Genomic DNA, 457,927 nt, shown 5'->3' with positions numbered 1-457,927 from the left:
AAGATTTCCAGAATTAGGCAATATTTGAGGCCAAACGGATCTCTCATCTACTTTCTGCAGGCACTGGGACACTTTTTACATGGTTAGGTCCAACAATGTCATTATCAGTCATGCTGCTTCAGCTAATCCAACTAGGCTGGTATTTTTTAGTATTCCAGGTAATTTTGGAAGCCAGTGAGCAGTTTTTAAACACTCTAACCAGCTTCTGCATGGTTATCGACTGAATCATAGCAAGGAAGAAGGAAAATGACAACATGGACATTCTCGCGCCTGATGTCAGCGTTCCTCCTACGTAACACCACCCTCTAACCTTCCCTACCCATTTTGAACAATCAGCATATCACCATGATAGTTTCAGGTGAAAGCCCAGACAGAAGGAAAGCCTCATCTGGAAGGTCTTTTTTCTGCTACTATTTCCCTCTCACCACAAGTGGCCAAGTGCAGGGTCTTGAAATATCCCAACATTCGTATTGTTACGTTAAATAACATTACGGCAAGAGTAAAGCTTATTCTATAAAGTTAACTGTACTTCCTGCCACCCAACACTGGTGACTGATTTAACTCCTTGTATCAGCTTAAGAATAGGAGACGAGCTCCGTGGTTTACAAAACCAGGTATTTTCCACATTCTTCATGAACAGATTAGTATTTGCTCCTACATCCTTACGTCCAAGTCTACTTGTCTTCATACAATGCACTGAATGAAGCAGAATTATCACAGAGCAAATATAAAAATGGCATAGAACAGCACAAAATAGAACAGAAAGTGATATGTAATAAGGCTAAGTCTTTATGGGGTACTTCAACGTTTGTTTTTTTTTTTTCTTTTGATTTCTTGGATTTTCCACTTCAAAAACTCATCAGATCATCTTTTAAGTGTTTGTTGCAGTCCTTCAGAAAGCTGGAGAAATATCAAACACGTTTGATCCAGAAGATCAAAGAAGATAAGACCAGCACAGAATCTGTCCTCTGTCCCACTCATCAATATTGTGTCAGTTCTTACAAGCACATAGTGAGTTGGGACTGGTCCCAAATACATAAACTCCAACTTTAATCATATTATTAATCTACTAAATTTTCTTGAGAGGCACGATAACTTTGTTCCTAAAGGCGTTTGTACCTGCACTTAATTTGAACTAAGGTAAGATGTGAATTTAAAGCACAAAACTTATTTCAGAATAACTCTCCATGAACAGACAAGCCATGGTCTGAGGCCAAAATGGAGTTCTACAGCTCAAAATAACAGCCCAATACCAATAAGCATCTGTGAGATGAATATCAAACACGGGCTATCACAAAGGAACACCACTGTGAGGCGGGGTCAAGTTATAACCACCTCCCCTTTAATAACGTCTACAAGGAACTAACTGTACCTCACATTTGTTGAAAAAGAATCTTACAGTCGCTACATATATTCTTTTTGTTTACAAAGAACCATTTTTTATTTGAATCCTCAAAAGTACTTCTGATTTGATTCCAAATTGCCAGACAGCTGTCTGCTAAATTTTCTTCCTGAGCTGCCTGGGCTAGGGTGTGCTAACACCTACAGCTAATGACTAAGAAAAACAGTCCTTCTGTGATTCACTGCGGGGGGCAGGGGGAGGCAGGGAAGAGGATGAAAAAGCAACAAGTCTAAATGCCACTGATGATGATGAATAACTATTACAGATTTTTTTAAAAAAAAAGCTTTGAGACAGTGCCTGAAGTGAGGCAGAAAGACTCAAGAAACAGGCAAACACAGTTATGCTCCACGTGGGGTATCTACAATGCCGACTGCACTGACTACGTGACAAGGCAATCAAGCAAGCCATTGCCTGCTCTGTGCTCTGCTTCTACTGGGATATGGTCCCCCGTGTCTCCTGCCCCATGTGTTAAAGGAGCTTGGAAGAGCTTTATTCACCCTCTCATAGCATGCTAGGATCAAGATGGCATGAAGCTGGCCACTTATCTCCTATTGTATTTTCCATGTAGACTGGCCTCAATGGGAAAACCACCTTTACCTCTTCTCTGTCACCTCCAGGTAACCACACTGAAAGCGAGGGCTGGTTTCTGCCCTGAGGAAATTAACTATAGGTTGCCTAGATCCGCATTCCTTTCCCAAATCCAGAAAAGGCCCATAGCTGTAGAAAAGCCAATTACAAAACTGAAAAATTAAGAGCAACCACTTGACACCAGTCAGGTCAGAGCAAACTTCCTTCCCTTCCCGTGTCCCTGCTCAGTACCGCTGTACCTTATCGCAGGTGTTCACAGTGCTGGGCGCCTGCTGTACTTGTCACCTGAAGGAAGTAACATCCAGCGATGTGCACAAGTTATCCAGCCACCCTGTGCAGGATTTCACTGGCTTGCCCAGTGGAACGTGGGCCTACAAGCTCTGTTCTAGCAGCTCCCCTCACATCTGAGGCCAGCAAACTTCCAAGAAACACTTGCTAACACGTTTTTCTTTGTTTTATGTACGTTGTCCAAAACTGCCTTAATTTTAAAGATTTTTGTCTTTGAGAAAAAGAGTTCTTAACAATCATCTCACCAACAGTATTTTACTTTCATGCCAGGCAACATGAGCTAGGCCCTGGAAACCTTGGCCTTGCCCACATACTTAAGCTCCCAATTTCTGTTTCACTTCAGATCTGCATGATCTTTTGCTTCTGTGCGACAGGCTGAAAGCTTGACACTGAACCTTCACACTAGACCCTCGATCCCCTGTTCAAGGGAATCAAAACTTTTTTGCTTGTCTCTCTCCCAAATGACAGCAGGCAGCATGAAACATCATTTCTTGAAACAGCCAAATTCTCTTTGCTTCACACACTCTGTAATCGCTAAAGCCTTGCTTCTCCACAGAACCCAAAACAGTTACAGCGTGTTCTTCAGAAGTACCTCCACTTAAAATAGAAAGAGGACTTTGCAGAGCTATCACGCTGTCCAGTGAAGAAGAGCTGAAGCTAGTTGAATCATTGCTATAGCAGATAAATGTATCTCCCAGGTCTCCTCTCCAAATAGTTTGGCATCAAGTTTGGTGCCAGTTCTTTTGTTCCCACCACTTCTATTCTCTGCATCCAGTGCAGAGCTCCACAACGCACTAGAGCTATCCTGACGGCTGCCAATAGCACACTTCTCCTTGCCTGTCAGCTACCCGCTAAAATAAGGCTGGTGTAGTTTGGCGTTGGGCCACGCCAGGAACAGAGAAGAGTGACAGGGTAGCTCTTACTATACTTCACTGTACAGAACCTTAATGTAGGTATGCACAAAACCTACAGCAAGGAAGTAATCGTTCCTCTGGTCTCTCTCCCCAATTGGAGTTCTAGGCTGCACGTAGAACATAAGTAGATTGAAGCTTTTAAGGCCTTATTATATTAAAGAGCAATCCAAGTCTCATTTAGAGACTGATACTCTCTTCAACCTACCTATTTGTACAAAGATACAACCCGTTAAAGTAAATTTCTTCATATGTGAACCCAGGTGGTACAGGCAACTGCTTACAGAAAGAAAAGTTTAATAGTTTAGAAGTAATTAGGCAAAAAAAAAAAACCTCCCTCCCCCCACCCTATTCTCCCAAAACCCCAGAAAAAACCCTGCACTAGCACAAGGCTATGATTTGTAGCTCCACCATCAGAGCCACAATTTTCAGAGTCAGAAATTGCTCCAGTAATCCAAATAGAGTGTGATATCCTCCACAGGGCACTTAAGAAAAAAAATCATATTTAACAGTTGAAAGTTACAGAACAGATTATACTTTCACAGTATGATCAAATGAATGCCATTATAGCAAATTCAAATCTCATAACCTTACTACATTGTCACATAAATCCCTCATAACTAGAGGAATATAGATCTGAATATCAAAGTGTACTGCACCTTACAACTCAAATAGACTCTTCTACCCAAAGGTACAGGACTTCAAAAAAAAAAAACCCACAAACAAATAAACCACAACACAGAACCAAACACAACACCACCACACATATACTTGGAAATTAATTTCATTTCAGTTACTGCAAAGAAACCCTCTCCAGCAGAAAAGGACGCAGAAACTTCTAAAGTTCTTTTCCAGTTAATCTAAAGTAGTGTGATCCTTCCAGAAAGGAAATCTGACTGTGCAGGAAGCTCCTCAAACATTGCTCTGTGGACTCTGCTTTTCTAGCACAAATAAAACAGCAAGGATAATAGAATTTTGTGTTTTAGCTTCTTCTTAAATCACATAGCACTAGTCAAATGACAGTGTATTGTAACACCAAGATCTGGGGCAGGGCATAAGCAAATTTCAGACCATTATTAGTAGCAGCAGAATGGCCCACTTCAATAATCACATGCAGGCTCTCAACAGTTTGAATTCGCTTGTCATTTTAAGACACCTCCATTGCATGCCAGAATAACATCCCAAGAAGAAATCAAAGTGTGAGCATACTGCCAGCAGCAAAGGGGAAAAAAAGGCTACACAGTCGGAACGGTAGGGACTTGTATGGCAATTTTTCTATCATCCCAGAAGGTTTTTACCACCTGTAACAACTAAGTTGTACTTCAAAACATAAATCCAACTTACTGTAATCCTCTCGAGGCTAAAACCTTGAAGAACTCCCAGACACTTTTGCTCAGAGAAGCTGGTGCAGCAGATTTCCAAGGACTTTTCCTGCACAAAGCCAGTCAGGACTGCCTGAGAGAGGAGTCGCAAACACAGATCAGGAGACTCCAGTGCTAACTGGAAAATTACAGCCAGGAAGAAAAGGAGAGATGTACAGGGTACACACATACAGCAAAACAGTCCCCAATGCTAACCAGAAAGGAAAAGGTGTAAAACTAGCACGAGTACCACCTACTGCTACTTGCACGCTCTCCTCCAAGCCTGTTCCTATAACTAGTGGTCCCCCTGGGGAAAACGGACAACCTGCGTGACGCAGCAGCCTGTCAATGAATCTGAAGAGGTGTGCACAGGAAAGGGGAGGAATGAACACTTTCCATGCATTTTTTTAAAACCACTTATCTCAAACCACCTATGAAAACAGCCAACTTTAACCAAAACCAGGGGGGAATACTTCCGATTCCGTCACAGACTGCTACATCATGTGCAGCTACTGCTTTTCTCCAATCCACCCAACTAGCCACACGGTAATGCTCCCATCCAGCTTGATCAAGCGGGATGTCTGCACTCCAGAAGAGGCACATCTGTTCTCATGGCGACAGCCCCAGTAGAGTTTATCACACCGATAACACTCGTTTCGGAGTCTTGCAGGCACTCAGAGGAGTTGAGAGTAGAGCAGTGTTTCTACCTTGGTGACTCACTACCATCCAAGTCACAGCTTTTCGGCCCAGATATACAACCGAGCTTAAAATACACTCTACGTACTTCAAAGCTCTATTCTTCCCCAGACAACACCCTATTTTCCTCCACTCTGCTGACAGCATTCGAGGACTAATTCAAATTTGACTCCCCGTGCCCGGGAAGGGCATCAGTTGCCAGGCAGGACCACAGGAACAAGCCACCTCACAAGCCCCTTCCCGTCCCCAGGAAAGGCAGCAGGGCACAGCAGACACCCCATCCGAGGCCGGGAGCCCCTCACCCTCCCGCCTCAGCCCCAGCCCGGGGGGTGTCCCGGTCACCCTCGGCCGCCCCCCGCGGCTCTAGCACGGCGGGGCCCCGGGCACCATCCCAGGGCGAGAGGAGCCCCGAGCAACCCTTCCCCCCTGGGCTGGGGGAGAGGCAGGGTGCAGAAACGGAGGCCTAGGAAGAAAATGGCTCGTTGCCACCTGAACAACCGAGACAACAGGAAACCCTTCGCTCGCCAGCGCGGCCCGGCACGGAGGGCGCCGGGGCCAGCGCAGCCCCGCAGGCCGCTGCCCGCCCTGCCTCACCCTCGGCCCGGGCCCGCCGAGGGGCGGGAGGCTGCCCCAGACGTTACCCCCTGCTGCCGGCTGCCGCGTTTGAAAGGGCCGCCAGGGCAGCCATGGCGGAGCTCCCGCCCGACGCGCCGCGGGGAGGAGCAGGAAGCTGCGGCCGCGCCGCGCCGCAGGAAGCGGGCATCGGCCGGGGGGGGGGGGGGCGGGGCGGGGCAGGCGGACGCTCCGCCCACCGCCCCGCCCCCGGCGCCCCGCGGCTCCCGCCAGCGGCGGCGGGGGCTCGCGGGTGGCGGCGGAGGCGGCGGGGCGGGGCGGGGCGGGGCGGGGCCGGGCAGCCGCCGGTGCGGCAGTGCTTACCGCGAGGCCCCGCCCCCTCCCGCGGAGGGCAGGGCCCCGCCGGAGGGGCCGCGCTGCCGCCGCCAGGCGGCGCTGGGCGGGGCGCAGGCCCGGGCCCGGAGGCGAGGGCCGGGGCAGGGGCAGGGGAGCGGAGCGGTGGGAAGCAGGTTCGTGTGCCTGCGCCGGCGGTGGGCAGGCTGGAAACGGGCCCGTGCGTGCAAATGGGAGCGTCTCTCCCCGCGCCTCGGCAGACCCGGCCAAGGGGGGGGCCGGTCAAGCCAGGTCACGCCGGTCCCGGCCTCCTCGGGCGTTGCCGGGCTCCTCGGGGAGGTCCGTAGGCAGCAGCACCGCACGGCAGGGCCTAACGTGGCCTCGAGGTGCCTGAGGAGCGATGGCGGTGCTTGGTGGTGGGAGTCGGCTCAGCTCTTCCCGCCGTGCTGGCCGTCCCCGGCTGTCCCCTTGGCGTGGTGCGGGGCGAAGGCGTGAGGGCTGCGGGGCCAGCGTCCCCGCGTCTGCTGCGGGGTGAAAGGATCAGCCATCGGTGAAAGGATCAGCCATCCTTCGCCACAACCATCGACAAAGAGCGGAGATGCAAATAGTCTAGGTGCGGTTCTTCGTGGATGGGAGTTTGAAACAAAATGTTTCCACTGCTGCTAGCCAAGAAAAAACGCTGTAAAGTGGGGTTAGTAACTTTTCACAGTGGGATTGAGAAGCAGGAATCACCGTTGTGTGAAGCTGAGATGCTGAATCACAGGTGCCCACGGAAGACGCAGAAACAAACAGATGCCCTTTCTCTCTGCCCGCTGAGTAAATAAGAGCATGTAAATCCAAACACTCATAGGATGTTCATGTTGCTTTACCCATGAAGACTAGAACTTGTGCTGGTTTTCCTTATAACCATAAACATTTGCACTCTGGTGCTGGAAACAGTGCCCAGCTGTCAGTCACCCGTCTTAAAGTTTCATATAAAGTTACGCTTCCCTGCAATCTCTGCGCCTATTCCTTTTTCATCTGTATCTGCTAAGTTCATCGAGGATCCTGTGAAGTCCATCTCATGCGTAAAGTTTAATGGGTGCTGGTTCCTGGAGCCATCACCAGAAGAGTGGAGCAAGTAGCTTGTTACATTAAAGCTGCCTTCAGAGCTTCCATTACCCTAAAAGGTCTTCTGCTTTGTATCATAAATATTTGTAACTTGTGGTCATAACTACCAGCCAGCTGTCCTCCAGCCTTGGAACAGCAAGATCTTAAATGTAACTAAGGTGTAATAAACTTAAATAATTCATGATTTCTCATTTTGACTTTAAAATAAATGTGTGTTTAACAGTTTGAAATTACTTTAAACACAATAATGTTCAATGCAGCCTCTCTCTTTCCATGAGGTTTACCTGACCTCCATAGCTTTCAGAGGCCGGGAGAGAGACTTAGGCACTTACTTGTCTTTGTGCATGGGGTTGTATCTCTGGTGCCAAATCCTCAGCTGATATAAACTGCCACAGCTCTGTTGATTTAAATAGGGCCTGTGATTTACACAAGTTGAGGCTCTGACTCACAGACCTCAATAGGACTGTTCACATATCTAAAGGTAATCGAGTGTGTAAGTGTTTGCAGGCTTGGAGCTGATTCAGTTGCAATTTTGTCCTAGAAAGAGCTGAGCAAAGGGTAGTTTAGTCTAATACTGGGAAAATATCCATTGCTAAGACTGAGCTGTTGTAATTTAACCAGCTGTCATACGTATAAAATCCTGTTAGAACCTCAGACAGTTTTTCAGCTGAAACATTGTCGTTTGTAATAGGTGAGGTTCTGATTTTTTATATTTCAGATCAGACACTGCTCTTACATCAATGTGAAAACAACCTTTAAATATAGGAACTTGGTGCACTATAGAACTAAGGACAAAATATTGTGACTAAATAGCTTTAAAAACATATATATATTTGATCTGATTATATTTTGTGATACTTACACTGAAACTTTGTGCAGAATATAAAAATACTGCCTGTGTCATCTGACTCCTTTGATGCACTGCATTAAAATTCCTATGTCTAAGTACATATCACAGAGTCAACTTTATTTCTCTTCTATTAATAGTTTGAAATTAGGTCACCGTTCTTGTAAGGATGGGCTAAGTCTGTACAACTGATGTTAAACAAATCACCTACATAAAAGTGTTCGGGCTTTTCTCTCATGCTTGCCTACAGTGACGGCGTTCCTTATCTACGATCAGTAATTTTACTGTTTGTTCTGCCGTATGTATTCTATGCTGGCAGGGGTTTTTTAGATTTGTTTATAGTGACCCCTGCTGCAAAAGCTTAAGACTGACGTTTCTCTAAACCTTTAAAAAGGCATTTACCCAATTATTTCAGAGTTCAGTTCAAAAGAACCAACCAGTTATAAATTCAAGTTAAGTATATAAAATTTGAAACTCCCTAATTTGGATCATTTTCAATAAAATTAGTCTAATCATAACAGGCTTTTTTACTCCTTACATGTGTAGGATTTACTTTTTAATGCAGTGCAATATAGTTACAAAGTGAAATAGCTGTTCACGTCGCAGATGTAATGCTTGTTCTTTGTGTTATTGCTCTTTGATAAGGGCTAGACTTGACACCAATAAATCATCGTATGAACTGCTGCGTGTTAATGTGCTTAGAGCTCCACTCAGGAAAGCACATGCTTATGTTTATTCAGGATAGCAAAATAGTAAAAAAGCAGATTAAAGCATAGGACTAAGTTTAAACACAGATTACCCCTCTGGTTTCAGAAGGACTTAAGTGTCAGCCTATTCCAGTATTGCCCTGAATAGAATACTTTCTCAAGCTCAGGCTTAAAAATTCTTCAGCACGAGGGATGTGTATGTGCTCTTTGACAAGCAAAAGATCCGCCTGTGCTCCACGCTGGCCAAGAGCTGTGTAGCCATAGCTAGTGCTGTGTTTAACCTGAACACACAGGCCCTGCTGACAGAGAGTGCATGAGCTGCAGCTTTAGGCTGTTCCAGCTTCCGAGCAGTCTGCAGGCTGGACAAAATAAGTGCACACTTGCTTGCAAAAGACACTTCAGATGTAACCACAGTAAAATCTCTCGCCTATATATTAGCATAAATGTTGTCATACAAATACATATGCCTGGTATGGTTTTTTTAGAACTGTGTTTAAAGAGTATTGTTTAGGCTGCAAAGCCAAGCAAAAAGCCATACTTAGAGCTACTTGTGCAATCTTTGTACTGTCCTTTGTGCAAATATTTACTGATGAATGGAGGCATCCCATGGAACACTGTGAGACTAGCATAGTGAAATAACCACAAGGAGGCAGAATTAAAATCTGATGAGCAACATGAATTGTCCCTTTCCCCCACACTGAGTCCTTCATGTTGTATTCTCAGCAACATTCTCATATGGCTGAGTGCATTTTCCTAAGTCTGATAGAAAGGTAAAAGCTAACCATATCCTATATTACCAGTGGGGACTGAATCCTGTATCCTTTCCCCGGTAGCCATAGTTCAATATAAAACCAGTCAAATTTGTCATTTTAGTGTAGGGTGGTGGATTATGCGTCCTAACAGTGGTCAGTGGGAAGAAACTCACCATAGCTGCCTTTCTTTCTCTTTTCCTGGAAAACTGATGCCACCTGAAGTGTCAGGAAGGGAGGTGAGCCAGTGAGTCGACCTGCTGGGACTTCCTCTCCTCCTTGAGAACTGGAGGAAATCCAGTCCTTCGCGGTGTTCCCAAAAATTTGCTGTTGGGCGCAGATGCTGGATTACTTATGGTATGAGAGTGCAGCCTGGTTCTTGGCCACGTTGCAGGAACATGCTGAGGGTCGTATGGTCTGTGCTCAGGCTTCATAAAGAAGGTAATCCATACTCCTGTTTCCTACCTCAGCGCTTTGGCAGCTCGTCAGTTAGCTGCTTCTACAGCCATTACTGCTGCTTTGGTGATGGTGTGAGCTGAGCCATGAGATGTTCGTGTGTTTTGTTACCATCTTGGCAGACCGACAAAAGTTTCCTTAGGAGTGCAACTGAGAGAAGAGAATCGCTGATTTTTAACAGTCTATTTCTCAACAAAAGGTGACAACATGTAATGACATAAAGGTATATGTACATAGAGGAGGCCAGAAAGGCAGGAGAACTCTGCCAGTGCTCTTAGCTTGTCAGACACTGGAAGGCCTCAGTCCAGAAGTAAGGTAACTGCATGAACCTAAGCCATTGAGCACTGCTGAGAGGCAGGGGATGTTAATTTGGGCATGGTGCCACATTAACATGACTCTACATCTTCCAGATGGAAGGTAGCTTACCTCTGGGCAGCTTGGAGCAAGAGCAGGGCTTGCTTCTGTCTGTCTGCACCTGTCTGCGTGGTCTTGCAGAAGAAAAAGCAGTAATTTCCCAGTTAATTAGCAAAGTCCTTTTGCAAACAATGCAGACATAAGAGCATCTGCTATTAAAAAAAAAAAAAAACAACAAAAACCCAAACAAAACCCTGCTTCAAAATCTGCTATATTTCTTTTTGTCTACAAGGCCTACAAGAACATGGCCGCTGTTGAGTCTACTGTCCATCTTGCCAATATACTCTCAAAGTGCTTTTGTAATCCCCATCTGTTTTTATTTTCTGCTGTTTCTTCCTGCCTTGTATTTGTGTTGAAAGGTCTCCTGAGAGACCATCTCACTGCCTGTGTTTGTACAAAAATACAGTGTGGTGGCATCCTCGGCTGTGCCTCTGACTCCTAAACACTGTTGTGTGCCCAGCAGTGATACGGATGATCTATATTAAGTAACCATTTGATTTGAGACTGATAAAAATGTCAACCAGCAGAAGCAGAGATCTGTCAGGAAATAGTTTGCACTGCATTCATATTTTCTACTTGCCAGCTGGAGAAAGCATCCATGTTTTTATTTTGTGTGGTAGTGAGCGCTTCTGAATGAAAGCTCCATGTCACTGTTACTTCTGCCATTACTGCAATTGCTTTTGTCAGACAGTTAGGCTCTACCTTTAGCCTATGTCCTGCCTATCCACAACACTAATGTGACCTCCACCGTTTGTCCTGGTTTGGCTGGGACAGAATCCCAGCCCAGCAGTGCTAGGCAGGCCATTAGCAGTGTCAAGCCAGCCAGGGCAGCTGACCTGAGTTGGCTACAGGTGTAGCCCATCCCATAATACCATGCTCATCATAAAGGGGGAAGGTTGGCTAAAGAGAGAGAGAACTTCTGGGGGGTTCCAATAGAGGTGTCTTCTGCTCATTTTTTGGCTTCTCCTGAGAACTGCTCTCTGGTTGATTGTGACAGATATTCAGTTGGCTAAGTATAACTCTCTATATCTCTGTTGGTATTGGTGGTGTTTCACTTCTTTCCATGGGCCTGCTCTCCTTTTTTCCTTGATCCGTGGCTAGTGAGGGGGTTGTCAGGTGATAGAATAACTGTTATAATGTAGCCCCAGCTAAACATAGACATAACTGCAGACTTTGAAAGCCCCACAGTCTTTGTAGTATTTTTCGTGATGCCCTTTCAAAATGAGGGTCCTCTATGCTCAGAACCTAAATTCCACTTTGAAGAAGATACTGCAACAAACTTCTTGTCCAGCATCTACTGAATCTACCAGCCAATAACTGCTCTGTATGTATTTATAGCAGCTCCTCTTTGTGTGTGGATGATGCAGGTGCATGGTCTATATGATGTAGAGTCCCTATGCATATATAGAATGAAACACCTATTGTCACAGTGTGTTTGAAGAGCTTCTGAATTGCTTCAGAAAACACTGGTATTTATCTTTGCAGCCTTGTTGTTTCCCTGTTGTGAAGGGTGAAAGCACAGACAAATCACATGCCTTGTGCAAAGGTAGAGAACTTCAAAATCCATTGGTATTCCATACATGATCTGTTAACTGTACAGCTGCAGAGAGGAGGATATTGTGGCTCTTCTCCCAATTGATCCAGCAACTGTTTTGCAGAATTACTCCTGAGGCTCTGTTATGTGTTAATATGTCCAGTCTACAGACACAAGGGAGTGGAAAAAGAATTAAGTCTTGGAACAAAGGTAAGGGATACTAAAGGATGCTTAGACTGAAGTGTAGTCTATTATTCCTGGGTTACTGCATGCATCTATTTCAAAAGAGAAGGTGTCTTGGGGATTGCTAGAGGGCAATTCTACTTTTGTAGAGGTTCGTTCTGATTTCTAGAAATAAACATGCTCCAGATACTAGTGAACTTTTTTTCTAGGCTGCAACAGTTTTCTGGAAAAAAAAGTCATGTTTGTGAGAATCAGAACTAAAGTACTTCACTCAAAGTTAGTCTATTGAACTAGCAAACCCCATTATTCCTGTACTATTATCCATATAAAAGCACTTATCCTCTTTGTTTTACCCCATATATATATTTGCCCACCAGTTCTCTGCAAGTGAGACTAGGATGCCTCAGAAGCAAATCGGAGACTCCAGTTTCCTCTGCTGACACTGCAGACGTGTGTAGGTCAGAACCTCCCACAGCCATGAGGCTGTATGTCTTCTTACAGAGGGACCGAATCCTTCACTTCTGAAAACAGGGGTCTGTTGGTAAGTGGAGGGGCCTCAAAGTGTGTCTGTTATTCCTGTCTGTTCAAATAGCAGCTTAATTGCTTACAAATTGATCAGATGCTTTTGGCAAGCTGTGAAAAGGGCTTTGGTATAGGGAACATCAATCTGCATCTCAATTTCTTTCTCTGCTACAGATATCCTGTGTGACCTTCGATGACAGACTCTTTCTATGCCTTAGGTTCCTCATTGTTAAAATGAGCTACTAATAATGTTTTCTAAAACATTAGTGTGTGAGGATAAATAATGACTATGATACATGCAGGTATTGGCACATAATGGGAATGCACAAGAATCTTGGATTTTACACAAAAATTCCCACCAGAAAAAATTTTGACCAGTTCCAGTCAGTGCATGGACAGTAGCAGTATCTAATGTCTGCCACGTTCCCTGCCTGTCTGCTACTGGCATGACAGTTTACACAGGCATACTTAAACAGTTCTAACCAAACAATCTTTTGAAACAGGAAAGTTTGTATATAGTCAAAGTGTAGTCATAGTACTAGATATCCTGATGCAAATTATCATTTGCAGAACTGCTTTACTTCTCAGTCATCATTCCCTCTCTTTTCCCATCTTCGAAAGCAAGCTGGTGCTTTAAAAGCCCAAAGAGGGGTTTTGTGTCTGTGGCCAAATCCACACAACTGTAAAGATGTAATTAAGAGTCACATAAGGCCTTTATCACCTACCTGAAATTCTACTTTCTTCAGCAGAGCTGCAGCTGAAGATGGATTAGCCTGATCCTAGATGAGAGCCAAGAAAGATGGAGCTCTTGGCTGCAGGGAGAGACATGTTTTCCCTTTAGATCCAGCCCCTCTGGAACGGATGACTGCCACCAACAGCTACTACTGGAAGATCCTACTAGACCATGGCGTGGTCTTTGCCGGGTGAAGTTAGAGCTGCTTTCTGGTTGTGGTTGTAATGTGTGTTGATATCTTTACTAGCACGGCAGCCTGCAGTTTTGTTAAAAATACTTTGAAAATGTCTCTGCTAGCAATCCTAGTGGTGATTCTTTTAAATAACTGTCAGTCTTGCAGACTCAGTTGCGATGTCTGTTCAGTTTGAAGTATGCACAGCTTACCTGTAACCAGCTAAACACCTTGGAAGTAATAAACATATGTAATGCCTCATTTTTGCTAAATTTAAAGCAATGTGTTTAGGTTCAAGAAACAGTGATCCAGCAACCTCAACTTTAATAGTACTAGCAGGCCTAGAAAATGGACAGTTTGGTTGCTTCTATTTGTCTCTGTTACCCTGCAGCATAGCAGGTCATTCATTCTGACAAGAAGTTCCAAAAATTCCAGTGAATGGAGAATGTTGACATATAAATCTTGGTTGCTATTTATGGAAAACAACTATTACAGTAACTAACTATATATAGCCAGAAGTAATTGCTTGTGTAAATAAAATACCAGTGAATACATTACAAGATTAAAGAGAAACTTTGAGCTCCCATCACAGCTATTTGCTGACTCTCCCATATACACATGATGACTCTGCAGTCATAGCTCTGCAATGCCATGAGACTTAATTTAGATATGCGTGGCATATTGCACTTCCTTGCATTCCTAAATGAAGTATTCTTCCATTAGCTGCTTAGTTCTCATTTTAGCTGGCCACTTCACCTTTCATTGTTGAAGAAAAGTACAGTCAATTCACCAAAAGTACTGCAATGCAGTTGTTAGTCTTACTTTATAGATAGGATTTATAAATGCTTTAGGTGACCATGGGGATTTGGATGTATTATTTAGACAATATTATTTTGAATTTCCCACTCTTTCAAAAAAAAAAAAGTATCTTTAAAATGGCAGTTACAGGTAGTAATAGTGAGATAAATTGCTGGAAGATCAGATCAAAAGTGATATATCTTAATAAATGTCTTTGAGAGGGAAGGTGATATTGAATAGCTTGAATTTCATGCTGATGTAGGAAGAGAGACTGGTTAAATACCTTTGAAGGTAGATTTACAGTGATCTCTAACGTTCAATGAAGGAGAAGAGTTATTGCCCATAAGCTGTGAGGTTTTTTTTAATACTGTTGGTAAAACTAGAAAGCCTGCCCATCCTTTATGCCTTTTATTGGTAGGGATTAAACAAGTTCACAAGCGAGAAGTATAGAGGGCACGTACGTAAGGGTTTGAAACTCTCTTATTTTTTCTTTCAGACTCTGTCATTATTTAGATGAAGCTGGTTTTGCATGTGGAGCTTTTGGAAAGAATAGAAGTCTATTCCTACAAAATACCTTTTGCTGACTTTGTGCTTATTGTTGTTTCTATTATTATTATCATAAGATCTGGGAGCTGCTGTGATGGAGCACGATCCTACCAAGCTATATGTAGAAGTAAAGCACACTGGTACTGTGGGTATTTGTAGGTATCACAGTAAAAGAGAGTTTTGAGTCTGAAGCCTGATGGGCAGGTATCTCCAGGGAACTCCTAAGCATAAGAGCAGCATAGGAAAAATACCTCTGTGCTTGAATTAAAATGTAAGAAGGGAGTTTTGTCTGTTTCTAGTGACTTTGCAACTGAGGTGACTTCTCATGTGATGACTTCTCTGGCTGACTTTTGACTGCTGACTCTGCTCCAAGTGTGAGGTTGGCAGCTGACATAGAATAATTACGTTGGAAAAGACCTCTGAGATGCAGTCCAACTGTTGACCTAATACCACCATGCCTGCTAAACCATGTCCCGGAGTGCCACATCTACATGTTTTTTGAACGCCTCCAGGGATTGCGACTCCACCGCTTCCCTGGGCAGCCTGTTCCAATGTTTGACAACCTTTTTGGTAAAGAAATTTTTTCTGATGAGCAATCTAAACTTCCCCTCCTGCAACTTGAGGCCATTTCCTCCTGTCTTATCACTTGATACTTGGGAGAAAAGACTGACTCCCCCCACCTCACTACACTCTCCTTCCAGGTAGTTATAGAGAGCAATAAGGTCTCCCCTCAGCCTCCTTTTCTCCAGACTAAACAACCCCAGTTCCCTCAGCTGCTCCTCATAAGACTTGTGTTCTAGACCCCTCACCAGTTTCATTGCCCTTCTCTGGACATGCTCCAGCACCTTAATGTCTTTCTTATAGTGAGGGGCCCAAAACCGCACATAGTGTTTGAGATGCAGCCTCACCAGTGCTGAGCACAGGGGCACGATCACCTCCCTGCTCCTGCTGGCCACACTATTGCTGATACAGGCTATGATGCTGTTGTCTGCCTTGGCCACCTGGGCACACTGTTGGCTCATGTTCAGCTGGCTGTTGACCAACACCCTCAGGTCCTTTTCCGCTGGGCAGCTCTCCAGCCACTCATCCCCAGCCTGTAGTGCTGCATGGGGGGGTTGGGATCAAAGTGCAGGACCTGGCACTTGGCCTTGTTAAACCTCATAGCATTAGCCTCGGCCATCAATCCAGCCTGTCCAGGTCCCTCTGCAGAGCCTTCCTACCATTGAGCAGATCAACATTCCCACCCAATTTAGTGTCATCTGCAGACTTCCTCAAGGAACAGTCAATCCCTTCATCCAGATCATCAATAAAGGTGTTAAACAAGACTGGTCCCAATACAGAGTCCTGGGGGACGCCACTTGTGACTGGCTGCCGGCTGGATTGAACTCCATTCACCGCAGCTCTCTGTGCTCAGCCTTGCATCCAGTTTTTAACCCAGCTTAGTGTACACCTGCCTAGGCCATGAGCCACCAGATTTCTTAGGAGAATGCTGCAGGACTCAGTATCAAAGGCTTTACTAAAGTCCAGGTAGATGACATCCACAGCCTTCCCCTCATCGACTAGGTGGGTCACCTGGTCATAGAAAGAGATCGGGTTGGTTGAGAAGGACCTACCCTTCGTGAACCCATGCTGGCTGGGCCTGAGTCCCTGCTTGTCCTGCAAAATGGGACATTGGCTGGCTTGTCCAAACGTGAAGTCGGGCCACTTCTCAAAATGAGAAGATCTTGTTAGGAAGGAGCCATTGTAGGCAGAGTGCGAATGGGCTATCCAGGAACCTGAGACGGAAAATCAACAGCATGAGTTTATGTGAACAGAACTCAATGACAGCAACCAGTAAGTTGTTTTAGCCAAAACCCTACAGAAATCCTTACCACGCTCTGAATGAACAGCCATAGGGCAGGAATACATCTGTCAACCAAAAAAGCAGGCTGATGCTCCATTGTATCTTGAAGATTTCACTGCTCAAAAAATCAGCAAGACAAACTCTGAAGACGATTCAGGGTAGAAGATGACACCTATGTTATTAGACCTGACAGCAGTGTGACAAGAAAGCACATAACAAGAAAGATTCAGTATGGGAAGCAAAGTCATAGTAACTTGTTTGTTTTCTCTCTTTGTATTTGAATACATTTGCAGCAATTCAACATCAGCTCCCCCCAAAATGCAGATATTTGTGTTCTCGACTTGTTGTCAAACAAGGTGACATCAAGCAACAAGTCTTACTTCAGCAGTGTTAGTTCTGTAACAGCAGTAGTAAATGCTGTAGATGGGCAATAACCTGGTGTCATAACAGTATCCCTGTCATAAATACACACGACACCAAAGAGTACTCCCATCACACATTGTGTACCTAGTTAGATCTCTTCTGCTCAGTTTGAGAAACACTTCTCCGTAAAGTGTCTTAGTGAAAAAAAAGTGAACTGGAATGTTGAAAGAGGAACACAGAGATGCACGTCCCAGTGCTTGGCCTATTAAAGGAGGTACTGGCTTTGGAAGAGCCCTCCATAGAATTAAATAAACGTTGGTTTGCCCTCTTAAGAGACCTTTGGGAAGCTGTCTTGTAAAGCAGAAGGACATGGGCAGGTATGTTGAACAGCTGTTTGAAGGACAAATGTAAGAAAACATTCCTATCCAGGATCATTCCAAGGAACGTGTTGAACTTTAATCACGTAGTGTAAATCAATCCTGTATTTCCCGTCTGTTGAGGATGGACCATTTGTGCCTTTCCACTGCAGTAACTCGCTGCTGCTTAGTCTCCCCTATCTTCAGCTGAAGCTCCCTGAACTCACTGATGTCACATGGAGAACCGGTTCAGAAAATTGTATGTGCACAACGTGTCCTTTTTTATTTTGAAGCACTTTGCTGAAGTTACAGTTGTCTCTTTAACCTGAGCATATGCTTCACTACATAGTTTCGTGGCTTTAGAACAGCTATGACACGACTACAGCTTGTCTCCTAAGGTAACTAAGCACTCACCTTCTAAGCTAGGAAAAAAATCCCTATAAAGGGTATTTCAGACAGCTTGTAATAAATACATTATCATCCACTTCATGCAATCCACTAATAATCAAGAAAGAGAAGAGAACCGTCCACATTATATATTCCATATGGTGATGCACTGTCCTTATGGAAAAAGGTGAGTGCTAACATGTCACAGCTTGCCAACTTCAAATACCTTTCTGAATGCTGTCTCTCATCAGTAGACTTGTATTCCCAAAGAGAAGAGTATTAAGTTTCAGTGAAAGACTTGAACTGTTCCATTAATGGCCTCATAGATGAAGTAGAATTCAGTGTTTTTTACTGAAACAGCCCCAGATTTGAAATATTTGAACTCTCTCTCGTTTCTGCTTGCCTGTTTTCCTAATAGATATTCACATGGATCCAATCGTCAGATAAATTTCTCAATCGGCAGAAGACATCTGAACTCTTCCCAAAAATACAAAATAGAGGCTGTTAAAATTAGGTATTTGAATCCTTTATATCTCAGTACAGTGCCGTAACTTTAAAAGGTGCTAAGTATATGGGAGCTTTGCCTTATGACCTTGTCATCATCCCCAGACACCAGAACTTTAATATTTAGATATCTCTGTGCATTTGAAATTGTTATTTTCTGTCCTTTTAGAGTGAGAAGAAAAAGAAACCTAAATGAGTTTTCTTGAGGAAAATGTCTTATCTAAAAGTCATAACTTTGAAACAATTATACTAATTTTTCCAGGCTTGGCATTTCTTAGATCACAACAAAACTAAAAAAAAAAAAAAAAAACAAGCCCCAAAACAAACTAGGTGAGATGTTTCTGTCCTCTGCCATTATTAAAATATTCAGGCATAAAATATGCTACTGAAACATCTGAAAAATGTTATATATCAGCAGAGACGTGGAAAAATATGTTAGAATTATAGATTAAATTCTGCTTTGATTATACTGGATAATAGCTGTTTCTGTGATAATAAATACTTGCTAATTACAAAACCATATTACAGTTTTTAACCTGATTGCTATCCTCCCCTTTCCTTCCTCTCTCCCTTATGACTCCTTAGTGCAGATTGCAGCTATCTGTATTTTGGAGCGAGTGTAAGCTACTCCTATATGTTGGAGGAAGGGGTATATAAAGGAACTTCTCCCTTAATTTACGAATATGTGTTTATCCTAATAAAAAAAGTGCCAACGTTTCTCCCCAGGCTAAACCTAGTGTAAAAAACTGAAATACAAACAAATCCCAGAAATTTCATTACTTTGAAAGGGATGCAAAGATATGTTAATGTCTGTATAAACAGATTAAAACTAATAAATGGGGGGAAACATGTACTACGTGATGTGAATAAATATATACTTTTAATTCTTTCTTTTATAAAGAATGATGTGGTGTGGGAACTGTGATACCTACATGAATAGTAGAGTAATTCAAAGGCAGAAACGTTAGTATTCTGTATGTTACTTTTTTAAGCATCACCTCTAGATCTCTAGATGCAGTGAATTTCTTCCATTTCCCCTAAGGATGGGTGAAGGATACTGGAATCCTCAGACTCAGACAGGATGTTAAAACTGGATATTGGTGATCTCCTTCAGTTATATTAATGTTAGAGATGGGAAACCTTGTTTTGTGAATAACACTTCAGAAAAATGCCATGCCCTTATAATGATGACATTGAATTATTTGTACAGCTTTGGTCAGAACCAAAAAATAAATACACAATGGCTTTATTAATTTTTTTTTTCAAAGAAACACTGTAAATAATGTAATTTAAACATTTTAATTAACATTCAGAGTGCCTGGAAAAAATCATCCATATAACTTGTCCTGTCTTGGATTGGTTAAGAGTCGTCAGCCCTATGTTTGATTCCTCTGGATCAGTTTCCTATTTGACTTTACAGGAGTGCGTTAGTTTGTTTAAGTTCAGATAACGAGAAGTAACTGACATAATTGTGTGAGATTCGGGTGAAGGCACTCAACTCTCACACGTTTCTTTCGGAGTGCTTTCCTTAAAATAAAAACAAAACCAACAACCAAACAAACCTCTTTTCGTATGAAAACTTGAAATTCCATGATGGATTATTTTCAATTGAGAGCTAGATTGGTTTCAGATACTGAACATTTGTAGTCTGTGGTATCCCTTTTTTCTTTTTTGCCCCATAATGCTTGATATGTCCAAAAGCAGAAATATTTATGGTAGAGAGCAGAAGGATGTCTTTCAGAAGTTATCTGCTAAACACAGGTAAATTTAGACTTATTTTTGAATGTATTTAGATAAAACTAAAAACAACTCACCAAAACCCGAACCCTGTTGTTTTCTTTGATTTTCATAAGGAAGAAAACCGGTTTTCTAGTTAGGTCAAATACATTTTTTCTTTGCCTTTATAGAATAGCTATCATATTCTAAAATGAAAGTATGAAAATCTAGAGGGTGCTTTGGGGAAAGACGTGTGAAAGTTTTGTAGCTAGCGATGAGGTTACAGACATATATTTATTAATTAAGTAGCACTAACTCAGACCTGTAGTGCTTTGCTCGGGCTCAGAAGTTCCCTGTTACCTGTATGCAATGGCAGCGGATCGTGTCCTGTCTTGCTGCAAATGTTCTGCTTCGCAGGATCACATCTTTTGCTTTCTGCCCCTTTTGTGCTCTGTTATAAGAAACTGGGATTACACTGAAGAAAGAAACTCTTTGCATTACTGACTGCTTCTACAACCTAGTACAGAAAAGACTAAGAAAAATAAATTAAGCGTTTAGCTGGACAGAGAGTGAGGTGGGTACATTTTGGGCATATAAATGCAGAAGAAAAGTGGCAGTATGACAAACTTAGAATCACGCTCACAAATGCAAAAAAAGGAGAAAGAAAAGTAAAATGAACTGTGGAAGAGTAATTGTGACCCTGCTAATCCTTTCTGTCTTTATTCTGTCTCTGAACTCTAAAGTCACGAGTCGTGGCCGTTTAGTGGTTAACTGTTTTCTATCCTGTGTTTGTCAGCAGAGGCCCATTAGGCATCAGCACTGGGAAAAGACATCTCTGTCAGCCCGTACCTCAATGTTTTCTCCCAGCATTGACTCCTTTCCTTCTCTTATGAAAAGTATATTAGAGCAAAAACCATTGCTGATCTGTCTGTCCTAAAAAAGCTGAAACTGCCACCTATACTAAGAAATTAAGCTTGGCTTTAGCAACGTTAAAGACATAAATATTATGTACCTCTGTGGCTAGGTACTACGTTTCAATTCTCCAAAGACATGTGCAGGAATAAGGCTACTGAACGTTTCAGACTGTATACTGTTATACATACACATAGAGGCCTTTTTAGGCTTTCGCTATCATTGCAATTGGTTAATGAAGCCAGGTAGAAAACACAGCTCAGCACGTCCTACATGTCCTGAGTGGCAATACTGCAAATACTGTAAATCGTGACATCACTTCTTTATTCTGCCTTAGTTTCTCAAGTTTAAAAAGTTTGGGTTCTTGAATACTACGATGGGAAAAGGCTGGAGAAAGGCTGTGGGAACCATGAGATACAGATTTTATTAATGACTCTGTTAATGACTTCATATGTGATTTTATGTAGGTGATTAGGAGTAAATTCTCACAATTGTCCACTTAACTTGAGATACCTAAAATATCTCTAGTCAGATATTTTACAATTAAAGCACTCAAAATTCAGAGGCACTTCCAAAATGTAGCCCTCTAATCACTCTCTTTCTCGCTCCTCTGCTCTGTGAAGTGGTGATAATACCTACTTTTGAAAAGCCTGTTCTTTTTACATTTAATTGGTACTGCTGAACTGATGCATAATTTAAAATAATCAAAAAAAAATTAGCAGAAGCTGGTAATGATAGTTACACCTTGGGCACACTCATTACTCCACTGCAACTTATCAACTGTGAAATGAGTTTGCCTTGGAGTGTCACCCATAGTAGTGACAGATGCTCCAAACACTGTACAGGGTTCTGGGTAAGACAGTAGGATGAATCCATAAAGTGCTTCCATAAAGAGCCTACACCCTGCCGCTATTGTCAGGAACCTTACTACATCCAGCGGTGGCTAGGCACGCCAATATCAAGTTGCCCCAGACTCAGAGCTTCCCTTATTTTTTAAATTTCTTCTGGTGTACTCACACTGAGTAGTTCGGCAGAACAGGAGGTCGTTCTGGCCTGTTCTTCTGGGGAGAATATGCTGTAGCCTGCCGTATGCTGTATGGCTTGCACTCCTGGAGTGTATGAGGCAACAGAGTCAATTCTGTCTCCTGGAGGCAGTCACGCTTAGATCCCCTCAGAGTTTCTTCTGGTGGAGTCCACCTCAAATGGGGAACTGTTTCCAGTAGCAACAATACTGTGGTACTCTACACAGAGAAATAAAAAGGGCAAAATCCAACAGGAGTGTGGATAAATGACAACCAAACCCAAAAAGCGTTGGATGTCCAGCCTCAGGGGACTGTGACAACCCAAGGACCAGCTTTCCTATGATGAAAGGAACGGCATTTAGCACGAAACCACGCTTGCTCCTTGCCTGAAATTGCTTAGCTGGTAGAGAAGAAAGGAATGAAAAGGACGTGTCCTTTTCCCTACTTACTCTGCATGGTTGGTTTAGGTTTGGGGTTTCTTTAGGAAATCATTCATTCAAGCAGCATATACACTGGATTTTTTTCCTGTGCACTGCTCAAGAAAGCAAGAGTCTAGAAAGGCAAGATTGAAGTTGACGTTCCTGTCCTCTTCTGGTCCTGATGCAGAGAGTGAGCTGTGCCTTTAGAAAAACACTTCTTCAAAGGCTTACCCATGTGTGCGGAAGGGCTTATCTAGGGCAGGGGGTTCTTTCTTGCAGCCTGATCTATTCCAGAATTCTCTCCTTGTCACTCTGTCCCAAAATTATTCCCAGCAAGGACAATCTGATAATTAAGTCTGAATATCAACAGACTCCTACTATAGTCCTGAGCAACGCCAGTTAACTGCAAGTTTTCCTGCCCAAGAAACCTGCTGTGAATTCTCAAGATGAGGGCTGATAAACCAAGAACAGATCAGATCTGGATTTTACCCTTCATGAGTTTCTCCAGCAACTCCATGTCTAGAATAGCAACAACCCTGCCAATGGCAAACCCACAGTGAGTGCTGCCAGCAAGGAAAGCTACATATGTGAAGGCTGAGAGGATATGTGTACTAGACCTATTTATGTATTTGGGGTACATTTCCAGTATAGAAATAACGCTGCATTTTACAGGAGATGTACAGTGCTGAAGTTTTTGATATCAGTATCACGAAATCACCATCCACAAGCAAGAAAACAATAAAAAAACCCCACAACGGTGAGAGACTCTGGCACATCTGTGTTTGTCTGGGATCATACTGCTCTGCAGCCCTGCCTGAGCCAGAAATCTCTAGCCTAGATGTGACCTCAGCATATGCTCTGCAACTGGTGGTATGTTTTTGTAGCACATGCAGATAGCCTTAAGCTGGCTGCAATCTATCTAGCTCAGATAAGAACTGCTAGGAAGGTATGATATCATGGCTTTCAGCCTTGGCTAGCAAACCAGGTGCATACCTGAACTCAGGCTGGCCGTTAGACACAGCGCTGAAGTCACTGTGTCGCTATGTCTGCCAGAACTGAGTACCTTAAAGCTGCAAATCCTGCACATCCGTTGGATTGCAGATGCATTCTGAGAGATGTATTCCCAACGAAAGCTAAAAAATTGAAGTAGTGCTTAGTATGTTCCTTTAAAAGAGGTTGGAAAGAGTACCAAAAGTATAATTAAACTAGAGAGAGTTGGACAGCTAATTAATCACACATTGACAAGATCTCTCTTGCTGAGACATTTCACAGAGAACATTAGGAGTGCCTTAAGTAACTTCTTCAGGTACAGCCTTTGAGAGTGAAGGATAAATTAGTAGGAAATTGGCTGGACACAAGGGCAACCTTGGAATGGAGTTGGAGGCTGGACCAAGTGCAATGAGACTGGGCTTTTTCTTCATCTTTAGAAAAGATGAATTAGCTATTGGTATACCCTGAAGATCATTTGCAGCATGACAGGAGTGAAAATGCTCTTGAGGATGCTTTTTTCGTAACTGTGTGTCTAAAATTAGACACCTAAATAACAATTTGACTTTCAAAGGTAGTCAGCATTTGCCAGCAATCTTTGATTTCTTGCCAGGAAGGGACTGATCCCACTAACACTCAACTATTGCACTTGTATAAGCACTTGTATAAGCATATCCATCAAGTTCAAAGGAATTCAGTGGATGTACTCATACTGGTGAACATTTTCACATACATGATGCTTGGAATATGTTCACGTCCAGTGTGGATTCAGAGCCAAAGTTCCTCAAATTTCATAAGGTTTATAACTTGGGTTTTGGCTTTTATTTCATTTTTGACATAAAGGCGTTTCTGAAATTCTCTCTTGCATACAAACCTGATTCTAGTCCTTACACATATGTTTGGTAAAACTTTAAGAAATGATGCTCCTTTTAAAAATAAAATGATACAAAATCTCCTCTCGTTCTTTCATATTGCTTTACCTGGAAAATCCTGAAAATTTGCTGACATTTCTCTAAGGTTTAAGCAGTTCTTCAGGAAAGCACTAGAAACAGATATAAGCATTAGTTTTGTAAAGACTCAGCCAGATATATTCCCCTGCCACTGGGACAGTAAAAAGAATAATCTTGAAAATCCAGTCAAACTATCTTGCAGTTGCAATTGTGGCTGCAAGAATTGAGTAAAAACCTCTTGCGAAGCCTGGAAGGACTTTACACAGTCCCTCCACCAGATCGTGCTGTTTCTCCACGGAGCTGTTGAGGATTCACAGGCCAGGGAAAGGTCAGGGGCTGACTCGAGGTAACAGCCTGCCTGCAGCTTGCTCATCCCTCGCTGCCGCTGCCGCCGCCACTCTACGTGAAAGAGGGGAGGCGCAGCCCGAGAGGGGGTTGCGGGAGGCAAGCCGTGTCTTGGGAGGCCGTTGTCCGCAGGTGACTGCGTGCTGGTGTGGCCATCGTCGCTGTCTGTCACCAGTCTGAAGTAGTCTCTTCCCTCAAGTAAGAACGCAATTAGAAGTTGGTGCAAATAGGCTGCGCTTTTTACGATCTCTTGGGGGTCTTTTCCTTAGAGCTTTACAGGACACGCAGTGGTCTGTCGAGTAATCGGTCCAACTGAGGCAACGCTAATTAAAAATTAAACCACCAACGTGCAGACGGTCCCGCAGGTGAGCGATGTACTCCGGGAGCAGTGCTGACACAAAGCTACATGCCGTTTGGTCTCAGAGTGCTGAGCAGAGGGACTTCTACCAGAAAAAGTTCCTTCTGGGGAGTAGGTAGATCTCCTTAACCAGTCCTGAGTCTGCATACCCCGTAGGCCCTCGGAGGCCTTTTGAAAAAACCTCAGCTGGAAATACCTAAAACGTAACTAAACGACAGGGCATGGTTTGCTGCTCTGCTGTAGGCTTTGTAACAGAGTACAGAAATGCATCTACAGTGCTTCTTATTGCCCTTCTCCAGGAGGAATATTCCACATGCTGTATCTTCCTCTCCTGAACCTCTCAAGAGAAGTAGAGGGAATAGGATTTGCTCTTCGATTCTTAAAGAGCCAAATCCTTCCAAATGCACAGGGAGAGAACAGGAAAAAAAAAAAAAAAAAAAAAAAAATCAAGCAAACATATATTTAAAAACCTTTCAAATCGAAAATGGCACTTAGGGTTGGAATGTTCTTTGCTGTCCATTAATTACAGTTTTTGAGACCGTTGAACCAATTTTTCAGATGAACTTTGCAGGAAGCATTGTAATATTGCTGAACGTACCCGAGTTACTGGATTTTAAGAGTATTGTTCCAGGGTCTTTTAGTAAGTTAGTAACTGCTTGGTGTTAAAAGTTCAGTCTTGACATAAACATGCTTTCCCAAAGTATAATTAAAAAACTAAAATATAAAAAGAAATGAAAACAGTGCGAGGTACATGTACTTTCCCAGGCAGTGTAAGGCTGGAGCTGTCTGATCCTAAGTGAGGTTGTGAATCCTTATTCATGCAGGCAGTCTTCTTAGAAAAAAATGATTAGCAAAACCAAATCTTAGTTTGCTTCAGCGCATGGAAAAGTGTAGACGGCTCAAATTAGGTAAAAGGACCTAGCTATGTACACAGCAGATTATTTATGTAATTAGCCAAATATAAGGTTTATTTATATTATTTTGTATGCTGTGCTAATATGGTCTGTATTTATTCAGACTTTCGTAATATACAAGTGTGATCTCACAGAGATGGTAGGTCATTAAACTCACCATGGAGACTCTGTTTACTTAAATCTTACCTTGGGCATTTGCAATACACAGTTGCAGGTCTCTTAAAAACAAACAGAAAAAATTAAACAATGTATCAGTTTAGCTTTTATGTTTTCCACTATCTAAGGAAATGGACCATATTGTTTACATTGCCGTTATTGGGAAGCAACACAAACACATCTAGAGGAAAGATTTAATTATAGCGTTCTTTCTGACACACTACATGTGAGACCATATAGCTTAATATATAGTACTGTACGTGCTAGGTTGCAAACAGGGGTGGGAGGAAAGGAGTAGGTGATTCTTGTATTTCTGGTGGGGCCTGTGAGTATGGTCCTTTACAGAAATAACACGATAGATGTATGACAGCTGCTGTGAGCCCGGGAAAGGCTGAATTGCGAAGGAAGACATTTCCCGTAATTGGCTCCATATCACAGCTTCGTATCAAACAATTCTGCTGCTTGGGGATTGTCAAGATGGTAATGAACATGGAGATTTTACTGTACTTCTACTTTGACTAGTAGATTAGGTGGGAACAGGCACCAAAAAGTCTTTCTTCCATTAATGCGAATGCTCTCGTGACCTTTAGGCTTCATTAGTATCGTATCTGCTATCTGGAAATGACTTTGGAAGCACAGATACTGGAGCTATTTCATCAGCTCCAAATATAACACCTTCCTCCTGAGCCTTTACCTGCAGAAATCCATAATTATCTGTTCTTTGCTCTCCAGTCAGGAATACCAGGTCCAGATCAAGGACTAGGTGCTCGTCTTTTATGTCCTTACTTGGCCAGATCCAGGCAACCAAGTTCCTTCTTTTTACCTTACCTGAAATCCTCAAAGCACCCCAGCCGCCCTCCTGGGTGCCAGCTCTGGCCCTTGGTTTCTCTTGTGATATTACAGCAAATTCAAATCCCATCGAAGGGCAAAGTCCATCCCTTTTCCAATCACTTCCTCACAAAAGACTGGCAAAATCAATAACGAGAAAGAAATAAGGCAGTAGTAATTCTGCCCAAAGGAAACCATCTGGATTCCGAGTACCTTTGTTCTGAGGAGGAGAAAGCCAGACTGCACCCAGTTTCCCGGTCATTTAATACAATATTTGGCACCACGGTGATGAAAATGACTGAAATCTTACATGACGTGTAGATAACGTTCAACAACGTGGTAAGTACACCCTTTTTACCCTTTCAGAGGTTTTTTTTTTTTTTTTTTTCCCCCCTTTTTCAGTACCCATTCAGGGCAGTGGCGACCGACTCCCCGCCGTGTCCCCCCTCAGCGCCAGCTCAAAGCCAGGGGCAGCGGCTGAGGTGGGGCAGGCAGGGGCCGGCTCCGCCGGGCCAGGTGATCCGCGGCAAACAAAGGGGCTGACAGCGACCCACCGCCGCGGGGGGACAGGCCTTCAAGAGGCGCTTTCTGCCCTCCCTCCCCCCGGGCCGGGCCCCGCCGCCAACCCAGGCAGCGTCTCCCGGCCGGGGGAAGGGCGGCCGCGGGCCGGGCCGGGCCGGGCCGGGCCGGGCGGGGCGGGCCCCGGGAGGCCGCTTCCCCTGGCGGCGGCCGGCACTTCCCGGCGCTCGCACACCGCGGGGAAACTCTTCCTCCGGCCCGGCCCCCGCTGACGTAGCGGTGTCTCTGCCGCCGCGGCGGCGGCTGGAGGCCGCGGAGGGGGGGGGGGGGGGGGGCGGGGGCGGCGGTTGGATGCGGCGGTTGGCGGCGCGGGCCGGGGCTCGGCGCTGTCAGGCAGCGGTGGTGGCGGGGGGGGGGGGGGGGGGGGGGCGGAGCGGCGGGCTCATCGCCCGTCAGGCGCAGGCCGGGGCGCGGCAGCGGGGTCCCGCGGGCGGTGCTGTCACGGAGGGGAGAGTGAGGGGCGGGAAGCCCGGCGGGAAGGGGCGCCCGCCGCCGCCGCCGCCCCCAGCCCCGGGGCTCCAGAAGCGCCCGGCGTGGTGGAAGTAGCCGTGGCGGTACCGGCAGCGCCGCGCGGCGGCTGGGGGCAAGACCTCTGTGCTCCAGCGCGTTAATAAAAGCGGGCCGGCTATTTGCGGCCGGGGAGGAAGGTGTTTGGGGTGTGTTTTTTTTCCACGCTTGGTTCACCACTTCATCCTGCGAGGAGGAGGAGGAGGAGGAGGGAGGAGGCCGAGGAGGGGGGAGACAGAAGCCCCCTTGGCGGGTGCGGAGGAGCGGCGAGGGCGGTCCGCGCAGCCCCGACCCCAGCCCCGCGGTTTCCCGGCCGCCGCCGCGCCGCTCCCCCAGCGGGCGAAACTTTCTACACACGCGCGCACTCACACACGCACGGACGGGGCCGCCGCACACTCGCCCCACACACGCTCGCACACGCTCACACACACACGCTCACACACACACACACACACACACTCTCTCTCTCACACACACACACACACACACACACTGACGTCTTTTGCGCATTTCCTGCGCTGGAGCGAGCGGCGGAGCGGCACCGGCAGGCGGGCGGGGGCTGCGCGCGGCGCGGCGCGGAGGCAGGCGGGCGGCGGCGGCGGCGGCCGCCGAGCGGGAGGCGGGAGGAGGAGGAGGAGGAGGAGGAGGGAGGAGGAGGAGGAGGAGGAGGGAGGCGGGCGGGGGGCGGCCGGCGGGAGGAGGCGGGAGGCGGCGGCGGCTCTGCCCATCGCCAGGGCGGCGGCCGCCCAGCCGGAGCCCGCCGAGACCCGCGCGGCCCGCTCCGCTGCCGTCGCCCCCCATGCGCGGGGGTCGCTCCGCTGGGTCCTTGGCCTTGGCGGCGGCGGACGAGGAGGAGGAGGAGGCGGCGGCGGCGGCGGCACAGGACGGGCGGCTCCGGGCTGCGGCGCGGATGGAAGGTCCCCGGGTGGATGTTTGCTGAGCGGAGGCTGTGCAGTAGGCAGGGCTGGTGGGTCGGCCGGTGTTTCTGATTTGCGTGCGAGTGTGTGTGTGCGGGTGCGTGTATTGTTGTGCGGCGCACGGGCAGGACCGGCGGGTGCGGGAGCCTGGGATCGCGGCTCTGCCTCCTCCTCTGCACAGACTGATCCAGGATTATGGTCTAGGTGAAGGGAGAAGGCTCTCGCTCGCCCCGGGGATTGATTATGCTCGGGTTTTGATTGCATTCGGGGGTTTCTGCAGCCGCGGACGCCTCCCCCTCCCCGGCGGCCCCCCTCCCTTGTTTTCCGTTAGAAACACGGGCAAGAAAATAAATGTATTCACTGGGTGTCGCAAGAGCAAAGGCTAAATAATCAAAGGTAACAGCAGCAGCAAGGCGAAGAGACCCGCACTGTATCCTGCTCCCCCACTGCCCGACCTGCCCTCCTATTTATTGGCGAGACCTCCCTCCCTCCCTCCCTCCTCTCGGTGTGCGATCGCGTTGTGCGAGTGTTTAATCCCGGGAAAAGTGCAGCCATCCAGCCATGGTGGTTTTCAATGGCTTGCTGAAAATCAAGATCTGCGAGGCGGTGAATCTGAAACCCACGGCGTGGTCGCTGAGACATGCGGTGGGTCCCAGGCCACAGACCTTTTTGCTGGACCCTTACATAGCCCTCAATGTGGACGACTCCAGGATCGGGCAGACCTCAACCAAGCAAAAGACCAACAGTCCTGCTTGGAACGATGAATTTGTCACCGACGTTTGTAATGGCAGGAAGATAGAGATGGCTGTTTTCCACGATGCCCCCATCGGGTACGACGATTTTGTAGCTAACTGCACTATACAGTTTGAGGACTTGCTGCAGAACGGGAGCCGCCACTTCGAGGACTGGGTAAGTGTTCGTGCTGTAGATACGTACATGAACATATGATTTTCCGTGGCATGGCTCTGGATGCAACATCTGTCTTGCAGAGCTAGGTTGCCAAGGGCATGTAATGGCTCTGAAGGCTTTTCATTATTTCCACGCTTTGTTATAGTGAGATAGTCATGGTTACTGTGTATCTAATGCATGTGGTCTACAGGCAAGGGAGGAAAGAAAAATATGCTGAAGCTAAGTAGGAGATGTATAATTACCGCTTCAATTTCTGAAATTATGTTACGTAAATACAAGTCTGGTTATCTTACTGTGTTTGAAAAAACCCAACCGAATGCATCCGTACAGAACATTACCGCAAAACCCGGATCCAGCACTTGGACCAAGTTTGTCGTTTCAGCGTGAACGCTCTTGGTCAGCCCGGCAATGGCGAGCCTTAAAAATCCAGACCTGACCTCTGATACGAGACACTTCGGGGTCTTCGTGTCACTTGAAAGCTCACTGCATCAACACTGGTGCTCCTCCTTCCTTCCTTCCCCCAGACGATTGACACCTTTATGCATAGAGCTAATGCAATGCTTCTTCAGATGCCTGAAACTGATCGAAGGGTGCTGGCGGGTTTTGGCCCCAACCAGGCAAATTCTGTTGCCTTTATACACAAGGTGTCTTAACAGCTTCTACAGCCTCTTAAAGACCCAGAGGCTAATGTGCTTCAGTGGGAGTACAAAAAAGCTGGAAAATCCTTGGTCTGACATCCTCAGGTACTGTGATTTAACATGGAAAAAATCAAACAAACAAAAAAAGAAACACAGGAAATGTGAATATGCACCTTTCACATTTCTGCAGTTAAACAGTTAAAGGTATATCCTTTAAATAAGATGTGTAATAAAACAATAATAGCTGTCTTCTCATTTTAAATGTGCCCTGCTTGACCAGCCGTCTGAAATGTGTATGCTCATCTTTCTGTGTATTTGTTATGGTCAAGGGTACTAGTCAGGACAGTATTTCTTTGGCAAACAGAGAAAGAACCCAGGACCAAAGTAAAAATAGCCAGAGTTAATAGCTTTGACTTTCATGTATTCTTTGGGGCTTCTTTACTTAATGCAGTGGTATAAAGAGATGTCAGAATGATGGAAAGGCGTGAAAGAATTAGGCTCCATTTATGCTGATTAGGAGCTGAATAACTTTACTGTTAAAACTTTCATGTTTACAACTTCAAAATATTTTTCACTTCTGCTACATATGTTGCATTGTGATAATGAGGATCTAGATTATTCTGATGCTTTATAAAAGCTACACGTTAGTAAGCTCTGATGGTAAAACTGGGCGATAGGCAGAGGAAAAATAGCCAAATCGGGAAAAGACAAATGCAGCAGTATTGCAGATGTCTTTTACCTGGATTGAATGATAATCAAGTTGTGGCTTTCCTGAAATCAAGGGGGGGTTTCATCTTTGAGATCAATGGGACGAGGACATCGTCACAGATTTTTAGTGAAAGAATAATAATTTCATATGTTCTTTTTGTGTATGGCACATACTGTGAGTTTGTCACCAAATCTGGAAGGACCTTGCAGGTCGCAGATGCCAAGTTTGAATTTTGGTAAGACTGGTGTGCTGGGGTACGTCCTGGCTCTGATTTTTAAGGTGAACTCGAACGTCTGGAAACGTTCCCTAGATGAATAGTGGAATTTAACAGATTGAGGCCCATTGTAAACATGATCTGGGAGGAATACAGAGCTGAATCAGATAAATGCCGTGTTTTATTGCACCAGGATTTATTGCTGTCCAGCATTCACTGGGTGGGAGGAGACAAGGGAGTGACTACGCTTGTTGTCTGTTGAAGTGACAGAATTGAGGACATGGCAGTGGATCATAACTGGTCAGCTCAATATAATGCAGCTTCTGAAGCATCACTTACCTCGTTTTGTGCTGTGAATCCTCACAGTTTGGGTTGTGTTTGTACGTACAATACACAGTGTCCACCACCCTCCCTGTATCACAGTTAGAACTGGTGGGGAGGCAAGTATTTATAGGATTGTGCTTTACCCTTTCCAAAATCTTCCCATTTACTGAATGTGTCACTGTAATTACAGCACCAAATGTGTTTGATTGTTAACAGATAGGGACCTTCTGAGAACTGGCTTTTACAAAATCATGCTGGTTTTTGTCTGATTTCACTGGCTTAAAATAAGGCCTGAGGCCGTGACATCTCTATATATAGAGTCCATAGTGAAGTAAATGGATTTATTGGTATCTTCATCAGTGTCTAGAGTCTATATTGAAATCTGAAAAAGAGAAGTCGTCGATGAAATGTATGGGTTTCACAGTACGAGGAAAATGCATGTGGCCTAAACCAACGTTAGACTAAGATCTGCTGGTACGATACAGTTGTTTTATTCTGTTTAATGAGAGGACTAATCCCGTCATTTCAGTCTTGGCATTTAAGGCAGATATTTTTGAGTACTCTTTCCCAACTTTATAACAAGTAAATTAAAAGCAGCAATCACAGGAACCCGTTCCTCCGTACTGCCTGAAATATCAAATAAATGCAACCTAAGAAACACCCTGGGAGACCATAAAGTCTTTTTATGCTGTGCTGAGGGTTTCCCTTTAAGCAGTCCTGAAAGTTTGAACTGGGTACCACACACTTGTTGAGTGTGTTTGCTGTAGTTGCACTGCTGCCCCTCTTTACCTTCAGAATGATGCGACAGTTCTTGCAGGATTGGACTGTAACTATTTAAACAGGTTTGAGAAAATGCTCCTGTGCTGAGAACAGCTCTTGTCAATGTATTAACAGCTTTAATGCTTTCGATCTCATATGATACTGCATGTATTTTTGTAAGGAAATGTCAATATTTGTTTTATAATGTCTGCACTAGGGTCAAGGTTACATTACTTACCCTGTAATATATTTCTAGGTTCTTGTCAGCAGTCCAAAATGCTAAAAAGACTTGCAAAGAAACACTGTTTTGGGCTTTTCCCCTAAGAAGAAACTGTTTCTCTCTTTAGCCAGCTCACTGGCTTTGGTTGGCAGTTGCCATTGTGCATATCCTTGTACTTTTTCTAAGGGATGAGTTTTTTAGGAAAATGCTGGGTATTTTTCTCACTGTTAAGCCTGTGCTATATACTGATGCCATGGTTACAGTGGAAACACTGATGACAAACAAGTACAAAGCTTGAAATCATGATAGCGTCTATTGTATTAGGACAAGTCAGATAAAATGCAAAATCCTGGTTCCTTTTGTCTACAGAGTGTTCAGCAGTTGCAAAAGTGATTTAGCCTTACGATATGTATACTCCCTGAATATATATATATGTATATAAAAATATAAATGTTGAAGTTGTGGCCTAAAACAGTGGTTCAGGTTTTACTGGATGGAGGCTTTTAAACAAAATACACACTTTTTTTTTTTAAGCTCAATATAAAATATTTGTTTGGGTTTCTAAAAAAGGTATAGTGGCAATTAAAAAGATGGCTGCTTTTCCTCTGGTGCATCAATACAGACACAGCACAGTAAAAGTGTCAATTTTGCAGATTTTTTTTGCCATGGCTACACTGCAGTTTTAAAGAGAGCTTTGGATTTATGACGTTACAGGCTTTTCTATAAGCACATGAAATGTTATACAGAATGACGCAGAGTATTCAAGAGGATGTTGGTGAACTTACACTTTGAAAAATTTGAAATACAGAACAATAAACGACCTACACATTCTGATTGAAAAGCAAGGTAATAACATGAAAGCTGTGGCTATATTTTTTTGAGTCAGGGAGTTCAGGTAATAATAAAGTATGCCTTTACCTTGCTTTCTTACTTGTGTCATATATGGATGTTGCACTTGAGTTGGGAATGCAGCTACATTTTAGTCAGCAGAATTGAGATCAGGAAGGAAAATTCCATTGATAATTTGCCTCGTGGTTACACTCCTGTGAATTAGCACAATCAATGATGATGTGTTTGGGTGATGGGTAGTATGGGTTCTGAGTTCAAGTCCACCTTCCGGAGTTAGTGGCAGATGAAATCAGTGTGATTGGACCTATGCCAAAGACTCCCTCTAAGGGTCTTAGCCGTTAGCCTGGCTGTACATGGGAAAACCTGTTGAGTTGTCCTAAGAAATCCTTTTGCAGGCCGAGCAGCAGGACTCACTGCATCAGTCAAGACATCACAACGTTTAGCGCGAAAAGCCTCTATTTCCACTGAAAATATTTTCCAGCTATATTTAGGTTAATGAAACAAGTTTAATTTTTCTGCTGTCTTAAAAAAATCCCTAACACTGTCAGTAAAAAATTAAAACACGGATTTCAGTGAGCTTATCTTCTATACTATTTTTCTTCTCTTCACTGCTGCCTCTTAAGATCTAAATTTAAAACATTACACTTTTTTTTAAAAGCATCCTTTCGTATTTCCATTTTGTCAGTTTGAAGTTAGTCATGCAACTGTGCCACCGTTGCATAAAGTTTATTATGAATTAATATAATAATAACAAATTGATGATGAGTTATGGGAAATGGCCGGGGGAAGAAGTACACTCTTTTACATACTTGTTGAACTGTTGCGTTACGTATTTTTGTGTCATGTTTATAGTGTACTACTGAAGCAATTTTCCTATTGGAAAGGCTAGCTCTTTAAGTTGCAGTCCGTACGGTTAGACACCTTAGGTTAACGAAGCTCTGAATGTCACCCAAAAGGCAATAGCAGGGGAGGAATTAAAACTCTTCCGAGTCCTTGGTCCTGTGAGCTGTCCATGGGTGTGAGAACTGTCTCCTTCCAGCACCTCTAACCTGAATTAACTGGAAAGACTACCTAGGTGCTTATCAGAGTTTTCCTGTTTGTTTGTTTGTTTTTTGTAATGCCATTTCTGTTGCTGAAATAGGAACTCCTTTCAGTCAGCAGGTGATATGTTGTAGCTGGCAGACAGAGAGTGGAATTGTCATCGTTTCAGTGCAGGTCACCCTGCGTGTTAACCTCTGCTTGTGCTGTACACTGCTGAAAGTTGCCATTGGGCTAGCGGAGTGTGATTGTGGCGTATTTTTATTTTCATCTAGCGGCTGAACTTATCTGTGCTGATGGTATTGAAAGGCCTAGGATTTTGCTTGTGAAAGCTTTACGTCTCATCTAAACTACGGTTCATGGGCTGCTGAAAAAAGCATTGTTATCAGAAGAGCGTTTGTTGAAATGAAAGGGAAATTGCTGTCCTGTTTGATAGGTTTCTGCATGACAAGGCTGTCACTGAGCAAGGTCTGTCAGGTTTGGGGGACGAGGGTGAGTGAGCTACAGGGGATCTGCAGGGTTTCACAGGGACTCAGCGTAATTTTGAGGGTGGGTGACTGTCAAGAGGAGATGGGAGATTTTGGAGAGCACTTTGTAAAGGTAGGGATCTTCCTCGCCTTCTCCCCCAGCCTGTCTCCCTCCCGTGCCTCCTCTTTTCCCTCTCTGCTGGGGACGTGGTACAGTCACCACGCAGCTCACCCACTATCTCGTATCAATCCCTTTCTACAGCTGCATAAATCTACTCCTACTCCCTGCTAGAAATGTTCTCTCCTAACAGCTCCTGCTTACCTGCAGTGCTTCCCAGCCTGCTGAGAAGCAATAGAGGGGGAAAAAGCTGCCTCTGCGGTTGTTACTGCAGGGAGGGAGAAAGGGCAAAGTGGGGAAAGGAAGAGATGAGGCATGGAGAGAAATCTGGAGGAGGGTAACGAATAGTTGCTGCTGCCCCACATACTCCAGCTGCCCTTTTGGCAACAGCAGAAAGCTACACATGTAGGAGACAGGGATGAGCTGGCATAGGCAAATTGACTAGTTGAAGGCCATATGTTGCTCACTGACCTGTTTTTGGGTGGTTGTTTTTTGCCTTCCTTGCTCAGTGCATAGCTTTTGAAGTCTCACTTCAGACGTGAAAAAAATTGCTCAGGGCTTGAAAAATGTGTAGTAGAGCATGCATTTCACTTAGCATTGAATTATTGTGCATGTAGGTCAGGATTTGATCCCATGACTGATCACAATCCCGTTTTATTGTTGCTAATACCAATACTGACACTGATACGAGGTTCCACATAATTCTACTGCACACTGTAGAAAGTATTTGTTAGAACAAAGATACCAGTAACAGGGTCCAGTTCACAGGTATTAATTCAAAGCTGGACTTCAAAAAATGCCCAAGTGGGGTGAAAACGATTCCTACATGACCTTCTTGCACCAGTTTTTAGACAGTGTGTATCATTATTCCAGCTCAGGCGGTTCCATAGACACTAAGCAGAACTTCGTGGTTGTGAGTAAACCACTGATCTTGCTGGGTTCACTGGGTTCACTGGATTTCATGCAAGCATGTGTTTAAATTCTTTCCTCAACTGGGGCCTGTATTCCAAGGGAAAACCAAGAATAAATAACGTTTAACAACATCCTTTACTTTTATTTTACTCTTACTGATTTATTATTCTTCTGCAAATCTTGCACATGCAAGCCTGGTTTCTGCTTTCCTTAGCCATCAAAACTAAATCTCTGCCCTCCCTATCCAGAATTCTTTAAATATTGCCAAAATGAGGATTTGATTTAAGTTGAAATTGTAGGACTTGGCATCTAAGTGTGATTAGTTTCCATTCCCTAACCGAACTTCCATTTAAATGATCTTTTGGTGGGTTTCAAATTTTGAGGGGAGGCTGTGAATAGAATGTGTAAATCAAAAAAATAAAAAAAAAATCAAAAAAAATCGGAGGTAAGAGCTTTTCTGCTTGGAATTGGGTGGTGGAACTGATTGGAATTGGGTGGTTGAACTCAGTTCTGCTTTAGCTGGTACTGTCTTAGCTCCTTTCCCTCACTCCAGTTATTAGACTGTAAGAGAAAGACACCTACTGTTGATGGTAAGAGAGGTTTTGGAAACAATAGGGTGTGCGAATAATGGGGAATCTGTGGTCAGAGAGGACTGAGAAGAGACTTTCCCTCCATCCACATGGAAGGGCAGGGCTGGAACTGTCTGGGTATGGAATAAGATCAGAAGTCCAAAGACAGCTTGGAAACCTGCCAGTTTGGGGGCGGGGAACCAAACAAACCCTTTCGTCCAGCTAGACAGAGCAAGGTCTGAAGAATGGAGATATTTCATGTGCCCTTTTGAGTCATGCAATTTGTAGCAGTTACAGGGTTTTCTACCATTTGGGGGCAAAATGGTCATTACAGAAGGCTGTAAAACAAAAGTTTTAACCTTGTGTTCGTAAGTGGCTGCTTTCCTGTTTGGCAGGCCGTCACTGGAAGATTTAAAAAGTGTATTCGGCAATATTAATATGAAACTGCAACTATAAAGGTAATAAATAATTCTAGAGATTGGGTAACTTTCATGGCAGTTATGTACTTTGCACTATATTTTAGTAAAGCAAAATGCAAATCAGTATGATGTAAGAACATCTGCAGAATTATTATCTACTGTGATCATTATTCACAGTCAGTAGCTTTAGTCGCTAGTAAATTTGACTTGAGTGTCCTCTCACTTACATTGCTCTGAGAGTTAAAAAGTCTTAAATTATCATTGCTGTGATTTAACAGAAGTTACAGAAGCCAAGATTTCACATATTTCTGAATAGCACAGCAAAAAAACCTAGTGATATTGGCATGTTCCCATTAAATATAACAGGAGTTTTAATGTTTATTTTATTGGAAGCAGTGTTAGAGAAGTGCTACACAGTTCTAAGAGTTTTTCCCCCACTGAACTCTGTAGGGCTTAAAATGTTGGAAAACAGACATACGGAAAATTTCTTTTAGAATTAAAAAAGTCAAAGTTTGATTCCATGGGAGGCTTGTGGGCAGACGTTTCTGCCTTATATCGGCTAACTTGAGCTGATCTAATTGTTCTAGACAATAGAATCATTTTTGTTGTTTCTGGTGTCCTGCTGGGCAATTTCATCGCAGGCAGGAACCAAAAAGTGTGAATAATGGCTAGATGTTACCAAATAAATTTCACATCTGCATTGTTAGAACAGCAAGCCCCCATTGTATGTCTGTATCTTAAATGAAGAGTAGGCAAACTTAAGACTTAGTGTTTCCAACGTAGTGTCTTTCAGTACTTTACAGTATAAAGACGTAACAAGCTTCTTACCATGGTGGACCAGGGTTTCTTATGCATTTTAGAAGTCTTCATTCTTTAGTACGTTGGCCTTTTTAATGTCATTAAAAATATATGGCTTGTCAATGTTAACATTTATAAGTACCTTTAGATAGTGACGTGGTAGCAATGAAGCAGATGTAATGGTGGTGGAGACATGAAGGGAAGACTGATGCATACTCTGCAACGGTTGGAATTGCTTTGCTTTGTTTCACAGATTAAAAGCCAGTAAGACAGTAGTGTTTTCTCCTTCCTTGTTTTCTTTCAGTTTCCTCTTTATCATCTGTTCTGTCTTCGTGCTGCCAATTCTCCATCTTTCTTTAACTGTTCTGGCTTCGAGATGGTCAAGAAATAATAGGGTGACCTTTACAGGATTGCATAAGATTTTGATGTTGGCAATGCTAGCAGGCTACGTGAATCAAATGTCCTGCTATAGATCTCTACAGAGACCTATTGCAAGTACAGTTTTCTTGCTGGGGTCATATTTACTCATTGCATAAGTCTGCGGCATCTGTCAACTTCCCTTTGTTTCAAGATGAGATTGGTCCGTGGTCTTTGAAAACGATACCTGGGAATGTGTTAGAAAAGGAAAGGCTAAAGTCACTCATGCCGTGTCCACTTTGTTCTCTTTCTTACACGGTTCTAGTTGGATAGTTTGATTTATTTTTGAGGAATCTTTTTTTTTTTTTCCTTTGAGTTTTCTTGCCTTTTCCTTCCTTGTAACCCCGTAATGCCTTGGCACCTCTTGAACATTTGACCTCATGTCTCACTTCTTTTCTCCTTAATCCACTACTATCACCTTGTCCTCAAGTCCTGGCTGTCTGTTTTAACTTTTCCGTCATTCTTCTTGTTATTGCTTCCCATGTATCCATATTGCTGTTTTCCCACCACTCCAACTCCTTCCCTATTGTTGTCTCTCTGGTGGACCTGTGAGCTTCTCGTGTCGGTAGGACTTGGAAACATCTTCAGTATCTGAAGCTCTGTGGAATTTGCCCAGCTGCTGTCATCCAGACCACGTCCCTCCTGTGCTTCTCAGCAAGCAGCGGGGAACTAACGGATCAGGCTGATGGCTGTCGGAGCAGTTCTCTTCAATCAGAAGTGATGTACTGAGTGTCCCGTTAGTTATCCTACAGAAATGGTTGAAGGAAAAAGTGTAATATGGCAGCTTTGAACTTCAAGCAAAATGCTCTGGTTTTAGCAGAGTCAGTGGGATGTTGAAGGAATGATCTGGCCCTAAGCACTGGACTCTCCCAAGCAAGGGAACCACTGTTGCAAAATTTTAGTTGGTACTGACTGTTGGGATTTTGAGGGACTCCTAATCACAGAAAATACCTAGTATTGTTTGGTATTTTTATTTTATATAAAGCAAAATTATGGTTTCTGTCTTCAAAAAATTGCAGTTCAAGCACAAATTGAAACAGGCAGATTGGGGAAGCCAAAAGAAATAACAGGAAAATGCTTACCAGTGTGAAAGGCTGTAGTGGTAGCTTAGCAGCAATTTACCAGTTCAGCTTTGACTGGCGTCTCTAACTCAAAATCTCAAGGGGAGAGGCAATCATGGACTTTTGCTGGAGATATTTGGAGAACCTGATGCTTTGCATCATGTGGTGTTTCTCCTCAAGGAGTTGACAAGTTCAGAGGGACTGGTCCATGGTTCCCCAATTTCTAGTTATTTCTGAGTATCTCACATAGCTTTAAGAATGTTTAGGATTACCCACTTTTAGGGAACTAAAAGATTTTTCTGTATAATTCTGTATGATTTCTTTATAAATCCATGAATGCTGGTATTAACTATATTACTACATTTGAGGTTTTTTTCTTTATCAGTAGCTGGGTTAGAGCTACTGACTCTGCAAATACAGATATGATCTATAGGGTTAATCTTATGTACTGCTGTCACTGGGGTGAGATAAGCTTTGTTAAGTTTTATTCCACACCTTTACACTTTGTGCCAGTAAGTTCTCAGAGCCATGCCAAGGCTGAGAGGAAGAAAGAGGAAAGAAGAGTTTTATTAACCTCTCATACTGCTTTTGTAGAAGTCTTACCTATTGCATCAGAAGCAAGTGACAGTGCTTTTCATTTAAAGAGCAAAACCATGTAGCTCTTTCTAATGACCTTTATGCAATACTTTTTTAATTTATGTGTATATATATATATATATATATATATAGTAAAGTCCATTACTTTAAAAAGGGTATTGGTTTAGTGGTCATATTTAGGAGGTAGCTTTGCATATGCATTTTTTTATAAGGCCAAGTAAGAGATTTTAAGACACAAATTCAGCTAAACTGATTTTTAACAATTCTGTGGTGCATTAGCAGCTCAGACACCCCAACCTAGGCAAGTTCCGATGATCTCTTTAGGTGCTCTTTTCTTGCCAGTTCACACGCATTCTTTGTGTCAGCTTTGCCTGTTTGTTGCAAGATGCCTTGGCAGAGGATATCATATTGCCATCTTGTGTATATATCATTTAGTAGGACTATGGGGTCCTGATCCTTTTTTGAAAGGTGTTCACTGTGCCACAGTAGTATGGTATAAAAAAAAAATAGGTCAGGTACAGTTGACCTCTGTTTGTCATAGCCCACTGCGGTGCAAAAAGCATAAACTTTTCTGTGTTGGTTCAGTTGGTAAGTAGATGTGTGAGTAAGCAAAAAACAATATACCTTAAACAAACACAAAAGAAGTTTAAGTCTGTAATGTGTGCAGCACACAAACGACTGGAGGGCAGACAGGACGTAAGTTGTCTTGCACACCAGTTCAAGGCTGGTGTTCCTATATAGATTTTAAAGGGAATTTCTTTGAGTGCTGTTCCCTGTTGCTGAAACTGTTGAGAGTTTGTGTATCATTTAGTTGCATACGTAGTGATTCCTCTGTGCTACTAGCTGGGTTAGGGAGATGGGTAGTTACCATCAATTGAATTCCTCGTATGTTTAATAGTGCACTTTATGTATTTCTGAGAATTGAGGCCTGTAAATTTTTCAGATATGTGGAAGTCACCTGAAAAATTTAGGCTCCTGATTCAGCAGTCTTTTGAAAAGTGTTACCCAGCTGTCTTTTCGTCAATGGTTATTTCAGTGTTGTATCTGTAGTAAGCTCAGCTTCTAAACTGTTTATGAATGAGCTTGTGAGTGCGTTGTGAAGTGCTTGTGAATGCGTTGGTCAGAACTGTCAGTTCTGATGAAGGAGCCTTCTCTTCAGTTTGGTACATGCACGTTTTCTTGCAAATGGTATTGTTCAGAGGATTTTTAAAGTAAAAAAAACCCAAACAACCAAAACCTTAACATTTTGGGTTTGTTGTTTGTTTTTTTTTTTTCTTTTTTCTGACTGATACGTCATTAATAAAACAAGAGTAAATCATTGAATATTTGAACAAATAAAATGAAACTGATCTCTAGCCTTGTTTGAATGGACTCTGGACACCAAACTGGCAGGCTCTAACATGTTCCAACTGTTATATTTGGTTTAAAATGTATGCACTCTCCAGCCAAGCACTGTTTTGCTGTATCTGTGTTATTAATACCATAAAGCTTTCAAAATCCTTAGTGTAATCCAGAGTTTACTATTTTTAAAATCAGATTTAAAATCAGATGTAAAGTGTGAGAATGTCGTTTTGTCTTTTGTGCTGTTCCTGGAAGACCAAGGCCAAAAAAAGCATCTGGCTGAAATGGAAGGCAGGCAGAGTGAGAAATGGGGGCAGCTCTGGTGAAGCCTGTTCTCCCTCCAGCAATCTCACACTGGACTGTGTGGGCTTCTTCTGTTTGGGACCTGGCCGTAATTGTGGCAGTGATCAGTAAGACAAATTACAGGCTGAATGTTTTTCAGAACTGCCAAAAAGTTTGCAGCTCTTCCAGCAACTGTGAATCAGCCCTGCACCCTGTTTGCAGACCAGCAAGTAAAATCTGCTTCCCAGCAGCAGTGTGCTGGTCTGCAAAACCCCTGTATATAAGCTTTATGCACGGTCAATCAACTTTACAATGCAAATAATATGAAGTCTCAGAGACATTGTATGCGCCTATGAAAGTGTACTTGATGCTAGTGATAACCCCGATAAGACAAGAGTGAAGAAGTGCTGAAACCTTCCCGGAGAGTGGATGCATACATTCTGGCAAGGGGACAGTTTTGAATGTAGGAGTTATTACTTTCTCTTTGATAACACTCACAATGTGTTAGGTTGGGCAGAAACAGAAAATTCATAGTTTCTTCCTGGAGGGGCTTATGCTGTAAAATAAGAAAGCTCGCTTTTGGATAATAAGGTCATAAACTACAACATAAGATCTATAGAGGTTTTGGGCCTGTGTATCAAGATAGAAGTGATATGCAAAAGCCATAAAAAATGCATAACAAAATACAAATCTATACTTTTCAGAACAGAAGCGTGCAAAAGAAATAAATGATGTGTTATTGCAACTTCTTAAAATCTATTTGATGACCCTCGGGGAAGCAGTAGTTGTCTGAGTAGTTAAGGGAGAATGTTTCTCTTCACATGAGTCAGCAGAGGCTGAAGCTTAAGTTGTGTGCCAAACCAAGCAACGCGTAAATAAGGCGGATGGTCAACAAAGTGAAACTACTTTGTAATAGACCAGATTACATGAATAAAGAAGATCGTATTTGTAGCAGGCTTTACTTCAATAAAAGTTTCAAAATGTTATAACAAGTCACAACATAAAAATGGCTGTCATCAGTATTGCTTGGTTTTCCTTAGTGTTTGTGGTAACAGGTGAGGTTGGTGAATTAATTTTCACAGTGCACCAAGTGTTCCTGATCCTGATTACTTTATGGTCTGAAGTTTTAGTGAGCCTTGAGATAATGTGTAATAACTTCATCATAATCTCGCATGCTGTGAACTAGTCAGACAAGTTTTTACATACTTAGTTGTCCTGCATCTACTTGTGATATAACATGTTATCTCCTCTCTCTTCTGTAATTTTTGCCTTTATTTCCATTCACATAATTCCTTCAAAGAAATGAGGATGTCAGTAATGGGAAATGATGGGATGGGCTTTCACTCATAATTCAGGTATAATATTTTCTTATAAAATGAATAATCCAGCCATTTATATCAGTGGTTCCAGAAGAGGCCTTTGTCTGCTTTAGATTTACACATAGTGATACATTGATCTTATCTGTCTCAGGTGGTAATGAAATTCATTAGCAAAATATCTGAGTCTGGAGAATCTTGAGCACAGTAATCTTCACAGCATTCCTAAGAGGAAGTGTAATGGATGGGGAAACTGTATCCCTGTATGTCACCCAGAAGTATGGCACAGGCATTATGGTTTTAATCTCAGAGTTTTGCAGTGGAGGTATTAGTATCCTAATTACAGAGGGGAGACTGGGGCTGAGACCTAGACTACTGTAATAAGGTTTCTGCCTGATACCTTTTAGATATTTTTCTTTCTGTCTTGCAGCTTCTTCCTCATCTGTCACTCTTCTTACTCTCCTTTTCTAAAAGAAGGATTCTTACCGTCACATTTCTATTTCTTTCTTTTAGCATAGCTTTTTCAGGCTATTGGGGTTGTGGTTTGATTGGGTTTTTTTCTGTTTTAATTCTGCATCCACTTTATTTTGGGGATGCTTTCCTTCACTTGTAGTGAACAAAAAGAAATGCAGGGCCTTCATCTTGCTGCATTGTTGAGTCTGGAGCTTTCTCTGTAGAGGTATGGGTCTATAAAACCAGGGTTCCAGACTGTCAAAGCAGAGTCAGCAGTTTGAAGCTGGGCTGCCTCTCTGGGTCACTAGTGGGGGGCAGCACCAGTTTTACCGTTACAGTGGAAAAATTACCATCTAGAGGTATCCTGCATGCATGTACTTGGAGTCCCTCCAGTATCGAGCCTACCTGTGTATGCATATATATAGGCTGTCAAAGGGGCTGAAGAGTTGGATGTGCAGATCCCTTTGAAATGTAGAACGAATTGTGTTGAGCACCTTTGAAAGTTGTCATCCTAACTCACAATTTTGTATATCATTTGTAATCCCATAACTGTAGTTAATATGGTAGAAGACAACAGCAGACAAAATATAAAGTTGAAGTATTTGTTGTTCGATCGTTCATGCACTAAGTTCAGAGGAAAGGCGTCTTCCATTTGGGTCACTAATTTGAAGAAACGGAACATTTGATTTTCACCTTTTAGACCTTGTCTTTGTTACCAGCAGCAGAGGCTTAGGATCCTACAGCTGGAGTTGAGTGAGGAGGGAGTAAGTGCAGCTGGTGTGTGCGGTGGAACAGCTGTGTAGCTCAGCAAAGCCTGATAGCCCAACACCTGAGCGTGTTTATACAACAGCTAGAGCGAGATTATGGTGGTGTTGCCTGCTTGGCAAACTACTAGCCTGTGATTTACATGAGGCTGTCCTTGGTTTTGAAAAAGCCACAGAGTCACTACACTGGATGTGCTAACATGGCCTGGGGTTAACATGTTATGCTTCGGGCTTGATCCTGGGTGGGATAAATTTGGTGCAGATTATAGTGACTGAAGCTTTATGCATTTGAGGAAGAGAGATTCTGGGAAAATTAAAAGGAGGCGTCAGTTTAGCTATTCAGAGTTGCTTTGCAAAATTTTCATTATTTATTGTTTTTGGAGCTCAAATGAAGTGGGGGAAGGACACAACACGCCCATTGCCATCCTTTCACAGTGAAGAAGTGGCATGCTGTTGGATCTTTTGATATTGTGTGTGTTACTGAGCTTCCTGATCAGTATGAATTTAACAGCTGGACTTAAAAGTGTAATAAAGCTTTTCACTTGCAGTTCTTTCATCTGAAAGGTATTGTGCAGACACTACAGAAGATATGTCAAAATGTGGATTTTTAAGGATTACTAAAAGTAATCAGTGATGGGAGTATCAGTTTTGTGGTATTATGTGAAGCTGAAGGCGTTGGACTGCAAAGGTCATGAACTTATGCCTCATTTACTTAGAATTTTCACCTATTCATGAGAATTGACTTTAGACTCACAACTTACACATTTCTGTATGCCCATCCAAAATTTAATATTGACTTTGCAGTACACTGGTCAGTGATCTACAGTGAGACACCGGCACCCTTAGAATGTAGTCTTATGGATTTGATTGATTTCAAATGTATGTGGCTCATGAAATTCAATTAGATAAGGACTTAAGGGAGTATGTTAACAGCTTGATTTCTTGCTGTAGGCTTATAATAGTGTGACATCTTTGACTGCAGAGAAGTCACGATTTTCTTGCATTAGGCCAATATGAGAAGAGATGGTGCTCAGGTAAAACCAATTCTATTCAGATTCTCCTGCTGTCACAGGTTTACTTTCCTGGAACAGTAACACTGATTAAGGATGAGCTTTGTTAAGACAGAATGCTTTTATCCCAGAATTGAATGAATACTAGATGCATACAGATTTGTGTGTTAGTACTGTTGGCAGGTCCACTATAGAATGTAGGACTCTATCAGTCATCATCGCTTCATCGTGAAGTTAACTTTTGTGTCCTCACTTCTTATAATACGAATGTAGTGTGTTAGGTGTTCATCTCAAGGCTGACATATTCCAAAAGCAAAAAAGAAAGTGTGTGTGTGCGGTACCTGGCAGTCCTGAAAGTATCTCTGCTCACAAACCAGGTTCCCATAGTTGAAGACACTGGGTAGGTAACTGATTTGTGCCTCAAAATGCCATTTGTCCCAAAGCTCAGATCCCATGTCCCAAGGCTTGCATCTCCAAACCCATGGGCTCAACGCTACTTTCTTTCAACCCTGCTATCCTAAGGGATACTACTTTTCCAGTACAGCTTCCCTCTTGTATCTTACTCTCCCAGTGGTACCCGTAATCACTGTTTCATTGGTCGCGGTTTGCATCTCCTCAGTTGAGAAGTACCTTGCTTCTGCTCCTGGCAGAATTTAAAAAGCCTGGTGACAGGCTGCATTTCTCAAAACTCCTATGAGGAGTTCAGAAACAGTATGTAGCCACAGAAGACCATGCATGTGCTAGCCTGATTTGAAAAAAAAAAAAAAAAGAAATTGTTTTGGCTCGGAATAACTGGAGTACATGAGGGTGAGAAGGGATGAAATAATTTATCTTCATTTATTTGGGTATATATGTCCAGCTCATTCTGGATTTTCTTTCCTGATAGGAATCTAGGAAAGGAGATGCCGTTCTCCACCACCTGTGTGTTCTTTTTTTCCCCTGGAGAGAGACTGGTAGCAGCTTTAGTTACAGTTAACATATTTAATCATTAGAAAGCTTAATTTGAAGACCTACTTTGTTACACTGTGTTTCCCAGTGTCTCCATCCAAATGTGAGATGGTATAATGGATAAAACGCATTAAAGCTGTGAATGTGTGTCATAGGAAGAGGTTATGTTGGCTGGGAGGGGAGATGTGGGGCAGCCTCCCTTTTAGGGTTGTCTGAATGATAACTGTGGTGAAAGCAGATACAGAAGGAAAATATGTTACTGCGAGAGAACAAAAGCAAGTTCAGTCAGGTATTTCAAGGCCAAGGCAACTCAACTGAGTTATTACTGGCTCTTATTACCATGCCTGAAAAAAGTAATGTTCTTTGCTTCAGCTTAGTGGCCCTCAGAAAGGGGGGAGATTCTTTCCTGCCTTTTGAAATCATCAAAGAATATGAGAGTAATCATTTCCAAAGTTATCTCTATGTCGGAAAGCCTCGCTGTTCAGGATAAGCCAGGGTAAACAAAGGACAATAGGAAGTGACTTTTAAAAAGTATGGATTTGAACCTGTGAGGTGCTGAGTGTCTCCAGTGAAATGCTGAGCCTGCTTGATTTCCAGTAAGTTTATGGCTCTCAGTTCCTGACAGGATCAGGTCCTAAGATTAGATCTACTCTCTGAAGTAAAATCAGGTTACTGCTGTCAGCTTTTTTTAACTGCCAATACTGCTTGCAGTGCACATCATCAGTGCTCTGTATGTACACAGACATGTACAGCACTTGGGTAAAGATAGAAGCTGATCTACAGAGACTGTATCACTTTCACATTTTCATTGTTTGTCTGTTAACTCTGATATGAAAATGAGACATCAAGAGGGTAAGGCAAAGTACAGATGCCTATTGGCAAAAGGAAAAATCCTTCTTTGGTTTTGCTCTCATGTTTAGGAGCATTTGTACATGTAAAATAATGCCAAATTTTTGTACTCCTTTTCATCAGTAGATTCCTAAGTGGATATCACTTTGATGAATGTGTTGAATATGCAATCAAGACCTTCGGGTAGTTGAGCATGTAGTGCTATAGTGCTTCACTTTCAGATGAATTGCAAAGCCCTTCACATTTAGCTGTTTTGATTTTGGTGGAGCCAATCATGATCTATGGGTATCTCAATACGCCATGGCCCACATGGAGATTCAGATCTTGCAAAGGAAGTTTGAATTGGACTCCTCCTCTCCCACTAGTACATACTGTGAGGTTAATTTGCTACCAGTATTCTGACTGCAGTCATTGTTGGCGTTATTTGAACTAAGGGTGGGTATAAAGAGACTTCACTACTAGTCATGCTAAAGGTGAAAACTACCTGTTTCTTCACAGTAGTTTCTAGAAGTTACACAGGGAAATCTGTGCTCTAAGCATGAACTGAGAAATGTACATACAATAGTCAGAATGATTCAGTCCTCTCCTTAATGTATTGCTGTTATGATGAGCAAGTGGCTAAAATTTTTGTACCTGGTTATTGCAGCATGTAGAAATAAAAGTGTTGTCTGAAATGGTACTGAAGTTTTTAATTGCATGGCAGGAATGAGGCATGGTTCTTTTTTTTTTTTCCTGAAACACTGAATTTGTGCTAATGCTGTATAGAAGGCTTGGACCATCTTGAGTCAAAGGGATTTTGGTTAAATTATACCTTCCCCAGGATTTGTGTGTTACTCTGTTTTCCATGGCTTGATTAGAACTTGTGTGTTCACTGACCCTTCCAATATATGGGCTATAAACAAATTGGAGGCGAAGGGGAAGAAAAATCAGACAGACTTGTAGAAGAAACAGTGCTTAATTCTACCAAAGCTCCTGCCTCAGGCTTCAGTGCTCAGAGTTTCATCAAACAGGTTCTTCTACCTCTTGTTTCCTCATTCCTCCCGAGGAGAGTCAAGCTGACCATGCTCAATTAATCACGAGGCTTCAGAGCCTTCCTTGTACTCCAGAGAGAGAGAAGAGTGCCTCCATGCCCGTGGACCAGCAGCACTCAGGAAATAACCTAGAGTACAGATCCTGAGCTATAATCATTTGGGACAGGGGGCTGTTTTCTAGGGCAGCTTTTTTTGACTTGATGCATGGTGACACCTTCTGGGAGGCCACAGGGAGGCTAAACCAAATTTAGCAAGCAAGAAACTAAGTTACTCCTTTGTGGGGGGAGCCAGTCTCCTGTTGAGCCTGGGAAGCTTTCTTTCCCGTCATGCAATGATGCGAATCAACCAGAAAATAATGCAAGGGACAAGCCTGGGAAATATGGCATATTCCTTAATTTACAATAATCTTTAGGTGACAATATTGCATAATAATATGACATCATCATAGAATCATAGAACAGTTTTGGTTGGAAGGGACCTTCAAGATCATAGAGTCATGTGGGACAAGTCAGTATTCCGAAGTCAGTGTTTCTCACCTTATGTAAAGGATGATCTTAACACTGAAAAGCAAGGTGGTAGAAAGGAGAGCTGTGCTGGTAGTTGCATTCCCAACCTCCTTTAGGGTATAGACTTCCTGTTACATCTTCTTGATCCCAAGTATTTGGTGTACAGGACTTCCCTGAAAGATACTGATAAGGATAACTTCCTCTGAAACAGTTGCAGACTGTCCTTTGAATCTCTGGGTTCTCTGTGTGAAAATAAATGTGATTACTCTGAGAAAAGACCAGACAAAATCTTACTCTTCACTGTACAGATAGTGTCAAAATTAGTTGAATATTAGCAAGTAACTTTGTAATGGAAGATATGACTACCTTTCCTGCAACCAGGCCTGCAGTGATCAAGAGTTGGGAAAGAACCATTCCCAGTTTGTTTACCAATATGACAAATAAGTAACTGTGTGATATTTTTGGCTTCCAGACTATCAGCTTCAAAAGAGGAGTCCAGAAGCCTATAGAGCTTTAAAAATACCTTGCGCTGGTTTCGAACGTTAGGGCTGAATGTTTCTGTTGTTTCCCCGAGTGTCAAGGAATAACGAGAGCCACGTTTATGCCCTCTTTTTCCATAATATCTGTGGAATAAAGGATGGGTGAAGAGGTTCATTCTCTGCAATTCTTACTCTTTTAGCTCATGAAGATGACCAGTAAATAGCAATACCTTGGTTAGTTTGGATTGGGTCACTTCTCTGTGAGACAGGGCCGTTGAAGGCCTTGTGGGAAGGTCTCACACAGGAGAAAACCTCCTGCGAGGTAACATGGAGCACAAAGATGGACTATTGTTTGGAGAGTTTTTGAATTCTGTGTGCTTGCTTGGAGGTCTGACTGGGAACTGAGCACCTCTCCTCTTAAATGAAGAGGGTAAAGCTCTGTCCTCCCTCTTCCCTTACCCTCTTGTTTTCTGCTGGCAAGCATGAATCAGAGCTGGCAGGGCTGTCGGTCCCGCTAGGCAGCGTTGCCTGAGTGGGGAGAGGAGGGAAGAGGAAAACTGGGATCATAATGGCAACATTCAGAAAATAAATAACATCTGAAAAATCTCAGTATTACTGCAGAGAAATGCGTGTCCCTGATAAACAAGCCTTGATATTGTTAAAATGCTTCTGAGAAGCTTATTATTGCAGGCTGTATACAATCCTCTGTGGTCTTAATGCATCAATTTGTGTGCAGTGTGATCCTGTAACCTGGCTAAAACATATGCTCACAAGATGTATTGCAAGGTTATTGGGTTGTACCTAAGTTATTCCATACTGGATGATTTATAAAATTTGTATATATATATGTGGAACTCTCTGCTCATAGATATCTTTGACACCAAGGCCTTAGTACCTTAACTACAGAATTGTGTAGACTCTTCTGATACCTATAGTCCCGGCTGATATCTCATCCTGAGGTGATCATGCATCCAAATATAGTCCAAATGTAGACTGAGGGGGATTAGGCAACTGATCTGTACTTGCTGATCTGGCTATTCAGTACTTGCCCACTAGGAGGTTTCTTGCACCTTTGCTCAATGTGTCTTGGGGTTACTGGAAGATTTCTTCACTCTGCAGACCTATGACAGAAGCATGGCGGTTCCTGTTTTCCATCTGAGCCTGCCAGAAGTAGCAGTTTATAAGTGCAGTATCAATAGAAAACTATCTTTTTCCTAGCTGGTGTGTTTGATCATTGACTGCTTTGATTAACCAGTTCTGGGGCTTAAAGTGAGGCATTGTGTTTTTTCCATTCTTTGTAGTGTTTCTGGCAAGTGGTAGAGAAAGTACAGTCATTGCTGCCTTTTCTGTCTGAGTTAGTTTTGTTTTCTGCTCTTAGTGCTCAAGCACAAAATGAAATGGTTTGCAAATAAACTAAATATTAAAACTAAAAAGTACTTTATATTCCCTCCTCACAGAGCTTGTGTGAAGATAAATAGGAACAGATCATAATAGGAAAATATTTCTTTCCCCTCGCTCCTGCAAATAAAGCAATCCCTCCATTATTGAAATTTGCTGCAAGTAAACCACAAGCAGACAGGCTGAGTGCAGCCAGCTACAGGGTGATAGTCTTGTTTTTGTTGTTGTTGAGCTTTGGGGGTTTTTAACTGCAGATTTAGACATTACAAATTGAACCGCTAAAAACACATCAGTGTTATTTTGAAAATTCACAGCAGATTCCGCTCAGACCAGGAAGTGAGGTGTTGTCCTTTTAAAGCCTGATATACAGAAAAGGGTATTTCTGACGCATGACCTTCAGTGAACAGGAATTCCTCTACTCAAAATCTCATCCTTACCATGAACTTCACTGCCGCAATTCATCCTCTCACAGCTGTGTGAAAAGTGACATACTGTGGAAAAAAAAAAAACCTTGGAGAGATTTTGATCATGTTTTCTTAAATAAATAAGAAGAGCTTGCAAAATACAGAGCATGAGAGTTTGCTGAAATATTTTGTGTGTAAATAAATGTAATTTTAAATGGCAAGACTTTATTTTTATTATTTATCTAATCGTAAGTATCACAATAGAAACTATGGGGGCTTAGGTTTTTTGAAAATCTGGTTTGAATTTTGAGTGGGGAGTATTTGAAACTCCATGCTGAAAAAATGTGGCTCTACATGCACTTTTTTTTGTATACGTTTGCTTTCACCTCTTTTTTTTCCCCCCTTCATTTTCTTTTGCTCTCTTTCTCCCTCTCTCTGCCTTAAGTTTAAAGGCAGTGAAAGAACACCCAGCAACTGGCAGGTTTGAGAACAAGGCAAAAGTGTTTTTATGACCATAGCAGGTAACATGCCATGCTTAGTCTCTGGTGGAATGAATTAGCAGTAATAATTTTGTGCAGATACTGAGTGTGACTGCAGTTAAATGCCCGCAAAAATACAGCCTTTTTGCCAGAGATATCGGCTCTGGAAGGCATTGAATTGAAGCCTCTCTGGAGTGGGAGAGGGAAGTATCTGGCAGGCGTCTTTTTTAGGACTCTGCACTTCTAGAATTTGCCAGTTCCTGCTGTTTAACAGCCCAGATTTGCTAACCTCCGGGACATACGGCAAGGCCTACTTTTTCCTTCTGATTCTGTGTGGAAGTGGGTGTTGGCTGGAGCTAGATAATGATGAAGAGGGGACATGTTGCTGAGATTGCTCCGGTTTTGCTTTTGCTTTTGTTTTGTTTGCTGGATTATTTAACCTGAGGCAATTTATTTCTAGTGTTTAATTTTAAAAGCTTGCCAGTGACAGAGAGATCACTGAGTGACATTCCATTGTTTGAGCAAGAAAATGAATAAATAATAGTTTTGTAACTCAAATGCCCCGTGAAAGTATTGCAGCTACTAATTATGTGGAGCCTGTATTGGTTTTATCTATAGGATGTGGTAAATATATAAGAAATATTTTCCTTAAGGAAAATGAATTCTCAAAAACAAGTGAATGCAGTGGATCCAAATAAGTAAAACTAAAGAACTTATGAGAATTTCAGGTACATTAGAAGGCAGTATGGCATAGGCATCATAGTAGATGCCGACACTTCCATGCAGTAGCAGTGCAGATCAGTCATTTGAGATCTTTGATCATAGGCCAGCTTTTACATTAATTCATAAACTGGGGTTGAAGCAGAAATCAAAGGGCTTGTATAGTCCTATACTTGGAGAGACGATACTATGCCCTATGTGAGAGATACGTAAGCATAGTGTCAGATAGGACTCATTTTTAGTTGCTAAAAAGAGTTGCTCATGTTGGAATTCAATATTATGTCATTGTAGTTAATGAATTTCTGACAGATAGTTTTACCAAAACTGTTTTTAAAAGCAATTAAAAACTAATCAGTTGAGGAACAGAGCTGAATAGTATTTTAAAATTGCAAAAATAAAGTTTATTGAGGTCTCAGTCCCAAAATTTATGAACAGATATAAGCTCTACTTTAAAAAGTCTACATAATATGACTTTGCAGAAAATGTTCTAGCTTAATTATAGTAATGTGCCTCGAATTTTCCAGTGGGGTCATTTATTTTGAGTATATGTCTCGTCTCTTATTACTGTAACTACGAATAAGCCTGTTGTTGGGTATGTGTTGCCTAAACGTTGCACATAACTTTCCTGGAATTTGTAAAGCTATTCTGTTTGACATTAGTTGGCATACCTTGTTTGCAGCCCTTGTAATCCAAAAATAAAATATTTATGTGTCTCTAGTAGCAAAGTACAAAGTACCATATTAAGAACTGCCATATACGGGCCTGGCCCTGTGAGATGCTGACTGCTGTCGATTCCCCCTAGTTCAGCAATTGGTTTTACATGTCTGTCTTAAAACCTGCTGGAACTACTCTGAAGTTACAGCTTTGAAACCAGAATCATCATCTGGTTTGGCTGTATGAGGCAGACAGAGACTAAACTCTCCCAGTTTAGGGTGCCATCACAGTTGAGGTGCCATCACAGTTGAGGTGCTGCTGTTGCAAGCAGACACGGACAGAGATGTTGGCTGCTGTGGTTTGGCTCCTGGGAAGAGTAGCTGCCACTTTATCTCCAAAGTGAGTGGAGCTATTGGAAGGAAGCAGGAGCTTTTAGGGATATGTTCCTTCTCTCAGAAAGGGGTCTACCTTCTGGACATCCCCAGGGGCTTCAGGGAATTGCCTGGTGGGCTGGAGGAGGAGGCGTTGGTCTGGCACACGGAGATTTACTCACAGCAGGGGCATGTGATCCTCCAGGTTTTTGGCTATAGGAGAGCTATGTCGGTTTTTAGGCACCCAAGATACAAATAGTGCACATTTTCTGTGTTTTATTTGCTTTATTCAGATGTCCAATTAAATATTTGTTTTGTTTTTATCCCTAGCTAAGGATGATTTTTTTCCTGTAGACTTTTTTTGTGTGAGAAGGAAGGGAAGGAGGCATGGGGAAGGCTGGTGGGCTTTCAACCTATCTAAGGCTTCAGAGGTATGTTGAGTATTTTCTTCAAGAATACTGTGGCAGCCATATGGTCTGCCAAATACTATTTTACTCTTCACTGCAGTGAGATTTGTTTACATCCTATCTCCCTTTTTCTCTAATTTAAATAATTTCATTGTGGGATAACAGTAATAACAAATCCACTAAAAATTATGCTGACTTTATGCCTCAGGGTTAGCAAATCAGGTGTGCAGAGATATCAGGGGAATCTAAAACATGTCTCAGTGCTGCTTATCCATAGCCAGAGGTTTAGGAGGAATAAAGCATAGCTGGATTTGCGTTAGTTGTGCCCTTTGACTTTCATCTTGCATTATAATTTTTAGCATGGAAAGGTTGAATACAGAGGCAAAAGGAATAAAATGAGTACTGCTTGTGTTATTTTTGTGTCATGGTGAATTCACCACCTGATATTCTATCATGGTATAAAAATACATGTATTTCTCATTGAGCTGTACTGTGACATGGTGCTTTACTTAGGGACAGGTAACCATATATCTTATGTTTCATTTGGTATCTTTACATGGGAATTAGTTGCCAGTTGGTGGAAAATAAGTTATTGTATTAACCTCATATGAAAATAGGGTTAATAGTTACAGTACCTCAAAACAAAGCTACCTTAGGCTTTGGAGATGCAACCAGAGTGCTGCCAAACAGACTCTTCCTCTGACTGCACCAGGATTTCTGCCTTTATAAGGGTTGGCAGGAACTGTGAGTGGAAGTGTCACCGTGGTAGGGGCTGCTGACTCCATCCCATAGGAAACCAGTGAGAGGAAACACAGGGGTGGCTGCAGTCAGGAATACGCTCGCTGCAAATCACAAGTGGTAACAAATGCAGTGAGGAAGCAGCCGGCACCTCTTGTGGTAACTGGGAAGACACAATGAAATTTCCCTGGTAGTGGGGCATGATAGTGAACCTGAATTATGAAAAGCCTTGGTCTCTTTGTGATTGTGCGGGGCAAAGCGGTGGGGGAAGGTAGGAAAGAGAGAGGCCGTTTCAGGACATATGGCCTCAGAGTTGCCTGGAACTTTTTATCGTAGCGAACATTTTTGTATTATGCTCCAGCTTCACACTGGTTGTTGAATAGGGCCTATACAGCCTCCCCCTCCCTTCTTCTTGACTGAACGTCCCTGTGAGAGCACCGATTTGTGGGCATGTGTGATTTCTTAAAGATTAACGTTCTCACATTTAGCTTTCCGAATTTGCTTTTGATGAAGATGTATGAGTTTTAAGTATCACTTGCATTTTTGTTCAAAGCACTCCTGGAGCAACTCTTCGCAGTGGCCACTTGGATTATTTTATACCTCGCTTTTTCAAAAACTGGAGACATCTGAAAAATAAGCATTATAAAGTTGTATCCATTGGTTCTTTGGCAAATAAGATCATGAGTTTCACAAAAAAAACTACAGATAGAGTTTGAGCAACGTATTAGCAAATACGTTTATTTATATTTTTCATTATAAAGGTTACTGCGTCAGTGTTAACTTCAGATTTTCAAAAAGTCTCAGGCGCTTAGGACAAGGGTGCTGAACAATACACTTTCTAAAAATTATAATGTTTAATCTGTAAATGAGTGAAAATATGTATCTTCTATATAGCAAATTTCAAAGCCAAATAGCACACTCTATAGAATTTTATGTATTCTGTGGCTTTGACTGATTCGTATGAATGCTAATGCTCTGCTTCTTTCCACTGCTTCATTTCTGCCAAGAACTGTTTTAGCATTTCAAACCTTCCAGCAATATAAAACTGGAAGGAGGAGACTCTTTGATTTGCAAGACCCAAATAGCAAAGTATTGATGTATTTTATGCTTTTTTAAATACATGTATGTATATATTATTAATTCATTGTTTGTGCTGAGAAATATTAGTAGTATATCATTAACACTTTTCTGGAAGGATAACAATTTCAGTTCATTCCTGTCTTTGTTCCTTTGAATGTAGCCATCCTAAAATTGTGCCTAAAACGCTTACACCACATTGAAGCATAGTATTATCAATGTAACCACTGTTCAGTAAGCCTGACCAATGATACAGGGGTGTTTCAAACTACATAACAAATCTATATGCTGTATGGGTCCAGTTGTCTATAAAATATGAAATTATGTACAGTGTATGTTATTTTATTTAAAATATACAGGCAGTATCTAATGAAATTGAATGTTTCTTTGCATGATTCTATAATGCTGTTACACTTTTTCTTTAGCTGGAGAGTAGAGAGACACAAAGCTTTTCTGGGTTAGGTTTTTCAGTGGTTGTGGTTAGACGCTAGTGTGTAGACTACCTCTGTTGTCAGTGGCCTAGAGAGACGCAGGAATCCTTGTCAGTTTTTACTGACACACTTTGGGTCACATATAAAGTGCCATATACGTGTCTCTGTGTATAGCTTGTATAGCTGGTTGAATGCTTATGGGTGTTGGTGTGTCTGCCAAAGATGAATTTTGCCTGGATGATAGCTTGATAAATCATTAGTGTAGTTTCCATTGTCCATGGAACGAAGCTATAAATTCCTTGGCAGTCAGAGTTACCTGGAGACTCATATAAAGGTTGCTAGTGTAAAGGTAGTTTTCTTTGTTATTTCAGATGTGCGAGTGTGCCAAAAAGCAAGGCTAATGGTCTGTATTCCCAAATTCAGGAGAAAGCCAGATCAGCAAACTGGAGACCTCTAGCCTATCCTATTTATTCCAGCTGGCCAGGACTTCTTTGCTAATCCAATTCTTATTTTGGAAATACTGCTCTGTTGCAGTTTTTTCAGTAGAGCATAGCCTTTTTCATGTCATTTACACAGGAGAAATATTTATGAGGTCCTGGGTGGAATTACCACTCCTAGCCAGCAGCTCGTGAGGGGAGTGGCTCAATGGCATGCAGGAGATCACTTTCAAGGCCATGTTTCTTCGCCGACTGTGGGTTTCTGTGTCACATCTGAGTAGCCTAACCATGTTACTGTTTGGGGGTAAATGTCTCTTCTCCTCCCCCCCCCATTTCATTTCAAGACCTCCAAAGATAATTGGTTTCATTTTAATACGCAGTAGAACAAGTTTGAAATTTTAAGGGGATGGAGGAGGGAAGCCATTTTCTGATCAGCTCTGTGCAGTAGTTAGTACCCTGGCAGGCCCTAATGCTGTGTGCAAATACTTTGCCTGTCTTTAAATCTCACCAACGGTGGTCTTTGTACTAGGAGAGTGTGAGAATTAGAAATTCCCTAGTCTGTGGTGTCCTTGACAACTTTATCTTTAGCAAAGCACAGAAGAAATCCTGTACTGTGGCATATTGTCAGCTGGTGTTCATTCACTGCTCGCTTTCTTTACATTGTGAATCTTGTTTTTAGACAATTTAAACCTGCCCGAAACTGAGAGTGCGACTGTTCCCTTTATTTACGATGGTAGTAAGGATTAAGCTTCTTTATACAACCAGGAAGCTAAAACAATAGCAGCCTCCGCCCTGCTACTGATTCTGAGGATTGCCGAGTGGATGGCTAAAAAGGTAATCTAGACTGTTAGGAAGCAGCCAGGTTGATTTCTAGCAGTAATGGGATTCATCAGGGCTTGTTTTAAGATGCTTGGAAAAATGTGTGTTAGTTCAATAACTGCTTAGTTTATTAAAACAAAGCTTGATGGCGAATTCCAAAAAATGCAAGACCAGTTGGCTAAGTTCGTAAAGGGAGGCTGGATTACTTTTGGGTATTTATGGGTAACAATAAGGTATTTTCTAAATAAAAAATGAGCAAACAAGCAACAATATGACCTTCAGTGTGACACAAGCTGAGTCTCCCTTCTTTGCAGCCTGCTGTCTAGTATTTATTTTAAAAAAAATTTTATTGGTAATACTAGCATTCTTAATAAATAAGAAAATATACACCTGATTAATACAGTTTTTCCCAGCAGCCTTTGGTTCACAAATCACATGTCAGAATGCTTATTAAACGGGGAAGCTAGCAAATGGTTGCTAGTTAGTTTAGTTAGCATTAGTCACACAGCTCTGCAAGAGCTTTTTGAGGGGGTAGCGTTGTTCTAAATAGAGATGTAAATCTCATTATTTCTATTTTTTTATTCTAGTTTCTGAGGCTCTAATTTTGGTTAGACTGTAAGCAAAAAAAAAAAAAAGTTGTTTTAATAATTGTTTCACAAAAAGAAAATTGCTGTCTCAAAGAGTGAATGATATGTTACACATTTTTTTCTGGTAGATGACTTAACTTTTGAAAGGGAGTAGAGAGAGGGATAAATTTATAATAGGTAAGTAGTACCCAGATCTCTTGTGTCCTTGATCACTCTTATCTGTTCCAAGCATATATTAGCAAGAAAAAGATCTGATCTGTTGCATTACATCAGATGATGTTCATGCATTCTTTGCTTTCTCTATGATGTGGGATAGTTCAACTTCTCTGACGCTGGGGTATGCAGAAGATAAGATGAGGAGAATGAAACCGTGAAGGGGGGTGAAGTGACTATAAAGAAGAAGGAAGATGGGTTGTTCCCATTCAGAACAAAGTATCATCAAAATATCAAAAATTCTCTTCAGGTTGTGGATGTTACTGGTGGTGGAGCTTTTAGTCTTATGAACTGGAATGTGTATTTGGTTCCTGTCTGTGGTTTACTTATCCCTAGAGATTTAAGGAAGGGAGACACTACTTGAATTCCAAGATGTCTAGTATTGCAATTTTTACTGTTATTTGTATGTGTTATGTTACTGTCCGGGGGCCAAAGATCCATTATCTTAGTGTTACACAAACAGTAACAAATTACGATTCTTGTCTAAATGATTCCACTGTCTGGGATGGACACAGCAGATGTCTAGGACAGCAGGTTCAGCTGAGTTTTGAGATGGTTTTAGTTTTTTGCACAGAAGTCAGATGTCTACATTAGAGGTAGAGGTCAGAGCCATACAGCAGACATCCAAATATTACTGTCACTGGCAAGTTTCTCATTGGGTGCTGGAAGCAAACCTGTATTCTCCTGGATTATGTATTGATACAAGCATTTGTACTATTTGATACTGCCTGTTCATTTACCGTAGCTGATAAGATGACAGAAAGAACATTGATGATATTCTATGGCTGGTGAGTCATCAAGATTTACATAGACCCACACAATACAAGTTTTGATTAATGTTGACACAGCTTCTTTAATTTAGTCTATTTGATTTTAGTTGTTGCAAGTGTGTGGCTGTGGCGAATAAGCATAATCTTACACACTATCACATGTGAAGTCTTTGATTTTAGGCACTTGAATCTCTAGGCGTGCACTTGGAAGGACCTATTTCCAAGTCCTGCACAGCTTTCGGTGATTGGTTGTAAAACATGCGTGAAAGGGAAGAGGATTCACTTCCTTGCCGCATATAGCTGGAGCTAGGTTGCTTGTGCAGCAATTCAATGCTTCTTTGGGTAGATACACAAAAACCAAACTGGAGTAAGTCATAAGGAATTTCCAACAGCACAGTCCTATATCTGAATCTTTCTTTTTCTTATGAATGTCATAACATATACATTTGTAACCTAATCAGGGCAGTTTCTTAGAGGTTCCAGTTGAGGCTTTGTGCTTTGTGTTTTGGATACTCTTAATAAAAGATGTTTCTGCAGAAAAATAACAGTGGTCATAGGTGTACTGCCTGCAGAAAAAGATTGCCTTATAAATAATCCTTTGTGTTTATGTTTATGTTCTAATAAGCTAATCAAATGGTTCCTTTAAAATAGTTCAGAGAGCAGAGCTGAGTCTCTGTAATGAATTGCAGGAAAAAGCTGTTTGTCCTCTGATTTAAGCTTCTATATGTAACTCTTTACCTAAACTTGAATTTAACCTAAAAGTAATTATATTTACATTAAAGACTCTTTTAATTTTCATAGAATCATAGAGTAGTTTGGGTTGGAAGAGATCTTTAAAGGTGACCTAGTCCAACTGCCCTGCAGTGAGCAGGGACATCTTTAGCTGGATCAGGTTGCCCAGAGCCCCGTCCAACCTGACCTTGAATGTTTCCAGGGATGGGGCATCTACCACCTCTCTGGGCAACTTGTTCCAGTGTTTCATTGTAAAAAATTCTTCCTTATATCTAGTCTAAATTTACCCTCCTTTAGTTTAAAACCATTACTCCTTGTCCTATCACAACAAGTCCTGCTAAAAAGTTTGTCCTCATCTTTCTTATAGGCCCCCTTCAAGTAGTGGAAGGCTAATATAAGGTCTCCCCGGAGCTTTCTCTTCTCCAGGCTGAACAACCCCAACTCTCTCAGCCTGTCCTCATAGGGGAGGTGCTCCAGCCCCCTGATCGTTTTTGTGGCCCTCTTCTGGACTCGGTCCAACAGGTCTATGTCCTTCTTATGTTGGGGGCCCCACATGTGAATGCAGTGCTTCAGGGGGGTCTCATGAGAGTGGACTAGAAGGGGACAATCACTTCTCTTGACCTGCTGGACACAGTTCTTTTGGTGCAGCCCAGGATGTGGTTGGCTTTCTGGGCTGCGAGTGCACATTGCTGGCTCATGTCCAGCTTTTCATCCACCACTATTCCTAAGTCCTTCTCCACACGGCTGCTCTCAATCCCTTCATCCCCCAGCCTGTATTGATACCAGAGATTTTCCTGACCCATGTGCAGGACCTTGCACTTGACCTTGTTGAACCTCATGAGGTTCATATGGGCCTACTTTTCAAGGTTGTCCAGGTCCCTCTGGATGACGTCCTGTCCTTCAGGTGTATCAACCGCAGCACTCAGCATAGTGATGTCTGCAAACTGGCTGAGGGTGCACTCGATCCCACTGACTATGTAATGAATGAAGATATTAAACAGCACTGGTCCCAGTACAGCCCGCTGAGGGACAGCACTTGTTACAGATCTCCATCTGGACATTGAGCTGTTGACCACTACCCTCTGGATGAGAGAATCCAACCAATTCCTCACCCACTGAACAGTCCACCCATCAAATCCATGTCTCACCAGTTTAGAGAAAAGACTGCTATGGGGGACTGTGTCAAAGGCCTTACAGAAGTCCAGATAGATGACATCCACAGCTCTTCCCTTGTCCACTGCTGTAATCACTCCATCATAGAAGGCCACTAAGTTGGTCAGGCAGGACTTGCCCTTGGTGAAGCCATGCTGGCTGTATTGAATCACCTCCCTGTCCTCCATGTGCCTTATAGCTTCTAGGAGGATCTGTTCCGTGATCTTCCCAGGCACAGAGGTGAGGCTGACAGATTGGTAGTTCCCAGGGTCTTCCTTTTGACATTTTTTAAAAATGGGTGCAATGTTTCCCTTTTTCCAGTCACAGGGACTTCACCTGACTGCCAGGATTTTCCAGATATCATGGAGAATGGCTTGGCAACTACATCAGCCAAATCCCTCAGGATTCTGCGATACATCTCATCACGTCCCATAGAGTTATGAATGTTCAGGTTCCTCAGGTGGTCATGAACCTGACCTTCTTTGCAGTGGGAGTCCTATACTTGCATGTTAAAAGCAGATACTTTTAGAAAATAGTGACCTCTTTTGTTGAACACTTAAATGATTTTAAATGCTGAATAATTTTGAGGCTGCCAGCGTAGTGCCTCTTATAATTGTGACTCAACTTGTTGATGTACTTTTTTCTTTTTTGGAAGCCAATTGCCATCTTTTAAGATAGTGATGTTCGCACTACAGCTTGGGCTAATTTCTTCTTCAATTTGCGTCTTTTAGCAATTAAGGGAATCGCCAACACTGTCACTGATATGTGAAAGGATAACACCATCTGTGGACCTTGAGAACCTGAATTGAATTGCTTGATGTCCAGGCTGTGATTTTGACTTTTTTCCTGGTTTCATGTAAAATCCTAGGTGATGACTCTCTCCACACGTGTTATGGATTTTGTTATTAAGCAACAGTGCATAATGCCAATAACAAGCATAAATTCAGCATAATAACTTCCAGACGATATACTGCCCAAGGACTGGAGGATAGCCAATGTAGCTCCAATCTTCAAGAAGGGCAAGAAGGAGGACCCAGGAAGCTACCGGCCAGTCAGCCCCACCTCCATTCCTGGAAAGGTGATGGAACAGCTCGTTCTGGCTGTTATCTCCAAGCACGTGGAGGAAAAGAAGATTATCAGGAGTAGTCAGCATGGATTAACTAAGGGGAAATCATGCTTGACCAGTCTGATAGCCTTCTATGATAAAATGACCATCTGAGTGGATGAGGGGAGGGCAGTGGATGTTGTCTACCTTGACCTTAGTAAGGCCTTTGACGCTATCTCCCATCACATCCTCATAGGTAAGCTTAGGAAGTGTGGGTTAGATGAGTGGTCAGTGAGGTGGGTTGAGAACTGGCTGAAGGACAGAGCTCGGAGGGTTGTGATCAGTGGTGCTGAATCCAGCTGGAGGCCTGTGACTAGCGGTGTTCCCCAGGGGTCAGTACTAGGGCCTATCTTACTCAATATACTCATCAGTGACCTAGATGAAGGGACAGAGTGTATCCTCAGCAAATTTGCTGACGATACGAAGCTGTGAGGAGGGACAGATACAGCGGAAGGCTGTGCTGCCGTTCAGCGAGATCTGGATGGGCTGGAGAGCTGGGCGGAGGGGAACCAGATGAGATTTAACAGGGACAAGTGTAGGGGCCTGCACCTGGGGAGGAATAACCCCGTACACGAGTACAGGTTGGGGGTCAACCTGCTTGAGAGTAGCTCTGCGGAGAGGGACCTGGGAGTTTTGGTGGATTGCGGGATGAGCATGAGCCAGCATTGTGCCCTTGTGGCCAAGAAGGCCAACAGCATCCTGGGTTGCATTAAGAAGAGTGTGTCCAGCAGGTCGAGGGAGGTTATCCTTCCACTCTACTCTGCCCTGGTAAGGCCACACCTGCCATATTGTCCAGTTCTGGGCCCCCCCAGTTCAAGAAGGACAAGGAACTACTGGAGAGAGTCCAGTGGAGGGGTACGAAGATGGTTAGGAGCCTGGAGCATCTCTCCTACGAGGAGAGGCTGAGTCACCTGGGGCTCTTTAGCCTGGAGAAGAGAAGACTAAGAAGAGATCTTATCAACACTTAGAAATATCTAAAGGGTGGGTGTCAAGAGGATGGGGCCAGGCTCTTCTCAGTGGTGCCCAGTGACAGGACAAGGGGCAACGGGCACAAGCTGGAGCACAGGAAGTTCCACTTGAACATGAGGAGGAACTTTACTCTGAGGGCGACACAGCGCTGGAACAGGCTGCCTGGGGCGGTTGTGGAGTCTCCTTCTCTGGAGACATTCAAAACCCGTCCGGACGTGTTCCTGTGTAACCTGCTCTAGGCTAAGCTGCTTTGGTGGGGGAGTTGGACCAGATGATCTCCAGAGGTCTCTTCCAACTCCTACCATTCTGTGATTCTGTGGTTCAATAATTTAACTGATATTAATGAGTAATATGCCTAAGCTTCCTCGCTGTAGGAGTATAGCAGATTATGGGTTCAATTGAATCATATGATAATCTTGTCCATGGAAAGCTAAGAACATAGCAACCAGATACCATAGTATTCCTTTAAAAGGAAATTATTTATTTGTTAGGAACGCTGCATAAATTGTATTATTTAATGTGCTTTTCCTCCAGTGTTCACATTTGTCTGCTGTCCTGCTTCATTCTATGCTCAGACCAAGAGTACTGCTTATAAGCTGTTTCTGTTTCTTTCAGTTTGTATTCACCTCTTCTTCGCTGTTTCACCTCATTCCAGCAAAATCCCCGTCACTGTGTTTATAAACTATCCTAAAATATTTTTTTTTCCTTCAAGGTCTTTTGTGAAGCTAGTCTGTGAGGAACAGAGCTCGTGAAAGTGTGTATGCTCCAAGAGATAGTGCATAGAACATGTGATTTGGGGTGCATGCACACAGAATTATGTTAAATCTTTAGCATGGTAAAGCTGTAAATATAAGTTCTAAATTCCCGGTGAGGTAGGAATTGAAAAATACTGTTGTTGTGTCCTGAACTATTTTGGCAGAAACTTCCTGTAACAATACATCTTCACAGACACCCCATTAACCTGAATTTTACTTTTTTTTTTTTTTAAGAACAATATTGAGTGAAATTCTGTTTTCAATGAAATGAGTGGCAAAGTTTCAAGGAGTTCATTTGATTAGTGGCAGCTTTGCCTGAACTTCAGTGGAACCAGAACTTCACTCTTCTATTTTAAAGCTTTTCATATTGAAGGATTCCACAGTGATTCATTGTTACTAAATACGCTGATATACTGGTGAGTTAAAACATTTGTATTTTTTGTGCTAGAAGGTAAAACCTAGTAGCTCACATCAGTACATAGAATAATTTTTAAAATACTCTTCATTTCCTGTCTTGAAATTTACGTGAGATTCTTTAAGCAGAGTTCTTCGTCTATTTCCCCTTTGTATCAAAAAACAGCATCAAAGTCCTGGCAGCACAAACAAATGAGAACTTTAATTATGATGAATAACAGAGTTCTTATTCTTCTGAAAAGTAACATCTGCAGTAGCATAGTAGTCAATGAATTCGGTGTGTAATTTCCACTGAGCTGTTAGGAAATGCAGGATTTCATAGGAGAAGGTACAAGAGGCGTAAGCATGAAATAATGGATCCTGAAGCTGGAAACAAAAATGCTCTGTGCTCTGTTACAACTTGCTTCTGTTGCCTGTGTGCTTTTACTCTGCAGAACAGAAACAAATAGATTTTGGGGGTCATGCTCTTGGTGAGGTGTCTCTGGATTCCCATTATCAGTCTGAACTGGTGGTTCTCAGAGAATCAAACACAGGAGCTACTCAGCAGCGGAAAGGTGCTATCATAACAATCCTTTGTTTTGCTTTTTCAGGGGTGGTTCTGTCGACTTTTTCTACCCTGTGCCCAAGTTCAGGTTTGGCTGATGTGGCGTAGCGCTCTCACTGTCATTTCACAGACCAGTTTTTCTTATTAAAAATGTTCTAGATGTTCTTAGACTTAGAGTTAGGAGCGCTTCATGGCCGTGGGGTTTGCCTGCACACCTATGGCTGAAAATGGTCTGGTTTGCAGAAACGTGGAGGGAACTGTGCACTCAGCATCACTGAGCTAATAAATCAGATTCGTAGGCTCTTTCTCTTGAGCAGGTAGCTTGTTGTTTATGTGCCAGATCTGCTGCTCAAAGCAGAAGGGACATGTCAATAATTCATTAAATCAATCCTTGTGAATAAATTGATTTAATATTTTCCATGTTGAATTATATTGAGCAGAATGAACCTGTGGAAATAATCCTACTGGCTTCAGTGGAGATAGAGGATTGACCCTTCCTGAAATTAACCATGACAGTTAAAATTAATAATGAATTTTGCTTAACTTCACTTATTTGAAAAAATGCTGTACTGCTTATCTTAAAAGAAAAGTGTCAACTGCAGTGAGGAGGAATGAGAGTAGGAGTCCACAACTTAGTGCCAAAGAATAGCGGAGTGTTTACACTGACTTGCTTGCAGTGGAGACCTTGGGTTTATACCAACACTGCAGATTACAATCAGTTCCAGTCGTAACATCACTAAAATAGTCCTGTAAATTGGAAGGTTTAATGAATTTGTTTCCCTGACATATTCCCTGCACATAGAGCCTTGCATTTGCTGGCTGTGGGAGGTTAAAACCACTGTCTCCTGGCGTGGTTAGCACAAAGTGAGACTGAAGGTATTCCTGCTGATAGTGGAAAGAGAGCAAGGCAGCTCGTTCACTTGTAATCCTGTAGCATCTGCAGAGTTGTTTCAGAAGGTACACAATATTTAACCTTCTTTGCTATTACGAGTTTGGATATTACAGCTCCCTTGTCTAAGATTATACTTACCCAAATAACAACTGCACATTTTTTAAACCGTTTTAAACTAACATATCAAGCAAGATAGTATGTAGAATTCCTGCTGGAAATTCCATTTTGAATCTGTGAGATAGATAGGTAGCAAAAGAGGTATCTCAGTATACTAATTTTTACATTATTTTTTGGCACTTTGGGACACTTTTGATGCTCTCTGGAAAACTTTGGGTAGATAAATAGATTCATAGAAATGTGCAGTATGTTAACATTTCTTCTGTTTGTTCTTTTTAATACCTTATTAGAATAAAATGATACAGTAAACAGGTATTTGCATAAACAAAAATGTTAATAGATATTGATCGGCTGTATGGAATTCTTAGATTCTTTGCGAGTTCAAATATGTCATTCATGTAATTTGGCTTAATAAATTGTAACAGTTATGCAACAGTCATGGTCCAAGAAGAAACTCTAGTGTGGAACTATTTATCCTACAATACAGATCCTGGAAGCACTTTTCTGGGTTTATCTCAGTGTAGTAGATACAATCTGTAACTTGATTAAATTATTCGTTTTCTTTGAAAGTTTTCAAGCACTTCTATCCAAAGTGTATACATGCAGCATGGTATGTCAAACACATATTTGTAACCACTGGCTTGTAGCACAAGAGAAAATACTGGTTAACATCTTTCTTTCCTGAGGAATGCCAGTGTAGGTCATAATACTAGGTCATTTGGAGTCCAGCTGTATTTGTGTTGCTTGTTCACTTATGATGACTTGTTGAATTAAGGTATGAGAATAATATATGTAATATTGTGAAAATGTGTGGGATTCAATTACTGTCTTACTGCAACAGCGTCTAACTGTAATAGTACATTAACACAATGGGGAAAAAGTACTTAGAGTAGAAATTACATGTTTGTTGGTGTGCTATATTGTCACATTTGTGCCTTACTATGCAATTATTATGTTGTACGTATTTGTCTGCAAAATCAGATGTTTGTAAGTCCAGTAACAAAATTCTCAGTGGCTTCAGTGGTGCAGATTCAGTGCCATGGTGCAGAATTCAAAAGCTAGTATGTACTGTAATGTAAGAAGAGGTAGTATGCAAGTAGTGGTAATAGAATAACTCTCTCTTGGCAAATTTTGCTAATGTGAAATTATTTCACTAAAAGCTTAGATTTTCATAGAAGACTCATAAAAATAAGATGACTTCTGGAAGGTTAGACAACAATATGTAGGAAGCTTCTTTGCCATATGAAAGTAGGTGCTGTTGCGTTTTCAGTAAGATCTCAATGAATAGTATACATGACATCTTTTAAAGGGTTTTTCATGACAATTACGAGAGACAACTGTACTACTCAAGAAGCACATTTCTGCGAGATCTTCAGTATGGGAAGCCAAGCTGAATAGTACATTTTAAACAAATTGATGATGGCCGTCTCCTCCTGGGAGGGTGATTCTGCATGCTTTGAAGAATTTGAGGTGGGCACAATGTATCTGAACGTGTTAAAGAGAGGGCTCTCAATCTCTTGTGGTATTTGGTGCCAGTTAGCTAGACAATGAGCTCTTTTCTGGATATTTTCCATCTCACACACATTTGTGTGCGAGAAACTCCAAACCGTGTCTTCTAGCAGAAAGAAAAATATTCAAGGCTCTTGGGCTGAGCAGCAGAAGTGCTTTGTTGATTAAAAAGAGCACAGATTAAAGACAATTTCAAGGTATAGTAATTGTTATTCTGTCTTGATCAGAACATAAGACCCAAACTTTTTCGTATATTTATATATTTTAATATACATTAATATACATAACCTTGAAAATGGAAAAAAAAAAGTATTTTTTCTTGAAATAAAAATTTTGCAAATTTATTTTAGATCAGAGCACTGTCTAACACAAGTTATTTAAATACTTAATGCGGAAACCTTTCATAAATTATTATACATTTTTGAAAATACAGCTTCAACCAAAACAATATGAATATTATCCATATTCATAAATAGAGTCTGATACTATGAGTCTGTACTTTTGGTGATTAAGCTGCCTGTTTGAAACTTTTTACAGGATTCTTCTACTGAAAAACTCAACAGTCCTGAAGGAATTGCATTTGGCTTCTACTTCTTAAGGCATTTGCTAATCAAGTTTCTTCAAATGAAGAAAGCTAAATGACTGTCCTGAACTGTAGTTTTTGAATGTCAAGCGTCTGTAAAATTAAGTTTTTCCTCAAGTCTTGATGAACAGAGTACTTCATTAATTAGCTGAAATATCTTTAAGTATTAGAATAAGTAAGAAGCTCTTTATCTATAATTAATCATATAAGATGGTATTAAACATCACTGGAAGAAATTAAAAACCTTGAATAGAACTTCATTTCAAGTCATGCTGGAAGAAACAGGAATGTTTGCAAATTTTAGATCCTTGTCATTGTCATCTGAAAAGTTTCACAGGAGAGGCAAATTTATGTGACTTGGACAAATATGGGCGTTTGAACACACAAGAAGTAGTTTAAGTGGCAAATTAGCAAGCAAAGTCCTGACCGAAGATGGAAGTTTTCTACTGTAAAAAGAGCAGGTCTTTAGCCTGTCTTTATGGCCCAAGAAGTATATTGCTGCAAATCTTAATGTGATAGTGGTGGCAAGATGGAAAAGTTGTGGGGGTGGAGTGTGATAATTTTGTCCATGACAAGACAGGAAAACTGAGTTTATGATACCCTTGGCTATATGATGGTATCTCTCAGTGTGATTGCACTGTTTTTTGTTTCTGCCATTGCCTCATTACATGAATCTCATGTTGTTGGGCTTCTGGTGGTCACCTCTGAAACTGGAAAAAAATCTTTTTTTATCTTTGAAACATATTTTTGCTTCTGTTTTATTTTTTTTTTCTCCTAAGATTTGCCAAATATGTTTGTTAGAAACACAATGTACCCAGACTATGGTTGCGCTGTTTAAGTCATTCAGACTGTTTGGGTGTACCGTATGTGTATGCTAGCTGTTAAATTGATTGATGTTTCTGGGGTTGGGGAGTGGTTTTAGCCCTGATTTTCTGGCAGGGATATCATTTAGGACAGGACCATCCAGGAAAGGAGAGGTTTTTGTTTGGTGTTGTGTTTTGTTTTGTTTTAACCTGTCTAGGCTGTCACAGGTATTTAGGCTAGCTCTGAATCCCTCCACCTCTCTGGTATCTGTCTTCGGTACTTTAGAGGTGTTGGTTTTTGCAATATTTCAATCTCTCCTTTTCTTTTTTTATCACCTTCCTGAAAATACTTTATCCTACAAATTTCTATTAAATGAAAGAGTGGTTGTTCAAACAAGTAGGTAAAGGACTACCACGTGATTTATCTGAAGAGGATCAGAGTGATCCCAGTTCAAAGGCATACCGTTTCATCTGTGCTGTACCTAGGTGTCAGCACACCTCTGGAAGCAGAGGCTCAGTTCTTGAATTCACCTAGACTGCAGAGTGAACGGCTGCGATCGTGCCCTTCGCTAGAACGCACCCCAGAGTCCTTTCTTTTGCATTTTCACTGTATTTTTTTGAGAATTGTGACACCGTTTTCAAAGTTGCTCCACACCTGCAGCTCCCACGGATGGGCACTAGTTAAGTTACGCATATTCTGGTATAGCCCATTAGCAGAAGGACCCACTATTTCTCTCAAGCATGGTTAACCAGCCAGCCAGCAACCTGTGTTGTGAGATGATGGTCCCAGAGGTGGTGGGATCTGGAAAGGCTCCTCTTGAGGAGAGGCTTGAGTAGGGAGGGTGGAGGTGAGAGATGCACCTGTGAGATATGGTCGTGGAGAGCTAATGGTGAGGTACAGCCTGGTCTAGTAGGAAGGTGGTATACAATAGGAAAAAATTTGTTGTCTGCTTGCCAGGATGTCTCTAGGCCAAGAGCCCGAAGGGGATGGACAGTGGAGAGGGAGAACCAGGCTTGCATTGGTAGGCAGAAGGGGTCTTCTGCCAGACCTGCCTGTGGTGGGTGAAGAGGTGTTTCCCTTCAACACATAAAAACTTGGGATAATCCAAACCTGACAGAAATATGGTGTATCGTTTGTCTTAACAGTAATTTAAATGTCAAATGCTCAAATAATTAATTGATGTAATGGTTGGTGATAAGTGGTATTTTGAATTACGGGTGCACAGATACTTACTCTTACAATATGACTTCTGTTTTGTTAAAAAATGAAAAATACCTTTACATTGTTATGAGTATTTTTTTTTGTGGTGGGTTTTTTTTTTTTGGTTTGGTTTGGTTTGGTTTTTTGTTTGGTTTTGTTTTGCATGAAATTCAGGTGGTGCTTTAGTCAGTCCTTTTTGTGTGTGCAGATACGAGTGGATATGAAGTTGGGTTCAAAACTACATGAAACTGTAACCAAAAAATAGTGTTTCATCTGCAGAGTGCCATTTAAAAGGAGTGATTTCACAGGATGCCACACAGATGCTGCTGTGTGTATCTGACTAGACCTATAATTTCTTGCAAAACGGACATGTTCCTTTCCTGTTTGTTGTTCCTGCATGAAGCACGTCCTTAATATTTAACAGATTTTACTACTTTTTTTTTTTTTCAGTATGGTACAGAATTCAGACATTACTGTGCAGTGATCCTTACTTCCGATCAGAGCTCCCCTTCGCTTCCTTACTCAGTCTGTACTGTGAACAACCACGTGCGTTTACATTTAGTTCTCATCACGTCCAGGATTTCAGATTGCTGCTACCTCTGTTTTTTCCCGTGTACCATGTTTGTTAACAGATTACAAGAAGCAATACCAGTCATAAAAGGTCCTGTTGAAATGCATTTCTTTTGAATACCCATTCCTTGGAGCTGGTGCTTTGGTGCACGTTCAGAGCTGTGTCCGCTTATCTTTTTTTGTAATAGCTAGTGAGCTGTTCATCTCTACACTTGCAGAGTAGAGGGGACAGTGACTGGTGTTCTGTATTGTATAATCTTTTCATTATAGCTGCAGCAACACAGTCTAATTGGCAGCCAGAAACCCCATGAAGTTAGTCTTTCTGTCACCTTTCACTCATTTTTGAAAATTTTCCTGTCTTTTAAAGAAATGCAGTTGAGCGTCTTTAACGACAGTGCTTCCGTGTACATGAGGAGGAGAAAGAGCCTTTCTGCAGTATGTATGGTCTCCACAGTGTTGCCATGAAAATCATGTATAACTTCTTGGCATCTGTGCCCTGGAGACCAGGTTCAGCTGACTTCAAAGTAGGCACCATGCCATCTGAACAGATGGGTATTAATATAAGCATTGGATATAGATATTATGGACATGATTCCCGGTTCCAAATATTACAAAATGTTGTCTGTCCTGAACTACTACCTCTGGGTGTAAAGGATTTGTTGTAAATCCAGCTCAGTGAAGAGTTAGCTTTAGAATATTAGAAATCTAAGTCTTGGATCAACTGTGTCATTTGCAACGTTGGATAAGGGTGTGAAGTTGCTCAGAGGAACTTGTTTGTATTTTTGGAGGAGTTCCCATGAGCAATGGATGAAAAAAAGCATCTGTGGTGTTTACCACTTTCAAATGAGTAAGTTATATTGTGTTATTTTCTTCCGTGGAAGACAAGAATGATTTTACTTTTTTCTGCACCCACAAGTAGGGATGGCAATTCACTGGGAATCTGATGAGCTTCATTCAGCTCACCAGACTTGGCTGTTCCCTTCTGTAACGTGATGGTTGTTTAGGGTGAAAGGTTCTTTTCTCTGCTTGCCCTTTTTGTCCTTTATTTTTCTTGTATGCCTGTATGATAGTGATGATAGATGCTTTCCTAGTCCTTGCTGACAAGAAGGTGGTTTTTTGCTTGTTTCTGTTTTGCAGTCTCTTGATTCTTCCAAGGCTTCTTCTAGGTCCTACCAAACTGAATTTCCTCTCTTCTGCCAGAGTTTTTGTAAGTCCCACTGTGTTCTGAAGGTTTTTCAGGAGCTACCTGCTTCTTCCACTCTGCATCCTAACACGAGGTGTAACGAGATGTATCCTGAGTGGTCTGGTTAGAGTTACCCAGCGATTAGCATTGTTCTGAGTTGTGAAATAAAAAAGCACCAGTGGGAGAACAAATGGTGGCATCACCAGTCTTACAGTGTGACTCGGGGAAAAGCGTGGAGATGTGAAGTGACTGTGGGACCGTTTACAGTCACGTGGAGAGAGGCTGTGGTGGAAGTCAGATGCAGGGCCTATCTGTCAATGTTCTCTGCAGTGTGGAGGATATGACCTAAATCCTATTCGTTTTCTCTTTTTGTAACACAAAGAGATTAGAATATGTATTTATCCTGGAAGTCAGCTCCTTTTCCACATGATCAGATTATTTATCTTTTACATCCTGCCAAAAGTGAACAGAATGCCATTTGTTTGTTTATTTGGCATTTCTAAGCTATCTTTTAAAATAATTTCTTTTGGGAAGAAACATCCCCCAAATTGTTAGTTTTCTTACAGCATGTCTAGTCCAGATAATTTCTACAAAAAATTGATGTTAGCGCGATCATCCACTGAGGTCTTGGCTCTCATTCAGTCTGTACAGATGTTCTTTAGACTCTTATCCTGTCTAGATAATAGGAAGCATGCCTAGTAAGCAACTGTGGAGCATGTTAGCATAATTCACGTAATTCACAGTACCTCAGCATTCAGCCTGGGGCCGTGGACTCTAAAAATAGAACAACAGATTCTCCACTGCTTAATCTTACCTGCTTGTTAGTCATTATCTTCTTAATAAGCAACTAGCAGCAACCTTTTGTTTGTTGAGAGTCTTTCATTCAAACGGTTTTACTTTTCATTTGGGAATGAGGCCAGGGCTTTGGCCATCTTCTTTAGTAAAGTGTTGTGGAAGTGTGTGCTGATACTAAAACAGTTGTAGTTAGATGCAGTTTTTAGTATTTCTCTTTTAGTTTATGTAAACTCTGAACAAAAAGGAACAGATGTTTCTTAGTAAGGGAGGAATAAATTAAGTAGGTGCAATGCTATGATTTAAAAAAAAATTTCAATTCAGTTTTTCCTTGGGCAAGTATATTCGGTAACGGTGTGATTGTCTTCTCTCTTTGAGGATATGCAGGTTGTAGAGGAAGATGCAGAGAGTTTTCCCTCCTGGCAGACATCCTTTCACCGTACGTGCTCTTCGGAGGCAGCATACCATGTCGTTATGCTGAGGGCTTCTGCTAAGACAAAAGAGATTTCCGCATGTTGAAGTGAAAATAGTACATGAAAACAGCAATCAAAAATATTTATGGCAATAGATTGGGAAACCAGCAACTTGAGTTTAATTTCTGCAACTTCCAGAGATATCTCTTATGATTTTAGGAAGCCCGTATTCTCAAATGCACCTTGCCTATTTTATAGGTTTTTGGTCCTTGTTTTCTGTGTGCCTGCCTCAGTGTTTAACACAGAGAGGATGTGGCTTCCTTTGTCTCCTTCTAAGCTCTGTACAAACACATACATAGTCTAGTGAAGCTCTCAAGCTTGATTTGAGCCTCTAGGTCAAGCAATAGTACAGATAGCCTACTAATGAAAGGAGAAGAAATGCAGAAAAAAATTACATAGTGTTTATGGAAATGGCAACAAGGCTGAGAGGACAGCAAAAACTTTTTAGAATAATTGTGTGCAAGATCTGCAAGAGCAGTTCATCATCTAGGGATACATATGTCCTGTTCACTTCAGTTGTTTCTTCTTGAAAATAGGACTTAGATGTCTAAGTCACTTAAGCATTCTTGAAAATGTGATTGGTTTATAAATAAGGATCAATATACTGGTAGCATAGCAGCTGGAGTTAAGAAATGCAATGGAAGAAAGTGAAATTGGTACTTTTAAATTTGAAAATAAGTTCATTACGTGTGCTAATGATATATATAAAACTAAAACCTTTATGTGTTTATAAATTGTATCTGCTAAAATGTAATTGGCTTTTGATGACTTTAGATAATTTGACTTTGTTTTCCCTTGTTTATATATCTTGCTGTCAATGATGTATTGCATGGAAGAAGAATGAAGATGACAGTGGATGAAAAGTTTAGGTGGTGCGTAAAGTTTATGTGACTTCAGTCTAGATTTGAGAAATATTATGGTTTAATCTGAGAGATCAAGAGCTGCACTGAAAAATCAGTTATTGTTGTTTCTGGACCATGATTCCCAATGTAGCTAATGTTCATCTGCTTTTAAAAATTCACCCAGGAATCTTGCTAGGGACTTTGAGTCCTCTGAAACAACTGAGGAGGGAAAAAAAAAAAGAAAAATATCTTGGCTGGAGTTGAACACACTTTTGGATATGCATATATAGGACACGTGATTTAGAAGGCTGAGAGTGGTAGTGATTACCTAAGTGCTCTGTTGCTGAGCTGCAGGAATTTGTGACTGGTAGACCAAATCTTGACTGGCAAATTGGGACATCTTTCAGGACACTGTAAGTATTTATATTCTGAAAATCGAGCCTATTTCAGTTCCTCCTGTAGGCTCCCAATATATGAGCCATCCAAAACCATTAGCTGCTTTTGAAAAGCTTTCTCTACTTGCCTGAGGGTAATACGGTTTTACATGGCACATAAAGCTCCAGACTTGCTGTTACTTGCTTCTAATACACTGAGTTACAAGTTAGAATTTGACCATTAGATCCTTGCTCTGTTTTTCTCAGTTTGTACATACGACTGTCAGTGCAAGAGCACCATAGCTTTGACCTAGCTCCAGTTGAAGGTTAGGAAATGTCTGGTTATTTATGACCAGCGAGCACAATTCTTGTTTTTTTTCATGTAGCAGTACCTGCATACAAACATACTTCAACATAATTTTGTTGGTTTTGAATGTAGCTATCTGGTCTTTGCATCAGCCAGCAAAATTGGAGATGTCAGGTCTGGTCTAAAGCAATTCAGCAGCAAAGGCTTGATATTTTAAGGCAAAACTTCTGTGACGTTGATAGGTTGCATTGGCTTTCACAGAACTGTTACACATAGGTGAAATTAGGTTAAAATTTGTACAAGGAGGTGTGGTGCAATGATAACCACTCAAATGTCAAAAGGATTTCATGCACAGACAAGTTATAGTTAATACATATTTTATGATGCAGTTAGTTCCTAAATGTGTGAAAATGATCACCTGACAAACTTTATACACTGGCATCTTCTTGTACTTGGCACAGTTTTGTTTTAAAGCCTGGCTCACGTTCCCATGGAAATTGGACTTTCTTTTATTTCAGTTTTGTTTCACGGGAGGTTACCAGCTCTTGGAATCCTTTCTTGCTGAAAGTTCATACACAAATTGCATTCTAAAGCTTTTTAAATCTTGAACACACCCATAGTTCATAATGAACTATCCTCATACGCAGAAATCCAAAGTCAGAAAAGGAATAACACCCTTGGAAGGCTGGTTTTTAATATCGCACTGGTTTTTGTTGCCTGGGTGCATGTGATGAAAACTGTTTAAAAATGAGAAGGTGTCACCAAGCAGCACAAGTCCAGAGAACTCCAATCTCCTGCATATTTCTTGAGTCTCCAGGTAAAGAAAAAAAATTGTGAAGTATCCAAATTGCACAGTATCAGTGGTGACCTGACCAGCACTACAGAGCAGCCTGTGGAGCTGAGCCTGCGTCCATGGCAGCTACTCACCAGGCACAGCAGAGTGGCTTGGCTGCCCTGAAAAAACACAAGCCTGATGATGGGCGGCAGGGTGTTTCTGTCAGAAACCAACTGCTGTGACAGAGCATGTGGGAAAGGAGCTGTGAGAGTTCTGGATTCTGGGACATTTAAGGCTTATCTTCTTCTGGACTTATCTCGAGGGGTGTCTGCACTGGTCCCTGCGCTAGTGAGCAGGATGGCAAAAGTGCGCCTGAACTAGGTTGACTGCTGCCACTGGTTTGCTGCTCAGTAGCTTCGACATGGATAAAGTTACTGAAAAGGCAGTAGGCTGTTGTATTTTGATAGTAATTTTTCTGCCTTCTTGGCTCTGTTGGGTTTGGTTGGTTGGTTCCTGGGCGTGTGCCTCAGAGTAACCAGTTTCTGTGCTTCACTGAGAGAACTTAGGACCTGGCAGGCATGGACATGCTGTGCTATGCAAAATTAGTATTTGTGTTTTCTGGATGCTCTGAATAGTTTCAAGACCTGAAGATACAGCATTAATAACAATTATGAAGTAACTTGAAGGGTAATTGTGGTGTTTTATTTTTCTTTGGAGCTTTAGAAAGCTTAACTTAGCACCATTGTCTTGTAAGTGCATTAACTTGGGATCTCTGAAAACACATGGCAGAATCAGTTTTGCTATGGCCAGTGTTACTGCAGAGCAGGCAGAGGGTAAGGCAGGTGGTCACCTTGTTCAAGGTCTATTTCTGTATTGGTGGAAGAGGACATCTTGGAAGTGCTCTGACCTCCGAGGACCTTCAGAAAACAGGTTGCAAATACTAGTTAGCAATGTGCTCCAGGAAATGAAAACTGTTGAAGGAATCCTGTTGCCTTCACTCAACCTGCATTCCCAGTGGAGTCATTAGTGAGTCTGAGCTGAAGAAAACCCCCTGAGATTTGATCCATCAAGTACTTAGTCATTGTAGTATTTTTGAAGTATTTATCGTGCCACATACTAATTTGAAAAAATCCAAAAAGTTGTTGTTGAAATGATTCTGGTCAAAACCTTCTTTGTCTGGCTTTCTGGAACAATCTGTTTGTTCATAAAAGTAATGGTATCGTTATGGGATACTGTGCTTTTTGGTTCCGTTGTCCAATACTGGAGCCTTGAACAGCCACCTCCACTGAATAGCAGATTTCCCAAGAGATGGTGGGAAGCCTGGTCAATTGGTAGCAGGACTCCAGTGACATGATAGCTCTCAAATCCTGATGTAGACTGTAGTGAGTGGTTCTGTCTGATGGCTGGCTGGTCTCGGTGTGAATTGGGCAAGTGGTCTGGCGTTTAAAAGAGGAAAATTCTTGCAATGAGTTATAACTGATAATCTTTTAATTTTCTTGACAGCAAGCGGTTGAATTGTGCTGAGAGCCACGGCACACTGCAACTGCGTAAACTACAGGCTCTGTAGAAGTAGTAAAATTGGAGATGTGAACTAGTTTTCTTTCTCTGTAAGGTAACCCTGGTTGGCCAGAACAGAGACCTGTTGGTGAGGGAACACACACATCTCAGCTGTTCTTTGTGCGAGTGGAAAACATGAACCTGATTTGCACAAGCACAAAACTCCCATCTGTAGAGTTTTAAAGCAGCAACTGAAGTGGAGCTGCCGTTTCTGCGAGCCAGCCCGGCTCTGCACCCTGTTCTAACTGGGCACACAACTTCTAGTGCTCAGCTCCTCTTTTATGCACTTGCAACAAAATCTTTGTTGCTAGTTGAGCTTTTCTCTCTGTGCTAATATTTTCGACGTGTCTTTAGTCCTATAAGTGTTCCGCTAAGAAAGCGGACATACAGGTAATTAAAATGTTGGGTTTTTTTTTGACAAATCTGTAAGCTATGCTGTGAAAAGCCAGCGAATCCCTTTTTTTATCTTAGTGCGCAAATTGTTTCTAATATGCAACACGTTTTTAATTTAGCCCTCACATCCGCATTATTACTATTTAAATGCCATAGCATATCTGTGGCACTGTTTGATGTATTCTGGATAGGAAGGCAGTTCTGCTCGAGCAGTATCAGATGTAACTCCATATGGCATTGTTGTGCGAGGCTAAGATGCTTGCCAGTTCCAATTTGGAACATGACATTCAATGCAAATATATCATGATAACAACTGCATTGCAAGGATTTGAGCTGATTGTTGTGCTCTACTGGCGATAGGAATATATGGCTGCAGTGTTGAGGTTACGGAGTTTGCTCTTGCATTCAGTGCCTAATGACATAAAGGTGCTTTATGTACTCAGCTGTAACTTTATTTCTCTGTCTCATGAGTGTGCAGTACGCTTGCCATTGTATGAGTAGGCTAAGGGGGGCTTTGTCTGCAGGGTACAACCAAAAGGGAACATTTTGATGTGTGTACTAATGATGTAATATGGTACGTACCTCCTCTGGGGCAAAGAAAAGGATGTTTCTGACTTACCTGAATCCCTGCTCCCAGAGTTAGGTCCTAAAGATCCGAACAAAGACAGAGGTAGTTCTGAAAGGGCTGGTGACAGTAAGGGCACAATCTGTCTCTCTGTTTGGGGGTTTGAAATCAAGGCGCTCTCTTACAAATACTGGCGCCAGATACTTCAGAGGGGACAGGTGGTTGGTGGGTTGTTATCTTCCTCTTCCTCCTCTTTGATACCAGCTAGTGGGCCACAGTGACGCAGGGGAGATCATGCTGTGCTTTTGAAAGGCTAGCCATGGCTACGGTGGTGTGCAGTGCAGTACCTTTTCCTGCACCTCCCCTGTTGCAGGCTCTGCTCTGCTGTCTTTTTCCGTACGTTTGCAGTGGTAGTGGCTTCCAATGGACCCTCGTAAATACCGTGTAAGGTTTGCCTTTCGTGCACCTGTTGGCATCCCGTCATCTACGTTATCTCACAGTGTCTTAATTTTGTTCCTCCTACGTCTTGCATGTCCGCATCCTCATGGCTTCTTGGAAACATTGTCTGTCTTCTGCTTTCTATCTTCAGCATGCACAGTTCATCCTGGAAATAAAATCCATATCAAAGATTATCTCAGGCTTTATGGAAAGAAAAGTAAATCCTATAAATTTCAAGTAATATGCCATTAATTTTGACCCAATATACAGCTGAGATAAATATTCGAATATGTCCAGAATTACTTGTGATAGAACGGGAAACCACATGTAGTAGCATGTTATATATACAGCAGAGCTTCTCCTAAAAAAGAAGGGATAAAAATAAAGGATCAGAAGTAAAACAAGCACTTACTCTGTTTGTGGTGACAAGTGAAATATATCAATAATTTAGAAGTCACTAGACAATTTGAGGATATTGGTTCTGAAAAAAAAAATATTTTTGCCTGTTATATTAGAATTTTTTAACATTATTTTACATGTGGAAAAAAACATGGTAAAAAGAAATAAATGTCACAGCAGCACATGGGCATATCAAGAACAGATGCTGATTAGGTCATCTCGTTAGTGACTTAAAAACGTCGCTGCAGATGGGTACAGAACTGACAGCCTATGCTGAGGAATGTATCACTGGTAAGCTACACAAGCTGCTAGGGAACAAGAAGTGTGGAGATTGAGAGAGAAATCTGGGATCCTGGAAACTCTTATAGCAGGCTGAAAAACTGTTCTGTTGTCAATAACCGTCCAGAATGCCTGAAATAAAATCCATTTTTCATAGCTTGTTGGCAAGAGATTTTGAAAGAAATGTCTGACATGTTTTCAAGCTGTGTGCAAATCAAAAGGACTATTACTCTGAAATCCACATGATAAAACGTTCAATTCATGTGATAAAATATTTTAAATCCATCTCAAGGGGACTAAACTTGTTACCAGATGCTGCTTGACACAGTTAGGATTGCAGAAACAGAGGTGCAAACTTGTTGGTTTGTGTGCTGACGGCTGCGTAGCTAAGTTAGGAGTAAACCAATATCGGACGTGACTTGCAATGTATTTAAGTTCCTAATCATTTGCCACCTACAGGGTATAAGATGGCTCAGTTATTTTGTGTATGGGGCTATTTGCAGAGATCCTGAGCTGGTATGCAAAACATCGTGTGAGAGACTTTGTGTTAGAGGGTGGCAATGACGCTGGATTTGAATGATTTGAAAAAGAAAGTTTTCCATACAAAGGAGAATAATGGTACCAGAGGCTCCTGCAGCTCTGAGCTTTCAGTAATTTGCAGCGACAATGCTTTTCCCTCGTGGCTTGTTTGTCTGATTTTGCTTACTCCAGCTGCCCGTTTGTTCAGGTGACATGTAATGAATGAGGTTTGGCTTTTTGTATCTATTGAAGGCCACATGTCTGGTTGCTGGTTGAATGTTGTGTCATGAAGGATGACACTAATTTTGCTTGCACCGTTTTGCATTGTGTTAATTACTGTTGATATTACTTCCAGTCTCTGCTCTCAGATTTTAAATCAAGACTGCAAAGAACATGCTATAAGCGTTAAAGATTCTAAGTTTTAAATAATTACGAGAGTTTTTATCAGTCTTCTAGTTTTAAGACTTCAATTTTTTGTGTTTTCAAGCTTTGGTCTTCTGGCAGGGGCTTGAAGGGTAGAAACTTAAAAAAAGAATATACAACCGAAAGCTGCAATTTCCATGTAACTCTCTGGAGCCCAAGCATTTTAAAAATCCCACAAATGAAGCGATGCTGAATTGATCTTAAAACTTTCTCCCAAGTAACTACACTGGATTTGTCTGCTTTTTGTGCTGGCATTATAGCTAGGTCACTTTAAAGGTAAACGTTTGAGGAATTGCATGTTGCTTGGTTTGCGAGTCCGACAACATGCTCATGAAAGTTACCAATAGGCCTGACCTCCAGCAGGTTTGGAGAAAGAAAAGATTCACTGAATGCAATCCATGATGGTTCTGCCTCCATAATTTTCTGGACACGTTGTATGTCTGTTTCATTATTCGTTTGTATAAATTAATACGACCTGATCCCAGTTTAGTTTATTTTTACATAGAATTTTCTTTTTTTTGTAGTGCCTCTTTCTTTGTTTCCGACTTTGCATCTGCAGGGCCAAAGATCATCTTTACATTAACTGCTCATTCACAAAACTCACCTTTGGGAAGATTTGCCTCTGTGCAGTCATTCTGACTAAAATTTCCTGTGTGAAACAAGGAATTTGCATTTCGGTTAGAGAGAACAGAATCTGTCTGTTTCGGTGTTTTCTGTTTTTTCCCATCACCATGGTATCTTAGCACTTGGTAATTTTGCAGGCTGAAAAAAAGAGCAAGCCAAGTTTAGTAAGGCAATAGAGACAGATCAAGCATTTACTTGATGATATAGTACAGTTTAAGAATCCCCACACGTTAGACTTCTTGGTAAAATGTGTGCAAATGCATTAACCCTGAGCACGGAGCTAGTGTAGCTGTGAGTAAGAGAGACTCACCTACAACATTCTTCTCTGAATATTCTTCTCCCAGCAAAGGTGGTGTGTAGTGTCCTGCACACCCAGTGAGCAGTAGGAAATCAGTGTAGCTTGGAGCTGGGCTGTTACACGCCGTCAGCTTGAAAATGACTACATGTAAAAGCCACCTGCGAGTATTCCTGTTGAAACTCCTCTCCCACATTTTCATCAAAGAGCAGCCCTGGGTTTGGCAGGAGGCGGGTGTGCCATTGCAGTCGCCATTGTATGAGCTGAACCAGTTGCATTGGTTTCCTGACACTGGTACCCGTCTCTCCCTCCTTCCCCTCCTTTCCGGGAAGAGACAGTGGCTGTGAAGAGCAGGTATTATAAAAAGGTGACAAAATCTTTCTGATCTGTCGAAGTATTTTGAGAAGTATGCATGCTGAATGCAAAAGGCAAGGGGTTGAGTCTCTTGGTTAAAAAGAAAATTGGCAGGTTGAAAAGGACATGCTTTACGCCCAAACCTTTACGTGACTGTTGGTCCTTCCTTTTGCCCTTGTCTCAATAAGTGTGATTAGTCCTCTTACTTCACTGCCTCCATGGGTCATTCAGAGAGACTTTTAGTATTTTTAAGTGTTACTTACAAATTAAATCATGTAAACACCCAAATGCACAAAACTTAGCAAAATTTTTTTATTCCGAATTTCCTAAGACCAATTTTCTTTTTCCAGTGCTTTGTCACTGTCTTAACTCCTGCTTTGAATTGGAGAAGTTGTTGCATTATGACAAGTGGATTAATCAGTTGTATAATAATTTGACTGTAACGGTTTATGAAAAGGTGAGGTAGGGTAGGAATGACAGAAAACAGAATGGATATTGAAGAAGATGGTTCAGAAAAGATGCATTTCCAACAGTTAACCTGATTTTGTAATTGGGTGGGAGAAACAGAAACTGGTGGTCATAAAATGAGGAAAAGCATCATCTAACTCGGAAGACTTAAAGTTATATGATACAATGCTTGGAAACATACAGGAGTACAGATACACTGAACAGAAAAAACAAATCCTCATTGTTGCATTTACTAGCATATCAACTTCAGGGCTGGTTGGCAGACTACTTTCCTTAATTTATGCCTTTGTATTTCAGACTGATAAAAATCCTTGCTTCAGGACTTCCTTCAGTATTTGTAGTCGTCATCCTTTCACATATTCCCCAATCTTTTAAGTAACCCAGATTGTTATGTAAACAGAGACTTTCTTCCATGGTGACCGTTAGATCTGTTTCACTGTTGATATGCTGGGACTATGTTTTTCTACCATAGAAAACATGTAGTTTTGCCTGTCTTCATTATGGTAGGTAAATTTAGATGATACTCCAAACAGTACAGGTGGAAAAATTTTCTTTAAAACAAATTCTGGAAAGTGGGTCTCAGTTTACTCTAGGGACATTTGCAAATTCGTGTGACATCTGTAATACTGTTTATGCAAGTCTCATCCCTAGAGCAAAGAGGATTTGTATTGTAGTTATGACTTGTTACGAGATTTGTGATATCAACAGTCTCAGTGAAACTGGATCAGATCAGATGGCTTACAGAGGAAGCTCGCTTTATGCGTGATGATTTCCTTCTGTGGTGAGTCTTTGACTATTCTGAGAAAAAGTGGCATTGGCAGGTGGAAAAATGTTGGCTTTTCCTTTGGTATTATGTAGGCTTTGACACTGCCGTAGGAGGCAGAGGAAGGGAAGCTGGGAAGCTGACACTCCAGAGGGTGAGAGTAGAGAGGTAGGTGAGACATTGCCTATCTAGTGCAGTGCTCCTAATCCTCCTTTGGTGTAGGAGTCCTACTTAATGAGAGATACCCAGGCTGGGATGTGGGGTGTTTGTAGCATCCTGCTACAAACTTCGTTGTGAAAATGAGAACGTCATGAAGTGGGGTGGAACCTACAAGTTGACGTATGGTGAGGTTGTATGACACTAAGCAAGTCTGCTTAGGGGTTGCTGTAATACAGGCAGTAAAATAATAAACAGCTGAGCGAAATAGCTCATAGAAATAAGCAGAACATAGCTTTAATTCAGTGGCGTTCCCCTCCAACTCAAGCATGGTTTATCTGTGCCACAGGGAGCTGCACTGTTTATGCCTCTGATTTAATACAATGTTCAGGTGCCATGATGGTGAACACTCATAAAAGCATATATAGATTAACAAGGGGCATTAAACTTTGTGGGAGGGAAATAGAAGAGGATTGTCTAAGCGTTGAGCATTCTTTTAAAAATGTACAAGCTCCGTTCTGCATGACCCTTTTTTATTGCTAGCCTCAAATAAAAGAATGGAGCTTATACTTTATCCTTTGGGCTGATGGAGCTGAAGTGCAGATAACTAAAAAATATTCTATTATCCTATCAAAGGAACTTGGGCCTTGACTAAATGAAAAGATAAGGCCTTTCATGTCAGCCTTATCTGTAGGTTTCCATATCTTCTTCATCAGTTGCCATAGCTTCTGAATAAAATGAATGGAAAACATTTTTACTGATGCTAGGCAAGTAATGCATCTCTTGGCTCTTAAAGAAATGGCAGTATACTAGTTAAACGTGAATGCTGAAAGAGGCTTTGTTGAGTGTGTTCACTGTCTACAGCCCGAGTCTCTCTCTGTTGCCAAGGAGAAAGATACAAACTAAAATTTTAGGACTGCAAGAGGAGGTATGTTCAGCAAGGTACTGTAATTCTGGGCATTATTTTCTTCCAGTTTCAGTTGTTAAAAAAAGGTTCAGTCCCTTGTAAACTGCATTGACTTCAAGAGGACCAGCTTCAGTATTAGAGGTGGGAACGCAGGTATTCCCTGGCCTTGTTAAGCTGCTGACAAAAGGGGGTAGCAGCAGTAATTGGGTTAAAGAAGCTTCTTTCTTTTTAACGGCTGCTCTCTGCTTCTCTTTGACTTGATGGTGGCCAGAGGCAAGCTGGGGAAGGGTGTGAGAAGGGGTGTCCCCTGCACGCTAGGCATCAGAGCACGCTGGGGATTGGTGGGAGATGGAGGTGTTCCAGATCTCAGAAAAGTCACTCTAGGGATCCTATTCCTTCTTAAAAGTCAGTTCATAGTTATGCATTTGAGGCTTGTTACGCTAGGCTTCTGACATAGAAGTTGGTCCAATAAAACAGGGTTATTGGCGAAGAGAAAAGGGATAACCACCGTTACGAGTGTCTACAGCAGTAGCAGCAGCATCTCTACAGCAATTCTGCTTGCCACAGAATTGATTTCGGTGGGTGTTTGGGACACTCAGTGTATTGTCGGGTGGGCTACCAGTGTGAGGAGAGACGAACTGATGTGCATGATATCATAAATATAGATAAAAACATGGAAATTACCAGAATGGATCTTCCCAAAACTTTAAAGGTTTATATTTATGATGTGTGTGCCTCAATAATCAGTTACAGGCTATCAAGTAAATAAATAGAATAGTTCTTTCAAACTGGAATGCCAGGCAAGGCAAAAGTGAACCAGGAAGGGGCATTTAGACTTCTTTTTTGTAATGGAGCTGAATTTAGGAGCTAAACTGGGATAGTAAGTTTCCTGTGGAGCCAGTAAGTTAAAGGGTGCTTTTGCAGAACCACTCAGATCACAGATCTGTGTCTCTAAACCAGTTTCATAGTGAAAGTAGGTGCATAGCATAGGCACCCAAATTTAGACTGTGTGAATACTATCCTGGAGTGTATGTTGCCATAGTCACAAGAAAGACAATCTGCATCCTGTGAAGTATTTCTGCATCATAATGGTTTCATTGAATAACTGTTGTAGCATTTGGTCTTCTGTAAAAACAAGATTATCAGTCCAGTCGGGGCATTGTTTTTGTATTTAAGAATGTGATTGGATTTTCTGTAACGGAGCCAATGAGCCAATATATGTACTAAAGCCTTGCTGCGCTTCCAACAAACCCCTGTCTAATTTCACCCACCTTGATACTCAAAGCTGGGATTCAGAGAGTACTCAAGAAGAGCATGTAGACTTCTAATGTGCCTTTTTCATTAAATGCCTTTTACACCACCCGCGTTATCCTTTGTTTTCACTGCAGCCACGTTGCATTTCTTTTCCTGCACTGTGCCAGATGTTTGATGTTCAGCCTCTCTCTGCATGATTTTTATTTAATGAGAAAGGGAAAACTTCCCCCCTACCCCACTCCTCCGTACAGAACAAATGTGAAATTGGAATGCTGATTGATATAAATCCATTGCAAAGAGCCTGGTGTTAAGAGCAAATTATCCTCTTCCAGTAAGGCTGTATTGTGATCGTTCCTCACAAAGATGTCTTACTTTTTTAGAAAAGCAGTTGTTACTAGCAACAGATTGGGTACATACAAAATAGACCACCAGTCTGCTTAATGCGTGATGTTAGGTGACTGCTATGTGAATTTTACAGCCACATCTCTTGAATTACATGGAAACAGTTTTTTATTGGAAATCTTAGGGCCTGTTCTTTATCAATACCACTATGTTGACTTCGATAGAATGAATTTTGGCACCTGGTTTACACAAAGAGAGGCCGGTGTATCGCTGAACCTGCTGTCTGGTCAGATGGGAATCACACCCTTTCTTTCAGAGCTCAGTGTTGCTGTAGCCCTTGGCATTTCCTGAACACAGAGCAACCTTTCTAATGACTTCTTCAAGGCTATAAATCTTTCTGTGTAAAACTATTGCAAGTGGTGTTTGCAGAATTAAATCAACGTAAAATTTATCTGTTGCTTAGCGAGGCCAGTGACCAGCTTGCAGGCTGTGATTACGTTGTACTTTCTAAAGGCTTATTAAAAGATGTGGTTTGTATTTTGTTTTCATTAAATGATTTTGAATCTCAGAATTAAAATCCTCGAGCCAAGCTGGGAGGTCTCATCACATCTGTATATATTGCATAACCCCCTAGAGTACAGGCTCCAGAGTTTATGCAGAACTCCTTGGGAAACAGGACATAAACATCACTGACTGACAGTTGTGTTACAGTAACAACACAACTCACATCTTCCTAGCAGGTCTAACTAAATTCCTTGTCAGCAGGTCTTTTAGTTTCCAGTTAAGTCAATTACCAGTAAGGTGGTTTAGATAGAGATGATACCACAGTGGTTTTTTTAAGTACTGAGTGGTTCCTTGTGGCCCTGTTCAAATACACATTGCACTTGTGGGCAGATAACGGCTCGGACACTCCAGAAAGGCTGCACACCTTACTTCTCAGAGCATACAAATTGTGAGCACGTATGGGAGAAGAGGTGGCAGAGAAGCAGGTAACTGAGAATGCAGGCACACACTATTTATCTGTCTGACTTTTCTGAATTAGGGATTAGAATACTGCTTATTAGATTCTTTCTCTGCTGCTGCTCCATACTGCTGAGTACGGACAAGAAAACTTAATATGAGTCTTTTTCCTCATACCAAATCAGACCAAGGGCGCGTTACAGCTGGGCTTGCTGGAGGCAGAAGGCACAACGCTCTGCTTTTGTAATTTGATTTTGTGTGACCCTCACAGTATCAGCATTGTGTACAGAGCAGCCAGTTGCACGAGGTAAACAAAGAAATGTGGCATTTCTGAAGTTTCACAAATTTTATAATAAAATAATTTTAAAAATACAACAAGATGTGAGTCTTACAGCTTAACTGTTACTTCACTTTGATGGCAGACTTTTTTTAAAGAACCTAAACTGTCACGTGGCTGCTACCAAGCACCAGTAAATTCATGTGCAGCCCCCTTGTGAAAACTCTGATCGTTGGTTGTATTTTGCTTTTGACCACTAGAAGCCTCAGCCACTGTTGTGTTTGCTGTGGCTACACGTGCAGCAACCACAGAAAGTTGTTTCAAACCACTGATCAAAGTTCTGTCTCTACTAGTCATGGCTTTAACATCTTTTTTTTGTTTGTTTGTTTGTACTGTTGCGTTTGCTTTGGCTTTCAGTATACAGTGGGATAAAAGTTATGTTTTTAAGAAAAGATTTTTTCAATTTCAAACACTAATAGGAATGGCTGACTGACCGTCTCCTTAGCTCTGAGTTTGGACAGTGGGGCTAGAGCAACAGGTATCAATAATTGCAGGGTTTGTTTGATACTCTGTAGGACTCCAGTTGCTGCGGTAGCCTGAAAATGTGAATAAATTGGCTCATGGTTCATAGTGAGAACTGGGAAGGTCTCTAAACTGAAATTTGCAGTGGAAGAGATTAACACAGTAGAAGTGACTACAGAAAATGTCATTTGGAGGCCAAGGATTACCCTCTGTTAAGCCAGGTATGTCTCACCCTGTCTGTCTGTCCCTTGAGGTCTTGCTTTATTTTACGTTGGACTTTATGTTGTGCTAACATTAGGAAGCATTAGGAGTTTACCTGACCTGTGTCTTCTCTGCTACCACCTTCTGTCTCTCTTCGTTTCACCTATCAAATTTTTAAAGAACCTCTCAGATAATGGATTCTCTAGAAAACCCACTGTTACCATATAACAGATTGTACTGCAAGGTGGGGCAGAGCAATAAACCTGAAGACACTTCATAATGTTCTGTCCAGTTACACTACAAGGCTGAGACTTGTATCTCACTCAACATACGGAGAAGCACCTTTGCAGCCTGAGTCGTGCCTACAATAATCTCTGCCTGTTGCTGCTGGGACCGTGACTACAGAGAAAGGCTGCACTTGTAAATTTGCCCTCTCTAAGAAAACTTCCTTGCATATGGGTTGTCTTTATGGGGGATCTGAGTCAGTGCTGGAAAAGGCAGCTTCCGCTGCCGAGAGGTAATGCTGAATTAGACTTCTTTTTTTTTTTTGACCATTTTCCTAACCTTTTGATGTCCAGAGGAAAGACCTCTTAAATTGCTGTGGTTGTCTCTTCACTGTACCTTTGCTTTCTTAATCTTGAACTGTGTTTTATAGTCTGTCTGATGGGACACATGCAGGGTTTCTTTGCCATAGCAGGAATTGCAGGTAAGAGACTTCAGGTATAATCACCCTAAGTTTAACAGAGTTTTTCATTCGCTGTTAGATGATAACGTTAAAAAATGATCACTGTTGTTTAATACCCATGAGCTCTGGTTGTCTGGATCTCGAATGTAGAATTTACCTTCAATGACTGAATATTTGGTAGCTGTTAACACCTGCCAGCTAATGAGGTGGTTAATAGTGTGTGGTGTCAGGCTGTCCTTATACCCTGACTCTGTACGATGGGAAGCTTGCTCCTCATCTGCTCCAGGGATAGCCTTGCTGGGCCACTGCTGGCTCCCTCTGGGACCTCTCAACTGTGCTGGCTGTGCCTTGTGTGGGGAGCAGGTGCGAAGTGGTTGCTTGTGGGTGTGGAATAATCCTGGGACAAATCCTTGGCTCACTCGGTCCCAGCTCTGGGATCCCATCCTGGCTCTGGGACCAAGGCGAATCAAGCAGTAAGCTTGGCCAAAAAGGCTGAGCAGCGCAGGTGCAATTTGACCACTGGGCAGCAAGTTAAGAACATTTGAGGTGTATGTCCTCATAAAGATTGTAGGATTTTTGAGAAAACAGTGGGCTTCTGGGTTGGAAGAGGGATGGAGAATTGGCAGGATTTTTTTTTCCTATAGGTGGGCACTTAGTTTGGAAAAGAAATTGCTTGGCTGTGGAGTTATTTGGAAGGGGGGGAGGGGGAAGCAGCAGAAGTGAGGACTCATTTTTGCTTTAAGAAGAGGCATGGAAGATGGAGGTGCTGACAGAGACATGCGCTCTGAATTTATTTATTCCTAAATGGACACAATTGTTCTCCTTTCCTTCTTTGTTTGTAGGAGTAGAGAAGTGGTGACCTGATGGGGACTATTTCACATAGACCCAAAATGAGGCAAACTAGGCCCAAATGCTGGGCCAGCAAGCAGAGGATAGCTGGTAGTCACAGCCCCATTTTGCTCCACAACTAAATGGCAAATGCCTTGGTCACTTTTTTCCTGGAGGTGCTTTCTGATTTTTTTCCTGTTTCTTTCTCACTTCTGTGTCTTTCCTTTCTAACTCCTTATCCAGGTTAAAGAAAAATAGTCTCTATTTATTTTAATGGTCCGTATTTCTTTCTGTGAAAGTTACATCTGTTTTTGTACAAACTGTTCCAGTTCAAAGGGGAACAGTTCTGAAAGTGGTTGGTCTCCAATTTTGGATGCTGATGTTTTGTCTGCTGAAAAATTGACTTTTCTGGTCACTGGTAAAATGCATTTGTAAAGATATGGAGCATCTGTTCATGACTTGTCAAACAGATGGAGCCAACTAAGTGAAAAAGCATTTTTTGTGCCCATAGCCCTTTTAAAGCATTGCCTTCCAGCTGCTTCTTTCTTTAGAAAGAGTATCTTGCAGAAGACATACTGAGTATCTAGACTTGCTAGTGGTAAGTCCAAATGCCTGCACTCGGTTGCTGAATTAATTACAATACTAAGTCTGGATGGAGTAATCTAAATAATTTTCTATAATGCCTAAGCAGACATAACTGTAAGCCAAATCACCATGTTTTGCACAGAGGAAATCTGAACTTTCCAGTTTAATGAAGTTTTTTGGATAAGACCATAAAGTAGTGAGGGAACAGGATGATACAATTTAGACATTTAGAAAAATGTTGACAGAGTTCCTCACAAAAGGCATTCAAATCATAGGATAAATACTTTGAGGGCAAGAGGCAGCGGTGCATCGTTATTTGGAAACTGGCTGAAAGATGCAAGTAGGAATTTCTGTAGTGAATTGTTTTAGTGGTTCAAGTGTTGCAGCGTATCTGTCCCTAAAGATTTGTTCGAACTCTTTGCCTGTGTTGCTGAGGTGAAGGTGAACTCTAACTATAAACATAAAAGCCATGGACCTTATTGTCAGTGATTGTTTTTGTTAAGGGGTGGTAAATTAGTTATTTAGAATATAGAAATATTTCTCCTCCTGAACTTAGATGTAGCCAACTAGACTGAAAGACAAAACATTTTGAAAAATAAATAACAAATGGCCCTTTATGTAACCTGTAACTACCTGCAATTAGCAGAGCTCGTAAAAGCAGATGAAGTTTCAACGGCAAGGCATGCTTCCCGTGACGTACTTTGGTAAAGGGGCTCCTTTAACTCTGTTAAGCTGTTGCCAGTGGTGGTCCTGCAGCCTTCCGAGCAGACTGGCCTGCTGACTCTGTGAGTGCACCGCAAGGGATGGAGTGGAAGTCAGTGTGGCCTGACGGCTACTTTACCTTGAGGGACAGGTTCTCCTCTCTGCAGGTATCTTTCCAGGTGTTCCTCTTCTGCAGCTGGGCAGCGTATCTTACAGCACTGCTAGCCTGGAGGAGGATCAAAGATACCGAGCTTTAAATAGAAGATCTGGGCTGTTTGTTTGGGCATGTCTTTGAAGGGGGAGCGTCTTCAGATGGTCTTTGTGGCTGGATCAATTCTATGCTAATACTCACTTGCCTGGTTTTGGGAGAGAACACACCTAAGAGTGGTCTGTTTAAAAGCAGAGGTGCTGCCCAAATGAAGCTGGGAGAAGGTTTTTTGTGATTTCATATTCTTGTAGTAAACTGAACCTGCGTACTGACAAAAGCAGAAGTCATCTCCTCTTTCTTACTTTTTCTACCATTGCTACACGCAGCAAACGCTCTCTCAGCCTTACTAAGTTTGTGGTTGCACACTTCCTCCCTCTGCCCCCCTGCCAGCAACCTCAGCCTTACACCCCATCTGCAGAGTTCGTGTGTACGAAGGAGACTTTTGTGTTTCGTCTTCTAAAAATCCAACTCTGTTTTCTGTTTACCTTTGAAAATAGAAGTAATGTATATAAAATGTTTGCAGAAGGGCAACCGGCTGTTCTTCTGAACCAGGAAAATAAGGGAATTAAAAGCCTATTATGTAATATATGGGCTATGTCTCAAAAATTTCTTTCTCTACCATTTTTCTTTTCCTTCTTAAGTCCTCGGCTTTGCCATCTGCACTCTCACTAGGGGCTGGGATCTGGCTATGTGTGAAGTAGGGTAAGACAGCTGAAAAATTGGAAAAATTGCTGCTAAAGGTGTTCCGCATTCAAATGGTAACTGCTGCAAAGGAAGCACTTCTCTGCTTCCATTAGTGACTTTATCATGATTCCTGCTGCTGTTTTCCTGTGCTTTAAGACTTCTTTCAGGTAGATTCTGTTAGCATTAGAGAAATATTTCCACTTCTAACATTTACAATTATAAATCAAATGTCTTTCCTTTTCACAAGTTCAGAAACTCCTTAAGAGACACTGCTGATTAAACTGGGCTCAGGCTTTTAAACATTCTCTGTCCTGCCTATTTAGCCTGGGTTTGAAGAAGAGTGTACATGGGCTTTCTCTTCCCCATGAGGACAGTGTGAGCCAAACCCTTCTGTAGCCCAATTCCTCTCTCTTCTTTTTGGCAACTGCGCAGAATGGCTTACAGTATGTGGAGTTTGCTGCAATTCCATTGGAATTTGCTAGAGTTGCACTGATTTATACCTGGTCTGAATCTTGTCTTTCCAAAATGTTACTAATGCAACAGAAATGTGGAGCTGAAAATTCCTTAACTAAGAAGCAAAGTGGTCTCTTTTTTTGTTTTGCAGTAAGTTAATGCATCATTATCACTGAATCATTGTTATCACTAACTTCATTATCAGTTGGAAAAAGCTGGATACTTTCAAGAGTATCAAAATAAAAACACCAATAAAAATACCTTATTCGGTACTTTCTGGTAGAGTGGAATCCCTGAAACCTTGCTATGACTACTTTACAAGCCGCCAGAGCATCTACCTCAAACTGATAGGCTGCAAACCTAAACTCTCCTGTTACTAGAACAGATGTGAGTGTTCCTGTGGGCAGCACTTCCCTGTCTTACTTCAAGTGCCAGTTTTTCAGCAGTAACTTAGGAGGGATGGTAGCTGGAAATACTCTCTTGAGATTGGAACATAAATGGGAAGAGCTTCAGTTATAGTAGTGACACCTGTGTTGTTTTTTGAAGTTATGGCACCCAGGCCTTGTTTTATGTGATAGAAACATGATTTTTATGTTGTTTTCAGAGTATGAATCTCTCTATTTTGAGATGGTGCATCTCTCTTTTTTTTTTTTTTTCTTTCTTTTTTTTTTCCCCTGCAAACATCCAGCCAGTCCATAGTGTTGGACTAGAAGGATAGTTGTGCCTAAGAAGGAAGTCAGTCACCGAGTAACAAACTTTTCGTTTCAGTTGTATGTGATGTGATTCACTTCCTGCTTCAGACCTTAGTTCTGTGTTCTTAGGCAGCTGAAGTTTCACACCCAAAGTCTGTTTTTCTACAGCAATTGAACTGATTCCTGTCCATGTAAGGCCCTGCAGTCAAAGGACTGCAACAGAGAATGTAGCACGGTGTGGGTAGGTATATGTTTGGAGTTGCCAACAGAATGAACATCGCTACGTCGTGATAATGGTGCTGTTTGCCTTTACGAGACCCCCTGCCTCATAAACAGCCTGTATTTTTGCTATGTGATGGGGAGAGAAAGCAGAGTGAGGGCCTGTGGAGGTGGTGGTGGAATCTGTTGGAGATACATCTGTAATAGAGCAAATACTGTTTATGGTAACAGCTTCAGGTCCTGAAGGTTAACGGAATACCTTCCTCGGCGTTTTGCAGCCAGTGTGTTGTACGAGTATGTGCTATATAGTTCGAAAAGCAAGGGTCTGCTTTATCATCGTTCAGCTCTTATTATCAGCAGCTAAATAAATTAGTTCTAATTGTGTGGCTTCTAGGATTCTGTGTGTTGTGAGTTAAATTTGCTGCTACAGCCAGTGTAGTTCATTGTAAGTTCAGTATGTTACTGAATATTTATGAATGAATATTTTTTGCCTTTTACAATGACATTTAGCAATACGTTACAGCTAGAGCCAAATAAAATAAAACCTTCTTAACAGAAAGAGCAGACTTGGGGGAAAATACCTCATCAGATTCTTGCTTTTCCTTGACGGATAGTTTGGGGACCTGTTCTGGAATTTTATAAATGTCTTGTTTGTGAATCTGGCATAAAATCCTGGCCTTGCTGAAGTTAATGAGTGTTTTACTGCTGAGTCCAGCAGTGGTAACACTGGAGCTCTTACTTCTACCCTTCTATCCACTTCTCCATTCCTGAAGTGTGGTGAGGTGCAGGGATGCAGACGGGGAGAGGACCGGTTTTCCTTCAGCTCAAGAGGTATCTGCATGAAAGGATTTTTGGAGCTGGGCTATCTGTAGAGAATAAACTTGTTTCCTTACCCTCTGCTCTCCCCTCTGCTTCCTTAACTCTCCCTCCCACCTCCCACGCACTCTGTCTCACTATCTCTGGGGTTTGCTGTAGGGAGCGAGGAAGGAAAACCTGGGAGGAAAGATTGCTGGCTATTAGCTGAAGCAGGTTCTGCCTTAAATGTTTACTTTTGCTGAAGGAAGGAAGGAAGACTGTTTGGATTTGCCTGATCTTTTAAGGTTCTGGACAATATTTGCATTTACTTTTTTTGTATCAATACAGTGAAGCCCAATAGAGAGGTGTTTTAAACTCGACCCTCATGTGCAGCCTTCCATCCCAGCACTGACCAATCTGTCGTAGCTCTGTATGATAAGATTGTTTTCTTTGCAACCAAGTTGATCCAAGTGACTTACTCACCTACATTCCTTCTGATGTGCTTGGAAGCTCTTTTCCTGTTTTGGGCTTGGAATACTTTTGATAATTTTTTTTTTCTGATGAATTCTCTGAAGTCAAGCTTACTGACTCTCTTTGACCTCACAGGTTCTGTCCTGTCCCTCTCTGTTGGTGCAATAAATTGTTTTAATTTGCTGCAAAATGTTTTTACTGAGATTTTTATATTTATAATGGCTGTTTCCAGGCTAAGGTACAAATGAATAGCATATGGCTATTGTGAGAATAAAATATTAATTTTGGCAAATTCAGTCAATTCACAGTGGGTGTTCTTAGCCTTTAAAACAAAATTATCACATATTTGGCACAACTATCAAGTGCCTGGGTTTCGACTGTAAGCCTTAATCACCAAACGAAGAGAGCAATGTCTTATTAACATATTATGAAGACACAGTAGCTATGACTGTGTGAGCCGAGGGTGGGTGTTCTACATGGCTGCCACATGGTAGGAAAGAGAACAGGTTGCAAGGTTAGGGCAGTATGCAACAATTAATATACTCAAAATGGAGTAATCTGAGTGATGTTTGGATATGGATAAAGCATGCCAGAACAATGAGTTTGGATTCAAAACCTAAAAATTCTGCAAGTGTCTGGCTGTGTCTGATGTTTGATATCATACAGAATATTCAAGTGCGTCGTGGTCTGTTGTTACCATCGAGTCTCAAGGAAGAGGAGAGTAGATTTATGCATCGAAAAGCGGCAGAAGAGTATAGATTGGTTAATTGCAGACCCACTGATGATAAATAACTGCATAGCACAGCATCTGATGGCCAGTGCTGTGTGACAGAAGCATAAGCAGTATCACTTACGACTTCATTGTGCGGAGTGCTGACAGCTCCTGCAGAATCCTCTCCTTGGGAAATGAGGAAAGTCAGCGTAACATAGGAGGGCGTTTGAGCTTTTTTTATCTGCATGGATGCATTCAAGTCACCTTTATTCATTTGTGAATACCTCACCCCTTGTCTGACTGCAGTCCAGAATGACATTCACGTTTCAGATTACATATTGTGGCCCAGTGGTATTATGGATGATGAGTTTCCTTTTCACAAGCATCGGCGGAGCATGGTTTCATAAAGTATATCATTGTGTCTGTGCTTCACTGGAGCATGATCTTCTGTAGCAGCACCAGCTGATGGAAAATACAGGGCTAGACACAAGGCCATTTTCCTTTCGGTGTTGCATATAACGTGGTCTATAAATTACATGTTTTGTAAGCTACGACATGTCCTTATGAAGGGACTGATGTTGAGTCTACTGAAGGAGACTGCGAAACGGGGACAGATCTATATGACACTGGCACTGTTAGGGAGCTGATCAGCACTGTCAGTTATGGAATCACGAATTGTCTTTGACAGTATTTGGAAAATGTGGAGCCAACGTTGTAGGGCATCTTTTGAGGATGGTGGGGAATTTGGGAGGGAGCACTAAATGAAAACTTCCTAAGATATGAACATTTTTCATTCACATAAAACCTAGTTTCAGGAAAATTTTAATACTTTCTAAGAATTCTTGGGAACATGCATGCTGATGTACAATATTGTTAAATTCTGTTTTTAACCAAGTAAAATACATGTGTGTATGTAGCATGGAAGTTTGCGTGGACAGACATTGGGTTAGATGCAGATTGCCTAAAGGGAGAGCAAGTTTTGGTTACCCTGCGTGTAATTTCTGCTACCTGTCTGGTTTGCTCTTTGGAAGTAATGTGACAGTATTACTTGTTCCTAGAGGTGAACATTTTTTCTGTGTATCTCACATGCTAAGCAATGAGATAATAAACCAGAGGAGAGGAGAGGGAAAAGGATGGGAAGGGAAGGGTAAAAGTCCATTTATTAAACAAGATTTTGATGATGGATTACTTTTTCTGGAAGCTAGTGTACCACCACCAGAACATGTGTTAAGCTGTACTTGAAGATATTTTGACAATACACAAAATGTTTTCCAAAACCTTTAAGTAAGCAGTTATGAGATTGAATCAGTTAACTGTTAACTAAACATACCTTATTGTTTTCTGGCAATGTTTAAAGGATCCATGAGGTTCTCACTTTTTTCAAGGCCTTGTTCGAGACTAGAAATACTGGGAAGTAGTTTACTAGTATACCTATAATATTTTATATTAGAGGAGTGGGTTTGTATCGTGCTTCATTCAATTGTGTCAGAGTTGTTTAATGAGATTACTGGGAAAGCGAAATAATAAGTTATGAGCAGAATTTAAATGACTGTCTCATGTTCTAAATAACTTGAGTTCAGGAGTCAGGACCGGTCTGAGATTGCAAGCTGGTGTTTTTACTTGTAACAGAAGTGTAAGCGTTCTGCAGGTGATTAAGCTGTAGACTGTGTCAGCATCCTGGCTTACCAGAAATGGGTCTCTTGAACAAAAACACCGTATAGCTGGGATTAGTATTTTGATATGTCGCCTCTTGTAATGTCTGATCACCTCACAGACCATTTATCTTCCACTCAGTCCCCGTTGTTCCTTGGCTTCCAGCTTCTAAGGACGGACCATTGATTAGCACAGAAATTCAAGTCAATGTAACCTTGAACTTGATTCTCCCGAGTCCTGGGTTTGTAATCCCTAGACGTCATCCTTCATCCGGAGTGGTACGTCTGCCTGGATCGCTGGGCCATTCTGTCATCCTTTGCACATTGCTGTCTCTGTTCTGGATGTGTCTATACCCTGCTCCTTCAGCGAATTTTAGAGGGCAAAGTTAAACAGCAATTAATATGATGACTGGCATCTGGCTATTTCTTTTTAACCATTCACAATGGAAAATTCATTTTCTTTTTTTTTAAGCTGTAGCAGTTTTTGAAAGAGCATGGGGTTTTCTGTTTGAGTGATGATTTCAGTGGCTTCTATGTTACCTCTATTCTTACTTGAATATTTTTAAGGCTACCATAAAACCTTCCTAAAATGTTGTTTGTAGAAAGATTTGAAGAATTTAGAAATGTCCATGCATTTCGTTTCGTATGTATGCACACAGACATTTGGTCCCTTTAAAAACTGGAAGGTTGTACTTTTTTTTTTTTTCCTTCAGCAATCAGGATGCTCTTTCTAGGCCTATTGTCATCGTGACCCTTCCTCTGACCATGAGAGCTAGAATTGGAGCCCTCTTTAATTTGGAGTGTCTCTAATACTGCTCTAAGCTCCTGCTTAATGTCACAGGAGGTTGTTTGAAAGTAAATTGAGATGCTCTCTCCCACAGGAGTTAAATGTGCTGTTTCCATTGCCACATCCTGCTGATACAGTGGTAAAGGATTAAATTGAAGATCAAGTTTGATGTGGGCATAACTCTAAGCCGAGCAGCCTTAAAAGGGTATATTGCATTTATTATTAATGAATTTTTGAGGTACTGTAGTCTCTATTTATGGTTTAATGCATATGTTGGCTAACTTATGTGTATTATAAACTCTTTTTTCCCCTGCTCCTGTGATCAATAAAGCCTGGTTTGGAAGCAACTTCGAAAAACATGAAAAGTACTGCAGTTTCCTTTCGCGGAGAGCATGTTCTGCACTTGCAAAAAAACCAATATTGCCATCTAGTGGGAGTGAAGATTTTGACCTGTCATGCTCCTCCCTCTGGATTACCGTTGTCTAGCTGTTCTCTTGGAGTCATAACATATGTTTCTATTGAACATACAGCAGTTCTTCTCTTTCCCCAAGCCGCGGGGAAAATCTCATCATTTTATTCCTGAAGTTGCTCTTGCATGTGTGTTGGTTAATCAGAAATATTTTGCAGGTGGAGTGAGCCAAACGTGGCTCTCTACAGGCTGCTTTCTAAGCGCACCTTCAAAGATCAGGGAAGCGTTTCTGTGCTACAGCCTGTTGGGTACTGTTACTGTGTCAGTGTCTCTGCAACATGCAGATGAGTTTAGAAGTCTTTGAACGTGCTGATTTTCTGATACCTGTAAAGAATATTAGAAAAATACACCTTTTCCACGCCTTTGTGCAAAAATATATCAAAAGTGTTCTAGGATATATGCTCAAAAATATATCAAAAATGCACAATGAAACAGAGCAGGAGGTGGGATTTGGCTGAAGCTTTGGGATAAAGTGATTTCCAGGACATTTTTTCTGCCCCCCTCCTCTTTTGTTTCAGATCAGGGTCCACTGGGAGGTTGTGCATATGGAGACAGGATGACACCTCAGTAAATTAATTTTTTGTTGCCTTGTTACACTTCATTCAATTTCTATTGCCTTGTTACACTTTTTCTTCTGAAACTGCAGCTGGCTGGAATCAGCTAAGTAGCAATTTTTTTCTTGGATTTAATCGTAGCATTTAATTAATCTCCCTGCTTTAGTCATCAGTGTGCAGCTTAGCCATGCAAGGTCCTAAGAACCTAAGTATTACTTCTAAATACATTAGCAATGGTTTTAGTTAATTCTCATGCCCAATCATTGCATCTCTGAATCAAAGTGCTGAAAGAGAAATCACTAATGCGCTCTCCACCTCGTTCTGCTTTTAAAGCACAGAACAGCAGCAGAGTGATAGTTACGGCAGCGTCGCTGTTTCTGCTCTTCCTTCGCTTTCCTTTTTCACCCCAGTCCTCCAGCAATGAACTGAATTCGATCTGGAGGGCTTTACATATCTCTGGGCAAGCAAATTGCTACCTGTCTTTCTGAAAACGTATATCATCTGTAAAAAAGACAAATCTATGTGTTTTTATCGTATTCAATACAGTTGACTCTTAATCATCTTTCTTTGCTTGAGGATGTTTATCTGTTTTTCATCAATTGCAGTTGGTACTGCTAAGCTTTTTTCTGTGCTCGGGGCTGCATCACTGCTGATGTCCTCTCTTACTGTTCGTGTTTCGGTGAGGCGTGTATGGCATGCGTGGGGAAGGTCGGAGTTGTGGCTGGAGAAAGTTTTTGAGTTCAAAGTGTTGAGTTGGCTTGGGGTGAATATCTGGGATCCAACCTTCTCATAAGAAGCGCTGCTTGATGTTTGCTTCCTTTATCTGGAACAGGACTTCAAAACAATCAGAAGATATTTATTATTTGTCTGTGTTAGTTATAGTGATAGTACTGGTCACGTTTTAGTCATAGCAAGCGAAAGATAAAGATAAGAGAAAAATTTGGACTAGGACTTGGTTTCCATAATAGTTGCAAGAAAGGAGGAATAAGGGGAAGGCTGGCATGCAAGTGCTGAAGCATACAGGGGATGTAAATGACTGCGTCAGTATTGGACATTGATGGAGACTAACTGTGCACTTATCAACTTTCAGCTTAATCCGTTTAGGTGGCATTCAGGGTTCAGGTGGCTGCCGTTTTCCATTTGTTTCTCTAGCCCTGCAGAATCGAAATTTAAATTTGCTGTCCTGCAGTTGGGAATGAAACTCCTGGTTGATCCAAGCTCTCCCCTACACCATATAAAGTCACTCTTGCACCTTCAAAATCTCTGGTAGAACTCTGTAACCTCAAGCCTTCTCATGAGCTGTGTCCCTTTTTGTAATAACCTTAGAACCTTCATATTATTTCTTTAGGTAACTTTCCCAGTGTTTCCTCTCGTTTTATTTATTGCAGACTGTAACTTCTGCTGGACAAAGACTGTGAAGGCTGTATCTTGTTTACTGTCAGTTGTCGTCCAGGCTTGATCGATGACGGTGTGCTCTAGTTGGGGTGATCACAGCAGTTTATGTTTCAGAAATAAACCACTGCTCCTGTTTTAACTAATAAGGACTTTTGAAGACGATTATGCAGTATGTTCAGTACTTCTGAATGGTAGTTATCATTACCTTCTTGAGTGTCAATTACCGAGGAGTATTTTAGTTTTTCGAGAGGAAAAGTGTGTCCCGTCTGTAGCCAAGTAGCATTTGAAAAAAGATAATAAAACACCTGTGAATGGGATCAAAACTGCACTGAAGCACTAGAGCTTGCGCTCTTTATCAGGCTTGAAAATCTGTTCATGCATGTGCTCTGTATTTGACGTACTGCTTTTTGTGGATCTTCAGGTATTTGTCATTCGGGTGTGAAAAGGAATCTTCTGAGCAAAAATTGACATTAGAATTCCTACTCTAGACAAGATTTGTGAAAACAATTTTTCTTCTCAGAGCCATGTTTCTGAAATAGTCATTGATTCTAAACCATCTTCTCTTCATCTTGCCCTGTCTGTCCTAGTACAAATTTTTTGCATGCTAAAATAGTGTGTTTAATAGTAATTCTATGACCGTATATGCAACCAAGAGAAAAAGGACAAAGCTGATATGGACTGGCAAAATGAATTAGCCAGCTGTCAATGGTCTTTGTTAAAGTAAATAACGTTTTTTTAAGGAGATAAAAGGTAATCAGAATTAGTCAGCAAGTGCCGTTACATTATCATGACAGAGAACTGACAGAAATACTTGTGATTTTCAGATTTACATGAGTTGGAAAATAAAGATCAAAGTGTTTTGAGTTTTTCAACGTTCCTTTTATTGATATTATGTGATTTCCCTCTGCTACTATATGTGAAAAATATTCTGTGTGAAGAATAGTATATGATTGCATTTCCATAAATGTGTTTTTATTTGCTTGGCTATATTTTTCTTTGTTAGCCTGTTTTGAAAAGATCTTTTTTTTAATATTAGGACTGTATGAAAGAAAAGAAGTGTCTTGATAAAAGGAGGAGTGATTCTTCAGTCCCTGTTTCAATGCCTCTGGATTTCTAAGGAGTTGTTCCCCAAAAATGTGGCAAACATTTATGGATGTGTTGGAGCAAGAATAATTTCTATCTGCCTTCTTTGCTCATCTTTCTCAAAGAGGACACGGGTATCCTGAAGTTACTGCCTTGGTTATTCTGTAGACTGGAAAAACCATTATTTAGAGAGGACAAAGTTTAGCTTAGGCCAGCTGCCCAACTTGTCCTTCTAATTTTCCTGCAGGTTTTCCAATCCATCCTACGCCCTGTGCTTTTAGAGCTACATTGCTAACCTTGAGCTTGATTTTTTTAGAGGGAGTTTGCATATGCAAAGAAAGACAGTTGAAGTTATTGTAAGGGGTACATAATTTCCGTTATTGTTGCTGTTCTCAATGAGCCTGAGAATAGCAGTGCAGTAGGGTATTCTTCCTGTTCATAACCTCCTTCCCAGGGTGACTGTTGTGTCATCAAGAATGTGGTAACATCTGCAACTCAAATACCTCATTTCCTCTTATCTGCTACTAAAAATTGAGATGAGGAACATTTTTTCTGTTTGTTGGTTTGGTTTTTTTTACCCCGAAGTGCCATTTTTTGGTTCTAGGGGAAAATAAGATTGCATATGTCACTTCAATTACCTTGTTTTATGGCTTGAGAAACCAAGACCTTGATTTTTTTTTATTTTCCAGTTATACCTACTGTTCAAAGATCCTTCCTCCGTCCTTCCTTCTTTTTGAAATTTTTCTTCCCTGATCATTGCTCCATAGCTCATTACGATTCATATAGAGTTATCCTCTTGATGCTTGTTGTATGTCTGCAAGGGCACACATTAGATAGTTAAGACAGCAAGTGAATGATCTGAATAATAATAATGTGTAATGTAAGATCTAGAAATAAACCATATAAACAGGAAAAATTACTGCAGCTTTGGAATGGCTAATTATATTGCACTTCATGTATTTTATGATACATCCTATTTGATATCTAATTATAAATACATTTCCTATGCAATCTTTTTAATTTCTCAAGACCTTATTCTGTCACCTGTACTCTCACTGAGCAGTTCCTTTGAATTGTACCTGTACGCTGTTGCCTGGTGCAGAAGAAAGCACTAATCAGCTGCGTTGGAAATTATCAACTGTGTTAGATATTAGAGAATTTGGCCTTGGTGATATGCACAGCCTTTAAAAAATCCTGTCACGTTTCTTGATTTTTGTGTGCTGACACTGGTATGTTCAATTTCAGAAGGAAATACAGAAAGCCCTGAATTAATTTTCAGTGAACTCCTCTAGCTTTCACTGTAGTACCTATACGAGTTCAGCAAGACATTAATACTCCTACTTCTGCACGTGTAACATTGCCCATGTATTTTCTTTTGACAAGGTCCATCAGTTGAACACTTAAAGCTATCGCTGGGGCTACTTTCCACTTGCCATGTAAGTGGATTTTCACTGATAGACCTGAAAGTGAGAGATAAAAATTAGAATTAAAACATGTCCTGGTCTGTTGTGATCATCTCTGTAAAGGAGCTAGAGAGCCGTGCCATGTGCCAAGGAACAACTTCAAAACACCTGGGATGCAGAAATAGTGCAACAGAGAACGTTATTCTTTGATTACAGGAGAGGAACTTTTAAGCAGGGCTGAATTTTATGTCTTGGAGATAATTAGTAAACCGCAGAGGAGGCCGTTCTTAGGCTCCTGCCTGGAGGTGGAATTGCAATACAACTTCAAGGAAAGCCTGCAGTATTGGCTTTTGATCTAGCCGGTTTTGTAGGCTGGAGGTTTGGATTTGAAACTGGGTGAATAGAATGAAAAATTATCTCAGGTCAATGCTGAATTGATTTGAAAAAACCAGGAAACGTGTCATTAAATCTGTTCCTTATTTACATGCATTTGTGTATTTCAGTTTTTGTGCTGTTTAGTAGAATATGATGTATTTGAAGCTTGATTCGTATTTCTCCAAATGTACATTGCTATGGTAGCCTACTGGCTAGAAAATTTTTGTTCCACTGAAATACAGTGAAAGGAAACTGGATAACAGGAGACATTCAGTATATTAAGGGTTTCACTGTGAGTAGATTCCACTATGACATTAAATTGTGGAAGTACAAAGATCTGTGTACTCTAGCTAAGCATACTATGTATAAATACGCTATTAAGAATTAATTTCAGAGAGGATGTATTTTATGTATCTTTTGTATTTATGTATTACTGTCTTCTGAAATAATAATGGTAATCTCTTTCCTCTTGCATTTTTTTTTTTTTTTTGAAAATTCATGAGCTTCCACTCCTTCTCTTCAATTTCTGAGCTGTACTGAGGCAAAAGGGCTTCTTTGCTCCCCCTCCCCGCATTTTCCCTGTTAAGGACTGTTCACATTTACTTTATAATTTCCAGAAATTTTCGGTCTTTGTCTTGTTGCTTAAGTTTAATTAACTCTGAGCAAAAAACTGTCTCCCCCACTTCATATGTGTTCTGTAATCAGTTAAAATTTCTACTCCAATCTCAGAACCTTCCCTCAGTGGGAAGTCAGGGAAACATATTTTCCAAGATACGAGAGTAATGATTATTGAGGTTACAAATCGAAGACTGGGTGTGCGCCCATCAGAGGAGAGAACCTCTAAAAGCCAGAGTTAGCAGGAACCTCGAGACCAGAGTGCTGGGATCAGGGAAATTGGGGGGGATTCAGAACAAAGCGTTTCGCACTTCTGTTAAGTCTAAAATCTCTACTGATCCCAGAGTTTTCAGCACGTATGTTGTTCACAATACGTAGTAATATGAATGGCATTTGTTTTCCTAGGTCTTTGAAGTGTCCTTTGCAAGCCAGGACTATCTTTCTTAATATTGTTTGGGTTTGTGTGTTCATTGTTTTCCTTGTTATTTTGGACTAGGCTCCTGAAGTTTGTGATATTGCAACATCTGCTGTTAAGTATTCTGAAACAATCTGCCTTTATGTAGTTAAATTGAATTAATTTTAATTCAACTGCAAAATAAGGAGAGTGGTCTCCTTTTCCCCCCTTGTTTTGGGTTTTATGTTGTGCTTTGAAAGTTGCAAAGTTGTTGTAGGGCTTTAAAGGTAATCCTGGATTATAACAGCATTATCAAAGGTAACTAAGTTTATCTGTTTTCAGGGCTTCACGCTAGGTGAGTTAACAGGCTGTCGTTTTCATCCTGATCTCTTCTGTTATTTACAGTTGAATTTAAGACACTTGAACTACAATACTGGTGGTAAACTGGTTGTTCTAAAAGCTGCTGATTTTGTTCCTTGGAAGTGAAATTTAAATGTTGCTTATGAATGTTTGATAAAAAGAACTGAAACTCCTGAAATGTGTTTGTTTGGTATTTCTCACTATGTGGAATTTCTGTCCATATAAAGCTAAAAAATTAGCACTAGCAAAACTATTTATAAAAGATTATTTTTCAAGTACTTTCAAGATTAACTTTCAAGTGCACACAATAGTTCTGCATCAATAATTACGTGCAGGTTTTAACGAAGCCTGTTCTTACTCTTGTGCTGCACATGCCCGTTGATAGAATGCTGCGTGCTGCGGCGCTTCATCTCAGGTGGGTTGTGGTGCAGAATCAGACCCACAGAATCCTCACAGATACCCACCAGGCTTTATATAGTGCCGACTACGGTTGTTTTGGAGAAAATCCTCCAAATGCTCCCTGTCTGACTTGGTTCTTCTGCTACTTGTTGAAAAAGCTGAAAACGCCTATCAGTTGGTTTCCTCTTCCATCCACCCTGACATCTTGTGAAGGCTGTTTCTGGAACTATTTCGGGGAGTTTGTACATACGGGTTTCTATCAGATAGGGTCAATAGTTCCTATAGCAGTGGCTGAATCCTTTTACCATCTCAGATGATTGTAACTGGTTACATTATTGAAAAGCCTGATTCTGCAGAATTTGAACATGTGATTTTCCGTGGGATTGTTGGTATGTTTCTCATGAATACAGCATATGCAGAGAGTCTTATTTCCAGAAAACATTTATAATGTTTTTGGTTACAGGGTGGGTAATATAGTTTGTAAATGTATCTAGATTACATGAAAAATAGGTAGAAACTTCTGGAAGTGTCAACTCCAGTGAATTAGTGATTTCAGTGGTGTTTTCAAATGTAAGTATTCAGAGCAAGAGCTGAATTTACCGAGAAGAATGTGTTAAGATCCCATAGGGTACAAGCTTGCAAAGTACCTTTTCAAGAGTTTTTGTCAGGAAATTTCAGCCGTGGGGTACTGGTAGACTTTGCCCACTGAGCAAACACAACTGAGACATTGGCTGTGTACCCTCTTCTTTGCCACTACCTGCCCCACTCCCCACCCCCCACCCCCCGCCGGTGCTTTCTGCGCGCAGCGCAGACCTTTGCGGTCTGCAAACCCTCGCGGGCGGTGCAGCAGCTACAGCTCCACCACAGCAAATGTGTCTGCCTCGGTGCAGAGCGCCTTTTAGGGAGCAGCGTTATTGATTCTGGAATAATGGCCCTTTTATCTTTCACTCTTTTTTTTTCCAGCTTTCAGCGATTGGCTTTTTCTTATTATTGCTCCCATGGACTTATTTCAAAACCAGCACGGTATTTGTAGTTCAGCAGAAATAAATGGCAAGCAGCATCCTCTGTCTCTTCTATGAATAATGAAGCAGCAAGGGAAGGATTTGGTCTTTAAAAATCTGTAAATGTATATTGATGGGAAGGACAGGAAGGAATGAAACATTGGTAACTCTGCGTAAACCTTCTTATTTCTCAGAAAAAAACAGCTGGGTTTTTTAAAGTATTTGAAGGCAGATAACCTTAAGGTTAACCTTCACAACCTGTAGTATCTTTCCTGTGAGATTTCCAGTGAAAGTGACAGGTACTACGTGGTAAGGATGACTTATGTGATGCAGGCATTTGCTAAGTAGGATCTGAACTAGAACTGTACCCTATGGGTACTCACCACCAGGGTAGTGAGAACCATGTTTTCTTAACCGTGCGTATGTTTGATGGGTTTGGGTGGAATTCTGTCCCACTGCCAAACACCTGTCAGCTGTAAACTTGAGTTGGACGTACTGTGAAAGAAGCTTATCAGAGTAAGGAACTTAATGTAAGGCGCCATTCCTCTGTATAAAAGTACTAGTCTGAATAATTTTTCCCTTCCAGCTAAAGAAAAGTGCGGCGTTGGCAATTAGAGGGATAGTGCTGTGGGTGGAGGATGGAAAAGGAATTATCTCCTTTCTATGCTAGTGCTAAAAGCAGAGATAAGAACCTCATGAAAGCTGGTTATCAAGGTGGGGTTAACCCTGCCTGATAGCCTGCCTGGCGGTTTGCAAAATTCATGTTCTGTTTCCGATAGACCTGTTCAGTCTGTGAACCAGGTGCTGCTGCAGAAATTCTCGTGAGCTTCTACTTATATTCAACAGCAGCTGAAATCACATGGGTGTCACTGAAGTTTTGTGGTGTTAAAGTTAGGTCAGAATTTAACCTTATAAACTAAAAGCTATTAATGCTTTCTCCACATTAGATCATTGCAATGTATGTATTTGATGGAGATGAAAGATGGACTTGAACGGAGTGGATGGGATTAGGAATGATTTCTGTTGTGATCCCATTAAGCAGCCCTGTCACCCTGAGAGTGCCCAACTGGGACATTTTTTCCTTTTGGTGGATTGCAAGAAATAGTATCTCATTATGTGACTTTGAAGAGTGGCAATTATTGCTTGGAAAAGGCAATACATTGGATTTTTTTAATATTTGACCTTCCTGTGCCACGTGGCTGGGTCACAGCGGAGCACTGGAGCTCTGGAGATGGTGTGAATACATGGCAAAAATCCTCTGTTAAAGATTTAGAAATGTATACGGCACAAAAATGGGAAATATTCAGGGATTTTATTATCACATGTTACTTTGAGCTTTTACAACAATTTTCCGAAGAATAACATACTTCTGTCAAATACTCTGTGCCACAGCAGTGCATCCTGTTTTTATCACAAGGTTCTGGGTGATAATTAACAATGTAATTTTCATCTTTTCTAAGAAGTATTTATTGACATGAATTAGAAAAGCTTTCTAAGCTTGGAGGTTGAAAGTTCTTCTGCAGAGTCAAAATTCTTAAGAAACCTGATTCTTACATAATGGGGACAGCAATTTAAAAAAGGCAATAAAGAGTTTTTTAATCAGAAATGAGATGACTGCAATTTCAAGTCCTGAACAAAATGCAAAGCAGTTTGAAAGTGCATGATAATTCTGAGCCGGTTACTTGCCACTGCAGCAGGCTTTATTTGTACTTTCGTATTGGTATGTCTGTGAATGTTATTGAATTTAATTCAACTAATCTGAGGATTGTCCATTTAGTGTTAGTCCAGTACTGAAAATTCAGTTTGATACCACAAGCACAAAAGCATCTTGTCATCTTTCTTGTCTTTTGAGAAGTTCCCTGAGTCAGTTGTTAATATAACAATTAAAGTGCATAGTAAGGAAGGGATTGAAGAATAATTTAATTCCATACATATATGTATAAAAAAAACCCAACCCGGGGTATCTTAATTCCTGGGATGAATTAGCACTGTAATAAATAAAGACGAGAACTCGCTGATGCACACACTGTGGCTAACAGATACAGGGGTGGGGTGTCCACTCCTTTTGTACTTTGGGTTGGGTTTGGTGTTACATTTTGGGGGGGACCTTATGTGGCCTCACATAAGTTTTAGCTGAGCAGGAATCAGCGGGCATTGTTGAAATAGCCAGTCCTGTAGGAGTTAAGGTGCAGTTTCAAAAGCCGTTTGTCCTTTTTTAGGCAGATCTTCAGTGAAATGAAAATTGGGTTGAAAAATGTTATTGCTACATAATAAGCCAAAGAATGTTTCATTGGAACAGCAAAACTTAGAAATATTGCAGTGGCTGTAAAACATCAAATATATATAAATGCGTCAGTTGCTGCGGATAAAAGAAAGTACAGATATTTGTGTTTGTCATGATTGATGTACCACAGGAAATTTTGAGAGAATGTAGAAAAGAGTACAGAGCATCAGATAATATTATAGAAGTGTTAGCCAGTTCTAATTAGCATTCTCTATCTGTTCCAGCCTTGCTTGGGTGGCTGCGCAGGCTTTCAGGAAGATTTTCCAGGCGTTTTTGTGGGGATTCTAATTTTGGTTTTGGTTGTTTTTTTGTTTTTGTTTTTTTGTTAAAGTTTCCTACATTACCATTTCTTACTGGTGGTAGGGTGGGTTGGCCCCATACAGCGCCTAGGAGGCAAGGAGTTAAGTTCTGTCCCCAACTGCCAGACACCCCACAGCTGCTGCCAGCAATCCAACAATATGCCTTAATAGAGCAGCAGGAGCTTCTTGTGGGGGGTGTTAACAAGCTAATTGGCAACATGGGCTTCATTCCCAGCGGCTGGAGGACATAAACCATGAGCAGGCAGAGGTTTGGTGTGGAGTTGGTGAGTGCAGGCGAAGAGAGGGATCTATGAGCGAGGTAGCAATAGAGTCCGATTTGCAGCACTTGCTCTATGCAGTGTGGCAATGACTTTTGTTGGCCAAAGAAAGGTTTTCGGAGGAAGAAGCGTTAACAGTGAGGTGCAGGTGGCTGCCTGCTAACTGCCTGGCCTGCCTGAAGGGCAGGCTGTCCCAAAGTGAGCGCTTGTGGGACCTGACATGGGCTCTTAGGCACTTGATGGGATCCATCAGTGAAATCCCGTGCTTTGGTCCTCCATGGTACAAGAGCAGCCCCTTGGTGTCCCGTACAGTCCTTGATCTAGTCCCTTGTAGCAGGCTGACACCGTGCAGCTCTGCGTTTGCCCTTGTAGCAGCCGCAGTTCCCCGGACAGCAGTGGGCTTCCAGCCTCCGGGAAGCACCAGCCATGGTTGCCCTGAGTCGCTGCTGGGACTACTCCTGCTTAGCAGGGGAGGGGATGGGGCGGTGGCGGTGGGGAAGGAGAGGTGCCGGCGATCCCTGCAGGGCTCACGCCTCGGTGGCGAGTGCCGAATGTCACGGCGCTCCCACGCCTCAGCTGGGTTTCTGTGGTTAGGCAGTGCAGCTGCCCAAAGCCACCCGCTGCTGCTGCTGCTGCGAAAGCCACAGGCCGAACCAGCAGCACTTGCCGTGCAAAGTTGCAACGTGGCACCCGCAGATGCGGTGGGAGGTCGAAGCCTCAAGACCCGGATCACAACGTTAAGTCCCAAAGAGCTTTCTCTCCTGAGGCAGAAGGTGAGAAAGTAAAGCTGTTGGGCAGTACCATGCAGAGGAGAAGCGTTCACAGATGACTTCAATATCTTCTCCTGTGTCTTTTGTGTCTGAGGGTTTCTGTCCTTCAGCAGCCTACTAAAAAATACAGCATTGTGCAGCCGTTAGGTGTGCTGGGCGTTTCAAGGTCTAACGGGTTAGTATAAAACCCAAATGTTTGTTGTTTTACAACAACAAAATGTGGAAGCAGTTGTGTATTCAGACCAGTGGTTTTGGAGCTTTCTAGTCCATGCGTTTTCTTCTTAAATCTGATTTCTGCTGTAGATGTTCATAATGGGAAGGATTAAACAAAATCATGGAAGAAAATTAAGGATTTTAAAATAAACCTCATTTTATTAAAGAAGCTAAGCACATAGTAATCCATTTATAAATTTTATACTATTCTGTGTTTGTAGATTAGAGCTGTTCATATAAGCTTGTAATTTTTGTTGTAACTTTATTTGCTTTGTGTGGGGTGAAGTGTACGAAATTAAAGCTAAGAATGCTTGCAATTATTTTGTTTCTGAGAAGGGTAAGTCGTCTTGGACCTGTTAGTCTCGTGCTGACCTTTGACAGGGCGAACAGGTTTTTGGATGGGAGCGTTAGTTTGAGTTGTTCTGCTTACTGTGCTAATAGCACAAATGTTTAATAAATTGTTTCCAAGCTGCTCTGGTAACACAGTTGATTTTCTTTTCAAATGTACATCTACTTTAAATTCTAACTTTTAAATCAGATACTGAGTAATGCTGAGTTATTGAAAAGTTATCAGTTTATAAGATTTTAGAAAATGGCAGACATGCAACTTTAAACTTAACCAGAAATGTTGTAAATAATTAATTTTTGTAGCAAGTGGCAACGGACAGCTATTTGAACTCTCATAGTTACCAAGGCGATTTAGAAGCACAAGATCAAGTCCCGATGAGCTGCTTGCATTCTACATCTGCTGCTTTTCTGTTCCATTTCGTCTTTCTGTAACTTCGTTTGTCGGGGAAGAAAGGAAATTAAATTCTAACTCTTTTTTTCATTGAAAACCAATATAACTGCAAAAAAATCTGACTTCTGCTTGGAGTAAACAACCTTGTGTGTACGGAGGGCCTATTTGTTGCAAATGAGATAATTTTTGCCAACAGAATTACAAATATTCTTTAAAGTGGATGAATTGTCGCCTTTTCTCTTATCTTCCTATTATTTATTTATTTGAAATTTGGGGGGAGAATTTCCTTCTTAATCCTCAGAACTGGTTATTAAGGATAATTAAGGAAACAAGATGCATATAAACATGTAAATCATAAAGACTTTTTCTTCTCTTTCAAGAGTAATGGATTTAATGGAATAGAAAGTGCTTGCATGAAAGGCAAGACGATTATCAACAGCCATCAATAACCCTCCCAGAAAATGCACTACCCTAGAAAAAGGGCAGTTAGACTAGAGGTAACACTCAGGGCACCAGTCCAAATGGCTATGATTTTTGTCTGATGCTTGTACTCCTTTATCCAAAGAAGTCATATTTTATTAATGGCTGCTTTTTAATGTGTAGGGTTTTGGTGGAGGCTTTTGTTTTGTTTTAAATCTTGCATGGTTTAAAAAAATTGAATAACTGTGATTCTGCCTGTATTCCTGACGTTAACAATGCAGAAAGCCTTTCCACTAAGTTTAAAGGCAGGGAAGGTCCACGCCTTTCCAGGTTGGACCTGAAAATCCTTTCCTTCTCTCTTAATAGCCTTACAAAATGGCCTGCTCCTGCAAAACCGCTTCCTCGCTGTGTGGGATGAATGGCTGCACAAATTCTGTCCAGGAGAGAAGTACAGACAGTTAGGTTTGGTAAAAACTTTGGGTAGAAACTTCAGAAACACCGAGTTGGCTTAAAACGTACAGTTTCTCTGAAAAGCAGAGGGTGCCCGCATCGCTTTGGGAGGGTGTTTGAGCGCCACAGCCTTCCAGTTTGTGCTTGCTTTTGGAGGGGGTTGTGCTTCCAGATCTACTGGGTGTTTCTGAATGTCTCTCAGTATAAATTAAGAAAATAGATGGGGAAAGCAGGTGGGGAAATCTCTCTAGGGGACTTTGTTTTTAACTTGCTATAATGGTTTTAATAGTTAGCAGTTAGAGCTAAGCAGGTGTTTTAAGAGCTCTTATTTAACAATTATCACTCATTTCCGGGCTTCCTGTTTGTTCAGGCTGCTGGAGAACATCACGAAATCAGCCAACTGCTCTCAAATCCTCTTTTAACCCTTCGTCATCCAGTAAAGCTGGGAAAACCCTCTGTCAAAGATCCACATGGCTGAAAGGATGAAGGACATAGCACAAAGCCATTGTGGTGCGAAGATTGTCTGGCAAATGAAAGCAAGTTATTGCATCATTGGGAAAAGGTTCTATCCTTGTTTCTTCTCTTTGTTGGATTAGTATTTTGGATCATTTGTAGGGAAGGAACTCGAGGAAGCTCATGGAGCTCATGCAAGTTGGGGTTTGGTTTGGTTTGGTTTTTTCTCCTCCCTTAACTCTTTCCATTAATTATTTGCCTGGGACATGACAGGCACATGAAGATTTATAAACGTTATGGAGTTCTAATTCAGTGTAATTTAACCATCCTTCAAAGACTCATATATGCTTCGAATATTCTTGGTCCTGAATCATCATGATAGATTAGGAATTAGAAGAAAATATATTAGAGAACCATGAAAGATTTCTTCTTGTCTTTAGCAATTACTGTTCTGTTGATAATATGCAAATGAGGTTTTCATCTACTCGTAACTGTTGTTCCATAGATTAGTACTAAACTATGGTGAAAGTGTAATTTTAATCAAGACTTTAAAATTAAACCACTTGACAGCACTCTTGAGTTTGATATTTGGACACAGAGCTAACTGTGAGACTGTGAGGGCTTTTTTGGTTAGTACTAGAACAAGGCTGATAGTCAAATGGCTCATGTTGATATTTAATCATAAAAATAAATAAATGTAGGCATTTATTTTCTGGGGAACATGTATAGTTTGTGTAGTGCATATGTCTGGTCTGTTTTTTCAAGCAGGGAGCCTTTGAGAAGCTGTCTCAGTAGGTTCAGAAATACTGCTGTACTTACTCGAGAGATAAAAAGGGAAAAAATGCTTTTTTAAATCTGCTACAAGTTGGAGTGCCTCTGGAGGCTGTAGAGATGGATAAGAAAGGACAGCTTGCTTACTGGTAATGGCCCTTGAGTGGTGAGTCCTGGTGAGAGTAAGAAATCTGGGATATATGTCTGTTCCTACATTCGTGTTCTGCTAATGGTATTCGTGCCAACTTCAGCTCAGTTCATACTGGTTTAAATATGTAGTTTTCTAGTTTGCCTGAAATTAGACCTCAAGTCTTCCCAGTGTAACGGAGACTAGAATCAGGCCAGACGCAGTTCTGCTTTGGCAGAGAGCCTCCTGGTGAAGAAACTGTTCCTACCCTCAGAAAAGCGATTGTTCTGAATGGGAGAGCGGGGAGGAGAGACCCTCGGCATGCTCTGTGCTTGCACGCACACCCCACAGATGTTATGCAGGGTCTGGGAACTTACAGGGAGATTATTTCTTTGCGTACCCTCTCATGCACCTATGTCTATTCCCAGTGTTTCTGCTGTCGTCTGTGCTGGTACCAGTTATCATTCAGTTCAGGAACTTCTGATAGGGAGTTTAAAGGTGCTGCTGAACATAAGGTTATAAGCTTTCTTCAGCTGAAATGACAGAGCATTTTAGTTTTATGGTTTTAATAGGCTTGGGCTAGTTTGCATGATGATGAAGCAGTACAAATGGATAAAACCAATTTACATTAAGCATGTCAGTAGTAAAATTGATTTGCAGTTTAATATGCTACAAATGAGATCTTCAAAAGAGAACAGGGAAAACCCCGTGTATTTTGTATGCTGGTCCAGGTACCTTTCAGTTTTCTGTTTAAGTGTATTGTAACTTCTCCTGTTTCCTTTTAAGATAAAGTACGTATTCTACGTTTTTTTCTCATTCCCAGATTCCCTGTTTGATTTGTCATATGGTGTCTGAAATCAAATTCCACTACTTCATTAGAGGGAATTAATAAATCCTTATACTGAAAACTTAAGGAGACAAAGCAACAGAAACCTGTGAATGGTGTCCAAGGAGGGGAACAAAAGTGTTTACTTGACATGCCAAACCAGACTGGTATTCCTTGAAGTTCCCCAGAATAGGAGGTGGGTGTTTTATCCTGGAGCTGCTACTTGGGCTAAAAGTTCTTACAGGCACCGTTCAACATTACTGCTGCAGAAATAATAATTCATTACTCTTGTGGAGAGCCTCCATTGTCTTGTAATGTTTTGCTGGAGCTACTCTACTGAGCTGAAATTACTGTTGGCAGCAGAGTTGGACTTGATACTGCAAGCGTCTGATTCGGCTTACGAGGAGGTTAATATTCCTGGCCCAGGTACTTGGTGCTGTTTTGGGTTGATTTTTTTTTTTTTCGAAGGTGTGTTGGGGATTTGGAGGCACAATGCAGGAGATTTTGAGCACTTGAATCCTCAAGGTACATTTTGCAAACATAGCCTCAGTTAATTTCAAGTGAAAGTTATCCAAACATAGATAAACCAGCTGGTAGGTAGGTGCTTCTGAATTACAGCATTTTTCTTTTTCTTTGTCCGAGCATGCCAGTAGTTGAAGGGTTGCATGAGTAGCATGTTAGATGTCATCTTCTGGTATTGCTGTCTTAAGGTTTGGGTCTTTTCTGGATCGCTTGGAACAATCTTCCTCAAATACTCCGCATCACCGACTCTTCAGTTAGTGTCAAATCTCACATGAGGATCTGCGCTTTAGGGGCAGCAGTGGTTGTAGAAGGGAGGTTTTTGTTGCTTGCTTGAACTGTGTAATAGATCTTTTTTTACTCTTACTTTGCTTTTCTTTTTGCTGTAAGCAACATAAATTTTGTCCAATTTGGGATTTTTTTAGGATGACTATATTGTGTAGGTAGTGTAAACATGTAGTTTACTGTTGTGTACTATGGGCAAAAAAAATAATCAGTTTAGTCACTTGCTTACTTTTAAAATAACACTGAGAGGGTTTAGTCAGTGAGGCTGTGATAAAGGAGCATGTCAAATGTTTAAAAAACTTGTTTGCCTAGATAACTTGAGTTGATTTCTTCATAAAGAAATATTTTCTTTATAAAGTCTACCTCTTGTGTGGGTTTTTTTTGTTTGTTGGTTTTTAAATTTATGCTCAACTTGGGACCATAACATTGAAACACAGAATTGCTCTGTTGGTGTGGAAGCAGCAGGAACTAATTCAGCAGTTGAATTTGTGCTCAAGTTCAGATTAATTAATATGGGATGTAAGACCCTATGAGGTCACTGTGTGCCCAAATTAGTGCTGTTTCTCTTTCATATATGTATTGGCTTTAGATTACTTTTATTCCCCATGATAGTTTCAGAAGTAATTTTGTTCTTTCTCTTTGTTGTAGGCAGCTTATAACACTATCAAAGACAAAGCATGATTAAAAAATTTGGAAGATTTCCTTTTCTTTTTTCTTCCCAACACACGCTGTGAACAGAGAAGAAGTTTCAAAACTTTTCATGTACGTGGCAACTAGAAATGGATTCTGAGAGATGGAACTGTAACAGATGTTCTCTAAAGCAATAGGTAATTCCTTGGCAATTCATCAAGAAAGAACATGGAACCTAGGGGAAACCAGGCTTCTTGTAAAGGGAGCATTCTCAGCTCCAGGTGTATAAATCAAAGACTTTGTGTATACTAGGCTCTGTTTTGGTGGGCCAGGAAATGTAACCAGTTTTGTGTAGAAAGGATCAAATCATGTAGTTCCTATAAAAGTTTTCAGAGTGTTCATGTAATAGGAGACTCCTTGACAGCTTTCTGCTGATGGAGGGCAAGCACTTCTTCATGTTACTTATTTTATTTCTTTTTCAAGTGCCTTAATCTTATGTCTCTTCAATAATAACATCAGAAAAAATCTTGAAGTCTTCCTTGAATCTTCTGGCTTGTAATACCGCTGTGCAAAATTCTTTGCTTACCTGAAACTTTAGAAATAAAAGAATGCAGTGGGCACAGAGGCTGCAGTGCCAACTCCTTAGTCTTACTTCTGTCAAATGAGGATCAAGCAGATTTGCATCTTAACTCTTTTCTAATGTGTTTTTGGTAGGTACATCAAGACTGAACTCAAAATTTTGAGAGGCTTAATGGATGTAATATTTTGGTTTGCTTAGAGTCCAAAATTTAGAATGACCTTTGTAATAGTACTTAGAGATCACAACAGCATATAAAGATCAGGTAGATTGCACAGAAATTATGTGACTGCAAAACAGCAAAAATGTAGCACAGCTGAAGTTGCAAAGAAGAAAAGAAAAGTCTCTGTAGGCCTCTCAGATTCAGGAGTTTTGTGTATTGGGTATAGAAGCTCAGCTTGTGCATGGTGTTCTATATTCCCCTGGCCTTTGCAGTTGGAGGGGGTTGGTATTGTTTCCCATCTGTGTTACTTATTTTCATTTGCTCGTCCTCTGTCCTCCATGAATTTGCACTTGCGTTATGAGAATAATACAGCTTCGTGAGAAGTCCCTTCTGTCCTGCGTGCAGGCTGCAAAGACATCAGATAACAACACTGGAAACACTGAATGCCCATTTATGCCGCAGGAGCTGCGGTGTTGGGTACTCCCAGTGGTCTCTGAACACCCCCGGGCGCACCCAGGGTCCCAGATAATACTGATTTAGTAACACTCTGCCACAGTTTGTGATTCAGTGTGCAAAGCTGTTTCTTGTGCCTGTGCAAGTTAAGGGTTATTATTTTACCCTGTGCACAAGCATTTCCAAGAAAGGAGCAAAGCTAAAAATAACAGGGCAGGGGAATAATACTGCTCCACACGCTTTTGAATGGTTGCTTACCCCTTTTTCAGTCCTTAGCCTCCCATAGAGTATTAGCGTTTTTCCACATTGGAAATGATTTCTGAAAATTATTCTAGGTGGGAGTTTTAGTTATATTTGTCTAACTTTGAGGAGTTAAAAAAAAAAAAAGTAAAAAAAAAAAAAAAAAAAAAAAAAAACCCCCAAAAAACCCAACCCAAACAAACAAAAAAACCCAAGCCAAAACTAACACTGTTTTTAAAGTATGAGATATAAACTAAATCTGGATTAATCTCCATAAGATAAAACTGGATTAATTTTTCAGATAGAGATTTGTGGACTAGTGGGGTTTTTTTTATACAGTGTGTGGAAACCACAGCTTATATCTCTGCTCAGTATCTTGCTGTCTTCAAGTAGCAAGTATGAATCACTTTTAATCTGCTGTACAAAATTTGTCTTTATATGTAATTTCATTTTTAGTTTCAAGGTATTTTATTATTAGCAGTTGTGTGATACATACTGCTATAGAATGGCTAAGAGAATTAATTAAACCTTAGGTTTGGAGTGCCACACTCAAGTACAGGTCTGCTGAGACCTTCCTTTTTTGAGTTTGATAAAATGAATAATTTTTTTTCTGACAGGTCTGATCCTAGTGAGCGTTCATTCAGGATTCTTGTTGAAGTTCCCCCTCTTTTGAAACTTACTCTGTGTTCTTCTGATGCTGCTTTCCAGAGGTGGCTACCTGTGGTTTGTAATACACTTGAGGGATAACGGTATCCCTGAGTATCATTGCATGGGCATCTTTCTTTTTGTGTCATTTGTTTAGTGACACTTAGTAAAATCAGTGCACCACAAATAATGAGATAAGGCAGAAGAAAAGCAATGGACGTGCTCATAACCATTACTGCAGTACCAGATATTTTCGAGGAGGTTAACTTTGAGATGGATAACTAGATGGTTTTGCTGCTACATGTGTCCAGTTTCTCAGAGACCAATGTCCTTTTCTGGAGTATGTAGTCTTTTATTCTGTTGTCACCAGAGTTTTTGTGGAGCTGTTCTCTAGCAGTAGAAGTCATCATCAGAGAGAAGTGATGTAGGGGAGGAAAAACAAATTTTTGTGCCAGTAAAGGCATAATTTCTTTCTGTGTCTCCTGAAATATGTTTCCAGTGAACATGGACCCTTGAGGTCTGGCAGATTCTTTTTTTTCTTTTTTTAAAAACCTCTGGATGACCAAGCCCAAACATTGTTGGGGCACTCTTTGATTGCTAGCTTGCTAGAGCCATCTGTGCAGAAGACCCAGAGTCACTGACAGCAGTCTAATGCAAACTACAGTCAGTAGGAGGTTTGACAGGTAGGTAGGTTTTGGGCAGCCCATTGTCTTTGGGATATCTTTGGAGATCAGCTGGTTTTATTTCTAAAGACTGATTCAGTTGTCACTTCTAGACTGCAGGTGAGAAAGCCAACTGCTGCCACTGCCATGCTTTCCAAAAGCTTCTTTTGGTTTCGCCCTCAAATGGTGTCTCAGTGCTCTCTGGAAGGACCTCCTGTCTGCAGAGCGAATGTTTCACTAGCTCTCAGTTTCTTCTCATTGATGGCAGTTCACAGTCATCTAAATTTGGTGTGGAGGGCAAAGCTGCCATGAGCTAGCAGTGTTTCAATGCGTGATCCTTCCCAACAGCTCTTACACTGCCATTAAATTTGGTTCGTAATAGAAATGTTTGCAGTGTGAACTCGGCAATTATCCTGATTTATGTACAAAGTAAGGGGGGGTAAAAGGAGGGTAAGTAGCTGGCAGTAAAGCATACAGTTAGGTTTGACGTGTGCTCTGCTTGCTTAGCCATATGAGAAGGAAGCCATGTTTTTATATATGTAGTATTACCATTTTTAATGACTTTATAAACAAAACACTACTAAATATTGACATGGTGCAGAACTAACAGTGATTTACAGCTCTCAGAAAGCTTGATATTCAGTAATCTTATAGAAAATGACAAACACATAGTAATAATTGAATGCAAGTAACAGATTTTTATCCTTAGCTACTGAAATCTTTTGGTATAAAAATACTGTTTCAAATAACTGCTTAAATTCCTAGAAAGAGCTACAATAAAATAGGAATTCAAGAGTCAGAGTAGGAAGTATTTGAAGTGGTTGTGGCTCTAATATAAGTTAGTTGGACTGTGGTTCCCAGAATGAGCTGCTATTTCTTGAACACTCAGAATTAACTACGATTTCCGGAATGTTACAGATATCTCTTCGTATTGTAAAAATGTGCCTTGGTTCATGGTTATAAAATCAAAGCCATGCGTTATGAAGATAATTCTGAATGAAATATTGACATCAATTGTTAGTTAATTTTGTACCTGCAAAAAATCTTTGATCAAAGTGTTGGTCGTGCAGATAAAATGAAGCTAATGTAGCTTTTGAGTGTATTGTCTTTTATTCCAGTATTGCTTTTTCCTGCCAAAATATCTGTTAGAGCTTGTGAGAGCTGTGCAACGTGCCCATGCAGTAGGAGAGCTAGTCTCTCTCCGTTGTGTTTAGTGGCAGCATGTTTGCTGCTGCTTGTGTTTTTACTGTGCATTTTTGGTAACAAAAGTTGAAGGGAGGATGGGAACCTCATCTCGTTTAAATGATAATGAAATAAACTCAAGTAAACTAGACAGGTCTAAAATTCACAGTTTGCTGAGTCAGAGAGGTCCAGTTCTTTCCCTTGATATTATTCAAGGGGTGAGAGCAAAATGAAGTAAAAAGTTCCCGTGCTTAGTTGTAAATGTATGGGAGCAGTCAGAAAATCTGTCTGCTTTAAATAAAAGGCTACAGTTTGTAGAGGAGGAAAGGGCGCAGGGGGTGAGGAGTATCGGGAGCGCCCAGAGTGGCTGCCAGGTTGTGCCTTCTACTCACTTGCAGGGTGTTTCAAGGCCTACCTATTCTATTGATGTTACTTGGATGCCTGTAGGATCCTGACTGTCCCAGGGGTGACAGCTTGCCTCTTTGCCGGATTAGGCAGAGAGTGTTCAGCCTTGTCATGAAGCAGAAGAAATTTCCTTAATATTTCTAGAATACCTGGTAACGTTTCAGGTTTATTGTTGGGACCGTTCATGGTGTTAAAACCAGTTGATTTTTCTTTTAAAATGATCGAAGATAAAAATTGCAGATCAGGGTTCAGACCTGTTTTTTATTAGGTTTGGGAAAAAAAAAAAAAGGTTAACCAATGATCTTAAAGAAATTTTAATAGTAAAACAGCAATTGCATGTTTTTTTCCAGCATCTCCTCAGGTATATGGAAAATGCTGCTAAATTGTGTTACTTCAATTCTGAACACACAATTCCAAAGTTGTGTGATTTTTTTTTTTTTTTTTTTTTTTTTTTTGGAGGACAGTATAAGAAAAATGACCAAGTGACCCATAATTATTCACATCTCCATGGCTTAATACCAACTACTACTTAAGCCAGATCCTTAGAACTGAGAATGCTAATGTTTTTATCCTTTTATCTTTGCTGGATCTCACTGCGTCTTTATCTTCAATAGGTAGCAACTTTATTAGCATGCACACATGTATGTATGTTGAATTTTTAGAAAGAGAACCTTTTTTCCTTGATGAGGGTAATGATTTTCTAATGGGATACATTGAAAGCACTTTTAAAGGCAGCTGCTTTGCAGAGAATGAAATTTGAAACAACTCAAACCAGAAATTGTGTAGACTCCTGGGAAAAGTTAAAATGCAACATATTTGACTGAGCCACAAGCAACAGATTGGGTAGGGTCAGAGAATCAGAAGTGGAAACAGTCCAGAACTCTCACTCTGCAATATTACACAGACATCACGGAGATGTATAGGATTCCCCAGAGAGCCTTGCTTAAAGGGGGTTGCCTGGACAGTTAACAAGGTCATACTTGTGTATGAATCATTTCCATCCTTATTACTAGTAAGGAAAAAACCACTGCATTAAAAAAAAGGGGGGGGGGGGGCAGGGGGCAAAACAAACAAAAAAAACCCCAAATCCACACACTCAAAAACCTTTCTTCCCCAATACAAAGGTAACTTTCCTTCCGTTTCTGTCCTTGAAGTCTGTGGAGTAAAGGGACTATTGCTGTTACTCTGGTCAGGCAGATCTTTGGGAACTGTTTCTACACTTCTAGTGAAAAATTTGAATACGTTTTTCCGGTAAGACTAGAGAGAGAGTTTTGAAACAAACTCTGATAGGACTAAGTTTTGATTATAGGGCTGTCCAAGGCAGAGATTTCTCCAAGCTGTGTGGGGTAGCAATGGAAACTGTAGGCCAACCAGAGATGGAGGAACGAGGAACAAAGTTATCCAAAACTTAGATGCGTTCCTGAAGAAGCCTCTCCTGCCTGCCTCCACACTCCTTACAGATGACAGATTTTTCATGACACTTCCCCCAGGTGTGAAATTATTCCTCCTTCTTCTGTAGGCTGCACATAGGAGGATTATGGGTGGTCAACATCTTAAAAACTGTTTGGAAATTGAGACAAAAAGTGTACTGAAGGCCAGATAGACTTGCTGCAAGACCTATCTTTGTCCTGTCTGAGTGGGATTAGAATTGCAAAACCTCATGCTGCAAACCCCAAATGGAGATTTTTTTTCCTGTAAATCAAATGGTAAGGTTCCTTGATTTTTGGGAGGCGTTAGGTGCACCATAGCAGAAGTATGTGCAGGTTTATCAGTAGGCTACAATAATGACTGATTACTCCTAGTCAATTTAGCAGTTCAAATGAAACTGTTAATATGGCAGCATGCCTAGAACCTGCAAAGTCCAATGTAGACAATGGTAAAGAGATCAAGGTCTAATTGCATAAATGTGTTAAGGAAAGCCTGAACTTTTTAGAATTTGAACTCTAAATAAAACTAATTATAGGAGGTGAAATAGGCACATGGAGAGTGAATTAAGTTTATCTCCCAGGGTAACCCAGCAGGTCAATAGCAGAGCTCACAGTAGGATTTCTGAAAGCGTTCAAATTTTGGAGGCAATTCTTTATGGGGAGAAACTCTGAGCTCACTGGTTTTCTTTAAATAAAAGGAACAATGGGAGGTCACTTAATTTGGGTATGTAAAGTACCATTTAAAAAAATAAAGGGCTTTTTAATCGAAGAAGAGTGAAACAAGAACTGAGGGCTAGCCAGATAGATTAAAATGAACAGCAAAGCGTGTATTTCTTTTCACGTTAAAAGTGATAAACTAGTGAGTCCGCTTAGCAAGGGATGCAGCAGAGCCTTCATCCCTAGATACTTTCAGAAAAGACTGAAAACGTTTTGTGGGAGACAGGCTAATGCTTTGCTCTACTTAGTTGGCTTGAAAGAACAGTAAGTAGGTGGCATGCTATGCCCTTCAGTACCAGAACTGGATGGTTCTTATACATTCAGAACTAAATTTTAAGATTTAAATGAACAAAAATTCTTCAGTTATCCTGAGTCCAGTTCCAGGAGCCCTGACTATTCGGCTCTATAAAATCTAACCTAAGCTCTTGTGAAGAAATTACCCAAACCTGAATGCTGTTGTATTTAAAAAAAAAAGGTTTGAATTATCAATTTTTTCAAAGAACAAAATCCAAACGCACACGTAAATGTCTCTGCGCTTCCTGTTTCATCACAGACTAAAAGAGGAGCAACTAAATTGCTACAATATAAGGCAGGCTAAGTGTCAGGGGGTAATTTTTTTGGATTTTTTTTTTTTTCCTTAAATCCAGGAAATACTGGAAAGCTTGCATGGATGTCTGAAAGAGATTTTTAACAAGTTTACCCAGCATCTTTCGTGTCAAACTCGTATCTAATATATGAGAACTCCACATGTGATTCAGTTTAAAACACTGCAGTAAATGAAAATAAATGCTAAAAAAAGTTAGTTCGTGCAGCAGACGCTAGAATGTGTTTGTTCTGAGGGGATTTTGAAGATGTCTCTATTCGTGGTGTGCCATTTCTGGCTGATGGACTCGACTCTGCCGTCTAACTTTTCAGGAACAGTAATAATAGTAGTGGCTATTTTTGCCATTTCCTTTTCTGTAATCTCTGTATTCAAGATGTTACGTTCTTGTCCATCCGTTTAATGGAATATAGGTTGTCTGGCAGTATGTGTCAAGCTACTAAATTTTATTTTACTTGGTTTTCCTTTTCACATTTAAACGTGGGTAGCATGGACTATAGCAGTTTTCTGTTTAGTTATTCTTTTAACAAAGTATTTTGTAGCTGACAATCGAGGAGTCTCAGAGTTGCTCTGGGTTTGTTATGGCTAAAGCTGCAGAGGAAGTCCAAGTGAATCACAGATAATTGTAGTCCTCAGGATAGCCATTCTGTTAGCAGAATTAGGTTCATTAATCTTTCTAATCTGATAATTAAACAGAGGATAAAACATCATGAGAGCAAGACAAAAACTATGTTAAAAAAAAATCCCAACACTATTAAATGGTATCTGAAGATCTTATTGTAGTACTTTCTAAAGGGAAGAAAAAAAAAAATAGAACCAAGGAGAGAATGTTCCAATGATGTTTTCTTCTGGAAATAAAAATGCTGGTTCCTCTGGCAATTTTTTTAGGAAGGCACCTATAGATGGCATTGAGGACTACATTTCCTGTCAAATTTTTGAGGTGTTTTTTGACAATTCTCGGTGTTTGTTCAAGAAACTAAAAAAAAAAAAAAAAGTTAAATGTTTTGGTGCTAATTCTTGAACTTACTTTTTTCAGGGATTGAATGATTGAACGTACCTAATACAAATAATTTTATGTGATTGAAACTGCTACGTTTACTGGCAAAATGTTTATCTAATACAAGATTTTAGAAATGAACTTTTCTTTTAGCAAACAAGAATGATCTTGCTATTCAGATATCAGACTGAGACTGGAGAGGTGTATCCAGTTTCCAGTCTGTTATAGACATCCTTACTTAAAACCCCAGTGTGGAAAGGGTGATGGACAGGGAATTCGGGGGGCTCGGCGGGGTCGATGCAGAGATGGCATCATCCTGCGTGTGCTCTGCCTGGGCTCAGTATGGAAAAGGACTAACGTATCTGCACGGCAGCGGGTTTCTGTAAATGCTGCTTGTAACTGTGTGCGTCACGTAGTGTGAAAGCAGAATGAAGGCTTTTATTCTAAACTGAACAAACATTTAAAAATATTACTTTTTCTAGAAAAGCAAAGATACTTTTGCAAGTAACTTTTATTTTATTTCCTTAATTCTGTTTTCTTCTTTCTTCTTTCAAATTTTTTTAAAACTTAACTTTTAGTATAATTGAACAAAGTCTCTGAATTGATGCAATTCTTGGCAGGCTTTAAGGAGGAGAGCTATTTCCAGGAAGGATACTCTTGTTTAAATACTTGATGCCAATTCTGTTTTACTATTGTGGTTTGTATATCATGCAATGTTTGTTTATTGTAATGTCAGTGTTTGTTGTAAAGCAGCTCAGGCTACAGATACATATGTGAAAGGACATAGAGAATATTTGTCTAGAACATACTTTTTCCTTCCATCTTCATAACGCAGCAGAAGGATGTTTATTTGTAATTCCTGAAGCTTGTGTATTCATGCTTTCATGTTGCCACTTGCTGAAGAATTTTTTTTTTTTTTTTGAACTGGGAAATAAATATTTTTGTGGTAACCTTGCAATCTCCTCCCCTTTCTATAACCAAATTTAGGTCGTTCTATAAGGTGACTATTCCTTTTTTTTGCTTCTATTTCCAGGTTCTTTCCTCAAAAACAGAGGAGTATCTGTAGTGAATCTGTGTGGGGTAGTACGAGACACATTTTTAAAAATCGTATTAAAGTTACTAAAAATGATTAATTACAAGGATATCTAAACAGACATATCTTATTTCTAAAAATGACGAGCTTACGATTCCTTGGATGAATAATAAAACCTCTTAAGTTATGTTACTGCTGTCTTGAATTAAAAACTGTTCTAAACTACTTTATTACTTTTAAAAAGCTTAGCCCTTATGTTAGGAAAAAAACCCTGGTCCTTTGACATAGCAGGACAGCTGAAATAGTAATGAGAAGCATTCTAAGATTTAAGAATGAGGTTAAAAAAAAAGTAGAGTATGCCTCTGTTTCCAAAACGAAATTTAGCATTTTAAGAATAATTTTATAGCTTTGGTTTTCAAATTTTATTTTACTTCCTTTTGTTTGCTTGTGACAACTTCATGCCACTTCTGAGCCGTGTGTACAAATTTTGTCTCTGTATGTTCCCATGATTGTCTTTCTTCCCTAGATCCCTCGTTCTTCTTATTCACTTGTGGTTTTTAATTGAAGATATTTTGGTCCCTGTATTATGTTATTTCATCAGCTTGCTTAATTTCTGCCTACCTGAAGTGGCGTTCTTATTTCTTTCCTGGTCGTAGTCCATGGAGCTGCTCCTCTTTAGCACTACCTCAGGGCAGCTCGGCCATCTGGGCAGTTGAGAGTTCAGCCCTGTGATGTTCTTCCTTGGCCTTGGTGCCAAGGTGAGACTTGAAATAAAATCCAAGTCAGCCACTCTATGTGGTGACTCAGTGGTGTTCAGCAGTGCCAACAGGTTGATTATCAGCCAAAATTTCCATGAAGGATACACTAAGGTAAAATGCAAAGTAAAACAGGGATTGTGTCATGTTGAAGACCAGTTTTTCACAGAAAGGGGAACAGCTTGGATGCTGGAGAATTTTCAGACAAGTCTTGATAGCTTCTAGAGATGTTTCCTAAAATAAGATACTGTTCATTTTCTGGGAATTTGGGGGAAAGAGCTTAGTAGTTCATAGCCAGTTACTGAGATCAAAGACGCCTCTGGGCACACCTCCAGAGCTATCTAATTGAATGTTCTGTAGTTCCAGCTACTTTAGTTGGGGGGTGTGGGGAGAGGGAATATCATCCATATCTAAATCAAATTGGCAAAATAAAAGAGTAAGAATCTACCAGTCAGAGCTTTTCTTTTCTCTGCTGGTGAGCTCTGGCTTGCAGCTGATGCTGGTGTTGAACATCAACAAGCTACTTAGAAGTTCCAGTGAGTGTTGTCGAAGTACAGTTTGTCCATTTGCAGCATATTGAATCAAGCTGTTTCCTTCCTAATGGACGATTAATTTTTATCGTGAATACAAATGGAGAGTACATTTAATGTGGTTGCCTTTCAGATAAGAAAGGCCTTTATCCTTTCTTCCCAGGGAGCTGAACTGAACTCAAACTCATAAACAGTAGTTGTCGTTTTAATTATTTTATTTTTTTTTTACTTGGAACAAAACCTAGATGTGAGTTCTGTTGCTAACTGGAACAAAGCCAGCACAGCTTTACTTACAACTGAACCTGAACTACAACTGAACCAAAGTAGATTCAGTTTCCTGCTGCTTTCTCCTAACTGGCTGGTTGATGATTTTAAGTCCATCAGGACCTCTCTTGAAAGTTACCGAAAGGTGTTGCACAGTAAGTGTCTGAAAGACTGAAAATGTGAACCTCTTGTGGGAAGGGTCTGAGATCAATGCTGAAGTGTCTGCCTCGTTTCTGCTCAGGTTTTGTGTAAGGCATGTTTATTTTCTAATAGTTCTTCTGGGAAGATCTTCCCTCTGAGGCAGTTGAGAGCTTTACCCAAACCAGGGTGTCATCAATGTACTCAACATTCGATTTAAAATACAGCTGGTTGATAGGCAAGTTCCAGAATCTTTCTTTTTTACAGACAACTAGAATAGGATTAACAGGTGAGAAACTGAAGGGAAACTTCACAGAAACTAAATATCGCCATTTCCTAGCACTTCTTTGTATCCTGCCTTTGGCGATTATTTTACCTCATTTAGGAAGGATTTGAATTTATGCCACCTCAGTCTTGGATTTTCCACCTGTTAATCTCTCTGATTTTTGAGGTCTAAAAGTCGGCACAGCTATTTTCTTTATTCTGTGTACAGTATTGCTATGTGGGTATTTCCTACTATAGACTGTCTTGAGTATCCCAGAGTTTACCTGGCGGAGGAGGGTACAAGAAAGGAGCGTTTTGACCGTAAAGAGAAGAAAAATACCACATGCTTTACAGGAAACAGATAGTGTTGCTTTGATATCTCGATATGTAAGACTTCACACAGTAAGTCTTACTTAAGGGAAGAAAGGAAATAGTGAAATTACTTAAGGAAATAAGGAAAAATGTATGCAGTGCACCAAAACTGTTGCATATCACCAGGAAAAGTACCAGTCAATCCTAAGGTCCTCTGCTTACCCATGTACTTACTGTTATGCAGGTACCTATTTCATTCTGATTGTTCAAAGTGTTGCAAAGGTGTCTACTCAGAGGAAATGCTACTGCCATTTAGGAGAAACTCCAAATATCTGTGTGGTTAAATCATCAGATCTGTGTGATTCCCGAGACTGAACAAATATGCCAACTAGGAGTTTGGCTTAGGCGTATGAACAAGTGGTTATCTGAAATTGTAGTGTAGTAAAAAAATTTGACAGCATTTATCAGTTTTTAACACGTACTAATGAGCTCATCATGATGTGCTTGCAGTCCTGATTCTTGATTCAGCATTTTATTCCTAGGTGTATAGGTAACCCCCTCCCTTCTGCTTGCAGTTCTGTAACATGACAGTAAGAAATGTCCGTAAGCCAAAACGATAAATGTGCTTTAAATATTTTGTGACAGCTAATTATTTCCCTATGGTTTGGGGAGTGCCACTGCACTAGTGCATGGAAAGAATAGATTTTTGAAAAGCCCTGTGATGAAATTACAGGTCACATCTTACCACATGATGCAATTCTTTTATTCTTAAATCAAATAACCATCTGCTTGGGAAAGTGATTATGCTCTGAAAAGTTTCTTTTCTTTCTTGAAATACATTTAGCAGATGTTTCAAGTGGATGGCTTTATGCAGACTTTTGTAGGTGGTTTTACTGTCCTTTCGCTCAGAAGGTCTAGTTGAGCGTTGTCCAGCCAAACCCAGTGCTTCACGTTATCTCTTTTGATTCTTTGTACTTTACCTTCGTTACTGAAAATATGTGAATTCCATTTCTAGTGTGGATATAGTTATAGTACAGAGGAAATGTACTGTGTAACTTCGACTTATTCCCCTGCCTTTGTAAGACTCACTAATAGAAGACATTTACATCATCAGAATAACTGTACTGGTTTAAATAAACCAACAAAACAGCACACACACGTGCCTGAAACTTATACTGGTACGAGTCTCCATTGACCTGTTCATGGGCAGAACACCCTGAATGGGTAGTCTAGTCTAGGCAGTATTGTCTTTTAAGGTTATTGACTTTTTTTTCTGCTTTTGAAGAAATTTCTTATTGATTTATTTCTCTTTCTCATGAATTCTGGTTGTAGGTATTTAGAAACCCAAACCAGTTTGGGCTTGTAACTGTTAAATACTTTAATAATAGTTAATACTTTGCGCCATACACACTCTCGCCACCTGAAGCTTTCAAGAAAGTGAAGATAATCTCTTCCTCCCTTCAGACCAGAAAGTCAGAAACTTGGTTTCGTGCAGTGACCCTTCTGTGGTCTTGCTGCTTGATGCCTTTGCAGCCGTTTGTACTGCTCTGCTGTCTTGTTGCATGTTGCACTCTCTGGACTCTACCAGAAAATGAACCATGAACACCCTCGTCCCAGTACAGTAGTCCATAAAAGTTATTCTTCCTTGTAATACGCAAAATGAGTATGTGACTTCCGAGTGTGCTGCTGTGCATGCTTGTGCACAAGAACACGTGCATTTCTGTGTCGTCATCCATTCAAAAACGGTGCCTGGAAGTCATTAGGTACAGTAGGTCATGGAAGATCAAAGTCATATCACGTGTGATTCAGGACACTCCAATTGAGTATTGGTATATGCTGTATTAAGTAATAGAAGGATTCTTGGTTTAGAATTGATTTCTGAATACTGTGGTTATTTCAGCTGAATCTTGTTTTTCCCTGGCTGCTTCTGTTCTGTATTATGTCTGTGCATGTGTCTGGCACTGGAAAGTGTTTGATCTTTTCTGTAGGTCATGCAAGATGTTTGATGTCGTCTTGTTGACTTTTGAGTATGAGTAAATAAATGATAGAATCCCCTGTGGCCAAAATTTCTTAACTTTTATGTATATCATTGTGGTCAATTACAATGCGGCAAGCTGTGTTATGTTTCTCTGTAATTATAATAATCAAATATGTAACATTCATAATGAAAGGCAGATTTGTGAACTCTGTGGCGGTGCACTGGCTCTGAAAGGGACCTGCTTTCTTTGGCCAGAAGAGCAAAAGGCTGTGGGGGGAAAAAAAATCATGGCGGTAAACAGAGATTCTAGGGAAGTTTTTCTCAACATGTTTTCTAGGCAATTTCTTTGAAAGTCAGGTTTACCTCATGTAATTAATGATGTAATGGGAAATCTGTTAATTTTCAGATAACATTATTAAATAAGATTTTCTCAGCTATTTGCTGACCTTACAGAGCCTATTGCAAAGCCATCTTGTTACGGTGAGCTTGCTAGGGATTCGGATGTGGATGCTGGGGGAAGTTTGCAGGTTGAATCTTACCTCTAGCTGTTGTTTTGGTCAAGAGTTTGCTTCTGTTCCAATAATGCTGGTGGTTTTGGAAGTTTTTTAATGAGTTGGTCTGCAGTCATTTCGACTATATTGAGAAGCATCACTATTAATGTTTTATTTTCTATGAAATAAGTTAAAATGGATAGTCTATTAGCTATTTAAATTGAAGCAGAAAAATCTTGTGGTTAAAGAACAAAAGACCAGCACAGACTGTCTCCAGTCATTTTCTGTTAGATTACAACTGTTCTGATTTTCTGATGTATTTTCATGGAAATAGTATTTTATCAAAATTGGAGAAGTAAGTGGCCCCCAAACAGCAGACATAACCTTCCCAGCCTTTGCAAATATCAGCTCTTTACACACAGTCTCTTCCTCCTTTCAGAGAAGTTGTGTGTTCAAAACCAAACTTTCTGTTAACGCTGCACTGAGTAAGGGTTAATACATACAGACTTCTCAAGTCCTACATGACTCAAATAACCATCTGCAGTGACAGATCATGTGCTTGGAGGGTTATGCTTTAAGCTATCCAAATATCAGGTAATCCTAGAACATCACAACAAGAGGTGCAAAGCAGGTTTTATGATTTAATTCTTTCTGTTTCTGTTGCTTATACAGTTCACTTCGGTTTATACTGTTGCCAAAATCCTAAACAGCTTTGTGGATGAAGGGTTTTTGCTGTGTTTCATATACTGTCTAGCTAAGGAACATTGGAGTAAAGCTTACTCAACGTTTCTCCTGTTAGGAAGTTTGGTTATGGAAAATCCATTTGTCTAGTTGCTGTTCATTTCAGATCTGAGATTTATGTCAATGACTATCCTTAAATCTCCTTTGAGAGATGAGTTGGCATTTAAATGAGCACAGTGTACCTAATCTTGGGTGACGTTCTTGTGTTGGAACATAGGCGGCTGACGGACTCTGTTATGAACAAATGAAAACCGATGGTAATGGGGCACTGAGCCCCTGAAGAGAGCGGTTTATCACTTGATTAAAACAGGTCTCAGTTTGCTCCATAGAGCATGCAAAATCTCTCTGCTGGTGCTATCAGCTGGAATGAAAGAAACACCCCCAAATGTTGATGGAATGATGCAGGCTGTACAGTGGTCAAGAACGTAAAATCTTCTTCATATTCAAATATGAGGCATCAGAGCAACCCAAATAATTCCGTTGCATATCTTAATCTTCCTCATCCCTATAAGATTAGAGAGAGTCTGTGATTTCCTTAGCAAAATCTTAGTCTAAGATAATTCTGTCTTGAGTTTTCATATTTTTGGAGGTGAGAATTTTGTCTTGCCCCTGAGAGGAGGAAAATGGTAAGCTTCTACACGAGCTTTTCCACTTAGGGCTCCGTTTTTTGGAAGAGTGCTTAGGAGTGAAAAGCTTGCAAAAAGGAAAAGCTGAACTATTTTCACAAGGTTCTGCGTAGTTTGATTAAATTTTGCATTACTCCGGAGTTACCTAAGAATTATGATGCTCTGGAAATGCTGCAGAGAAATATTTAAGCAATTTTTTGTTTGATATTGTTTCACTGATGAGTATTAACTGAATGGAAAAGAAAGGAAATTGCCTCCTAGATATGTACCCATTAAAGTTGTTTTTTACAAAAAAAAAGAAACAAAACCAACAAGTTCTTGGCGTCTCTGATATTTCAGGAAGACGGGATGTATATCACTTGACAAAGTAAAGCTTAACTGAGGAATAGGAGAAATGATCCAGTGGGCAGTCTGGGCCTCCAGAGACCAGAGTTCAGTTCTTGTTTAGCTGTAGACTTCTTGTATGACTTTCTGGCAAGTCCTTTAGTCTAGCTTATGCCTTTGGGAGTATCTCCTTTTACAGATGGGGAGCTGTCTCAGAAGGGTGTTGAAAATAAAATCCATTAATGACTGTGAAACTATATAAATGCCTTCAATATGCTGAAACTTGGCCATGGTTTCAACATGGGTTTTTTCCTCTGAAAGGATGTCTGGTTTTATGGATGGTTGCCTTTTGTTCCCTGATACAGGCTACTAATATGCTTTATTTGTGCCTGGATTTTTTCAAGATCTGTGCTGCTTTCCAGCAGTCATTGTATTCGTCTCAATACGCTGCCACATAAGGATTATTTTAGCAGTATAGAATTTGTTTAAAGTACCTTTACAATTAATCTTACTTGCACCTACTAAAACTCTGTATTTTAACAAAAGTCGTAGCAATAGCCTGGACCAGTAACAGGATAAAATGCTTTGGTGATCAAACATTTTGCTCAGCGATAGTCGTTACATCTTTTTTTTGGACGTGGAGAACATGGCATGTATGTACGAGGCGTGTGTTTTGCAATGTGTCTTGCCTACGGCTAAGCTGCTCTTGTATCAACTCCTCTGTCCCCTCCCTAGTTTGCATCTTGCCTTGTTCCCTTGTCCTTTTGAACAGTCGTGTCTTTTTAGATATCTTCTCATAGTGTCTCTCTGCATGTATAAATGCTTGGCTGCATTCAGAGAAAAGTATTTTTAGACAAAGAGAAGGGTCAGAATCAGAACTGCCATGATCAGACTATTTCCATTGCATTCAAGGATGTTTGTTATATTCAGCTGCATTTGGCCAGTCATTCTGTTTCTGGTTACATATGTCTAAGGGCATTTCACATGCGATAACTTTCAGGGCATTTGGTAAAAAATTCATGGAAGCTTTAGGTTGTGCTGTATGCATCTTTTGTTAGTTATTTATAAAATGACATTGCATAGTCTTCACCACCTTCTAAGTGTAGTTTAATGTGCAGATTAAAGGAAAAGCATGTAGTTTGTATTCTAGTAATCTGACTGTTTTGGAGGTATTTATACCATTATGTTCTAGGCATTAAATTAGAAATGTTTTATGCAAAATTAGAATTTAATCAGTCCTTTTTCTTCCATACTTGCTTTGATACATGAAAGACCTGAGTTCAAAAGAAGGCTTCCTATCAGTTTAGGATATTCTGCTTTTTTTAGGGAGTGTTCTTTTCATATGTAAGGTCAGCTGAGGCAGCTGAGCTGCTGGCTTCTGGAGAAAGCACTATTTCATGTGACTGATGAGGCTATCAGGATAGGTACTCACTGAAATGAAGTGTGAGTATTTTATAAATCTAAAAATAAGAATATATCCTCTTCATTCTTATTGGTATTGGAACATTTTAAGACTGAAACATACTTTCTTTGTAAAAGAGACTCCCTTTTATGAATAGTTCATTCTGCTTAGTGCATCAGCAAGAATTCTGAATCAAAATCAGTAAGCAGCATTTCTAATCAATTGTATATAAAAGCCGTCTACTAATGGAAACTTGAGTTCAGTGCTCCAGTCTTTTTCCTGAGTTGCTTCCAATGCTGTTTGTACTTAAATGGGCAGAACAGAGATTTTGTGATGGTGGTCATCAACTCCTCCAGATGCCTGATTCTTCTGCAGGGGGGGGGGTGTTGGGGTTTTGTATATGTGTATGCACACTGGGATTTGAACTGCATAAAGTATTTTACTGATAGCTTAACCAGACAGTATAAAGTGCTGATACAAACCAAGCATTAGACATGCCTGTCTTTAATACAGCCATCTGTTGAGAGCTAAAGCAGTTTTTCAAAAGCCTCTCTCAGCATAGACATCAAAGTCTATTCGTGCACCTGTGCCTCTGATCTTCTAATATTTTTCTTATTTAAAAACTGCAAAGGGAGAGGAGCAGTATTTCAAGATCAGTAGCTTTATTTAAAAACAAAAACCCCAAAAAACACCCCCACAAAACTCATGCTGCCAGTTCAGAGATTAAAAATGTCTTTACTTAATATTCAACACTTTATTTATGGAAAACCACTCAACCACGCTTTCATTTTCCTTTCCTCTGAGTAACCCCTGGCCTTGCTAACACCTATTTCCTGCCTCGTCTATTTACAATACAGCTGCTGAGATCATTTTCTTGATCCATTGGTCCGATGACATCAGCCGGACCTGTGAACTCCTTTACCGGCTCGCTCTTGAAGGGAACAGAGGCATGTTTGTGAGAAGCTGGCTTGTGGAGGGAGGAGCTTGAGGCACCTTGATGCATTCGGCAGCTGTGGCCCAAAAGAGGGCAACAGCAGAGGTGTCTGTCTTATAAAGGTCCTCTCAGGTGATGAGAGAAACCTGGAGACAAAAATGTGGCCCCATGAAGCTACCTGCTGAACATAGACAGGCAAAGCCTGGCATAGCCCAGACTTTTTGGTAGCTCCTTCGTTTCCTCACTTACTTGCTAATTTGCAAAGACCAGCAGACTGTTCTTTCAAGTTATTAGTGTGAATTGGTGATCTCCTGATTATTATCTTATTCTGGCCTAGTGCCGTATCGTGATGTCGCTCGTGACTTAGGAGGCAGCTCGGTGTCGTTTGCTGACATGGGTGCAGCAAAGCCCACCTTCCCCTGTTGCGGCAGAGTGGTGTGGCACGGGAGGAGGAGGGCTGTGGTGGGATGGGAGGAAGACTGTTCCCAGCCACAAGCCCTGCGTGCGGCTGCTGCGGTGTAGCAGAAGCATGAGGAAAGTTCTGAGGTTTCTACCTGCGGAGAGCAGGGCTTGGCTGGGCTCCGGCGGTGAGCCGTGCTCCCTTCTTTTTGCCCGGTGTCTGTTTGGTCCGGCGCTGACAAAGACCCGTAGTCCTGCCATTTTTTCACCTGGAGGAAGAAGGGGCTTTTTGGAACACATCTCCTTTTCCCGTTTTCTCGCCTGCCCCATGTACCCTGGTTTGGTACACGGCATGCTTGAGCTCATCAAGTCCCGTGTGTGTGTCAGGGCTCAAGGGGCACCAACAGGCCCCAATGTCTCTGCCTGGGCCCTGGGGCTCCCCCCACCCTGCCCGCAGCCCGGGAACCGACGTCCAGCCCCCCCAGGGCCGTCAGCCCCCCCCGGGCCGTCAGCCCCTGCCCCAGCGGTGCTGCAGCAGGGCCGCTCTCCATCTCCCCATGGCCTTGCCCTGCCCAGCGCTGGGCCCTGCTGAGCCAGGCCTGTCTGCGGGCCCACATCCTGGCCTGGTCCTCGCCCTCCCCTTGGCCTGTCCCCATCCCCAGGGAGGTCCCTAATGCCCAGGACTGGGGCTGCCCTGGGGCCTCCCTGACTGCCTGCTCCTGGCTGCAGTGCTGGGAGACAGGACAGGGCCTTGGCAGACAAGGCCCTTGTAAATAAAGCTGTGAGCTTTACTTACTAAAATAGAATGAGAATGTAGTATTAGTGTACACCACGTCGCTTCACTCAGTCTCTGAAATTGTGTGACAACGGCTATGTGACAGTAAGAGCTATTGATTACACAGTGTTTTAGTTACAGTTTAATTTTTGAGAGATGGGTGACTGCAAAAATTTTCTGTAATGTGTGGGGCACCATTAAGTTACTCAAATCCAGCAGTATTTACTATTACTGATGAAATGTGTGGTAAAATACAGGAGGATTTATAATAAGCTCTTCATTGTGATGCCTAAATGTACAGGAGCTTATTCCCACAGCCCGTGAAATCTTGAAGTACAGCAGCTTGATACTGAACACCTGTATTTCATGCTGAGTGAAAGTGATCTCCACAAGAGCAAAGGCTCCTTAAAATCTACCAGAATGGTGCAAAGTAAACAAATTTTGTATTTCAGAAAAAGAGGATAGATCATGTATTTCTTTCTCCTAGTGGGGATACAAAGGGAGTATTATAAACACGTGTTAACCGGCCGTATGAGCTGTGTGTGTTCATTTCCCCTGTTCTGCGACCAGAGCTCATCTGTCTCGCTGGGATCTGAATAGGCCACAGTGTTGGTTTTTTACATTTGCATAGCTGGGATCAGTATAAATTACAGTAAAAAAGTAATTTGATACTACCATCTTTAACTTTCTTCCTTGTCTCCTTGGAAATAGTGGTGCAAATGTGTGGCAGAACAGTGCTTTAAATATTTGATTTGTAAAATTCCCTGGGTTCAAGCTTTCCAAGTGCTATGGGCATGCAGTTTTTTATTTCAATCAAGGTGTAGGGTCTTCAGCACTTCTTTGCAAAAGGAGGCTCTGTTGGTAGTAAACTGTAGACCTGCCCATTTGTCCTGCCTACACCTTGGCTTCACGAGTTTTGGAAACTTTTTGTTTCCTGCATGTGCAGTCACTTGCTTTGGGAGCAATTCTAAGTTTTCTTCTAACTCTCTTCTTGATTGCAGATTGACTTGGAGCCAGAAGGGAGAGTGTATGTCATCATAGACCTTTCAGGATCGTCAGGTGAAGGTAGGGACTTTCAATGTTTTATCTTACTCTTTCATGGATGGAATCTTCCAACAGCCTCTGCAACAGAAGTATTAGAGGAGGTGCTGTGCCAATATCCTCTTAAATCTGTATGAGCTCAGGTTGAAGTGAACACATTTTGATGTATCTGCCTGTGATTCAATGAGCAGTTGCAGTTCATTGTACCATGTTAATCGCAGATGGTAACAATACCAGCTAAAAGGACAGTAGTGAAATGAGAATAGTTTAGTAGTGTTAATTTCCAGAAGAAGCATCCAAATTCTTATTTCTGGAAGAATGCTAACCAATATGTAGGTAGAAATGGTAAGATGTCAAAGGCTGGGGGGAAGAGTTTATTTGCTTCTTAAATTATTCTGATATTTGGTATTTTTCCACTAAGTGTTTTCCTTTTCAAGTAAAGCAATGACCAAAACATTGTAAAGATAAGAGGTTGTTTTCATTTTTATGATAGCAGTTACATGTTGGAAAAAAAAACAATGAACGCTGGAAGAGAAATATTTATTAAATTCTTTAGATATTTTTCTGCTGTTAAGTGGGAAGAGTCAGGTGGTTTATGGTGGGAATAAGAGAATTTGTGAAGAAGCAAATCTGTGTATCTTAGTCATGCTCTCGATGACAGCCTAACCTGCTGAAATGGGCTAGGTGGCTGTTTTGGGTTTGATTATTTTAAATTACGTGCGCTGATCGGCTTTCCCCAGTAGCTCATAGAGCTCAGCTAAACAAGGTTATCGTTGGTTCACAGTACATAGAGAAGATTCACATAAACCCTGACAGGGGCTGAAACAGAAAATGCTATGAAGTGAAATTATTTTGCCTGGCACAGTTGAGAAACAGCAGAAGAACTCCTATTTCTATTCTTTGCAATGAATTGCTGTGCTCTGACCAGTTACTAACAGTAGCTTGCAAAAACGCGTATTGCCATAAATCCTGAATTTTAAAACCAAAGCAAACTATTATTTAAACTTCATCTTATAGCCACATATTGTACCCAGATATGCTCTACCTTTTTTTCTTCGTGCATATTGAAGAAAATACCAGTTAAATAGTAGTTTCAACATATCTTGCTAATTGGCATGACAGTGATGGAACTAAAGTGTGGTTAAAGGCATTGCTGTGGTTCTGTCATAGGGCACGTGGATGTTTTTCCCACCTTCTGTTTATGGTTAATTGATACCCAGACCAGCATAGTGTTTCTATTCCATCACAAGATGCATTCAGGTGTGTCAGACTGTCAAAGAGCAGGAAGAATGGTGGTTTGTTGTTCTTCAAAAGTTCTTTAAAACTCTGTAACTTTTTATACAGGAAAAGAAAAAAAAATGTCTGTGGTAATGTCTCCTATATTATGTGGTGTCTTACCCTGTGACATTGGAAAGGTGCTTGGAAAGAAATTTGCAGAACTAGAATTTGTGTCGCTACATTAGCATTGAAGGGGAGCACTCGAATGGAAACGGCCACTGAGGGAAAACAGCTTATGAAATTCTGTCCTATGGGAAGCCCTTGGGAAGACCAAGAGGCTCTAGTTAGGGTGAATTTGGTAGAACCCTGGAGAAGTTGGTGTGCTTATAAAATGCAACAGAACTTGTGTAATTGTAGAGCTTTCCCATGCAAATAAATAACCGTGGAAAAGTGTTGTGCAGAAGTCTTGGGAAATTCTCTAGGAAAGTTACAGTTTTCTTCACAAGGGAAATTGGACCAGGTTTGTACAACAGTTTGTAAACTGTTTTTATGGTGTTTTGTTAGTGATATTATGAAATCCTATTTTTAGACTGCTTTGTTAGGGCTGAGGCCTAGCTCATTTTGGATGAGTCTTCTCTCACTTCAGCTGTCTCGGTGGAGGATCTAGTTTAACGTAGCTGCGTGCATCCTTCTGTACTGAACAGGAACTCTTAGCCACATGGAAAGTAACTTATTTTACATGTTTCAAAAATGCCTGTTTCGTTTGTTCTATGTATATATACCTATATAAATCTAAATGTAAATAGAATGCATCTGATATATACTTCATGCATTTCAATTGGGCAGCTCACTTCAGTTGACTATATTCATTGGCTCTAAAAGGAGCACAAGATTAAGGTTAGACTAGGTAGGTTGAGGTGATTGCCACTCTTGATCAGATTTGTTAACCAGGATCTTGTTTTTGAACTATAGTCTTCACACTGTGTATTGCAACAGAGTACACAGCATTCTTTTCGTGCTGTGCAAATGGGTATCACTCTTTTACCTCCAATTCTGGAGGGGCAAAAAATGGCAATTTATGAAAATAAAAATGCCTGTAGCAACAACTTTAACTGGATGAAGCAATCATGTTGCATGTTTCTCAGTCAGCAGTGTTGTGGGGTTTTTTTAAAAAAAAGCCATAAAAAACCTCAGCCATTGAGATCTAGTAAATACTTGCCAACCTATATTGTCTTGTAATACAGTGTACTGAAAGTTGGACTAGTTTCTTCTGTGTGATACACGCAGGTTTCTAATTATCAGCGATCAATAATGTAACTTCAGTTATTTGGCACTTATAAAAGATTTTTAAGATAAATATCTGAATTCTGTTTTGGTATAATTGAATTAAGGTTAGTGGAATCCACTAATGTGGGCAGAGGGCTTTGTGCCTCCAAGAGGCAAAAGACCTGATTTTGTAAGCAAGCCCTCAGGTGAATAAATTGCTTTATAAATTGAAAGTTTACATATGAAATCCTAAATGGTGGATAAAGAAGAAACATTCTCACTAGTAGTACATTCCCAGTAGTTTTAGGAAGTTTTTATGTGATATTCACGTGAGATGTTGTTACCATATACCTCTGAAAATTCTATTGTCCCTTAGTCCCAGCTGCTGGATTGCTTATCCTGCTGCACTGTTTGCACTTGCATGGCAAAACAACGAAACCAGCTCGTTGTTATAAGCTGACTTCCTCAACGAAAGTACACAATTTCTCTTCCTCCTTCCCTGTCCTCTACACCGAATCATTCATAGACTTTCATTTCTGTACATTTTTAGGTGTACAGAACAGATGGAAATATGGCAGATCGCAAAGGGAGGCAAAGAGTATTGCTGCCTCTCCCTGTGACATTGCGACAGACTTGTTGGGAGCCACCCTTAGATACCAATATCAGCATCTGGCAGGTATTTTTATGTGGAACTGCAGAAAGAAGGGTTGAGTTGCTGACTTTGCTACTTGTAGGGTTTTTTCCCATTCTAAAGACAAACTACAAATCCAGGGGAGGTTATAGAGCTGTGCCAGCTTCTCTGCCACTTCCTATATTGTGAAATTTCTTTCAGAAGCCGCCTTAAGGAGAAGCTCTACTTCTCCAGCAGTAACAGTGCACTTGGTAGGGGGCAGCCTAGGCAGCCCAAGGCTTTAGGCTGCTCTCCACTGGGTATCTCGAGGCACTGCCAACTCTCCCAGTGGATGGTTCAAATCTCAGGGAATTTAGATTTGTTCTGAGAACATCATTCTCTAGAAGTTGCTCCCATTCAATTCTAGTTTTTGAAGCAGAAAAAGGTTGGAAAACACCAATGCTAAAGTCTGAGAAGTGGAAAGCAAACTACATAAGTCTTTACAAGAACAACAAACCCAACAGGAACATTTTTATCATCACCTTTTTTACACTAATCCTCTTTTGGAGCCTGCTTATAGCTTCTGAATGTCTGTTCTGCACTGAGAGGGAGGGCGAGTAACTAGTTTAACAATCTTTTGTAAATTCTCTAGTAGGAACCGTCTGGCCCACATACTGAAAAGAAAATGCTAAATAAACTCTTTATCATGCAGAAGATGTTCTCAAAAGTTAGGATTTCAGTTTTTCTGCTGAAATTTGAACATTCTTATATTGTGCTTTCAAAACCAGTTCTGCAAAATACTTTAGCATGCTTTGCTGATGTGGGCATAGGAAGAAGGAGAGAAAACAGCTCTTAAAATATATTTTTCAAATTCTTCATTTTAAACTATTTAACCAGTATTTCCGTAACACCTGTGATTCAGGTCTTTACACTCTCTATGCCAAAATTGATCTGCAGGGTTATTTACCTTCTGTAGATTTATGGTATTTAAAATGGCTCTGTGCATTTAGAGCAAATATGTGTTTGTGTTTCCCATGAATGGAAACAGCTGTGTCAGTGGAAACTTCCCAAATGTAGATACACTGAAGTATCCATTTACAGGCTAAGGTAACTGCAACAGTTAATCTGTAAAGTTCTACTTACAAAAATATTTTTTTAATAATTTTAATACTTTCATTGTTTTTTTAAATGTTGACAAATAATAACTGCCCGCTCAGAACTTTAAGGAATATTTTAAGAACAAATCCTTTTGGTCGGACGAACAAATGGAGCTTCTGTGGACCTGACACAGCATCTGATAGTATTAGTTGGAATTTTTTGCTTAACTTCCTTGTGCCATATGCAAGCACGTAGAATCTTTAAGAATAAGCTTTTATGATAACTTGCTTTTGGGGGACCAGATCAAAATATGGGGGGTGGTGGTGGTTGTTGTTACTCTGCCAGAATGTTTTGTCAGATTTGCAGAGCATGTAATCAGTCAATGCTGCTGTTAACCAAACCTCTGGTGACTCCACTTTACATATGCAGTTATAAGAAAAACCGTTTATAGTAGACCGGTGTTTGTTACAAGTGATGAGCTTGGGAAAGATCTGTCATATTTATTATCTGTTACTTTGCAAACTGGATGTAATGATTGCGCAGGTTTTGAGTCTTGTGTCTTCAGCTTCCGCCAGGGCTACCGAGAAGGGTCTGTCTGTTAGTCTTTCAATGAACAGGAGACTCCGTAAGATACACTGTCTTGCTCATTTCTTCAGTGCTGCTTGTTGTCTGAAGTCATACTGATTTTCTGTATTAATTCAGTGTTCCTGTAGTGTGTGCATTATTTCTAGGCTGAAATGCACTCCTTGACTATTTTATTGACATGCCTTGGCTGTGGTTTTTCTTGTGTTTTAGTGCTTAGAGTTTGGTGAGTGAAGTTTTTTGAATGATTTCAGAAATACTTAAGAGCTCTGGTGTAGCTGATCAAGATCCAAATGCAGGCTGAAAGTTTAAAGCATAACTAGTACGATGACACAATGATTCAATTTATAAACTGGAATAACAGATGGCCATCAAGTGGGTACAAAAGGTAAATTGCCTGAGGAATGATTAAAAACGTTTTCGACAAAGTCAGTTTTATATAGACTGAAAGACAGATGCTGCTATATTTAAAGGCTTGTGACCTCCCTGCTGCATTTGTCATTGTAGATTTCTTCTTTCTTTGGAATTATTGTTTTATGTGTGACACAAATGTATAGAGTTACTTACGGTAGCTTTCTACCAACTTACGAATTAAGTTACCATTTGCAATATGTCAGTATTGAGTCAACTCTAGAATGACTTCAGAAAGACCTTGACACATTGGGTTTTTTCTTAACTGTATTTGTTATAGGTAACATGTAATAAAAATTTAAGAACTATTCAAAACTCTTTTTCAATGCCCTGTGTCCAATCAACTGTAGCATTCATTTATCATTGTTAGATATCCCAATTTGCCTCATGCAATTCTCTTTCTTTACAATTACAGATTCCCCATTTTAGAGCAGGCGGTTGAATTGCAATAAAACACCACAGCTCATGCTGGAGCTGGTAGGTACTGCAGAAAGCAGCCTGTTGGAAGTTCTTGGTTATGTAGTTACAAAGTGTTACATCTAATGCAGTCATCTTCAGATTCATCTGCTTGTGAGATACTTAGGTTTCACAGGATGAAGAACTCAAGGTGATATTTAACAATAAAGCCTGTTAGCTGAAGTCATGGCAGTATATTGTGAATGCAAAACATTTTGTTTAGGTTGATCACTTGGCCTTTTGCATTGAAATATCCAACAAAGTAGTCCTTTGAGTTCTGATTACATCAGGGTTTGTAATTAACATTTAAGTAAGAATACATGAGTTTAGAAGAGGTTTCCTAGTTCTTAGCTCATTTACTTGAAGGCTTTCAGTTTTGCAAATATATTGCTGATTGGTGTATGTTATGGCAGAAGTTCTGCACGAAAAAGGAAAAGCAGGGTATGCTTCTTAATGCCATTTTTTTGTGTCTTATATTTGATAGATCTATAACATAGCTACAGCTTGTTAATCAGAATATCCATGGGATTTGTTCCAGGCATCCAACTTTGGTAGAATAAATACAGCAAGAAAAACCGTATTTCTGTTCCATGTTGTAGCATCAGTTTGCAAAGATCTGTTAGCAGAAAATACCCCACGGGTTGAAAACTGTTTCTACAATTCCTAATGTATCCATTTGTCAGAGCTTTTGTTCCTTAGACTATGTTGTAGTTGTCATTGTCATCGTCACTATGCTTCTTACGCTATAAGGAGCCAGAAAATGAGATTTGGTTGTGCCAGGCCCTGTCTGAACAGAGAACAGCAGAAGGTGCTTACCCAGAAATCTCAGAGTCTAAATGACACACATGCAGGAGCTAGTCATTTTGCTGGTTGTTGCAGGCATTTGTGTTAGTGAAGAGCGGGGTTTTCTTTCACGAATGTCTTCTATTGCAAATACAACATTGACAGGTTGTTTTGAGGTTTTTATATTATCTCTGATTGTTGCCATTTTGGGACATTTGTGGTGCTGTTGACAGATTTATTAAGCAGACCATGGAATAGTTTCTGGTAGCCATCAACTGCTGATTTCGGAGTGTTGAACAGGCTGTGAAAGAATGCTGGTGTGTTCACAATTTCTAGTGTGTGACTAGGTAGATAAGACCTCAGCTGAATATTCTTCCAGTAGGTGGAGAGCAGCTCGCCTCTTTCTAGAAACATTTCTCAGTTTTCTAGGAGGTACAAATTGTTCTTTATTCCCACTGATATATCTCTTCCATCAGGATGTATCTCTAGCCCACCTTTGTGATTCTTCCTGGCAGTAGCCTCTCTCTCTAAAGGTAATTTTCAAGTTAATCATCAGCTTTTCATTGCAAATAATTGCATTTTAAGATTTTAACACAGGAGTCAGCCTTTATTGTATTAGTTTTGTCTGTGCTGGTTTAACCACTTGTTTACAGAGTCCCTTAATAGCTTCACTGCAGAGACCTTCTTATCTCTTATTTTGCAACCCAAAATTTGATTGATCATTCAAGACACACACGTCCTTACCTTCCTCTGTGTTTTCATGTCCGAGAGGAAGCTGCTATGTTGGAAGTGGCTTAGGACAAGCCATATGGACTCTGGGGAGAGGAAAAGGTGGAGGTGGAGTGCACTGCCCTCGGTGGGGGGCCCAACCAAGCCTCTGCAGCTTCTCCAGAGCTGTAGGTGGAGCAGAAAGGATCTGTGCGAATGCATCTGCTGTGGCATTGGGGCAGGCAGTCTTCTGGGGATGAAATGTAAAGTTGCTGTGAAGTAAGGATGCCTGGGAAGCTGTTTACCAAGACTCAGCAAGCCATGTATTCTCAAGGCTGGAGCTTTTTCTGGGAGTTTAAAATAATCTGAAACTTTCTGAACACGACAGTGGTGAACTGGCAATGGTAACTGGGTGGTTTCTGTCTTCAATCACTTAGCTCAGGTAGGTTTATGAGTTAGAGTTCTTTCACAAATGCAGTTCTCAGGGAGATAGGGTTTGAAGCGTCTGTGTTGTACAGCTTTCCCCCCTTCCCAATGGAAAGCAAAATATCCAGTCAAAGAAACCAGGCACAGGTTTGTTGCTCTCCTCTGTTCAGTTTCAGTAAGGAGGACTCTGCTTCTTCTAAAGGCTTAATCTCACTTTTTTTTTTCGTAGCTTGGGTAAAGGTAGGATACTGCACTAGTTTTTTGGCTTTCCTTCTGTAGGCTTCCTTGCTTTAACAGAACAACTGCAAGCAGTACTGTGTGAGCCAACTTCAAATGTAACCAGAATCTTTGTTTTCAAAACTCATTATGCAGTGTATCAACTGAGAACCTACTTCCTTTGAAGCTTTCGTTTTACGTAGGTAGGTTTTGGGGGATTATTTTTTTTTCCCCGTTCAGCTTTCATTTCTTCAAACCGCAAGTGAGAAAAAAGGGTAAAATCAAAGAAATAGCAGAAACTTAAATGGATTTGCAAAGTTTTCTCCTTCTGCTATGTCTTAATTTTCTCCTCTTAGGAGGGATAATTCAAAACTATTACTAACACGTCTTTTCTCTTGGGTCTTATTTGGTTTAATCTTAAAATACCTCTGTGCTGAAGTGTGGATGCTTATTACAAAAATGATCTTTTTTTCCTAGGTTTCTTTCTCTTCTTGGAACTATTAATCTGTTTTATGACTGTGTTTTACAACTGGAAGAAATCTTTGTCTATCCAGATCTTGAGTTTCTAGTTTGTTTATGTAATAAACACAAACAAACAAACAAAACCCAAACAAAAAAATAAACTCAAGCATTGTATTTATACTAACATGGAAACTTGAAGGTTATGGTGCTCAGCAAGACAACTTTGTCATATCTCAAATGAACAACTTTAAATAAATCTCGTGTTTTCCCAAATCTGTTAAAATAAGTTTCCGTCAGTAGATATCCGTAATTCCTCTGATGGGTGCATATTTACTTGTTGGTGTGGTAGGTGATGTGTTTCTTCTGAGACAAAATTTCACCGGTTGGTAGCACGACATCTGAAAGCAGACGTTTGAAGTTGTTACCCGAATGACAGTAACTGGAAAGCCTGAGAGGGGGAGCTGTGAAATACCAGTGCAAGAGTCCAAGTTAAGTGCCTTACTCTTGCAAGTTTCCCCTGACTTCAGTAATGGCACAGGCATTTGGGTGGGAAAATGAACCTTGCAGGCTAACTGTTCAGACCCAAACCAGTTTTTAAAGGGATCAGTGCAAACGCAAATCAGCACTGGGTGACAGTGCAGTCTGCTGGTGCATGATCCTCACTGCTCAGTGAAGAGGCTCTCCAAAGGGTGCTTCTGTAATCTTGACTTTTTGTGGCCAATGCCTTCATAACGAACAGCTCTCCGTGGATTTATAGCCATCCCTTGGATTGCATCCAGTTAGCTGATTGAACATCTGGTAAGCATTGTGTGTTTGTAATAAGCCCTCGCTGGATAAAGCTGGCTCAAGATTTTCAGGCAAAGATCAATGACCTTTTCTTGGCAGGCTTCTACCTGTTTGCCAAACAAGTGCTTCGCAGGGAGCAAGACACTGGTAGAAGGTTTGGTTTAAAGGCACCTTTGTATTGTACTGTAAGAGTTTGTACTTGTTTAAGGAAAATTGCATTAGAGTGAAATAGAAAAGTAATGAAACTCATACACATACCACGTTCCAAACGGCTGTCCCTCTCGTCTCCGTTTATGCAGTGAAAGCTCTGACTTCCATATGTTGGTTTTTTCCTAACAAAATTGTGCAAGGCCTTTGGAATGGGCATGTTTAATTTTACAACTGCGTATGCCTAGTGCGTTTTTTGAAGAAAACTGGAGGAAAGTATCAAATTAAAAACTATAGTGGTATTTTCATACGTAAGTGATGCACAAACTAGTAATAAGATTTGAAATAGAAATGCATTTTTGGAAATGTGTATATGGCTAGTTATTTCGTGACAGAAGACACGACATAGATTAATCCAGTGCTCATTGTATAGCATGATGTGATGAGAAAAGTACATATAGTATTATAGTTTATATGTATTTGTTTTGTTGTACTTCATAAAATACAAAACCTGTACTGTTATGATTTGTTAGTGTCTTGCTCTACACTTCTGTTGTGGCAGTAGTGTGCTCTGAATCGATCTGTTCCCTCTTCACCCCTTTGCTCCCCAACAATGGTCAAGTCTGTTTATTGTTAGTATCATTTAGGAAAAAAAGTCTTGGTATAGTCTATTTTGATTAGTTGATTAGGGGATGAGTAGATGGGGTAATACATACATTAAAGCCAGGTTTAATCATGTTCCTGGCCATTCCATGTGCTGGTGAGGTTGTGAAAACTTTTGGAAGCGTTAATACCTTTTGTGAACACCATTAACCGAATGTTTACTGCCTTCAACATGGAGTAAAAATCTGCTTCTCTTTTTAAAATATGAGTTCTACGGTAGTGTAAGCAGCTGGAGTCTCAAAAGCTATGTATTTGGGTATATTCTTGAAAGGTTAAAATATTTGAGTACAGCTGGAAAGAGAAGTAAATTTAGTAAAGCTCTTTCTTAGTAGAGGCTCAAAATCTGCATACAGTTGCATATTTATTCTATTAATACATTGAAACTAAGCATTTAAAAGTGTTGTAATATACTAAGTAGAAGTGAATAATTTTTCATGTTTTAAAAGCTATTTGAAAGAATCAACCATTTACCTGAAAAGTACTATTGTTATTTCTTAGGTAACAGCCTGAATTTCAAACTCTTAGACTTTTTAAAAATAATAAGCAGATGTTCTAAAAAGACAGTCCCATTACCTGTGCTCATTTGCCACAGGATCTTAAATCATTCCAGTCTCTTACACTTTCCATTTAGGAAGAGTGAACAATATTAAAAACCTGCTGTGAAAAATACGGCGTTTCAGTAAAGATAAAACACAGCATTTGAGAAAAGTTAATACTTTATATTTTGAAATTCAGCAAAATTTATACTTGCTGTTACTTTTATTTCAAGGAAATGATCATGCAATGCAGTGAGTGTCCCAAAAAATTGGAAATTAGAGTAATAAAGAACACTACCCATGGGAAGCCCTTGACTTTAGTGAACGTGGCCATCATTGATAGGGACCCTCTGTTTTACTACTGGACATTTCGTACTGTTAAATACGTCTGCTTATGCCTCTCAGTGATAACCCATTCTTTATATTGTTTGAGAATAAAGCAAACTATAATCTCGGTATTTTATGAGTGAGTATTGCTAGCTGAAGTAAATGAATAGCTAAAAATATTTTACCGAAGTAGTAGGTAGAAAGAGCTGCATACAAAAGGGCAGTAGGTCTGTCTGTCAGAAGCGTTGTGGCAGGTTTTGCAGGTTACACTTGCGGAGTCAGAAACCCTTTTCTTATTTGTGTAACAGCAGCTGTGCTCATAATTTGGTAGAACTTCAGTCTGTGATGCATCTTTAAGGCATATTGTTAAGTCAGTCTGTGGATTGTGCAATGCAAAAATAGATTGAACGCATTGGAACTTTGTTAACCCAAACTACAATAGTGTGGGTTTGTGTTGGTTTGGTTTGTTGGTTTTGTATTTAAAGATTTTGCTGATCATAACATGTTCTTCAAAATGCCTCTGCAAAGGCATCTGCAGTGTTAATACTGTGTTAATTCTTGTGGTGCTCTGAGATTACAGTATGGTTTGCGAGACTTGCTAACGTTGCTTCTCCTTCCACCAGCCCTCTCGCCCCTGACTCACCCTCACGAAGATAGAGTTTGGCTGAAAGAATAGAAATACTCTGGTAAACGGTTGTTGTGCGCAGTTGGAGTTACCTCTAAAATAATGAGGCAGAGTGGTTCTTTTTCCATAGGTGCCTTTGTCTGTCCCTGAGAATTTACTCTTTCCTTTTCTCTGCTAGAGCCTTTTCATGGACACTTTGTACCTGTGGGAGGAAAAACTGGTTTGCCACTAAAAGGCAGTCTCTGGACATAAAAATGACTGAGTAGAGCGTGTGTGTATTATTTGCAAGTTAGATTTTTCAAAGAAAGCTTGAAAGAAAGCAAGATGTACGTCCAAAAGAGAAGATCAAGCCCTTTCATAATTTCTCTGGATTTTCAGAAGGGCTATGCTGAGGAAAGTATTGCAAGCTGAGATAGATACTCTGATTTAAACACTGCCTAGTCCTTTGTCTTTATTCATGCTACAACTTTTAGTTTACTTTAGTTATTTCTGCGGTATTTCTTTAATGTATTCTTCCAAAAAGGTGAATTATACGTGATATCAAGAATAATGTAAAACACACATTTTAATCTGCACTAGGAACTTAACAAACAACCTGCCTGATACGTTGGACTTTCAGCTGTTGCATGCAGTATAGGTCGTTTCTTTCTCTCATAGTAAGGCTGGGGTATGTTACGCAGAAATGACATTCCTGTAACACACACTAAACTTAACCATTAATAAACAGTGAAGCAATATCAGAGTCTAGGGCAAAATACTCGACCTGAATAAATCTGAGGAGTTTTAATAACTCCAGTTTGCACCAGAGGGGCTCCTTCTTCCAAGATAGAACAGATAGAAAATTTCATTTATATTACAGTGTTGTAAAGGAACATTGAGAAATGTGCTCTTTCTACTTACTTCTCTGTTTATAATTCCCAGATCAGTACCAGGAAACTGGATCTTTCCAGTTAATTCCTAAGCATCTGCTTTTCTTCTTTATTAGACCCCGTGTTTTCAAAAAATCTTCAATATACATTTTTTAACTTCATCCCATCATCTTGGAAGTCTGCTCTGCTGTGAATAGTGCTATTTAAAGGAAACCTCTTCCATTGCAATTCAGGAATTTTCCATAGGAGATAAAAGTGACCTGGGGTATCAGTTCACCTCTGTCTAAAATACTGGAAGCAGCTGTACTTCTCTCTTTTCAGAGCAATGTAGTTGTTTACACTTGCACAGCAGCATCGTAAGGCAAGAAAGTACTAGAAATGAAGAAGGAACTTCTTTTCCCATTTAGACTTCAGAAAACCGAAGCTGTGTGAATGTGTATAATCACTGCCAGACTTCGGTCAGGGTGCATGAAAATCTAGTCCAGTCTTTATTAAAAATATGATGCAGTATTTAACTATGGTATGACAAAGAACTGAAGCCATCTTGTTTTCTGTTTTGAAAGAGGGGCCATTTAATGGAACATTTCTCCTGGTAATCCTGTGCGAGGGCTGTATTGGGGGCTTGGTAAAAGTTGGATGTAGTCACTGTGGGATTGTCTTCACATCTGAAGAAAGCTGCAGATGCAGAGGTCAGAGTATTAAGATCAGGTTTGAGGCTTTGCCTCAGTGGGTTTTACAGAAATAGTCCTGTACATTTCAGTTGATGATGTAAACAAGCAATGCACCTCCATGTGTTCAGTTAACATTATATTTAATATTATATTCAAAAGCAGAGTCCACAAATATTTCAGTGTTTGGTAAATGTCAGTGTGAGAATCACATAGAACACATGCTGATCAGAGCAGGGAAAAAGAAAGAAAAAGGTCTCAGCTGCAGACACAGTAAGTAAAATTTAAGTATGGGGGTTTTGTTTTGTTTTTTTAAACTACAGTATTTTGAGTTTCAGTGTCTGATTTACTTTGATGTTAGAACAGTTTGTGGACTAAACACGTTTTTATATGCTTTCAATTGCTTTTAAGCGTTTCTGAAGAAAAATAGGGTTAAAATTTATAAAGAATTCTAAGGGTGTTTTAAAATTAATTTGTGAGTAATTTGTAAGCTTTCCGTAAGTACGGCAGATTTTGCTAATGTCAGTCATGGCAGATGTTTGTTTTAGAGCACGCAGCTTTCATGTGTTCATAGCTTTTGGAGTGAATAGAAACATATAGTTATTATACTGAATACACGTCAAGACTGGTGCAAATTTAGTACTTCAGGCAAGATGACGTTACAGCTCTCAACGTATGCAACGGAATCACTGATGAACCCATTTTATAATGATGTTTTTGAGGCTAGGATTGTCTGGTTAAACCCCATAATGGGAGCGATTTGTACATCTGCCATCTTGACTTTGGGCAAGATTCTTCTGTGCGTCAACAGAAGAAAATAGGAGTCCGTCTGTCTGTTGTGCTGCAAGGCTAATATGAGTCAGTGGAAGTTTTCCTTGAGAGAAAAAGCTTGATAAAGACTGGAAAAGGACTTGAGATTTAGATTTAGATCTTGTTTTCAGTTAGCTATGTGCTCTTCATCAAGAGTAGAAAGTACGTTCAGTGTGATCTGATGAACTTGGAAGTTATTAAAACTCAATTTATCCCTGTTTCAGAATCTTAAATGAACTTCTAGTTTTGGGCTTTTTTGCTGTTTTTTAAGCATTCATTATTGTTAAACTTTTTTTCTGCTGTAGTTACTAAATTGTAATTGGGGTCCTTTTTCAAAAAAATCCTTTCTTGGGACATTTTACTGAATATATTTGTACTTTTGTGTACAAATGCAGGAGTTATTAGTTCTTAGTTAAACTTTTAAATTTGAGAGCAAATTGACCATAATGAATAGATTTTTCTCCCAATGTGCAGTGATGTAGTGGATTTCAGATTAATCTTAAACCAGCAAAACCAAAACAAAAGCTGAAGACTCTGCTGACAACTTTCAGGATTTGAAGAAGAAAAGCTGTCATCTCTGGTCTTTATTGTTAGAGAGCATAAAGTATGCATGCTCAGGGAGGGTCAGACATGTAACATGCATAAGATAAATTTTACTTCTTTAGTCTTTGTGGGGTATAATCAGTATCAGAAACAACATTTTACGTTTTGTTCAGATACTGCTTTGCAGGGTTTGATTGTGTTCATTTCAGAAGAACATATACATCACTAAAAGTTATTTAGGGTTTCTCAGATTAAGCATTTCTCTTATCTGTGCTTGAGTGTTTGACCAAGTTATGTAAGGAAATCATATCTGGTTCGTCAAGTATTTTTCCAAATTTTTTGAGTGGGGAAGGGGAGGAAGACTTCATGTACTTGGTAGCATCTTGTTTGATGTCTTCTCCAAAGGACTGTGCACTCACTGACTTTCTAACTAGGCTAGCCAAGCCATTTGGCATATTAGGATGTGATTGAGTGTTGATTTTTGGTTTTGTTTTTGTTTTTTTTTCTTTGCAGCACCACAGACCTCATTACTTACAGGGATATGAGCTATTAAATAGCATGGGCCTATGCTTCTGTATTCTTTTCAGGCTTTATCACCCATTTTTCAGGCCTTAGCAGGAGTCAGTGGAACTCTTGCTACCAACTGGAGAGATCACTTGAGTTGTCGGGCACGCTGTTTCCCTACAGACTGAGACTGGCAACTCAGTGAAAGATTTGGAGTAGGAAATACGAACATCTGTCTTCTATGCCGGTTTAGCTACAACGAACTGGAAAGCATTGGAAAGTGTTTCATTTCATTGCTACTGCCTCTGGAGAAGAGAGCTTTTAAGAATGCTGAAGTCATTTGCAAATAACCTTGTGAAAAGCTGATGCAACTAATACTGCCCAATACATTCTACACCAGTTTCTCTGCAGTGTTAATATTTTTTTTTTCTAGGGAACAAGACTCCTGAATCCTGGCTTTATATAGTAAGAGCAATGGAAGCAGTTTCCCTTTACTGTGTATACGGCAGACGTACAGGCTATAAAATTGTATTTGAGAACTTGCATCTTTTTCATTTCTTTGCCAAAACCCTTTCAACCGTATAAAATATCAAAATGGAATTTTCTTACCAAAGTCTTTTTTGAGTTACAAATACCATATGCTGCTGAAGTCACAGCTATCGTCTCTCGGGGTTGTATTTACTTAATAGTTTAAGAGGGATTCCTTCTAGCAATACTGCTACTGCTGACATTACCAGCATTGAAGCACTGCGTAAGAGACTTTAAAAGTGGATTGGATTTGCTATAGCACAGGTGAAACTGAGATTGTTGCAGGATTTCTGGTCTGAGAAGCTTTGGATAACATGAGACATGCACTATTTCTTCTGTGATTGTAATGAGGCCAACTCAGCTCCACTGGAACAGTTTTACATCAATAAGAGATTTGGAAGATGACATGGAACGAATCCAACCTTCCAGCTTCATACCTACACTAGAAAGACTAAGAGAAGCATCTGTCTTTAAACATCTGGAATCTATTTCTTCAGTTTGCTGGTATTGATGTTGAGTTTTCATTTTATTCATTCTTCTCTCTATTCCTGGGAGACATACAGTTGGGGTTTTTAATTAGTTAGAAAATGGAAGTTTCTGCTGAGGATTACTCAGAATAAAGTTAAATAATGGTGGTGTTAAATTCAGTTGGATCTAAATTTTATTGCTACTTTCCTATTTTTATAGCACCCAACTAAATCTTTTCCTTCTTTTCCCTTCTAGTCCTTCTTCCCAAATAACAGTAGAGGACTGACTTCATAGGTTGGTTTACATTAATCACAGATGAGCTGAACGTGAAGTGTGCTGTTAAAGATTGGGTAATTCCAGTTTGAAATTATTCTCTTAGTGTTCTTAATACTGATATCCTTTTTAGAAATTTACTACTACTTTTGTGTAGCTATGTAATCAATAGCATTTCAGGTTATTTTCCAAGAAATGGACACTAAACCTCAGTAACTGAGAAGAAAGAGATTCTTAATTTTTTTTTTTTTATATACACATAATTTTTCTTTCTTTTGGTTAGTGCCTGTTCTTGGTAGCTCCTTCGAGAGAACCCAATGGAAAAGTTGTGGCAATTAGGCAAACAGTCTTTTGAGGCAAATGCCTCTCCACAGAAAGCAATGTGGAACCAAGTCTTTTTCTCCTTTTGTTCCTTAACTACCCTGGGATGTAGACACCTATCTCATTTAGGTTCTTGTGAAAATCCCAGCTGGTGTCTGTCTCTGTAGGCACTAAAGCCTTAATCTGTCCCGTGGTTCTTTGTGCGGGATTTGATTATGCATAGCTCTCAGCATCAGTGCATGTAAGTAGTGTCTTCTCTTGCTCTTGACGCTGAACCAAACAAAGCTTGTTTTATGCCTCGTTACAATGGAAGGAAGAGAGCAGAGGACCGTTAATTGCACTGTTTGAATTTGGAGCTAAAAATCAAAGTCAAACTTCTTTTTCTCCTCGTTACTGTAAGGCTGGATTGAATTCATTATCTTGCTGTCTGGCCTGTAGCTGCCTTCCCTCGCTTCCTGCGGCGCTGCTTATCCTGGCCCGAAGTGCGTTGCTTCCCCTTCCACTTCCTGCCAGCGTCGTCTCCAGAAGCGCAGGCAAGCCAAAGTCTGAAGTCCCTCCCCCAACAAAACTGGTTCTTACTGGGATATCTGTACGTGGAGCTGTAATTTCCTCTAAATCCTTCCTTGCTGAGATCTTTAAAGCTTGCTATAGTTAGGATATACTAAGTAAAAGCAGTTACATAGGTGACAGAACAGGGTGAACAGCAGAGTGGATTTTCCTCTTTGATTTGTCTTGGAAAGGCTACTGAAATATGTAATTGCTGTGGAGCAAAGTCCCTATTTTGGTGTGGCAGAGAAACTGTGTTTGTCTGTTATTTAGAGTTCATTCTTAGCAGGAAAAAAATCATTGCAAATTGTAGTATTTGTGTTTTATTACAAGTTTTAGGGATAAATTAGCCTGCCTTTATATAGCAATAATGAGGCATGGAGCTGCCAATCCAAAACACCACTTCTTGTATATTTTATGTTTGAGAAGATAAACAGAATCCACAGGAAAAACAGAATAAATAGGAGATACTGCTGTTAAAAGACCATTCAGAATACAAAACCAAAATTAATCTTACCATTGAAAAGATGAAAAAATTTTAGACTAGACTGTTTCCATTGGTCAAAAGGACATATATATATATGTATTTTTTTGGTTTAAGGAAATAATTTCTAACTGAAAAACTTCTTGTCAGTGCCTGGAAAATGTTAGTGTTTGATATGTTGCATAAGAAAAACATGGATTTCCATTATGGTTTTGTTAAACACATTAACAATCAGTAATGGTTGTAATAGTATTGGTATATTTCTTTATATTGACTTAGCATGTATCCTTTTTATGTTCAAATGACCAAGCCACTTACAGTTTTAATTCTAAATTATCATCGTGCCTGTCTGGAATCTTCTAGGGATTATGTCACGTAACTGGAAGATGCTAGAGTACATAAAATAGCCTGTTACTAATTTGCTTGGCTTTAAGTTGTCTTGTCAGTCCTACCTGTTCCTGTTGCTCTGTGTTGTGGTCTCACCTAAATATCTGCTCATCTCAGGTCTTCAGTTTGCACCTAGTTTCACTCACCACATTCATCTTCATTTGAATGAAGGAAACCTAAGCAACTTATGTCTGTCGTGTGTTTCTGTCGCAGTTGGTGACAAACGTCCTAAATGAGCGCTGCTTTTATTTAGTATTGGCAAGTTTGGGATGGCTGCATCTCAATGTTGAAATCCCTTGCTGAAGAGCAGCAATGTTTTGTAAGACTGAGGGTTAATTTGCTTTTACTTTCTGTTTCTGCTTATGGCCTAGAGGTAACTTCTATAATCCTCCTGGCAAAAACTCAGAAATAGCTCTTTGAAAAAGCCCAAAGGGAAAACAGGAGATGTTTAAGAGTTTCTGGAAGTAAGGAGTATGAAAAGCATGCTAAAATTTAAGCAGCAACTGACTATGCAGCTAAAGACGATATAAGGTGTTTTCAGTGTTTTATCAATACCTCTGAGATATGAAACAGTGGGTTTACAAACAAGTTGCAGGACAGTAGGTAATACAATCTAGAATTAAACTATTATATAAACCATAGCCTTGATACCATGGTCCTATTCTTTCTGCTGGTATCACTGATGTCCTTTATATGGAAAATAGCTGAGATTTGCTGTTTATATTAATAATTACATTTATATGATATTTCTTATCATTATAGCACACTTCATATGTTGCGTGAGCTTGACAACATCATTGTAAGATATGTTTTTACACGGAGAAACAGAGATGCTGCCAGACTAGAAGGGTTATAGGCTAGTGGGTTGGTCACTGAATACAGGATTCAGGAAGCTGTCTCAGCAAAAAAGTATTTGTGACTTTGGACAAGTCATCCCTTTACCCCACAGCTCAATTCTCTTTGTGTGTGAACACTGTTACTAAGTAGGACTGCCAGGGATAATCTACAGGGAACACTGAATCAAGCAGATAGGGCTGCAAAGAGACTGGGGTGTGTTGGAGCCGAGATTAACTCTCATGATGCCCATGCTACCAGCCTGAACTTCCCCAGGCATTGCGAAGGAAAAGGCTATATAAAGCTAAGGGATACTTCTATGTTGGATGCTACATGACAATAGCCTTTTAAATCCTTTTTTTTCTTCTTTTAACGAGAAAGCACTTTTCTGATTCTGGAGGAAAATACTGTTAGAAATGTTGATATTTCTGGTTTTATTTCCTTCTTTTTTTTTTTTTTTTTTTTTTAATGCAGTACATCAGTATTTGCAGCCAGGAGAGAGTGCTTTGTCTAACTATGGCAGATTACAAGGCAGAGTTACTTTCTGGGAGCTGGGCACTGGAGCTTGAGTTTAGCTCCTGAAGCAGGGCTATCAGCTGCGTGCTCCCTGCTATGTTCTCGAATCAAAACTTCTGGATAATCTTGAAATTGAAGTGCAGTGACTTTGAAGTATGAATTTCTGAATCGCATACGTAGATGAAGGCAATACATAAGTTGTTCTGTCAGTTTAGAGGAAAAGCAATTGGTTCAGATTCTGGTTGGCTCTACTTCCCCGACCTGTCTGCTGCTGCTGAGGGCTGAGACAAAGACCTGGCACGCAGGTTTTTTTCCCACCGGAGCAGCGCTGGGCAGTCTTTTTAGTGTTTCCATGAACACTTTGCATTTGAACCCACGGTATGCTTCAGCTGTGGCCTGCTTGAGAAGAAAATTAAGTTTGGGATATCAAGTCATGCAATAATATTGACATGAAAGTGATTCATTTTAAAGCTATTGAATTACGACCGAATCTCTTTTCAGGACCCAGCGCTGTGATCCTTGTTTGCGCAGGGCAGGTGCGGATTGCTGCTGCATGGGTTGCAAATCAAGTCCGTTATCCTGTATCTCACCTGTGTGCCACAAATAAGGAAAAAGCAGCAGCTTAGCGAAAGGATGCACATTAGTGGGCTTTTTTATAAAATGTTCCACCCCCAGGTTTAGTGTGGAGCATCAGACTAGCTCCCTCTTGCCGAGTGTTTTATCCTTATGCTGGTCACTGTAATGTAAGGTACGGACAGTGCAATTTCCACACTGCATTACTTGAAAACTCGTAAAAGGAGAGAGCAGCTGATTATGAAAATGGCTGAAACATCCTTTGAAGCTGCAGAAGGTCATGTTTGAAGTAGGCAGCATGTATGCTTTTAAGGAGCTAGAAGGGTGATTCTGCATGTCCTTCCTGGACTACTGCTTAGCTCCTTTTGTGAGAGAACTTCAAATTATGAGAATTCATCCATGACACATTGTTAGAACATAACACATGTTTATAAAAGAAAACAGCAAGAAGTTGCTTTAGGTGATGGAAGAATTGCTTTTAAAAGGGAAAAATCCTTGGAGGAGTTTGTTTTGCTCTTGTTATTCAGATTTCATACACTGTTAATGTTTAGTTCAAAGTATTTCAACACAATGCTTTTACCTGAACAAAGTTGCATTCATTAATAGTACAGAGAATGGATTTTGATTCGTAATTGATTAACTGTCTTAATGTGTTTGCATCAATTGAAAAATGCACTAGCACAAGCAAAAGCGCAATATTGCTCCAAGTAATTTTCCAGCCCTTTGTGTTTCAGTGGCTGGATGGCATTTAAGGTAACTATGCAATGTAACGGATGCTGATTTCATCCTATATTGCTGTCATGGTAATGACTAATAGTGCTGATAAAAGGCAGTTGAGCATTTGCCCAGGGCATGGAAAACTGACTCTCTAGGGTGAACTGTACCATGATGTCAACGCTGTTTGCAGTGCATGGATTCCATCATGGCTCTGCGCTTGTCCCGTCTTTAAATAGTCCTTGCTCTTATGTGGAACTCCTCTCTTCTGATTTACGGTAAAAATCTTGTATCTGTGGTGGTGTTTTGCTGTGTTAAATTATAATCAGTGCTATAGACAAAACCAAAATCTTAGTTTTAGAAAGGAATCTCTCTCTGCTTTTGATATTGAGGGAATGCTTGGGTGGCCTTTGTGAAATCGGTTGGTGGTCTAGCCCTAATTCCTCATGGATAGATCAAAAACAAACAAAAAAACCCCACTTTGTTATAAACAACACCCTTGCTGATACATTCAACATGGAACAAGAACTGAGCTGTGGAGGAATGAAATCCTCTGTGACCTTTAGATACAACTTCTCCTGGAACACTGTCCATATTGGTAGAAAAAATTGCATACTGCTCACTGTGTTATTTTGTTACTGGATTTCAGAATCAGCCTGCGGGTACAGCTTAAGAAGGGAGCTCCATCCACTGTTCACTCATTTCTGACCAAGTAGAGGAAATTGGTGGTAGAAAGTGGTATTTGGACACTTGCTTAATTCCTTGAAAAGTAATTTCACTGTGACTCACCTTTAGGCATGCAGTATACTTAAGTCTTACAAGATTTCTTGCCTTCGCCCTTGCTAATTAAACTAACAATTGGTAAATCTTACGTGGTTTGTGATTCTCCATATGAGGTGGTATTTTTGCAGTTCAGAGTGCTCTTCACTGTCAGTTGAAAGAAGGAAAAGGAGCAAGTATAGCATGGAACTCCACTCACTAACACTGTCTCCTGTTGGGTGTGGCTGAGGAAATCCACATACTGGTTCATGGGAGCCAAATAAATAAATTAGCTTCGTGATGAGAGACTTGGAAACTCTCATACAGAGCACCATTAGATTTTAGCCAGCTACACATAAATATAAATGGAGAAGGTATATTATTTGTGATTGCTTGTTACTGATATCTGGAGATGAGCCTCTCACTTTCTTCCAATATGAAATATCTTCTTTAAGGAACAGCAAAGATGTTGTATGCAACCATGATCGCTTTTATTTTGCTTATAGTTGTCTATAATGACTTTAAAAATTGTGTAAAGTACATCCTATATTGAAAAGTAAGCTTTTATTAATACTGTTAAGTTATTGCTTAAATTAACTTGGATGTGAATAAGCATAGGACAGCATAGAATTTATAAACCTTGACCCCCTAGGAGCTATCTGAAAATTATTTATTTGCCAAGTACTCACAAGGATTACATTACGGTTGCATTGATGTTATTGTAGCCACCTGTTTTATGACTTAAGTAAACTTGATATGCATAGGAAGATATTAATAAAGTCTACGAATTGCTGTCTTATACCAGCGTTTCTTAGGATTCCTTGAGAATGAGGATTTTTAGAAGTTAAAACTCATTTTTCTAATTCCAAATGGTAGTATTAATCGTTTTAACTGCCTATAGAGTTTTAAAGTGGTTTCTGTTATTTGTTTTATATGTGGATCTCTGCCTAGGTAAATTTATATTTAGCTTTTTTCAGTATGAAAAAAATCTGTTTATTGAGAAATGGTATTGCACAAGGAAACACTATACAGAAAAAGTATACTTAGATGTTGGTATAATTTTTCCAGGAAAAGCAGAAATGATAGTAGAATTGGTAGATCATATAAAAAAGACTGAAGACACAAAGGTGGCAAAGGAAATGTGACTTTTCTGATATAAAATAATCTGGTTCTTGTATGTATGAAGCTTCAGAAACTGCAGAGTAGTGTGAGTAATACTGTTTTGCACCTACGTCCAGAGGCTCTGTTTATCTGTGGTCCCCATCTAAACTGGTCGAGGTGACTAGAAATGCAGCAGATGGTCTGATTTCAGCATCTACAGCAGTTCATGTTGTTGGTGCTGCTGCTTCTAGAGGCGCCTCTCTGGACAACTGTACCCCAACAGCTGTGCGGCGATAGAGCAGAACGCAGTTTTCACCCAATCCTTTGTATCTGCCGTCATTATAAGAATGTTTCACAGTTTGTGTTTGTGGAAGATGAGGATTCTCTGTACTGCAGGAGTTTCCCGGTGCTGTACGCCCCTCTTGTGTTTGACTGAGAGCCTTTCTGTCTCGTTCTTTCATGCGCAGTGACACTGTAGAGCTCAGCTACTTGCTGAGCCTAATAATCCAATGGAGTTTCTTGTTGGAGGATGTTTTACTTTAAACAAACCATTCATGTTTCTGCTTTTGTTGTTTCCCAGTATTCTGCAAACCAGGAACCAGGAACGGGAGGTGCCCTAGCTGAGCGCTCATGCAGCTGAAAGGCTGCAGGCTTCCTCTTTGCACTCTCCAAAACCACTTTTATAAGCCCAGTGCAAGAAGTTCTAGTGTTGTTTGACTGACACCTTCCCCCCATGCAACTTCAGCAAGGATCACTCTGATGAAACTTAATAAAATGAACTGTCAGCATGTTGCAATGTTTTCTGTTTTACCCGGAGACGTTTTTAGTGTTGGCTGAAGAAATTCTCAATGACAGTGAAATTTAGCAGTGGTAAAAGTAGAAACATAACTGTATTTCTATTGCACACTTAAGAGCAAACGCAGATGCTTTAAATGTTTAGTCTAAGTTGGCACTCTCATTTGTATCCCTGTTTTCATTTCAGTTTGAGATGTGTAATTTTGTTAGGCTTACCTTGAATTCCATACACAAGCTGTGGATAAAACAATACGTTCTTGTCTTCAGTTATTTCCATGCAGAACACTCTTCCTTGAGGAATAACATATAGAAGGGAATAGAAGTGCTGAGAAAATCAGATCCAGTTGATCGAACTAAGTGTATTTATTTCAAATTACCATCCTCCAAAGATGAGATTCAAGAGAGAGAGTACTCTCTCTTATACGAGGCAAAGGGACATCTGCAGGTGCATCTGGAGGAAACACTTGGATCCTGTGTGGTGCGCTCTGTTTTTACTGGGTTATTATTATTGGTCACTGAAAGGCAAGATGCCAGAACTGGACAGGAAATTTTTTTTTTCTTTCTGGGAGAGTTTTTTGACAAAAATATATCTTGCGTAGAAGCTTCTGAAAATAATGCAGAGTCTTGTTGAAAATCTTATTTCCATCCTCTCCGAGCCATTTTTTCCAAAACGGTTTTTGTCTATCAAACTATAGTAAATAAATAAAGCAGTGATCTTAACTAAAGGTCCTTAAGTAGCGTGGAGCTTTTAAAATTGAATCTCTTGTAAATAGTGTTTCCACTCAGCGCTGCGTTTTGATAAAATAACTTTAGAACAGAAACTTCCTGGTTTTTCAGGAGGTGCTGTTCTAAATACAGGAACTCGTAAAGGCACTCTGAAACACTTCACGCTCAGGTACATGCTATTCAAAAACACTACGATGACAATTTGTTAAAACTTTGATGATGGATTGAAAAAGAAATACTCTGTGGAACGTCCATGTTGTTTCGGCCTGTTGCCTCTCACGACTTTTGGCATGTTTCTCCTCTGTGCCCCAGCGTACCCTCACTTGGAAACAGCTTCAAAGCTGTTCCACCTTTCTGTGTCTGTGTCCCCTTCTTCCTCATGAAGAAGATACTGTTCCTTCTGAGAACCTGTTGTCTTATTTCAAATGTGACGGAGCAGGAGAAGTGTCAAAGATAATTATGCTCCTACAAGCTCAGTGAAAAATAAATGGCTTGGTGGAGAAAGGAGGACCTTTGTGGAGGGTTCGGAAGAGCTTAGAGTTCATCTCTAGCTGGCAGGAAAGCAGACTTTGGTAATTCCAGGGTTTATGGCAGCACTTTTCTCTGTCATGGGCATCTCCATTTATTTCACCTGCTGGGTTTTAGCTCTTTTTTTTTCTTTTCTTTTCTTTTCTTTTTTCCTTAGAGTAGTGGTTGAAAAAGTGTTCATCATCTGACCACAAGTCTGTTGAAACAAATGTAATTTAAATGCACAGGCTATTCGTTACAGTCCCCTTCTGTGCACCGTGTAGCTGTTGATTCATCATTTTGCTGTCGGGGGTGGAACCAGTGATGAGACGGTTTGTCCTCCTGCCTGTGGCCTGAAGCTAAGCTTGTGCTCCTGTGGAGCGCTCTTGTGATCTGAGGGGCTTAATAGTCTGAGAGTTGCCATAGTTCACTGAACCGACCCATATTTCAGTGTGATAGTCCAGTCTTTAACACTGAATGATCCACCACCCCCATCTTGAAGACCTCACATAAACTCTATAATTTATCCTATCTTGTAAGATACAAATGTCTATCTGTACTGGCTCCTAGAAGAAGATAATTGAGAGCTTTAGGAAGCAGGTCTGTTGTTAGGGCTTTGACCTGTCTGTCTCTTGGGAAAAAACATCTGCAGGGAACAGAACTAGTCAGTTCTATGGCACATCCATCCAGCAAGGCCACCAAATCTGTTCTTTAAACCTTCAGCCTTCAGGGGGTTTTGGATAATTCCCTGTTGAAGTTCAGGTGATTTCTTATTCTTTTTTTGTAACTCTATTTGCTGTGTTTGGTACATACATATTGTGATAACACACACACATACACACAAAATATCTTTGAAATAGGATAAAGTTTCTATAGTACCCTTAGAGATTAGGATTAATAGCATTATCACAATATAAATTTAATCAATTGGTTGAATGTATGCTGAAAAGCATTAGTGCAAAATTCATTTCTTTCAATCGGATTCATTGTGCTGGTGTCTCAATTGTGCTGATGGCGCAATTCAACCTCATCTGAATTTGTGACCCATATTCATATTTTGATTAGATTTTACTTTTTCTTGTGAACAACTCCTGTATTGAAAGTACCAAATGATCTTGATGTCTAGAAGCTGTTATATTAAAGGTAGGGGAATAAATTTGTATGTCACACAGTTATAAGTTCTATTTTTTGATTGTTACATTCAGACTGTAGATGGTACTTTGCAATAACAGCATCTGGGTTTTGGTGGATGAAAGATCTTGGCCATGTCAGTAACTTTTCAAAGTGGTGTTGCCATTGGAAAAGTTTCCATAGATCCTGTTTGGTTTTACGCTGACTCTCAGAGCTCAGTTTTGACCTTGACAGCTCATTGCTGTGGTGCTTTTGTACGCGGGGTTTTAGAACTGAACTTGTGCAGCTTGACCTTACAGGTGCTCAGCACCTCTACAAGGGACTGAACGCAGGGCTGATGTTGCAGGCTGTTCAGATTTTGTGAAACAGGACTTTGGTTTGTCATCGGTTGCCTTTGTTACTTGTGTCTGATACATGGCTTCCCGGAGGGAGGAAAAAAAAAATAAGAGTTACAGGTTGATCAGTGATTGCCTTATTGTTAAATGGAGCTACCACAACAGCGGTTGTCATAGACGGGGCAAAATGGAGTACGAGTTTTTATAACTTGAAGTTTTTTTTATAACTTGAAGTATACAGTCATTTCTCTTGATTCCTATTGGTACCATTTGTAGGGTGTATATGTGTCTTGGGTTTATTCTGCAGGTATTTGTGAGCAACTGAAAGAGATGTCAGAGAGGCCGATAGCTTTTCAGCAGGTGCAAAATCAAATGGCTACTGTTTTTCGCAGCATTTAACATCGCAGCTTCCCAAACATTTGGAGCCTTTCTGCCCAAGGGTATGGTAGTGTCAGAAGCAGACGTAGAGTAGGTTTATATTTAGAATTAAATATGGCAGCTATTCAGGTTTTTAGCCCACATTTATGATGTCAGTGAAGTGCCTTGAATTGAAATGATAAAAAGTATCATAGCCCTGCCTAACTACTTGGGGGGAAAAATCCAAATAATTAGGACTTAGAAAAAATAAAGTAAGGAACTTAATTTAAAAACAACTTAACAAACTATGCTTGCCTTTTTGCGTGTAGTGAAGTTTAATTTTTGAGGGTAAGATCTGAGTCCGTTAAGAGTGAGTAGCACCTTGCCCTCAGCTGACCACGCTCTTCCAAGGCTGCCCTATTTAGAAAGCAGCACATAGTTGTGCTACATAGTCATGGGCTGCTGTTTCCTCCCTTGGACTGGCTTCAAGAGCGAGGTCCCACCCTCTCCCTGTCTGTGGCTGCTAATCTGTTCGGTCCTCTGCGATCCCTGCTTGAGCACGTGCTGAAGATTTACCTACAAACCCTCCGCGTATTCTCAGCAGATTCTTTGTAACTGCTTGTGACAGCAGGGACTAAGGCTAAGGGTATTGGAAATCCATCATTTATTACATTAGTATTCATGTCTATAAGGGTGAATAGTGACTATAATGCGCTAAATAGCAAACACATCTGTATTAGTTACATTTGGGAAATTAATTTTTGCAGTTCTGTAAATCAAAGGTGCCAGTTCATACCCGTAAAGGCTCTCGCTTCAAACATGCATGTAAATATTAACTGAAGGTTTAGCGTTTGGAAGTCACATCGTTTGTGTTCATTGTGCTTGCTTCCTAATTAGTTCTACCTTTGAAGTCTCTGCAGTGTTAAGTTTCTGCTGACAGAGTTGGTAGTTGGCAGGTACTTCAGCTGTGAAACAGAGCGAGAGTATGTGCTTTGAATTTTTAATTTTGGTCCTCTGTCTGGAGAAAAATGTTGTCCTTTTAGATCCTATTGCTCCAAAAATAGGCATTTCTGAATGAAGTTAAAATGTGGGTTTTTACACCATGCCCAAAGGTGAGCGGCATACCTATGGATTACTCTAATTAGGAAATCACTTTTTTGGAGCCATGTGTTAAGGTTATCCTGCAGCATAATGTAGATATATTTTTGATGTGAGGAATGAAAATAATACAGACTTTATGGCAAACTATATTTTGGTTTGTATAATTTTTATATGTGTTTCAGCTAATTCTGAAGCAGTTAGCTATAGTAATGCATAACATAGGCCAAATATGGCTCTATTCTTCTCCATCTTTTCTTAGGAAGAGTCTCAGGTGTAGCAAAAGTCAAGCCTGAATACAAGATGCCAACGTTCCACTGTTTTTTTCCTTGTAAAGATGAGAATGCTATATAAGTGGTGTTTCAAACCAAGGAGATTAGCTATAGATGCACTTGCTAAGGTGCTGGGGTAGAATATTGCTTCTACTTTCTGACTACAGCTGACCATTTTCCTTCAGTTTTGCCACTTGAATTGATTTCAGATTGCTAAAAATGTTTCACCTTTTCAAGATATTCAAATTTTTAGTTACACATGTATGTAGGGGAAATGTATCTCTAAATTACTTTAAATACATGAAACTTCTATTTGGATTAGATTAATTTTCAGTAAAGGAGAAAGTGTAATGTAGTCAATGTAATCAAAAGCTGTTCTGCTTTAACACACTCATAGTGGACAAGTCACACTGTGCAGTTATATTCTGAAAGTCTGTAACCGTATATTCACATTAAAGAGCAGAATAATGTGCTAATTCTGTGTGTGAATATGTATATATATGTAATATTTATAATAGATTATTTTGGGAGCCTTCAAATTATATTTCAACATTAAATCCAAATTTGAGTGAAAACTTTATTTTTTGACAAGAGAAACATTATTCCAGGGTGCAGAAGAGAACCAGCCTGTAACTTTGACATATATAGTAATTGAGTCACAAAAAAATTACTTGAAGGGGGGAACGGACATAACCCTGGAAAAAGTATGTCTACTACTTTTTTTACATCTTGATCTATTCAGATGTAATTAGCAGAAAACATTCCAATAATAATTTCATAGTAATAATTAATTTAATAATAATAATAATTAACTATAATGGAACAGCTGCAGTTGCACCAATAATATTTTACTACATTATTCTTGAATCCAGATAATAGTTTGAGTTAGTTTTATTTTTTTTAAGAATTCAAGTGATGATGTAATCACCTCCCTTCTAAGTCATTCATTCTCACGCATTATTTCTTTAGTTTAACACATTCTTCCTAATTTATACTCTAGATTTTGTCTAACTTGTTTTCACACTTGCAATTTCTTAATACATGAAAAGGAGAGTAGTTGTTCTGTGTTTCTTTTTCTTTTTGAAGTGAGTTCTTGTTGAATATTGAATATCTTTCTTACAGAAAAATAAATTATTTTATGAATAGAAGATGAATTCACACTGTAGTTGAACTGTTTTGTTCTTCCCTTTCCCAAGAAGAATGCTTGTCACTATTAACGTTGCTCGTATGAAGCAGTAAAAGATTTGCCATCAGAAACTGTTTGCAAAATGCGTTTATTTTGTACCTTGGTGCTGATAAACGGAATAGATTTTGTTTGCAGAATCACCGTGACATTGAAAGGTGTTACATAAGCGCCATGGGTTTGGTTAGCAGGAGCTCAGTGTTGTGTAAATATCAGAATAACCCGGCTGGCTGCGGCAGGAGGTTATAGCACAATCAGATTGATTTTCCATAATGAATGCTAATAACGATCAGTTAATATTAACTACTTCTTTCTGCTGTGTGATAACAAGGGCTTCTGTTCAAGTTGGAGATAATGTGACAGAGCTTTTAGTGTTGCATGACGTCTCATACAGGTGTGGAAAAAGTCCATCCTAGTAGAGTACCATCAGTTAAAGATGCTGTGGTGGGTTATATCCTGTCCTGCTCACTCTTGCGTCAGTACCAGCATCTCAAAATATTTTGAGCAAGCATCTCGGTAAGTCACGAAAGTAGAATTGCTTCAGAGGTCACAACGACTTTGCATAATAAGTCCATTAGATGCGGTAATCAATATCAAGCTCTTGGATCTTATGAATATTGATGAAGCAATTGTAGCAGGGAGGTAGATGGGGAATTGAGATGCATTTTGATATAATCAGAGAAACAGTTAATGGCCTAGGTAGAATATGAGTCCAGTAACCACCTTACAACATTTTGGGACATTAATAATGGAAAAGCCATTACAGCATTTGCAAGGGAAAAGTTTGTACAAGACTTGTGTTGCATTCTGACCGCACAATGCTTCTGAAGATGGTGGTGTCACTGCATCATTGGAAATATTGCAAACCCTTGTGGATCACGAGGTGAGGAATTATGTCACCTTTTCAATAGAAAGTCATATCAAATGTTGAACAAGGAAATGAGGAGCTAGGTAACAGGTCAGTTCTCACCTACTGCAGCAGCACTCCAAACCTGAGAAAGCTGGGATAGCTGTCTGGCATCCTACATACTTGGTGATTTTAATTGCTGGTCTCTGAATTGTTTTTCTGGGGGTTTTTTATCCTTACAATTCCCGCTTTTCTGTAGAGGAAAAAGAATTGGGAAGTTTTTTGTGAGGTGTCATGAGCGTTAAGCAGATTTGCACATGTGCACACAGTTGTGTGCCTCTTCAGGCCTGTGTTTGGTGCAATGGCAGCATCCCTCTGAGCCCTGTAAGCAGCACAGAAACCAATGAAAATCCCTGCTGATGGCTGAAATATGTTACACTGGTACTACGGAGTTTGTGAGCACAAGCACTTGTATCATATGATCGTCTGATCTCCAGCTCGGTTATCAGTCTGCAGAATGGGGTAAACAAAAGTTTCTTACCTTGCAGAGGCTGACCTGAGCGTATGTTGATAAATAACTGGCAAACATATGGAGACTGAGGTCAGTTCAGGCCTTGTCCTGAGTGTGGGACAAATCAGTACAATGAAAGAGGGCAAGGAGAAATATGCAGAAAATGTAAAGAGAAAAGGTTGCTGCTTTATCAAGAGAAGAATCCCAGACAGAAGCATGAAATTTTAAGTGTGAATTCAGTAGAAAAGCTCTGGCCTGTGAGAAGAAGATGCACAATGTTAACTTCTTTGCCTGTTTAAGTAACAAACATGGTGTTGAAGCCACAGCCTGTCTCATTCAGCAGTGGAATTAAAGGGCTCTGCATTGAAAGTCAAGGGTGCTGTGCAGTGGGTTTGTAAGAAACTTGGTTCCACCAGCAATGACCAGCTCACTCAAGTCATAGTACAGAATCCTGAGATGCGATTCTCATTCCAGCATTTACTTAGGAAAACCAGTATGCAGAGCAATTAGGGGATTTTTAAATAAAACCTGCGAGGGGACTTCAGGATTGTGTCTTTTACTTAGGAAAATCACGCCGCTACCAGTTGGGGTGGAAGTGTATGTGATTAATACACACAGCATGCACATAAAGGGCAAAATACAGTTAGTCAGAGCAACAAAAAACTGACATTGACAGAGGATATTTCAAAAAATAGATTTCCAGATAGTTATAAGTACATTTAGCTGCAATTGTTCTCCAGTGACTAAAATAATTACCTAAAAATAAATGTTGTCTATAAATAAGTATTTGGCTTGATGCCAAATTTTTCTGCTGTTTATGGAAAAGCAAAGGGGAAAAAAAGCAGTTGCCGTGACTAGTTTTCCAGTATATGACCTATTTTGACCCTTACTCTAGCACTGCTGAAATGAGGCCAGTGTGGCTGAAAATTGTCAGCCACAAGTGCCATGCCAGCAGAGAACTGCACTAGGGGCACTGATAGGAAACTGGGCGTATCAGTTCTGAGAGATGAGTTTGAAATTGCAAAGGAATAATGTTACATAAACTTTTTTTTTGGTTAAATACCATTGCTAGAATGTGTGACCGTGACGAGATTTGATTAAGTATTTAGTAAATATTCTTTTGTTTTGTATTTATTTTAGAAATATGAGACATCATCATTATTATTAATTATTAGAAGGGGTGTATTATGACTCCTTTCTAGTCTAGAAGAATTTTGAAGGGCCCTTCTGCTTCTTCCAAACAGTGCTGAGATGCTACAGAAATGTCAGCGGTATGCAAGCTTACAGCACTAGTAATTTGCTCAGTCTTGCAGTGTCCTGCTGCTGAAGCTGGTGTCCAGCTGGACACTGACAGCGTCTCACACTGGGCATAGAGTTATGGTCTGATAGTGGTCCAGCGTTATTAACCTCTCTTTCACTACCTGTCCTCCTTGGAATAGTTTTTTGTTTCTGCTTGGCATCAAACAGAAATCCCTACATCAAAAGTCAGTACCACTTATGTTTCATTAGAAGGCATGAGACGTTTGGAACCGTATTTACTTTTAAAAATACACTTTTTTTCTATCTGGAATTACTGTGTTTCTCTGTAACACCAGGTAACACCATTAGGATATGTTGCAAAATATATAATGTTAATTTTTTGTTAATCTCAACTTTTCTTTATCCTGAATGGAAAAAATTTGTGAGCCCTCTGGTGGCTGCTCCAACATCTGCAGATGTCCCTCTAAATAACAGCATAAAGGATAAAATTGGTTACCAATCTGCCACCAAAGCAAGAAAAACCCAAAGTGCATGCTTATTCTCACATGCAGTCAGTTTAAATCCTGTCGGTCGCACTTCTAGTCATAACTTCCATTACTTCGTGACTCCCTCCTAGTTTTCTAAAATAAATGTAAAGAAAAATTCTGAAACCCATCCACCCATACGCATCACTTGTTTGCAATGTTATTTGCGTGAATCCCTGGTTTGTGTGTGCATATGGCTATGCCTTGGGGAAGAGGCAGCCGTTCGTGTGGATTATGAACCCCCTCCGGCTGAGGTCATTCCAGTTTATTAGGGGGACATGACCACAGCCCAAGCCCTGGCGTTTGCTGGCAGAGAGCAGCACATAATACAACCCTCTGTAGTTCCATTTATTATTTTGTTTTCCTATAAGGCCCCAGCCCATGGTCTGGAGCTCTTCTGTTTGAGGATTTCCGAAAAATCAAGGCAAAAAAAGAACACTTGTATGCAACATAAAAATAAAGGGATTGAGCATGATTATTGTTTTAGATGCTTGGAAAGGCTAACAATTTCAAGAAAGGAGAAAGTTATTTAAGATATAGACAGGACTATTATGCTGTCTTTCTCCCTTGGGTATTCTTGGATTCAAAATGTACATACATGGTTTCACTAGCTGGAGAAAAAGAAATCAAATGTCTCTGGAATTGATTATATAAAAGCAGCAGAGTTCTTCCCGTGCTTAAATGTAAGGGGTGGTTTTGGGGAAAGAAATGAACTTACATTTTTTGACAAAGGTTTAAAAGAAATTAAATTCTTTCCTCTCTATCTTCTTTTTTTTTTTTTTCAGTCTACTTCAGTGGCAAATAGAGGGAGGAAAAAAAGGAAGGAGACAAAATGGCAATATAAACATTGAGTGAAATACACTGAAATGTCAGTGTACCTTATTTTAGATTGCAGAATAAAAATCAATCTACTTCTATAGCACTTTTTTTTAAAAAAAAAGTCTTTTATCTATTTTGGTCTTGTTTAATATGAGCACTGAAATTATTTTTCAACACACAGTTTCATTTTTATTGTCTTTAAATAATGGAATTTCATTCATTATTAAAATATAAATATTTTTTTGCCTTCCTACATAGTATCTTAAAACCTCAGGATTTCCCCCCATTAGAGAGATTCCCTCCATCGATGAACTACATCACCACAGCAATGTTGTATGGCCTGTCCGAAATCATGCTGGAAAGGTCTCCTGGATCAGAAGGCTGGATCCTCTTTGTGTTCAAGTCCTGGTGCCCTCTGTTATCTTCAACATTGTTCAACATGATCAATCCCTATAAATCACTTAAGGTTTGTCTACTGGATGAAAGGAAAGGGAGGAGAGATTAAAACGCTATGAAATACTCCAGTATTGAAAAACAGTAACTCTTTCACATTGACTCTTTATGAGGGTTGTGTTACTCCGCACAGCCAAAGCCTCAGGGTGCCTTGGCTTCTACTCTTTCTTAATGTGTAAAAAAGCACTTTTTCTGAAATAAGAGTATCTGCTGTGGGAGCTGCTGCGGAACAGCCATTACAGCTTGCTTCTCCATGTAGACAAGCACTTACATTGTACTTGCCGTCCTTTTTGGACCACTACAAAGCTCTCTTTCTTACAAAGTTGGCAACTAAACATTTGGAAAAATTTAGACTACTTTTGCCAATTCAGAATATTTCTGATGACTGTACTATTCATAACAGTAGTATAAGGGGATGAGACTCTTTCTTTTTAGTGCTATAGTAAGGTAGAGCGCCTCACAAAATCTAGGAATTTGATTGTATACCAATAGAATAGAAATAGCCTGTTCTGTTCCTCCTTAGTGTTTGATGCTGCTGTCCCAGCTCCAACTAAATATAACTATAGAGTATTTAGACCAAAAAAGATATTTGCAGTTGAATAATATGACTATTATTCAAATTGAAAATGCAATGAGCAGACAAATCCAATCATACCACTTATGACTTATGCATGGTGGCTGGCAGTGTTATTACATTAGTCTAACAGAGCTGACTGCTGAAAAATGTCATGAATTTCTGGGAATGTAAAATGTGGACTTCCTATGCATGGTTTAAATTGGCATAGTAATGATATATAATTCCAGGCAAAAAATCCCGAATGTTTTCTTCATGTCATTTAAATTATACTTGATTGTACTGCTGGAAATTAATTTCTTCTCTCCTCTGCTCCTTCCTGCTCCTCCTTTGCTGTGGTGGTGAATAATGTGTTGAGAAAGACTAGAAAGCCTCATGGTAAAACTAGAAACATGAAGTGAAATTCAATTCTGTGGTTAGCAATGATAGACGTTAGAGCAAAATTCCACAAGTTGAAGGGGGAAAAAAAAAATGTACGTGTTGGAAAATTGGTGTAGTTTGGGTTGGTTTTGTTTTGTCTTTTGATTTACGCAGAAGTAATATAGGAGGCTTTTTTCCTTAGGATAGTCAGGAATTTGAGGTTCTTGAGTGACAAATAGCATTATGTGAGTAATTTGCAGAAATACAGTCTTTATTTCTATAATAATCAAGTTTTCAGAGGTCAAATATGCAGGATGCTTGAATGAGTAGATAGAGCACAATTCATATTGACATTTGTAGCATAGGTTTTTGAGGCCTTTCAAATAGTTGCAAAGAAAACATTCCAAACATGAAAAAAGCTTCAGAAGTGTTGAAATTATTTCCTGAGTTTACAAGAGAGGCTGAAACAATAGCTATGAGGTGTGAATTGCTTCCTTCATTTCAGTTAAATGTAATTTGAATTAACTTACTTGTATGGTCCTACTTTGCTAAATTGTAGTTCAGGTAAGTAGGATTTAGGAAAGACGATTTATGGACCATATCGCTTAGTCACGTTTGCAAATCCACAGGACTTTTCATTTCCACCTTTATATTTCTCTCTGACCTTGAATTCCTAAAAGTCCATCATCCAGTTTTACTGATAAGTGAAAGTTTGTTTCATGGGCAGTGTGAGGTTTGGCTTTTCTCTGTCTTTAGGAAGTCCTTATCTATTTTAATCACAACGAATGTTTTTACTAACTTTTCTAAGGAAGATGAAGTGATTGGGGAAAGATCTTACCCTACCTGTTGCTTAGTCCTCTGCCATGTGTCTGGGCAAGGAAAGCAGCAAAACAGCCTGCTGGTGTTTGACAGGCAGAGCGGGGTGGTTAGCATGGCTTAGCACACCATGCTTTCCCGCACGCGAGGTGGTGATCTGGTACTCTGAGACCAACTCCGTTGCAGTGCACAAATACGGAATGATGTTAAGAAAGGGATGGAGCAACTGTGCTAGAATTATTAAAAATATTGTTAAATGGGTAAGTTCATAATATGTTTTCTTTCTGTTGATATTTTACTACTCAAACTGGTTGTTGCACCTGCAGAATAGACCTGAAACAAGGATAGCAAAGTCTTTGGTGGACTTCTATACATCAGATTATTACTGGTTATCATAGTAAAATGATGATTGAAGAGCATAGCAGAGGCGTATATAATGGCCGTTAGGGAACACACTTCTGTAAATATTTCCTGAGAAAAGTTTGAGAGCGCTCCAGTAAAACCAAGAAGCAACGACTTTTAAAACTAGTCAGAGGAAATCATAGCCAACATGGCTGATGCTTAGCAGAATATTTGATCATAGGGAAAATATTGTCACATCCATACATTACATACAAATCCACAGATTTTAATGTATAAAATGTGTTGGAAGTTATTTCCAAGTTAATTATACTGTGTCCGTAACCTACCGCAGTATCTTTTCCCTGGGCTACTTTGCAGACCGGGTAAAGCGTGTCCGTTACAGGAGCACTTTCACCTGCAATTCCTTGTATTTCCTGTAAAACATTGTCCGAAGTCAAATGAAACAGTAAGAAGGTTCCCATTGCTTCCAAAAGGCATCAGATGAGGCTCTGGACATAGAGTTTGGTTTTCAGAAGATTATTTTCAGATGTGCTGAAGTGCTAAGTGCTCTGGCTTTCAGGAGCACTTAATAACCTCGGCCATTTTTGAAAGTCGAAGCCTGAGGGCTCGGAGGAGGAGTAATATAAAATGCATGTGAGGCTCGCCCTCTTACTGTGTTCGCTAGTACATAATTCACCAGGAAAACAAAAAGTAGATGCAGAAAGAATCAGAGAGCTTTCCTCTTCCATGCCTGTAGGAATTACTATCTTCCTTCTGATTAGAGGTCCTCTAGGCACTGGATTTCCTCTCTTGAAGGTATCATCAAAGCTATAACGGTTCTGAAGGACTGGTAATTCCTGTCGTTCAGTTGCAAATACATTTTGAGGAGACAGTCCAGAAAAAAAGTGAATTATTTACCTTAGTGAGCAATATTAATTACATTAAATTACATATTCAGCATTTGTATTCACAGCTAATAGATCTTTTCAAATCTGTTTTACTACAGGCAACTTTTGGAGAAAACTTCTTCTGTGCCCTGTGGCTTGATTATTTATCATTTTGAAATGAGTACTGGGAGCAATGAGAATTGATTTGAGATTTTCTTGAGCCTATGATCAAAGTTTGTTTGAAGATGAATGAGGTGGTTCTTTACTGTTTGTTACAGGTCTCAAAATCAGTCTAACTTTCTTATATGGTTGCTCTGGAGCAAGAATTAAAAATATCTTATTTTTAACTTCATGGGGTTTTAATTCCAGAGTCATTAAAAATATAGGAAATTATATCTATGCATACCAACTTGCATGCATATATTTTAGGTTGAATTCTCCAAAAGCATGGTTTTTTGCTTTTGTTGTAACCTCACCAAACCAGCATCAATTTGTGCACTGCTGTTAAGGAACCCATAAGGGAGAAAACTTGGCTTCAGAATCACTAAAGAGTATGAATGTATTTCTTTCTGCTCTCTCAAATATAGAGTAATAAATCTCTTCTGAGAATCGAACAGCTCTGGACTGGACCAGAAGCTGTTTGTTTAAACAAGGTCCTATACTCTTTACATTGTACAAATTGGAGAAAACAGATTTAAAACCAGTACATTAAAATTAAACTGTACTTTTTCAGACAGCAAGGTTATGCTGTGCTTGTTCTTGCTCTTCCTGCTGGTAAAATTTATGGAGTTGCAACTTATTTCAACGTTCTCACTGGATTTGAATTTATTTTAACCATTGGTATTTGTATTGCTGTTAAAAGTCTTGTAAGTAATTCATTGCCTGTTAATGCTGTCCCGTATAGGACTTCAATTTCTTACAGTAAAATTTATTATCCAGCAGTACCTATTCTTTCGGCATTTCATATTTTCTAGCTTGCTGATGTGTAGCTTTCAGGATGAATGCAGTATTAATATCACCTATTCTACATCTTCCTTGCTAGGCTTCATCATCTTCAGTGTAGCAGCACAGGAAACTACTAGAAAGATGATTCTTAGCGAATGACATTAATATTGATGGCTCATAATTAAGTCCAAAAATGTATAAAGGCAGTAGCAGCACTGGATGTCTTTACTATGGCTTTATGAAAAGGCAGGTTAAGTTTAAGTATTAATACTTCCTATATTCAATAAAACTTTAAAAATAAAACATCCATCTTTCCCATCAGCGATTTCGTACCAAAGAAGAGAGGTAGAGAAAGTCAGTGCCACTCATGGTACAATACACAGTTTATTAATAAAATTTCTCTTTTCAGTGTAATTATGGATGCCTCGGGCAAGTGAAAGTTGTGGAATCTTTTCTGAGATGAAGGTTATTGGGAACAGAAAGACAAAAGATTCTTCTAGAGATTTACTTTTAGTTGCACAGTATAAAAGCACCAATGGTAATTTTGTAAGGGGGTGGGGAATGTGTTTTGGCCTTTTTATTCTTTTATTTTTACTTTGTGGGGCATTTTTTGGTATTAGTTTAGGTACTGCTTTTTTCTCAAAGGTTCTAAAGGACTAAAGTGACCTTAATTAAGTAGTGACACTGTTTGCTTTTACATTTGAAAACTCCATACAGAAATCAAAACTTCAGCTGCAATTGTTTTTAAGATCTTGAAAACTATTTGCAACTTTTAGTTCAATAAGCAAGCAGCCTATTTTTGGAAATCCTGCAGGAGGAATGGTAACAGTGCTGATGTTTACAGATCTTGACTTTACTCAAGTTGCCAGCATTTTATCCAAGAATATGCTTGCTGTTTGTATCTGTTACAGTGATCTGTAGATTAGAAGTATTTGAAATTATTATGAGTTGTCACTGCTGGACTTGAAACTCAAGGCAATAAGAGAAGTGAGGGTGGGGGAGAGGGGAGATGTTGGGGTTTTGTTGAGTTTTTTTACAACAATCTTTCTGTCGGGAGAGATCTTTGGGCCTCATTTCTAATCAGTTGGAGAGGGTCATGTCTTTTACAAGGAGTAGAAATGGGTTTTTTTGCAGTAGAAGTTTATATTATTGGAGAATCAATGAGGCAGCCACAAGCATATGTGGTTTTGTACTGAGTAACAGCTACTCTTTCTCCTCTGTTAGTCACTAGACTGAAGGAATAATTTGTTGTAAAATTAATAAGATTATATCAAATGTAGTATCGCTTAAGTGCTTTTTGTCTGCATGTTGTCCTTACAGACATTTGATCTTTTTTGTTTTGAAGTTGTTTTCTTCACCATTAACTACTGTGATGGTTTAAAGGAGATATAAAATGTTCTTCAGATGTAATGGATTAGGAACTGATTATTTTATCCATTTTTTCTACTGCAGTGTTATCTGCTATGTCTGATGATTGCTGTATGCATGCTCTTCAAACATGAAGTTCTTAATCCTTTTTCATTTTGGAGTATTGATGAATTGTTATTTAAGTTCATATTTTACTTCACAGCAATTTGTTTGTGTCTACAACCTCGTAGTTAACTGTAGCGAATCCATGCTGACCTGGCCTTGTAAATAGGATAAGAGTTCTCACCTTCACTCCTGTTCTACCCAGCTTTATTGGTCCATGTGCCAAATTGACAGGGGTGTGCCAGTGGCAATGACCTGCTCTGTTCTTGTGCAGAAAGCTGTATTGACCACAGTCACTCATAGTTTTCTGATGTCCTGCTGAAGAATATTTCTCCTTCTGTGTCTGTTTTGGCAGCTAGAGGATAGTGTACCGTCTTTGTTTTCAAAAGGCTGAAATTTGCATTTGGGTTATTGAAGTCAGAAGCTAATACTGCTCCGTATTTAGTACTTGACAGATTATTTTTTTTTTTGAAAATGCTCATAAACCATATTTACATCCAGTGATGGGTGACTGACAGTGTTTCCTAATAATATGGAAAGTGATTCAGATTTGAATACAGGAAGTCTTGGTAGATGATGACATTCTTGCTAAGACAATTCAGCCTCCCACAAAGAAAGATGTCTGGAATACGTTGTAATAAGGTGTCCCTTTTCTGCAGCTCTACATCATGCGGTTTAAAGTGGGAGTAACATTATGACAGAAGCATGAACAGTCTGCCCTTTTTGCCGCCTTGCTCATTCAAATAGGAGAAGGAAGCAGGTGCTGAAAGACAGTAATGGTTTATCTCTGTATAGTAATGCGGGGAGGATTCATCAGCTTTGCTGTGTAACCTGACCAGCAGAAGAGACTGTGCCTGGCACAGAAAAGGGTTCACGCAGTACGAACGAAAACATGGCTACTGTGGCTAATTTTAGACTTTCTGGCCTCGACAGTGTCCTTTATTTCAGTTATTTTTATTTATTTATTTATTATTTGTGCTCTTGTTAGGTCATCAGGCCATGTGCGTTATGGCAGAATGCCTGGATTTCAGTCTTTGAATTTGGCTAGTTACGTGTCCCCTGCAGACAAATACTCTGAGTACTGGTCTCTCCCCAGGATATCCATTCACTCCTCTACTGTGTTCTGACTATTTATTATGGCTATGTAAAAGAGCATTATGAATGATAAGTAAAAATCTTTTGGAAAGAGTTTGCCCAGAAAAATCTTACTATCTAGCTAAGCTTCAGACAGTTTTTTCTCTAGGTAACCAGTTTACATCCTTCAGATGTTGAAAATTTGATGTCTAGGTGTCTGAAACAAGCAGTCCATGGGGTTGTGAGAGAGTCAGGTTTTGAATTTTCCCTTTTTTTACATCCTCGCATACTAGTGGCCTGTTGAAAGGTATATAATGCAGGATGTTGCTTGCTGTATGAAGAGTTATACGTGCTTTGTACCAGAAACAGATCAGCAGTTCTGAAGAATGATGCTTTCTGTTGAGGTTTAGGTACCTCTATCATTCTTTTCTCCGTTCCTCTGAGTCAGAGGAATGCTGTACAGCTGCTTGCCGTAGGAAGTTGAAGGATGGGGGAGAAGAGAGAGAGAAAGAAGTAGCATGATCTAGGGCCATTACTGTCGTATGAGTTTGTAGCAATATTTTATTAAATTCCATTAAAATAGTTAGGTTTGCTTTTGTCTGTCGTCACTGAACAGATACAAAACCAGGCTCTAGTGAGGAAAGAAGGCTTTTTCCCTGCCTTCCAGCTTGGAATAAACTTTACACCTGGCTATATTGTGTGTGTGGCGATGGTGTTACAGGTCACTGCAAGGTTAAAAGTATTTGAATTGGAGAAGCAACAGAGCTCAGCACTGGAGTTCAGTAGGTGCAGTGTTAAGACCAAGTTCATTTGAGAGGAGGTCAGTCGTGGGCTCATTTCACTTTTTCTGGTTTACAAAATCAACACAGTGTCCGAAAGAAATTAATTATATCTAGTCTTCAACTATAGACAATTATAAAAGTGTGAAGACTTCAATTGTGTGTGTTATCTGGGACAGAAGGGGAGGACTGAAAGAGTCCTTAAGAGTAAGGAAGAAATTTTCCAACTGACACACTATTGTCTGACAATCTGCCCATGGAGAGGTTACTCTTCTTCCCCCCCCCCCCCCCCGCCCGAAGCATCTGCTATTTGGGCAACTCTCAGATAAAATACTGAGTTAAATGTGTCCATCTGTGTAACTTCAGTGTCAAACATTGATTTTTTTTTAAATTTTTTTTTTTTTTTTTTACCTAATGGATATAGGCTAAGGCAGTTTTTCCTCGGTTCCTTCCCTTCGTCAGGTATTAACCTCTTGTACCACTATCATTAGGTATCCACGTTGCCAGCTTTGCAGATTTGGTTTCTCATTCACTGTATGAGTCTCTAAGAGACACATTAGCAAGCTGTAACTTAATTTTCGCAGAATCTTATTGGGATCTAATTTCATGTACTGCTATTTGTTGTTATGGAAACCGTATAATGAGTTCAGTTGTATAAGGGTGGAAATATCACATACAGTTTCTGTTCAGGGTACAAATGACAAAATGGTATTTCTATAAATGGTGTTGCAGAATAAACAGCTTCAGTGGGACTCATGAAGTTTTCCTTCCAGCTAATTCTTCATCATTCTACAGTTTTTAAAGTAAGTGGCAGAAGAAGCATTAAAAAAACAAATCATAGAAGACTTTTCATAAAAATAGCAGGAAGCTTACTCTTCTCGTTAAAGCATAAGAAATAATCTGAAAAGCCCAGATACCATGGCAAACAGTGTCCTCTTTAATACCTTTTATTAAAGAGTATGAATGGAATGTATCTTTCTTCACAAGATGATTTTAACTGCCAGCTATTTTAACCAAGAAAACAATGCTTTTACAGCGTCACATAATTATTTGTGTCATAAAAATAAAATTATGTCCCAGTAAATGGACGCTGTCATGCTTGAGGTCTTGTTTCCCTTCTGGGAATCTATATAGAAATTTGGCAAACATGTTATAGGTGCCATTTATGTGGGCAAGAGGTCTATCTGTGTGGATACAATAGATACAGTATTGCGTGAATTTTCATTTTATTGTAATATCTAAACTATAGAATAAATCTCATTTCTTTCTTTCTGGAAAACTGACAGATAAGCTCACTGCAAGTCCTATGTCCATGTCATCTAATACTCAAGCAGATTTACCATTCTCTTTTACTCCTTTATCACCATAGAAATAGAGAAATGTTTGAATGTTTTGAGATTACCTCACACTTGGTGTAGCACTAAATTCACACCAGTTGTTACTGCACTCAGGCTTATTCCATAAATTGGGGAGCATTTCTAAGAAGCATGGACTTCATTGCATCAGAATGATGAAGAGAGAAAATCAGAAAGCCAAAAAGATAATATTTTCACTAAAGAGGTTATAAAGCGAAGAAATAATATCACTTCTTGAGCAGGAAAAAAATCTATGTCTGCATTAACACCCTTAAAAAACACTTGGAAAAGTGTTAGATAAGAGAATTGCTTCGCTGCTTAATTAGGATGAGATGCAGAACAGAACTTTACATCCCTAGGGCTGGGGTTAAACAGGGTCTGCAGCTGTGGCTGGAGCTTACCTTTCCTAGAAGAGCTGGTAGAGTTTTTCTGTATACCTCAGCATATTTGCTTCATCATCATCTTCTATTTCCAATCTGCCCATGTGGCAAAGCTGCTTATCTTTTCACCCATCTGAAACATTCAAAGTTTTACTAACATCAGTTTAAAAATAAAGTGATGTTTTTCCAGTGATACTGGTTACAAGGCAAAACTGTTTCCCTTCATAGTTTTCTGTCAACCTCTACTTAAAGCTTGTGTTTCAAGAGGGCATTAGCGAGTGTGTCTAACTACAACGTGAATGGAAACGCCTGGTTGGTAACACACTGACACAGCGCCTCAGCTCTGTCACCTGAGTGTGTTCTGGATGCCGTTGGCAGCTGGCTTTGCCTGTATGCCATCAAGAAACACGCAGGTATCTGCGGTGGGGCTGTTACTGCCCATAAGGTTCATATGAAAACAGGGTCATGATTACACCCGTGGGTGTGCGCAGGGTGTGTTTTCTTGTAGTTTGGATTATCGTCTGGGTTATAGATTTTATGATTTGCGATACGATAAGCAAAAAGACCGAGTTCAAATATGTTCAGCTGTTGAGAGAAACGTTTGAAATTCTTTATTCTTTCTAGGAATATTCTAGAAATTTAAATGTGGGTTTATGATGAATTTGAGTAGAGTAGGTAAGTTGGTTTTTGGGGGAAAAAAAAAAAAAGCTTTGTCCAGCTTTTTTTCTCTGTTTAATAAACACTGCTTTGTCCACAATGCTGCCTATAACCTCCTCTAGCTGTGGTCTGCTTATACACCATAACATACAAATAGAGAAAGCAATTTATCACATATAGCCATAAACCAGGTTTTGCAAAAGACTATTCAAGCGCAATGAAATCAGACCCTGGCAGTCTGGCCAAATCACAGAGTCTAAGGCAAAAATACCATGAGGAAGAGGCTGCAAGTTTGATTCAATCTTCATGTCTGCCTGAAAATTTAAAAAAAAAACCATCATGCAATATAAAATAGTTTTGTAGCGTCTGAGGTCCTGGCGCTGATAAAAAGCTGACCATTATCTCGGAGGAGGTGGAGATAGCTGAAGCTAGATGGACAAAGTATCTACTCCAGCACAAGGACAGGATCACTCTCTGTGTTTCTGGCTGGAATGGAAAGAAGGGGAAAACTTATCTAAAACTATGGGAAAACCCCATGCAGATTGTTCTGATTATTTGCTACTGCTACGAAGACTAAAATTTCCCTCTCTGTAGTTTGCAAAGGTGAAAAATACAGTTTACCTGTTTTATTTATGCATCTTTTCTCATTGTGTGGTCTTAAGCCAGTTTTTGCTAGATTTGGTCAAAAAGACCAGGTAGTCAGAACGTAAATAACTAGAATTAAGCCCACATAGGTGTGGAGATACCCATCTCCAAAAGTTGCCTGCTCTTTTTTTTTTTTTTTTTAAAAAAAAAGTGTTAAACTGGTAGCACTGTAGTTAACTTCTGCTTGTTTATTTAATGTACCTCCCCTCTTTCTGTAGAGAGAGATGTGTTGAGTTGCATCAAGAGCTGGCTGGGGTTGTTCAACTATTCAGGCTACAATTGTTTAAATACCTTCCTTTAAAATCACTCTTGGGCACTGTTGGGAACATACAAGCTGCTGAACGTTTCCAGATTATCTAGAGCTACCCTTATCCGTCCAGTCTGCATTTCAAATTTTTCTCATACTTGTACAAACAACAGTCTGATTCTTCCTTTTTGTTAATATGAACTTTTACTTACTAATGTTCTGCTGAAAAAGAAGAAAAGAGCAGAATTAAAAACTGTCAAATAGTATAACTGTTTCTCTGTGGGTGATCTTATTTTTGTATAATTTTCCTATGATCTTGGCTCTTTAAATGGCATTAATTGGCAGCATAATTATAAAACATACAGGAATTAATGTGCTAGGTGTGCGGTCCTTATAGACGGTGGAGAAAACTTTCTGCCCTGAAAATAATCAGTATCAAGAACGTCTTGTTATTTTGTGAGCAGCTTGATGGTCATTACATGAGAATTTTTGCATCGCATATGCTACATATAATCATTATACAATGAGTATGCAGTTAATTGCTTTAGGATAATATAGTTTCGCTTGGGTTTTTCTTGCATTTGCAGAACCTTTTTAATACTTCCTTCATATTGTTCTAGCAGACTTGGGATGGGGGAGGAAAGACAAAGATAAATGAGGGGGAAAAAATAAGATGCGTTTGTGGCCTGCTGGTGCTGTGCGTGTGAGCATGTATACACACACCCACCCACCACCCTTATCGCCTGCGACACATCCAAACGTTAGCGCTACAGCTATATCCAGTTTTGTCGTGTTTGCGCACTAAATAGGTTGCTTGAGTAAATATTTAACCCTGGAAATTCTCTTATATTTTTCCTCCAAAAGGGGAGAAACCTTTTGTTTTCCAGAAAGACTGAGTAGTTTACCAGAGCTCTTTGGTTAACAGAATGGTGACGTTTTCATGTTCCTGCTTTTGCCAAAAGTGAATGTCTTCTGTTTTGTTTTCTGAAAGGTATTTTGTAATACCATTACAATACCTTTTTTATTACCTTTAAAAGCTGGTCAAAATAACATTACTGTTTATGTCACACTGAGTATCCAAGAGAATATTTACCTAAAGGGTTTTTTGATAAAGTGTCAACACGTATATGTTTCGCCTAGAGGACCCAGAATCTCTTTTGCAATGCAATGGTCCCAAGAGAGCAACTTCTAGAGACTGGAAGTGCAGACTGTAAAAACTCAAGAGGAGATGGACCTATACCAATATATAGGTCTTATTGGAAATAATAAGTAATCTCACATCATGGTAAATGTCATCTTTGACCAAAATACAGATATTGCTGTTATTCTCAAATGTACTTGCCAGAGTTGTCTGGTCCTCTGAGTTTGACAGAAGGGGAAGGAGGGGATGGATGCCTGTGCTGTACAGGACAACCCAGGGCAGAGCAGAGCGTTTACTTGTCCGACTGCCTGACCAGGCTGTCACCTGCAGGCGCCATGCTTTGTTTGAGGGCATCTGGGGAGCAGCAGCCTCAGCAGCTCACCCCTCCAGCATCTTTTGACGCGGGGCACTGGACACAGGAGGAAAGAGAAGCCAGAGTTTTTAGTTTCCTGCCTCTGCTGGCTCCTATCTGCCAGAGAACTCACAAGGAAAGGACTCGGTGGTTTCCGTTCCCACCCAAGGAAGTGTGAGAGAGCGAAGGATCTCCCCTGCCCCTCCTCTGCATTCGTAGTGAGCTGTGGATCTCCCTTTCCTCACCGGCAAGGTTGTGTACTGCTGAGTGGTAAGAAAAAGCTGAGAGTCATCTGTTACACGGATGAGTTTTCAGAGAGTGGGATGTGAGGAAATTTTAAAAAGGTGACTCCTTAGGGGAAGTTCCCATTATGTTTTTGTGTTGCTACCTCATATTCTGTTTAAAAAACAGAACTCCATGCAAGATTACAGCTGAGCGAGTGAACAGTTAGTTACAAATTAATAGTGAAAGCTAGCCTGAGGATGGTTTGACAGTATTTTAAGATTAATGGCCTGCTGTAGAGTATTTCACTTCTTTTTTTTGCCTGGACCTCTGTCAGCCTTGGCAATATAAATAGATTTAGTAAATCAAGTTTATGTGAAAAAGGTTTTGCTGCTTTTAGTAGAATTCTTAATGACACTATAATGCTGTAGATGCTACTGATTAAACCCAAGATATTGGTAAACTGAATTGGCGGCCTTGAAAGTTGAATATTGAATGATTATTGTAACAAAAAATATACTTCTGGCAGTTAGGCGAATAGTACCCTTTTTCAAAAATGGTTTTGCTCACAGTCAAACAAACTAATTTGGTGAAAGAAATGCACATCTATTTTTCTTGAGATAAGTGTCTGGTTTTTGGAGAAATATGCAGTGGTTTATGTGGCAGGCTGTTCAAAGAGAACAGCCCACACATGAAGAACTTGTTATGCATAATACAATTTGGGGAGTTTTTTCTTTTTTTTTTTTTTAAGACAAAGCTTAATTTTTGTACAAAACTCCAAACTGATAGAAACATCATGTAAACATGTGCCTTAGTGCAGATATTTTCACAGCTATGTTCTTTAGAAGCATTTGTCCAAAGTTTTCGTGATTGTGTCTGCAGCAGCAAGGATGTGCTTAGTAGTATAATTACATGCAGGATCTGGCAAGAGATCTGAATGCCTCTGGGATAACATAGTTAAGAAGGGGGAGAAAAAAACCTGCTGTGCAACAGCAGCTGGAGAGAGGAGTGAGAATACATAAGAGAAACAACTCTGCAGACACCAAAGTCAGTGAAGAAGGAGGGGCAGGAGGTGCTCCAGGTGCCGGTGCAGAGATTCCCCTGCAGCCTGTGGTGAAGCCCACGGTGAGGCAGGCTGTCCCCCTGCAGCCCATGGAGGAGCAGATATCCACCTGCAGCCCCTGGAGGACCCCATGCTGGAGCAGGTGGATGTGACCATGATGAAGGAGGCTGTGACCCCGTGGGAAGCCCATGCTGGAGCAGGCTCCTGGCAGGACCTGTGGAGAGAGGAGCCCACACTGGAGCAGGTTTGCTGGCAAGACGTGTGACCCTGTGGAGGATCCACACTGGAGCAGCCTGTTCCTGGGGGACTGCACACGATGGAAGGGACCCAGAGTGGATCAGGGGAAGAGTGTGAGGAGGCAGGAGCAGCGGACAAAATGCGTAATGAACTGACCACAGCCCCCATTCCCCATCCCCCTGCACTGCTGGAAGGGGGGAGGTAGAGAAGGAGTTAAGTTGAACCTGGGAAGAAGGGAGGGGTGGGAGAAAGGTGTTCTTAAGATTTGGGTTTATTTCTCATTACCCTACTCAGTTTGATTTATTGCAAATCAAATCAAATTTCTCTGAGTCAAGTCTGTTTTGCCCGTGATGGTAGCTGGTGAGTGATCTCCCTGTCCTGTCCTTGAGCCGTGAGCCTTTCAGTCATATTTTCTCTCCCCTGTCCAGCTGAGGAGGAGGAGTGATGGAGTGGCTTGGTGGGCACCTGGTGTCCAGCCAGGGTCAACCCACCACAGACTTTTATATTAACTTGTTTTAAAGTGATCTTGCTTCGATTGCAGATTTCAGTATTTGGGCAGTTCCAAGGAGCGATGAATGGATCATTGCCCCGTATCAGTGCTACGCGTTGGAAAGATGTCCCATGCAGGCTGAGTGTCAGCAGCCGCCTCCTCTGCCCTTGGTGGCAAGCTCTGCAAGAACTTTCCTTCTCATAAGTCCTCTCTGACTTGGGTTTTAAGAGGCAAACAAATGCAAAGGGTTTTTTTTTTTTTTTCAATATTAGCCTAATCCGTGGTCACTGTGCTGCTGAGAGTTTAGTTTGTAGCAAATCAAATAGCCAGTGACAGCATAGGTTTAAAATAGATGAACAGCAGCCATTATAGGCAAGCCTAATAAGTATATATTTATATATAAGATCCTGTAGACTAGTGGATATTCTTCTTTATGGAAAATCAAGAACAAAGACACTAAATAGCGCTTTGTGGCAGTCCTTGTTGCCTATTAATAATCTGAAGTCTACTTTAAAGACTAGTATCTTAGAGTCTGATTTTTTTTTTTTTTTTTTTTACTGTCTGTCCATGTTTCCAGCTGAGGTTGGCCTTAGGTATCCACTAGCAAAAAGAGCCTAATACTTACTCCTTTTATAGAGTGTAAATGCCACATAAGCAGGAATTATTATTACCAGTAATTTAATTGGAAGGTAGTGATAATGACAAATATAGATACTTATGTGTTGTTAAGAAAATCCTTGTTTCTGCCATGTCCTCCTTTTCCAGTTAGGACGACAACCTTCCTTTTTATTTTGTTTCTTTAATTCTGCCCCTACGTTGTGGAAAGCGTCTCAAAACAATTCCTTTGCTACCTAAAGGAAGAACTGGTCTTTGTTTTGTTTGCATAGAAGATACTAGTTTGCTCATCTGCTTATTTTGTGGTACTGTTGCTGGAGGGCTGGGCGGCAGCAGCAGGTTGTGCCTGTCGCTGTGGTTCGTGGTGACTCTGTCTGGCCCAAGCAGCGTGGCACAGCCCCTATGACTGCCTGCAGTCACACTCAGAGCAGCCGCTCACCTGAACCACTTCGATTTAGGCTCGGAGGGCATCCTGGAACCCAAAGACCATTGAAAACGAAAGGGCTCAAGCATGTAAAAGCCTTGGTGAACCTTGGGTCTTCCTCAAGTTGTGTGCCTGGTACACGGGTGTGTAGAGTGCCACAAGGTTCTCCTGGAAGTGCTGCAGATGTGTCCCACGGCTGAGTCTGAATCTGCCTGAAGTGAGCACCGTTTCCTTGCCAGGTGTGAGCAGGGGAGGTTGGTTTAATAGCTCTTCTGGGAGTCCTCATCAAATGTAAGCCAATAAGTTCTCTTAAAATACAGATAGGTAAGGAATATTAATACTGATTACTGATTATAAAAAGTTTTTGACAGCAATTACCTCTGTGTGTGTGCGTAATGTGGGTCTTATTTAGAGCATAAAACAGACTGAGAAACACTGAAGCGGAGGTTGGGTTTCTGTGGGCATGAGCTATAGGAAGAGGAGGAGGAGGAGCTGTACTTGTAATGGGTATTTGCTTCTTGGAATAAATAATTGATCTCACCATAATATTCTCACCCCTTTCATATCTCTGAAAGATTTCTGAATGAGCTTTCAGTGAACTCTTAAGAACCAAGATGGTCTAGTCACGGTAGTACAGAGCTCCGCACGTGTTGATCTCTGAGATGCAAGACGTAAAAGATCCAGTAATACCTTGCGGAGTCAATGCATCTTTTTTGAAATGAATTCCAATTCCTGTCTTTTACTGGTGAAAATGAGAGGGAGCATGTGCAAACGTTTATCCTGTGTGTTGCTTTGTAGAATTAGATCAGCCGGCTGTGAATGAATAATTAAAATGTATAATGTAGGCTGTTGTGTATGTGTTTGCTGAATGGGGTTAACCTCTGTTCTTTGTCATGATACAAAGCGAGTTCATGAAATGTGTTTAGTGTATTGATAGTGATTTGAAAGCTATTTCAAGGTATTATAGGAGCATTTACAATTAAGAGTACCTCATCCAACTCATAGACAAGACAAGGAGCAGCAGCGATTGCTGTAACTGCTGCTGGAAATTAGGCAAATTCGTTTTGGAAAAATTGTGTATTTTCCATTATCTGTTCTCAGTTAGTCCGGACATAAACAAACAAAAATCCCTGGCAGTGCACTCAGGCACAAGAAGGTTTGGGACCACCCATTCTAGTTAGTCTCTCTGTGTTTTTGTCACTTTTGTCCATTATAAGTGTCTTTGGGCCAAAGAGACAGGTGTCATAGTGCACAACTGGTTAGCATTTTGATTATTCAGGAGATGCTCTTACCCCTCACAAGGTACCTATGGAAATAATAGTCACTTCCTTAAAATAGATATAAAGGAAAAAAAATGTATACTTCAGTTGAAGGCCCTGTGGCACTATTCTCACTAGCCTATTCTGAGAACTCTGCTGGTGCTAGCAGTAATTCTGATAGAAGGAGAGATGCTTTTACATCACCAGAGTGATTTAAATTGAAACTGCATTAGAACAGTCGGAAACTTCAGTTTAATTGCAATCACAAAAATATCAAGCAGAAAAGGACAATCTGAGATCAAGAGAGGGAATAGAACTGCCAAATTCAAACAGGTGGACACAAACCGAGGAAAGGCAAAACACTGAGAAATCTGAATAGTGCTTCTTTAAGGATTTAATTCAGAAATTAATATATTCCTTTTGGTAAGTGTGTGCTTTCTTAATTTATTTTTTTTCCTTCCTGCATAGCAAGCAAATTAACGTCATCTTGCTACCCTGTTTCAAAAGGATTTTGTGACAGCACCTGTCCTGTGTACTTTGATCCAAACCCTGAATTTGGGAGTGTTGAGAAAGCAAAGGCACAATTCCTGCTCTGACAGTACAGTTGGCCTTAGCTTTTCTACAAACTAGTTCAGGTATAGCTTATCAAAAAAATAAGCTAACCATTTGTGACAGAGGGTGAGAGTGTTGACAGCTTACTTTTCCTCTCTAGGTGATCCCTTGTGCTCAGAAAAAAGGCTTTAAAGAATCATCAGCATGTGTCACTTGGGACGGGGGGGCATGTTAAAAAAACCCAACTGTATCGCCAAGGTGATATTTTTTGGTTCCTGATAATTCTGCCCCTGTACTTGTGAGCGAGGGACGTGGGGTAGCGCAGTTCCAGCCATCCCTCTCCCTCTGGAGTCTCCTGCTGTACTTATGCATTGGCATAGGGTATGTCATATAGCAGACAGGGTGGAAATTGCCAAATGAAATGTCTCTTTGCTTTAAAACAAAGAAAATTACTGTCCTTCAGTAGCAGTCTACAACAGCAAATGTGGCAAGTTAACAATGATAACATTAGCTGAGATGTTCTGTGAGATGTCTGCAGGATATTGTAATAAATTTTTCCATTATTGGTTTCCCCAAACAATTTGCAGTCTAATGGCACTAGGGAACGGTAGCAGAGTGGTTCAGTTCTGCATCGTAAGTGTGTCCTGGAATAAATAGGAAATGCAACATTTTTTGAACAAGGGAAGGGGAGAACATTCAAGTCAAGCAGCCTGATTTCATTCATGCCCCTTTGCCTAGTGTTTCCTATCGTCTGCCTTTCTACCTTCAGAGGTGTCCTGGCTTTAGGAGCCGAGTAGCCTAGGTATTTAAATAGCCCTCAAAATCTGGGCCGCGTTTGGGATGCTGTTCTGTGCACCAGAAGTGGTGTGAAAAAATGATATGAAGTTGGGAGTGAACGAAGGAACAAAAAGAGAGATCATTGCTCAGTGGCTCGAAAGGGGAGGAATCCAGGCGTGAATGTATGGAGAGGCAGAAGGCCCATTTGTAGAAGAAGCTAGCAGAGCACAGCACAGCAGTTTTATCTAAGCTTTCAGTGTTGGCACTCTGTCCTCAGTTTTTGGCTGGTGTCTTGGGATAGATGTGTGGAATGCGATGCAGCAGGGGGGTGGGAACTTTAAAAGGGGATGGAAGATGGAAAACAGAAGGAGTTGGCCCAACCGAGCAAGCTGTTCCCTAGTACAGGGTGCAGAAGTTGTCTCTAATACTTCAATAAGGAGGCTTAATCTCCTGAATGGCAATTACCAGTGCAGTCTATAGGTAGAAATCCTTTGTCAAACTTAGAATTTTCCCTCCTCTCTGTCCCTTTAAGCAAGCATTGATCATTCACAATGCCCGGCAATTCCAGCTTTCCTTTTGTCTTGAGTTGTTTGAATCCACTGAAATAATAAACGATTTCTGGGAGCTGTTGCTTTGCATCAGTTTTTTTCCAAATTGGTGCCAAGATTTGGATCTATCCCAAAGAGTCAGAATGCCATAAGGAAATATATTGGAGCAAAATTATTTTCTATAACTGTCATTTCTTTGTCTGTTAAAATTGATCGATTGTAACTTTGCAGGATAGATTGTTGCTTAATTTCATCAATGAGTTTCAGAAATTATGTGCAGCAGGAAGGCTACAGTTGTGGCTTTCAGGACTGCTGAAATAACCTTTTAGAGGCATCATCAAAAGCAGATTGAAGCAGTTCTCCCATACTGCTATTAAACAGCAGTTTAACAGCCTGGGCACTGATGCCAGGAAGGGGCTGTTTCATAAGGCTGGCTATTATATGAAGTTTCTAGTTTGAAACTGCTTTCCTTTTATTTGTGTAAGTAAATTTAAATCTGTACTCTGATGCTAGTCCACCCAGATCTCACCATGTATAAAGAATGTGGTTGCGTATAGCAAGGGCCCTGGTTTTGTTTAGGATTTAGGTTTGCAGTGCTTGAGCTATCGTTGGATGCCTCAAGGGCAACATCAGGTTTTCTTGGCTTCAGAGCTGAGTGCTGGCAGATAGGGCTGCATAAAATTTAGCTCAAATCTTCTCAGAAGCATGGGCAAAAATACATTTTGCTGTCCTGAGGGTGACAAGCTAGTGTTCTCCCGTTTTAGGAAGGGTCAATGAAAGCAAAAATACACAGAGCTGATCTGAAAAAGCAGCATTCCTGCTCTCTCTGCAGGGTAGGAAAAGCAAAGGTAGGAAATGCTGCTTTTTAGCTAGGGCCACCCCAACCATCAGCTCAAACACCACAACCTTTTAGTCTTTGCTAGGAATCTTGCTTTTCCAGGGCCCTGTTGCAGGAAAAAGGAGCAGTGGGGCACCAGAGTTACAGATGTTAAATCAGCTGGTGACAGTCCAATATGAAAGAGGCTATGCAAATGTAAGAGCATTTCATTGTGTAAAACTGATGTACCTGTAATTGCATCTCTAATTAATAGGCTGATGTTCCTGTCCTTGATGTTGGGCCTCGTGAGCCCAACATGGATATGCCTTTTTGTAAGGGCATAGTGGCAGTGTCCTTTGGAGAATCTCGAGAATGTACAGCCTTATGCTTCCTGTTTGAAGGCATACATGTGAAAAAACAGCATTCAGTCTCATGTTGGATTGTTCCGGGAAGTTAAAATGAGGCTGTGTTTAATCGCGCGCTGTAATCCACGTAAGCGTCCCCTCTCCTTGGGGCGCCTTGTGCTGATTGTCAGCGTGTCGGTGCCCGGACCAAACCTGTCACACAGCCGCACCAGAGCTAGAGGTGATGCTCTAGGAGAGTTGACAAGGGAGAGGATAATTTCTTCCACTGGCAGAGTTGATTTATGACAGTCTAAAATGACTTTGTAAGAAGAACCTCAGTGATTTTTATTTTTTTCCCCTCATAATTTGAATAGGAAATAGCTCTCTGTGACCAGTATTGGTGTTGCTGGGATCACTGCTGTTCAGCAGCCAGCTTTCTAGCCATGTGATTTCATGGAATTTGGATCTAAGATAACTTCTTTTTCAATAAGTTTTTCAGTTAGAGAATACACCTGAACATCTAACTGCTTCCTCAAGTATCTTTTTCAAATTGAAGTTTTATGTTTTCCTCTGTTCGTATACTTTATGCTTTTAGATTAGTTTCCAAGGGATGTATGAGCATTAGTAAAATATTTCACAAGTTCCAAATGATGTACTATTGTTATTCTCCTCCTGTGGCTAGAGAAATCTGAGACCTTGTGAATTATTCAGATGTGTGTCATAAGGCTGCAAGCAAGACACAGCGAGAGCCTGCACAGATGAGTGCTGTGAGCTCTGACCGACGTTGAGGTTCGTCCTGCTTTGAGTGGGCTCCCAGCCAGACGACCTTGTGAGGTCTTTTCCAGGCTGAGTTACGAATGCGTGTGCCTGGCTGGGGTGCAGCGCCACCTCAGTCCTGGGTGCAACGTGGGTGTGTAAGCAAATAGCGGGGTGCGAGTTAATAAAGGTAAAGAGAAGCTGAAGTGTTTGTAACGTTTCTTTGCATAAGCTAGTAAGGGAAGAAACTATCCATAAGGGTGGTTATAACTGAAATTTTTGTTGCAAGTGCAACAAAAATCAGTTTTTAAAAAATAAAATTCGGTAAATTCAAACTTTTGTCCTTCTTATAAGTGACCCAAACCAAATAGAAATTAGTCACATACAGTGGGGCGTTAGCAATGAATATATCCTACTGTGGCTATGTCTGCTGAGCAGAGCTGAAGAACTATTTAATATAAAATTTTTCCTTTACTTTAGTCATGTTCTTTTTTTCAAATTTTATTTCTCTTGAAAGAAAATCATAACAAGAAAAACATTAACATTGTGTTTTACTGCGTGTCTCAGAACCTAGCTTAAGTGCCATTTGCCAATATGAACATTTTGTCACTCAGTCACTGAAGATGCAAATATCCCCTCCAAAAGTATTTACTACAGATTCCCATTGTAATTTCTTGCTCCTGAGCATTGTGTAATAGTTGTGTTTTGGGGAAAGAAAGGAAAATTATATTGACCAAATTATTTTCAGTGGTTTTTCCTATGGCTTTATGCTTCCTTTCTTTTTTCACTCATCTTGCTGAAATGAATAACCTGGTACGGATTTTCCAATAACTAAATCTGGTATTATTTTTAAAAGCATCTAGTAATATTTTGCACAAGTTTTTTCTGTTTTTAATACAGTTGTACTTTAATGTGGTACAAATAATGAGATATCCAGTGACAGACACATTGAAATACTCAGAGGAGAGAAAGCATTAAAATCATTTTAGACAGCAACCGCACTGCTAGTACTTCTGATTACCAAAAGGTGTGCCAAAACCTGGTGGATCTGCATTACTACACCGTTCAGCACCATTAGGATGGACTTGTAAGGCAGAACCTCGGTGCTGACGATCTGGTGTCCGCACTATGTGTGTGTTTTACTTTGGACTAACTCGTCGGGTTTAGTTTTGCTGAAAAAGAGCGCAGTTTGTGCTGTCTGAGAGCATTTGGTGATGTGAAGCAAAGCATGGTAGATAGGGGTGATCAGGAGACTTGCTTCAAAAAGGCATTAATCTGAGATAAAACACCCGTGCACGTGCACTTTTCATTCACTGTTAAGAGAGGAGCCTCACGGTCTCTTTTTTTCCTCCATACACAACACACTAAAGCCAACTGAAAAAGCTTTCAGTGATTATCATGTTGCTGGAGACTTGACTAGTGTCTATGCATCGAAGAAATCGTCAACATCCTTCATTGTGGGACCTACATCTGCCATCATTCATTCTTTTATTTCGCTGCAATCTAGCTGAGAGCATCCTCAGTTTTGTCGGTAAACGCTGAGGAGCAGAGAAGAAACCGCTGTGGAAAGGTAAAAGCATGATGTGTAATTACTTGAAGTTATAAATAGTAGCAGCCACATTTAGTAAGCTGTATAAAAAAGGTTGCAAGATCCCTTTAGTTAGCTTCTTGGGCTTGGTTGCAAAACAAAGTCATTTGTTTTAATTCATTATATATATGTATTTTAGAAATTTTGCAGCAGATATTCTCTAGAGCTTTGCTTCAGTACATTTTCTGCCTGGTTTCACTGGAGCTCAGCGAGCTGGTAAAGCTTTCAGGCTCATTCGGGAATCAGCCTTTTGGGTTAGCAGGTTAATTGTTGTTCAGCTTCTGTGGCGGGATCGTGCACAAGTCGAGGAGAGGGAACAGTTTCCTTGGCTGTGCAGGGGTCAGTTCGCTGGCGCTGCGCTGACCTGTGCGCCAGCAGCCACGCAGGGCCCGCTGCTGCAGGCTGGGGCTGTGCGGGGTCTGGCGGGGGCTCCTTCAGCCCCTGCTCTGCTCGGGCTGGGGACTGTGAGGAGCCCAAGTTCTTCCAGGCTTGTGCACAGCCAAATATGTTTGGTTCTGGGAGGGTCTTGTCATGGGACGAAATAGGGGAGAGAAAAGTAAAATGGGCTGGTGGTAGGAGCCCCTGTTTATTATTCTAACTAGTGATCTTTATGACTTGAAAGTCATAAACTCTTAGAAATTATGAGTGGGTATATAAAATTTTTGGTAAATGCTGTTGCTTGTACTGTGTTTTCAAATGGGAGTTCTTCCAAATCTTTAAGCCAATTGTGGCATTACACTGATAGCTTCTTTGGGTTTTTTTCCTTGAAATTTTGTTAAGAATTAGATATAAAATGATCTGATCTTATTTTAAATTGGAGTTTACAGTGGTACAAACTTTCAGCCTACAAAGTACCAATTCAGTTTGCAGTAGCTAGAATGCGCGAGGGAAATACGTACCTTTATCAGCCCTGAGGGCTGAGTTACATCGAACCAACATGGTTTTCATCATAGTTGTTAGCAGCAAATCATTTACTGTGCAGCGCAAAGCCATCAGGTTGCGTGTTTCCCTGAGAGCAATAGTTTCTGAGCAAGACATTGATTATTCTGCCACCATGTGGTTATCTTCTGTAGAATCAACGACCATTTTAAGAAAGATGGACCACTGTGGTTTACATAAAAACTGACTATACAGTATCACAGTTGTTTTATTTTTGATGGTCAGACTTTGTTAATCTGTGTTGTGCTGTCTGCAAAGATTATACCTCAAAATACGTGTTTAGAAGAAAACGTTTCATTCAGTAAACTTGTGTCTTTTCATCTGCTGGGATTTAGTGTAAATTATTTATTTCTTGCATTAGCCTTTTTTCCTATTGAAAAGAAGTAGTAAAGCTCTTTGATATTTTTAGAACAGGATTGGTCCCTACATTTTGAAATCAAAACTGAAATTAGAGTTTCCACCACCACAGCTGAACTGTACTGATGAAACATTTTTTTCCTCTTTTTCCCCATTTGCTTAAAAAATAAGAAATTGCCCACACCCTATTTAACAATTTCCATTTCAGTAGGAGAGGGACTTGCAGAAACATGTTTGCAGATGGGTTCCTTAACGTTGGGTGGCAAATTCCTTTTTTTTTTTTTTTAACTATTCATAGAATTCAAAATTTGACCTTCGATATGAAAACCAAGAAAAGTAACAAAGGACAGACTTGGCATGCTTTGTAAAAGGGTATCTACATGTCAGACCTATTGCTTTTCTTTTCTTCTTTCGGTGCTATTTTCATACAGCTCCTTCAGATTTCTTGTCAAAATAACCAGCTGCCATAAACCCCGTGATTATTACGTAAGCCGTGCTGCTACTGAAATACTCATTAACATGGGAAGGTACATGTCATTTCACACCCTACATTGTCTGAAATTATAATTTTTGTTCTGAATAAGCTTTTTGCTTTTACTCCTCGGTAATAAAAGATATTTTTAGTAGAAGGGATGAAACTAAGTTTGAACGTTGAAGTATGGGGGGGGGGGTGTGCAGGCAGGTTTGAAAGGTGTAATTAAATTGCTTAGCTCTTTTATTAACTCTGCTGAGAGTTAACTGTGAGGCTCAGTCATCTTCCTTATACTGTTAATGTAGTTAGAATATATTCAATAATAAAACCTGATTTTCTTAATTGATTTTGCAGATTTTGAAACCTTCGGTAACTCAGCCTCTCTAGACAAATAGCCTTAGCAGTTGATTCTTGGTGCTCATTCTTTTGTGCTTGAAGCACTAGGTCATATATATATTAATCAACAGAGCTCTGTCATGCAGAGTTTTTTAGGTCATGTTTTGACAGAGCTGTGCACCTCTCTGGAGGTTTTCTTGGGTGCATTTGAGTCCATTTCTACTGTGCCGATGGACACTGTGTGGACGTATTGAAAAGGCTTCAACATTGTTTTGTAAAATACAATGAAAGATGTTTTGCTAAAGAAATAATGGTTTTTGCAAAGTGCTAGCACTTTCAGTGTGCACTGGAAGCAAATTCCATACTGCTGAGTATTGCTTGGGCAGATAAGAAAAGGCACCACAGCCAAAACGATTCAGCAAAGTTTGTAAATGCCAAAAACCCCTGATGTAAAAGGCCAAAATGTAATTCTTTTACATTTTCTTTAAACTAGGTCATAGAGCTGTTCAGGAGCAAATCTTTAGAGAATCTTTGAGTTCTGCTAAACAAAAAAAGGTAGTACAGTCACCTGAAACAAATAATATGCTCATTAATGCTTTGTGGGTGTGAGCTTTTTCAGCAGGATAATGTAATTTTTCATTCTGGAGTTCCTATTTGAGAAGCAAACTCCACATTCAATTCACTCTGCAAAGGAAACCCATTAAAGCAAGTGACAGCACAACACTGTGACTAGTAACAGCTTATATTCTCATGTGTCTATGTCACAATGTCTTCAATATAAACTAAGCTGCTTCTAGTAATTTACGATTTATGTGGCATTTTTACATACAATTGTTCTCTATTTAATTTCTGTCAGGTGGTCTCTCCATGTAAATTATACATTCTTTGCAGGCAGTTTGGCAACTTATTTATGACTAGGTGAAAAAAAAAAAACAAATACTTGAAATCTCGTTGCTGTGCCTATTGAATAATTAAGAAAAAAAATGTGGTAGTTGACACTTAGATAATTGAAAGTTAGCTTGAGTGGTTTTTCTGGAAAAACACTCCTGTTAACTTTCCATACCAAGAATAACCTAGTTTACGTGAGTGTCTGAGGATAAAACTTTTGAGGTACTTAGAGCTTAACGAGATTTAGAAAATAACACATTGTGCACTTTATGGGTATTATAAAATATGTTATGGTTGCTGCTTACTGTCATAAGGCAAAGTTAGGTCCTGAAATTTCTAATTGTATGTTGGATCACAGCTTAAAGCCTTCAGGAATCTTTTATAATTTATGGGCTATATATGGGTTTTGTACTTATAACTGAAAAGTTTGTTCAGCTTGGAGCCTGGAAGGCTGGGATGTTTGAACTGCTGTGTTCAAAGGTTTGTTTGCCTTGATTATGAATCCTCTTATTTTCAAATGCCCAGGATTTTTATAGCTCCTGTAGTCTTCCTGCTTTAAAAATCACTTGTTTCTTTATCTTTTGTGATTTTAAACATTAACATATTGGTTAAGTTTTTAGAGAGACTACGTCTCCTAGGAATTCCCCTTTCTCAGACGCTCCTTACTTAAAATTTCTAAATGTTACTTCGAATTCTTTGTAATTCAGCAACAATTGGAAGCAGAATACTAGTTCATGGACTATCGCTAAACTGAATTAGTCTTGAAAAACCTCAGGCACTAAGAGGAATAGATTTTCTGCAACAGAGAAAACAAAACACATCTATGTGTTGCTGCCTCTTAGGGTATTTGGTCATAGTTTTGTACAAGACGCCCAAAAGTTATGCCTGTGTTTGACAGAATAGGTAAAAGGTGATAATGGAAGGGTTGTCGCACTGGCGAAATAGAATTTACATTAGTAAAGTTTATAAGAGAGCACCTCTATTTTGGTAAATTTGCTTTGTTCTGCAATCCTCCAAATTCCACAAATCGGATCTAAATTTTGCAGGGAGAGGAGGGCACAGCAGAACTGTGTACATCTCTTCTGACGTCAGGTTTGGTTGTGTACATACCTATATGTGCCCATAAAAACGTGCCACATGTACGTTGAATAAAATCATTTAGCCTGTCTTTCTAAAAATTTACTTCAGCGCATCAAACATCCACATCCCTGTGTTGAAGAATCCATTTAGGGAACGTGAGTGTAGTCTGGAGCGGAGAAGTCCCCATCCTGTGTGCTGCTTTGCAGCCTGGGTTCTGCAGAACTTGAGTCCAGCTTGAGCTGTAGGGCTCTCCGCAGCTCCTTGTGCATATTACGTGGGCAGAAATGCTGAGCCTTCATTAGAGATCTGATCTGACTGCAGCAAATGGGTGTTACACTGTGCAGCACTGTGCTTAAAAATATTCATGGGCACTGATCTTCCTTGAAGACTAGTGAATGAATCATAATCTGTTAGAAAGAAGTGATAACCAAAAATAAAACAGAAAATCCTGAACTCGTTTCTCCAATGAAAAATATCTCCTTTCACAGTAAACCATACACAGTAAATTTAAAAAGTTGATTGATCTATCTGCCTGCCTGCCTGCTACATTGTAAATGATATATAAAAATCTTGCCAGCTTTTATATGCGCTATTTTCTTAGCACTAAATAAGAAAATAAAAAAGGGGGGGAAGGGGAAATCATGGCCAAGTCAGTGTTAGTGAAATCATACATTTTATAAATAGATTTTACAAATAGATTTTTATAAATAAGTTTCTACTTTTTATTTAGACTCCATAGTAATGTACGCAAAAGACATTGTATAATAATTTGTTGAATATGGCTTAATTTTTAGCATGCTGATGTGATAAGAAAACAACAGGTATTTAGAAGGTTATAGTAGTCACCCTGAAGTTAAGTGATATCAAAAGATTCTAGGTATCAGTCCTAGCTTTAAGCTGTAGTAAGTTTTCGTCTGTTTCCTGCATTAACTCATTTTGTGTGTTAAGCACTTTAATATGTTGCATCCCCTGCTTCTTTTATTGGTCTTGCCCTAGCTTCTGCTTTTTTATTTGTATTTTTCTGAAGGACCTTTCCATGATACAGAAATAAGATAGTACTAAGAAACTTTATCTTGCACATAGACATTTGTGCTGCGGATCACATGACAGTAAATTAATTCCTATGATTTAAATTGGGGCAGAAATGTTGTAGTCTGATCATTGGATCCGGTGGTCTAAACTCAGATTTTTAGGGTGTAGTCCGGGCTTTGTCATTGATAGTCTGTGTAGCCAAAATTAAGTAAGCCGACAGAGGGTACGTGGAAGATAATTGCTGGAGAATGGATGTGAACCGTGGGTATACTTGGATTTTGACTGGACAAGGCCCAGAGCAGCTGGCTTTAGCTGGAGCTGGGTTTTGACCAGAGGTATGCCTACCAGCCTGAATTACCCTGTGGTTCACAAAAACAGTAATTCCCACTTGACATTTAATTATGTTTTGAGTTTATGATGATCCTCAAATAAAATTACATTTTCTATAAAAAACGGTGTTGTTAGGCCTTCTAAATACAGAAGACAGGTTTTTTTATAAATTTCATATCGTTTTGCATCCAGGCACAAAGTATAGCAGACTGTCATGAATGTTCAGTCAGCATCACAAAAGATGGGCAAAGAGGATACAGGATTAAGTTAGGTAACCAGAGAGATGGTGATTACAAACTTCTTAAGATGCCTAATTTTGTAGTATGTCTACTATGTGTATCATTTTCTTACGAACCCAAAAAAAAAAGTGACGCTCGTGAATCCCATTTTATTTAGCTAAACACATAGTCCATACTACTTTCCCTTTGAAGAACACGACTAGGCCATACATAGATAGTACAGATAAGAGCACATGGTAGGTATTGTTAGCTCTGTTTGGGACGTGACAGATGTTTCTAAGATTTGCGTTGGCTTTTATCTGCAACTGATTTTTGATTACCTGTTTCTGGCCAAATGGGAGGTGGTGGGATCTGTAAAACCAGTTATAACATGGTACAGAGTTAAAATGTAGTTCAGAAACAGCTATAAACTTAAAGCTACTGAGCATGAGCTAATACCCTTTGTACTTTTTTCATGCTATGGAGAAAAATCACAGGAGAGAATGTCCTTATTTAGTGATCATGCAGGAAGGTTCAAGGCAGCTATTATTTGATATTAGTTGCAAGCACCGTATCAGTCTCTAGGTGGCTAGAAATCACAGAGTCTGAGAATGGTTTGGGTTGGAAGGGGCGTTAATGAACCTCTAGTTCCAATGGACACCTTCCACTAGACTGGGTTGCTCGAAGCCTGTGAAGGCCCCGTGCACAGGTCGTCTGCCACAGGTTTTCTGAGTGGCCTTGGGCATGTCATTCGATGTCTCTGTGCCTCTGGGTGAAGCCCTTTGAAATTTAGTGATTAAAAAAAAAAAACAAAATGCTTTTTCAGAGATATTGTGACTACTACTGGCAGTCACACACCCTGACTGCTGTTGTTGTGCTAACCAAGTTAGGCTGGTTATGAAGTAGGATGTGAGGGCAAGGCTGTATTCTCTAAATATGGGGTTTTTTCATGTGTTTGTGAAATATGAATCATAATATGCATGGAATAACTTCAATTGGCTTTTATATATAGATTTATTAAGAGAAATCATTGGCTTATTCTTCCTTAGTAATTGTTTGCTTTGATGTTATCAGCCTTACTTGAACATTATTCTAGTATAAAACATTTCATTTATGTGGCTTCTGCATAATTTTAACTCACAGATCCATTTCATTACTGGACTATATTCTCAAAGTTTGAGCTGGCATAGTCACTAAACAGTGGATAGACGGTGAATACAAAAATCCTTGAAAGATGTCCTAGAGTAGACAAAACCAGCCATGTCAGTTCCAGCTGTTGTTCCTCTGAGACCCAGGGGTGGAGGGAAGGGGAGAATCGCTGTTTGACAGTTTTGGAAGAAAAAATTGGTTGTAGGGGAAATGCAGTTTTACAGGACTTAGATTTAAATGAAAGAAATAACAGCATCATATGTAAATAAATAGATAAATAAATTCTAAAAATTAGCAAGTGAGTTATTATTAGCCTAGTCCAATATAACCTGTTATTTCACTTTACATAGGAGGAAAATTTCTATTTTAATTTCTTAAAGAAGTCTCACATTTGCTGAGAGATTTTTGCTCTAATTTTGTTACGAGTAAGCTATAAAGCACTTTCAAGACCTGTTCCAGAGAACTGTTCTTCCAAGAGTCATTACTTTCTTAATTTTATATGTGCAGATTCTTTTTGTGTGAGTTTACAGCATTATTATTCCAAACTGCTGGCAGTTTATCAGAGTTGGTCCTTGACCAAGACCATTATAATTTAGCGTGTACCTGATTTTGATCTGAGGGGGGAACAGTTGTTTTAGAGGCAGCAGTACTTAGAGATTAGTGGTAGGCTGAAAGAGTTCCTGTCTTGCAACCACTGGTATAGCACCATGTTAAAAAGAGTAACTTACCAGTAATATTTCAGTAGCTATTAGGAATTCACCCTCACGTTGCATGTATGGCCAGACAGGGGATGTTCTGAAATGTCACCGTGAACTTACACGTTTGTGGGAATGAAAGGGAGGGAAAAATGTGATACAAATAAAACTGGAGATTTTCATTGGTCTGAAGCCAAATGCCTGGGTCAGCTTATTTTGGTGGCTTCATGTTCTAGAAAGACCAATTCAAAACAGTGCTTCTGGTGCAATGGCGGAGCCGCTCCCCTCTTCCCTAGCTGATGGCAGGCAGCAGCGAGTTGCTGAACTCGGTGCATTCAATGGGCCAATGTCAAACTGAGATCTTACTGCTTTTAATTTGTGGTGCAGCTTTCTACATCTTTCTGTATCACCTACAGTCCCTTTTCATCGAACCCACAGCTCTGGCACAATAATCATAACGTTAAAAATGGCCTCTCTTAAACTAAGGTTTATTTTTGCCCTTAGTTTCCAGGAATACTTTGTATCCTGTTTTCCTTGCTTCTGGTAAAGATAAATACAATGCAGAGGGAGGATCATATTCATGATTTTGTGTCTGTCTTTCTATCTGAGGGACAAGTGTAATTTGTATTGCTTGCTGGAATAGATACTGCAGTAATTATTTTAAATAAGTTTAGATGCTGCTAATAATAGTGCTAATGCTTGCTCAGAGGAATGCTTTCTTCCCCCTAATGTTCTGTGTGGGCTGACTGAAAATCACTTGGCTACATCTAATTGTCTTGGCCCATTTCTATGACTTTTTTCCCCATCATGAAATGAGGGGTATTGTATGTATGATGTTCTTGCATGTAGGAGGATAAGCAAACTGATTCTGCAATGCAGACATGGTGGTCCAAGTTCCTGAATACAGGCAGCTCTTCTCAATACCTCTGGGTTTGGATATGGGATTTAAGACACGTTTAATGGAGTTATGGAGCCGAGTTCAGACAGTTTCACTGCATCTTGTAAAATCTGTACTTTCTAATGTAAGTTTGTTATGGTGGTCCCAAAAATACAGGATCACAAAATCAGTAATTGCAGTTGACTGGTTTGAATTCACTGTGTAATATCAGATTTTCAAATTCAAGCAGTGTTCCAGGTACACTGAAAAGAAGGGTTTGGTTTTGTGTATTGGATAGGATGTTGCTGGGAGCTTGATAACAGCTCGAGGACTAGTGGTGAAGCATTACTTTTATTTTAAGCCATTTTTGGAGTGCTCAAATCTTGAAATGCTGTGTTTCCTTTTCCTTGCATTTCTTTTCTACTTCATAAAAAGAATCTTTATCTTTTTTTTTTCTTTGTTATTAAAATCTTTTGGTTGCTGTTTTGTTTTTTTTTTTTGCGTGTAGAATAAAGGAAAGGGCAGACTATAAACATGGCTGTATTTAATCTAAATAAGCTTTTAAAAATTGTTTTTTTCCATCTTTATTTCTATTTCTCAGAATGCCTTACAAATTTTTATTTGGCTACGGGTATGCTAATGGAAAAGGTAACATTTTATTAAAGAAAATACGTTTAGAGAAATCTTTTCAATGTGTAAGAATATATTTGATTTTTGATAGGTATTTACTAAAGGAAGAGGTTTTGTAGGAGACGTTAGCTCTTACCTATGCAATTTCCAATGGTAAAATCTCTTTCTAGTCTGAGGGATATGTCTTTCTTAGGGTGTTTTTTGTCTCCTTACTAACAAGGACGCATCATTTTTTTTCTGAATTGAAGCGATTGTAAAAAACTAATTCATGAGTGCTGTGATGTGTCATATGGGTAGTCAAGTCAGAGGCTTCAGCTACAGAGCTGTCAAAATAGGGTTTTTTTTTAAAAAAAAAAAAAAGTGGGAGCTTCTCTCTGGAAGTTCTTTTTCTAAAGACAACCAGTGTTAAAAGGATTTTTTTCGAGGAACTTCTGACACCTTCTTAGGTAATTCACACTTAGAGAATGTAAGTGGGAAATCAAATTCTCTTTGAAACCAACTTGGAAATGCTGCCATATGTCTTATTCTTGAGATTATACAAGTTAAAAAAAAAAAAAAAAAAAAAAAAAAGAGGAGGAAAGAAAAAAAAGAAAGAAATCCAGCCTCCAGCTTTCAACTGCCACATCCTTTAAGCAGGCAGTTCTGGGATCTGTTAAATCAAATCTCCACACACCACACTTCCCAACTTGTGAACTGATAGGTGATACAGCTTCCTGTCATGGTATTTAAGTTTACCATGGGAACAGCTAAATCAGTGACAGCAGCAATAAGGAGGCACTGAATGTATTTTTTCAACTTATAGCCAGCTGACTTTCACATTCTTATTCAGCAACCTGATAAGGCTAAGCTGAAATGAATTATGTAGTGTTTGAATATAAGCAGAGGTGCTTGGGAAACCAGAGGACAGAAAGGGTTTGAGATCATGGGCTGTGATTTGAATTTTTTTAAGGACAGCTTTTTTTAAAGTGTCTGCTCTCTCTTGACCTGTTAATAAACAAAACAATAAATGGAATGAAGTTTTGGAGCTTAGTATTTTGCAACTGCCAGAGCATTTTGTATTGGTACAGTTTGGATATCGGCAATCAAACTTGCTTTTTTTATCTCTACTGTGAGTAAACTGAGCCAAATTCTGCTTGATTTTATATATGTGTCTGTTCTCTGGCATAAATGTAGGGCTGTAACCAAGGCTAGATTTATCCTCAGGTGACTGTGCAGATAGAGCAGTAAGATGTACAAATAGTCGTCCTTTGTTCTGCAGACAGTCTCCTTGTCATTCCCTTGGCTCTCCACAGATTTTGCTTGGACCCCATCTTCCTCATGCTGCACACAGGTTTCCAGATGTTTTCTGCTGTCAGCGGCAGAAGAACATACCTGATGCCTTAGAATATCCAAATCTAGTACCGCTGGTGTGAAGACAGGGTCAGTGCTGAATGGAAAACAATTAGAGCACTGCAATAATAAGAGAAAAATTAAATCAGCAATTATTCCAAGAATTGCTTTGTCTCTGTTTTCATTGTCTGACTTAGTTTCTGGGCTAAGTAGGGAGAAAGTTGTTTGGATCTTGAAGTAGCATTTGATTTGATCTTTATGCTGAAGAAAAGAAGAAAAAAATTCAGTATTTTTTTCTGAGTCCTGTTTTCTTTCAGCTACAGTATACAGATGCACAGCCCAGAGTTTAACAAATGTTTTTCTTGGAAGACTCACAGTTTTAAGAAATGTTAGAAGCAGGTTTTCTCCCACACACATTGGTTAATTCTTGTATAGAGTCTTCACGTATATTTTGAAAGTCAGCCTTCAGTGAGTGGTGTGGGGATTTGTTAGTCCTGAACTGCTTTTAGTCATAGGAAGTAAGAAAAGGTGATTTGCTGAAGGAGAAACAAAATCAGTTAGTTTACAGTAATGTTATAGAATACAATATGTAACCATCTTAACCTTCTAAGCTGCTTTCTGTACCTGTTCTTCTACATAAACATAGTTTGAATTTGCTTTAACTGTCAAGTATCTGAAGAAAACAACAGGGGGTCTAAAGCAGCATCTTTTTTTTTTTTTTTTTAAGTTAGTTGTTTCAGTGAACTTGGTTGGCTCAGTATCTTTGGGAAAACCTTAGCAAGTCTAATGTATTTTCTTCAGGCATGAGAATATCCGTTCCAGTAGAGCACTGCAAGACAAGTTTCTAGATCCCTGTGGAAAAAGTACAGCTATTGAGTGCTTTTCTGTAGCTAACTCTTCGTACATATATATCTGCTAGTTCTTATGTATGAGTTTTCTGTAATAGGGAGAGTTAATTTTTCTTTACAGCAAATGGGTAGAAAGGAAATTAATTTACCACTTGACAATAATCCTAAAATCTGATTGGCCTTGGAGCTTGGGCCATTGGCTGATGTGAGCCCCATTGCTCACAGTTTGTCCTACAGGGAGGAAAAGGAGTATTCTCTGATGTGATCTCTTTCAACAACCCTAGGTTCAATTTCATTCCTCCCTTCTTTTTCTTTCACGTACTATTTTTCTCTGAGTTTCTTTCTCTAAAGTGAGTGGATTAAATCTCTATCTAATTCCATTTTGGTCTTTTTTTTTTCCCTCTCAATTCCCACAGTAAGGCACCTCATCATCCAACATCCTACCCTTCCCACTTGCCAACTGCTTCCATCAGTAAGTTCTTAAGCGTTCTTGATTGAATATTACATCAATTTTAGAGAACTATGAAAAGCAAAATACATCTCAGTCAACACATCTGTTGCCTCTTCAAAGGCTGTATGCCAATTCTTTTCCTCTGAGTATACTTTTTATTAGAGACTTAATCTGATGTAGGTCAGGAAAAATAGCTCAGGTCCCATTAGATTACTTAAAGCAGTTGGTGCTTAAAAACTTTTCTGAAATTCTGACTCAGTTGGAAATTCAGTGTCCGGTTAAGCATCTTTTCATAAGCCAGAAGCACTTTTCATTTTATGTGAAAGCTTCAGCCACGTGCTCACTGAATCACTGCAGTGATACATCTGTCTTACCAAAGGTTGAAGAATTGGGACTAAATAAACATGTGAACACCGGAGGTAGGAAGTTTCAAGAAGGTAGCAAAAGTTAGGAACAAGTAAGTTTTTGTAACTTGTTTGAAGCACAGAGAGTCTTGCCTTTTATCCATGTGTGTCTTACACAATTAGACACAAAGTTTGACCAGCTGTAGTGGGTTGACCTTGGCTGGACACCAAGTGCCCACCGAAGCTGCTCTATCAATCCCCCTCCTCAACTGGACAGGGAGAGAAAAATACAATGAAACACTCATGGATCGAGATAATGACAGGGAGATGACTCCGCAGTTACCGTCGTGAGCAAAACAGACTTGTCTTGGGGAAATTAATTTATTATCGGTCAAACCAGAGTAGGGTAATGAGAAATAAAGCCAAATCTTAAGAACACCTTTCCCCCACCCCTCCCTTCTTCCTGGGGTTAACATAACTGCTGAATTCTCTATGTCCTCCTTTTGAGTGGTGCAGGGGGGATGGGGAATGGGGTGTGCAGTCAGTTTATTGCATGTTGTCTCTGATGCTCCTTTCTCCTAACGCTCTTCCGCTTCTCCAGCGTGGGGTCCCGCTCACAGGAGGCAGTCCTCCATGAACCTCTCCAACGTGAGTCCTTCCTGTGGGCTGCAGTTCTTTGTGAGCTGCTCCAGCGTGGGTCCCCTCCACGGGGTGCAGTCCTTCAGGAACAGCCTGCTCCAGCGTGGGTCCCCCTGGGGTCGCAAGTCCTGCCAGCAAACCTGCTCCAGCATGGGCTCCTTTCTCCATGGGTCTACAGGTTCTACTAGGATCCTGCTCCAGCACAGGCTTCCCATGGGGTCACAGCCTCCTTTGGGCATGCATCTGCTCTGGCATGGGGTCCTCCACAAGCTGCAGGTGGATATCTGCTCCACCATTAACTCCCATGGGCTGCAGGAGAACAACCTGCCTCACCATGGTCTTCACCATGGGTTGCAGGGAAATCTGTGCACTGGTGTGTGGAGGACCTGCTCCCTCTCCTTCTTGACTGATCTTGGTCTCTGCAGAGTTGTTTCTCTCGCATATCCTAGCTCCTCTCTCTGGCTGCTGTTGCACAGCAGGGGTTTTTTGCTGCCTTAAATATGTTATCCCAGGGGCACTACCACCATTGCTGATGGGCTTGGCCTTGTCCAGCAGCAGGTCCATCTTGGATCCGGCTGATATTGGCTCTGTCTGATGTGAGGAAAGTTTCTAGCAGCTTCTCACAGGAGCCACCACTGTAGCCCCTCTCCCTGCTACGAAAACCTTGCCACACAAACCCAGTAGTGATTTGAAGTCATGTGTCCAATGTACAGCGAGAAGTAAGATTTTTCCGTAGTGAAGTTGGGAGGTGGTGTCCTCCACTTTTTTGTGCTTTAAATGGATTCATGTCACATTTTTCAAGCTTTTCTCCATAACCTGAGGGCTAGATATGTGTTACTTTGTTTAACAAGAGCCAGAGTTCTCATGTAATTATATATTTCAGCTAGCGCAGTATGTAAAACCTCGAATGCTGCAAAACTTTGCTGGGAGTCATAAGAAGCATGGGAGAGATCCCTTTACTGTTCTTTTGCTTGTAGACCTGCAGAAGGAAAAATCAGCAGTACATTTATAAGTAGCAATCTAATATTACAAATCAGAGCACACAATGGAGCTGGTAGCAAATGCACATTCCCAAATTCCTTCTACAAAAGTAGAATGAGTTAACACTCTGTGGTCACACCTTATTACGCTGGGGGTGTGTGTGTGTGTGTGTTATTGTTATATAGAGTTTGGACAGTAAAATAACCTGTCTATTGAAATCCAAAATCAAATAAGAAGCGTTAAAACTTTCTTACTTGATCTTGTCACTGAGAAATACTTCTGGCAATAATAGGTCATGAGGGTGGTTGTCACCCCCTCCCTGTCTTGTGTCAATCCCCCCAGCTGAAAACTTGTATAACTTATTCAGGCTCTACTGACAATATGCAAACTCACCATTTGCAATTACCTGATGATGCTGTGCCCATAAACCTGGCAGGAAGAAAGAACATGCTGTTTAGCACATGTTTCTATTTTTACCATGCAATAGATATGTAGAATTAAAATCTAGTAGGGCAGGTAAGTAGTGCTTTAAATATTGGAAGATTTCCGTTGAAATCCATGGCACAGTGAATATGCTCTTTCATGAAGCCATATCCAGAAATGCTGTGCTAAATTGGGGTTTTAAAGTAGTATGCTGCTAATAAGTCTTATGAGTACTTCAGGATTTACATAATATATCTATTACTGTTCTCTGAATGCAAATTAGTAATAATATATTTAATGTTGAAAGTCATAGGTGGGAGAGTTGCTGTAATAGCACTGCTTGTGAGTCACAGACGTTCTTAATTAAGCTTTTGTTGTGTGTGGCGGGGGGGTAGCAGAATAAGGAAAGTTCCTCCCGCGTTTGCAAGAAAGACAATGGAAAGAGGGAATGAGTTCTTTTGCTGCTGATTTTTGTCTCTCACAACTGATTGCAAGAACTGCCCACTTAGGAAATGGGCAAGATGAGGATGTTGGTAGAGGGTGACAGGATTGTCATAATACAGCCCTTAGTAAAAGATACAAACCAGAAAAAGCAGTGACATGTTGGAACACTGGTGAAGGTGTGTTACGTGTTAGATATTGGGCCAAAAAGGGGAAAGTAGCGGCAGATGTTATTTATTGGTGGCAGCTGCCTTGGAGAACAGTCCTTTCTGAGGTGATGTGTAACTCTAATATCTTTCACTTGTTTTATTCAGTTCAACAGTAGAGTTGTGAGAAATGAGAAGTGCAAAGGTTGATTACCTATAGACTCCTACACCCTCCATCCAAGAAAGGATATAATTATCTGTGCGGTTCAAATGAGGACCCACTCTTTCACCTGTTGGGTGCCCTGCAGGCTCCACCGCAGAGCAAAGGCATATCATATGTTTTCAGCCTGCAGAAGCAGTTTATAAAAGATAATAAATGGTGAAACAAAAGGAGAAACCTGATTAAAGCTGCTTGCAATTATATTAGAGAGCTTGATCTCTGTCAGGCTGCCTGGCTGCCGTCCGTGAGGTGGCTCTTAGCGTTTCCTTGGTGCAGCCCCAGGGCCTCAGGTTGCTGTGGTGGGGCTGTCTCGGAGCATATTTCAATGACACCCGGATCCCCAGCCATTCCTGCAGACTAGTCCAAAGTTTTACCAGATTTGGCTCCCTGGCTAGATGAAGAGCTGGCACAGAGGAGTTCAGATACCAGTGGAAACCAGGTGCTTGTTTCTAGCATGTATTGAGATACTATGATGCATTCTCTAACTCAAAGAATTACCAAGAATATGTAATAAGAACGAGAAATAATTTAACAGTGGCTAGATACTGTTTCTATGGACAACCCTAAGTATCGACTCACTTGAGAAAACAGCCTTTTAAGTTATTTTGAAATAATAATTTTGCTTTCTTGTTTCACTATTGAAAGATTTCTTTCCCAACACTTAATAATTTGAGTTTTTAATAGTATTGTAAATTATTTGCCTAAGCAGAGAAAGCTACTGTAGTTACAGTGAGAAAACAGGTATAAGGCATCCTGAAACTATTTGGCAAACAGTGGTGTGAAGATGATTGTCTCGCTTGTTATTTCTAATAATGCATCCTACTGCTTGGGGTCAGATCCTGTTCTGTTTGTCAGAACCATTACAGTCTCATTGGTGGATTTATCTACATGAAGGTACAGGTAATCTGTCTTACTACTTTAATCTGTTGGGGGAAAATAACTTCCAAATTTTTACAGCCTCTGTTTTAATTTGTTGAAAAATATCACTGCCTTATCTGAAAGTATAAGGAAAAAACCTCATAACACTGTGTTTTGAAAGCCATCTTCTCTGACCTGTATAGGTTACACACCATAAGTCCTTACTGGTTACATGGAATTACAAGTTTTAATATGGAGATTTTAGTGCAAGTGAGCTTTCTCACATGCATTTCCAAGCTTGGATGGAAATAAGTTGTTGTTATCATGAGGGGGATCTGGGAATAGAATCAGCAAGGCGACTGTGAGATTTAGTAGCTTAAAGGCAGGAAGCAGTTTTCATTCCCCTTTTTACCTTCAGGTATCACAGCTTTTCTGTCACCAGCATGTGACTGGGATATCCACAGGGACCTGTTCAGTTCAAAGCAGCTTCTGGGCTGCTGTGGCCTGAGAAGTATGCAAAATTTCTAGAACCATTTTTTCTATAACATCTTGCTGTGTGTCTCTGGCCATGCCCAGCTACTGGTCTTTTGCATGGTGTACAATAGAATAATGGTTGCCTTGCTACAGATACTTCAGTAATTTCTGTACTGGCAAAAATTGGCTTTTTCGGGTTGCCGTTCACTCATCCAGCGTAACTTACTGTGAAAGGATTTAGGTTGACTATTGGCGAAACAACCCGCCGGCCAGAGTAGCGAAACAAGAGTGTGTTGTGGAATTTAACTCACTGGAGAGTTCAAGAACCATCACAAAAATGGAAGCCAAGGATGCCTGAAGTACATGAGACCCTTCCCCACTGCAGGAAGCTGGGCTCAGGCATCTCCTGATGGGTGCCTGCCACTTATGCTTCTGTTATTCTGTGGCAAAGGAACAAAGCTGTGGTTGAAAAAATATTCAAGAAACTCTTCTGGAAGACCAGAAACCGGAGTCACACAAGGTTCTGTTTCGTCGCGCTCTATGTAGCTTTTGCAACTATTAGAAAAAGACTGCTGAACTTCTCTGATCTGTCACAAACACATGCTTAAAATATGTCATTCGGGATCTGTCTGGTTTGAGTTACCTCTGGGAAAAGGGCTTTGTCCTGTAATTTTCACAATGCTTGTTTTCCTCCTTAGCATCACAGCACCATTTCCTTTCCAGTAACTGACAAAGGCCAGCATCTCAGGTGTTGATCCTGTAGAGAGGTCAGTTGACCCTGCAGATATTTCCATAGGCTGGAGCTCTGTTAAAATAAACACGCGTGTGTACGCCGCTTTGAAAGTTCATCTTCCATGGCAGCCCTGACTGTGGTGTTTTGCCGTGCTTTCCTCCTTTCCTTGAGGACAGCCAAGGGACAGTCAATATAAGCAGGTGTCACCAGCGTATCCACCACCACAAGTGGCTGGGCACGCTCTGAGGAGTGTGCTGCGCTCACACGGCGGGACAGGTTTGCAGACTTGCAGCAGTAAGAGTAGGGAAATATAGTCCCAAGCACGGCTTTTGGTCTGATCGTGGTTACAATAATCTTATAATAGAAATAATAATATGGGATATTATATATGTAGTTTCTTCATTCAAAAGATCATGTACTTTTTTTAGCTTTAGTAAGTAGTTGATTTAATAAGACATACTGCACCTCGTTGGCCTCTCAGGACTTAACGCTATTAATGCTAACGTAAGGCTGCTAATACTCCTCATTACTAACACTGTATCAACGTGAACTGAATGTCACTGGCACAAACAAAATTAATTTTCTTCCTTTAAGTTTATCATGGAAAGGTATGGCACAAAAACTCTTCTACATTTTGCAAATTATTATTTTACATTACTAGTTAGGACATGAGTAGGCCCATTACATTCTGTGGAGTAAGATTTTTCTTCCGAATAATAGCTGTAGTATTTGCCATATGTAGAATGCATTTCCCCCTCCCTAATTTCAATTGCAGATTTATTGACATAAGGGCATTGTGTTTAGAGTGAGGCTGTTTGTTCCTCCTGAAAGATAACACTGGAAGACCAAAATAACCTTAGCTAGCATTGATTATTCTTTTTTTTGTCCTGTTGTCTGTGACATCTCCTTTCCAACTGAAAAAGCTCTAAATTCTGTCTTGTGGAAAAAGTCTTGGACGTTGACATTTTATTTTAAAAACCTTGAGATGTGAAATTGCCTTTTCAGAAAACCTGTCATAAAGCAGTAACTTCCCTGTGGTGTTTCTAGCAATATAACTTCTTTTGTCAAATAAGATGTAATGTGAAAATTGTACTTACAAGTTCTTTGTTTCAGGAATACCATATTTCTTAAAATCATTAATGTTAAATACCACCAATAAAGAAATTGAGAGGAAGCAGGAGGAATCTGTCTGTGATTTGCTTACTTTGTGGATCTGACAGCTGTTTATCTATAGGAATTGCTACATTCACCCTCCAAGATAAGGTCAGTAGCCCTGTCATCTGCGTGAGCCCCCAGGGGTCTAAAAAATGGACATAGCACCCTATATTTATATCCATCCCCTACCAGTTGTCCAGTCAACAGTTCCTATAAACCAGAAATCTGTTCATTAAATATTATATTTATTAAAACATGCTGTATGATCATCTGAAGATGACCGTGTGTAATTCCATGCTGTAATTCCATACCTTAAGCTTGCCTAAGTTGTCACTACTTCTGTGGGCAGTGTGCAGATGGAGAGCAGCAACTCGTGAGGGCTCATCTTGAAGCCTTTGTTAAGGAAAGTCTCAAAGTCGGTTGAAGGGGCATTTTGCTTCAGCACCTATGGGAACTAATCCTCCCTCACCCCAGCATCTGCCGCGGCAGAGCGGAGGGGCCGCAGCTGGGGCAGCGGCGGTGTTTTACCTGGTCGCTTCAGGTAGCAGGCTCCACGCTCCTGGTTTTGAACACTTGGTCTGAATTACTGCCAGGCAGCAAGGTTGGGACGCTTCTGAGAACTAAATCGGACTTCCAGCGCGCTGGAATTGCAGTTGGACCTTCAGTATCTGTGAGACTCTTTAGTACTTCTGGGCTTTATGTTCTCCTGTATTAAGTGGATTGAATGTGGAAGTATTTCCATTTGAAAGGATGTGGGGAGTTACCGTTGTCCCTTCTGCTTTGAGTGAGCTAATGAATGTGTTCCTGATAATAATTATGTAGAGAAGGTTTGAACCATGTGTAAATAATCATTTGGACAGCTTTATAGGTTTGTTTTTTATAAAAAAAGGAAAGTAAAACAAGCCCTGGAACAAAAATGTGTGCCTGTCACAACCTCAATCACTTCTATCTGTTTGCATGTCAAGGGAAATCTTTAAATACATAGAGGCAGAATCTCTTTTTAGACAAGAATTTCAGTATTTAAAGATAGACAAGTGTTTGAAGGCAAATAAATTTGATCCTGATTCTACAAAGCCACCCACCGTATTTGGGCTTGATATACTTTAAAATGCAATTTATTCTTCAATGCATTCAGTAAATAGCTCATGTTAATAGACATGACTTGTTAAGATACCTCTCTCTCCTAAAACTCACGCATTCTGTGAGCATTTTTTCATTTCTTTAGTAACACTCATCGTCTTTGTTTGCTTTAACAATATGTGTTACCTAAGGATCTGATTCTTCTATTAAACAAGAAATTTCCTGTCAGCTTTCCTAAAGAAAAGTAGGTTTGAGATACAGTAAGCAAAATCTGCGTGTTTATTGCTTGTTAAAGAAGTAGTCTGGAAATACACTTCTAGAAAAAGACATAGAAATATTGCATGCTCTTTCTATGACTGTGGTAAACTAGTCAATTAATTTCTGTGTCCATCACTAACAGAATTATATTGTATCATTTACCTTGCTATTTTTCATCTCAAAGTTACAAAAGTAATTTGTGGCATGTGTTGCTACTAAGCATAGATTTTTTAAAAGAAGATAGGAATGTAAATATATGGGGGTGTTTAACTCCTCCCCCACCTTAAAGAAGATTAAAACCTTAAAGGCAAAAATCCTGTTTCTGCCTGGAGAAATCTTGATGACAGTATATATGCTTTTACTGTAGAGGCGCAAAATAGAGTTTGGGAATAATCCTTTGAGACCTAATTTTGATACATAATGATCTGGTTACACTCTATCCTGAATCCTGATGAATCCTGGACATTTTTCCTGCCCCTTCTCACTTTCCAATGTAGCTTTAGGCAAATTACCTCTCCTACCTCAATAACCTTCCTCTGTTTAGATGTTATGTAGTGCTAAACCAGAAGCTTTATTTCAGTATGTACCTACTGGTTAGAGTGTTCAGGTTTGAATGTGATACAAAAGCTCTTAATTTCCATCTTCAGCAGTAAAACATGTACAAGCATTTGTTGTTCAGTTAGGCTTTGCTGTGATTATTAAAGGTTGATGTTAAACCAGCTGGTTTCTCTGGATGCTGGTTGTAGTGGCAGATGACAGCAACATGAAGACGCCCAAGAGATGCCTGGGGTGAAAAGCCGTTTGTGCCAGAATTGCCGTGGAGGTGTCGCTGCTCTGTTGCACGGGGTTGCCTGGCGGCTACAGCAGTTGCTGCGGGTGTTACCGTTGTAGGTGGCCTACAGTTGGGCTTTGATGGGGCAGCAGCCGTTTGACTAAAACATCCGCTTCCCCCCCAGCCCCCCGAACACTGTCACTATTTGATTCCAATCCCCTCCAGATGAAGGGAAGTGCCCAGCATGTTCCCTTTTAGAAGGCAGCATTCTGAGCGATAACAAACGCTGAAAACCCTCTCCGTGTGTGTAATCTCTCTTTTTCTGCCGTATTTTTTCCATTTTTTGTTTGTCATCAGATGCCCGTAAGTACTCACAACATAGAGGGTCAGAAATGGAAATGACAGATCTTGCTATGCAGGGTAATACTGTCTGTTGCCATTAGTGCTCCACGCTGAACCCTTCTCATTTATGAAGAAACCATTTTAATACGAAATGAGACCTGACGTGGTCAAGCCTTTGTTACTTGCTGTACAGGGTCTTTTCTCCCAGTCTTGCCCCCTTTGAGGGTTGCTGAGCGTTATGTGTCACTTTCTTATGTTTTGAGTTATGACTTATAATTCATACTTAACAGATACTACAAGATTAACAGTGTTAAATGTAGTTCCAGGCAGTTCATTTAAACATCCATTTTGCAAGTATTTTTTAATTTTGTGCGCTTTTGCATGCCAAATACTTCTGAGTTTTGTAACACTTCTCTAAGAGCTTGGAGTTAAGCCTGCAAGTCTTTTCAGTCTTTGAAATGGTAGGCAATATGTTTGTATGTATGTATGAGTCTATAAAAGGAATTATATGCTATTGTTTTCCAAATAACTCAGAGTTACTCTTGGCTGCAGTGAAAAGAAGTAGCAGCATATATGGGTATAGTTTTGAGGAAATAAATTAGGTCTAAATTTGCCAGTTCTCAAGTACCATCATATAAAGCCTGAACTCAATGTGCTGCATTGACAGTATTCTCCATGAACACTTGGAAATTATCATGAGCCTGTATTACTCCTTCTTTTGAAAATGGAAGTTAAATAAATGCATTAAAAAAAGATAAAGTGAATAAAATGAAGGACTGAAGTACTTAAAATCAAAATGGGGAATAGAATGTACGTTACATAGAGAAGCAGCTTTTTTACTGAGGAAACTCTCTGTCACTGTTTGGTAGAAATACTGCGAGTTATACTGGAACTTGCTTATAGACCAACTATGACAAATCCACTTAATTTTTATTTGAACTCCTCTGCTAAGAATAGGAATGCAACGTCTTAATGATATTTTATGGAGTCTTATTATATACCACTGTAAGACTTTTTTTAAAACTAGATTTTAAAAGGGAATTTTGTTTGGGATGCTAATATATTCTCAAGTCTGTGTTGAAAGCACTGGTTGGCTATATCACACAAATATTGGGGATTTTCCCAACTACTCCCTGTTTTCTGATAGCATTTACTAATCTTTGCTTTCCTGCTTGCGAGCAATGAGAGAAGTTTGGGGAGAGCAGTGTAGCTCCCCTTCTAAGTAGATGTCTTCAGACAGTTAAATGAACGTCTATAGTGTGGCTAAGTATGAGATAAATGGATTTTAATTTAAACATAAGACTGTCGTTAGTGCTACTAGAAATGAGTGGTTCACGCCCTGGGTATGAGCCAGCACAGATGTGGTCATCTGTTTCTGAGTCACCTGGGAAAGTTACTGCCTGGTTTTGAGCCTGTGATCCACAACAGCAGAGGGAATCATACAAGACATGGCAGACTGTGGGAAAAGCATTGCTTATGTGTTGCTGTTGGGTAACAGGGAACAAGCTAGCTGAACTTCATGTAAACTGGGTGAGTTTGAGTGAGTTACTTGTGCTCGTGACTTGGTCTGCTTTGATGAAAGGCTGGTGTCCAGTCATCCAGTGTCCAGTCATGCACTCTAATGCCAGATGCCCCCCGAAACAAGTACTGCTGCTGACTGACGAGGTGGGGACTCCGCGTGGGCCGTAATGAGAGGTGAGGTGGGGGCAGAGTCACCGCTGAGGAGTCACTGCTCTTGAACACGCAGTTCAGCTGTGCAGCTCGCCACTGAAGCGGGATGTGGTGCAGGGATTTGGCCAAGTGCTGGTGTTCAGTGATAAATGTGGAACAGCGGATTGACAGGAGAGACAGTTCTGGGGGAACTCTCAAGGCTAAAGGACCTCTAACGTATCCACGACAGACCAAGAAAACTACATTTCCCTGCATCCTTCCAGGGAGGTGGTGGAGTCACCATCCCTGGAGGTGCTTAAGAGACGGGTAGATGTTGTACTTAGGGAGATGGTTTAGTGGTGTTGGTAGAGCTAGGAAAAAGGTTGGACTCCATGATCTTGAAGGTCTCCTCCAACCAAAACTGTTCTGATTCTATGATGCTGATACACAGAGATGCTGTTTGTGTGGAAATGATATCGATAATTGAGGCCTGCCATTTAATCTGATAATTTCAGGTGTATTCCGTGTCTGTTTTCAGGTCAGTGCATTTCTGAAAAAGACACTGTTTCATTGTTCTATTTTAAGTATTGTAAGTGAAAAGTAGAATTTCTTAAAAGCATTAAATATAGAACTGAAAGTGATACAATAAAATTAGTTTTAAGTCTTTGTTGGTAAAAAAAAAAATAAAAATCGTGTCATGATATTGTGTTTATCTAGCCGAAACAAGATGAGGATTTTTATCTGCTCTGTAAAATTACAGATGCTTTATCTGTGAAGAATTACACTTAAAATTAAAAAAGGAGAAAAGTGGTATTGTAGACTGATTATCATATCAAGCCATGCACTGTCAGAACATCTTGTTGGTTTAATATAAACAGATTACTTTTTGGGAACCCTTTCCAGGAGAGTGGGATTTTAACTTTCTCACATCCAGGCTGCATACTTTAGCAAATTCTGCTATCTGGATGACAACCAAAAGAACAGTTCTGTGTTAATAGAAAATTATTTCCTATAGTAATAACTCAACAAAGACTTCCAGCAGCTTTGTAAAGTCAAAAAATATTCAGAAGCTGGAAATTAGGAGTCTTTGGTAGGATTTCCAACTACTTGTTACACGTTCTTTGTGGAAGATAGTCTTTCTCTCAAGGAGCTGTGGTATTAGACACCAGAGTTTTGCTTAGTGCATAAAAATACCATAATTGGCAACATAATAATAAATATAATTGATAAGTATTTGGTACTTCTTATCTCTTTCTTGAAGGGGGACCTACAGCTATTGCTTTCTGATTGTTCTTTGGCATGAATAAAAGGGGTAGCTTTGTGTATAAGTCAGTGTTTATTTATCGAGAGTGCTCTCAGAATAGAAAGTATTGCCATTCTCACCATCCCACAGATGTGTCTTCGTAGGGTGAAAACCCACCCCTGAGTATGAAGGCTTTGTAAGGTGTTAGTGTGTAAGGAGCTTAGGCTTTTTAGGGCATGAATGAATTTGCTAGTGTCATGGGTTTCAGCCCTTGCTGTGCAGTGAAAGAAGTTGATCTCGATTCGTAGGTCTGTGCTCTGTATTTTCCCAGGATATCCATCCACCGGCTTAATTTAAGACCAATACCTTTTAATTTCACAACCCTCAAAAATGGGGTTTATTTCAGTGTTCTTAAAAGAATTTGAGACTGTTACAGATTTGAGTTGTTCTTGGACTATTGATTTTCTTTGTGTTATTGTTAAATACTGTACTGTTGCTTGGAGAACTCATTTGTGTACAGAAAAGCTTACCACAGACCAAAGTTGGCATCTTAGGCCGTTGTAATGATTCAGCGTAGCTGAATGAGGAGAATGGGAAGTGTTAAATACATTTCAAAGTGTTATATGCACTGAAGTAGTGAGTGCATACCTTCAGTTGGCAGTGCATGACTGAATGTGGTCCCCTCCAAATCTGATACTGTGTTTTGCAGACACACAAGCGGCTCGAGGAACGCTTGTAAAAATCTGTCTTTCATTAACAACTGTCTGTTCTTCATGGCTAGTTCATCCTCGCCTTTTGCTCAATCATACAGAATGCTATGGAGGTGTTAGTGATACTTTTCAAAGTAAAACCTTGGGGAAAAAAGGCACAATGCACTCTGGAGGATTTTTTCCAAAGGTTTTCATTCTGAGATACATTAACTTTGATTTTTACTTCCTCTACCATTAAATCTCTATATACTCTATATATACAGTTGAACAGGAATTTGTTAAGAGGAACAACTTCCTTCCCTTCAACATTTTGCTGAAAATGTATTAGTATCAAAGTGAATTATTAGAGCCTGAAGCTCAGATCTTAATCAGAAATTCTACGAAGTAATCAGTTCTGGATGGAATTTTTGTTCTGCTTCATAACACGTATTTGTACTTGGCTTTCTTGCACTTGTGTCAGCATTTCCTGAGTGTATGGGGACCAGGGTATGTTGGGATTTTTTGGTGGACTTTTTTTTTTTTTTTTTTTTTTCCCCTGTGAAGGTCAAATGAGATGAAAGTTTGAGCTCTTTGAAGAATCTAACTGTGTAAATACTTTTAAAGAGGTTGTCAGTGTGCTTGATAGTGGTAAAACGCAGAAGACTTATTGCCAGCTGAGCATGAATTTAGGAAATATGGACGTTCCTGTACTAGGCAATGAAAATGCTCACCCTTTAGTAACTGATGCTAAAAAAGAAGAAAATTACCCACAACTTAGGAAAGTTATCTTGCACTTCTAGGTAGAGAGAGATTTTTTTTTATTTTTGGAGAATACCTACTTAAGTATTGCATTTGAGTTTCCCAGTATTTGGGTCTGATACAGCTCGTGCTTACAGTTTTTTTCCTCTGTTTCAGCACCCAAAGACAATGAAGAACGTGTGTTCCGGGAACGCATGCGCCCCAGGAAGCGGCAGGGGGCTGTGCGCCGCAGAGTGCATCAGGTTAACGGACACAAGTTTATGGCCACCTATCTCAGACAGCCAACGTATTGCTCGCACTGCAGAGATTTTATATGGTATGAAGCAACCTTGACTTTGCTTTCTTTGCAGCTTGGAATCGAGGCATTAACATATCCTCCCATTCTGCTGGAGCGTAGATGGCATAGAGCAGTGGTTCTTTTCCTCTTCATTTTAGTATTAAACTGTCATCAGTTTTGCAGCCGATAATAGAAGACTGTTAAACTTCTGTCCCAAATGCTAGAATTTGTAGTATTTATGTTTTTTTCTCCTCTGAGCCACAAAGTTCAATCTTTTTCTGTCTAGTACATGCTATAAGTTCTAGGTAGACAGCCCGTCTAGTGTTCTGTAGGTGCCTAAGTGTAGATTTACACCTAATATTAAGCCTTTGCATTTTGCCAAGATGACTGAATTCTTCTATAGATGCTTAAGTATCACCATCTTCCTCCTAAGAAATGCCAAGCTCCTATACATCCTACTGAAGTTAATGGAATATGGGAATATTAGACTTCTTATGATCCAGGGTTTTGGGTGCTCAGCCTACAGGGTCTTTATTATTACAGCGTATCTGAAGAAATAATTATTATTTAATAATTTAATAATAAATTATTTGGAAATAATTTGTTTGGTTTTAGTACTCGCAGTTTTCAGATAGGGAAAAGTGGTGGAGACATTCAGTTTTCAATTATTTTTCAGCAACTCTATTGATGTTTTCCAAAGTTATCTAGAGGTACTGATTTGCACGTCAGTACGTGTAAGATCTAATGTGATCCTTAATTAGTGTTTCCTAAGTGTGTGTAATGATTCAGTTTTTCTTGATATGAAATGATGTGAATTGTACGTGAACTCTACTACATTCCACCAAGAAAAGTCTGCAGGTTGGGCTTTACGTTAGCTAAGGGGATTTCAAGCAACAATATTGGCAAATGCAATCTTCTGTCTATTTAGAGGCCTGCTTGATGACTGTTTTGCCAGCCTGGCACTTACCTCACTATGTGCCTATTTTATTTTAGTAAATGTGTCTTTACTTCTGACTCTCTTCATGGCCTATCATCCTACCTGGTACCTCTTAGCAGCTGAAATGTAGTTCCTGCGTTGAACTGATCTCAGTCTGGGCATGCGGTTATCAGATTATTGGTTATAAGAAGCTATTTTAAACTTGCGCGTGTCCTGTAAAGAGTGGAAAAAATGTTTTTCATTTTTAAATATGTATATTCTTAATTTTCTAAAACTGTTTTATTTTCAGGGGTGTAATAGGAAAACAGGGATACCAATGTCAAGGTAAGAGAAAATCTACAGGGGGACAGTTTGAACATATGTATTATGTTATAATATATAAATAATAAGAAACTTTCATCAGGCATTGTATATGTACAGTGCCAAGAATTTAGCACAAGATGATAAGACTAAGTTTGTCTCACCAAAGATAACAATCTTTACAGCAAGTCACAGTAAGATTTTTCAAAACTGTTGGTCTGAGGCATCATAGATGAAATAGGAGCACAGTTAACATCACTGAACAGCAGGTCCTAGGGATGTCTTGATGCACATCCAACTGGGGGGGGGCATATCTGTGGATGCTGGCTTCTTCATTTTTCACTTCTTTAATTTTGAAGTTGTGAATCTTTATTCTGCTTAAGATTCTTTGTTTAAAAATGCCAGGTAATTGCAAAGACTGTAATTAAAAAGATGAGATAATTATAGAGGTCATCATTAGAGAAGGTTATAGCAAAGATTGCAGAAGTGCTTCATTTTCAACTCCATTCTTCAATTGAATTTCTTGTACTCAATTTTTTATGCAGTCACCTCTTGCGATGATGATTTTCTGCTTAATTCTCATCTGACAAGTAGAAATAATCAAGTTAGTGATGATTTTTCAGTTACAAAAGACATGATGAAATCTCATTGTAAATAAATAAATGCAAATAATGGATTTACATGCTACAATAAAAATTACTGTGTTAACATACAGCAGAGGTTCCTTGAGTTCTGATTCGTTTTTTCTTACAACAATGACCAAAGGTAGAAGAAAATGAAATTCATATTTTGCTCTGAAGGGTTTTTTTCATCACTTAATGACCTTGAATTCCACAGTACAAATAGACCTTGTAATTTTTAATCTTATCTGCCATATCTGCAAATGTTATTCATTGATTAAGTAATCACCATGAGTATTGACAAAGCATTTTTGCCTCCTGGAAACTTTTACTGTTACCAGCTTATGATAATGTGTTACAGAAAGAATGTTCAACTTTGTTTTTTCTGTTCTTTGACTTTTACAATGAATTATCTTTATGTCTCTTTTTCCTCTGGAAGCTCTTCAGACAGGAATTGTTTTTTCAATTGTGTCTCATGTAATGTGGAGATTGTGGACTTTTATCAGATAAAAAAATCAAATATGTAAAAATTGAGGAAAAAATGGTAAATATTTCAGAAGGTAGCTTGCAGATATGCTTTATTTCTCTTAAAATTCTTTGGTCTCTTGTAAGTCCATTGTCTTCTGCCTTTGTAAGCCAGACCTACTTCATAGGATTCAGCAAGTCACCAGTCACTTGCAGCCTTTCAAGTCGCAGCATTTCTAGTCTTCTGAGATTAGTCTTTTGCTTTCAAATCTATCTTCATGAAAACTCATTCTTTTATCTGTTTTTTGTTTATAGTTTGCACTTGTGTAGTCCACAAGAGATGCCATGAACTTATAATAACGAAGTGTGCTGGCTTAAAAAAACAGGAAACTCACGACGAGGTAAATGCTCATAAAATAAATTTTCTAGATAAAACTCTGTCTTTCAGTTCAAAGTAGTGTCATCTCCTCTGTTTAGTCAATAAATGTTACAGACTTTTTTTATGCCCTTCTGGTCATCTTGTGATGTAGTATTTACTTTGGAAAGACAGATTACCATAACAGTTTTCATTTACATGGGAATTATTATACAGCAATTTATTTCTAATCAGTAAACTTTTTATAACATCTGAATACTTAATATTTCTGTGAGCTCTTTCCACTCCTTGTCACTTTTAACATTCTCCATTTCTGAGTTAAGAGGAGTTTTGTCATTTTAATTCAAAAGGAGCAGGCTGGGACCCTTTATCCCTTAGCTGCATTTTGTGTGGCTGAGTCATTAGCAGCTGATAGGACAGGCGGTATGCTTGGTTATCTTGCATTGACATAAAAGACTGCCCAGAATTTGCTTGCAAAGTCTCACCTCAACAAAGACTGCATCCAGACTGTCAAAATGTGGAACAAAAGCCATCCATGTGTTGAAGAAGGCCCGTAGATATTGTATAAGATGGTAGTGATAACACAAGGTGCTGCACAGCTAACAGGTTTTCCAGCGTAATTACTCCTTACCTCTAGCAAGCGTTTGTATATTAATGGAATTAACACAGTATGTGCTTTATGTTATCGTGCATTTAAATAAATGAAGGCATCACCTGAAAATGAAATTAGCTGCCTTCAGAACCATGCTGCATGTATCTGCCAACAGCACGTTCAGCTCTGGTTCAGACGAGAAAACAAAGCAATCCGTTCCCTTGGCTTGAAAGTCTCTCTCAGCTGAGATGGCCCTTTTGGGCTTGGTTAGGAAATGGGTGTTCGTTTCTGTGGATGGTCGTACTCCAGGGAGTGATGTGACTGCTATAGTGTTCAGCTCCCTTGGACTCCTCAGCTTTGGGGTATCCTTTTGTGGCTGGTTGACAGGAGACAGTTGGGGTGGGGTTTATGGGTTTTTAAATAGTTGTAGCCCTCAACTGTAACCAGTGAATGCTTTATCTTACACAGAAGTTTTTTGTGTGTTTGTTTTTTAACAGAAAAGCTAATGAATCCTCACTGTCCTGTTCTGTTTTGTGTAACAGCAAGGGCCTACCATCTTTTACTATAGGATTAGGTGAGATAGTCTGTGGGTGGTCTCAGTTCCTTGGCCACGCAGAAAAAGTACATTTCTTAGTTTTATTTCTTAAAAAACTACATTTATATGCTTGAAAAAGCCTGGATTTGTATTACAAATCAGAGTTGTATGTAATGATGGTTTTAAGCCAGTCTGTCGCCTTTGATACGAGTTTCACTGAGACGATAACGGATCTTTTTATTCTTGTACAATTGTACTTTTTTTTAGACTGGAAGCATTCTTTAATAGCTGATTCACAACCAATATTTTACATACAAAACTTGATTGCATGATGGGGTTGTGAAAAAGGACTGTGTTTGGCTAGTGCTGTTTTTGCATAGTACTCACAGGAAGATACAAAATCTTGCGTAGATTTGTATTCCCAGGCTCCAGACTGGTGGAGACTTGCATGCTTTGCTGATACAATGCTCTCATTGTTTAGAAGGGGTACTAGATCACTGGAGAGAAGCCAGCGGTAATAGGAAAGGGAAGGGAAGGAAAACCATCAAAATAAATCTCCTGCGATGCAGTGGCCACTATAAAATCTTATCAATGACATCCTTTAATTAGTAAGTAATCGTACCTTGGAATCCCTGAACAGAAGAATTTATAGTTGTCATTTTCATACTCTAAAGAAGAATGAGATATGAAAAGGTAAAGGGGTTGTGATATATTAATCTTTCTTAGTCCTGTATTAGTTTGGCCTCCTGGTCCTAAAACAATTGGGAGTGACTTCCTCGCCTTCCACATTAAGAGATCTTTCCTGATAGCTATGTATTTGTTGTTCCCAGGAGTACTAGGAAGTAGACTTCAGTCTTTGTCTCTTGGACAACAGCAGCCCTTCCCCCCCCTTGTCCCCAAATAAAGCAGTGAGAAGAACTCTGGAGCTGGAGTACATTTAATGCAAAGATCATCATCTGAGCAGAGACCTGTTTCATCCTGTCTGAATTCTGTGGTTTCAAAACATAACAGGACCTTGACATACACTGATTAGAAAGAAATTAATTAGACTGAAATATGCTGTGCTCTCCTTTTTCAGCAAGTGGGATCCCAGCGGTTCAGTGTCAACATGCCTCACAAGTTCAGCATTCACAATTACAAAGTGCCCACCTTCTGTGACCACTGTGGTTCATTGCTCTGGGGTCTTTTGAGACAAGGTTTACAATGCAAAGGTAAGGATTACCACTTTAGAGCTTTTTCTTTTCTTTGTGAGTGACTTGCAGACTTGGAAAGACTTCAAGGTATTCTGTCTTTTCCAGCATGTACAGAAATGAATAGAAAGTAAGTAGTGGAGTGCTGTGGGGATTGCCATCATGGTTAGAAAGCGGCCCTTTACCCGTCTGCCACACCAGTCAGTAACAGATGCAGTGGACAGAAATGCAGAAACACGTTTTGCACTTACTGCTGTGTAGGTTTATGGCCGCATAGGAAACTAGAAGTTGACAGAAAATAAGGAGCATGAGAATTTACATCCCTTCAGCTTATATGCCTTTTGTGTTTTCAGGTTTGTGGTGATGGTTGATAAACTTTTTAAACATCGTTATTCCAGCTACTTCTCCCTTTAATGCCATCTTCAAATGTTCCTATGACATATTGGCTAGGCTAGGTAGAACCAGTCCTGTGTCCCCATATCCAGAAGATGAGGTGTTCTGATATCGAGCTAAATCATCCTTTGTGGTGGTCTGCCTAGCCCCTCTATTCCAGAAAAAAAAGGATTCATTATGTTCTACAGCTTAAGGGTTGTGTTCTCTGTACGGTAACCGTGTATGAGGTTACTGCTGGAAGGTTCGTGCATGTCATTTTAGCTGACTAACAGAAATGGTTGGTTCCATATCTCCTGCTTTCAAGCAGATCTGTGTATTCTAAATGGGGGAGAAAACAGTACAAACACTTGCAAAGGAAAGCAATGTTTTAGAAATAGTGAATAAAATACTTCAATTAGTGGGTTGATGGGAATGATGTCATGAAGATTGTCAGATTCTTAGAAAGTAGTACCTAATGGAATTATAAGCATTTTCGTTTTGTTACATGGGAAGGTCCGTCTTCATAAATACAAAAATCATGTTATGTGCACTTCTCAAATGCAGAAACATGGAGTCACACATATCTGTATAAACCTGTAATCTATTAAATATATCCTTTGCAGTATTTAAGTTAAGACATAACTATAGGTGAAGGTCAGACCTAATGTTTCGTGTCACAAATTGCTGAGCAGCAAGGGAAAGAAGAAATTTCTTTCATGGCAAAGTGACACATAGTGAGAGCGTTCTGAAGTTCAAGCCTTCCCTTGTGATTCCAGCTAGTGAGCAGTGGTAAAATGTTAGTCTCTAAATACTGTTACTTTACTGGTATTGAAGATTTTGTGCAAGTGCTATCTTAATTATGATGGAGATATGTTCAGAGAAGGTGTTTCAGTTAAACCTGATTTTTTTTTCTCTTTGATTTTGAACCACAGCTATAGTATCTCTCAACTTAATCTGTGAATATATTAGTTCACTCTGTAGAAAATAATGTTACTTTCTTATATGTGCATTTACTGTGTAGCAGATGCATAGAAACAATCATTCAGAGAGCCTGTGTTGCTTTCTCCCTCTTCATAGAATTAGTGCCTATAAAAATGCGGTATGATTTGCATGAAATCTAGAATCCACCTGAGCTGGAAATGTCATTTTCTCTGTGCTCTGTTTTCTCTTTTCACAAGTGCTGAACAACGTTCCCTTCTTCAGAGATACACTTGCTTGCCCAGTGTGGTTAACACCATGAAAAGTGTATTCAGAGGTTTATTCTTCTGGTTTTTTCACTGCTTATTCCTGTGCTGCTGCTTACAACATATGTTGATGAAGTTGGACTGTACAGAATTTTCCTGCTTGCTGTATCCAAGCAGTTCAGTTCCTCAGTGTCCACTGTTATGGATCCGAGGTCAAACATTTTACTTGTCACTGAATATACACTCACTGAAAAGCCCATGCGTAGCAATATCTTTTTGCCGTTCTTGGGAGCTGAAGCGTACTTGAAAAGGAAAGGCACCCGCTTTCTGAAGCACATGGCTACTGCTGCAGAGCCTGTGTAGAGTGCCAGAGGCAAATGTGATTTGTTTCTTTAGGACTTACACAGTGAAAGCATCGTTGATGAACAATAAAAAGAAATGCAGCTTTATAAATACATATTTTTTAATATGCTGCTTCTCTGAAAAGTAATGCAGTGAGGAATTCGAGCAATTGAATATTAATCTAGTATTTAACTACACTTGCAGTTTTGCTTTCTTCATGCCTTGCTCCACAAGAGGGCAGTGAAGTCTAAGACAAAAAAATGTCACTTGCTCCTTACAGAAGCATGCTATGCTCTTTTTAATGGAGCTGTGTTCTCCTCGCTACCCCGTAGCCTAGAAGCAGCGTAATCTTTTTTCCTCTTACTAGTATACTAGTTGCAGGAGATGGTATTTAAGAGAAAGAGTTTAATAAATGGATTGCCATTCTACACAGGGTGTCTAACAGTGCCGAAGACTTTTATTAAAACTGCCTGCCTACATTAGGAGTTAATCTACTTGAGTATAATCAGTAATAAGCAATAATACAAGAGGAACTAATGATGTGCTCTCAGTATGAGAGTGGAAGTGGACTGCTAAAATCTAAGCTCTGAAGGACTTTTCTTCTAATTCAGGTTCTATTTAAGATTTACAGGATCATTAGATATTTTCATTTCTTCCTGTGTCTGTTCTGGGTACTGTGTGAAAACACTGTTCTGCATTATCGTAGCAGAAGAATGATAACCAGGTTGTTAATTTTATATTAGCATTGATGTGTCACTGGAAATCCAGCTAAGTATTTTTCTACAGAAATTATACTTATTTGAAAAAGTTATTAGCAGGTCCAATAAGGTCTGATTTAAGAAAGACAAATGCATGCCAAGGTAGTATTTAATTTACTTTATTACTTTATATTTCATTGCAGTTTGCAAGATGAATGTACATCGACGCTGTGAAACAAATGTGGCACCAAACTGTGGAGTGGATGCTAGAGGCATAGCTAAAGTTCTTGCAGATCTTGGAGTCACTCCAGATAAGATCACTAATAGTGGGCAGAGGAGGAAAAAGGTAATTTTACTATATAGTGTCACATAAAAAAATAAGATACTTATGGCTGTATTGTAACTTTACTAGTTGGGGTTTAATCCCACTCGCTTGACTTGCACAAGAATTTTTTTTAAGTCAGTACAGAACTAACACTTTAGTGTTTGATTTATAAGTGCAAATCATCTATTCTGAATTTTGGCATGAAATTTATTTTGACCTACTACGGTTTTGCAAACCTGGAGTCTGTATAGAGTCTCTGGGAGACTTCATACCTCTACTTGTGAATTAATGTTGTTAAATTAAATTTCCTTTTGGCACGGGAGGATCTCTTAGCTGAGTACCCCTTTTGGAATTGTTCTTAGCTAATTGCAGGTGCAGAGACTCAGCAACCAGTTCCTGGAAGCACATCATCAGAAGAAGATAGATCAAAGTCAGCACCAACTTCTCCATGTGATCAAGGTCAAATATCTCTCTTTATTTCCTAACTAATACATATGGTCATATATTTTCCTTCTTTATGAGGAATAAAAAAGCTATCAGCCCCAGCCTCTGTAGAACTGAATCAGCGAGGTAGTTACCACCAGAAAATGAAAGACTTAAAATTATGAGCTGCAAAACCTTTTTTTAAAGGCCTGTTTCTCATTTTGTTCACATCTGTGAGATTAAGTGACTTTTAAAGGGAAAATTGTAGAACAGTCATCTTAAACTATTAAGTTTGCTAGATGAGTCCTTGCCTAACCAAATACCTTTATGTAAGGAAGTTATATATTCTATTGTAAGAGTGAGAACATTTTAAATAGTACCACAGAACTCAAGAGCGCCATTATTTATCCGAAAAGCCTCTACCTGTTAATAATAAGTTTTTGAAATAAAATTGCCTCCTTGCAATTCCATGTTGGACATTTGTGGTAACAAAAACTTCCATCCAGTTAGGCTGTGCTACCCACGACTGTGTGGTCTCTAGAGGCTTCATAAAACCGTGTTTCCTTTCAGTGATTTTTTTCATACATGGATTTGGAGACAAATATTTTAATCTTCACTGATATGATCTGATTTCATTGAGCCGAACAGCCTGATTGACAGAACGTGTATATCAGCAGCGTGTTTTGAATCTGATCTGATTGTTGTTTTGAAAATCAGAAGTCTTTGAGTACCTTATGTACCATCATGTGTGTGAATGGAGGAATGAAAAATCTTTACACCAAGACATAGGAAGATGGATGCTTTGTGTCAAATTCTTTGAAAATTGTTTACAGTTGAGAAATTTCTCAGCCTTATTTTTAGGGAAGACAATTCCAAAGCTCCATGGTAATAAGTACTGTAAAACTCTGAGCCCAGAACTGATTTAAACTCATCAGCCTTTTGGTTTCACAGATAGTTTGGTTAAGTAATATTTTTTGAATACCTGATATTATGCTTAAAATAAGAACAACAGATTTGTCTAAATTCTCTCTTAAATTTCACTTTTGTAGCTGTCAGGCGAAGTTGTTGCTTCCAAGGCCATCAGGCGGAAGCACTATGCAAGAGCCTGAGGCAGACCCCGAGGTCTGTTAGTCACCAGGACTCACTGTGTTTAGCATGGAGAAACCTTCAGAGCCATTTAGCAGATCTACACAATTGCCGTCAGAAGCGGCACTAGGAAGTGGTCAAATACTTTATTGGCAGGTGTCTGACAACAGCTGGAGCTGACTAAGGTGCTCCATTCATGGTTACTTCAAGGACTGGGGCACCCAACTGTCCTTTGAACTTTTGGAGATACAACTCTCAAATACTTAAGCAGGAAGATGAGTAAGTGCCGTAGGAAGATAGGGGTATTCAAACCAAAGTACTTCTCTGTAGTACAGAAACACCCAAAATCACTGAAACGGCTATTTGGGTACTATTCTGAATTACCTTTCAAGTTTTGGATATGTCATTCTCTTAGGTTCATTTTAAAAGTCCGCCCTTCCTGTTAGAGCAGGTTTTTGCCTGATTACTGTAAGGAGGAGAAGCAGTTTGCTGAAGATGTATTCATAACCACAGAATGCTCTACACAGCGGTCAAGGATGATGAATGTCGCTTCCCAAAACTGATATAAACTTACACAGGCTGTTTTTTTTCTGATGGTTAGTTAAAACGGACACTTTTTTGTCACATCTCCACAGAAATCAAAGAGCTGGAAAACAACATTAGGAAAGCGTTATCATTTGACAATCGGGGAGAGGAACACAGAGCAACAGCTACAACGTCAACAGACAACCAGCTTAACAAACCTGGGGAGAATGGTGAAAATGGAGAGGTCAAACAGGCCCAGACCAAGCGAATAGGCCTTGAAGAGTTCAACTTCATCAAAGTATTAGGGAAAGGCAGCTTTGGCAAGGTGGGTAGCTGCTTTTTTTTTTATTTGTTTCTTTGTCTTGTTTTTGTTCTTTACTGGTGTGCAGGCTTTTTTTTGGCTGTACTGCTTTGCAAGTGTTCAGAGTGACATTCGGAAAGTGTTTCTACTGTAGGGGTTTCCTTTCACCCATTGAGTAAAAGCAGCTTTTACCCCACAGATCAGGAATATCAGCCTCCTGATCAGCTGGCTTTTTCTATGGTTTAGCTGGCTTTGTTAAGTAGAGTCAAACCTTTTGAAACAAAAGTCAACGTTGCACTATTTCAAGATATGGGTAATGAAGACATACACACAGTTACATACATGCTGTCCAACAAGATAATTACTTGTGGTCAAGCACAAAAAATCAGTCCAGGAATAATGCTGTGGAGTTCTGAGTTCATTCCCTTTCTAGAAAATACCCAATTCAAGTTTACTTATTTCATGGAACAGTTTGTGTGCTTTTTTTTCCTCAGTGGGTATGTTCAGTGCTGGAGGACGGAGAACTCAAGCATTTCCACTCAGATACGATGAGTGCAAGAGGCTTAAATAGCTGCCCAAAATACCACATATGCAAAGATACGAAAGCTACCAGATACCTCCCCACAGTAGGGAATTGATGAGGGTGGAAGGGGCGTTTCTCTATTTACAGGGTTTGTAGATTTTCTTTTCACAGTGCTGTGCACTATGGAATCAAAGAGCAGGACTGAAATGTGGATCTGTTTCACAAGTACACTCTTCCTTCCTTGGTATACGGGAACTGCAGATGCAGGGGAACAGGGCTGAAGCAGTTCTTTTGTCTCGCTGTTTTCTAATCCTTTCTCTGAAGATTACCCTGGCTCCAAGCCAGAACTGACCTTAAACAGAGTATGTAGGGCTTGAACCTTAAACAATAGTGGTAGTTAAAATCAACAACTTTAAAGCAGCCGGAATGGTACGTGGTATCATATACTAAGTTCGTCACACACAAATCTCACTACCAAAATTGTGAGATAAAAGTGGAAAATAAATAAATTTCTGTTCTATATCAACTTCCTTCCTTTTTTAGTTTTTGAGACGTCACTAATAGGCACTCATTAAGATATTTGAATGAGGGGATAAAAACTCTTTATCTTGTGAGTTCTTAACTAATGAACAAAATAGATACCATCTGTTTAAAATTTAAAGAATACCAGATGTATATTTTTCTAAAATTACATTACTTTACTTTTAATTTGGTAAACATACAACCTCAATCAGGCAAGTATATAACTGTCTTTGTATTTCCAGTGCAAACTCATATGCAACCCTGCCTTTATCGTATCTGTTGTTCATATGTAAATTGGATTTCTGTTTGTTAGGTAATGTTAGCTGAGCTAAAAGGAAAAGATGAAGTATACGCAGTGAAAGTCTTGAAGAAAGATGTCATACTTCAAGATGATGATGTAGACTGTACAATGACAGAAAAGAGAATTCTGGCGTTAGCACGGAAACATCCATACCTAACACAACTTTACTGCTGCTTCCAGACAAAGGTAAGCTATGTGAACCTTTTATCAGTTTGTGCCCAAGGAACAATATTTGCTATTTCTAGAATAAAAGACAGCAATGTAAAAAGTACAGAAGTATTTTGAAAATATTTCTGAGGAGTTTTTGGCATTTCAGTAGTATTGAACAGGAGTACTGGCTGCTGTTAAATAGCATAAATACTATTACCTTGGAAGTACCAGGAGATGGCAGTAAATGAGTTAAAAAACAAACAAAAAAGCCTCACATGCATAAAACGCACAAAAAAATATTGAGGTGCCATTTTCTGGGTTTCTCCTGTACGTTAATAGGGTGTATCATTTGTTGCATTAAGTACAAATGTTTTTAACGTTTAACATATTCGGAGCAAAAATTCTGAAGTGACCTTCCCAGAAATGAGCTGATGGCAGAACGCTCATCTTTCCAGTTTTCTTGTGCTGCGTAGTATAGAGAATGTTCAAAAAAGGAAGGAAATAGAGAATACTGCTTGTCAAATAAGGTTCTACAGTGCTAATGCTGCCCATGTGCTTGAACAGTGAGAAGGAATGGCAGAGAGAGATGATAATGACAGCCTGTGCCCATGGCATGTTCCTTGTTGGTAATTTCTCATACAGAATTCCTCTTCATAGCACGTGTTTCGGATTTGCTGCTGAAATGTAAGTGAATGTGTGGACAGTGTAGCTGAGTCTGTAGGATTTCTGAATCCGGTCAGTCTAAGTGCTTCAAACCAATTATGTTCACAGAATATTTCTGGGTTTCATTTTTAGTCTCTTATGTCTCTCTTGTCATTCAGCTGAGCTGCCAGTTTTTTACCTGATTATCCAGAAAGCTTTAAGGACAAAAAAAAAAAAACCACAAGGTGAATCCATCCTGCAGATAGAATACCAATCATATATAATTGCGTTTACAGAGGCATCCTTTATTTTTGAAGTGCCTGATAAAATGGTTACTATTTCAAAGCACCAAGATTTGAACTTTTGTCTCTTGAACTAAATATGCCATTCATTTCAACAGGATGAGTTTTTGACCTGTAGGGAATAAGTTTAGGTGTTAGTATATATGTATGTTTTAAATAAAACACTTGAAAAGTAGTCAACTTCCTTCAAACTCCTGGGTTTTCCTTTCAGTTAAGACACTACATTTGAGTATTTGAGTCAATTTAAGGGTAAAGTTGGCAGATTAATTAATAATTAAGTTAGCATATTGAACAAAATTAACAGTTGCTAATGGTGTGTATGAGTGTATGTGTATGCATGTGTAAATACCTACATATTCACATATTCTAGTCAAAACTATGTATGGTACAAATAAGCAATTGCAATAATTATGTGTGTAGAATTACGGAAAAGTTGTGACTAAAAGATGTAGCAGCAAAGTTGTCAGGACAGATAAATAGGGCAGTGGGAAAGCAATAGCCAAATGGCTAGTAGGATCAAGATTATAGTGTGTTCAAATACGCAAATACAAATGTTTAATATGTTTGCACAGTTCTTAAAATAGTGACAATGCATTAGCATTTTATGTGCTTTGAAGTTCAGACAAAGAAGTGGCCCAGGAAGGTGTGTATACAGTTTATGTCTACGGAGGATGTTTCATGTGTTCAGACTTTCATTGCATTTGAGTATAGGTGTGCACATACTCTTTACGTGTTTTAAAGTACTATTTTTAAAATCTATAACTAGAATTGAGCGTATTATTTCAGGTGAAGAAAGTGATAAAAAGATTGTACTGGAGTGAGGGATAAACTCACTGGAGTGAGCAGAGAGGGACCTTCAGGACGAAGTCAGACCGCACTGCCTGAAGTGTGAAAAATGCATCAGCAGCCTGATGTGAACCATGTGGCAGAACATCAGTAAAGATTAATTTTGCATTAAGTGAATTATGACAGAAGGTTCTGCTGCTACTCCTCTGGTTTCCTGGAGATTTATTTCCTTTTGTATTCCTCATCTGTTCTCTCCCCTTCTGTATCATGCTTTCTGCCTTCCTCCCTGCTCTCCAAAGCCGTTCATCAAAGTAAGATATTCAGAAATTCTTCTCGCCACCTTCTATATTCCCAGATCTCTTAACCAGAGAGAAACTATACTTTGTGGCTTTGCTTGAACGCAGAGGAACTGATAGTTAAGTGATTTGTAGTTACAAGTCACAGTCTAGTTACTCTGTCAAACCACCAACACTGCACTTACTGATCCCCAATAAAATTAAAAGTCCACAGTGGAAAAATTGAAGGATTTTTTTTTGAGCGTGGCCTAATGAACAATTTGCAAAGAATTCTTTAAAAAGAAACAAAACATATATGAAAGCGAAAGCAATATGTCTGCTAAAACTATAAATTATTTATGAATGACAACAAATGAAAATGTACCAAGTAAATTAGTCACTGAATGGTTTGCTCATGTTCAGTAGAAAAACAGGTAGAAAAACTTGCTCGAACAAACATGGTCTGTGGTTAAAATAGCTTTACTGAGACAAAGGCTATTGTACAATAGAGTTTAAAATGTATTTAACAGTAGTGTGTAGCTACTTACGCTGCGACTGTGGGCTGTGCCATGGCTGCTGTACTTTGCAGAACTGGTCCCTGAAGTGATCCTGCTGGAATTAAATTTTGCGTTTCAAGTAGAGCACATTTGTCGTATACACCCTGACTTAATGGGAAGATTGACTCAGTATTCATTGTCAAAGCACTCGGAGGTTGACTTTATGTAACAAGATTACTTGCTTTGTTCCTCTTCCACAAAAATGCAAATGTATGAGTTTGACTATATATCGCAGTGTTTTCCTTCAGTAACAACATGAAGACACTGCAGAAAAGTTGCCTAATGTGCTTTTTACAGTAAGTGTGCTTAATTTTTTTTTTAACAGGGAGCAGACTTTTCATTAGTATCATTTACTAAGTAATATTATTATCACAAGTAAGGGATCATACTCAACATGATCTTGGAATTCAGAAATCATGCCAAATAAGGGCTAATAAGAGCATACCTTATACACTACTGTGTTGTTAGCCCTACATATCTGAATTTACTTTTAGAAGTCCCATCTAACTTCCTTATTTTAAAGTAATATTCTTGGAACTGGTATTTCTCATTTCTACTTAATCCAAAAACTAACTTTGATCAAACCAGGTTGCTTTAAGCCCGTCAAAAAATGAGTCACCCAAAAAAATGGACATTCTGTATTAAAATTGTATATATTCAGATATTGTACTTCAGGAATTGTTTTGCAGTCTTCTGTGGTGACCTGGGAGTCAAGTGTTCTGTTCCAAAGCTTGAGATAGAGTGTGTGAAGCTGCTGTATGATGTTTTTGTCTGTAGTAGGCTGAGGTATGAACTCAGCAGCCCAGTCCTACACATTGGAAAGAGTGTAAAATCTGCAGGCAGGACCTCAGCTGATGTGTGATTTTATGTGGAAGGAGCTCAGATATTTTAGTGTAGCTTATCTTGTAAAAACCATGTCTCAATGGGGTAGTATTTTTCAACACTCCTATACTATGGCAGCATTTCCCTTCTTTTTTTGATAGAAGATGGTCAGTGCATCTATCAATGCATTTGGAGGTTTGGGTTCTGTTTTGCATGTGGTCTGTCAGCTGGGATATACATGAAGAATACTGCATTCTGTATTTGGCACTCCCATAGCAAAACTTGCCCAAGGCCTAGCATACAGGGTACAGCATTTTTGTAATAACTGGCCTTTGCTTATCACCATCTTTGATTTATTCAGGACTTCATTGTGTCCTTTATTGAGAAAATGTCGGTGGGGTGTTCAGGACTACCACTGTTTACATTCTTTTTTCACTCTTCCTTCTGTCTTCTCTTTGCCATCTTCTGTGTGCTGGTTCCTTGTGTTTTCAGTAACAAGTATCTTACCTGACAGTAACGCTGATGCTGCCCAATTCCCCTCTCCAGTGTGCTCTTCACTCCAACCTGATACCATGCTTCAGTGAGCAATTATGGAACAGTATCAACATTAGGTTTTACTGGTAATGCTTCAGTCAGGTGGCTGGGAAAGGAGGTTTAAGTGTTTCTAGAGCTGTTGTCTCTGAAGACATCATATCTATGATACTTTATTCACAGTTTGAAGTTTCAGAACTGTGAAAATTAAAGTCTTTTTTAACGGAAAGTTGAGATTCTACAAAATAAAGGTGTAACTAGCTTCACTTTATTCCTCCTACACCCCTGCCAGCCTTCTTCACAGTACTTAAAATTTTCTAGACCTCTACCCTATGAGATGCATACACATACATGTGCACACCCTATAATTTATAATTAATTATCCTAATAAATACTTTAGAAATAAAATGTTTTTTAAATTAAGACAGCGAAAGCTTCATTACGATAATCCATTACAAATTTAGAAGACTAGATCTACTGCTTTTAATATCTACCATTTGCTTTCTATATCCAACATCATGAAATTAGAAAATTTGAAAATGGCGCTGTCCTGCTCTTTTCAGAGTACTATATTCAACAAAATTGCTTTGTACACAGACATAGTAGGGAGGGCTGTTAGTACAGAGCGTGTTCCTGTTGAATGATAAAATTGTATAATTTGTAAAAGACCCTGTCAGCATTATAGCTATTTCTAATAGAGAAAACAAGTGATTAAATAAAGGATAGAGGAAGTTATTAAAGACAGTTACTCCAGGTAAATAGTTAGATTTATTCCACCCATAAAAGCTTTTTTTTCCTCACAATTATCTCCGTGTTAAAAGCAGCATATTATTATAGCTGACCTGCAAAGCCATTCACTTCTTTCCTGTGTTCTGGTGTTGTAAGGTAGAGAGAAGCCACAAGACAGTGGCAGAACTGAAGGACATCTAGGAATAGGCTGTAGTGACTATGTTACAACTATGTTGATCCCCTAACTGTTATGTTCTACCTAGTGGCTTACTATCAGTTTATCCTAGGTTGTGAGTACTGTGATTCAGGTGCTGTTCCTCTCTGCATGTTGGCACTGTATCTAGCACACTCTGTGTAATGCTAGAAGGCTGATGTTTGTAATGCTAAGATTTAGGAGATTTTATTTCTGTTTCAGCTGTCATAATGTTCCTTTGTGCTTTTGGAAAATCTCTGAACCTCTTTCTGCATTAGACCCCTCTGTAAAAACGAAGAGTAATGAGTTCTTCTGTTCATGGCTTGTATTAAAACATGTCCAAGGAGGGTTTGGAAATCCAGTAGCACAATATTATCATAGTGTACGAGGATCAGTACACTGAAGTGCAACGTTGCAGAAGGTGTAAGATGGAGTGCCATTTTTAAAGTGACTTCTTTTATTTGTGTAAGAAAACGTAAACCCGCAAAAGACAGACATGGGCCTGTTGGAGTGAGTCCAGAGGAGGGCCACAGAAATGATCAGGGGGCTGGAGCACCTCTCCTATGAAGAAAGGCTGAGAGAGTTGGGGTTGTTCAGCCTGGAGAAGGCTCTAGGGGGACCTTATAGCGGCCTTCCCGTACTTAAAGGGGGCCTAGAAAGGTGGGGACAGACTTTTTAGCAGGACCTGTTGCGATAGGACAAGGGATAATGGCTTGAAACATTCGACTAAACATTTGGACTAAATATAAGGAAGACATTTTTTACAATGCGGGTGGTGAAACACGTGCACAGGCTGCCCAGAGAGGTGGTAGATGCCCCATCCCTGGAAACATTCAAGGTCAGGTTGGACGGGGCTCTGAGCAACCTGATCCAGCTAAAGATGTCCCTGCTCACTGCAGGGGGGTTGGACTAGATGGCCTTTAAAGGTGTCTGCCGACCCAAGCTATTCTATGGTTCTATGAAAAGAAAAGAGAATCATGTGCTTATGATGTCTTTAAGTCATGTTTTCGAAGTTAATTTAAGAAGAATCACTGTAGTATGTGATCAAAACTGTCTTTGGTAATGTGAAATCAAGTCTTACTTCTCTTACATGTGTTTGTACAAAAAAAGTAAATGACTTCTGCAATAATAGCTCAGAGGAGTGTCATTTATGATATACAGTGCAAATTAACCTAACTGACTGGCCACTGTTACATTCATCTGGGACTAATCAGAGCTTATAATCCATTTTATCTGGTATTCTCGTACTTTTGTTGCTAAGCAGCTAAAGCCATTATGCAGATATTGCTATATGGGTGTAATCAGTTTAACACAAGTTTACATTGGCTTTTATTACTGATTACTGTCAAATTAGAACTTTTTAGGGCCCAATTCTGTTCACTGTTATCCCTGCTTCAATGATTTGTACACGTGTGAGACAAAAGACTAAGTTAGCCACTGTATTTTTAGCTACTTCAGTGCTAAAATATTTTAATGCAATTTAAATATAAAATTATTGACAAACATTTCTTAATGGTAAGTGTTAGCTATGGTAAAAAGGTAGAATAAAATGGTAGGAAAGCGCAGAGCAATGTTATTTATACTGTTTCTATTACAGTACCTTTTTATAAATATTTATACGTATTTATATTCAAACTTAAATTTTTTTAGTTAACTGTATTATTATATATGCATATACACAGAATATGTGCAATAGTAGCTATTTTTTAACTCCCAGCTGGTTTCTACAGGCAGTTCATATCATAAGAAATTTAAGTTAACTGATATTGACTCATTCTTTGGGATATTTCTTGAAGCACTAGAAGTTAGAGTCATACCTGGTGATGTTTCATATATCATACGGTCAAGAAGTCATGTAAATACATGAAATTCTGGCAGAATAAGGTTTTTCAGAAATTTGGGTACTGTGCATGTTAAATTTAGATTTCCTGTTGACTGCTACACAGTCTGAATGCATTGACCGTGATCATTGTATTGTCTAAAAGTAGACACTGTAGTCAAGAATAGCTGGAACGGTGAAGCTGATGATTAAATACTGTAATCATTGTCTGTCACACACACAAGCCCCTGTTTCCAGCATGATGACCCGGTTTTGGGAAACTTGCTATTATGCCGCTCAGTTATTGCTAGCTGCTCTTGAAGGATTATTAAAGCCTGGTTAGCTCACTGAAGATTCATTGTTCACACTAGTCCTTTTAGTGTTAAACTTCAAGTCAGGCTATCAGTGCAGCCAGGCTCATCAAGGGCCCGTAGGAGAAATTACTCCTCCAGCATCAATCAGAAGATTCTAAATGCTTCTCTTTCAGACAGTAAAGACTTTTATTTTGTGATGTAGCACCCAAACTGAACAGGACTCTTTCACACCCTCTCAAAGCTAGGGCTTGTTCCTAGTTTGCATGTATACAAGCGAGTGCTGCAGCTGCAGCTCCATGGATTGCTTTGCTGTAACCAACTGAGGCCTCAACAACCCCGGGGATAGTCCCGAGTCAGCATCTGTGGCCAGGATTCGCTGCAACTGCTGTCATGAAATAGGTGAGGGCAAGCTGGAGTTTGTACTGATTTTATTTACCTTGGTCCTCAGGTCTGCATTATTAGGGTTTGAGAGTCAACTATGCCAGTAGTTCACTGTGTTAGAAACATCTTAGTGTAGCCAAGTGTAAAATTCAGCTTCAAGATTTTAATCCTGATGCGATCATGTGCAGACAGGAGGTTTTTAGGATAACAGCTAGAGCTAAGGGCCTTTTAGGTACTGTTTTCGTATCTCTTGGACGGAGTAGCTGGAACTACATACTGCACACTTTTCTTCTTGGGAAAAATGTGTTTCTCCAGTTGAGGCATGTTTGAGGGGAGGAATTTTCAGAGTATCTACCAGATGCTTTGCCAGTAATTTTCCTGGCAAGTCGGTCTGTCTTGTACACCATGTTTTAGCAAAGATGAGAGGAGACAGGGATATTGTCATCCAAACAAGGCAAAGGGGGTAGCAGACTTTGAACAGAACTGGAGAAGGCCCATCACTCGCTGGTTCCACAAAATCTCTGTATAAGCTTTGTGTTATGGCTGCGTTAACATCGTGCTGATTGGTTCCTTATCTGGCATTCTTAATCTCACAACTTCTGTGGGAATGGCCTACTGTTCCTCATCCAGCAGGATAACTGAGCAATGCTGCTTTAAATGAAATCCTACAGGTTAAGGCGGGATTGTGGCTTTTAGTTTGGTTTTGTCTTGGGAAAGAGGAGTGGGAAGAATAAGGGTAATCTACCTTGGAAGAAGTGTGCCTGACTGGTTTCTTAGCAGGATCTGTCACCTTGCAGCCATGAGCTGTGACCACCCTTCTTTCTGTCCTCCTTCTGCACCTAGGTCTTGAGACCATCCTCACAGCTGGTATGGGATCCCCCATTTGGACAGAGGAGACTTGAGTGCATGACCTACATGAACCCACTGGTCCTTTGTCCTAGCACCCTTTGTGCTTTTTTTTGTCTTCTATAGCCATAAAGCACTGTTCACAATTTGCCTCTAAAGGGTTCAATATAAAAATGAATTTGTAAAAATATCTTTAGAATAAGTGGAAATGTCATGCTCACATGGGTAGCTGTCAGGGTGCTCGTTTATGCTAGTTACCTGTTTTAAACACTGTTTAAAGAAAGGCTGTTTTACCCGAGTGATTGTGGGAAAACATTTAATACTGTGTTTGTTAGCTGTTGCTCTTACAATTAAACCACTAACGCACCCCAAAGGAAGAGTCAGGAAAAAGGAAACTGCATATAAAATTTTATTTTTCTGCCGCTTCTTTTCTAAATGCAGGAAGTGGTTCTCTTCAGAATTCATTTGGGCACTGTAATACTTTTTTTATTTTTTTAGGTAACAGCAGTAAGCTTAGTAAATGGTAATTGTACACGAGAGAGAATTTCACCATGGGAAAGAAGTGGAGTTTACAAAACATTTGGTTTTGTGTCTTTAGTAAAATTTTCGTCACTTTTTTTAGCATGTACGCAGAGTAATTTTAGCTTTGGCATAACATGTCTTCTGCACCATATGCCGTGTGTGAGGCGGGCCAAACTTGAGTAGGGCGTAACTTAAATTACGTTTTTTCTCTTCTCAAAACCACACCATCAGATCACTTACACCATTAATGGGTGTGTGAGAAGACTTAAAGGAATCCAATTTATGCCATTTTATCTCACTTGTGGGTGAGTACTTTTAGCAGAAACACATACTTTTTTGAAGGCACCAGCGTTTTTAGTCTTGCCTAATTACTGTGGGCTAAGAGTATTGATGCCCAGCCTTTAGTCTCATGCTTGTGTGTGGGGAAGCATGTAGAGGGCTTCTTTGTGATCCGGCGTAAGGTGAGCCCAAGGCCGTTCTGTAAGCTGAGAAGTAGTCAGTGCATTGTTCCGTCTCCTTAAGAAAGATTAAAAGGAAGGTCATCTATAATGTCAACTTCGCAGTTAAGAGAAGTGACTCTCTGGAGGGGAACGAGTGGTGTGTCACTTGTGAGCCTGTGAGTCCACCGTGTCTCTACGCCAGGGCTGAAGTGCTGTATAAACAATATGTGCAACTTCCACTGATAGTAAGAAACAGTAAACCTAGTTCTATAAAACATGCACAGGTAAACTGTGTATCTCATCATTAGTGCTCTCTGGTCTCTTCTAGTAAACTGGTCGGTCCTTAAGAAGTGATTCTTCAAAACTAAAGAAACATGAATAATAAAGGCTCCTTCCGAGTCCTGGCTGTGCCTGTAAATACAGCAGTTCATAGGAATGCACGGAGCGTTTGGCAATTGGGAGATCGTGACAGCGAACGTTAGGTTTTGGACTCTGCTATTTCGTCTTCCAGCAAATGGCTGTGAACTACTGTGAAACACTTTCTTTTTCCATTCTCTGCTTTCCATGTCTAAAAATGTGCATAGTCAACTTCAAATGAGACTGAAAAGAGCGAAAGGGCTGTGAGGTTGTTTTTTTTAACGTTCCTATTCATAGTAAGTAGATTCTGATTATTACTGAAGCATGAATTCTTTATATTGTGATCTCAGAATATATTCCGCTAGCATGTCTATTATGTTATAAAACTAGTGTAAAACAGTGTTTTAAATTATTTCTCAAAGGGAAATCCTCTGCTTAATTTGCTCAGTCTTTCTCTTCCTACACAGTGTAGCACAAATATTGTACTTTTCCCGCACTGGGTGCACTAATCTTTTCCTGCATCACACAGTGTAAGTCTCTTTCCCATGCACAGTGACTCTCTGTGTGTAAGGTTAGCTTTGTTGCGATCACACCACTAGGTCCCCTAAGGATTAATGAGGTTTTGTTGTAATGGTGTGACTCTTAAAAATAAAAATCACCCAATGACACTAAATAATAGCAGTAGCTGTGCTGGAAAAAAAAAAAAATCTTTCTTCTTTTAAAGGTCGTACATTGTACGGGATCTGAGTGCTCATGGAAGGCACTCTGAAGGTTAACTTACAAACTTTTAGCTACTTTAGTTGTGTATGGAATAACACTAGCTAGTAGTGAGTCTGCACATTTCCGTAGACTAGTTTTTAAGTTGTGACCTAGAGAGGCCACCCCATCTTACCCTTCATAAATCCAAGAAAGACCCAGTTATAACTCCTCCTTTCAGAGTGTGTATACCTTGCCAAATACACAAGAAGAAAAATTGTCCTTTTAGGTACTGAACTTTCCATTCAGCTGATAGAAGGATGAAAGGGATCTATTTCATTAGCTTCTATACAGAAGTTTTTCCAAGAAGCTTTGCAGAATCACATAGGATAAGTAAATTCAAATACTCCAATTGATAAGTGGTTTCTTGGAAAGTCTATGGTGGTACTTGTTGTCTCTTTTCTGTCTTCAGAAACCCAATATTAAAATAGTCACACAAAATTCTCCCCCAATAAAACTGCTTCCTGAATTGTAGAAAAAACTATGCCCTGAAGATAAAACACACTATTTTCTTCTGTGCTGCTTTAATGATTTCAGAGGGTTTGGATGGCTTAAATGATGGCAGAATTTTGGACAGTGTTTCCTGTTGTCTGACTAATTTATACTTGTGAATTGCCAGGGTTTTCAGCTGTGTGAAGCATATGCTTTGCCAAAAATTAATCATGTTCTGGAAACAGGAAAGTGTGGAAAATAAAGTAGATACAATTAATGCTTTTAAAGGTCACTGTTGCATTTATAGAACTGCAGAAATCCAGACAGGGAAGAGAGGTGGATGAATAGTAACTTTCAATAGGTATTGAAAAAGCCCGGCTCAGGTAACTCACGTTTATCATATTGAACAAAAAAAATCAGTGTGAGGTGCTTGAACAGCTCAATGGATATTTATAAAGAGCTTCATTTTCAGGAAGGGTTATGGAAACATGTTGAACAGAGAAGTTGTATGTAGACTAAGGATTTTGCATATATTTATCGGTTTTCATTAATTCTGTGTGCTCATGTAATTTTTCTCTTGAAATGTGAATTTTTAACCCCTTGCTAGATTCCTTTCACCCTCTTTTGGTAAGCTAATTTATATAACGAGGCCAAAGAAAAGGCAAAACCAGGCTCCGATCCCATGAAGGACTGCATAAGGCTTGCTGATGTTAGAACAGCCTATGGCTTGTTTGGCCCAGTATCATGTCTCCAGCAGTGCCAAAGCAGATGCCCAGAAAGGATGTAGGTGCAGGGGAAAGCTTATCATGTCTTTTTTGCAGAATACTATCCTAATATGAGGAGGTGGACTTGGGCATTTCCTGAGCCAAAGGTGGCGGGTTTGCATGCAATGGTGCCGTGGCCTCTTTGCACATACTATTGTTTGTGGGAAGTGTTAGAAATGAGAAACTGTTTAGAAATGTAAATGTGGGAGAGCATTGTGTTCTGCTGTCCACGCTGGAGTGGAGAAATCCTCATAACACCATATCTGCAACCAGACAACCCTATAGTGCAGTATAAATACTTATAGCATTTATTTTTAACGATATTTCTGAAAGTAGTGTCTATGCCATTGAAAATCTCCAAACTGATGTAGCTGCACTATTTCTCCACCATCTTCTACAGTAGTGAAATAATGTATCTGATCACCTGGAAATAACAACTAAGCCTACTGAGGTTCTCAGATGGAAGAAACCATTATTCCCTACAGGTGTTTTGATATACGTTCCCGTAATGTATGCTTTGTGTATGTTAGATATAAAAAATACTCCATGCTGTAATGCAGGTAAATAGTACATAATCAATTCTCAGGTTACATTTTCCATGACTGAGAGCTAAGGTGCTGAAAGAAAGAGGTAAGTGTTACAGTATCTTGTGCTTTCCCATCAGGAACATAAGCAGTGACCCACAGCTGGCAATGTCATGCCAGAGCCAAAAGGGAATCATGCATAATGCATTAGACTTAATCAAGAAGCATGCCAAAGAGTGATGCCATCCTCTTTCAGATTTTTGTCTGCAGTGTGCCTTTGTTGCATTTCTGAAGTAGAAATGAAATAAAGGTTATTTTAAACTTAATTCAGCCACTTTTTACACATTTATCTGATCATTTCTTAAAGATAGGATATAGAAAACTCTTTCAGAAATTAGAATAGCTGTGTTGGATGTATTGATGAATATAATCCATGGATTCATTTAGGGACCCATGCAGTAGGAGAACAAGTTCTAAAAGAGAAGTTAATTAGCTGCTTTGGACATCCAAGAAATTGCACTTGTATTTTTAGGCAATCAAAAGAGTAAAAAAGAAATAAGGTTTGGGCAAGAAAAAGGGCCATCTTCAGGGGTTTAAAATTCTGTATAGCTCTGTGACATGGTTAACTCCTGGAAAGTCCTCTTGGGTTGCATTTGGGTGTGAGAAACTTGGTGGTCATGTTGCTGAGGTCTCAGTCATACAGGCTTGGGCCATATGTTTGCTTTGTGCATTGCATATATAAACATCCCCTTCGCGCTTGCCGCGTTCAAGAGCGTGTCCTTTAATGGCAGCTGCTGTATTGCAGCAGTATAGGAAAGGAAGCTTGCAGAGCTGCTCTGGCATAATGAGAAACAGGAAGATCATATCTAATGAGATTTCTGGATCAGAAATGAGGGAGTTTTAGATAGGAATCTGAATTTAAGGAGGCTTAAACTCACCAAACCTCTGAACTTTTGGAAATTTGCCATGAATCTGTGGGAAAAGTTAGGGAAGAATTGTTGCTGGGTGATATGCCCGCAGAGATTAACTGCTTTCCACAGTGCAGTTCAATGTGGTATTATTATATAAAACACTCGAAGTGGTTCAAATGTCCCTTAGGCTAACATGTAATCTCAGCCACATGTGTAACCTAATATCTGAGTATTGTTTCACTCTGCTTTTTAACTGGATTTAGACTGATGATTTGGGTCTAAGAAGCCACAGGCAGCTCCCTAGAACCTAAAATATCACCAAGTTCAGGATTTGATACACAATACAGACTTAATTAAAATTCGTTAACCATTTTCTGATTGCACAGCTAACATCAGTCTGCAAATAGCATTCACAGAGAGGAGGTTTATTTACTGGCGTCGTCCAGAGAAAAGTAATGTTTTATCCATTACTAGTATGTTGTTTTTAAAGTTGTTTACATTCTTAGAGAAAATGCGGAAGCTACTGCTTGAAGAGGTTAGAGGACATGTGAGTTTATGGGTTCTTTTTGAAAATATTCGTGAAGCAAATGCTAAATTACATTATTCAAGTAGCAGACAGCAGAGAGAACATTGTGTCTTGGCAAACTGAATTTGCTGTGTTATATTTGAATAAAGAAATCTAAACTATGAAAAAAGGTTCCCAGATCTTATCATGATACAGCGAAGAATTGTATCATTTTTTTGGTCCTACCCACAGGTTTTGCTTGCAAGTTACTGCCTTTGTCAAATTACTGATGGTCTCAGAAAGATAAACAGACTACAAATAAAATTATCTGAGGTTCTAAGTAGAATGCTTAGAAGGTTAAAAAAATGATAATCTGTTAATGAAAAATTCTGAGGTTTTTAATTACTTTTCCTTTTCCTTCTTTTTCCCTGGAAGGGTAGATGTCTGTTAATTTAACAAGTAGCAATTTATGATCTTTCCTTAAAGCTCTCCCTTGAATTATGTAAATTGCTGTCCCATAGAAACCTTAGGTTATAAACTTCAAAGGAGTCTCATGAAGCCTCGAGGTGAAAGTAGGGGAAAATTTCAAAAAGACCTTTCGCTCCTATGGAACTGAAGACATGGGAAATTGTGTCAGTACAACTGAAGTTTCCTTTGAAATGCTGGGTTAGCACAACCACAAAGTACCCAATGGGAAGCTTCAAATCACTGCTGATGTACTTGCTGAATCACAAAGGCTAAGTTCGTGCAAATTGTTACCGCTGCTCTTTTGTTCCTAATTCCAGAGAACATTTTTTAATGATTAATATACTTTTTCTTAGAATGAAATATTGCACTGGGCCAAGGTTACGTCATGTTATATTCCCTGAACATGTTTTAGTCCAGGAATAGTTGTAGAAATGCAATGTGAAACCACTGGGGCGAATATAAACTATGGGTTCAACATTTTGTAATCTTACAAAGCCAGAAATATATCCCACTGATGTACTTTTTCTCCTGAAATATGAGATTTTTTCCTAATTCGTGTTAGTTATCGGACACAGATTTCATCGTTCTGCTTTACTGGCTTGCTGTGTTGGTCTGTCAGTTCAATTCTTGTGGCCTGAGTGTGGCCTGAATTAAGAAGGATAAAAACTTTGCCCTCTCCTTGCTTTGTTTCACAGAACAACACAGCTGCTGTAAAAGAAAAATAAAATAAATGCATTGGAAGTTACTGCATTTTTTTATTATTTATTTTTAAAATAATTATGTGAACCTTTGACATAAGTTTTGAAGTACACAAATCACCAATTCTCGTTTTCAAGATACTGATAACTGTGAACAAGAAGCTGTTTGTATATTGGATTCTTCAATAATCTGGAAAGCTTTGCCACTTCAGGGACAGAATAGCTTGAATTTTAAAGCCTAATATAATTGAAATTAGAAAAATAAATACCATCTTGCTTCTCTCTGAAACACAGAGTGGAATCAGTTGATTTATAATTAAAGGAAAGATAGCTTTTTTTTATGAAAGCTCAAACTTAAATATGTCTGTCTACAAGAAAGGAGAGAGATATAGTATGTGTCAGCAATCACAGATACTAATTTTTTTTAGAAATGCAATAAATACCTATTATGGATGATCTTTTAAAATTCTTAGTTGCAATGCTGTTTGCATTATCTAAAGAGAGTGCATTATTCATGCGTTATTTAGGGAAAGGCATTCTGCCTTAACTTTGCATGTATAGTGAAAAAAAAATTCCTGAAAGGAATTTTCCATATCTTCTCAAACTATTCTGAAGCTTCCATCACCCCGCTGTTCCTAAATACCATTGACATTTTCATAGCTGTTGCTTCCAATGTCACCAAGACACTGGCCGTTTCTGTTTATTTTCTTAATACAAAAAGCTGTTGAACCTGCTTTAAAACTTGCTGGTATTACACACATGGGATGGGATTTTTGACAGGTAAGCAACACAACTGCATGTCTTCATTTTACTTACTGCTTATTAAAAGCTGTACTTATTTTTGCATGTTTTAATCATTATATGTTCTTTGTAGTCAGCCTTGATATTGAGAAAAGGGTTCTGAAAGCTCTGTTTTTAAAGCCATGTCTTAAAAAATAAAGTTCACGTTCTTACATTATCACTGTTTGCATGGAACGATTAAGCGAAGCTACAAAAGTTGTAACTGGAATTGTGATTTGATCCAGAACTCCTAACAGTTATTTTGCTTTTGATCAGGCTTGTAGTGATGAAAGCAAGATACTGTGTAGATTTTAGAAATGTTTTATAACATTTTACAGCTGCAGTCTGTCATCCGATGAGAATGATTATGGAAAGAATACAGAGAATCTACTCAGTCCATATCTGACAGCCAGATATAGGTCATTGAAAACTTTTTTCAGAATAATTCCCAATTTGTGTGGGGTCCAGGAATTGGGTTTTGTTTAATAATGACCACCTTGAATTCAATGAAGCCGAAAACGTGAAATTAACTATTGAGGGGTGAAAAATGGAAAATAAACAGTTTGGATCTGTTTGTACAAAACCTGTTTGTATAAAACACTGGTGTGTTATTCCAGGCCGTGTGAACATTGACCAGTTAGTAGTGCTGTTTCATAGTAGTGGGCACACGGATCTGAGACGGTGCATGACGACGTCTCCCCCTCTGCTCCTTCTTGCCCGGGCTACCTAATCTTCCCATTGCATGTGTTCCAGTGAGCCCCTGCGTGGATGAGTTGGATCAGTTTGCTGGTAGAGCTGAAAACTGAGGTTGCAAAAAATAATGTGTGTGTCAAGGAGCAGCTTGGACCTGCCTGACACTCGCTGGTGCCTGCGAGGCAACAAGTGGGAAAGCGGCTCTGGCTCTCTCCTCTGTAGCAGTTCACTGCTGGGCCAGCAAGCCAGCTGTGAAATCCCATGTAGCCCTGCCTATCCAGACAGCGATGGATTTTCTTCTTAAAAGAGTAATAAGAAAGTTTGAACTGCAGTTTTTTCACATTGGTGTTTTGTGGCTGTAATCACCTTAGACGTGATCCTAAAGCCTTTATTCTCATGATTGCTATTAAGTTGCTCATGAGAATGGAAAACAAGATTTGTGGGTCAGTTTTGATCCTTTTGAAGATAATGGTTATATTCCCAGTGACTTCAGAAGGGTCAGAAACATTAGCTGCCTTCTTTTTTGCCATGACCAGAAAGAAGCATGTATTGCAGATGAGATGTGTCATTTTGTCATCTCTTAGAAATTCAGTTTTTGGCACTGCAACTGTGTGAGCAGCATGTGCAATTGCTGTTTTGTTTCTGGGGTTTGGAGATATTTCTTTTTTTTTAGTTTTGTTTGTTGATCTAGTGTTTATAGTTAATGAAGCCTCAGTGGTAGTTGTTGTTATACATAAATTAATTATACTCTTAAGGTGACGCACCATAATTTTCCATGTCCATCTTTAGAAGTAATTATTTCACTTCTGCACAGTATTAGGTTATGTGGATTAGACAGTATGTTACCTATGCAGTAGAAGACTTATAATGGTTGATCCCAAATGGAATGTAAAATATCTGAATGTGGATTTTTAAAGCACAGAAAAAAAAAATTGGCTGGTAGATTTCTGTATATCAAGTGCAGAACTTCATTTGGAGAAGAGCTAGAGATTGCAGAGCATTTGTATAATAATGTCCACTGGTCTTGGCCCTCTCCAGACACATCGATCTTTCAGGAACTTGCCTGTCCTTGTGTATTCTCCTTTCTTCAGGCAATTCTGTCTGAACTTTCTCGAATACCCCCTGTGACTGCCTGTCACTACCTTCTCACAGGACTGCGAGCTCTCTAGGCAGGATCAGCCCCACTCCCTGACTGCTGCTCTGCTTAGCATCACTGCCAAGCTCATGGCTGCTGGTTTCCAGTCTGCAATCTTGACATCCTGTGTTTGAACAAGACCTGGCTCAGACAGACAAATACAAGTCTTAACTTGCTGGCTACGTTTACTTTCTGCCTTACCCACTGGAATGGGAGTTTGTGGGATGAAATAGATAAAATAGGAAAGTCGAGCAGACAAAATGACATGAAAGCCATGTACAAGTGAGTCTGCCATTGCTATTTTGATTGTGTATCACAAGGTGTTTTCTTGTATGTCTTGAAACACAACTGACTGAGTATTTTTACACACTTTTAACTGCTTTTTGAAGCAGTTTGTGCTTCCTGTTCTAAACCAAAACATGAGGATGCAGGACAGTATGTTTCAGGAGACAGAAACAGGTTAGTCTCTCACTGTTTTTCTGGCCAAACCATGTGTATAAAACATTTGCAGGAATATGTTTGTATATTCATGCACCCAAAGCACACACGCTTTTGCTAGAATATATTTTTATCCTGATTGTTCAGTATTCATCCAGCTTCCCCTATGCGCAGGTTGATTATTTTCATAACCATTTCTTTAGTACATCTGCTATAATTTAAAAAATCTTAGAGATGTTAAAGAAGTTTGCCTTTTTAATTTCTTCTTACTGTCTCTTGGCTTTTTTCTTGAGTTGATTTCAATTTTCATATATATCTTTGGGATTAAAACCACGTTCACATTACAGGTGAAAGCTGGATCTGCTGCAGTGATTTTAAATATGGCTCCTACTTAAATTCATTAATATATACTAATAGAAGATCTGTTTTCTTTTGAACATTTCTGTATGACTCAATACTGGAGGAACAGTTCAAATCCCACATAAAAATGCTTCGGACTGCAAAAAAAAAACCCATCAAAACTCATTGGCTTGGGGAAGAAGAATGCTCAGTGTTGAAGGCTTGTGACTGATGATGCATGGAAATGATACCTGCTGGTCATCATCTAGTAAGAGGAGGGTCACCACAGATGTCCATGTGGTTACTTTTCTGTGTTACAACACAGTCCCATTTTTAATGCAGAGGGAAAGTATCTGTGTGAAGAGAAATACGTAGGAGTGTATGATATTGGTAGGCTGTTCATATCTATCTTCCAACAGAAAGGCTCTTTTTGCTGTAAACCAACACTATACATTCTGGAGGCTAGGTGATTTTATTTTTGTTCCAGTTTTCAAACCACAGAGTATTTTAGCTTTCTATTTCCAACACTTCAGTACGCTAAAGTAAATATTGAGCTCTATCTTCAGACAACTTTCAAGATCTATGAAACTGTTGATTTACCTGTATTCAGAGATGGATGAAGTCCTGTGTACATCCAAGTTATCTTTGTCAGGAGTTCTTAAAAAGATTTTTCCCTAATGATTCCTGTAAATTTTAGATCTATAACAAGGTATGTCATTTCATGTAATTACTTTCAGTCTAGATACAGCACAGACGTTTTGAGTCAGGCTTGCTACTAGCAATTTTTTGTGTTGTTTATTTTTTGTTGGGTTTTAGGTGGGTTTTTTTCCTTAACGTATGCACCAGTACTCTTGCTGACCTTCATTAAAGGTGTTTGTTAAGTGCAAAATTTTGTGTCCTAGATGTTGAACTGTTTGTGGTTTAAAGAAAAAAAATCTAGGTTTGCACTTTTAATGACCCAAACTTTCATTCATCATAGAATTCTGTGCTTAATCTGTTCTAGGATCTCTGCCATAATCTTATCGCTTTAATTATAGTCCCCAAAAATGCAAAAAATGTTATATAATTCCTTCTGAACTTGTTTGGGCTTCTTATAGACATGCTTATGTGGCAAGAAAAACATTGTGCAGTCCAACAGTGGCATAGGGGAAAAGTCATGCAAGCAACAGGTAGGATCTGATTTTCTAAAAAGAAACTTCTAGAGATACAGTGTTGACAAGAAATACATTTGGAGACATTAAACATTAAATGCCAAAGAATAGTTTCGTTATAGTTCTCTGAAAAATGTAGACTTCCAAAGACTGGAGTTGAGTAAATTTGAATTTGTCAAATTGAAGTTATTGCAAACTTTCTGGTTTTTCTTATGAAGCCAGGTTCCAACAGATTACAAACATGTGCCATAAAATTATTTACATCCTCTTCTATCTGTAATTTAGAAAACTGTCATTTCATTGTTTTCATATAGAACTAAAAACAATTTGGGATGTACGTGTGTTGTAAAAATCTATGCCTGTAAGGGTTACCCAGCTACAGTCAGAATGACTTTCTGACTTTTCACATTGTGAAGGGTTTCTCCATTTCCTTTTGTGGGGTGGTCCCTGAAAGAAGGACTGTTAAAATAGTGGAAAAATTAAACCATTCCTACATATTCTTGCCTGTGCTGAGGAAACCAGTTGCAAATTCGCCATTATTGTTGTTATAATTATAATGCTGAAGGCAAGAAAAAAAGGAGGAACAGGTATTTATTTTCATTTAACAAATCCTTTCTGTGTGTTTATGGGTAGATTAAAGGGTTTTAAGGGCATTTTTGTAAGAGCTACTGACCTTTGGAATTGTTCGTTAACGCTGTTTCTAAGTTCCCTTGTTCATTTGTGCATGGTTTTTCCTGTGCCTTCAGACTCAATTTTGTTTTAAATCTGTCACATTTCAATACTTCTTGTTTTTTAAATTTCAAATAACAGGTCATATAGGAAAACTTGGGCTTAGAGGGGACTGCTCCACCCGCTGTGCACATATGTGCACACACACGTAAACACACACGGAGTTAGTTGAAAGCAGAGTCAGCTTGATCAGCCTGGCCAGAGCCTCAAGGTCTCTCACCTTGATAGTGTAAGCAAATCTGAACATGACAGTAGTCAGAGCATTCATAGAGAACTCAGACTCATTTGGTGGGAGCATAACAAAAGCAGTTTGTGCAGGATTAGCCTCCGGAGTAGTCTACTGTGTGTTAAGTGTTATGAGAAATTCTGTCATGTATCAGAAACACCTTGGCTGTTGAATAATTTCACAGAAATGGTACGTAGCTGTAAATATTTGTGGATACACACAAGACAGTGGCCAAATGAAAGTGTTGTATGAGCATTTTTACTGGTGTTCAGACCATCAGAATTATTGGAAAATATGGCATATATATTGGACCAGAGCAATCATTCTTGGTGAATAGCATGTGTATTTTACAACCTGACAAATTGTCCAGACTCAAAGAATCCGAATGTCACAGCTGCCATTAAGCCACCACCATTATCTGGCGGTGTCACATTAATTCAGAAACCTTGTAAAATCTATTATGTGCTATAACGTACAGGACACAAAAGTTGTTGCTATTTAGGAACAGCCTGCTTGAATGGGTGTGTTGGGTTTTTTAGTAAATATCCAGACTTCCAGTTCTTGTGTGTTTTGTCTTTGAAGTTTCTGGATTACAGTCAAGAATTATCATTTTGAGGGGTTATGTCACATTTTCATTTTGATAATGGGGAATTGCTTGTGTAACTTCTTGGCTTTGGCGGTTGCCATGTCAGAGTTTTACTTGTTCACAGTAACACCGAAAGTTGTTGGTTTATTTCCCCTTTGTTAGTGTTTTAAAAGTCACCCACATGTAATTGTTGACAGTGGATGCCTGCAGTACCAGTCACATCCCTGTATCACTAACAGTCTGACAAAGGAGCCCCAGGGGCTTCCACAGTTTTCCCTGGAGCAGGGGACTTTCCTGGCCAGTTGTCCAGCTGCGCTTCGGTTTGTAATCCTTTTTCCATTAGTGGTTGTTGTCCGTCCTGGAAGAGGCTCCATTCAAAGTGTAAAACCCTGTGTGCATAGTTGGCAATCTCCTCTAAAGTGGATTTTTATGAACTTTGCTTGGATAAGGACTCTCAGGAGTTCGGCTGCTGCTTTCAGACTGCAAAGATCATTTATTTTTAGAATGTATGTATCCTTTATCTTCTCATATCAGGACTATTTCTTACTGGGCAAGCTCTCACTTAATATTTTTAATTTTTTTTTTTGCTTGGAGTATGTAAGAGTAACATGTAGTAGCGATATTTGGGGAGATCACTGAGGAGTTTGAATTTCTAGCCAACACCTGCATCTGAATTACTGCTTCTGAGGGGAGAGAGTGTCTTCTGAGCCCTCCAAAGCTGCCGGAGCATTCATTTTGGTCCCCCTCCACCACTGCTCTATTTTTGATAGGCCTAAAATAAATATTGCCAAGGTATCCAAGAATCCTTGGGGGGTGGGGGTGGAGCAGGGCAGTTTCTCTGAGTGTACTCCTTACATGGCATTTATCACAATAGTGCTAGGGCTAAACAATCCTCTTCTATGAGACAGCACAATGATATTTAGTTGCTTTTTTTATTTCTTAGAAATGATTTTTGCAACACTTGAAAATTGCTCAAACCCTCAGTTTTTCTGTGGCAACAAGTTTAGAGGGGAAGAGAGTTCTGCAGCATGAATAGTGCCAAGAAAGTACACTGGCATACAAAGAATCTTATATAAGAAGTTGGGGTTTTTTTTCCTCCTCCTTTTTCTGCCCAGCCCCTTCTCTGAGCTAGTCAAGGCCTTTGTTATAGCAATAGCCCAGCTGGATGCTACTTCCTCTGCTTAAGTGAAGTTCAAGAAACCAGCTGCTGCTTAAAAGAAAACTGCTTATTGTTAAATTCCCCTTCTTCCCCCTGCCAAGGTTAAACATGTCCCTTCTCCGTCAGCGTCTCCAGTGTAATGTGTCCCTAGATATTGTGGGGCACGCCTTCAAGGATATAAACCTGGTCTTTACCAAGTTACCTGCTGACAAGGCAAAAAGATAGACAACAGTTTCTAAAGTTAACTTAATTTAGCCAGCCACGCCAAGATTGGTTTCCCTTCCTTTAGAGGATTTTTCCTATCTGCAAATGTAGTACAAGGTGAAATTCTAGTTCTGTGGAAGTCATAGAGGACTGCTAGGAAGATGTTTGGTTTAGTTTTCCAAGTCTTGTCCGACTCTCTTCATCACTTTTGTAAGGAGAGTTATTTTTTCCTCCTCCTCATAAACCTCTTCAGGTGCTGTATAAAATCTTGTACTTTGGCATTTTTAATACAAGAATTTGCATGATAGCTCCCCAAAACTTCTTAGTCCCGTGATTTACATGCACTTACATCCAGTAGGCAGTGATTGGCAAAGAACACATTAATACCTTCCTCTTATACGCAAACAGCTACTTTAAAATTCACTGCTGTACTGAGGTTTCCTGTGCAGTTCAGCCTTCTGAGTGTTCAGTATGATGGAGTCCTTAATTCCACGATTGTGTACATTTTTATCCCAGGCTGTTGCTATAGTGAAAGAGGAGTCTTTTTCTGTATCTGTGAAAGTGCGATACCTTGTTTAGGTACCAGGTGTAAACCTCACACTAATTTATTTCCCAGCCTGGGTATTTTTGGTTCTTTCACCGTGCTGCCTGATTGCTTCACAAAGCAGTCATTGGGGTACTCCATGGGGGCAGCTCAAACTGCTGTGACCATTTTACAACTGGAGGGATCGCAGCCATAATCTTCAACAGTTTTGTTCTCGTAAAACATCGCTTGTGCCTGGATTCCTTCTGCCTAACTCCAGCACCAAAATTGGAGATAAGCTTTATCTTCATATAGGGAGCGGAGGTTGACAAGGCCACAAATCTAGGCATCTTTATTAGCGATCTTAAAGTTGGATGGAATCAAATCGTGCCCAGAGCAACAGCATATTAATGTATTTTCGGTGTTAGTATTTTATACTCTGTGAACAACACTTTTCATTTTACTTCAGCTATCGCTGTCAATGTCCTAAGCTTGTGCAGAGAGGGTGCAGGAGAAAAGAAATAGATAGCGACCAACCCTTAAACACTTTTAAGTAAGAGGCCTGACTAGTAGGGTTGATGATGTAACCAAGGCAAGGACAGACTCCCTCTGTCTAGAGAGACAATTAATTCTGAAGCCATCCTTTCTCTATAAATCAGCTTCATTTACAACATTTCTTTAAGCTTTCCCGTAGTAAAAAAGTGGGGTTTCAAAACAAAACTTAGTCATCGCTTAAGTTCACGACATCCAACGGCAGGCTAAAGATGCAAGGGGGGGAATAAATGAGGGTACACAAGCATTCTTAATTGTGGCATTTCTTGCAGTTTGAGTCTTTGACTGCTTCTGTAATGCTCTTTTAGATGTGCTTGTGTGTGGTTTTTTACGTTTATTTACAAAACACATACACACTTTGGGATGCATACATATATTCACAGTGATAGGAAATCAAACTTAGCCCCAAATTCAGCTTTTACCGTTATGAATTATTTCACTTACTTCAGGGATGTACGTAATTTGGCCTAGTTTTAGCTGCTGCTTCTCTTTAAGTAGCTTCAGATATACTGTTTGTTTTCTTCAGGGAGATCTATTCTTTCACTTACCTTGACTGCATTCACTAAATTTGTTGTAAGGCACCAGTAAAGTGAAGTCTACAGCGATGTCTGAAGCCTATTATAAATTCCTTTATCAGAGGGATTTCAGTAACATACATGCTGTTGTGTGATTAATGACAGGTGATTTGATGACAGAAGAGTTTAAGTGTTGTTGTCACCTCCTAGTTTGTACATCATCACATCTATTCAGAGTCAAGGGAACTGAAAGGTAAAATTAAAGGCTTTTAGCCAGGTCTTTCAATAGGTCGTTTCCTCTGTAGAAATGGATGTGTTCTATGTAACGTTGGTGTGGTTGTTTCACTATATCCAGCATTCTGTGTTTTCAAGAGTGCATAGTTAATAGCATAGAACATGAGAAGCTTGTGTTGAGCAAGGATTGCTGTAAATCTGTAGCACATGTCTTTCACAGTGTTATTTGCAGACCTGGCACCTATCTTGGCTTTGTATCTTCACCTGAGGACATTGCTTCTGAATTCACATCTCTCCTAGAGAACCACAACAGGAACTCCTTTGTCTCTGCAGTGGAATCCTGAGAATGCTATCTGAAGTGTTAGTGTAAGTTTATCTGTAGCAAGCCAAAAAAATAATTGCTGGCTTTTTCTAAACTTCTGTCTGATCTTCCCACCTGGCCAGTGGGAGATAGTGTGCTGGGCCACCATTTAAGGTGCGTCTCTGTGCACACAGTGAACTTAAGCCTTTTCATTGAAGTGAGAGGGGATTGAAGCTATGTTTATTGAGTCTTTGTGGTAGTCCTCAAAGGCTAAAAAAAAAATCCCTGTCCAACAATAAGTTAATTTTGAAAGCACTGTATTTAATTGTAGCTGCTCTGGTTTTCTTAAAGCATTTCTGGAACTGCATATGAACTGTAGTTGAAGGTTTTTAAAACTTGGTTACCTAAAGCCAAGTTCCTAAAACATAGCTAAACAAATGGGCAAGTTGTTGAAAAGTTGTTTATGAAAATTCTAGTGTCTGAATCCAGTGTGAGACAGAAACTTATGCACTATTTTAAAATAACTGACAGTAATTTTCTACAGAAAATCTGTATTCGACAGATTAATATTGCATCATAACATTTACTTCAAGTCAGTTGTCCAAACAAAGCAATGCTAGATGTTGCAAATCCATTGATACTTACCACCTTGCTGCTGTGCTCAGTGATAAAATGTGTGGATGGTAAAAGTATTGATGTAATTTTTAGCCATTCCCCAGAATATTCCATGACTGGGGAAAAAAAGGAGTAAATCTAGGAAGACCAGAACTGTGAAACTCAGTAATAAAGGAATAGTTTTAAAAACAAACAAACAACTTGCTGTGATGTGTTATCTCAGAGATAAATAGTTCACAAAAATTATTTACTAAACCTTTCAGAAGAGAGCCAGCACAGCAAGTGATGTATTCCCCCAAAGACTGTGTAATGAACACCTTCCAGGAATAAAAGAGGATGGCTTTACACGCAAAATTTAAAGAAAAACACATCCCCGATCTCCGTTTTACACCCAAAATCACACTTGGAATATAGTCAGTTAAGTGACGGATGCCTGTTCATAAATGGAAGGTACTAATTTAATGGTTTCCAATTGCCAGAATGCTATGTATAGCATGAGCTAGAAATATTGAAAAGTAGTCCAACTATTTCTTACTAATGTGCTGACTGCGGGAGAATTAAGCCCAGGGGAAATCAAATAGTGAACTCCTGTCTCTCATCTGTGAGACAGTCTTCAGGTAGGAAGGAATGACATTATTTCTTAAGAAAAAAACTTACCTGATTTTCCTCATGGAAGAAATGCTGATCCACCTCACCAGGATGGTGCAGAGCAGCTGGTGCCTTAGTGAGAACTACTCAGGAGTGTGTGACACAGCTTGAATCCCCAGATAGGTGATTCATGGAGCCTACTGAAAAAGGAAGAAACGAATAGGATAACATTACACTTAGATTTACGTGTATTTCTTATTTTTGCAGTTTAAGCTGATGGTAATGAGACGTGTAGTCTTACCAATATCTGTAGTATCTGTTTAACCTTACATATTAGTTTTCCTCTGCCACACAGGATCAAGTTGATTTCTGTTCAGAAAAGTCAATAGTACAAAGTCTGACCGTATAATTAATGAAATTGCTTGGGTCTGAAAAATAATGTTCAGTAAATTTATTCCTTGGCTACTTTTCTCCTTCACCCACCCCCCACCCCCCACCCCCCCCTCATTACAGGGAGTTCCAGGAGGTCTGCCTCAAAAACCAGCTCTGCTTATAGGGTAAGCTCTGTACTGCCTGCAACTCTCCGCAGATAAATAACATCACAAGGCTAGCGATACTGTTACCGTTCCTTCAACAACTCTCTGCTTTTATACCAAGGAAAAGAATTAGAATCATCTATGTTCTGCTAGCTGACCAAATATTTATTAGGTATACCCCCCCAAAAAATGCAACTACTTTGTAATTGGCCATATAAAACTCAATAAAGTGCCATAAAATTAGATTAAATTGAATGATGTGCTACCAGAAAAGAAATTGAAAACAACCATTGGGTTGCCAGAATGCTTATTTCCAGGTGATCGTTTCTGATCTTACTAGGTTTTACATAAACACTTTTTTGGTGTGATTATTTAATGTGTTTTCAACACGGGTTTTCTTTCTCTTTTGAATTCACTGAGAGTGAAAGGCTTTTAGAGCTTTGTAAAGTTTTAAACAAGTTGCAAACGAGGAGTGATTGATTTAGTATAGACTAGAAATTTTCTTCTGCATCCCAAGCAGGAATCATGTCAGACTATTTCCTCTGTCTAGTTGAGATAGAAAAAAAAAAAAATAGGTTCTTTATCCCGTGTAACAGTTTTGTTTCCAGTCTTCATCAGACTAATAAGATTGCAACCAGCAGTGAAAACAGAAAAAAGAATTTCCTTGAACTTCAAAAGAAGTTTCAGTTTGTGTATTGTATAAAGGCTTGAGTCAGTATTTTGTCCTACTCGATGTTTGTACATAGAGAATAGTATCTAGTACCAGTACTGGCGCAGTTTGCTCGGTCAGTGTCCGGTACTGTTAAACACAATACCTCAGCTTCATGGCTGGACTAAGTAATCACAGATCCATTGATTCAAGTGAGTTTTGACTTGCTCATTCCAATGAATGGGTTATTTTTTTTTTTTTTTTTATGAGATCATATTACCAAAAGCTCGCCAAGAACTTAATACCATGCTGGAGGTAGATTTGTAGAAGCTCGCTACATCCTGTGACCTCAATTTACTTAAACTTACATGTTTTCTGCTCTGGTAAGACATAAATAAACCAGCACTGGAACACTACACAAGCTGCAGAGAGAACAGTGCAACTCAGGACACTTCCATGGCCACCCCTTTCCAAAGGATAAGCATCTTCTCCCTCCATAAGCCAAGATCACTCTGGCAAAGGTCCAATAACTCATCATGTTGTGATGGAAAGAAGCACTTGGAGGCAACCAGTTCACTGTCCAGGATGTTAAATATTTTTTTAATAAAACAAGACTGCATTTAAGTAAGGTGAAAGGACTAACTTTTAAGCATCAGGGAAAAAAATGGTAAGGCTTGTCGTGCTGGCTAACACAGAATTTAGTAAATGTGAAGAGCAGAATACTTAAACCAGGTCCAACCTGTCTCACTGTATTTTAACCATCATATCCTCTAGTTTCTGTATAACTAAAATTAAGTGGATTTTTTTTTTCATCATTTGATAACAGTAAGTCTGACTGGCGTCTTCCTGGGTTTGGTTTTATTTCCATAGTATAGTAGGATGTTATGTAACAGACCCAAGAAGGCCCGAGATCCCTTGAGGCCTTAGGAGGAGTAGGGTGAAGTATAACATGCTCCTGCAATCACCAGGTAGGTGGTGAATGGACCCTTAGTGATTGTTGCCAGAACTGCCTTTAGGGTTCATGGGGAAACCTTTGATATTACGCTTTAGACTCTTTTTCTGGTGGGGTGGATTTAACTAAAGTTTGGTGGCTGAAGGAGAAAGGCATCTGCTTTCAGTCAGCTGTGGAGCATTATATTGTTGACATTGGGTCAAAACTAATTACTTTGCGTTTTTTATGATTTATTGATGTGGAGTTTGTGGAATTTAAAATTTAAAATGTTTAGTAAAGGCAATTGTCACTACTATCTTGGTAGGAGTAAGACTGCTGTCTCACAAGTAAGGATAATATGAGAAGTGCAAAAGATGATTATGCTGGTTCTGATGCCTTGGAAACTTGAAGTAAAGTGGACATTTACTCAAATGCTGGGCTGATTTCAAAAATGGAAGGGACTTGTAAGGTGCAAAGACTAAAAACAGTTCCACAGTAGTCGTAAATCACTTGTGGTGTTAAAATGCTACCTAGGCAGTACGTAAAAATGGTGCTTAAGTAAAGGAATTATTTCCTGCCTTGGGTGGAGGGACCTTCCTCATTCTTATGGCAGCTTTGCTGCAAGAGATGCCTTATGGTTGAACTTGCCAGACTGAAGATCTCCCCTTCTCCTGTGCTCTTGAAGTACTTTTAAAATCTCTTCATATTCTGTAGAATTTCAACACTAATGCAACGTGTGCACCACGCGCGTACGCTCAGAAAATGCACATCACTGAGTGCAGTCTGTGCACTTGCTCACAGGCTGAATTCACCCTTGAACTGAATGATTTGACCAGAAAGCACTTTGAAGCTAGCAAAGCAATGTCACCCTAAAAAATAACCTATTAATACTGATAAAGGTCTATTTCTAGCAAAGTAATTAATTTAACAGCAGGGTAATAAATGTAGAAAGAGAAAAAGGAGACAGAAAGCTGAGAGTTTTCTTTCTTGCTCTGGCATCGTGTTTTTGTTTTACTTCCTGAACTGCAGCAGCTGAAATAATTTTATTGTTTTATTCCTGCTCACTGCAGAAATGGAAACATGTTTTGGTTGGCTTCAAAGTTACAATGAAAAAAAAAAAAAGCCCACCTGATGGGGGAATGGAAACTTTTTTCTAAAAGGCATTTGAGGTTCTGTGAGTCAGTGTCAAGTTTATAGTTTTTCCAATGTACAATAAGTGAAACTAAAGGTGATCCCATGTCACAAAGGCAAAATGCATATATTCTGAAAAAACACTTCAGGAACTAAAGTGGTTATGCATTTTTGTGAAATTCCTTTAGAATATCCCTCTATCATTTTCAGTTTTGAGTATGCTCTTAGGAGGATAATCTTGTACAACCGTAATGTTCCAATACATCATATGACTCTGCATAAAACTCCAGTTGACATAGATACCTGTACTTGGAAAGACTAAGGGGTTTTGTTTGGGATTTTCTGTCTAGTAGGTTATTGGGTTTTTTGGTCTGCAGCTTGAAATCAATCTGTTATTTAGGTGTACGTCCCTGGCTTTGTTTCTAGTATTTCAGTGTGATCAGAAAATATGTCCAGGTGAAAGACCCAGTAAAAAGAATTCTGCATCAAATCTGTTCAAATTGACCTTTCAATTGACACAGAGTCTGTAAATCCATCAGACTGGAGGCTTGGAATGATAATGAGCTTTATTCACAACATGATATTCTAAAGGAGATTATTATTTTTTAATACACCACTACCTTCTGGAAAGCACAGGCTTTTAATGAAACCTTGTGGTTGATCAATGGGGTCTTTCTACTATGTTTTTACATTTGATCTGCATTGTTGCACCTTCGTAGATGTCACAGGTCATTGATAGATGCAGAGGAAAAGGCTTTTAAATTCTTTTACAGACTTGGAAGACTTGATACACACAAGTTATGTGACCCTTGTTCACTCTTCTTTTTTCCAAGTATTTTCGTTTGAATATTTTCGTGCATTAATGTTAGTTCATGAATCCTAAATGAAAAATTTTCAGAGCCGAGTATGAACTGAATGCCTGAAACACAATAATCTGCACTCTCTTTTCCATAATAAAGTGAAAATCAACATGACCTTTATATCCTATACTATCACCCTTCTTTCAAGCTGCTGCAATCATAATTTTAGTCTTTCTCCTGATGGTGCCTATATCACCTCCTTCATAATAATTAGGATAATAATGCAGTTATTCCTTAGATATATTGCCATCATGTAAGTTATTTTGTAACCTACGAAAGTAAGAACTGTCCTACCAGGTAAGATCAGTGGTCTGTCTAATCCATGTTGTTGTTACTGACACCATGCAATAAAAGAGGCTATTTAGCCAGGGCATGGAGGTGCCGCTTCCTGCAGTCTATTCCCTTCATACTCCTCCAGCACCTAGAACAGTAGAAGGATGTTGAAGGGGACTTCTCTGCCTTATCCCTTTTACTATCGGCTTTATGGATCTATTGTCTGTGAATGGTTCTAATCCCTAATTGAAGCATCTGATACAGCTTGCCTCCACAACTACAGCAGTGAATTCCTGAAGTTCACGGTGTGAAGAAACACCTTTTTTTGACCTGTTTTACTACTTTCACCAGTGTTCCAGTTCTGGCATTGCAGTATTTGGTGTGCAGCAGCTCCACGTTCAGTTTATCCACCATCTTTGTGATTATGTTAATCTCACTTGTGTTCTTCCTCAGACCCCAGATTTTAGTCAGTTCTTGTATGGCAGCTGTTTCATCCCTGTGGTCATTTCAGTCACCCTTGTCTGGATTCTCTTTACCTCCACTGCACCCTTCTTGAGTTGTGTAGGCCAGAACTGCACATGATATTCAAAATGTGGGAACACAAAGACTTTATGTAGCAGCACAGTAGTACCCTCAGGTTTTTTCTCAAGGGTTTTTCTCACCTTCCTGATGTTACCCAACATTTTGTTGGCTTTTTTGAGCGCTGTTGCACCTTGAACCAATCATTCAGAGAACTGTCAGTAGAAGTTTTAACTCTGTTCCAAGTTCAGCATCAGGTAGATGTGGTTTTGCCCAGTTTGAGCAGTCCTTTTTGGAGTTCCTTAACCATTAGCACAGCATCTGACTGTTTGAAAGAATTTAGTATGATCTGCAGATTTGTGCATTTCACTGTTCACTCCCTTGTCCAAGACATGGATAAAGATGTTGAATAGAACTGGGATCAGAAGTGGTCCTTGGTGGGACCCCACCAATAAAGTGACATTTTTATGCCAGTAGTAAAACGCTGATTTGTTAAGGATCTGTCAGATGAAGTAGCTATACTGCTGTATCAAGTTCTTCTTACACCAATTCCTTTAATCCTACAGAAGATCCCTCAAGACAAATCCTCTTCTTTTCCTTGCATTATTCTTGCCTTGTTTTCTCTAGGTGCGATGCCACACTGACTTGTGCATTCTTCTCTGCATTTCCTTCACCTGCATTTCATCAGCTACTTCTTGGAGATATGAATTGTATTTCCTTTGCTACCCATAGTCACTTTGTTCAAATGAAAAGTGCCACGTGAGGCACATTCTTAAAAACAGTCTTTCCTCCAACAGAGTTTACTACCCTATCTGTTGTGCTTGTCAGTGTACGTTGGACTACCTCACAAGTGTTCCTGAGTTTTGGGTTGGTCTGGGAATGATGCTATCAGTATTATTTTATGGATGTAGAAATGGAGCATGAAAAAAGTCAGAAAGTCGCCTCAGTTATTTTTTCTGTTTCCACTGCCAGATCACAGACATACGCTCACTTGCCCTGGGAGTCAGGGGGCAGTTGTCCTCACAGGTGGTCCAGGTGAGGTGTATCTTCACGTTGGTATTGGTATATGGCACAGCATAAGGGGTAGTGGCAGTACAGGATTTAGGCTGAACCATTTACACTGCACCACTGTCCTGGTTGGTAATGCCCCATTTTCTGTCATTTGTCTTGAGGCCCTTATTCTGGGTAAAAGAGAAGTTGCAGTCCTTTGTGCAGTGGACTTTCCACTCTAGAAGTCCTGCACACATGTCACTTCAAGTCAGAGTTGGTGTGAATTTGAGTTTACATTAGGCCCTCACTTCTTTAAGATGAATAAACAGTACTTTTGAGGGGATTTTAATTCAAAGACTTACTGAAATTGTTGAGCAAGATGTGTTTGCAAACTTCATGAACCATGGCCAGGTCTTAGTTTCTGAGGTTAATTCGTTCCATCTGTTTGGTAGCATTACGTGCTTGTAATGGCATCAGATGGCTGAAAATTTTGTGGTGGTAAAAATACCAAGAATCTAGTCTAAATTGAATGTTTCCACCTTGTAGTTTCTCTCTTGTGCTTTGAAGCATGTTACGTTTTCTGTTTAACCTGGACTTAACCTTTTCTGACCTGGATCTATTCTGTCATCTCTTTAAGTATTTTTCAGAAACATCTTTCCCTCTAGATTTACAAAAAAGTGGTACCACTTAAGGCTGTTTCACTGTCAAAATAGGAACTTTACTGTATTCATGCACATACACATTCCTTTTTCAGTTTATCTGATAGTGCAACACATTCTACAAATTCCTGATGCACACATCTTTCTTTTTTATGGGCATTCTGCAGAGAAGTAAACTGCCAGGCTATTCGGTAATCATCTTTGATGTTGCAATAAATGCTGTGTTCTTTAAAGTTTTTTAACCTTTAACCAGCTAAAGAACAAATCAAAGAAGAAGATTTCTAGATAATTTGAAAAGACTATAGACACAGTAGATAAATTGAAGTCTATGTTTGCTGTGTATGAAAACACTTTCCCTCCACGGGAAGACAGAAATCCATTGAGCAGCTAGCAGGCAAACTTAACTCCATTTAGAGACCTCATCGATAAAGTAAACATATATTCAAAATGCGCAATTATTTCCACATACAAGCATGTATTTGTGGGACTAATGTTTTAATTAGGCACGCTTCAGTATGCACTGAAGATGCCCAGTGAATATATGCAACCTGAAGCCTCCATAAGTATGCTGCTCCAAGCAGCAGGTGCCAATGATCTCACAAAAGCTTCCCCGAAGTCAGAGGTCAGTGACTGTGGGTAATGTCCTGTTAGTATCACTTAATGTGTGTCCCACTCCTTGCTTCAGGGGAAACTTGCTGATCCAGTTTTAAATCTTCTTAACATTTTACTGAATCTTAGAGGGAGTTCAGCTTTACTCAGTCCATAGCAAAGTCCTCATCTGTAATACATGAGGCACTTGCCATCTCCATAGTAAGCCAAGACATCTCTCCCTCTAGTTTCTTTCCAAAAAGCAGCTTTGCTAATGATCGAGTCATGCAGGGACAACCTGTGGTTTGGACAGAAAATCTTCCTGTACCTGGAATTCCTGCGGATCACCTTGTACCAAACATTAGTTGCCTTCCTTTGGGGGTATAAGTTTAATGACTATTGGTTTAAATTTATTCATACCTTTGGAAACAGCTATGCACTGTCTGTCAGCGAGAGTAAGGCCCAGCCTGAGCAGCGGGCCTGAGTGTGACCCAGCACGAGCCACCCTCACTGGCCATCACAGACCCGTGGGGTCCAGATGCTGGTGAGGTTGTCCATCGGCAGCCCCCAGCATGGTGGGGGGATGAACCAGGTCCAGGGTTTGTTTGGGAGCCAGGGCCCGAGGTGCACACCTACGGCCCTGGGCTGGACTGCAACAGGACTCCCGTGGAGAGTGTTGAGGGGTTGTCCCTCCCCAGGGGAGGCTGGGCAGCAACACTGGGGCCTGTAAGTGCCCTCAGGGCCCTGACTCTTATCACTAGCAATTTCGTAAGTGCAAAGAGGGTTAAATGCTAAATTTGAGGCTACAGACAGTGCTCACCTCAGCAGAAAGTCTTGTACTGAGATAGTCTGTCACGGTCCTCATCTCCCTGTATCAGTTCATGTGGTAGCTCTCTATATATGCTGGCCTCTTACCATTTGCTGAATAGGAGAATCTCTGCATATATCAGCTATTTTGAAGTAGACATATTTGTTTGAATTTGTATTAATCATGTTAAATGTTAACTTTTTTAGTCTTTATTTATAATTTCATTCTCTCTTTTTGTTGGGGGCTTGTTGGGGTTTTTTTTCCTGCAGAAGAGCAAGTCAAAGCATGAAAGACTGAGTTTGTGGGTGGAATAGTGGTGTGTACAAGAGACGCAAGAGAGAGCATGTGAAGGTTAAGTTTCCCTCTCTGGCAGCTGCTCTGTAGCAGAGCAAGTTATCTGGTTTCTGCTTAGCAACAGAGGCTGCACAGGGATTTGCTCAGAACATTTACCCAGGGTGGAAGTTCTGCCCATAAGCTGCTCTTCATACTGACCTCTATCTCCCCACGACAAGGGAATTTTGATGTTGTCATGTTTCCACAGTGAGGTTTCAGGAAAAGCACTGAAAATCTCGAGAAACTATTATATATTGTCACTATTTAATGAAAATGTTAACTGTTACCTAGAGCAGCCTAGGGGTAAGAAAGGTAGTGCAAGAGGAGACGAAAAGAGGATGCAATTTGGTGTTTGGCCATGCACCAGGCATGAAGATAGCAACAGGTCTTTTAGTGTCTCTCTTCCAAAATAGCCTGATTCGGTGATAATTTTATTTTGTGCTCTCTGAATGAAGGATACACTTCCCAAAGCATAGATGAGATGAGCATCTCTTCTTTCGTTGCTGCAGTCAATGCGATGAAGCTTAGTCAATGGGAAATAGGCTGGGCATCTGTAAAAAGTGAGGTACAACGTGCAATCCCTGGAGCTTAGCAAAATTAGGTGGTTCCTGAGGCTCCAGCAGCGGCTCCAGCACTCAGCAAAGGCTGCAGCTTGCTCAGGTTAGGCAGCAGATGCCCTGCTAGCACTCTTCCTAGTGCAGCTTTGACTAGTTGTTTTGGTGTTCCTCCCGGTACATCCTACCTCTACCCCTTCTTGGCATATACCAAGCCTGTGCAGAGGAGCTTTCAGCCTGTATTGCTAAGTACAGTATCAGTGGAAAGCTGGTCTGTCATTTAGTCTTGTCAGGGTGTTTTATTACAACTAGTAATAGTATACATTTGACTTCAACATATTTTTGTATATGTACACTCTAAAAGACTGAGCTTGAATTTGAGGAAATGAGCATCAGCACGTTAATGTGCCTCTCACTGTTAGAGTACTATGAATTAATAATACCTGTAAGAAAAGAGGGGTCCTGAAGAAAAAGCTGAAATTAGATGTTTCTGAATGGAAACTTTTCTTAATTTACTTTAGAGCAGCAACACATCTATTTTTGTGGTCATAATTATTTTTTTCTGGCTCAGTCAAGTTCCCAAAAAGGTCTCTTTGGTAAAGACTGCAAAATAGTGCTATGCTGTTTTTCTTTCATGTGAGTGGAGACACAGTTACTCATGCTAATGTCTCATTTTAAGGAACTTGAAATCCTCAGCAAGGTTTTGTTAGTACAAATATAACTATTTTTTACGATTCAGAACATCATGTTCAAGTAAACTTTAGACTTTTAAGTTATTTCTGGCATCCAGGGCATAGTTTGTGAACTGATATGACAGTATCTCATATAAATTTTCCATCTGGATGATCACAGTCCAGTAGAAGTTTCTTGCTGTGTTGTCAAGCTAGAACCAACTGTTGTCACTGGCTGACCTTTGATTTTAAGTACGTGGGAACATTACTGAAACGCTTCACATAATAGAGAAGAGCTGTTTCTCTGGTAGTGAATATCTTCATGTTGCCAAAGACTTCATTCATCTCCTTCTTTTGAATGGAGCACAGGATTCCCTGTCCTCCCCCACCACAAACTTTCTAAAAGTCTAAATGAGCCAATTTCTTACCACTTAATCTCACAAAATGTCCTATAGGAGTCAGTGGCCTGGTGTAGTGAACAGAAGTTAGAAAATAAAGCCCTAAAACAGGGCCAGAGACTTCTGTTGTGCTCCAACTTGTGTTGTAAAATTGCTGAATACAAAATACTGTGTGCTGCCAGGTGCGTGAGTGAATAATCTTTTGTTTTTTTTTTTTTTCTCCTTAGTGCAAAATGATTGAGTTGGTTATAAGAGTAAGGAAGTATGAATAACATGCAAAGGAGTACTCTGATAGGAATATTAATTATGAATGACTTATTGATGAATGTAAGGGAGATGCTAGCCAGCTAGAGACTGGAAAATTATCAGCTCCAAAGAATAAGAAGCTTGTACTGAGGAATTGGTAAAAGCCCTCTATTTAATGCTCGTACTTTGTTTCCTGAGTTTCATTTGGTGATTCCTTTTCAGAGAAAAAAATAGCTGTGGGGAAAGTACCAGTCTTCTCACACACATCGCTTTTTCGCTTAGGCAAAAATAACAATTTAAAAGCAATAAAGAGTATCTGGTAGCAAATCTTTCTGTAACACACAGAGCATCATAAATGGAATATCTAGGCAGTATGTAGAGAAGCTGGCCCTGCTGCAGCACAGTTTTCCAAAGCTCACTCCCACATTACAGGGAAAGAGGTTTGAAAGCTTTTGGAGAATTCTGGTTTACTTCTTTCTTAATAAATGCACTAATGTTCACATCGAGGTCCTATTAGCGAAGTTAACTTACAACACATCGAATGTTTGAGTAACTTTTTGTACCCTTCTGCATTGCCTTCGTTCCTTCGACAGTGTCTACTACTCTGTTCATGGGCAAGTACAATTTTGAGCTGGAAGAAGGGGCAGGTTTTTTCCCAGTGCTGAATTCTGTAATGCCAGACAACTCTCCTTTCACAGGCTGGTGCAATGGCAAATGTTGGTTGTTGCACGGGGACAGAGAGAAGGAAGGTCTATACATCTGTGCTTTCTTGTCTTACAAAGATTTTAGCATTTTGGTGATTTTTCCAAGTGAAATTCTAATTCTGAAAATGTAAACAGTTAGTGAAATTTAAATATAAAATATGCTCATGTATTTGTGCTGTAGTGCCCGTTCTGGTTCGTTGCGCCTGATCCTGGTAGATGTGACTGGAAATCATATCTCCACAGACTTCTTCGTCTGGGTGGCTTTTATACAAGCACCTCATTGGTCAAGACACTGTAGTGTCTTCGTGGATCGTGACTGATGGTTTCATAGATCTAAGAAGACTTCTGCCTTTTGGTCAGTTGATTGCACCCCTAGAAACAAAACCCACCGTTGCAGTGTATCATGACTGATATAAAGACCTGCCCACTCAGCTGGTTACTTCTGATTGTTTTTTTCAGCAATAATGGATGATTTCTTAGAACATGGTTGACGGATGAGCATTTTGTCCCATCATTTTCATTATCTTCCTTAACTGGGTTCCTTTTCCTTCTGATACCACTGCTGGTGGACCAACTGGCTGCATTCCCCAGAGTGTTCCCTATTAGTTGTGTAGCATCTGATGCATTTCCCTGTGTGCTCAAAAACATAAACTAGATGCCCAGACAGCATAAGAAAACGGAAATTGTAAAGACAAGGACCAGCTTAGGGGCTGAGGAGACACCTAGGACATGTGCCATCTCCGTCTAAGCTTCTTGGTAGAATATAAACAGGTTAAAATTTGTTCTTAGAAGTTCAGAAGTACCTTCAAAAGCTGAATAGTTAGTTCTAATTGGAAAACAGTGTTCCTATTTTTCCTATAAGAATCGGAATAAAGGAATATTAATAGCTGCCTGCCTATCGTAACATTTTCTGGAACATAATGACATTTTGCAGGCTTGATACAATTTTCTGCCATGTGCATCAGGCCATTAAATGAGAGGTCTTTAAAATTATCTCACCAGAACAGTTCTTTTTTCCAAACACCACCGAAAGAAGATGAGATCAAAGAATTTCATAAAAGGCGCTTTTCACAGCTTATCTGTCATCAAATGAAGGTATTAGGGAAATGGCCTGAGAAGCTTTTCCTACTTGATACCCCTTTTGAAGTGACTAGAACTACAAAACACACCATTTCTGCAGGGGATTCCAGTTGTGTTTCTCCCTTGTATGAGAGGAAGGGCACAAAGAGTGTATTACACCAGCTGGCACACTTCTGGGGTCCCTGCTCTCAGGGCTTGCTTGGGCTTTCAGAAAGCAGGCAGGTATCAGGGTTGGCACCTCAGGGAGCAGCAGTCCTTCCCTGAGCTCGTCATGGAGCCCATGGCTAACAGCTGCAACTTGCGGTAGACTGAAAGATTTGCACCAATTCCCAGAAAAATCCGGTCACAACAGAGCACGTATCTCTCCAGCATAATTTGGGGTTAAAGATTTTCCCCAAGTTAGAAGTCTGTTTGTTTCAGTTAATTTCTAAGGTTAGATGGCAGGGGATCGAGCTGATGAAATTGCATTGCATATGATTTGTTCTGCGTCTTCATTGCATGCCCTCGGCTAACAAACTCAACATATTACAGCATTAAAAATTTAATCCTGATCTAAACCCCATCTGATCTACAGAGAATCTCACCACTAAGCCCTGTAGATACTGTGTCAGAACATTAGATATTATATTACAGGTGTCACAGAAAACATTCACATATGCAGAGAGCATAGTAATACCCATTAGTGACCGAGAAGAACAAAAACCAAAATTGTAATTCTTTTTTAAAGAGGGAGGAAAATAAAAAAAATTTAAGTGTTTGCACTCATGATATATTTTAAGGTCTTAATATGAAATTTTTGTCTATTCAAGAAACTCAATTAGAGATAGAATTTTATTTTATATTCTCAGTGAGTGAAATGACAGCTCTATGGAAAGCAGGCTGACAACTCTTTACCTGCTTTTCTGTGCTACATTGAATTAGTCTAAATTTTATCTTTTTTTTTTTTTTTTAAAAAACAGTATTAATGACATTTTGAGCCATGTTTTCTTTTTACTTGCCCTAGTATGAGCCTGATACACCAACTGATCCAATGCATAATAAATTTGATCCAGATGGTAATCTCACAGAATTCATTATCTGAAAAAAACAGTTGGAAGACTGTATTCAGGCACCAAGTATTCATGTATTACACAGGAAAAAGCTCTATGTGAGGGATGTAACCTTCATCTGTTGCTCTGATGTGTATGTGACGTGTATGATTGTTAGTCACAGATTCTAGGGTATAGATTTTATTCGTATCCATATCTATACTTTATCATATTCCAAAATTTATGGTACAGATGAAGACCTGTACATTTGAAAAATGATGTTAAAGTTAGTGGATTTTGCCGGCCACAGTGATGTGAGATTAGATTCTTTGAATAATCGAAACAATCAACTAAACTTTTCTAGAAGTATTATAGCTAAGGAGATAATCAAATGCACATTTTTTCACAATCTGTGAATTTGGGACAGGCTGTCTTCTCTTCATTTTGGACAGTTTTGGGGTATTATTGGATCTGTCTTTGGAAAAATCATTAAGCAAGACTTCCTTCTTGAATGCTAGTCTAGGTAAAACCTAATCATCCTTGGGCATTTTTTGAAAAGAATAGGTGATGTCAACAAGGGTCCTGGCTAATATTTCCTGCTTTGAATCGTAAGTTCTAATTTCCATAGTTCTGTGACCTACTGCTGACACATAGCAAGTCCCCCCCCTCCAGCCAGCCGGTTTATCTCGGTGTACGTACACTAGCCATATTTTCCTTGTTGAACAGTGCTATGGAATGTGTTAGGGGCATGAAAAACATGTTAAAAACCCCATTCTGTTCCAATATCAATTGATACTCCACAGGGAGGGAACATAAATCTCCCATGACAAAAGCAACATTCCGTATCTGCTTTACGATGATTCAAGATCTCAGACAAATTTCTTGCTTAAAAACCCTTTTCCAGTGCGTTACGTTATAGATGAATAAATGCTACAATGCAAGTCTTTACAGTAATACAGTGTAAAGGTTTTGAGAATCTCTGCACTGATTCTGAAAGCGCTGTTTGGAAGCTAATTGTATTTGATTTGTAGCTTTTTCTGGCCCTTCACATGGTATGGTATAATAGGGTGGAGAGGGGTTTTTTGAGAATGATTCCAGTGTCTCAAGGAGGGTCAGCTGTTCTTGAGAACATTTTCAAGACTTTTAAAGTGTTTTTTATCCTACAGGCTCTTGATTGGCATAAAGTCTGGAAACAATGTCTAAGAACAGAATAGAAATATCTTGTGATCGGTTTTGTAAAATCCAGAAACATCAATAACCAGTTCTTTGTGTAAGAAACAAAGATGGAGAGCACAGAAGTGTTTCTCTGAAGGTAGTGCATAACTTGCAGCGCAGCTAGGAATTGATGTATTGAGTAAGGTAAGCACAAGAAGTAATGCAAATGATTTGCAGCAGTGAAGAGAGTTCCCGGTGATATTTTCTGTAAGTACTGAAATAGACTGCCAGAGGAGGTCAAGGAATGCTTATCAGGCGTGATTTTTAAGAGCTGATCAGATTAATTTCAGGACCTGATGCCATTTTCTGACCTGTGAGGCAGAACATATTCAAGGAATACTATTCACTACTGGCTTCTGCTGCTGATGAGGGGCCTGAGAAAGGAAAAGAGCCTTTCTGGCACTGCAGGAGACCCCGCTGCAGTGGAGGGCAGACAAACCCATTTGCCCTCCAGCAGACCAGACTAGCAGAGACTTCTGCTTCTAGGTCTCTGTGGGCCAAATGGAATCCACTCAGCAGGGCTGTTCAGGTTCGTGGTTAGATCGCTGGCTCCCAGTGCCCGGAGACTGCCTCACAGTGCTGAAAAGGTTAGTTCCCCTTGGCTGAGGTACAGCTGATCCTGCCTGTCAGCCATGGGATAAGCCAGATGACCTTGCAAGATTTCTTTATCCAATTTTGTGTGGTTCTCTGACTCTCTGGTCTATGTTTTAACTTCGAGGTCATTCTTTCTTTCAAGGGCAAAAAAAAATGGATTTGAAATGGAATACCAGACAAAGCTGAGTAAAACTGAGAAGTAAGTCCCTAGCTATAAGTATTCACCAGCTTGAGAGAAATTTGAAGTGTCTGGTTGACAAAAAAAAAAGTCCTTTAGTGCAAAATCTGAATACGTGCGTGTTTTGTTAAGTGGAAGATTCAGATACCCTGTGTCAAATTTAAGATAGCAGTTCCTATGTACAGGGCATTTATTCCAAGAAATATGGGATTCATAGAAATTGTTCCCTTCTTATTTGGAACTTCGTGGAAGCCCTGGTACAAAACAGGAAAAACAACACAATTAACCCTGAGTATAAACACTGAAATCAGAGACAGATAGCGTGTGGTAGTGTCCTGTTGTAAACTTCGAAAAGGGATCAAATGAACAGGAGAGAGCTTTTTCTTGTTTTCTTTAGTGTTGAACCTGATTCTTCTGTTGTTTTTATATTTGTCCCTCTAATGCTGGGATTGTGGAAGGTGAATCTGCCATCCTGGTTAGAATTCTGCTCAGGATCTTGAAGGTTTGCATATAGTTTTGTGTACAGTGTGCCTGTACAATTTCCATCAGAAGCAGGAAATGTTTATTCAAGTTCTGAGGGGTGGGACAGTTGCTGTAGTTTTAGGTAATTTTAAACAAACTGTTTGAGCATCCTGTTTAAATAGAGTTAAGTAATCACAGTTTTGTACTAGTTGGAAAAGAATTCCGTACATGCATGATAAGAATAAAATATCATCTTACAGAGCATACCATGGTGATATATTTATCTGACTTCTTGTGCAATAAAGGTTATATCTTTGACTTTTGTTTTGCGACAAGTTTGGTGGCTAAACATATTCTATTATGTAACAGTACTCTACTAGAATATGAACTATTTTGCATTTAAATTTACCTGTATTTAATACACATATAAGTTTCCTTGATATTTTCAGTAGCCTCTGGAGAAATCTAACTCGAATACAACTTGCTGAAATCAGGAGGGAAAAAATGTGTTCACACGAAGAACTTACTTTAGGGAACTAGTGAGAATCAGCAAGAATTTATTCACAGCCAGTTGTATGAAAACGTAAATGAAGGAAAAAATGGTAGTTGGAGTAGGCTGGTAAGATTTGTCAGCTGTGAGTTTTAGCTGAGTCCATGTTTGATGCCTTTGCTGAATTCTCTGGTTTTAAGTGTTGAACTGGGAGACAAAAAAACAGTAGTGAAAAGATTTGTTCTCAAACTTGTAGCATGGATGCACATCTCAGATTTGAAACTGGAGGCAGATTGCATTATTTTTTTGGTTTGTTGTTTGTTGGGTTTTTTTATATTTCAGTAATGAGGCTGCTCTGAACTGCATATTAGGTCCCTCAGCTGGTAGGACTCATTTGAAAGGAAAAAAAAAAAGTTTGTATTCTTCAGATTGCAGTGATAATTGTACTTGGCCTTGTGTCCATCAATGGATTGTCTTTAAGCTGCAATCTAACGTTAATGAGATTTTAATTGGAAAACAAACAAAGGACAGGCAGGTTAATGACTGATAACAATTTTTTTTTTAAAAATCCTTTAAGGGCTACACAATAATTAATGTAAACAGTACATCAAAGTCTTTCCATGTCTAAGCTTTCATGCAGGGTTTACGTAGAAGCTTGTTTCTCAACAATGGTATTATTCCGTATGTAAACAACTGATAGACTGAATAGTGTCATGTGTTAAATCAAAACGGATTGGCAAGCTTATCTGGTCTTACTAGTAGGAAGGTCTTGGTCATTAATCACACCTCCACAAAAAAGGAGCTGGATTGAGTCTGTTATGTCCTGAGAGTTTATTACTATCGATATTTCTGGAAATCACCCCCTCCCCTTTCCCAATTAAAAGCATGTACATTATTCCAAAAGAAACAAAAGGTAGACTCTCTAACCAGTGGAACTCATAATGCCTAAAAAATAGTGAATATAAGCTGGTGGTGAGTGCACATAATGTATAGGCTGATGTTAACAAAAAATATATAAATAAAACTCAAAATCAGAGAATGGTTTTGAAGAGGGAAGTTTATGGTAATAATCACAATAAAGAGTAAAAGATTAGTTAGAAGGGTTTACTGTAGAGCTAAAGGATGGCTACTTTGAATGTCAAGGAAGATGAAAAAAGAAACTGGGGCACAATTAAAGGAGTGGAATGAGAGAAGATGAAACAAGATTTCTAGTTTACTGCTCCAGGTAGTGATAGCGACAGAGACTAGAAGAGAGGTTGCTTTTGGAGTCCGGTTTTGACAACACAAAGGGTGTAGGAGAACCTCAATTAAGGAAGTCAAGATGCAAGACTGGAATAATAGAGATGTCAAGACAGGCAATTATGCATTCCAGTGTAGTAGTTAAATGTATGGGCAGAAAATACTATGGAAATACAGAGTGAAGCTGAACTTCTTTTGTCTTGACTTCTAGCCTGTTTATTTTATGTCCTCTTTGCTTTTAAAATCTCTTACCCATGCTCTCTGCTCTGTTTTTCTTTCTATTTATTTTAAGTATTCTCATTCAACCATACCTTTTGAGAAATTCAAGGAAAAGCAGGTATGATTAAGGGCTAAAATAAACCCTGTAAAAGAACCTAATTACTTCAGAAAACATATTAGCTTACTTTGCAGTACTTTTTTTGCTTTATAGATGCCAAGGGAGGATTAATCTACAATGTCATTGTTTGTGATTTTGCCTTTTATTTCGGTTTATATAATTAAAGAGTTCCCAGGACTGCTTTACATTTATTTTGTTCATCAAAACATACTTCTCAAATGTTTTGAAAATGGAGTCCAAAAATAATGCAGTCCAAACCAAACCCATTCAATTTTCTCTTGGAACACAATCATGATAAAGTCATACCTTGTATCTCATTTTTAACCGAATAAACACTGTGTTGTACCTTAATGTATAATTCTTTTGAGCATTCACTTTTATATTCTCCCACTTAAATATTTGAATATATCCTGGTGATACGTGTAGCAAGATGCATATAATCAGGCATAATACAGTTATTTCACAATTACTGTTTAACGATGAAATCCTCCCTGCATCGAAGTCACAGAGGTCTCCTTGGGTCACTCTGTGTGTGTGATTACATTGTAACAGAAAGGAAATAGTCAGAGGGTTAGGAACCTGCATTTTGATCATTAGCTTTTGATGAAAGACAGGGGGGAAAAGTTTAAGTAGCAAAAGTCAAAACAGTGTTGTTGTTGTTGAGATTACAGGAATCAGGAGAAAAATGTATTTACCAATCTCAGCGCATATTCTCTCTTCTCTTGCATCCTCTTTTCATGTAAATTTGAGTCCCAGCTGATCATGGCATTGTCCTGACCAAAACAGACCAGAGGGTGGTCTTAAGAAAGTAGTTGTCATAGGGACTGAATATATTTCATCAGAACAGATAGTACCTTCTAGTGTTGTAACTCTGGCCTGCTATGCATGTTGTGCATCTTATTGTTTACCCCATGTTAGTGGGTGAGAAGTAGCATTTTTCTTCTCTCAAAATCAAACCTTTTCCCAGACTCACTGTAAACAAAGAACAGAACATTTAAACTATTTTTTTCCTGAGAATTCTTATTAGGAAGTTGAAATGTGCACCCAGGAAAGCTGCTTCTATATAGCAGAAAAATGCAACAAGAGAGCAATTTCAATTATTGAGCTGTTAATTCTGGTTTTAGTAGGTATACTTTGAAGAGGTGGTCAAATACCCGTTCAAATTGAGAATGGCATGTGCATAATAAGGAAGATGTGAATGAGGATAGGAGAATTAGCACTCTCCAGCTGTGGAAATGGAGCTGCTGCTAAATCTTTTGTTCAGACTGTCTAATGACAAAATATTCTTCTAAATAATCCAGGTTAAATTTTTGGTTGGCTAAACTGGAAATATCCTACAAAGGACTGAACCAAAATAAAAGAACTTGAAGTTTTAACTAAACACGTTTTCTGATACTTAGAATCAGCAATTGGGCATTTGGTGAATTGCCACAAAAAACATTGGTTCTGTTTAGAGCAAACATAGAGTATTTAATAAAAAAATGAGCATTTAATATAAAAGTGATACAATGTATATCCTGACATGTTAGGAAATGGCCCTGGTCTATATAATTGTGTAAACCAGCCCCCCTTTTTTTTCTTAATTGTGCACCATCCCTAGCAGATGGAAGAGTGGTGGTATCGCTGTTGGGAGCAGCAGCTCCCAGCTCAGTGGCAAGTTGAGGATCACCATTTGGGGGTCACAGTTGTGAGAGGGAGCACAGTCACTTTGCATCAGGATCGTTTGTTTTACACTTGTGCTAAGGTGCAGCAAAAAGGTAACAGTGTTGGGGATGTGAGTATGGCTGCCCAGGGGAATGGGAATTGCAGCTTCCTCTTCCTGGTTGTGCCTACTCACATCCAGACTTGTTGCCTTTGGAAAGGTTAAAATAACAGTGAAGAAGGTTCAATTTCAACAAGTGTTAGGAGAAGTTACTTTAGCCAAATGTCAGTCAGACGCTCCCCAGCCTGCAGTCCAAATGGGTTTTATACTTGAAACATTTATATAGTGAACTATATCCATGTAGGATAATCTAAGGCAATGTGTTGCAAAGGGACACTCGTACCAAAACTGATGTTCAGAGATACTTACTCTGCAGTGCAGTGATGAGGAACCTAACAAAGGACAATGCCTGTATCTTCTTGTTAGGGATATTGTATCCTCTTATGTTACATTACAGGACCAATATGGCTATGCTTTTGAGTGACTTTATAACAAAACAGACTGCATTTGGTATTATCCTTAAGCTTTAGCTTCTGAAATCGTAAGACTATCTGAGAGCTATGAGATTTTTCTTTAAAAGCAGGGCTGTAATTCTCATCGGTTCCAGAAAGAAATCGTAGAGACAGCACAGGGACACATATTTTTGCTTGAAACAGGCAAAGAAGGTGTTATTTAAAGCCTACACTAATGTCAGGAGGTCTGCACTATGATTTTGAATGATTTTTATCAGCACTACTGAGCATTGCAAAAAGAGCAAAGGTGTGGCTCTGAAGCCATGTTCCTTTGAGTGTATGATATGTCCGAAGCTTTGATACTATTCTTTGGTAGGTTTTCCTTACTAGGGAATGGTAAGAAAAATGTTAGAAAATGTACCAAAGTTGTTAACAATATTTTACCAAGAATGCAAGTCCACCTGGATCCTGAATTTGATCCAGCATGGCAGTTTCTGTGTTCCAAAGATACAGGGGGAAAGGCACAAGGCTTTTTCCTGCATCCTCTTTCTGTAATCAGCAAAAAGTCAGCCAAACATTTCTAGCCTCCTCCGGGAAACATCTCTGATAAGTACAACATTTAGGCACTTAATGAGCAGGATTAATGCACATGCTTAAGTTTAAGTGTATTTTTAAGTGCTATGGTTTGAATCTGAGCCGTAGAGTAGATGATTAAAGACAAATGGCAAACATTTATGAATTTCTGGACTCGTATATATAAACTATGTAATCTGCAGGCTTGGATTCACTTGTGGAGGTTAATTAACTTCCATCTTCTGTTGGTTTTGCTTGTCCAAAGCAGTGTCGCATCTTGTCTCCTTTGCTTTAACCCAGCATGCCAGACCCCAGGAGCTAGGGCCAAACTGCAGCGTGACGTGGAAGTCAGGGAGGGGCTCCCCTTGAAGTCCCATGCTTACACACCTGTATATTATGTGTCTGGAGAACAAAATGTTGTCGTGTGAGCTAACGCAGAGCGAGGAGTATCTCCTCAGATCTGTTTTCCATGCCGCATGAGAATCGCCGCCATCTCTGTCTAAACTCACATGCATATAGATGTAGTTATTTTGCAGTAAGGAAATAAAGAATGAGAAGTGGGCTTACAAACCAAGGGTGAATGGGCAAAGAGTCAGTGATTTAGGCCTTTTAGTACAGATTATTATAAATTTATAAGAAACATTTACAAAAACCAGGATCTTAAATTGTGTCAAGAGGATGTGTGTCATTTCTTTGCTTATGCCATCATTATGCTTCATCTCCACTGCCAGTTTAGATCATAAATAGTTCAAGAAGCCAAGCACACATTTACTTTACTCGTGTTCCCAGTTCTGACTGTTTCACCGAGTGCTTAACTTTTGCAGGTTTTTTCCTGAAACACACCATAATAGGGTGATTGCCTGAGAATCTCAGTTGCTGTTCTGAAGTAAAGTTCATTTCTAGTTCTCCATCGTGGAAATAGGCTTGAAAACTTGAACTTTGAAGTGATAAGCATCAAAAAGGAAATTAAAAAAATTTAATAATGTAATTATATTTATGAGAGTTTGAGGCAATTCAGAAAGTCGTATATACTGTGTTTGAGATTGGCAGCCCTGGTTTCTATAGCTTAACAATTCTAGTTCATTTTTACCTAATTTGGGAAAGATGCTTTGCAGGCAAAGTAGCTGGTAAGAGGCAAGAGAAGAAATAAGGATCCTGAAATTTGTACAGCAGCCTGTCAGTAGTTGACAGAATTTACTTTCTCTCTTCATTGTTATGGCTAAATTTCAAACAAAATGGCATAATTTAGGTATCTCCGTTATATAAGATTGATTATGGTTCCATATGTATTTGTTGATGTGTGGAGATTTGTGTGTGTGTTGTTGTTACTACATTTTGATTCTATTCCCTTTTTCTCATTTCTCTCCTTGAGACTCTTGTCTCGTTTTCTATGTTTGGGGGATTTTGGTTGTCAGCTTTTCCTTTTTCAGAATTGTAGTGTGTGTTTCTTTCGTTTCTTGACGTAAATGCTCCAGTCACCTAAAGTGTAGCTTCAAGCAGTCCTTTGTGTGACTAAAAGAAATTCGCTAAATAACACTGTTTAACTAATTTCAGGACCGCCTCTTTTTCGTCATGGAATATGTAAATGGAGGAGACCTAATGTTTCAAATCCAGCGCTCACGCAAATTTGACGAACCTCGATCCCGCTTTTATGCAGCAGAGGTCACATCAGCACTCATGTTTCTTCACCAACATGGCGTCATCTACAGGTACTTGTTTTGATCAAAAATAGAGTATTCTTGAGGCTTGGGGCTGGTTTTGGCCGAAATCCTCTGTCTCTTAGCAACCAGATTTAGATTAGTTGTTTGTTCCAATTTGCTTACACAGAACTTTTTTTGGCTGTTTATCATTGAGAATGTTAACATTTGAATAGCCCCTGCAGCAGTCGCCAGCTGTGTGTGCCAGTTTTGTATTCTAGTCCAAATAAAGCGGTTTTGAAAAAGCTTGGCACAGTGCGACCCAGAGGTGACCTTTCTGCAGATCGGCGCAATCTCTTCACTTTCCTCTCTGTGCCATAGATTTCCTCTGGGTTTCTAACTCCTTGCCACTTCCTGAGTTTGTTTGTCCTAGTTGTCTCCACTCTGATACAATCAGGATGGTCGCTTGCAATGCTTTACTTATGCCCCTTCCTCTTGACTGTTTGGGTGAAGGCTTACTCACCAGCAGGAAGTGGCTCTTTACAGACAATTTCGATTTGCTTGCAAGTGCCCGGCATCTATTTGAACCTCCCCCGCCCCGATCTCTAATCTTCAACACTCAGGCGCACACACAAAAAGTGCGTAGTGTTGCACCATGGTGAAGAATGCATTTAGGGATAGGCTTTTATCCTTACAAGTAAGGAATCACGTTGAAAATTTGCACCTTGATGTTAATGTGTTTATTAAGTCCTTCATCTTGCCATTTTGCCCTTCCTATCTCTTTTCATTTGTTTTTAGCAGCCTGTCATTGCTTGTGATAAATTCGGGCTTTCCCAAGCAGCGTGCTTTACAGGTGTTGTGATACAGGTCTGTCCTCTCAACAAAAAATTCTGAGTTCTGTGCATCTAACTGAGTTTTGATATTCTCTTGATATCCTCATCCTCTTTCAGGTTATCAGTTTTGGTTTGGGGTAGTCATGTCGGGGACAGGTAGTCATCTTGGGGACAGGCAGTCTCAGCTTTCTTGAGCAGAAACATCAAGATGAGGAAGTGGAATTTGTCACATCCCTGGATTCATATTAAGGCTGATCATAAGAGTACTAGAAATTGAAAGTAGTGAATTTTAAATGTTTAGTAACCAGGACTGAGTGGTAACTTCCATCAGAGGCCATTGGCTTTCCCACCAACTGGGATTCAAAAGGAAACTTCTCAGGGATGAAGTCTCCTTTCCAGAGACATGGCAAACAGCAGAACATTACATCTTCTGAGGAAAATAAATCTCTGTGAAAGTGGACTTTCAGTGAAAACTCCAGTTTTACACGGAAGACTTTTTTTGCTAACTAGAGCTTTTGATCTCCATCTTTTATTAACACTGGTATGATGTTTGCATACTGGTTTGGACTTTCAGCCTTACCATTTTGCATAGGTTTGTTTTCAAATGTTGAAGATCCAACACGTTTCTTACCTTTGCTGCCTGTATCATATTTCCTATTCATTGTCTGCATTTGTTTCCAAAGCTATGTGTTTGTACATGTAGATAGTAAAACATGGCAACTTCACAATTTGTAAGTATCCATCATAAGGGAAAAGGACAAGACCTTAAAAAACGAAGGATTTTGAGTATTCGTTTCCATAAAAAGTTTAGACACTCTGTAATTAGCAGTCAGTATAGTGATTTCTGTGAACCAGCAAGAAAAAATTGGTAAAAATACCTTCCCCCTTCTTTATGAGTGTGCATTCATTCTCCCTCTTCCCTCCCTGCCACCATCCTTCAACACACATCTCACCATCCTTCAACACACATCTGCTTCTCTCTCCTGTCTTTCTCCTTTCTCCCTGTTTTCCCATGTATATGTTGCTTCTGCTGTGTGGTGGCTCCTAGCTGCATTGAGTCGCTTCGTGTGCCTGCGTTCTTTCTATGACTTTTCATCATCAAAATGCTTTGATCCCAGAAGAAATGTCGTTCTGATGAGACAATGCTTTGTAACTTTGCAAGATACTCTCAACTTCTGATTCAGAGACTATGCTGACATGCTGTAGTAAAACACTAAAATTGTAAATGGTGTGGTATATTGGGTGTATTATCAGAAGAGTCAAAAGAGGAGAAATAATGTGAGTTGTAGGATGAAAACAGAAACTAAAAAAGGGCAACAGGAAGAACATTAGGAACAGATTTAGTTGTAGTCTGCTTGGACAGAGGTTTTTGGATCTGGACATAGTTATGTCTGTAAAGAATAACTCATTTTCCCAACCAGGGGATACTAGGAACTTCAACAATTCATAAAATGTATATCCCAATTGCTCTATAAAATACAAGTAAAAGGAAGAAATTAGAGATTATTTTAAAACAACCATAAGAAAATGTCACAATTCATTCATAGTGTACCAGACCTTATGAGACTGCATTTGTTGATGTCAAGTATATGTTACAATAGTGCTCTTGGACAGAACAGTTTCAGCCTGATTATTCCGTACCTCACTGCATCATTTATTACGCTGTTAAAAATGCATTGGGATCAAGCTGCTTCTTTACATCTCCAAAGTGCTTATTAGCTGGCAAACAAGGGAAGGAAAATGGAGGGGGGAGACAAGCAAAAAAGAAAAGAAAACCTGTGTTCCTGAATAACTACCAGTCATAACTACCTAACATGCCTTCAGATATTTTAATAAAGAATTCTTGTCTTCTGTGTAATTATATCTCTAGAAAAAAAACATTGCGGTGTGAAATTTATGGTTATTCTCCAAAGTGGGAAGTGCTGCTTGTGTGGGCAATACTTCAAGGAAAGTGGGTAATATATAAATAAACTGTTTGATGGAAATGCACATTTCAAAATAGCTGCTATACCTTCTGATCTTTTTTCAGCCCTGTATGTGGAAGTATTTGTTTGGAGCTAAACATAGTTATATTTTTGGAAGTAAATAACTAGCTTTAGCTTATGCTTTGGCTTGCTGGTTAGATTTTTAGAAAGTGCTATGATGATAGTAAATGATCAGCTTTTATAATAACTAGTTTATCCTCATTTCCCCTGAAGTTCAAAGGGAAAGTTAGCTCCCTGTTTGGCAATAGTAACTATTCTGTAGGTTCATATCTTTGCAACTGGACCAACAGTTTTTCCCAGGCTTGTCCAATTATCTGTGTGCCCACTGGAATTACATACCTTCCTCTGGTTTGTCAAGTTTATGTTGGAAATAAAGGTGAACCTCACAATTTTTATATATAAAGATGCTGCTTTTACTAAATGCATCTTGTACGATAGGTAAACCTCAGGATAATTTTCAGTGTGGCATTTTTAAGGGTATAATGTTACTGTTGTTATATCAAAAACACTTCAACAGCTTAATAAAAATATTTGCGTTATCCCTGCTGCCTTCCCTCTCATCTAGCATGCAGCTATTCAGGCGCATGTCAAGCTGGGGCCTGATAATACAGGTAGAGTCAATCAGGCAGTAGAGAGGTTTCAATCGCAGTTGCTGGCAGTTGTGTCGTTCGTGTTATGCAACTGCACCGCTTTGAAAAAACACATCCAAGCTTCAGGAATGAAGGGCTGGGCTGTGAATCTCATTTTGCCTGTGAGCTGAACCGGACTTTGAACTCAGTAATGAAAGGCTGTGGGCTGTATTCACTGTCACCTGTCCCTGGAGTCTGGTGTGTTTGAAGTCAGTCGTCATCACCTTAATATATATTCTCATATATGGAAGATGCAACAAACTGGGTGTTAAGAAGCTGCCAGTTCCGTACTCCCCTCTTGTACTGACTTCCAACGTGCCTGTGCACTTTCTGCATATGTATGTAAACGTTACGTGTACTTGCTTCACCCACGGTTGTTGGGCTGAAGACAGGAGTGCCTGGGTGGGTATCTCTGGCTGTCGTTGTAGGAGTTCAAGTGAGGTGACACAAGTGGCCCACTCTGCCCCGAAATACACACAAAGAACTACTGTCTCCCCAGGCAGGGACATCAGCACTAGATTGGGGTACCACTTCTTTAACGTAAATTCCAGGGTCCCCCGTTCATAGTTGATTTAGGGAATAACTGTGAGCTACAAACCTTGTTTCAGTGAAGACCTGAAGGACCAGTAGCTGCATGTCACATGATCTCTGGTGTGCTCCAGGATCATTCAAGTGATTATCGGGGTGCTCTCTCTGACATAGAAAAGGAGGAAATTGAATGTACACAATTTCAGTTCACCTGAGAGGATGGAATATATCTTAACTGGGAAAATAGTGTCACCTGCTTTGGGTTAACTCATTCTTTTGGGTTCAAATGTAAGGTCTGTGAGATGTTGCCATCAAATCGTACAGCACCTGGTCACGGGGGAGTCCATTGGGTTATCATGTTGCTCCGCAGTATGAAGTAATAATACAGCCTGTGACTTGCTGCAGCTTTCTCAGGCTCTGTGCGCTCTGTAATGAGTATGTTGGTCGTGATGAAGGATATATTAACGCTGGATTGAGGAGAATGTGAATATAAATATACTGATGCCAATGCTTGAATACCTCCAGGCTTTTTCCATACAGAAATACCCTAAGAACTTGTTTGAACACTAACTGAATTTTTCCTTGGATGATCAGTTTTCCCAGCATTCCTGTTTATCAGGGCAACACACACCAGTGTTTCAGAAAGAAGAACTGCCTAAAATTAAAAGCACTTGCATTAGTGTGTTTTTATGTGAAATAAGAATATTTAGAAAGTCTGACTTCACTGGTGGTTGTATGATTCAGTGCAACCTTGGCAGAGTAATGAGGAGTTATATTTACACTGATGAAAATGTTGCATGGTCAGTGGTTAACACATTAGAAGTCATCATTCTCCCAAGTTACCTTACTGTGTTATTTCTGAGTGGCAGCAGCCAAATAAAATTCCCCTCCCCCCTTTTTTAATGCTTTTTAAAATGCAAAACTAGACGTGGAGCATTTTGGTTTAAGTTTCTTTTTAAGTGTGTGAAGATCATCTTACTGCAACTGTAAACGGTTAAAGGTTAAATTGATGCTTGAGCTATGGTCCGTGAAGAAGGGCAAGAAAGACGTTGTACCCTCACAGAGCGTATTCAGACCTAAGCATGGGAATATCCTGAACTCAAGCCCTTCCCCACATAAACTGCCGGTTGCAGGAGTCTGCTACAGCAAAGTTACAGTTTGCTTCTGCCACAACCGAGCAACAAACTATTTCCATCACCTTCGGTAAACGCAGGAAGCAAGGAGTGAACTGTGCTGCTGCGTGTGTGTCTGAGTCCCGGTGTCTCTGGGGACTGCTGCTGCCCAAGCTGCACCACCTCCCCAGTGCTCCTGGCCGGGTTTGCACCCTGGGCTACATCCATGCTTTGCTCTACCCGGTCTGGTTTCCAAAACTGAGTGGGAGCTCCGATGGGATTTTAATCGGTGGCCTCCTGCCCTCTTTGCACTTTTTCTTGCTAGATCTAGGCAGGCCAGCAGTCGTGAAATGCGTAAGTAAGCAGGATGTCTTCCCCGCAGGAAAAGGCAGTGGGCCGGGGTGGAGAGGAGCAGGGCTGAGGGAGATGAGAAGCAGGAAGGAGGGTTGGTTCCCAGGCTTCTGGCATTCGGACCGAGGGAGTCCACCCTGCCATCTGCCCAGCTTATGTATTGTGCTAAAGGCTGCTGTCGTATAGGAGAGCCTTTGACAAGGTTTCCAGCTGTGGAAGGATGAGTAAAGGCTGTGGGAATAGGATATGAACCATGCGGTCTTGCCAACAGTAGAATGCTTTCTAAATTTCTCCTGGGTTTGGAACGTAAGAAAGTCCTTAGTTGGCTCTTGCGTGGGAGTTGGGTATGTGGAGCAGCAGTGCCGGGCAGTTAATATTTAGAAGGATAGACCAGCAACATTGACCTCATTTGGGGAATGACATGGTACTTCCAGGGGGAGTTCCCGGTAGCGAGGTCAGAATTGTTTTTTTGCTTCATGTTTATTTGGTGCAAGATTTTCTTGTTTAATGACCATTTGTATAATGCTGTATTGTGTAAATAAAGCTATGACCTTTACCTTCTGATAACAGTATAGGAGTGAGTTAATGTTAAATGAGAGAGGGCAAGGAGTGGGAATCTGCCAGGGTTAATGCCAAGTTTACATTCCTGTGAGGGCAACCATGTTCCGGTACGCTCGGTAGAAAGGGCGACGGCGCTTCTCAACAGATAATAACAGCAAAATATTACAGAGCATATTTATGTTTGTTTCTGGATGAATGTCAGGGATTTTAGAAGATTGATGGTGTGTTTTTATTTTATAACAGAAAGAAATGTGTTATCTTTCTGCATTTGATTAGACGATTTTAGCTGAGAGCAACATACACAAAATAAAGATCCACTAGAACTGCAGCACATGTAAAATTGAAATGTACTGACACAACACAATCCCTGCAGTTTTCCTGAAGTGCTGAGACACAGCTTTATTTCTACAGAAACATGTACACCAGTCCCAAACAAAATCATATTCTTCAAACAATTTTCTAACAGAGGAAAGGGAATGCTCTTTGTTTCACAGTCCATTAAAAATCTGAAGGTGCTTCCTAAATGTAATTCTGCTGCTAACAGACAAAAGTTAGGACCGAATTTTGCTGTGGCCTTCAGTTGTGTTTGTCTTCAAGCAATGGAAAATACTTCTATAACCCAGTTGCAGTGGTGTTGAAACTATGTCATGTTAAGGATGAGGCTTTGCCTTTTTGCATGCTCTTGAATGCATCTGCTAAAGTTTCATAGTAACTTTATGAGACAAGTGCACAGCAAATGCGGTTCTGAGGCAAGGAGCACTTCAAACAGATTTTGCTGCTCTTGAGATGCAACAGAGAAGTTGGAGAGTAATGCAAAAAGTTAGATGAAAACAAGTACGGAACTCTATTCAGTGTTTTTTAAATAATTCTATTAAAAATAGTAAAAAAACCCTTAAAATTTGTATGATACACTTCAGTAAAGACATTTGAGTACAACTTTTTCTTTTTGGTCAGAACCTTGCTACTTTTGGCTCAAGGTTTGCATTTATTCTCTTTGCCCCCTCTTCCACCCACCCTTTTTATCCACCTCCTTGTAAAAAGAGCTTATCAGTTAGATGCTGCTCCAGCAAACATTTCTGCATGCAGGTCACTGTACTCATAGGCTGATTTTGATTCAGTGAGACTATTCATATGCATGATGTGTGCAGCTTTGTGGATAATTTGGGACCTTGGTTTGACTTTTCAGATTGAAAATGTGTTTATTTTAAAATTGAAAATCATCGCATTTGGGAATGCACTGATACTAAAAACGATATGTTGCTTTGCTTACCCTTGCAAAAGGCTATGGAAAATGAGAATTTAGCTAGTCTGAAAGCTAACATAACTGAGTTATCACTGAAACTTTTGAAAACTTCAAAAATGACTGTTTAGCTGACAGCTTGTACTCAAATGTAAGAAAACAGACATAATATTGTTCACTAGGAGGTTAAATAAAATGGCTTAGCGAACTAAAACAGAGAAAATACAGCCAGTAAGAACTCCAGCATTTTGGGGCGTGCATCAAAGTCTCTACTGCTACCAGAATAAACGGTGGTAGGATTACATCAGAAGGACCTTGGAGAATCTAGGTGCAGTCTAACCAGGAGAATCAGAAAGTGGAATAAATTGGATCGAGTGGCCATGTGTGTGCTCAAAACAAGTGGAAAGGTGAGGGGTAACAAGGCCAGAGTGGTAACAAGTCACTTAACTTACCTTCTTGTGTCAGAAGTAATGCCTGCCCCTCTCCTCGGCTGCCAGTGTTTCACAGAGTCTGAACAAGTGTTTCACAGAGTCTGAACAAGTGTTTCACAGAGTCTGAACAAGTGCTGCCCAGAGCAGCAGACAGTGGCTGAAATACATTGTCTTCTTCATCTCAGCAGCAGCGAGTACGTGTGGAGAAGGCAGAGGCTGGAGCAGGGCTAAGCAGGAGTGGCAGTGAGGCCAAGGCCAGCTTTTACTGAGATGGGAGCTCGTGTGGTTTCCATGCTGTAATGCACCCAGGAATGGATGACACCAGGGAGAGAGAGTCTCCTGCCACCACCAAATTGAATTTTGACCCCTCAAGACCACTTATATTGGCAGCATAATGTTTTGGGTTCAGAAAAACTCCTATGGTAACATCCAGCTTATGAGGAGAAGCCCAAGCAGCACTTCTCAATTTACATACCACGTGGGTCTTCACTTCTTCCCTCCTGCTTCTAGAATTTCTTTCCAGTAGTCAGTGTTGTGAAACAGCAGAGAGAGAGAAAAAATAAAGGGGAGAGGCAGAAATAATGCCAATACTTACATAGGTATGCTTTTTCCTCCAGACTTTAATTTCCTTCTACTGGTGTATGGAAGTCACAGAAAATACCATTCTTCAAAGCATGTCAAAAGCAAATGGTACATGCAGTTGTGTACACTTCTTAACGTAGATTTGACAGTGCCATTTGTAAAAGTATTCTTCACAATGTAGTCCAGTCTTAGGGCATGTGGTTGCCCCTTCAAGGGAAGGGAAGGATGGGATGGCTTCAACAGGAGATAGCAGCTGGTATGGGTGCACTTTGGTATGAAACACAATAATACAGAAGCAGTGCCCTAAAAAAAGCAACCAGAGAAGCCTTGGTCACCAATAGCCTGAACTGAGGAACTTCATATGTTCAAAACGTGGAATATTAAGGCTAAAATTTAGTAGTAACTAATAAACACTGTAGCACTTCACCAGGTATTTATTTATTATAAGGTTTCCAAGGGAGATCCTATGGTCTATTAACACCCATTTAAAAAGATGCCTAAATATATTCTAACAAACAAAAAATGAGTCAGATGGAATTGCTATGGTCAATTAAGTGGGTAATGGATATTTAAAAGCTTCCAAACATCAATAAATCTGAAACAGCTCTAAAAGAGTACTTGTAGAACAAAAATAATATGCACTTAAGAAGCTGCCCGAGTACATATTTGCCTAAACTTAACCACCAGTAAGAGGACAGCAAGCGTTTATGGTACTGTATACTGAGGACATAAAAAGGCATACTAAATGTCTGCCAGTTCATTTGCTGATAATCTGTAATGGGTCCAAAGGGGCCATAATTATTATAAATAGGCCCTGATTCTCATTTATATGAAAGTCTTTAAATACGTGATAGCGTAAAAGGATCCTCAGATTGTGAACAAGGAAAGTAGACAGCAGCTCAGCAGCGTACCCCTTGGCACAAGGCTGAAGCCAGCCTATTGCAAGCTGGTTGAAGCTGCCTCTGCCAAAACTCGGTGAGCTGGTTTCCACAGACACTGAGGGAGAAATGCCCCCAGCGGAGGTGAGATTAACCTTTCGGACAACACTGAGGTTTAGGCAGGTTCTCCTGTCACCCTTTGAAAATTCACAGAAGAAAAAGGAGAGAATCTTTTTGTCAGCCTCCACAAGAGCAGAGCAAGTTCTATGCTTGCACACACAGTAGGACAAAAGTTCTTGTTTTCTGTGGATGACCCAAGAGGGAAAAGGATTTGGCTACAATTTTTAAAACATCTGCAGATCGGGTAGAAGTTGTTCTGTCCGTGAGCAAAAGCATCTGAAGAAATTTTGAAACAGCATCCTGAAAATTCCCTGTGTATTAATAACAACAAAACTAATAACAGTCAGCTATGGGTGCTCTTCGTTAGACCAAGATAATTATCTGTATAAACCAAATCCACAAGAGATTTAGGCTTAAAATCCCAAAATCCTACTGTAGAAAAGAAGGGTTATTTTTTACACACCCTACTTAATAGGATTCATTTAAAAAGCGGTCAAACACAGTGATGTTTGCTCAATTACAGCAATGGTAGCATGTGGTAGGAAAGAAAGTGAAAGGGATGATGCTTGGGGTAGAGTGGCCAGTAAAGAGTTGAAATGTATCATAGCTAATGGAGTACTTCATGTCATCATGAGGGGCACCTCAATCCATCTCATTCCTACCAGTCTCATGCCAGTGCCAGCAATAGATGCCCAGAGCCTGGAAAGGGATCACAGGTCAGCAGGAGAGCACCTGAAGAGCAGCGCAAATGAATTCTAGCCAGTAAGTCAGCTTCATCGGGGCCCAGCTTAAATGTTTCTGTGCAAATGCACGTAGCATTTGACACTATCCCACATGACACCCTTGTCTCTAAATCAGAGCGACATGGATTTGGCAGGTGGAGCACTTGGCGGATAAGGAATTGGCTGGACGATCACACTCAAAGAGTTGCGATCAATGGCTCAATTTCCAAGTGGAGAGCAGTGATGAGTGGTGTTCACAGAATCCTCGGGTCAGTATTGGGACCGGTGCTGTTTAACATCTTTGTTGGCAACGTAGACAGTGGGATTGAGTGCACCCTCAGCAAGTTTGCCAATGACACCAAGCTGTGTGGTGCAGTCAACATGCTGCATGGAAGGGAGGCCATCCAGAGGGACCTTAACAGGCCTCAGAGGTGAGCCCATGCAAACCTCATGAAGTTTAACAAGGCCAAGGACAAGGTCCTGCACCTGGGTCAGGGCAATCCCAAGCACAAATACAGGTTGGGAATGACTGGATCAAGAACAGCCTTGCAGAGAAGGACTTGGGGTGGTGGTGGTGGATGAAAAACTAACTGAATGTGAACCAGCAACACACACTCACAGCCCAGAAGGCCAATCGCATCCTGGGCTGCATTGAAAGAAGCGTGGTCAGCAGGTCAAGGGAGGTGATTCATCCTCTCTACTCTGCTTCATGAGATCCCACCTGGAGTACTGCGTCCAGCTCTGGGGTCTCCAACATAAGAAAGACACGGACCTGCTCGAAGGGGTCCAGAGGAGGGCCATGAAGCTGGAGCACCTCCCCTATGAGGACAGGCTGAGAGAGTTGGGCTTGTTCAGCCTGAAGAAGAGAAGGCTCCAGGGAGACATAGCAGCCTTCCAGTACTTAAAGGGGGCCTACAGGAAAGGTGGGGAGGAACTCTTCATCAAGGAGTGTGGTGGTAGGACAAGGGATAATGGTTTCAAATAGAAAGAGGGGAGATTTGGATTAGATGTAAGGAAGAACTTCTTCACTGTGGTGGTGAGACACTGGCACAGGTTGCCCAGAGAAGCTGTGGCTGCCCCCTCCCTGGCAGTGATCAAAGCCAGGTTGGATGGGGCTTTGAACAACCTTGTGTAGTGGAAGGTGTCCCTGCCCATGGCAGGGGGGTTGGAATTAGGTGATCTTTAAGGTCCCTTCCAACCCAAACCATTCTGTGATTCTTTGATCATTTAAAGTCTGTGTCTGGGTTGAGAATCATACTGTAGTGCCCCTTAATATTTCATTTGCTGTTCTGTCGAGTCTTGGCACAATGCTATAAATTGCTACAGACTCTAAACTAATATCTGTATTTGTTTCAGGTTGGCCAGTGTTGAGTTTAATACATCATATATGTGTCTATGGGATATAACACAACCTGTCCAAGTTCTCTCCCGTTTTAAGTGTTTTGATAATCTTCCTCAGAGATTCGTTTCTTCATGCGTTTTCAATTGGAATTCAGAATGTGATAATACATAATAAAAATATGTTATAAATGTGCTTACAACATGACATGGGAGTTTAGAGGCTGCTATCTGGTGTATAAGCGACCAGTTCTTTAAAAATCATGATTCTCATTTACAGTAAAAGCTCTTTCTGACACCAGAAGAGCAAAGCAATTTTACAATGGAATTAAATTGTACTCAGTGTGCTCAGTTTAAGACTGTCAGAAGGCTGCAAAGAGACTTTATTGAACATTATAATTTAATGAAAGTTTATGTTAAATAGTTCTTCTGTAAGCTGTATGATTAGGTTTCTTGCTAGTCTTTGCCCACATCGCTATCTGGGAGTTTTAAAGGATAATTTCTCATCTTGTCAGAGCATAGAGTCTGGTTAGCAGGTCTCTGAAGACAGATCTAGTGTCTGGGCACATGGAAGTTACAAAGATAATTCCTAAAGCTCAAAATAACATTGTTTTTAATGTTGACAGAATTGTTCAGGAACAGCCCACTTCAGTCAATAGTTTGTATTATAATCCTACTGAAGTCAGTATTTTCATGCAACGCTGCCCAGCAAGTACCAAATGTTAGAGACTAAATTCATATTTTAGCCTCCCAAATCTTGTATTCAGAATTGCCTCTTTCTTTTCGTTTGGGCTGGACTATTAGGCTTTTCTCGGTAGCCTCTTGTCTTCACAGCCGAAGGTAAACTGGTATAGCACTCTCCTAACCTTGATGTTGGCAAAACTGAATGCGCTGGAAATTTCCTAAGTCATGCCATGTTTTATTTCATGTGAGTAACCCATGAGTCATCTTTCCATGGCATTCATATTAATTAAAAATAGTGGGCTGCCTTGTATAAGTAGATTTTAAGTTATGATACTGTATGTTGACACTAGAGCTGAAGTAGCATTCCCAAGCATGTGTTTTCTGGAGGAGTTGGGGGAAAGGAGCTACATTTGAAACAATGCTGGAGCTGAAACTTTCTACACAAGAAAAGATTCTGTAGGAATGTTGGCGCAGCTTTCTGGCAGAGTTGGGGGGGTGAAAGTAATTTTACTTTGCTACACAATTGTAGCTTTAAAAGAATATCTTGTAAAATATAGCTGACTGTGTTAACATATATAACCCTTTTTAATTACATATCAAAATAAGGTTTGGAGTTGGAACCAAAGCACGAGCTTCTATGACCTCTGGAAGCAGCGTTAAGAGTTTATTTTATGTATAGATCAAAACAGAAGGGCAAGCAACTCCCATTTTTTCGTGCGTCTTCTTCATACTTTACAGGCAGATAATACTCTTCTTGAATTTGCCAGAATCCTTCCACTGCGGTGACCTTCCATCAAACATAACAGAAAATTGTTAACTCTACAGAAATTTGAAACAGACAAATCTATCTAATAGAATGCTTTTAGAAGGTTAAAAACCAAAATAGATTTAACACTGTTTTTACAACAATTTCTGCAGAAATCTGTTAAACTGCTGTTGACTGCTGCTCGTTTGATCCTTGATAAATACAGTGGGGTTAGAAAAGGTTATGAATTAAAAGTCTAAATACCCTTCCCAAGTTCAGAACACGTGATTGTGTAAAAGGATGTTTAGGCATGCGGACTATGCTGTTGAAATCAGAATAGAAGCAGAAATTATTAAAATCTTTCTTTTAGTGATTCCATATAAGTAAACATTTTGTTGGAAGCAACGTTCTTGCTGAGTTACATCATTTCATTTGTGCTATATAATTTATGTAGTCCATTCTGTGTAATATTACATGCACCACTCTGTGGAAAGGCTTTCCATAAAAAGACCCAAGAGGTCGAACTGAGACCAAAATGAGGTTGGAAAAAATCAGTGCCTGTACAAAAGTTCACTGCAGAGCGTTTTTTTTCTGACTAAGAAAGCATTTTTCTCCATGGAAACATGATATGGAGCTTTAACAGGAGTCTGCTTACTGCTAGGAGCTGTGTTTGTTCCCTGCTAAGGACACCCTTGGGATCATGGGGAAGAGAATTCTGATAAATTTGTTTCTTTTATAAAAAGAAACAGAAACACTGCACATAAAACCTTCAGCATCCCTTCTCCTTTACGCTATCTGGGCATCATAAAGCTGCAGAGGGTGTTGGCTAGTACAGAAAAGGCACTGGAATGTCAACTCATGCTGTTGCATTAATGGTTTGCTCAGGATGTGCTCCTGGTCGCCAGTGTTTGGCCATTTTATTGTATGACCCATGTTGTGGTTGCCAGATGAAAAAAAAAAAAAAAAAAAAAAATTAAACATCTTCTTTAAAAGTTTACAGAACATATAGAGCTTTCTCAAAGGAATGAAAGAAAAAGATGACCAATTCAAGTTATAAAGTAGGTTCCCAGCATTGCCACATTTTCAGTTTTTCCCTGAATCTAATGGTGGTTCTGTCTGTCCCTGGTAGAAGCACCAAATAAGCATTATTGAAGATGTAGGAGATTTGTGCTACCTTTTACAAGCAGGTTGTAGCATTTTAAGAGCTCTTCGTCTTCATCTTCACTGTGTGTTTTCATGAGTATGCTGAAGGTCTGGTCCCTTGGCTGAAAAATGGGGATTTATGTGAGTGTCATTAGTTTTCTTTTGAATTAAAAAGAGAACCTTTAGTAAAGTTTTGAAGCTAGAGAAGGGGTGAGGAGCAAGGGAAAACAGGACTCAAGGTGAACTTTGCTCTTCTCCTTTATGTAACAGAACTGGACCAGAGCATAGGGTTTTCTTAGTAGCTGCTGGGAAAACATGGCATGCTTTGCCCGTCTTCAACAAGTCAACAATATGCTTGGAACTGGTCGTTTCTGAGGGAGGTGTCGACATTTGTGTTACATTAACACGTAAAAGAATGTCATTTGGCATTCATGGAAGAAAAAAAGTCTTTTACTCTAGAAAAAGAATAGGGTCAGAGCACAGGACAGGGATGCTACGTACCTTAAAATAGTCTGTATTTAGTGTGACAGCAGGATGACAGTGTACAGGATTGGATCAAATTAACCTGTGCTATTGTAGCTTTGACTTTTGTTTAACAGTGATTTCAAAACTTAGACTTGCTCTTAATAGGCGGCGTGATGGAAACGATAGGCTTCCAACTGAGGGAAGTTTTTGGCTCAGTATTGTGATTGTGAATGAAAACCCGTTGGACTTATATCGTACTAAAATAATATCAGTATTGTTACGCAGCATGAGGTTGGTTGACCTTTAGGTCAGGGGAAGTATAAGGCTATCAAGTTAAATGCCATTGAAAACAGCTATCTAAATCATAAATTCAAACTGACCTGGTTTATGCATCTGTGATTTAAGGAAGAAACTTGGAGATGTGGGATGAGATCCAGAACTGAACATCTGAAAGAGGGAGACTAAAGTAGTCAACTTCAGTTGATTAAAGATATTCTGATCCTGTTTTTCTCTGCTGTCTTGACCTTACTAAAGTTCACTTAGTATGTAATGGAAAAAACAACCGGTTTGATAGCAAAATACAGGAAATGCCTTCAATCATGGCTGATTACAGTAGCAGCTTTTCTTCTGTTGTTTTTATTTTTTCAGAATGCTCTTTCTGTGTGCCTGAAACAATGTAGAATAATAACGCTTTGGAGCCCTTTATTTGGTGTGTCCAAGTAGAGCAATTAAATGTCTGGCTTTTTGATGGATATGCATGTTGGGAGTTTTTGGAGTCATGAGAATGCCATATGACATAAGTGAGAAAAATTAAGAATTATTACAAGGCATAACTTCAAAGCCTAGCAAATTCTGTGTGTGTGTACGTATGTGTGTGGCAATTCCACCATGAGTAACAAGACAAATGAATGAAGGTCTTTTTTAAAGAATCTGCTTTTGTTTGTCTTTCTCCTACAAAAGTGGAAGTTTTGCAACTAATTTGAATGAAATCTCTAGCTGGAAGCCAGGAAGCAGCTTATGCTGAATATACACAAAGCTCAGATTCATCTCACCTAACTTTAGGAATGCATCTGAAGATTCCAAGTCAGGATCCTGCTTGTCCTGGAGTGCATTTACAGTTGGTGGAGAAGGGTAGCTGTGCAGCCTACATGTTCCGTGAATCATCTGCTGGGAGATGTCTGTGGAGATGGCCATGGAGGGAGCCTGGGGCAAACCGTGGTACCTCAATTAAACCCTCATGTCTGATGGGATAAATCTGGTCAGAATCCAAATACAGGAAAGAAAATCACCATAAAACAGAGCAAAATGTTTCAGAGCTCTAGTTACTTTCATGTTTAAGGTAAATTTCAAAAATGGATGGAATTGTGGTTGATTAGATTAGATCCTTTTATTCTGTCTTTCCTATTATCTATATAAGGCAGTAACATATCCTTGTTGTGGGTTATTAAGAGTTACAAGGCTTCATTGCTGAGACAGCTGAATGAGAACTGCTACAGCAATGCAAGATGCTACCTGGATAGACATGCATTTGTTGGCTGTACGTTTTTCTGCTCTGTGTAAGCTTCACTCAGAGATACGCAGGAGAAGAAAGAATTTCATTCTCTTTGGTTAGACCCAGAAACTGGATGCCTGAAACCCAAGTACTCTTTTGTTTGTGTTTGTGTAATTTGTATTCCATTGTTGTTCAAATGATAGTGAGTTTGTCATCCTGCCTACTAAGGTCACTGAGAAAAAAACAAAACAAAACAACAAAATATTGCTTTTGGTTTCTAAAGAAAAAGTTTTGAACAGATCCAAACTCAATTATTGTGCCTACTGATAAATTTGCTTTCTAAGGTTCTGGTAACATTTTTTCAGAATTGAGTTTTCAAAACTTGATCTGACAAGCTTTTCTAGCTTCTCACCATCCTCTCGCTCTCTTTTGTCAAGTGGTTTTATGAAATAATGATTTAGTATTGTTTTGCTTAAAAGGATTATGGACATACATAGTAGGCACTTTTAGTTTGCGCTCCACCTAACCTATTGTTATAATACTCAATCTTATTTTTATGTTATTTGAGATGTGAAAATAGGAGCACAAAGCATTGAACCTTGCAGAGTAGAATACCGCAGCTTGAGTCAGTCCTTGGCTAAGGCTGGAGGCCTCTATTGTCTTCACTGGGATCACCGAGGTGTCGGTGAGGACACGGTTTATCACATTACATATTTAGCAATGACTTAACACATGGGCTTTGTAGCAGAGGCTGAAACAGTAAATATCATTAGTGGTGGTACAGATTTCACTCTGTCATTCCCAGCCTGAATACCTGGAACCAGTTAGGAATTTTTCAGCTAAAGCCTTCAAGAAAAAAAGTTAGAAAATAGTGGTTTTAACCAAAGGAGAGACAGGGAGAAAGAAAGAAGACAATCCCTGAGAGCTGCAAGTAGCCTTAACATCAGGGCACTCATGAAGGTGGTGGGGGACCAGGACAACCAGACTGCAGACCTGCAGGCTATGGGAGGGCAGAGTTGTCACTGGGATCCAACACAAAACTTGTCTAAATCAGGGCTTTGGCAGTAGGCTAAGTCAAGAGACATGGTTAGAGCACTACTTCCCATTCCTGTCTCAGGCTCATGGGAAAATTATTGCATTCCCAGGTCAGGGTCACAGAAGAATGAGGCTTATAAAACAGTGTGATGTGAATGTAAAAGGCAACCCTCTCTTGGAAAAATAGAGACTGCTCCCCTCTGTGCTTAGCCAATTTTTGAGAATGTTTTACATAATGCATATTTAAACTCGTGCACATTTCACTTATGTCCACAAATAAAAATGTGGAAATAATAAGAAAGGAAAAGCCACACAAAGGAGAGCTGTTAAGTATGATATATTTATTTGTCTGCACATTATTTTAAGGAAACTCAGCATAATAAGATAAGCAGATCAGGCACTGTAATGTCCTAAGCTGCTACCGACAATTGTAATAAAGTTATGGTCAAAGCCATTAAAAAGTTGTATATAGAAATTATTTTATAGAAAATGGTTTTTTGCTACCAGAAAAGTCTTTGGTTTCCTTAAGCTACTGGAAATTAATATTAAACCTTTATTCAATACGTCATTAAGACATCAGTAAATAGGGCTGCGTGATGGACACACGGCCGCCTTTTCCATCTCAGGACCTTGCTGACCTGAAAGTTTTCTCAGTGATGGACAGTGCTGGAGTAGGAGATGTTATACATCGTGCAAGCCATACTTGTGCCTTGTAACAGCTAGGGTTTACAGAGCCACAGCTAGCAATTGTGTGTCTATCTCCCCCTGATGTCCTTGGTGGGTAGATAGCAAACTGCCTTTTGCTACATCCCTACTCCTGTCTCTGCCGCCCCCTTAGTCCACAAGATACTCATGCAAATGGCAGGGAGATGGATGCTGTGTTATATAAGGGAATTAAACGTGTGTGTTTTTAAAAGTAATCATGCCTAACAGAGACCATCACTATGGTCACCCTAAAAGACGGCATTTCCCATTAATGGTTACCCTGCTATCAGAACTATCGCTGTTTTCTTCGATGAAAAGTAGCTATAATATCTCTGACTTTAGTTGAAACCAAGTCTGTGCTCTTAATTCATCTGCCCCTAGCCTTTAGACATGCTGATACGCATCTGTGTAAGGTGGATTCACTTTATTCTAAACTTGGCTCTGCTGAAAAGTAGTAGTTTTCAAATCCGCACAGCGGGTTTTTCTGTATATTGCCGAGTATGGCTGTGCTATAGTTGTTGTGATAGATAATGTCTTTATTCTTTGATAATATCAAGTAATGTAACAGTAACAGAGAAAATGTGTATCATAAATCCAGCAATTATTTAATGGATCAACATGAAAGCAAAGCAGAGAAATTCCAAGACTTTCAGATAAACACAGGCAAAACTTCCTGAGATCTCCTACAACAACAAAAGCAGCAGAACCATCTTTTTCTCACCATTAGTCTCACTCAGCTTTCTCCCTGCTAACAAAAACTGCCCTACTGTCATGAATCCACTCATAAGCATGAACATTCCAGTGCGTGGCCTTTTTCTTACTCCCTGGATAAGGAAGGTCACATCAAATGGTAGAACCTGACATCCAGTGATGCTGGTATTATTGCATGTTTATGGTCAGTAATACCAGAAGGTATGGGTGGCTTCTTTCCCATGCAGTTTTTCAAATAGGAAAAATTTATATTATTATTTTGCATTTTCTTGGAAGTTACAGTTTGGATTTTCCCATCTCTCTCTGATCTGTTGCGGGGTGGGGAAAAAAGACCTGCTGATGTGTTGTGACTAAAATACTTAAAGCAACAAAAGAATTCACTAGCGAAGTACAGTCCTACTATATCTGTCCTATACTTTAGGTATGGAAACTGAGATTAAATTAGTGAGATCTGATCACTAAAGCTAACATCAGAACATTAAAATTGACGTTTCTTATTGTTTTCTGACCAGTTCATATGTAACTCCATCTCATTTAGATTGTAACCTAGTACATCAGTTATCAATATTTTGAGGACACCAGTATGTTTGAAGAACTGAGACAAAGATTTTGGTGAATTTATCAGTCTTCCAGAAAATACCATTTCAGACAGTGTGGTACAAATGATCCAAATTCTGTGATATTTACTGCTTGTGATTGAAATTTATGTTGAAAATGCAACGTTAACTAAAACTATAGCAAAGAGTAAATTTGTGCTGGGTACGGGAGAGACCTATTGTTGCAGGTGAACATCTTTGTCTCAAAAGCAATTTGGATACCACTGAGTAAGTTAGAAAGTAATTCTAGGAATGTAGAAGCGTTACCTTAATTAAATAAATAAAAAAAATTCATCTTACTCATTGAAATTGCTAATTGATCTAATGAGCATATTGCCTTCAGTTATGAATTTCAATAACTGTAGTAACTAGAGAATGATCCTGATGGTTTTCCATGTTGTTGGGGGAAGTTTCCCTTTTACTTCCTGTGGTTTCTTCCTTGAACAACCTGTCTATTTAAAGCCTGCAGAGAGGATGTGATTTTCCCATGCAGGGGAACAATGGCAATGGCAATGATTTCAAATACACTATTGAAAGGGTTTCTTGCAGTTGAAAGTCACCCAAAAATATGGTTGTTGGGTAGCTATGTATTTTAGACTTGTGTTGCTTTCAGATCTTTCCTCTTTGATGTTCTATAGGTGTTTAGTAAGGTAAAGGTACAGTCCTTCATTGAACTTTCACCCTATAAAGAAATATTCTTGCTTCCAACGTTTTTATTTGTAGGTAATAATTATTATGCTTCATTCTGACCTACGCTGTGAAATGTATATGCTTGCTAGTTTTCTTGCTCATTCAACAGTTAGAGTAGAAGCAGATGCTGCAGAGATATTTCATTGTAAAGCGATTGCTTAAACCAGCTTGTGATCATGTTTCTCAGCTACTTGATCTTGTTCTTCAAATATGGATTTATTTAGTCACTAATGTTTACCGTGTTCAAAGGCTGCTGTTAGTAATGGTTGGCAGACTTTCTGATTTTACTGGTCAAAACCCACCTTGACTGTTTAATTGCCTTACTTTCAACAAGAAAATTATCTGTTATCTAAATGACACGTGTGACACATGGGGCCACGCACACAAGGTGGTTATCTCACTGGCTGCTGTTGGGAGTCACACTTTAAGATCCCAGTCGTGTGAAGTCCTTGACCACTGAGCATTTCTAGGAAGCTGGGGCAGTCAGTGTCTCACGGCACTGGCATGTGGAGGAAGGAATGAGCGTTATGGAAGTTTTCTTGCAGGTTACCTGCAGCCCGCCCACTCTGCTGTTCCAACTTGCACAAGCCTTACTGTTATAATCCTGATTCTTTCTTGAGATCCTGCCAATCATTCCGGCTTCTGAGGTGATTGTGATGCTGGCAGGTATCCAGAAATAGAAACCAAGGCTTAAATTTCTGTTTAAAGCTTTCTGAGAAAGAAAAAAAAAAAATTAAAGGGAAAAAAAAACAACAAACACTTTTGCAATTGACTGCTCAAGTCAACTGAACTGACTCTACAAAGTACCTTGGCAAACAAACAAAGGAGAGAAATAGCTTAATATAGCATTACTGCATTCAAGCAATCTGGGCATTTTCCTGGCTTAACTGGTTAGGTTGTTTGCAGTTGCATGTAATTACTCAGGTTGTAGAAACTCATGTGGTCAGACACAGATGACTTTCTTAGTTCCTACAAAGAGAATGCAAAATGAGAAAAAGAAGAATTTAATAGACCTTTGTCACTGAGTGATCTGACACTGTGTTACTTGGTATGCTCTGATTTAGAGGGAGACAACTGGCGCTAATACCAGGAACCAAATAAAAGACAGAAGGGACCATTCTGTACAGACAATTAATTTACATTCCAGAGATTGATAACTGTTTACTGTTTGAGATGTAGGCGAGCTGGCTCTTTCTTAGAGCAGTTCTGGGGAGATATGGCTGTTAAACTAAAACTTACAGGTTTTTTTCAGTGAGACTGCTGCTCTGAAAGGACAAGCTTCCTTGACAACTCTTTGTCTGTTACTTTTTCATTTGTTTCCTCATCTCTCTCTGTTTCATTTTAGTTTTTTTCCTGTGAGGTGTTAAATAACATTACCTATTCTCTTACATTTATTTAGTTAACTAAGATTTCTTTTTCCAAAGTTGGATAATTAGGGGATTTTGGTGGAGTTTCTTGTTTGGTTTTTGTTGTTGTTGTTGACATTTTATTTTTTTTAATGTGGCAATTGATAGAATGGTTTTGAATGGTTTTCAGTGCAAGCAATTTTATGGACTATGATAATTTTGTGGGGTAGCTATGAATTTGGCACTCTGGCAGACTCCCAGCTTACCTTTTAACCTCCCATCTGTACTTGAACGGGAGTAACATTGCTATTGTTTTAGCCTCTTCCAAATTTCTTTTGAAACTATGGTGCACTTTGTTTTTGTGATAATAAAAATCTACTGGTATTAAATTGCATTATTACATGAGTAATTATGCTGATGTCCTCAGTGCCTCCAATAGAGTTTTAAAGAGGCTTATGGGCTTCACTGCTTTGTTTTGGCTTGATGGAGGAATGCCAGATGTTTTTCTTCTGTCAAGTAGGATTATAATTTGGTAAATGGTAGGAAAGTTAAATTGACTTGTGCTTTTACAGATAGGCTTAAAATTTCACTGTCTGTGTTTGCAGGTAGCCAGAATTTAATATTTAGACTCTTCCTGGTTTTCTCTTTGCTCAGTTTGTTCATTCTCTTTTTCCACTGTCAGGTTAAATTTTTATTGCTAATTTCTGTATCTTATACAAATTTTTAAGGAAATAAAGACAATGGTGAGTATCCTGTCCTTCTCCATTATGTGGTGGCTTGCTGTTAGTGTTTTATTACTGTTGAGATTTCTCTTAGCTTAGATGGTTTTTGGGTTGCCGACTATATCTCCATTCAATTCCATGGCTAGCATGTGAGTGGCATGAAACCTAAAGAGTTTTAGGTCCCAACAGCTCCAGTGTGTCACCTGCCTGCGCTGGGAAGTCCTGCTTCTGGGGTCAGAGTTAAGATAGAATGATAGCATCATAGCATCATTTAGGTTGGAAAAGACCTTTAAGATCATTGAGTCCGACTGTAAAACTAACGCTGCCAAGCCCACCACTAAACCATGTCCCTAAGTGCCACATCTACGCATCTTTTAAATACCTCCAGTGATGGTGACTCAACCACTTTCCTGGGCAGCCTGTTCCAGTGCTTGAAAATCCTTTCAGTGAAGAAATTTTTCCTATTATCCAATTGAAACCTCGCCTGGCGCAACTTGAGGCCATTTCCTCTTATTCTGTCACTTGTTACTTGGGAGGTGACCAACACCCACCTCACTACACCCTCCTTTCAGGTCGTTGCAGAGAGCGATAAGGTCTCTCCTCAGCCTCCTTTTCTCTAGGCTAAACAACGCCAGTTCCCTCAGCTGCTCCTCACAAGACTTGTGATAGATAACATGTAAGAGTCTTCCGATAATCACTTACCACTCTGAATTAAGGTGTATCCAGTTTTCTGAGCAGCCTCTTGAATTTCATCAGTTCCTATCATAATTATTTTGGTTAGGACCTTCTTCCTAACAGTTTGTTGTGGTGATGGCTGGAAGTGGTTCCCAGATTACATCAAATATAATGATTTTTTTATTTCTTTATCTGAACATCTTGACTTTTTGAAATACAGCTTGTATTCTTCCTTAGCTTAGCAACATCCAATGTAACACTGCATTTGGAAGGTTAAAAGCTCTACAGCCACAGGCTTGTTTCTTTCTCCTGTCCGCAAGAGCCTTACCCTATTCTTGTACTTGATCCCATTCTACTTGATGATGTTACAATCTTGTCTTAATGCAGGTCTTTTGTTTGTAACACTTGTATTTCACCGGAAGAGCAGTTTTGGGAAGACGTGGGGTTTTGAGCAGGGAGCTTTATTTTGTTTATTTGATTTCTTTAGTGCGCACAGAGCTGTTGATATCTGTTTGCCCTTGCATGATGTTGGACAATTCTTGCAAATCGCTTTCCAGGGATAGGAAGAGCTGGTTGTTTGATGGGTTAGATGTAGGGGATTATGTTGTAGCCAGCTGGATCTTCAGTTGTTTAGGAGCTCATAAAAATGATGACCTTAAGGAATGATAAAATATGTAGTCTGCTCCGAGGGGCCTTACGTGGATGACCAGCTGAGGACCTACAAAAGCAGTATAACTGATCTGGAGATAGCAAAGTCTGGTGTAGGGCATATTGCTTACGACAAGCATTTCTTCAGCCAGTGTATACTTCATCTATATAAACCATATCTGATAAAGCTACTTTATATGTGAGACAGTGGATTTACTGTTAGTGAGGTAACTCTGACTTTGTTTTGCCACGTCAGACTTCTTGTACATGCACAAATGAGTTTGCAACATGTGCACAGCACAACGTATCTCTACACGCACAGTAAGTCATCCAACGCTTCCAAGAACTGTCTGATTTACTGCACAGATGTGCAGTGATTATGCAGACTTTGAGTAGTAAGTCCACTATGTCCCAGAAATACCTGATTTTTCTGCTGTCCTGTGTACATGCCTGAGAAATACATGTTAGATAAGTGTGGGCCAGCATGTTTGAAAATTTTGAACAAGTGTCAAAAAAAAAAAAAAAAAAAAAAATCCACTTATGAAATTGGGGTGGTAGAGAGCAAATAACATTTCTGGGGAAATCCCAGCATACTGTAGCCCTGGACATGTCCACAAGAACTCTTAACATAATGCAGCCCTGGGAGGGTTGTTTAATCATTTAATGTGTGTACACTTCCTCCATGTTATGGTGCACGTGGTTCTAAAGTCTGATAGGGAGACGTTTCTCTGAAAGAAATCCTCAGAGTGAGGTGAAGACTTCTTGTTCCTCACTCAGGTGGAGTTTGTTGGCATAAAAGGGTTTTGAAAAAAAAGTATCTTTTCATAGACTTTTGGGGTAAAATTTATTTACAGAGGCTGGCATAGGATTTTGTTCCTCTTGCCTACACACTCTTTTTTTTCCTTAATTCCACCTATGGAAATTTCTTTATTGTAGGGAAAAAAGTTCTGATCAGAAAGTGTCCACAAAGTCACCTTTGTTCCACTTTTGATTCTCACCTCTGTATGCATTTGTACATACAATACCTTCATTTACTACTGTGTATTTTTAATACACGGTAGAGGTACCTAAAGCCTAGACATAAGTACAAAAATAAAATGGTCCACGCAATAGAAGTGTGGGCTTTTGCCTTCGTTTTGTGTTTGTTTTATTATTTATACATGATAAAATGTTTTTAATTGTTGGGCTTTTTTTCTTGCAAGTGAGGATTCTTTTATGCACTGACTTTCCAGATCCTTTTGTAGTTTAGTCTAGGGCAAATGGTAAGTAAGTTAAAGGGTACCTAGCATCCATTGTGTTGGAACATGCAAAACCCATCAATGGTATATTTAGAAAAAGTGCAGAGGGCAAGACAGGAAAGGTGGATATCCCTTTCTCAACCTGTTTTTGACCTCACTCAATTTAATAACCAAAGAATTGTGTGGATTTGACACAAAGACATTTGTTCAAGAAGTATCACAGTCAGCTGCTAAGATGTGTGGTTTAACAATGAATGCAAAATATTCCTGTGAGATTATTTCTGAGGAGGTTTAAACTTCAGAAAATAATGCTCCCAAAGATGAGAGTATTCTTTTCCATCCCTTTCATTGCAATATGAACTTTGAATCGCTAGGATACGTTAAGAATCCAATTCAAAATAATACAAGTTTGAAAGTACCTATTAATTCAACCCATGTGGATAGATCTGTACTCCTTACTTTGTGCTGATGCAAAAATGGAGAATGGCTTCGTTAGACGTTGTTGACCTGTTTCACACAGACAGAATGTTAGATTTGTAGAACAAGAGACTGAGATCTTTTCCAAATGTTCCTGATGCTGTCTTGAATACAGCTGTGCTTTCAGGCAGCTAAAGGCCTGGTCTTGCAAAATGCTTGTCATTGCCTGCTTCCTTGTTGCCTTTAACTAGGTCTGTTAGTGACTGCTACCAACTTTTCATGCACACATGTGAAGGACAGTTTCTCAATGGTGTTTGTGAAACCATCTGTTTGTCATATTCTATAGTTTATGATGGAATTCAAGAGCACATGATCAAAATTTGAGAGCTGATTTAATTTTGGACCTCTTTATTTCAGGGACCTGAAACTGGACAATATTCTTCTGGATGCAGAAGGCCACTGTAAACTGGCTGACTTTGGGATGTGCAAAGAAGGGATTCTGAATGGAGTGACCACCACAACCTTCTGTGGCACACCTGACTATATAGCTCCAGAGGTATTTTTTTACACTGCACTAAGAATGCAGATATTCTAATTAATGACACTGTGACATGTGTTAATTTTAGACACTTTTTACATTTATGTGAAAACAGTAGAAGGTGGAGACTGGACTGTGCTGCAGTTTCGCCTGGGTAATCTTGCAGAAATTGGTTATTCTACTGCTCACAAGCAGTATTCCATGTTGACAGGAGTGACAAAGCGTGTTTTTTCTATTATTTGTTTCCTGAACTTAACAGCATTCTTCTCCATCCGTTCATATCTGATTCAGCATTATTGTGAAGGCACTTACTAGCCCTTAAGGTTCTAGGTGCAACAGAGTACTGCCAGCACTGGTCTTTAATAGTTATAAAAATGTTTTTAATTTTTTTGTGAGACTTGGAAGGGCATGTTCATATGTAAGAGACTGTATGTTTGGTCTCATCTTGCCTAGGTTCTTCAGTGGAATATAATTTTTTTTCTTTCTTTAAAGTACCTGTGAGTGAAAGATACTATGTTTGTGGTGCTTCTCATCGTATGTATGAACAGAAAGTACAGACTTGTCTAGAAAAGTAGAAACTTTTCATTTGGATGGGACATAACAGTTGGCAGCATCCAAACTCATTTCAAGGCATTCACTGGATAAAAGAAATGGCTGAGAACTGGGCGGGCTTTACTTATCCTAAATTTTAATATAATGAGATGCATTTCCAAGTTCCTAAAGTGAAGCAGTATTGTACAGTTAGTCTGCTAGGTAGACTTTGTCTGCTCAGTTTAGTTGGTAACCTGTGCATCTTTCTGCTGAAGATTCAGTGTGCTGATTTCATGTAAAAGCGTCATTGATTCGTCTTTCATCAACCATAGATTTGCAGCAGGGAAAAACGTTAGTTTATTATTTGTTAGAGACAATAAATTGGAAATCCATATTGTTGGTGTTTGTGACTGTCAAGCTTTGGTAGCACAAATGATAAGATGTGAATTATCTTGAAACCATCATAATAGAAATGTGTGTTTTATGGAGTTTGAAAACTATTCCGGCGTTAAAAGAAGCTAAATACCAGCATGATGGTTTTGGGTTTGATTTTGTATGAATTCTTTTCTGATTCAGTATACTAATTGTGTCCTTTGGCAAATTCTTTGGAAATTGGTACTGAAAACAAAGCAATAATAAGATCCCAGGAACTTTTACATAAAATCCTGGTCTCGCTGAAGTCAGTAACTCAGGCTTCCGTTTTGTCATCTTAATTGCAGAAGTTTATCTCCTGCTTCTGTTTCTCTTGCATCATGGTGGTATGTTTCAATTTCCTTTTCTTTAGCAATATCTGAGTTCCAAAGAGTGTCCAGAACACTTGAAATGTACGCTTCTGAAGAGTATCATTTTCTATAATTAATGACTGTAAAATGTAATATCCGTTCAACTAAGAATCCAGTTGGGATCCAGACCTCTGTATTCAAATGTTAAACTCATTTCTGTTTTTATGTTAAGGCTGAATTTGGTTTTATATTGGCTGTGATTCCCGAATACAGTACTAAGCTCACATGGTTCACCACAAGGCTTCTGACTGTAACACTAGTGTAGTTTAAGGAGATGGTGGAATTGTTGCCATTCCAACTCATCTTAAGGCAGTCAGCTTCACCTTAAACAGTCACCCACTCTACTTTTCCCAGTCCTCTGTCATGCTGGAACATTTCAGCCTAACTACAAGATTCTTTTCAGTGAAGAGGAGCCAAGAATTAAACTTACTCCTTGTACAACACTAGTTCTGTAACACCAAGTAGTACAATAAAACTCCCATCATGCTAATCTACTGCTCCCCACTGAAGGTATTTGCTACACAGTTGAACTTGGGCCACTTGAAAAGTTGTAGCCAGTTTTTCTGAAAGCAAGGGAAATTAGAATGAGTCCTGCAGCCATGTATTTTACAGTGTTTTAATGCTGTAAAAAGAACTTGAACAAAAATGGTTTTGGCTTCCTTCAGTCCTACCTAAATAAATCTCTCAGATGATCTCTGTGCAGCATTACAAGCTGGTTCAGTTTGTTTTGTTCAAGATAGAGACAAGGAAATGTTTCACATTTTCCACCAATCTGTTTTGTATATGTGATCTTTTTTTCCCCTATAGCGTGACCTGCTTTAAACAGTTTGAAAGGACATACAGCTCTTTTGCTCATGAGCATACCCTTTTACTCAGGGGACTGATAAACTCAGTCAGTGCTTCTGAGAACTCTGCATTGACACTTAGCTGTGTCAGTGCAAGTTGTGGGTAAGAAACCAGGCTCGCAGTCACCGAAGTCAGTGTGGGATTTAGTCCTGCTTAGGCACTGAGGGAAAGAAGGAGTGTATCGTGTTGAAACAGCAAATGTACGTCAGCCAAGAGCGTTGTCTAACCTGTCTGTTCAATCCAATCTCTTTTTCTGTACTAGATCCTTCAGGAGTTAGAATACGGCCCATCAGTAGACTGGTGGGCTCTGGGTGTTCTCATGTACGAGATGATGGCTGGGCAACCCCCCTTTGAGGCTGACAATGAAGATGATCTCTTTGAATCCATCCTTCACGATGATGTCTTGTATCCAGTCTGGCTCAGTAAAGAAGCCGTCAGTATTTTAAAAGCAGTGAGTCTTCCATTACTTGCTTTCCTCCTCCCCTTCGTGGCTTTTTTGGGGGGTTGTTTTTTTGTTGTTTTTTTTTTTTCCTTGATTAAAATTGAATTTGCCGAAAGTTGTTGAGAGCAGTCACCGCTGGGAGTTCAAGCACAGTTCAGAGTGCCACTGTTAGGATAATGGGGCCTGGGATAAATTACGCTGCTTGTGGGAAAGGAACAGAATGTTTGTGTTCCACGCAGTGGTACACTGTATAAATCTGTGCGCCGCAGATTCATGTTTCAGGGAAAACCCAACCAACTAGAACCCTGCTATCACTTTGACACTTTATGTGCCGCGTGTTCGCTAGAGTGGGGGAAGCACTATGTAATTAAAGAAACAGTGTTTTTATTTAACCCGCTTATAAAATTTCCTGTCCTTCTGCCTTTCTTCCTCTGTCATCAAGACGGATCGAAAGCCCTTTATTTACAGCTGCATGTTCTGTTTTACAGTTCACATAACACTTTGATAAGCAGCCTTACTCTAGTCTAATTGTTCCTGCTCTGTTTGGTCGTTTTCACTATGAGTAGTGACTTGACAGAAACGTGTGTCACCAAATGCCACAATTTTTTTAATCAGTCCAAATGTGCCACTGGGCAGGATCAGTTTCTAGATTACCTTTCTAAAGTTAGTTAATGTGACACTGTCATAAATTCTTTTTCTGCGATAGTAGTATCTTCTGTGATGTGATATCAGCCTAAAATAAAAAGCAAAACAAAACAGAAGCAGTATGCCAATCCACATAGTTTGAAAACCTCAAAAGGATTTCTGGCTTTGAAAAAAAAACCCTTGTTTTTTATTCCAGTTTTCCACTTTCTTTGGTAGTGGAAAATTTCTGCCTTTCCACTTCTATTTTTTTTCAGCATCTGGAATAAGGGAGACTTTCAATTAAGAGGGTGGCTGGTGGTGTGAAGTCCTGTAGAGATCTTCATACAGGGTTACATTTTGAAATGATGTGTAAAACTTGAACAAATTCTGATTTTAACACCATTGGACAGGTAGCACATTCTGCAGAAATGTTCATCTTGATCTTTTAATAAAAATATCTTCAGGCTCATTCTGGCTGAGATAGAGAGGTGCTCTAGCTGTTGATTCAAACCAGAAGTCTAAGTTAACCTCTCCAAATTGTTTGCTGGAGTATCTCTTTTGCTCCATTCACTGTGGTGAGAACATGGAGGATTTATTAAAGCTGACCTTTATATGCATTCTCCCTTCTCCCCCCCAAATCCCTCTCTGATGACTTTTTATTAGCTGACATGATACTTTCATGCTTCCGTTTTTTGTTCCCAGACCCTTCAATTATTTTCAATTCAGCAAAAAATGTATGGACTTGAGCTGCAAAATTCCAGCTGATATCCAGGGTTCAAGGGTTACTTTGGTGTATTGCAGAGAAAGGGTTGTTGTCAGTGTTCATATCTGCATCTGAATTTCACTGAAGTCCAGGAGATTTTCTGTAGTGTTTTGGTTTCACACCTTGTAATATTTGTTATTTGCCATCTACAAGCTCCTTCAGTGAGTCTACGTTAACTGAGCTTTCTATTATTCTGAATTGTGGAAACATTTGTCGCAGTGGAAAAGTTAACTGATAACCCTTGATTAAGTGTGTGGTACGAGAGCCATTGTAACTATTAGGAGAAGGTGTTTGTTTTATAGAGGAAAGGGAGAAATGGATTTGACAGAGCCTTACTGTGTTATTGCATTTGTGGTGCAAGTAGTGAGATGTCTGTTAATGTTATGCATGTCATTCATTGACACACAAATGCAGACACGGAATTAGGCTGCAGGTTTAAACTATGTATTTTTGTGAATCTAAGTGTAAGGGTGTTAAACCCTTTGATTTCTTTTAAAGCTGACTTTGCTATAAATTTTCATGAGGTTGTTTTCTTGGGTCTACATTTTGATAGCAGTCATGGTAGTTTATGTTTTACTGTAATCCGTCTTTCTGTCTAAAGTTAACCCTTAATGCCATTATAAACCTTAAAGAGAGAGTTGCATCCATTAAATAGATTTGCACTATAATAAGAGATTATTCCTCATTGGGCAAGATGTCTTCATTGGCATAAATTGGTAGAATTTAGTGGAGCTGTGCCAGTTTACACTGCAAAAAGAAAACATTTTCTTACATTTAGCAACATGCTGCCTATGCAGCTATGGTGTGAAACATGTTTGAAACTTGTGCTTTTCATCTAATCCTTGTCCACAATCTGTTAAATGAAGAACAGGAAAAACAGAGGAAAGAAAGAGGCGTCTCTGTATTTTACTGCTGAATGCTAGCAAGGGATTAACTTTGGAATGCTTTGTTTCCTCACATTGTGCTTTGAGACATGGGTTTTATTCTTTAGAAGCTGTGTATTTTTACACTCCTCCAAACAGCATGTAAGGAAAGTGTGATAAGACGACGTTCTCTACTGTTCTATGATTCTATGATTTTCTGAAGAAATGGTTTTCCTGTTATTTCCAACAAAACACTAACGAGGATAATTTTACAGCTCAGTATTACAAGGCAACATGTTGCTTATCCCATGAAATCCCACAGATCTTATTAGTCCTGTTTCTGTGAATTGACAGGAATTGCTATTTCAAATTCTTTCCTGTCTGGTAAGGAAAACAATTCTTCATTGAAATTAGCTCTGTGCTTCTTTGCAAGTGATGGAGAGAGGTTGTGTCTGCAGTGTGCGTTCACTTTGTACCCAAACAACACACATCTCTGGATACAGAGGCAGAACTCTGTTTTTAAGCTGTGCCACTTATTTCAAGAAGCAAAATTTTGGGAGTCTGGTGATACTCGATTAAGGCCCCAAGTTGCATGGCTATCTCAGCAACAGATTTTTGTCCTTTTGTCATTTGAGTCAGCAGGAACTCTGATCTTAAAAGGCTTCTCTTTTCATAAAAGGAGGTTCCTGCCTTAATATGGGGGGGAAAAAGACATCACTTACTTCTATGGCTGTCGGCTGCGTTGGCAACAGAGTACAGTTAACAGCTGTCTCTGCCCTGACAGTTGCATCATTGTTGATGCTGTGGACAAACAGGGAATAAATGTCAGCCTGTGCTTCAGCAGGTGAAAAAATCAATATTCATTGCAGGGGATGAAATTTATAGAATTAAATGTGCACCTCAGAAGTTTGAGATTATTGTATTGTGTTTGCATATGATAAGTTTGATTGTTTGAAGTATCCATTCTTAAAATTGGTTGTCCCTCATCATCCATTTCCAAGTTTTGTGAAGTTTGTGCAGTACTAAACTGTATCGTCTAGACATATTTTCATGTTCTGGGCTTCTTAAAAATGACATGTTCTGATGTTTTCCCTGCCTCTGGCTTAAAACAAAGATAGAGCATGGCAGATACTAGGATCAGATTTTACGTCTTTGATACTGGATTATACAGTACAAAAAGCGTATCCTGTAGTTTCTGTGTTCTGTTTCTGCAAACTGTGCGGCTGCTGGTTCCTGGCCTGCTCGCTCCAGTCCTGGAGGTGAAATAAAGCAGAGGAATGTAGGAATGCATTTTGTGGTTTTCCAAGAGACCTCACCAAAGCACAGTAATCCTTTCAAAACCTTTGTTTCTCCTGCCCATAGAAAATATGGCCTGTAGTTTAGATATGACTTGTCTAGTTGCAAAAGTGCTTGTGGAGCAGTTGAACACAAGACCAAAGAGAAGGATCGTCTTCGCAGTGGTGTGTGTGTGTCAGAAACCACGGAGAGAATTGCCTCGCTGATCTATGTTGTATCTTTGAAATGATAGCAATGGTATTCTCCTGTGGATGGTTGATCTAGCTATCTAAAACCATCTTAAGGGCTTCATCTAATATCTGGAGCACTAGAGCAAGGGTATGCATTATAATGATTTATTTTTTGTAAGGGTCTTTTTTTTTCTATAGATGTATAGTGTAATGTGGTATCTAGGTTTAAAAGGCGCTGAACAATTATCACGTTTTGTTTCATTTGTACACTTTTTTTGATTTAAAAAATGTTGTGATAATGGATGAATATGAAGTTATAGCGAAGTTTAGGATAATTCTATAATGTGAGCGCGCACGTGTGTATATGAAAAGCATTCATTGCTACTTGAATTGCAAGGATTCTGTGTCCACATGCATTAGGAAATAAGTAGAGCAATTGTTAATAAAAGAAGGAAGAAATAACAGAGCAAAATCGGGAAAACTATTATCAGCTGCCATCATTTGATACCAATGTTTTGCACTGGTTGTACAGCTTTTTGCTGAAAGGAATAGTTAGAGTTTAAAAGTGAGAAGATTAGAAATTACCATACAGGAGGAGACCAGTTAGTCCCAGTTGCTGCCACTAACGGTGTACTAAAGATGAAAGGGAAGGTGCAAGTTATGTCGTGGAGTTTCTCAAGGGAAGCTTTCTGCTGGTACTGATTGCTCCATGTGTGTCCTGAAGCGTACGGACAGAACACTTACAATTCACATAGCTGCAGGTGCTGTTCTTACTCGTATTAGAATAAAATCCTAGAAATGGGCAAGGAGGTTAAGGCTTTCCATGTGTCAGCTTGAAGGGAGTGTATAATTATGCAACCTACGTACACAAAGAAAACAGACAACAGTAAGCATAATCTGCAGCCCCTATCCCCCAAAGTAATAGTTAAGATAGAGCAAATAAGATAAAATAAGAGCTATCCTGACCATCTATTTGGAGGTGTCTCTGGAGGGTTTAATATTTTCTTTCTTTTCTTTAGTATTTCTGGCCAAAGCTGAAACTAGAAATGCTGAAAGAGAATCTGTTCCTGTAGCACTCCCAGCCAGATGAAATTAGGTCTCGGCAATCAGTTGAAAGAGCTTGCTGCAGGAAACTTACCCTTCAGAGCCTCTGAATCTTCTAGTTTGGCTGGAACCTCTGACATTTGGAGGGGCATCCTTATTGCTCTTACAGAAAAAACAACCTTCTGAAAGGGGACTGCCTCTAAAAACTAGGCTTCGGGAATTGTAATGCATAATCGAACTGCAAAAGGTTTCCAGCCATTGCCATTCATGTTCTAACTTTTTCCTCCTCTCCCTCCCCCACCCTGTAGTTCATGACAAAAAACCCGAATAAGCGACTTGGCTGTGTGGCATCACAAAATGGGGAAGACGCGATTAAGCAGCATCCATTTTTCAAGGAAATTGACTGGGTTCTTCTAGAACAAAGGAAAATCAAGCCACCCTTCAAACCTCGGATTGTAAGTAGCCGTTTGCATAACATTCAGAGCAGGCTTGGTTTGACAATTCTAGTTGTTGGCTTTTCTGAGACGTGAGATTACTTGGTGCAACCTTTGGCAGTTGAAATAGTAACATAAAAACCGTGCTGAAAAGATTGCCGTGTCATTGTTTCTGTGAAGGTAAGTGTCAGGAATAGATTTAATGCAAGGAAGATGTTCGTGTTTAGTCACATAAACCATGAGAGGGTTCGAGGCCCTGTTCTGATTGTTTTCCTGTGTTCCTAAAGACACCTTGATCAGAAGAGATGATTTCAGTTGGGTATATATTGTCTGTACTTTCTGTGGGAGCTCTGCTACAGTCCTGCATTGCCAATGGCCACTGGATTTTGTAGTGAAAGACAAAGGAAAGGATTCCTGATTCATAATATTCTAACTGAAGATACTTGAAAAAACCAGCATCCTGGGGGGAAGAAATATACATCACTATTAGATAAATTGCTGTACTTACATTTTCCTAGGTAATAATCAAGCATTTCTATTTTAAAATAACAAAAATATATAAATAGCAGCCCCACATGCAGAAAGTACAAAAGCCAAGCAAAAATACTTTACTTATTCTTGTCTTCCTCTGGATGAAAATACTTAAGAGTTCAGCAAATGTCAGCTTTTCAGCTGAGAATGTGTACAGTTAATTTTGTGCTTGAACAGTACAAGAGAATAATTTTATGATAAAACCTTTGAGATCGATTTGCATCTTTTGACTTTGCATATTCCTAATTACAATGTTTGATTTACCTGTAAATATGATCAAGGTACTTGTTTTTCTTTCTTTAGATAGTCTATGAAGGTATTTTTAAACAAAACAAGACAAAACTTTGGGCTCAACACTGAATCCAAACTTAAATTTAGAGATGAGAAACTCCCCTCTGTCACTGCCGAGGTGCTGTCTTGTAATATTTCATGTGTTGAGTTTTAGTCCAGTGAGATGCAGTTCCCCAAGTTCCTTGTGTAGGTGGTGAAAGCGGGGCTGCCTGTCCCGAACAGGAGCCTGAGGCAGCTCCTCTGAGTCCACTCTTGAGAGGTTTCTCTCTCTCTCTCTCTCTCTCTGCAGCTATGCAGAGAGCCCAAAGGGACTGACAACTGTAAGTGAGAGTTAGCCCTCGTGAATGTCTTTCTAGAAGTAATAACAAGATATGATGTTATCATATGGGGAAGTTTTTCTTAATGCATTTCTGGGAGAATGGAAACCTTGTGAGGCGGTAGCTGCAGGCAGAGGGGTGTCTGAGCCGGCCCTTCTCCTGGAAGGGGTCCAGCCCGCCGGCATGCCGGCTCTCCTCTGGACGTGTGGCCAGGTTGCACCCAGTCCCTGAGCTGACTTTCAAGTCTCTGCACTGCTGGAGGAAGTGTAAACCCCAAATGAACCCCATCCGAAGCCTATTTAATACTGTAACTAACTGCTTTCCAGTCAGGTTCCACAGCCCCTGGGTAGCTGCAGCCAGCCTTGGGTGGTGTTTAGCTGAGTTGTGTCTGTGTAGCTCTTTTCCTGTTTTCACAAGTATTTGGCCTTTCATCTCACAGTAATTCTTGTTGCTTTGCTCAGTATTCATCAGTGTTTTGGGAATACAGTTACCAAATCAGGATGCACAATTCAAAGATAATTTTTGCTTTATGCCTGCATCTAGTAAGTCCCAGATTCCCCACGTCTAGACTGTTTATTGGCCGTTTTCCTTTCATGATCGAGATGCATGGTTCGTTTGACAATAGGTATTTTTATGAGGCCTTTATTATTTTTATATGTATTTGTGCTGCGGCGGCCCTTCTTAAAAGTCGGGAGGCATTTAGTATGTCAGAGACTTTTATTCATTGCTTATATAAATACCTTCTACCTTCTCAGTGCAGCTTCTTTCTCTTTCTGGTAATTATTTCACTGCTGTTATATTGTAAAGGCGTTCATATTTTATTAATTCCTGTTGTTTTGTTCCTTTTCTCTTTTTCTGCTTCCTTTAATGGTATTTTAGTTGGATATTTCCATTTTAGTAGTGATTTCAGATTATTTCAGAGTAGTCCCTTGTATAATTTTCAAGACAGCTGCTTGCTCTTTAGTAATGGCTAGGGTGATTTTATACACCTTTATTTGTACCTCATCTCATTTTTCTTTAGGCTGCTTCTATAATGTCAGATTTTCATACTACTTCGTTCTATATTGTATATGCCGACTTTCTTTATTCTACCAAATTTGATTCCTGCAGTCTCATAGTTCTGTATGCTTGACTTTTTCTGAACTTTTTTTTTTTTTATAGTGGTGAATTTAGATAATACATAGTCTATGTTACAGGCATCCCTATTATTTTCATGTTCTCACTCTGCTCTCTCTAAGATATCTTCCCCAGTGACCTGGTCCTATCAGCTTTTACTGATAACTTTTCTAAGCACAGAAAGGGTATACCTTGTATTTCTACACTGTGTTTATGATCCATCGGCTGTTTTGTACCAGCTGTATAAATTTTGCAATTATTTGGATTTTGTTGTTGTGTAGAAATCTTTGAACAAGATCATACAGAAATTTTTATTTGTACTCTTAAAATTGAACAATTTATTAGTTAGAAAGTAAAGTGTAATATACATCTAGGCTGGAGAGAAAGATCACACAAATAAAATGTAATTATTAATTATGCGACTTCAGAAATGGTAAAGGAATCTAGGGCAGTAAATTTCAAATGCTGAAAATGTGATTTTGGGTATTTGCCAAGCTAGAAGAGATTGCACTCACTTTGTAAAATACAGGAAAGAGGGAAGAAGGTGAACAATGATAAAATAAATTCTACTTTAAAATCTAGATAGAGAGTTACTCTCTAAATTCAGCTGTGGGTGTAGCATTGAGATTTACTGATTCAGTTTAACAAGCGTAACTGTTCCATGGCCATGGAATAACTATTGAAAAAACATAATTAATGCCTGTGTTTGCAATGTTTTCTGGTTTTTAACATCTTTCAGTATTGATACAGGGCTGTTGACTATTTAAAAGTGACTTGTAATATTACAAGGGGATTAAAAAAATATTTTTAATCTTATGTTCAGGAGAGCATAGATCTGTGAAAATAGCTATGAGAAGAGAGGCCAGATTATTAGTCAGAAAATAGACATTCTTGCATGTGATATGTGAGCGTACATATGTGTAGGGAAAGAAGCATACAGCGCATATATAGTAATTTGTGCATTCAAATGGAGTTTTGCATGCACATACAAAATTTTGCTCATGCAAGAATGCATATATTTACACAGGTATTCATCTATTTTCTGACCAACAGGTGAGATGACTAAGGGGGGAAATTTTATAATTACTAGATCATACACACTTTAAAAAAAAAAAAAATAGGGTCTATTCAAATGAGCTCTAGGCGATATAAAACACTGATACTACACAAGTGAAGTCAGTAGGGAAAATGGTCAAACACTGAGGTCCCATCAGACAATGGAATAATCTACCAAGGGAGGTCACGGAGGTGCTAGTGTGGAAACAAATCTTGCTTCAGTTCTGCGTCACTACCCCGCTGATCCCAAAAGCACACGAGTTTCTTGGTTAGCACAGCCATCTTCTTCTTCTGTTACCTTTTATCCTTTCTCTGCCATAATAGATTTTCTGAGGAGCTATATTACATGGTACTGTGAGGCCTGTGCTTCCCAGTTCAGGTATGTCTCTTCAGCTCTGCCAGTCCTGAATTTTTCAACTGGACTTGGAAGAAACACTGCATGGCTATTTATTAGCCAGACTTTTGAGGGTTGTTTTGTTTTCAATCTAGTTCACACTGTGGGTGGATGCAAATATATTCCTTATTATACCAAGAATATTCCATTAGTGTCCTTCTAGTTCATACATGATTTGATTATTCTATTGATGTTTTGGAAGCTGAAGTTTCTTTCCTAACTGTTTTCAGCCTTGGAATGAAAATTGCTGAAGTCCAGAAGTTCCTTGAAAATCTGACTATGTTTTCTGAAGGTTTGCAAGAGCGCCCTGGCAGAGCGCTCGTACAAATGGCTGACGTTTAGATTGCTAAGCAGTGACAGGAGTGCCACACCAGGTTGTGCTAGGTAGAGACAATGGAAGCAGATTTGGTGGCCCTGAAACCTGCTGTGAAGGATCTTTGGCTGCTCCTCCAGCTTGATGACTTGGAATAGAGAATAGAAGGGGTGAAAATGCGCTGGGGCCCAGTCCTATGATGCATACTACCAGCCCCTCCTTTCATAAATCCAGAAGTATGATGCTTTTCAGTGGCAAAATTTATTTTTTATATATATTATATATACTGTGGTTTACTATACTGTGGGTTTGTCCCATGTAGAGCTATTATAAATGTTAAGCTACTGTAGAAAAAATAATAGCTCTGGGGCATGTAGATTAGAAATCAAGCAAACTTTGGAACAGTTATAAAGAGGGTGTTTGTTACATCTACGTTCCAGTCACCTTGACAGTGTCTCTTGAAGACCATTTCTGCTGTCCTTAGAGCCTAATTCTTAGAGTTTCACAGACTGTCTTGAAATTTTCTGAATAATATTATTCTTCCCTGCTGTTTTTAATGCAGACATGAATATGCAATTGCATATGCAAGAAATAAGGACGGTTTTAGCGCAGACAGGTATCTTTTCTCTAGAGCAACTGTTGTGAGACAGAAATCCCTTTGAGGCATTTTATTCCTATGTTTAGATATTTTGTCTCATGTATTGTTCCTGGAATTTTATTCTGTTTGGAGAATGAAATTTCCCTAATCAGTAGCCATAAGACCAGGCTATGCTTTGCAATATAATTTATTGCCCAAGAACCACAAAGGCCTTGATCGTATTCAGTGATTCTCTGCTCTCCATCTTTCTTTGTATCCATTGGTTGTTTCCATTTTCGAAGTGCATTTGCCATATTACAAATGAAAACAAGGGTGCAGTAGATTAATTTCTTAGCAAAGTCATTGATATGGTGGTAAGTGTGGTAGATCTTGCTTAGTGACATGATGGAGCGATTCTGTCTATCCCATACCAAATACTAAAATATGCATTAAAAACAGTGATTGAAACAGATTGCCGCTTCACCTTTAATGTGTATTGATGAAATTTGTATTGTCCCAAATTGTTACTTACTGGCAAAGCTTATATTTGAAACAGTGAAGCAAAGGTATATTTTGTTGTATTTTGCTTTTTCCTCAATCTTCCCCATATCTTATTAGATTCCCTTCAAGAAATTCTTTGTGCTATTTCTGAGAGCACAGCAGGCCGGCTGCAGGCTTTCCAGACTGAACTTGTGGCCTGCTGACATGCCACTAACATCACCAGTGAAGTTCAGGGAGGTGTACAGAAGTGGCATAAAGATACACGATATCCCAGTCCCACTTGCCAGGGATGGAGGAACATCACTGCCCAATATTTGTTGCTCATTTGGCTGAAATCAGTGGTAGCCTCATATAAGCCATCAATATCACAGAATCCTAGAACAGTTTGGGTTGGAAGGGACCTTTAAGGGTCATCTAGTCCAACCCCCCTGCAGTGAGCAGGGACATCTTTAGCTGGATCAGGTTGCTCAGAGCTCCGTCCAACCTGACCTTGAATGTTTCCAGGGATGGGGCACCTACCACCTCTGGGCAACCTGTTCCAGTGTTTCACCACCCTCATCGTAAAAAATGTCTTCCTTGTATCTACTCTAAATCTACCCTCTTTTAGTTTGAAACCATTACACCTTGTCCTATTGCAACAGGCCCTACTAAAAAGTTTGTCCCCATCTTTCTTACAAGCCCCCTTTAAGTATTGAAAGGCTACAGTGAGGTCTCCCCAGAGCCTTCTCCAGTCTGAACAACCCCAGCTCTCTCAGCCTTTCCTCATAGGAGAGCTGTTCCATCCCTCTGAGGGATTTCTTCTTGGTTTTTGTAGAATTAGAGCAGCACAATAAAATCACTTTCATATTTCCTACGCTGTCGGTCACAGTGGCTGAGTGTGCTGCGAGGAGCTGTGAGATGGGGGAGGCTGTTAGGCGTTGTGCAGCGAGGACAGTCTCACCACAGGCACATTCCTGTCCTTTCAGGCTGAGTTTTCACTGTCAACCCTTGAAACATGTGCATGCAAACAGACAGACTTGTTGTTTTCATCTGCCCTGTTGTAAATGTCAGGGTTGGGAAAGTTTGAGACTTTGACTAAGATGTCCTCAACATGAAAAAGCTGAAGAACTCTGAGCCAGAGGCTAATACAAAGCCTAGTAAAACAGATGTTTGCCATATGCATTTCTCTTTAGCAATTAAGCCAAAGTTTCATTGCTAATGGCTTTATCAGTGCCTGTGGCAATCCATTCATACTGTGGCTTTACAGAGATGAAGTTAACAAAATAATCACATTACAATGATTTACTGTGAACGTGCAGCTTTCACAAAACAATATATTATTTTAATTTTTTCAATGCATTCATCATTTCTTCATTTTGCATTTTAAAAGTTTGCCTTCTCCAAGAGCATTAGAAACAAAATGAACAAAATGGTCTATTGCAGAATTGCGTCTTGCAGTATGGAGCAACAGCAGCTGCTGCTGGCCCGTTTAGTTCATCTGATGCGACTCCCTTCGTTTTGCAGCCTCTCCATTCCTACTGTTACATCACTGACAATGTTTTCTGAGTATTTGTATGTTCATTCTTCAGTTCTGACTTCTCAGGGGTGGAGAGCTGGTCTAGCAGCTAAAACCAGAGACGTAAGAATTGCAAAATATATGTTCTTCTGCCGGATTTTCTAGAAACTCATGGCGTGGTCCAGGGTTCATGACCTAACTTTTTCATGCCTCAGTTTCCACTGTGGTAATCTCAGGATGCTGATCTGCGACAGCAAAGAAATATGATTGAGAAGTGTTAAAACCCAAATGCTCAAGATCAGCCTGGCTTTTAATTTGACTGAATGTGTAGCACGTCCCTTGGAAGAGTGTTCTATGCTATACCAGACCTCAGTGTTAGCAAATTTCATCTTGGTCCTCATCCTCAAAATTTCCTACAGTAATTTGCACCTCTCTCAGCTGTTATTGAAGTCCCTCCCCCCTTAGTTATCACTGTCTGAGCCGCACTGTCTGTATGCAGTTTCTTTGTGAACCTGAACTCCCTTGTGAAGTCTTGACTTAAGGATGCCAGCAATGTGTCCTCTTTCAGTTTTGCGCTGCAGCAAAGGTTTGATATAAAATCATTCGCAAATACGAAATTCTACTCCGAGCCAATGATTGTGGGTTATAACTGGAGTCAGTGAGCACTGGTAATTTTCTTTTCCCCCTCCCCTAAATGAGTGAAAAACTGGCAAAATTTTGGCAACCCTTTTCGGTGACTTATGACAAGCCGGATGCCCACAGTGTTTGGAAACTGGGTAATAAATAGCAAATACAAATCGGCACCTACAGTGTGCACAGGCAAACAGGCAGAGGCCACACCTGCCTCGTGGGTAGGTGCCTCGCTGAACGGCTCCCGAAAATGTGTTCAATTAGAAAGGTGTGTGTTTGAATTGCTGCAGCAACCGTCTGCTTACTGTGAAATATGGCTGGAATCCTTAAAGAGGGACCGCGTTTCTGGAGACAACTTTCAGATATATTAGCCTGAAACTTAAATTCTGTAATCTCAGATTTGTTTTCGTACATGACTGCTAACAGGCAAAGATTTTCAGACTTTTTAACGAGGGATTTTTAACCTGGTGTTGGGAAGTCATGATACTGTTTTGGTGGGGTTTTTTGGCACGCCTCTATTTTTTTGTGACAGTGGATTGTATCGTCATAACATGCAGAATTATGGCTTTGGCTTTACGCTGTGGGGAAGAAGCCCTGTAAAACACAGTATCATTCAGTAGCACCAAAAGGAACACAGGAATTTACAGGCCAAGTAAATTTCTTTTTGTATAAATGTTCTCTCTTTTCAAGTTTGCTTCAGTGTGAATGTCCCTCTTTAAGGTAAGGCCTTCAATATGGGGAAAATGTCAAGGTAGGTCCATTTTTAGGCCTAATAACCTTGAGGTGTCCCTTCAGTTTCATAATATATTTCCATTCAGTCATCAGTGCATGGCAACGAGCATTTAGCAGGTGGGCACGCAAGGGGCTATACTGCATGCTTTTGCATGAAGTGTTACTGCTGAGACAAAACACTGGGGAGTGATCTTGAGACCTCAGGCCTTCATATACCATTGTTAAACATTGCACATTATGTATTCCCCACTTGCTGCAGGCATTTTGGGCATAGGAAAACAGTGGGCTTTCTTCTGAGAGTGACACCATGGTGATTAATACTGCTGTGCAAAAAAAAAAGAGGTTTAGAGACAGGGAAGAATCTATGTTTGTCAGAAGGGTTAACACATATCCTTTAGAAAAACTAGAGTAATATGGATGTGGACTTCCGGGACAGCCTTTTTATTACAAACCGCCATAACGGTTGAGGTCCAACACTCGTTTTTTGCATGCTGCCACTGCCACAGGGTGAAATATTAGAATATTTCAGTTGGTCAATGTCAAGCGGTTCTTTAAAGTTACACATTTCGGCTGCGGGTTCAAGTGTTAGCGAGGTCGCTGCTGAGGAGCATGGGCTATTGGCGGGCAATGAAGCTCAAGATCTCGGTTTAACTCACAATAGATAGCTGTGAACAACAGTACCATAACTGCCTGCAACATAGCTCATACCAATTGGTCCAGCATGGGGCTGGGCAGGGCACAGAAGTCTGTAGCGCTTCTGCCTCTTCCCTCAACAAAGTGAAGGACCTTGGTTTCCAAAGCTTCAACTAGCTTGGCAGTTTGTACAACCACTAAATTTCCTCAGAGTGTAAACATATAGCTTTTGAGGCGCTTATGTGCAGCTTGTATCACAACTTAGACAAATGAAGAGCAAGCAAGCTGGTATTTTTAAGGGATTTCAGTGTTGTTTGTTTGGATGAACAAGGTTCTGTTTTCCCAGAATTTACTCATTTGGTTAGTCTTATTTTTTGGTTTTTATTCTCTTCAGCATCAGCGCCTGAAGCAGCTGGTTTTAGCTGTGATTGCCACAACACTAGAATTACAGAAGTTTGAAGGTTACTTCCCAGCACTACAAGTTCCCAAATATTTATAAGTTAAACAACTTTTATTATGCTTCTTTTGATTCTGATTTGCAGTATTTGTTTGGTTTTGTTGAGCCCTGATCTTACAGCGCTAAAACCTTTTCATACTGAATAATTAGATTCATTTAACCATCTGTCAAATGTACATTGTTACGTGGTGCCCATTGGGATGGAGTGATAAGCAGCCAGAGTGTTCGTGCTTTCCTTTCAGGCTTCCTCAGAATAAGACAAATTCTGTTTCACTTTTTGGCTGCTTTAATCTCCAGCGCTATTTTCAGAAAGTAATCTAAACCGTTAAGTGAAATAATCCTATCATGGTTACTTACAGTACATTCTTAAGCATTCAAACAGAAATATTTTAATTTTATATTAATCTAGATAATAAATAATATTCCTGGGTTGGGCCTGTTTCTGATGTCATTAAAAGCCAGTGGCAAAACACCAGGTGATTTAAGAAGCAGTAGCATCTGGCTCTGTATCAGACAGTGGAGAGGAATTTATCAGAAAAACGCAAAGGCTCGTCAAAGGCTGGCAGTCCATGACTAGTCCTGTTCACAGCTGGAGTCCAGTGAACACAGAGTTGTGATGGTTTGACCGTGGCTGGATGTCAGGTGCCCACTAAAACCGCTCGATCACTCTCCCCCTCCTCAACTGGACAAGGGAGAGAAAAATGTAACAACAGGCTTGTGGCATCGGGATAAGGACAGGGATTTTGTGACTGTGGGGCCTTGCTGTTACAAGGGATTTTGTTACTGTGAGGGCACAGACGTTGTACTGGTCCTCTCAACAGCATGCTGCAGGAGTCATATGCTTAAATTATGCGGGTTGAGAGGAACAGTCGGTCTAGATAGTTACAAAAAACCGTAAGCGCAGATATTGTTCCTTGATTTGCAGACCGAATTCATGTTTGCAAAGGACCTGCAGAACAATGATTCCCTTTGCTTAGTTATAGAGTATGGAAAAGAAGGAGTTGAAGATTGTGACTGCCCATGACTCTCTGAAAGATTGTATTTTTGTTTGACAAGAACAAGGAGAAAGAGAAATTGAATTTGTGCCCTTAGGTCCACAATAACAGCTTGAGTTCCCAGCAAGACGAGGTTCCCGCTGTGCTAAAAGCCATATAAGTGGGAGACAATCAAGAAATCATAGATGATGATAGACAGAGAGATCACAATCCATGTATAGGAGAACAAAAATAGGAAGAAAATTAGGTACATAGTGAGGAAAAAATTATTCAAGCTCAAAGCAGATCAATAGCAGAAGCAAGAATGAAACCCGTGTCTGCAAATTCTGCTGTCTTACTGTGCTCTTTTAATAAAACTGTGTTCCAAAAAAGCAGTTACAGTGTCTGGAGGAAAGGTGGAAAGGAGATACATTGAGATGCAGAAGTAGTAGACATTCATGCATAATTGTGCAATGCCTTTTTTTTTTTTTTGCAGTCTACAATTTGTATGAGTGTGTATTAGGTTAAAAAGAAAGACAGTGCTTCAGCTGCTTTCTAAAAAGTGCTATATATCTTTATTTTAATCTGTCTTTGTAAAGGCTTAAAAATAATCATTAGACTTCAAAATATGATCTCTAATGATTCAGTAGTCTTACAATTAAACCTTCACTGTGTAGCTTTCTCCATTTGTGTGAGACCTGCTATACCATTTCTCTATATGAAAGCCTGTCATATGCATTGTCAATGTCAAATGAAAAATTTTAAATGAGCTAGCTATCATCTTTAAAGAGCATGAGTTTCCCAAATCGTTTTGAAGAAAGCAGTCTTGCCAAAGACTCTGTAGCATCCCTGCTCTACAGCCTATACTGCAAACAATTCTAGTGTGTAGCTGAGTCTTGGAATGGTGCTCCCACTGTAGGTGCTTGCTGTTACCTTCCACGGCATGGTGTTCCTTTGCATCCAGTGTCGCAATGCCCATGTCCATGCCTCCTCAGCAGAGGAGGGGCTCAGAATCACAAGATAGTGCTATATATTTATAATTTCTTAACATATTCAGGAAGGTTTCCACAATGTGTTACTTTTCTGTAATTAAATGGGATAGGTGACTGGAGGTAGAATAAAACATTGGGAAGTCAGTCAGTCAGTATTGATTCAGGATACATGGCAGAGATATGAGCCTTGAAATATTTCATTACATCATTCACCTATTCACTAGCGTCAGTCTCCTTAATTTATTCCTTGTCTTTGTGATTGCTTAAAGAATGGAATGCAAAGTAAATCTCTCGATCTTTTACAGAATAAATCTGGCCAAATATCTCAGTGCACTTCTAGACTGTCTGTATTTGTGTAATTTTTCAGTGATTTATGGGGTATCTCCTGGAAGCCACAGGAATTCTAGGGACATGTGCCTCAGACTTACCCACCCTCTTGCATCACTTTTTTCTCTTCTTTGCAAGTCACCTCCATTTTCTGGGTATAGCCAGTCCTTTGTGTTTAAGTGCTAGTGATCAGGAAGACTAAAAGGCTTATGCACTTGTATTTGAGGACTCACCAGCAGGTGGTTTAGCACGTTGCAGGTGCACCAGCCCTGACTACTATAACACTGCTGTAGCAATGATGGCTGTTAAAATGAACTTTTGGGAGAACACAACCAAAAATGGACTAATCTCGGATCGGATATGTTCCAGGATGTAAAAGGGGAGGTGATATCTGTGATCATGACCTTAGAGCAGTTGAGGATATCGATGGAGGTTTGCCAATATCATGTGAGTTAGAGCACACATATAAAATCTGCGCTCCAGCGTGGATCATAAAATTTGCAATAGGAGTCATCGTGCAGATGAAGGGTACTTTCATATGATTGTTCCATTATTTTCTCTTCTTGTGGTTCCTCCCCACCCCAAGAATAAATGTAAAATTGTTTCCCATGTAGCTAAACCCTCAAAGAAACCTACTGTAAGGGAAAAGTATCGTGTAGAAATTCAGAAGTTGGCACTCTTCCTCTGCAATTTTTTTTCGCTTTAAAAAATGCATGTATTGTACCATAGCAGAGCTTATGCAGTGGTTATGACACGATTAAGTCCTACTGGAAACAGGCCCTGATAAGATGGACAAGATGGATCTTGAGGGTAAAAGACTAACCACAGGTGGGAAGCTGTAGTGCTGACTGGGGGGGGTCAGCAGCTCCTGTGAAATCTGTCTCCATCAATGTTTTACGCGGAGATAACTGTTGTGCTTTAGCAGTCAGGCTACGTAGGAACAAAGGAGGTTTGGTGTCTATAACTGTAGTGCTGTGTACTCATTTGTGCTAAAACCATACCCAAGTATGGCCATCGGGGACAACAGTTTTACAGCAGCTTCTTCTGGGTGAGGTTCGTTGCCCAGACTGCGAACACGGGGTGGTTGTCAGTGAACCTGCAGAGCTTTGAATTTTGCTTGCCTTGCTGTTTGTTTTGTTGTGGTGGGTTTGGGTTGTAGGATAGGAGAAATGCTGTGCAAAAGTGAAATACTAAGGCTGGCATCCTGGCCATGTGGTCATTAAACATTTGTACCCCCTAATTGTTCAGGTTATTCCTCCTTCCTACTTGACCCATTTCATGTTCCTAGGAAAGATACATGCTGTTTCAGTATAAAGGTGGTTTCAATTGGCTGGATCACAAATGATCCCTTTTAAAATTCATAATTCTATGAATTAGCTTGGTGTTTATTAAGTGTCTGTGTACTTCCATAACGGATTGAATTGTGGACAGCACAGGTTGGCGTGCTTTTCAAATACTGTTTCACTCACTGCGTAGTAACATCTTTATTGAGTGAGGGTTTTTCTCCACTTCTTTCTCTTAATTTGGTGTCCCTTACATCTAATGAAAGCACAGTCTAGGAGCACAAAAACTCACCCTCTGCTTTGAAGTAATGGATGTTGGTATACTTGTAAAAACTACTTGGGTTCAAAACCCTTTTTGTCATCATAACCTTCAGTTAAATGTACTGCAGCTCACGGCTAATCTGTTGTAACTCTTCCATGTGTGAACAGAGCAATTAACATGGTGAAAAAACTTAATAACTTGTAAAGTTATTCTGATAACATGTATTTCATATCTTCTGAAATAAGACATTCTAGGAAATACTTCTAATACTGATAGAAATTCTCAGGGTGTGCAAATACTGTGAAGAGGCATCACCAGGATAAACAGAAAGACAGGCCTGAAGTGACGTGCTTAGCCCATTTCTTGCACGGTATTCATACTGAATTTCTGTATTTATATAGAATGAGTTGTGTGCAAAAGTGAGTTGTTTCAACCTTTTAGAAACTACTACACCTTTATGAGAAGAAATACCCAATCATTCGTGCAAAGTGATTTCTACCTGTGCTGCAGTTTTTGTTAACGTCAGAGAGAGAGGTGAATGAGAAGACAGTGATATGTGAGGTTAGCCACATAACCTTCTGCTTCAGACCAGTTTGTTTGATGTCTTGAGTTTCCATTTGTCTTAATAATCTGAAAACCTTATCAGTGATGAGGTAAATACGATATGTTTAAACTCTGATCATCCTCATCTAAGAATTTCTTCTTTATGATACTGTGTCAAACACGGGAATCATTTATTTCTTACTTGAAGGAAAATTCTGGATAAAATTAAATGTTATCATGTAATACATACAAGAAGATGCGAGTCTTGCTGCGTGTCCCGTTCCTGCTGTGCTGCTGTCCCGTGCCCCTGGAGCTGCGCATTTGGTGTGCTGCTGGTACGGCCAGGCGCTGCACGGGAAGGGTTTTCTGATGAAGCTCCCCAGACGAGTGACAAACTCCAGGATTTCACTGTGGGCTTGAAAATACATGAGAAGGCATCAAACACTGATATTGACAGCTAATTGCAGTGGGGGAAAGTTAAAGGTGTTTCATTCAGTGATACAGAATGGCCCATCTGCAGCTGCATTTCTGTGCTGACGGTATCTCAGACTATGAAAATCATGGATGAGCTTTGTATCTATTTTGTGTCAAAAGGTCTGCTTACAGAAAAATATCATAGCACAATATATTTTTCTTTCAACATGTTGGTTCATTGTTATAATGATAATTTCTGGCCTCACTTACTTGTGTTGGCTGTCTGTTCTGGATTAGCTCCTCATTCTACTAAACTAAACAAAACCCCATTAATTGATTTAAAGAGGATTCCCATAGGATTCCTATATATGTAAGCAGCGTATTATGCATTTGTAGGAAAATCAAACTAAGATACAAAACATAGGCTTTTGTGGCAGTGTTATTTTCTAGCCACCACCTCCATCTTTCTTTCACCTCCTCTGAGTAGCCTTTGAACATACCGGACAATTCCAGCCCAATTTAGTGGAGCCATTGAGCTTGCAAAGGACTTGAAAGATTTTTGGTGATTTTATGCAAATTAAATGAAAATAAATAGTGGAGTAGAGAGAGATACCTGTTGATGCCTCCAAGCTGGAAATTAATTTAATCCTTGTTAGGCAGAAAAGAGTCCACCAAGCCTCTGGCCTCATGATGCAGCTGATGAAGTGCCCGAGCTTTGCCAGGTTCCCTGGTTTGAAACACTCTCTGTCAGGTGCCTGCTTGCAAACATTTCTGTGGCTTTTCAATACTAAAGGCTGCTGTCATTCACATTGGGTTCATGTGATTAATGGAAGAAATGGCAAGTTCTACCTTTCTTAATGTATTTTCAGTGCTAAGAACATGAACTTAGATGTCTTTTTTCACTGTTGCATTTCATATAGTGCCATTTGGTAATCACTAACAGACAAGGTTGGTAATCCTTGACACTGGAAAGCTTATTAGGCATGTTTGGAGGGTTTTTTAATCTTGAGTCTGTGACTGCAGGTAGAAAATTAAAGTTTTATTGAAATGGTAGTGAAAATAAAACCAATTCAGAAAACCACTGTTTAGTGTGTGCTTATTAATAGCGTATGAAGGTTCTTTTAATCTTTTAGTAATCATATGAAAAGGAAAAAAGCATTTTGACTCATAAAACAATATCTCGTTGTCCAAAGTTATACAGGACAACTAGGAAAGCTGATTAAATGTTTTATGAAGAGATAGTCTTTTAAAATTTCCAGTTTCTTTAGCTCTTCAAACAGAAGCGCTAATCTTTGACTAGAATAAAACATGACTTTGACTTTAAAATTGTCATCCTTGATCAGCGGTATTATTTGTATTTGTTATTGTTAATATTTATCAATTCAAGGAGTTCTATTTCTGTAACATAAGTGTTACATCTAATCAGATCCTTTCACCCACATGAAGCAAGTCTACCATGTCTCCCAGGATAAGCAAGTCACGCTAGGTCAGTGCTCAGATGGGAGACCTGTGAAGCATTCACACTGCTGAGGGAAAAAAGCCAACTAGCCAGCATGTTTCCTGCACTAGAGGTAGTGAGCCGCTATTCCTTCTCGCTATCAGAGGTACTGTGCTGGTGGAGAAGCCATCTTCCAGATGGGATTTAGAATTGGAGTCCTGTCATTTTTAGCCATTGCAAGCGCCATGGCACTGCTGCTGCTCTTTGTCAGACAGACGGACAGCCGACGTGCTGCCTGCAGTAGAGCAGTTTCAGTGCAGTGCGGAGCTTGGCAACTATCGTTGGAAGCTCTTGGGTAGCTGCTTGCCCCTGTTCTCATGTAGCATTGATGCATGCTGAACACAAGGTGTTTGGGTAATCTAGAGGGGAAAACCATAGTATCCGAAACCTAATCAGATTCCTGTGTGTTTAGGTGGACAGCTGTGGTTTTGTTTGTTTGTTTGTTTGTTTGTTTCCTAATAATCCTAGGGTTTTAATCATCTCAAATTGAAAAGTCTTACCTGGAAAAAAGTTTGAAAAGTTAAAAATAATGTGTCCCAAAGTCTCAGGAGCTGCAGGCTAAATAAACAGAATCTCACCCATTTAATTACTGCATCTTTAATGATGCATTTACCAGACAAGGTAAAAATTTTTCCTTTTTTCTTCATGATTTTTTAATGTTCAAAGTTGGATAGTAGCTGCAGTCTGTTTCCTTCATATACTCTCCTTACCTTGCAGATCTCCTTTTCTCAGCTTCTCTGCTAGGAGACAGCCATAGTCCCTCATACCTTCATCCTGAGCCCTCATGCTGCAGCTATATATTGGTTCATGCTGTTGGCCTATAGAGCATTCACCGTGCAAGTGCATTAAAACAGCAATAGTAGCAGAAATGTGGCCAGACCTGTTCCGTCTTAGCAGATGAGGCCTTGCAAAATAGTCATAGCTTCAGAAAGAAAGTGCCTAAGTTGCTGAGGAGGGTTTCTCAAATAAATCTTTCTGTTGAAAAGAAGCACTTGTTATGAACTCTACCTTTTGTCTTGTATGACTTAATCCGCTCACTTTTGTTCCCTGTGATTTATTTAATCTCACTTCATCAATAGGTTAGTTAGAGGCTTGCTAGTGTGTCATTGCCATCTTAGATTGCTCCATAGTTGTCCTGTTAATAAATTGAGTGATTTACATCTATGCTGCCAAAAAGACATGGAATTATTTATGAATCTGAAAAAGTAAAAACTTCTATTTCCTTCTTTGGTCTTGAAGGTGTATTTTAAAACATGCTAGGCTTTTAAATCTAAGCAAATACCTTTGGTGGTTGTTTCAGAAGTGTTTGGGATTCGAAGTTCTATTGGAAGTACAGTTACTTTTAATCAGTAGGATTTAGGTGCACCGATGTTGGGACATTTTTTCAGATGTACTCATCTGCACTCTTTTTCACCTAACACCCTCACAAATCTTAGTGATGGTTCTCTGGAGAAAGTAGCAATTGGGAATTAATTGCCCCAATAGGCTTTGAGGAATTTTGTCATCTTATTCATTTAGCTTCAGCGAGGAAATAACGCTTTTCACAAATACATTCAGTATGAAAACCTGAAAATAATATATATTGTGTTCATTCTCAGCTAGTCCAGAGCTTATTTGCCCTGAATAGCTAATGGTTAAAGTGTGAGTGTAGTCACATTTCTCTTGCACATAACTACAGTTCTGGATTTGAATTCTGCTTTCTACAAATACCCACTTACCTCTTTCTGCTTCAGTGACTGTTTCTGCAGCAAATTCAATGTATGAGTGTGTGAAAATACTACAGTAGGACATAGGGGACAAGAAGAATGTGGACGTAGTTGCAATGTAATGCATTTTAAAATTCATATGGAATTTCATTCTTACTTTGCAGTATTTGCCCAAATATCTGGGAGAAAACATAAAGCCCAAAGCCACGTCCCTTGTGCTTTATGCATTCGAAGTATACAAGTCACATACACTTTATGTCCAGTCTTTATATACGAAGTAACTATTAAGATGGAAACAATATAAACGTATATATATATATATATTTATATGTGCTTTTAAGTCCATATTCCTTTTAATGGAATTTTGTAGAGGATGTGGACTTTTGTTTGCCTACACTTAGAAAGTACTTGGTTTTACAAGTGACAGTCTCTTGCACTTATTAGACCTTTTTTCCCTATATCTATAATGTTCTTACAATGTAGATGAAGATTGCTGTGACCTCTTTACAATTGTGAGAAAGAACACCATTTGTTTTAGTGCCTCAGAAGAGCTGATGAAGAAAATACATTTTTATATATATCTATTTTATAGTAAAGTTTACTTACATTGAAAGTATATCCCATTTGGAATCATTAATGTACTTTATGATGTATCACTTTATGATTTTATCATTTGACTTTGCAAGTCAAATAGCTATTCTGGTTTTGGTATCATCTTAATCTCAGATATCGCAGGATGGACACAATGCTCGTTTTCAAAGTGTCAGTGGGCCTCCATTAAGTATCCCTCATTTAACTATTAGGTTTCATGAAACAAAGAGAAAAGAGAGAGTGTAAAGGGGAATGCTTGTTCCGATTCCCTGAACCTGTACATGCCTGAATATGCTGCTAACATGAAAAACATGGACAGTGCGGGTCTCAAGGGAATGACCATGGGGAATGTTTCCCCTTGTAGCCTTAAGTATTTTCACATGGAAGTGGTCACAGATAATCACTGTCATGAGTGTGCTGAGGACGAGTTGGCCTCTCCGAGGCTGTTTCTGGTTAATAGATCTTATCCCAACCAGAACATGTACAGTTGCACTTTGCTGGCCCAACTTCACTGAAAGAGCAAGGTGCTTTAGACTTTGATGGGGAAATCCTGATGCCGTTGAAATAAAGAGGAGTTCTGAGGTGAATTTTTCTGGAGCCAGAATTTCACACTTTGCCATGGTGCTCTGAATGCCATTCAGCTGCGTTAGGAAATCCGAGTCGCCAATGTGGAGCTCAAGGATTTTGGACTGAGAGCTGTTGCGAGGTCTACATCTGATTTTAAAGCTGAGTGTAGCCAGATATAAAGAAACAGTTAACTTAGAGTTGAAACAGTAGGCTATATTGTGGGGAAATCAATTAAATCAGTTCACTCTGTGCCTCTGAAATGAGATATCATTATGTTCAAATCTAAGAGGAAACAGCTGTACCACCTACTATGCCAAAGCCTCTTTTAAACTAGTCCTAATCTCAGCTTCCTGCTTTACCATCATATTGCTATTCCCTCGCCTGTCAGAGACCCGTGAGTCTCTGGGATCTCATTTCTAGTGCTGCTTCTGTGGCCTCTCCTGAACTCATTTATAGTACTTGCTCCTGTAGCTTCTCTCATACGTCTGTTATTCTTTGTGTGAAGTAGCTCCTCTTTTATTTCAATCATTCCAGAAAATTCAGCCTTTTGCGGGGGGGGGGGGAGGGGTTGGAGAGGAGGGAGAGCACCTTTTATTTTACTGTGCTGTTTTACCATTCACCTTGTTTGTATTTTTCTTCTCAGAAAACCAAAAGGGATGTAAATAACTTTGATCAAGACTTTACACGAGAAGAACCAGTATTAACGCTAGTGGATGAGACAATTATAAAACAAATCAATCAAGAAGAATTTAAAGGCTTCTCCTATTTTGGAGAAGAGCTACTGCCATAGACACCATTATGCTGACAGATGAATGATGCTGCAAGAAGTGATTCTGAAGAGATCGTCAAATTACTAAGACTTAGTAGATCAAGAACTACTTCTCTTACCCTGAGCCCATATCCCCAGTTAAAGTATATATTTATTGTTTTTTTCCTTTAATCTTCTGACCTGAAAGCACTCTTTAATTTCTCTCTCACAAAGCGATGCAAAATAATTTTGTATCAGAAATTGTATATGTAACACACTGCCATATATTTGCAACTTTTCTTTTATTCCTAAGATCTCCCCAGAGGACTAAATTGCATCTTTTCCATGGAAAATGAAGCCGTGCTATTAAAAGCAATTTAGCAGATCACGTTCTGTAATCGTCCTATATATTAAGCTAAGGAGGTGAGAGCCGTTTCTTCTGCACTGGTGGTTATGGTGAGATCTGTACTCAGATGTGGAACAAATAAGAAGTAATATGTTGCCCTTTGGTAAGCAAAGAGGTCTGCCCTTGTGGAGGTATAATCCTCAATTATGCATTTACTGTGGTGAGGTACAAATTTAAAACAAAGCTGTCCAGAAAAGGAAGCACGTCAATTAAGGCTGGGAATGCAGCTCCTCGTACAATTTACGGAAAACTCTTAGGAATAAGAAGAGTCACAAAGATAACTGAAATTTTATTTAAAGCAAGAAATAGATACTATATGGGTAGTTATTAAAGGGCTAAAGAATAAAAGCCTATAGTACTTTAACACGGCTATATATAGGCATTTTACAGTTTTTCGGGCACTTGGGTGTACTATCCATGTTACCAAATTTAATATCCATTTAAATGAACCATTAATGTGATGGCAAGCTTGCAAATGTTTACAGTTAATTTTACATAAAAAATTAATTCTAAACATTATGAATTTGCCTTTTCCATTGTAGCTAAGTTGATACATAATTTCTTATTTATATTTATTTTCTCAGCAGTGTGTTACTTTTGCACACTTTTACAAAACCATAATACTACTGTGTTTGTTGTTTTTTATGTTTAAAGAGAAATCTGCTTTTAGAAGACACAAAATAAGGCTACACACGCATTACGTGGAAGTGTGTTAAAAAACTGAAGATCAAACATTCACAAACTGACATTATTGAAAGTTGTAAATGGAATTTTTTTGTGTATGAATTGAAATGGTAACTCATGTGGACAATATTACTAATGTGAAGTTACCTCCTGTAGATACGCTAACAGTGTTATGTACTTATATTTCCAGGAGTACCCTGTGGTTTGTTTTTTTCTTTTTTTTGTGTGTACATGTATCGCTGAGGTCATTTTATTATATATTTTACTGGACTGAGTGAGCGGTCATTGGAATCCATTTTAATTGTTGCACATGGATTTCCAGCTGCACAAAAATATATATACTTGTGATTGGCAAAGTGGCACTAAAGAAGCTTTTTTGCCTTTTGTACAGGTGAGATTTTGTATATAGTGTTTGCTGCAAGGCCTGTGGAATTCATTGAATATAGAGGTATCAACTGCTGCATGTTCAGGCATACTATTAAAATGTTAGTCTATGAAAGAATAATTATAATAATGTCCATGTGCAATACTCTTGTATGTGTATTGGTTCAAGTTACTGTCAGAGAGATGAGGTTTTTGTTATAAAAGATATAGACATATATTAAGCTATACTAAATCTCTTGTATAGTTCTCTTCAACTCTATTATGACATGATAGAGCTCGGAAAGAGAAAGGAATGTTACAAACCGTGGTGGACAGTGTGAAACATTGGCTTTAAGAGATGATCTCGGTCTCAAGCAGATGAGTTAGTTTGTGTCAGTTTTGCGTCTGGCTGCTCATAGCCTGTTACTGATGACAACATTCAGTTCCATTTTGTTTTGTTTTTAAAACTCAGGTGTAATTATTATATATATTCTTATGATGATTTCAAAATATTAAATATTATGATATATCAGTTAATGTGTTGTCTGGCCTACAGGTGTAATAATGGATCAAGCCTTTAGTTTAATTTAATTTATCTTCAGTAATCTTTTGTACTGGGAAAAGACTAGCTTCTGGAGCTGAGTACCAGCACAGAAACATCTTAATGATTGCATCATCTCAATGTTTAAATTTCTTTCTCTTTTAGAAATATATTGTAGAACTGCCCATCAATTTGTGTCTCGCCACTGGCTCTATTTATTTCTCGTCACGGTTAGCTTTTGACATCCAGGCAAGAACTGATCACAATGCTAAAGCGTTCTTTTCCATAGGTGAGTAGACTGGCTAGGAAGACAAGTTATCAGATAGTGCACTACTGTTTGTACAACGAGAGGCCTTTACACAAAACTCTGAGCGTTTATTTTGAAGGAATAAAAGCGTCCCATAAAGCTTTTGTAAGCAAGCGATGTAGCCTGTATTCCTGTCTCTAATGCAAAGATAATCAGCAAACGTTTGTATTTCAAGAGGCCTCGGCACCTGCAGTGTTTGGTAGGATGCTAAGAGAAAAATGAAGGAGATAAAAACTTTTGCATGGGCAGATATTTCTTCAATATAAATAGTTAGATCCTCTGCATTGGGTTTACATCAGAAGGTTTGTCTGTTACCTTGAACGTTTTTTAAAGATAATTCCTAAAAGCGGACATTCTGTTACATTTCTGCCTGTTCTGTAAGATCTTTCCTGTTTCTTCTTTGTAAAATGAGTGCAAAATGCCAAAAAGATTATTAATAATAATAATAATAATTATAAAGAATCCATCGTTTCTTGTTTTTCCTCCCAAATAGACTTTATTAAAAAATGGAAACACATCTTTCTCCATAGGGTGAAAAGTAATTCTCTTCAAAAAAGGCTTACAAATTACCTCTTCTTAAATTATGTGCAGAATAGTTCTGGCTAAATATAAAATGTATTCAATGGGGGGTAGGTTTTTTTTTATTGTGAGGATTTATTTGTACAGAATTTTTTTCTTATGGATGTAATTTGAATCTCTTGCCATTCATTAGTGTTATTTCATCGTAAACATTATTACTGTGCCAAATGTACTGTATTCAAAAGGATGTGAATGTGTATTGTTTCGGAACCTAATAAATACAATGATGTTAAATCTTATTTTTTTTTCCCCAAGTTTTCCTGAGTATTGCCTAATGAGGAAGAAAGAAAGATGAAGGATGAATGTTTTTCCTGTTGCATGTTGTACAAAATGCCATGAGCTTGTCTTTTAGGAGTGGACATTTTGCAAAGGAAGGATTTGCTAACAGGAGCCTCATCTGTGAAGCAGTAAACTCTCCAAGAGAAACACAGGTAACAGGCATGATCACTATTTATCTTGGGCAATAGAACATTTACCTCAGAAGCACCAAGCAGCTGAGTTTACCTGCTGACCAGCTACCCAATGGTCACTGAGTTCTGACTGATGCCAGAGTTCTGCTGAGCTGCATTGTTAAAACTCACTTCAGTAGGGCACTTGAGACTGCTGTAGTCTTTAGTTGGATGGATCAGAGGGATTCCTAGTGTGCATGTTTAATTAATTAGGGTCATAGAGCTTATTAAAAGATTTATTTAACTTAATCTGTCAATATGACATTGTCTGAAATATTTCAATATTTCATCGTGTTTCAATTTGCACCTTAAATAGTTTCCATTTTCACAGTCTAAAATTCTTAACTTCTCTTTCAGTAGATCAGCTGTCAGCATACTCTGGCAGTAATTCCAGTTAACAATCTCCAGTTAGTTTACCTATCTAGTAGATACACTAACTAGGATTAAATTTATTAAAATTAAAAAAAAAAATAATTTCAAGAGTGTGTTCTGTTCAAATTGCAGCTTTTCCATAAACGTCCAGTTTTTTTCCTTCATGCTGAGTCTTCTCAACGTCACTGAACGTGTTTGGTGCCTGTGAGCATATTCCAAATCTGTGGTGTTGACAGCATTAGCATAAGCTTTGTCACACAGATTTTACCAGTTAAACTATGTAACATCTTGATTTTTTGGGTATGTTTTGCGACCTTAAAAGCGTAGAAAGAGCTTGAACCATCATCTTACAAACAATAAGCATCACTGGTCTCCAACTACATCAGTCCATATCATGTTTTCTCTTAATGCTGGGACTGATGTCTGTTAAAATGGATGAGCTTTTATCCTTGCTGATGGACTGCAAAATTTGGAAAGACAGCAGTCTTATGGAGAGGAATGAGTCACAGTCTGATTGACTGTCCGTGCTGTAAAAGTGGTACTAAAAGTTCAGGGAGAGAGCCTCAACGTGTATCTGTCTGCTTCTGTGGCCTTCCACACAGGGGATGTTAGATCACTTTACAGTCAAAAATGGTTTTAGCCTCCTAGTAGCCTGGTCTGTAAAACAATATGAAAGCACCTAAACAAACTGACCAAAAATCAGAGTAATTATCCCACAGTGAAGTGAAGCATTGAATAGGTTGACATGTCCAAACTTGAAGAAGTCACAAAAATTCAGTTCGGGTCTTCATCTATATATACTGTTTGAGAAAACCAGTTTAGTAATTAAAAACATGTGGGGTGAACATGCCTCGTCCCAGGCATGAGGAGGAAGCGAGAATGAATTAGATCAGAGTGGACCTCTTTTAAGAACGAGAAACATTTCATCTGAGTAACATAAATAAGGTACTCATATCATCAAAAGGAGGTGTGAGCAGCCACACTGGGTCAAACCAAACACCGCTCCGGTCAGGTATCCTGCTCTTGGCAGTGGTCAGTATCTTAAGCAGTAATGTGCACTGATCAGAAATCAAGAAGCCAGCTCTGGCTGTAGCTATAGCAGTATCAAAGTATAACAAAGAGAAAATACCTGTGAAAAAGTCTGAAAACTACAAAGCATGAGATGGGATTCTACCTGCGGCAATTTGACTCCGTGGTGTTATGAAGTAGATGGTCGTCTCTTTATTATATTTAATATCTCTCAATTAACTTTCTTTTGTTTAATCAGTTTTTGAGCAATGTTAGCTTCTGGCATGCAACACATTCTGTGGCAAAGAGCTAAACAGCTCAACTAATTGTTATGTTAAAAATTATCTCCTTTTCTTTATTCTGACCCAGTCATAATTCCATTTTGTGCTGCCCGGGTCTTTCTTTGAAAGAGGATAAATAATTATTTGCTATTCATCTTTTTCGTGCCACTCAGAATTGTATAGGTCGCTGATACATCCTTCCTCATCCCGTTCTTTTTCAAACTGAAAAGTCTTCCCCTGTCTGTTAAAAGGCTTCGTAAAGACACATCCCATATTTTTGTTATCTGCATCAACTTTCTCTGAATCTTTTCTGGTTCCACTACATCCCACTTTAAGACGGGGAGTAGAATTACGTGTCATAGTCAGTATGTGGAAGCGATGTGGATTATTACAATGACTAGTCTGTTCTGTTTTGGTTTCTGTTACATTTTTACATCTTTTTTTTCTTAATCCAAGTTTGTTCTCAGTCCTTCCCAGACTAGTGTCGGTGGTAAAACTAATATGCATGCTTTCCAGTAGATTCTCCAGTCATAATGAAAATATGTTCTGTCCAGGACATAATGAAAATAGGTTAAATGGGAATTGAACCAGTGCAAAATGGTGCCTCTGTGCAGGTGCACCTTTGATGGTTACCTGCTCAGTATGGTTTTCCTACTGCTTTTGTACCCCCTGTATAAAGCTATGTTTAGGCTGTCTTTCCCTAACATGCTTGTTTAGAACATTGCATGCAACAAGTATTTTCCCAAAATCAAGATACGGGCCATGTTTTACTCCCCTCCTGTCAATACAGGCTCTTACTGTGTTCTTGAATGTCCCTTCTTTTGACACATTAGCTATAAGGAAGGGGAGATAGACAAACGTTTTCTTAGCACATTGGGAAAATGTATAGAAGTGCCAAAATAGTTTCCACCCCATCTTTCCTTTTACCTCATCATTGCTGTGGAAGCAGGAGATAAGAGCAGCAGCCTGAGGTGGAACACAAGCTGCCACTATAAATATTGTGAAATTATTATGCAAGACTGTCCAAAATTTGGAAAGGCATTAAAGAACTTTCACGTTTGTACACAGATGTTTAATCCTTGGAAAAAAATCAGTTAGGAAGAAAGTCAGTGACCCGGAGTCTATTGCTGATTTGGGCACTGGATTGAGAGCTCAATTGAGCATTGCGTACACTTGTCATCCCCATCCGATACTACTAGTTTGATCTGGTGTCTTAGCTACTACAGGAGGTAGCATGAAGATAAGACTAAAGCTGCTAGCTAACAGCAAGAGTCAGTGCAAGGCTGACACTCGCCTGTGCCAATGCACATTCTCATGTCTCTAAACCTGTTAAGACAAAATGTTACCCAGAGGTGCCGTGCGTCCAGTGTTGGTGCCACAAGGGAGAAAGTAAAGAACAGGAGTCCTCTTCTTGGCATACATAAGCTGTTAGGTTAGTTTGGCCACCTTATGTAGCTGTGCCCTTGACAACCTTTTAGGAATAGACCAGATGTTCCTTGAGTGACAATAAATAAATTCCTGTTCAGGTATGTCTATCAGATGGCGACGGTTACAGAGAGGGAGAGGCTGGCATATCAACAGGAAGAAGTGTGTCTAAATGTCAGAAACGCACTTATTACTTGCTTTCATGTAGAAAAAAATGAGTACAGTTGCCTGATCAGCCTCCTGTTTTCATCTACATGAGTGGTGTGGAGCTTGAGACTTCAAATTGGTGCAAAGGGAGAGGTACTATGATGACCATTTTACAAATCAGCAAACTGAAACTAGGAGCTACAATGATGATTGGCTTCTTATTGTGTCAGTATGAAGTCAGTAGAAGTGCTAGGAGAAGAGCATGGGTGAAGCTAGTCAGAGCTCTCACCGTGCTGGAGTTTCTGAGCACAAGGTGCTTTCAAACCATGCTTCGCTAAATACCTGCTGTGGCTGTGCTCTCCCATAAAAGAGCTTCATGGCTGCTTGGAGTCCCCTTCATTCCTCTTTTCAGTTGCTAAGCCAAAAGACAGTCAAAACTTGTGTACAATCAGATACAGTAGCTGATGCGTAAGGGAGGTGGGGTTTTGATTTTACAATGGGATGAGCTTTTTATTGAAACATGGTCACACCCAGGCAAAGTTTGAGAACCTCTGTGTTCTAGGAAAGCTATTTACTCAGCTTTGGTACATCGTAAAAGAACATTTTCTGTTGATTTTTGGTTAATGAGCAGTAAGAAGTAGGCAAAGATATCAGGTACGTGGAGGCACATTTTTCTAAATGATGTGGTTGATTAAGGTGAGCAGATTGAGGGTCAAAGAGATTATGTAAATCTCACTTAGGTAAATGTTTATGTTAGGGTGGGGATCACTGTCCTGTTTAGAAGGAAACTTAAGACCTTTAAACTTGTTGGAATAGTGTGGAGACATTTTTGCTTTGATTAAACTATATGCTAACCCCTTACATGCTAGTGAATTGCAACTGCACTCTTATTATCCTTCTGTGATAGACAGGAGCTGAACTTCCAAGAGCCTGAATTCTGCTGTTAGAAGGCCTGTTCATGATTTATGATGCTGCTCTACTGAAGCACAGTGTTGTGTGAAATCCCTCAAACACCACCTCCTAGCTGCTGAACTGAGGGCCTGGGTAACCCCAAGATCAATCCTCCCAGAGTGCAGGAATCTTGCTGGAAAACTGGTGTTTTAGAGCAGGTTCTTTTCCACACTTTTCCAATCCCAACTAGAGGGCCGAATTTTGAGCAGCTGTCACCATGAAACGGTGTGTTTGATCACTCTGAAATACAGTCTGACATGTATTCCAAGCGTCTCTGGTGATAGAGACAGGCTGCTAAAATCATCCGTTGTGTTTGGTCTCCCAAATAGGGGCCATAAAGTGCTGATCCAAAGCCCAGGTTACAGTCAGCCCCTCATATTGTTGACTGCATACTCAACTTGCACTATAGATACGAGATTGCTGTGACCCTACCTCCCATTGCCCATCACCAGTGCTGGCTTGGTCAGGCAGCAGCTGGACACATATTGACTTTGGTGGGAGAAGAAATGGAAAACTCTGCAGAACACCATTATTCTGACAAGTTGACGGGCTACAAAAGCAGCATTAAACCATCAGTCTTTAATACCACCTCCTTCCTCCAGAAGGAGTCAACTTACATACACCCTCCCAATACATCCCTGCTGAAAGCCTGTGCACTGTCAGCCATTGGCCTTCTGAGAGGCCCACACCAAGTGGTGAACTGTCAAGATGCTCATCTCGGTCACATTATCCTTTTTCTCCTTTGCTTGCTCAGGGATAAAAGTAACGCACCGCAGGAGCATTTTGCAGTGGATAATAATGCTGCCCCCATGTATTTGGTTGACATGCTGAGGGAGGATCTCCAGCTGCAAGACTTCAAATATGAGAGCTTTACTGATGTTTTTGTTCTTGTTAATATTCCTTCCTAGGAGAAGAGTCTGGGTGATGAGGAGTGGAGAGTATTAATTTTCGTTTACTGAGCTCTCTAGCAATAATTTGAACCACCCACACAGCTGAACAAGTTGATTTCAGAGCCAGGGAGGTTATCGACACCAATAAAAAAGCAGCTGTCATGTAGTTTAGACGCTATGCGCGGGCAAAAAGCCTCCTGCTATATCACTTATATGCAAATTGAAAGCATTTCTATAACCTCTGACCTTGGTTGTAAACAGCAGATTCCAGGAATTCTACTGGAAACCATACATTACCAAGGAAAAGTTGTAGTTAGCAATAAACATGCTTTCCTCAGTGAAAGAATCTGGAAGCGGAAGAACGCAAGACCTTGAGATGCACTGCTGATTGTGGGGAAACCGCTGAGGCCACCTCCTGCCTGACGGCTGGGGAAACACCCAGCCTTGCGGAGCTCCCGGTGGAAATCTGTCAACCAGAGGTGGCTGTCGTGCGTGAGCAGCTCGTTAGCACGCTATCAGGCGTCCGCAGGCAGCGGCTCTGCGGTGCCAGGAGCGAGCGGACACGCGATCCAAGCTTGCCGGGGCCTGAAACAGGAGAGTCATCAGAGGAATTCAAAGAGCTGAGTGGAAGGACAGGGTCGTTATTTTAATGGCAGCAGGAGGGCTGAGGAGCAAGTAGGTGAGAATGGGAAACACAGAAAACACAGTAGCAGTCCAAAATGAAAAATCCCCTTGGAAGGGAGAGGTTTCCAGGGATCAAGGAGAACAGTGAGGTGATTGAGGGAGGAAACGTGAATCTTGGATAGAAGCTAAGCGTAGGAGGGAACAAGAAGAATTCAAAGTGGCTATCTGTGCTGCTTCAAAGACGTTATGCCTGCTCTCCTTGTAAAATAGCTAGTGTGGGTACCGTTACCTCAGCCGTGCAGCCTCGTGTTCAAATATTTATTTGGCACCTGAGGGAGGGGAGTTTACAATCGGCTGAGAACTCAACGTGGCTGCTGATGACATTGCTAGGAGTAAGGAGCAGTCTGGTTTAAAGCTAATCCAGAATGTTTGAACACAATTTGCCCTAAACCAGAGGCCCATCTAAATAAAAACCCAAAGGTTGTCATGTCCACGGAAAACACACCATATGGTCTCTTCCACCAGTATTACCACTCAGCCACCATCTCCTTCCCAAAAGTATGTTCGTGAGGCTCTCGCATTCAGCTTTTTCAAGGGAAGGGCATCATTTTTAAATCCAGTAGTACAATGTTTTTGAAACACTGCAGGAAATCCAAGCTTTACAGCCTGTGTGTTGACAAGGTAGGGCAGATAGATAGTGTTCTAGGGTTTTCCACCAAAAAAGCAGAGGTGGATTGTTCTAATATAAAATAGAATGAACCTCTGTTATTGGTGTTGTACATTGATGTTATACATGTCCTCACACAAGGAAAATAGCGTGTTTCTTCATGACGGAAGCATCAACAAAAAATAGGGAGATGATCAGGTAAAGAATTACAATGCCAGCGTATGGCTATTAGCCCACTATCTTCATGATGCTGCACTAAATGGACAGTCTGGGGTTTTTCAGTGTTGTCCTTCCTGTTCATTTAGCAATGCAAGGAAAAGCTTTTCATACATCAAAGGCAATAAAGCAAAACAATGCAAAAAAGCAAATATGGGATCTGTTTAATAACTCATTAACTTCCACGTAGAAGACAGGAAATAATGCTAAAGCAAATATTTTCTGTATTCAGAAATATTTTAATTCATCAACATTCAGGCTTCTACTCTGAGTGCCCAGTTTTTCAGAACAGAAAACTAGAATAATGTCACTGGTAGACCGAGCTGACAAAAGGGATACTTTGTAAAATTTGAGGGTTTTTTTAGCCCAGAAGATCTTTGCAGTTGTAACGTGCTGCGATAGCTAAGCCAGCCCGTCAGCCCGTGGCAGCTGAAAGGGCTGATCCTGTCCATCTCTCCCTGCTGTCAGCCGTGTAGTCCCAACTTTGTGGGCACTGTGAGCCGGGATTCAAGTGTGCTAGGTGCTGTACTCCATTCCTCAGCTCCACTTACCAGTTCCCTGAAAGGCTTGTGTGGGAAATGGTGTGGGTCAGCACCCACTCTCCCACTTGCAGCGTGTGGAGCCTGTTTAGCACGCTCCGCTGCGCAGAGGGCAGTCTCCCTTCTTGCCTCTGGGAGTTTCCCGTTGGCGCTGCTGGCTTTGTGCCGGCTCTGGCAGTTGTGGAACCTCTTTTGAGACAATCCATCTTGCTAAGCTGATAGGAAACAGCTCACTTTTTTTTTTTGTGAGTCGGTTCTCTGCCATTTTAGAAGGCTGAATCAGATCATGAAAGGGTCGGGTGCACGCCGGACGACTGAAGGCAAGTGGTGTGGTTGTGGAACTGAGAATGGCAAGCTGGGAGAAAGACTGTTCTTTGGGGTGGCAGGGGTGGGCAGTTCATCTCAGGTCACCTTACCACTGCTTAATTAAACGCGCTCAGGGGACACTCTTGCAAAGGTGAGAAATAAGTAAAAGACAATCCTGTGCTGCAGGAAACCATGCTGGTGAATCAGTGGGGTGTAGCCCTGTCTTGGAATCGGTGCTGGTCCAGCTCTGGCATGATGAATTAGAGGATGCAGTTGCTGAAAAAGCAGTGGTTCCAGTGTAGCGATTCAAATGAGATATACAATTAAGTTCTTGAAAGGTGGATCTTTAAAAAAGCACTAACAAGAAAGCCCACAGTTTTCAGGGGAAGCTCAATAGGGGATTAAGATAAAATACCAAAGTAAAATGACACGTCCAACAAAAGTGAGGGGAAAATTGCCAGTGATTCCAGTCAAGAATGACTGGTCCTTAGGCAAGCAGTCTACGTTACCTCCAGGGCTGAACAGCAGCCACTCTTCCCACTCAGACATGAACAACGTCACCCAACTGGGTAAGACCTACTAGCATACTCCCTGCAGCCTTCATGCTTGGACCAGAGTCCAGAGTTATGCTAGGGACTGTGCAATCACAGGCACACATTCCTGCTGCACTTATCAGCCTTCCAAAGAGATCCTAGGGGCTTGCAGAAACGGTACAGGTCAGCACCCACTCTTCTACTTGTTAGATGTTGAAAGTAATAAATTACAGGGCTGACAGAACTGTAACATTTCTGTAAAGGGGCTTTGCAGTTGTTTTTTTTTACAGACAGACATTCTTGGATTTATTTTCCAAGATGTAGACCCCAGAGACTCCAGGCAGGTATCGTAGATCATCAGTTAGCACCTCTGCAGCTATATTCAAAGAACTGACGGTGCTTAATATTTCACCAAAAGTGCTGATGAAATAACAGTTGCTTTGCTGAAACTTATTTTTATTTCTGTGATTTCCATGGACTGTGATGGGGATTTACCAGCCCTTTCCAAGCCACCAGCTCACAGCTCAGCTACAGCCTTGGCTAGTATGATGATGGGAGGTTTGGTCCAATTGTTTAAAGCAAGAGAACTGAGAGCCTGGTCTGTGAAGTCGACAGCATCCTCAGGTCTCAGGAGGAAATATTCAAATTCACTGGAGTGGAGGCATGAAAGGCATGAAATTCACTACTTCAAAGAGCCCTGGAAGAATGCTAAGCTATTTGGAGCCCATTCTCCTCGATAATGTGGAAATTCAAAAGTTACCTATTAGAAGTACTCTCTCTGACTGTTTCGTGTGTGCCTTACTTTAGTTTTAATCCATTTCTGGCTGTTTTCACACTGATATTATTAATTTCTTTTCCCTTCAACCTAATTTTGTCTCTTCCCCCATCTTTCTATTTTTTTTTTCCTCCAGTTCATGTCAACAGCTGGAGATTGAGCTGTTGGGTGAGATTTCTTCCTATGTTGGACAGTTTTACCCGTTGACCGAGTGCCTGCTGTGACTTTGGCTGAGATAATACAATTCATTCAGTGTCATCACAGCAGGAGCAGAAAAGAAATTGTTTCATTACAGAAGGAGCAGAACAATGATGATACTACCAACTATATATAAACACAGATCACTAGTTACCCACCAGCCGACATTTAATGGAGGTGGAAGGCTGGGTGAGTTTCCTTGGCTATCGCCATCTGCCAAAGCGCATCCTGAAAGAACAGACGCCTGATGTTGTGCTTTGAAAGTTCCAAAGCTTGTGCTCCGACTGCTGAGTTCATATCCCCCAGACTGCGAAGCGCAGCTCTCCTAGCCTGCAAAATGATACCAGCTGACTGCAGGCTCAGAGTGAGCAAAAAGAGTTGCATCAGACTCCAGAAACAGTGCGGTAATTCATCTCTTTGATTTGGCAAAATGTTTTAAGAGGTATGAACACTGGCTGAAAGAAAAGGCTGGCATTCGGCCTTGTTTTGCTACCTCACACCCCTTTTCTTCCCCACAACCCCTTTTCCTCTTCACTGCAAAAAAGTAAATATATTAAAGGAAACACATTTACCAAAATTACAATCCTGCATGTGAGCCAGCCAGTTTTCCCAGTATTGCACTCAATAGCATGTGTTCTTGGAACTCGCCACTTCAGGTATCAGAGAGATGTGATCAGGAGGCTAATAGGTGTTCTGAGCAGCAACATTTGTCCCTCAGTTTGCTTTGAAAGTTCCTTTCCATATACAATAAAAGTAGCCATACACTTTTGTGCAACTGATACCTGATACCCACAGTGAGTGATTATAAGTGAAAGGAACTACTGATTCACTTAGTCATCTTCTGTCACAGGTGCCCAATGACCAAACACTAACCGAGACTTTGAAATCTTTTTCGAAGTAGATCTATGCAAACGAAGGGGGAAAAATGACTCCAAATACTCGTGGTTTTGTCGGCAGCTGCTGTGACTGTTGATCAGTCCTCTGCTGTTCTTTAGAGAGGAGAAATATGTTTTGAGGTTCACAGTGGAAAGAGATGAATTGGCCTTGCAAACTTACCCCTAAATTAAGAAATCCATATTGATACTGCAGCTACCAATGGAAAACCACATTGTGGGGCTTTTATTCTCTCGTGGTACTGTATATCATGTAGATAAAGAACAGACCAGATTAAGTCTCCTGCTAGGGTGGTTTCTCGAACTTAGGACATTCAGACCAGAAAGTCTCAAATACAGTCGCCCTGGGTCCTAATACACTTGTGCTGTAAATACTCCAGAACCCTCAGAGAAGCGACTGAGCTTGTTAGAGAAGGGACCATTTCATCACCTTTTCCCCACAACTTCGGGAATAATGGCAAGATTCTGCTACTTCTCCTTTCCCTTTGAGACTGTGAAACGAGGAAAATACTCTTACCCCAGCTTGGGAGAGGGCGAGAAGAGCCCTGACACTTGGTCTCCTATTGTTTTTAGATGACTGGTGGCTGTTTTCCTGATGGGTCGTGCATGCTATTCCCTCTGCCAGTTAGCGCTGCTGGTGAGAGCCCAGCAGCTGCTTCCTCTGACCTCCGCATGGTTTGAGTGTCTTGTTTTTCGGCCTGCCCTGCCTTGCCCCCCTGGAGCGTATGAACCACTCGCTTCTGCCAGGGGGCAGAGGGAGCCTGGGGCAGGCTGAGACCAAGTACACGCTTGCTTCACAGGTGCAGGTTACGAGCAGGACCAGTGTTCGGAGTACTGGTGATAGTCCTGCACTGGGAAGAGAAAAGGAGGGGTGCACTTCAAGCTGCGAGCTTGGTTGGTTGAATAAGTGAGGCCCTTAACAGCATTATTTGGACTTGGAGGCATCCAGTCAGGATTTAATCGTGTCTTCTCCAGTGTGCTGCTGGTCATGTCCCTTTTTGGGTTTTTTCCCCCTTCCTGTGCTTTTCTCTGGCCAATTGAAATTTGAAAGCTATAAAAAGAAGGAATTTTTTTTACAAGGATCTAGAAGTGCATGATTTTTCCTCTTATTGTAGGTTTTAATATCGCTGATATCCATCAAATTTACTTGTTCCTTGACTTGTCAGCGTGAATATACACAACTCTCTTTCCTGAGGATAGCTGAAGTGACAGATGATTTCATTGTTGGGTCTACAATAGGCATAAGTACAATGGAAAAGAAGGGCTGACATCTGCTATGGTGATATGTTTTCAAAACCATGTATTGTCATCTCTTTCTTTTGTGTGTAATGCAATGATAATTAGGAGTGGCAAAGTGAGCATCGGTTTGGATGCTTTGTGGTGATTCAGAGTTTCTAGTCAGCAATCTATATTAGCACCTTCCAGTATCTGACAGTGCAGTAAGTATATTCAGATACCACATCTTTTGGTTTCTGAAGTAGTGTGGTAACTGTGGAAAGACAGCAAAGGGACTGCTGTTTGCATGAACCAAAATCTAGCAGATCTTACTTAGGTGAGCTCCAGATGCCTCCATTCTGTCCATGAAATATCCACAGCATCATCCATCCTGGAAATATCTCAGGTTAATTTCCTTTGCCCTGTTGTTGCTCTCTCCTGGTTTTCTCTCTGCCCTGAGCATGAAGTTTTCATGATGTTTCATTCACACACTATACCATGGCAGTCAAATTCTTATAATACTCTAATGACCATTCAATGACTAGCCTGTAACTGAAGAATAATCTTTACATCTCTGCTGAATTTGATTCATATTCCCTGTTTGAAGAACTGCTGCAAGTCCAGATATGATTGGTAGGTAATACAGTAACACAGCCCACTGGAAATAGTAACCTGTATTCTCTGCTGATAGCTGTATTTCCAAGCAGCTCAGGATCCCGCCACGTTGAGGGACCTATATTTTTTAGGTAGCATGGTAGTTCTTGCCCTAGCATCCATTTCTAGTCTAAGAAGAAGAGCGAGCAGTAGAAGAGAAAAGCAGATGAAGGCACGGAGGGGCTGTAACTGCACGTGCAGATTAAAACCCAATAGCTGCAGTCGTAGCTGTCAGCACACTGCAGCACTCAATGTGCATTACACAGCGCTGAGAGAGATGCTGAAGATGGTGCTTACAAAACAAGAGCTGGTTCTTCATGTAAAAAGTAGTCTGTGAAGAAGTTAAAGCATTGGCAAGGCATCCTGGTTTTGGCTGGCACAGAGTTAATTTTCTTTCTAGTAGCTGGTACAGAGCTGTGTTTTGGGTTTAGCATGGTACTCGTAGTATTTTTTGTTCCTGGTAGCAATTCTCCATGTGGAGTTGACCTGCACTTGGGCCTGGGAGGTTTTTGCCTCCAAACAGGTCTGAAGAGGCACATCGGGAGGGGATGAAGCCTTGCTGCTGTGGCAGGGGCAGGCTGGCAAGCAGCAGTGGAGAGCTGGCAGGGCTTTAACCAGCCCCAGCTGTGCCACAGCCAGCACCAGCAGCTGGGGCTGATGAGAGCCATGGTTGCCATGACAGGCCCTGGGCCAGTCCTGCCGTCAAGTCCTCAGTGCAGGCGGAGGTTTGGTCTGAAGCTGTGCTCCCGTCCCTGTCCTGAGGTGGGTTTACCGGACTGCCTGCCGAAGAAATACAGGTAGGGCAGCAAGCAGTGCGGCTGATCTTTGTGGTGGTGGTGTCAGGGATGAGTTTGAGGTGGGGGGAAGCATTATTTACACATGTGAGGCTTTGTGTAGGGGCTGGTAAAATTGGTCCTGTGTCGAGAAAGATGACTTACTTTTGGAACCTCCCGGGAGAATTCGCTGTTCCCCTGTAAAAGTTGTGGTACGTGTAGATTTCCTTTTTACTGCATACAGCCTACATAAGCATTCAGGGTTTGCAATGCTTTTCTAATATAATAAATATGAGGGTTCAGTATTGTTTGTAACTGAACTATTTCTCGTAGTAGCAGATAGAATTTTCAGTCAGTCTTCTGTTATGTTAGGTCTTGTTCAAGTGCGAACCCCATGCTTGTTTCCAGAATAAAAAAAAAAAAAAAAGGTTTTCTAAATACAAGGTGCCTTGTGTTTCATCAGCTCTGTAGTAGGATAAAATATGGTAAAAATAAGGCATCTTACTTTATGTTTATGAATTTACTGATATGTAATGAAAGAACCTTATGTGATACTAAAAAAAAAAACCCTAATGTGTGAAGGCTTTACCAAAGCATGAACTGGATATAGCCTTCAGTCTCTTACCTTAGTCGTAGAAGAAACTAACCACCCATTGCACTTCACTATATGTTGATATGTAGGGTTATTTTTAACTATCATTTTCATCAGAAAAGTAGAATTAAGAGGAGCTAGTGAAGACAAAATCTCATCGCAAGATATAGACATTGTAGCAAAGTCTGAAGATCTGTTCCTTGATCTCTGCTTCTGATTTGAGTAAATTCATATGTGTGTTCTGGATCAGAGGCTGAGCCCTGTAGTCAGCCTGGTTTGTATGATTTCAGTAGTAAAGGGACAAAAGCTATGAGATGGGATCCTCTGCCATTAAGATCAGCCTATTCTTGCCCCTTTCTCATCACAGGGATGATGAGAGAGCAGAGGAAGGAGCTGTAGGTGAAGTTTTGATGTGCTTTAGCAGCTCCACAGTGGCAGAGGGTGGATGGTGGGGTTAGAAGAAGAGACAAGTGGGATGTGCAGAGCTGTCTTTCATCTTAACTGTGTGCAAAAAACGCATATTACTAATACTTCCCTGCCACTTTGAAGGATTGAAATATAATTAATGAGTGAAGATTCAGGCTAGCTTCATTTGCATTCCATTTATCCTTAGTTTAACTGCAAACTTTTCCCTTTCCTAAGAAGGTGAAATGTTTGATTGTGCCTCTGTGGTTATTGTGCCACCTGTGCTAGATCTGCCCTGAAGCACCTGGGGTGAAAAAAGCTAAATGAGTAAAACTTGGGCTGGGTGTTGATAAAGGAGGGCACTTGTGGTGAGGCACTGACTTGAATAATGGGGGGTTTGCTGCTTGTCCGTGAGCCTGTGGAAAGGATGAGGAAGGTAGTAGGATTGTCTGTGATAATTCTTGGGGGGGACGGGGACGGGACGGGGACGACAGACTGCTATTGAGACACGTGAATGAAGCAGTTCTTATAATGAACCTGGCTTGGGTTGGTTGTTGTCTGCCAGTGTAGTTGCTAGTAACATGCTGTGGCAGATAGGGCCCTGAGCTGCCATCAGCAGGAGAACAGAAGAAAGCTAGTCCGTTGACTTCAGTGCACCCTCTCTGCTGGTGTATCTTTCTTTTTACTGCTCGAGTTTCTTCTAGAGGTGATTTCCCTGTATTGGCACTTAAAATGATGGGAACTGTGTGGGAAACCACGTGTCATAGTGACCCAGGGGACTTGTACTGTGTTTTGTGTCACTGCCCAGTGACAGAAAGGCCATCTGAACTACTTTCAAACCAGGCTGAAGGCCAGCCCTTCTGTTACACTGGGAAGCTGTGCAGGACAGCGGTGGGAGGACTTCTGTAACTGGCATGGCTGGCTTGTTCCAGCTGCAAAAGTGTCTGTGAAACTGGAGCCTGTGAGAGAGGATTTACACTCATGTGGCTTGATCTCGGAGAGCTCACAGATGCAGGATCTTATAGACCAAATAGTGCCTAAAAAGCAAAGTGACTTGGATTTCTTTTTCTTGGTCTATGCCTGCGCAGACATTCAGCTTCTTACAATGCTTTATATGTCAATTCTCTGTGTGTTTTCTTGTGCTCAGGAACGAGAATTAACTTGAAGAAAGGAGGATACAGCTGAGTAGCAGTGTTTACTAAATGTCAAGAAACATCTCTGATGTGTGTCTTTGCCATTGTGGCAACCTTTGAGATTGAACTTTTTGAAGAATGATATCATGACCTCTTGTTCTTTGAAGGACCCTTTTTTTTAAAAAAAAAATCGATCATCCTGTCAAACTCTTTATTAATATAAGATTTCTCTTAGGGAAAAATATCTGCAGACAATCTTATTTCAAATGCAAACTAAATGCTAGACTACATTTGGAATATTCCCTATATTTGCTCAACTTTGTGGTTTTTGCTTGCATGAGCAAAGGCTTGTGAGTTGTCTTTTTCTCTTAGTTGTTTAGTTTGAGAAATACCTCCTTGATTTATCTTTTCTTCAACCCTTTGCCTTCTATTCTATCTCTTTCCATTTTCTTTCTGCTTTAGGCAGCCTGGTTTGTCTCTTGCTTTTTTTCCCCACTTTCTCAAAATCAGAAGTATAAAAACTAAGTTAAAACTGCAGACTGCTCTCTCAGTGATTCTTGTGCTGTTTGGTGGCGGCCTTTTTTTTCTTTTATCTTAGTTTCAGGTCACATGGTTGTATCTCTGTGACTAAGAGCAAGGGTGGCTTTGTTTGTAGTGTGAAGTGCTCTAAAAACAATGAAGTTTATACCTAAAGATTGGAGCTATAAGGAGAATGTTCTTTAATTACGTGTTTGAGCCTTTGGTTTGTCACTTTCAGTCTTCATTTTGGTATGTACATGTGTTTCTGAACCAGGCCTTCTTCATCCCTCTGTCCCCACCTTTGTCCATTGTTTGACTAATGAAAAAGATATAATTGAGAGGTAAACTGGAGAGCAAATTTGGGGGTAGAGGATTCTTAATAAAGTTTGTATTTATAGCCCCTTTGGGTGGTTCTGCAGAATGGAAGGTCTGGAGTGGCATCAGAGGGCACAGGGGTTTGGCGGGGCAGCAGTGCTCTGAGGGGTGGCAGAAAGGTTCTCTGCTCATGATTTTGGCCTGTCATTGCCCCTTCTGTGTGGGAGGCAAGAGGGCTCTTGACGTGTATAACTGACAGCTTAATAACCCAGAACTTACCCTCTGTCTCCTCTTTGTCTTCCTGTTTGACTCTTGATGACACTATTTAGGGCTGGGTGGCAGCAAGATAGACAGAGGGCAAGGTGCAAGCTGTGGGAGGGGACTGGGAATGCCTTTCCCAGAGACAGCTTGCTTATCCTCCCATTTACTTTCTATTCCCCTTTTACTGGTACAGAGTCGAGTTGTGCTGGTTGGACCAAGCTATGGCTACCCCCATGTTAAACTAGACCTTTCTGATAGGCTGTTTTTAACCTGAGTCGGGTCTCGCTTGGCCAAATGCACAACTGCATGGGCAAACGTACCAGCATGATGTGAACGAGAGCCACCGAAGAGCAAATGAAAAAGAGTGAGGACGAGGGGCTGCTAAAGCTGGTATTGCTGCTGAGAGATGTGCCTCTCACTCAACACAGGAGTGTGATTACAGCAGCAGAGCAGTCTGTGTTGTGCTAGAGGTTCACCAAACATGTTTCTTGAATAAGCTGGACAGGCATCTGTCCTCCCTTGTCAAGGCTCATTAGCATGCATAGTCAGGAACATAAGAATTTGGTCTTCTTTATCTGACTAGATGAAAGCAAAAGTGATTTTTACAGTCACAAAATGTCATTGCCCTCTTAGAAATGTAGCAGTAAAAGAAATGTGATTTCTTTTACTAACTGCTAGTTTTAGGACAAGTCACGGTAAGAGGAAGACAAGGAAAACTGAAACCATTCATATGGTGTGTACTCAGTAACACTTGGGTACCTTGCTGCTGCATGCTTTTAAAGTCCACCTTCAGTAATCTTTGTGCGCAATCCAAATACCTGTCCCAGGTATTTTGGTGGCCAAAGCTGAGCACAGAGAGAGTTCAGCTCAAAATGGACGAACACTTACTAAACATGGTCTCTTTGGAGAATCAGTTGCTAAGAAATGCTAAGTGTTGTGGTGTATCCATAATCCTACCAATAACAAGGCATGGTCAACAAAAGCTAGAGCTGCAAAGAAATTCGATCATCTGTGGCAGATCCATAAGATGAGATCCCTCTTTTATGCTATGGTCTGTGATGGAGGAACAAGTGGAAGTGATTCTGACATGTTTTGCAGCAGTCTGTAGGTAGGAATGCTCTCAGATAAAGTGGCAAGACCAGTTTCTTCCCATCCCTATGTTGCAGGGGCCAAACAGGCATCTCCTGCCACTGAGGAGGAACCCCTGGGTGTCTCCTGACAGGTGTTGCCTGGTGAAATCCTCCCACCGCAGAGGTAAGAGGCAGCAGGCCTGTCCAGTTAAAATCATTTGAATGGGAAGCTGTAGGATCCATCTCCTTTATCCATGTCCCTGCACTTCTTTTGTTTGTTTGCATTAGCATAGTGAGCAAGATGCGAAAGCAGGACTCTTGCTCGAGTGCCCTGAACACTGTGTGACACATCAGGCTGTATTTTGACCCTTGCATTCCTGACTGTATGGTGCTGCAGTTTCTAGAGGAGGGAACAGCCCTGTGATTGTGCTCTCTTGGGAAGAAGTCTAACTGCTAGGCTGTTATACAGAGGCTTGATGGTGCTACTTAGTACCCTAACTTTCATCTCGAAGACCGAGCAAATGCATTTTTATTTTACCCTGTTGATGTGCGTTGCGTTCAGGTCACATCTACCTGTTTGGACACTGGAGGCCTAGCTGTCACTTGTTAGTTCCTGGATTACACTGTGATTTCAGCTGGGGCTGGACAGAATTAGGTTGGACTGGGCATCTGGGTGGATGCAAAAGCAGAACCAGGGAAGTCTGAGCCAGACAAAAAGATGCCTGGCCTCTTCTGGCCTGAGGCTGCTGCAGAACAGTATCTCTTGCATGCTTAAAGAGGGGGGTGGGGGGAAAACCTGCATTCTAAGTCTTCCTCTCTTTTTAGCTTATCGCTAACAGACCCAGAATAACTGTTCCAAGTAAAGTATGCTTCACCTTCAAGGAACCAAATTTATTTTCCTATGGAGCCCTGATTATCTCAGGTGTGTTGCACAGGGAATGTGAACAATGCAGAACTTGGTCTGTACTTTGCTAAGCTTATAGCACACATGAATGTGTTCCCCAAAACGAGGAAACCCCTTTTCCTTCGGTGGTAGAAATAAAAATACTCTGTACTTGAGAGATTCACAAGTGGGGAATAATTTGTCTCCTAATGACTGATGGGTGCCCAGCTTCCACTGAAGACAATTTGAAGTGCCTCCTAGAAACTGTGTTCTACAGATTTCTGTGACGTATTTGGAAAGATTTTTGAGAAGAGGTCTGGGATCACACGTGTCATCTGAAGTAGTTCCCAGAACTTTTTTATGGGACTCACCGTGCTGCAGGGACATTCATGTCCCTCACCAGGATTCCATCCAACCTCTTTGTTGAGCGGTGTTGTAATTGCAACACGGAAAAAGGTTGAATTAGTTGCTTTTATAGCTAAAGAGGAGATCGAGCATTCAAATGGGTCAGATGCACAGTGCTTACTCAAAGCTGTTCTTATTTACTGTTGATTTAGCAACATAAAGTTATGTGACTTCACAAAGTTGCAATTTTGTAAAAATTGCAGAAAAAGAAAAAACCAAAACCAAACCAAAAACTAACGCAAACCAGATCCCTTGCCAGTTGGGTAGGGATCTGTGTTGGTAAATAATGGAAAGTAAATAGCAAATTGTATAATGTTGTGTTTGTGGTTTTGGCTCTATTGGTCTCTGCAGCCAGCTACCTTTGAATCAAGAGATAAGCGTACCTGTAGTTCATGGATGTTTGCAGCAAATAATGTGATGTTTTGGAATGGGATACTGCAGGCAGTGCATCATTTCAACACAGTCTTCACCAGTATTTGCTCCAGAGTACTTTTAGGATGCAGTAGCCTGTTGGGCCTCCAGGAAGTAGAAGATATAGGTTCATATTTAAGTTCTAAATCACATGGAAGAGGAGGAGTTAAATCCAAGTCCTCTGCATCCAAACAGAGCACTCCTTTAACCCTGGTTAATTTGGAGCCTGAATGTTTCAGTTTTTCATGGAAACGTGATCTGTTTAGACACCTAACTCCAAAGGGGAGAGTTTCCAGGGAATTGGGCACTGCTTTCTGAGATTTCTTTATTGTTCTGATTTGTATGAAGAAGGGGGCACGCATCTAGAAGATGGCTCTTAGCTGCAGCTCTGGGATGTGTGAAGGAATAACAGGCTAGGTGAGAATATCCAAATTCATCCCTGCTTACAGCTGTAGTTTTAACTTTCCTTAGCCTTTTCAGAGTTGCCTGCGTTACTGAGCGATGTTGCCTGTAGATGCTGGAGTCTTCTTAATCATCGTGGGGACGGGTAAGAGCAGCCTAACAGTGCAGGGCTTTGATTTCCTAGGCTTGGTCAAGAAAGAAAGTTTGAAAGAACTGTGGGTCCAAAAAGACTGCATTTACCTCATGCAGTTATTTCCAGCTGGATTAATCGTTCAAAAGACTGTGCTGTTCAAATTTGGTGAGTGCTGATTACCTGCCTTTGGCCAAAATGAGAGAACAAAGGGAAAACAAACAGGCTCTTGGGCATTCCCACACAAAGGTTTCAAGGCGGGATGGAAGACAAGCTGCTTACAGGCGAAAGCAGCAGAGTATTCCCAGTAGTGAGGTAGCTGATGTGAAACCTTTGCTCTCATTCCTGAGGCTTCTGGCACACAATAACTTTCTTCTACCTGTCCCTCCCTCCCCAAACCAAGTGGAGCGCTGTGGGGCTGCCCTCGGCTGTCTGCCTTCCTCACCACCCCTTTCTGGCAAAAGTTGCCACCCTATTTCCCCGACACATCCCCAAGAAAATAATTTTTAAACCATACTGGGCTGGTGTTAAAGCTATTGACTTCAGTGGTCGCTACAGAAACTTTAATAACATTCTAGCCAACATCAGTGCTTCAGTCTTAGGGTTTTTTTCCTGAATTATTACCAGCGCTGGATAAGGATGCCCTCTTAGGTGTTCAATTTGTGCTGTTTAAAAAACAGTTTTCTAGATGGAGGCTGGAAGAATGCGTTAAGATAGTCTAATCTGACCCCTCTGCAAAGAATGCATGTGTGATCTTGGCCAGTGATGCCTGCAGGTCACCCAGTATCTCTCAAATTTATGCTCTTCAGCCTCGATCTGAAGATTGTTGCTGCTGGCCCGTTCTTGCAGCCTTGGGTAATTTGAATTTGTTTTCCTTTTGTCTAAGAGATGGAGCCCTCTAGTTATAGCTGCTCTCTTTGTATAAGTACCTGTAGATTGTGATCAAGTTAACTTTTGACCTTTGCTTTGATAACTTAAATCCAGAAATCATCCTCAATGAGAGGCCTTGTGTTGATATTGTGTCACTCTTCCAGACATTTTTTTTTTTTTGGAAGGGGGTGGGAATGACAAAGGGTAAAATTCTTAGTGCAAGGAGCTCCTGTGTACTAACTTGTATTTCTAACATGGAAGTGCCGTGGCCTTTTCAGTATTTATGTGTATATGTTGGTTTACTGAGGTAGTTAAACATTAATATTCTCATTTCACAAACTGAGAAACTGGTGCTGAGCAGTCAAATAACTTATTCAGGGTCATGCCGTGAGCCAGTGATAACTGCTCCCGTTCTCTGTCTGCTGGATGGCCGCTGCAGTGCTGCTGTTCGCATCTGAACCTGAGTGCTCCCTCCACAACGACTTTGAGATGCTAGCTGTTACCGTGACGCGTGTGCTTGTGCATTCCTTTGCTTAAGAAAAAAAAAAAAGGCATCAAAAATTTGTAGAACATTTTTAAAGTTATACAGTCTAACACTTCAAAGAAAAAAAATTACTATTAAGACTTAAAACTTATCACCTTTTTCATACATTGTGGAAATATTTCATTATGTCAGTGCATATGCTTTAATTTTCTCTTTCTACAAATCCTCCTTGCCTTGGTAGGTATACAGAACAGCAGCAAAAGTATAAGTAGCCAAAAATAGAGATGTGGTCAAAAATGTTAAAGCAAATTCAGCTTGTAATTGAAAAGTGTTTCGTTCTTCTTCCAAAGTTATTCTGAGAAGCACCTTGCTTTTGAAGTATTTTCTGTAATTAACATCTGGGTTGGTCTTCTGTTATCAAACTGATGAAAAACAGGTGATCTGATATACGCAAATGTATGTTTTGTTTTGCTTTTAACAAACGTATCTAAATAACTCGCAGTAGTTACAGGTACCATTGATGCACCAGCATGGATGTTACTGAGACACCAAAACTTGAAGCAATGTGTAACTCAGAACAGGCTTTAGAGAAGGTTGCAAATCCAGTTGGCAGTGTCTAGAAGGAATATGAATATTCTTACCAGGCTGTGACCTTGCAAATTCCTTCACAGAGCATGTTCTTTGTTAATATTTCTGAGGCTGAGACTGTTGCATTTCAATGCATTTAAATACCTTTCCTTTGTTTGGCCCTGCAATGTGTGTTCTTAGTCATCTATTACCTATTGAAGGCTTGGAGGCCTTTTTGTCTCTGACTTGTCCTAGAATATTACTGTCTCCAAGGCAGAAGAGGACAGGTATGGCTGATAACAGTATCTATTTAACACTTTCCCCAAATAATGTCTCTTGGATAGGAGGAACAGGCAGGCGAAGAGACTGTTCTCGGGTAGGTTTGTCAACTTCTATGACAGTATTTCAGACCAGGGTTACAATTGCTAAGGGGCGGGAGGGAAGACTAATATTTTCTTAGTTCAAAGGGCTCCAAAATGGGTAATCCAGTTTATCGGAAATTCAGTTTATTCCCGGACCAGGCAGGTTGTTTTTTGGCAGAAGCAAACATCGCTTATAAAGGCCAGCTTGTCTAATCAAGAAGCACGAGGATAGCCAGGACAGACTTTAAAAGGACCCAGTTTATCCAACCAGTGGAAGTAATATTATGTTTTGGGTTTTTTTGTTGTTGTTGTTGTTGTTTTTTTAATGGGGTTTTACCATTGCTTTTAGAGGGAGGTAAACCAAAAGATAGCTTAGAATCCTACTGGGTATGTATTTACATCTTTTTGGGTCCTAGTGAAACGTAATTCATAAATCTGTGCTGTAACACTTGCAATCAGTCTTTTGAATCAGATGTTTGATTCAAGCTACCTGAACAATCCCAAGCAATGTGAGGAAGGGGGGAAGACCCCAAATATGTCCTCTCCTTATTAACAATTTACAAAGTGCAGGAAGGATAATCTCATCAAATCACGGTAAATAGTTCAATATGTTCTCATAGTTATCTCCTATCTTGTCACTACTAGGACTAGAGTCACTGGGATTTGAGTAAAGTTGGGTTTATTATTAACCAAAGCTTATGTAAGACGTTATTGCATCTGATTCTATTTTTGCAATTACTTGGACTCTGTTGATCTTTCAGGCACAAAATGCTGCCTGTGTAAGAGTGCTCATATAGAGCAATTGTAACTAGCACTGGCTGGGCAACCAGTTGTGACTCCCCAGGAGGGTGGTGTGGCCAGCCCGTGCTTCCTGCAAACCAGAACGTGATGCCTTTGGCTTTCTGAGAGATTTTGAGGCAGGGCTGGAGGGGTTGGGCGAGGCGTAGGGAAGGATATTCCCACGTACACGACGCAGCAGACTTGAGCTGGGAGATGGCGCAAGCCCTGCTGGCAGGGTGCCCCTGCTAGAGCTGGGGGGCGAGACCCTTCGAGGTGGGTGCCACCACGGAGATCCGGAGGCTGTGCAGGATCCTCCTCCCGTGCATGTAGGGTCCCAGGGCAGGGCTCCTCACAGACCAACAGCAGAGCGCCTCAAAAAACCGCATGTGCAGGGGAAACGGGGCAGGATACGCAGGCGGCTCGCTGGCCTGTTGCAGGAGGTGAGCTGCCTGGCAAAACAAGCACCTCCTGGTCGGGTTCCCCAGCTCTGAACCTTTCCGAGGGCTTACAGGAATTCTCTAGAACAGCACCAACCTGCGGGAGCCCAGCGGTGCTGCCCTCCGTTGCATGCAGAGGTACGCCCTTGTGCAACGTGTGCCTGGTGTGGGATCGATGAACTGCTGCTCTGTGCAGCGAGGTGGCACTTTGGCCTTTTGGTTTTTCTCAGTACCACCACTCTGCTGATTTTTTTTTTTTCTTTTGGTTTTTTTTTTTTTTTTTCCTGGGAGGCACAAATGGAAACAGGACAGGACAGGCAGGCCCAAGGGAGCCAAACTCTCAGGGTGGACACAAATGAGATTTTTCTCAGAAACAGCCATAGCCCTGCCATGAATGACAGGACATGGGGAATAACTCCTGCGTTTTTTCCTTGCCCACCCCCAAACTGCACAGTGGCACCGAACGCCACCTGCAGTCTTGTTCCCCTGCTCCCCCAAATGGGCCAGTGCAGTGGGCAGGATGGTCAGTTCTGGCACGTGAGGCTGAGGAGCTGTGAAAAAGCCGTGATATCACCTTGTGATGGGGGGAACAGTGCCCCACACATACACGTCCACCACAGAGAGGGATTGGGACATGGAGATTTAAGAAAATGGTCAAAGACTCACGGCTGCTGTAGGTCAAATACATGCTTAAATGTGCCATGCTTGTGTGCAGCCTGTCAGAGGGGGGAAGACCTTTTTAATGTTTCGGGATCGCCTGCATCATATACATAAATAAACACGTGAGACTTCCTTAAACCTTTCAACCTCTGCTGCATTTTATCCCACATCAAGGGAGGGAGGGGGAACCAGAGAGGTACAAACAGGGACTTGTGGCTCCTGTGTGGAAATGCACGTCTGTTTACGGCGAGGGATCCCACTATCTCTGACCCTCTTCCCTGCAGGCAGCCATAAGCAGAGCCCTGGGCAGGGATCCTTCGCAGTCCGGCAGCAGCTGGAGCTCCTCGCCTGTCGCCCCAAGGGCGGCTTGTGCTGAGTTTCTCCAACTGTCCACATAAGCTGGCCCAGGGTGAGATAGTGCCCTTAGAAACCTGCATGTTTTGCTGACTGAGGACCCAATCTCGCTTTCAAATCTGCCTGGTATCTCTCCTCAGGGTTGAAACCCTTCTGGCACATGAGAGCACATCTGAGTTTCTGTGAAGTCTGAAGTACCTGTGGCTGTTTTTGAGAGGAAAATTGCCGGAGAGTGTAACTGCCGTCTCTGGCATGAAACTGCAGCGAAAAATGCAACTTATCTGTGCCAGTGACACAAAAGTATGCGGTAGCTCCCCCAGGTTTTGCCTAAGCCTCTTCTGGGGTTTGTTGTTATGGTTCTGTAGAAGTATTGGGTGCATCTCAGGATGTGCTGGAGAGCCCCAGAGCTTGGGGCTGCAGCTGTGGGCCACCACAGCTTCTGCTTGACATCAGCTAGATCAGGGTGTAAGCACCTCTGGAAAAAGGCTGGCATCTTGAGGAGGGGAAAATGGGGCTGTTGCATGAGAATTTTTGTCTTTGACTTATTTGAGACACGGGCATAAAGGAAATAGGCTGGTTGATGTATGTGCTGTTGCTAAATAGCATTCAAAATGTGATATCTGCTTGTTTTTCCCAGGAAAGGGTGGGGGCAGGGGAGGAATCTGCTTTTTATCTTTCTTCTCTATCCTGCCATAATTAAAAAAACAAACAAACAAAAAATAAGAAAACCTTCCAGGATCTTATCTTTTAATACCCCTTTGCCAAGCTGGATAGAAATCAGTCAAGTCCAAAAGTTATTTGAGGTAGGGAGGTGGACAGAGAGTTTAGTTGCATTTTAGGGTCATAGAACAACTCAGGTTGGAGGTTTCAGTGAATCATCCACTCCAACCTACTAATGGAAGCAGGGTCAGCTACTTTAGCTTATGAAACTAGGCTATAAAAAATAAAACAATAGACAAACAACAAAACAGCCCTATCACCTCCAAGTCCTGCAGTAATGACTGAAGACCAGAGTGTAGAGAGATGTATATAACCTATATCTGTGTATGTGCGTGTTTTACACAAGCTGTGACTTCCACAGAGCAACAGGCCTGTTCCTTGGGGATTTGTTACCAGCTGTTCTTGTATCTCCTGACCTCTCTCTTCGGAGCAGAGAGGGATGGGTTGGATCTGAAGAGGGACCCGAATGATCTCGAGGCCCTGGCCCGGCTCTCGCTCTTAGCTAGCTGGCGAAGCCATGGTGGGATCGTGCAGGCTGGCATTTTGAGGGGTGACAGAACACCCTTGCCAGAAATGCTGGTTGCAATGGGCAAAATCCTTGAGAGCCTCTCCTGGCAGAGCAGCACCATCCATAGGGAAAGTGAGTTGCTGCAAAAAGCCAATCCCTTTGGTACCACTCAATCTCACTAAAGATCAAAGAGGTTTTCTGGAATAAATACAAAGAGGACAATGGAGGAAAAGATTGAAAAAAAATTTTTTTTTTTGAAATGCTTGGAAACGAAGGTGGCTTTCTATTAAAATCTGCCTTGCCTTTTCTTTAGAAGAAAGCAAGCCTTTTAACATTTTCCTGTGGTGCAGTGAATCCAAACACAACAGCGACAAGCTGGTTCATGGGAACCGGAAACTGGGACAGGCTAGGAAACAACATCCTCGGGGAGGGGGGGAAAGCCAGAGTGCCGCTTTCAGGGCGGTTGCTTTTTTATTTTTATTTTTATTGCTGTCGGAAACAAGTGACCTACTGCAGCCAAGTAGGCCTGGGGCTAAAATAAAAGGACCTTCAGAAGGCAACCAAAACACACAGGCCAGATGATGTACGCAACATAAGCATAATTGCTGCTGTTGGTCCATTTCCCCTACCCATGTCTATCATTTTAATTTCTGAGGGAAAACCAAATGTAACTGGAAAGTTTCTGTGCCTCAGTTATTGTTCCCAAAGGACAGAAAAATTAAGCTTAAAGGGAAGATAGACAAGAACGTGAAGTTTGTGTGCAGATAAGGGGTGGGGGCAGCAAGGTGAGAGGAACTGGAGGAAGATTTGATATAAAATGGTTCTCTTCAACACGAGTAGAAAGATATAATAAGTAGAAAATAAATGTTACTATATTTGTGTATCTGCATACCATAAAGTTGAAAGATGCCAAGCTTTAGACTAGACCACAATTAGGGTTTATTTTAAGCTGGAATAAGATGCAGGAAAGTTTTCAGTAAGACATAGATCTAAGAACTGGAAAATACTAGATCACTGTAGTCTGTTATTTCTGCCAATATGTGACTCCCCTGAGAGACACTAATCTAGTACTGTGCCCATGCACGCTAATGTAATTAAATGCAAAAACAATTAGAAGTGGACGTTTGCATCAGCCAGTATTACAGACGTGGGGGTAACGAAAAGCAGAATTACCGGCTGTCTTCCCCCTGCATTTGTCTGCTCATTCTGTGAACCTATAAAACCTCAGATTCTGACAATGCAACCGATGTGCTCTGACAGCTGTATTCCAACAGCATTGACATACTTAAACCAGCCTGTATGAAATAAATTTGCAACCGAAGTAACGCACGCAAAGCTTGGTTTTCCCTTATCAGTTGTAACAAACTTTTTTTTTTTTTTTGCTATGAGGAAGAGCTTTCTGTATAAAATAGTGGGTCAAAATTTTGGCGAAGCATTTAGATGTTTGAAATAATCAGGGTGTTGCTAATTTAAAAACTTAGGAAGGGAGATACTTTAGAATTTTAATTTGGTCAACACCAAGTCGTCTGTCTTTGGGTCCAAAGAATCTTATTTTCTGTTATCTTAGTTTAAGTGTGCTACTCCTCAGGGCTCAGTATGATTCCAGTAAATACCCCCCCTCAAATTTGGTTGTTAGTACCTGCTAATCTGGATTGATATGCAGCTGCTTTCCCAGGCTACTTATTTCATAGCAGAATCACTTTTCTGTGGGGTACGCTTTTACCTTCCAGCTTGCTTTCTAGTGTCTAATTTTATCCCATGAGACTCGTTTCCTTTACGTTTCATTAAGTACCTTCAGGTTTTGGACTTTACATGAAGACTCTCAAAAATTCCCAGGTCTGTCTGCTGCTGCTGGAAACTGCTCAGCTGGACTGGATATGTTTAGCTCTTGTGAAGAAGCCTTAGTCAGTTCCTCCAACCACATAATTGTTTTGAAGCTCTTCTCCGAAATCCCTCACAGTTGTTTACATCTTTCTGAAGTTCAGATGAAAATCCTGCTGGATTGTCACTGGCCTTGCAAAGAAATGCCTTTTGCCCTTTCTGTTTCAAGCCTTCTGAAGGCTAAACTTACTGGTTGTAGTGTTGGTTGTGCATTGTGTTGCCTGCTCGCGCTGCAAGGACCAAATTGGTTTTCGCTGGAATTTAATTTAAATGATGCAGCTTTGCAGTGGGGACAAAACAGGCCCAGCTCTGAATTTCACAATTCCATGTTACTGTGTTTTATGAAACATTTGTCAAATTATTTTCCTTCCAAACCCTGCGTATAGACGATATTTTCCCAGGTTTTATTCCATTTAACTTTGTCCTTATTCCTAACCCTTTTTTGGCTCTCTTCTGTTCATCATGTAATCTGTGGATGATGATTAAGATACCATTCAAGCCTGCTTTCAATATAATTTAAAAAATACTGAGGGAAATTTGGTCTTTCTTAACTTCATCCTTTTCTTGGAAGCATATCATGATGTTACTATTGATCCCAAAGAGAGCATTTGACCAAAAAAAAAAATCAGAAAAGTTGAAGGAGCTGGGATCCTGAAGCAGTACTTCTTGTTCATGTACTCTCTAGCTTAACCAAACCCACTGATTTTGTTAAAAGACTGATCCTTAGACAGGATCCTTGGCCTAAGTGTCCATTAAAGATCTTGATCTTCATTGATTTACACTGGCTCATAGTTCGTAATGTCTATACGTATTCCTATAGGAGTCCTGTTATTTTGTTTCTCTCTTCCACTGAACTCGATGAAGTCTTGTTGTTCCTCTTAAACTGGAATAATTATACAACTATTGATAAACTGCTCTGTGATCTCCAGTTTCAGCAATCTAGTTGAATACCTCCCTAATCTCTCAGGTATGTGACACCAGTGTTTAAAGTAAAGTATGTGACAGCTACAGTGTTAAAGAGGGGCTAAAGTGAATTTAGCTGTTAGATAGCATATAGTAAATGGCTAAAGGTGAACTTGTTTACTGTGGCTTCAGTAAACTCTTACACTTGACTCGCTGTGACAGAGTACCTTAAGTTTTTCGACTACTCTGCACTCAGGTTGCTCATTTGGCCACTTTTCTGCTGTGTAGAAGCACATACAGATATTTCCTTTTTATGACAATCTATTTTATAAAGAAAAGTGTCCAGGGTGGAAAAATGCTTTAGGACCAGGAGAGAATGCAGTACAAAGCAGTGAAGACAGCCAACGGTTGTGGAAGACACCGTGTGCGGTGTTACTGCTTGTCAGCTGGCACAGTGCAGCGAGGTAGCTATGCAGCGAGCTTGCTCAAGCGTTTTTGTAGTCTCAGGGGCAGCCCGTGTGTACCAGCCTTTAGGAGATAATTACACAAGGAAACTCCCAAAATGCTTATTGTGGTACATAAAGATGCAGATTTCCTGTGGTAAGATAGCTTTTATTTTTATCCTACTTTGAATTTCAAAAGCTTCTACCTTTTCAGTCCCAGGGTTTACGTAAAAGAAAATGCCTTTTCGATATCAGTATGTCTGACAGGATAGGGCTGTGCCCTTTGGCATGGCTCTTTCTCTTGCACCGTTCCTGTGGCTTAAACCGTGCTCCAATAGATGTTGTATCTGCGGAGCTGCCCGGCAAGGCGAAGGGCATCTTTTGTTCCTCTGCCCCTTTTGAAAGAGGCACCAGAGCATGGAGCTGGTGGCCCCATGTGCCAGCAGTTGCAGGCAACTGGTGAAAAAGCAGCTGGCTAGTCTGAGACTGGCTTGGAGTTGATGCAAGGTAATTTGGATTGAGATCAGGGATGGTATAGTTTTCCCCTCGGAGACAAGGGAATTCAGCGCGGTGCCCGTGGCTACTCCCATGCCCTAACACTCGTCGCATTGCTAGAGAGTCTCCGCAGTATTTTTCTCCAGTGGTTTTATGCGCTAACCACACCCGCTGCTGGTTTCTACAGTGCCAATTTACAAGATTGGCTGGTTTGGATGAGGAAACCCACACTTCCTGAGGTATCCCAGGCAGCTCAAAAGCCAAGATCTTAAGAAAATTAACAGAAGTGGTGCATTTTTTTCAGCATTCCACTAGAGAGAAGGCTGTCTGTGTTTCTCCTCATGTGGAGGAGGCAGCTGCAGATGCATACTTTCAAACATCAGTAACTTCTGGTATTGCTCTTGTCGCACAGCTGGAATCGCTAGCCAGTTTGGGTTTTAGTCATGATCCCAGAATAACTTGCTGCCCTCAGAATAATCAAGCTAGAGTCCTTGAGTGCCCTTAGGTAGACAAGAGGAGGGGTGGAATAAGCAGATGCATCATTTTTTGACCACAAAGGGGAAGAGGTCTGTCTTGCTCCTTTGCACCAGCTTGGACTCTTTAAGATGACTCAGTCTTAATACCAGCACAAATTGATGTACTTTATATTGTTTTCTGGGTTAATTTCCTTCTGGGTTAATGAGCTAAAGCGGCTGATAAGAATAGTCTAAGGAGCATCAGGCCTGGCACAATGTAAGACAGGAATGGATGTGGGAAGCCAGATGGTGGAAGTACTTCTTGCCTGTGATGAACAGTTAGAGCAGCTTTTGGTCTCCTGGAGCTGCAGTATTTTTCCTGCAGCAAGACCTTAATGTTTTGGACAACTCTTGTGAGTCGGGTGAGAGGCCAGGAGGAAGGACTTCTGGTTCACATCAGCTTGAGCCCCTCTAGGCCTCTAGTCACATGCTGGAGCTTTCCTGTGCTGGCTGTCCAGTGCTCCTGAAGTGCTAGAAAGTGTTACCAAAACTCTTCTTGGGGAGATAGAGGAGGGTGGAGGCTTTTTTTTTTTCATGTTGTTTAGCTCAAAAGTTCTTAGGCATTCCATTTCTTTTTCCAAAATTATCAATAACTGTCCTGAAGGAATCAGTTTACCTAATCACTTTTATAGAAGTGTGTTTAAAAAGGAAAAGAAGGCAGCTTGTAAGGAATTGCTGGCATGATTCTAAAGAAGATCATTACTAATATCAGGGGATAAATGTTTAAAAAAAACCCAAACACCCCAGACATTGTACTATAATAATTATTATTAAATACCATGTACTCGAGGAACTGAAAATAAAAGTTCCAAATCTGTCCTTTGAACTACTAAAGTAATATTATTGCAAATAGGTTATACACAAGATCCAGTCTAGGGTAGCACAAGGCTAAGATTCCACATCTGGAAATTGCAGAGTCAACCCATGCAAATATACATCTGGAAAAAAACGTTAACAGAGCAGCATATCCATTTGATTTTACAGCACATATTTAGCAAATGCTAAAGCACATGATTCTGCTGCATAATGACTGTATCCCACTTAGCAGAGCTCCCTGGGAGTTCTCTTCATGTCACTAGGAAGGGCTTTGGGCATCCTGCAAGAAAAAAAGAACATGGAAAGATATGATCCATCCTCGAAAAGGCCACAGCCTGACACTGGTGACACGCTAATAAAGGGTAGAGAGGGAAACATATGGGAAAAGATAAGGGTCACCTTTAAATGATGCTGTGATTACACAGTCTGGGCACGTTCACAATTTGATGGTTAATTCTCAATCCTGCAACTTGCAGCGATCCACCCACTCGCTGCAAATCCAAAGCCCCAGAGGCTTCAGGAGATTCCACAGCAGGCTGTCAGTATGATACGTTTTTCAGGAAAAGGTTTTTGAAAGTAACAGCAGTGATGATGATTGCTGTTGGAACCTCAGCCTCTCACATTTCTTAACATTTTAGTGAAGTGATTTTTTTTTATTATTATTGTTTCTTTTAAAAATAATAATCTCCTAATCCTTCCCAGGAGTTCATCCTACCAACTAGCTTCCATGTTCATTTTACAAGCACTTAGGATATACGTTTCTTAAAATTCTAAATGTTCCTGTTAAATGTAGATATCTTTGTCCTACCTCCTAGCAAATACACCCTCTCACCCAGGGGTATGCAAGGAAAGCTTTGAATCAAGACTATCATTCTGGCGGGAGTGTGTTTTTTCTGGCAGAAAGAGAAACTGTGGGCCTGTGAAAGGATTTGTCATGTGGTCATGAAATGTTCAGAGCACTGGTAGTTTCATCTGCATGTGTTACCTGACAAAGAGTCCAAGATCTAAAAATACCAGTGCTGTTACTTACACGGTTGAATACTGTAAGTACCTACCACACCCACAGCTCTAAGTTAGGTCCTGTTTGAAGGAGACACAAATATGCCATTTCGTCTTGCTCTCTTTAAAACAAATACTGTTTTCCTCTTTGCCTGAAAGTGTTTCCTTTTAAATGAATGTTGTGTATCAGTGTGAGACTTTTTAAAACAAGAGGGGTAAGAGAATGGGAAATGACACTTGCTTTTCCAATATTGGGAAGAGTAAGCATATAATTTCTTACAATTTCCCTTTGCTCAAGAAATGTCCGAATTCTTTGTCCAAATGAGTTGGAAATTAAGGATCCAGCCAAGTTGCAAGCACTGAAGTGCATATTTGTGTTCAAGCAGGAGTCATTATGGGATTTACACACTTACTGGAGAAGGAGCATGTGCTTTACATTGCAGAGATAAGTGAGCTGGCTTTTCTGAATTCAAGATGATCTCTCTCTTTTTATTGTTGTTGTTGTGTTGTGGGGTTTTTTCTGCTGTTACAACATGAAATAGCTACCTATGAACCTGACTTAACTAGCACAGACTTATGTGCTGATGCAGACGCATGCACTAGGTCCTGGTTGCAGATGACCCCAAATCTTCCTGTGAAAATGAGGAACAGGTCTACCCAAAACATAATCATTTTACCCCAAATGCCCCTCATATGGCTCCTTACTTGTCTTGCTCATAAAGGGATAAAGAAGGTATTATCTCCTCGTGTCTTTGGCTGATGATCTGGCCAAAAGTAAATACAGACCACATCACAGGAATGCAAAGGGCTTAGCTGCTCCTAGTATGGTGATGACCCTCCTCTGCTGCTGCTCCGCTACACCAACAGCGACTTGTACTGATGGGGCTCTGCTGATGGAGCACACGTGTGCTCCTCAGAGAGCAGCAAAACCACCACGCTGGACTAAGATTTGGGGCCCCCTGTAAAGCATGTGACCCGATGGCATCTCTTCCATCTTCAAAGTACTGTGAAGGAAGTGTGCTGGTTTGCTTTGGTACCAGTTAAAGGGCCCTATGGAAGGACCCCTTTTGCTGAGAAACGTGGGTGGAGTTTGGATGAGCAGAGTTCTGGCCTTCTTTATTCCTTGCTCTTTTATAAGTGCATATTCCTAGTTCTCTTGTTTCTGCTGTGTGCAACGATATGTACTTCCAAAGAGGGAAAGAGGCTTTTTTGCTTACTGGTGAGAGACACCCCTACATGAAAGAAACAACTCCATGTGGTGACATACAGCAAATAATTATCAGCAGCCATATACACTTATCTAGCCATAAGCCTACCAGTTGTTCCACACTGGAACTATCAAACCTATCCTTCCGACAGCCTTGCACCAGACTTCTTGCTTTGCTGCTTGATAGTCCATCTCTTTAACTGTTGATGAATAACTAAATGTCATAAACGCATTAGCTAACATTTAAAAATTATTATTAAGAGGAAGAAGAATAATAAAACCCCCTCAGATTTATTGGGTCTTTTGATACGCTGTGGGCAAGTGCCCTTAAAGGACATTCCTTTGACAATACATTTGTATTAAAGATTATTTTAAAAGTTTAATTGATAATCTTGTCCATGCATTGAGATCTGAGAAAAAAGTGAATAAAACCTCGGTTTGTCCCTGGAGAAAGGATTCATGACACAAAAGACTAGGAGCTAGGTTTTTGTTGGGGGATGTGCGTGCAATTCCTAATTTTGGAAGAGTGCAGTTCTTTGCCATGTGTTCACAGGATCCAACAGAACAAACCCCCAAGTTTTTAGAGTACCAGTGCAGTTGTAAGAACTCTCGTATTTTGGTGCTCTTGGAGTTGGTCAATATTAATGGCAATTAGTAGTAATAAGGCTTTAAACATTTCTCAAAAGCAAGAGGCCTCTGTTTCTAAGGATCTGTGTGCACAGACAGTGTATGTGAAATGCAATGATGTGAGCAGCGCAGGGACTCCCGTGCATGTAGAGGCCTCAATCCACAGAAGCACTCAGTATAAGCCTCTCTTTTTTTCTATAGCCTCCCGTTGAAATACCCCCAGCCTTGGGAGAAACTATACGTTACCAACCGTGACACTTCTCTGCATGAAGTATCTTTGTATAACTCGGTGCAAACAATCCTTTAGACTTCTGCATTTTGAAAAGAAGATCAGGATTTCCGTGGCAGGCAGCCTCTCTCGTTCAATGCGCCTCTCTAGTACGTCACAGCATGCTTTGTTTTGTGGTGCTGTAAGTGAGCCAGGGTTGGTATGTCCAGTGAATGTGGATGAAACCCGAAATAGAACACAAGGCAAAAATAAAATGGTTGGTTTGGAGCATACTTGTGGGATTTCCATTGATTTCTTGGGTTACATGTCATAATACTGTAAACGGGTGAAGAACATGGTATTTGTTCAGAAAGGCGTGGGGGAAGAGGATGCATATTTGTACTGCAGTCTTACTTACCGAGCTATGATATTTATATAGAATTTTTCCAGGGCAGGAAACCCTGAGCTAGTGTAAGTTGATTGAGCTCATCTGTCATGATGTTGATGACTTTAAAGGAGGCACCTGATCTACAGCAACTGAGTAGCTACATGCATTCAGTCATCTTCTGCCAGGAACTGGCAAATGAGGCCTATGCAAATAAAGAAGAAAATGCTTTCTCATACTGTAACCGTATACACTGGACACCTAACCCAATTTCCACCTTCGCATTAATGCTTTACATGCAGAAAAGTCTACTCTGTATTGCTATTGGAAGCCAGTGCTTTTAGATGGAGTCTCTGTAGTTATAATATTGATTATAAAATCGGCAATAAAGCATTACCATAGAATTAATCCAAATCTCTGTCAGAATTTCTCATGATAGCAAAAAATCTTGTGTAAAAGCTTATCTGCTGATGGAGCATATAGACTAGCAGTGCTGCTTGCCTGTGGAACTTGTGCTCCTGCAGTGTGGTACTTCGGTTTGATCTAATTCCCACTGCTATCAACAAGAATCTTCTGACCTATTATTTTCATTTGGGAAGTGGTTAAAGCCCACAATCCCTTGTTCCTATGCTAACTGGGTGATTGTGTAAGGAAACAAACTTGAAGATAATACTAAATTAGACAAGTCAAAATAACAAAGGATTATTGTGATAGAGCATCACTTTAAGTGATTTTTTTTTTTTTTCTTCTGGTTTTGGTTGGGTTTTTTTTAAACTTCTACATGAAGTTTTGAAAAAAAAAGAAAAGTGATAGGGTGATGACGAGAACTCATTTTAGAAGTAAGGACTGTAAGACAAGTTGCATAGACTGAGGGCCAGTTCCTCAGGCAGAGTAACTGGTGCAATTTCTCTGAAGATTTAACCTGTTGTATCTTAATGTCAGCTCTACTGACCACATTTAAGCATGAATAACTGTTTAAATCTACTTTTTCCCCTATGTTGGGTGGGAGGATGTGTGTGACAGATGTGCAAGATAAAGCAAATTAACATAATGTAAAAGATGACAGGAAATACTTGATAATTCATCACTTTGCAAACTGTGGTAACGTGTCTTTAGATGCCTGTTTGTTTCTGTTTCGGGGATTAAAAGACAGTATCAAAATGTACTGTAAACAAGAGATAACCTTCTGTGAGACAGCTGTGTTAAACTCCTTAGAATTTTTCTTACTACCGAAAGAACATTAAAAATAACAATACCTTAAGAGACAGTCAGTCCTTCTAGGAAAATGCCAATTAAGAGATAGAGAAGTCGCCCTGTTTCTAATAACTGTGCTCCCTCCCACTTTTTTTTTTTACTGATTAAAAAATACTTCCTGGTGCGGTGCAGTTGCAGAACTTGGCAGGCAGTCTGCATTTCAGTGGAGCACAACTGCAGCCTTTTCTTCCCTTGGACTCTCTCAGCCCAGCTGTAGAGGCTTCCTCCCCGCGCTGGCTCCGCTCCTTGTCTATCCAGGACCAGGTGGAGTCTGTGTCTGCAGTTATTCACATCAAAGACTTCATGCTGTTCTTCCAGCCAAAGGTTATGGAATTTTTGTTTCCCGTATTTAAAATCTTTTATAGTTGAGAATAAAATGTTTATTAAGGAGAAAGTAATAATATAAAGCCCCAAAATATATTGAATTGAAAAGAAAATAGTGGAAACCCTAACTGGAAACCAGAACGTGGAACGTCACAGTAATACAAAGAGATGTGTATCGTCTTGGCTGCAACCTGCTGCGGCGGCTGGTAATGGGATTAGTCACAGCTAGAACGTCATCATCGGGAGGTTTGTGGCGAAGACACTCTGAAACCAGTTGTGAAGTCTCAAAGGCTGATACGCTCTCACCAGGAAGCAAGGTCCCTTCTGTGGTATTTACATCATGCCCAAGTGTAGCAGTCCATTGACACACGCGGCTTTCCTTGGAAACCAATTTTTCATTATAGCATCCTAAGGAAGCGTAAGCAACAAAGTAGACAGGCGTCTGACTGACACCTCTGATGAAGCTAACCAGGCAATTTCGACTCAGTTATTCATGGGTTGTCATAACTGCACAAGATAACCTAACCTTGAAGTCTTTTCTAGCTTTACCCACCGCTGCTAAAAGGTGGTTCTGCACAGTGATGGTGAGAAGTGCTTGTGGCTGGTTTTGTGACTGCCGTGTTGTACCGTCTGAGGAAAATCAAAAGGTCTTGCCCTACGTTTCTGTTGGCCTTCTTGTGAATTACTGAATTGCTTCAGAAAAGTTGAGTGTGCATGGGTACCTGTCACTTTGAAGTGTACCTGTTTGCTCTCTCCAACATGCACATAGCCAGACTGCTTGGTAGGGCTCCACAGAACACCAACGGATCCTCCTGTCCATCAGCCTCTCCTCCACCATGTAGCTCACTCAAACAGAAGTTAGAAGTTGTCAAGTACTCATTTCAACATGCTTAGAAATGCGTAAAAGAGTATAGCTCTTCTCCTGCTCTTCCAGCACCAGTTGGATGCCTCAGAAACCTCTTCTCTTACCATACTGTCTCCGTTTCTTCATTTCATGTAGTAAAAATAAGCTCAATAATATTCACAATATTTACAGATATCATAGGTGTGTAGCCCAATAAATTCTCCCTATAAATTGCTGTTTGGAGAAGAAGTTGTTTCCAAGAAGCCTTGGAAAAAGGCTTCCTTCGATATATTTACATACTTTGAGAAAAACCAAGGTGGACTGTTGTTGCTAGTTGTATTGGTAAAGTAAGTGTCCAGATCCATGATAACTGATTCAATTGCCTTGCAGTTAGGGCTGTCTTCTTGTTTCTTCTTGTTCTATTGCTTGAGCTTTTTTTCCCTTTTCTCTCCACTTTATTTTCTGATGCCTGAGATTTTCTTGTGTCATCTTTGCAAGTTTTCCTCTGAAACTATGAGGTTTAGAAACCTTTTTTAATGAAAGTTGAGATTTTAATGTAATTTTTGCTTTAAAAGTGATTTATCAACAGTCATGAGATTAGTGGTAAAAGTAAACTATTTCAATACTCTTGACTCTGTGGGGGAATAGACTGAAAGAGACTTCCTGACTCACCTAAACTAATCGCTGTTACTGCACGTGGATTTCACAAAATCTTTTTGAAATGTACGAAGTGACATATCTAAATTATTTAGATGTTTCTTCCCAAATCCTTTGGATACACAGCTATTTAGGTTGTTACCCCTCCGGTGATGAAGCAAATTCTTCTCAGAGTGAACACTTTTTTTTGTTGCAGAATTGCTATTGATTTACTGAAATTTATGTGTATCGATCAATTTTATAAAAGAAAAGGAATGGGATGTGGCACTAGTTTGTGTCTGCTGTATACATCAGATCACTGATGTTTAAGGGTCTGGAAAACCTGGTATCTGGTCTGCACAGCACAATAAAAACAATACCAAGTTACTCTGGAAGACTGGTCTTTGACTGTTAGGTGTCGCAAGCTCTGAAACGGGATAACAGTACTAATACTAAAGGAAGAGTTTTCAGAAAATGGGTGCCTACCACCAGGGAGGGGAGGAGAGATGATGCTTCTTTAAAAGTATTGTCTCTGTAATTCCTCTTTCATCGTAAGATTAATGCAGGGAAAAAGATAATTTATGTTGATTATGTTTTAACTCTATTCCATTTGCACAAGTTTGTGAGTGGTGCCCTCTACACCTTTTTGCCAGTTTCACATTGCTGAATCTCAGCCTTCCCATGCCAACTGCAGGGGGGGAAAAACAAAAGGGAGGTGGGGGAGGGGGATGGCAAAGGCAGCACCTCAAGAGATGATCTTTCAGTTGCATGTCTGTCCTCATCAGCTATTTGCACAACTTTTCTGAGAAGTGTTCATCTGAGTCAATACCCAGTCACAGCTCACTCTTCCTAGTAGTGAAGTTAGTTAAGTCTGTATAATTTTTATGGAATCATAGAATCATTTAGGTTGGAAAAGACCTTTAAGATCATCAAGTCCAACTGTTAACCCAAGTCCACCACTAGTCCATGTCACTAAGTGTCACATCTACTCATCCTTCAAATACCTCCAGGGATGGTGACTCCACCACTTCCCTGGGCAGCCTGTTCCAGTGTTTGACCACTTTTTCAGTAAAGAAGTTTTTCCTAATGTCCAATCTAAACCTTCCCTGGCACAGCTTGAGGCTATTTGCTCTCATCCTACCACTGATACCCGGGAGAAGAGACCTGACACCCACCTCACTACACCCTCCTTTCAGGTAGTTGCGGGGAGTGATAAGGTCTCCCCTCAGCCTCCCTTTCTCCAGGCTGAACAACCCCCATTCCCTCAGCTGCTCCTCATAAGACTTGTTCTGTAGAAGTCTCAGTTCTGTCCTTCTTCTACCACAGTTGGTGATTACCAGGTGATTACCTTCCTTTTTGTAGAAGCACTTCCATATTTGAAGTTTGTTATTGGTCAGCATTTCTTTACTGGTCACCCTGAAGACCTCTGACTTCTCCTGTTGATCTCTCGTAGTCTTTCTCTGGCTTTATCCAATTCAGAGGGCTTCATGTCAGGAAAGGTATGGTTCAGCCTTACAGCTGAGCAGAGTGGCAGAAGCTGCACTCTCACATGGATGTCTGAATACAAGGATTATCATGCTGTTACAGAGCATGAAAAGCTGAATTGTGCGCCCTTTGTGATCCACCCTGTAGTCTCCAAATTATTTCTTGCAGAATTTTTGCCTCACCTCTTGTTTTCTGCACAGTATCTGTGCAGTCAGCTCTCCTACGAACTTGCATTTTTCTTGCTGAATTCCCTTCTTCCCCTTCTCCAGGTTTACCAAAACTATCTTTCCTTTCTAATGCTATCATCCAACATACACCCACAAAATCCTCTACCCCCCGTGGATTACTGCCAAAAATAAAAGGATGCATCAATGTATTCTGTGGCTTGCCAGAGAGCATTAATGAATTTGAGAGATATGATAGTCATTGCTTCCTATCTAGAAGATGTGCAATTGTGTTCCAGATGAAAATTAATTTTGTTGGGCAAGATTTGTTGTCGATAGAACCAAAGTAACTCCTGTTAGTCTTTTCGTTTTCTTCCACAGCAGATTAGTTTAATTGTTTACCATATAAATTTTCTAGGGATTTAAGTCTGGAAATCTTGACATCACCTCTTTCTTTCTTCTTATGCTCCCCCTGCCCCCCCTTTTTTAGAAGTAGCCACTAAGTTTGCCTCTTCCAGTTCTCTGGTACAGCAAACATTCCCTGTTAGCTCTCAAAGATAACCATTTGAGGTTCTGAGTTTACTCTAGGCCAGTGAGTATTCTACGACAAACATAAGGTGATAGCATTTAACTTAAGTATTTCTCTTACTGATTCTGTCTCTAATCTGTAGGATACGTAATCCCTGTCACTATACCAGCAACTGGCTTTTGGCAAATGCTGGTGCAAAGATGGTGGTAAGCACTTTGGCCTCCTTGGCATCGGATCAGTTGGCTGATTCATAATCTGAAGCCATCACTCACGTTTTTCTTAATTCTAGTGAGACCTTTTTTCTTTTTTTTTTAAGAAAGTATTGCTGCCTGCTCAAAAAGCTGCCGCAGGTAGCTGTAGTAAGCAAGCTGCCTGTGCAAAACTATTGACTGGTGCAGATCGGGCTATCGGTGATCGAGAACTGGCAAGAAAAGGAAATGAAAATGGTGGGGCCATTGGTAGAGCTGTGAATGGTAGAGCCCATGCTGAAAGGGATTTAAAAATAAGAATGAAGCAAATGTTAATAGTTCACTTAAATGTAAAATCAGAAGAATAAGCAGCAATGGTAAAAGGCTGAGCATTTAAGTTTGCGCCTCTATTTGAGAGAAGTCCAATGATGCAGAAATCGCAGTATAAAATCAAAAGTGTTTCGGTACCACTCATACCAAAGGAAGATACTAAAGAGGAGTTTCTTGACTTGAGTATTGACAGGATGGAATGACTTGCATTTGAGAATTTTAGAAGAGCTGGCTGAAGGAGTCTTTCGAATACGATTTCTTCCACAAATATTTATTTGAAACCATGGAAAACATTAAGAGATTTGGCCCCAAACTTACTATTGTAGCAGCATTTTTAGAAAGATAAATTATAGTTGTATTCTGGACGAGACAATGGAACAACTAATACAAAACCTGGTAAAAAATGAACAGATTAACTTGGTGCCACACAACAGCGCTGTGGTATAAAATACACACCACTGACCAAAATCTGTCTGGAAGTTTTACTTCCAGAAATCAGTTGTGTTTAAGTAGTATGTTCTGCTTCCTGTAAAGCATTTGAACTGATGTCATACTCTGTTTAAATTAGAAACTAGAATGACTAAATTTTTAGTGGAAGATACTGAGTGTATTAAAACTACGTGACTGACAGATCTCCAAATGTACCTGTGTTAGGGACAGTGTTTCTAGAAAGGTTTGGCAAAGCTTAGTTCTTCACCCAACTCTGATTACTTCTAACAGCGCCCCTGGAGTAAACAAAAACTAGCCAACAAACATGTGCAGCCTGTGATAAGGCTGCAGAAGCACAAGGTGACAGAGACTTGCAGCACCTCAAGAAAAGTGGTGGAGATGCTTTGTAAGGTGGACGCTGCCAAGCTGAGGCTCGCCATGCAGTTACACAGCAAAGTAAAAATGGAGGCTGTGTTGGCAAGGTGCAGTGACTCTGACATGATCCTTGGCTGGATAACTTACTGAACTTCAGTATCTAGTGTGTTTGTAACTCCAAAGACTAATGTGATCCTTAAATTTCTGAACTGAAGAATTTCAGGCAATATCAATAGAACCTACACTTGCTCTATATTTTACATAGGAGATGCTTTTATGGCACTTTCCAGTTAATCCAATATAGAAATCACAGGAGTTGCATCTGGAAATTATTAAAAGAGCAGAAAACTTCTTGTAGTGGGACACAAGAGGAAAAAACGTGCCTGAAGAGTCAGGCAGAAGGGTGGAAGCTGACTAGACTGCAGATCATGGGTATCTGCCAGACAAGGGGGAATGAAGTCACAAAAACTTCTTACTGATTTTGAAAAACACATAACATGTTATGGGTAGTAAGGTAAGGTAATTCACATTTAATTCAGGTCAGGTAATTCCCCATTTAGTGTAGGTTTTCAGCTGGGAAGATAAAACATGAGAGCATTTAACAAGAGTCATGATGGATTCTCGCCAAGGATTATCTAAAAGATACTGGAAAACTTCGCTGTGGTATGCTGTTTTATTGGCTTATATCTACGGATTTATGACAACTGTATTTACTGAGTCTTTTCAGATGGAGCATTTTGAGTGAAAGTGAACTGTCCGTTTGAGAAAAGGATGAAGAGTGACACGGGGAAAGAGCTGAGGGGGGGGGAGTCTGGGATGGGCCTGTGGGAGCAGATGGAAGGAGAGAGGGTGAGGGTTTAATGGACAGTAAGGAGGTGGCATTTCATCAGCAGAGTCTTGGAGGACAAAATCCAGTTAGGAAATAGCACTGACAGTGTCAGATGGCAGACAAAAACATGGGAGCCTTTCTGTTTCACTGAAAGGAGGGAGTCCTGTGGCAATGCCTAAAGAGCAGTTTGTTTCCTCCTGGTTTGGGTACAACGTCAAACTGCTGAAAATTCCACTTGCTTCTCTGTTGCTCCAGAAGAGACATGTTGGAGTCTTCCCAAAATGTCAGAACTAACTCTTTTGAAGGATCCTTTTATGGACATCATGTAGACCATGAACATTAAAATTAACTCACCTTTCATAGGGCAAAAAAGAGAAATTCCAAGAAAAAAATAAACCAAAACCCATTTACAAGGCATGGAATGTATTTTGGTCAGTTGGAACAGTACTTCATGGTGCGCTCTCTTTTTTTTCTTTTTCCTCATCTTCTTCTTCTTTGTGGCTGAAGCTTCTGTATCACAAAAGGGGTACTTCACAACCTGCTTTCTGTTTGAAGCTAATAGGAACTAACTACCTGTGGTGTTTGGGGACCAAGAATCCCAGCTAGAAAGTGAAAGTTATCCCACATAAGTGCGGGAGGAGCACACCGCTAACCTCTGAGCTCTGTCCTTACTAGCTTTGCTTTGATTCTGACACTTGCCAGCAACACCCCAAGCTTCGTGCCAGGAGCCGAGCAGCACAACTTCCAATCTCAGGACTTTCCTCTCAATGCTTCATAATCTGTCTCTGTTATTTATTAAAGAAATATAAGAGTTTTGACATAAATTGCTTATTTATTAATCTCTTGGGATATTAGTTCTCTCGTTTGTTTGCCAGGTTTTACTGGAAAAGAATTGGAAGTTGCTTTACGAAATAGATAGTTCAGGATTGTTTTTCTGTTTTCATTATTTTAGGTCGTGTGGTAAGGATATCAAGTATTTTCTGGTAAAAATTACTTAAAAGAATATTCAGTATTTTTAATGTGAAGTAGCTTTTGATTTTAATAGAAACTGCTGTTGGAGTTGCATGCACTCAGACTGCAAAAATTATGATTTCCATCAAAAAGCATTTGTTCACAAACATCTTCTCTTCCAGAACATTTTTAGGAGACAAAACTACAGGACATAAACAGAGAAATGAAAACTAAATAAAATATGTAAACAAAAATATTTAGGTACAAAGTAAAAGCGCTGTTAATAATGTGAACACTGAGTTAATTCATCTTGTTGGAGAACTTTTTATGTGCTTGTAACTATGGAAATGTGCCAGCACCGTGCGTTAAACCAAATCATGAGTAACCTCATGATGGACTCAATGAAGGACTTAAAAACCTAAGGTCCTTACTGGGTTAGGACAAATCATGGTTTATTTAAGTAGGACACTGATTCCCAGTTGTCACCTTGCCTTTGGACACTGCTACAAATTATGAACATCCTTTTATTTTTCTGACCACATGGTATGTGCAGGTTTTCCAATACTTTTCTGAGACTCAGATGCATTACATGACACAGCTCAAAAGACTTTTAATAAAGCACACACCAGAAGAAGCTCTGGGCAGTCAGTGTTTGGAAAGCTGTAGGTTTCAGGAAAAGCTTTGGTATCCAAGCTGGTTTTGAGCTGAATTGTTGTGATAACAACAATGGGTGCTGAGATTTCAAAATCCTGCTGGTTTTATTGAAAACTGGTGTCAGTGGGGACTTACAAAAATCCTTCCAGGGATCATTTAGCGTAATGAAAACAGCTTGTGCTGATGGTGGGAAATGCCTCAAACTGACTGATGTAGATGCCTTTAATGTTAATGGGGAGGGGCAGGAGGTCCTGTTTTCAGTTTCATGATTTGCATGGACGTTCTGTAGGAGTCTTGCAGCAAAACTTCCACCTGCATCTTTGCAAAAGTGAGCACAGTGTTCACATGTTGCTCCTTGTTTGCCTCTGATGTAAGGCATGTCTGGGACTCTGCTATACTTGTCCCGGAGCTGGTGACACAATTCAGGGAGAAAACCTGCTGAGCCTGTCAGGCTGGCCGAGATTTTGGGCCGTACTGGCCTAACGTGCTCCGCTATTTGAAAAATGTAATTGGAGGTTTTAGCTGCCCTCCCGAAGCCTCGCTGTCTGAAGAGAAACAGTTCTAAATATTGTTCTTTCCTTTGGCTGCTGTCCTTACCTTGTCCGTAGGACATATCATATAAAATCAATAAGTCAACAACTCCCATAGCTTGAGCAAACAACTTTCATGGCAGCTGCCCTAAAGCTGAGGGTAGAGGTAGAGCTCTAATAAACTTGCTGGAGCTGGAGATTCAGAGGTTTTAGCGCTTTTGGAAAGGAAAGACTTTTGCAAAAAAAAAACGGTGTGAATCTTTGGATCAGTTCCTTTGTCACTGGTAAAGAAAGAAGAAAAAACCTGTATAGTAGTGTCTCGGATTCCACATCACTGAGTGGGATTTTCAGATATTTGAAATCTGACTGTAGCTGTCTGCAGCAATGGAGATGAGGAGTAACCTGGAATCAGTGACTCCATAAGGGTGCTTATGTAGTCCCCAGCTCTGGCTTTGTGGAAATATAAGTACCTGCCCTTGTTAGTGGTGCAGCCGCTTAGTATTAATTTTGAGTATGCAAAAATGGGATGATGAACTCTTATTTGAATGCATGTGTTGTGACCAAAGTCACTACTGGATTAAATAATCTTGGGTTCATCATTAATGCTAATTTGCAGCAAGCTGTAATGCTCCTTCTTGCTACTGAAACCCAAGGGTTAAGGGCTTGGAGAACATTAAAGCATTCCCTTACCAGAGCAACTTGCAAGGACATCAAATCTATTTCTCCACAGAAACAAGTGACTTGGGATATAACAGTTGCAATTTTGTCCTATTCTGATTTTTTTTTCTTTATTGGTGAAACGGTACATGTTATCATAAATTATATACTACAGTGTAATGAAGAGAAATGTTCCTTAGTATGCACAGCCAGGTCAGTGGTGATAACAGGTGCCTCATGCAAAGCATGCAGCACATAGATGTGGGAGAAAAACTCAAAGTGAGAGACAGTTTTGGGGAAAAGGGGGGATGACTATCCAGCTCCTTGTCTGTATGTGAATCACCTGTACTGTTACCAATATCTTGTGTTCTCTCTACTTAAGAGTCTATAAATATTTGCAGGAGCAGATCTACCTGAGAAACAAATGTTAGGCCCCATGCCAGAAAGACCTTGGAGTGGTTCCCCAAAATAGAACAAGTTTCAGGGCAAAGGGGGAAAAGTGAACTTCACCAGCACTTTAAATAGTCAGGTTGCTGTCACCTCATGGCTGTTGAGGAGGTAACTTGTGAGCAGCCCAGTCGTCTGGGCAGTGGGGGCGTGGTAGGAGCGTGGAGGCTGTCCCAGATGTTTCTGAGACCAGAGTCAGGTCGTTGCTCCAGGTCACCCTCTCATGGAAGTTACATTTTCGTCATTGACTTAAAGGGAGCTAAGGGAGACTTGGTTAAGGTCATCCACTGTATCCATGACTGCCTCAGGTGGTTAAGGGTTTGGAGTACCGAGGATACATTTGAGCTGTACAACAGTTCCTTTGGGCTGGGATTTCAATTACCAAGAACCTCGCCCACGGAAAACTAGCCTTTCTTTAGGACAAAAGAAAAAGACCTAGAAGTCCAAGAGCTTCAGCATTACTTTCAAAGGATGCAGTGATAAGGAATGTATTGTTTTATGACAGTTTTCTGCTCCCAGAAACTTTTGGCAGGGATTTGGCATTTAGTAAGCAGCACCTGAAGAATTCAGGGTCTTTCTGCAGTTTTACACCTTCTTTAGGTGACAAGTGTCCACGAGGTTAATGGGTTCGGTGGCTTTGTTACACATGGGTATTTTAAGAATGACTGTTTTAAAACAAACACTTTTCAAGATCTTCATTAGAGTAAATTAGTCTTTGGTGAATAAAAACAAAGACCAAACCTATTCGCCTGGATTAGGGTTAAATCAGCATTTAGTGCTGGGATTAAGAAGAGAGCTTGTTGCTTCAATTTAATTGTAACCTGAGTTTTCATTGGGATTGCGTTAGAGGGAAATTCACGGCTATACAGAAAGTCAGTAAAGGCTTGAGCATCACCCATGTGCCATGCAAACTTTCTGGAAGCAACTGCCAGAGATGGAAAGATTTTAAATCTGCATTGCTTTTGATATTAAGGTTCCTAAAATAAATAATTTTAAAGGGTTAAAAAAACCTCTTGGCTCTTTTTAAAACTCAAAGTTCTGCAGTGAGCATGTTACACTGTCTCTAAATAAATATTTGTTGAGTGACTGAATGTTAACTACTAGGCATTGGTATCAGCTTCAGTATTGCAAAAATCTTCAATTATACCTTCCCATCTCTCTGTACATTCATCCGACACGCAGTGCTTTTGCTCTTGTGTGTATTGCTCCTCTTCCTTCTTTGCAACAATAACTGTTTCTTGGGGACAGAATGTAATGAGTATTAAAAACATCACTACAAAATTTGGCTTTTAAAACACACCCAGAGGAACTGTTTCCCTTCCCGTCTCCTAAATGTTACTGTTGTTTTTGCTGGCTTGGATTAAAATGCGCCTCTGGTGACCTCGCGTTCATGTTTCCTTCTCGGAGCTACTGTCTGGGAGCAGGAAGAGGCTGCAGACCTCTTCTGTCTGACGCTAGCACTGACAGCTAGCGTGGGTAATATGGAGGGTGAAGTAAATAGGGTAAAATAGAATAGGCGGTAGAAGTGAATATTGTATCTCTATGGTGCCTACCTTCCAGAAACTTTGCAGAAGAATTTCTGAAAAGTAAGTGAAGGCTATATCTGCTTCATACTTAATTTTCATTAAAATGAACTGTTATTGCATTACATACCAAAAAGCACACAGCAACAGGCTATACTCCTAGATTAAGATCGCTCCTCTTCAGCACTTTTTAAAAATATGCTGGAGTCTCACATGTGCACTAAGTCTTTAAGCCTCTGAGTGGTTGCCCTGGCTGGCCAGCAGTTGTTTGCATTCTAGGTGGTGAATCAGGGTCCTGCTTAGCAAATGTGTTCAGCCTTTACTCTCCACGGGCCAATTAAAAAAAAAAAACAAAAAACAACAAAAAAACCCCAACTGTGAAACATGTGAAACCAGTATTTCTAAATACTAAAATATTGAAGGTCAAGGGAAAAACCCAAAACAAAGGCCTTCTTCATTTAACAAGCTCGATTGCATCTGTTTTCTCCTGGGTTTCTTGACTGAGGTTTCCCAAAATTTCAAAATGATAGTTTCCAGTATCAGGACAGGAGTGTTTCTGTGTAGTTATTCATCATCAGTTTTCTCTCTAAACTGATTCTATTGCAACACATTGCTATGTTAATTAGACTTTCTTTGTTCTACCACCTTTCCTTGGGGTAGGCCTAAGACATCCTCAGTGTGTCAATTTGAAAAAGGCTAAAAGATAAGCTCAGTAATTTTAAGCCTTTTAATATTTACAGGTACATTCCCAACGTTTTGGCCATCATGTCTTTTTTTCACGGGAGTGTGACAGCTGAAACGTCTGGAATGTGTCTGTAAGTAATCAATGCCTCAAAATGCTGGTGTTATCTGTGTATTCAGTATTTGGAAGCTCTCAAACATCTCTATGTATTCCTTCAAAATTACATTTTAAACTGGCTGGTCCAGTATTGCCTATAGAGTGTGTAAGGCTTTTTGCCTAGGGTAACAGTCATGAGTTGTTCTGAATATCTGTTGTTGGGTAAGAGCAATGCATGTGTCTTAACACACAAGCTGGTGTAAGAATTCTCTCTCTAGCATGAAACTGTAGCAAGAGGCAAAAAAATCCTAAAGACTCCACAGATGGGCTAGCAGAGATGCTGTTTCCCACCTTGGCAAGTGGTTGGTGCCGCTGTGGAGAAAGGGCACAGCTCCTGATTTTGCACGAGATACAGCCATGCTAAGACCCAGGCGCTCACCTGTAATTAGGAAAGAAGGCGTGAGTGAGTCGAAGTGACTGGTTGCACAAGGAACAGTACTTTTGTTTGTTTGTTTGTTTGTTTGTTTTTTACCACGGTTCAGGAGTGGGGTTTTTTATTCAGCATCTGAGTAGTCCCCAGTTTCTTCCATGGATGTTTTGTGTTTTATGTAGCTTACAAATACCACTTTTTCCCCTGCTAACAATTTAACCCAAAGTTTGATATTTTTCTGTCTCATTTGCTGTGCATGTAATAAATATTCTGTGGCTGTAACTTATGCTGGTATAAGTGAAGAATCCTGTCTCTTTCCTTCAAAGGATCAGCTGTGTTGCAATAACGGGGCTCTCCTTTCTCCCCTTCCCTTTCCCATAATGTCATTATTTGTTATTACAAGCATCAGCTTTTTGCTGTCATACTTTCTTGCAGTACTGAGGAGCCAGAAAAAGAAAGAAACCAAACAGGGATTATTAATGAGTCTGAAATACTTTGTCTTCTTAACAATCTGTTTTTAATAGCTGCTTTTAATTTTAATAATGCCTCCCCTGCAAGGGATGGAGTATCCATGTTTGCTTCTGACTACTTTGGAGCGTTAATTGCTGAACAGTGTCAAACTTCTGTATGTCTTACCAACACTCTTCAGTCAACAGAGGTGCCAGTAACATGCATACATAAAACAGAGCGCTAGAACTGCCTTCCCTTCGCTCATGATAGCTATGCGCATTCGAACTGGTGCAAGCGCTGATTTGGATGGCTGATCACATACATATGCATATCCTGAGAAAAAACAATGCGGGGTAACTGGTCCTAAATCAGTGGTGTGTTTTGGAACAAACGGCAGTAATCAGGAGCTTGCCTGCATCTTGTTTGGGTGATGAGGGGCCCCTGCCCAGGAACACCAGAAGGGTGAGCTGAGCACCAGGGGCCCCGTCACCCCCATGTGCAGATTTCCAAATTTCTCAATGTAGTTTAAATTTGGTGGGCTGTGAAAAATGCTCACACGCCACCGTTTTATTTGTGTAGGTCTTCTGTTTGTTTTTTCCCTAGAGCCTAGTCCAAAGGCAGTTAACATAAACTGGTCCCCTGTAGGCTTGCAGGACCCTTCAAGAACCCCTCTGCTACCCTGGCAGATGTTAATGACTTTTTTCAAATACCTCACCTGAAGGTTGCTGTTAGGAAATCAAAAACTCTGTTCCTATAGCATCTCTAGAGTAATTCACATAGGAGCAATGTGAGTCATCTCCTATAATTTCCAGAACAGAGTGGGTGACATAACTGCTTGTATTTTCTGGACCACCAAGAGTAAGGAAGCCCTATCTGCTATGTCGGTTCAGCTAGAAGCCTTGGTGGGTGGAAAAAAGCAGAAGCTAATCCTTGCTAAGGTCAGCTCATGAAGTTTCCCTGAGTACTTTTTCCCCTTCCATGAGCTGTTCTCCGAGTTGTACCTACTAAGCCAAGTGTAAAAAGTAGTAAAGGCAAGACAAAATGCAAGGAGTAACAAGGGAATACGAAACAGAAACAGCCCTTAGGATGGTGATAGTAATTGAGAGGATAAGCTGTGCTTACTGCCAGTTTGAGGATTTTCTTGGCTTTCCTGGCAGTTGTCATCTCCTGCAGATTAAATAATGCATGTTTGTCGAGTAAATGCATTCATGGTGTGGCTCCTATTGAAGCTTCTGAGCAGTCTAAGATTAGAGAAAGTCTACCTTAGGGTGGATACTGCTGTTAATAAATATTGACTGACCATAAAGGAGATGAAAGAAGTAATCATTTGCATTTGAGAATAAAATTATGTGATTCTCTCTACACTTCTCCAGCAAATAGAAAACTTTCCGCATCCCTGTAGGTGCCGTGCGGTCCCTTATTGTTGCAGAATGTCTCAAGTAGAATGATAGTGCTATTAAAGAGATACTTGATCTTTCCCTCCCTGAATACTCAGGGGAAAGAGAAGGCATTAACAACTCAGGTAAGCTCTGGAAGACAGGCCATTTGTTTTCCTTATGGCCAAGATGGGGAACAGAGTTGCAACTTCAGTTCCTGGAAGAATCACTTGGTCTTGCTTGCTCCACCTTCGTGATGCAGCAGCAAGATGCTGGTTTTGCTGTGCATTGACCTGTGCTGAAGCTCACCAGTCGGCCTCCACAGGGGGGGACAGGTGGTGGTTCTTGAGTGGCGCTTAGATGTGAATTCTCCTGTTGTCAAAGCGCCTTCAGGCCTTGCTGGTCAAGAGAGCAAGAGATTTAGACTGTTAATCAACGACGCTGAATCCGTGCAGGCACAGCCAATGAGAGTCAGGCCAATGGGCTAGATGTGAAATGTTTGGAATTTACTGAGCGGTTTAGATTTAGTCAATTTGAATGCTTTTCTTGTCTGATTTTTGAAGGCAAGTTGTTTATCCAAGTGAAGTGCTTTAAGATACAGCAAGGAGCATTGACATCAGTAGAGATCAATGAAGGACAGAGAGGTCTATTTAATCTAGGAAATGAGTGACTTGGCTCTTTGATCCTATTGCATTCTCTTATTCCCAGAAGGTTAAATTTAGTCCTGCACACACAAATTCTGTTTGACTAAGTTTACTTAGGTTTTAAATATTTGTGGGTTTCTTTTGTTTAGGTTCTCTTGTATAACAAGAAAAAAACCCCCAACTGTTACCACATAATTAGGCTGTTGCCGTGTAAGCATGTGTAGCTCTTTTCAGACTTGAGAGCAGAGTATGCAAATTCAAACCCAAATGCTTTTCAGAAACAAAACGTTCGTATTGTACAAAAGGAAAAAAAACTTTAAAAGCTCTGACCCGTTGTGCGCAAACCAGCCTATGAGATGGCCCAGGGAAATCGCTCAAATTTGAGCAACCAAGAAATAAGTATAGTTTGGCTCACTTTGCTGCTGTACTTCCCTTTTCCAGAACTATGGGAAGCCTGGTGCAGTTTAATGCGAAGGTGTGCATTTTGGTTTGAGCTGTGAGAGTGCAAGGTAAGCTGTACAAAACAGGGGGATAAGACTGCAGTTTCTACAGTGATGAAAGACAATCTCAGAAAAATTCTCGCAGACCCCTGTCTAGCAAGGTTAGTTGCTTTGGTGTAAAATAAATAAAAATCAAAACGAGGGCTATTTTTAAAATTATTTACATTGACCTTAACTGCAGCAAACTGGAGCAGGTGCGAGCATGAGATAAGCTTTGGCACTTCTTGCCACAGACGTACTTCGCTGCGTGTCGACAGCCAGGGGTTTTAAAGGTGTGTGACTTGAGATAGGCTGTATGACACAGAAAACAAAATTGGAAAAAAAAAAAAAAAGGAGAGGGAGGAAAGCCCACCAGGGCTTCAGAAGCGCAGAGCCCCCCGCTCCTCTGACCCCGACCGCTGCCGCCTGCCTTCCCTCCGTGCGGTACCGAAGCCAGCGGGGTCGGGGCGGGGGGGGATCCCGCACACCGGGGATAGCTCCAGGGCGTCGTCCCGAAGCTCGCCCGGTCCTTGCGCTGCGTGCTGGCCCCACTTCTTTTCAATTTTTGATTTACGTTTTTAAACACACCCCCCCCCGCCGCCGCGGGCTGAACGGGGCGCCCCGAGGAGCAGCACCGCCCCGGCTCCGCGGCTGCGGGGCAGGTGCCGCGGCGCCCCCCGCCCCGGGGTAAAAACGCCTTGTGGGGGGAAAAAAAGGAGAAAAAAACCTAAAAGCAAGTTAAAAAACTCAAAAAAAACCCCAAACCAACCCAACCCCACACCCCCTAAACCCAAGGGGTGGCGGAGGGCGAGGCGCCCCGGAGCCCGCGGGCGGGTGCCGCGCCGCAGCCGCCGGAGCGGTGCCGGTGGGGCGGGGGGGCGGCCCCGCTGACCCCCCGCGGCGCCGCCGGGCAGGCCGGTGCCGGGGGCGGGGAGGCCGGGGCGCGGCGGCGGCGCCCCGGCGGCCCCCATTCGCGGGCGCGGCGGCGGCGGCGGGGCCGGGCCGGGCCGGGCCGGGCCCGGGGCGGAGGGGCCGGCCCTGCCCCCGCGGCCGGCGGCGGCCCAAGGTTTAAAGTGAGAACTTTCTGCGGGCGGCGCCCAGCCGCACAGCCCGCCGCCGCGCCGCTCCTGTCCCGCAGCAGCCGCCGCCACCTCTACCCCCCACCCCCCGGGCGGGCCGTACAATCCTCGGCAGTGTCCTGAGACTGTACGCCCGCCTCGGGGGCGACCCGGCCGAAGCGGACCCCCCCCCCCCCCCAAACGTCCGCCCGTCGCCGCCCGCGGAGCCTCCCGCGGGCAGGTGCTGAGCCCGCCCCGGCCCGAGAGGCGGCGCAGGAGCCGGCAGCCGCCGCCGCCGCGATGACAGCTGACAAGGAGAAGAAAAGGTGAGGGGGCCGCCGGTGACGCCCCGGGCCGCTTCGTCCTCCTCCGGCTCCTGTCGGGAACCCCCCCGGGGCCGGCGCTGCCGGCGGGACGGCGCGGCCTCGCTTCGCCTCCCGCCGCCGCGGGGGCTCCGGACGCGGAGCTTTTGCGGGGACCAGCAGCGGCTACGGCGGGAGTTAGTTCGCCCAGGCGGGGGAGCAGCGCCGGGCTCCTCCGGGGCAGCCCGCGCTCTTCCTCCGCCGGGGCAGGACCGGCACCCGAGCCGAGCCGAGGAGCTGCCCCCGCCGGGCGGCACCGCGGCCAGCAGCGCCCTGGGAGCCGTCGCCGCGGCGGGAAGCGGCCCCTGCCCCGGCCGGCAGGACCCGAGCGGCCGCCGGAGCGAAGGCCCGGCCCCGGCTGCGGCGGGGGCTGCGGGCGGGCGGGCAGGTGCACCTGAGGGGGCACGGCCGGGCGGGGCGGGACCGCCGCTCCGGTGGGGCGATGCGGTGCCCGTTGCGGCAGGGTTTATTCGCTTGGGGTCAGTTAGGGCGTAGTTATCCCCAAATCATTTCCCAGTCGAGGACGGGGCTTTTAAAGGTTAGCACCCTTGGCAAAACGCGTCTCGTCATTAAAATCGTGTGGATGCGACTGACCGGCTCTGTAAACGCTCACTAATGGTGTCGAACGAAGGGGTTGGGACGCCTCCGCGCTCGGCCCCAGCAGCCGGGCGGGAGGTGCGGGGGCTCCCCCGGGTGCGGTGCCCGGGCGGTCAGCGCGCCCCCCCACCCCCCCACCCCCCCCCCGCAGGGCGCCTCGCCGGGGGGACACGTACAGCTTGGGCACTTCCACGGTGCCGCAATGCACCCGCCACGGGGAGTACAAGTCACTTGGTACTTTTGTGTCGTTGCATCAAAGAGCATGTTTTTCTGTTGGCTCTTGAGGGCGAGCGTCAAAATAAAACTCACGGTCCGTAACGCAGAACTTACAGGTGGAGACGGGGAGAAGGAAATACCCAGTCGGGGCTCCAAGCCTGTAAAGGATTCCTGGGGATGAGTGAGGGCACCAGCACGGTGAAAGTTAAGCAAGTGAATAAAGGTCCACGGAGTCTCGTAACAGGATATTTATTCAGCCTGTTTTATACAGCAGGCAGTCACCGGGCTGAGTCTATTACTGGCTCAGGTTGCTGTTCTGGCTGTAGATTGTGTTCGTAAACGATGTGATTTACAGACTAAGAGTTTTATCCTGTTGTTTGTCATGTGCGCTTTCCAGTTGATGATGCACTAAACACTGGGTTTTGGTTCGTGTAATAGCTCCTTTTTTATTGAGTCACCCTGCGACGATGTAATAGGGGGAAGTACTGTAGTATAAGCCATAGATTTTCCATGTAGCTAGTCTCAGTTTATCAAACAGTGGTGTATTAAGGTTAAACAGTTGTCTCAAGTGTATTTGGTTTTAGGTGTTAATCTTCTGTGCAGGGTGTAAAACAGGGTTCAGCACGAGAGAGTAAAAAATTACAGCACAGTCTGATGTAGTTATGAAAATGTGTTACAGTAGTTTATAGGAATGAGAAGAATTAAATAGTGCACATATTGAGAATACACTGCATTTGTTGTATCACCTCTTTTTAATGAGGCACTCTTACTCTCTTCAGTTTTAGCCTCTTAGTTTCAAACACGGTGAGGGATCGAGCACTGGCTAATCTTGCAGGGCAGCAGGCTGAAGTGATTTGTGGAAATATGCTTCAGATACAACAGAGAAACTTCACAGGATTAAAGTTTGAACGGTAATCCCGACTCTGTCACTGGTTTTACGTAAATCTTGTGACATTTCAGTGACAATTTTCTGTCTTTCTCAGAAGTAGGCTAATTGTTATCTGCCTCATGGGGTTGTTCTGTGAATTAATGTTTGTGGAAGAACTGGGAGCGTATCAGATGAGGGATTTAACATAGCTTGCTTGTGCCTCCCTGTCTGCGTGTGTATGTACATCCCTACTGGGGACGTACCCTATGTAGCCTATTGAAGTGGGATTTTATTTTATTTTATTTTTAATTTCCAGTACTATTATGGAATAGATTTATTGCCTTGAGTTCAACAGTTGTATTATTTGCTTGATCTCTATCCAGATATGCAGCTCGGAACTCTAACCTGACTCGCTAATAGCTTTTATAAATCAATTTCAGGGAGAAAAGGTGGTGGGGGTAATCTGGTTTACCAGATTTGCAGGCAGCTCTGGAGCATATGTTTAGAGGAGCAGTTCTCTTGCTGTTAAACAGATGCTCTATGGAAGCTAATCTTTGATTCTTTTAATGGTCTATTTAAGTTGAAGAGCATCCTCAGGTTCTCGTTTGAAGCTCTGTCAGTAGAAAAGAGCAGTTGCTTCCTTTGGAATAAATGTTCGAACACTTTCAATAGGCTGATTTCCCACATTTAACTTAGTCCAAGATACTGATTTGAGATTAATAGGATTCTTATTTTAACTCAATTTAAAAAAAAAAAAAAATCATTAATCTACAGAATCTTAAATACAAAGTCTGATGATTCCTAGAGTGCCTGTAATTAGAAACTGGGAAAAGGAGGATTAAAAGGTTAAAATGCATTTTAGGAAGATAATAAAAGGTAAGGAAAAAATACCTGTGATTGTTATGCACTACAATGACAATTAGTAGATATGTCCCAATTTAATTAGGGCAGTCTTGTAGAATATCTTGGTGTGTTTTTTAACTATTTAGTTATTGTGTGGTTTTGATTTATTTGAGGGACATAGTTATTTTATTAGGAATGAATGGTGTGTCAAATGGACTGTTCTGGATGGACAACAGCACATGTTTGAGAAAAGTTTGAAACTAGGCTCGGGACAAATCGGGTACCACTGGGTAGGATGCATCATTTGGCTTCACCTTTCCAGCCGTGGGGATTTCTGTGTTTGTTTTCCAGTTGTAGGAAAAGTAAACCAATTTTGCAGCTCAGGGAGATTCTGTACTAGTGGTCCCCGTATAATCATACAGTACTGTTTTGTGTCCCTAACCTTGTAATGTTATATAAATCTGTTTAACTTCTTCCAGTCCAGATAGTAAGCAAACAGGATTCTTCCCAGTTATTGACTAAGAAACTGACTGCTTTCAATTACCCTTTCACTTTGGGCTTTATTAGATGTTGAGCTCCTCTAATGAGAAACTTTATGCCTCAGTTTTCACTGACCTCTACTTCAGGAGAGCGGTTCTGCCAAGCTGAGGTCACTCTTGGCCGCTCCTCCTCAGGATGAGGAAACAGTCCTGACGGCACCGCTCTCCAGAGCTCAGGTAGCTGCTCACTCTTGATGGATGTAGTCCAGATGCCAAGGAATGTCACCATTTGGATGTGCCATGGTCTTAAACTGCAGGTTTTGTGAAGTGTGTGGTCTCGGTTCTGTTCTACCCAGTATGCTTTCTGCTTTAAGGTATGTCACTATGGTCAGGTATACTACCTCCTGCCTGTTATTTGGTGATGGTGGTGAATTAGATGATCTTGTCTAGCGACTTGCCTGCACAGGTTGTTCCTTATATTCTTGTAAACCTCACTTTATGTACTTCAACTGACAGAGCTTTGAACACTTTCCTTCCCAGGCTACTGCATAGATTAATCAACTTCATAAGTTCAAGTTTTGTTACTGCTCAACATGTCCCCACACATAGCCCACATATTTAATTTACTCCTGTTTGCTTCTGTTCTGCCCTTACAATTTTTCTTGTTTGGAGTTATCAAAAGGAAATGTAATCTCCTGATTTCATGATGAACTCTCTGTTGAAATTGGCTGTTTATCACATGTTTATGGTATGTTAACATTAAGCATCTTAGACTTGGTGTTTCAGCACCGAAAATGCAGGCACTTCATAGCTTGCGGGTCTTCCGAAATGACTCTGGTCACACATACTTTGGTTTCACCCCTTCTGGTTCCTGCATTCGCTGCCCTTTCTGTATTTCCCCAGCCGTGGAAAGGACTTTTCTACCAGAGGGTGGCCCAAGGGCACATGCATGAGGAAGGACAGGCTGCACACGATGCCTGCAGTGGCACTTTGCAGCGGTTGGGCTGAGCTCTGCCTTGGCATCCAGGCCTACCTGGGAAAGCTTGACTTTTGCTGCCCAACTGCTGGGGCGTCACCTCTACGGAGCCGAAGCGGTTGAGCTTAATGAGGGCAGAATGGCTTTCACTGTGGGAGCGGTGTGCAACGCGAGTGCTTCCCGGTGTGTGCCATCCTCCCAAAGTTACCTGGGCTTCCGAGGGGTTGTGCTTTGCAAGGGTTGGCTCAGCCTGTGTTTAGCACTTAGCCCAAGAGCACGTTGAAAATCTAACACCTTTAATATACAGCACCTTTCTGTGTCCTGTCCTTTTCACTCCATCTTCTGATGTCGGTCGTCTTCTGCCGCGTTTATCCTGTGTAAGTCATTGGGAACATCTTGCGTGTTGGAGGTACTCTGCTAAGAGGAGTTTGGAGATTATGCTGCTAATTTAGGCCACCCATCATGAGTACCAAAAATTTCTTTTTTCTTTGCCTTTCTATAATTTTTTTAATTATGGTGGATTCATAAACATTAAGTATTTTTGGGTTTAGGTTCCAAGTAGGAGCTGCTGTTAGGTGCAGTGCGGGCAGAACTCTTCAAGTATTGAACTTTTTGCTATTATTTTCAAATGGATAACCTTTTTAAAACTGAGAATTAGGCTAAACATTAGAGTAAGGGAATGAGCAATACAAAGGCAGGTTGTATTTCAAAATAATTTGGATATATGGAATGGTTTTATTCCTCTAAAGCTATTTGTGAAATGCCATCCTGTTAATTATCCCAATATTCGTAGTGTCATGTATATCTTAGTAGTTATAAATACCTCTACTCGTAGTAGCTGGCACAAGGCTGACAGAACCCTTCTCTTAAATTAAGTGAAAGTGCAAGTATGGTTATTATGCAGCTGGCAATTTTTTTTCTCATTTATCATTCTTGTGCTCCATTTGCTTAGAAGGCAATATAGTAAAGTAGTAGTATCTCCTGACGATAAAATCTTGACTGCTTGTATAAGAAAAAAATAACTGCTTTCTTAAATTTACAAGGCTACTTTTCATGGAGACTCTTTCTGAAGTGTGTAAAATGCGAAACTGTATTTCACTGTGCATTTGGAAAGTAGATTAATGAAGTACAGTAGGCCAATTGGCTGATAAGTAACTAATGTTCCAAAGTAACTCTCATTTAATTATGCTCTTTACTTCTTGAGCTCAAATCTAATTAAGAATTTGGTTCTTTCCTCTGTGACTTTATTTAGGTCTAGAAAATATAGCTGAAAGAATCTACTATCATAAATTCTGATTAAACAGGCATATTTAGCTCTTAAAACAGGTAGACTTGTAATTTAATTTTCTTGACTGCTATTGCAAAGAGTTTGGAGTTGGGTAATGTACCCATTATGCTTCTCTGTCCATTGCATTACATGATGCAGCAAATATTCAATATTTCCTTCTATAGAAACTCATCAAATATGTTTTGCTGGGCAAGAAGCAAAGTGTCTTTAGTTGAATTTTTATGTCTGATCTTCAGTCAAAGAGGTGCCTGGTCTCGACCCTTTCTCTGTCTGTGAGTATGTGGAATCAGCAGTTTTCTTTGATTAGGGGAATGTTTAGGGTGTTGCCTCCAAAAAGATTGTCTGAAAAATTCAGAAACTTTTCAAATGCTTTATGTTGGCCTGTGGGTGTGCAATTAATCCTGGCTTATTGCAGCCTTATGAGCAAGTTCTGTGCATCTGGGCAGCAGGAAAAAACACTTTCTTATTTTGTTTCTGCTCCGAAGTGGGACAAAACCAGGGTAATACAGCTCCTAGTGCTTTTCGTTCCTAATGCAAATATGTTGAACCATCCCCCAAGTTAAAAATGCTTCTTCATGCTGCTGTGTATGTATTCACACAGTGATCTGCTTTCAAGCAACCATTAAGTAGCGTATGTTTTAATCTCAAGTATTTGTGGAGTATCTGTAGAACCAAACTGACTGTTTTCAAAAAGATCTCAAACAGGAAACAAACACGTCCCTAAAAACGTGTCTTTCCCGTGCTTGCTTACCGCTCCAGCCTCTTCTTCTTGAGGCCTGTCCCTAAATCCCAGCTGTGAGCTACATGAATGAATGCCCCAGGCCAGAATGCAGACAGGCTTTAAAGCAGGATTGTGATGGAGAGAAAGGCTGTGGCCACTTACAGGGTTTGGCTGGGATTTGTTTGGTTGGGTTTTTTTACTATATCAGGTAAGGTTAAGAGTCATTGCTCCGCTGTGATCTTAAGATACCACAGCAACTAATACGTCTCCTCAGCTATTTTTTCCCAACTAGGTGTAGTGGTGATTAGGTCACCGTTTGCTCTATAAATGCGCAGTGCTCATTTTACAGTGTACCAAGATGAAGGTGAGGTGAACAGAATGGTAATTCCCCCACAAGTATCTGCTTCAGTCCTTCAGATCTGTAAAATGAAGGATGTATTTATAAAATAGGTGGTGGGCAGGTGATGCTTTTTCTTACTGATCTGGGCTCATGTCAAACCTACCTTAAGTTTCTTTGAATTGGGGAAAAAAAACAAACAAACAACTTTCTGCTGGGTGCTCTTGCACTGACGTGGCTGTTAGTGCTTTTCTGCACTGGGGAGGGTCGCACCGATGACCGTTGTATCCCATGAGACACCATTTCTCACCTCGCATGCTGCCATGCCGACATCTTGGCTGTCTTGTTGCTTTTGTCATAGGGGCTGTCCCTGGACGCTGGAGCCGTAACAGTGTGAACGTGGGGTGATGGTGCATGCCTGGCCTTGGGTCCTGTGCTCTAGTGGGTTGGCCTACTCTCTTTTTCCACAGAAAAGCCATGAATGCCAAGTCTTACAGTGCACTCTGTTGTCTGCCTCCATTTTTTTTCCAAAAATCACTCATTCCTTGTTACTTTCACCTCTTTCTCCACAGCCTCAGCAGAGCAGAAAGCTCTGGAGCACTGCAGCATCCCTTTATGTTTGGATATGAATTACTGCCTATGTTCAACTACTTTTACAGACAACATTTTGGAGCTAGAAAAGTGTGAGCAGTCTGATCCTCTCGTTTTGTTTCAGGAAATTATGTTCTCTAAGGAGAGGCTAAAATTAAAGGGATATGGGGAGTGTTGTGTATTGGGGTTGTTTTTTGTTGTTTGGTTGGGTTTTTTTGGGGGGGGGTATATTTTTTTTTGGTCTTGTTTTGTTTTTTTTTTTTTTCTTAACTGAGCAACTCTCCTAATGGATGAATCATGTGGGTGTAACTTATGGAACTTGATAGCAAGCAGTCTGTCTGAAGGTGTGTGTGTAATAAGATTATGAGGATCATTTAGAAACTATTTGGAACTACTGAAATGTGAACTTAATCTATTGTAAATATTTGTTACTCATTATCTAATATATCAAAATATGTTTGGTTAGTTAGGCAAATGAAGGTGAGATATCAGGTGCAACTTTTGAACCATGGGTTTCTGAGCATTGGAAGAGCTGCAGATGCGGTTGCTGGAGCGAGTATTTTCTGTAAATATAAATATTTTCTTGGAAAATAATTTTCCAGAGCACAAGGGAAACAAGAGCTAGTGTTAGACTAAAATGAAGGGATGGGCTTGAGATTTGTCAAAACATTTGGAGACTGCTGAAACATTTTAGATTTTGCTTTGTTTTAATAAACTTTCTGAATTCCTGTGTTGCACTGCATTGTTAATCTAAAACTGGGTGTTTTAAATTTCATGTGAATGAGACTTAAGTAATCTTTTTAATTTAAAGATTTTCTTTATTTCTTTTCTGGTGTTTGACTTCATTGTTGTTTTGGGTTTTTTTCCTCAGTTCATCTTTGTTTTACAGAGAGCCACGAGACACATACACTGGCTTGGTGGCTTGACCTCAGTCAAGTTCCTGTCTTCCTTTCAGGAAGACTCTCTAAGTTTATTGGCCAAAATATTAGGTATTCCTTTTACACTACTCATGAAGCCTTCAGCGCTTGAGGGCTTGAACTTGAAACAGTCCCAGTCTTTGAAAAACTGCAATTGCTTAAGCAAGTTACCGGGTCGGATGAAAATATTTAGTCATCTTTGGATTGGGTTAGGTAGTAAGCGTGACTCGCCGATGACAAAGGTCTTCTCCAGCTTGGGTTATGTGAACAGCTTTTTAAGGACAGTAGTATCAAGAAAGTCATAATGTGGGAGAGATTAAACCAGCATGTTGCAGAATTTCTGACTTGGTTGTTCTTGAAGGACCAATAATTTCAGAGTCACATTCTTGAAAACCTGCCTGCGTGTGGTGAGAGATAGAAATGTTTGCCTTTCCCAGGAAAGCTGTTGCTTTAAGTAACAGATACAATAATATCTTGAAATATAGTGATCTCAGGGGATATCCACCTTTGGCCCAGTACCTGTGTTTCTTTAGGTAGTCAGCTTCTGAGTCCCTTAGTACATATTATTTGATACACAGAAGGTGGTTTGCTGAGTGACTTCAGTTTAAAAAGTCAACACAATGGCCTGAATATATTGCATGAAAGCTAAAAAATGTTCCCTATTGCTCTTTTCTTAAAAGGGAAAGCTGTTGCTTATGAACTTTTTAGAATCTTAGCACTGTAAAGATCCACTAAGAGCTGAAAATTTTGGTGCAAGTCATCTAATAGCGTTCAAAAGTTATAGTATTTTTCCTTTAAGATACATTAATATGCTTGTAAGAGAAATACTTATGTAATGAGCTGAAGGAAGTATGAAGTGCGATGTTAATAGGCAGTTTTTCTAAAGGTAGTGGAAGTGCTTTAAAGAACATTGTTTCGGTCATTAGCATATCTAAGGTCTTTACTGCCATAAAAAGGTACTTAAACTCTTGGTATCACAGTTGTTGTTCGCACTTGCATTTGTATGATAAACTACAAAGCAACCCTATTCAGTCATTGTCTTTGGGACTTCTGCTGGCTGGTGTCGGGTCTTCCGAGCCCTGTCCATTCATTCACAATTGTATCGCCCTCTCTGCCAGTAAATTCTTGGTGTTACTGGGTACTTGTCACAATGCTTCAAAGATCTTTGTGACATTAACAAACACTAAAAAACCCCCCACCCCTCTCTGTATTTCGACATTTGTAAATGGAGAATGTTCCTAGGAATGTGCCAAACTTTTAGCTGTCATGCAGTTCATATCGAAAACTTGTTGCAAATACCAAAACCTCTTCTGAGACTGGATGCGGTGTTGTGCCTGGTTAGATTTTTATATGCCATTAGGATGAAATAACCTCCTCGTCAGCTGATGGCAATGGCAATATCTTCAAACTCATGGGTGGAGAGTATTGAGTTCAAGCTGACAGGAAGCTTGCTTGGAACAAAAGTGTGTTTTGAATGATCTGTGGGGTGGCAGCATCATACATACACATGTGAGAAGAAAGTCCACATTAAGTGGCTTTGTCATGCCACAACTCCTTAGGCAGTATTTCTTTGGGCTACAAACCCAGTGACCAGTTACAGCTATATTCCAGTCCAGGATTTTTTCTAAGGACTCGGTTACCTCTGTTGTGTTTCATAACCTGTGCAAGAAGATTGGAAATTGGTGGAAATGCTTCTGGTATTTTACCTGTAGAGCTTTTGCCAGGTGGTTCTTCTGGGAAGGTTGCATTTGCCCAATTCTGTGACGGGGAGAGCCTTTGGGAATGGCCCCTGCATGTTGCCCTCACCAGGAGGGAAGAGCTGTCTGTGAAGGAGCGGCTGGGCTTTGCTTACCCCTGGCTCTAGCTGTGCCTGGGTTTTCCCATCCCTCCTGAAAGGAAACCTCTGTTGCAAAGTAAATCCCTGACAAATGTTGGTTTTGGTTTAGTTCTTCCAGTGTATCCCCATATTGACCTGTGCGACCCATTTCCTGCTGTCCTTTATGCTGACTGATGTACAGCAGGGAACGCAGAGAGTTGGAATTTGCCAACTTTTGTGCATGGGATGGGTGACCTTTGCCTGCAGAGGAGGAAACCAATACCCCATCTAGCCAAGATGATGATGCCTGATCTTAACAAAATAGCATTACTTACATTTTTAAGAAAAGGTAGACGTTGGGGAGGGGCTCAACACCCTTTATTGCTTAACACCGCACTCTTACATGCATGATTTGGAGGCAGATTTCTCATTTGACTGATGGAACGTAGCTTGGTTCAGCTGCGGGTGGGCTGTTTATGTGCTGCAGCTGTAAGACTATCAGTTACTGTTAATAACTCCAGTTCTTGGTTTTTCCCCAGAAAATGATTTGAAGGATGTGTTTATTGCCATTACTAATCAGAGGGATGTTTTTATGGGAACATCCTTTCCATGCTCAAGTTGTCTTAATGCAGCTACTGGCTTTTACATAACAGCTAAGCCATACTTATGTTCCCATGATTCACAAAAAGGGACTATCCCGTTCGCTTAGGCATGTGCTGGCTTGAAAATGAAATAGAAGCAAGTGCAGATATCTTGAGGGAAACTTAATGCTGGTGTTTCGAAACACCCATTATTTCACATTTAAGAAAAACAAACCCCCCAACCCTGCTTTTGTTTGTTAACTGCGCGGCTGGCCCAAACAAAGCCCTTTGGCATGGGGACCTGGGCCAAAGTGCAGCGAAGCTGAATAAAACCATTTCTTGGATTCTGTCTCTTGAGCTTGTTCGCTGCTTTCGGTAGAGCTGGCTGTGAAAGCCACGTCTGGTTGCTGACCTGGCTGCTGAACAGCAGCTTCAGCAAGTGGTTCTGGCCTCTGCAGCTACCTCTCCTGTTGCCCTTCCCCTCCACACCCTCTCCAAAAGCCCAGCTGCGGCGCTTTGTCCTGCTGGGCACTGGGAGCGTTGGGTTGGTAACGTAGCCTGGATGGGGCGGTTGATCTCCGTCATTATCCTCGCTCCCCAGTCTGGAAAACTGGGATGGTAGTATATCCTTCCTTCCACCCTTTGTGTGTCTTATTTATTTAGACTGTAAACTTTTTAAAGTAGGGACTTTCTATTTCTATGCCTAAGACAATGCAGTAGTGATGTTGGCAAGAAGTGTGTGATAAACCTAAGTCGAAAGTGATTAAACAGGGGGTTGTCAACTGGAAGGAGGTTTGTTATCTCTTACTCTTCTTACGTCGCCTGGCTAATGGCTTTCTTCACTGCACCACACCATATTATCCCTCAATATGTGCGTTACACCCACGTGCTGACGGGTGACCTATACCTTTGTTTGCTTCACCTTTGAATTTGGCCCTCTTGTCATATAAGATCCATGTGCGATTTAGACGCCCCAAGCATTTGAGGAGATGGTGTGGTGGTGGCAGGGGATTGCAACGCCCTGAAAGTGTCTGGAAGATGATAACCCCCCTTATTTCAGATTTCATCATGAAGCAGGCAAGTAAGCAACCCGTGGGGCAACAAGAACGAAAAGGAGGGTTTGACTGTCACACCAAATCGGTCTTTTCTGAAGATGGGGAGTTCAGTAGGGTTTCAGCTGGCGATCGTTTGCTCTCAGTTTCTTTGAGCTGAGAGCTCTAAGAAAGGAAGCAGTGCTGAATCACAGGGTTACTCTGACATGGGTTGAGAGGTTAGCGTACGCAAGCTCCTTTACATAGAGCATATAGACTGAAGCCTGTGGATCTTCATTCAGTTAAGACTTCTCCTTTGTGCGGGTGGCAAGGCAGTCCTGAAGAGGGAGCAGCCACGTTCTTCAGTGTAAACAAAAGACATTGAGAAAAGCCTGACATTTTATACAGGCTTTTGTTGGCAGCTTTGCCTACTGTATATGCAGGCCCTGAGGAAGATAGTGCAAGAAGCCTTGTTATCTGTATAGCACCACTCCTTTCCCTTTGCCTGCCAAATCTTAGGACAATATCCCCCACCCCCCTCATACCTAAACACAACCATAAACACTGTGTAACTAAATTCCAGCTTCTCTAAAGGCAAGCGTGAGGCAGTGATCCATAGTAACCAGTACTATTGCTTTCTGACACTTATTTTTTTAGTCTCTTTTTTTTTTCCTCCCTTTAAAAAAAAAGAAAATATTGTAAGGGAAGCGGATGACAGCAAATGGTGCTTATTCAAAAAGCAGCGGCTTTTCAGTGCTTTTCCAACCCGGGGAATAAAATGAGCAGGGAGCAAAGTCTGCGTTGCAGGTCCCAGTAAGGATTTTGAGTGCAGTGATGGCTAATGTGGAGCAGAGGTCCTCTTAAAGACAGAGCTGTAAGAGGACAGGTGTCTGCAGCCTGACCTGTTACAACCTCTAAGAAGAAATCACGCCAACATGAAGTCATTATAGAGCGTTCCTTGGGAAGGAGTTGATGTGATGAATACAGTGCAAGCATAAAATGATTGCATGTTGTATTGCATTTTGAGTAGGTTACAGCCATGGAATGAGCCTGCTGAGTCATTTTACATTGAGCTGTGTGTTCCTGTTGGTTGAGTTTTTTGGTTTCTATTTGTACCCTACTTAACAGATTGAGTGCTCTGGGTTTTGTAGCAAAATAACTCCAGTTCCAAAATCTCTGGAGTCTGATAGTATGTCTAGAAATTTTATCAAAATGAGGTTCAGTTCCTGCCTGAGACCTCTGAGTACTGCTTTCTGGAAATACCTTTGAGGAAAATATGATATAAACCATGTCTGAACTATCCCTCTTAACTGGAAATCTCATGATTGTTGCACTTGAGTTCTACTTCTGTTAGCTGGTGGATTAAGCAAATGAAATGGTTAAACACTTAGTAAGGTATAAGGAAAACAGAGCAGGCATCTGTTCTTAGCTGTTATTTGTGTAGGAAGGCAGTTCTGATTTACAAAGTTGTAAGAAGGAAATATTTGGTGGGCAAATCTATTTCAGTACACTCTGTTTTGAAAGTATTTAGTTTGCTCACATACCAGGAGTTGTAGGACATACAGTGAAACTGTGGAATACGAATTACTGTACTGAAGGTAAATGAAGAGAACGCCTCAACCTAGAGATATACTAGCTATCAAGAGTCAAAACATCTACCCCACCACCCCAGAGAAAGTAAATGCTTTGTTGTTTGTGGTGGTAGATATATTATAGTTTGTTGTAGCTGAATATGAATTGCATACAGGGAGTTTGGAGAAGGATTTTGGCTGGGAAAGTACTGGGAAATGCAGTCATCAAAAGAAAATTTAATAGAAGATTTACTTTTAATAGAAGATAGACAGTGATTAGAAGAACTATCCTCTTCTAGCTTGTTTTCTTAAAGAATCAAGGCTTACACTGTTACAGTGTGTCTCTGTCTCCATACCTGACAGCTGTAAAGATCTCAAGGATGTTAAATTCCTGGGAGTAGATGGTCAGAAGCAGTGTTGTAATCGCTTCAGGGAAAGACTGTGGCACAAGTGCATTCCCCTGTAGAGACCAGAGACTTCCTATGGCTGAAGGAGTCACCGGTGCCCCCTCAGTGGCAGTAAATCATGCTTGCAGCTCGCTGTGCCACTGGTACCAGGGTCCCACAGGAGTCTGCAGAGCCTGGAGAAACATGGTTTTGCTAGGGCCCTTGTTCACACAACAGCTTGTTGCTTTGTAGCATCGTTCATTAACCTTTGTGGCATTTTAAAAGCTCACCCTGAGTTTTCCCATGGTATTTGGTAGAAATAGATACAGATAAAATGTTTTTCCTTACTCTGGACATTTCCAAGTGTATTGGTGTGCTTAGACTTTACTGGTTTTGGATGAAGAAACTGCTGCGCAACTATGATTAAAACTAGCACTTGATATACTGCAAGATGTTTTAGACTGGCCATGTTAGCCTGCCTGAGGCCCCAAGAAATGCAGCTGGACTTCTTTCTGCTGGACAGGAATTTCTGTCTTCAACTAGAGAAACAATTGCACTTCTGAAGGGTTATAACTCTGGATCCAGATGTAGAAAGGTCTGTTTTGGTTGGAGAGGTCTAACCGTGTGTGCGTTTGGTGTTGGTTGTCAGGTTCATGATTCATTTTGGGCATTGTTATACCAGCAGTAACAATGAAGGCATTGTCACCACTACCATTTTCACTTTCCTGTGTAGCTGTGGTGCTTGTTTAATTATTTTTGCAAAAGCAGTAGGTTATGGGAAGATGGGAATCTCTTGTTAAGAGTTGCGTATGTTTATCGTTCCCGTAAATTATGGTAATGATGAAAATTTTTAAAATTGGTTCATTGGCGTTGGCAATCGTTATCTGCTGGAGATCTATTATACTTCTCAGAATCACTTCCCCCAGTCGAGGCAGTACGACTGTGAGTTTTGTTTGTATTATGTATTTGCTGGAAGTAGAGCGCTATTGTGTGTGTTTTCAGAGCGATTACAAACATAAAATAGATTCTCTTGAGAATGCTTTGTCTACACTTATCACAATTGGTAATTGTTTTGTGTTGTGTAAGACTTTGCATGCTGCGCTTCTTACTTGGCAGCGTGTGTGTGTGTGAACCTCAAAATGGATTCCCACCTCCAACCTTTTATTATTGATGTTTTAAAGGTGAATCCTAGAACAAAGCATAAAACTTCTCTGAACTCATGTATTGCTCGATGATGAACGTTTGCCAGATTAAGGCAAATTTTTTCAGCCATTTTGGTAAAAAAGTTCGCTGCATTTTAATGGATGTCTTTTCCAAGTAGGACCTGGATGAGGTAGTTCTCAAAAATGCAAAAAAACCCCGATTACTTTCTGCATGGAAGCGGATTAAAATAGTATAGTTGTGTGCAAGGTGGGTGTCATCTTTTTGCGCCAAGTCCACTGGCAGTCGTCATCCCAAAATGCCAAGGGAGAAGGAATCTATAACCCTCACATATCCTATTAGCAGGGTGCCTTGAGGTAGAGATGGGCAAGAAGCGTGGAAAAAATGAGGCTTCTGCCAAACGTTTTCTTTGTAGGTCACTTATTGTAGCTGAAATTACAGGGAACGTAAGAACAAGTGGTCTATTAGCAAAGCCATGAAAACAAACCGTTTGCCACTTCTAACAAATGTTGGACAAAAATATGCTCCAAATTTTAAAAATAAGCGAAGCCTTGGTGAAAAATAAGACCTGGGTTTATCTGCATTTCATCAGGTACATGGCGTCCTGGAACGTGGCCCACTGGCAAAAACATGGGGAGTGTTATCCTTTGCAGCACTGGGAATGTTCTCTGCTGAATTTGGCGCCAATGACCGAGCTTTGCTTGTTAGCTGGAGTTCACACAGACTCCTTGCCAGGCCTGCCCAGAATGCTGTCTCCTCTGACTTCCTGTGGTCTTGCATAATATTTCCTTGCTCCTTGTATAACTGCAGCTTGATCTGGTCACTGCCCAGTTTAGACGGTTGACTTTTTTAAAAGGCCAGTCCTGCAAACGTGCGGCTGAGCCATGTCAGTGGCAGAGGGCGTCCCGGTGGTGACGCCGATGGAAGCGCCCTTCCACGGGGAAACCGCCAGCGCCGGCGGCGGGGGCGTGTGGTGATGCCGACGTGTCTGAAGGCAATAAAGTTGACAGGCGCAGCCTCGTGACGAGATAAGCGCGAGGCACGGCTTCGGATTGACTGCACCTTTCAAATACGCGCTGCTGTTGCTCTAATTTCTGTAACGAATATAGGCGTTAATTAAGGAGGGGGAGGCAGCACTGCAGGTGGTGTATCAATGAATGAGTGTGTTTCCAGAGCACTGTGAAATTCTCATTATTGCTAGTAGTCGCTCAGTTAAAAGTCCTTATGTTTGCTTTGAAGAAGTACTCCAGGTATCAGGAGTATTAATTTAAAGACAAGGATAGCAAGTCAAGACATTTAAGAAAATAGTCTTTTCATTCTGCTGATTTTTTAAATGCTTCCACACAAGTTGTTTCTGCAATTGTCTGCTCTTAAAATACACATTCATCTTGCATTACTGTTGGAGCAAGTGTGTTTAATAACATTTACCATTTATTAGCCTGGATTATTTGTATATGTGTTTTGAAAGTGAATTTCATTGCCATTTGGGCCATATAACTGCATTTATACTGATTATTTTTCAAACATTTGTGTTAGCGCATGTATTTATACTTAGAACACTGAGTGTAACTACAGAGCATTGTCATTAACTCATGTTCAGAAAGGCACTTGTCCAACATGACACTTTCTAGGACCCCCTTTTAAATGCAGTTTTCGAACTGTTACTCATGTTCTTTGGCAGTCCTGTTCCCGGCATGGTTTTGAAAAGCTGAAGAGTAGAGATTACAAAATCGTCGCTTCAGTATGTCTGTAAACTTACTCAATAGACTGTACTGATTTGTGTGTTATAGTTCTCAGATCTCGTATGATCTTCCAGTTAAATGCTATCTGCTGTGAAGAAACGGAAGAATCATTTCAAGGGGAAGATTAGAATTGACTTAGTCATCACAGTTATGCGAGATTTTGTTTAAATCATCTCATACTGTCATCTCTTCCATGAATCCACGTTATCGAATTGTCAGAGTAACTTTGACACCAAAAAGTTCATGCCCCTTACACATGACTTCTTGCAACACGGTCTATTAATCTGATTAATTTATTGGAAAATACATTTTTACTGGTTAATGTGTGTTATGAGGCAGCTTTTCTGGTCATTTAGAAGTGGTTTATTACCTTGTATTCTTAGGATCAACATTTCAATGACTACAGTCTAGCTAATATAATGCTTGGAGAATTGTCAAAGTAATATAGGGGCGGTGCTACTGACACCTATCAGACCACTGTATAGTGTTGTGAATGCTAACAATTTGGGGGGGCATGTATTAAATATACTGCATTTTTGGCAGGTGAATGCAAAGCCAGAATTCCTAGTATGGCTTGACCATACAGCTCTAGCAGCATGGATGCCAAATAAACCAGGTTCATCTCAGTGTGTTTTTGCTGGTGATAGAGAAAGCCACTTTATGTGCCGGTACCAAGCTCATCTTCTTTCATGGGTTTGGAGTCCTGGATAAGCCATACAGATATAAATTGTGTGGTAGGAGCAGACTGATGCTGGGTTGGCCTTAAGATTGAGGAAGAAGTGTAAGAATTACAAAAGGTCTCGGGTTGAGCATCTCTTAGCCAGCTGGAGAACAGAGTTCACAGTCAATAAAGAGGGATTTCCCCTCTAAGTGGAAGCAGTTAGAGAGAAATTTTAGGCCTGACAGTCAGTTTCTTTTAAAAAAATATTTGTCCCTCCTGTGTAAATCATCTGAGCAGTTCTAAAAGATTTCAGAAAAAATGTTTTGGCTTATAAAGTCAGAGAGCTGGAAATTTACTCAGCCTATAGAATAACGAGGTTTAGAAACTCTTGTTCAGAATAGATGGGCTGAGCCTTCGTGCGTGTATCGGCAGTGTTGGAAAGGCAGGCGCGCTGTCCGAATCCAAACGTAGCTGAGCGTGGGTGAGGTCTGCAATCACATGGGCATGTTCTTCCTGCTTTTCTTTTTTTGCTCTTCTTTTATTATGTGCAAATGGGTGCTGCAGAAGATTGAAGGGTTTAATCCTCAGCTGCACGGGCAGGCAGATACGCACTGCATTCAGTGGGAGTTTTGTCTGAGTAAACGGCTCGGGATTGTGCACTTGTATACGTGTCTAAATATGGATCTCGGTCAAGTAAACAAGCGTGTGGCTGTACGTGGTAATCTGCTGTCGGAGCTGGGGAACACCTTGCGTCGCTTGTGTGGCTGAGTACGTGGCTGCATCTCGAGCTTCGTGGGAGCTGGTGTTAAGGATGCTGATCACCAGTCCACATGCGTCTTGCCGCAGGAGGGGAGCGATAGCTATCTCTGAGGGGTGTAGCAGCCTCCGTCACTGGGCGCTTGGTGCAGTGCGATACTGCTCTCCTTTGAAGGATGTGCTAGGGCAGATAGGCACTTTCAAAGTGCCTGTGCCCACAGATAAAGGCAGGAGGGAGCAGCTTGCCTAGCGCTACTGCCTGCCCCTTCCTGAAGCTGAAGATCTTGCTCGGTGTTTCTTTTACAGGAGCAGGAATAAACTTATTATCTAAGGAAGAAACTGTGTAAAGGCTGACTGGGAAACACCAGAAACAGGGTTATGCTTACGGTGCCAAAGAGCGTTAGAGCGTTTTTCATGAACTACATTCTGCAGCTGGCAAAGTGGGCGACATCTGCAAACCTCTTCATAGATGTGCAGAAGGGGAATGGGACATTCTCCTGACTTTATTTAGATACCTCTCATTAGAGGTATCACAGTTGAGAAAGAGTTGCTGATATTTATTTTATTTTCTTCTTACAATTTTAATTTTTTTAATGAAACTTGCCCAGAGGCTGTAGTCTGTCAGCAGGGAAAGCCAAACTTGTGATGTCTCCACGCAACGCGCTAAGTCTCATGCAATATTGTGACTTGTATGCTGTAATTAGGGACCTGTGCTCATGAGTGAATGCTGTAGGTGTGTAATAACAATTTTATTGTATACTATAAAATCCGGTCTCGCTAAGTACTGGGGACCTCAGGAGTTTTGGAACAGCTTCTCCTCCTGTCTGAAGTAGTAATTCAGTATACTTAGCCTCTTACAGGCTAGGTCTAATAACAACAATTAGTACATTAAACATACATTTGTATGTTTAAGTATGCTTAAAAAGCTTAAATAGATGTGGTTTGAAAAAGTGAAATGAAAGAACTGTAACATTAAAACCCCACATATGCTTTGGTGAGGAAGTGTAGTCTTAGCCATACTGCAAAAACTAGAGATCTGAAAAGCTCTCTGGTTGTCAGATCTACCAGAAGTGAATATGAAAGGTACTGTCACTTATGGTGCATTGTTTTTTGTTTGCATTTTTCAAAGTGTTAGGGAATGATGCAGGGGGTGGGGTGGCATAAAAATTATGAAAATACACCGTTTTGAAATGTCAGTAAAAAAGCCCCAGAAAAAGTGATGACGTCTTACACAGTTTTCACACTTCAGTTTCTCTAAACAAGCAAAAAAAAAAGAATTTATGTTCCCTTTAATAAATAAGGACGGAAAGATTTTTGAAACAAAGGCAAATAAAAGCTTAATGCAATGGGAGCTTTAACAGAGGACAAGAGGTACATTTTTCTTTTGCTGGTTCCAGTGCTCCTGCAGGCTTGGTGGGTGAGGTTGTCTTTTGGGTGGAGTTGGTGTATGCAGCACCAGTGCTGCCTGGGGGCTGGGAAAGGACAAAGGGGCCCTGCCCTTTCTGTTCAGCCCTGTTCACCAGCATGAATTTCTCCTGAGGAGACTGCTGTAGGTTCCCTGCTAGGATGGAGGGCTGGCAGGGCAGGACCATGAGCTGTAAAGAAAGCTGGTGAGCAGTTTCAGCTCTGAGTGTCATGCTGGCCTACCACAGCATGTAGTTCAAAGGGTTTTGCTGAGGCTTGGGCATATGCTAGACTTCAGTCATCAAAAGCATCTGTAGCTGTTGGAGGTTTGACTGAACCAACTTTCTTGGGGATAATACTCAGGTGAAGGTCTATGGACAAACGTGGAGGCTGGGAGAACGTTTTGGGGTAGCATCGCTCTGCTTTCTGTGTCTTTCTCTAGGTGTCTGCTGATTGAAATGGGTTGATGGGAAGGTGCTGGGCTGCCTCAGCCTCTCACCTGGCCCACCAGGGCTATTCCTGTGTATTCCTCTCTGGACAAGGATATGCCAAGAGGGTAGAAAGGGTTGAAGAAGGGGCAAACCAGCTTTACTTTTACTCAGTCCAAACTATCAGCAAAAATCTCTCCTGCTGATTCCAGTGGCCATACGTGCTTTTTGAGCAGACATCCGCATCATTGTATAGCTATCATATGGGTATGAATCAAATAAGGGCTCTTACAAATAAGTATTTTTGTTGCTTCTGCTTTGCTTGTTTTGCAGGAAGATAAACATTAGCTACTAGCAACCATAATTATTCCATACCAGTTATTCCGCCTTTTCTCCAAATGACATGTATTTTTTTCCACAGCAAAGCACGTTTTACATACCCTTAGCACAATTCTAGCCTCGGCCTAACACTGGGAGATTACAGAGATAAGATACTGGCCATGGCTAGCATCATCGCCTGATAAACTGGAGCATCAGTAGGGTACAGAGTTACAGCCTTGGAAGGCAGAGAAAACAGCATTTAGGGCTCTTTGAACATCTCTTTTTAGGGACTGAATAGGAATCGTGAACAAACAGATTTTTGCAAGGATGATAGGACCCTGTTGTTAACTTTTCCGGTAATTATTGATCTGCTTTTTTGTTGCTTACAAATCAGTGCTCTCATTTGTCACTGTTCAATCAATGGAGTGAAATACTTGATAACAAATTGCAGCATGGGGAAATAGTAACATTGTCTATTTCAAGCAACATTTTACTACTGGAAACATAGGTAAAATGAAAGGTGAAGGTTAATGATTTAATAACAAGGTCCCCAGGACTGTGCCTCATGTATGGAAGGCAGTAATTTGCATTTGCTTCCTGTAGCATGACTTTACTGAGGAGCCGAGGGCATTTAGCATATGCTGATGCTGAGACTCTTCTGTGCATCTAAGTCTGTGGTGGAGACTCGTAAGATGTTGCAGGAGGAGGAGTGAGGCACTGGCAGACAGGAGAGCGTTGGTGTAGGCAGGGAGTGATGAGGAGAGAGGGGATGGTGGTGTGTGCTCTGAAAGCTGGGGAGGCACCAGGGTAGCTGAAGTGGGGAAATAGGCTCTGTTTAGGAGAGGGGTGTTTATGTGCTAGATAGAAATGCATATACAGCAAATAGCCTTAAATGTATTTGGTGGTTACTACTACTTATATACAAAGCAAAACCATAATTACAATGCTGTTCTTGTTTTTGAAACTTCATCGTGTGCCAAACAAGTTGTGGATATTTGTAGGGCACGGTAGTGTCAAAGATTGCCTGAGTGTGAAGAGGATAGGTTTACGTCTACCAACTATATTCACAAAACCAGCTGAAGCTAAACTCTCGTTCGCATCATGTTGTGAAGACTTAAACCTTCGAGTATTTGACAATGGCTTCTGCAGCACCTGCATACCCACAGCAAGTGGCGTGGGCGGTAGGTGGCTGGAGACGGGGCAGTTGGTGGAGCAAGAGACTTGCGTCCCCAGGCCCTTTGACTCTTCCCTGATCCTGGTCAGGCTGTGCAGTACGTGCAGCAGCATCATTAATGTCGCTTTGTTCTTCCCCAGCGCTGTATGAAGAGCTTGGGGCAGAAAAATCTCCTTAAATTGAGTTTGCTGATGATGACAACATCTCGTGAAACTCAATAGTTTCTCTTTGCCTTTTTGATCGTGCTGGTAGCTCCTTCTGGAACAATCTCCAATGTATTGGCACTTTTATAATTTTTTTTAAGTGTTTCAAAACATTCAAGGAAAAGGCTTTTTTTTTTTTTTTTAATTTTATTGATCAATTTGAGACAGTTTTAGAAGAACAATTCCTAACTGTAGTGGGAATGCTGATTTCCTAGACAGTTCAGCACACACATTCAACAGCCCTCCCTCTCCTACCAATGCCCCTGCTGTTGTTTTAAGATAAATTATTGACATGGAATAGCATACAGGTCAAATGTCCGGAGTAAGAGCCAAAGGCTTCAGCTTTGGCAGAGTGGCCAAGCTCCCACTGACTGTATGTCCCCAGGATTCCCCCGGGTTAGCTGTAGGGTGTTGAACTTGCTCCTCCAGTCCAGCTTGCAGAGCTCAGAATCTCAAATTACTCAAACTATTCATTGGACCTCTGCTCGAAAAAGAATGTGAGCACCCCCAAGTCCCTTTGTAACGCTTAAGAATAGGTCGCTAATTATTTTAATGCATTAGGAAAAAATACACTGTTTATGACAAAATGTCTGTAAGTTTGCAGTGAAGGATTTGTTTTGTCATCCTTTCACAGCATGTTTTAAAGAGTGTAAGAAGCACTAACTTTTGCAGGTGTGAGTAAAGAAACTAAGTGAAAGTGTGGAGATTTTGTGCTTTTGCCTGCCTTGCTTTTGCCCTGTTCAATACTAATGGGACTGTGTTGGATGTAAATGGCCACAGTGTTTTTTGCTGTTATATATAAACTAAATTTGGGGGACTTTTAGTGTTTGTTATGCATAGTGAACCTCTGGGAAAGCTTCAGCCTTTGACCTCTGTAGTGGGTTATGACAAGGAAGAATCATAAGAGCTTGATTTAGACTCATCTGTGGAAAGCTGGTTAAAAATATTCAACTACCATGTTCTTCCTCCTCCCCCATCTCAATAAAGGTCCTCTTAAAATACATTCTGTGTGACTTCATTTTTATCCTGACTTTGGGAGCCTGTAGCCAAGCTTGCTTGTAAGGAAATGATTAAATTATATTCATGTTTGTGCTTTGAAATTGCCTTGGTGGTGGTCCAGGAAGTATTTTCTTGCTCTTCTAAATTTCCATGTGCTTTAATATTAATCTATTTTCATCAATGTGACCTGCCCCAGCAGTAAAATTTGTTTGCAATTGGTCATGTAATGATAGCTGAAGGGACATAAAAACTAAGCTAAATTTATCTCAGGCTTTAAAAAAAAATTATTCTAAGAAAAATAAAGTTTCATTAGAAAATGAAATGGCATTTAGCAGTATCAGTGAGTAATTTGCCACAAAATTGAATAGTCATTAAAGAAACTATGGTAGCAGAGCTCTTTAATTTTGCTTTTACAAAGAATAATATTCTTTCTTTGAAATACTTTGTCACTAGCTTTTAATTTTGCATTATTTGTTAATAAAAGTTTATGCTTTGGTTGTGGTGGCAATTTCAGACTGAACAACCAGTAATGTCATTATTTGTTGCCTTTGAGAAAGAACCCTTTTATGTGGTCTGTATATCACAAAACTATCCCAAATATCTAGAATTAAAGAATTTTTTTTTTTTTTTTTAAATGATAGCACAGGCCGTCTTCGAAGCAAGCCAGAACATCTGGCTGTCAGTTCAGACTTTGAAATTCTGTTTTGCTAATACAGCTTTTTTATTAAGTAAAGGTGAAAGGGTATTTCATGCAAGAACAGCAAGTGACTTTATTACTTAGGAAAATGGCTATTACTAAGGACAACTAGTTGCACTTTTAAAGCAGTTGATAATATTTTGTTATTTTTCTTGCAAAATTGTTTGTAATCAAAGCCATTATACTGTTGCTTAAATGGAAAGGCCACCATTTGCCCAGAACAGCTGTGTAGTTACATTAGCTTCTATAAATAAGTTTATTATTTTAGATGAAAGTTATAAAGCAATCTGTTTACCTCTGCTGAAGTAAGTAGAATAGTTGAGAACATGCCTAAAAAAAGGATGAAGAGGAGCATTGGAACAACATAACATCCTCCAAGGGTTCTTTATGCATATTTAATATTTTAATCAAATGCAACTTCTCTGTGGTTTTGTGGTCTTAAGGAAGGTGCTATTTCACTCTTCAGCTGACTGAAATGTAGTACTTTCCTTGCTTAAAATACTGATTCTCCCCAATTGCCCTGAGATGGTTTTGGAGGCAGATAGAACTGAATGGGGGGGAAATGTGGACTACAAAAATATGAAAACTTCCATTAACTGTGCGGAGAGAATAAAAGCGTTATCATGCACTCTGTTCGCCTTCAGAAACACATATGGGTTAGATACAGAGGTTTCAGTACCACGTATGCTGAAAATGTGGTCTAAGAGCTTTAATTTACCTTTGTCAATGTTAATGGACAGAGCAAGTGCTGGAGCTGCTGTAAAACAAATCTGTTTTCCTTTTGTCTGCTGTGCCAGGTAATGAAATAAAAGCTAAATTATCACTGATAAAAGTAATTTGCAGAAAAGCAATGATAAAAATATAACAGCAGAGCTTGCCATTAGCAGTTTAAATGGATAATGTTTGCTAGCGCTTGTAACCTACTTCTGTCCTCTGGTTTTTATTGTCTTCTCCCCCTTCCCATGCTAGCAAGGGCCTTTTTGGTAGGGGCTTAGAGCAATAAAATTATGGGTATGCTAAATCCCAGCCGGGCTAACTTTCTGAGGGATAACTACTGTTTTTCCTTCCTTCTTTTTCTGTACTACAGTATTGCCAAGTCAAAGCACGTGCACAGTTTGAAGTGTGGTTATCAGTATAATTTTATCCATCCCAACTTGAGGAATGTATCTGCTAATGACAATAAATGAGAAAATGGTTTATCTCATTGCAGAGCTGTAACTCTTGCAAACTTATCGTGAGTTATACAATATTTACTGTCTTGGAGTCATGTGTTTGGGTGAGACTCACACTTTCCTGTCTGTATGTCTGTGTCTTTTTCTTTTCTTTCTTTCTGATTTTTTTTTTTTAATTTTTTTAACTCTAAGGTAGAGAAGTTTGAAATCATGTCCCAGTTGCTCACAAAACCTCAGAAATTGTAAGGCAAATGTACAGACTTCTGAACCCTGTGTGTTTGTGTGTGTGCACGATGATTCTGACGTGTGCAAATACAAATGTACACACACATGCACAAACATTTAAATCTTATAATTTCCTTGTAAGCCAGCCTTATCTCTCTTCAAATTGAGTCGTCATTTTTTAAATGCTTGGAATTCAGATTACTTTATGATGGGAAGGTAGTGTCCAGGGTAAAACATTAGCCATAGGGTACTTGAAGGGTGATAGGTTTCTTCTAAGAGCTGGACATGCTCATTGGTACGTTTGTAGTTTGTAAAAATATTTATTTAAAGACGTTCAGTTGTGAATGACTAAATAGGGAACAACTGCTAAACTCTAGCTGCGGTACCTAAAAGTATTCTACGTTTGCAGCCTGGACGCTGCTGTACAGCACTTGCCAGCTTGCAAATGTCAAGGACAGTTACCCTCTCACGTTCCTAAATGGTTTGCCTCTGACTACCCTTCAAAAAACCTGCCCTTTCTGCAGCTCCCCTTTTCCAGCTATTGCTGCCAGTTCCTGTTTTGCTGTGCGGCTGCAATGGCTGTAATCCTTGGGAAGCCTGGGTCTTGTTGGTCCCGGCAGTCTGGGAAAGCACATGAACTCCCTCTCCTTGTCCCCCAAAATAAGACAAGGGCACCTTGAAAGCTGGGGAAATTCTTTGGGTGGTGTCTGTGGCTGTGCAGTGTATTAGCTAGAGCACACAGTTGCTGCTGCTGGTCTTGCTGCTGCTCGTCAGACAATTCCTATAGGCACAGGCTTACACAATGTGCAAAGCTACTATTGTTTTAATATTTTATTGTGCATGAACATCGTGATTTTTTCTGCGAGTAACATAGGAGAAAATATCACATGTATGAACCTTCTAAAGTACTTTTATCTGACAAACCCCTTTGTGTTAATCTTGTAAGTGATAGGGGTCTGTATTGTTCTGAAGAGCTTTACTATTTATTGGGGCTGAATTCTGTTGTTATAAATTTCTGTAATTTTCGTTCTGTGTGTCATGCTTTATTCCCTCTGCAGCTTCAAAGTGTTTAGACAAAAAAAGTGCTATTAAAAATGTGTTTATAGCAGATTAAGTTCTTCTTTCGCAATACTGTTCAAATAGGTGAAAGTTGCCTTCAAAGATGCATTTAGTGGCATAATAATTAGATGTCAGTGTAATGGAATAATAATAATGCCGTATTGGAGGAAAACCCTAAATTTCAGTTTACTGATGCAAACCCAAATTTGTGGCAATAACCTGAAAGCATGGTGGCAGAGGTCTGCGTGCTGGTCTGGAGTAGCAGCTGTACTCTGGCTTTTAACGGGCAGGCAGGCAGGATGTGATGCACAAATGCGCGAGCTGATTCTGTTCATGGCGTGTTAAACACAACTTCAAAGAAGTAAAACTTCGATGAGTAACATCAAAGCTGTATCCCCATAGCTGGATGGTAAAGCAGTGTAATATGTTGGCACCGTATTTACATACTGGGTAACAAAAACATCACAGAACGAACTGGAGCAGCAAAACTGATGCTCGTTTAGAAACAAAGGCCAGAGCGTGAATGCCAATGTACAAGTAGAAACAGGGGTGGCTCTGCTGTGTGTCGCATTTCCATACATATTTGTGATCTTGTAGGTACAAATGGATGTTGGACAAAACAACCTCACTCCAGAAAATGGTCCCCCTATTCCCTAATGAGAAAGTGAAATAGAGGGTAGACCACAAAACTACTGAAAACAGCAGCATGAAACATTGAGGGCTTTAGGAAGATGATGTCTCTGCTGAAAACCTGGTGTAAATAGTTTGGTTGTTTTGTTTTGTTTTTCAGTTTTCTGAACTTTATATCTGTCTTCAGGGAGGAGGTTGGAAGTGCTCAACATCTCCTGGCCTGCAATGCGAGTGTCGGAAGCACGCTAGAAAATTAGACATTTTAGGTAGTTTAGGTGAGCAGTCAGACCAGACATAAAGCATGTAAGACTGGAGATGTTTGGACAGACAGCCATGAAAAGAAGTTTATTCAGGCCAAAATTGGAAAAGACAGTGCAAAAGGTTTTTCAGTAAATGAAATTGTCTCTGCTTCAAGGCAGAGTTGTCCTCATTAGGAGCACATGTACCTTTCTGAGGAGGACTGGGAGTGGTCTTGAATGTGCAGGTGCTAGCGTGGGGCTCCCTGAGCGAATAGTCCTGGGAGCTTCGCATGGGTGAGGACGGTGCAAGTCAGCAGGCAGCAGCATGGGGAAAAATATTTGAGCGAACAGAAAATAGATCCTGATGTAAGGTTTATTCTAGATTTTTTTTTGAGGACTGAGTTGTATCTGCACAGTTGTAGTCAGGTATGTTTATGTGAAAATACTGCTAGTAACAGATGTATTTTTATCCTTTCTAGAAAGTTTTTATGTAGTAACTTTCCTTCTTTTTTACAGTATCCTTGAGGGGATGAGAAGTGGCTCCTTCTTTAAGACCATTTCTGATCTACTTAGTCTTAATACATCAGGCTGATGAAGCTACTGGGCTGGCTGGGCCCTTTTGTTCTTGAAAGTGTTATTCATGGAGTTAAACTGAATTAATCTTTGTCCTTCTGACTGTTCTCAAAGCTTGGTTAGTTAACATGATCAGTGCTTGCATAATTGGGACTTAACAGAGTCCAGATGTTCCTGTATTCCAGCCACACTTGCACCTTTTACCCTGTGTGAAGCAAGACACTTAGGGTGAAAAGTTCTCCACTTCTCTCTCTATCTAATTCTAGGTCTGCACTTGGAAATATTTTCCATGCTCTTGAAGTCTTTCTACACTCATGGGGGTTTTTTTGGTTGTCTGCTTTCCCTTTCCTCTCCCTAAATCTGCTGACGGCACTCCCAATCTTTCTCCCATTTCTGAATTGTGTTATCTACTTCCTCCAGAGATGGTTTGATAAAAATCTGGTTTCCAGTTCTCTCCATGCTTCAGGCCTCTGTGTGATAGAGAACATCATTTAATGAAGCTCCATTAGTGGCCCTTGTTGCTTTCCTTTAAAGTGGTATCCCTTTCCAATGCTCCTCAATAATCTTATTAATTTTTCTATAATGAAATAGAGTTGTATTGAGACATTGGAAATTCTGTATCGAAGACTAGACATTCATTCTTTCTTAGCCTATGGAATTATGTGAAACTTTCATTGGTTTTTATAATAGACTTGTAGAAAGTTGCTTTTTCCTTGCAGACTCCTTGTTTTGTTTAAACTTCCTCCAAAACTGTTGTTTCTATCTACTTATTTTTAAATCTTTATCCTTCTGTCTTGGTAGCCAAGTAACAGAGCTGGTGCGGAAATTTGGGTGTTCCCTCCCATGCCAAACAGTCGCTGCCTACTAAAGCTGGTCTGGTGTAAAGAGTGTGACAGAGAGAGGATGTGGATGCCCATCCCTGGAAATGTTCAAGGTCAAGTTGGATGGGGCTTTGAGCAACCTGATGTAGTAGAAGGTGTCCTTGCCCACAGCAGGGGGGTTGGACCTAGATGATCTTTAAGGTCCCTTCCAACCCAAACCATCCTATGACGCTATATCTCAGGAGGATCTGAGAGCAAAGGATTTCCTGTTCATTGGCATTGACACAAGACAAGAAAATGTAAAATAAAACTTATTTTGAAGGGCCATGTTCTTGTCTGCCGTCCATGGAAGTCAGGATAACTCCATTTAAGTTAGTGTGGTGAGGTGAGAATTGGTCCCAGGGACAGTTGATGTGATCCCCGAGAGGACGACTTGGGGTGGGGAGACTTTGCCTTTGTAGTAGTGTTGGAGGCTAGTCCTTCACCCTGGACTCCATTGTGTCCCCACTATGTCCTCTTCCTTTGTACCCCAAGTACTGTTGTTTGGATGGAGTTTCAGGTGTGTGTTGCTGTCCTTCATGTGCTTGGTTTCCTGGTTTGTATATGTGGATGAGTGTCAGTACCGGATCCCTGCTCTGAGTTGGTGCCTGATGGGTCAAGCGTGGGACATCCCACTCTCTGTGTCAAGGATGTTTTTCTCAGTCATTCTGTTGCTGTTTTGGTTTTAATGCTAAAACGAGGAAGTGAGGAGTTTAACATTCCAAGACGATAATTTAAATAGCTGCAGCTGCCGAACATGGGAAAGATAAGTTTTGAGACTGGCTTTGCAAAGCTGACTGAACCCTAAATCAGAGGGTATGCTCCCTGGCATTCAGTCCTTCCCATTTGAACACTGGGGAGAGGTCACACAGCAACAGGCTTTGCAGCTGCTGCCTGTAGCCACCCTTTGAGTTTTACTGTCTGGAGGAACTGATCTGTAGAAATGTTCGTGCCCAACAAAGTTGTGTGATGGTGAGTCCTAGTGAATAGTGTAATTCTGAAAGCACCTAAGTAATGACTTGCTGTGGCTGGTGCGTATGTAAGGCAGAAGGAGAAATAGCATTCACCAGGGTAAATGCAAACGCTGTATTTTTGGGGAACTGGGGCAGGGGGGTTGGAGGAGTTGGGGGGGGGGTTTCTTCTGAGACCCCATAGCTTATCTTGCCTGTTTCTCTGTCTTTCCTCTCCCCTCTGGCCAGACTCCAGTTTGTAATTCTGCATTCTTTCCTGCTTGGCCTGAGCAAGTTTTCTCATGTTAAATGTTTGTTTTGAATTTGCACCTTGTTTCTGCACAGAACGTATCAGTGATGCAAGGCCTGCTGGTCAGGAGATTTTTCAGAATATAAAACAGAGGCTGAAGGTCAAGTGGTGTTGGGTTGGCACGCCTATGTGCCCGAAATAATCTCAGACCTATAAAAATAGGCAGTAAGAAATTAATTCTTACAGAGGGAAAATAAGATCTGTGCAAATATTTTGACAGTGAAGGTGACTGACCAGTAGAGCAACCTACTAAATGTCGCAGTGGGTTGGTTCTCCATCGCTGAAAGTTGCTTAAATTGACTGGATTGTTCTTTTAAAGAAATGCTCAGGTTCAAATTGTTTTAATTCAAGCGAATCCTGCAACCTCTGATCTACAGGTTAGACAAGTTGTTGGCATTCTTCCTTTCTGGGCTGATGAGATTTGACGCTGTCATTTATCCTCCCAGAGCTGTTAGTAAGCCAGACCTTCGGGGAAACATGTCTTCATTCATTTTTTTAGTAAAACATGCTGTAATCATAGCAAATAAAATCTCTGCATCTGCCTACGCCCTACCTCCACTCTGATTCAAATATTAATTGAAAATACAGCAGATCAGTGGACTTTCCTGTTTCTTGTCACGCTGTGGGTCAATTTTACTCACCGTGCTTTCAGAAAGCTTTTATCCAGCTTTTGTGGTTAAACATAAACAACCTCTTCTGTGTGGTAAACATTTATTGATAGATAATAAAGCTTTATTTAGTATAATTCATTAAAATTGCCTGTTTGATTCTTAGTCAATGATCTGAAATTTTGGATCCCTCTAAGTGGAGAAACTGTGGTTGAAATGTTCACCCCTGTGGGTTTGTTCTGCTAATGACTGTTGTTCTTAGAGTCCTTAGAGATTTTTTTCCCAATGTTTTCAAGTTTCCTTCGAAAGACTAGTGGAAGGGTCAGCAGAAATCAGTGGAAGTTCATTACCCGTATGAGAAAATTATAATAAGAATGGGGGGGAAAGTTGATACTGGTGATTGTTACATACAATTGTGAGTAAGATTTTTTTTTTAAAAAAAAAAAGTTAGGAATAAAATGAGTAGGATGTAAAAACAAGTGTATTCTTCTAAAGCTTGTTGTTTTATAAATGTACCATTGACTAAAAGCCATGTTAGGTGAAATCATATTTGTACAATTTAGATTGGCTACATTAGGTGTGCTATGCCTTGCTCTTTAATTGCTGTTGTTTTCTATATGCATTGCATTATAAATGTTTCTTAGTCTTAAATGTATTTCACAGTAGCATGTGGCTGTACCAGTAAAGGAGTTAAATATTTATTCATGTTCTATATTCTGCATGAAAGGTCTTTCTCTCATTTTCATCCCTTCATAGACAGAGGGGAAAAAAAAAACCTTTTTATAACTGCTGTTGGTGACAGCAGCATGTTTTGTACAAATGTCGCTAACTACTGGCATACAAACACAATTCAAGAGCATAAAGCATGTGTTAATGCAAGAAGCGGTGCTACCTTTTGGATTCAGCTTGTATCTACACCAGTACGTGGTGCTCTGTCTGCACCTGCTTCATCCCTTTTTGGGGTAGGGTTGTAATACAATTGTTTCTCAGCATACCTCATCTTTGGCCTGTATATCATCCCAGTTGTGTTTTCTAATAACAAAATCATCAATTTTGGCAGTGGGTGCAGCTTCTTTTCTTTTTTTTCCTTCTTTTTTTCCCTTTTCTTTCTGCTTCTCCTGAGAGCGCATTAATTTTTGGAACAATCATGCGATTCAGTTGATTAAGTTATTTAATTTAGGAAAGGACAAGAACAAAACCTGCATTTTCCAAGAACTGCTGTAAGGCGGCACGAGATATGTTTACAAAACAGTGTTGGTCAGTTATTGAGACTCTCCGCTTCAAACAGATGGGAGCACCCTCGCCCCCTGCTTTGGGAAGTACCATCTGTTTTGTGTAACTCTTGTGACCTCTTATGCATGTACTGATACAGTTGCATGCATTTCAGCGTGCGTATCTTGGACTTTCTTGTCAGAAATTTGGCTGCTATACCATTAGAATCAAAATAGTGAAATATTGAGGTACCACACCCTGACAGATGCAGAGTTCTGATAGATGTCCAAGACATGCCTGGTTGTAATGTGTTTCTTGTTAAGTAAGCTGACAATTGTGAATTGTATCAAATTGAACAAAAAAGTCTAGCTTCTTTTTCAGAAGAACTGCGTTTTACCTACCTCCCTTTGTCATAAACAGGATTATTTCAGTTATTAAACTCCCAGCACCTTCTTGGGGCGATGGGACCATGATGGAGATGAGAATTAGGCCCAATATATGCATATGTGCCGGGTTTGCTTAACTTTAAGAAGCTCCAGCAGGAATAATGGTGAAATACCAATATGTTAATTCATAGTTCTGAAGTAAAAAACTAGAAAATATGAAGAAATGTGGCCATGTGAATTTACCTTTGTATACACACTGAATGCTTCCTAGCTTTGCTGCTTCCCATTTATTATTATCTCTTTTTTTTTTTTGTCTACAGTAACTGTCCTTAGCTTGTAGATACATAGAAGTTCAAGGAGTTAGTAGGCAGTAGTAGGAAAGGAAACAATAAAGCAAGAAGCACCAAAAGAGAAAGACAGCATCCAGTTATTTACTTTGTATTACAATACAGACTGCCCTTATATCAGTTCCCTTTGAAAGTTTGTGTTTAGCAAGAATTATTATTCAGGGCAATGCGTCAGAAGAGCTAGCGGCCATTTCCTCAAGAACCAAGCCTTAATTTTTAAAATATTTGAAATACTGCACTTGAGTGTGGAGAAGCCACAATTATTTTCTGTTTGAGTACTGGAGTTTTGATGTCCCTCTGGCTTCTGCCGCAGCAGTGGGTGCCGAGAGGCAGGTCAGCAGCGAGAAGGCTCCTCAGGGCTTTGCCAGGAGCTGAAGGGAGGGTGGGTGGGTGGAGAGAGAAGGCAGTGGTTGCCCCCAGGTTACATCTCTCCAGCCTCTGATTTTACCTGTAAATTTAGAGGAATGGCCTAACTTTGCTGCTGTGACTGCTGGTTTTCTGTCCAGGTAGCTGAAGTAGCCTGACCCTTTGGTTCAATCCTTTTCCCTTGTATTCAGTGGAGAATACAGTTTACCTCAGCTCAAGCTACTGATCTTCGATTTTTATCGACTTTGAGTGTCAGACTTAAATACCAATGAGAGATCAAAATCACAGCATGCAAAGTTATTGCTATTCCAGTTTACCAAATGACTTAATTAAGAGGAGACGGGCAATTAAAGAGCTACTGTATAAAATAACAGCCCCCTGAAAAGAAAGCAGGAACTAAGAATGAGCTGTGTCCCAGGATGTTTGTACAGACAAAACTCACACCCCAGAGGGCAAAAAATGTAGCTTGGCTCTCAGGATCTGCACTTGATCGTTGTTGCAGGAAGTGGAGGAAACTGTGTTACATGGAATGATCAAAATTCAGAGTGTCTGTATTGTTATTCTGAAGAATTATTATTCCTTGCTTGCCAAAGAAATGGCTGTTTAATCTGTCTTTCTGGACATCCATCTTCTTACTGTGAATGGCTACAAGTCACCAAGAGATAGAGGGGGAGAAAACATTGACTTACATCATAACCGAGCACACATTAAAACGATTAAGGTCCAAAGAGTAAAGAAGGGTTGGCATTATTTCATAAAGAATTTATTGCAAGAGCTGTTTTCTTAACTTTGTTATTAGAAGATTTGACACTTTGGAAGGACAAGGCATGGCTTATTAACAGGCAATGGTGCAAAACAATCTTAATGATCTTTTCGAGTGTTTTCTAAAGGAGACAAAACATTTCAATTTTGAGCTGATATGTGCCGCCACTGCAGTCTTTAGAGCACCCAACATGGAGACCCTGTACTTGAAGCAAAGTGACCCAAAGTGGCCGAATTTCCTTTGTAAATGCCCTGCTGTCTTTATATACTGAACTTGGGAGTAAGGGTGCTGTAGAGGGCGTCATCACAGAGCAGCCCAAAGCCTTAAGAGGAGGAGGAGCTCTTTTTGTGTTCCCAGGGGTGGGGGGGTTCACCTGCTGGATCTTGCTCTGTTGGTAACCTCACTGACTGCGATGGAGACAAGCCTGTGTGAGAGCATGGCCTCCAGTCTTTGACCGTCTGCTGATTTCAGAGACCCATTTCAGTATGGATTGGCTTTTTCCCTCCTTTTTTGTCTTGCAGCTGTTTCATCTTAAATATTTCATTAGTTCTAGCTACTGTTTTAATTGGCAGAATTAGCCAAAAAAAAAAAAAAAAACCCACAGCCAAAATGCATTGTGGAAGGCTGCTCACTTATAGCCATTTTTAAAATGATGGCAATATGTTTACTTTATGATCCCTATAAACGCTCACAATCATTTATTTACCAGCCAATACAGTTTTAAATTTTGATTACTTTACTCTGGAAATAAAGATGTCTAATTGAGCGAGCTTTCATGGAGAGCCTGGAGATACACAAGAGAAGAAAGGTGGCGGGGGAGGTTTTGGTGGGCGCTTGCAGACCTCTCGCATGGCTCCGTTTGGTGAAGATTTCTGCACCTTTATGACGTGCCGATCTCTTTTCAGGGGTTGGAGAACCTACAACGTATGGAAGGGTGGGCTGTTTATTTTCCCTGTGTTGTTTTTATGCACTGAAATATTGTAGTGAAAATAGCTGGGTGGGGTGTAATGAATGTTTTCAAAGACCTTCCTTTGAAAGAGGCTTTTTTCCAGTCCTTGGTGGTCACCACCCATTTTACTGTGCTGTGTGTGCCTCTCTCATTGTTACTACCCACAAAGGCCCCTTGTGTGAACCTGTCAGCAAATGTGCTAGCATGACGAGATAAAATGTTGTGGGATATTGGTCCAAGCCTGCTGAAGCGCCAGAGTTTTCGGTGTGCATGGCCCAAGGCGTAACACAGCGTTAGATCATAAAAGTTGGTATTTGTCAACAATCTTCGGTGACTCTCTCAACTGTTTACGGTTGAGTGGGTTTGAGGCTGAAGCATAGGTACGCATACCACTGATAGCAAAGTCATGTGATGGCGATGTTTGTCCCTTAGGCTTGAAATAAAGCTTAATTGAAAAATTGTCCTCTTTTACCTGCAGTTGCACCATCTTGATAAATAATGCCGGCTGTGGTTTGGTATGGGCGGGGATGTGGTCAGCGCCCCATCTGAAAAATGAGTCTGTTTTTGAGTTTAACTTCTAGGGGCCTCCACAGCCTGCGAATTGCACTTCGTTCACCTTTAGCTTTAACCCACTGGTGAAGAGATAAAGCACATCCTTTGGTATGTGTTTTTTAGAGTAGGTAAATAGTTGGGTTATCTGAAAACAGATCTTAGCAATACCTGCTGAGCTTCTGAGCAACAATATGTATGGACCTCTAGATTAGCTGTCAAAACTGACTGATTACTACAAGCAATGCCACAAGATAAGAATCTGTAATCTCTCAAACACAAATCACTGGTAGAGATCTTGGGTTGTGCGTTGTCATAACCTTATCCCCGCTGCTGCAGTGCAATTCCAGCTCTAGCTGTGCTGCAGGGGACTCCTCAATGTGTAAGTGGAAACTATGAAGAAAAGTGGAGTGGTACATTTATCAACCACGAAAAATTCGCCGATTGGAAAGCACGTTCAGTTTTTGCCAATGTTGAAGCATTCTTTTCTGTTGTATTGTTTAGTGGGTTTGGTGGTGGGCTTTTTTAGCCTGCAGGTTACCTCTGAACCTTGCTGTATCTTGGCTGGTATTGAAGAGTTGATTGCCACAGGGAAGGAATCCATGATTCTGTATCTTGATGGAGCAGAGCAGTGCAAAACCAGTCTGGGGAGGGAAGACTCGAGTTTAGATGACTTTGTGCTCCTCTGTTTGAGATTTGACTGTATACTGGGCTGCTTGTTTCTCTCCAAATTTCCTTATTATTTGAGAAAACAGAGGAGTTGTTTCACTGATGTGTTCTAAGTGTGGGCTGCAGCAGCTTTACAAGGGTGATCAGAGCTGTCCTGACCCTTTCTATGACGAGCACGGGGCTTGCTGAGTGTGCAGTGACTTGGAGCAGGAAACTGCTCTCTGCCTGGAAACTTAAGTCTTTGCCATCTATTCCCTAACCCATGCAGGGAATGGGTTGAAAAGGCAAAAAGGCAGTGCCTCTATTTGCTCTAACTGCGGATCAAACAGCAGCCTGGCATCTTCTCTGCACGCCGTGGGCCTTGTGCAGTTCCACGGAGCTGTGCCTTGCCCCAGGAGCAACGTGCTTGGCACGTCCTCTGAGGTACCAGGCTCGTGCTGGTGTGGTGACTGCAGAATGGGCTGCACTCACAGCACTGTAAAATAATCCAGGACCATATTAATGGCTGCTGAAATCCTAATACTTATCTTTCTGGTTCAAGGTACTCATAAAACTAGAGGAAAAAATGGTAGAACATAAATCCTGTAGACGTTGTTTTGCTTACTATGATTAAATTTATCAGACTCTGGTGACATACTGTGAACCTAAATGCTTTAAACCCATCTAAGTGCTCCTGCAGCCTCAGTAAGGTTTTCAACATTGAACTTTCAAAGCACTATTTAGTTGCTGTGACACTTCAGTATTCACAAGGATAATTTAAATTGCAGGTGCAAAGTGTTTTTCTTTTAGTAGCTGCATTAAACACAGCTAGTGTATAAAAAAAGGTACTAGTGGTATAAGCATTTTAAAACTGCATAGGTGTGATGCTTTTTGTCTCGGCACAACCTTTTTTTCAGAAATAAATGCCAGGAATATTCATGAAAATAAATAAAATAAAATCCAGTACAGCTTAATTATTAAGACTAAAGGTACGATCAGAGCTTCAGACATTGGGGAAGTTACAGTCTTACATATGGTTTTAAAGTTCACATGGACTTTAACCTGTCTAAAGAGCTGATGTGTTCCCCATTCAAGAAAACATCTTCCTGGCTGTGTTAGTCAGCTGTGGTGAGCCTAGGGGAACCATAACTATGCTCAAAGGCACCAGAAGTTCAGTATTTGCTTAGGCCTCATCTCTTGATACTCTAGTCATACTTAGCCAAGTAGGGGCCTATCATTGTGCCAAGCATCCTTTGAAAAGGCCTAAGGAGGATGGAAAGGATTTCCTCACCCTTAACATGAACCCTTCCCTCGTCTGTCCCTGAGACACTAATATTTCTCGTTATCCTGACTCCCATCTAGGCTTTGGGTTTAAACCTGGAGGAAAGAGTTGCATCATATATTGATATGGCAGTAGGTGCCAAGCGTTACTGAACTAGCAGTGATTTATTATTTAGTGGGTAAGTACAGCACCACAAGAAGTCCCCCAATCAAACCAAGGAGTCGGTGGTGAGTTACTGTAAGTTAGGGCAGCGTTAAAGGAAGGGTGGAAGGTATTTCATTTCCTTGTTTTTGTAATAGCCCTTTCTATGAGTAGCTTTTCTTGTTACCTTCGAACTCTCGTTTCCTCTATTAACGATTTCTCCATTTTGGTGTCATTTGTATTTGTTTTGTCTGTGTACTGGGTACCATAACCCAATGTGCAACCGCCATGAGCATTCCATATATTTTCAAGCCTTTTTTTTTTTTCTTCTCCATCCAAGAATAACTCTGCGTCCTACCCCTTCCTATTACTCTTGCTGGTGTGCTGAACATGGGCATCTGGTGTCTTCTCAGACTTAAGAAATAATTATTTTCGCTGGAAGGAGGTATAAGGAGGGATCTGTATGGCCCTGTGTATGGGTTTCATTCATAGCTTTCGTAGTTTGGCCCAAGTTCCTGGTGAGCAACTAAATTGCTGTTTGTAGCACTTCTTATTTACTGATGGTCACTTTTATTACTTTAATGTAGGGGGCTTTCAAAAGCACGGCATGCCATCCAGAATAAACTGCTTGTCAGGTAGAAGGGTTACAAATACTTTCTAAAGGAATTTTAAGTCTGAGTAAGCATGACTGCTGGCTGCTGGGTGTCTGTGCAAGCGCATCTCAGGGGCCGTCAAGCGCCGTGGTTCTGAGATAGCTATGGAGTGCCTCACCATCAGTGAAACTTCTTTTTAGATATTATCCTGGTTCAGATCATCTAGGGATTTGCCAAGCAGAAGGTAAAGCAAAATATAAACACTCAGCAAAAAATGGATTTGCTAGTTTGAAATAAATCTTTGTAGTTATCTAAGATAGTACTACCTGTTAAAATATTTTTATTGAGTTTTTACAGGCTTGAATTGGAAACTCTTTTCTATGCTAAGCATCTGATCTTTTTTTTTTTCATTTATGTGGGCTGTAAAATATTTTCTTATCTTTACCTCCTTAGTATATTTTTCTTGTTCTGCAAGTTAGCATTTGAAGCTTTAATTCTAAACCATTCGAAATGAGCATTTACTACAGAAATTTCATGTGACAGCTTAATTAACTGTGGATTCTTGACCTTTAAAGTGCTGGAGCTAGAAACATTTAATAACCAGCCATTGGATATAAAGTAATATGCTTGTTGTTTTACTGGCTTGCATACATGGCAGTTTGAAGCAAAGTCCAAGGGTCACCAAAATCATGAAGTAACCTCAAGTGAGTCAATCTGAACTATGTATTATAAAGCGTTGTACGAGAGTCTGTGACACAGTATGTATGTATGAGTGAAGGCTACCAGGTTACATATAAGGTATTTTTATGCAAGGTGCGGATTACAATTTCTCGAAAAGCTTCTGTGATCGGGAGCCTACAAGTGTAATTCAGCGCAATTACTGTGCTGCTAGTCTTAAACAAGCAAGTGTGTGCGTACACAACCAACGTATCGACTCACATGGACTTGTTGAGAGCAGCGAAACCCTGAGCAGAAGATTGTTATCTTGGCAAGTCCCCTCCGTCAGCTTAAAGGAGGCCACCGATGTCCCTGACAGAAGAGAGGATCGATGAAGCTGACCACCCGGCACGGTTGTCAGCTGGGTGGGTACCAAGGGCTTTGAGGGGGTAACTGTGCGCAGGAAGGACCAGGGAGATACATGGGTGGAGGTGGTGGGCAGGGATTACTGGTGGAGATGACGTACTGGTAGGATTGAGACTGCAGAGAGCGAGTATGGTCGCAGTCAGTGGAAACGAGACTGAAACCTCAGGTCAGTCCCTGTCTGCTGAGCCGAGGAGGGTTGTGTGGGTGCCTAACCCTACTTCAGACCAGGGTGTAATGCTGTGAGCCTGCGTGTAAGCTGCCGTGGGGGGGGGGGTGTCTGTTTGCCCCAGTCTTTGTGGGGCTGATCCCCGCTGAGTCTGAGTCACAGGTACCTTCTGTGGGTCCCCAGGCAGGGCAGTGGCAGCAGTGCAGCCCCCAGCCTGGGCTGGCTACCCCAGCATTTCTCCTGGCTACCGGAGTTGGAAGCTGTCACAGGAGCGAGCGCCAGGAAGGCAATCCCTAAACTGACATGATAGATAGTTCTGCAAGTATTTTAAGCCAGATCGGTTACGTGGGGCTTCAGGTTTTGCCAATAAGTTGCCACGCCTGGAGTTTCCAGTCCTGCAGCAAGAGAGGCTTCAGAAAGCCAGATTATGATCTTCACCCCAGGTGTGCAAGACCTTCATCTGCAGGCATTCCCGCCGATTTCAGTGAAGCTGTGTCGCAAGGGGCTGTTGGGGGATGAGCAAAGGGATAGGAATCTGGCTCCCGGGATCTATGCAGGGCATTCCTACACCCCTTTGGATGCTTCCGGCGGGTGGGATTGCATGCTTTGTTCCTATGAGTGGGTGTACCCTTGGGATTGGGTGCTTGTTTGGGTTCTTGGGAGAAGCATGGAGAGCTTTTGCTCCTGAAAACTTCACCTGAGAGGGCAAATACTTGCCAGTTGTTTTTCATCTGTGCTCACATGCGTCGGCCCATAAATTCTATTTTCAGAGCACAAACTAAACACACCAGGATGGAGTGGGAAATCATGTAAACCGCTGTCTGGGGGGTACAGTGCCATACTTGTGTTCTGTGGTGGGGAGCTGCCTGCACCGCCTTAACTCTTCCGTTCCTTATGGCTTGCACACGTGTAAGCGCTGCAGCCCCGGAGTGTCATCATCCAGCAGCCCTGGGAGAGTCCTTGCTGGGAAGCAGTGCCTTCCTTTTCCTTCTCCTTGAGCCTCACAACCACCTTCTGTGTAGCTGAGTCCTGGATGGAGTCCCCAGGCCCACTCCTCAGCTGTGTCTCTCTTCCAGCAGAGATTTGAGCTTTTCCATTCCTTTATTTTTTTATCGGGAACACTCATGCTGTGATTCCAACGTGAGGGTGTGTGAGTGGTCACGTGGGGTTTTATCCTGCCGGATGCTGGGAATCCCGAAGGAATGAGCGTTGGGGTGGTCCCAGGAGGCTTCCCCTGCAGTACCTCCAGGCCCTGCCACCCGTGTATGGGTGGCTTTCTCCTCTCTCTCCCCTCTGTGTTTTTAAAAATCCGACACAGGTTTGGGTGAGTGAGGTTTATGCTTCTGCTTGCGTCACTTTGTCCAAGCAGTGACGCACACGCGTGCTCTTTTTCTGACACAGAAGTGGGTGGTTTATGTGCTGGGAGAGAATGATTCATAAATTAGCTGGAGCCTGGGCCTTTTCTCTGTTGCCCTGATGATGTGTGAAGAGGATTCGGGTTGGCTTTTCTTCCTGGCCCTCAAAAGGGCAGGTTGTGAGTGATTATGTTTTCACTCTCTAGCTATGGGTAGTCCAGCCTTGCCTGGGGTACAATGCTAATTACAGGCATAAAATGGGGGTAACAGCAGAGAGATTTAATGGCCCGCTGTCTGCAAACAAAAACTGAAAATGCTGCTTTTTGCAGAATTCTGTCACTGGACTGCAGTTCTTGGAGGTTTTTGCAACCAGGACAAGTAAGGACAGGATGACAGTCTTTGGCACGGGTGTCCCTGGGAGGTGCAGCCAGCAAGATGCCTGTGTGCGGCGGGTGGGGGGGGGGGAAGCTGTGGGGGGGTGTTTTGGGCTTTAGGGTGCTTGTGCTGGGCTGGCTACAATCACAACGCAAGATGAGGGTGGGCTGAGGGAGGGAGGAAAATTGAGGCGCAGGAAGCTACAGGGGGAAATGCTTAACAAGCAAATTGTTTGTTTATTTTAAATAATAATGGATGAGCAAGAAAGCCTTTCGAAAGCAACACGGCAGGCTGATTCCTCCCCTCGTTTTCTGGTGTGAGAAAGCTCTCATGCAGTGTGTAATGAACGATGAGGTCTCTACAGAGAAACCGAGCACGACAGTCAGAAGCAGTGTTGAGGGAAAGCATCTGCGGCACAGAGAAAAAAATTGTTCTCTGCTCATAGCATTGGTTATTAGAAACCTTGAGCAACCCATGGTTAATGAAACCAGCTTGTCTCATTAGCCACACTTGAAAATTATATTTACAGAGGTTAGCAAAACTAAATATTTTTCTTTGTGGCCGCAGTGGCGTCATGAGAGACCCTGTCTTATACAACCCCTTTTTACTGCACGAATTGCGACATGGCTTTGGCCTTGGTTCCCAAAGTTTCATGTTTAAACGAGGAGGGATTGGATCTTGTTTTGCCCATGTTGGATCTAATGTGAAAATTGTGGGCTCTAGATTTAGAGCAGAGCTCAAGTGTTTATGGTTCAAGTTAATTTTTCCAAGCTGCAACTGGAAATTCTCACAAATATTGCCGTGTAGTTTTTATTCTGTTCAGTTTTGGTTTGTTTCTACTCTTTTTTTTTTTTTTTTTTTTTTTGTTGTTGGTTGAAATAGAAACTGAGAAGATTTGTTCCCAGTGTGGCATCTTTATAGGCACAGGCATAGGCATGTTCTTCTTTAGAGAGCAAGACATACCTTTGGAAAAAGCATCAGTGTAAGTAGTTTCACGTGGCTCTCCTGTTCCCAGTACCTATCCTGGGAGGACATAGGGCATTCTTTGTTGTACCTTCTTGGACACCTGTACGAAAGGACTTGTTTTTACATAGATGTAGTATGATTCTTACTTGGCAAGGATAAAAGTAAAGAGTTAGTGTCACTTCGTGAATATCTGATCCTTTAGATTCAAACTTGGGAGGGTCGGTGTTTGCTCCAGCAATACCCCTGAAGTCATTATCAAAGTTGGATCCTGCTGTTATGTGTGTAGGTCTCATCCTTTGCATACCTCCTGTAACAGATGCCATGTTAGAAGATATTCACCTCGGGCAAAATAATTGTGAAAGAGGTTTGCCGAGGGCTGATCGTGGATCTTGTGAAGATACCGTAAGCATTTATGAGGCCCCTTGCCCTGTTAGCACACCCACTGGTGAGCACCTATCGGATCCCTAAAGCGTATGCCCAGAGTCACGTGTTTTGCAGCACAAGGGCCCTACTGATGTGTTGTGAGAATATTTCTGCTTTGGGTGATGATGCTGAATGCCCAGCCTTGCCTGGGCCCCAGCAAACACCTTACTGTGACTTTACCCTTAGCATTTAACAAACATCCTGGCTATTTTTCCTTCGTGGCTATTTTTCCTTCTTTCTAATTTACGAAGCCACCTGTGGTTTCCATGCTAGAAGCTTTTGCAGGCAGTCCAGCTCTTCTAGAAATGGTCATCTTCTTTAGAATAAGTTGCTATGTATTAATACTTTTTTTCTATTTTATGCAGTTTTATATGAGACCAGCCATGACTGGAGCAGTTTCTAGGATTAACTGATGTGATTAATATTTGTTTCCCTCGTCATCTTCACACAAGAGAATATATTTCTTGAAATATCCTATTTTTGTAAGAGGTGTTTTTTTTTTCTGGTTGATCCATTTTTAGTTTATAGGCTCATTATTTTATACTGATGTTGGAAAAAGCAGGTTATACGATGCTTCATTTTTAGGCGGCCTTGCAATTGGAGAGCTGGCACTGGTGATTCTAGAAATGAATGTGCAGCCACAACAGCAAAAGCAGTGGGGCTGATATTCTCCACGCCCTGTTCTGTGCTCATCCAGGCTTGTGCTGTTTGCACTGCTACAGTATTACAGGAGTCTGCCTGAAAAGAAATATATTCTGTGTTGGTGTGACTAAGGCGCAAAACATCAACTCCTGCAAGTGAAGGGAACTTGTAGTATCAGCAGAGCTGCATGGGGTTGAAATAGCTGATGGTTTTGAATGGATTCCGGTTATTCATGTTCAGAAATAAGAATTGCACTTTATAAAAGAACCGTAGAGTCAGTGAAGTTCCCTCTTAAACTGTCCTGTGCCAGATCCATTATACATATAGCCCCATGTTTAACACTAAATTTAACATGCAATATGTCCCTCAGTGGCTTAATTTTGCATACTTCCTTCATAAAATGCTTTCCTCTTCGTTATGGAGGGCTACGAAGATGGTCAGAGGGTTGGAACACCTTTCCTATGAGGACAGGCTGAGAGAGTTGGGCTTGTTCAGCCTGGAGAAGAGAAGGCTCTGGGGAAACCTTATAGCGATCTTCCAGTACCTGCAGGGGGCCTACAAGAAGGCTGGGGAGGGACTTTTTACAAGGGCCTGCAGCGATAGGACGAGGGGGAATGGTTGGAAGCTGGGAGAGGGCAGGTTCAGACTAGATACAAGGAAGAAGTTCTTCACCCTGAGGATGGTGAGACACTGGCACAGGCTGCCCAGAGAAGCTGTGGGTGCCCCCTCCCTGGCAGTGATCAAGACCAGGTTGGATGGGGCTTGGAGCAACCTGGTCTAGTGGGAGGTGTCCCTGCCCATGTCAGGAGGATTGGAACTAGATGATCTTTGAGGTCCTTTCCAACCCAACCGTTCTATGATTCTGTGATTTCCTGCTCTTCTGTTCTTTGTGGAGTTTGAAGGAGGCTGGCCCTGTTAGTCATGTTATTTTACTCAAGAAGGAACCTATTTTCGTGGACAATGGAGAGAGTGATTTAATTAGAATAGCTTCTATGAAGGAGGGGTTTCTTGCAAGCAACAGTATTTTCTTTCTCATTTTGTATCCTTCATGGTCAAGGAAAGGTGGTTTTCCAGAGTAGTGTTGGATTAAGAGCGGAGACAGTTGTATATACAAACACAGTTTGATACCCTATTATTATTTTTATTTTAATGCAGGGTACAGCCACTGAAACTCTACAGTGTTGAAATATATATGACACAGCCGCATGCGCTTTAATTGTACCAGCTTTAAAATGGATTTTCATCTCATCCCAGAGTATTTTTTAAGTAAATTAATTTAGATCGGACAAACAAAACTTTTATTTTTAACATTTACTGAATCCCAGGAATAATAGTTTGCTATTTAATTTTTAATCTTTTGCCTAAGGCAGATCTTGACCCTGTTACACTCAATGGGGGTTCAGGATGTCCAAAGGCTGACTTGTGTAGAATCAGAGCCCTTTCCAGATATGGCAGTCCTCTCCTAATTCCCATTTTAAAAGGAGCAAGTAGATATTAAAGTCTGGCCATTCGATTTGCACCAGTTGACAGAATGGATTCGTTGCTGAGAAGATTTACTGTTGTAAATGCCTCTCTCAGGTTGTGAATTGCATTTGAAGAAATGCTTTTCCATTTTCTCCTTTATCTACCAGGAGCAGTTCTGAGCGGAGGAAGGAGAAATCAAGAGATGCAGCAAGATGCAGAAGAAGCAAAGAGACTGAAGTTTTCTATGAATTGGCACACGAGCTGCCCCTGCCCCACAACATCAGTTCCCACCTGGACAAGGCATCCATAATGCGCCTGGCAATCAGTTTCCTACGCACTCACAAGCTTCTATCTTCAGGTAAGACATGGATAAAAGAAGTTGTCAGTGCTAGTCGATGGCAGCTTGGTAAGATGGTGCACGTTCTTCTCAGAGTTCTGGGTCCTGAAGTGAGAACAGGATGCAATTGCCTGTGTTGTGAAAATACAACTAGATTTAAAGATAAGTTGCTGGGGTTTTTTCATCAGAGTTACATATATTTTAACTGGGGTAGAAAAATCGGAGTGATACTAGTCATATAAGGTTATTATATGATGAATATATAATGAATTATTACTAAAATAACAACTGCTGCAGTTTTGCCTCACTCTCAAAAAAATCCCCACACCAACTCTCAAAGCTTTTGCATGTATTTTATTAAGCTCAGTTACAATATTTTAAGCTTTTAAGAGTTTAATCAGAATTCAAACATACATCTTAAGCTTCCACGCTGAAAGAACTGCATTTTGATTTGGTGTGGCAAGCATGTTTGTGCCAGTGCACCCAAAACACAGCTGGGAAGTTCTGAAGGTCCAGTACTTTGTTTTGAAAGGACCAGCTGTGCTATGTGCTGGTAGTGAGTAGTAGGTAGATTGTTTCTGACGAGGTAGACTAAGATAGCTAAAGCAAACTATTTTTAAATACTCAACATGAATGGATTCTGTGTAATCAGAATCTTGCTCATGTTGGCTAGTAGGAAATGTGCATCAGCATCATTTTCATAGCCTGTGTAAATTGATAAAATTAACAATATTCTTATTTTGCACCTACATTTGAATAATCACCTCGATGGAAATCTGTGGTTTGAGTAGCCTGTAAGATCAATGAAAACAACAGATGTTTCTGGGGGAACTTTCACACAGTGACCTGCAAGTGTCGAGAATACGTTAACAAAACAATGCCTGCATTGTTTGTGAAAGGTAAACCCAAAATTTCATCTTTTAATTCATTAATGACAAAACTCCCCAAAAGGTCATGATTGCACTTCCTGTCTTCAGAAAAGTTGAGTCATACCATAACAATTACTTTAATAAATGTTATTAGGAAGCATCTCATTTTGTGAAAGAGTATGTTGTTGGTTTCTTGTTGATTAGGCTGAAGGATATACTTCCAGGGATCTACAGGCCAGTCAGTCTCACTTCTGTGTCTGGCAAGATCATGGAGCAGATCCTCCTGGAAACTATGCTAGGGAACATGGAAAATAAGGAGGTGATGGTGACAGCCAACATGGCTTCACTGAGGGCAAATCATGCCTGACAAATTTGGTGGCCTTGTACGATGGGGTTATAGCACTGGTGGATGAGGGTAGAGCAACTGCTGTCATCTACCTGGACTTGTGCAAAGCATTTGACACTGTCATACACAACATCCTTGTCTCTAAATTGGAGAGACATGGATTTGACAGATGGACCACTCAGGGGATCAGGAATTGGCTGAATTGTCACACTCCAAGAGTTGGAGTCAACAGTTCGATGCATGAGTAGAGACTAGTGACAAGTGGTGTTCCTCAAAGGTTGTTACTGGGACTGGTGCTATTTAACATCTTTGGCAACATGGACAGTGGGATTGAGTGCACCCTCAGCAAGTTTGCAGGTGACACCAAGCTGTGTGGTGCAGTTGACAGGAGGGAAGGGATGCCATCCAGAAGGGACCTTGACAGGCTGGAGAGGTGGGCCTGTGCAAACTTCATGAAGCTCAACAAGCCCAAGTGCAAGGTCCTGCACCTGGGTTGGGGCAATCCCAAGCACAAATACAGGCTGGGCGATGAGCGGATCAACAACAGCCCTGCGGAAAAGGACTTGGGGGTGTTGGTGGATGTAAAACTGAGTATGAGCCAACAGTGTGTGCTCACAGCCCAGAAGCCCAATTGCACCCTGAGCTGCATCAAAAGCAGTGTGGCCAGCAGGTCAAGGGAGGTGATTCTGCCCCTCTGCTCTGCTCTGGTGCACCCCACTTGCAGTGCTGCATCCAGATCTGGGGCCCCGAACATAAGAAAGACATGGAGCTGCTCGAAGGGGTCCAGAGGAGGGTCATGAAGATGCTCAGGGGGCTGGAGCACCTGCCCTGTGAGGACAGGCTGAGAGAGTTGGGGTTGTTCAGCCTGGAGAAGAGAAGGCTCCAGGGGGACCTTATAGTGGCCTGCCAGTACTTAAAGGGGGCCTACAGGAGAGGTGGGGAGGGACTCTTGATCAGGGAGTGTGGTGATAGGATGAGGGGTAACAGTTTCAAATGGAAAGAGGGGAGATTTAGACTCGATATTAGGAAGAACTTCTTCACTGTGAGAGTGGTGAGACACTGGCACAGGTTGCCCAGAGAAGCTGTGGCTGCCCCCTCCCTGGCAGTGTTCAAGACCAGGTTGGATGGGGCTTGGAGCAACCTGGTCTGGTGGGAGGTGTCCCTGCCATGGCAGGGGGGTTGGAACTAGATGATCTTTGGGGTCCCTTTCAACCTGAACCATTTTATGCTTCTGTGATACGACAAATTCAATTCTGCTTCTGGGTGCTGTGAAATTTTTGCAGCTGTTTTTGCTTCTGCTGAGACTATTGTATAAAATGTGGGTATTTTCATCTTAGCTTATAGAATTTGATTTTAACATTTTAGTTCTGTGAACAGCGTTTGGAAATCATCTCTGATTTTATCGTGTAATTAATAGTTGAAGTTGCATAAATAGGTAAACTTTCTTAAACGTGCCATATGCCAAGCCAATTTGTTAGTAACTTTCTCATAAAAACTCAGCTTTAACTTTTCAAATATTTATATGGCTTGAACTAGAGCCTGGCACATAGCAAAAGCAAACTTCTGAAAGGCTGTAACAGATGATATGAAATACGTGTGTCTGTAAAACTTGACACGAAACAGTTTGATGCTGTCATCATTAGAGAAGACATTTGCTCACCTGGAAACTGCTAAGTTTAAAGTGAACTTTTTCAAATAAATTTCTTGGTGAGGAAAAAATCTGCAGATAAAACATTTGTTTTAGTGCTTCTTTAGTGTTAAGGCTTAGGCTCATATCACTTGATAGCGATGACAGCTCAATATATGCATATAATCATACATATATATATACACACACACAGTTTTTCTGTGACAGTATTTGAAAAACAATGTGATTCGCCTAGCTGGGTTACATTCTCTTGAAGTACGACCAGGACCCAGCAGTTAGAAAGGAATCTGGAAATGAAATGTTACAGTAGTGCCAGGCTATGATTTAATAGGCTTTCTCTGTGTTTTTTGCTTAGCCTTAAATCTGATGCACTTCTCCAGTCTAAATATTGACTTGGAGTAAGTCCTCTCGTTAAAATTTGTGCGTTAGTCAAATGCCAATTTGTCCACTACTGCGTCTTTAGACACTGGAGATGTAGGTAAGGGGTTTAAAATCTTTAGTCCTTCTATTCTGAGGAATTGAACTTCAGGTACTTGAAAGGGACTGATTTTTTTGGAAGAGCTGGGTATTATTTTCTGACGATGAGAATACATTGAAATGAAAGAAGTCAAGCTGGAAAACCACTGTTTGCCTGTAAAGGCCTCATCTGCTGCTTATATTCTTCTGAGTATAGCTAACATTTAAATTAGCCAAACTGAACAAGAAGGATGAAAATTTAAGCCCTGAATATTTGAAAGCTAAAATTTATTGGGCATTCTAATAAAGCAGCATCAGAGAGAGAACTTTCATTATCATTACCAGGATAACGAATTTAGAGTACTATTTCTTCCTCATGCGACTGCCCAACAGTTTACACTTGTTGAGGCTCCTGAGATTCACAGATGTAGAGTGATGCTTTCACCAAAGTAAATCTCTGTCAGTTTGAGAACTGTTTCTTGCTCTCAGGAGATGAGGCTGGAAAATGGAATATAGGTGTTTCTGGCAGGTGAGCTGCTTTTGAAAAAATACTGCCTTTCAGGACTGGTTAACACCATTGCTGTGCGACAGCTGCTTAATATCGGTTATGTTTGAAGGGTGCTGATTTTCTGATTTGTTCCTGTGAAAGCAGAATTTAAGCCTTTGATGATGGGCTTCTGAATAACGTCAGTCTTTATAAGGATACTGGCTTTCACTGGAAGGCCATCTGATTTAATTTAAAGCAATAGGTTTTTTGCACAGCTTTGGGCTCACAGATGAAGAGGTTTGCTGCTCCTCCTGTTTGAGAGTGTGGAGCAAAATGGACACTGGGCTTGTGTGATGCCTGTCCACACCCTGTTCTCGCTCGTGCTCTAGACCCTTTCTGAGCTCCAAGCAAAGCTACCCCCGTTTCACATGGATTTTAGCAGACTGGAATTTGGCCATTAATTCTGTGTTGCATTTGAGGAGCTTGATTAGACTGACAGGGAGCGTGGGGGTTACTGTGTGGTCTCTGACAGGTGGACTGGGAAAGGGGGAGGTGGAGAACCGCAGTGTGCATTGAAGCAAACACCTGTCCCAGCCTGCAGACCACCGCTTTGCTTTGTTGTCTTCATGGAAATAGTTTTGATTATTTGGGCTAGACACTTAGTGTAAACTGGAGTTAAGTGGGAGCATCTGTTCTGTCACTAATTAGGACATTAAAATAACATTTACTGGGTTTATATATATATTTTTTATATATATATATACACATACACAATGGCACCAGAATAAGCTTGTAGTACAGCCTGAAAAATGCTTCAAAAGGTAGTAAAGAAAAAAGTACCGCTTGATTAGCATTTTTGTTATTTATTCTATCAAAAACTACTGGTGCACCAGATTTTACTCCATATTGCTGTTTGCGGGCACGATTCTCAAACACGAACACACCTCTTCATTTCATGGCAGTTTTGCTGGGAGCAGAGAGAGCAAGGCCCTTCCCAGGACTGCATCCTCAGCTCTCTGCAAGCTGATGCTCCAGATGGGGTTTCAGAGATGGCTGTAGGCAACTTGCCAGCCTCAGTCCGTTGGCATTGAGTGTCTCATGCCCCTTCCTATTGTTCCCTGACTCGGAATAGGGCTTTTCACTCGTGTAACTTGGGCTGTTTTACTAGCTGTGTCTGCATAATGATTATTTATCTGTGGGGAGGCCAAGACCTAGGGAAATCTATGCCCACATTCTTCCAGCAGGTGAATGGCAGAGCCCGCGAATCTGAGCCCTCATTGAGAGCTCTCCTGCTACGTGCCTCCGAAAATCCCAGCTTCTGGATTGCGAGGGTGCACGTCTCCGGCAGGCGTTGCAGGGCCCAAGCTTGGCCCTTGTATCCTATCATAATAGGAAATAGCTGGTTGTATATCTCAGAGTTCAAAAGGGTAAAAAATACCAGGTTTTGCTTTATAAAAGTTGCTGCTTTACTTAGTAACACGTTTCCCTTTGATTTTCACAGTAGGCAATTCTGTGTGGGAATGTTGGAGAGGAAGCCTTTAACATTTAGAAATGCAGGCTGTTCGTCTGACGGCCTGATTGAGATTAGTATCACAGGAAGCAAACTGAAACAATAGCTTTATAATACTGTTTCCATGTTGTGCACAGAACAGTACATGGTATAATTGGAATGCTGAGTAGAAATATAATTTAATTATTCTAATCTTAAATATTTTTCAAGATGTCTGCTAATTCTGTTGTCGTAACAAATTTTTGCCATCATCACATTCGAATGTTTGGGATAAATTTAGAACTGATCTTTGTTCATTTCAAGTAAAGGTTTTGATCCCAGAAAGTTGCTGCTGAAAATACAGGTTGATGCCTATCGGTAGTGGAGCTTTTGGATTTGGGATCTTAGGTCCTTTGGTATAGTCAGAAAAACTGATAGCAGTACTTGCCCCCTGTTATTGATAGCAGTAGTTGTCCCCTATTACTCTCTAGTATGGCTAGTAAATTAGCCTAATGCTTTTAGGGGGGTTAATAGGTGGCAAAAGAGAAGTAACTGTCTTTTGCTAAAGAATGGCTGTCTTGGTTAACAGCTAGCATCGCGATAGTCGCTAAGACTGCCTCAGATAGTCTCTTTTTGTCTGAGTATGAGGAAGAGAATCCACTTTAGGAAGCCTGTATAGGCATTGGCATCCAGTGCCAAAAATTTTAAGTCTTTGTTTGGACCACGCTGATGCTCAAGGCATTGCGGGAACCATAACGCTGGTACCAGTGAGTTCCTGTGTGCCAGGACGATAGACTTTGTAGTCCAGTTAATCAGGCAAACACAATTTTATCAGCTTGCTTTAATCACATCCCAATTGTGTGGTCACCCGGGTGTCTTTTCTGTGCAGAGATCCAGCAGAGGAAGCTGGATGGGAGTTGCTCCTGTGCAGGCAGACAGCAGCAGCAATGGGGAGGGAACGGGGAAGCAGGCAGGAAGCTGTTTGGGAGAAGGGAGGCCACGAGGAAGCCAGTGTGAAGTTGTTTCAAGGGAGGGAGACAACAGAGCCGGAAAGCCAGCAGGGAGCAGAAGGGAAAAAATAGCTTTTCTCTAGGCTTTTAAGGGAGAGGACAAGCTGTAGGGAGAACTGATGTGGGCATTGTTTTTGAATGTCTGGACAAGCTGCATCTAATCTCAGACCATTGTGGTGTAAAACAGTGCTTTAAAAACAGCGTGTCTACTTGTTTGCTTTTATTAAATTGGAGAAATAGTTTTGTGCTAGCCATGCTGCTAGGAACGAGAGTGGAGCCAGGCGCCGAGTGCTTCGCCTGCGATTGCTTCAGCTGCTTGAAGTGACGGCCCTTTTCTGGGAAGGGGCACCAGCAGGTCCCACGGGGCGCAGGAAGCCTGGTCTGACGGAGTGCTGCATCCCGCTGTTCCAACACCGGTGGCTGCAAGACTTGAAACAGCTTCCTGGGAGCAGCATCTGAATGATTTGGTTAGATACAAACTCTGCAATCGAAACAACGCTAACATAAGTGTTTTCTTTATCAATTTGCTTGTGCACTAGGAGATGAGAGCCTTTCCTGAAGCTTCAAGTGTAAGAGTAGCTTTTTCTTGATGCATCTGGATTGAAAACTTTTATTCAACACATTGAAAATAACCCCTTGAACAGGATGTACTGCCCTGTCAAGAGAGAAAAAAAAAAAAAAAAAAAGGAAAAAAAAAAAAAATCAGGCACTTTCCTTTGATGCAAAACAAGAAACCAGGAAGAGACAAGTCTGTCTCAAAGCTGCTCCCTCCGGTGCAGGATGGAGCTGATGTTAGCTCTTCCCTAACTTTTGCCTGTTGGTGTCAGGCAGTTTTTACAACCCTCCTCTGGAGTGGCATCTGTAGCCACTATGTGTCTATTATGCATAATATCCAAGCAACTTTCTGGTACTTGAAGGATCCAGGATGAGAGACAAAGCCATGAAAATTACGTGGCAGCTCCAGTAGAAACCCTTTTTATCACTCTACCTCTGAATTGACCAAAAAAAGGTCCCTTTGAGTCAGATCAAAGGTGTTGAGAGGAGTAGAGGCTGTTTGCAAGGAGGTTGTTTATACCTGAGCAGTTATTTCTTGTAAGGAGAGCCTGATTTTTGAGCCTTCAGACTCGTTCCAAGAGGTTGGACTGAAGGAAATGAGCAAGCATGTACGGAAAAAGTATTCTTAAACTTGGGAACAGTGCACATCCTGACAGTGGGAATTAATCAAAGCTTGTTTACAAGAGCTATTTTTAGCATAAAAGGTTATCATAAACACTGCAATAAGCATTTGCCATTACAGTTCAAAGTTTCTTCTTGATGAATAAATTCTACTTTGGTGGTTAGAAATTTTTTCAAAATAGAGCTGATTAAAAAATACTTATCAAAATTTAATACAAACTGAGACATGGACTGAAAAATACTGCAGCAAAATTTGATGCAGGCTGAGAAGTACTGCCTTGGGGCAATATGAACAGTGGGTGACCCATCAAACTGGGACGTGGGACACGGGACAGCGTTGCTCTGTTCCTGGTTCTGCTGTAGCTCTGGCAGTCACCCCAGGGAGGCCACTGCACTTTTCTGAGGCTCTCTGACGTGTTTCAACATCTGATCTCACCTAGATGGGGATTCTCCCTCCTTTATAGGCTTCCCAGTGCTACATGAGCACAAGCTTGGCCGTGATCCATGTATGTAACCATAATATGAACAATAATGTTACAGCACTTCATTCTGCTGAATGTGCTCTTAATGTATAGTTAAACTGACATATTTGCAGTCCAGTCTCCCTGCTATACTGTCACGGTGCCTGAACTGAGATATTCCCATTAGTAGAGGGGAGATGGAAGAAGTTGTAGGAAAAACCAAGAAACACATCCTTATTTCAAAATTTAGCTAGCAGCTATTTTGAAAAGCAATGCTGGCTGGCAAAAAAAAAAAAAAAAAAAAAAAAAGACTTAAAAATCAGCATAATCTGAATCCACAAGTACCTTTCTTTAAGACCTGGAAAATTCTGGCAAGTCTAGATGGGTTGCTGCTACCTGGATAAAGTGACCTCAGACCTACTGGAAACCAAAGGCTGAAGTTCTGCCCCTACCTCCTCATGCTAACCTCCCATTTCCATTTGGTCCCAGCTTTCTCAAGTGTTTTCCATCTGAAGCTGCATTTTCTTATGCTAATGCTCCAGTCCAGCCCCGAGGTAAATTAATGAAGAAAATTTAAAGCAAAGTGAAAGACAATAGGGATTTCTGGGAACAGCTTGCAGTAGCCATGCCTTTATTTGTTTTTCCTCTGCAGAAGAGATTCTTTCTAAAGCAAACCGGATTTTTGCTAGTGGCAGTAACTGAATTGCTTCTGACGTATCAGTCTCCTAATGTGTGTATATCCTCTGTGTATTAGTATCTAGTGATTTTCACATGAGAAAGGGAACAAGCTATAATGCTGGAACTGCAGCCATATGGGTGACTGTTATTTACATTACTATAATTATACTAAGTGACCTGATAACCACCACAGTGATGCCCAGCCTATTTCTTTGCTGCAGACTAAGGATCTTCAGGTAGCCAACATGCTTGCCACCTTCTGGGACTGTGTGTTTGTAACCACCACAAAGAACCTGGACACAGCAGAAGATGTGAGCACCTTTTGGTGCGTCCCCCAGTGCCTGGGCTTCCCTGGGTAGGCGGCTGGGGGATGCTCATGGGGGACAGGCAAAGAACAGGCAGCAGCAGCAGCACACTGGCCCCTGGAGGTACTTGTCACCTACCTGTGTGTGCCTGATAGTGCCTACGGTTTCCTCCATACAGCTGCTCTGTCTTTGATATGTGAGCGTGCCCTATTAAGTGGTACAAGAAACCCGTATCCACCAGCTCCCCTCGCCTCCTGTGGCCAGGGCTGCTGAGGGGGGGGAAGGAGGGGGTGCAGGAGGGTACCAGGGAAGCTGGAGAGTGTCTGCAAAACACCTTAGTTGTGCTTTTGGGTTATGTGAGAGGGGATGCACAGCAGCACAAGCCCTTTTCCCTCCCTCCTCCTGGTCCACATTACAGATGCCTCCAGCTGGATGAAGGTAATTTTAATAAAAAACGTTGAACTGTGATCCCACAGAACCCTGTAACCCTGTGCTTTAAAGCTGACTACATCTTTAAGTGCTGTGCTCAGCCAGGACTTTAAGGGTTTGAACCTGCAGCCCTGATGTGAGTGATCTGATGTCATCTGTGTCTCTTTGTATAAGTAATATAATTTATATACATGGCAAAGCAAACTTAATCATCTGATAATACAAGTAAAGCGTTTGTCATTCACTGTTGGAGGCATTTAGGAATACAAATGCTTTGAATAGCCTTCCTGCCTTTGAATGGTCATGTTTTGTTAATGCAAACTTAATGAGCTGGGAAAAAAAAATGGAAAGGAGGATCTGGGGTTAGAGCTGAAAAGTCATTTTTTTCTCTGAACCCACACTTGGCTGATTGTCTTGGGCTATAGCCATGATCCCTGCTGAATAAACCATTTGTTTGCTTCCGGAAAAGTAAAAAAAGACCCTTGACATTCTTTACGCAGCAGAAACAAGCTTGGGAGCAGATGGTCACTTACCTCTTTTTTTATTTTTTTTTTTAAATTTTTTTTTTTCCTTCCCTAAATGTCATTATGGTCAAAGTGCATACTATTCAAATGTATTATTGTGTATTTTCTGTGTTTTAAATGCTAGCCCTGATGTAATTTCCTGAAGTCGATTGCTTTGTACTGAGGAGGAACTGGCCCCTGCGTGTGTAGTTAGAATTGCAGGGCAGGGACATGAAATGATAAATCCCCAGCCTGTGATGGCCAGCTCCAGAGAGCGTCTTCTCTTCCCCGCTGCCAATCACCCTGAGAAGCAAAAGGTGATAAACCAAGTGCTCCCAAGGGCTGAGGGGGCTCAGTCTGTTTGTTCCCTTGTTTGGACGATGGGTAACGGGCTGCTGCTGGGGAGGGATGTTGAGGAGCAGGAGGAGGATGCAGCAGCGGCAGCAGCCAGCGTCATTTTGGTCGCCACGCGTCAGTTCCAAGCAGTGGCTCGGTGGGCTCTGCATTGCAAATGCTCATCCCTCTGCATTTGCTTGCTGTCCATCCTTAGGCACTAGCAGATGCAGTTGCAGGAGGTACACAGATCAAACTCATCCTTTAATCATAACTCATTAATACTTCAAAGCAAAAAGTGCGTTAGTTTGTCTCAGCCTCTTCCCTATCCAAAAAAAACCACCAAGCCCAAACCACTTCTAATAATGTTTTACAAAGCAATACCCCATTCCTGCTTCTAGACTTCTTCCAAAATGAGTACTTTGACAAGAAACATGAAGGGAAATGATGAATGTGCTGTTTAGGGAAGGAAAAGAACAAAAATGAAATACTTTTCTCAAGTGCTAACAGTATGTGTATTAGAGAACAAAAACTGTGTGCTGAAATTGCGACATTAAACCAACAAAGAAGAGAAAGGTCTCCAAGAAACTTGTTTGAGTCCCACTGTTCTTGCGAATAAGACTGAGGCAATTATGGCTGGAGCTTCTGGCCAGCAAAATCAGTGGTGGGCCCAGCCTGGAGCACTCTTGTGCCACCAGGGAAGGGCACAGAGAGCAGCATCGCTACAGCTCCTCTCACTTGTCATCCTTGCTGCCTTGGGCTGTGGAGCCCCTTTGATCTAGATGGGACTTAACCCATGGCCTTGTATCTTCAGCAGTGTAGAGTTCGAGTTGCTTATTCTTTATTCTAAGACAATAAGGGGGAGGGGGTTGGTTTGTTTGCTTTTTCCCCCCAAATTCAGAGCCTTACCACTACACATATTTATAATGACTGATCACAAATGTGCAGGCTAACTGGCAAAACTATAAAGATAAGCTCACCACAGCGTGTCTGAGGGACACAGACCCGATGTGATATCTATAAATTGTTTTGTAAATCAAAAAAAGCCCAGAATTTTCACGTAAAACATGTCAAGAAATTAATGGGCCAGCTCCTACAGACAAATTTTTCAGTACTACTCATCTACAAATCATCTCCTGCAGGCTTCTTATTCATGAAACTGAAGCATGCTTAAAAGTGTAGAAGGGAAGGCAAGAGTGCTGAATGGACACTTGGGTGACTGGAATTAGGAGGAGCAGCGTCTCCTTCTCCCTCCCTGCCTCCCATGGCAGGAGATGAGCAATGTGGAGCACACACAACGAGGGCATTGCGGTGCCGTCAGCTGTCTCTACAGCACAGCCAAAAAGCAACAGGAAAATGTGTAACCGAAAAAAAAGCTTTAATAAATGTTCCAGCATGGCCTTAGGTTTCAGTGTGACAGTGGGACGACTTTCCCAAAAATGGGTAGGATGTGCTGCGTTCATGAATGTGCGTAGGCAGACACATGGGATGTAAGTGGGGTCTGAGGTTCTCTTTGTGGGACAGGAGAAGTATCAGCAGGTGACGAAGCTTGTCAGAGTTTGGAGGAGTGGCACGTAGGGAGTTGTGATGTCTGCAGGTGAAAAAGCAGGTATTGGTGAGATTAATCTGTGTTTTTCCCAGGAGTACTGAGATTCATGGGATGAAAGAGAGATGCCCCCAAAAGGACTTCAAGGGGGCGGTTTTCTACTTTTTAGCGTTAACATTAAAGGTAGCGTTAACAGGCATCTCCATGCTGAGCGGAGAGGTCTATTTAAGCACACTTTGTAGGAACAGTATTTGAATAACTTAGAAATTTGACCTGCTGGAGAAGTCTTTTGTTAGATGTTTGTTAGGGAGCGCTAAGTTTATTTACCTTCCATAAGATTTGCACTGTGCCTCGTGCCGGTTAGGAGATACAAAGGTTGCACGTGGCCAAAAGAATGCGCGTGAAGAAGGTGCGCTTCGGTGTCTAGGTGTATAGGTGTTATGAGCTGAACACATGTCTTGCAGAAACATGCTAAAGGTGGGTAGAGGGTCTATTGCGTTTGCCAAAAAGCTTAGAGAAGTATCTCCTGCCTTTCTAGTGATAAGGACATCCCATTCATGCACTGTTCAGAAAGCCCCACCAGAAGGGGTTTGTGGGAAGGAAGTTCTAACAGCACAAAGGTATTTTTGTTGCCTTGTAACTGGATGTGCTTCCATTGAAAAAGGCTGGCTAGGGCGATGAGGACTTTATATTCTGCCCTTTTTTTCTTTTCTCAGTATGTGCTGACAACGAGAATGAACTAGAGGCAGACCAGCAGATGGACAACTTGTACCTGAAAGCTTTGGAGGGATTTATTGCCGTGGTGACACAGGATGGAGACATGATCTTTTTGTCAGAGAATGTCAACAAATACATGGGTCTTACCCAGGTAACTTGTTCCCTAACACTTTCCTGTCTTTGTAATACAATTCCTAGAAACGAGTCCTATGCCTAAATGCAGAAAAACAGCTTCATGTCACTGCAAAAAAAAAAAAAAAAAGATTGGGAAAAAAAGGTCTTATTTCTCAGGCAGGTACCCTGTGCACCAGACCAGCGTGGGGGTTTTTCGCTCTCCCTTTCTATCAAAGTTGTAGTGTCCTTGGTGACTGCAAACCTGCCTTCCTAGGTGGTGCCGTGGAGAGGAGAATGGGTGTTTATTCAACTGGGGCCTTAGACTATGGGACAGAGGGGATAGAGTTGCTCTTTTGGGTCCCCCCTTTTCTGCTTGGGGGGGGTTGGGGGTTTTCTCTTTCTGTGTTGAAAATAGCCAGTGGTGTTGACTGCTAACTGCACCATGCAAATCCAAAAATAGGGAATTGCTCTGGGGAGAAAATTAGAAGTTATGCATAGGATAAACACAGGTAGGGTCACAGGATTTGTGTCTGTGAGCATCCTGTTGATGCACTTGGTTCTAGTGACCAGTTTCATCTGAGTAGGTTTGTATTTAAAAGCAGATAAATACTATTAGTTGCTTTTCTTTGGCTAAATGTAGTTCATACTTCTTCTGCACAGGTGGAATTAACTGGACATAGCGTTTTTGACTTCACTCATCCATGTGACCATGAAGAAATTCGAGAGAATCTGAGTCTGAAAAATGGTAATGATGAAAATAGAAAAGAGTCACTGTTTGCTTTTTAAATAACCAAATTAAGTAATTGGCTGACAGTAGAGATCTGTTAGTCGTGGTCAAGGGAATTTTCATTCCTAGAGTAGTCATTAACTGTTGTTCAATACTTTGTAGATTTGTTTTGCCAAATATTGCTTATATATGATAGGACTAAGAATGGTTTGTTTAGTGTTTTCCTTTCATCGAGTTAAGACAGGCATGTTTTCGCTTGTAACGTTGCAAATATTTATGTGCTGCAAGCTAAAACGTAGATTTAAATGCACAAAGTCCCATTTAAGTTCCACTTAAAGTTTTAGGTCTGAGCTCTACAAACTGCTCCTCAATGGTCCATGCATCTTTGATGGTCTCTGCAGGTAAATTATGTGAGAATTAGTCTGTAATTTCTATTGAATTCTTCATGCTTATAAGTAGAAGAAATCAAGAGGCGAAACTGAGAAAACTCATTTGCCATTTTCCTTGCACAGGTCCAGGCTTTGGAAAGAAAAGCAAAGAGATGTCAACCGAGCGTGACTTCTTCATGCGAATGAAATGCACCGTTACCAACAGAGGCAGAACTGTTAACCTCAAGTCTGCCACGTGGAAGGTACCATATTTCAGCCATAATAAGTGGTTCTTATGTAAAAAGACATTTTGGCATGTAGAGAAAGTACATTCTAAGTTTGTTTCTCATACAAAAATCATTGTTTCAGGTTTTGCACTGCACTGGACAAGTTAAAGTGTATAACACTTGCCCTCCTCACACTCTCTGTGGGTATAAAGAGCCTCTTCTCACCTGCCTTATAATAATGTGTGAGCCTATTCAGCATCCATCCAACATAGATATCCCCCTGGACAGCAAGACCTTCCTGAGTCGCCATAGCATGGACATGAAATTTACCTACTGTGATGACAGGTAAACTCCACTGATTTTTCCTTTCCATGGGTGTTTCTATCTTCTTGCACAAAACAAGCTGTCCTTCCAAATGTTCTCCTGTGTGGGCTTGGTAAGCAAAGGCAAGAAGTATAGTCTCTTACCAAGACAGCTATTCCGTGCCTCGCTTAATCCATCTCAAATCTCAATGTAGGCAAAATCGTACTCCTGCTGTATTTCCTCCTCCTGCTGAGTGAGGAATTTGGGTTCCCTGGCAGAAGATGAGGCAACTTAGAGCCATAAGCATTCGCTTCTTGGGTTTTAACAAACTGAGGCGTACATGGGACTTCTGTTCTCATTTTTTGGAAAACACCTCAAATGACATGCCTTATGGACCTTAGTCAAGGACTGGTTTATGGTTAGTTTGGCCCAGGATGCTCTTATCGGTTAGCTGGAACGTACTTTATGCTGTAGATTAACTAAGAATTGCTAAGGCATCCAGAGCATCTGCAGTTCTGAAGTGGGGTTGCAGGCTCTTGCTCAATGAAAAGCAAGCAACCTTTGCTGGTTATCTGCCTGCTCCTTTTAGTGGTGAAATGAAGGGGAGGGGAAGATCTTGGGACAAGCAAGGGGCTGTGTCCTCCGCTCCCTCTTGAGTGGAAAAAATGGAGATCCCACTGGTCTCTCCCTGCCTGATTTCCCCTGGGATCTCCGTGGCATTTCATACTATCTGCTGCTTCTCCCTGCCTACGTATTGTCATAACCATCTTCCCTGCGTGTGGGTGAGCGAGAGATCCCTTCCCTTGAAGTGTCCTCCTGTTTCCCCAGAAAGTCCTGTCTGTGCTGCTGTGGGGTTTTAAGTTTCCTTGAATTTAATGTGAAGTTTTCTGTCTAATGAAACTGATCTCCTGAAATTCAGAGATGCCAGCAACTGCTGAGGTCTGTAGGGTTGTCAGCTGGATTAACATATGCTCACATTTTACGCAAAAACTCACAGGATTGAGATCTTGGGGTTTTTTTAAAACTTATTCTAAACAAGATTATTATTTTAAACAATGTGATGAAGCCACTGTATAAACTAGTGCTGTTAGCAGCTGTGGATGAAAGCAAGATTACAAGTGTGAAACTTGTGACTGACCTTCTTCCGACCTCTCTGAGAATTTAGCAGCAAGTGTGCTGTAACTAGAAATGTCCTCTGATGTAACCACAATGAAACAGACTTTTTTTTTTCCTTCTTCTTGTTAATACTTTCAGGATGAAAATATTGAGGTATCAATAGGATTTTGCTGCTGGGGGGTGGAAAGCAACAATATGGTAGTGACTCATTATTGAAAGCAATGTACTTCTGAATTACTGGGGCCGTTCAGTGGCGGCTGGAGGAGAGTAACAGAGGATTTTGCTGTATTGCAGCATTCACGTGTGTCTGCCAGGTTTAATGCATAAGCGGTTTTAAATGAGAATTAGAGGGACTGATACTATCCCATTAAAGATACATATGTGTATTTTAAAAAGAATGATGTATTATGCCCCGTCTTAAATAGAGAGGGAAAACTTTTCACATGGCAGTGAAATACAACAGCTTCCTCTGGAGGCTTTAAATTGTAGGGAATTTCAGAGATTTTTCTTTTAAACCAAGCCACAAAACAGCACATCTCTTACTAGATAGTTTTGGTTGGCTGTTTCATTCGTGTTTTACTGAGATTATGACAAAGCTGTAAAAAGCCAGCCAGGCCAGAGAAAGAAGAGACCTCACGAACCTCTCAGGTTCTTCCCAGCAGATCCTGCTGGCTCTCCCTTCCCTCCCAGAGGGATGTTGAGTTCTCTCCAACAGGCGACACATCACTAGACACATGAAAATGCAAACCACTCAGCTGCTCTTATCAAACTCGGTGCTGCTAGACAAATTGCATTGAAGGAGCAGCTTATGCCAAGAATGTAAATCCAGGCTGAGGAGGGGAGGAGGAAAAGCAGCATGTGCCAGTCAGATGCCTAAACCCTTTTCAGCCTACTCTGGCCTTTCCGCAGTGATGCAGCAGGGCTGGCACAGCTCATTCTCCGTAAGAGGCTGTGTCGTTCTGCTTTGGGGTTGGTGTCCTTGAGGGCAGCGTGCCTCCTAGCAAGCTCCTGCAGCGATCGGAGTATCCCCCGTCCCCTTTGCAGTTCATCTTGTGTGGACAGTTCTGCTTCCAGGGAGCATTAAGTTTCCATTTTTGAAGCGTTCAGTTAAAGAAACTCTAGGATTTCTGAGGAAGTACCTTAATGAGTGGCATCTGTGCTGGACCTTGCCAGTGGAAGCATCCAGCTTCAGCGTGAAGCTGAAGTGGGTACAAAAGAGAGCTGCCCTGGTACACGAAGCTGAAATTTATGCTTGTGGAAAACGAGGATCACATCTGTCATCTCCTTAAGAAACCTCATAGTCTTTGTCACAAAGCAACACACAAAATATAGGCTGACTACCTTTCGGCGCTTTGTAACAAAAACTAGTTGGCCAGCATGAAGTGCCTTGATTCTCCTGGATTTTCCTCAGGAAGATACAGGACAGACGCGATATGCAGCAGGCAGGACTGGCCATCCCTCGTTTAAAATGTGTGAGACACAAGCCTGTGTATTTTGCCATCTGAGGAGAATGTATATATGTGGGCCTGTGACTTGCCAGTGGTTAGGGGGATATGTTTGTGTGCTTAAAACAACTTTTGCAAGGTGATAAGGCTGTAAATAAAAGTTTATGAGATATAAATAGTAAAAATAGGTTGTTCTGTTTAAATGCCTGCTTCAGCCATTCCTGGAGAGTGATTTTAAAATGTTCCCTTGCTCCACTTATCTTGGCTAAGTGGTTTACAGGAAGGATTATTTTAGCTGTAATACGGAAACGCTGATCAGTGGTACAATTCAGTAATCCAAGTGAGGATTTAGTTCAGCTGCACAATGCTTTTGTGTCAGGGAAGATGGCCAGTGAGGGTGTTTTAGTCAGGAAAAAAGTCAAGTCTTCGTACGACGGCAGTTAGGTTACTTTGGTGGCATAGCTGATGCTCAGCAGGGCAGGGCCGCAGGGACGATGGGTAGATAGAAGTAGTGGCAGTATGTTTCTGTGGTGGAAATATCCACAAAACAAAAGTGAAAACTGTATCTGAATTAGATAGAAAACCCCAAAACTACTTCAGGTGCCCCAGCACATGCAGCCACAGCCTTTACGGTTTATGCGTAACAAAGGAAAACCATCTGCTGTGTTTTGGAGGGGACTAGAGCTTTGAAAGCAGTGAGAGTAACGTGGCATCGGCTTTACATCTTCACCCCTGCGGCCTCTCTGGGGTGCTGGCGAGGGGAGAGGCAAGCGCTCCTTGCCCATAATTGCTGTGGATAGCGTGCATGAGGGGAAAGAAGGATAAGGAAACAAATCTGTTCTGCATGGAGCGAGATGTGCAGGCAGCGTCACAAACCGCTTCCCTGGCACCAGCCCACTGAGAAGCGCGTGTTCTCCATTACTTCAAAGGCATGGCTTGCTTTGGGGATTTGTATGTTCCTGGTTACAAGAAACCAGATTAGTTATACTCTTTTTTTTTTTTTTTTGCTTTTGCTTGATTGGAAGAGTTTTTGCTTTAATGCAAGAGTTGAAGAAGAAAAAGGAGTGATGGAGGATGTATGGAGATTCAGAATAGGATGGTGCAGGAAGACGCAAGGCCAGTAGCGTTGGTCCCAGTTAGCTTTCTCCTAATATGAGTGTACATACAGGATCCAGGCTGTGCCCGACTGAGAGGAGACTGAGTTGTATTGTGCTTCCAGTTATGTCCCTGTAAAGCAGAAATCTGCAGGCACAGGACGTTACATGAGGATTTAAGTCGGTTTGCTATTTGACCTATATTTGGGGAATATTTCTGTATTAGGCGAGAATGCAAATAAGCATTTGAAAGGGCCTCCTGTCCCTCCATCCCTGCTCAGGGGAAAATGCAGTATGGAGACAACAGTGAAGTGATGATATCTGAAGCCAAAGATGTGCATTTGGCAAAACTGGCTTTTGATATATTTAAGAAAAAAAGCATGACCAACTGCTTTTGTTAATCACGAAACTTTGATTTAGCCAGACCAAATGAGTAGAAGAGGCAGTCTTGGTTTTTCCTGTACCCTTCTAGTTTTTTTGCCTAGCAGGGCATATACACCTGATCAGGCCAGTTGTCCCTCTGAGGAGTGGACCGGAATCCCAGGATTTTGCATTTTATTTTTTTTCATTGGCCTGGGTTAGAGCAGCAGAAGGCATGAATATTTTTGAGAGGACATGTGGGTACTTGGCAGGACTGCCACAGTGCCCTGCTGCAGCAGGCTGGCAGGGTGCTTTACCCCAGGCATAGTGGCTGTGTGGGGCTTTTTTTTTTTTTTTTTTAACTCATTCTGCTTTAAGTATAACTTTGTTTGTTTGTTCCCGTCAAGACCAATTTAACTTCAATAACTTGGTAACAGTTTGAATAAAGAAAGACTTTGTTAAGAGATCCACACCCTCACACACAGTCCACACACGGCTCAACGAATATACACCCAGCTATTTTTTTATGAGTAGTAAACATTAGAGCAGCCTTTCACAAAGAGCCTGAATTCTCAGTCCTGATGGTTCTTACAGTTCTATTTTAACTCAAGAGATGGTATACAATAAAAAGCTTTGTGCTCCTACAAAAAAAGACAGAAAAGCACGATTTTAAGAAAAACCAAAACACTTGAAATAGCTCATCTTGTAGGAGATGTAGTGTTCGAAGCAGTGAGCTTTGTTTGCTTTGCCATGTCTCAAAGAGATAAAGTAGGGTAAAGTACAAATCTAGAAGTAGGATTCAGATCGCTTGTTTCTCCATTGTGTGCCCTAAGCACACAACTCTGCCTTTGCTTCATAGCCCAAGAACTGGGTATATTGAGTGACGCTGAAGTAGTGCTCAAAAAGCATTTAAGTAGCAGTAGTTGGGACAGATCTGCTAATGTGGAGAGCTACTGCCCTCCTCTTTACTCTCTTTTCTGAGATTTTGACTTCAGTGTATCCTGGTGACAAGTTTAGCTCAGAAAACTGAAGTGCCAGCCTGGCAAAATTAAGATTTCCTCAACGGTATTTGTGTTTTCAGAAACGAGTGGTTAATGGGAGAATAAACAGCCTCTCAGCCCACCTGCCATCTTCAACAAAAATTATTATTATCCTTCTAATTAGCACCAATTTAGCTTTCACAAATGCAAAGGAAACGGGAAGCCTACGATGGCAGGAATGCCATCCAAAACCACCATACAGTTTGTTTTCCAATTTTGTCATTCCACAGCCTGCACAAAGAGCAATTTTCTGTCTGGTGTCTAAGCAAAAGTAGAAGGCTTGTGTTCTGGGCTCCGTTTTGTAAATGACCCTTTGGTCCCACGGGGCATATACATTTCTGTGACTCTTAGTCATGTACTTCTCCTCCTCCTAGCTCCCTCCTCCTCATCGCTCCCTAGGATGCTTTTTCCTTTGCACTTAGTCCTCTCTGTATTCACTTGGATATTGCCAAGAGGCTCCCGTGGAAAGCACGTGGAGTTTGGAGGGTGCACCTCAGTGGCGAACCTCAAAGAGATGCTCAAGTGAGGTCGGTGTAGGGACCTTTGCTGAAGCACTCGCTGCCTCCTGGCCCAGGTTCTGTTTGGGCGCTCAGCGGTGGCCAGTCTTCCAGGAATGTCTCAGGAGAGTCATGGGGTGGATGGGATGGAGACCAGGATAGCTGCCCACCTCACCCTGGGGCGTAGCGCGCCATGGAATTGGCTAATCTGATCGCCAGCCCCGATTCCTCCAAATTTTTTTAAGCTTTTCAGAATCAGCGGCACCAGAGGAGGCATAAAGGAGGGTGTGATCTGCCAGTTCATTCACCCCAAACCGGTACTGCTAACGATCCTTGGAGAGAGGGTGTTTGTTATAAAACAGTGGTATTTAAAAATGTATCTAGGAAATACTGTCAGCCAGTTTTAGGGTTTTTTGGGGATGGGAGAAAGAAAGAGTCTATACTTTTTTTAAAAAATCATTTTACTCCTAGGAGTGTTTAAAGAGAAATGTAATTAATCTGAATAGTGGTAACAGATGAATAGATCAGGTAACAAGGGTATAGAGGCTGTTTAAACGTTTTGCTTTTTAAGGTAACTATGTTAAAACAATTACTCTTGATTAGTATTTCACTGTTACCAGGTGTGGGTTTAGAATTTGGCCAGTGTTCTGGGGTTTGTGGGTAATTCTTTGATACCTTATTTTTATCTTTCTCTATACTTTTTAGTTGGCTGTAGTAAAAAGATCCCAACCCACCACTTGCTAACTTTAATCCAAGATTACATTAGATCTAATTAAATTGGACATTGTCACAGCAGGATCACACCACAAGTCGTTCTGTGCCATGGAATGACAACAAGAGTAAGTTTACAGTGAGGGCACTCATTATGAACAGTGAGGAGCAATTTCAGAGGGGTTGGGATACAGGATTGAAATAGAGGATAGAGGAGATTGCGGTTCCTGTATGATAAGAGTTAGGAGTCCCTCAGCCTGCTGTAATGCGTATTTTTTTGCTTGCTATCTCAGTTCCACTGTTGACACCCATGAAGGCTGTAGTGCGGTTTGGGATTTGCATTGGTGCTGCTGGGTACATGATGCTTCTTTTTTTTTTTTCCGTTATCTTTATTTCCTTTTCCTTCTCCCCACTCAACCCCCACTTGGCTCTCAGCTCACAGTGACTGAATTAAGAGTAAATCCTCGACTTCCTGAATTTTAAAAGCTTTCCCCTTGTGACGAGCTCCAAACTAATCAGGATGGTTTTATGATACTATGCCATTATATAACCGAAAGCCATCGTTTCTGTTTTTTAAAGACTGTATATTTACACTGGTGCTGGCAAAAGCCTCTGGGCACTTACACCATTGCGTCCTAACTGACTCCATAAAGGCAAGCAGCAACTGTGTTTTGGGAGCCCTACTTTTATTAGGGCTCCTTCTGTATTTGTTGTTTTCTCTGGGCGGTTCAGCTCTGACGACCAGCTCATTATGAGAACTTCTGCTTTTATGAAAAAAGAAAAAGCAATTGTGATTTCAGAGAAAAGTTACAGATTTGACTGGGGCGCAGTTTAAAAGCTGAGAAGCTTGTCAGTGAAGAGAGTCAAAAAAAGCAACTCTTTGAAACCCGATTCAAGAATTTCCCCTTTGTCAGTCTAACTGTAAACATAAACAGAAGAGTAAGTCTTCGGGGTGAACCCAACAAAACCAACTACAGTCTTTGCTCAGCTAAAACCATGGCAAACCCAGGTTTGTTCCATGGAAATCAGGATAAAGAGTAGTTTTCAGAGTGACAAAACCAAGATGTCCCTGGGGCATGAGCTATACAGTTCCGTGGAGGCGAGGGAAAGGCTGACTCAATGCCTTGGCATTCAAACCATACACAAAATAGCTCCATCTTATGTGTCTTCCTTGCTGGAGAGGGATCCAGGAGATGAATGCTGTGCTCTTGCTCTGTTTGTTTTACAGTATTTACATGTCTGTCTTGTAAAGACATGCTTGTGTCTGGAGGGCTGGGCCCAGGCTGTCCTCCCAGGGAGTACACAAACCTGAGGATATGTATCTTAAAAGCAGCAACACCACTAATCCAATGTGGTGGTGGCAGATAAAGCCTTTCCAAGGGAAAACTGGGGCACTACCACTGACGTGCTGCAAGGTGTGACCGTTCCTTGCAAACCTCCTGGCTTTTCCAGGTTTATGACTGCTTAGCAGTCAGTCCGTAGTCGTTCCTGCTACTGCTCTCTGCCACATTACAGGTTGTTGTTGCAGTTCAAAAGCTAGGAAAAGGCATCCAAGAGTGTTGTTGACTTGGAAAGCGGCAATGTTTCCTTATTTCCCAGAAGATACGATATCTTTGCTTTTGAATTATTTTTTTACTAACCGTGTTTCCTGTGAAGTTGTGTGTGATGGAATTTCAAATTGGATTTAGGAAAAAAGAACCCTTTTCCTCCACCCCCTCATTAGAAAAAAAATCATCTGCACAGTTTGATGACCTATTTTCATTTATTCAGGAACTTGTGAGAAATCCTGTCTTGCCTGAGTACTCAGAAAGGCTCTGAAAAAAGTCTCGGTTTTGAGATCATAGCGTTCTTTGTGTAAAATCCTACTTAGTTTGTGGATTAGTTACCCAAGTAACCTAATCCATATGCTAAAGTTCTCATATAATTGAGAAACACCAAGTAGAAGAGCTGATTTTTTTCTTTTAACTGCCCTTAATTTCTCACCTTGCATTTTTGTTTTCTTAAATGCAATACCCAAAGTAGTGATTTTTAACCCTTTTATGTATGTTTTTTTAAATGTACACATACTTCTAAACCTGATGGTGGCAACCACTACCACCTTCACATGCATTTGATTTTGAATTATGGTAGTTGGGAGTTTCTGCATGTAGCTTGAGAACTTTGTCAGCAATGATTTTCCAGCTGAGACCTTTTACAAGAGATACTGTGCAACAGGCCAGGGAAAATTTGCGACACATGTAATGACATCCCTTGGAATTTTTATTCCAGTAGTGGTAAAAGGCAGTTTGTTCTGAACATAGAAATATTTCAGAACGTGATCAGAAGTCCTCTACAGTTGTGAATGTGTTTGGAAGTTCAGAATTTCTCATATTGTGGTTTTAATTCTGTTAGTCTATGGACTATTGCTGAGAGCTGCCCTGAGCATGGGAGCACAAGGCTAAGGCAACCTGAATTTTAAATATTTGTTTTTTAATTAACAAAGAATAACAGAGTTGATTGGATACCATCCTGAGGAGCTGCTGGGCCGTTCGGCGTATGAGTTCTACCATGCCTTGGACTCGGAGAGTATGACCAAGAGTCACCAGAACTGTAAGTCACATGCTTATTTTTCTTCATAGCTTGCACAGAACGCATCGCTTGCAGGTACCTCAATATGTAGCTGAAAATACAAACGTACCTTGTGTGCAGATACTCTCTGAGAACAGTGTTTACACTTTGCAAGGAAGCTTACGTGTTACTGTGCTTGTCCAGCTGAAACTTGCTGCTTATCTTTCCAGAGGGTCTGATTTTTCTCATAATTTAAACGTGGATAGTAGAGAGGAGAATCGCTGTCTCTCTAAGGGATAATACAAGGATCAGCTGAAAAATTGAAAAGCTGAGTTAGGCAGTACTAGACTGGTGAGAAGTGAGCTTACCAGTGGTATTATCCTTCTGGTGTGCTGTTGGGCTCAGCAGGAAGGGCAGCTGTAAAGGGTAATAGGAAGAGGCTGTTGCAGTGTATTTTTGAATGCCTGTCTTCTGCTACCAAATAACAACTATTTTCCTCACCCAAAACAGATGTGCAAGGAATATTCATGGCACAAATAATATATTCTGCCAGGAACAGCTGCTTCTTGTTATTCATATGCCTAGGTGACTGACAGTCTTAGCTGTTTGTAATGTAAAGTACCCAAATTATTTCAGGAGCAGAGATCAGATCCAATATCTGCCCCCTGTCTTCAGGAGGCCACACAGTTATGCTTCCTCTCTCTCTCACATAAGGTATCTTAAAATTGTTGGATTTAAATCTTCAGTCTCTGTCCTTAGAGTTGGCACTATGGCTGGGGACAGCATGGTGCACTAAGGTACAAAGGACATTTCCCACCCTTGGCTCTTGCAGCCACTGAACTAGCGTACGGGAGCGTTCTCAGCATCACATCGCTAAAACATCTGCTGCTGCTCTTTTTACAAAAAAACCAAAGCAAAGCTCCTAGACTGGAGTCCACAAGCTGAAAAAAACCTCCCACCTTGTAGTTACTATGGTCAAGGTCTCTACCCTCAGGAACAAGCCCATGACTTAAGTCATGTCTGTTAGGGAATTGCCCACCAAATAGACTTAGAGAAAGCATTTCTGTACTTCCCAGAGAAAAGTAGCAGCAAAGAGTAACTGTATGACCTTAAGGGGAAAAGGGAATATGTGTTCGGTCTAATGGCAAGGATTCAGGACAGTTTTGAGTTGAAATGTTACTTGAAAGAATGTTTGGCAGTGATTGAAGCTGTGTGCTGTAAAACAGTGTTGGTATGAATCATCCCATTTCCAGAGCTGCTTAAAAGAAAAAAAAAAAAGAAATCAAACCATAGTTACAGAGAGTTGTCCAGGAATGCATTTGTTAAAATTGTTTCTTAGGTAATGTGTTCGTGGCTTTAACAGTGAAAAGGTATTAGTGACATTCATAGATTGGATGTCCATATCCTATGCTGGGCTATTGAGAGTCATCCTGAGAAATCAGGGCATGTGCTGCACTATGGCTTTTGAATCACTGAGTTGCATTTCTAAGAATGGGACAATGCCAGGGAGGGAATGAAGTGAGAGCTGGCTCTCTTTGGTAATGAGAGAGCGCCAGCCCTTCCCGGTTATCCCTATCTAGGTAATTAGATGGGACCACTGAGTTGGGACTTGTCTGTGTAAAGATTTCTGGAGAGTTTCTGGTACCCATCTTGACAAGCAATTCAGTTCACCTCGTGTAACGCAGAGTGTCTAGACGCCATTTGTGCCTACTGAAAAGGGCCATGTCTGTCTTACAGACTTTTGCTGTTGAGCATGAGCACTGAACAAGAAGCAGAATGAAGGCAAGGGAAAGTCTAGAGGGATGAGTTTTACCAGCAAAAGTGCTCAAGGCACTGTGCACTGCATAGGTTATAAATATTTAGGATCAAACTGTTCCACAGTGTTTATGGTAGCAGAGGATCAGCATGGATGGTCTTTGCTGTTGGAAGCACAGGACCAAAGTCTGAGCTGTGATAAATGCTGTTGCCCACAACAGACCCATCAGTTTACATCGCCAGCAAATTTGACCCCTTTAGTTTTTCTAAGATAAATATTTGCCATGTCTTCTGGGACAGTCAGGCTTCTCACCAACTCAGTGAACAACCACAAAGGTAAGGTGACAGCAAGCTGTGACCTTAGAAAATACACAGAAGCCCTCAAAGTAAGAAATCTCTGGGTTTCATAATGTGTGTCATTGAGATGTTGTCTTAAGCACAGGGTAACCAAGCAGGTATATAGCTTATACAGAACTTCGTCGGTCTTCTTGGCCATGGTCATTTATACATGGAAATATCCACCTCAAAACTCATGTTTATTAAACAATAATTTTTCTTAGAAATATGCTATGTATAGAGTAAACATTCATGCAATAATACAGTCATCAATTCTGACAGTGCCAAACATTTAGTGTTTTTAAAGGTGCTTATAGGAAATAGATGAATGAGACTGAAGTTTGAAGAGAGAGAGGAAGAAAAACCTAAAATGAGTCTCTTGGATAAAAGCAGAACTCCTTCCCTTTGCTTCCTTCTAATTCAGCGATAAATCATACTTATTGCAGTTTTACTGTACTGCAGGGTTTTGGTTTTTTTCTTGAGGTGAAGTAACAACCTCACATTCAAGCAAGCCACAATAGCGTTTCTGTTCTTGGCTGGAAGTATAGTTACCTATAGAGTACGAAAGTCTTAATTAGTCACCATCAAATGGAAGATTAGCGCGCATTTGGCAGTATTTAGCATACTCAGTTTTCCACGTGTTATGCAAGCAAGATGAAAATCTCTTGTCTTGTTACATAAATCTACACAAACGATTGACTGTAGAGCTATATTTTCCAATTCAGCAATTAATAACATATAATTGCTTCCACTTAGAGTCTGGTCTTGTTGCCATTAAAGCCAATGGGAATTTTGCTCTTGACTTCAGTGAGGAGCTGAATGTCACCATCTGGGACCTGCCACTTGGTAGTATGTAGCAGAAGTTCAACAAGCCTTTCAAGTGAATCGCATTTCTCAAGTGTCTCTCAGCAAGGAAAAAACAAATTTTGTGTTCAATTAAGTTCATCCCTGCCTTGCCCCCCTTCTCCACCCAAAGACAGGGAACACAACTGGAGCCTGTTTCCCTGAGATGTTACTAGTTCTGTAAAGTTACAGGTAATATATACTTAAAAAGGGGGGGGCGGGGAAAGGAGTAAGAAGTTCACTCTGAAGGCAGAACCTGAAATGTAGCGTTGATAACAAAGTCAGCGGTTAGGAGCATATTAGTAATTTATGAGATTACCCCACGAAGGGATTCTGCTGTACTTCATTATATGAGAACATGACATGCTTTGAATAATAATAATAAAAAAGATTAAAGCAGTAAAAAGCTTCTTTGTAATGTAACAGGCGCCTACACTGTGACTCTTATTGATGAGCTGATGATTAGGAAGCAGTGTAATTATGTTTCACAAGCAGAGCAGAACAGTCCAGTCACTAAAACACTTTGAAATGAAAGACTTTTGATTTTGTTCCACCAGAAGTATTTAATCAATAAAAGTAATGTTCTACTTTGTCTAAATAAATTAAGCAAAGGATGATTAAATACTCCTAGGAAGAAAACAAACAAACTTCAGAGATAGACGGATAAACATAGCAACAATTATCTGCAAAACAGTTGTTGCATTTCACAAGCCTGGATTTGTACATTTGTCCGGTGGCGATGTAGGAGAGGCTGACAATAGATAGCATTCACAGGGAATTTTTCTGTACAAAGACTGCAGAATCAAGTTTCCAGCCTTACTTTGTCAAATTGCATTATTTTTAGGGCATTAGTTTGATGGCATACTGTCTTCAGGCATAAAAGCTGTGTAAAAGGAAAGATTGCCAATGCGGTCAAAGGTTTAGTTGAGCCAGTTCCCACTTTTGCTACTCAGTGCGACTCCGTCTGCTTACAAATACAAACTCTTACTAGTACAAGTACTGCTTGCATACTCCAGCCCCAATTTTATTGCCATTGATCGACAATGTTTTTCCTCAACTGCCAGCTTTGAATTGTGTGACAATATTCATTGCTTTTTAGGAGGGGATTTACAACAGAAAGGACATGATAAAACTGTACATCTCAGAAGTCCAAAGCTCCACGCTAAAAACTCATTCTGTTCAAATATGACGAAATATTGAGGGGTGGGGAATTTCACCCTTCAACCATCTTGATGAAGCTTTAAACCAGAGTTGTCAGTTTCTTGCTTGAGAAACATAGGCCAGTTCAGAAAAACCATTTAGAGTTAAATAAACATTATTTGATTTGTCACATGGCTCTTGGTTCCTTCTAGGCTGCTAACTCCAAGCTATTGCAGAGGAACAACACAATTCAAGCAGACAGAGAAATACAGTAGTTCAGCTTTATTTTTTCCTCCTAGGCGAAACAGTCCCATTTACTGTTCTTAATTTTGATACTTTTTTAAGAGTGATAGTACTTCTTTAGCGCCTTAAGACCAATGCTGTACTAGTGACACCTTCACTTTATTTGTTGTGTTGGTATCTCCAGCTCCTAACTCTTCAGGTATAAAAAGAGACAGGTATAGATTTAAACCACGAGATGTTTTTAACTTTTTGTGAGCATAACTTTAAAATCCTCTGACTCTTATGGCTTAATCCATCACCTAAATAAATAAATCAACTTTTCTACAGATCAGCTTGGGAGCCCAAACGGAGGCACTTCTAGAACAGAACTTCTCAAGAAACATGCAGTCAGCAGGCATTATTTTGGGGGAGGTTGGGATCTTAAATTAAATAAATTTAGCCCACACTCTGATCTGGATACTCAAACCATTCTCAAGAACTCAAATGACAGAACTCAAGTTTCCAACCTTGAGCGGAAACCTCAAATGAGCAGCCCCTTTTATATTTAAAATGGCTGGATTTTCCCAACGTTAAGCATGCTGGCTAACCAATGTCTTAGTGCATAATGAAAACTCAGAAGTTGGTTATTTAAAACAAGAGTTACGTATTGCACGTTCCTGTCATGCTGCATTATTTATATCTCTCTGCTCCCTTTTCTCAGTGTGTACAAAAGGTCAAGTGGTGACGGGCCAGTACCGTATGCTTGCCAAGCATGGTGGATACGTATGGCTGGAGACTCAAGGAACGGTGATCTACAACACTCGCAACCTACAGCCTCAGTGTATCGTCTGTGTCAACTACGTGCTGAGGTAAGTTGTATGGGACAGAAAAACGACACGTGGATTCATGTGCTGGAAGAAATGCGCTAATCAGAGGAACGTTTGAAGGGTCTATTTATTCAGCCTTGTTGTTCTGAAATCAGTTTAGTCATGTTTGTTCGGTCTTGTTTACTGACGTTAGCCATAGATGAAAAATGCGGCATGCCCGTTCCCATACGCTGTTGAAATGCCCCACAGCCTTTCTCTTCTGCAGAGTGGCTGCTGTGCTGATACAACAGAGTATAAAGCCTGCAGTGGAGATTCTGTTGTGTAATGCAACTGCTAATGTGTTTCGTTTTTCTGATGCGGTGACAGAGAGATAAAATTAAGTAGTAATTGTATCTGACGTTGCTAGGAGAAGCTGTTTAATGCCTCAAAAATCAGGACCAATCAGGAGTTTTGCCTCTGTTTGGCAAAACTCAAGTATTTTGGTCCTAGACGGGGCCAAACTAGGAAATACTTATTTGAGTGATAGTCTGGGTCATTATAGCCTCGACTACATCCCTTTAAAAAGCAGAGCAACAAAGCCCCGACTATTCCCACAGAAGCCCTGACCACACTCTCTGCGTCATCTGAGATGGTGGTGCTCAGCAACGCTGGAACCGTGCCTCGCCTGGCGAGAGCCTGGCATGCGACTGAGAGAGCCCAAAACGCTTGTGCGGGCCCCAGCTTCAGAGACTTTGTACTGCCTACAGTGCCCGCATCGTTGGGGGTTTTTTTTAGAGTGCAAAATGCCTAAACCCTATTTTCTTGGTAGTGAAATTGAGAAGAACGATGTTGTGTTCTCCATGGACCAAACAGAATCGCTCTTCAAGCCTCACCTGCTGACGATGAGCTCCGCCTACGAGAGCGGCATCCCCGGGACAGAGAAGAGCGACTTCTTGTTTACTAAGTTAAAGGAGGAACCAGAGGAACTTGCTCAGCTGGCACCAACACCTGGCGATGCCATTATTTCCCTGGATTTTGGTTAGTATTTGTATAAATAATTTTTGTGCAACAAAGAAACACGTGTGAGCCTACATTTAGAAACTTAATAGGCAAGGTCTGTTTGCTGTGTGTACAAATCCGGAGTAATGGCTGTAAGAGCTCACGTGCTCACATCAGTGGAAAATTTCTGTGAATGAGGGCAGAATCAGGCTTTCTTGCTGACTAAACAACATGCATTAAGTCTATGCCAACTTATTGTCATGGCAACTAGGAGCAGTGTTTACTTTTAATGAATAGCTGCAATTATATCATAACACAGCACAAGCTAAAAGCATTCATTAATATTGTTAAAACTCCATCCAGGGACACAGAAGTTTGAGGAAGCCCCTGCCTTCACCAGTGCTGTTTTGACACCAAACAAAGCGTGGCCTGGGGAAGTGAAAAGCCACGCTGCTCCAGGGGAAACGCTGACGATACCATCCTTTACCATGCCTCAGATTGCACCTGGCAGCAGTACTCCAAGTGCAAGCAGCAACAGTAGCTGTTCCACGGTAAGAAAGAGCTTTTTTTTTTTAAAAAAAAAAAAAAAAAGCATGTTAGGTTGTGTGTGTAAGTCCCATCAATACATGTAGGTGATGTTTTCATGGTAGCAGTCCTGTCTCGTTGATTGGTAACAAGGCCCAGTGTATCTCTGTCCCTCCTGTACTGCACGCATCTTAAGCATCAATAGCAAACACATCAACTGGGAACCGTATCCTGCCTTTACACTGCAATCCTCGTTTTCTCCCAGCTGTTCCTCAGTAATTACTATAACCTATAAAACAGGTAGTAGAAGGACGTGCTACCACCTTTCGTGGAACTAGCCTGAAATAAAAAGCCAATGTAAAATACTGTGGTCGCTAGCAACGTTGCCCCAGACCCATCCTCTTTCTGCTTGTTGAGCAGAAGCTGTAGTCTGTAGAAAGCTTCCCCAGCTCAGGCTTTTGAGAGCAGCTCCGTGGAGTTTCCCCACTGAAAGAAGGAACGTGCTTTCAGGGCGTTGCCCCCAAGAGCTGGAGCCACTTTTAGCCAGCCTTTACTAGAGGATGTCCAATCGTAAGAAAGGCACCGAGGTATTACCAAGCATCTCCCTTCTTGACAAAAGTATTCAGTAGTGTACATTTCATGTCCTGGTCTAAGCTGCCAAAAAACATTCATTAAACTAAGAACAGAGCGAGGTTCCTGTATTGAGCGTTGATGTTTTGCAGTCACAGGTAACCTTGTGTTGGAGAAAACCAAATGATAGAAGTGGACGGTTTTGGTTCTGAGGATGCCATATGTACAGTCTGGCCATTTGCTTTTCAGAGGAAAGATCTGTTACTGAATAGTACAGTGGTTGTCTTGCTGCTTATAGCAAATTCTTATTTCTGTGCAGCCAAGCAGCCCAGGAGATTATTACAGTTCTGTGGATGAAGATCTTAAGATTGAGGTGATTGAAAAACTTTTTGCCATGGACACAGAATCAAAAAGTCAGTGCACCTCCCAGGTAAGGAACTATTTTCTCTTCCAAAAGCCATAAAAATCAGTCCCTTGCTAGTAGGTAGCACAGATGCATGCTGCATGTGCAGATGCCATGATATAGCATGCAAGCTGCATTTGCACGTATGCCCCAAAGCTTTGATGCACAACGCTAACAAAAACATGCACTATCAAAAGCTTGTGTGTCAATTTCTATCCCTGTCTGAAGTGCTTTAGGGTGTCACTGTGGTGGTACTGCTAAGAAAGAAGCAACAGAGAGCTTTCAGAATTTGGAAGCTACTGTAGACTGAATGAGGAATATAAGCAGCAGCAATTTTTTTTAATCTGGCCTAATGACTAGTGAGTAAACATCCTTCCTAGAACAAGATGTAAATAAACTCCTTCTTGTAAAATGTCAAAATGAGAAAGGAATGCCCCTCACAGCACTTATCTCCTTTAACTACAAAATGAAAACTGTCATTTTGGTTATATTCTTCTGGTCTTACCTCTTGGAGGATTTCAAAGAGATGTGACAATTACTTGCACATAAAGTAACATACAGTCTCCACCTGCATTCTAATCAGGGTGGAAGTGTAGGAATTCCCTTTGTAACTCGCTCCTCCACTATTATGACATTCCATCAAGTGAGCTAGTGAATAAAAGGTGTAGGCCTGATTCAGCCCACCTAAACTTTAGCTACTTAATTGATCTGCCTTTGTTAAGAGCTTGTACTTCTTTATAGTTAAGAGAAAGGAACAGGCGTTGCTGGCTGGCAGCTCAGACTTAACACTCACCTCCTTCTATTAATCCTACGGAGAGTTTGGGGTGACTGGGGCCCAAATGAGGTGCCTCGATTTGCCAGTGCAATTTGCAGACTTAGGTAGGCTCTGGTCCATGTCCTGAAGAAATTTCATCTAGGTCTGGACATAGGAACAGCAATGAAAGCAACAGAAGGAGTGGGCAGATAGGAGGAAACTGTGGGTCAGGATCAAACTCAGTGCAAGACCTGACATGTGCAAACTTCAGTTTTGTCAGATTCAGCATCTGCTTGCTCAGGTGTGTCCCACCCCATCAGCGGCTTTGGTGGTGGGAAAAATAAATGTTAGAAAAGTGGCCCTGTCATGAGCTGAGCGGTGGGCCAATGTTGATTTCCCTCTCAGTTCAGCTCTGGTTAAATGCCAAGAGAAATTAATTTAAGTATGAGAAGTCCTCCAAGGGAAAAAAAAAAAAAAACAGATTTAAGTGCAGTAGTGTCCTTCCAACTACGTTTTTTTAAAACTTTTGCATTTTTTGATGCTTTTTTTTCATGCAGCTGGATTATGAGAAAGCTGTGCTTTCTATTTTAGCATGAAAAAGCCTGAGGTTGAACTACATGCCACATGTTGTAGAGTCTTGGCAGACAAGTTATTCAAAGCGTAGCGAAACACAAGATCTACTTCCGATCACTCTGATGTTGCAGACTGCCATGCAAGCTGCTTTAGCAAATACTGCTTATCTGGAGGGTTTTTTCTTCAGCTTATTGTCTTTGATGATGATGATATGATGAACATAGATGCTGGTCGATATAAATAAGATATCTTTCAATAGGAGCTGGCCAGTTTCACGTAGGTAAATTTGGCATACAGTGTTTTTTCAGCTTCACATCTTACTAGTATTCCATGTCACATTAACTGCCACAACTATTACTAACCTCTGGTTTCTTTATGAATTTACTTTCTTTTTGTGCAGACTGACTTCAATGAACTGGACCTTGAAACCTTGGCTCCTTACATTCCTATGGATGGAGAAGATTTCCAGCTCAGCCCAATCTGCCAAGAAGAACGTCCTCTCTCTGAAAATGCACAAAATACCCAGCAGAGTCTAAGTAGCATGAGTACCATCTTCCAACCTCTTGCTTCTGCGTCACAGAATCAGTTCCTCCCAGAGAAATATTGCCCACAGCTATCAAATAAAAACATTAACCCTGGCCATGGGTCCCTGTCATCGGTGTTCTTCAACAGTGTGTGCAGGTCATCCCTGCCACCATACAACGACCAAGCCAACACTCCCCTGTCTTCGATGGGAGGAAGACCAAACACCCAGTGGCCACCTGACCCGCCCTTAGAATATATTCCTGCTAAATGGAGACTCATGGATAAATACTCAGGATCCCTATCAAGTTCCCCCTCAGGGCCACCAGTACATTCTCCAAGCGTGCCCATATATAAAAAAAGGTAAGAGTTTTTGTGGTATAACTGTGTATTTTACTCTGAAGTGACTTTGGGGGATGGGGCGGGGGGGGGTGTCATAATCTTGAAAAACTCCTTTTTTCTCAATTCAGATGGAATAAGTTGTATCAGACAGCACCTCTGGGGAAATTAGTATGGTGCTCTCCCAGTGGCAGTCAGTCTGGTCAAAGCAGAAGTGAGCTAGTTTTTTTATTGTCTGTAAGGATGCATGAATGGATTTCCTGCTGGTCAGGTAAAAATTACCCCAGTAATTTTGCAAAGCCTGCTTGACTTTATGCAGTTTAAGGAAAGTACTGAAAAGGCTTACTGGTTCAGCACTAAGCTGGGACCCATGCATACTTTCTCAACCTTGCATATATTTTCTGCACACCAGAAAACAGGGGAGAGGGACAGGTGACAGTACATTTGTTGCTGGCATATGTAAATACTACGACTAAGATGTGAAGTTACAGGCTTTTTTTCTACAACCCTTCCTCACCTTGTTCACTTTCTTACACACATCATCAGTAGGCGATGAGATCAGAGGCTACAGTCCTTAAAGATTCCTGGCATAGCTAGAAGTTCCTCTATAGCTTCTGGGTCTTCAGTGTTGGTCATGCTGAAACGTTCAGGAAGATACATAAAATAGCAAAGGTCATTTTAAAACATGAAGTTGTGCAGCTTGCCCGCAGTTTGCTTTCTGGGATTTCTTGCTGGCAGAAAGACCAGCGTCTGAATATGCATCTGGAAAAAGAGGGGTTCTCCCCAAACAGCAACCTGTGTGTTCATATTTAGTATGCAAAGCAAGGGGACAGGCGTGGCTCTCAAAATTCTACCCTTGAAAAATCGCATTACTTACTTTTCCACAGCATTTTTATGGCTGCCTGGAGATTCCTAGAGGCTGTTTATGATAGATTTTCATTAATCTTTGATCCCAAAAGTCAAAAGTTTCCAAAGCTTGTGGAATGACTAACAAAAGGAAGTAAAAACATTTGACATTTGAGGTCTGTCCGCTGCCATGTGCCAAAGACACCTTAAGTGTCTTTAAATGAAAGAAGAATCTGTATAAATGAACAAGATAGTTTAGGTTTGCCTCCCTGCTCACTCACCCAGAGATCTTTTCTCCACAGGCCCCTGGATGCTTTTGGTCAGCGAGGCATAGATGTAAACCCGGCAAGAATTGCTTTGTCTAACAGTTTGAAACTGAAGCGACAACTGGATTATGAAGAACAAGCGTTGCAGCAGCTGAGTGGGGTAATCCTAAGAAATGCATCCCCTTCACAACCTCGGACTCACCACGGTCAACGGTGTAATTATTTGTTTTGCTTTTCTTCACATTCTAGGGAGATCCTTCGGTCATTAACCCATCTCACCTAATGTGGAAGAGAATGAAATTTCTCAAAGGGGAAAACTGTTCCTTGGTTACAGAAAAGAAGTCTCTCAGCACAAGTGTTCTTACTGGTAAGACAAAAGAAAATGGTTTTGCAATGTTACGTATTGAAACACAATTTTAAGACAGGTTGAATAGACACAAAAGCTCTTTCAAAAGGAAATGTAAATAAGCTCTGTAAATAACTACACTAAGCTAAAATTAAAGATCGGGTTGTATCACTAAGAGCTGAGCAATTTAAGGTACATTTGATAACTCCCAGGTAGATGGTTTCATGTGTGTTCACACCCTCACCGTGGAGGTAACAGAGATCAGCTTAACGGAGCTGGGTTTACGTCCTGCTGATCCAAGGTGTGGACATCTCAGAACTAGAACTGTTACTTTCTCTCTACAACATTGTGTTGCCTTAAACAAGCATATCTTATCTCGGGTGCAATACTACTTCTAGAGCTAGTGCTGTTTCTAGACTCCCTTTGGTGTGCCTGTGCCACGTGACCGTCGTGCCAAGGATCATTTTGCTTTGAATTAGTATTATCTCATATAACTATTACGGTGGCTCAATTTACCTTTTTTTTTTTTCCTCCCAACTGTGTAAATCAGATGAATTTGTCTGTAACTCAAGAAGCCTGAGCCAACCAATGAATCAACTGCAGCAGCAGCAACAGCAGCAGCAGCAGCTACTCACCTGTGGCAGTCCTGGTGAGAATTTGAAAGCAGGAGCGTTTCCCCCTCCATTTTACAGTTCCCATTATCAGGACTATACTGTCCAGCCAGCTCATAAAGCTTCAGGTAAGAGCTGTCAAAAACAGAAATTGGAAAATATTGGTATTTAGTTCCAATACTGATTCCATGAAAAAAAAAAAAACCAAACCCACTTAAAAAAAGAACCAAATATGTGTTGCTTCATAGAGAAAAGATTTGTTCTATTGTTTAGTGTGGAACTTTAATGTTTACATTTGTAATATATGAGGAAAAAAATATTTTTGCCCTTCATGTCTATTAAACATAATGCCTTCTCACCTTGGAGGTCCAGTCATCCTCCATGCATACTCTTGTCTTGTGATGGAATTGATTCAATTGTACTAAACAACTTCACTGCAGCATTGGATGTGGGGTGTTTATAGGTTAGAGTCTTAACACGTGCCTACTAAAAGTTAAAATAAGTAATTAAAGGGGACATATATGTGTCCTTTTTAATATATAAGGGGAGCAGGTGTCAATTTAGAAACCTGTGGTGTTTACTGCACCACTATAATTTTTCTCAGAACAATCTAAATTGGGGGTGAAGGTGAAAAACTGCATGTGTCCGTGTGACACACTTGCATAAGTTTGCTCTGAAACCTGTAACTGCCGGTGCTTTGAAGCATATTGACATAAACACAAAATTAAATTGTAACTGGTAAAAACAGAAGAGGGAGGAGAGGAGAGGAGAGAAGTCCTCTCTCTGGTCTCAGCACCATGACTTACTTCACTAATCTCTTCCAGGTATGACCAGTCGCCTGCTGGGGCCCTCCTTTGAACCCTACTTGTTGCCTGAGTTGACAAGATATGACTGTGAGGTGAACGTCCCAGTTTTGGGCAGCTCTACGCTTCTGCAGGGCAGCGAACTGCTCAGAGCACTGGACCAGGCAACCTGAACAATCCTGCAATATTCCATGGCCTATACTGTTCAAAACAGCTTCAGTTTTTAAATATATTTTTGCAAGTAGACAATTTCTAATACCAATACACTTTTACAGGATTTTACTTAGATATTGAACCTGTCCACGTTACCAAATAGTGGCCTTTTGAAGTTACTCACTTTATTATTCATATTAAAGAAATACATCTACTGTATTTTCTCTATTGCAATTAAAGTGTTGTTTAGAGAGTTTGATTACCCTCCCCTTGTCTCATTACCTGTAATTTATATGCTGAAATTTTCTTCAAATTTCGTGCTAATAAAAAGCCGTGGTATAAACGCCTTACCATATGATACTTTGGCTGCAGTACTGCAAAGATTTATTTTTATTGCCAAAGATGAATGAAACAAATTTGATCTCCAACCACAGTTTTTTGTCGATCTGCCAAATTGAAATCCTTTGAGTCTTTCTGTTTTCCAGCATTTATCATAGTGTAACTTTAATAACTTTTGGAAAAGCATACTAAAGAAAAATCCCAGCATCCCACCTCCCCCCGTTCCCTTGTTGAAAGAAATGTGAATGGTGAACTGCAATGTTTGTGGTTATCTGTGAAAGTTGCACGTTGTAAGCTTCTTCTCCCTCAGAAGCAAGCCACATTCTCAGCTGTCGTAACCTGCCTTACCCCTACAGTCAGGGGAGTCCTACAGATTTACCCCAGTGGAGGATTTAGACCTGTGTTTTCATTTCTG

General features: G+C 40.7%; 2 protein-coding genes across 3 annotated transcripts; both read left to right on the top strand.

Annotated features, from left to right (window-relative positions):
• Positions 1-29,547: 29,547 nt before the first annotated feature.
• On the top strand, positions 29,548-323,695 carry PRKCE (protein kinase C epsilon). The gene is made up of 15 exons (XM_086460568.1): positions 29,548-29,895; positions 132,898-132,961; positions 212,684-212,843; positions 214,031-214,065; positions 215,442-215,527; positions 217,708-217,840; positions 220,619-220,761; positions 221,103-221,199; positions 222,885-223,099; positions 224,434-224,607; positions 271,668-271,822; positions 296,790-296,928; positions 299,332-299,520; positions 304,580-304,726; positions 323,549-323,695. Exons 1-15 carry the CDS (start codon positions 29,548-29,550, stop codon positions 323,693-323,695), a joined length of 2,232 nt encoding a protein of 743 aa, XP_086316694.1.
• A 54,139-nt stretch (positions 323,696-377,834) lies between these two features.
• On the top strand, positions 377,835-457,392 carry EPAS1 (endothelial PAS domain protein 1). Of its 2 annotated transcripts, XM_086461856.1 has the most exons (17): positions 377,835-377,886; positions 421,190-421,380; positions 433,812-433,963; positions 434,587-434,671; positions 434,992-435,054; positions 435,166-435,284; positions 435,391-435,593; positions 444,297-444,403; positions 449,379-449,526; positions 450,293-450,501; positions 450,826-451,013; positions 451,877-451,987; positions 453,688-454,172; positions 455,297-455,420; positions 455,510-455,627; positions 456,157-456,345; positions 457,042-457,392. In XM_086461856.1, the coding sequence occupies exons 1-17, from the start codon at positions 377,861-377,863 to the stop codon at positions 457,191-457,193; spliced, it is 2,670 nt and encodes an 889-aa protein (XP_086317982.1). In that variant the 5' UTR covers positions 377,835-377,860; the 3' UTR covers positions 457,194-457,392. The 2 variants fall into 2 exon arrangements, with proteins under 2 accessions (XP_086317982.1, XP_086317984.1); XM_086461858.1 differs by lacking the exons at positions 377,835-377,886; positions 434,992-435,054 and adding an exon at positions 415,572-415,630.
• The last annotated feature ends 535 nt before the right edge of the window (positions 457,393-457,927 follow it).

The sequence above is a fragment of the Leptosomus discolor genome, chromosome 2 (genome assembly GCF_034619465.1).
Source record: "Leptosomus discolor isolate bLepDis1 chromosome 2, bLepDis1.hap2, whole genome shotgun sequence".
NCBI classification, from domain to species: Eukaryota; Metazoa; Chordata; class Aves; order Leptosomiformes; family Leptosomidae; genus Leptosomus; species Leptosomus discolor.
Note: the sequence above shows the minus strand (reverse complement) of the source record. Positions and strands in the feature narration are given on the sequence as shown.

Coding starts and splice junctions, on each gene's coding strand:
- PRKCE (XM_086460568.1), top strand. CDS start 29,548: ATGGTGGTTTTCAATGGCTTGCTGAAAATCAAGATCTGCGAGGCGGTG. Junction 212,844..214,030: donor CACTGCAGAGATTTTATATG/GTATGAAGCAAC, acceptor TTTTATTTTCAG/GGGTGTAATAGGAAAACAGG. Junction 223,100..224,433: donor GGAAAGGCAGCTTTGGCAAG/GTGGGTAGCTGC, acceptor TCTGTTTGTTAG/GTAATGTTAGCTGAGCTAAA.
- EPAS1 (XM_086461856.1), top strand. CDS start 377,861: ATGACAGCTGACAAGGAGAAGAAAAG. Junction 433,964..434,586: donor AATACATGGGTCTTACCCAG/GTAACTTGTTCC, acceptor TCTTCTGCACAG/GTGGAATTAACTGGACATAG. Junction 434,672..434,991: donor GAATCTGAGTCTGAAAAATG/GTAATGATGAAA, acceptor TTCCACTTAAAG/TTTTAGGTCTGAGCTCTACA.